Genomic DNA, 576,716 nt, shown 5'->3' on the forward strand with positions numbered 1-576,716 from the left:
TGTGTGTAGCCCTATAACCATAGACCTATGTGTATAACCAAAGACCTATGTGTATAACCAAAGACCTATGTGTATAACCATAGACCTATGTGTATAACCAAAGACCTATGCGTATAACCACAGACCTGTGTTTAGCCCTATAACCATAGACCTATGTATATAACCAAAGACCTGTGTGTATAACCAAAGACCTATGTGTATAACCACAGACTTGTGTGTTTAATCACAGACCTGTGTGCATAACCACAGACCTATGTGTATAACCACTGACCTGTGTGTTTAATCACAGACCTATGCGTATAACCACAGACCTGTGTGTAGCCCTATAACCAAAGACCTATGTGTATAACCATAGACCTGTGTGTATAACCATAGAAGTATGTGTATAGCCAATATACTACCTGTGTGTTTAATCACAGACCTATGCGTATAACCACAGACCTGTGTGTAGCCCTATAACCATAGACCTATGTGTATAACCAAAGACCTATGTGTATAACCAAAGACCTATGTGTATAACCATAGACCTATGTGTATAACCAAAGACCTATGCGTATAACCACAGACCTGTGTGTAGCCCTATAACCAAAGACCTATGTGTATAACCACAGACCTGTGTGTATAGCCACAGACCTGTGTGCATAACCAAAGACCTATGTGTATAACCACAGACCTATGTGTATAACCAAAGACCTATGTGTATAACCACAGACCTGTGTGTATAACCATAGGAGTACGTGTATAGCCAATATACTACCAAGAATGATTAAACTTTCAGTTCCAAGTAACAAAATCAAAGTATAGGTCCCCATTTCAAACCTAAAGATTTATGGGGCAGATCATATAAAGGTTACCTTTTTTTTGGGGAGGGGGGGGGGGACACGAGTGTATTGTGTGACCTGCACAAATACTTCAACTCAAGGACTCAAGGGCGCCCTAAAAATTCCTTTAGAAATCCCTATTCGAAACGGGACTTGAATCCAAACATTCTTGGTTCTGAATCCAAGCGCTTTGCAACTCTGCCATCACACTCTCAATTTTTTTTGTAAAATAAGAAAGATATATTTTGTAACATTACAAGCGTTTTTATAAAGCATATATCAACTCTGTCTGTCTGCTTGTCCGTCTGTCTGTCTGTCTCAAATCGTGTATACGTTATTCCCCCCACTTTCCATAGTCGGATCATGTAAAAAAAATTAGCACAATTATTCATTGTCAAAGACTATACAATTAGTTGTAGTTAATTATATAGAAATGGGAGATAAATATTGCAGTATTGAGCGATATGACGGTAATAGTGCGTTTCTTCCTCTTATGTAAGCTGTTGTTGTTGTTTTTTTTTTTTGCACGTTTTGTGAGGTAGACCAGAGAAGTTAGCAATTTATAGAAAAGTAAACTTTTTTTTTTTACCGAAGATCCTTCACAGAATTCTTTTTAAAATTATGACCCTATAAGTCGTGTTGCTCGTTCGTCTGTCTGTACGTTTGTTCGGGTGTCAGTAATGATCCTAAGGCCAGTAACTCTTGCTCTAGTGATACTAGAGTTGTCCGTCGCTTGGTTGATTCCAATTTTATCTTGGGCTTAAAAGACCCCCCCCCCTCCCGCCACAAACACGCACACCCTGTAAACCAAAAGAAGAAAAAGGAAAGACTTAAAGGAGAGGGAAAAAAATGGACTTGAGACGGACGTGGGGGTTACAGAAGTATAAAGGCCCCTAAAAAAAAAAAAAGGTTTCCCACCAGGGACATCAAATCGATCTTTTCTCTATCGCTTGCATGTAAACCCGGGCCCATTACGGCCGTTCTATCTTGGGCTCTTTGAAGAACGAGTGGGACCATCAGCTTGTATTGTGAGTCTGCGGTCAGTAGCTCAACTTGACCTGACATAATCTTTGGGGTTAAGCGTAGGCCAGATAGAGCGAGAGGGGTTTCTGTCTGGACATGTTCTTTACTGATCGGGAGGTCTTTGGTCAAACCATGAAACAGTTACACACACATGACAAAACTGCATTTTGTTTTTTTATATAGACGGCTAGTGGCTAGCACATTGGCATTTATTTTCGTAGCTTTCGTTATTAGCATTTTGAGTTATTAGTAGCGTGTATGACTGAAGGCTTATATCAATTCACTCAGTCAGTCTGTCTGTCTGTCTGTCTGTCAGGTAAAAAGTTTTTACACGTTATTTCTCCCACACCCACTCTCGGACCTATGTCTGCAAAGTACATCTTGAAGCTGACTTCTGGTGATGTTAATCTGTTATTGAACTTTTATATTGTTTGGTTATATTTATGGATGTGAACCTCTCCCACAATATAGCCAATATCTGTCATCATTACATGTTATGTGGAATTGTGTTATGTTTTTACAAGCGTATTATATAATATAAATTACAAACGTCACGTTAAAGATATTATAATTATGTCCTACTAGTATCCAAGAGTTAACTCTTTCTCTCCGTAATTATTTACCACTTTCTGGTGGAATCAACGTTGGTATCGTCAGTTTGGAGAGAAAGAGTTAAAATCTAGTCATGCATGTCAATTAGAGACTTATACTCTGCTAAGTCGTTTGTTGTTGTTGTTTGGGGGGGGGGGCTGATTCAGGCAACCTTTTCCATGCTCTAATGGCACTAAGGAAGAAGGATTACTTATACAAATTAGTCCTAGCATATGGAGCAAGAAATGTGCCTTTATTCTTGTGTCTTTCTGAGTATTTTATTAGTTATGTTAGTGTCCATGTGCTATGTTTGTTAATGTTTGTATTCATGTGTTATGTTTGTATTCATGTGTTATGTTTGTTAATGTTTGTGTTCATGTGCTATGTTTGTTAATGTTTGTGTTCATGTGTTATGTTTGTTAATGTGTTATGTTTGTTAATGTGTTTTGTTTGTTAATGTGTTATGTTTGTGAATGTTTGTGTTCATGTGTTATGTTTGTTAATGTGTTATGTTTGTGTTCATGTGTTATGTTTGTGTTCATGTGTTATGTTTGTTAATGTTTGTGTTCATGTGCTATGTTTGTTAATGTTTGTGTTCATGTGCTATGTTTGTGTTCATGTGCTATGTTTGTTAATGTTTGTGTTCATGTGCTATGTTTGTGTTCATGTGCTATGTTTGTGTTCATGTGCTATGTTTGTTAATGTTTGTGTTCATGTGTTATGTTTGTGTTCATGTGTTATGTTTGTGTTCATGTGCTGTGTTTGTTAATGTTTGTGTTCGTGTGTTATGTTTGTTAATGTTTGTGTTCATGTGCTATGTTTGTTAATGTTTGTGTTCATGTGTTATGTTTGTATTCATGTGCTATGTTTGTTAATGTTTGTGTTCATGTGCTATGTTTGTTAATGTTTGTGTTCATGTGTTATGTTTGTGTTCATGTGCTATGTTTGTATTCATGTGCTATGTTTGTGTTCATGTGTTATGTTTGTTAATGTTTGTATTCATGTGCTATGTTTGTGTTCATGTGTTATGTTAGTGTTCATGTGCTATGTTTGTTAATGTGTGTGTTTAAAGTTTTTTACATGTAGAAGAGAGTGTCAATATGTTTCAATGATTCATTTCTCAATGTCCTAGTCCTTGTGTTCTGTTGGCTGGTGTTAAGAGGTAAAACCTTGGGGCTGTAAGCTTAACCTATGGCTTAACTTCCAGTATGTACATCAGCCAAAGCTTAGTTGATTAAGTATTTGCGACATTGCAAACGTCCACTATGAGTTTAAAGAAGAAAAATACGAAATGTGACCCTAACACTTATCCCTTAATATAGAAACCAAAAAAATTAAAGTGCCCCTTTCAGACCATGTTCTCTTTAGGGCAGAGGATGTAAAGATTAACGCCTAATCAACGAGGGTGTCATGTGGCCAGCACAACCTCAGCCATGTGAGCATCTAAACAACCCTTTTAAGAAACGCGCTGCTTACCCCCAAATCATGAGAAAGGGGCTAAAAGGGTGCTCTAAATATTTTCTGTCTCCGCCTTTACTTTTCCCCAACTTATGTCAGGTACCCATTAGAGCTGGGTGGACTCGGGGGCGCCCTAAAGATCCGGAAATTTAGAATCTCAGGATTCGAACCCGGGACACTCCGGTTCGGAAGCCAATCGCTTTACTGCTCTGACACCGCGCCTCTTTCTCTAAATATAAAAGGAAATCCTTATTTAATTTAATTTAAATTATTGTTTAATTCTCTTAATTTTTTATTTTTTTTGACATTCTTTTGTCACTCACAATTGGCGTGTCGATTCTTTAAAGTTGTCATTCCCTATTTGTCTTCTCTGTTAGGCAGTTAGTATAGAGACGCGACAGAGTTGACGGACTTCGTATTCGACATGTAGTGATGTCACGGATAGTTCTCTCGGCTGTAGTATTTTTCAGAGGTGATTGGAATTCAAAGTAACATCGTATTACTGTCAGAGACTTTGTTGTGGCCTTTATGCATAAAACTTTATTCACGTATTTAACGGTCTGGACTTAATCCTTCGTCTTGTTGTTGTGATAGGTCTTGTTCTTTAGTAGTTTAAACACATCTTCTAATAAGCACGAACAAGAAACTTAAACCTCTTCTGAGTAATCTGTCGAAGTCAGCCATCATACAAGACCAAAGCCTTGTTTACAGGCTCCTTTGTATTCATCGTAGTGAATCCTTGTTGAAGATCGGTAGTTTGTTTGTAGCACCAGATTACTAGTACGATATTTTTAATGACTAAATTTTAAACAACTTAAACAATTTTCTCAATCGTGGTCGAGAGGCTAAGTGCGCTTGAACTTAGCGTGGCTTGGCTACCTATGAAGGGGGCTCGAGGTTCGACACCCGACTCGGGCAGAGTTGTGTTTACTGAGCGCCTAAAGGCAGCACGGAAAAACCTTCTCCTAGATACCCCCTTCCCCCCCCCCCCCACACACACACTGGTCTACAACTGAGATTGGACCAAAGTGGTCTGAGCATGCTATAAGCATGAAAGTAGTGCTATATAAAAGCCATAATTTTAATTTTAACAAACACTCGGTATAACTTGTATTCCAATAGTCCCAGATTTAACTTGAGATGTAGGTCTAATAACACTGAAATAAATTGAGATTTAAAGAGAATCTATCAACAAATAGACTTCTCTTTCTTTCCTTCAGGGAACAGTACCAGGAAAAAGAAGAAGAGGAATGGACGGGCCTGCCATTGAAAGACAGAGAGGAATGGAGAAAGACGGTCAACGACTCTTGCATGGTGCCCCAACGGTCCAACAGACTATGGAATAGGTAAAGGTAAAAAAAATCATCTTTTGAGGCGTCTCATTATGCAGGATTCTTATTTTATTGAGGCAGCTTTTTTTTTTAAATATCTTTTCTTTTAAGGCATTTTGTCATTGGCGGTATCACTCGTTTGATCTTTTATAGAATACATTCTTTCAAGCACATTTTTAAGGCATCTTGTCTTTTGGAGGCATATTTTATTTTAAGGCATTTTATTTTCGGAGGCGTCAATAGTTAAAGAATTATCTAGTATCTGTTTCTTGTTGAGGCACTAGTACTATGAGGCATCTTATCTTTTGAAGCATCTTGTCTTTTGAGGCATCTTATCTTCGGAGGCATCTTATCTTTCGAAGCATCTTGTCTTTTGAGGCATATTTTCTTCGGAAGCATTTTATCTTTGGAGGCATTTCTTTATGCATCTTATCTTTAACACATTTTCTTGAAGTATCTAGACTTCTGAAAAAAAACATCTTCTTGGGGCATCTGGAATAAAAACAAACAAAAAAATATTCCTCTTTCTCATTTCTTTCAGTATCATTTTCATTTTTATTTGACCATAAACGATAGAGAGAAAGAGAGAGGGGAACAGAGAGGGTGTAGAAAACAAAAAGGCAACGCCAATACTTCCTGAGCAATAACTCTATAAATAACCCCTAGAGCTATTGGTCTGAGATTACGCTGCTCATAGCGACAGAACTATTATTAGGTTCAACAATATTAAAAAAAAAAACGTCTTTATTTCCCGCCAAAAATACATTTTTGGAACAATCTCACCACCCCTTCTGTTACTCTCAATTCACCCCTACCCAAACTCCCCATCCCCCTGCCAAATCTCTTTTGTTCAGAAGTATTCCGCAGACGACGGGGGATAAAAAAAAACACAATATTAGTATTACCAGCTAATTGCCAGATAGTTTTGGCTGTTTCCCTCTAAAAGTATATTGTTCCTACTCTCGATAACTCTGTCTCATTGGCATTCGCTCTCGGCTGCTGAACTATCGATTTCCGAAGAGCCTCGTTGCCATTTCTCGTCTGTTCAGTTCGTTTTTTTTTTTCTTCTTTCCAATCATGATTTTTTTATTTATTTTCTGTACAGAAGAGGTTTATTTCTAAATATGTAAGCGTTTGTCAGCTATATTTATACCGGGGGATTGTGTAATCATGTAATCAGGTTTTGGAGGAATGAGGAATCGAAAGAGGGTCAAAGATCAAGAGTCTAGGTTAGATTAGCACTTTACTTTGTCAATAGTTGGCGTTTTCTGGGCGGAGAAAAAAAATGGTCAATATAGAGCTAACGTTGAATAGTCTCTGGCCACTCACGTAGAAAAAACAAGGGGAGATAACTTTTTTAAAAAAAAAGTAACATTAAAAAAAAAAAAGTTAGCCAAAGAAAAGCAGAAATGTGTTTATTTTAAAAAATAAAATGTATTTCATATGATTCATAATAAATATTTGAGCAATTTTATAACATCTGAGTTTAAAATTATATAGATTTTTTTTTGCTTGTTTATAAACATGTTAAATACCAATGAGCAATTTCGAGATGTAGACGCTTTTGTTGTCATCCTTGATCTCTAATACACAGATAGGAGGCACAGATTTCAACACAATCAAATCCCTTTCAGAATTTGTTTTTTTATTTCTTTCCGTGCCAATCATGCTGCACACCAGTGTTTCTACTAACTAAGTTTCCGGAATCCGAATTTCTAAAAAAAAAAATGGATACTAAAGAAAGCGCCTTAACTAATGCTGATTTGTGATTATGCTACAAATGACCCTCCCTTCTAGCATTCTGCGACCTCCCCATATTGTCATGGTAATTGAATTTATAAGCCTTTGGGGCGCTCGTGCGAAGCAGACCTCTCATGACATTGTCTGAAATGCGTTTGTTTTCTTATTGAAGTAGAATAGTGCTTAGAAAGTTATATAATAAATAGAGGATAATGAAAGGAATGTGTACTTGAGGACTCGGCAAATTTGATAGAAATCTATTTATCATTCAAGACCCAATTAACATGCAAGCAAACGTATCATGCAAACCCGCATATCACAGGCCACTTATCATCAATTGTTACTCAGGTCAATTTATCACACAAGTCCACTTATCATGCAAGCCCAATTATAACACAAACCAATTTATCACACAAGCCCACTTATTATGCAAGCCCAATTATAACACATGTCAATTAATCACACGAGCCCACTTACCAATTATAACACGTCATTTTATCACACAAGCCTACTTATCATACAAGCATAATTATAACACAATCTTTAATTTATCACAGAAGCTCACTTATCATGCAACCTCACAGGGCCTGTCCTACAGATTACGGGGCCCTATGCGAAACGGATTTCGCGGGGCCCATTCTTGGTTGTGATAAAGATAATAAGTGAAAATTAAGATTTTGTATTACAAAATACATTCGTTTTTGCATTTTATTCATACTTTACTAAGTACAAAATCACTGTCAAATTAGCTTTACGAGCCATCTACAGTAGAAGATAGTTTTCCAACAGAAAGCCAATAAACATTCAGATCTGCCTTTTAGATTTACTATCAACTAGCAAAATATCGCTTTTGTTTTTTTTTTGTTTTTTTCTAAGAGGCCAAGATGGATTTAGATCTATATTTGTATTCCAGTGACTATTAAAGTAAATTAAGTATTTGAACTTCTTGTTTTGGTTAAAGTTCGCCTTATCATTACATTTTTATTCAATGAAAGCTGACAATGCGGTTTTTTTAATCGCGAGTAGGATTTGCGTTGTCCATAGTGAATGACACCCTTTGATAACTAGTTAAAATGGTTTAATTTAATAATTTACAGCTAGAATTCGCGCGGGGCCTATGAAAGAGCGGGGCCCACTGCGGCCGCATAGGTTAAAGTGGCCTAAGACCGGCCCTGCAACCTCAATTATTCTACACGCTCAATCACTTCACTTATCCATTTACTATTCACACCCGCTTATCATACAAGTTTGATGCTGATGCAAACTGACTTATCAGACAAAGCCCACTGAGATTGTGTTTGAAGAGACAGCTGTGTCCATCCATCTTTTTCAATCAGTGTAGGCCTAAATAACAGATACATATCCCCAACATTCGTTCGGTAATGGAAATCATGTGTACGAAGCTACGAACCTTGTAAAAAAAAATTATCCAAGGGGAATAACTCCGCCCTTACAACTATAGCTATCAACAATGTTAGTAAAGACGGCGGAGCTGATGATGATAAACTAATTCGGATCAATAAAGCTAGGTTTGCCTTTTCAACTCTTCAAAAATCTGGCGCTCTAAGGCACTATCTCAACATAACAAAATACGATTCTATGATACAAACGTTTAAGTCTGTCCTTCTATACAGTTCAGAAACTTGGAGAGTCACTAAAACAAATACGGAAAAGCTCCAAACCTTTGTTACCAGATGTCTACGCCGGATATTAGGAATTAGGTGGCCAGAAAAGATAACTACTATCGATTTGTGGGAGAGAACTAGACAAAAGCCCATAGCCCAAGACATCACAAAACGAAAATGGAGCTGGATAGGACACACCCTGCGAAAACCAGCTACCAATGTTGCAAGGAAGGCACTTGACTGGAACCCACAAGGAAAGAGTAAAGTGGGCAGACCCAAGAAAAACTGGAAGAGGTCAGTCAACAGTGAATCTGAGGGTACTGGAATGACATGGGAGCATATGAAGAAAGCTGCTCAGAACCGAGTTCGGTGGAGAGGTGTGGTTGCGGCCCTATGCTCCCCTGGGAGTGCACAGGATTAAGTAAGTGAGTAATTCATATAATGGCTCAAAGAAAGGTAACTCTCGATTATGGTAAAAGAAATTGAACAAAAATGGGTTATCTAACGTTTCTATCCATCTATCCTTTTCAATCAGTGTAGGCCTAAATAACAGATACATATCCCCAACATTCGTTCGGTAATGGAAATCATGTGTACGAAGTTAGGAACCTTGTAAAAAAAAAATTATCCAAGGGGAATAACTCCGCCCTTACAACTTTGGCTATCAACAATGTAGAACCATTATCCGATATCGAACGAAATAATAAGCTAATTGGTTAATTCGTGTAATTGCTTATAGTATCAACTTGATCGGAGAATGCGTGTGGGAAAAATAGCGTTAACAATTATTTTAGGGGACTAAACTCAAAAAATTTAGTCAATCTGTGAATACTGATGGATTATTTCCCTTGTAGGTATCAATCAAAATAACTAATTACCATTGACTAAATAGTTAATTTTTTTTAAAAATTATTGGTTCATGTCTTGTCTACGCCAATGAATAATTATGCAAAGTTTCAACTTGATCCGAGAATGGATGTGGGAAAAAGAACGTGGACAAACTTTTTACCAGACAGACAGACGGACAGAGTGAGTTGATAGAAGCTTGGTACAAAATGTACACCATCTCTAAAATCGTGATTTTTTTCCCCCTGAATCTTGTGTACATGTCTAGGTAGCAGCCTGAAATATCCTCTGTTGTTTTTTATGCGTGTACATGGCGACCATCTGTGTATGGTTGAACTGGAAATATAAAAAGTATTTTCAGCGAATGTTTTTAGACACTATACCTTGTTTTTAAATTGGTGTAATCAACCCCCTTGGAGCAGAGTTGTAGTAAATAAAACGTTAACCCATGGAAGGGCACTTTATTGGGCCCCGTCACTATTTACCATGACCATCACATAGAAATATAGGGGTTTCAATTAAATATAACATAGTATTTCATAACAGTATAGTATAAATAACCTTAGAATGTATTACTTAACTAAACTATCTACCTGCAATAATTGTCTTTTGGTGCAGCTCTGCCCTTGAGGGTAGTGTCTCTTGCCCCCCAATGGTAATACGCCTCTGCCTTAAAGAACTCGTAGACAATGCCTAATACTAGTTCGTCTACTTGTATACAGGATTTATCTCCTGCGTTTTGTATTGATTATCGATAAATTACATTTCAAAGGAAAGACCTTATAATACAAACATTAAAGCCTCCAGCAGCGACACCTATAGATCTATAAAGTTATTCCCCTTTGTTTCTTTACAGAACACACACACACACTTCTCGCCTACAGCTACACACTCGGTACCGTCCCCTAAATCACGGTTTCTTTCTTGATAGCTCTCTCTTGTTCATTTTACTTTAAGATATTGGGAAACACTCAATGCTCTATCGATCGTTTTGATTGATTTCTCGAGTGGTCTATTTATAGTTCGCTCGGTTCTGGAAATTGGCCGTCTCTGGAAATCAACCAGTAAAGTTTTATTCTAAATATATGATTAAATGTGTTTCCTAATTATGAATATTTAGAAGATACTTACATTACTTGGGAGGCGCTGTGACCGAGTGGTTAATAAGCATTGTCTTCCGAACATGGGGTCCCTGGTTCGAATCTTGGTGAGGACTGGGATTTTGAAATTCGGGACTTTTAAGTGCGCACCTGAGTCTACCCAACTCATAACTTAGTTGTTGAAAGTAAAGGCGGTTGGTCGTTGTGCTAGCCACATGACACCCTGCTCGTTAACCGTTGGCCAAAGATACATAGCCATAACCATAACACCATCTGCCCTATAGATCGCCAGGTCTGAAAGGAAAACTTTTTTGCGCCTAATATCTGAAACAAGTCAACCAGCTTGACCATCCATTTAATCTCTTTTTGTCTGTTCAAATTTATCAAGCTTTTTTTCCTCTTGTTTGTTCTGTTTTGTACTTTTGTACAAAACCTTAATGTATTTAGTATTCACTCTTCATGTCACTATTGATGAGAGTATTGGTAAACGCCATTATGAGAATTTCCAGAACTGGTCCATTTCCATGACCGGGTGTACCGTCTGTCGATTTAAGACCAAACATTCGATTGCTCCTACAAGCCAATACAAAAATAAAAATAAAAAATCGCCCTGAAAAGGCAATAAGAACAATAGTAAAACGTAGCACAGAGTCACGCGTGGACTGCTGGCGCCACCTAGCGGTAGGAGGAATAGTAAACAGTTCTCTCCCTTCAACTTTCCAGACGTCAAGAGTAATTTGATTGCTTTTTGGCAGAGTCGAAGGGGTAAGTCTACCAATCTAAATATGTACTCGTGAGGAAATAGAAATAGATTAGTGAGGAAATAGAAATAGACCAGTGGGAAAGAAAATAGGAAGGCGTTAATGATAAAATAGGATGTGTGACGTTAGTGCATGAATTCTGGGTCAGCTCGGGTTAATATGACCCGTTGGTCATCTAACATGAGCAGACGATACACTTTTATAGGGTCGCTATTCGAGTTCTTCATTTTATGCCTTTGTAACGTAAAATTAGTTTAAATGGTCGTCTGCTAGTTATTGGCCCATATACTTTATGCGTTTTAGAGTGTATGTGATTGTATCTTCTTTAAATTAAAGCGCTTTCATTCGTTATTATCTAGAAGTTTTCGGCCTGGGCGGCCTTAGGCGGTGGTGAGTGGGGCCCAGGCCAAGCGCCTAAGTGGGGCCCCGTGATAGGAGAGTCCCTGGTCATTTTCAACTTTGGGAAACAGAACAGTTCTCATAAATGAGAACTCGTTATTCAATATTATGGCTTGTCCTCGGGTCCGAAGATCAATTAACAGTCCAGTATTTCACTATACTAAATAATTTTGCATTTCCTCCATCCTGCGCTTAATATTATAAAGTGGTGATTGGCTTATGCAGGCCAATACCACTCTTAACACTAAATGTCGTTGACATTGGCACGGATTTGTCTCACGGGCCGTAGTTTAAACATCACTGTGTTACTTCATCTATAAAATTTCTCATTCTTTGCTAAGTCTGGTTTTTCCTTGTTAATTCCCCGTGGGTCTCTCTATCGCCCGCTTTCTGTCCCTCTTTCACCCTCTTACTCTTTCTTTTACTCTCTCTCTCTCTCTCTCTCTCTCTCTCTCTCTCTCCCATTCCCCCTCACTTCTCGTTATAAATCTGTTCTTTTTACTCTTATTTAAAGTATAATGTATTCATGACTTTTTTTTCCTTGCAATGACGTCATCGATCTCATCACAAAACCTGTTGAAATTATACTCTCTAACCATATCTCCTTTTTGTTTTTTTGTCTTCGTCTGCCATAAATATCGAGCGCACGAGCGACCTCTAGAATTACACACGTGCCAATATTTTCTTCCATATTATTTGAATTCCTGAATCTTGAAATAACTTTAGGGGGAAAAAAATATATTATCGAATGCTGCACTCTAAAAATAATTTTCCTTATCCAGAATGAAGTGGTTCGTATTTTTTTTTTTAAAGGGGGGGAATTCTGGGAATGTTCATGTTACATGTAATCTCGTCACACGTTAAGGAGTTAGAGAGTATTTTAAGAGTAGGCCGATGACGCAGTGAAATCATTAACATGGCGGTTCAATCTTCGTTCGGATGTAGAAGTTGGTAAAGTGGGGGGCGGGGGGGGGGGGGGGAGACGGAGGACTGATAGAAAAAGACTTTAGTAGAAATAAAATGAGAAGGAAGAAAGTTGAATAGACAAACCATAGACTTATATATATTAGATCTAGACTGGAAACCGGAAACTAATTCTTATCTGTGATAGATCGATTCACAGACCTATAGGCCTATGTATAGATTTTTATGTACGTAACTCTTTTTTTTTTTTTGGAAGTCGCCCCAATCAATCTTTTCTGTCTTTGAAAAGTAATGATCTTTGGTTTTCAAAGTTTAGAAATAATGCAAAATCATTTCTCAGATTTTCTTAAGAATGGGCTATTAATCACAACTATATATTCACGCTGATATATGAAACAAAGCTATTTCCTATTAGTTTCCATTGGGATAATGTTTCGAAAATCCTAGATCGAAATTATTCATGTCTGTTGATTTTAATCATCCTATGTAGCCTACATTTAAATTGATTGATTACCTAGATCTTTCTAGATTATGTATCTAAAAATTGCAAAATAATAATTATGAGACGAGAGTAGGCCTACTCTTATTTTTTGATGTTCAATTACTAGATCTAGATCTAAAAACTAAATTATATGTTACATAGGTTAGGGTTGAAAAAAAAACACAACAACTTTACTTCGTATAACTACTTTACAAAACAACGCCTTGTTTCAACTTGAAAAAAAAATTCACATTTTTTGTAATGTTAAAAAATCTCCATGTCCAGTCTAGATATAATATATATTATGTCTATGAGACAAACTCAGAAGTAAACATTATATAGGTCAGGGTTAGTTCCATGTCAGAATGACCGTGTTGTTGTTGTTTTAATACTAGTCTGATATTGAAATACTATTTTAAAAAATTGCCCATATTTTAATCTGCATCTAGATCTAAAAGAAAGGTTAAAAAATGTTTCCCTTTCAGACATTGCGGTCTATACCAACGGTTCTCAATCTTTTATGCTCGGCGACCCCATTTACAATCCCCCACTTAGCCGCGACCCCCCCCCCCTTCCCCCGCACACACACAGCAATTGTAGAATAAAAAATAACAATCCATTTTTTCAATCTTCTTTGGCGACCCCTGGCAAAATGTCAATCGACCCCCAAGGGGGTCGCGACCCACAGGTTGAGAACCCCTGGTCTATACGGTAGAGGGTGTAAAAGTCGTTTGTTTCTATGGCCCACGGTTAATGAGAGGGTCATGTGGGCAGCACAACGACCAACCGCTTTTACTTTTCCCCCAGGTACCCATTAGGGCGGTGCGGTATCAGAGGCGCCCTAAAGATTCCGAAATGAAAATCACAGTCTTCACCAGGATTTCAACCCGGGACCCTCCTGTTCGGAAGCGCTTTACCGCTCAGCCACCGCGCCTCCATCTAGATCTAAATAAATTGGATGATGTCATGAAATGAATTGTTTCGTTTTTCATCTCATACAGTTTCCCTAAACACAAGATTCATGAGAGAATTGAAAGATGCAACTAGCAATCCGCTTTCCGAAACGACTAAAGCTAAAAACAAGTTTAAAAAAAATAATGTTTAAAAAAAAATCTGATCTAATAGGAAGAACATCACATTTACAGCCATATTTATCTATACTGTAAGATTTAGTTCCATTCTTCGATATCAAGCTCAGTTGCAACTAGCAATCCGCTTTCCGAAACGACTAAAGCTAAAAACAAGTTTAAAAAAAATAATGTTTAAAAAAAAATCTGATCTAATAGGAAGAACATCACATTTACAGCCATATTTATCTATACTGTAAGATTTAGTTCCATTCTTCGATATCAAGCTCAGTTGCAACTAGCAATTCGCTTTCCGAAACGACTAAAGCTAAAAACAAGTTTAAAAAAAATAATGTTTAAAAAAAAATCTGATCTAATAGGAAGAACATCACATTTACAGCCATATTTATCTATACTGTAAGATTTAGTTCCATTCTTCGATATCAAGCTCAGTTGCAACTAGCAATTCGCTTTCCGAAACGACTAAAGCTAAAAACAAGTTTAAAAAAAATAATGTTTAAAAAAAAATCTGATCTAATAGGAAGAACATCACATTTACAGTCATATTTATCTATACTGTAAGATTTAGTTCCATTCTTCGATATCAAGCTCAGTTGCAACTAGCAATTCGCTTTCCGAAACGACTAAAGCTAAAAACAAGTTTAAAAAAAATAATGTTTAAAAAAAAATCTTATCTAATAGGAAGAACATCACATTTACAGCCATATTTATCTATACTGTAAGATTTAGTTCCATTCTTCGATATCAAGCTCAGTTGCAACTAGCAATTCGCTTTCCGAAACGACTAAAGCTAAAAACAAGTTTAAAAAAAATAATGTTTAAAAAAAAATCTGATCTAATAGGAAGAACATCACATTTACAGCCATATTTATCTATACTGTAAGATTTAGTTCAATTCTTCGATATCAAGCTCAGTTGCAACTAGCAATCCGCTTTCCGAAACGACTAAAGCTAAAAACAAGTTTAAAAAAAATAATGTTTAAAAAAAAATCTGATCTAATAGGAAGAACATCACATTTACAGCCATATTTATCTATACTGTAAGATTTAGTTCCATTCTTCGATATCAAGCTCAGTTGCAACTAGCAATTCGCTTTCCGAAACGACTAAAGCTAAAAACAAGTTTAAAAAAAAATAATGTTTAAAAAAAAATCTGATCTAATAGGAAGAACATCACATTTACAGCCATATTTATCTATACTGTAAGATTTAGTTCCATTCTTCGATATCAAGCTCAGTTGCAACTAGCAATCCACTTTCCGAAACGACTAAAGCTAAAAACAAGTTTAAAAAAAAATAATGTTTATAAAAAAATCTGATCTAATAGGAAGAACATCACATTTACAGCCATATTTATCTATACTGTAAGATTTAGTTTCATTCTACGATATCAAGCTCAGTTGCAACTAGCAATTCGCTTTCCGAAACGACTAAAGCTAAAAACAAGTTTTAAAAAAAATAATGTTTAAAAAAAAATCTGATCTAATAGGAAGAACATCACATTTACAGCCATATTTATCTATACTGTAAGATTTAGTTCCATTCTTCGATATCAAGCTCAGTTGCAACTAGCAATTCGCTTTCCGAAACGACTAAAGCTAAAAACAAGTTTAAAAAAAATAATGTTTAAAAAAAAATCTGATCTAATAGGAAGAACATCACATTTACAGCCATATTTATCTATACTGTAAGATTTAGTTCAATTCTTCGATATCAAGCTCAGTTGCAACTAGCAATCCGCTTTCCGAAACGACTAAAGCTAAAAACAAGTTTAAAAAAAATAATGTTTAAAAAAAAATCTGATCTAATAGGAAGAACATCACATTTACAGCCATATTTATCTATACTGTAAGATTTAGTTCCATTCTTCGATATCAAGCTCAGTTGCAACTAGCAATCCACTTTCCGAAACGACTAAAGCTAAAAACAAGTTTAAAAAAAAATAATGTTTATAAAAAAATCTGATCTAATAGGAAGAACATCACATTTACAGCCATATTTATCTATACTGTAAGATTTAGTTTCATTCTACGATATCAAGCTCAGTTGCAACTAGCAATTCGCTTTCCGAAACGACTAAAGCTAAAAACAAGTTTTAAAAAAAATAATGTTTAAAAAAAAATCTGATCTAATAGGAAGAACATCACATTTACAGCCATATTTATCTATACTGTAAGATTTAGTTCCATTCTTCGATATCAAGCTCAGTTGCAACTAGCAATTCGCTTTCCGAAACGACTAAAGCTAAAAACAAGTTTAAAAAAAATAATGTTTAAAAAAAAATCTGATCTAATAGGAAGAACATCACATTTACAGCCATATTTATCTATACTGTAAGATTTAGTTCAATTCTTCGATATCAAGCTCAGTTGCAACTAGCAATCCGCTTTCCGAAACGACTAAAGCTAAAAACAAGTTTAAAAAAAATAATGTTTAAAAAAAAATCTGATCTAATAGGAAGAACATCACATTTACAGCCATATTTATCTATACTGTAAGATTTAGTTCCATTCTTCGATATCAAGCTCAGTTGCAACTAGCAATCCACTTTCCGAAACGACTAAAGCTAAAAACAAGTTTAAAAAAAAATAATGTTTATAAAAAAATCTGATCTAATAGGAAGAACATCACATTTACAGCCATATTTATCTATACTGTAAGATTTAGTTCCATTCTTCGATATCAAGCTCAGTTGCAACTAGCAATCCGCTTTCCGAAACGACTAAAGCTAAAAACAAGTTTAAAAAAAATAATGTTTAAAAAAAATCTGATCTAATAGGAAGAACATCACATTTACAGCCATATTTATCTATACTGTAAGATTTAGTTCCATTCTTCGATATCAAGCTCAGTTGCAACTAGCAATCCGCTTTCCGAAACGACTAAAGCTAAAAACAAGTTTAAAAAAAATAATGTTTAAAAAAAAATCTGATCTAATAGGAAGAACATCACATTTACAGCCATATTTATCTATACTGTAAGATTTAGTTCCATTCTTCGATATCAAGCTCAGTTGCAACTAGCAATTCGCTTTCCGAAACGACTAAAGCTAAAAACAAGTTTAAAAAAAATAATGTTTAAAAAAAAATCTGATCTAATAGGAAGAACATCACATTTACAGCCATATTTATCTGTACTGTAAGATTTAGTTCCATTCTTCGATATCAAGCTCAGTTGCAACTAGCAATCCACTTTCCGAAACGACTAAAGCTAAAAACAAGTTTTAAAAAAAATAATGTTTATAAAAAAATCTGATCTAATAGGAAGAACATCACATTTACAGCCATATTTATCTATACTGTAAGATTTAGTTTCATTCTACGATATCAGACATTCTTAATTAATAATCAGTAATTAATTAATTTGTTTAATTTTTTTATTTATTGATTCATGTTTAGTTTTGGGAACAATGAATAATTGTCCAAAGTTTCATCTTGATCCGAGAACGGAAAGTGGGGGAAATAGCGAGTTCAAAATTTGTACCAGACAGACAAACAGACAGACTGACTGACGGAGTAAACTGATATAAGCTTTGCAAGAGTCACAGTGAAATGAAAATAAACTACGACAATTATCTAGATCTAGAGCAGTGCTTTCCAAAACTTTTTTTTGTCTCGTAGACCCTTGCCTTCGCCATGTTTTTCAGTTTTAGGTAGACCACCTGCTTAGCTCTTTCTCTCCTAACTGACGATACCATCTTTGATTCCTCCAGAATGTGGTAAATAATTACGGAGAGAAAGAGTTAAATAGTATTGCATTCATTAGTTACATGCATCACTTTGCTTTCAAACCGCATTCTAACTGAAGTGATTTCAACACTTCAAAAAAACAACATAGGAAGTTGTAAATTGCTACATTTATTTACGAAATTCAAATTAAAACCGAGCAAATTAAATGTGAAGATGTATTACACGAAATCGCCTCATAAAAGAATAAAAGCCAGCTTCAATGTTATCAAATCCTAATGCTTTAATAATAAAATTCAATACATGGCTTTAATTTAGGTTTAAATTTGGTTAGTGGTGTCAATTTTTTCATTAGTTGATTGGCAATCGCGCTGAAACATCTTTATACTAGATAGGCAAAATTATGCTATTTAATTTAAGTTATTAAATTTAAAATAACATTTTTGATTCAAAAAACATGTTCTAATCATACATGTATTTCCATTAATGAAAAATCAAAATTAACGTCAGGAACCTCTGGACCCCTATCTACGAGAGCGAAAAAATGAATTGGGGGGGGGGGTCTATTAAATGTAGGCCTACTCATAAACCCCCTATTCATTTTGTTTTATTCTCGTAAACCCCCTGGCAGTCGTGGAGACCCCTTTGGGTCTATATTCTATATAGACCACTTTGGGAATCACTGATCTAGAGAAGTGTATTTATAAAATCTAGATCTAGATGAAACCAGTGTACGGAACAATAAATTAAAAATGTACCTTCTTAACTTTGTCCCTAAATATAAAAAAAACAAACCAGTGCATTGAATCATGAAGCAGCAACATACACCAAGGGCCTCAGTAGAAAGTGGTCGTGTACAAGTACTTTGCCTTAATAGTCGGCCTCCTTCAGTAGTAGAACGACTATGGTTCATCTCGAACAAGTGAGATGAAAGCCTGGGCATTGTTTATGGTTGGAACGATGTCGCCCACAGAGCAGTTCCCCCCCCCCCTCTCCACGCAGCTGATGTGACCAAAGGAACGGAATATCCAATACAGTTTGGGATGAGTAGCGCCGCAGGATCTGCCAGGCTGTAGCACGGTGAGCCACAATCTGCTTAGGGTCACCAGGTCCTGATTTTTCCTCAGGGTTGTCTCCCGAAGTCTTTCCCGAGTTTGGGCATAGCCTCAAGGCAGCGGAGGTTTGAATTCAGAGTTTTCCTTCTCCTAGATGGGTAGCCAACCAAGGCTAACGAGCCCCTCCTGCCCGAAGCTTACTGGTTTAGGTGCCAGTTGCTCGCCTTTGCCCCTTCTCCTGTCTGTGGTAACGGTTCCGACAGGCTCAGTACCACACGTGGATGCCAGGAGTTGGACTGGTTGTCAGAGGCTATTTGAGACGCATGCCATTGGAAGCACTTTTGTAGGTAATGATGGGCTTAAGACCATTACCACTTCCGGCGTTAACAACCTTGTCTTAAGTGAACCAATCTAGTAAATAAGTTTTAAGCTGGTCTACAGCTTAGAGTCTACATGCAATTCAAGAAATAAAATAGCTAAATAAATAAATTACATTTCTTAACATGGCTGCCTGGTCGTGCGGTTTGCGCGCTGGACTGTCGTTCGGATTTATCGACGGTCGAGGGTTCAAACCCTGCCCTCTCCCATCCCCCGTCGTCCTGTGGGAGGTTTGGACTAGGAAGTAAACTATCTTCAACTCTGAAGGAACATCCGAAATATGTAAAACATTTACAAACAAACATTTTTACAAACATTGTCTATTATCTATAATGTTCACAGATGACTTAGATAACCCAACAGGACGAGTGTCCGGGTCTGATCCACTCCACTATGTCCAGTTACTATTACAAGGTGACCCCTCCACCCAAGCCGCCGGTCATGATTGGCACAAAGAGAATCAGTCAGGAAGAGCTGGTAGACGTAGTGGCCCGTCTGTCCAGGCCAAGCAGTGCCAAGGTAAGCTTCTGTTATGTACAGTGACTTGGTCTATGTCCAGGCCAAGCAGTGCTAAGGTAAGGTCCAGTTAGGTACAGTGACTTGGTCTATGTCCAGGCCATGCAGTGCTAAGGTAAGGTCCAGTTAGGTACAGTGACTTGGTCTATGTCCAGGCCAAGAAGTGCTAAGGTAAGGTCCAGTTAGGTACAGTGACTTGGTCTATGTCCAGGCCAAGCAGTGCTAAGGTAAGGTACTGGTAGAGTAGGTACAGTGACCTAAGTCCAGAAGTGTTTAATTACCTAACTGGTGTAGATCTATCATTGTCTAGGTTTATTTGTAATATTTGTAATCTAGTAGCTTTTTTTGTCAAGTAGAGCTCAGAAAAGAGCTGTGCTCGATTAGTATGGATAAACACTCATAGGAGTCAGAGGCGGCGCAAGTTGGAGGCGAAGTTGACGACCTCCCACGGCCTCGCGAGCTTAAAAAGTAGTCATGCGAGTGGGTAAGAGCAGTGACTTTCTGCCTTACGAATCCATATGTACAGCAGGTCCGCAAAGATTTTTAGCTTTGGCAGTTTTATCTATTCGAGCAGATATAGGTCTAGCATCTAAGACAAAATGCGATTTTACTGTAAATGAGTTATGTTTCTTTGTTAGTGTCTCTTGAATTGTGTTTTTATAAATTAAATGTGGTACTTTCAAGTTTATATTATTTATAATATTCATCTGTCTGTTTCACAATGGGGCCTCGCAAAATGCACCTCGCCCACAGCCCCACACCAAATTTAGGTGTTGCGCCCTACTGAATAGGAGGAAACTTAACGCTTTCCGTAATTATTTACCACATGAAATCTAGTGGAATCAACGTTGGTATCGACAGTTAGGAGAGAAAGAGTTAAAACATTCATAACAGAACAAAATAATTAGTTATATCTTTATGTGTTTCTCTTACCATTATCTCTTCAATGTATAGAAACATTGATGGATTTACTAATTTGGCGAAAAACAAATTCGACGAATAGGGGATAGGTGTTAGGGAAGATAGATAGTTAGGCCTCATATGGTTTTTAATATCCCCTGTGTTGTGATTGTATTGTCAGGTGTCTCCAGATAACTCCGCCTCAAATTAGGCGAATGTATATTGTATGTGAAGGCACGGTGGCTGAGCGGTAAGGCGCATGGCTTCCGAACCTGGGTCACGGGTTCGAATCCTGGTGAAGACCGGGATTTTTAATTCAGACTCCACCAAGTTCTAATGGGTACCTGACATTAGTTGGGGACAGGTGGTTGGTCGTTGTGTTGACCACATGACACATAAGGCAATTTGAAATTTACTTTACTATAATGTATGTATGATGTATGTATAATCTATGTATAATCTTTGTAAAACGAATGTATAATGACACATTACAAACAAATTTAAATCAAAGCTCTAGATCCTGTTTAAAAAAAAATAATTTCCCACTTGTCTACAAACTTTTCATGTCGGCTTATTAATATTCAACAGTATAATTTTAAATGCAAGATGTTTAACAGTTTTTTAAAATCTACTTTCAACCTACTAGAGTCTTACTTGATTTTGTCATTGTCTCCACAAATTACAAATTCTCATAAGCTTTTAGTCTTCTGGTCTAAGCCCCGCCCCTTCAGTCTAAAAATACACTATTTCATCATTTCCTAAATTAGCATCTCGGTTCATGCCATTACTATCATTCCAAAAAATTGTCAACGCACAAGACATAACACTGAAAAAATAGAATAATTGCAGTTTAAATTCAAAAGTGCGAAAGTTTAACAGAGTTTTTTTGTAATAAGTAGAAGAGAGAATATGAGAGAAATTCTTGTAGTCAGAAACTGAATAGTCGTAGCTTACGCGCATTTGCCACGCGGGCTAAAATCAAAACGTGTGATTATATGTAGATGCATATGTGTGACTGGACTCCTAGACTGTGCATTCTTTGATCAACAAGATTGTATGCTAATCAATCCGTGTTTTCTAATTGACCCTCATTCCCTAGTCCTTGTTCTGTTGCCATGTGATAAAAAACAAACAAACGTGGCGACAGCGGCGCAGCCAGGGTGAAGGAGGGAGGAGAATTTCAAAATCCCCCCTTAAGGGGGGCCCCCAATGAGTGTTGGAATTTTTTCTTACATTAAATATTACGCCAGTATCTCATGCCATGATGTCGAATGTCAAAATGCAGGAGCGCCCCCCCCCCCCCCCCCCCCGCAAAAGAGATCAAGCCTCCCGACCCCCCAAATGATGGCAAATCTCTAGCTACGGTACTGTGGCAGATAATTATTATACTGTTAAATCTGGGCAACTAATAGATCTATCCATCTATAGCTGCTGCTTCAAAGGGTGGAGTTCCTGAATGCATAATATATAAGTAGGTTGGCACTAGGTTAATGTTGCAATCTTATCCTGCAACCATCGCTAACACTAGATACCATTTTTAACAGCCAAAATAAATTTTGCGATTTCATAACACACCAATCCTCGGATTCAGAACGAGGCCCATAAGCAGGCCTAATGACAACGAATTTAGATCTAATGGCAAAACAAAATTTAAACATGTTCTTTGACTAGCAACCTCGTACATGCCTTTATTCTCTAGTGTCATGTCATTCGTGTTAATAGACAGGGCCGGATTTAGTCTACCTGTAGGCAACATAAGCCATGGCTTAGGGCCCCCTCTAGGTGGGTTGGGGGGGGGGAATGATTCATGTGATAATTTCAATCATTTTGAAGAAAAAGAAAAAAAAGAAAAAAAAAAAAACCAATCGCCGCGTAGGACGTAATCATCGTCTTTCTATGAGTAACATCTGTATCTCAAATAGCTTAGAACCTTATAAAATCTAACTTCGGTCCTGATACTAGATCTAGGCTAGCAGCATAAACCAAATGTGTCTTTAATTACTTAAAAAACAAAACATTAATAAGAAAGACTTTGAAGTTAGATTAATCTTTGACCTTTTGGCTTTCGGTGGAGCAAAGGGCCGTACCAGTACTTAACCGTAGAATTCAGTTCTAGACAATTTTCCCTCAGTTGGGTCCTTGTCCATCCTGCTGCATATGTCTCTCATTCATTCTCCACAGTGGCCTTAACCGTGCGCGGGGCCCTGGGCGGATGCCACATTAGGGCCAAGATAATTTTACAATGGGCTGACAGTGACACAAGATTCTCTTTATCGCGCCCCCCCCCCCCAGGCTAAGACTAAGACTGCTTTATTGATCCTTACGGAAATTTGTTGTGATTACAAGGACTTTTTTCTCATATAACAAAAAACACAACAGAAAAAATACACATAAATAGAACAGACACAACATAAAGAGTTCATTCAGCGACTACATACAGATATCTTGGTGCATTTCATGTTCCTTGATCAATGAGTGGCGGTTATAGAGTCTGACCGAGTGAGGTACGAACGAGTTTTTGTACCGCTCCGTTCTTGTTTTGAATGACAGCAGTAGCCCACTTCGCGACGACCTGACGTAGTTCTGATGGAGCGGGTGGCCGTTGTCTTCCATGTTTTTTTTTCGATTTTTCTTAGGCACTTTTGTTCAAAAAATTCCTTTAAATGTGGTAATGTTGTGAGTGTAATTATTGATGCTTTTTTATGATGTTTTCTAGACGTCGCAACAGTTTAGATGAGGCGTTGCCTTGCCAACAAGTTATTCCGAGCAGATTTTGTATAGTCGCGCGTAAAAAGTCTCAGGCGCGAGGCCTGGAGCGATAGCCCCACTCACTCCCCCCCCCCTCTAAGGCTGCTTCTGAATTTCTCTTCCTGCGTGGATCCCAGTCCAGAGTGATAAGACTAACTGCTAGCATGTTACAGAAACATAATATTACTATAGTAACATGATCACTAGATTAGATTGTAGTAATTATATACATTCTTGCGATACATTTAACACAAGTATGCTTTTCCTGTCCAGTCACACATGGTCACTGTGGATTTTATGAATTTTATGGATTTATTAGAGTAGTTGTTTTTGGTTGTTGTTTTTTTTTTTTTGGTCTGTCGTCTTGAGCTAGTTTTCTGTGTCGTTGGACTATGAAGAATCCATCAATTCGGAATCACGAGTGTCGGGAAATTGCGAGGTCTGGGAATTCGCTACTCTTCGGATGAAGAGAGTTCACAGAATAAGGTTGACACACTTGCCCCCCTTGTCCCTGTTTCATCCCATAGGCTATTATTAGCGTAGTGATTTTTATAGTAGGCTCACTTTTTAACTATGAAAATGTTAAACTGAGTTTGGTCTTGACTCATTCGTTATAGTGGGGTTTAGTAGCTCGTTGCCACCACGTCGTGTAGATCTGTGACGTGGCAACCAGCTATTGGTCTAAACTGCCCACAGGTTGCGACGTCGCAGGTCAGTGTTGAGGCCTTCTGTGACGATTGGTCTTGGTTTGGATCTCGATAGTGCTAGATGAAACTCTTGGCTGCTGAACAAGAGGGCCTGGGTTCAAATCTTTACAAATATGTATCTATATCTATATCATGACTTATAAGGTAATTGGGTTGATCTTATTTGCAAGATAAGTAGATACGATTGGGTCGTGGTGATAGAGCCACAAAACAGCCTAGTTAGCCGTTGGTCTAAGAAACATGAGGACGTAACCTCATCAGCCTAACTAATGGTTAAAGGGAATTAATCCCTTCTATTTTCTGAAGATTAAACGCAGTCATGATTGTAAATATGTACTTTTTTACATTAACTTATGCATTCTTGTTTGCTTGTTTTCCCCAATTCCCAGATGTCTGGTTTAACGAACTCACAGCAGACGACGAGTTCACGCTTCAAGAAACGAGTTGAACTTGACCTTGAAAGATTCCTGCGGCGAATACAGAGGCCCACGTTGTCCCACCAACTGTCTCGGCAGAGAGCGGAGACGACGATGGATTCCGACAGCCGGCCCGCCACGGCCCCGAGGCCCCTGAGCCGCGTGGAACTGGACAAGGTGCTGACCCAGCTGTCGAGGTCCACCGCGGCCAGCCGGGCGAAAAGTGCCGTGGAGTGTCACTTGTGCGGTGAGCGAGACAGGGAGCTCAACAAACAGCTCGTCCCCTTTGTCTACCCCCACGCCGACGACCGGGCAGTGAGCGAGGAAGAAGCTGGGGCCATCGTGGCCAGGGTCAGCTCGGCCACCAAGTCCAGCGAGAGGGGCGGGGCTGCGCCGTGTCCGCGGGTGCCTCCCGACCTGGACGCTGTCCACGCCCTGTCGCGCGATTTACCTCTGCTCTCTGGCCTGCGTCGCAGCAAAAGTGTGGCAGAAGTAGTGCATAGACTCTACAGCAGCCAGGGTCGACACGGTCTTAATCAGGGACGTCGCCCTCATAAGTTCACCCCTCAAGCTACGCCTATATCAGGACCAAAGACAACTTAGCTATACTCTTATTGTACATTACTTAGCTAGAATGTTACTGTACATTACTAAGCTACATATAGGCCTACGACTGTGTTGTTTCATGTATTTAAATATTTAACATGTAAATTTATTTATTGAATATTGTTGTATATAATAATGCAATCGTCAAACAAGATTTTGTTGTGTTGAAAATAAAGGTACAGTAATATTATAATTGTTTCATTTAGAATATTTATAATAAACTGATTTATCGCCATCTTGAACAGTATACATACTATGTCTTTGAACCAACACATACTCTCAAGCATACATGCATATACATACATCGACTACTTATCATTATATGTCGGTGTAGATTGGTTTGAACCAAGTTCAAGTGCCGAAGATTTAAAGATGAGTGTAGTATTTCCAGTGGCGTAGCTAGGGTAATTGATGCCCTGTGCGGCAGTTCCTTACGATGCCCTCCAAATAAAAAAAAAGTTTTAAAACAGCGAAAAGTTTCTAATTTCAAAATAAAGTGTATTCCTTATTTCAGCATTGCTATTTCGAAAAGAAGCGATTTTACACAAGTGAATCTCACATGCTTTCTCGCCGGCAAACTATCGATTATTTTATCGAAATCAGTTTTTTTCACTAGGTCTTGTTCAATAGACGAAATTTCGTTTTATCGTAAGTTGTAAGTATTTCTTCCTAAAAGTAAGTTTGGAAAAACTTCGCATGTATGTAGCCACACTTAACACATTAGTAAAAAAAAAAAAATATGCGAATCAAGATGGCAATATTCAGAGACTGATATATTTAAAAAAAAATAAAACTCAAGAGCTCAATAGATTCTTGTTTTGGAAGCTTAGAGACTTCTGGAGAAACTGCAATTATCTGAAGCCACCAGACATGTACTTATTATGTGTCTCAGGAATGGATCGTACTTGGAAAGTAATTTCACTCCAGGATATTCCTTTGATTTTGTACTGCCAATTCTTCTTCAACTTGTTCGTGATGCCCACGGAGTGCCCAGATTCTGCTTTAAGAGAAAACGCATGATGTCCAAGATTCTCTACAGATAATCTCTCCACATTCCCCCTCTCTTGCTTATTTAAATTTTGAGTCTTGATGTCATTACTGTTGCCTAGTCACAGACAAACTTCAAGTTCCCTCCAAGCAAGTGATGTGTAGCTGATAGGCTAAAACCGCTTGGTTACGGCTTGGCCACATTACACGGGGGCTTGAGTTCGAATCCTGAATCTAACAGGGTTGTGTTTGCTGAGCGGTTGGAAAACCTTTTCCTAGATACCTCCTCCCCCACTGGTCCACAAAAGAGATTGCACCATTACTAATAAGTTAATTAAAAAAAAAAAAAACACACCTCCTTTATACACGTCTGTATAACCAGTGCATTGAACAATGAAGTGACAATATGTAAGGCATAACAAAAGTGTAAAAGTGCATTGCCTTCAGAGATTTAAACAAATCTGGTAAAATTTGATTCAAGCTGGTCTACAGCTTATGTTTAATTTCATTTAAGAAAGAATATAGGACATGAAAAAATTAGCGAAACAAATAGATGTGTTTGTTTTTTATTTATGAAATTACAATGTGTAGTTTTATTGAGAAAGTGTGTCCTCAGGTTGATGCCCCCCCCCCCACACCACTTGATGCCCACACCAGCCGCACATTGCTAGCTGAGTATTTCACGTGACCACGCAAGCCCACTTGTGACCTGCATATTTAGCCACATGTAATGCAAACAAAGCCGTCCCCGGCCTGGAGGGTCTACTTTATTTTTTCCTTTTTTTTATCCGAGTTTGTCTTCATTAAAGATCTATCTTTGAGTCTGGAAATTATAGAGTTTTTAACGAATATAAAAAAAAATTATATTTCATTTGGGCATTTAAAGTTAAATAAACGCAATACGATCCTATTGCATCAAATTCTATTAGACCAAAAAGTCCACTCAAACCAAAGCGAAATTAGATCAATAAAGCCCATCTAAATTCAGAACCACATCAGGTAGATCTGATACGTATATTTTTTTTAAAGTATCATACGAAATGTGTCGCTACGCCGGTGCAAGGCAGGTTCAAAGTTCAACAACTTCCCTAATTTGCGTGGCAGTCATATTGTACTTTGTAGCCACTTCTAAATAAGGTCATGGCTGTTTCAGCTATTAATATTTAATTGTGAAGTTTCAATATTAAAATCTGCCATACCACAGAAAACAAAAATGGACTTGTTATTTAAAGCCAACAAAATGTTTCTTCCTACGATAAACCATAATAGCCTACACCGATCTAATGATGTGCAGTATATATAAAAAAAATATTCTTCTGTTTGTTTGTCAATTTATTTAAATGAACCTATTTAATTTTTTTTGCGTACTATTAGCCTACCTAACCTAACCACATACCTATACCCTATATAGACAGGGCCAATCCTACAGATTGCTGGGCCCTATGCGAAACGGATTGCGCGGGGCCCAGTCTGGTTAGGGATAAGGATATTAGGTGAAAATTAAGATTTTGTATTAGAAAAAAAAATTGTGTATGCATTTTATTCATACTCATACAAAATTACTGTCAAATTAACTTTACGAGCCATCTACGGTAGATAGTCGTTTTTCCAACAAAAAGCCGATAAATATTCAGATCCGCCTTTTAGATGTACTATCCGCTTTGTTTTTTTTTTTTAAGTGGTCGAGATACATTCAGATCTATTTTTGTATGCCAGTGACTATTAAATTTAAAGTAAATTAAGCATTTGATCTTCTTGTTTTGGTTAAAATTTGCCTTATTATTACATTTTTATTAACTCTTTGACTCCGGAATTACTCCGGAATTATTTTCCACCTTTGGACGGGATTAATTAATGAAAGCTGACGATGCCGTTTTTTTTTTTATCCCGAGTAGGATTGGCGTTATCTATATTAAATGACACCCCGAAATGACTTTTTCAAATGAGATTTGCATAAGTTTTCTGAAGATTTTAATAAAATCAGGACATTTTCATGAATTTTTCGTATATTTCGCAATTTCAGGAGAATTCCAGGAACCCTTTAATAATACGTTAAAATGGTTTAATTGATTAATTTACTCCTAGAATTTGCGTGGGGCCAATGAAAGTGCGGGGCCCACTGCGGCCACATAGGTTGCAGTGGCCTGAGACCGTCCTGTATAGGCCTATCTATATATATCTATATATCTTTTTTTTTTGTGGACCACGTGGTTCAGGACAGAGAAATGGAATCAATTATTATTTTTAAAAAAAAATATTAGTATAATTGGCAGATTATTGCATAATGACATAGCACATTAAAACAACAAAGAAACGTGAATTAAATTGGAGTGTGTCCCTTACTGTCATGGTGACCATAAAATAAACTAAAACAAATATATACCATTTATAGTTACTTATAATTTATGGTGCGCTATGGGTGTTCCAGTTACACAGACGAAAAACTCGGAATATGCAAATGTTATAATGAATGAAACGTTATCATGGGATCCCCATATTGGTGACTTTTTTTTTTTTTTTTTTTGAGAAAACATTAGGGTTTATTAAAAGAATTTTTTTTTTACAAATCAAACCATAACATAAAACTAAAATGCTATGCTAACATTTTTTATTTAACCTTGGTCAGTGACAATAACTGAAGAAAACATCAAAACTCTGCATTATAACTGACCAAAAAAAAAATAGAGCCATGAGATGTATGTCATACATTTGACTTGACCCTTAGTATAATCATAAACTTAGAAACACTTCTGGACATAAGAATTAATAAGCAAAGAAGATTAAGAAAAGATAAACCTAAACGGAACCAAAATTTACAAATATAAAAACAAAAGTGCCCAACTTTTAGTTCTAAAAACAGGCATACTCAGAAAGATGATTCGACTGCCTGGTCGTGCGGTTTGCGCGCTGGACTGTCGTTTGGACATCTTGGTGGTCACGGGTTCATAACCCTGCCAGCTACCATCCCTTGTCGTCCTGAGGAAAGTTTGGACTAAAACGTAGATTACCTTCAACTCTGAAAGAACACCCGAAACATGTCGAACAGTTCTATGGATCTACACTGCATGTTAACCAAGGGCAGAACTTAAGTCATTTGCATGACTAGATGCATGACTAGATGCATGACTAGATGCATGATGCTTATGACGTAATGATTTTTTTTTTTGAAGTAAAGTCTGTATTATAGGATATAAGATAAGATATAATTCTACTTTTAATTTAATTTAATTAACATTGTCGATAATGTTTTTGTTCTTGTTGTCTTACAAGATTAATACTCAAATATCTTCTTATCTTATCTTATATAATACAGACGTTACTTCAAAAAAGAAGATGATTACGTCCTACGCGTCATGCATTTAGTCATGCATATTAACCAATGACTTAAATTCTGCCAAGTCACTGGTTTTCCTGGCTAGCTCAGGCAACCCATTCCATGCTCTAATAGCACTAGGGAAGAAGGAGTATTTGTACAAATTTGTCCTAGCATATGGGACGAGGAATGTGCCTTTATCTTTGTGTCTTTCAGAGTATTTTATTAAATTTTGTTTTTGTATTTTAAGATTATGGTTCAGTGTTTTATGTATGATTGCTACTTTACTTTTGAGCCTTCTGTCCTGAAGGCTTTCTAAATTTAGTGATTTTACTAAAGGTGTTACTCTAGTCAAATGTGAATATTCGTTTGTTATGAATCTCACTGCTCTATTTTGTGTCTGTTCCAGTTTCTTAATGTTTTCTTGAGTTGAGGGGTCCCAAACGGAGGATGCATATTCTATTATTGGCCTAACCAAGGTTAAGTAACATTTTAGTTTTATGTTCTTATTTGATTTATAGAAATTTCTTTTAATAAATCCTAATGCTTTGTTTGATTTTTTTGTAGTTTCATCAATATGTGGATTCCATGATAGTTTTTCATTTATTATAACACCTAGGTATTTTGCGTTTTTAGTCTGTGATACTGGTTTGCCATGAATAAGATAAGTGGAATTAATTTGTTTTAGTTTTTTTGTTACTCTTAACAACTGACATTTTTCTGGGTGGAAAGACATGCTCCAATTTGATTCCCATTTCTGTAATTCATCTAATTCTCTTTGTAAAATATCTGTGTCTTGTGTTGTTTTTATTGTTCTATATATTATGCAATCGTCAGCAAATAATCTGACTTTTGTTCCTGAACTAATGCAATTTGGTAAATCATTTATGTAAATTAAAAATAGTAGTGGACCCAAGACTGTACCTTGAGGTACACCTGAGTTTACTGTTATCGGTGTTGATTTAGAGCCATTTATTATTACAGTTTGTTCTCTCCCTATCAGAAAGTCTTTAATCCACTGATGCAGTGGACCATTAATGCCGAAATATTTTAATTTTTTAAGCAAACTATGGTGGTGAACTTTGTCAAAAGCCTTAGAAAAATCTAGTAAGATAGCATCTATTTGTTCACTATTATCTAAACCTTTTGAAAAATCATCAATTAGTCCTATTAGTTGTGTTTCACATGATCTATATTTCCTAAAGCCATGTTGGTATGGTGTGAGGACATTATGTTTGTCTATAGAATAACTGCAAACTGCATGCAAACGATTTTTTATCCTTTAAAAAAAAAGAACTAAAAAAGAAACGCATTTGAGCACAAGCCCCTTGTAAGCCTATGTGCAATGTTTGAAATTTGAAGTGGAAAAAAATGAGACACTTCTACGCTATTCAATATATATAGGCCATTACTTTGATTTGTAGACACTAAAGATATATAGCCTAACGACATCGATTTCTTATGGACCTAGACGGCCAACTTAGATCTCTATATGGAAGGCTATTATATATAGGCCTAGGCCTATTTATTTAACTAATTTTGTAAAACTAAAAGTTGAAGAAAAATTTGCGTATCAATAAAAAAAAAGCAATCACAAATTTAAAAACAAAATAGTTATCTTATAGTCATAGTTATATCAATAGAATTGAAGTAACGTCTGTATTATATAAGATAAGATAAGATAAGATAAGAAGATCAATTATGACTGGAATCCACACCAGACTCACTCATAATTTACATGTGACAAAGTTTATACCAGATTGTTCTTATTTAATGATTTGATTGCCAGGGGAACAAAAGAGTGTTTGTGTCTGTTTGTCTTTGCTATCGGTGTCTTGTATCTCTTTTGTGATGGTAAAATCACGAAATCCTGACACAAAGGGTGATTCTTTATTTGGAGGATCTTGTTAGCTTTATTATAGATGTTTGTCTCAAACAATTGCCCAAATGGGGTTTGTTTTTTGCCAATGATTTTGCCAGCAATATTGAGGATTCTATTAAGTTTATTCCTATTTTTAATGCTCAGATTGCCGTACCAGGCAGTGATATTGAAACTGAAAATATTGCAGATGTGAGCGTGATAAAACATATATATATGTATGTATGTGTGTATGTATGTATATTATAGGACTTATATATTGACCTGGATATACTATAGTATGTGTAGGCATACTAGATTATGATATTATTGCTGTCGATATTATAATTATATAATACTTCGGAAGTGAGAACTCTGGTTTACTGGAGTGCACACTAAGTAGACTCAGTTTTTCTTCCGGTGTCATGACCTCAAAATGTACAGTTCAACCACCTTACGAAAATCGTACCATCGTATTTTAGATTTCGAATATAGGTCTAGAATAATAAGAATAGATCTAGATTGGTAGTTTATAGAAATTACTTCTCCAGATTCTAAACTAGAGAAAATTAATAAATCTAGAGAGTCTAATTCTAAGTCTACATCAAGGATCGCACAAGCCGCAATCTAAGTTAAGTCAAGTTAGTGATGATCATCATGATCATGATATTAAATAATTAATTATTATAATATAATATTATAGATCTAATTATTAATTATTGATATGTTGATGATGATGATAATTGATATTGATTGAATATTGATAGTGATACTAGTGACTGATAGTACACTTACACTAGTACTACTAACTGAGTAGTATTGGACTGATAGTTTCATTTTGGTACCATTTTTAATTACTTTTAGATTTTAGGCATTTTTAATTTTTATAATATTTAGATTCTAGATGTCTAGATTGGTAAATGATTGTAGATCTAGATTCTAGAATATTCTTATTTATAGGCTATACTATATATATATATATATGGTATTAGTATACGACACTAGAAACGCTAAATCAGGTTTCTGTTATATTTTCAGAATATGCAGAAAAAAATGCAGATTACAAATATGTAATTTGATTTCCTCGGAGATAAATAGTTTTTAAAATATATATTTTTAACTTTTATTTCTTATTACCATATATTGTCATTGGATATACGCCATTTTGGTTTTAAGGCTTAGTACTAGACTATCTCCCTTGAATTACTTGCCAACTTTTTTCTGTTGCTGCTTTGTCTTTCTTTCTAGCAGCTATTAGATCTAATATTAAAATTCATTTAAACTGCAAACAATCTTTTGTACTTTGAAAAATAACTAAAAATCGAAATTAAAATCATGTAGTTAAAGTAATACAACAGACAAAAAAATTAATAGAAAAATAAAAAAATAACTCTAAGCCTAACAAAATATCTTATTGGCAAAATAAAAGTAATTAAATAAATAGATACTGGTACCCTGACTTTAAATACATGAAAATAATAGACATTAAATGTTATTTAAGATATTAAAAGCATGCAAGAAAAAAATCAAATAGCCAAATAGATCTAATCTGAATAGATTGTAAGATGAAATATTAATCAACACTTAAAAATTTAGGCTAAAGCATCATACTCCAAGCAGTGGATTTGGCAAAAAACAGTTACATGTGGCCTCTTGTGGTACAACCACATCAAAGTGATTACCATTTGTATGCAATAGTGTTATGTTGCAGCATATATGGTTGTCTGTGTGAGATAGTATGTATGTGTTTGCATCATGAAATAAAGGTTTTAATAATAGCCATGAGTATTTTGTTTTGTTGTGGTTTGGTGAGAATGTATAGATGTCTCTTTGCAGTAGTGTAGCAGCTGCAAGCATTTCTGCAGTTGTGGCCCATGTTGTATCTTTTTTCATCAGCTCCATATGCTGCTGTTAAAAAAAAAATATGGTAGCTATAAGTACAAGTTCTTTATCCTTCTCTTATTAAGTACGGTAACTTATAATCATATTGAATGAAAAACAATGCACAATATAAGAACAAGCAATATCTACAACAAGGTAGAGAAAGTAATGATAGGACTGAAGAGTGGAACAAATTCGGGAAATGTTACAATGGCATCACAGTTAGTAACCTTGTGATGGCTCCAAATAGGGATGGGGCGATGAAAATCAAAGGCTTTATCAAATCTCTTTAATGAGATGAAAGAGCTTCAAGATAAAAATACTATGCCACTACTTCTGTGGACCAAATAGGGGAGGGGGACTAGACTCTATGACAATCAGAGTGTATTTGTCATACGTAACTACTTCTTGATGTAACTACTTATAGACTGCCGGCCAACACGATATGATCCAACCACGGGAGTTTTTGTCGTACATAACTATCTGTAGAAGCTGGCCGACATTATAGGATACAACCAAGAGAGTTTTGATCGTGACATCGTTATGTTGCGTCACGTTTCAGTCTTAGTCTCATCCGACTAGACCTCAGTTGAACTGCATGTCGGTGAAACGAACCGGCAAAGAAAGCGAAGAAGGATAAATTTTGACCAAGTAAAACACCGTACCTTGCCCTTCTCCCGATCCTAGCAGTAGATGACCTAATATGACCACGGCGCCGGCAAAGCTCTGAGCAGGGGAAGGTGATGTTACATCACACCTAGTTCTGCCGTAAAGACAAAGATCGCGTGTGACGGCCGGCGCAGCGAGGGTTTAAAGGTACGTAAGAATAAACGGAGAAAATCGCCACCTGTACGGTACGGCGGGAGAGAAAACTTGCTTTGGACTCCGTAACGGAATGTAATACATGGGCGCTAGTGGATCCATGTGAAGAGAAGGGTTGGTAGGTGGAGTCGCTAACCCCCCCCCCCCCCCCCCCCCGCAACTACACATCTTAAACAAATTTAGTGTAATAGGTGAGGAGTTTTTTTTTTAATGAACTCCGAAAGTAAAGATGCATAAATTATCTAAATAGTAGTGTATATGCTTCTTATCTGTTTCTTTATACATTGGCTTTTGTTCCCCACTCTACGCAAAGTAAATTTCAGATTGTGAAACATGATAGTTTAACAGGTGCTACGTAACGTTTAACAAAGACGTTCGTGATCTAGTTACACTCGACCTATCCTCCCTCCAAGCACTAGCGGATCCAGAACTTTGGAGTGGGGGGGGGGCGATTTTTTTCCAAACCCTAACCCTAACGCCCAGTAAACCCTAACCCTATGCATAAACGTGCAGCATATATATATATATATATATATGTATATGAGAAAAAAAAGCGCAGCATTTCTCAACCTTCGGCGAAAAACAAAACAACTGAGGCAGCGCTATAAGGTTCCATAGTGGGTTTCGGGGCAAAGACCAGACGCCAAAAGCCTTTTCTTGCTTTTTTCACTGAAGAAACGCATTCTCCTGACATATACAGCTCATTATTCATAAAAAGAATTCGGGGCGAAGCCCCGACGCCAAAAGCGTTTTCTTGCATTCTTCACTGCAGAAACGCATTCTCCTGACATATACAGCTCATTATTCATAAAAAGAATTCGGGGCGAAGCCCCGACGCCAAAAGCGTTTTCTTGCATTCTTCACTGCAGAAACGCATTCTCCTGACATATACAGCTCATTATTTCTTTTTTCGGGGCGAAGCCCCGACGCCAAAAGCGTTTTCTTGCATTCTTCAATGCAGAAACCCATTCTCCTGACATCTACAGCTCATTATTTATCAATGGAGTTCGGCAAAAGTGTTTTCTTCACTGCAGAAACGCATTCTCCTGACATATACAGCTCATTATTCATAAAAAGAATTTGGGGCGAAGCCCCGACGCCAAAAGCGTTTTCTTGCATTCTTCAATGCAGAAACCCATTCTCCTGACATCTACAGCTCATTATTTATCAATGGAGTTCGGCAAAAGTGTTTTCTTCACTGCAGAAACGCATTCTCCTGACAACTACAGCTCATTATTCAGTGGGTTCGGACGCCAAAATCCTTTTCTTGCATACTTCATAGAAGAAACGCATTCTTCTGACCTAAAGCTCATTTTTCATACTATTAAAAAAGGACCTTTCGAATAATGTTGTACTTGAAAAATATTCTAATATGAATTTATAGGCCCTTAATACATTGCAAATAAAACCGATTTGTTCCTTGAGAAGATAAGATACCCCACATATTTAGATTTGGCTTTGAGGATCGCCGCCGAAAAAAGAATTATTCGATAAATAATATTTAATAAAATTGAAGTATAAATTGTGAGTTATAGTCCCAAATTTATTTAACTAGAAAAATTTCAGAATTGAGTAAAGGTTGGGAAAAGGCGACTATGTTTAGAATTATTTGGGTTTAGAACTTCTCAATCATGACTCTTAGGCCTATACTAAAAATTTCGTTTGAATTCTAACTTTCTTAAAATAATTATGATAAATTCATGTGAAATTACATAAACTATGTCTGGAAATGAGAGGGGCGGTAGAGTGAAAACGATTAATCCTCGCTCCTTTAATAATTTCTGCTAAAGATTGCACTTGGCATTAAAGAATAGGGGTGGGGCGACTCAACTAATTTTGTTCACAAACTATGATTCTCCATAAAAATAGGACCGCCCCCCCCCCACTCAGAGGGCTAGAGTGGGAGGGCAGTACATGCAATCACTCTCCCCCCAACTCCACCGAATCGGCCAAGATACCAGAAGGGGATTGACATAATATAAAATTTATATATTAATTGAATTAATTTTGTACACAAACTATGATTTCTCCATAAAAGTAGGACCGCCCCCCCCCCACACTCAAAGGGTTTAGGCAGTAGAGGTATTCGCCCCCCTCCCCAATCGGCAAACAGGGAACGACATAATATAAAGATCGGTTAAAATATTAATAACAAGTTTTAACCATATATATATTTAATTGTTTCTGTTAGCAAGCTGTGATTTCTACAAATAAATTGGACCGCCCCCCCCACTCGAAAGTGTATGGGTAAGGGGGCGGGATTGATACCATCGCCCCCTCCCGACCTCACCAAATCGGCCAACATACTAGAGAGGGGGGGGGGGCAAAATAATCTAAAAATAGGTTGAAATATAAATAATTAGTATATATTACTAACATAAGTAATAAATTCGTATACAAATTGTGTGAATTCTATACTAAAATTCGTCCGCCCCCCCTTCGGGGGGGGGGGGGATCGGCCGAGTGGGGGGGGGGGGCGATCGCCCCTACCGCCCCCCCCCCCCCCTGGATCCGCCAGTGCCTCCAAGAGAGGTGGAGCCAGATGTAGTGGTAAGAGTTATAAACACCGACATTAGTCCTATCTGATCATAAAACACACGCCAAACAATCTCTGGTAGACAGTAGACTCCACTCAGAAGACCTCACGGCGAAAGAGAAAGGGACACTGATATGTGTCAGCTTCATAAAATTCTTTCTCTTCGTGGTGTGATTTTACGAAAATAGAGAGCGCTTAAAATTCGTTAGAAATGTATAGATCTAACTGTAGTCTTAATCATCAACAGATAAACATAAAAGTATTATTTCTTATAGTAGTAAGTTTCCCGTACTAGATCTATATCATTTATTGTCATTGCTCTCAAAAGATCACTAAGTCATAATGCATAATTTTGTTCAAAAAATAATAATAATTAAACATAACATGTATATCTAGATGCATGTTTCATTTCATTTAATTCATGCATATTTGTTTTATATTAATTATAGATCAAATTGTTAACATATATTTTTTAATTAATAATTTCATAAGTAGAAAAAAAGAAGAAACAACAAGTTCATCAATTTATTAATAACATTTTATTTAGACCTTCATTTCAGTAAATACACTTAAAAAATCATAAGTTGACAGCATAAGAACAAAAACTCTCTTTAAAAAAAGTTATAGAAAGTTCAATATAGGTAAGGGAGATAAATATGCTTAACAAACAACATGGTGGTCGGCAAAGGTATCTGCGTATCTGAACTATTACCATATATACATATATATATATATATATATATATATATATATATTTCTAGCATATTTAAAAAAATGATATGTATTGTTAAAAATTATTTATTATTTTTGTTTAATTATCAGATTGTAATCATGACTGTTGTATTGTCATTGGTCCTGATACATTTGTGACATGCCTAGAAGAGCTCCTAGTAGGGCTGGGGTAACTGGAGGAAGCATCTATTCTATACTATGGATTCCAGTCATCTTCTGTGCTGCAACATTAACACTCTATCTCTTGGCCAAAGGCATTACATATGAAGAGGACGGAGAGAAGTATGTCAAGTAACGTTTGTAATTAATAACATTTTATCCACCTTAATCATGTAGGAGGCACAGTGGCTGAGTGGTAAAGTGCTTGGCTTCTGAACCAGGGTTCCTGGGTTTGAATCCTAGTGAACACTAGGATTTTTACTTTCAGGATCTTCAGTCCACCCAGATTTAAAGGGTACTTGACATTAGTTGGGTAAAAGTAAAGGCGGTTGGTCGTTGTGCAGGCATAATGACACCCTCGTTAACCGTGGGCCATAGAAACAGATGACCTTTACATCATCTACCATATATCACTACGTTTGAAAGGAGAACTTTACTTTTTTTTTACTTAATCATGTTGATAAGTGTTACTGCACAGTTTCCAACCTAACCTCCAGGAGGCAGGCAGTATTTGAACCAGGGACCATCAATAACATCAAATGACAGTCCAGAGTGCATATGACATGATCAGGCATCCTATACACTTTTCCCACCCCTCTACCTGTCCAGACAGTAGTCCTATACAGTGTCTTTCCTAAACTGAATGTTGCATGCGGAGGAAAAAAATTCATGTAATGACGATGCCGTCACCTTTATACTTTATTAAACAACTGTTTTATGGATACTATTCTAGGCATACTATTAAATTAATAGCATTTTGCAACTTCTACATAAATTAGGTGAATATAATTATGATGACTTTGTTATTATATGAAAATCTGTGTCTAGGAATGGCCTATACTTTTTGGATACTTGGGGGTGGTAGGAAAGAAGGGAAACATCTCTGGGAGAAGTGCTTCGATCTAAAGAAACAAAATAGGCAAATAATGGACATGTGAGGGAGCAGGTTTTCATGCTGCCTTTAGCTCACCTCTAATCATCACGTCTTTCAACTCGTCAGGATTTTGACACATGCCTTGGTGGCTGTGTGATAAAGCACAGATCTTGGGTTGAAATCTCTGTGAAGACTGTTTTTTTTTTAATTTGGGGGTTTTAGGCTGCTCCTAGGTCTATCCAACTTTGATGGGTACGTGACATTAGTTGGGTAGGGTAAAGGCAGTTGGTTGTTGTTCAGGTCACATGACCTCCACTAGCCATCGGTGATTAGGGCAGATGAGCTTAGGCCAAGGTCTGAAAAGGGTACTTAACTTTTATTTTTTACTTTACTCCTTGGTTAGATATCCAAGCAGTTAATGCCACTTGGCCACAGATTTTTCTTAATTTAGTTCACATCAATGTAAAGTTAGTCTGCCAGGTCATTGAAAACATTTGATAGCTTAGTTTCAACAGCAGTCATTCTTTCTGGAAGTTTTTCTTTTCACATTTATAAGTTCCACTAAACAATAATTATTGCTTTTGCATTTGTGTCTTTCTAACTTGTATAGCATGTTGGTCTGATTGGGTCCAATCTTAAATGTTAGCATGCTATGGGTGAGAGATCTGGGAGAAGCTCTCAGTGCTGCTTTTTGTTCACTCTGTAAATCTTTCAGCTCAAAGCAACATCTTAGTTTTAAATTCATTGGTTGTCAAGTGGTTGTCTTGTCTTTCAACCAAGCTGTTAATGTCACTCACCCCTCAGTTATCTAAAAGTAGTGAACAGGGTGCTATCACTGAGTTAATCACATTTTAAAATTATTCAATTAGGTCATTATTTGTTTTTGTTTTTTTGCATATGCCAGGTTTGAGCTGAAATTCCCCACCAGTGTTGATGATGTCTCCGAAATGGGAACTTTTCTTAAGAAAATGAAAAGTAAACATTTGAATTATCTTCTCTTTGTCTACTGTTTCGGCTACATCTACAAGCAGACTTTTGCTATTCCTGGATCAGTTTTTATGGTAAGCTGTTCTGGTCATCATTTTAGTTTTTACGGTAAGATATTCTGGCCAGTTTTTGTTGTTATGGTAAGTTTTTGTGTTCAGAGTTTTAGTTTTTACGGTAAGATGTGTTGACCAGAGTTTAGGCTGTTATGATAAAATTTTCGAGCCAGTGCTTCTTAGGTTATAATAACAGACTATGTAGGAGAGTCGGAGAGGGACTCCTGCAATCAGTTATTGTCAAGCCAATTCTCATGATAATGAAACTGTATTTCAAGGTCCTATTTTTTAAAATCTTTACTATTGAATACCAGTGCTATATTAAAATTAAAATGCTTCACCAATACATGAAATATAAATCACATCAGTTAACTTCACTATTCTAAGGCTAGTCAGTTAACTTCACTATTGTAAGGTTAGTCAGTTAACTTCACTATTCTAAGGTTATTCTAAGGTCTACAACATACTATTTTCAATCAAGCAGGTCTTATTAAAGACACTCGTACAGTAACAGCTTAATCACTCCTTGACTCTCGAATTATGTTCCACAAATGGACGGAATTAATGTTTTTTTTTCCCTTTTGGTGTGAAAAAGAATGCTTTGATTAAACTTTTAAACTTATTTGTTTTTTATTAGATAATGATAGATATATTATAGAATTAAAAAGAAATGCATGCCCTTTTTATATAGCGCAAAGCATTTTTTATAAAACAAACAAATATTTTTATATCAATGTTTGAAATTTAACAATAAAAACTTACAGACTGCGAAAAAGCTTTCAGGATCTAAATCTAGACCTGATCCTAAAAAAAAATTTTGATCCATATAGAAAATATATTTTTTGGTCATATTTATCCATATTGTCACAAAGCTTAGAGAAAACACAGCTAAAACAAATGAAATGGAAATTTGGAGCTAATAATCCATGTCACTACTATTGGAAAACTGACCACGTGGACAAGTCAACAGATCTGAGTCTATATTAGATCCAGGAAATATATTACGAAAAAAAACATTATTTACAATATTTATTCATAGTTCCACATACCTTTATATGAAAGCCATTTAAAACAAATAAATGAATGTTCTGAGCTCATTATCATTCGTCGCAATAGTCCATCACTATCATCCAGAATATAAAATTAAAGAAAATGAAGCCTTTTTAGGACCCCACTCTTTCAAAACATCTTTCACTGTAAAAATACATTGATAGAAATTCTGGATGTTTAGCAAAGGGAAACTATTCAAGATAAGTTTTAAGCAAAAAAATAGTAAATTTTAAAACACTGGTGTTGCCAGCGTTGATCAAAGCTTTTATAGCTGGGTAAAATCATCGATGGGAGCATCATTATGGATTCAAAGAGTTACAATGACATTTTACTTACGAGTTGACCACAGTACCTGGTCGATAATTTTTTCCTAGTATAAAAACAGGTTGACTTTCATCCTTGGAAAGCCAATCAGCGTCTGTCCAATAATTCGTTGACTCATAGCACCAGATTGCTAGGAAACAACTAGTAATAATATAGACACATTCAACTTGAAATGAAATAACTGTAGTAGACTTTAGGAATAATATAAAATGGTATTTTTAAACAAAATCTTACTAACTACAAAAACATGTTTATACACTCTGGCATCCTTGGGTTGTCTCTCGTTCTTAACATAGATTATGAAAGAGCCACTTTTCTTGCATCATTCTACAAGACTCACAATTAATGCTCTCTTTCTTCATCACCTAGGAAACACTCAGACACTTTTCTATTCTTAGAATTTGTGATCATGGTCTTTTGAATCCCCAGAATCTTTTGGCTGGAGTTTTGTTCGGCCCTTACCTTGGCTTCGTCCTGGCCTCAACCTTGACTGCTATCGGAGCCACGTTCTGTTTCCTCTTGTCTGGGAACTTTGCCAAACCTTTTGTCATGAGATACTTCAGGGACAAAGTGCACATGTTTCAACAGAAGGTAAGAAGCAAGCCAAGAGAACATTTACAAAATAAAAACATTCTGTTTTTGCACGACAGAATAAAAGGTTACAAGATTAGAATAGAAGTTTATATAACTTTGCTTGTCTTGAGAATTCAAAGAGAAAAAAAAAAGACTTCACTGTATTTTGGAGAGTCAGATATCCTAAACAGAAGTCAAACATCAGATCTCGAGGTAAAGCAGGTATTTAAAATTGAGATTTGATGGAAACCTCCAGGATACCCCCCTTTCCCCTCCACAATAGATAAGAATGCACTGAACATGTTATAGCAGGGGTTCTCAACCTGTGGGTCGCGACCCCCTTGGGGGCCAATTGACGATTTGCCAGGGGTCGCCTAAGACCATCAAAGACCATCAAAAATAAGGATTGTTATTGTCTATTCTTCTATTGCTGTATGTGTGTGTATGGGGGGGGGTCGAGGCAGAGTGGGATATTGTAAAAAGGGGTCGCCGAGCTTAAAAGGTTGAGAACCGCTGTGTTATAGTATGAAATATATACTATACAGGGGGAGCAGTGGCTGAGTGTTTAAGTGCTTGGCTTCTGAACCTGAGGCCCAGGGTTTAAAAATCCTGGTAAAGACTGGGAATTTGAGTTTCTGGATTTTCAGGTCACCGTTGGCCAAAGAAACAGATGACCTTTACATCATCTGCCCTATAGATCGCAAGGTCTGTAGTGGGAATTTTACTATGCCTATGCTGTACAACAAAACCAATAAAATATAGACATTCATCTGTAAGAGGGAATATGTTTTTTTTCTACTACTTCCCTTGGAAGGTGACATTTACTAACTCCAGATTTCCAGTTAGCTAAAGGATAGAAACGTTTCATTGAAGCTGAAATAAGTGTCCCAATTAAACGTCCGAACTTGGCACACAGGCACTCTACCATACATGTAACTTTTCCATCAAAATATAATTTTTAAAGATATTGATTGACCATAATTTTTATTTAATTGTAGTATTGTACATAGTTTTTTTTATTTACTGAGATATTTAAGAAAGTTCCTTTTTTTTTAAATCTTGTTTGATCAGTAGATAAGATTGAAATAGAAGTTTTCCTGATTAAACAGCCCTTTTATCCAGAACATTTTGAAACATGGAGAATAAATTGCAAATATTCCCATAACAGATAAAACCTGGATGGTATTCAAAGATTTGTTTGAGAATATTTACATTAACTCTTTATCTCCATAATTGTTTTCCATGTTCTGACAGAATTGTTCATTTTTCACATTTGTGCATTCTACCCTGTTATGATTAAACTTCAATAACATTTTTGTTTGTAATCAGAAAATGTTACTTTTGTTCTAGAATATAGAAGAATGCAAGCTCTTTTTATTTAACACAAATTGAAGTTTATAAAACCAAAAATTAATTTAATTTAATGGTGTCAAATCAGTGTTGGTATCATTAATTAGGAGAGAAGAGTTAATCTATTGCAAATATTGAAACTTCCTATTTGCACTAGCTTAGCCTTTTAGGCTCGTGTACTGATTTCATTTAAAAAAAATAAAAATTAAACTTCCCATCTTAGATGTTGGGATCTATGAGGCAGTTGATGTAAAATTCATTCATCTTTTTCTGTGGCCCATGGTTAATGAGCGTGTCACATGGCCCATGGTTAATTAGGGTGTCATGTGGCCCATGGTTAAATAGGGTGTCATGTGGCCAATGGTTAATTAGGGTGTCACGTGGCCCATGGTTAATCAGGGTGTCACGTGGCCATCACAACAACCCAATGCCCTCTACTTTTCCACAACTATTGTCATATGCCCAGGCAGCCATAAATATCCTGAAATTAAAGCGCTTGGCTTCTGAACCGGGGGTCCCGGGTTCGAATCCTGGTAAAGACTGGGATTTTTATTTCGGGATCCTTGGGCGCCTCTGAGTCCACCCAGCTCTAATGGGTACCTGACATTAGTTGGGGAAAAAGTAAAGGCGGTTGGTCGTTGTGCTGGCCACATGACATCCTCGTTAACTGTAGGCCACAGAAACAGATGACCTTTACATCATCTGCCCTATAGACCACAAGGTGTGAGAGGGGAACTTTACTTTACTTTACTTATTGTATACAGGCTTACAGCACTGACTTAGTTATTTGATACATAGGCCTATGCTATTCTGTTTGTCTGCTTTGCAGGTCCAGAGAAACCGAGACAGTTTGTTTTTCTTCCTCCTGTTCATCCGTCTGTTTCCCATGAGTCCCAACTGGTTCATCAACATTAGCTCTCCCATTGTCGGTATTCCAATACATCTGTTTTTCACCTCTGTTTTTATAGGTAAGTGAAGCTTATTCTCAGTGTGATGAGATGATATAAAAATAGACACACATTTATTGTTGCTGTTTTAAAAAAGCAAAGAAACTTATTGTAAAGTTCTTTGGTAAAAAGCAGCATAGATCTATATATGAGATAAACCTTTGCTGTGAGCGATTTCAATTATAGACTATCACAGACGGACTTAGTGAAATTTAGCAAACTAAATTACCTAAGACTGGGCCATCTTTCCACTTTGTTGCAAATGTAAGACTAGGCCATCTTTCCACTTTTGTTGCAAATGTAAGACTGGGCCATCTTTCCACTTTGTTGCAAATGTAAGACTGTGCCATCTTTCCACTTTGTTGCAAATGTAAGACTGGGCCATCTTTCCACTTTGTTGCAAATGCAAGACATGGCCATCTTTCCACTTTGTTGCAAATGTAAGACTGGGCCATCTTTCCACTTTGTTGCAAATGTAAGACTGGGCCATCTTTCCACTTTGTTGCAAATGTAAGACTGGGCCATCTTTCCACTTTGTTGCAAACGTAAGACTGGGGCATCTTTCCACTTTCTTGTGAATGCAATATATCAGTTTGTCTGTTTGACTTGCCTCATGAGTTTCACTTCTTATCACACACACAGAAATATATTTATTTGTATCCTTCATAACGGATGATCATTTCCCTCCTGGTGTGACTCATTGATACACAGCTGTGGTCACAGGTTGGGAATCTGTAATCACTAGGTGCTGTCCCTTTTTCATCCTTCTTTCTACCTCTGTTGTGTATGCCATCTGCAATCCAGGACCTTCCTTTAGGCTTGCTCTCCATGTGGGTCTATCCAGTGCCACTTTCTCACAGTTGTTTGTGTTGGTTTGAAGAGCTTCATGTCCCGTTTGCATACATTCATATACAATGTCTTGTGGGAGTCAACATTGTGGCATTATGTATATATATAAATAGACTGTTTAGTGATCAGCTATTATCACTAACATATTTTATGTGCGGTGGCTGAGTGGTAAAGATCTTGGCTTCCTAACAATTAGAAGTGATGTGGAAATGGCAGCCGTATTTTTTAAAATTTACAATAACCTAGAAATGAAAGACAAATAGAATAATGGTAAAGAAATTGTAAAGTTTTCTTATTGATGTTCCATTATATAATTCTATGTCTGGGGTAACAAACTTTTCCTGTGGTTTAAGATGGTGCGCTGTAATGCCTTACAAGATGGTGCGCTGCTGTGCAAACACTTTGATGTTTGAGACAAACATAGAAATGACCACAGACAAGAGTTTTGGTTCTCTTTGTTTTTTATGTGAGTGCTATCTGGTCAACTCTTTATTGACCAAAACTTTCACCCCTTTGACTTACTTAGTGGCTAAATAAGATCCATCCCAGTGGCGCTACAGCCCATGGAGGGTTCTGGCCTGCTTTAACACATCCTTCCATTCAGATCTCTCCTGGGCCTTTCGTCTCCACGCCCTAACCCCAAGCTGCTTCAGATCTGCTTCCAGGTCATCTATCCATCGCATTCGGGGTCTGCCTTTGGGTCGCCTGCCTTTTGGTTTTTGCCTGTATACGATTTTCGCCCCTCTGTTGTCTGACATTCTTTCAAGGTGACCTGCCCAACGTAGTCTGTTCTTTTTTATTTCGTTCACTATTGGTGGGTCTTCATATAATTGATATAACTCATGGTTAGTGCGTGTCCTCCACCCTGTTTCATCCTGTATGGCACCATAGATTTTCCTAAGGATTTTTCTTTCCCAAGTGTTAAGTAAATTTTCAGATGTCTTTGTCAGTGTCCAGGTCTCACTTCCATACATTGCTGCTGGTCTTATTATAGTTTTGTATATTATTTTCTTGGTTTTACTTGAAATTATTTTGCTCTTAAGTAGATGGTGGGTGCTATAAAATGCCCTGTTGCCTGCTGCTATTCTTTCCTTTATTTCTGTTAGTAGGTCATTTTTGAAATTAATAGTACTTCCTAGATATTTGAAAGTTTGGACGTTTTCAAATTCGTGGTCTTTGATTTTGATATTTTGTCCCTCTGTTTGATTGTCTCTTGTCATTGTGATGTACTTGGTTTTACTGTCATTGACCTCATGTCCTGCTGGTCGAGATGCTTCTTCTAGTTGTATGAAGGCTCTAGTGATGTCAGAGGTTTCTTTACCCAATAAGGCAATGTCATCGGCATAAGCAAGGTATTGTAGAGGTTGGCTGTATATCGTCCCTGTTGGTTGTGGACCCATGTTTTCTCTCCTGAAGTAGTTAGTAATAGTTCCCCTAGTGTTTATGTGTATATTTCTTATAACTCTCTCCAGTGTTAAATTGAAAAGCATGCAGGAAAGTGCGTCTCCTTGTCTTAATCCTCGTTTAATCCTAAATTCCCGTGAGTGTTCTCCTTGTATTATGACTTTGCTTTTTGAGTTGTTTAATGTCATATGTATAAGTCTTGTCAGCTTGTTGGGTATTCCAAAATCCTGTAGAGTGTCATATAGGTATTTCCTTCTGATACTGTCATAAGCCATTTTATAGTCTATAAAGAGTTGGTGGATTGGTATGTTGTATTCATGGCATTTTTCTAGTATACATCTTAGTGTGAAGATGTGGTCGGTTGTGGATTTGTTGGGTCTGAAACCACATTGGTAGTCACCTAAGATTTCTTCTGAATATTTTCCAAGTCTCTTAGTTATAAGCCTAGACAGTATCTTATAAGTCACATTTAGTAGAGAGATTCCTCTGTAATTACAGCACTTTAACTTGGATCCTTTTTTGTGTATTGGGGTTATAAGAGCCGTTTCCCATTCTGTTGGTATTACTTCTTCTTCCCAAATTCTTGATATTAGTCTGTGTATTTGGGAATGTAAGTCTTTCCCTCCATATTTAATTAGTTCTGCTGTGATTTGGTCCTCTCCTGGTGCTTTGTGATTCTTCATGGTCCTAATTATTTCTGATGTTTCAATGAGTGTTGGAGGGTTCACTAAGGGATCTGGTCCCCCATGCGGCAGTTCATATTCTCCATTGTCTCCATCTTCAGTGGTATTTAGGATCTCCTCAAAGTATTCAGCCCATCTCTCAATGACCCTGCTGTTTTCTGTAATAAGCTGACCATCTTTGTTCTCACACATGTGTGATCTAGCATTCCCCTATCCGCCACCTGGGGAGGCGCTCGATGGGAGATCAAAAACTCCACACGAGAGGCTAAATAAGATAGTTGAAAATATTCTTAATATAAATTGATCTACTTGTGTTATCATCAACCACCCCTCCCACCTCAACAAGCTTGTTATACAAGTTTGTATCTTTCATGAGAGTGAGCTTATTGGAGGAGAAATAATAATTGACAATAATATAATAGTTTTACAGGAAATGATGTAAAGAATTGAACTAATCAGCTCCTGACCATGTTCTTGTCCTTGCCAGGTTTAATGCCTTACAACTTTGTGTGTGTCCAGACTGGAAGCGTCCTGTCTGAGATCCATTCCATGAATGAAATTTTTACTTTGTGGACCTTGTTTAAGATGATGGGAATAGCCGTTATAGCACTGCTTCCTGGACTGGCTATCCGGTGGTTCAACATCAAAATTAATTAGACTTGCTTACTACGTATTATAGAGGTTTTGGTAAGAATAGTTAATATGACCAGCGTATTTAAGCTTAAAACTGTCAGATGGAAGTTGTCACATAAATCATGTATTTTTATTTCACTTCTGACACCAAGTTAGTAACTGTTACACATTGTATAACCTTTTTGCTATTAATATGGTAGGGATCAGTTAAAAATGAAAAGCAAACTTGGATTGTCAACTCTAGACAACTATGTTTCTCTAAATTCTGTTATTCAGTTCGTATGAAACATTAGGAAACTTTTTTTCTTTTATTCAAAATGTTGTCTTACACTGTGTAATATGTTAAAAATAAGTTGCCGTGCTAGAACTTATATGGAGCCATCATCTCTTAGCTAGTTCTGACAAAGTCTGCAACATCTGTGCTAAAATGTGAGCTAGCCCTGATTACTACATTGGTAATATTGGTGCCAGCATGCCAGCCCTGACAACTGTTCAGTATCAGTAAAAGGAACTTTTTTTTTTTTTATTTTGACTTGTAAAAACATTTTTATAAGATTGATATTTTTTAAATTAAAAAATGCAGTAATACAAACTGTATATCTATTTTTATATTTGAGACAACAATGACATTTTATTTTTATTTATTTAAATTCTGGCAAGTCCCTTTTTTTTTCTCTTTTCTTTGTTGTTCTAAGCTCACCCCCCCCCCTTTTCCACACTACATTTATTTGACTAATCAATGTTGTTTTTTTTTATTGTCATATTGTCTAATAACTGTGATATACATTTTGTATAATACATTAATTCCTGTTGTTAATTCCTCAAGTGATTCCTGACGGGTGAAATGTTATCAGAATGTTGATGGTATTTTTTGATTACCGGTACATCACGTTTGTGAATGATATTCCGTCAAAGTCCGGAGATGAAACATATCGAAGCATGATACACTGAAGAGCTGTATGAAATCAGCTATTTGACTTCATGTCAACTCCAAAATGTTGTATTATTGACTTGCATGCAAATGTTGTTGTTTTTAAATAACTAGACTCTAATGTGGACAGAGAAATACACATTTTTTAAAAACTTCTTTGTGTAAATAATTGTTCATCTTCATATGGATGACTACTTGGTAATGTGGTATGTGCCCTGAATTATTGTCTAATGTCCCGAGTTCAAACCCTGCTTGCATTCCATCCCCCGTCATCCTGCCGAAGGTCTGAGCTAGAATGTAATGGTTTTTTTTTTTACTTCTGAAGGAATTTTTTTTTGCTGCTGCCCAAGCCTTTGCCTAACCAACAAAACTTGAATGTGACTACAGGAAACAAGCAATAGCCTGTCTGTAGAATAGGAAACAAGCAATAGCCTGTCTGTAGAATAGGAAACAAGCAATAGCCTGTCTGTAGACTAGGAAACAAATGTGACTACAGGAAACAAGCAATAGCCTGTCTGTAGAATAGGAAACAAGCAATAGCCTGTCTGTAGAATAGGAAACAAGCAATAGCCTGTCTGTAGAATAGGAAACAAGCAATAGCCTGTCTCTAGACTAGGAAACAAACCTTGAATGTGACTACAGGAAACAAGCAAGAGTCTGTCTGTAGACTAGGAAACCTTTAAACAGAAGGAGGCTCTAAACAATAGTCTGTTTGTAGACTAGGAAACAAATATGACTACAGGAAACAAGCAATAGCCTGTCTGTAGAATAGGAAACAAGCAATAGCCTGTCTGTGGACTAGGAAACAAACCTTGAAATAGAAGGGGGGGGGGCCCTAAACAAAGGAATAGCACAATAACAGGTTGTGGAGTTCAAAATAAAATTTCTTTTAATCCTGTAGTTGTGTGTGTGTTAAAATGTTCAAGCAATGGTTCCTGTCAAAGACCTCGACAAGCACATCCATTTTCTCATTCATTTCCTGGTCATGATGGAAAACTCTAAAAAACTAATGGCTATGAATGCTTAGACCTGTCTTATGTTTAAGCATTGACTTTTTATAAAGAACACTTATAGGACTAGTATATATATTCTTAGTGTTGTTATTAATTCATACAAACCATAGTATAGTTGTAGGTTCCATAGTTTTTTAAGCATTGACTTTTTTTTATAAAGAACACCTATAGAACTAAATGTATATATTTTTTGTGTTATTAATTCATAAAAACTATAGTATAGATTGATTAAGCTCCATAGTTTTGTCTTGTCTTATGTCTAATATAGTCCCAATACATTTTGTATCAAAATGTAGTTTTATTGTTATCAACACTGATTTGACTGTCATGATATTGTTGATTGGATTAATAAAGAGAAATGATGGACACACATTGGTTGTTGTTACATAGCTTATATCTTTTCTGTCTGTCTGTCTGGTAAAAGGTTTGTACACGGTTATTTCTACCACACCCAATCTTCGATCAAGCTGAAATTTTGCACAATTATTTCTTTTATCTGACAACAGAAGTATCAATAAAATAAAAAATTAACCAATTATTTAATTGAGTATTTTTAATTAATTATTTTGTTTGGTATCTCAAACAAGGGAATGAATTTTGTACTAGCTGAAGTGGTAGTATATCTTGAATTAGTCTGTTTTATAGATGGTCAGAAACACAAACCTGAAAAATAGGTCGAGACTATAGAAACAATAGATAACTATACAATTTTTTCATGTTCATTACTTCACTAGCAGAGTGGTTACTATGTTGGCTTGAACCATGAATTCAGGTTGTTTTAATTTTTTTTTTTAAATGCTTTATGTTATTGTTAATCTAGATCTATCACAAATTTAATTACAAAATTTAATGACACGACTTATCCTAACTAATTGATACAAGTATGCTTAATATAAGCTTTGTTGTTTTTATTTAAAGTTTTTTCTTATATATTGTCTTGTTTTTAGATTACTCTTGAGACTAGTCACAATATAGTTCTATAAAAAATACAAAACAAGATTTAAAAAAACAAAAGTTTATTCAGTATAAAGCTTTTGATATACTATAAGCAATTCACAAGAAATGTTTTTGAATATAGCATCGAACCATGTTTGAAGAAGTGGATTTCAATAGTATTTGTTCACTATATACACACAAGTTCACTGTACAATTCTAACCAAATCTCAAAAACTAATTTGACCAACAGTTCCATATCAGTCACATGTACCGCACCAAACAGTCTATCACTGTAACTTGATGTAATAAGAGTTATTTATTGAATCAACTCTGTACTACTAGACCATCACTTCCACACAATGGAAAAGATTCACTCTACAAGCAACTACTTTTAATAAAACAAAACATCAAATTACATCTTCAGTTCTCATTACAGTTTTTGTACAGCTCTCCTTCCATGCTCCATGCTCCATTCACTTTTATGGACATGTGGAGGTAGGGGGGGGGGGGGGAACTAATCTAGAAAAGGTTTCCATGGGCTGTCACTCTGCTTCTGTTCTTGAAGATTTACTTCCCCTTTCACTGATTAAGTTTGTTCATAGCCAACGGCACATATTTCTTACTTTACTCTTAGTCTCTGCAATGATTTTCCACGTTCTAACAGAATTGTTTTTTTTTCACGTGTACATTCTACCCTGTTAGGGTTAAACTTCAATAACGTTTCTTTTGGTATAGAATTATAGGAGAATGCATGCTCTTTTTATGTAACACAAATATACAATTATAAAACCAAAAACTAATTTAATGTGGTGGGGTCAAATCAACTATGGCAGGGGTTCTCATCCTGTGGGTTGCGACCCCCTTGGGGGTCGATTGACGATTTGCCAGGGGTCACCTAAGACCATCGAAAATATCGATTGTTATTGTCTATTCTTCTATTGCTGTATGTGTGTGTGTGTGTGGGAGGGGGGGGGGCGCGTCAGAGTGGTGGATTGTAAAAGGGGTCGCCGAGCTTAAAAGGTTGAGAACCGCTGAACTATGGTAATGTTAATTAGGAGGAAAAGAGTTATAAGTCTTTCATTGTGAGATACAGAGAATATTGCATCCTTCCATTCAAGAAACAACTTCCTGTCTGGCTACTTAGCAATTCTATAGAACTCTAAAGAGTCATGTCTCAAATCCCAGTTATCAAAATGTTTCCTCTGTTAATGTCACATGGTCACACATCCCATACAGTGTAAATGTTACAAATTCTACATACATACATTTAAAATACAGATATATTAACAAAATCTCTTTAAAAAAAGGGTGTAAAAATGTGTTTTTAAAAAAATTGCTTTTACTAAAAAAATGAATTTTAAACAAATGTACATACTTAAAAACATTTCATAACAAAAAAATCATGCTTACAATAAAATTATTCATACCACAAAGTAATAAGCTGAAGGTAAAAATAACACTCTAGTATCAAGCAACAGGCCAATGGTATATATATAACTTATAAACTGGGTTATGCCTGCAGTAAAGATATAAAAACAATACATGTATGTTCAAAGCGCTTTCAATGTCCAGGCTGAGAATTCAGTCGCAAAGTGAAGCCCACTGATTGGGTGGGCCACATTGTTGGTTCGTATAAAAAAAAATATTTAGTCAAAAGAGACAAATGCTAGCTTACAAACCAAAACAAACAAAAAATGTGTGGTTTCTGAACATTAGTTTGCACATCTCATTCTAAAAATGTACAAATAATTTTGTTTTTTTAAATTACAATAAATGTCATATTTCTATAAAAACAAAAACGTTTGGATTAAATTCCTAGTGAACACCTGGACATTCATATCTTAATTGGTGGCATTTAAAATGCATTGAAATGTTTTTTTAAAAATATGAGCTATACAGCACTATATAAAAAAAAAAAAGGTTACAAAGTTCAATAGTCAACACAGACACAGGCCAATGCTAAGTTCTATCGAAACAATATACTGACTGGCTTTTATCAATTCAATAGACAGCACACCCAGGCCATTGCCAAGTTCTATACAAACAATATACTGACTGGTTTTTATCAGTTCAACAGACTAAGCCTGACTGGCCATTGCTCAGCGCAACACACCCACAGTCTATTGCTAACTTCAAGAAACAGCTTCCTGTCTGGCTACTTAGCAATTCTATAGAAAATATCACGACTGGCCAGTTAGCAATTCAGAAGGCAACATCCCTGACTGTCCTTTAACCAGTTCAGTAGCAAACATAATCACAGGCCACGGTTCAATAGTTAACATACTATCTAGTCAACCTTTAAAAAAAAGGCCACATAGAACTACCCCACATATTAATGAGTTTGAGACTTTATCTACCATAATATTATGAATTTAAAAAAAGTTAAGTGAAAAAAATGAATACCACAAAAGAATACAGTTCAATGATAGACTATATCCAAGTAGAACAAGCCATTGTAATGTCTGGAATCCAAGCATTAGTCTTAGGAAATACTGAAAACTTTGAAACATTTCTGTGGTTCCAATCTGATGCATATGGCCTATATCTAGATCTACTAGAGTAGGTCTATCTCACCACAGGTATCATAATGTAGGTCTGTCCCACTCGACGTGTCCTGTCCCACTAGAGGTTTCCCATATCACACTACTAGTGTCACTAGTTTCATTAAATAGACCTATGTCTCATGTTTTTCCTGAGTAGACGGGCTGGTCCTAGCAATAGGGGGGCCCTATGCGAAACGGATTGTGCTGGGCTCAGTCTAGGTAGGGAAAAGCATAATGTCAAAATTAAGAATTTGTATTAAAAAATACATTCATCTTTACAATAAATTTTTACTAAATGAAAGCTGACTGTTGTTTTTTTATCGCGCGTAAAATTGGCACCATAAAATGAAACTTTTGCCTATTTTTCAGGAGTTTTTTTTTAGTTAGATTTTTTATTTCAGGATATTTCCATTACTTTTTGGTATATTTTACAATTACAGGAGATTTCCAGGAGCTCCTGGAAAATCAAGAAGACGCAGAAAACCTGCTATTTTATATAATTTGTAACATTTTAATTTAATAAATTACACCTAGAATTAACGCGGGGCCCACTGCGACCGCATAGGTTGCAGTGGCCTAAGCCCGGTCCTGCTGAGTAGATATATATTTCATTATGGGTTTCCGTGTGTGTGTGAGAGCCTGTCCTCTAGGACATTGCAATGACACAAGTGAACTGTTTCAATAGATAACTCCTGTTGATAAAGCTGAGACTGAACCAAACAATGAATACTGCATGAGAAAAACAAAACATGAAACAAAGCAGAAAACTGAAACCTTCATTGGTTTCCACACCAACTGGTCTGCTCTTTGGGAGTGAACAATTGAAATGTTTGGCAATGGATTTGTTGTCAACTGTTCAACATACCAAGTCTTGTAACAAGCAGCAGCGTGCGAGTGAGTTCAATTCTCTAATACAAGCAGGAAAATAGTTGATTCACTTCAGTACACTTATTTGTACTGACATAAAAATGACAACAAATGAGTGAAAATATCAAATCAACTTCTACCTCTAATAATTAGTTATCATGTTTCCACTTCAGGTTAGCAGTTATACCGTCTTTTTTATTATAAGAATATAACTAACTACCCCACATCTACTGTCTATAAATTGCATTGTGACTCTTGTTTGATCAAGTCTTTCATTACATTATTATTTCACTAGCATGAAATATGATCGTACTATTTTATTTTTTTTTAATTGTAATCCTTGTATTAATATTGAATGATTATTTTATTTATGATTAATATGTAATTGCTGACCCACAAAAAAAAACAAAAAACAAAGTTAGCAACACTCATTTTATGCTGTAACTTTGCAAAACAAATGTTTAAAAAGGCAAAATGTGGTTTCTTTAAAATGTCTTCTAATGACCTACAATGGAGAGTCTCAACTTGTTTAACATTTCCCTAGTCATAATGGACGTCCAGAATAAAGTCTCTAAGCAATAAATTATGGTAAAGTCAGTCGGATGTTTTTTTTTTTTTTTTAAATGTCTGATAATGAAATACAATGGAGAGTTTAATTTTATAACATCTATGATTATTTTATGAAGTATATATTTTGTATGCACAGAGCCAGGTACAATAACTGATTTTGTAAGAAACGTTTATCAAGACATAGCCTCATTAAAATAACTGCCACACTATTGCACAGTAGTAAGACATTTCTTATAACTCAGTATACTTCTGTAAGCCATCATCCAAGAAATAATATCCTACAGTAGTCATGGCAAGTCAAACCAAATTTAAAACAGGAAACAAATTTATGAAATTCAACTTTTAACAAAAACCTCTTCACATATAATCGCCTTAGTCTTACAGCAGCACTTCTGTGCTTAGAAGAGAGTATTGCCCAGTTCAAAGCGAGGGCCAGACAAGGTTATTCTATTATGTCAATGTGGACAAGTGGAAATCTTGAGATTTTAGTTTCAAATACCACCCCCACTGTGCTCCAGTTGGTTGCTTCTAAAATAGACACTAGCAACTCTGTACACACAGAGACAAGCCAAATGTGAATGAACCATCAATGTCTCTGTCCAGGGTATTATGGTCTCCTGCATGAATGTAACAAAAAATACAATCATATAACAATAATACAATCTGAAGTTAACGTTATGCTAATTGATGTAATATGATTAAAACAAAACAATATTTCAATTCAACACTCATCACAAACTTATGCTTAGCAATAGTAATATGCAATCAACCCAAAAAAAAAAGTATTACCCATATATTAAACTGTGATAACACCAAAATGCTATTAGATAAATAAATATATAAACCAAAGACACATCAAAGAAAAATAAAACAAGATACAATTATACAAATCAGAATAATAAGAAAATCAATTCCTGCTTTATATTCAATTAAAATCAATAAAAATCAGATCTTATTGGATCTCATTGGAACCCACAACATTGGGGTTATTACCCCGACACTCATCAATTTTCACCAACTTTTCCGTTCAACTGCCACCCTTGAGGAGAGCGTAAGTAGTACGTAGACATTGAAATGAAAAAAATTAAAAGGATTCCTATGCACTTCACAACTTGAAATAAATGATGATATTTAGACATACTAAACATACACACAGGTGACTGCATGACAACTGAAATAACAAAAGTGAACTTAAAACATCACACGGTGGCATAAGTTAAATACACAAAACTTCTGTACAATGATATGTATGGACAGCGGATGAGCCGGCGTGACCGAGGTGGCTCATGGGCTGGACAATTAAGTTTTGCATAATTAAACATACATTTTCTAACAAAATTTCTAGAAAAAATGGAACCTCTGCTTCTCCTTGTGATGGAAAATAAAATGCAATAAATAATTATTTAAAAAAAAATGGTTTTCCATGTTATTTACAGTAATAAAAAAAAAACAGCACATAAAGCTTGTAAAAATAAAACTTTGAAATCTGTGTAAGTCTTGGAAAATCTAGCAGTTAAAAAAACTATAATAGTCATTGTACAGATATTTATATATATATATATATATTAATATTTATTCAAAAGAAAATTTTACAGGCTATCAGTTCAAGGAACACACAAAAATTAAAACAATGTGGGCAACATGTGGACATACATGCAAAAAAAAAAAAAAGCAAGAAAATCTATCAGAGTTGTCCTACTATCACCTATCAGGACTTCCAAGGACATCACAGAAAGAAATCAGAAATGTCCTACAATCGCCAAGCAGGACTTCAGGACACCACAGAAAGAAATCAGAAAAGTCCTAAGAAATGTCCTACAAACACCAACCAGGACTTCAGGACACCACAGAAAGAAATCATAAATGTCAGACAATCGCCAAGCAGGACGTCCAAGGACACCACAGAAAAAAAAAAAAAAAAAAGAGAAACTCCTTGCCAGTACACACAAAATATTTCTACAATGTACAGAAAAATTATAATTTTTTTTTTTGAGAATGCAGGAACAAAGATTACATCAAGAATACTCTTAAAAAAAAAAAAACAGAAAAGAAAGTAACAGATGTTCAATGATCAGCTACCCCTCCTTTGGAAAAAAATAAATAAATAAATAAAAAGATAAAAAAGGCTGGGATAGCCACTGATCATCTAGTGGGTAACCTCTGGTCATCAGAGATTACACCTGATCTAATGGTCCAGTGAACTCTAGGGAATGCCAGAAACATAAAAACACAGCCCACATCGGACTAGCTACTAACAACTACATAGAGAAAGGTTATCCAGTTACTAAAGAAAATAACCTTAAAGGTTGTCAAACTAAAAAAAAAATTCAAATGATATGTTCTTTGGTATTTGGAAACTGTAGTATTTGTTCACCAGAAAAAGGGGAGATAAATATTAACTATGGAAGCGTATAACCATCAGCAGTTGTCGAGAAACAAAAAGGTCAAGATTTCACATAGTCTCCATCAAAGGCCCACTGGTCCTCGTCCAGTATTTCAACGTAATACTGCTTGTTCCGCAAGTAACGTTTGACCTTTTCAGGGACTGGAAGTCTGTCCAGGTGGTCATTCCTGACTGTCTGGCGAACAACAAATCTGAAATGGACACAATATAATCCTAATAAGTTATTACAACCCCAGATTTGGTTTGGGGGGGGGGGGGAGAGAAAGTGGTGGCTGAGTAGTTAGGGCTAGGGGTTAAGTCCACCCAATTCTAATGGGTACCGGACTGTAGACCCCACAGATCGTAAAGTCTGACAATTTTATTATTTATTTTTTTTTTACAATGTCAAAGTATGTTTTTTAGCGTACAGAATTGAAGAGAAACTTTATAAAAACAGATGATTTGAAATGAAATCAATTGACTTTTAAATCATCCTAGATGAAGTCAAGACTAGGATCATCTTTAACGAAGCGAGGATTGTTAAACTAGAGGCGTATTTAGGTACTTAAAATGTATCCAATGATGTTACTCTTTTAAAAACAAAAGTAAACGCCAAATGGCTGTAAAGCAGGGGTTCTCAACCTGTGGGTCGTGACCCCCTTAGGGGTCGATTGACGATTGGCCAGGAGTCGCCTAAGACCTTCAAAAATATAGATTGTTTTTGTCTATTCTTCTATTGCTGTGTGGATGGGGTCGCCGCAGAGTGGGGATTGTAACAAGGAGTCGCCTAGCTTAAAAGGTTGAGAACCGCTGCTGTAAAGTATTAAAAGACCAAGACGTATCAAATAAATGATCACTAAATGACCAGTACTTACAAACATTAAATAACTAATAACATAAAATAAATGACTGATAAGCATCAAAGAATAGAGACTAAAAAGCTTTAAATGATTGACCAGTTCCTGACCTGGATAAATGTTTGAGAGTAGCTACCCTGAAGTTTCTGGACACGGGGGACAGGAGTCTGATTGGAAGAGGAGGTGTTCCCCTGGCGCTTGGTCGCAGGAAGTACAGGAACCTGCCATCCTTCGAGTTCTGTATCGACTTCTCAATAAACTCACAGATCCTGGCCTTCCCATGAGACTCTGGCTGGGACCAGAAACTGAACAAACCTAATGTTGAAATACAATTATTATTGAACAACACAATGTCATTGTTAGTCACTTTTTAACCGGGGTGGTGGTGGGGGGGGGGGGGGGAGATCTAGGCCATATATCTTCAGTCCCGTGTTCCAGAGCACATGTCTTAAGTGTCAGACCTTATATCTTAAGTACCAGAGGATTTGTCATAAGTCCTATATCCTCTAGCATACAGTGCCTTTAGACAAAAGAGTTACACAGAACAACTGGAGTAGAGTTTATTCAAAGCCATTTCCTTGGCCAATTATTTTTGAGACTAACGTGTGTCATATTATACAGTACAAAAATTTATTTTATTATGAGGGCAAATATCCATGTCTGAACAACCTTTTAAAACCAGAATTCTACTTCTACACAGAATTCTACTGAACTGAAGTTGCTTTTACAATTGCATTTTGCACTAGCCTAAATTAGCCTGACTTCTTTCGAATCTGAATGTTTTGTAATTGAATATTTTTGCTACTAATGCCCTACAATATTGCAGCCACGAGGGGTTTAATCTGCGTAGATTTTTTAGATGGGAATGAATGGTTGTTTGCCATACACTATTGACAATTGTTATGTCCCCTAAGAGAATAGAAATTAGAAGTATGCCATTCATCTCTCTGTAGGTATTCTGGTCATTTTAACTACTAACATTACTTATAAAAAAAAAATGAAGCAATTTTTGTGGCTACTTTAAAGAGCTCAACAACACAAAAATATGTCTGGCAGCTAGATTACTAAAAACAAACTGACCTAAAACCTTGTAACAACAAGCACTTAACATTTTAAAAATAATGTAATTAAAACAAAAGTAATTGAATCATTGATGCTCATTTTTAAACTGTTGTTGTCTAAAGGATAATTAGTCCAGTGAAGTTGGCACAGATTGAAATGATATGGATTACTTAGTTTTTTTAACAAACAAGTCTCATTTAGTCATATAAAAAAAGATAATTTGTTAAGTTTCATTCCTAATTAGGTCAGGCCAAAGGTTATTAAGATTTGTTCTAGATTGAGTCTTTGAGTGGATTCTAATTTTTAAACTTTTTTTTGTTGTTGTCCATAAGTTGAATAAAATAAATAACAAAATTTGTTACAAAGCTTGATTGCTAAGTAGGTGAAAGGTCAAGTCATATATATATATATATAAATATATATATATTCTAAGAGAAATGTATTTTTTAGTAATGGTTCTTATTCAACCTTTTGTTTGGGTTACATAAAAAGATTCAAATTATTACATGACTAGATAGGGCACGGTGGCTGAGTGGTTAAGTGCTTGGCTTCCAAACCTGGGGTCCTGGGTTTGAATCTGGGTGAAGACTGGGATTTTGAATTTCAGGATCTTTAGGGTGCCACTGAGTCCATCCAACTCTAGTGGGTAACTGACTTTAGTTGGGGAAAGTAAAGGCAGTTGGTCATTGTGCTGACCACATGACACCCAGTGCATTAACCATTGGCCATAGAAACAGATGACCTTTACATCACCTGCCCCACAGATCACAAGGTCTGAAAGGGGAACTATTACTTTTTTTTTTATTCAGGTAGCAAATGTGAAACAAGGTCAGTGCTACAATAATCTGGGATCTTAATGTCAGCTGTTGAAACTTGTCAGTAATGAAATGCAAATAAAACCTAATAGAAAATCTTTTTCCTAAATCATTAAACACTTCCTGAATAGAAACTTTTATAAAATGATTTGCTTTTTCCTATTCTATGTATATTCAAACAGCTCAACTCCTGGCCTTTGATTATGGCTCAGATATTGGGCCAGGCAGAACTGACAGTAAAAGGGGAAAAGGTGAGCACCTGGGTGAAAATCAGTAAGCTTCACGAGGGACTTGTAAGCCCTGGCTAGCTGCTCACGTAGAAGAAGGAAAACCCTGAATGCAAAACTGATGACTTTTGGCTACATTTAAACATGGGAAAAGCTTTAGAAGTAAACCCTAAAGAAAAATCAGGAGTCAGAGACCTTAGGCAGTAATGCCACTGATCCCAAAATGTTCCTATTTATTAATCCACAGGGAGCCATAAGGATTATTAAGTCAAGTGACAGCTTACTGGATGCCATACTAGGAGCCATAAGGATTAATAAGTCAAGTGACAGCTTATTGATGCAATATTCCAAAAATTATTTTAATAGTTTAGAATTGTATGACTAATTAATAATTAATAAATCTGTATTATTGCAGCTTGCAAAAGGCTAGGTAATTTTTTTCACTTTGGCCCAGCATGGTTTTCTTATACATATATATATGGTTTTCTTATATTGTTTTGTTTTTTCTGGTGAATCTTAATTTTTTAAGGAAGGAAACGATTGCTGACAGTAATTTTGCTTCACCTGCTTGATCTATCAATCAATGATGGTTACCTTTGGCGTGCTCTATCCTTGTGTGATGAACCTCCCCCAGGGACTTGAAGCTCAGACTCAACAAGTACTTCTGGTCGGAGCTGTCCCTGACAAGAAACGATCCATCCTCTTTGTCCTTCAAGATCAACGCTGCCTGCTCATAAGAGATGGGACCCCAGTACCAGGGTTGCTGTCAAGTTAAAAGAAAAAAAAAAAGAAATATATGCTTGGAACAGTGCATTTTATTCTGTCATTCTTAGCCTTCTTAAAACTAGTCACATGAATTATTGACGTTTTTTTAATCTTAGCTTATAAATAGCTCATGTATTCAGGACAAAAAAATCAAGAATGAAATGTCTGGTACCAGTAGGTCAAAAAAATCTTAGAATCTTCTATAATTACATTTTACTTTATAAAAAAAATTTGGGGGGGGGACATGGTGACTGAATGGTCAAGTACTAGACTGAGGAGCTGAGGAATTTGAGTTTGAATTCTGGTGAAGACTGGGAGTTAGAATTTCTGGATATTTAGGATGCCATGGACTCCAGCCAACTCTAATGGGTACCTGATATTATTAAGGGAAAAGTAAAGGTGATGAGTAGTTGTGCTGGCCAATTAACTCATCTTAATTTTAACGGTAACTTAATGTCTCTTTTATAATATTTTTTTTATTTTAAATATTTAATTTATTGTAATTAATATTTAAAGAAAAAAAAAATAGCAGCCCTTAATTTAAAAAATTGTGTTTTTTTTTTTTTGGGGGTGGGGGTGGGGGGGGGGTGCTGATTTCACCCAACACTAATGGGCACCTGACTTTAGTTGAGGAAAGTAAAGCCGGTTGGTCACTGTGCTGATCACATGACACCCTGTCTGCCCTTTAGATGGGAAGAAATGAAAGGGGTATTTTACTTTTTTTTTTTTTAAATTATAATAAAACAAAGAGGAGTAAAACTGGTTTCAAAGTATTATCTAAATGTGAGAATCCCTGAATAAGAAAAACTTGATACAGCAGAGAATATTTTTTTGAAAAATAGAAACATACTGATAAAAGGTTTACATTTAAGGATCAAGAGAAATATACTGTCAGATTCAATCAAACCAATGCCCTTAGCTCTTCATACAATAAAAAATATAAAGACATCCTGCAGAAGTCTACTAGTTAATATTCTAAACCAATGTTTCCCAAACTACTGTGTTCCTAGGCTTGAATAAGTGTTCTACGAACTACAGGAATAACTTACTAGTAGGCCACCATGTGAATTTATCTCTCTAAAAAAACTAAGCAAAGTGTTGCGCTAAATACTCAGAAGGTGCAAAGTGTTCAGTTAGTGCAAAGTGTTCAGTTAATGAAAAAGTTTGGGAAACACTGTTCTAAACTATCAATATTAGTAGACTTAAAAGAAAGGAAAATAAAAATAGGTTTTTATAAACATTTTTTTTACTTAAGCATAATATAAACAAAGGAACCAACAAAAAATAAAACTTTTCAATAACGCCTAAGAAATTTACATCTTAAGTGGTTATTCATCCACTTTGACAAAGAAAATAAATAAAAGGAAATTGATCAATTTGTAAAAAAAAAAAAAAAAAAAAAAACAGGAAGCACAAAATTGTAAAATAGAAACAAAATTTGGGCAGACTTCAAGTGTGAACCAATGTCAAGGTCAAGTGCACTATCAACCTACCAGCTGCAGCTGCTCCATGCTCTCTAAGAAGTCTTCTCTTTCATGTAGAGGCTTGGGGTCTGAAAGAAAAGGGGCAGAAAAACAAGAAAAAACAACATTAGCAGAAGCAGAATGTAAACAGGGCGTACAAATAGTGAATTAATACAGGAAAGCTTCGTCTGAGTCATCTTTTACAGGCTACATCCTGTGGTACATTTGTATTAATGTTGAATTTAAGCCAGCGTACATGAAAAGAGAGACATCTAGAGTATGAGATACATTCACTGGGGTTGATCAGGAAGAGAGGGGGGGAGGGGGGACAACACCAGACGTGGGATTGTATCAAATGTGAAGGGTTTTTTTTATGATTCAACTGCTTGATTCATTCTTTTTTTTTTTTCTTATTTAGTACAGTTTACAAGCAGTCACTAGTTTAATACAGGTTGTATCCTGATGTGTCACACTGAACTGTTAGGGAAAGATTTTTTTTGGTTTTATTAGCAATGTTTAGGACGTGTGGTGGTTTAATGGTAAAGCGCTTTGTTTCTGAACCAGGGGTCCTGGGGTTTGAATCCTGGCGAGAATTGGGATTTTTAATTTCGGGATCTTAAAGGGCGCTTCCAAGTCCACCAAGCTCTAACAGTAGTTGAGGAATAGAAAAGGCTGTTTGTCATTGTGCTGGCCACATGACACCCTAGTTAACCATAGACCACAGAAACAGATGACCTATACATCATCCACCCTATAGATCGCAAGGTCTGAAAGGGGGAACTTTACTTTTATAAATGTCGAACTACGAACTAAATTTAAATTTACTGACACTGACTTAGAAGCTTGAGTGGAACACAGTATTAGAACTATTTTTATAGCCAGGGTTTAATTAAAAACATGAAACTTTTTTCCAAACGAATTGAGCCAAAGTGTTGGGAGTGATTTAAAAAGATTTTCTATTCAAATGGTTCTACTACAGATTGAGAATTGAACAAAAACAAACAAGGGAGTGTATACCATGTGGAGGACTAAAATAGTCTTTCTTTTTTTCTGCTAGAGTTCAGAGTTACCTTACTTACAATTTTTTTTATTATTTTTTTAAGATATCTTAATTCAACTTAAGTGTGTAATTAAACAAAAAACAAAACAAGGGAAATGCACACACTAAATATACTTTCTTGAACATGATTATACACAGGGATGTCCTAAAAGAAACAAAATATTTTCCCTTCAGGATGCTAACACAAAGCCCTCTGTTTAGAAGTCAAGGGATATACTTATTTGACTTCTTCTTCTTTGTAATAGTAGTGCTATTACAGAGTTGAGTCCAAGGCAATGAAATCTTGACTCCATATGTTTGCCTGAACAAATTCATCCACTGGGTTTTAAGGGTGAACCTTTTAGGCCTTGTGACCAATGAGGCAGATGGTGTAAAGCTCATCTGTTTTTATGGCTCGATAGTTAATGAGGGTGTCACGTGACCTGCACAACAGGGTAGGGTAGCCATAAGAGCATCCTAAAAATTCAAAGTTTAAAATTCCAGTCTTCACAGATTCAAACTTGAAACCCCTTGGTTGGGAAGCCAAGCTCTTAACTGCTCAGCAACTTACACCCCCTCAATAGGTTTTAAAAAATCCATAAAAATGTCATGCTTTGACCCTTACTAAAGATGTAATCACCCAACACCTAATACTGCCTGAGCTCATCTATCTAGAACAAGACCCTACTTCCACTTCAGCCCAACCTAACCAACAGCCCTGTACGGCAGTGCTGAACAACCAGTAAGAGAACAGCACACTATTTTTTTCCTTGGCACAGTCTGCCAAAGACCTCACAGCTCAGCAGCAAAAAAGCTGGCTAGAAGTAAAAGACATAGTGAAAATATGTTGCCCTGCATAAAGAACATTTGTTGGAGCCGCACTCTCCCACTAAAATATCATTAGTGAAAACAGTTTCATCAAATCAAAGGGCATACAGAAGAATTTTGACATACATACAAAATGTTCTCTTTCTAACACCAGTCATTGGTCTTAACCCATTTTAGGTAAAAAAAATAAAAATAAATAAATGGTTTTGTTTAAATACATAGAATATTTTTTTAACATGACTGGGTGTTGCCCATATTGCTTCTCAAAGCCCAAGTCTGAGAGCTCTGAATCTAAAATAGATTCTGTGAAAATATCTGACATACTTTGTTGTTGATATCAAAATGTTTCAATTAAATATGAAATGTCAAGTGATTATCAGAATGACTGTCAGAGTATTATAACATCAATTCAATATATATGATACAAAATCCTGAGATTAAGCAAGATTTAACAGAAAAAAAAAATCCTATTCTTTCAGTTAGAAACCTTTTTTATATTAAAAATACTTTCTGCTAAATAGAAGCAGCAATTTCACATTTGTTCCTTAAGGTAAAGTCTGATGCTGAGACATAAAATTTTATAGTACTAGTTTGGGTACAACTAAGATACAGGATGTGAAATTGTATCCACATTACCTGCCCCTGAATGAGTTTCCAGCTTAGATAGAACAGGCTCTCAAGGCAATGAAATATTAAACTCCAGCCAACCCACGTGCTAGAGGGGCAAAGGTATCAAATATGCAAGCTTGTTGTTAGTTGCTGTCTGGTCTACATCTGGTGCAGAGCTTTCTTTGAAGTGGCATTCATGTTTTACTGCCATTTAAATGACTTAGAGTCTAGAGCAATCACATCACCGCCCAAGTCTGTGCACTAATGAACACCCATCAGTTCCAATAACATAGACACTACAAGACATCATTTCTTGAGATCACTAGTAAAAAATAAAGTTAGGTGGAATCCTGAAATTCAAATTCCCAATCTTCACCAAGATTCAAACCCAGGTTCAGAAGCCAAGCTCTTAATCAGCCACTGCGCTCATAATTACTACTGCCATCAATTAAGTGTTTTGTACAAAACAACACTATCCGTCAACAATATGTATGTTATCACTACACTATCTGCCAGCAATTTATGAATAGTTCATAGTACTTAACTATACTCAATAATAAAAAATTTAAAATCCATGTCAAAGATTTTTACAAATGTTACTTACTGCTGTGCATTAGGATTTAAATAATCAATTGAAACTCTGTTTCAATTCTGTGTAATTAAAGGCTATTAAAGAAAGGAATCTACCACAGGAAAGTTCTCCACCAAAGGAATCTACCACAGGAAAGTTTACAACAAAGGAATCTACCACAGGAAAGTTTACATCAAAGGAATCTACCACATGAAAGTTAACATCAAAGGAATCTACCACAGGAAAGTTTACATCAAAGGAATCTACCACAGGAAAGTTTACAACAAAGGAATCTACCACAGGAAAGTTTACATCAAAGGAATCTACCACAGGAAAGTTTACATCAAAGGAATCTACCACAGGAAAGTTTACACCAAAGGAATCTACCACATAAAAGTATACACCAAAGTAATCTACCACAGGATAGTTTACAACAAAGGAATCTACCACAGGATAGTTTGCAACAAAGGAATCTACCACAGGAAAGTTTACACTAAAGGAATCTACCACAGGAAAGTTTACATCAAAGGAATCTACCACAGGAAAGTTTACATCAAAGGAATCTACCACAGGAAAGTTTACATCAAAGGAATCTACCACATAAAAGTATACACCAAAGGAATCTACCACATAAAAGTATACACCAAAGTAATCTACCACAGGATAGTTTACAACAAAGGAATCTACCACAGGATAGTTTACAACAAAGGAATCTACCACAGGATAGTTTACACCAAAGGAATCTACCACATGAAAGTTAACACCAAAGGAATCTACCACAGGAATGTTTACACTAAAGGAATCTACCACATGAAAGTTAACATCAAAGGAATCTACCACATAAAAGTATACACCAAAGGAATCTACCACATGAAAGTTAACATCAAAGGAATCTACCACATAAAAGTATACACCAAAGGAATCTACCACAGGATAGTTTACACCAAAGGAATCTACCACAGGATAGTTTACAACAAAGGAATCTACCACAGGATAGTTTATAACAAAGGAATCTACCACAGGATAGTTTATAACAAAGGAATCTACCACAGGAAAGTTTACATCAAAGGAATCTACCACAGGAATGTTTACATCAAAGAATCTACCACAGGATAGTTTACACCAGAGTAAAATATAGAAAACTTGAGCTACAGGGTAGTAGGATAACTTGGTAAACAAAATTAAACTTACATTCCCCTCTCCCTATCCAAAAAAAAAAATAAAAAATAATAAGATTAATATTAGCAAACAAGTTTTTAATTTAATTATAGAGAAACTTATCAATTTCCCAACCAGAAGATCAACTCTTCAATTCACTAGTCAAAGGCAAATAGCATTGTATGTTGTGACTTGGTCATTGTTACAGCTCTACACATGGAAGAAAAAGATTAAAACCATAGAAGCAGTCAAATATTGGGTGTCACCAAGCAATCACAAGACAAGCACAAGACTGAAGAGCTGAAGAATGTATGAACTAAAACTGTACAAACAACAAAAACAAAACATCAAATTAGTTGCCACTGGCTTAGTTCTTAGTGTTGATTACATTGTTTTCTTTTTTGCTAAATTCAGAAGAGATTAGAAAAAAGAATTAGTACAGCTATTGGACCCCACGATAACCTGCTAACTACTGTTAAAAAATGCAAACTAAGATTCTATGGCCATAAAATAAAAAAAAGTGACAAATATTATTACAAGGTCCCCAGGGCTTGCTAGGATCTTCCTTCAGGGTACAGTACCATGAAAAAGAAGAAGAGGCAGACAACATTATAAAGGAATGGACAGGCCTGTCATTGAGAGTGATTCTGTCCAAGGCACACAAAAAAAGAGGAATGGAGAAAGACGATCAACAGAACTTGTGCTGTGCCCCTATGGTCCAACAGACTAAGGGATAAGCGAAGATGAACTTTAGATTCTATTATATGATGACTTCATGAAACTTCTAGTCTAGTCTAAAAAAGCCATGGCTCATATGTCAAACAAAATGCCAATGTCCTCTGTCTCAGAATACCACTGCTGTAACTGAACCAGCCAACCAAGCACACCCCCCCCCCAGGTGAATACACTTTATACAGATAGAGAAATACTTAAAATGTGATCTCATTTAAACAATGATTGCCCCTTGAAACAAGGTGAAGGTTTAAAAATGTCTGTCCTGTTTGGAAAGAGTAGTGCATTGACAACCTAAGTTTAATCCAAAGTATTCAACAGCATATTAATAGGGAACTAAATTACTATTAAAAAAAAAAAAAAAAAAAAGTAAACAGATCTGTAGCTGTGCCTCTCCTTCCCCAAGCAAAGTATTTAATGTCAAATAATGTGTTGTTGTTTTTTATGTATGTCACACTTAGATCTCAAAAACTCAAACTTAAAAAAAATTTACTGTCCTTAAGTTCAAAATAAGAGCAACTACTATTTTTGCTAACTATGTCTTCTTCATTATTCCTTCTAAAGAAAACATGCTATGATTTGGCTACTTTTTAAAATTGTTTTTATATAGTGATGTTTACTATAAGCAGGATCTCTGTTATAAAATGTTGTTGACTTCTTCTTCTAGCCAGCTTTTGGCTGTGAGCTCTTTTGCAGACTCTGCCTAGGAAATATAGTGTGCTGTTCTCTTCAGTTGTTCAGCACTGCCGTACAAGGCGTTGGTCATGTTGGGCTGTAGTGGTAGTAGGGTCTGCCAAAGGTGGATTAGGGAAGGGGCTTTCAAAGAGGATATGGTTTACAGTTTCATAATGTTGTTGACTAAAACCATAATTTTTTTTTTCTCCTAAAATGTCTGCTAGTACAAATACAAGGTAACTATGAATGCAATGTAGATGTGTTAGTTCGTGATGTAATATATGTGTGATTGATCCACACAAGGGCCTTCTACGAGTTTGATGTACACCACAAACTTTCTTCATCATCTAGCCTTAGTGCAAAGAAAAATATGTGTATTAGCGTTAAGGACTTAATTACCATTAAGCAGGTAATATTGGTTCAATCAAGATGTTGAAATGTGCCTATAAAGTAATATATATTTACACTGAACAGACTGTGGCTTACCTTCAGCTCCTCTCATACAGGTCAACTCTGATGACCTGACATCTGGATGGTCAAACACTGTCCTGCAGGACACTAGAACATTTGGATCTTGCATGTACTCCTGAGGGGACATCCAATCTTTTAAAGTCCTTGACAATGCGTGGCAGTGAAAGTTCGACATGTTTTCAATGTGGAACACTTTTTCTTCGGAACTGACCTCTGCATCACTGAGTGGAGCAGAGATCCACCGGTTAAATGCAGAGTGCCGGAAATGTTTCCAACGTTTGACTCCAGGGAACGATTGAAAGTCATCTCCTTCGCCCTGGCCTACAACCTTTTCCCTACTGAAAGAGTTTTTCATTTTGTGAATATTTCTAAGAACGATTTTCAGCAGACTCAACAGGGAAATGCCTATATCCCACTCTTCAAGGAAAAGAGCCTCAGAAGACTTAGATCTCAGCAGAACAAAGGCAAAGTAACGCAGCTCATCACGCAGGAGTTTCAGGAAGACAAATTCTTCAAACCTACAGCACCGTTCCTCCTCTGGAAGATATTTTTTGGTGAAGCAGCCACGGAGGTCAAGGTTTCGATTCCTGTCTTTCAAGATGAAATATTTAAATTCTGAGTAAGTTTTCAACAAGAACTGAAAATCAAGCCTTGGCGAGATGTGTGGAACTAATTTTTTGAAGATGGCATCCATTGTGCACCAGTTATTCCATGAAATATGATTCTCGGCACCAAGGCAATAATTTGTGGAACAGACCGGAACCAATATGCTTTTCGTTAAGGATCTCGGCCTTCTCATCTTTGCTGTGTATGCTAGTTCTCCATATAAGGCACGGCAGTACCCTGCATTTTTATCATAGTTTACACGAGTTGGAAACATTTTAGAAGATGTGCAACTCACAGTTTTGGCATATGTCTCGAGGGTAATCATCTCATCTTCAGAGTCAGATTCTTCTTCTTTACCACAAGAGGAACAAGTTAGTGTCCCACTGCTTAAGGACAGTAGATCAGCAAGCATGTCCTGAGGTTTGGTTGGTGATAGACAAGGTGAGTGCATGCAGCCAAGAGGACATGTACCATCGACACCATCAACCATACATTCGTCAGAGTGTAGGTCATCTCTGATAACTTCTACTCCAGGCTTTCTGACTCGCTCTCTCAAAACTTCACTTTCATCTTTCACAACGCACAATTTCTTTTGCTTAGTTAAACAGTGTGAAAATTCAGGTACCCAGTTGTCTAGCTCTTCTGTTTTGAGAAGCTGAATTCTGACATCCTGGAATGTTGGCAGGTCCTGAATGCTGTTTAATCGTCTCTCAATCTTACTCTGCATAACATCAAAGTCCTCCTGATGTTCCTTTATCATTCTCAAATTCTTTGAGCACCATTCAGACTCACTAAGCAGCATGTGACGCAGGAAGTGAAAGATGCTCTTCAACTTGGCTTCCACAGCTTCTCTGTCTTCTATAAAGTCATGGAAATATCTGCCCCACTTAAAAATGCCATTCACAAAGTAGTTGACGTCGAAACTCTGACTGCTTGTGAAAGGACCACTGATAACGTTCTCCAGTAGTCTGGGATTGACATAAAGTATGGGCTTGGCCACCTTAATCACACTCAAGTCCCTCTGAACGTGGACGACCCTGCTTTTGTGGACAGAGAGCCCGTCCTCTGTTTCCGAATCAGAATCTAAATAAACAGTCTCGTGAACCTGCAAGTCCTTGCCCGAGTCTGGAATGACCTGAGCAAGGATGTGGGGTAAGGAAACGTTTTTTGACGGTTCAAGTTGGAAGCTTTCGGTGATGGCTTCATGAAAGTTCATATCAGAGAAAGACGGTGACATGGCTTCATCCCAAGTGTGAGAGTCATCAGAGAGCTGCTCTTTGAGGTTCCTTCTCTCGTCGCGTGTCCCGTTAATCTCGACTGCTTCTTTGGTCACTCCAGCGCATGTTCTACCCTCTTTTAAAAACAATGTCTGAGAAGGTAACAGAAGGGGCTTGAATTTGGGCCTGGCTCCTTGCAGCTTATAGATTTCGATTTTATCCACAGCTTTCTCCTCATTCACACCATTATAAGATTGGCCACTACTTTTGTCCTCTGGTGGACAAACAACACTGTTAGTGTCCGGTCCACTAGTGTGAAGGTTTATATCTTCTAAATCGCCATCCTGCTTAACAACTTCATGGGAGAATGGGACAGAACTTATATTAATACTTTTATTCCTACCATCGTGTTTGTCTGTGATTTCATTCAAAGCATTGTCATGGCTGGTAAAGCCATTCTGCTTAATACCTGCATTAGATAGATAACTGACTTCTGATATACAGGCATGGCCGTTAAGGGTGTGCATAGTATCCACTTCATGATTGGACTCAGGTTGTTCGTTCACCTCCTTCACTGCCCTTTCACAAGCTTCCTTAACAATCTTCTTTGCAAGATTTACACAGTAGTCAGATTGGCTGGCTGCATCAGTGTGGCTGGCCTCATCAGTGTGTGCTGTTAAAGGCTTAATGATTTCCTGAGGATTTGCTGGAAGTGTTTGATGAGACAAAGATATTTCTACCTGCTTCTGTATTACTGGGGATGGATCCTCCACAACAGGCTCAACTGAGCTTCTACCATCCGCTATAGGGCTGGGGGACTTGCTGGATGGTTTGGACGACCACTTCAAGTCGTTTAGCTCAACTCGCTTGGTGCCAGATTTTAATGTGTTGTTTCTGCTGGATTCCATGTCATGATTGGAGCTGAAGGGTGAAATTCTCTTGCAGTCACGCAGATAGTGGTTGTCAATAAAATCCAATGCCCTACTTGTCTGCGATGCCCAGGAGTGTCTGGCACTGCAGCCATCATTCCTGCTCTTTTCTCCTTTCACCTCATCTTTCTGGTAGTTCCTCAAGGGCAGAGGTGGAGCCAGAAGGGAGCTCAGCTTCTCTACCAGTTCCTCCTCTGCTGGAGTCTTGATCAGAGGAGGCTCGTACATGGTCTGCCCTCTTCGAGGGTTCAAGGCCGCCTCGTTTTTATACTTCCTAATGATGACGTTGGGGTTATCGTACATGCACTCCTCGATTTCATGTTCCGAATGTTTGTCATGCTGTGTAAAGGAATCATTCACAATTGCTTGAGACGTTTGCTGGGCAGATAATTTTAGAGAACCATTGGTGTGCTTATGATCTGAGCAGTTTACTCCCTGTAAAAATATAATCCACATATTGGTCATAGTTCATTATTTTAGCATTTGTAATAAGCTTTAATGTACATTTAGTGAAAAGAAATAGTTAAGTTTATATATTCACTATATTCATCAACAACAAAATATTTTGTTGTAAAGAGAATTACACATTTTGGTGCATTACAAAGGAATATATAATGGAATTTTGTTATATATATATATAATTTCATATAAATATAAACCTGTTAATTAAAATGAGATTGAGAAAATTAAATCATTTTGTTTATGAGATTTACAAAATTATAGTCCTAATTATAGTCCTAAGTTTCTTTTTTTTTTTTTCAGATTCAATTTGCAAGTAACAGAGTTGCAGTGTGACCAGCTGCTTTTACTTTCCTAAGTTAGCGTCTGGTACAAATTCGGAGCTTGATAAAATCAACTTCCTTCTGCCCTCTATGAATCCACATGGATTTTTTTACTCTAAAAATTAGGTTGGGTGCTAAGCACTATAACTTACCGACCCAATTTCATCTAAGACAATACGTCATTATTAAGAATAAAAAGGAAACTTAATTGAACTTAGCTAATTTAATATGATATATTATCAGCTATAGGGTTGGTGGACTTAATGGCTTGATGGGTGGTTTGGATTACTATGTTAATCAGCTATAGGGTTGGTGGACTTAATGGCTTGATGGGTGGTTTGGATTACTATGTTAATCAGCTATAGGGTTGGTGGACTTAATGGCTTGATGGGTGGTTTGGATTACTATGTTAATCAGCTATAGGGTTGGTGGACTTAATGGCTTGATGGGTGGTTTGGATTACTATGTTAGCTATAGGGTTGGTGGACTTAATGGCTTGATGGGTGGTTTGGATTACTATGTTAAGTCGTTTAGCTAAACTCTATTGGCTCCTATTTTAAATCTCTTGGTTCCTATTTTAAATACGTTAATAAAAAAAAATATTTGTGCATGCTTTGTTACCTTTGTTGGAAGATCAAACTTGTTCTTTGGGTCAGGCACGCCGATTTCTTGATCGGTGCATGAGAGAGCGGGCGAAGTAACGGGAGAAGCCGAGCTCACAGACAAAGGTTTTTGGAAAGTATCGGCACATCTCTGTTTGACCTCCTCCAGCGTCTCATAGTCTGGATCCAAGGCAGAGGTCATCTCTGGGCAGCCATCTTCAACAGGAATCGATTCCACAAGCATAGGCTCTGTGAAACCATTCATTGTTTTTCTGTGTTCTTTCACCTCGTCCAAAGTTTCATAGTCAGGCTCTTTTCTACTTTTCCTGTAGGCCGCAGCTTTAGAGTTGAACAAGGTTGCTTGGGGATATACTTGCTGGCAGTCTGGGGACTTACTTTTTCTGTCTGGGTTTATCTTGGCGTACGGGTAATGATCATCAAGAAGCAAAGGGACACTTTGCGCATTCATGGACATTGGCTCTGGAGAAACACTAGGCGAAAAACTTGCGACACTATTTTCAGTGGATTCTGAATTAATTATTGGTGCAAACTCTTTGACAGAGCTAATAGTCGCATAAGGGTCTTCTTCCATTCTTCCCCACGCACCCGACGAGTCCTCATCAGAGACGTCCTCGTTGGTGAAAATGACTTCATGTTTTTCGCCATTTTCAGCTTTGCAAAGGACACTAACTCTTTTATCCTTCCTTATGAGTATGACATCCTCCTTGTCCGATTTAGCTTTCCTTTGAGTCTTCGCAGACTGCGCTTTGGTTACAACATTATCTGCCCCTGGTGCTAGCTCAGCTGGACTTTCCGCGTGCCTTAGCTGTGTGTCATCACTCTTGCGGCGCATCCATTGTGGCTTGGAAGGCGAGTTTATGAACGACTTAAAGTCGTACTTCCCCTTGCTGCCAAAGTGAAACCTTCGCTTTAGCTTAGTCAACAGACCTTCACTGCTGTGCGGCTGATGAAGCGACATGCCCTCTGGGAGGGTAGCCGACTTGCCACTTCCTGTCGGAACATCTTCTGGAATGGCATTGCTTTTGCTGTGCGCTGGCTTCTTACTGAATCTTCTCTTTAGCTTACTGATCTTCTTTTCACTTTCAGACATTTTTTGCACGCCTATTGTTCCCTCTTTTGTACATAAATTATCCCATGAGTCTTAAGCTTGCATAACGCTTTCATTTTGTAAGCACAGCTACATCAAGCGGCGTAAAGGTTTATATTTCTGGAAAAGACAAGAATGAAATGGTAATCAGATAGTGAACTATAACAGCTATATCTTATTATTTCAATATGACTCAACAATTTCAACAGTTATATACATATATATACTATACTTGTATGAAGTATAGGTAAAAAGTAGGCCTCAAGTAAAGGTTTGATTCAAGCCAACTTTCTAGTGAAAAAAAAACAAATAAAAACAAGCAAAATAAAAAAAAATCCTTTTTTAAAAAAAAAAAAAAAAAAAAGCTTATCTAAAGAGGAAGAACTTTGTCCTTAAAACTGTACAAGTTATTTCCCTTATTAAATATTAAAAAAACAAATTAATTACCAATAACTAATTGACTAATTTTTTTTATTGATTGATGTCTTGTCTATGTCAATGAATAATTGTGCAAAGTTTTAGCTTGATCTGAAAATGGGTGTGGGAGAAATAATGTGTGTACACTTTTTTTACCAGACAGACAAACAGAGTGAGTTGATAAAAGCTTTGTAAAAAAGTAAAAGCATTGATAATGAACTAAATTTGCAGTAAAAGTACTAATGTAAGAATACTAATCAAGGAGGTTTAAATTATTATAAACTTAAAATAAACACTTAACAAAAACCATTTGCGCATACAATAACTTTAATACAGTGAATGAGTTTACACAGCACACATAACTTGAATACAGTGAATGAGTTAACACAACACACATAACTTGAACACAGTGAATGAGTTAACGCAACACACATAACTTGAACACAGTGAATGAGTTAACGCAACACACATAACTTGAACACAGTGAATGAGTTAACACAACACACATAACTTGAACACAGTGAATGAGTTCATGCAACACACATAACTTGAACACAGTGAATGAGTTAACGCAACACACATAACTTGAACACAGTGAATGAGTAAACACAACACACATAACTTGAACACAGTGAATGAGTAAACACAACACACATAACTTGAACACAGTGAATGAGTTAACACAACACACATAACTTGAACACAGTGAATGAGTTAACGCAACACACATAACTTGAACACAGTGAATGAGCTAACACAACACACATAACTTGAACACAGTAAATGAGCTAACACAACACACATAACTTGAACACAGTGAATGAGTTAACGCAACACACATAACTTGAACACAGTGAATGAGTTAACGCAACACACATAACTTGAACACAGTGAATGAGTTAACGCAACACACATAACTTGAACACAGTGAATGAGTTAACGCAACACACATAACTTGAACACAGTGAATGAGTTAACGCAACACACATAACTTGAACACAGTGAATGAGTTAACACAACACACATAACTTGAACACAGTGAATGAGTTAACACAACACATATCTCTAGCATGTAGTGAACACATCCTCACAGAAGATTTACAAACACGAAGAAAACATAAGAGCTCAGCAACTGATACAACAAATCACAGTCATCCCATTATTAGGAAAACAAAATAAGAGTTATGGAATAAGTAAATCACAGTCATCGCATTAAGAAAACAAAATAAGAGTTATTGAATAAGTTAGAAACAGCCAAGCAGCTTAAGAAGTTTACCGTTTGTTCTCTAACCATGCTCTAATATTTTTTGCATCAATGTCAAGGAAAAAAATTAATTTATAGTAAGTTTTACATTTGTGTTTATATTATCACAAATAATTATTTTTAATTTAGCTAGATACTATAGCAATAATCTTAACAATCAGGTATGTACAAGTACCTAAACTTATTTTGTAAAAAGAAAATGGAATAGTTTTTGAAGTCCATCAAGAAAAACTGGACGACCAGCCAACAGAATTTTAATGTCACCATTTTTTTCCTTCTATTTCAGCTGAAATATTAATTACAGTATATTGAATATAACATGCCTACTCTACTTGCAAACTCTGTCAATGTGACTAAAAAATTTTTTTTAATTGTTCCCAAACCATGGGACAAGATAAGACAACAAGCGTTACAGAAGCTGAAAATTGGGACGAGAGAATCCCAACCATGTCCTTTAAAACCGCATACTCTATCAACAAGATGTCACAAAACACACCCCATAGAAGAAAAACTATGTAAGGAGAGCTAACATTGTTGGTCATATTGACCAGATGTGTGGTCAATATTACTTTTACAGCTTTTATAGTTCAACAGCTATGCTGGGCAGGGCACATATCAAGTCCGGGGATGACCATTTATGCCAAAGACTGGATGTGGCAAAATATGTAGATTACAGCTAACACCAGATATGTGCTCATATATTTATTGATAAATGTGTGGCCACTATAGATGTGTCATTATTAGCTATATTAACCAGATATGTAGTCATTCTTAGTTTAATTGACCAAATGGGATCATTCTTAATTTTATTGACCAGATATGCAGTAATTCTTAGTTTTATTGTCCAAATGAGATCATTCTTAATTTCAATGACCAGATGGTAACAGAGTGTCAGATGTTTGCCCCTTTACAGCACAAGTGCAACAACAATTAGGTCTGCAGATAAATGTGAAATCTACAGACAGGCAGTGTGGAGTACTTCAAAATATGCATTTCACTTCCTGTTCAATTCAAGGCAATTGAAAAAGTAGATAGTAGTCTAGTTTGCAGAGGAACATGAAATAAGCTTATGATACTAACATTTAAAAACAGGATGTTACAATGAGGAAATTTTTTTTTTGCTTCTATCTTGAATATGGTGTGACCCTAAGTCAATGTTAGCATTTCCCTTGTAAAAGCCTCCAAGTCGTTCTCACAAACCTCATGTGATACTTTGTCACAACCTCTTTAAGTTGTTGAGTGCCCGTTCGACATAGGAATTCTTTTAAGTTTGTTATGCCATCTATGCGGCTCTTAAAATCTGTCAAAATCTTTCAGGAGTTGGGCTGATTAGCCGCATTGGTGCAGTATCCTTACACTCCATATTAAATATGCAAAAAATGCCAGAATGTATTATTAGCATTTTTTTTTTAACTTGCTGTTTTCTTTTTGTTATAGCTGTGTCTTTAATATTGCTTAGGTAACACATATATGCTTCAATTTTTTTAAAAAGGATAAATAAATATTAGCATGCCGAATAATCCTTAATGACACCAAAAAAGTGACCGTAAAAAAAAAAATACTTCCAATTTAGATTAGATTAATTATTTGACCAATAATTTTGTGACATAAATTGAACCAGGTCCAGATTAATGACTCTTGAGTTTATTTGATTAATAAGAATTCGTGAAACATTAAAGACAACAGGATATATATATTATATATATATATATCATTGATTTAAACCAAACAAACAAAGGTTAACTAGATTTTAATCAATTTCTATTTTTCTTTTTTTTTTAAAGTCATTTCAATTTTTTATTTAACAGTCTACACCTAAACTAGAGGAGGCGCTGTGGCTGAGTGGTAAAGCGCTTGGCAGGGGCCTAGGGTTAAAATCCTGGTGAAGACTGGGCTTTTTAATTTCAGGCTTTTTGTGTGCCTCTGAGCCCACTTAGCTCTAATGGGTACCTGGCATTAGTTGTGGAAAAGTAAAAGCAGTTGGTCATTGTGCTGGCCACATGACAACCTCATTAACCGTAGGCCACAGAAACAGATGAGGCTTACATCATCTGCCCTATAGACCACAAGGTCTGAAAGGAGAACTTTACCTAGTACTTGAACTAGTTTCAGTCTAGATAAAAATTTTAAACTACATCTTTTAATGTATCTAATATAATATATTACTATCTAAACTATCTTGATCTTTTTTATTTTGAACCATGTAGATCTAGGTTCTAGATCTATATCTGTCTCAGAGTCTGTGTAATTGCTGCATGAACTCTTTATGTTGTGTCTATTCTATTTATGTGTATTTTTCTGTTGTGTTGTCTTCATATGAGAAAAGAGTCCTTGTAATCATAACAAATAAAGCAGTCTAGAGTATATAATGTTAATAGTAAATAGTGTATACAGACAAGGAATAGAATATATGGTATCTTAAGAGATCTAGATTTAGATTGATACTATTGATAGACATGATAATAATAGATCTAGATTGGTAAAGTATATAAAATCTAGTAGAAAAACAATATAAAATATTGATTTATAAAATACTGATTTAGTTATTAGTTCTATATAGTATATAATTATATTATAATAATACTATATTACTATATTGACTATAGATCTAGCATCGGTCTTTATCTATTAGTCTAAATATACTATAAATATATGTATAGACTATTATATATATAAATTATAATTAACAAATTATACTTTTACTAGATCTAGATCTAAATAGTTTATAGATCTACTATAGTGTCTATAGTTAATAGTTCAATATAGACTTCTATACTCATACTTACTTACTTACTAAATTTTGATACTTAAAGTCTTAGTGACAGTCATACTCATACTCATGATACTGTCTTCTATCTTAAGTTAAGAATCTAAAGAAAGTCTTTAGCCTTAGCTATTATTACTAGATCTATTTAAATAATTTAATACTAGATTACATTATTCATTATTACTAGATTCTAGACTGTCTAGAGTATAGACTCTAGAATCACTAAGAATCTATTCTACTAAATTCTAGATTGACTAGATTAGTCTAGAATATTATATTTTATATTAATATTATACAGTCTAGATCTATTTCACTATTTGTATTACAGATTTATCGATCTAAAATCTATATTTTAGAGTCTTTAAATTAGTATAACCTTCTAAGGCGACTAAGAGTAAGACTAGAGTGAGATCAGATAGCCTCCAGCCAACATCCTGAAAGAATTAATCATCAAGCTATTCAACACGTCTTTTTGCGAACAAGTTGTTCAGTTTTTCGACGAAGTGCCAAATCAAAATCATCCAACACAAGCAAATCATGCACACAAAAAAATCAGAGTTTGCGTTAAACAATAATTAATAATAATTAACTTACAAGGCACTTCATACATCCTCGACCTTTATTTAATAAATTTAGATCTAGAATCTAGAGTCTAGATCTATTTATGTATCTAATAAACTATGATATGAAAACAAAGCAGCAGATCTAGTTCAACCGGAAGTAAATTTATTGAGGTTAAGTTGGGGATAAAATTAAACAGAATGCTTATTCGGTAGCTGGCGGAATGGGGAGGGGCTTTGCCGTAGACGTCGAAAATAGAAAGAAGGGGGGAAAGCTGTAGGCCTATCTCTTTCTCTCTCTCTCCTCCCTCCATCTCTCTCACCCTCTGTGTGAGAGAGAGAGAGGGTGGGCAGGGTAGGATGCAAATTGGACCCTAAATATGCCTACATTAAGTAGACTTCTGATTTAAACTTCTCTCTCTCTCTCTATATATATATATATAGGCTAGTAATATAGTCTATGATTTAAACATAGATCTATACTGTCTATAGATCTATGCTAGAACGCAAGGTCTGAAATGGGGACCTGGGATATTCTGAGTAGGTTACTTTTAAAACAAGGAAATAATAGAATGTAGTTTTTTTCCCCCAATTCATTCTAGGGTGAACCTAAAGAGTTTTTGTATCCTACTATTCCTACATCAAGTCAAGTAACACGAATTTTTTTTTAATATTAAAAAAAAAAAAAAAGCATATCATAAGCGTAATCATATCTAACCAACAAGAAGCGGCGTCCTACGAAGGGGGGCAATTCTGCTTAACCCACCACTTCCGTCAAGTAGGCAGTAGGCCTACAATATCTTTCCCTTGTTCGAGATAATAATAATGGCAATGTCTTCGATTCCGAAGATTAAGGATGAATGCAGTGTTTCAAATAGGTCTAACCACGCAAACCCAGTTGCGACCTGCTTATTTTTCCACACTTCATGCAGACAAAGCCGTTGTCCACTGGCGGTCTATTTAAGTTTTCTTTCCGTCTTCTGCGCCTGTCTTCAATAAGGGCTTTTCTTAGAGTCTCAAATGTTTGTCCCACAGCATATTAGTAAGAGCTCTCCAACTGTCTTTTTCAGAATTCATCTACTGCCACTCTGCCAGCTACTTCCCTCTATGCCAGTGAGGGCAAAATGGCGCCTGAGTTGATTTTTATAGCGCTTACGCGGGGCACCTCTGTCCTCCTTTAAGCTCGCCAAAATAGGATCGCCTTTGGCATGCGGTCCATGCGGGATACGTGTCCGACCCAGCGCAGCTGTCGAATGGTAATTAGTGCTTCTTTGCTGTCCACACCGGTCTCCATCGTTTGGTCTGCCCATCAACCTAAAAGAAAAGTGGACGTCTAGCAAGGATAAACGTAATTGTCGGGTAGATTTGAAAAGTTTGATGAAATTTCGTACGCACTGCAATCATACATTTGAGACCGAAAAGAAATCTTATCTTATCTTATATAATACAGACGTTACTTCAAAAAAGATGATTACATCCTACGCCCCATGCATTCAGTCATGCATATTAATCAATGACTTAAATTCTGCCAAGTCACTGGTTTTCCTGGCTAGCTCAGGCAACCCATTCCATGCTCTAATAGCACTAGGGAAGAAGGAGTACTGGTACACATTTGTCCTAGCATATGGGACGAGGAATGTGCCTTTATCTTTGTGTCTTTCTGAGTATTTTATTAAATTTTGTTTTTGTATTTGAAGATTATGGCTCAGTGTTTTATGTATAATTGCTTCTTTACTTTTGCGTCTTCTGTCCTGATGGCTTTCTAAATTTAGTGATTTAACTAAAGGTGTTGCTCTATTCAAATGTGAATATTCATTTGATATGAATCTCACTGCTCTATTTTGTGTCTGTTCCAGTTTCTTAATGTTTTCTTGAGTTGAGGGGTCCCAAACAGAGGATGCATATTCTATTATTGGCCTAACCAAGGTTAAATAACATTTTAGTTTTATGTTCTTATTTGATTTATAGAAATTTCTTTTAATAAACCCTAATGCTACTAATCTATTGCCGAGGAACGACGTAGACTAATTTATTCTACATAAGACTTCGCAAAAAAAAAAAGCTACTGAACATTTGTTTACGTATTTAACTCTTTAATGAATACATGCGGGAATACCCGATGACGAACAAAGTTCAAAATAAAGGGGCGTAATCCCAAATATAATTTTAATGTATAATTTATTGAAGTAAATCTAAGGCAGGCAACTCAACGAAGTTCTACAGTAAATAAATGCGTGTGTTTATTCAACAGGACAAACACATAACAGCCTTCTACATTCCCAAGAGTCTTGTTCCTAATTTTACCAAACCTGAATACGGACCAACGACAGCCTTCCCCGCTTCGCTCCAGATCCCGTTTGATTGTCAAAGAGCTGAGCCGAAGGCTCTTCGAACTCTAGATTTGAAAAAAAAACAAACAACCTGTTTGAACAACAGTAAAAAAAAAAAAAAAAAAAAACTGTTTGAACAACCGTTCTGTCTGGAAGAGATCCTAGTCAATGCCTATGTAAAGCATTGCTATTTCCAATATACTTGGCACTCCGTGCGCATGGTCTAGAAAGCATGGCCGAAGGCCGAGTATACCAGGAACCTCCGCCATTTTCCTATGTTGTACCAAGCTAACCGTGCAGGACTCGCCTTTATGTAACGGTCTCTTGAGGAACGGTGCATGAATTATCGACAGGGCGTGAGAGCTCTCTTTCAACTCCAACTCCGCTCCGTGCAACGGGACCACCCTCGCGTTCCCTTGGACACTCCCACGGGAGTTTTGTTTTGCTATTCATTTAGCCTAACCACTTCCTCTAATGGTCGTTTCCACCCAAGTGCCACGTTGAGGCAGAATAGCATACTCGGGTTTTCCAGGTCCTAACAGTCTTCAGACAGCAATTCCGAATCTTCCTAATCTCTTGATGCAGATGTAAACACTGTTCTCCCTTCTCAATACTGTTTCTCCCTTAAACCCTACGGCCTGCGGGCTTTTTTTCAGTGCACGGACCAAACTCCAAAGGTTTGGAATTCACTCCCCATCGATCTCAGACAGACAACATGCTACACTACATACAAGAACATTAAGACCTAGAATCTATCTATTTAAAACTTTTTTTAGATTAGTTTTTCATTTTAGCTCTGGTGTTTATATTTGTAATGTTATCACAGCGCCTTGAGCCTACATTTTGTTTGTTAACAGGGCTTTATAAATAAAAATAGTATTATTTATTATCACAGCGTCTTCCGGTCCTAGTCCAGTAGTGCGTTCTTACGCACCACAAGCATTGGTGCAAGGCAGGATTATAACAATATACTAGCAGTAAACACCGGCTACGATTAAAGAACTATATATGCTGTATATATATTATTCTTCTTCTTCTAGCCAGCTTTATTGCTGCTGAGCTGTGAGCTCTTTTGCAGACTGTGCCAAGGAAAAAAAGTGTGCTGTTTTCTTCAGCTGTTCAGCACTGCCGTATAGGGTGTTGGTTATGTTGGGCTGTAGTGGAAGTAGGGTCTGCCTAAGGTGGATTAGGGAGGGGCATTCAAAGAGGATATGGTTTACGGTTTCAAAGGGGTGGGCGCAATGTCTGCAAAGGGGTAGTTGCGTGGAGTTTATTTTTTTCAGGTGGTAATTTAATAGTGGTGTGTGTCTTGTTCTTAGTTGGAAGATTGTAGATTGTTCTTTGCGGGGGAGGAAGTTAATGCTGTCCAGTTTGTTAGGCGTAGTCATTTCTCTGTACATGGCTCTGCCTGTGTTTCCTGATGCCCATTGGATGAGCCACTCCTCTTTGTGATTGTTGATTAACATTGACCTTAGGGTGAGGTAGTTAACAGGTCTATCTGGTTGTTCCATAGATGAACCTACCTTTGATAGCTTATCTGCCTTTTCATTTCCCATGATGCCAATGTGTCCAGGGATCCACTGTAGTGTAATATTGATATTTAATTTTGATATCATCTGGTGGATTATCACAATGAGTGTTGTCAACTCTCTTGGGCTGTTTGAGGTGCTGCTGTTAAGTGCTTGCAGAGTAGATTGGGAGTCTGTAAAGACAACAATATCTGATGGTGGTTGCACTCCTTCATATAATTTTGTTTTCCACTGTCTGGAGTGCTATTGTAATTGCCTCAATTTCGGCTTGGAAGTTTGAGCAGTAATCACCACAGGGTGCGCTTATCTGAAAGTGTTTATTTTTAGGGAAGACCAGGAAGGCACCAAGACCAGCATTGATGGTAGCTTTGAAAGCCGATCCGTCTGTATAAATATGGATAGCTGTTTTTTTGATAGCTTTCGATTGTTTAAAGCGTGCCTACTTTGAGCTCCAGTGGATTTGATTCTTTTGTTAAGGTGTTATTTAGTAAATGTGTTTTGATGGTTGGTTGTTTGTAGTTTAGTCCGGGTGTAATGTTTGAAAACCTGGTAATTTTTTCTCTGTTTTTTTGTAGGTGGTGTTTTAGGGCTAGTTCGTCAGTAAGTTGGATCAGAGTCCTTTGGTTTTTTTTGGTTGTTTTTCCTATTTCTCTGTGTTAGTAATTTATTTGGATGATCGTCCTCCAACCTTCTGTATCTCTCAATAGCTTCTAATGCTGCTCTGTTGCGCCTTAACTCAATATTGGAGTCTGTTTCACAGGCTGCTGTGGGAGTAGTTCTCATACCTCCACTAATTAACCGCAAGGCTTGGTTTTGGATTGTATCTAATGATGATTGATAGGTTTTGTTGGCAGCTACTTGTATGGAGAGACAGTTATCCATTACAGATCTGACATATCCAGTGTATAACTGTCTTAAGGTTTTCTTTTCAGCTCCCCAGGATGTTCCTGCTAGGTGTTTTATTATGCTGTATATATATAGGAAAGCGCTCGCGAAGTGGTCAAAGAAAGCGTTTCAGGGATACCCTCAAAGCTTCTCTGAAGGCGTTCAGCATAGACCCTAGCACCTGGGAGACAGACAGAGCATCATGGCGTCGCGCTGCGAAAACTGGCGCACAGGTTGCTGAGGAAAAAAAGAACAACGCTGGCAGAAGAAAAACGCCAGAGAAGAAAAGCAAGGCAAACGACACTAGCTCCAGCTGGAATAACCTGCCCAGTGTGCGGCCGAACATTCCGGGCTCACATAGGTCTCACCAGCCACATGAGGAGGCACAAAACCCCAGTACAAAGCCCTCAGCCCCCTGGATGACAAAGTGGTCATCATCGAACCACGATGGACGAACTATATATATATATATGCTGTATATTATCTGGGAAGTCATAGCCCTCAAGAATACAACCAGACTGATGCGCTCCCTGGTCAAGGCTTCTATAAAGATTGGTCTCGGTTAAGGCCACATTCTTACATGCTTGCCGCGCCGCAAATCTTGGAAGCTGACTGTAGATCTCGAGTTTAGGATCCTAGCAATGGCTCTAAGATGCTACAGAAAGATCCTAGGTATCAGTTACAATGTCCGCACCACAAATGAAGAGATTAAAAACAGGAATAATGCAGCAATTGGACTCCACGATGACCTGCTAACCACTGTCAAAAAAAAAAAAACGCAAACTTAAACTCTACTACCATATGACAAGGTCATCAGTGCTTGCAAGGACCTTCTGTAACATAATAGTATTATATGTACATTTGCACACTAGCGCGTCAGTGCAACACCGCTTGTGTTTACTTAATAAATGGAGTTTCTAATATATCTTCCCTCTTAAACACTAGTTTGTTATTTGTGTAATACAAATATCCCACTTCTGACACCATGTAGAATATCTGTGTTACACAAATATTCTACACCTTCCTTCAGGGAACAGAACCAGGAAAAAAAAAAGAGATAGATAGAGAAAACGATGTGAAGACAACATAAAAGAATGGATGATCCTGTCATTAGGATAAATTATATCCAAGGCAAAAGACAGTAATGGAGAAAGACGGTCAACAGATCTTATGTGGTGCCCCAGCAGTTTAACATACCAAGGCAGTGTTTTCCAAACTTTGTCCTTAATGTAACACTTCGCACATTCTGAGTATTATATCGGAACACTTTGCTTATTTTATTTAGATAGCTTCATTATTCCAGTAGTTCGCGAAACACCTATTCGGGCCTCGTGGAACACATAGGTTCCGCGGAACACAATCTGGGAAACACTGAACTAAAGGATAAGTGAAGGTGATATATATTGTAGGCTATGATTTGATATAGAATGAGCTATACAAACATTTTTTTTATAAATCTAGATCACGTGCTAATTAAACAAAATAATCAAACTGTTTTACGTTTTAAAATTATATTGTACCCCCTTTCAGATATTGCGATTTATTGGGCCGCTGATGTAAAGGTCATATGTTTCAATGGTAGGCTGGACTCAGGGGCGCCCTAAAAGTCCCGAAAAATAAAATAAAAAATCACACAAATCTTCATAGAAATTCGAACCTGGTACCTCTTTGTTCAGGAGCTAACCACTCAGCAACCGCAGTCCTGTACAAAAAGAAATGCTCCCAATAACAGTTATTAAGGTCCTATAAAACTATAAATTCTCCAAATGGTCTTTTATAAAGGCTTACAAAACCAAATGCTCTCAGCAACGCTTTATAACGGCAACCAAAGCTAAATGCTCCCAAATACTATAGGGCGTACTGGACTGGAAGCTGCTAAAGCCAATGCACAGACCTGAAGACAGCAGATGCCCAAGTGAGTCAGGGACAACACCTGGCCACCTGTAGACTGTTCATCCATAGTACTAGTGCAGAACAAGCACCAACAAGAAAAACATTTGAAAAAATACTTAAACAAACCCAACACTTACCGGTATATTACGTGTAATTGTATCAATTAGTTTACTTTACTTTTTTTTAGTCATGTAATCAAATTTGTAATAGATAATAAATCTGTGCGATTAGAAATATTTTTACCAATAGTTTTTGTTTAGCGCCATTTCGTGCTGTTAGCCTTCTCAATGCACTATCACCCTATCACTTGTCTGGACCAAGGGGGAAGAAGGAGATATCTGTGTGAATGATACCGTGATCGCTTTTTCAATGCATACAAAAATGTGTTCACTTAGGGCTCAAACCTCATCAAGAGGACTAATTCAACTTATAACACCCCATCTGTCAAGTATAATTTCTTTCCCTTGTTCGATACCATACCAAAACAAAATAATAAATTCATCATCATCTTTCCTTTGCGTTCCTCATGGAACATAGGGCCTCAGTAAAACCACGTCACTCTCCACGGTCTCTTGTTAGTTTTTTTATAAGGCTTCCCAGCTCTTTCCTGTCCTTTCGGCTTCTTCTAGTACACTGCGCCGCCACGTTCTTTCTGGTCTTCCTTTGAGTCTTGTATCCTGTGGGTTCCACTCTAAGGCCTGCCTAGCTCTGTTGTTGCTAACTTTTCTAAGGTTTTGGTCTTCCGAGTCTTGTGTCCTGTGGGTTCCACTCTAAGGCCTGCCTAGCTCTGTTGTTGCTAACATTTCTAAGGTTTTGGTCTTCCGAGTCTTGTGTCCTGTGGGTTCCACTCTAAGGCCTGCCTAGCTCTGTTGTTGCTAACTTTTCTAAGGGTGTAACAAATCCATGTCCACTTTTTCTCTAAGATCTGCACCTTTATGTTTTTCTGTCCACTCATCTCCCACAGTTTAGTGCAGTGATTCCCAAAGTGGTCTATATAGACCCCTAGGGGTCTACGAAAGTGTAAAAATAAATTGGGGGTCTATGAGATGTCCACGGGGGTCTACAATAATAGATATCATTTAGGCAGGTCGTGACTTTAATTTGTATATCCCATTACTGTAATTTTTTCATACATATATGATTTGTACTTTGGGTAATCCTTTAAATTGTTGTATTTAATATCAATACATATTTAAATAGATTAATTTTGTCTACGTGTAACTAATGTTACTTGCTAGGTGGGTAGCAAGCCAAGGCAAATGAGCCCTTTCTGCTCGAAGCTTACTGGTTAAGGCGCCAGTCACTCGCCTTCTGCTGTCAGTGAAAACATTTCTGAAGACCCATTCTTTGAGCCACACATGAAAGATCAAGAAATGCACGATAAACTGCTCTTTGCGAAACTTCTTACAATGATATTTAATGCAAATTAATTAATTAATTAATATTTAAGGTTTGAAGGACTACTTCATAGAAAAACAAATTCCTATATGAAACATAATATCCGTAGCAACAGAAGATAAACCTGAAAAAAAATTTCCATTAAGTTTGGTTCCTGTAATACATATTGTCATTTTAATTGGGTTAAATTTGAATTATATCAATAAAAAGATCTCTATAACTTAAATTAAATAACTTTTTCACTCTTCAACTCTCTATAGTTAGAAATCAGTTTAAAAAAAAAAAGTTGATGAATTTGCACAAATACAATACAAGTTAAGCAGGGGGTCTACCGAAAAACAGAAAACATGGCAAGGGGTCTACAAGACAAAAAAGTTTGGGAACCACTGGTTTAGTGATTAGTGTTTTCTATTGTAGTCGTACCAGTGTATTTTTAAGATATTACTCAGACATCTGTTGATGAAGGTCTGTACTTTTTATTGTTGTTACTTTAGTTGTTCTCCGTGTTTTAGTAGGGCCGTCTTGACATTAGAGTTAAAGAATCTTCTTATTATTATTATCAAAAATAATTAATTACCAATAATTAATTAACTAATTGTTGTTTTTTTAAATTGATTCTTGTTTTGTCAAGTACAAGAAATAATTGCGCAAAATTTCAACTTGATCCGAGATTGGGTGTGGGAGAAGCAAAGCGTACACAATTTTTAGCAGACAGACAGAATTGATATAAGTTTTGTAAAAACAAACAAGAAGCCACACATTTGTTTCTCATTAAAAATATTTATTCATTAACAGTTTCATCTTTATAAACTAAATAGCTGTTGATATAAATGTAATAAAACAACAATTAAACATGACCAAATAGTACTCTAGGAATGAGATATCAGCATAAGTCCTCATTAACATTCTCAAGTATATCCTAACACCAAGAGCTCTGTGCTCTGACATCAGACATCTCTAAAAATCACTTCAATTCATCACAAACACATCTAATCTATGACTGGAAACTGAAGACCCCAGTGGTTCTAAATCATATACAATTCAACCCAAGAATAACACTAACACTACATCACCATCATCACACTAGAGTCCAGATGAAAAACTTTGAATGTATTTTCAACATCAAATGATCGTTTTGTAAGGAGCAATGATTATATGTGCACCATAAATTTAAAACCAACAGATTTATCATTAAATGTCTAGCTCTTGAATTCCTAGAGCTATATTGTCTGGCTCTAGAATATCTAGCACAAAAAGTCTAGCACTAGAATACCTAGCACTAAAAGTCTAGCACTAGAATACCTAGCACTAAAAGTCTAGCACTAGAATACCTAGCACTAAAAGTCTAGCACTAGAATACCTAGCACTAAAAGTCTAGCACTAGAATACCTAGCACTAAAAGTCTAGCACTAGAATACCTAGCACTAAAAGTCTAGCACTAGAATATCTAGCACTAAAAGTCTAGCACTAGAATACCTAGCACTAAAAGTCTAGCACTAGAATACCTAGCACTAAAAGTCTAGCATTAGAATACCTAACACAGAAGCAACAAAAAAAGTGCTAGGTCAAAGACTGAAGTGTCTCTGCTTAAGTACAAATAACATTTGGACCTATATGGTATCCTTGGTAGAAATTACAAGATGGACATTGGATAGAAGCTATTTCACTTGTGCTAGCATTCAACATACCATTACATTGTCCAGAAAGCTCTGGAGCCAACTTAAGAAGCAGATATAATAAATTGTGTCATATTGGTACAGAGATAGCTCACATCAAGCTGGCTGTGTATCTCCTGACAGGTCCCACTGAATTATTTCAAATTTACCTGATTCAGACGATCAGCTGTCTTTTGATGAAATATACAAAAAACAGAAACATTATAAACAGAAATTTCATTCTAAAGGGGTAACAACCCAAACAGCAGAAAGCAGCATCCCATTTCTATTTATACAGAGTGACATTTTAAGAGAACAAGGGAGAAACATTTACTTATGCATTTTATTTCAGTTGGAGAAAGACTGTAGAAGCCAAATTTCTGTCTATTGCACCTGGGACAAGACAAACATCTTTATGGCACATCAAATGAGAGGATTTTTCAACCTTGACTCTCAAAATTTAGATTCATTTATGATGATATTTATATATATATAACAATAGATAGACCCAATTGAAGTACAAATATCCATCCTATCAAACCAGCGTAAACAAAATACACATGCAAAGACTCGCAACAGTTCTGGTCATTGTGAACAGTAAACAAACACTTGAATTTATGCACCAGACACAAAACTCTTATTATTAATTAAACTTGTCTAAGCAGAACCCCTGTTAGGCAAAGACAACTCTAGCATACCACATAACTCTTCCAGCGGATGTTCCATGACCTATATAGAATCACAACAATCAAGTCTGTTGACTGAGTTTTTCTAAGTCCAATTCAAGTTGAAGAAATATTTTTTTTCAAAGAAAGACAAATGATAAAACAGAAGTACCAAAACTATGTTTAAGTTGAAGGTCATTTTAATTTTAATATTTGCATAATCACAATTTGAATGCACATGTTTGTAATGCCTTATGTTGCAGGGAAATATAAAGAACTAAATAATAAATTGGTAGCTAATAAGTAATTTTCAGAATATTTGTTTTAAAAAAAAAAACATAATTATATTTAGTCAATCTAAATAATTCAGCTATAAAAATTGCATATATTCTTTATCTTTGGATTGAATTGTTTCAATATGTATACAATGTATTTTTGACTATTTAAAACAGGCAGCAGCATAAAATGTACTAGCTACTTGTTTTGTACAGTTAACTTAGAAACTATAATCTTTCAGTAGTATAAGTGTTACAAGCAATCGGTGCTAAGGTGAAACGTCTACAAGTTGCATGCTTCCATTTTTTTAGTCATTTTTTATTTCAATTCGCATAATTCATTCACTAGCTATTCTGAGCTCGGTCTATCCTGACTTGAAAAAAAAAAAAAAAAAGAAGTCATGTAATGATAATGTAATAATTTCATATTAAAAAGACATACTGCTACGTTTGATAACATATACGTATGTACACTAGAATCACAACATTATGTCTGGGTACAAACTCTTGGCTTGAGCCATGGTCAATGAGACAGGTGAAAAACAGAGCCTCAGCAAACAAACTGGTGAAATCAAATCTGCAGGCTCTACACTAGCAAAATCAACCTGAGAATAAATTATTACTAATTGACTATGAAATCAATTGCTAGTTAAACATTTAGCAAACATTGCATCTGAAATATGCAAGCTATTGAAAGTCTCTCTAAATATTAATTAATTAAAAACCATTGCACCAAAATATATCTATACAGCTTTTTCAATAGTTCCAAACATTTACTATAAATAGATTTAGTCATGAGGCAATACAAATATAAATAAATATCTGAAACTACTGAACATCTAGTTAAACATTAAAGCTGGCTTGACTGCAACACTTATAATTTATCAGACAAGAAGTCTGCAGACAGATGGACTGATCGAAAGAATACCCTATAGGCTCATATGAAAAAGAAATAGGTATCAAGAGGAGGAGGTCTTTCTGTAATTATGGCTAGATGTACTGAACACATTTTCAAAGACGAAAAAAAAACGATTCTAGACCCATACCTTTCGAAAGAGACACTTTAATTTCTTTCAAATACACTGAGACCAATTGATGCATTTTTAAACAATTTCAACTTTTTTACATTCCCTAGTTCTTCTATAGTAAAAATATAAATCACCAATACTTAGAAATTATAATTTAAAAAGTTAACACATTATAAACAAATCTGTATTTAATTTGGCAAATGAAAACTATTCAAGCTAGACTTCTTATATTAACAACATGCAAGCTTTCAATTCAAAATGTATAAACTTTAGTTTTAGCGCTGGCTGTTAGAATCATTCTCCTACTAAATTAAAAAAAAAAAGAGAAAAATAAAAAAAACAGAGAACAATGACTGTCAAATGCGAAGGTGGGTACTTATTGCTCTAACTCTAAGCAGAGATGAAAATTACATCAAAAGATGAGCAAAACAAAACATAAAAAGGTCAAACAATGAAAGACAAAGGTCAAATCTGAAATCAAACAATGGCTATAGAGCTTGGGAGATTAAATAATTCCACATTTCCTTTCTATGATACAGATAAAAAGGTAAAAAAAAAAAATCTCTATATAAAAGAAGCCAATACAAGACTGTTTATAACATCAAATGAGCCTGTACATTTTGCATGCATAAAATACAACAGACATACATTCAAATGAGCAGGAGCTTTTTTTTTAATTATTATAATTAAAATAGGGTATCAAATCACAGAGACACAAGTCAGATCACTAATGAGGTACATATTGCAATTCATTACTTCTATCTATGGAAGAATTGATCGGAGTGGACCTTAAACAATAGTAGCCTACTCTCTAACACAGCCAACAAGTATTGTCAACAAAGCTGAACCAACAATTTCGATAGCCGAATCACACATCTTAACATTTTTTTCTAAGAGAGAGAAACTTATTCTACTGTTAACTGAATTATTTGTTTTTACACCAGAATTCAAATAAAAACTCTAGTTATGTCTTGAGCAATGTAACGTTAAATTATTTATTAGACACTAAAGAAAAAGCTGATGTTTCGGAAATACAATCTTGATGGTTTAGCATTACCTTTAAGAACAGCCCTAATTGTTAAAGTTTTAAAATGTTAAACCTTGGCAGTTTTCAATGGAAACTGTTACACCCAATATCAAATGAACTATTTTCAAGCATCCTTTTTGATACAGTCGTTACACTTTCAAAACTAGCACACTTTTGAAAGGGCAAACCAAACAAAACCATTAGTATTAAAATTACAGACAGTGTTCATTCACATAATTGTTAACCTTTCTTGAAATAAATCCTGTATACACTAGAAACTTATCTTAATTATTATTTGTTTTGTATCTTTTAAATATGATTCTGTTTTTTTTTTTGTTTTGTTTTCTAAATATGCTTCTGTTGTTTTTTTTTTTTATGTTTTTTTTTTTTGTTATCAGTGCCAGTTTGTACTTAGAACATTTATAGATTTTACTTTGCCATAGAGAAGTCTACCAATTAATTCTCGGATAAAATTGCCAACATTTTAGAATTTTTGTTTTTCTTCTTCTTTCTCTGTCTATTGAAACCAAATTCATTGAGTTGCAAATTTTACAAAGACACAAACAAAAAAAAACAAAAAAGAAACGAAATATTAACAACATTTAATTGCTGCCGTTAAATATGTCCTGACTACCGACTGTTGAACTAATTTTCTCTGCGTCCAAAACACGCTCTGACCTATATCACAGTACGTATTTACTCCAAACATTTACAGAATGGAAAAGCGCGCTTGAAAAAAAAAAAAAATCCTTCCCTCAAGTTGACACAAATAATTGAACAAGTTGTCCAGTTTAAAGTTTGCATCAGAAACCAAATTGAAAATAAATTATTATTGTTTATGTACACTTCATACAAAAAAAAATATTTTTTTTACATATTTAGACATCATATTAAAAGTGTATCCCATCAAAATGGTTTGACTTTATAACTGTTATTTATATTTGTACATTCATATAATATATTACTAGCTTGTAGTTTCATCTCTATCAACCCTGTCATTATGAAAACAAACAAAACCATTATCCTGGCTCCATATTCTATGCTACCATTTCTTTCAATAAAATCTTGTCATTTTTCATCCCTGTTAGTTTTTCTTAACATTTAAAAAAAAAACGTGCAATCTAATTAAAAAGTTTTAGGCTTTTATATTAACCTGCAGATGTTCGTTAATGGTTGGCTGAACCAGTTACTAAGTTTGCATCTTTTCTTCAAGACACTATTGCTGACTTTATTCTTATGTAACAACATAATCAAGTTTTCTTGCTAAAACTCAGCAAAGATTTTGTTTGTTTGTCTTTTAAAACAACAGAAAATAAACAACAAAAAAAACAACTGCAACACTTTAGAAAATGGTGATAAGACCACAACAACAAACTTGTAAAACAATTTTGACTTAAAAAAACAGGTGACTTTTACAAATCTATAAAAAATGTCAAGAATCTAAACTGAATGCTGCCCTAGCTACACAGTTACTTCTGTATAAATGTTCGCAAACAAACTTCCAATGTAAAACAAGTGATAAAATAAACAGAAGTCCAAAGCATGACAAAGAAATGAATTTTTGACATCAACCAAGTCAAGACTGTCAGCACCAACAGTCGGTATAGAGATTTATTTATGTACAATCTTCTCCATCAAACAGTTTGTAAAGGTATATATATTTATAAAAGTGATAAATAGTAGTTTCTGTCTTTGGCTGCTTTACAAAATTCCACTCCTTCTAAAGCTTGTGAGAGCGCCCAGCACGCCTACTCCACTTCCGTTGGCAAACACTGCCTTGGCGCTGGCTTTGGGGTCTTCCGCTGGTGCAGCAGTGGCACCTCCTACAGCGTCAGTGCTGCTGTCGGCAGAAGAAGCAGTCTCTTCCTTGGGCTTGCCGCCCCACAAACCATACAACGAGTAGCCTTTGTTTTTCAGCTGTTGAAGGAAGCCCTGACCGGTCATCCCCGGAGGGAACAGGCTAGGCTCCTTCCTGTCTGCTTCGTCCAAAGAAAATTGCGGTGAGTGTTCCCGCTCTTTCATGATCTGCTCAAAGGACCTTGACCCAGGGAGGGTCCTGGGCGAGGAGAGGGCAACACTGCGAGACAGCACCCTTTGATTCAAGTCTGTCAAATTGAGGGGGGAGGTAGCTTGTGTCGATGGCGGGGACGTTTTGCTGTCAGGGGCACTGGCGCTGTTGAACTTTGGCGCAGAGACACGGGAGACAGCGTGCTTGTCACTGCCGGCACTCTCTCGACTCTGAAGTAAAGCAGCGAGGCCAAGGGACATGCTGTAGGTGCTCTGAGTGTTGTCCTGAGCCATGGCCTGAAGGGTCAGCGGTTCAGCTTTTGGTGTTGAAGAGTGAACGGGATACTCTGATGTTGATGAACTGGATCAATAAATAAGATACAATTAATTATATAGATTTCCAACAAGAAAGTTTACTGTATTTAACTAAACTCATATACACGCAAAGATTTGGGACTTTTTTTTTTATCCTTTCCTTCTCCACCCAGACCATAAAAACATTTTTCAATAAGAAAGTAAGTAAAGTTCTCCTTTCAGACCTTGCGATCTATAGGGCAGATGATGTAAAGGTCATCAGTTTCTGTGGCCCACGGTTAACAAGTCTCATATGGCCAGCACAACGACAAACCGCCTTTACTTTCCCCAACTAATATCAGGTACCCATTAGAGTTGGGTGGACTCAGAGGCGCCCAAAAATCCTGAAATTTAAAATCCCAGTCTACACCAGGATTTGAACCCGGGAACTGATCGGAAGTCAAGCTCTTTATCGCTCAGCCACCACGCCTCCAATATGTTTTGTATATTTTTTATTTTCGACTGAATGCACAAAATCAGCTCTTAGTGTCATTTAGATGGGCCTGAAAGTTCACTTGTCAACTATTATGAGATAAAACTTACTTCATACTGCTTAGCGTGCCCAGACCTCTGTAAGGTCCAGGGTTCCGAACTGTTGAATCTGTGAAGGTGTAAATAAGACTGCTGTCTTGCTCTTTGCGGGTATGGACATTGGGATCATCTGGAGAGCAAAAGTTGAGACAGAGTTGAGACAGTTACAACCTACAACTAATGACTAAGATTCTCTCAACAAACATTCTTAAAGTGTTCAGTGGCAGACATGGGACATCTATTCAAGTCAATGACAGCTGTGACATGACATGGGACATCCATTCAAGTCAATGACAGCTGTGACATGACATGGGACAATCATTCAAGTCAATGACAGCTGTGACATGACATGGGACATCCATTCAAGTCAATGACAGCTGTGACATGACATGGGACATCCATTCAAGTCAATGACAGACATGACATGTGGCATGAAGCTACTTACCATCTTCTTCAAAGTCACTCAGGGAGTACACCTCCTCCACCAGGTCCAACTTCTTCTCTCCCCTGATCTGCACCCCGTCCCTCTCTTCAAATATGCCTCCCAGGTGAGGCGTAGCAAGGTGCTGCCAGTGTCTGAGTGTCATGGAACCTGATCAATGGAGAATTAGTCTTAATATTAACTTTCTAAAAACTAACAGAAATCACAACTTCACACAGGAAATAGACAAATACAACAGTAATATTGGCAATTTTAATCTAGTAATTAGCTAAGCAATTCTGGCATAGTTGCATAATGCTTGCATTATTTTTTCTGACAGATGTTAATTTTATTTAGTTTATGCAGAAATTAAGTAATGGTTCAATATAAATAAGCTGATATAAAACTACATGGATTTATTTTCTAAATATTTCCATTCTAGTTTCCTTACCACTATATCCAAAGACCAATTTCTAAAGATACACAGTCTGAATCCATCAAGTGTCCTCACCACTATATCCAAAGACCAATTTATAAAGGTATATAGTCTAAATCCCTCAAGTTTCCTTACCACTATATCCAAAGACCAATTTTTAAAGATACACAGTCTGACTCCCTCAAGTGTCCTCACTACTATATCCAAAGACCAATTTCTAAAGGTATATATTCTGAATCCCTCAAGTTTCCTTACCACTATATCCAAAGACCAATTTCTAAAGGTATATATTCTGAATAGAATAGCTTCAATTCAATATCAGATTCTAAAATAACGAGAAAAAAAAAAGGGGCAGCCTTTCTACCTTCCAATGGTTTCACAATCTGAAGCTTGTCCGACATTTTGTAAGATGAAAGACCTGAACCGGGTAGATTGCTCCAGTTGTTTGAGTAACCACTTTGGTAAGACTTGACAGAGCCTGGACTCTTGGTGCCGAATGGGGAAGTGGCTCCACTTCTGTAAGACAAGCCAAACATAGTGGAACTGAACAAGGGCTTGATAAACATCACAAATAAAATAACAAAAACAAACATTTTTTTGTCTCTTCAAACATCACATGACATCATATCAGGAGTCAACAAGTGTTGAAAATGTAAATAAAACCTCCAGAACTCCTGAACACTTCAAAATAAACCAAAGATCTGGTCATGGGCTAGACACTGGATCTATAAAGTGTGAATCTTCATTTCACCCCAGCCTTAGACAATACATTCACTTTTTTCTCCCATGCATAATTGTTTTCTTTAATGAATATGTAAAGTTTAAAACTTTCTTCCATCTACTTGACTTTAGGAGTCAGAACGAGTCCTGAATTGCAAAGAGATAACTACAGAGTTCTCACTACTCACTGCATTGACTCTTGTTCTTTCTTTTTCCTCCTCTCCTCCTCATGAAAGTCCCTCTCGTTCAGCTCGTTGGCTCTTCTCATGGCCAGCCTCTTCAAAGCACTCTCCAGGTCGTTGGAGCCTGGTATGCCCGGCCGTCCCAACTCTGGATTGGACCTGATTAAGACACCAAAAACAAAATTTATGCTATGTATGCTATCAATGCAACAGAAATATAGTAAGTACAGGTTAATTTGGACTAGCCGCTAATTAACCAGATTCTGTATTGGTTGAATCGTAAATTAAAGATTAGTGCTAATCGCAGGCTGCCAATACACTTACCCATATAAACTGTCCATGTCAGCACTGTATCCGTCACTAGCAAAGCTCTCCACATCTGATGGGTAGGCTGATTGGTTCTGAGAGTCGCTCTCGTTGTGTGAAGTGGGTACGCTCAGCAATGACATCCGGGTGGATGACGTGCTCTCCCTCTCCGCAGCCTTGGCAGCGGCTCTTTTGGCAGCCCTAGCCGTTTCAAATACTTTCCAACTCTGAGCTCTGTAAGAATAAGGAAAATGTTAAAATACAAAAAAATTAAATGTAGTTAATAACTATAGTTAATTACAACCACACATTGTTACAGAAAATGTCTTGGAAAAAACTTAATTAGTGCAATATTATCCAGAGTTCTCTATAACCATGTTTAAAGTTAAACCATTTTATATCTCACTCTATTGGATTGTGTCAATTGATTCAATATGTTCATTTATATTTGTAATCATATCTGTTAATTACGGGGTGTTAGTGTGTGTGTTTAATTAATTAATTTATTGGGATTTTAAAAATAAAATTGATTCTACTTTAATTAATTTATTGGGATTTTAAAAATAAAATTGATTCTACAAGTCTTTAGCTACAATTAAGTACTACGCATTGAAGTTAATTAAGTTCGTTTATTAAATGACACATTTTAGGACAATGTATGTAGACTCAAGTGTGAAGCTTCAAGGGTTCTCACCTTCTGGTCGACTGAGACAGTTCTTGCTGTAGTGATGTTTCAAGCTCTGACGCTAGAGAGTCTGTCGGGATGGCGAATGCTGAGTGGTGGTGCTGGCCGCTAGCCTTGACTTTGTGCTTTCCCTTGGCTATGCGGAGCTCGTCCTGGGTTTCTTCCAGCATCTCCAGCAGCTCATCATACTTGTCCTGCATACTGCCCAGCTGCAAAGGGGACAACACGATGGTCAGAAGCTGATTTAACAACCAACCATAACAACAAAAGGTTGAAATTGTAACGTCTGTCAAGTTAGATTTTGGGATCTATTGTCCTACATAAAAGGCATGGGTGGCTAAGTGGTAAAGCGATTGGCTACTGAGGTCACGGTTTCGAATCCTGGTAAAGACTGATTTTTACTTTCAGGATCTTTAGGGCGCCTCTGAGTCCACTCAGCTCAAATTGTAACAGACATTAGTTGGGGAAAAGTAAATGTGGTTGGTCATTGTGCTGGTAAAATGACACCCTCATTAACCATGGGCCACAGAAACAGATGACTTTTACATCATCTGCCCTATAGATCATAAGGTGTTTCTATCAGGTCAATATTGGAGCCTAAGCCTTCTTAAGATGTATTTTATTTAGTTAGTAAAAAAAAAAAAGCTTACTAATCAGAAGATATCTTTGAAGTAAAAAAAAAAAAGGTACACAGCCTTACTTTAGTTTTCTACAACTTAAGTTTGATATTCATCTGAGTAAATCTCATGTCATTTAGTTCTGAATGCTTCTCAGGGATGGGAAGTAGCTGGCCACACTGACCTGAGGTCAACTGTTTCTATGATCAATGAGGTCAGTTGTCTAATATTTGGATGTCAGTGTGTTGTATTGATAATAATAAAACAAAAGAGAAATCAAAGAGTCCACCTACCTCTTTAGTCAACCTGCGCTGAGATTCCTGGGACGCTGTAAGCTTCTCATGAAGGTCCATATTGTCCAGCGTAAGCTGTAAACAATTAATTCAATAGGAAACATTTTTGTTATGCTCTAACTTATTTACATAGCTCTAACTTAGCTCTTACTTAGTTACATAGCTCAAATTTAGTTACATATTCTTTCTCTCAAAATTAAGCCAAACCATCCAATTACTAAAATATATAATAGTTCAACGCACCAGTCGAATTTTCTTTTGAAGCTCTGCAATCTGGGCCAAGAATCCAGTGATTTCTTCTTTCTGGTGGTTATTTTCTTCAACCTTGTGGTGCAGCTCCTCAGCCAGAGACTCAACTTGCTGGTTGACTTCAGCTAAATTCCAAGGGCAAAGATGAAAATGTTACTACACATGGTAATTACAAACAGCTGAATGTGTAAAGCCCTCATGATAAAGTAATCTGCAGTTTAAAAGAGGTGGTTGCCATGTAGAATTGAATGTTTTCTTGGAAACTAAAGTGTGGAGGAAGCAGAGTTTATGAGTAAACATCCAACATTTTCTAACAGATGCCTGCCAAGTTCCCTTTGAGCTAAGAGGCGACCTTAGGGAAGCTTCTTGCTGGAACCAGGCCTAGGCAAAGGAGGAGGGTTGAACATGACACTTTTAGCCACAGCTTTGAAAAACACAATGCTATAGAATCAAAGCCACAAAGACCTTAATCATGGTGATCTACTGATCACCAATTAATAGAACAAGAAGTAAAGAAAGCATGATAGACATGGGCATGAGGAGAATCTCCCAGAACAGAGTCTGATGGGGTAGCACTGTTGCAACCCTATGCTCCACTGGGAGTCAAAAGAACTAAGTCAAGTCCCATTAGAGCTTGATAAGTGTTTCCCAAACTGTGTTCCGCTGAACCTTAGTGTTCCGTGAGGCCTGAACAGGTGTTCCATGAACTACTGGAATAATTAACTAGCAGGCCACCACGTGAATTAATCTCTCTAAAAAAAATAAGCAAAGTGTTTTACTAAATACTCAGAATGTGTGAAGTGTTTCGATAGGGGAAAAAGTTTAAGAAACATTGAACTAGATCAGTGATGCCCAAAGTACGGCCCGCGGGCCAGATCCGGCCCGCGATGTAGTTCCATCCGGCCCGCCGAATCGTCGGCACAAAAATTAGAAAATCCTCCCCCCCCCCCCCCCCTTTAAAAGAAGTTGTAAATGTATATTTACCTTCGTTAGGGCCCTCACATTTTCTGTGATGGATTGATACCATGACCTTTAACGGGTGTGCGATTATGAGTTTATGAAATGGAACTCTGAATGTAGAATCTACCAGTTAAATGGATCTTTTTTGAAGAACATGATAATAAGCCAACATATTTGTTTTGTAAAGAAAGTCTGGCTGTTTCAAACAAAAAAAAACATATACAGCGGCATTATAAAACAAATTTAAAGGTCTTCTTGGTTTGAGCCGCGTCTTGGTTAAACTACGCCTAGAGATTGGAGGACCGATGAGAATATTTACCGAAGAGAGACAAGAAAATAAGTTGGTGGTAAAGGTAGCTACAATGTTGCTCACATTTTTAGACGCGTAAAAAAGGATAGAATTTAACTATCCCATTAATTAATGTAAGTACTAAATCCAATAGTTTCAAATAGTTGCAGGTGAATTTCGGTTTCATTTTTCGTACCTTTTTGTTGATGTGGCCCGCGACACGCGTTTCGAAAGTCAAAATGGCCCGCAGGTCTAATAAGGTTGAGCATCACTGAACTAGATAAATGTAAAGACAGATCGAGATCTTCAAAATAAAAAAAAAAAAGGACTATTTTGTATTTTATATCTATAGGTTAAATTGGTTTCTCAAATATTCAGTAGAGTCAGGTATGTAAACAGGTATCGGGGAGTAAAAGGTTCTCACCTAACTGTTGAATACAATCTTCTACAAGTCGCTTTTCTTTTTCTTCCAGATTGTCTGTCTCTGACTTGAGCTGAGCACTCTAGACACAAAGAGATCAAACTCATGTTAAACATTGCATAAAATGTATCCTTTACATTCTAAAGCTTTTGTCAGCTGCCATCATCTAAGAGATGGCAAAACATTAGATTGATATCTCAAAACAAGTGCACTTAATGCACATTTTAAATGTTATGATCTGTGACAATAAATAGTCTACAAACTTTGCAGGTGAACTATCTATTAGCATGCAAATGAATATAAAATTATATTGCTAAGCTTTTCTTCATAAGACAGTGTTGCTAGTTTTTTTTTTTCCCAATAAGAATAAGGTTCGGTTTTTCTTCTTAGAACAACATGCCTCATTGAAAGCTTAGTTTTTTAAATTACAAAATGAAGTTAATTTTTAAACATTCTAATTTGGAAATCCTGATTCATTGAAAACAATAGTTTCCAATTACGAGTTCCTTTTAATGTACATAATGTAAACAAATGAAATTGAATTGTAGACAGCTACAGAACAGAGGACGATTCAAATTAAGACATTCCAATATCAATGAAATATTCTCACCTCAAGCCTTAAATTTAAGTTTTCATCTTCCAAATTCTTAACTTTCCTCTCCAGGAAATCAACGTTGATTCCATGAGTTGGTTTCTCACTATAAGATGGAACAAACAAGTTCTACATTAACAATGAAATACATAACTTGGCTAAGTTCGTCAACATACAAACTATTTAACGCTTGTTGTAGGGCATAATTATCTCCCTCTTTTGAAGGAGCGTCTATAAATTCTAAAAAGATATGAGACATGACATACTTTGGTGTAACATCGGCACCATGCTGCAATTCCAAGTCCTCATTGTAGAACCGGAGCAGCTCCTCTTTCATACTTAAGTCATGTCGGAGCTGGTTGACTTTGTCATTGGCCTGGGTCAACTGGTCTTCTAAAGATTCTGTGCGGTTAGAGAGTTCCTTGTTCTTGGACAAAAGGGTCTGACCGATCCGAGCGGCTAACTCGAGATCACGCTCTTTCTGTAAAATAGGGGGAAAAAAAAAGAGATGTAGACAAATTTTTAGTCAAAATATGCTTTTAAAACAAGTTATATGTAGCTATCACCTATTTCTCAACACCAAACTCTGAGTAGGGTACTGCTGTTAAACTATAGTGAGAAACAGTCCAAACCAGAATATTCATGCCGTTTTCTGTATCATTTTTTAAAATACAAGTGAGATGGGTCAAATGTTTAAACTGTCTGCAACATGTTTATTGACAACAAATCACAAGATTAGAAGCAGGATTAATACATCTATTTGACTCTCTGACTACTTAAAAAAAAAACCTTGTCTAATCACAAGATTAGAAGCAGGATTAATACATCTATTTGACTCTCTGACTACTGTAAAAAAAAACTTAACTCCATGACAACATCATAAGGTCCTCAGGGCTCACAAAAAAAACATCCTTCAAGGAACAGTACCAGGAATAAGAAGAAGAGGAAGACAAAGAAAGTGATCGGAAGACAACATAAAAGAATGGACAGGCCTGTCGTTGAATGAAACTCTATCCAAGGCACAAGACAGACAGGAATGGAGAAAGATGGTCAACAGATCTAGTGTGGTCCTTCAATGGTTCAACAGACTAAGAGAGAGGTGAAGGTGAAGTTTCTCCAGAAGAGTTATTGGTTCCTTAAGATACTTATGGGTTATGATCTATGGGTTAATGATCTATGGGTTATGATCTATGGGTTAATGATCTATGGGTTAATGATCTATGGGTTAATGATCTAAAGCCAACATCCATCACAGCTTCCCCATTAGATGGGAAATATCTATTAAAACAGGAATGTTCCTAAAACCTTGATCTCCACAAACACCAGACTATTGGATCAGCAAGAGGACATTACCATTAGGTCTCCACCATTGAGACAGTTGGATACATTTTTTTTGTCCAACTAATTAACTGTTCTTACCTCCTCCAATAAACGTGTGACAGCTTCTATGTCATTGTAGGTTTTTGTCATCTGTGACACCCTCTCCGCACAGAGAACTGTGAAAGAAACAGTCAACTTTAGTACTCTATGGATGTCTAGGTAGCAGCGTCAGAAATAGCGTCTTAAAAACTGTGCTCAAAAAGCTTTATTTTTTTTAAACTTTTTCTGAATAGAGTTTGTGTGGAAAACAATTAGCTTTAAATTTTGTTTAATCTCAATTTAATTAATTGGCATAAACAATTACAAAAAAAAACAACAACTTTGAGAGACTAAAAAAACAACAACTTAAAAACTTAAAAAAAAAACACTAAAAAAAAACTAAAAAACTTAAAAAAAAAAACAACTTCAAAAGTATTCTATTTAATCCACAAAAATGTGTTTATATATTACAAAAGTAAAGATTATTTTAAGCTCTCCTTGTAAACTAACAAGCATTATAAAAACATATATACAGGCAGTACGGATGAGTTCATCGATGGCCAGAGACAACAAAATGGCATCATATCGCTGACTGAGATTGTGGCTGGACGCTAGCCTGTGTGATGAGATCATCCCTCCCCACAACACTACTTCTGATTTCCCTGTTGTACTGGGGTCGCCACCCTATACGAACTGCTATTTCAGTCTTAAGATAACTTCCAGCCCCAACCAATGAATTCAAACTATCAAAATGACAGTGCAACTTTTTCTTTTTACCCATTGCCCTATCTCTTCAATGGAAAATTATGGGATAGTTTATCATTAGAGAAAAATATTTTTTTTCCCTTTCTCTAGCTATTATCTTGTCTAATGCTTCATATGAACGGTCACATGACTTGTCACATGGTATCTAATCTCATTATGACCAGCAACTTTTTTAGTGTGTGTTCACTTTTAGGTCATCATTGCACAATAAGATAAAACAACAAGAGGCAACTGATACTGTTAGTTAAAAATAAACCTCAGTCTATTTCCACACTCATGGCTCATTAGCATGTAATCTACATAACAAATGAATAGACATTGGATTGACTTTTCTTATCTGACTATAAGGTTTAAAAGAACTTCACCAGAGGAATGTTGGTCCCTAATCATTATAGAGTAAAAAGAAGGGCGTGAGGGGGGAAGCTAGCACCCTCCAATCAACTACAGGAAGCCATCCAGAGAAATCTGGAGACTTTGGTTCCTAAGAGCAGAAGTCTAGACCTACCTGCCTCTCCCCTCCTCCCCAACTCTTCAAATAAATACACAAAGTTTATTAAACTCCAATTCTAGTTGTTCACATAGTTTGTGTTTATTGATCCTACGGTAGCTGAGTGGTTAAGCGCTTGGCTTCCTAAACCTGGGTTCAAATCTCGGCAAAGACTGGGTTTTGAATTTTTAGGATTTTTAGGTCGCCCCCAAATCCACCCAAGTTGGGGAAAGTGAAGGCGGTTGGTCGTTGTGCTGGCCACATGCCATCCCGCTCATTACCTGATGGCCAAAGAAACAAATCAACTCAACATGATCTTGCCTACAGACCACATTGTCTGAAAAGAGAGCTTTACTTTACCAAAGAAAAAGATGACGCTAACATCATCTGCCCCTATAGACCTCATGGTTTGAAATGACAACTTTACTCTTTTTGTTGTATTGCTCTTATACACACAAACTTCTAGAACATTTCTGTTTGAATAATGGATCATTAAAATATATATTTGCTGCTATGATATATATGTTTATAATAGCATATCATGAATTAGTGCAATATATACAAGTGTGTTTATATACAGAGGATGTGTATGTCAGTGCCACCTAAAGATAAGTTTAAAGTTCAGGTGATTTAGTGCATAAGAGGTTACCATGAACTCAATAAGCCCAATCAGAAGATAACAATGTCTTTTCTTTCCTTTGAAAATGATTGGGAATTCCCAAGCTGTAATTCAAATGCAGCTCAGACAATGGACTGAATTTCAGATAATTTTCAGCCAAAAAATAAAAAGTCAAAAAGTTACGGTGGCTTTTTTTTTTTTTGTTCTTTAAATAATCTCTTTGATTACCTCAAATGAGTTTTAAAATATTGTATAATTTTCTTTATTACAAATGTATAAAGTAATAAGAAAAACTATTTTTAAAACATATTGTAGCCTATATGTATCCTTGAAACAAATTGTAGGCTATATGTACTATCAATATATATACATCATAAGTCTATACATGTATCAACTCTATAAATGTAGTGTCTATATTGTGTTTAGACATATATATGTCAATCTCACTCTGTTGTTACTGTGAGAAAGATGAATCTCAAATCTGTTAGTGTTACAGGCTGTGAGTGATTAGTGGTAGTGTCTCCAGGACCAGAACAATGTTAGATGTCACATTAGGCATATTGTGGGCAAAGCAAATAAAAAACAAAAAAAAAAAGTGTTTACTGTGGCAGGGTGCTGAGCCAATCATCTAAAACCAGAAAACTTAAAAAAAAAAAAAAAAGATTGGAAGCAATTTTTTAACAAGGATCATATTGTCTTTACCAGTTATTTGTATGGAATGGAGGGAATTGGGTTGGTTGGAATATCTAATAGCTGATTGTTCCAGTATGGGGCTTGGTGGCTGAGCGGTAAAGCACTTGGCTTCCGATACGGGGGTCCTGGGTTCGAATCCTAGTGAAGACCGAGATTTTTTAAATTTCTGGATGCTTGGGCGCCTCTGAGTCCACCCAGCTCTAATGGGTACCTAACATTAGTTGGGGAAAAGTAAAGGGCGGTTGGTCGTTGTGCTGGTCACATCACACCCTCGTTAACCATGGGCCACAGAAACAGATGACCTTTACATCATCTGCTCTATAGATCGAAAGGTCTGAAAGGGGAAACTTTACTTTACCAGTAGTAAATATTAGTATAACATCATACGCACTGTGCTGTGAATCAAACCTCTGAAGCCACACATTAACTACTCAAGTTTCCTGTTTGGAATTGAGACAATGATGATGTGACAGGGCCAATAACTCAGGGTGCTAATATTGAGGCACACAACTGCATTCCTACGACAAAGCAATTGATAATTGCCTCCCTTGACAACTGAATGGTATTGAATGCCATGGAGCGATAATCTGTAAGGATTTCTGTCTCCACACAGTATAAACATGTATCAAGATATTTATCATCCCTGAACACACATTTAGCATTTGTCCAAGTATTTATCATCCCACAAGATCTAACAAAGTATTTATCTTCATAGATCACACATCTATTTAAAGCATTTATCATCCCAGTCAACCTCTATCACATCCCACACTTTACATATAAATTAAAGTATTTATCATCCCACACTTTACATATAAATTAAAGTATTTATCATCCCACACTTTACATATAAATTAAAGTATTTATCATCCCACACTTTACATATATATCAAAGTATTTATCATCCCACACTTTACATACTGGTATATCAAAGTATTTATCATACCACACTTTACATACTGCTATATCAAAGTATTTATCATCCCACACTTTACATATATCAAAGTATTTATCATCGCAGAACAATCCAAAAAGAAAAATGTCTGCCTTAATTATTTTGAGAGATACAATGTTCATTCAATTATTAACATGACAGAAACTGCTCCACAGAAATATTTATTTGTATTAAAACATACTAGATCGTGAGATCTTAAAGTGGTGGTTTATTTTTACATTTTAAAGCAGACTAGGCCTACTACGCTTGGCACAGTCCAATATTAGGTAACGTTGTAACTGTTACTTTCACATTACTGTGACTTCCGGGTAGAGGGAGCCAGTGGTTCTACAACTGTGTAGCATCTATTGAAAGTAGTTCCCAGTTTGGTCATAACTACCAGCTCTAAAACTTAATGGATTGGATCAATGGGAAATGACTGCGACCCGAGTTTAGTAACACTGTTACTGACAACACTTTGGAAAGACTATTCGTCGAGCACACAAGCGGGTCTTGTCTGTCAACACTGAGGGCAGCCAGAAGTCGATGTGAAGGGGGGTGGGAAGGTAAAGCAATGGAAAGCAGAAGTCAGCAGATTCTCTCCCCTGCCGTCAATGCCATCACATGCACGCGCTGTGCACACAACCTCAACAATGAAATCGAACACGACGAAATTGGCGTCACGATTCTCTGACGTCAACATCAAGGGGTGGAAACTGCTGGAGGATATTTAATAAACACATAAACAATGGACTACACTTATATTGGCTTATTTCCCCCTTTTTTTCCCCCAAGCTCTTCAATTTTGTCGTATATTTAGCCATTATAAAGAATGAACTAATTACTTCAGTCAAGATATCGGAACACTTTAGCAGACGCCACATCTTGACCGAAGCTTCTCAAAGTATTGCCAAGACGGAAGTACTCTGAGACATTCTGTAGGATATTGGACTGTGGACACTCTGTAGGATATTGGACTGTGGACACTCTGTAGGATATTGGGCAGTGAGACACTCTGTAGGATATTGGACTGTGGACACTCTGTAGGATATTGGACTGTGGACACTCTGTAGGATATTGGGCAGTGAGACACTCTGTAGGATATTGGACTGTGGACACTCTGTAGGATATTGGACTGTGGACACTCTGTAGGATATTGGGCAGTGAGACACTCTGTAGGATATTGGGCAGTGAGACACTCTGTAGGATATTGGACTCTTGAGACTCTGTAGAATATTGGACAGTGAGACACGCAGTAGGATATTGGACTGGGAATCACTCCGGGACACAACTGCATCGTCGGAATGACCTCCTACGAACGAGACCAAGCGTCCAATCAGAAGTTAACCGCAAAAATAAAAAATCATCGAGAATCAGAACTCCGATTAAACCAAGAAAGAAACGAAAGCAGTATGGAACCTAGAACAGAATACAATGAATGTGCATGTTGATTTGAATTTACAAAATGGTCAACTCGTCACCGTCAAATCATCGCATTTCACTTGTTTTTACATATACCTTCATATATCACCTATATACTTAATACCAGGCCTAGGTATGTCTAGATTTCGACTTAATATACTGCCGCTAATCAGACACGCTTTTGGACTGTAAAGGGATAGTATTTGAGATACGTGTAGGATATAGATTGACTAAGAATAGAGTATGGGTGACGTAACTACACAGTGTACATCTAGTGAGCCTTCCATCCACTCTAATTTCGCTACTGGTGGCTAAGCTACGGTAGCTAATGGAAGGCCTGGAATCAATAGAGATGCACATTTCAATGTGTTAATGGTGAAACTACCAGATTTAAGTAGCAGCAGACTCAATAGTATTAAGTAGTCTCCCCTGATAAAAGCTTCCCCCCCCTTCTATAAATAAATTAAAATGTATAAGCATAAAATCTATTTCGCTTTCTCTACTAAGAGTCCGCTCTGATTGGCTGTAACAACGGAACTCTTTTGTTCTTTTTGGTAACTAAATCATCGAACAACTGTAATTAACGTTTCAAATGTGGTGTTAAAGAGTATGAATGTTTATTTTGTGTGCTATCCTACAAACTGTTTGCTCTGATAATATATTGCTATGTGCAATGCACAATTGTAGAACAAATCTCTTCAAGAAAAATAAAGTGTATAATTATTATAATTAGCTAAATATCTCATTCAAACTGTAACGTTATGGAACGAAAAGCAGTTGGTGCATAGCACACGGGAAGCTCAATCTAACCTGCAAACTTCACCCAGGATTCACCGACCATCTTGGTGAACTTATAATAAACAGACTAATATAATTTTAGACTTTTAATTTTGTCTAGACCATCAGATGACTATGAATCATTACCAACTAGTACATAACAATTTTCAAGCTTTGTAATTATTTGAAAGATATGCACTGAAAATTTCAAGCAAGTGGTTTAATGTTCAATATAATTTGATAATGTCCAAACTAAGATTGAAAGGGAAGCAGGCACAAAAAAAAAAGCTTTATGTGAAGTATTTTTGTGTTTTTCAATGTAAGAGATGAGAGAGAAAGAGGATTCAAAGGATTCAAAGAGAGAGAGAGTGAATCAAGCCAAACTCACGATCATATACACTGTTGTCCACCATGTCCTGATCCAGAACCTTCGGATCAGTCTGACCATCTGAAGAGATGGATTCAAAGCTGGCATCTCTTTCCAGGCGGATTCGGTTGAACAGCTTGACAAAACTCACCGACTCGGTTCTAGACCTCAGCAAACTGGGATCTCCGGTCACGGGTCCGTCGCGGGGCGAGGCAGGCTCTACGACTGAGGGCGTGTCTTCAGCTGCATTGTCGTTGGGGGTAGTGTGCCCAGAAGCGTGTGGGGTATCCTCGTTGCTCTGGTCAGCGTCCTCGGCCACATTATACAGCTCGGCCACGGTCACGCTCTCCAGAGTCTCGTAGTGGATGGAGTTCTTCCTGCTGGGAGCAGCGCTGAAAGACTTCCACAGATGCTGGTTGTCTTTCTTGCAGTAGGGCCCGGGGGAGTTTGGGGCCGTGGCTGACCGCTTCGACCTGAAAGAGTTGATCTTGTTGTTGTGGAAGTTAATGCCCATGTCGTCGGAGTGACGAACCCGGCAGTCGGCGTTGTCGGCGGACAAAATGTCCACCAGCTCCTTATTATATTCCTGGAAACTGTCCGCGTCCAGCGGACGGAACGTGCACTGGGCGAGCATCGGACGTGAGAAGACGAGGACGGGAGGGTGGAAAGCGTGCCGGCTGTTGTCGTTGTCGTCAAGGGGGGCCCCCTCGCCTGGGGAGCCAACATGCCGCTCCGTCATGCCGTCGCCGGCGATGAAGTTGTTGTTGATGCCGTCCGTGAGATCGAAGGTCATAGAACGCTGCAGGGCGTTAGAGTTGATGCTTCTATACATGGTACTTGTTGCTGACTTCAAAGCAGCGCTTCTTTGCGATCTCAACCCATGCAATAAATCCGTGGGCCCCACTTTGCCACAAAGTCTATTTTGTGTTTTGAATTAAAGCCTTATGGTCACGCGGATACCTACTGGGTGTTGCCAAAAGATTCGTCCCCTGCGATAGTTGAACGCTAAACTGCCGACAGTCGCGATGGGCCCGCCTTTTAAAAGCGGCTGATTACAAAGTCACGTGACGCGCCGCAGAGTTTTTTTTTTTATTTACTTGCTTAATCGTGTGGCCCAAATGTTCGCGCGGAGCTGAATCTACACCACACACAAATCTTGTCAATAGCGAATGTGATCCCGCTGTACGCCTGGATGTGGAGATTTAGAGTTTCAAAACAAAAGCCGGGGGTAAGGGAGATGGGGGGGGGGGGCGCGTTTGGTTCGGGTTCACGGCCAATCAGAGTAAAAGCGACCCCCCCCCCCCCACTTTTCTCAAGAAGCGAAGGTCGTCGCGACAGCTGCTCTGTTTAGGGGAGGGGGGGGGGGTATGACAATCCGGGGGCACAAATTTATGGGTAGAATGAAAACACCACCAAGAGGGCGGGGAGGCGTTGCTGGGTGAGGAGAGGACATTCAATAAAAACGGTATCAAGACCAATATAGATGTTTTTTTTTTTTTCAAACATTACTCTATGGGAAATAAACTGACTAGTGACTAAGTGAAAGGGAAGCAACTCAAAGAAAGACGCAAGAAAACACAAGAACTAATAAGCAAATAAAAAAAAAATTAAATTAAAAAGCGTATCTATGGTGAAGAACCGCGAAATCACTGCCATATCCTCAATACTGAAAGTTTTATCTCCCCTTTTCTAAGTAAAACAAAATTATGTAATTATCACTAAATTACCGCTATTCAAGCCTCTCGTCAATGACTTCTAATCTTTTTTTTTCAATTTGTCGTCTGCCCCAGGGTTCGAATCCCTGTTCGTCTTGGCCAGTCTGACTGCCACCCACGGTAGGACAAGGGCATGAAACTACTGTGATGAGTGTCCGATACAGGGAAAAAGGGAGAGAATCTGTGTGAACACAGGCACGTCCATCTTGTTCATGAACCACAACTCCTGGTCAACTCGAAATCAGTTCTCTGAGCAATGGTACGTGCCAACTACCAGATCGTCATTATCCACCATTATCCAACATGGGCAGACAATTTGTTTGGCAGGTGAATGAACTCTGGTGATTGTGTAGAGCTAATAACGCCACTCGTAAACCATCTATACTTTAATTGAAAATGTGGCTCAGACCACCATGAACATTTGTAGCAAATGGTCTACAAGGGAAGTAATACCTAGCGAATGAATTAGTAAAGCAAATCTAAAATGGGAGGTAATAAATAAAGATAAAAGTACAAAACAGTGTATAGTGGAGGTTATAAACTTAAAAGTGCATCATTCTTTTTTATTCTTCTTTTTTTTTGTGGTGGAGGGGGGTTTGCATTAATTAAACATTAAGGTAATTACAAAACAAATTTGTAAAACTATAATAAGTCAAATCAATCTAGCAAGGAGCGTGGGGGATATCCAGTTTGTCAGGACAGCAAAGCCCTGTATCCTTTAAAAAAAATATATATATATATAGATATATATATAAATGTCTATTAGCCCAAAGCTAAACGGCGACGGTATAGGACCAAAAAAAAAAAGATCCGCTAGACAGTTAAGAGATGAATTCCAAATGTACTCACATAGAGACGCCATGAAATGACAACTTCCGTCTGACTCAATTATACTTGCCTCCCTTCTAAGACAACGCCTCTATTAAGCGACATGCTCTTCGATCTGGCCGCATGTTCACTGACCCACAACGAAGCGACAACATGCGCCGGCGTCAACAGACTGGGGAGGAACTGTGGGGGAGTGGGGGGGGGCTCTAAGGGGGGGACCCCACAATTGTGTGGAAATTGGGGCAAACGCAGTGAAGCACAGAGGAGGCGGGGGGCTACCATTTTGGTTGGAATGACAACACAAGAAGGTGTCGCAGACGATGGACGGTAGCAGAGTTTCGTCACGTAGACCACCAGGTTCCGGGTCACTGGTCCTCGCCATAATAAATAGTTTGACACACGTGACTCCACGCTGACCTTGGGAAAAAAATAACAACCCGGGAAAAAAAAACAATAACAAACCCTACCCGTTTCCATTTCATGACACTTTGTTATTTCCCTAGATATAACAAGACTTTCACATTGGGCATTGAAAATAGCAACCTTCACATTTGACTTTTTTGTAATATGAGGGGGCCTTCAAGAAACGTGTTAAACATTTTAAGTTTTCACAAAGAATATCACCATTAAACAATGGACCTCGTTCACCAATCGTAAACAAACAGCAATTAGCCACGTGATAATATTGATAAAACAATGCAAAAAAAAAGTATCACGTGACAGCCTTTGTGTATTACGTAATTTGTATAGAAGAGATAGAGAACCACGTGGCTAAATGTTGTTTGTTTACGATTGGTGAATGAGGTCCATTCTGGAGAAAGGGCCCACCCTTGGTCAGACTGAACCAACCAGCAATGCTGGTCATGGCGAGACAATAAATGTGGACAATGTGAAAACTGTCTTTAATACATGTGCCCATTTCTTCCACTCCCAGTACCAATAATGTAATGGACCTCATTCCCCAACCGTAAACAAACAACATTTAGCCACGTGGTGCTCTATCTCTTCTACATAATTTACGATCTCATGTTTAATTCATGATGGTTGTCACGTGACAGTTTTTTCCCCCGTTGTTTTATCACTAAGATCACGTGACTAAATGTTGTTTGTTTACGATTTTGGTGAATGAGGTCCATTGTCAAGCACGACAGCATGTAAACAGATCAATGGCTGCCAGGCCGTGCGGTATACGCTCTGGGCTGCCCTTCGGTCGTCTAGACGGCCCCGGGTTCATACCCAGCCCGATGACATCCCCAGTTGTCCTGCGGGAGGCTTGGACTAATGTAGAATCTCTTCAACTCTGATGAAACATCCGAAACATTGTCAAACATTTTTACAACAGATCTATACTCTAAGAGTCGGCCCAGCGTTCCAACGAGTGCTGCAAATCTTCGGAGCTGCACCAACAACGGACTGAAACGAATTCACACTACAAATGAAAACGGGCGAAAGGTTTACAAGAAATGCAAATGAGATCACGTGACTTTCAGCCCTAGAATATTGACAAGACTAACCAGGTTAGAACACGAAGCGCTATTGTGTGTGACTTGCTTATTACTTCCTGTCTTCGGGATATTTTGCATACAAAAATATGGCGGGTGACTTCGTTTCAAAGTTGCAATACTGCACATAACGTTTTATAAAGGGAGGAAACTCAAGGCTACACCGTACAACCATAGATGTAGAGTATCTCAATTCTTTATCTTAGATATAAATTCTATATAAAAACCTCTTATCTTGTTATGTCATAAACAAAAAAAAAAATTCCTTAGCATTTGCAATATTGGGCAATGGTGACAGAGTTTATCTTAGGTAAACTATGGATACAAAAAGGGGCCCCCCGATGTGCGCGCGTGGGATTTGTTCTCTTGAAACTAAAACTAGACAACAAGTCATGCTGGCACAGTTTGATACTTTTTGATATATTCAAAAAAAGTCAATGTTATCACTGCGGTTTCCTGCCGCCTGTAAACCGAGACAAACAGAATGGGTCACGATCAATGTCAGTGAGAATTAAGAATGAAAAGGGAAAAACAAAAATCGTCACTCGTGCGACTTCCGAGATTCCCAACAATTCTAATGTTGGTGCAACAACCTTCAGGCCGATCTATATTTATCCCTAATGGATAAGAACGGACATAATAGTCTTGCATATCGTCTTCCATTCCATAAACAAATGTTTGATTTTGGTCCAGCATTATCGTCTCGAAGTTTAGTGTATTATTGGTATTGATTATATGAATAAAAAATAAAAAAGAAATAAAAAATTACAAAATTTATTTCAAACCCAGTCTCTCTACTCCAACAATAACATTGGGCACAAGTTTCGATATTTCTTCTCTAAAAATATATATATATATGCTAAGTCCAGTGCGAGGACCCACCAATCGGCTGCCTAGTTTGCTTATGCTTAAGACCGGCCCCTGCTATCACTACATAGCATGCGTATGTCGTATATCCACTATGTAAGTAACATGAAAACTAGAAAGCTCTTGAAATTTTAGCTTGAGAGAAAGTGACCTAACAATGTCGTCAAACAAAATGTAAAAAAAAAAAAAATCCTTTTATTAAAAAAAATAAAAGGATATCTAAGGGGAAGAACTCCTCCTTTAAAAATATATATTTCAATAATGTAGTTTTTTTTTTCCCATATTCGATATCAAACGAAATAATTGCTTACCAATAATTAATTGAATAATTGTTTTTTTTTTTTTTATTCATTCATGTTTTGTTAAGTACAATAAATAATTGTTTAACCGGAGAATGCGTGAGGGAGATATAGCGTTAACAATTATTTAAGGGGACTAAACCCTAATAATTAGCCATCTATGTGAATACTGGAGGATTAATTTCACTTGGTCCTCAAAAAAAAATATTAGTAATTACTAGTAATTAATGGACTAATCGGTTAATGTTCTGCATTGATTCATGCCTTGTCTACCACCGATAAATAATTGTGCAAAAGTTTTAAATTTGATCTAAGAATGGGCGTGGGAGAAATAACGTGTACACACTTTTTTACCAGACAGAGTGAGATGACGTGAGCTTTGTAAAAAAAAATGGGGGAGGGGAGTGTAATTGACACTTTAGCAAAGAGAGAGAACTGTTTGAGTAGGAAGTGGTAATGTTGAACGATATGAGCATAGACATAAATAAATATAGACTGGCCGATAAAAGAGTTTTATGAAACGAAAATGTGTGACTTGCAATTTTTTGTACTTTATTATAAAGCAGTGTACAGAATTATCCTAGGCATCACATTCAAAGACCGCATCACAAACCAAGAAATCAGAGACGGTTACTGCAGCGATCGGAGCCCATGACGACCTGCCAACTATTGTAAAAAGACGAAAGCTTAAAACCTATGACCACATTACAAGATCTATGGGGCTCGCAAAGACCTTCCTTCAGGGAACAGTGCCAGGTAAAAGAAGAGACAGACAGAAAAAGAGATGGGAGGACAACATTAAAGAATGGACGGGCCTGCCATTGAGAGAGGTTCTAAACAAGGCAAAAAAAAAAGGGAGGAATGGAGAAAGACGGTCGACAAATCTTGCCTGGTGCCCCAACGGTCCAACAGACTAAGGGATAGGTAAAGGTAGGTAAAAGGTAGTTTTGTTTCATCTCTAAGATTGAAGATCATGCAACTTTTCAGAATTCGGAAATCCGACAACAACAGATATACATGTTTTCAAGTTACACGAAGTTATTTCCCTTTTTTCCAGTCTATATTTATGCAACTCTTTCTCTCCGTAATTATTTACCAAATTCTGGTGGAATCAACGCTGGTATCGTCAGTTCGGAGAGAAAGAGTGAAGTCTATGGATATGAGAAATCCCTGACCTTTGCACCCTGTTACGTGCGCATCGTGGTGTAAATGGGGAACGGTGCGAATGCGTGCTGAAAGCAGGGCAGTAGCAAAACTGAAGGAATAGAAACAAAAAGAGTGTTGACAGTGTTAAAGGAAGATTAAATTATTTATAAGATAAGATACGATAGATTAAACTATTTATAAGATAAGATAAGATACTTTTATTGATTTATAAACTATGATTTTGTTTGTTTTGGTGTTAGTGTATCGATAAAGAGTCTCATCACATAATAAGACGTAACAACCCCCCGCCCCCCCCCCTCCCCCCCCCCCTCAAAACGCCCAGGAAGTTGTTGTCTCTAAGTACTTACTAACTAGAGCTAGTGGGGATTAAAATTCGAATATTCAACCATCTGAGGCTAATGGAAACAGGTGGCTAGGAGAAGGAGTCCCGTGGTGATGCCAAGTTGTCTGCAGCACAGGCATATGGGAGTCATTGTGTCTGTGTGTGTGTGTGTGTGTGAGAGAGAGAAAGAGAGAGAGAGAGGAAGGGAGAGAGACGGATACATAAACAGATAAAGAGAAATAAAGAGATAGGCAAACATATGCCCATGAATATAGATAGAAAGATAGAGAGAGGGAGAGAGAGAGGGAGAGAGAGAGAGAGGGAGAGAGAGATGGATACAAAGCTAAAGAGAGAAAGAAAAAGAGAGAAAGACTGAGAAAAAGACAGATACATAAATAAACTGAGAGAAAGAGAGTAATAGATACAGACAAACAGACATGTGCTGATGGATAGACTGATTGAAAGAGAGACAGAGAAAGAGATGGATACATAGAGAAAAAGAGAGAGAAAAAGAGAGTGTATTAATGTTTTTTTTTTACAGATATGCTGATGGATAGACTGATAAAAAGAGACACAGAGAAAGAGATGGATACATAGAGAAAAAGAGAGAGAAAAAGAGAGTGTATTGATGTTTTTTTTTTTTTAATATATGCTGATGGATAGACTGATAGAAAGAGATACAGAGAAAGAGATAAATACATAGAGAAAAAGAGAGAGAGAGAAAAAGAGAGTGTATCGATGTTTTTTTTCTCCATGACATTGCCCCATCTCGAAAAAGTTGAGACAAACAAAAGGTCTTGCAGCTACGTACCCCACTTCCGTCTCCAGGTAATAAACCTCAAGCCCTACATGCAGAAAGTCAAGAGGTCACCATGCCCACAGTCTGGACACGTAGGCCACACAATACAAAGAACTACATTTGCATATGTCGGCATAACATCCTGATCCGGCTGCATTGCGGTGACACGAATAAATAGATCCACACATTGACATGCATACTCGGTTTAGTGCAAAGATTCGTTCAATCTCAATCTCTATTCAGCCGATGACATTTAAAGTGCAACTTTATATTACAATGACTACCACATTGGCTAATGATGTCATAGACTTTACGCTGTCAACAAAATTGGCAGTTTCGCGGCGTCCTAGGAAACAAAGTTGGCAGCTTCACGGCGTCCTAGGAAACAAAATTGGCAGTTTCGCGGCGTCCTAGGAAACAAAGTTGGCAGCTTCACGGCGTCCTAGGAAACAAAATTGGCAGTTTCGAGGCGTCCTAGGAAACAAAATTGGCAGTTTCGAGGCGTCCTAGGAAACAAAATTGGCAGTTTCGCGGCGTCCTAGGAAACAAAGTTGGCAGCTTCACGGCGTCCTAGGAAACAAAGATGGTGGACGATGACCTGAATAGGCGAAACAAAGCAGATTGCGTTCTACTGTCGGTTGTTGATTCCCGAACAAAACAAAATCATGTAAGAATACGGAAACAGTGTGGGTGTGCGTGTGTTGGGGGACGCTTCAGTTTCTGGTATCGTAGTTTTAAAAAAATATATATGCTGACATATCATCCACTGTGCCTACCAATACATCCAGTAACTTGATTAGAAAACTTTATGTTGCATGCTGTTATGTATCAGGCATCAAGTTTGATCTACGCCCGCTGCATTGTGTCGTAAAAGCTTTCTATGCCAGGAGCAAACAAATATCGATTCAGTAATTGTAGTCGTAACTAAGGTCCCCTCCCCGACTGTGTGATTTGTGGGCAGGGCGAAAAGCAGTTTACAAAATATAGTTTGCCTGTATGTCTAGAAACGTTGACCCTTCGGACTACATTGGGTCCAGTTGTTAGGCAAGTTAAAGTCGGGGTTGGGGGGGGGGGGGTTGGGGGGTCTTCAACGATTTCAATAAAACAATAAAAAGTTAGCATTTAGAATAAAAACTTACCATCTCATGAAGGACCCCAAATATATTGTCAGGCAGACCCCAATATAGTGTTATGACCCCAAATATATTGTTATGCAGAGCCCCATGTGTATTGTCAGCATTGTGGGGGAGGGTCCTATTTATTTTTCCTATCTGGCATTTGTTTTCAGTGGTCCAGGTTTTCATTTTGTTTCAGAATGTGCTGGCACAACAGTCCCATAATACACCTCGCCTAGAAATATACGCAGCAAGAATGAGGGCCTCCGGGGGGGGGGGGGGCGGGGAATTTTATCTCACATCGAATGTCAGAGTGTTCAAATGTAGCTCAAGTGATCTAAGTGTTCAAATGGGGAAAGGCGTGGTCCTACAGTGTTCATTACAACACAGGGGCCAATGATAAGGAGGGACATCGAAACATCAGATCTTGATATATGTGTGCCTTTTGTTTCGGGTACTTTGTGTGTGTATGTGTGTGAAAGAGTGTGTGTGTGTGTGTGTGAAAGAGAGAGTGTGTGTGTATATGTGTGAAAGAGAGAGAGTGTGTGTGTATGTGTGTGAAAGAGAGAGTGTGTGTGTGTGTGTGTGAAAGAGAGTGTATGTGTGAAAGAGAGAGAGAGAGTGTGTGTATGTGTGTGAAAGAGAGTGTGTGTGTGTGTGAAAGAGAGAGTGTGTGTGTATGTGTGAAAGAGAGAGAGTGTGTGTGTATGTGTGAAAGAGAGAGAGTGTGTATGTGTGAAAGAGAGTGTGTGTGTGTGTGCAAGAGAGAGTGTGTGCGTGTGTGTGAAAGAGAGAGAGTGGGTAAGTGTATGTAAGAAAGAGAGATAGTGTGTGTGTGTGTGTGTGTGTGTGTGTGAAAGAGAGAGAGAGTGTGTGTGTGTTTGTGTTGCATCTCTCGAGATGACAATAATTTGATGGTTTGTAGGATTCCGACGTTCGTTTAGAGAATGAAGATTATAACCAACAGAAATGACGGACGGGGCTAGAATCGAACTTGTGCCCACCCGTGACGACAGCGATGGTCGTTAATTAAAAAAACCCACTCCTTATACAGTTTGCCAGCTTTTTACTAGCAACGGAATGAGTTCAATGCTGAGTTCAAAAGTGTCAAAGTTAAAAAAAAAAAAAAAGAAAGCTTATGGGCAGAGAGACCTGGCTGAGAGAAAGAAAAAAAAAACGCGTCCAGTAATTATATCCCCTAACAGTGCTCGAAACGCTGGGTATAACTTACTAGTTCTAGGTATTTTCGGCAACAATTAACCAAGCATCTATTTTTTTTATGTCAAAAATAAAATCATTCCCCTCACCTCCTTTTTATCACACTTCATAGCTTGATTAAAACATTGGCGCATTTTCCATATTCTACAAACCGACAGAACTGAAAATCTGTGTTTTTTTTGTTGTTTTTTTTAACTTAAAACTAACTAGGGTCTGGGTATTTTCCACCACCACTACGAGTGGCAGACGTGAACATCAAAACAATAGATTTGTGTTTTGTCCAGGGTACACACGAAGAAGAAGAGATAGATCCGCACAGTAATCACTCTCCCATTTCAAAAACACCAATGGCCGCCTGCTTGGAAATTAAGTGCATTCATCTTGCATCCATAATTAATCACCTTGACGATACTGATACTATCAGAGCAGAATATCGTAAAAATCTACCTGCCCGGATCGATTACTATCGCCATCGGTACAGAATCGATACGGGGGGACAACGTAAACAAATACTTCACTTCGGGCCTTTTACGCTCGGGACATGCGCGTGGATGTGAGTTTATCTGTGTTGGTGTATGTGTGTGTGTTATCGTGTGTCTGTATGCGATAGTGTGTGTATGTGCGCCGCTGGGAGTTTGGGTAGAAGGCTAAAATATATAGGGGTGTGTTCGAATGTACTGGCGTATGTGTGTAGCCTTAAGTTTATGCATGTGTTGATAAAACGTATTATGTGTATGTGTGTCTAGGGGTGTGTCTGAGTGTATTGTCGTGAGTATGGATTCAAGTGTATGTTTTATTTCAAGCAGATGAGTATCCAGGTGTGTGGGCAGGTGGGCTATCTTGTCCCGGGTGTTCGAATGTATTGGCGTATGTGTGTAGCCTTAAGTTTATGCATTTGTTGATCAAACTTGTTATTATGTCTAATGGTGTCCGAGTGTATTGCCGTGAGGAAGAAATCGGGTGTTCGAATGTATTGGCGTATGTGTGTAGCCTTAAGTTTACGCATGCGTTGTATCAAACTTGTTATTATGTCTAATGGTGTCCGAGTGTATTGCCGTGAGCGGGAAATCGAGCGCATGTTTTTTTTTTAAAGCAGACGAGTGAGTATCCAGGTGTGTGGGCAGGTGGGCTATCTTGTCCCGGGGGGGAGGGGGGCGGAGCACGACAACAGGGTAACAATAAGTACAATCAATCCAGCAGCTTCGATTTGTTTACATTACATACTAAAACCCACTGACAGAGTGAAATCAACAGAAGGACACGAGATACGATGGCCCAAGATTAGGCGAGGGGAAAAAAAAAAACCCGAGGTCAAGGACGACAAGTGTGGATTTATTTCCATCCCTTAAATGTATCGTCCCCCCCCCCCCCCAAAAAAAAAACACCACCATTTATTTATAAACACTTAACTTCTGGTGTGTTCCCCCCTCTTCTTCTTGGACTTATCAACCAAACCTATTTTTTTTTCTTCTTTTTTTTTTTTTTTAAAATTCTGAATTCAGTTTGGCCTACATCTGCTCTCTGAAATACCACGTGCATAACCATAAACAACTGATAACGGTTTGGGCGACTGAAATAGGGGCCTTTAGGTGGCTAGCTGCAACCCACTGCAAATATGTGTGTGTGTGTGTGTTTGTGTGGAGCGAAAGTCAATGAACTGTGGGCCCCGAACAAAATTTCCACCAACGTTGGGCCTCACCGCCCACCACCCACCCCCTTTCATGTCCCAAACAATTTTGGAACAACTTTGCGAGGTTGGGATGATGAAGACAAAAAAAAAAACCGGAAGTGAGCGTAGGTGAGATAAACAAAACAAAACGAAACTAAAATCCTCGAAGAAAAATTTTAGTTTCGAAAACGCGCAACACAAAACAAAGTAGATCGAACAGAAGAGGGGCCACATTATCGGTAGTGGATATTTCAAATGGTTTTAGTATTATTATTATTATTATTACGTCTAATATGTTCACACGTGATAACAGAGCCGTTAAAAATAAACTTATCATTTAAACTATTATTTAACAGAGGTGCCCCCGGAAGCGCTATAATGATCAACTCAGGCGCCATTTTGCCCTCACTGGCATAGAGGAAAGTAGCTGGCAGCAGTTGGAGAGTTTCTAATGAAGGCCGCGGAACAAACATTTGAGGCCTAAAGACTTAAGACTTAGGTGAGTATTGCCATCTGCTACATTTGGATGAGGGATACTACTCCCGGTCACGTGAACATTATCTCTGCATAAAACTGTTCATACTTCATGAACTAAGTTTGACTTTCCTACCTACCCCCTCCCTCCTATTTGTTTTGTTCACTCCCTTATGGCAATTTGAACATAAAAAAATAAACTTTATAAAATTGTAAATGCAGCTGGTAAAATCATAGGCTACAAACAAACCGTACTTAGACACTTTATTTGTGAGAAACATTGCTAAGAAATATATAAGCTTAAGAAATCAGCCTCTTCTTCATGATTTTAACATTTGACCATCACAAAGAAGATATAGGACGCCGATCACAAAAAAACAACAAATGGACACAAAACACGTTTGTTCCTTTAACAGTTAAATCGTTGAACCAACTGTAACTCACTGTTGTCAGTTTCGCGTGTAACGTTGGCGAGAAACTGAGGTCTGAACGTATAATATTGTAAAATTGTTTGCTCTAAGTATGTATTGTTTTTTTTTTATTGTAATGCACAATTGTAAAACCAATTTCCTCACGGATAATACAGATTATTATTACTGTTAATATTATTAAGCGCGTCTTTTACGAGCCGCTATAAATCAATCCGACTAACCCGCAGCACTACATCCGGGCCCTATCTATGTCACGCATTGTAAACAAAAAAAGCCAAGGTCGTCTGCTTACGACAGCTCTCAAACCAGACGGTCTGCGAACTAGAAGCGGTTTGTGGGCACCTCGCTTGCAGCCCGAGGGCATCTCCCCAGTAGACCGAGAACTTAAATGCCCGAGCTAAAGTCACTAAAGGCATGACTTAACATGTCCTAACTTGCTAAACATTGCTTTAAGTTAGTAATCCACAAGAACTCTCAAGAGACAAAATAAAGAGGAACATTTGAATGTGGGGATAGAAAATACTTTACACCGTCTTATCTATTAAAGTATATATTTATATATATATATATATCCACATCTCATTAAGTAGCATTTATTTCCCTTATTTCAAAATCAAACAAAATAATTAATCATCAACAATTAATTAATTTTTTTTCCTCATTCATTCGCGTCTCGTCATGTTCCATGAACAATTGTGCTAAGTTTTGACTGGATTCGAGAATGAGAAATGGGAGAAAAAAAAAAACATGTTCAAACTTTTTTTTACCAGACAAACGGACAGACAGACAGCGTGAGTTGATAAAACCTTTGAAAAAAAAAAAACAACTCATATATTTAAAACAAAAGAAATGAAACAGATAATGAAGAACCAAAAGATTGGCTTTCAAAGCCTATATATAGTTCAATAACATCTCATTTAAACTACAGACACACACACACACACACACACACATTACACACACGCGCCGCTATTCATATCTCAAATCAAGCGTAATATTTTTTTTTTGTTCCAATTGTCAGACAACATTTTCAACGCGCTCCACGAGACAGAGACGGGGGGAGGGGGGGGAGGACAATCACTTCAAGGACAATCTAAACCGGTGTCGCTAGTTATTTTATCAATTCTTAGGGGCTCAGTTTATATACCCCCCTCCCCCCTCGCAAACATGGCACTGAATCACTAGCGGATCCAGAACTTTGGAGTGGGGGGGGGGGGGGGGGGCGATTTTTTTCCAAACCCTAACCCTAACGCCCAGTAAACCCTAACCCTACGCATAAACGTGCATACATCGCGCGCGCGCGCACACACACACGCACACACATATATATGTATATATATATATATATATATATATATATATATATATATATATATATATATATATATATATATATATATATATATATATATATATATATATATATAAATATGAGAATAAAAAAAGGAGCATTTCTCAACCTTCGGCGAAAAACAAAACATCTGGGGCAGCGCTATAAAGTTCTCTGGTGAAGTTCGGGGCGAAGCCCCGACGCCATAAGCGTTTACTTGCTTTTTTCACTGCAGAAACGCATTCTCCTGACAAGTACAGCTCATTATTCATCAATGGAGTTCGGGGCGAAGCCCCGACGCCATAAGCGTTTTCTTGCTTTTTTGACTGCAGATACGCATTCTCCTGACAAGTACAGCTCATTCTTCACAATGGAGTTCGGGGCGAAGCCCCGACGCCAAAAGCGTTTTCTTGCTTTTTTCACTGCAGAAACGCATTCTGACGCCATAAGCGTTTTCTTGCTTTTTTGACTGCAGATACGCATTCTCCTGACATCTACAAAAACGCCAAAAGCGTTTTCTTGCATTCTTCTCTGCAGAAATGCATTCTCCTGACATCTACAACTCATTATTCATAAATGGAGTTCGGGGCGAAGCCCCGACGCCAAAAGCGTTTTCTTGCATTCTTCTCTGCAGAAACGCTTTCTCCTGACATCTACAACTCATTACTCATAAATGGAGTTCGGGGCGAAGCCCCGACGCCAAAAGCCTGAAGCTCATTATTCATACTATTAAAAAACGATCTTTCGAATAACGTTGTGTTCTAATTTGAATTTATAGACCCATAATACATTGCAAATAAAACCGATTTGTTCCTTGAAAAGATAGGATACCCCACGTATTTAGATTTTTGCTTTGAGGATCGCCGCCGAAAAAAAACTTATTCGAAAAATAGTATTCAAGAAAACTCTAGCATAAATTGTGAGTTATAGTCCCAAATCTAGAAAAATATCCGATTGAGTAAAGGTTGGGAAAAGGCGACTATGAAAACTTTATTTGAGTTTAGAACTCATCTCAATCATGACTCTTATACTGAAAAATTTCGTTTGAATTCTAACTTTTCCAATGCAAAGTCTTTCTTAAAATACTTATGATAACTTCATGTGAAATTACAAAAACTCTGTCTGGAAATGGGAATGGCGGTAGAGTGAAAACGATTAATCCTCGCTCCTTTACTAATTTCTGCTAAAGATTGCATTTGGCATTAAAGAATAGGTATGGGGCGACTCGATATAAGAATTTAATTTATAGTATATATAAATTATATTAGTGACAGATTTTTTTAATTTTGTAATTTCTTAACTATAATACAAAAAGAAAAAGTATTGATTTGTCCGATGGGGGAAATGCGATTGCATGAATCGCCCCTCCCACCTGGTACAACCCTTTTTCATTTAAATTTACTAATGATACAATTTGAGATTAGAGTGTGGTACGACATATTTACAATGGGTCACATATCAATACGTAGTTTATATTATATAGATATTCAACTAATTTTATTCACAAACTATGATTCTCCACAAAAATAGGACCGCCCCCCCCCCAGCACTCAGAGGGCTAGAGTGGGGAGGGCAGTACATGCAATCGCCCCCCCCCCCTCACCCCACCGAATCGGCCAAAATACCACAAAGGGAGCGACATAATATAAAATTTATATATTAATTCAACTAATTTTGTTCACAAACTATGATTTCTCAATAAAAACGGACCGCCCCCCCCCACTCAAAGGGTTTAGGTGGGAAGGGCAGAAGAGGTATTCGTCCCCTCCCCCCACCAATCGGCAAACAGGGAACGACATAATATAAAGATCGAATAAAATATCAATAACAAGTTACAAGGATATAGATATTTAATTGATTTTGTTAACAGGCTGTGATTTCTACCAATAAATTGGACCGCCCCCCCCACTCGAAAGTTAAGGGGGGGGGGCGGAATTGATACCATCGCCCCCTCCCGACCCCACCAAATCGGCCAACATACTAGAGGGGGGGGCGAAATAATCTAAAAATAGGTTGAAATATAAATAATTAGTATATATTTTTAACATAAGTAATAAATTCGTATACAGATTGTGTGAATCCTATACCAAAGTACGTCCGCCCCCCGAAGGGGGGGGGTCGGCCGAGTGGGGGGGCGATCGCCCCTACCGCCCCCCCCCCTGGATCCGCCAGTGCACTGAATGCAGGAAACAAACATAAATCCTACATGTATTTGCCATGTACAACAATCCCAACGTATTGACTAGTACATCTCGTAATGCAATATTCAAGTTAAAAAAAAAAAAATATTATCACCAACAGAACGCAAACATGTACATTCTTTTTTAATATTTACTGGCTTGCCGATATGGCTTTAAAAAAAAAAAAAAAAGCCAAATCGGCAAACTCGGTTACATAACTTTTGTGGCCTACTTTAGCGTAATTTATTTTTCCCCCTGGGCGGTGTCACCTATCTTTTAGTCACACGTTTTATAACGGCCCTTCTGGTTACACACAAACTTGTCTATTTCAAAGACAGCCCCGGGGGAAGTGGCGAGATTGAAACGAGGCCCTGATATCTATTTCAAATCTAAGAGACTATTAATTCTTTGTAGTCATGAACAGTCCCAGCCTCAAACCCCAAACCCTTGTGGGTCACACTTCATTGTTGTTTTTTTTTGGTCTGGTCTATTTTTTTTTTTTTGTGAGTGAGTCTGGTGTGAATGTACACTTTGGTTTCTTATATTTATAATGTTTTTAGTTTGGTGTAATGCACAAATTGTAAGACAAATCCCCATACGGACAATAAAGATTATTATTATTATTATTATTTATGTGAATGTTTCTGTTGTGTTGTTTTTATATGAGAAATAGAGTCCCTGTAATCACAACACATTTTTTAAGGATCAATAAAGCTGTCCTAGTCCCTGGTCTTAATGGCTGAGCAGTTAATCAAAACTTTGGGCAAAACTTTATATCACAGAATCAGACTTTGAACTAAAAATGCATTGATCAATATACACAGCGATTATTCACTAAGAGATACGGCTTCTCAAATTGAGGTCTAAAGTAGTGTGTAATGTAATATGTGTAGATTCTGGGGCGTAGCTAGGAATTGTCCATCATTTGGGGGCCCCGGGGGGGGGGCTTGACCTCTTTGGGCGCCTCTGCATTTTGCGTAATATGAAATATTTAATGTAAAAAAAACATTCATATGGGGCCCCCCTCAAGTGGGGGCCCAGGGAGGATTTTCCAATTCTCCCCCTCCCCCCAGCTACGCCACTGTCTAGATTCTATACACAAAAAGAGTATGCAATTATAAACACGTTTTATACATCCATATTTGTAAACATTCGCTAACACCACACACCTTGGGCTGGTAATGGACCTCATTCACCAACCGTAAACAAACAACATTTAGCCACGTGGCGCTCTATCTCTTCTATATAATTTACGATCTCATGTTTAATTCATGATGGTTGTCACGTGACAGTTTTTTCCGTTGTTTTATCAATAAGATCACGTGACTTGGTGAATGAGGTCCATTTATTCAAATATGTATCTGCGGTTTTGTCAGGGTGAATTTGTTGTCCACTGCCGCACGTGACACGCGAGCCCCAGCGCGACTGCCCATTAGTTCACAAGCGTATCGCGCATAAACGGAAGGATTCAAGAGAAAGACGATGAATAAAGAACTATATAAATGAGATAAGATAATTGTATAAAAGAACTATATAAATGAGATAAGATAATTGTATAAAAGAACTATTTAAATGAGATAAGATAATTGCATAAAAGAACTATATAAATGAGATAAGATAATTGTATAAAAGAACTATATAAATGAGATAAGATAATTGTAAAAAAGAACTATATAAATGAGATATGATAATTGTATAAAAGAACTATATAAATGAGATAAGATAATTGTATTGGTCCAAAACGAATCAAACCAGTGGGAATCCAGTCTGACTACATTGTCCACCTCAGAATAACTAGCAGAAGTGAAACACGAGAAGAGGAACTCTTAAATTTTAAAAAAATGAGAAGAAGGAATTACCGCCCTTTTGACCCAGGGTTTACAGCCATTGCTTTCATCTACGTTGGCCACGCACAAGATTTATTTCTCACATCGCATTAACTCTTTCTCTCCTGACTGACGATACCAGCGTTGATTCCACCAGAATGTGGTAAAAAATTACGGAGACAAAGAGTTAAAAAGAAAAACATGGTTTCTAGAGTAAAACGTACTGAAAAAGAAAAGCCCAAACCTACATGCCATGTTGGTAAACTTCTCCACGCCAGCAATGCAAGACAAAATACTTACGTAATCAAACTTATCAGCGAGGACGGCTTGAGCCGCTAGGGTCTCTCAAATTGGGACCACGGATCACTCGCAGGCTCATAGATAGCGACAGACTCAGGGGCCAAAGAAATGCCGATTTGAGGAGTAGTTAGATAGCACGCCCGTGCCGTTGGCGACACACTTATGAAAGCAGCACACTAGTACTCTCCACCAAGTACTAATCATACGTCATTCGTACCTCTTTCTACACCGCAAAACAAAAACAAAAAAAAACTTGTCACATCAATATCTTTACAAGTGACAGACGACTTAAGAAATGCAGAATATACAGAACGCGGTGGCTGAGCGGTAAAGCGCTTGGCTTCTGAACCGGAGGTCCCAGGTTCGAATCCTGGTGAAGACTGGGATTTTTAATTTCGGGATCTTTGGGCGCCTCTGAGTCCACCCAACTCTAGTGGGTACCTGACAGTAGTTGGGGAAAGTAAAGTAAGTAAAGGCGGTTGGTCGTTGTGCTGGCCACATGATACCCTCGTTAACCGTAGGCCACAGAATCAGATGACCTTTACATCATCTGCCCTGTAGACCACAAGGTCTGAAGGGGGAACTTTACTTTTCAGAGCTGCAATCTATGGAGGCGGATGATGTAAAGATGTGGCCGGCGGTTAACGAGGGTGTCATGTGACCAGCACAACGACCAACATTCATTACTTCCCTAACTTCTGTCAGGTAAACCATTAGAGTTACTGGACTCGGGAGAATCCTAAGAATCTTCAAGTTACCAATCCCAGTCTTTGTCGGGATTCGAATTCGAGGTCCCTCGGTTCGAACGCCAAACCCTTTATCCCTCGGTCACCATGCTTCACAAATAGAAACAATATCGACAAATCGATAGTCTTTGTGTATTGAATACCTAATCACACGGTCGTTCCAAACCTGCGCGATCAACCGCCACCCAATGAATGACAAGTTGAAATCCTGGTGGATTTTTACAAAGCTTATATCAACTCACTCTGTGTGTCTGTCTGTCTGGCCAAACGTTTGTACACGACCAGCGCTTTATGAATTAGGCTTCTGTGTATTTGTCGTTGACAAGTGACCTAGAAACACCCTGACTGAAAGGAGTTTTAAAATCTGTTCTAGCCTTAATGGAGAGGGACCGACCACTCTGTCCAGATTTTATGTAACTATGATTTAATGGCTGCAAGTTGTCTTAAAGAATTGTGTTTGTTGTGGAAAGGCATCTTTGATGAAAAAGAAAAAGATGGTAGCCGTGTTCGGGAGATATAGTGATTGGGCGCAATTTTCAAGTAGGGAAAAAGACTTGATCTTTATGAGACAGCTTGCAGACCAATGCGCAGAACATCTCAGTCTGAATTTTGATAAAATGAAGCCTGGGAGTATCCCTTAAAGGGTACTAGTGAAACAAGTTTAGAACCACAGATGCAGTTCTGCATTTGTCAGCGCCAAGAAAAGACCTGAATTTTGATAAAATGAAGCCTGGGAGTATCCCTTAAAGGGTACTAGTGAAATAAGTTTAGAACCACTGATGCAGAGGACAGTTCTGCATTTGTCAGCGCCAAGAAAAGACCGCGAAAGCTGACACGAATCTATCAAAAATATAAAAAATATAGACACACAATTAAGTGACGAACATTTCTTCAAAATAGCACTTAAAGGAGCGTGGCGTAATTTAACAACAAATTTGGAAAAAACTCTGGCCATCAAATACAGGACAAATAATAGGAGTGAAAAAAAAAAGGGGGGGGGGGTAACAGCTACTGAAGCAGCTGCAAAGTGTAAGCGCGTGAAACAATGACGTCACGTCGGAAGCAACTGGTAGAACGAAGTCAATGGAGTCAAACCCAACATCCGTGGGCGGGAAATTGGTAAGAACGGGACAATAATTGCACACGTTGTCATGGCGCCAAACACAAAATGACGCAAGATGGTTCTACTTCGAGATGACCTCCAAGCTGTATAAAACAAAACAAAACAAAACAATGATAAAACGAAGAAACAAAAAAATCATTCCTTCCTTGGCCTTGGAATCGGTTTTTTGTTCTTCTAAAAAAAACAAAAACAAAAAAAAAAATGTAAATAATCAATAATTTTGCTTAGGCAGTTCGCAGCACTGCCCATCATAAGCCGGATAGTCAAATATAAAACGACATCCATGAGCAACTTTACAACGATCAAAAACTAAAGTTTAAAGGGCAGACGGTCTTAAACAACTTTTAGAAATCTACTAATTAAGCGTGCAATGGTGCTGTACACACACACAAAAAAGGGCCGGCCCTATTTAGTCATAGAGCCGAATCAACATTTGTTTATAAAGGCAGAAAGATAAAGGCATTATTTTTTCTTCCATATTGTTATAAACCTGGTGGGTGACACGGATGGTCGTAGGCTGTGTGTGTTTTTAGCCTACGCAAATCGCCCCAGTCCAGCGCAGGACGAGCGGTCAACCGTGGCCAGTGACAGTACACACCAGTTCGGCAAGGACCAGTGTTGTAAATATTACGCACGCAAGTCACGGCGAAAGTGATCAACTGGAGTGGTCAAGCAGCGTTCCATCCGGTTCCAGAAGGCCAGTAGAGACCCTATATAAGAGCGAGTGTGTCAAGACACTTCACACGTTACCTCGCAATGTGACCAAGACAAGGCGAGAACCAGCACAGTGTGTGAAGTCAGTGCGGAGCAGAGACTAGGTTTTTGTAAAGACAGTGCCAATTGTGATGTATTTGAAATTAAACTGTTACTGTTACTTTGGAGCCCTGAATTGTGAGGTTCTTTAAGTTCGTTGTGTCGTGGGGTGCAGTTTGAAGAGAGCCTGGATAGTAGGAGAAACGTAACAATATGTTACTACGATTTCTTAACAAATGCTCTTTCTTCCCAAGTGCTATTAGAGCACGGAACGGGTTGCCTGAATCAGACAGCGAAACCAAATAACTTAAGCAGAGTTAGAACCTCTAATTTACATAAATTAATAATAGATTAATATATTGACACGCATAGGACGCAATTGTCTTTTTCATACAGGAACGTCAGTAGCTTATAAGAATATGAACATTCAGACGTAGCCTACTTAGAATGTAACAATGTTTCAATGCTATCAACAACAGGACGCCAACAATGACGCCAACACTGACGCTAACGAGTTGCAATGACTCCTCAACAGAGTCGCGACTCCGGGCAACCGACGACATCCACTTCCTTATCATGCTTTAATTAACTCTTTCTCTCCTAACGGACGATACCAGCGTTGATTCCACCAGAATGTGGTAAATAATTACGGAGAGAAAGAGTTAACACTTTCATTTCCCCACAGTAGCCCACCAGAACCAGTGACAAGGGCGTGTAGTCAGAACCCATCGTTACAGTAGGCCCCAACAACCCTGTGACGTGGCAACGAGCTATTGGTCCAAACTGCCCACAGGTTGTGACGTTGCAGGTCAGCGTCGAGGCCTTCTGTAACGATGGGTCTCGGTGTAGTCAAGACGGTCTCCCTTGACGCCTGTTCATTAGTCAAAAGTCGGCGCTACGTATGAAGTGGGGGAGGGGGGGGGGGAGCCAACAGGAGAGCGCATCGAGATCTCTAAAACAGGACTTGAAAAAAAAAAAAAGTTGATTTCATTTCGAATTCATGCACATTCAGACGAACCATAATTATAAGCAAGGACTTGAAAGGGTACAAGGAAGTCACTGTACACACAACAGCAGTACATGGTACACACAAAGCAAGCGGCAATAGTTCTTCAAACTCCACGAACTTTCACTTCACTAATGTCAAGGTCGACATGTAGCATAGCAAAAGTAAGCGGTCCTCGTTCTTATCTTACTAGAGTAATAAATTACCCTTCTGGTTACGCCTGAATTACATACCTCTCCTGTGTTCCACTTTATTCAATATATTTTAATTTAATTTGAAAAAAAAGGTGGGGGGACGAGATATTCCATTACTGTCACTATTATCTAATATAAAATATGGACACACACACACACTGTTTCTGAGGCATAGGCGAGGACAGTGCTGTAGGATACAACAAAATGGTAAAAGTTTAGATGCCCAGATACCTTATCCTTTTCAGAAAGATATTTTTATTCTTATGCTGTCAACTTATGCATTTTTAAGCGTATTTACTGAACTGAAGGTCTAAAAAAAATGTTAATAATAAATTGATGAAGTTGTTTCTTCTTTTTTTTCAATAACTTTTTCAATGAGAGTTTTTTGTTCTTATGTTATCATTTTAAATGAATTTTAATATTAGATCTAATAGCTGCTAGAAAGAAAGACAAAACAGCAACAGAAAAATGTTGGCAAGTAATTCAAGGGAGATAGTCTAGTATTAAGCCTTAAAACCAAAATGGCGTATTTCCATTGACAATATATGGTAATAAGAAATAAAACGTAAAAATATATATCTTAAAAACTATTTATCTCCGAGGAAATCAAATTACATATTTGTAATCTGCATTTTTTTCTGCATATTCTTAAAATCTAAGAGAAACCTGATTTAGCGTTTCTAGTCACGTAAACTTATACCAATAAAATATTTAACACATAGAACAATGACACAGTTGTAGATTACATGCAAAGTGAAAGAACAAATATAGTTTGTCTTAACACGTTTCTGGTGCTCCTCCAGAAATCAAGGTGTTTACATCCCAGCCCAAATCTACCACAGGACGGACAGGTTTCGAACCCCGGACGAGCGAAACGACAGCATTCCACACGACCCAAGGCAGCCATACTAGGTGAGGAGAGACCCAACTGTTACGTGCACCATCGCAACTGAACGAACCAATCAAAAGACTGCCGTGTGTTATGTTTTATTCACTACTTTGTGCTGCATTCTAAAAAAGTTGGAACAAAAACGTAGCGGAAAATAATTGCCACGAGGCGTTGTTTGGTTTTGTCTTCAGGGCGATGAATGATTCAGGCCGTTAATGAAATCAAACAGATCGCCTGACCTCATTTCTATGTCGCTACAAACGCTCACAGGTTTCCCTACTGTTCTGGATCTTAAGTTGAGCCACGCTAGTAACTAACAGGATAACAAGACCTTCCTTCAGGGAACAGTGCCAGGAAAAAGGAGAGGCAGACAGAAAAAGCGATTGGAGGACAACATTAAAGAATGGACGGGCCTGCCACTGAAAGAGGTTCTAAACAAGGCAAAAAAAAAAGGAGGAATGGAGAAAGACGGTCGACAAGTCTTGCCTGGTGCCCCAACGGTCCAACAGACTAAGGGATAGGTAAAGGTAACAAGTCATTAACTCAGGCTTACACTCCATTAACTGAATCTCTAAACAATTAACATAATCCCATTGCATGTAAATAAATGGACACATATATTCTCTTGAAAAGATGAATCGTTTTTTGTAATGAGCTATAATCTGTCGTGTAGATCCAATGGGACGCGATTCTTGTCGCTAATAACAACGGAAGTGGTTCTGTGTTCCCAGAACTCACTGAAATGTTCCAGCAGAGCTAACACTAGCTTATAAACGTCGGAGGGTGCTTAAAGTAACTAAGAACAAATAAACAGATTTTTTTACCGTACAGATTCATATTCTTTCCTTTCACTTCGTGAGGTTGGTATTGAAGTGGGTTAGTCATTAAAACTGTGCCTCTCCATTATACCGTTGGTCCTTGAGGAAGGGTTTTTCCTGACAGACATGAACCGGGGCCTCATCACCCCAAGTCATTTCTAAAGGTGACACAATTATAACGACAATTTCTCCGATTGGGTCCCAACATATACGTAGGCGGGCCCAGTCTTTCTATAACGGCCTCCTTGAGGAACGGCGTGGCGGACTTTTTGGGCTGGGTCACTGAGCGGTAAAGCGCTTGGCTACCGAACCGGGGTCCTGGGTTCGAATCCCGGTGAAGACTGGGATTTTTAACTTCAGGATCTTCGGGCGCCTCTGAATCCACCCAGCTCTAATGGGTACCACAGGTTAGTTGGGGGAAAAGTAAAGGCGGTTGGTCGTTGTGCTGGCCACATGGCACCCTCGTTAACCGTAGGCCACAGAAACAGATGACCTTTACATCATCTGCCCTATAGACCAGAAGGCCTGAAAGGGGAACTTTACTTTTTTACATCAGGCCTCTCTTTTCTTTCCCCACCTTGGTAACCTAAAGGGGGGCCTAGGTACGCTCCCCGTTGTCTGCTTCCAAAACGGACGTCTCCATCGAGGCACCAGGTTGAGGAATCCTCGGCAGCGTGTTTAGTGTACATCCTAGCTAGCTACACAGAATCTGGTTTGTTTTAGAGAGTTTAAAGAATAACCAAAACAACAATGGTGCAGGCACTCCTTTCTTCGATATGCCTGAATCCTGTTTCAGACACTTACTTAGAGTGCGCGTCACCAACAAACGTGACTGACAGGACAACAATGGCAGAACCAATCAAAGTGTAACATTAGAATTAGAAAAGGATCTGGAAGAGTGTCTGTCAAACTTTCTATATCCTCTCTTTACCCCATCCCCTCCCCCCCCCCCTCCCATCCTTTTTTTTTCTGAAGATCTTTATTTTTCATTAATTGGAACACATTTCCTTCTCTCCACCGACCCCCCCACTACCTATTATAACCAGAGAAGTGTTTGTTGTTTTTCAAATTTCTCTTGCATAACCTAATAAGTGTTCTTTACTTGGCAGACGCACAAGAAGAAACAAGCGAAATATTTGTAAAAACTTGATTTTTTTTTTTAAAACAAAGCTTATCTAAGAGGAAGATCATAACTGTCATCTATCTCAATATTTCAGGGAAAAGCTCCCTTTTTGTTTATACAACAACATTATTTAATTACCACTACTCTATTAGCGATTTGGTTAATTTTTTTTTTGTATTGATTCGTGTTTTGTCCTCGACTAGAATAATTATGCAACCGATTTCAACTTTTTCCGAGAATGGGAGGAAGGACATGTACAAAACGTAATAAGGGAAATAACTCCACATATACAGCCACATCTTTCCAGAAGTAGCTATTGTGCTTTTTCGATACTTAACAAAATAATTAATTACCAATAATTCATTAATTTTTTTTTTGTATTGATTCATGTTTTGTTGTTAGACAAGATGTAAGGGTAGGCCCCGTCCTCGTCAGGTCTAGATTTACCCGGGTACGCCGTTCTGCCTCATAGTGACACCTGCGTGGAAACAGCTACTTGAGGGGGTAGCTAGGCTAAATGAATGGCGAAACATAACTCCCGTGCGGATGCCCACGGGTAGACGAGAGTCCACCTCTTGCACGGGCGGGGGTTGCAAAAACGTCCCCACAAACCTGTCACACATCCATGCGCTGTTCCTCAAAGGGACCGTTACATAAATGGCGAGCCCCCCACGGTTAGCTTGGTATAACGAAGGAAACAGCAATGCTTTCCATGGGCACTGACTCGGGTCTCTCTCAAACAGAACTGTGTTCCCACAGGTTGTTTTCACTGTTTGGCGTCCAAACAGGTTTTTTTTTTTTTAAACTTAGAGCTCGAAGAGCCTTCGGCTCAGCTCTTAAGACGATCAAACGGTCTAGATCAGTGGTCTTCAACCTTTTTTGACCTACCGCCCTCTTTTCGAATTTTTTCTTTAAAAAAATCCGCTAGCGCCCCCCTCTAAGAAAAACAGTTATAAAGAAGCGTGAGAAGGCAAATTTTGAACAAAATATCATTTATCTATTAATTTTTATGCTGTCAATAACACTTATCCCGCTTGGGAGACGACCGCATGCCAAAAGCGATTGTTGTAAACTCCTTGGTCTATGACTGACGAGCTTTGAGGAGGACTGAGTTACAGAGATGCCCCCCTCCCCCGTGAGTGCTATAAAGATTTATTCAGGCGCCATTTCGCTCTCACTGGCATAGAGGAAAGTACCTGGCAGCATTCTCTGGCAGCAAATAGCCTCTGAGAGAAACAGTTCGAGAGCTCTTACAAAAACTGCGGGACAAACATTTGAGACTCAAAGAAAAGCCATTATTGAAGACAGGCGCAAAAGACGGAAAGAAAGCTTAAATAGAACACATGCATACAACGGCTTTGTCTGCATAAAATTCGAGAATATGTGTAGTTGGGTTTGCGTAGTTATGTGAAACACTGGACTCAGCCGTAATCTTCGGAATTAAAGGCAAAAACAGCCAATATTATTATTATACACAAATTATGTCAAATAATTTGCAGTGATTACACACAATAATTAATTGTACAGACTTTCTTTCAAATCCTAAGAATAGTCTCTGTTTAAAGTTTTGAATATTAGGGCCTACTGTTTTTAGGTTAAATTGTAAATTTAGTTTTATTTTTTTAGTATAAATATTATTATTGTTGAATTCACTACAAAAAGAAATTAAGCTAATGGGAACCTTGTGCCCCATGCAGTCTGACAATATTAGAAATTTCAAGCTTTAAATTTGCCAAAGCAAAGCGAAGGTCTTCTCTAGTGGCTACATCCAGTTTATTTCTTTGCTTATTCATTAACTTTGTTACGCACTAAATCTAGGTTAACTATGTATGTTTACTGAGAAGCTAAAACATAATTCAAATTTCGACCACAGTTTTGGAATTTTACTGAAACATTTAAATGCAGCCACATCTGTTTTGCCTCCAGTGGCGCAGCTAGGAATTTCCATCGTTTTGGCTTGACATCTTTGGGGGCCGTTGCATTTTGCGTAATATTTAATTTAATTAATTAAAAAAGCACTAATTTGCCCCCCCCCTCCTTAAACGGGGGCCCGAGGGATTTTCAAATTTCCCCCTCCCCCCCCCCTAGCTACGCCACTGTGTGCCTCCTATATGTTTACATTCTTTTTACTGAAGACATAGTTTTGTAAATCTATTTTTTCATGCAACTCAATTTGAACATCAGTAACAGATGTTTAATAATTGTCATTTATATATATATATATATTTAATTTTAGAAGCAAATCTTAATTTCTTCTTAGAGCATTGTTATGTGAATTGCATAGATATCGGTGTCCTTGGGCAGTAATTCATTTGTCAACTAACAAGTTAATGTGAGAGTGTAAAACTCTTTAAAATAGATTTAATTCCTCGATAAAAGAGAAAATGATATGATCAATGACAGTCAATTTCTTTCCTAGCAGTCGGAGGTTCGTTTCATTCACTTGTGTTAGATGCCTAGCATGGAAAACTTTTTTTTAGCCTGCTTTAAGTTATCGCCAAACGTTGAATCTTCCCGTTTCTCAAAAAAAAAATTATTTAAGAGCTTAAAAAAACGAGCCATAACAATTAACAAACCCCTTTCGAAATCCAGCGAACTTCAGTTTACAACAAGAGTCTAACACCTTTTTCATCATTTGTTTCTTAAAACTGTTGAAAGATGCGCCTATTTTCGGCATGGGTTTTTATTTTATTTACAGTTTTATAATTAGATTCAAATAGAAATGAAATTGCGGGCTAAACTTTTCTTGTGTATCATAACTCACAAGGTGAATAGTGAATAGATTTGTTCTTTATTCTATATTACCTATGAAGTCTTTGCAGCGTCCAACCACTGATGGTTTCCTATATGTCATAAGCTACATAACTAGACAATTTTGAAATAATATTTCATCTCTAAGAGAAAAAAAAAGTCTTTTTGTGATACATATGTTTTAAAATAAATTTAGTTTTAATCAATTTCTCAACAATATCATAAGAATTTTTAAAAAGCTATGCATTTTTCTTAGAAGCCATTAAAACATATCCTGCTTTGCCGTTTTTTGTTTTTAATATTGTTTTAATTGTAGATTTTTATAATTGTTCATGAATATTCTTAACTTATTTTTGGATATCGCTATATGTTTGTGAAGCCGACTTGGTTTCATAAACTCATCTGAAAATGCCATCAAAGTAGGACTTACTTTTTTTCTAGTGGCAATTCCCTAAATCTCAAGGAAATATTACATGACATACCAGTGAGTTTTCTTAACAACATTTTATCAATGTCTTTAGTTTTTAAAAAGTTAAATTATTCTCTTAAATGTTACCTTTAATGTTTTTTGCAATTAACATTTACATTTCAATATATTAACATCTGTAGATAAAATAAACTATAATCGAAAAGGCGTATTACCTACTATGTTTGTCAAATCTTAAACGTTTATACGCGCGAGATCCAAGGACAATAAATACTCTCCTATCATATCAAAAGAGTAAGAATTTAAAAATAGAAAATGTTCTTAAATTAGAAGCAAGTTAAGTATAATTTGTCTATATTTAGTTTCCCAGCTTTAATGTTGAAGAATTTTTAAATTTGTTTTGATTCAGAGCAGCTTTAGTTTCTTCTTTCCGCCTTTATGCCCAGCGCCCCCTTACCGCCCCATTTTATGCCCAGCGCCCCCCTACCGTCCCTTTGGCTCTCAGCGCCCCCCAAAATCTCGAAAACGCCCCCTAGGGGGCGATATCGCCCCCGTTGAAGACCACTGGTCTAGATCTATCTATTAACTGTACCGCGTGCACGTGTTCTCCTACCTGCCTGAAAAGCGCCGCCTGGTGACCGAACCAGGAAATCCTCAACAGTAGAGCAACAAGTCGAGGATCTCACATAAAGACCTTCAGCACCCTAACAGGCGCGCACACACTTTCGTTAGCGATGAGCCACGACAATTTATGGCACAGCGACTTATCACAGTAACCCGCGGCCATCTTGACATTGGTAGAGACGCAAGGTCAGGTGCATATTGTTTATGGTAATGGTAAAAAAACAGCACGATGTTTTTTTGTTTTTTTTTTGGGGGGGGGGGGGGGTGCGGGGAGGGGAATTCTGCACGATGGGTCTCTTAATGTGAACAACTTTAAGGCTTAGCCCCCCCCCCCCACACACACACAAGTGCCTCATGAAACATTGATTACAGTTGTAAACTTGTCTTCATTAGAGATCTAGAGAGACCAGTTTTACGTAAATTATAGATCTACATATTATTAAGGCTTTCTTCATTATATACTATAGAGATATAGACTTTCAAGAGATATAGACTTGCTTCAACACAGATTTAGAGACATAGGCTTTATTCTTTACATGTTTAGAGATACAGGCTTTCTTCAATAAAGAGATACAGGCTTTCTCCAATACAGATAAAGAGATACAAACTTTCTTCAATACAGATAAAGAGATACAAACTTTCTTCAATACATATAGAAAATACAGACTTTCTTCAAAACATATAGAAAAATACAGACTTTCTTCAATACATATAGAAAAATACAAATTTCTTCAATACATATAGAAAAATACAGACTTTCTTCAATACATATAGAAAAATACAGACTTTCTTAAATACATTTAGAAAAATAGACTTTCTTCAATACATATAGAAAACTAGACTTTCTTCAATACATATAGAAAACTAAAGACTTTCTTCAATACATATAGAAAAACACAGACTTTCTCCAATACATATTGAGAGATATACGTTTGTATGCTCACGTAGCCTATCAATGAAGTCATCACTAACAAATCACACAAGTCAGTCAACTAAGTCAATCATGTTTTCAATACGGGTTGTTATCAAAGGAAATTTCCAGCCAAGATTACCCCCCCCCCACAACCCCGTTACCCGCGCACCGCCCGCCCTGCGCATGTCCCCTACGGCATGTTGCCGAGGGCCGCTTTAAGCGTATTCAACGTACCGGGTGGCTTCACAGCCAGCAGCACCGAATGCATTCAGCAGTTTTGTCACCCGATCGCACTGACGTCACGACTGACACACGGGGGACGTTGCTGCTTTTCCGGAAGTTAACGCGCAAAAGACACTCTTTCCCCCCCCCCCCCCATCGATTCCCTCAACCTCCCTCGACTTAACTCTTTCTCTCCGAACTGACGATACCAACGTTGATTCCACCAAAATGTGGTAAAGAATTACGGAGAGAAGGCGTGAAATCCATCGACGCTATGTGCGCCGTCTAGTCTGTACGACTGTTTCAACGTTAGATTGAGTCAAATAGAAATCAGTTTCAAAAGCCGAAAACTCCGAACATTGAATCAAGACACTTTGGAAAGACAAAAGCATAGCCCTCAATCCCCAAAAAAATCAGACTGATGCACTCCTTGGTAATTGCCAGAACCATCTGGTATAAACTTTGTCACATGTAAATTATGAGTGAGTCTGGTGTGAATGTACACTTTGGTTTCTTATAGTTATAATGTTTTTTGTTTGGTGTAATGCACAAATTGTAAGACAAATTTCCTTACGGATAATAAAGATTATTATTATTATTATTATTATCTGCATTGCAGAATCATGAACTCGAAACGGTAGAATTAGAGAGGAAGATTCTAGCCATGGAATTGAGTTGCAGGATTCTAGATATCGTATATACAAAGGATCACGATGGATAATGAAATAATGACTTTCTGACAACTGTAAAAAAAAAAAAGACACATGGGTGCGTACGGCCATTAAATGACATCTTCTGGGCTTGCAAAGACCCTGCAGGGAACAGCACCAGGAAAAAAGAAAGAGGGAAACATGGGGGGGGGGCGATATTTAGAAATGTTGGAGGCTTTAATCCCGGCAAAAGTCAGAGAGGAATGAAGAGAGACGGATGTCAGATCATGTGTGGTGCACCAACAGACCAACCAAGAGATTAAGGGATAGGTGAAGGTGAAAAAAATGGTATGTCGGGGGGCAGGGGTGGGCGCCAACGTCAGTTGTTGCAGTATGCACAGGTCAGACAGATGCTTGGCGACGTTCACCCCTCTTCTAGCTTTCAGGAGAAATAAAACAAAATATAAGAAAATAAAAAAATCTCTTTATTTAAGTTTCAACTAGAGGACCCTTGGTTCGAGAGCAAAGTGCTCAAGCACTCGGCCACCAGTAAAGTAAAGTTTCCATTTCAGACCATTGTGATCTATATAGCAGATGATGTAAAGGCCATCTGTTTATGTAGCCTACGGTTAACGAGGGCGTCATGGGGCCAGCACAATGACCAACCGCCTTCACTTTTCCCCAACGTATGTCAGGTACCCGTTAGAGCTGGGTGAACTCAAAGACGAACCCCCGGTTCGGAAGCCAAGAGCTTTACGCTCAGCCACCGCAAATCTTTCGGCCATCAGACAATTTTTTTTTTTAATTTTCATCTAGTCGATTTCTTCCAGCCATTCCAAACCTAAATGTAAAATTTCAAAATGTCAAGTAACAAAATTTATAGATTTTTCCCTCTATCTTCTTTTCACCTACACAAACCTAAAAGCAAACTTAAAAGTTTCCTTTTCAGACGCGTCACCATCTATATATATATATAATTCTCTTCATGACTCAACTGTTTGGTCACCAAGTAATGGAAAGATTACTCTTTTATTTCTGCAAGTCAGACGAACTAGAGTTACCCCACGTAATTTTAGAGGCGAAAAAAAATAAGAGGGGAAGGGGAAGACAAGTAATAGTCACCCGTCACTAAATACCAGGGCCGGACTTAACCATTGTGACCAAGAAGTCATGGAAAGATCACTCATTTATTTCTGCAAGTCGGACTACAGTTATCCCACGTTGCGGCGAAAAAAAAAAAAGAGGGGGATGGGAGAACAAGTAATCTACTCTATATTCACTCGTCACTAAATACCAGGGCCGGACTTAACCATTGTGGGGCCCTATGCGAAACGGAATTCGCGGAGCCACTTTTTGGTAGGGATACGGATAATAAGTGAAAATTAGGAGTTTGTATAAGAAAATAAATTCGTCTTTACATTTTATTCATTCTTTACTATGTACAGAATTACCTTACGAGCCTTGCGTGTAGCAAAGTCATAGAGAGTATCATAAGAAATCTGTTTCCTACATAGATCACGGGTATTGCATAATGCCGTTTTTTATAGTGCGTAGGATTGGCGTTTTCCATATTGAATGACACCCCAAAAATGTAAATTTCTGTCTATATATTTGAGATATTTATGAGTTTTTTTAAAAGATTTTAATAATTTCCGGAGATTTCCAGGACTTCGTATATTTTGCAATTTCAGGAGATTTTTAGGAGCTCCTGGTAAATTGACAGGAGGCCGCGTGAAATCTGTTATAAGTTATAAAATGGTTTAATTTAATAATTTATACACCTAGAATTAGCGCGGGTCCTATGAAAGTGCGGGGCCCACTGCGGTTACATAGGCCCTGCAAAATAGCGGCGTATGCTACGCCGCCGGTCGACTAGTAGGAAATATTTCAAATGACTACAAGCAGAAGGCTGTGCACTCTACGGTGATAATTTTAAAAAAGTTGATCTATATCGTCACATCTGATCTCTAAAGCGAGTTCCAGCAATTAGGAAAACGTTTGATGCCGCCATTTTGTTTGCTCACAACTCGAGCAGACGACAAAAAAATACGACGCAAACAAAACAAAAAATCCAAACTATTTTTTTTTGTTGCTATAAATTACTTTATTTACTATTTTTTCAAGAGTGGTTTGGCTGATACTTATTGGGATCTCAATACTGCAGGGTTTAACTCCTTTTTTCTGTGTAAAATAAAATTAATTAATTACCAGTAATTGATTAACTAGTTGATTTATTTTGTATTGATTCGTGTACTGTCATCGACTGTAAATAATTATCCGAAGATGGGAAATGGGAGAAAAAACGTGTAAAAGATTTGTACCAGACAGAATTAATATAAGTTTTGTAAAAAAAAGGAACAGATCTACAAAAGCAGAGACTTAGTGACAAGAAAAAAATATCTGATATTCCAAGTGGCCATTCAATCGTTAGAATTATTCTATTTTTATTTAAACATATTTTTTTTTAATCCAGGCTAGCACTAGTAACATCGTTTGAAGAGTTGGTTCTTACACCCTGGAGTCAAATGTCAATGGATAAGTTTAGTTTGAAGCTGACTTTATACCTGGGATTGGACTAAGCAGGATGATGTGTATGAACGCAAGTGCAAGCCTGTTATCAAACCACTCTTAGTAAAGCCAACCGATGTTTTTAAAGCCAACCATTGTCAGGGAAGCAATCCCTCTTAGCAGCAAAGAAGTCTAACACTCTTAAAAGTAAAGAAGTCACTCGCTCATAGCAGCAAAGAAGTCACTCGCTCATAGCAACAAAGAATTCATTCATTCTTAGCAGTAAAGAAGTCTAACACTCTTAAAAGTAAAGAAGTCATTCACTCATAGGAGCAAAGAAGTCATTCACTCAAAGCAGCAAAGAAGTCATTCACTCATAGGAGCAAAGAAGTCATTCGATCATAGGAGCAAAGAAGTCATTCACTCAAAGCTGCAAAGAAGTCATTCACTCATAGCAGCAAAGAAGTCATTCACTCTTAAAAGCAAAGAAGTCATTCACTCTTAAAAGCAAAGAAGTCATTCACTCTTAAAAGCAAAGAAGTCATTCACTCATAGCAGCAAAGAAGTCATTCACTCATAGGAGCAAAGAAGTCATTCACTCAAAGCAGCAAAGAAGTCATTCACTCAAAGCAGCAAAGAAGTCATTCACTCATAGCAGCAAAGAAGTCATTCACTCTTAAAAGCAAATAAGTCATTCACTCTTAAAAGCAAAGAAGTCATTCACTGTTAAAAGCAAAGAAGTCATTCACTCATAGGAGCAAAGAAGTCATTCACTCATAGGAGCAAAGAAGTCATTCACTCATAGCAGCAAAGAAGCCATTCACTCATAGCAGCAAAGAAGTCATTCACTCATAGCAGCAAAGAAGCCATTCACTCATAGCAGCAAAGAAGTCATTCACTCATAGCAGCAAAGAAGTCATTCACTCATAGCAGCAAAGAGGTCATTCACTCATAGCAGCGAAGAAGTCATTCACTCACAGCAGCACAGAAGCCATTCACTCACAGCAGCAAAGAAGTCATTCACTCACAGCAGCAAAGAAGTCATTCACTCACAGCAGCAAAGAAGTCATTCACTCACAGCAGCAAAGAAGTCATTCACTGACAGCAGCAAAGAAGTCATTCACTCATAGCAGCGAAGAAGTCATTCACTCACAGCAGCAAAGAAGTCATTCACTCATAGCAACAAAGAAGTCATTCACTCATAGCAGCAAAGAGGTCATTCACTCATATCAGCGAAGAAGTCATTCACTCACAGCAGCAAAGAAGTCATTCACTCATAGCAGCAAAGAAGTCATTCACTCATGCCAGCAAAGAAGCCATTCACTCATAGCAGCAAAGAAGTCATTCACTCACAGCAGCAAAGAAGTCATTCACTCATAGCAGCAAAGAAGTCATTCACTCATAGCAGCAAAGAAGTCTCTAATTTTAGAGGGAAGAGAAAGTGAGAGAGAGAGAGAGAGAGAGAGAGAGAGAGATCCAAGCAAGCTCTAAGACGCTAAGCACGCTTCCACGCTATCAACCGAAAGCATCAAATGACACATTTCTCTAGCAACACAGACCATACATTGACACATTCGTTGTTTTTTTGTCTGAAGCCTAAAGTAAACTACTTAATTGATGGCGCGAAAACTAAAACTAGGGACCAGCTCCCAGGTTGTACAATGACAAAAAGACAATGCGCTGTACAAGATCAAATCAATATTAAATCCCTCTTCACACATCATTGCACACTGTACATGAATATAAGTCGAAGAAATGGAATCTCTAGAAATCAATTAGTCAATTAAAAAAAACAGCTTGATATATAGGTATACAAAAAGCAAATTAATAATCATTATCAAAACAAACATAATTAAACACGACAGCTGACAACTCCACACACACACACACAAACTTACCATTGAACCAATCTTTAAACGTGAAAATAAAAAATAAAGATTAGAAAAACTCATTTGTACTTTAAGGCAAATCTAACTAAGATCTAGTAGGCCGAAAGGAACCTCATGGATAACAAGTGACTCTGAGAAATGACTTTAACAAGTGACTCTGAGAAATGACTTTAACAAGTGGCTCTGAGAAATGACTTTAACAAGTGACTCTGAGAAATGACTTTAACAAGTGACTCTGAGAAATGACTTTAACAAGTGGCTCTGAGAAATGACATTAACAAGTGGCTCTGAGAAATGACTTTAACAAGTGACTCTGAGAAATGACTTTAACAAGTGACTCTAAGAAATAACTTTAACAAGTGACTCTGAGAAATGACTTTAACAAGTGACTCTGAGAAATGACTTTAACATTAACAAGTGACTCAAAGAAATAACTTTAACAAGTGACTATGAGAAGTGACTTTGACAAGTGACTGAGAAATGACTTTAACAAGTGACTCTGAGAAGTGACTTTAACAAGTGACACTGAGAAGTGACTTTGACAAGTGACTGAGAAGTGACTTTAACAAGTGTCACTGAGAAGTGACCTGTTTGATCTCTAAGGGGAAGAATTTTTGTCTTTCTCTTCGGCAACCCTTCTCCATAATCCAAAATAAACAAGTTTCTCTTCCAAGCTAAGATTAATCTAATAAAAGCAAACCAAAACAAAGCAACAAAAAGACATTATGTGCAAAAACACGTGTATGGCCCATAAGCTACAGAAAGTCAATATTAATTTATGTTTTATGCAAGATGGTTAACACCAAAAAGAAACCTTCGACTAAATGACTCCTGTTACATTTATCCCCTTGTGATTTATTGGCCATTCATGATATACAGAAGTGGGGGGAAAAAAACAAGGTTCTGTGATTACCATAATCCACTGAGAGAAACCAACTGCATTGTGTCCCCTTCATGTTAAATGATACTCTAAGTCTTGATTGTGTAATGAATGTAGTCGTAAGGTATCAATCCGTTGCTTCTCCTTTTAAACAACCCAAACTATGCAACTATAAAGGTTAGTAGTTATGAGTGTCTCTGTATAGTTCTCAGTGCATGTCTGTTTGTAAGTTGTTTTTCTGTATTACTAAATTATGGTTTAATCTTTCTTGAATTATATTCCAGTCTGAAGTTTCCAACTAATTGCAAAAATAAATACATCTATGCAAGAAGATAAAAACCATATTTATAACAATAAATACAAAACAGCCACACAAAAGAAAAGTAGTATGTAATCCATAACGTAAATGTCCATGAAAGAAAAAAGGTGTCGATCATATAGATGTGCTAGGTGGCACGTGAATGGGATAAAGGGAGATTACCGCCGTATCAACAAGTAAAGGGAAGTCACTTTGGGGTATCAACTAAACGAAGAAATAAAAGTGGAAGGGAAAAAAATAAGGCTACGTTTTGCTATTCAACAAAATCTCTACTCGGCAATGAATCAAATGTCAATAATAATAATAAGAAGAAAAAAAAAAAGACATCCTGAAAATAGATTTGGGAAGTTTAAAAAAAAAAAGGCAAGACTAATGCACACAACGAAACTTACATCTAAAACAAAATAAGATTATTATCATCACATGTCTCATTAAATGTACAGTAGTCTAAGTTTACATATAAACTATAAGTCTAAGTACTAATGCTGAACATAATAAACACATAATCCACCTGCGACTAAACAAATTATCTCTGTAAAATTCAATACGTTAAATACAATATGATCATGTTACAATATTAGTCGTTACTCCAATATAGCTGATTAGTTTCGTAGAGATAAGCGATACATCTTTTGCATTGGAGATTTTCACACCAAAAGTGAATCAGAGTAATCTGCTCTTTGTCGAGACTAGTTTTTTTAAAAATCCCCATTACGTTCTTTAAATAATTAAATAGAGTTAAGGAGAAATAAATTTGGGATATAATGGTACAAAAGAAATGGGATATAATGGTACAAAAGAAAGTTTTCTTCATAAGAAAATGATAATGAGGAAGATGGGGAAAGATTTGTAAATAGACAAAAAGAAAACAATGTCAAGGACGCCTTGTTAAAAAAGCACTGTTGTCAACCAAATAATACATTTTACTATATCCTACAAGCGATCGAGGTTAGACATTGAATTCTACGATTCTGAAAAGTGTATACACATTATTATAGTTGACTATCAAGATACTTCGATTATCAATACTTCCGTTTTCTGTACACTGGATACCTCAAAAGGCTTGTTATTATTATTATTTGTGTGTTACTGTTTTGTATAGGCTACTTTCACGCTTATGGATGAAAATCTCCAATATTTATTACCTTACTTACAGTAACAGAAGAAGTTTGAGAACCACTGCAAGTGGCTATAATAACAGAAGGTTAGTGAGAGATACGAAACATAAAAGAGTTGAGTGAATACCCAGCTATGTGTAGATATATATATATAGAGAAAAGAGTCTACAATAACAGATATAATAAAAGCCCCATACTATTGTCCGAGTACACAGTGCTACTTACAAGCGACTACTGGGTTAGGGTGGTGTAAAGACAATGCCAACTACTGCACTGGATCGGGGGGGGGGGGGATCTGACCGCTTACCTGTGATTTCCTTCAGCGTGGTCAGCCCGTCGTAGTCGTAGGGGGCCTGAGAGTCCATGCTGGAGGGGCGCCCCTGTCTACATGGTGCCGTGTCAAAGCATGCAAGGACAAAGGCGTTGGCCCGGTGGGAATGAATCTTGGCGTTTTAAAAAAAAAAAAAAAAAAAAAAAAAAAAAAAAAAAAGCAAAAACAAAAAACAAACTTTAATAGTTCACTCCTTTAACAGAAATCTCAACATAGCCGTTACATCCATGGCAAGGGCACGGTGGCGCCAGCACAATACCGTCACCAAAATAATGCCTACACCACGGGCTGATCAAAACGTTAAGGCCAAGAAAAGTTTCGCAAGCAATCTTTTAATCACTTGTTGCACTGCAGCCGCGCCCCCCCCCCCCCCACCTTTTTTCCTCCCCCCCAGCGTGTGTCGACCCGGTCATGTCACAGACCGATACACCCGAATGTAGATCTTTCTCTACAGGTAGGTGTGTACACGGGGGGGCACACGTCATACGAATACGGCCCCACACACACACACAAAAAAAAACACACACACGGCGACGCGCGTCATCGTCAGTGCCACTGGCAGAGAACCGACGAAACAGGTTTGGGTGACATGGCAGGCCCACAGAGAGGAAGAAGTCATGTGTGGCACTCGGCGCTCGACGGCAATGATTTTGAGATCGATACACGGGATAAAAAAAAAGAGATCGATCTGTTTTGTTTTGATTCCTGCCGTTATGTAGGTTAATAGATCACCCACACTAACAGCACACATATTTTTTTTAAATAACAGTTTAAAACCGAGCTGGCTATGATGTGATTTTAACTCACTACAATTTATCAGACAAGACAAGTCTTATTATTATTTATCAGACATTCAGCTAATTCTACATCCTGAATTTACATGCTTCCCCGCCCTTCAATCACACACAAAGTAAATAAACTTCAATGCATTGCATTTGCATCAATGGGGGATAGTTGGCCTCCTCCAGTCGTAGAACGACTAGAGTTCATCTCGACAGTGGAGCCCTACTTTGGAGAGACACTCCATTTAACATATCGCAGGTCAATGTGGCTTTCGCTTTTGGTGGTAGAGGAGCCGGCCATTTTCCGCGTGGCACGCTTTTGCTTCAATGGGGGATAGTTGGCCTCCTCCAGTCGTAGAACGACTAGAGTTCATCTCGACAGTGGAGCCCTACTTTGGAGAGACACTCCATTTAACATATCGCAGGTCAATGTGGCTTTCGCTTTTGGTGGTAGAGGAGCCGGCCATTTTCCGCGTGGCACGCTTTTGCTTCAATGGGGGATAGTTGGCTTCCTTCAGTCGTAGAACGACTAGAGTTCATCTCGACAGTGGAGCCCTACTTTGGAGAGACACTCCATTTAACATATCGCAGGTCAATGTGGCTTTCGCTTTTGGTGGTAGAGGAGCCGGCCATTTTCCGCGTGGCACGCTTATGCTTCAAGAGCTGAGGCCCATGGTTTTTTTTTTCACCGTCCATAGCTTTCTTGGTCACCGTCTCTCTCCAACTAAAGGCACATTCCTCGTCCCATATGCTAGGACAAACTTGTACAAATACTCCTTCTTCCCTAGTGCTATTAAAGCATGGAATGGGTTGCCTGAGCCAGCCAGGAAAACCAGTGACTAGGCAGAATTTAAGTCATTGTTTAATATGCATGACTGAATGCATGGCGCGTAGGACGTAATCATCTTTTTTTTTTTGAAGTAACGTCTGTATTATAAAAGATAAGATCACTAGTGCGGTCTAGGGCTATTGTCTTCCCAATGGTCAGTATCAATGTTCATAGCTATATATAATCAGCTTTTTGGTGTGGCCGGCGTAGAACTAGGTTATGCATTTTAAAAGGTATGGGATCGCTCCTCGTGCACTTTTTAGCGCTAGGGTTCTAAGCTCTTTTCAGTACACAGCCATTTCTATTTAGTAGACAGCGGTAATCTTTCACTATAGCGTCCTTCACAGTGTTAACTTTAGTTAGCTCAAAGTCTCCAGCACATTTTCCTCTTTTGATTAATAAATTTTCTTTAAGTTCCTTCTAGCGCCGCCCTCGCATTTCTCCGCAGCGCTTTCACTTCTTTTTCTAGGTCATTGCATTTTAAACCGGAACTAGAAAACTGAAAACTAAACAAAAAGATGTGCTTAAAATGTTTCGTGAAAATCCCAAGTACCTAGATCTATGTTGTTGTTTTTTTTTTGTCTATAAAAATCCCAAATACCTAGATCTATGTTGAATTTTATTTTTGTCAATAAAAATCCCCAATAACAAGATCTATGTTGAGTTTTTTGTTGTTGTTGTTTTTTTTTTCAATAAAAATCCCGGATACTTAGATCTATGATGTTGGGGTTTTTTTTGTTCATAAAAATCCCAAAATAAATAGACCTATGTACTTTTTTTTTTGTCAATAAAAATCTGCGATTCCTAGATCTAAATGTTTTTGTTTCTGTGAGGTGTGTATCAGTGTCTAACAGTACTACAGCTGCATATATAAAAAAAATAAAATAAAGTAACAACGTCTTGATCAACGTCTTGACAACAACCATGAATGTGCAGTGCAAGAATCAATGACACTAGGTTAATACTTAGATCATCATTGAAATGCCCCTTGTCCCTAAGTGAACTGACCACCAGAGAACCCTGCGCTCCGTGGACTTATAGTTGTGTTTCTTTTTTCTACAAACTTTAAGGCCACAGGATTGGAACTCACGCCCCCACCGCGCTCAAGCAGATCACATGCGTGACTTGTTGAAAGAAAGCATTTAAGACCTCGACTCTTTGCCTCTTCAAACTTTTTGAAAACTAGTTTGTCTCTTTGTGATTGTCATGTGTTTATTTACGGTCTCAAAGCACCTTGAGCCGACATTGTCTTCTTCAAAGGCGCTATAGAATATTATTATTATTATTATAGCTTTTATATAGCGCTACTTTCATGCTTATAGCATGCCCAGAGCGCTTTTGGTCCAATCTCGTTTGTAGACCAGTGGGGGGGGGGGGGAGGGGGTATCTAGGAGTCGGTTTTCCGTGCTGCCTTTAGGCGCTCAGTAAACACAACTCTGCCCGAGTCGGGTGTTGAACCTCGAGCCCCCTTCTAGGTAGCCAAAACAAGCCAAGTTCAAGCGCACTTAGCCTCTCGACCACGCTTCCCACAATGGTTAAGACTGCTCTAGATGTGGCAAAATATGTAGGTCGCAGCTAGGGCGTGCGTAGCCACGTGACATACTGCACTCCTAATTAATTAGTCTTCGGACTCGACAACTGGCCTGATTATTAAGAAATGACAATAGTATTACTTTTACAGGTGTCTGCCACGACTATAGCAAAGTTCAAATCCAAAACAGTCCCCCCCCAGTACCCTCCTATCTTTAGATTGCATTAATTAGTGATAATAGGTACATGAACCAGTGTATGCTTGCACCAGTGTTCTGATCTGGCCAGGACATGTTCCGTATCACATCTCACTGACCGCGACAGACAGCAAGGATTAATCTGTCTGGGTCGAAGAAACTATGGACCCGCCACTTCTATGTATGACCACTGGCCAGTGAAACGTCCGTCTAAACACGAGAGAGACCAGAAGTCAGTCACGTTCTTCACGTCAAGTTCCCATCATTCCCTGCATCTACTCGGCCATTCACAAGCAAAACATAGCCTCAAAACCCCAATCCATAACATTGTAACACTCGACACTTATCAATGAAGCCTGTGTTGGAGAGTACCGCTAGCCGCCCACGCGTGTTCCCCTTCTGTTAATCCCGTCCAGTGTAAACATTAGTGGACACTAGGGTCAAGTTTGTTATTACTAACAGTAGCCCCAACACACGCGCGCACAGATCTATCAGTGACCTTAAAACCTGTGGATGTGATTAGACCTCTTGAACCCCCCCCCCCCCCCCAAGAGATATTGAAATCTATACATGTACTAAAAAAACAACATTTCCCACAAAGTCCATTTGTTACTATGTCTAACCATTTCAACTGCTAACACACACACACACAACAAAATTATTACAATCCTCAACAGTTAAATTGAATTGAATAGATTTATTCACGCTCTTCGTTAGAAGCATAAGACACGAATCAATTCTAGTGAAGTTTCACAATTCCCTTCAGAAACGAAGTTAATGAACATTATTATATCGCGGCCTAAACCTTACGGCAAGGTCCAAACACGGGAAGCATCGTCACGACAGTTCTGAGCGCACACCAGTATACTTTTTTCTTACATTGAAGACATCAACACTAAATATAAGACTCACTAAACCCTGTAAAGCAACACTTAGCATGTAATCCAAGTCTGAATCAATCACTTGCAACTTAAAAAACAAAAAAAAAAAATGGAATAACACCACTAAAACACGATGTGAAAAAATTGACTAGTTAGGACCACAGCTCATGCGAGGCGGAAAATGACTAAGTACAATGTAGTCCGAAAATATGACCACAAAGTACAAGGCCCTGACTCACACAACAAAACACAAAAGTGAACAATCCAATCAGTTTTGACTTCAAGCCTACGTGGACACACCTGCAGAGGTAAACAGCTTAAAAAAAAACAAAAAACACTGAGGAAAATGACCATAAACAAACAAACAAACAAAAAGTACAAATACCATTTCGTCACCTTCAGAAGCACACAGTATGTTAATTACTGTGTCTTTAAATCGTCTAGAATTATTATTTGCTTCAAGACTTAACAGTTTTTAGCTATCTCCAAGTTAAAATCATACATGTAACTCGAATATAGATGTAGGTCGACTCAGAAGACGTCAGGTGTACGTGAAAATTTGATTGCTGACATATATAAATGTATTATATAGGTAAGTGTCACCTACTGCTATTATATAGGTAAGTGTCACGCACTGTTATTGTCAGTAAACGCACATTTAAAAAAACTTAGTTGACAAAAACTGCTTGGACCGAGGCGGATGTTCTATATTTAGATCCTAGGTGTGGAAAGCCTCCTTAAGTCAGCATGTATTGAATGATTAAGCGGGATCAGATTATTCAAACAGAGGTAAAACATCTCTCTAAAAAAATGATCCAATAGGTAGATTGTAGATTCACGTCACTAGCGACGTAGTGAAAGCTCTTGACACATGATTTAGATATAAAAGTAAATTTACTTTTTTTAAAAAGTCAGAGCATAGTCAAATGCAGACTTAAGGTTGGGATCAGAGCATAGTCAAATGGAGATTTCAAAGATGAAGACGATTTAGCAATTTTGTTCACTGAAAAAAATGATTTGCACAATGTTGACATGGGCTGATACCCCATAAGATGGCGGAATTAACATTTGCAAGATCTAAAAGCAATATCAACAGATAATCTTCTATAACCCGAACCTATACTCGAAATTTAAATAGAAAAATTGGATGGATTTTCAGCCAGCTGATGTATTTGAAGGAGACCAATAGTAACAGAAGGACTGAACACTGACAGGCCACGTGACAGACTGTAGGCCACGTGACAGGTCCAACGTCACAACCCGTGGGCAGTTTAGACAAATAGCTCGTTGCCACGTGACAGGTCCGACGTCACAACCTTTGGGCATTTTTAGACCAATAGCTCGTTGCCACGTCGCACGGACCTGTGACGCGGCAACGAGCTATTGGTCTCCACTGCCCACGGGTTGTGACGTTGCAGGTCAGTGTTCAGGCCTTCTGTGAAGATTCTTCTCGGTCTGACCCTGTCTATATCTTTAGTGGCTAACTGTACTACAGCTAAATATCTTGACTTCACAGCATGCACGGCGACATGCAAGAAGTAGGTCTACACACTTTAGTGTGATTTTCCAGTCTACACACTTTAGTGAGTTTCCAGCCTACACGCTTTAGTGTGTTTCTAGTCTACACACATGTACAGTAAGCAAAACGTTTAGTAAGACTAGCTCATCTGATACACAAGAGCTTAAGCTCAGAGAAAACAAGAAAACGTGCAACAGTAAAGTGTTTGAAAAACAAAAAGTTTCAAAGAAAAAAAAAAAGTTTGAAGAAAATAGATCAACTGAAAACACAGCAATAAGTAAAAACTAAACTCACAGGCGAAAAGAACGCGGAGTAAAATAAAAATTTGGAACACAGGGCATTCATAATGAAACAAATACATTTTTTTTTTTTGGAAAAATTAAAAATTTGAAACAAAAAGTGCTGAAAGAACACAGAGCAAGACAACAGAGAAATACAACAGCATGCCCAAATGGTCAGGTACTCACCGGTGAAGGCGTCCATCTGACCAGTGCTGGTCAACTCGCCGGCAGCTTGAAGAAGAGAGAGAAGGAAGGGAGGAGAGGCTGAATATTGGGGGGTCTTGGTTCTGACTACACGATTATAGCACCTTCTAAAGGGGGAGAAGAAATAAAAAGGGAGAGAAATAAATGAATGTAATTCACTCCCTTCTTGTTTTTTTTTTTATAACAATGACATTTTTCGTGATTTGTATTCTGCCATGCAAAACCAAGAATCAATCAATAAATTATGCCTCTTTAAACAATGATTTTTTTTCCCTTAAGTTTCTTGCTAGGAAATAAATCACACCTAAAATCTTACACAGTCATCAATTCAGTGTTTAAAGGAACGCGATACAAGAACCAGGAAGTGTTCCACTGCAAGTTACACAAAATGTGGTGACAGAGGTAAGCAAATTGACAATTATTTGACATACGTCACTGCTGTATATTTAATGATGAAGCTCCAATTTCATAAACTGATATCGAAACAAGGGAGTTGACTCACTTGGTCTTCATTTTAGCATAGCCCAGTGTTTACTCTGAATAGCTGGGTGACCTTGACATTAAATTCATCAGGGGCTTGAACAAAAGTAGTTTCGTTTAGAAGTCAATATGTACCACTGCGCCTATTTTCAATGCTGAACAATAAACTTACAAATGCTATTGTACAAAATTCATTTAATGCTGTCTCAATGGATATACTGAGCTATTATGGATATACTGAACTCATACGGATATACTGAACTATTATAGTTATACTGAACTATTATGGATATACTGAAACATGGATATGCCGAACTATAACGAATATACTGAGCTATTATAAGGGGACATCATAGAATAGTCATGTGCCATCAAAACACAATCTTGAGTCACCGCTAGATGGGAACTCCCATTTCTACACTACCTGCCCAGGACCGGAACCTTTGCTATCAAGCCCATCTAGAGCATAAACACATGAATAGATTCTATTTGTATACTTAATTATGATAATCAGAGGCGTCCATTTTGCTGTAAATATGTGCATAGCTATCAGTCTAAATCAGACAAGGTGTCAGCTAGTAAAGTGTGGGCTAATATTCTGAGATAACCTTAGACAAACAAATTAACAATAAAAAGGCTACATGGACTAAAGTACTTGTAAAGTCTACTAAAGTGTGGGTACTTGTAAAGACTGCTAAAGTGTAGGTACTTGTAAAGACTGCTAAAGTGTAGGTACTTGTAAAGACTACTAAAGTGTGGGTACTTGTAAAGACTGCTAAAGTGTAGGTACTTGTAAAGACTGCTAAAGTGTGGGTACTTGTAAAGACTGCTAAAGTGTAGGTACTTGTAAAGACTGCTAAAGTGTAGGTACTTGTAAAGACTGCTAAAGTGTGGGTACTTGTAAAGACTGCTAAAGTGTAGGTACTTGTAAAGACTATTAAAGTGTAGGTACTTGTAAAGACTGCTAAAGTGTGGGGTTCTTGTAAAGACTACTAAAGTGTAGGTACAAGTAAAGACTGCTAAAGTGTGGATACTTGTAAAGACTACTAAAGTGTGGGTACTTGTAAAGACTGCTAAAGTGTAGGTACTTGTAAAGACTACTAAAGTGTGGGTACTTGTAAAGACTGCTAAAGTGTAGGTACTTGTAAAGACTGCTAAAGTGTAGGTACTTGTAAAGACTACTAAAGTGTAGGTACTTGTAAAGAAGAAACACAAGTATGAAAGACATTATGCTAATGATGGGATTCAGGGAAAACACAACTGAAATGATGTGGCTGAATGGTTAATCTCGCTGCACTATAAAATTACCATGTTCAAATCCTTGTTAACTTTTAACTTTCTGCTATAAGTTCAGTATGAAGTAAGAATAAAGTTCCCCTTTCAGACCAGGCGGTCTATAGGGTAGATGATGTTAAGATCATCTGTTTCTTTGGCCAAAAGTCAACGAGCAGGGTGTCATGTGGCCAGCACAATGACCAGCCGCCTTTACTTTCCCCCAACTAAAGTCAGGTACCCATTAGAGATGGGTGGACTCAGAGGTGCTCTAAAAATCCGAAATTCTGAATCCCAGCCATACTCCATGTTGCCACCAATGTATGTATGTATGTTTTGTCAAGTACTAAAAAAAAAAGGGGGGGGGGTGAAAAAAAAATTTAAAAAAAATCAAAATATGAGAGTATTGTAAAGACACTACAAACATGCATTAGAAGGTCATTTTTTACACACATACCTCCCCCTATTCCCCTCCCCTAACTGTGATGACCAACAACGCAAATGAAATGTTTCTATCATAAATAATCTGGCTGACAAAATAGTTTCAAGTCCCTACTAAACAAAGTATGTGACCAGGCTAGACTTCAAGCATTCAGCTGTTATCCTCTAGTCAACAAGCTTGTATTGACTAAGAGTCAGACCAAGGGCTACTAAAATCTGAAACCACAGCCCCTTCCCCGCCACCTCTCCCCAAGGGGGCCCCACACACACACAGAGAAGTAGGGCATGTCAGGTTAATGCTTCTTAGCAAACTCTAACATCAAGAGATAAATGAAAACAAACATCTTGTCTAAAACCTTTTTTAGAATATATAAATATTTATACACTATCTAAGGAATTGTAAAAGGAGACACATGATAGGAAACGAGATGGGCATACTATGGACAAGGGCCATCTTCAGCCCAGTAAAAGGTTTAATCCCGCATGACATATATTTTACAGTAATGATTAACAATAACCATTATTCTCAGATTATAAGATTTGACGTTTAAATATGAGTTGATATTCTCTGTCACATGAAGAAAAAATATCAATTTATTGTCAAAACTTTTGGGGGCCACCTAAAAGGTTTCAAACGACAACCTGTTCTATTTGCCAATCAAGTTGCTAAAAACAGTTGCAGTCGAGAGGGACTAGCCTGCTAAACTAGGGTGATAAAAAGAGGAAACATCATGACAGATTTGAAAGAGGATTTCAAGATGTCAAATTTTTATTCGTTTTAATTTCTCCCCTGCTTCTATAAAAAAAAAATTGTGCCCATCTCTGGACTAATCAATATGTTTCATGGAGGAGGCTCAACAATGAATAGGGACAACTAACAACCAAAAAAAAAAAAATTGTGCCCATCTCTGGACTAATCAATGTTTCATGAATAGGGACAACTAACAGCCAAAAAAAATAAATAATTTTTGCCCATCTCTGGACTAATCAATGTTTCATGGAGGAGGCTCAACAATGAGTAGGGACAACTAACAACCAAAAAAAAAATTGTGCCCATCTCTGGACTAAACAATGTTTCATGGAGGAGGCTCAACAATGAATAGGGACAATTAACAACCAAAAAAAAAAAACACTTAAAAAAACATAATCCAGTAAACAAATAGGAATGTGCACCATCTATAACAGTGTGTGTGCGTAAACTAATACAGAAAGTGCACAATCTATCTAAATGTGTGCCATATGTGAACTAACCAAAAGTGTACTTGTTTATCACTACCCTTTATCAGATATCTTCACTACACAGACCGGATAACAAATAAATATAATCAATGAAAGGGAAGTAACTCTTTCAACGTTAAACATATTTTGCCTATGAAGTCGTCATATTAATGCCCTTTGCTTTATAAATATAGTTGGCAGTCTAATGTAGGCTAGCAATTTAATTGCATATGCTACAAACTATGCCAAAATCAGTACATTGGCTGTCTCTGTAGTTTAGGTACAATAATTACAAAACAATAAACCACCAAAATATATCAAAACAAAGCCTAGACTTCTTCTGACTTATTTATAAAAAAAATTGAGAAAAATAAAAAAAAAAAATCTTCACATGAATTAAATCTGGTAACTTTCAGCGGATGCATACACTACCCCCCTCCCCCCTCCTGATGCAAATCAAACTAAAGCTCAGAGGCAAATGTTTGCCGGGAGTCTAATCCAGTTGTCGCTGTTAACGCAGGCACACCCTTTCAACTGTTAAAACAGAGAGACGCCTGCAGCTCCTCGCTAAGCCTATGTACAATTCCACACAAAAAGCCACATCGGTCTAATAGGGTATTTGCCAAACTCAGCAGCATCTAATAACCCCATCCACTTCTCAAATGGAAGTGTTACATAAAGATAGGAAGGGGAAAAATTGTTTTTTGTTTTTTTTTTTTGTAATTAATTAATATTTAATTTCAAAACTATATTCTTTAACATCCAGAAAGGACTTGGGAAAAAGTGGGGCAGGGGGGCCTACACCGATGTACACACAAGAAATATAATTTTTTTTTAAATATTTTATTTTAAACTTGGTAATTATAAATTCCTTAATTAATTACCAAGGTTTACTCTAGAGCTAAATTTGGAAGCTTTACAAGAGATTCGAACAGAAAAAGGTATTTCCAAGTAGATCTAACAATTGGAAAGATGTCTCATCTCGTAAAAATTTTTTTTTATCAAAAGCTGAGAGAAAATATAATTTAAAAATGTAAAATTTGTAACTTAAAAACGTGTACTGAAAAAGTGGATGAATCACTAAACTGTACTAAATGAGGTTTTAATAGTTTTACTTTGCTCTTTCAAACATTCCTGTTTTAATGATACTAGCTAGAGGACACAGTATCAATACTCTGAGACATACATAAGGAAAAAAAAAGTAAATGATGGAGATTTGCTTAGTATTGAAAAGCCTTTCAATTCCTCCAACTTCTTTCCTATCACTGCTATTTAACATTATAGATTATATTTATAAACCTTGAAAACAATATTTTTTAAAAATCCAATCCATCTGCATTATCACCCTTTGTTTTTCAAGTGCTATATATAACTGAGACAGTTTGTTATAAAAGGCCAACACTTAGATGTGACATCGCAGCCTGTGGGCATTGAAGACCAATGCCAGCCTGTGACGTTGCAATGAGCTATTGGTCTACACTGCCCACAGGCTGCGATTTTGCAGCTCAGTGTTCAGGCCTTCTAGGACGATTGGTCTTGATATAACTCGTAACATATTGTTGTTTGTTAAAAAAGTTACTATTGATAAACAGTAACTACTTTCAATATTTATTTTTAAAATAATCTAAGTCGGAAACTTTTCTCTACTCAAATCTTCATTTGTAAAAAGACAAAGACTAGGAAAGAAGACAGCAATCAACATTACGTTTTAACCCAGAGATTAAAAAACATGACCATAACGTAGAACTATAAATAACTACGAACAGTAGGAAATGGGAAAATGCTACATTAATATTCATATAAATTAGAAACAGGAATCCACAGATAGCATCAGGAAAAAGGAAATTCATTATAAAATAAGTTTAACTACATTTAAAATAGGGAGAACATAATCAAATATATTCCTATGTACAGACAAGAAAGGGGAAAGCATCAACTAATAAAGGGAAAGTATTCACTATTAAAGGGGAAGTATCAACAGGACAAGAGAATATGTTAAGCAACACTAAATATAAAAAATGCAGCTACATCATAACCGTTCATAAAAGATGTAATAAATACATTTAAGTCTGCCTACTTCATATATATTTTATTCAGTTGTAGCGGTCATTAAAATACTTTTTTGAAATAAGGATTAATGTTTTCATTTTTTTACATGCATTTGACATAATACTAAAAATGGCAAACTTGTCGAAACTGGATCAACAATTTAATGTTACTTAACAGTCATTAAAACAGGGGCACAGAACTACTAAATATGTAAGGATAAAAATCATGCCTTAAACTAACCTAAAACCATACAGTGTGTCTACATATACCTCTAATTTATTGCCATGCAATTATAAAGTACCAATACCACAAAAGTGCAATCAAGTCTTTTAACCTCATCTTACACCCTTTCATAAAAACATTTTTATCTTTGACAGATTAAAAAAACAAACTCTCAGAACTAATATTCAAAAAACACTTACCAAAATATTTCAGTGTTTCACCTATTTGTTCTGGAGTGAGATCTGCGTCGTCCTCATCAAGTGTAACCGTATTGGTTTGGGCAAAGTCGGTGTGGATGTAACCGTTGAAATTGGTGATAGAATCCGCTCGCAGGCGATAGCGAGGAATTTGTTCCCTGACAAGACTCAATATCTCTACTTCGTCTGGGTCAGCTGTGTTGCATACTTCTGTGAAAATAAAATCGACAAGTAGAAAGAAATACTTATTCTCTTTGTTGTTGATTTTTCTTACTCATTACGTCTGGTACGATGGTCACTATTATTCCGACATAGCTGAATTGTTGTTGGTGACATATTAAAAAGCACAATATATATATATATATATATTGGAGGAAGGTATAATTCATTTTGGAAGAAACTAATAGTGAATAGAATAAATGAGAAATGGACAAGCTCTCACCCTAATCACAAGAAAGACGACACCTATTATAAGCTATCCCGACATAACCAACGTTATTTTTTGCTTCAGAACAGGACACAAAAGAATGAGACAACTGTGTCACATGAGCTAAAAATTTGGACTAATGAAAACTTTTATTGAGGTGTGTCACTCGACACATCATTATCAAGAGTCCCAAACAAGATACTGGCCTCAAAACACTCCTATAGAAGTAAAAACTATATGTACAAAGCTGATTGATTTGGAAACCACTGTACAGGTTTTCTCAGATATTGGTCTTGTTATCTGAATCCCCCAACATAATAATGAAAACAAAAGAAGAAGTTTTGTAATATACCTAACCCAAAATATATCTGGTGTGGATGTGATTTTAGATGAGCATTTTGGTGTCTTTGTGAGTTTCACCCCTCTGTGTACCTGCCGAATGGTCAAATGGATCAATGTTAGAGGGGGGGGGGGGGAATGGTAGGTCAGCAATGCATAGCTAGCCATATAGGAAGAAGACCAGTGGCCTCTGTTGTAGAGAGAAGAATTTTCAATTGAATAAAACGCTGTAGATTTTATTGAGAGCTTTATGAGTATATTCCATTTCTCACATTTGTGTGGTTAATAATGATACAGATTGAGTAATCATCACAGAATTTCCACAGAAGGAGTCCCACAAGTAATTTCAGTTTTTTTCAGTCACTTCTACTTCTTCTTCTAGCCAGCTTTATTGCTGCTGAGCTGTGAGCTCTTTTGCAGACTGTGCCAAGGAAAAAAATAGTGTGCCGTTTTCTTCAGTTGTTCAGCACTGCCGTACAGGGTGTTGGTTATGTTGGGCTGTAGTGGTAGTAGGGTCTGCCTAAGGTGGATTAGAAAGGGGCATTCAATAAGGATATGGTATAAGGTTTCATGAGGGTGGGCGCTGTGTCTGCAAAGGGGGAGTTGTGTGGAGTTTATTTTGTTCAGATGGTAATTTAATAGAGGTGTGTGTCCTGTTCTTAGTTGGAAAATTGTAGCTTTTTCAGTCACACACTGGAGACTATTTTAATACAAATAATATCTTAGTAAAAAGTTGCTGAAGCTACCCTTCTAAAGATGGAAAAAAAAAAGAAAAGTTCCCCTTTAGGACCTTATAGAGCAGATAATGTTAAGGTCATCTGTTTCTTTGGCCAATGGTTAAGGAGTAGGGTTTCATGTGGCCAGCACAATGACCAACTGCCTTTATTTTCCCCAACTAAAGCCAGGGACCCATTAGAATCGGGTGTACTCAGGGGTGCCCTAAAAATTCAGAAATTCAAATCCCTGTCTTCAAAGAGATTCAAACCCAGGACCCCAGGTTCAGAAACCTGTGCCCCCTCAAAAGTTTAAAAGTTAAGTAAATTAGTTTGACAGTCACGAAAAAAAAAGGACAGATTAAGTACCAGTAATGGTTCCAACATCCCGTGTATTGAGATTCTGATTTCCTCCAATAAATAAGCCAGTCAGATGGTGGCCAGTCTCCTCAGCACTGATCCCACCGCTCGCAACAACCAGGCTTTCATAGGATGCCAGCTTGACAAGTAGAGTTCACCACAAAATACTGGTCTTGCACCATTAGTCATCTGTAGAGGAGAGAGACAAAGAAAACAATCATAGGATTTTTTTTTAACAAAACTAATTGTTGGAGTGAGCACATAAATAGGAATATGAAAGTATTTCAAGTTGTGAGGAGGTTTTAGGCTAATTGATCCAGAAACAAAAATATCCACAGGTCAACCTGCTAAATATGGTATTGCCTGGTTTCGATCATTGAGGGCCCTTTCAAACAGAGCAAAAAGACACTAGTCTAATAATGACCTCCTTGAGAAATCCTTCCAAGTGGCCTACAGTTTCTTGGAGCCGGCCACTTTAATCCTTAACAGACGAGACCAGCTTTAGTCTTGCAGCGGATTAAGAACAAAACACTTCGGACATCTAAAAAGTACCATTATACTTTTCCTTGAATGGCATCATTTTGGAATTTAAAAAAGCTTATCACACTCTGCGTTAAGTGAATATATTTATAAGAGCAAATGATCTAAGGGATGTTGTCGTGCGCATCTAGAGTTGCTTCTTGCTTGATGGTTTTCTTTTATGCACCATAATGGTTAGTGCGTTGTTTCTAGGGGCCCGTTATGTTGGCGTCATTGCTATGTTTGTTTTGAGGGATAGCAGTTGCTTTGATGGAGCTCCCTGTTGTTGTTTCCCCCACCCCAGCATTGAGGTAAGTTAGTTTATTTTACTTTCTTCTTCATGATGTAGCTCTAAAATCAAAAGTATTATAATCTTTTGAATAGCGGTCACATGGAATGCATATTTTTCTTGTTCAGGGACACAGGCTTTGTATAAAAAAATGTTTTACATGTTTCGGATGTTCCTTCAGAGTTGAAGATAATTACTTCCTAGTCCTAACCTCCCGCAGGACGACGGGGGATGGGAGCGGGCAGGGTTTGAACCCTCGACCATCGATAAATGTGAACGACAGTCCAGCGCGCAAACCACACAACCAGGCAGCCAGGCTTATGCTGGATCTGTAGGCTGCCTCTGTGTTATTGTATGGACCCTACTTGGTATTGGGTTGTGGGCATTGCGAGGCCAGCTTGAACTGTTGCATTGTGCTTAAGGTGTGCTGTATTTAGGTTGAATGATTTGCTTAGCTTGAATTTTCACTTTGTAATTATTATTGTGTACCTACTCATCATCCATGTCATGTTATATCATCCATTCATTAAACTGTTGTCCGTTAAACTCTTGTTGTTAACTGATATATGATAACTTAGTACCATTACTTGTTCTATATAATTATCTAACATATTAACTATTAGACTGTCAGGGGTGTCCGGGTAGACGAGCCATGGCCAACAGTTAATAATCAGCATTGAGGTGGAGCATGTCATACCCTAGATAGACCTGTAAACCCACCTTGACAGATGTCATTTTTACATCTAAATGTCATTCTAGTATCAGTTTAAAAAAAAAGAGACATTAAGGCTATAGCCTGTACTACAATGGCCAATATTAATGACTATCAATATTACAAACTACAGAAGAGAATAATGAATAGAGTACTATATTCTTATTCTCATGAATAATATTCAAATCAGGGAAATAACTCATGAAAGTGATATTTGTATTTATTTACTCTTCTGAAGAAAAACAAAGTTATGTCCCTTTGACCAGATTTTCAGAAACAAGAAGGAGTTCTATGAAAACATCTAGCAGGCAATCCCCTGTGCTTAACACACAATTAGCCAGGGGAATTCATAAATGTTAGTAAGTTTTTTTTTATCATGCCATGTATGAAAGATTCCACTTAAGACCTTACTGTCCAGAGGGCATAAATCTAATGTTTCTATGGCAATGGGTTAACCATAAAAAAAAATACTATTTGCGTAACTAATGTCAGGTGCTCAAAGTACTCACTGACGTAGGGTGGACTTCATCAAGGCATTCTTTTTATTAGAAGCCTTATTTTTACAAATTTTTACAAAAAGGACCCCAAACGCTCTGTTGTATAACAAAAAAGGCAGGCTACTCTGGTTTATATTTATTTTAACTGTAAAAATGTCATTTATTTGCTTGTAAAATATTTTACATGATTGGATATTCCTTCAGATTTGTAAATAATTACATCCTAGCCCAAATCAACCACAGAATTGCAGGGGTTGGCAGCGGGCAGGGCTGGAACCCAGGAATATTAAGACCACAGAACAAAAGTCTAGAGCACATACCAAACAACCAGGCTGCCATTCAATCAATACAGATATTATATAATTTGCTTCATTTTAGTCTTTTTTAACATACTTTTAATATAATTTTTTTTTTTTTACAATCAAGAAATGTTTTATTTTATTCTGTTAGAAATGAAAGCCAAATTGAAAAATTGTATATATCAGAGATCTTTAAAGCAGCTTGATGTAAAATTATATTTAGGTAGCATTTACTTTGGTTTCTCTAAATTTTTACTCTTATTTGGATTTAGATTTCTAAATTTGGTAGGCTATATATATAAATCTTATTTTAAAAGCTATTTACTATTATTGTAACTTTAATCATCTTTATTTGTGATTCAATAATATAGGAATATCGGATCACTATATATATATATATAGTGAAATGATATAATAATATAGTCAGTGTATAGCCTCTAGGTGACTAGGGTTGCTTGAATCAGCCAGGAAAACCAACAAGTTTAAGTCACTGATAATGATAAACATGCATGACCAGTAGATTAATCAAGATTAATTATGAAACTTAGACTGTAGGACATAGATCTAGAATCTAGATAGATCTATCTAATGAGACTAATTACTTAATTAATTTATTAATCTAGAAAGGCAGATAGATCTATTCTAGTCTAGAGTCTAGTAGATTCATTCTTCATATGTCGATATGTTAAGATAATCTTAAATGTTTTCTTTTCAAAATTTATAATTCATATGATAATGATGATTAATAATCAGAGCATATAAACAAGTCTTAGACTCTAGCTCTAGAGCTAATCTAGATGTAGATCTAGTTTCTAGATCAGTAATAGAGTAGATGTAAGTCTAATGATTCATTCAATCAGAATATCAGGGCATCATTAGGGGCAGGGGCGCCAGGGGCAGGGCCTAAGTAAGGGTGACTCAACTCTCGAGTCAATAACAATGATAAAAAAGATGAATGATCTAAAACCTAAGCAGACTCATTTGCCATACTCAGTAAAATAGGCTGCACTAAATTCTAAATTAAAATCGCTTAAACATTGGTTTTAATAATTGGGGTATTTACTTTAGATCTATATGTTTACAAAAGTGTTTACAAACCCAAGACCAAGATTCAGAAACGGATGTTACTATGACCCCTATGTCATCAACGAAACGTCCATTTTGTTTCCGATCCTGAGAAAAAAAAAAAAGTCTTTTATGTAAACCTGCGAGGGATTGGTTTAGACTCCATGCACGGACTAATCAAAATAGCTTTTACATAGACCCGATTACAAACAGTATTTTTCTAATATTTTTTTACGCAAGAGTCTTTTCATTGACGAAGCGAAGAAATCATCATGATCATTAAATATAAATGAAATTTAGAAGTTTATTATCTAGATTTAGGTCTAGATCTAGAATCTAGTAAACATTGGGCTTTTAGTGCTTCATACTAGACTAGGTCCATTCAACTAACTAGCGTTACCATGGCTGGATGGTCAGGATTTAGCGATGAAGATCTTCGAAAAATGCGATTAGCTAGTTTACCAGATTCAGGTAATCACAATCACGATTCACGGTAATGATAATCATAATCTATATCTAAGTCTAAGAGTACTAAGACTGCTTTATTGATCTTATGATATGGAAATTTGTTGTGATTACAAGGACTCTTTTCTTTACTCATATAAACATCTAGATAAAGTAGATTATACTATGATTGATATCTAGAGTAACTGACATCAATCAAACAAGTTAAGCTCAGGCTCAGTCGCCGACATTTTTTATGTTTGAATCAATTTGTTTATCTCCATAACCATAGCCATAAGAATTAGATCTAGATCTAGGAAAAAAATGATTGTATCTATGAACTCCTCATCCATTTGTCTTACAAAGTTGATAAGTTTTATTCAATTGTATTACTACTCATTGTTAAAATTAGATTTGATGTTAAAATGGGTCAGGTCGATGCTTTCAAGAGCTTAATTAAAGTTTCGAACATTTTTCTAGCGCTACCTTCAAGAATAAAAAATCATAAGAAACTCTCAAACACATGAGAAGTATGGTGTTTTAAAAGTGTTATACGCTTTAAATTTTGTTATTTATATCCTTTTCTTTTTACACCATGTCAAGACAGACAGATTTTAGTCATTTTTAGTGATGGGCAAAAGTTTACTAAAAATGTAGAAACTTTGGTGTAATTAAAAAAAATAATTAAGGCCATTATTTACCTAGAAAAAAAAAAAGTTTCTACAGAGGATTAATTAGCAAGACCCTTCAAAGAAGATTAATTAGCAAGACCCTTCACAGAGGATTAATTAGCAATGCCCTAGAGAGTTCATGGTACTTTGAAATATATCAGTTTCACAAATAAACTCCAATTAAACTCTTGCATGCGACTTTATAAAGTAAAAAAAATTGTAAATTTATAATTCATCAAAATATTTTTTTTTCAGAAAATAGTGCACCCACAAGAAAAACTGGTAAGTCTGTTGTGGCACAAAGAATTACTTCAAACAAGCCAGCTAGCCAGAATTCCACCGCTCCTCAGAGAAAGGAGAAAAATGCATTGAACCCAAATGTTATCACCTCTGAGAATAAACAAATTGATCACCAAAATAAAATTCATAACAAAAAGGGAATTGATAACAAAAAGGAAACTGACTCTTCTTCACAGCCAGCTGTCACTATTACACCTTCCCAGACATTTGATGGTAGTTTGACTGAGAGGGTACCAGAATCACCTGGCAGTTTAGTCGCTGTTGAAAATGATATTAAGGAATTGGATGAAGCTGAGGCATTCAAGTAAGTCTGGATGTTTAAAGTATACTAAAAGTATCATGGTTGAAATAATTTAATTCTAGTCTTGGCTACGGCAGAAAACATATTCTCTCAACATTTTACTTTTAGGACCATAAATATTTCTGTGACTTTAAAAGTCCTGTAGCTCTTGGGACAAGCCTGTTCAGTCTATTAGCCTAATAAATGTTTCTGTCACATTGAAAGTCCTGTAGCTCTTGGGACAAGCCTGTTCAGTCTATTAGCCTAATAAATGTTTCTGTCACATTGAAAGTCCTGTAGCTCTTGGGACAAGTCCATTGGCCTAATAAATGTTTCTGTGACATTGAATTCTAAATAAAATGTTTGCTTCTTTTAAAATTGTGATGTCCAGAGCAACTGTAATTTTTATTTTTTTTATTTCACCACTTATTGGTATGATGTTTATGTGAAATGAATGTAGCAGCTCTCAATATTGTAACAGTCTTATTAATATGCACAATAGTTTTCAATTTTAAATATCAAAATAGTAATGTATTCATTCATAGCCCAACTTAAGAAAAGATTAATATACACAAAATGTAAATGAATATCTTACTGTACTTACTATTGCTGTGAACTCCCAGGGGAGCATAGGGCCACAACCACACCTCTCCACTGAACTGGGTTCTGAGCAGCTTTCTTCATCTGCTCCCACATCATTCCGGTATCCTCAGTTTTGCTGATGACCAACCACATGCAGATTTGCTTGGACCTGCCAACTTTCTCTTTCCTTGCGGATTGCAATCAAATAAATGTCTAGAATGAATGAATACGTTTGAAATTTTTGTTTGTTTCATTGCATTAATTGAAAAATGATTCTATTTTTGTTTTTTTCAGTGTGGAACTGAGTAATGTTCAGAAATTTCAACAGCAGCAGAAAGTCATAGAGGAAGCCAATAAGCATAAGAGAGCTCTCCTGGCTCAGGCTATAGAAAACAGGTAAAGCACTTGCATATATCCTAAATACAGCTGGAATGAACTATTTTTGATGTTGTTTTTTGTTATATAAATTACATCGTTCCTTCAAAAAAGGTTATTATTATGTCAAATGCATATCTATGTGTTATCCTGGTTATTAGTGCTAATGACAAAGCTCTACTAATTAATATCCTAATTTATCAGCCTGCTTCTTTATTTATGTAGCCTACATTTTTATGCAGACATCTCAACAAACTTTGCTTTATTGTGATTTTTTAAAAAAGTTCCCCTTTTTTTGACCTTGGTATGTAAAGGTCATCAGTTTTATGTGGCCCGCAGTTAACAAGGGTGTCATGTGGCCAGCACAATGACCAACAGCCTTTACTTTTCTCCAACTATTGTCAAGTTGGGTGTACTCAGGGGTGCCCTAAAAATCCAGAAATTCAATTTACCGGGATTCAAACTCAAGACACCTCAATTCGAAAGCTAAGCGCTTTACCCCTCACTCAGCCACCACGGCCTTATTGTGATAGTTTGACTTTTTCTTTTGTTCTCTGTTTGTGCTGTGTCTTAGGAGGAAGAAGGCCAAAGCAGAAGCAGAGAAGTTAATGAGAGTACAGCAAGAGTTAAATCACCTGGACACCCTCCTGACGGCTGATGTCAGTATCATCCGAGACAGAATTGAAATCGCAAGCCTAGAGTACAACGATGCCCAGTGAGTTAGAGATAAATCATTCCTTTTTTTTTGGGGGGGCTGAGATTCCTGGGTCTTTTTTTGCCTAAGACTCTTAGGTTGTCCCATACAGAAACAGGCTATACTTAGAAAACATATTTTCACTATTTCTTTCCCAATTGACGATGCTAACATTGATTTGACCCCATTAAACTAAATTGAAAAGAGCATGCATTTCCCTATAATATGATGCCAAATATCACATTTTCTGATATCAAACAAAAAAGTGATTGAAGTTTAATTATAATAGGATAGTGAAATACAAATGAGCAAAATAAATAATTCTATTGGAATGAAAATAATTACAGTGAGAAAGAGTTAAAAAATTGTTTTGTTGCAATTTAAATCTTTGCCAAGAATGATAAGAAAAACTTTTTCAGTACAATTGTTTACAAAGTTCATTAAGATGGCATTATTGTTGTATTAAGTTACAAATGCTTAAAATTAATTTTATAGCTTGTAAATTTATAATTAAACAATATAGAAACTTTAATTTCCAATAACTTTGACATAACTTCATTTATTTTGTCTGCTTTACAGAAAACGCTATGAGAAAGCTGAGAAGGAGTTTATAGCGGCAAAGATGGATCTGTTTGCTAAGGGGGAAGTGAAAGAGCAACTGACGGAGCACCTATACACCATTATACACCAGAATGAGGTCAGGAAGGCCAAAAAATTGGTGGAGCTGATGGAGAAACTGGCCATGGAGGTCACGGCTGATGAATGGGAGCTGACCATACCAGCCATACCCCAACTGACTAATTTCACTGCAGTAGCTACATTGCATGGCCCAGCCCATGGTCATTCAAAAGACAGGACTAAAGAAGACGAAAAGACTAGTCCACAAACGGCGAATGAGCTAGAAAAAAATGTGAAAGTGAATTCTGAAGATCTTAATGGAAAGGTCATTCAAGTTTGTGATGACGAAGACGTTAAGGTAAAGGGCATTAAGCCTGAAGCTCAAAGTTCAGAGGCTTTTGTGTCTAATGAATCTCAAACTATTAGTCTCCCTTGTAATGGCGCGGCATTGAATGCTGTGGAGCAGTGCGAACAAGTAGAACAGTGCAAGGTAGTCGACACAGAGTCACCTCCCCCCGATGTATCCGACATTAACCGAAATATAGCAACTTTCAAAACATGTGAAGAAAGTGCATCTACTGACTGCGACGTAAACCACCAGGCCAGCAAGCATCAAGAAAATGTGATAGCCACACCTGTGGAAGAAGCAGCAACATCTCCGCCACCAGTTCACATCAATAATGGATGGAAGCATCCATTCAGTTGATGACTTTTATTATTTAATTTACAGTTATTTCCACTCTCTGGGCTCATCATATCAATCTTCATGGAAACAATGTATTTGTCCTATTATTCATATATTACTGTATTTGGATGAAGCATAATAATAAGACTGTGGAAAGTAAAATATCCCATAGATTCATTGTTCGTAATTGAGAAGCTTACCTGTCTCATCAGGCTATGATGTAGGGCTATGTCTTGAGGCAAGCTAAAGGACTGCAGTTATATACCCTAACATGTGCCCATGATGGTTTTGTGAACACTGGGGCATCCCTGAATGTTTTGTAATAGTAGTAGTTATTTAAAGACAGGATATAGGCTCTCCCGGGGTACTGCCATTTAGACATTGTATTTTGTTTCCCGATTAACAAAGTATGCAAATTTGATAAGATGACACTGCAGTGGAGTTAAATCTATGTCTTTTTTTGACCGTGTGTTGGGGTTTAATCTATGTCTATTTCTGGCAGTATTATTCGGTTTAATCTGAGTCTTTTTCTGACAGTCCTTTGGGGTTTCTGAATTATGTAATGTTCGTCAATTTGTAGTCAAATATTTTGACTGTTATTTGATTCTCTTCCTCTTGAAATGATTAGCTAATCAGCTAGAAGTATAATGTTGTTATTCAAGGTTAGTGAAAAATTACTGCTCTTTTTATTTCTTTATGTCAATTTCAGATCTTTTAATTTTCTGTAAAAAGAAAGAGCCCGAAAATTAATGAGGAATGCAGCACAATAAAAAGAAAGTAGCTTTTAAAAAAAAAAATCACTGCTAAGTTTCACATGCTAATTTTATATGAAACATTAGATTAAAAAAGAGCTTGGGAAACATGTCCAGGAAGGCCTACTTAATAGAGCACCTACATTAAATTTAATTTTTCAATAAATTTAAAAAAAAAAAAAGAATATTATAACATAATACAATCTTTTAATATACATTTATAATTAATGTGGGTGAACAAAAACTTTACAATTAGAGAGGAATTTTTTATATATTTTAAGTTAAATTTCTTTCTCTTTGTGTCAGTGAGTTTTGGTAATGTTTGAATGCTAGAAATAAGTCTTGTAAATTTTGTATATATTCTTTGTATTTATGTATTTTTATTTTATAAACAATCTAGTGGGGAAACAATATGTTGGCTTAATATATGCAAGATTTTTTTTTTACTGAGTATACAAATCATGCCAGTCTTTGAGTTGTTATAATTCAATCTAGGACTTCCTGTTCAGATTAAAATATTTGTTTTAAAGTAATGATCAAATAATATTTAACATTTGTTTTATATTTATATATATATATTAATTAATATATATATATATATATATATATTTATATTGAGAAATCAAGTCATTAATAAATTAAATAGCTTTTATTTTTTTTGCTTGTAGCACGTCATTACAAAAGTAGTGCTAGCACTATTGCATTAATTGTCAATAATGAATAAAAATGGACAATTTTACCCGGCCATTGTGATGTGCTCGTAACAAATTATTGTAAATGTAACGGAAATATTTTCTTATTTAGTATATCTTGACCCTCACACTGTGATGTCACTGCTAGGCATTGAAGCAGCAGTTGTATAATGCTACTATAGTGAACATAAAATGGTCATTAATGTCATCCTGGACGTTCACTGACATATATATATTGGGCTAAATTTGCAAAATTAATCCATTCTTTTAGATATTAAAAAAAAAGACAGTATTAATTATTTTGGTATTTAGGATTGTAACCTAGTCTGGATGTTCAGCAGTGCAAATATTAATTACTTTTGTAAATAACATAAATTTAATAGTGAGCTTAGGTCCACTTATTCTACGAATGTTAAATATAAATAAATTCTCCTCAGCTACAACCTTGAGAACCTGTAGTTAGCTTGTGTTTTCTAAATGATATTTTACGTTTGTTTTTATTCCATTCTGGTTCAACAGAATGTACTATAGACCTCTACAGTGAAAGTATTGTTATGTTATTCGTCTGTGTAGACTTTTATTTATCTTGTGTGATTTAACAGACTGAATAAAAATAACAAACCAAAGTGCCCTCGTGTTAGTTGAACTAGGGATCTATTACATGTTTTAAAAATTTGTGTCGATTTTAAAGATTTTTTAAATTTAAATATTTGATTCACACTGAATTGTGATTGATTATAAATTGTCACAGTAATAATATGTAAATGAATGTAATAAACTGACATGTATTACAATTTTAATTTTTCTATCATGCTTTCACATTTTATTCTTTTGTTTATCACCAATTTTAATACCTTTATTGGGACAATGACATATAAATGAGGTTTTACATTGTTTATTCTGCCAAAGTTATAGATTTATTAATTATTTTTTTTAAACTACATAACAAAAGTTTTCTCTGAAAGGAAAACAGTTTGACAACAGTGAACTGTCCAGCGTTATTATAAACTAATAGAGCTTAGTAACTTTGTATTATGCTTTGGCATAATAGACATTAATTTGATTTAACAACACTGTATTAACCTATGGTATCTGTAAATCATAAATTTGGTTTTATTTGAAGGGTGTATGTATCAGGTTATCGCCTCCCATGTGTATGTATGTTGGGTGTAAACATAGGGGTATATACAGGGTTACACTTCTGTTTTGAATGTCTGTATGATACTTTTCCCATAAAACCTGTGTATGATACTTTTCCCATAATGCACCTGTTGTTGTTGTTTTTTTCTATGCAAAGAATTGGGTGATACATTATCAAATTTACTGCTGCTCCTTATTTCATTTATCTTCTTTTCTTTTCTTTATTGGTGTGCCAAATTTGTAATAAAAGATCATGTATACAATACTGTTCTATTTTATACATTAAGACTATATCAGCGGTTATCAACCTTTTAAGCTCGGCGACCCCCTTTTTACAATATATCACTCTGCCGCGACCCCCCCCCCCCCCCATAGACACACACAGCAATAGAATAATAGACAATAACAATCCTTATTTTTGATGGTCTTAGGCGACCCCTGGCAAATCGTCAATCGACCCCCAAGGGGGTCGCGACCCACAGGTTGAGAACCCCTGGACTATATCATTATTTTACTACCTATTGTTGTCAAAGGTCTTAAATAGTTTTCAGTCACTTAACCATCATCTTTATGGCATTATGCCTAGCTCTTTAATTGGTTTCTGCTGATCTACTGTTTCTAAAAAAAAAAACATGTATATATGTATATTAGACAAACCAGAAAAGACTTACATATTGGTTACTTTTACTTTGATTATGATAAAACCATGTATAACTACTGATTTTAATGTAATCTGTGGATCTGACATGTGGTTAAATATATAATCGTGTTGGGGTAGGATTAATGTCTGCAAGAGTTTTGGAGTAATATCTTCAGAGGGTGTTAATGGTTTAAATTATATGTCTGCCTCTCTACCTATGAACTGTGGAGGGGGAAGTTGATACTTGTCATGTACACATTTTAGTATCTGTATTTCTCTAGGTCTGTCTGGGTTAGCTTTTCTTGTTGTAGTTAATGGGTCTTTTTGGTTGTTTAAGCCCTGGTCCAACTGTTCACAATTTATCTGCTCTGTAACCGTTTCTTTTTTGCCAGTTTTCCAGACGATCACTGATGTGGTGAAGTTATTTTGAGAAAGATCATGTGTGTATTCTGGTTTGGCTATTTTCTGCTAGAAGCACTGGTAGCGAGTGTGGACATACATGCCAGTATTTCATTGTGTACATTCTGTTATAGATTGACTTTATTGTCTTGTCTTATAAAATACAAATGTTAATTTAAAAAAAAGAAGATGATTACGTCCTATGCGTTTTCCTAGGTCAGTCTAGTCATGCTTGTTAACCAATGACTTCAATTCTGCCAAGTCATTTTTTTTCCTTGCTGACTCAGGCAATTCATTCAATGCTCTAATAGCACTAGGGAAGAAGGAGCATTTGTGCAGATTTGTCCTAGCATGTGCAACAAGGAATGTGCCTTTATCTTTGTGCCTTTCTAAGTATTTTATTAGGTTTTGTATTTGAAGATTATATGGTTCAGTGTCTCTATTGTTGAAATTGTTATTGCCTCAACTGCAGTCTAAAAATGACCCAGTTTTTTAGCATCATATTCACCTGCCCATTTTTTTAAACTTTCCTTATTTGCTTTTGAGCACTAATATGCAGCCACTTAAAACTCCCAATCATTCTTAACCAAGGACTGTATTTTAAACTATCAATATGAATTCTGTGCAAAACAAAAATGTTTCTATTGTCATGACAACATAAGAAAGTTTTAAGTTTCTGTTGATTGTTTTTTTTTTTTTGTTTTTTTTATCAAATGTTGATATGTCTGTAGCATCACTACAATATTCATTATCATTTGCTCTTTAAACATTTCAGAAAAAAAAAGAAAAGAACTATAATTATATAATTGCAACTTCACAATAGTTGAACATGACTGTGCTTTGATGGCTGACTTTATTTCATTGATTAACAACTTCCTCAATAAACAAAAACAATTTAAAATAGAAAACTGTTGTGCTGATGATATAAAATTTAATGAAGAAGAAAATATGTTATTTCAATATTGAATCCACTTCAGACTAATGTTTTAATATATAGCACTGTTTTTTTTTAGCTAGTTTATGAGGTTTTTATGAATTTTAATGTATTGAGGGATACTTAATATATACAGTGAAAAAAAATAATTTTCCACATAATTTTGTTTGTTTGTTTGCTTGATTTGTTTTTTTTTTGTTTTTTTTTTTTGTTTTTCTTTTGTTTTGTTTTTTTGTTTGTTTGCTTGTTTTTTTTTTAATTTTATTATTATTATTATTTTTTGTTTTGTTTTTTTTTACGTGTTTTTGTCATTCCTTCAGAGTTGAAGATTATTACATCCGAGCCCAAACCTTCGGCAGGGTGATGCGGAATGGGGTTCCAGTCCAGGAGCATCGCAATGGCAGTTCAGCACTCAAACAACATGACCAGGCAGCCGCCCTAATTACTCATGCTTTGCTCTCCTGTTAAGTGTTTAAGATGAATATGCTTAGTTTGTGTGCAGACAGTGACATACAAAAGTTGTTTTGATGTTTTTGTAGACTTCATACTTCCTCCCCCGCAAAGAGCAACTTAAAATCTTTCAACTAAGAACAGGACAAACCTGTTAAATTACCATTTTAACAAAAGAAATCTCCCAACACACTTACCCCTCTATGAAACTGTAAACCATAACCTCTTTGAATGCCCCTCCCTAATCCAACTTAGGCAGATCCAGAGACCCTACTTCCACTACAGCCCAACATAACCAACACCCTGTACAGCAGTGCTGAAGAAAACAGCACACTATTTTTCCTTGGCACAGTCTGCAAAAGAGCTCAGCAGCCCAAAGCTGACTAGAAGGAGAAGAAGACTATAAACAGGCCCCATAAGTCGAGACCTTTGCCTAGATGCTGCTGCTCTATTTTCAAAGAACACTTGTTTGCGTCTCCACGTTAATCCCCTTTTTTTATTTCTTATTTTTTTAAAACCTAAATCTAGGTATAAACTAAGACTGCTTTGTTGATCCTTACGGAAATTTGTTGTGATTACAAGGACTCTTTTCTCATATAAGGACAACACAACAGAAAAATACAAATATATACAACAGACAACATAAAGAGTTCATTCAGCGACTACACACAGGTATCTTGGTGCATTTCATGTTCCCTGATCAACGAGTGGCGGTGATAAGAGTCTGACCCAGTGAGGTACGAACGAGTTTTTGTACCGCTCCGTTCTTGTTTTGATTGACAGCAGTCGCCCACTTCGCGACGACCTGACGTAGTTCTGATGGAGCGGGTGGCCGTTGTCTTCCAAGATTTTTTCGATTTTTCTTTGGTCACTTTTGTTCCAAAAGTTACATTAAATGTGGTAATGTTGTGAGTTTAATTGTTGATGCTTTTTTAATGATGTTTTCTAGACGTCGCAACAGTTTAGATGAAGCGTTGCCTTGCCAACAACTTATTCCGTATGTAGCTACCTAGCACATGTTTCTTCTTGTATTGTCTCATTTACCTTTCATTTATAAACTGTCGTTCAAACACAATAGGCCCTACTATATAGAGCTTGTAGTCTGTTTGAACGCAGTGATGTGATTCCTAGCAATAGAACTAAGATGCTTAAAAAACTTCCTAAAGATCCTAGGAGTCACTTACAAAGACCGCATCACGATTGGAGAGATTAGAAACAGGATTAATATAACATTTGGATGCCACGATAACATGCTAACCACTGTCAAAAAAACTCATACTCTATAGCCGCATCACAAGGTCCTCAGGACTCGCAAAGACCTTCAGCGGAAAAGTACCAGGAAGACATCAAAGAATGGACCAGCCTAGCAGTGAATGGAATTCTATTTAAGGCAAAGGACAGAGAGGAATTCGAGAAAGACGGTTGACAGATCTTCTGTGGTGCCTCAACGGTCCAAAAGACTAAGGGATAGGTGAAGGTGATACATCGGCTCCTGTCTCTAAAGACAATGGATGCTCCCAGGTGAGTCATTGGTGCTGGTTTCTTCTCGAGCCGGGCAGAATCTGATGTGATTAAACAAACTGATGTTTGAGCGTCAAAGTTTGACACAAACATGGCAGCTTTCTACTTCTTTTTCTTGACTAAGAGACCGCTTCGTTCCTTTTGCTCTCGGCGAGATTCGTATCACCGGCACAGTCCTCATGCTGTCCGATCTTGCGCGATTTTCATCCCACATACTTTCATTGTTCTCTGTATTCCTCAGATCTCACAGACATCTCTGTAGGTTAGTCTTGGGCCTCCTTGGGTCTGACTCCCTCCGCAAGCTAGGCATTAAAGATTTCTCTAAGAATTCTTCCATCTGGCTTGCGGGTGACGTGCCCGACGCAGGGTACTCTTCTCTGTGTTAAAAGAGCATCGATGCTGTGCGTATTGGCCAATTTCAAAACGTCGTGGTTGTTACATTTATATGTGTGTTTATGTTTGTGTATTTTGTGTGTGTGTTTGTTTGTTTTCTTGTAGGCCTAGTCTCCCTTGTTCTATTGTTCAGTATGTTCACATGTTCACTCTTAAGTGTGTCAGCAGTGTGTAGTCACTGTGTATTAGTCTTTGCTGGTTGGTCTCTCCTTGTTTCACGTTAATAAAAATGGAGTGTAACTTTTTTAAACATCAGCATTGTTAGTGTATTGTGATAATATAACAGTGGTTGGAGACACGATTCCACCAGGAAATTCACATTATGCGTCGCAGGCAGCTCAAGTAGAAAATGTTTAATCTATGCTCCTGGTGTGTGTGTGTGTGTGTTCACCGGCTCTCACAACCATAAAGAAGAATGCCCACTATAGGCCTAAAGGCGTTGTAGGCTAGCATATTACTTGCCGTGGTCAGTTTGGTATATTCCCAGACACTTCTTATCTTATCTTATATAATACAGACGTTACTTCACATGGAGAGAGAGCAAAAAGGAAGGGTCACAGATTGCAGATGTCATACACAACAGAAGCAGAAAGAAGGGTGAAAATGCAACGGCGCGTGGTGATTATATATGCCCAACCTGCGATCGCAGCTGTGTATCAAGGATTGGCCTCTTTAGTCACACAAGAAGTTGCAAAGGGAAAAGATCGTCTCTCGAGACGTAAAATGCCACAGACTTCAAAAAAGATGATTACGTCCTACGCGTCATGCATTTATAATAGTCATGCATATTAACCAATGACTTAAATTCTGCCAAGTCACTGGTTTTCCTGGCTAGCTCAGGCAACCCATTCCGTGCTCTAATAGCACTAGGGAATAAGGAGTATTTGTATAAATTTGTCCTAGCATATGGAATGAGGAGTGTGCCTTTATCTTTGTGTCTTTCAGAGTATTTTATTAAATTTTGTTTTTGTATTTCAAGATTATGGTTCAGTGTTTTATGTATGATTGCTATTTTACTTTTGAGCCTTCTGTCCTGAAGGCTTTCTAAATTTAGTGATTTTACTAAAGGTGTTACTCTAGTCAAATGTGAATATTCGTTTGTTATGAATCGCACTGCTCTATTTTGTGTCTGTTCCAGTTTCTTAATGTTTTCTTGAGTTGAGGGGTCCCAAACGGAGGATGCATTATATTCTATTATTGGCCTAACCAAGGTTAAATCACATTTTAGTTTTATGTTCTTATTTGATTTATAGAAATTTCTTTTAATAAATCCTAATGCTTTGTTTGATTTTTTGTAGTTTCATCAATAATTAGAGAGTGTTGCCATTGCTGGAAAACCCTTTCCAATCGCTTTGCCCCATCAATATCTACATTTAGGCGAATTCCTTTAACAATACACAATAAAAAAGAAACGACGCTTATACGATAACACACATTAAAACATACGTACATATCACAGTGCCTCTTAAACATCAGAAAGTTGGGTTTTATTTAATGATTGCATAGGAACAGAAGAGTTCTTGTTATGTACTTAAATTAATACCTGCTTGAAAGATTTTGTTTTCGTTTAATTATAGAAGATTTCATGGTAGCTTTTCATTTATTTATTATTAATTATTAATAATCAATCTGATTCTGAAATTTGCAATGAATAAAAATAATATGCTTTATTTGTTTTGGTTTTCCATTACGCTTATTGAAATAAACTGCCTTTTTTTTAAGGGTATTCCAGACTCCAGTGCCCTAGGAACTAGGTGATGTCTTGCTTGATTATCAATTTATGAAATACTTCGTTGAATTCCTTTTGATGTCTTTCTAGATTCACTACAGCTCAAGAGACAACGCGTGCATGCTGAAACAGCTTTTGTTTCTACTTTAATTATTAAATGTAATTGAGATGAAGAGCGAACCTTTTGTTTTCTCAGCGTAGCTAAGCAGCGCACCTCGCTTCACAAAATGGTGGGAAATCATTTCCCGTGTGTTCAGTGCCTCTCTTCGACAGTGACTGAGTGACGACAGTGCTATCAATATGAAACGTAAACAAAGTTTTACTCTGTGACTAAATCTAAGTTAACTCCATATCACAGTAGAACAAATATTACATTAGGATTAGTATAATAATCTAGAATCTAGTGTACATTCATTTTTCTAAACTTTTACTAGAATCTAGTGTACATTCATTTTTCTAAACTTTTACTAGATCTAGATTAGATTATTTAGATATTCAAATTCTAGATTCATATCATTCATGTCCATGATTATCATTATGATATTGATTATTTGATAAGATCGATCTACATCATTGTCATATCATTATCATCTAGAAAATCAAAATCTTTATCTAGATTCTAAATATAGTCTCTAAAAGTAAAACTATATGATTAAATATGATTATTATGACAGACATTAGATCTATATGACTATATGATAATGACTAGATCTATATCATTATAGACTTCACTAGTCACTGTCATATCAGTATCAGCGAGTATAGTATAGATTCTAAATCTAAATTTGGATTACTTAATTTTTACATTTATTAACTTTTTTTTATTTTATTTAAACTTCTTTTTTAAAGTTAAGTTCGTTTTTAATTATATCTAGATTGACTAGATCTATATCATTTCTTTAATTAAATAACTATAATTTGTAGATCTAGACTAAATGTCTCTGAGTGATAGTATATAGGTCTACTGGTGCCCTAAGTTCCCTAGATTAATTTATAACTTACACAAGTCTTTAAGTTCCTAGTGTACCCTACAGTACATAGATTTAGACTCAGTTTGTTGACTTTTAAGTTTTATCAATTATTTTGCTGTAGTGTAATATAATAATATTTATTTCAGTGAAATCTGCAACAATCAATCAATAATAATGATAAACAGGAGGTAATAATAAACAAACCTGGCTAGATTTAGATCTAGATCAATATTTTTCTGATTAATAAAGAAAATGACCGGTGGTGCTCTGAATTTGTCACTACTAAGTCGTGGTGTTGGTGAGGTCCATAGCAATGGACATGAAAAAGTGGATGTTTTTCTCGAACCAGAGGTAAGAAGCTTAATAGTTTATCTAAATAATACAGTATATTGATAGAATCTGTTTGTGTGTAAAGATCTAGATTTTGACAATACTAGTCATGTTTCATCATGATTTGTAGTTGATTTCAAGATCAATTTTTTAAAATAAATTGTGGCTAAATTTTAAATTATGGAAAAGAATCATAGCTAAAATTGAATGGCATAAAAAATTTTAGTCTTGCAAATTAAAAACCAAATGTTATGTTTAATTGTTGAATGCTTTTAACTTTGGTTCTGTCACTTGTTGAGTTTAGAGGAAGGTTCATAATAATTTAAAAAAAAAATCAAGCCATTTTAATTTTAAAGTTATGATTTAGAAATCGTAATGTACTTTCAGAAAATTAATTATATTCCAAGTCAAATAACATATTAAATTCAGTTTTGAACAATAAAGATCTGCTCTTGCCATATAGATTTAATCACAATGCATATAGCCTTATATACTTTAAGGAATAAATGAAGGGATACACTGATAGAAAAATCATGGCTGCTAAACAGAGGGTCCTGAGCTGTTTGGCGTAGCGCCTCATAGCTCCCCTACAGTTCTAATGACCTCACAGATACGTCTCGCAGCAGTTCTCACACTCACAAGATGTGCACCATAGCCCTTTCTGGCCTGAGAAATGATAATCTTCGTTTCTAAAGAAACCTCTGAAACTTAAAAAAAACTTAATTTGAATACTTTTTTTTTATATTTAATCTGATGCTAAAACACAAAGGTATAATATTTATTTTTTAGAGTGCATGGCAAGAATTCATTACTCCAACATTATATTTTGGTGATATCGTCTTTTTAATCAACTTTCCTACAGGACTACTACAACTTTACTACACATCCAGATAGAGTTTACTTACCACCGGTACAGACACACTTTGACAACGATGTGGACAGTGGTCAGTACAGCACACGCTCACTTAAAGACTTACAGTCCTACAGGGTGCCAAAGACTTTTACCACAAGGAAAGGGGCTCTTCTTCTTTTCTCAGAAGATCTAGCCCAGAGAAACATGGAGCGAGCGTCCAAGAGAAAATATCATTCTAAGCATCATGATCATGAAACTAGTACTGATGATTCTCAGGTACCTGGCTTGTAAAGGATAAATAGAATTGGCTAAATAATAGAGTGTTCAGCTTCCAACACTAAAGTCTCAACGGAAAATCACAAAGATTAAAGCTTTTCACTCTATCCAATTTTAAATTGTTTCTTATAGAACTATACAATAGGATTTAAGATTGCTAAGGTTTTGTTAAAGTATATTGAATTATGTTCCTGTTTTATTTTATGAATAAGTAGTGTTTTTGATAGAATAATTGATTGAATGTTATGAATTTCCATTTTTAACCCAGAAAACTTTGAGAACTGTTGAAGATCTGACAAAGTCAATTTTAAAATATGGAGCTGAAGTGAGTATTTGTATTTGAACATTCTGAAATGTAAACATCAACTCGTGTCATTCCATTCTCAGATGTTAATGCTTATTGTCATCAGGTGTCAGTCTGTTCTCCAACATTAATGCACATTAATATTATATAATAACAGATCTCAACATGCCTAAGTTGTAATTAGTAACATGTTGTTTTATTCTTAAACTATGTTGTTAATTGTTTTTATCACATTCTCAGATATCGATACATACTTTGTTCTAGTAACAGAAAAAGCACTAATAATCCTTTAGTTAAATAACTCTTCAAGTTATGCTGTTTAATAATACATTTCAATGTAGTAGAATAAAGTTGTAAAGCACTCCTTTCAGATCTTGCAATCAAATAGGGCAGATGATGTAACGGTCATCTATTTCTATGGCCGATGCCTAATATCATGTTCATGATTACTGTTAGCTCTCTCTAGAGTGTGAGAAGGATGTTTGGGAATTCCTGTCTCTTGCATGAAATCTTCTTTGTAGGATTAAAAAAAAAACTTTGGTTTAGCTAATTGTCCACAGGGCCAGATATCTGAAGGCCCCAGGGCATGTCCCTACAATTTTTCGAAAGCTTTAATAAAGATATAAAGATTCACTTATAATTGAAAATACTTCTATCTAAAAGCATGCTATATTTTAGAAGAAAGAAAAAAGAGTTCTTGTAAATTGAATCTCACTCTCCATTTTAAAAAAATATTTAATACGCATATTTTTAGTGCATTTAGTATTCTTTTTAGTTTGTGTAGGCTAGAAGCACCGTCATAAATCCAGAGCTAAATTTACATATTTTGACCATGTAACAAGCATACTCTTCTTGATCACAACATTTTTTCCAGCCGTAAAAATACCCCCCAAAAAAATTATAAAAAAAAACTTTAAAGTTTTTGACCCGTCGAAATTCTGATATATTTTCATCTCTTTTGTGGAGGTCCCCTTTCTTGTGGAGGCCCCAGCCCTGATTGTCCATAAAGATAATAATTATTTTTTTTTAGACATAGGCTGGTTATTTAGTAACTTTATTTTCTGTTCAGGATGCAATAAACAACAAAGTCTACCTTAAATTTGTTCACACTCATCGAGACAATTTTGAACGGCAGATCAGGCCAGGATTCTCTGCGAAACGTTACTTGGCTACATGGACTCGCACATGGGATGACAGTGTGTTTGACAACATCATTAAACATGGTAGATAATAAAAACTGATAAATATTTGTTTTTTAAAGTCAACTGAAATTCCCTCTGACTTATATTGAAAATTTTCTTGGTTTAGATTTTACTTTAAACTACTTTTAAGCTATGCTAATATATAATGTTTCCCCTTACAGACCTTGGGATCTATAGGGCAGATGATATAAAGGTCATTTGTTTCTGTGGCCCACAGTTAACAAGGGTGTCATGTGGCCAGCACAAAAAAAACAACCGCCTTTACTTTACCAAAACTAATGTTACTCCTTCTTCCCTAGTGCTATTAGAGCATGGAATGGGTTGCCTGAGCTAGCCAGGAAAACCAGTGACTTGGCAGAATTTAAGTCATTGGTTAATATGCATGACTAAATGCATGACGCATAGGACGTAATCATCTTCTTTTTTGAAGTAACGTCTGTATTATATAAGATAAGATAGGTACCCATTGAAATTAAAAATTCCAGTCTTCACCAGGATTTGACCCTGGGATGCTTTGGTTTATGAGCTATGATTATGATTTTATTTTTAAAAATAATCTAATATTTTTATTTGGCAAAAACTGCTTTTTCTGTTTTTAAACATTTGGTCCAAAGTAAGTAATTGCAATTCTTGAAAACCTAATTTATACAAATTTCTTCCTAGGCTACATCACGGAGAGATCTCTGTACAAAGCAAACATTTCTGCACCAAACCTGCGGAGGCGATTACTCTATGAAGACTTGTCACACATGCCACAGCCCTACAGGCTAATGAAGAGCATGCTCCTGACTCCAAGCAGTTTGTCTGGATACACTTTCTATAGAGTGCCCACTGATGTCTCTTGTATGTCACTGCTTAAAGTCATTATCTTAAACATCTTTTTACTCGTTGTACATTGACTTTTATTTTGGTTTCTTTAGTATGCATACTTGTTACAACAAAATTATCTTAAATGTGCACCCTTTATATCATAATTCATATGATAATTAGCATTAAGCATGCCTAACTTTTAAAGGAAAGTTAATTTATAGCTAAAGATAGATCTTTTTATAGCTAACATGATTTACATATAGAGATTAAGCCATTCCTGTTGTGATGTAAATAATGTTGGATGCACTCTTTCCTAACTCAAGAAAACATTAAAAAACTGGAACAGACACAAAATAGAGCAGTGAGATTCATAACAAACAACTTAACTAGAGTAACACCTTTAGTAAAATAATTAAATTTAGAAACCCTTCAGGATAGAATTGGTGGGAAGCGTGGTCGAGAGGCCAAGTGCGCTTGAACTTGGCTTGGCTACCTAGAAGGGGGCTCGAGGTTCGACACCCGACTCGGGCAGAGTTGTGTTTACTGAGCGCCTAAAGGCAGCACGGAAAACCAACTCCTAATACTAGATCATGGATACTTTAGTCTTGATTAACAATTAATACTATCAAAAATAAGTCTATTTACATTATTCTTGGATCCATTTTCTCTCTCTAACCCTTTCAACACGCATTCACACCATTTCACATTCACACCATGCTTCGCACGTAACAGTCATTGTGCTGACTATATGACACACCCTCATTATCTGTGGGCCACAGAAACAGATAACCTTTACATCATCTGATTGCAAGGTTTGAAAGGGGAAACTTTATATTAGTAAAGCTTTTCATTTACCTCATCTACACATTGGGACTAGCAAACAAACATATTGTCATGGTAACATATTTTCACTATTTTTACTAGCCCTTGAGGATGTGGTTGAGGAGCAAGGAGCAGACGTGGGTCAAAGAGCAGGAAGTGTCAGTAACATAAGGGTCATCAGAACTGCGGACAACATTCAGGAAGTAGTTGACTACAATAGCTTGGACAGAGAGTCCAAGACCAATGTCATAACTGACCTCCTGGTCAAGAGTGCTGTCCACTATGCCTTAAGAAAACAAGAGGTAGGTTCAAAGTTTTTTATATAGAGAGATACCAGTACAGCGACTCCTTTAATTACTCAATTTTCTTTTCTTTTTTCTGTAATACAACATTGTCAACATTGTTTGATTCTTTCAGTGCAAAGTATTTTGATTGAAAAAATGGAGTTTTCGGGATGAATATAAATTTTCAAGAGGGGTAGAGTTACTAAAACTAACATAACTTTTTTATTTTAGTAAATAATCTAACATATTTGATTTTATTTTAAAGGCTACAAAAGTATAATAAAGAATATAATTTGATTATAAAAATTTTTTCATTAATTTTAAATCGATGTATTGAAATATTTGACGTTTTAGGTAAACATTTAATCCGTATTTAATCACAATATTAACATATTGTATCACTTCAAATTTCATAAAAGATGAACAAATGCAAAAATCAAAGATGAATTTATTTTGTAATACAAAATCTTAATTCTTAGTTTCTTACCCAGCGTGAGACCCGCGCAATCCGTTTCCCATTTGGCCTCGCAATGGTTAGGGCAGGCCCTGAAACTAGGGGACCATCATGACAACAGTCCCAAGCGCATACCACATGACCTGGCAGCCATCATTGTTTCAGAGATCGTTTCTTTACCTGACTTTGAAAAAGGCAGATGTTACTTAATAATAATAATTTTATTTATAAAGCGCTGTTAACAAACAAAATGAAGGCTCAAGGCGCTGTGATAACATAACAAACACAAACAGGACAGCTAGAATGACAATTAATCTAAAAAAAAAGTTTTAAACAGATAGGTCTTCATGTTCTTTTTAAAAGTGGTCTAGCATGTTGTCTGTCTGAGATCAATGGGGAGTACTTGCTGGCATGTTTTCATTTAATTTTGTAGGAATTGTACGAGAAATCTCTTATGAGAGCTATGAATGGAGATGAACACCTGGATGATGGCAAGACTGAAGCCTTTGAGTTTAACATGAAAGAGGCAGTAGAGGTGAGTCTGCGCTTTTTTTTTTATTCATACACTCCAGTACCACATTTGGACAGAATCTTTTTTTTTATCATCAGGCATTTAATCCTGTGACAATGATAGACATACAGAAAGAGAGTGTATTATTTTCTGTCTTGAATCTTGTACATTTCTTTTTCATTTTACAAATGTCATTACAGCAGAAAATGTTCATTGTTGCAAAACTTATACGCATTATTTCTCCCGTTTGCCATTCTCAGATTAAGTTGAAACTTTGCGACAATTATTCTCTGTCGATGACATAACATGAATCAAAATAAAATTAACCGATTATTCAGTCAATTAGTTGTAATTAATTAATTGTGTTTTACATAGAAAATGTACTAATCTTAGGGAAGATAAGCCTTGTGCAGAGAATTAGGTTGTTGTGTATAGAAAAGGGGAGGTAAATCTTTCAGTATTGAGATATGGCAGTAACTTTGCAGTTCTTTTCTTTATATACGCTATCCTTTTTTTTTTAAACTTTTTTTTTTTTAGTTATAATTTGTTTTTAGAATTCCATTTTAGACATCTGTACATTCGTAAGTCATGCTTGGTTGCTATTGAGTTTAGTCATTGTCATAGACTGCAAACACAATATATATATATATATATATATATATATATATATTGGCTACTAACTAGTCATTATTGCAGAAATGACATGCCATCCCTCTCATCACAGCTTGACCACTCTCCAATTTTTCAAAATACTCCTTTTTGCGAGTTTCAGCGTGTATCTGAAGATTATGTCAAAAGTACTATTTTGAAGATGCCAAATAAGTCATGTGACCTTGATCCCATTCCAACCTCCTTGCTCCTTGAATGTTTAGATGAGCTTGTACCTACAATTACCAACATTGTGAACTCTTCACTGACTTCAGGCATTGTACCACAGCAATTTAAGCATGCACTTGTCAGGCCCTTATTAAAGAAATCCAGTCTTGACCCGGAATGTCTAAAAAACTATCGCCCGGTTTCAAATCTTCCCTTCCTGTCAAAGCTTCTGGAGCGCATCGTGTTAGTGCAAATTCTTTCTCATCTTGAACAGTACTGTCTCTTGGAAGAATTTCAATCTGCATATAGGAAGTGCCGTAGCACAGAGACAGCAGTGGTCAGGGTACTAAACGACTTACTTCACAATTCCGACAAAGGCCACATATCAATTCTTTCTATGCTGGACTTGTCCGCAGCCTTTGATACGCTAGACCATGAAATTATGATGGCCAGATTCTCTGCAACTTTTGGTTTAGCAGGAGTCGTCCTAAAGTGGCTTGGATCCTACCTGACGGAACGCACCCAAAGTGTCGTTGTTAGCGGGACGGAATCAACAAGCTTACTTTTGAAGTACGGAGTACCCCAAGGATCAGTTCTAGGCCCAGTACTGTTCACTATGTACACATATCCACTCAGCGGTGTCATACGGCCAACCGGCATCTTATACCATTTCTTTGCCGATGACTCACAGTTATACGATACATCAGTACCCTCAGAGGTGTCCCATCTGGCAGAGAATATCAGTGGTACCGTTGCAAGGGTGAGCGATTGGATGGTTGAAAATAAACTCAAGATGAACGAAGACAAGACAGAAATAATTAACATTGGCACTAGGAACAATGTCTCAAAAGTTGAAAGCACAGATTCTCTCTTTATCACGAACTGCCATGTTCCTTTTGTCCATGTAGTGCGGAATCTTGGAGTTTTCTTCGACTCAACACTATCTTTCGACCCACACATAAATCAGCTCTGCAAAGGTCTTTATCTGCAGCTGCGCAGATTAGGCCAGATCCGACCATATTTAACAACGGAGTCAACAAAAACGCTAGCTGTGGCATTCATACTCTCCCGCCTTGACTACTGCAACGCCGTGCTAGCAGGTATACCTGATGACAAAATAGCCAAGCTGCAACGTATACAGAACAACGCCGCTCGAATAGTCCTTAAAAAAACTAGACAAGATTCTGCTACTACGCTCTTGCGCACGCTCCATTGGCTTCCCGTAAAAGCGAGAATCGATTACAAGGTCGCCACACTTTGTCATCAGTGTATATATAACAATGAGATGCCCTTGTACCTTAGCGAACTGATTACTCCATATGTCCCCCAGAGAACCCTGCGCTCAATGGACTCAACGCTTTTAGTGGTGCCACGTTTCTCCCTCAAAAGCTACGGTCTGCGTGCTTTTTCAGTTCACGGACCAAAGGTTTGGAACTCACTCCCCATTGATCTCAGACAGACAACATGCTATACCACTTTTAAGAAGAACATTAAGACCTACTTGTTTAAAACTTTTTTAGATTAACTGTTATTTCGGCAGTTGTGTTTATGTTTGTAATGTTGTTACAGCGCCTTGAGCCTACATTTTGTTTGTTAACAGCGCTTTATAAATAAAATTATTATTATTATTATTATGTACACACACTTTGGTCAATTCCTGTCACACTTCAGTAGTAGTGACTGGATTCCTGAATGATTAAGTATTTCCTTTAATTTGGCTAATAGTATAATTGAGATGATTAAGTATACCAGCAAGACAAAAAAACAAAGATTTTTCCCCATTTGAAATGATTAAGTATAACAAGTACTACCATTGAGAGTTGGTTTTATATCAGTCTGTTTTTTGGTTCCTCTTTGAAGTTGATTATTCACACCACTAGTAGGCCTACACTGTTGTTGTTCATTGTGAGCTGTGTGGGTGATTGTGCATTTAATTAAGTATGTGCACTAACATAGAGCTTTCTTCTTTCTTGATAGACTATTGGGTGCAAGTAAAAGATATGCCACTGCCAATCAGATAATGTTTACAGTTCACATAGTAGGAATGAACTCTTGATTTAAATAATAATAATGATCGTTATTTTCCATAAGGAAATGTGTCTTACAATTTGTGCAAATATTTTTGTGGCTGACTTATAAGATTAAAAAGTTCCACTGAGTGGTGGTTTTAAGGGGCCATTTCTTATATGCCTTACGTTTCTAAGGCATTGTGGCTTACTGATCTAATTCTAGCTATAAAGTATAATGATCACTCCCGCCATCCTAATTTAAAGCTTGGCAGAATTTAGGTCATTGGTTAATATGCATGACTAAATGCATGATGCGTAGGATGTAATCATCTTCTTTTCTATAAGATAAGAAGAAAGCTGGTTCTAGTAGATTTTGTTAATATGAGTCCGAACCTATTTAATAGTCTAGCAGTGTGACCTAATGTAGTAAGTTACCTTTTATACTATCAATTGATAGTACTCCTCATTTTATCAATTGAAAGGTACTCCTCATTTTATCAATAGAAAGGTACTCTCCTCATTTTATCAATTGAAAGGTACTCCTCATTTTATCAATAGAAAGGTACTCTCCTCATTTCATCAATTGAAAGGTACTCCTCATTTTATCAATTGAAAGGTACTCTCCTCATTTTATCAATTGAAAGGTACTCTCCTCATTTTATCAATAGAAAGGTACTCTCCTCATTTTATCAATTGAAAGGTACTCCTCATTTTATCAATAGAAAGGTACTCTCCTCATTTTATCAATTGAAAGGTACTCCTCATTTTATCAATTGAAAGGTACTCTCCTCATTTTATCAATAGAAAGGTACTCTCCTCATTTCATCAATTGAAAGGTACTCCTCATTTTATCAATTGAAAGGTACTCTCCTCATTTTATCAATTGAAAGGTACTCCTCATTTATCAATTGAAAGGTACTCCTCATTTTATCAATAGAAAGGTACTCTCCTCATTTTATCAATTGAAAGGTACTCCTCATTTTATCAATAGAAAGGTACTCTCCTCATTTTATCAATTGAAAGGTAATCCTCATTTATCAATTGAAAGGTACTCCTCATTTTATTAATTGAAAGGTACTTCTCATTTTTTCAATTGAAAGGTAATCCTCGTTTTATCAGTTGAAAGATGCTCCTAATTTTATGAATTGATAGGTACTCTTTATTTCAGTTAATAGGCTATCAAAATGTCTTTCACCTTTACTTTATCTGTTCTACTCTATGCAACTGTCTAGAAAGTTGTTGTTTTTTTCTTCCAAGAGAGACGGAGTCAATCAATAGCCAGCAAATAGCCAGAAGTGAGAGGTCAGTAATCAGCTTATGACCAGACCACGATCTTTTCTAGTTAGAAGTATCTGACACTCTCGCAAGGCCCTTTAGTAAGATTGTTCAGTGTTGCTAGATTATAGTCATTCTGTATTTGTGTCCCTTGTATTGCACGATCAATATGGGAATAGTTTTGTGAGACAATGTTTGTTTCATATAGATCTTGATAGATTCGTGTTTTTGGATTACGGACTTTGTTTGCTGCACTAAAAGGCGTGTGCTGTGCTTTTTAGTAGGTATTGCATTCATTGGTAGCGTCTGCCAATGGATGGCTGCCTGGTCGTGTGGTTGCGTTCTGTATTGCCGTCTCGATAGTTCCGGGTTTGAACCCCTGAGCGCCTCCATACTCCGCCCTCATCCCACCCCGGCCGACCTGGAGGAGGGTTGGGCTCGGATGAAGGCAAATAATCTTCAATCTTGAATGAAAGTTTGAAATGTAAAACAAACAAACAATGTCATAACAATAATGTCACCTTCAGCTATCCCTTAGTCTTGTGGACCGTTGGGGCACCACACAAGATCTGTCGAGCGTCTTTCTCCGTTCCTGTCTGTCTTTTGCCTTGGTTAGAAACTCTTTCAATGGCAAGCCCTTCGTTCTTTTATGTTGTCTTCCCGGCGCTTTCTCTGTCTGCCTCTTCTTCTTTTTCCTGGTACTGTGTCTGAATGAAGGTCTTTTCGAGCTCCAGTATATATTGTAATATGGCCATAGAGTTTTAGTTAGCGTTTTTTTTTTCACAATCATCGTGGTCATCGTGGGGTCCAATCGCAGTAGTAACCCTGTCTCTAACCTCGTTTGGTTTGTGATGTGGTCTTTAAAAGTGATACCTAGGATCCTTCTGTAGCATCTCAATTTCTAGGATTCTCCTCCCTAGCTCTGCAATCAGCGTCCAAGACTCGCAAGCATATAAAAATGTGGCCATGACCAGGGAGCGCAGCAGTCTGAAATTCGTGTTGAGGGCTATGCCTTTCGTCTTTCCATATTGTTTTGATACAATACACAATAATGTATTATATTGAATATTTGACTTGACTTAATCCTGTGCACTCCCAGGGGAGCATAGGGCCGCAACCACACCTCTCCACCGAACTCGGTTCTGAGCAGCTTTCTTCATCTGCTCCTATGTCATTCCAGTACCCTCAGCTTCACTGATTACTGACCTCTTCCAGGTTTGCTTGGGTCTGCCCACTTTACTCTTTCCTTGTGGGTTCCAGTCAAGTGCCTGCCTTGCAACATTGGTAGCTGGTTTTCGCAGGGTATGTCCTATCCAGCTCCATTTTCGTTTTGTGATGTCTTGGGCTATGGGCTTTTGTCTAGTTCTCTCCCACAAATCAATAGTAGTTATCTTTTCAGGCCACCTACTTCCTAATATCCGGCGTAGGCATCTGTTAACAAAGGTCCTGAAGGATATTCCAGCTACCCGTCGCCTCAGCGTGGCCCTCCGGTGGAAACGTCCAGGGGTGGAACTGGATAGGCAAAGAACGAGTAGCGAACCAGGCCTTCTAGCAGGTCTCCCTGGGTGAGCTTTTTTTTTTTTATCTCACTCGGGGTGGGGATGGAACAAGTAACCTGCAACCCAGTTCAAAAAGTCCGCCACGTCGTTCCACAAAGGTGTCGTCATCAGTTCCGGATTGCTGGATTGGCGACCCTCGCAAGGAACAGTGGCAGTTACATTATAGGAATATGAGACAAGCTCCCCGCAGTTAGCAATGTCCATGACACTTATAGCGGGTGACGAAGCTCGGGGACGGGGCGCTGTGTACGCGGCACGACCCGGTGTGGCCCAGTCAATCGATATGGCCGTCTACCGCTGGGTGCCTTCAGACAGGACATGGGATGAAGAATCCCAATGTCCAGGCCTGGTGGTTGGATAAAAGCCTTTCTAACTACCAACGGGATGAACGGCGCCTGTCGGCGCCGATTCCCTACTGGACTTCATCGAAGGTTAACAAAGGTCTGGAGCTTTTCCATATTTGTTTTAGTGACTCTCCAAGTTTCTGAACCGTATATTGTGTATTGTATATTTAATGTCCATATTTAGACTTGATTATTGACTACAATGTTTGTAAAATAAGAGCAAACGTTATGTACCACTTTCAGACATTGCGATCTATCAGGGCAGATGATGTTAAGTGTGTCGTCTGTTTCTGTGGCCTACTGTAAACGAGGGTGTCATGTGACCAGCACAACGACCAACGGCCGTTACTTTCCCCCAAATAATGTTAGGTACCCATTAGAGCTGGATGGAATCAAAGGCGCCCTAAAGATCCCGAATAAAAAAAAAAACAGTCTTCATCAGTATTTGAACCTAAGAACCTTCGGTTCGGAAGCCAAGCGTTTTACCACTCAGTCATCAAGCGCTTGACCACTCAGTTACATAGTTCGGGTGTTCCTTTAGAGATGATAATCTACATCCTGGCCCAAAAACCTCCCGCAGAACGACGCGGAATGACCTGCGAGCAGGGTATGAACCGAGACCAACCGTTTCAGAAGGCCTGAACACTGACCTGCAACGTCACAACCTGTGGGCAGTTCAGACAAATAAGTCGTTGCCACCTCACAGGTCTGTACGTTTGAACCCGGGGCCAACGAGACGACTGAAGGACAGCCCAGTGCACATACCACGTGACCAGGAAGGGCTGGCAAAAGGAGGACATGTCCTCTAATTGGGGTCGTGTCCTACGCCCGGCAGGTTTTTGCCTAAAGTGTAAAAATGTCCGGCTTTCATTCCGTTATTTACTGCAATTACATATTTTTCATTGATCGAATCCTTTATTACATACGCCCGTCTTCTGGTTTAAATACCCACCCACAATAAAAGATACAAAAAAAAAAAACAGGGCTATTTTAAAGAAACCTGTTAGTTAGAACTTCTCAGGATCTGATTTTTCAATTATATTATAATTATATTATAATATTCATTCTCTGGTACTGCTTCGTTAAAGAACATTTTCAATGTAGTCCTTTTAACAGTGTCCACCGAGAAATTTTCTCAGGTCTGCAGCAGTACCACCCTCTGACAGATAACGTGAATTTTCTTTAAAAGAGCGTTTTTTCCCGATGTAAGAACAGTGGGGAAAAAAAAGAAATCAACTTTTTTATTGACTCTGTGAGAGCATTTTTCTTGTTAAGTATAATCCGTAGAACTATTGTCTGGAGTTTCACATATAGGTTGGCTCAAATAATTAACTTCACACACAAAATTCGCTTTGTTTGGAAAATACGAAACTTTACTTTTACAGCCTTAAATTTACTGTCATATTTCGTCAAATACTAGTTTTTAAAGTTTATTTTTTCTTCTTTATCATAGACTGTGTCTCAAACTGTATGTATTTTTTTTTAGCGGTGCTCTCCCTTGTAAGGCTTTGTTTGCCTTTTTGTCCTCCTATGGGGGTTAAAACTAGTCTGATAACCTTACAACAGACTTAATCGTAATTCTTCCTAAGATTTATTCATTCTAAAAGTAAAACAGCATAGATCCATGAATTCTCATATTGCACTCTGCTTTAGATTACTGGTGCACAAACGGTAACGCTATCGCGGCTATGGCTAGGCTATATGTTTATGTAATTGGATGATGGCTGGTGTTTTGTTTACTTTATTGAACGCAGTAATCTCGACCCCCTCCCCGCTTTTTACTCCATAAGGTTGACCTAATTTACGAGACAACTTAGCAACTCTTAGAAACCAAAACAGTAGAATTTTCCAGTGTATTTTTGTGTCGTGATACAGACAGGATTTATCGGGCCTTTCATTCCTCAGTCTATGACAGAGATGTCCTAACTACGGCCCACGGGCGATATCCAGCCCTTTACAACTTCTACCCAGAGTGGATTTTTCGCCTCTTAACAAGTGCCTAAATTTCTTATGAGTCTTTACGTTGATTGTGTTTTGGCACTAACTAGAACTCTCTTAAAGAGGCTCAACCCAGGGGCGGTCTTAGGCGATTGGAGGCCTTAGTTGATGGAAATTTGGTGGCCGCCATATGAAAATTAAAAAAAATATATATTGCTAATGGAAGAAGATCATAAGCCTTGCCCTAGGTCTTTCCAATCGAAGCCGATATACTGACTGTCGTCTGCATCTCTTGAAACTTTTTCCTTATCGGAACACTTCGGAACATTCTGAGTATTTAGCGGAACACTTTGCTTATTATTTTTTTTTTAGAGATTAATTCACGTGGTGGCCTACTAGTTAATTATTCCAGTAGCTCGTGGAACACCTATTCAGGCCTCGCGGAACTCAAGGGTTCCGCAGAACACAGTTTGGGAAATACTGATCTACATATTAGTTTGCGTGCCTGTTTCCCCCCCCCCCCCCCCAAAAAAAAAACAAAAAAAAACACCCCCCTCTACTTCGCACCGCAGTGATGCCTTGTCACAAGTTTGACAATTTTGTGACACGTTATTACACATTAGTTTGTATGTGTTTCACGTTGAAATGCCAGTCTGCCATTTTTTTTTAAATTTAAACTAGCAGACGTGATGAGGTCACAGGGTCATACATCTGCTTCCCTAGAAACGCTATCCTCTTCCTCTTTTTTGTTATTTTACGTCGCATCATTTGTTGATAGATCGAAACTTAGACAGACAGACACTCAGACACACACACAAACATTTAACATAATGTTGTTTTTTTTTGTTGTTTTTTTTTTGTGCTTTTTTTTTTTTGGGGGGGGGGTCTATAATAGATATTTTTTTTGGTCTCATTTCAATCGGCACATAAAGATATATCCTTGTGTTTTTATGTGTATTAACAACTAATGACATAGCCAGAAGGCCTACAGATAGAAAGGTTTGAACATGGAACTATAGTTCCATGTTTTGAAACAAATGAAATACAGAAGAACAAAGTAAAGCACCCGCAAAGTCGTATCGCGAATAGAGTCGCATCTCGTAGTGAGAAGACAGCATGATGGGAACACTGTCGCCAATGGCTGGCGATCATAAGCGGATAAAGACCTAAAGGGAAACTCCACTGGTTTTGACAATTTTGAGCGGCCCCCGCCCTTAAGGGGAAAAGCCGCTATTAGGTTGGTTTTTTTTTAATATAATATGTGTTTTGATTTACAGATAATGAATGTATTATTCTTTTTTTTTTTTAATTTGCTATAATAATTACTTAGTAATTGATGTTTTTCGGGTGTAATTTTCCTGCGCAAAACGGTCAGGTTTTCACCGGGTTTCTATGTGACGTCACACTAACCTATTAATTAAATCTGTTGACTAACTTTATCACTGGAGACCATACAGTAACGTTTACATTCTCGTAAAAGAAATACATTTTCGTCTATGCAGTTAGATCTAGGATCTAAAAAAAAATGCGTATTAAAAGTAGATTTACATGCTTGACTAACCACGGCAGTGTGTATCTTCTCGCCTGACCACTCAACACACAACACTATCGCTTGGTTGTCTTGTCATGACTGACTACACGTAGTCTAGACTAGCCTAACACTGACCAGTTTGTTCGAATCAGTCGGATCTATTTACTTTTTAGGACAGGGAGGGGCTTAGATGAAAATGTTACTATTTTTTTTCGAGTTGGTTGTCCTAATGCTTTTAGATCTCTCTCTATATATATAACTGTACCATAGCTCTGGTCGAGACCGTCACTAAGCCTAACAGCCTAACAGCTACTGTATGAATGAAGCGATACGATTGGTTAAATCTGGTTTCCCTTTTAGTATTGTTCATGGAAGTGACGTTTGACTTAGCTAAAAACAAAATCTCAAAGAACCCCGTTTTTTTTTTTTTTGTTGTTTTTTTTGAGATGTCAAGAATTTACTGACCAATTTATTAAATATAAATGTTTCTAAGCATAAAAAAAAAGGTAAAATATTTACTATTACAACTTTTTACACAGAATTTCACTATGTCAGTAACTCAAATTTGAAAAACTATCGGAGTTTCCCTTTAACAGAAACTAGATTAGACCAGCCCTTTTCTATGACAGACCACTACCTATACCCCCCTCCCGCTTTTCTATTACAGTAAAAAATGTTTTCATTAATATTTTATCCCCTGTCAATTCTCAGTCGTTGGTCGATGAAGTCGTAGCGGGGTCTTTAATATTACCGGATCGTGTAGGGTGGTCCTCTAGCCTGTCAGTTAAAACAAAGGACAGGTAAATGCTTTTAAATAGATCAGCGATACAGCAACCGTGTCTCGTCTTGAAAGTCATAACTCATAAAAAGAGATCCCGCCATCATCTCCCGCTTGGCAGTGTATCGAGCTTAAGCCCATTTTAGCGAGTTTTTCAAGAATTAAGAGCCCCAATAAGGTCAAAGGTTTATAATGACTGATTAATTCGTCTAGAAAAATACCCCCCCCCCCCTTTTTCCCAAGTTGACTATCTTTAAAAATTTCATTTCGTTTAAAAAGAAAAGTTCCTAATGTCTAAATATATTTAAAATGTATGTTAGTTAAATGTATGTTGAAATGTATGTCCAATGTTCGTTAAATATGTTAAAATATATGTTAAAACGAGTGCTAAATATATGTAAAATGTATGTTAAAAGCTTCAGTACAAGCTCTTGTTCATAGCCTCCTTCAATCGTAGAGCGAATATGGTTGATCTTGTAGTAAGATGAAAGCATTGGCGTTAGCTAAGGTGGGCACAATGCGCCAACACAGCAGTCCCCCATCCTCTTCATGCAGCCCCCCATCCTCTTCATGCAGCCCATGTATCACGTGAACAGTGAATAGGTATTGGGGCCTACAGTTTGGGATCACTAGCATTGCAAGTTCTTTCCGGGTGTAGCTGCATTATCTCCTTATTTTTATTCCTTGGGGTTGACTCCCGAAGCCTTTCCCTTGTTTGGGTATAGCTGTAATTTAGCAGAGGTTTATATTTCTAATAGGAGCACGACTTTCTTCATAACCTTTCTTCTGTTTATTATGTATGATTTGTGATAGGTCAGAGAGATTGTGAATATATAATATTTACAACATATTTTTATTGAATTCATAGATTTTTACTATTTTTACTATCTTAACTGTGAATAGACCTTGTTTTTAGTGACTTAACTGTGTAGAATAAGCTCTTGGGATATGAAGGGGGAATGACCCTTGAGGGATTGTGGGTACGACATGACCTAAATTGTGACGATGTGCCAAAAAACCGTAAAATATCAAATTAAAATGAATTTTAGTCCGTACAAAGTTACTTTCGGGTAATATTCCCTTGGGCCAATCCACCATTAGCTATGAGCTCCCCTAACTTAAAGGGGCCCCCAATACATATGACTGGGAAAGTAATGTCGGTTGAACATTTCGCTGGCCCCATATCTATTTACATTCCTCAAGGTCTTAGCATAGAACTGTACAGATATGAAAGGAATGACCCCGCGCGCCAAGTCTGATCATGGGCAGCATAGAACTGTACAGATATGAAAGGAATGACCCCGCGTGCCAAGTCTGATCATGGGCATTAACTGTGTAGGAGTATTCATTATGATTGTTGCGTTGTTATGATTGGCTAACTAATGAAATACAAATACATGAACTGTTATCTCCCTTTCCTGCCCCCCCCCCCCTCAATACCTTAATGCGACTATAGGCTTGGTTCTCTAATGCTCTGACTGCAAACGATTCTATCTTAGCAAGCTTTGTTAATAATACGATAGACTTGTGTCACGTTAAGCGCTTGCCTTCCAAACCGGGGGTCCCGGGTTCTAATCCCGGCGAAGACTGGGATTTTTAAATTTCGGAATCTTTGGGCGCCTCTTTGTCCACCAACCTCTAAAGGGTACCTAACATTAGTTTGGGAAACGTAAAGGCGGTTGGTCGTTGTGCTGGCCACATGACACCCTCTTAAGCCGTAGGCCAAAGAAACTGATGACCTTTACATCATCTGACATAGCAAGGTCTGCGAGGGGAACTTAAATACCCCCCTTTCCTGACCTCCCATTCCCCTAATATGAATATAGGCTTGGTTCTCACGTGCTCTGACTGCATACGATTCTTTCTTGGCATGTTTTCTTAAGAATACGAGAGACTTATACCACAACGGTAAGTCTTTACTGGTGACTAGTTATGTGAGACTTAGGCATATGTTCATTTAGGAAGACAAATGATCTGTTCACAAGCTAACGTGATTTATGCTTCAATGGTAATTTACCTGATCTGGACTTGAAAGTAACCAACGTGATCTGTGTTTAAAAGTAATTGACCTGATGAGTGTTTAAAAGTAGCTATCGTGACCTATGTTTAAAATTAGTTAACGTGATCTATGTTTAAAATTAGCCAACGTGATCTGTGTTTGAAATTAGCTAACATTGCCTATTTTGAAAAGTAGCCAAAGTGATTATCCGTGTAAATGAAACGAACGTGATCTATGTATTAAAGTCTCTAACGTGATAAGCTATATGTTTAAAAGTAGCTAACGGGATGTATTTCTTGAAGTAGCTAGCGTGATCCATGTTTAAAAGTACCGTTAGCTAACGTGATCTCCGTGCTAGAGAAATTCAAGTGTTCATTTTAAAACATAGCTAACGTGACCAGCGTTTTAAAGTATGCAACGTGATCTTTGTTTAAAAATCGCTAACGTAATCAATAGCTAACGTGATCAATAGCTAACGTGATCAATAGCTAACGTGATCAATAGCTAACGTGATCTCCGTGCTAAAGAAATTCAAGTGTTAATTTTTAAACATAGCTAACGTGACCAGCATTTGAAAGTAGGCAACGTGATCTTTGCTTAAAAATTGCTAACGTGATCCGTGTTTAAAGGTAACAAACGTGACATGTGTTTAACTAGCTTGACCTGTGTTTTAAAATAACGAACTATTTATACTGGCGACCTGTTCGCGTCTATCATATAGAACAGTATCAAAGTCTAGAGCAGCGGTTCTCAACCTTTTATTCTCGGCGACCCCTTTTTACAACCCCCGACACTCACATACAGCAATAGAAGAGTAAACAAATACAATCCCTATTTTCGATGGTCTTAGGCGACCCCTGGCAAATCGTCAATCGATCCCAAGGGGGTCGCGACCCACATGTTGAGAACCCCTGGTCTAGAGACTCCACGACTTCAAACGATAGACGTAATGCACATCTTTTCAAGTCCTGGATACCTTCACATTTCATTGTCCAAGTTCCATAACTGTGTCATTCGTTTTTCGAACCGCTGATTTTTACACAGAGAGAAACCAAATTACGGATTCCAAACTGGCAAGCAATCAGAATTGTACAAGTCGGACAATTTTCTTAACTTGTTGGTTGAAGGTGTAGGGGATAGTTTACATTCCCAAGTGTGATTAGTTCCAATGCCACACAATAAGCACGGGGGAACTAAGAATAGTTCAGAAATAGACAGTGACCAGGAGCGTGTCTATTGGTACTTCATCGTAGTTCAACCAGAGGTTCAGTTGGGCTTGAAAGGTCAAAGCTGCTTTAGGAGGAAGGGCGTCAGATCTGGACACAGCAACGCAAGAAAACAACGTGCCAGGAAGAAGCCGAAATTGCCGGTGAATAAATTTTTGAAATTAAATTGGGTAAGTCAATATTAAAGATTAGCTCACGCATATATTGAACGCATAATTTAATGTTTAAGACCCGTGCTAATATCTAAGCGAGATCGTAACATTGTTTTTGACTAGTTTATTATATGCTAGCGGAAATACAAGCGTTATTTTCAATGTCTTCAATCTCTTGAAGAGCTTTTCCATGAAAGATGCCTTTCCAAAACACTGACGATTCTGAAAGACAACCTACACCCATTAAACCACAGTTAGGCTACATAAGATCTGAACGAAGTGGTCGTATCCTTTCCATTAGGACTAAAACAGGAAGATTTAAAAACTCCTTCATCCCACTGTCGGTCAGAGTGTTACAAGATCAGCTGTCGTCATCGAGAAGTACATAGAAGTCTAAGTCATAAAGCGCTGGTTGTGAGTGTGTATGTGTTTCGTGTGTGAATGTTGCTCGTATTCGCATCTATAATGTAATTGTTACAGTAGTTACGCTGAGGTGGTCAGTTGTTGTCAAACTGAATTTCTATTTGATTGGATCAATAAAAATTATCTTATCTTATTAGTGGTTCACTGTGCCGGGGTAGGCTGAGTTTCTACATTTAGGACCCTACGACGATCTCCGCAATGATCTAAGAAACATTCATACCAAGTTTCATTAGAAATTTAAAAATGATGTTGATTTCTCTAAGAAACATACTATTATCTTACATTGTGTTTTATAGAATAGATTTCGATTGATTTGAAACACCATTCAGTCAATATGAGAGACTGCTATATTCTGGTCCGTTTTCAGTTCTAATAAAGCTTGTTGATAATAATATACGTCTCAAAATAGGTGGAGATTTAAAGGAATTAATTTTTACATCAACCAGCTTGATAATTAAAGCACATGCCATTCTGATTTGAATTGCAGTCTTTGGCTTATTAGTGTATTTTTTTAAAACAAGAATTTGGCCACACTTGGCTAATACTATTATTATTTGGCACATTAGTAATCTGAAGTCTCTTCACCAGTCATTAGTAAACAAATCAGTTACTATTACTTTAAAATGGACAAGTAAAGGCGCACCACACTCTCTATCAGACGTCGTAATTCAGTGGTCTAGAAGCTAGGTCATGTGAGATGGGTGGATTGATGTGTGTGTGTGTGTGTGGTCCTATACAGGCCTCAGTCATTTCTTTTAAATGCATCGATCTATCATAGCGTCTGACGTGTGGGAGACTTTAATTAAGTTGGCGCTATTAAACTTCAAGGCACTGACCTAGAAATGTGTGTGTTTGTGTCTGAAGCAATGTTTTTTTTCTGTGTTGTATGCAGCAGTTTCTCCCAAGCAGTGTTCCGGGGGAACACTAGTGTTCCGCTAGGTCTGAATAGTTGTTCCATTGTTCCGCGTATTAGTAGACCCACACGAAAATGAATTCATAAGTAAATAGATCTTATAGAAAACAAGAAAACTAAAAATGAAATACTTTTAAAAAAGACAATATGTTTACAATATAATTATACAACTTGTACAGTGACTATTTTTTTCTGAATAACTAATGAATGTTAGATTTTAAAATATAGGGGAACATTTTTACCCCCCCCCCCCCCCCCCCCAGAAAAGGCCTTTAGATCTAGACTTAGAAGATGGTGCGCAAACTATTCCTGAACATTAAATTAGTCAACTCTCGAATGAAGAGGACCTAGATGATGCGGAAATTCCCGAAGACGTATCGTCTGTTCATGGTAAACAGTTTCTAGTCTACTTGCCAAATTAAAATTAATTTATTTTTATACTTTGACAAATTCTAACGGTCCAATTAGCCGTTTTTCCAACGTTATACGTCAACTGTCAAATTTCTAGGTAAATCATTAGAGCCGTTTACGAAATTCGTGTCCGTCCAGGCTCCACGAATGTGTGACTTGAATAGAGGTATTGTAAAAAATAAAGAGCATCTTAAAAGTCAAAGCACAAAGAAGTGCAGATTAACTTTGTGTTAAATTTTTTATGTCGCAGTCCCCAATACTTTAGAACTCCAGAGCTTCAATGTCGCAAATATCTATCAAATTATACCGATTCATTACGAGACTTTCTGGGCTATTAAAGCTTTAAACAAATTTCATTGTAGAATGTATCTATCAAATTATATCGACTCTTCATCTTTCTTCTTCGCTCTTATTTTTCATGTCGGAAATCACTACGCATATCTGAGATGAAACGCGTAGTGATTTCCAGATCAGCAGTTCTCCGTATAGTTTTTGTACTATAAGAGGGTTTGGGGCCAGAGTCTTGTTCGGGCCTCTTGATAAGATAAGATAAAATAAGATAAGATCATTTTTATTGATCCAATCTAATGGAAATTCAGTTTGACTACTGTACAAAAACAATATTGATTAAAAATTCGAACAACATTCACACACGAAACACATACACATTCACAACCAGCGCTTTATGAATTAGACTTCTATGCAGTGGCGTAGCTACCAATGTGCGGGTGGTGCGGGCCGCACAGGGCACCAAGTGGAGAGGGGCACCAAAATTCCCCCAGTGTGTATTAATTTCCTATTTCCCTGAGCGTTTCAGTAAAAACGACTAATTGTATGGACACGAACAAACATAAACTGGTGGGAAGCGTGGTCGAGAGGCTAAGTGCGCTTGAACTTGGCTTGTCTTGGTTACCTACAAGAGTGCTCGAGGTTCGACACCCCACTCGGGCAGAGTTGCGTTTACTGAGCGCCTAAAGGCAGCACGGAAAACCAACTCCTAGATACCCCTGCCCCCCACCGGTCCACAAATGAGATTGGACCAAAGCGCTCTGAGCATGCTATAAGCATGAAAGTAGCTCTATATAAAAGCTATAATAATAATAAACTACTGTATTTTAAACATGAACTAACGATTTATAAACTAGTCATGTCGCTATTTTGTTTCATCACCTTGACTATTTCTTCAATACAATGTAAGCTATAGAACAGTTTGAATCTAATTTAAAAGATTTATTTCGGACACACGTTATATGTTGTTACTAGATACAAATATCACTAGAGCTATTAACGGGGGATCCTAAAGTTGATTGCCGTGTGTGAGACTAATGATGAACGATTCCAAGAGTGTTGCCTGTGTCAGCTCAACTTGACATTCAGTGCCAACCTTGCAACACATTGTCTAGGTCAACAGATCATCTAGTAGTTAACACGGCCCACATCTCATCAAGTGTTTACTGGTCTTATCTTATCTTATATAGTACAGACGTTACTTCAAAAAAGAAGATGATTACGTCCTACGCGTCATGCATTTAGTCATGCATATTAAACAATGACTTAAATTCTGACAGCTCTGTAATATGAAGAAGAAGATAGGCCAACTTTTTTCACTTCATTGTTTAGTCCGCTGGTTTAATCTAGATATTGAGTTTACAAATATATTTCTAAACTCTAGCTCTAAACAATTGTCTTAGTTTATTGATTTCTTTAAGATTCTTTATAGTTTAATTTTGGAAATAATTCTATTGTAATGTCAATATTTTTAAATAAGCTAACCAAAAGGCTTGGTTTTGTTCGCAAATGTCAAACGGCGAGAAAGTTCTTAGAAATCGGATGTGTTATTCGCCAAAAAAAAGAATCCTTATTTTGCTTCCCCTGCATACTCTTCTCAACAAGATCAAGTACCAAATCTTCATTTAAATCCAAAGATCGATTTAATGATTGGTGGAGGTTATCCCCGAAAATAGAAAAAAACATGAGACCAGCAGAGCTCACATTCGGTCATCGCTTGCTTGGGAGTAGGGAACAGTATTGACAACAAGGCCCAAGATTTGATTATACAAGAGACAAAAACCTGGAGAGAATCTTGGACATCATTGGTTTTCTCTCAAAGCAAAATCTGGCACTTCGTGGGCATCGCGAGCGACCTGAAGGACAAAATCAAGGCAATTTCTTGGAGTTAGTAAAATTACTATCAAAGTACGATCCACTCTTGAGGGAGCATGTGCTTCGAACTAAGCTTTGTTCCAGACCGAATACATACATGTCTCCACAAATACAAAATGAATGTATTACAAAATTGGGGGATCACGTTAAAACAACAAATCATACAGCACGTAAAACAAGCCAAATATTTCTCTATTATTTTTGACAGTACACCTGACATCTTAAAGCGTGTTCTCAGATCTGAGAATCAGTACAGAACCTCAAAAATGTATTGGCCATAAGAAAAAGATGCCTGGTGAGAAAAGTGACGACTATGTACTTACACACAAAGAAGAGCTACGAAGGGAAATTTATTCTACCTTGGACAGGATTGTTCAAGAAATAATTTACCGATTCGAGCAACTTCATGATGTAGCAAATAGATATGAATTTTTGTCGCCTTCCCAGCTATTAAATCCTCAGGTCGAAATCAATCTCGATAGTATTCCTAGCGACATTGATAAAAGCAAATTTCTGCTGGAATGAAAGAGGCTTCAACGGTTTGTCACAGTTTCATCAGAAGCCTCTGAACTTCCAAAACAAGGACCTGTTGAGCTCTTGAAATTTATAAAAAAATATTAGCTAGATGATTCAGTCCCAAATATCGTCATCATGATTCGCATATTTTTTAGTATTGCGGTAAGCCTCGCTACATGCGAGAGAAGTTTTTCCAAACTTAAACTGATCAAGAATTACTTGCAATCAACGATGACAAATTTACGACTCACTAATTTAGCCATTTTGTCCATTAAACAAGAGTTGGTGGAAAAAATTGATTTCGATAACATTATTGATACTTTTGCCAGCAAGAAAGTGCGTAAAATTCACTTGTAGTATGTTTAAGTAAAAGTGATTTTTTGAATTAACAATATTTGATTAATGAGTACATATTATTTTGAACAAAAAAGTAAGGTTTTGCAATGTTATTATTTAGTTAGCTTTTTTTTTTTTGGGGGGGGGGCATCAAGATGAGGTACCGCACCAGGCATCATATACTCTAGCTACGCCACTGCTTCTATGTACTTCTCGATGACGACAGCTGATCTTGTAACACTCTGACCGAAAGTGGGATAAAGGAGTTTTTAAATCTTTCAGTTTTAGTCCTAATGGAAAGGAGACGACCACTTCGTTCAGATCTTATGTAACAGTGGTTTAATGGGTGCAGGTTGTCTGTAAGAATCGAGAGTGATTTGGAAAGGCATCTTTCTTGGAAAATCTCTTCAAGAGATGGTAGCTGTACTTGAGTGATATACGATAAAGTATGCAGCTTTGTAGGACATGATCAGCATTCTCTGGTGATGCTCCACAAGGGCAGGTTTCGCTCGTCCCGTCTTTAAGCTTCCGGAACATGTGCTGTCTCATTCTGTTGTGTCCGGTTCTGAGTCGAAAAAACTATGCGTTGGTCATGTGGAGATAGCTTCTAATAGGCGTCCTTTTTCTTGTAATTGGCATTATATCGATTCATTATGAGAGTTTCTATGCTATCGGATCGATTAAAGCTTTAAACGAATGTCACTGTAGTCTACAACACTTTATAAAGAAGTTTGTTAAGGTGGGTTCGGATGTGAAGTGAAGGCCTAAAAGACGATATTATAATTTATCGATTTTTGTATCCTAATAAATGTCGAAACGGCCAAGAAGGAGTGCCGTCTGCTGTTGCGTGTAAAAAAAAGTATCTGTGCGCATGTGTGTGACGTTATTGAACAGCACGCGCGCTCAGATTAATATGTCAATAAAAAAAAAACTTATTAGGCAACTTCAAAAAAAACTTTCGACTTGTCGCTAGAAATAACAGTGTCCAGCTAATGGATGAGACTTGATAAGCCGATAACTTGTGGAAACAAAGTTTGCCTTTGTTTAAACCCAGAGTTTAACACAGTTTATACCCAGAGTTTAACACAGTTTAAACCCAGAGGTTATACAGGTTTAAAACTAGTAAGTTCACGATATGTAGGCCTATAATTGTAATAGATTTGAACAGAAAGTCTAGTTTAATCTAGGTTTAATGTATAGCTGGATTGTTGATTGTTTTTTTTTTTTCCAGTTCAAGAATCTTGTTTTAAAGTAAAATGAATTTGACGAACAAGCTCAGTTTGATTATTGATTTGCGATCAAAGTTCCAATTCCAAACAGCCTAATCCAGTGATGCTCAACCTTAGTTTGTCGGCGGGCGATTTTAATTTTCTACACTCGTGACGCGGGCCACATCATCATATAGTTGTTTTTTTTTTTTAAATAGAGAAATAGACAATATACCCTTTTTATTAGAAATCCGTGAATCTAGTACTTATATTAATTAATGAATGAATCCCTAGAAATTTGTCAAAAAGGGATGTCTGGCTTTGTAAGTCAATCATTTCCATTTGAGACTATGTCTGGGCACTTGACACATTGGGGCACTTGACACATTTGGAGCACTTGACACATTTGGAGCACTTGACACATTGGGGCACTTGACACATTGGGGCACTTGACACATTTGGAGCACTTGACACATTGGGGCACTTGACACATTTGGGGCACTAGACACATTTGGGGCACTTGACACATTGGCCGCAGATGGTTTTTTGAAGAAATGACGGGTATTGTTCAATCTGAACACGATCATTAGAACATGGTCCAGACTGAACAGCTTGCCACATTGTTTTTGTTGGTGAATAATTCGGTTCCATTTGACTCCGCAACTTGTCTAATACGTGACCATACTTGTGGCGCCATCAGAAGTCACTCCCGTTAATTCCTCCCATAGAAGAGAAAGATCCTCTGTGATGGATACAATGTATTTGACAGGACTTCGCATGCTCCTCATAGCTTCCAACTTTTCTGATTTCAAAACTGCTGTTTGTACCGCGATTGAATATAATAATAATAATCTTTATTGTCCGTATGGAAATTTGTCTTACAATTAGTGCATTACACCAAACAAAAAACTTTATAACTATAAAAAAAAACGAAATGTACATTCACACCAGACTCACTCATAATTTACATGTGACAAAGTTTATACCAGATTGTTCTTATTTAATGATTTGATTGCCAGGGGAACAAAAGAGTGTTTGTGTCTGTTTGTCTTTGCTATCGGTGTCTTGAATCTCTTTTGTGATATGGTAAATATCAAGATTTCGAGCAGTATCAGATAGGTCGGTAGACTCGTCAGTGACAATAGAAAATATTTTGAAATCTGCATTGTCTGGTAGTTTCGAATGGAGATATTTACTTTCACTCGCTTTGTAATTGTCATGACAAAGGTGGACAGCTTTAACAGCTATCTTCTTTTTAGGACACATTTCTTCCATCATTGCTAGCAACCACTTTTGAATGCACTCGCATTTGGAAAATGGCTTCATGTCTCTACTTACAAAGTGAGTAGCTCAAAAGCTAGTCTTACAGCCGACTTATTTTCTTGTCTCTTTTTATAAACAATCTCATCAATCCTCCACCCTAAGTGTAATCTAATAGTTGCGTCTCAAACCATGAATGCCCCCTTATTTATTAGTTTGGTCTCATAAAGCTGCTCAATGTTTATGTTCTTTCAAAAGAGACACTCTTTCTTTTGTTATAGGTTTAGTTTAATCGGGAATTTGACGAGACTATAAATAGACTGTTTTAGATGGAACTAGGGAATTATGGGATATTAACCGGATAAGGAATGATGGGATAATTTACAGTTAGTAACGACTCACTCTTTAAGCAAGACATCAATCTAGTATTACTGTTGACATATGGACTGCGCCCCTTCATTTTATGGATTAAATACTATTTATCAAGTTACACAGTTTTATCAAGTCATTCATAGAATTTATTATATGTTGTCTGGTTTAAATCGAACTCCATGAGTTAGTAAGAAAGACTTTATTCAGGGTTCGTAGCCACCTTGAAAACCTGGAAAACACCTTGAATTTCATATTAAATTCAAGGCCTTGAAAAAGCCTTGAATTTCGTAAAAAACGGGGAAAAAACTTGAATTTTAAAACTGGACCTTGAGTTCTTTCCCTCCCGATACCTGGTGTTTGTTTTCATTTTTTTCCCGGTTACATTGAGCTGACCAGTGACGACGCGTCTACACCGCCTTTCACCCACTTTTGAAGCGCGACCTCGTGATTGAAAACGACCTTGGCTCAAGCAAGCATTTCACTTAGCACTATTTTCCTTTAACTGTTACGACTGAAGACGCGCTAGATCTAGTCTGTAGTGACTATTGTCTATAACTAGAGCAATTAGCAGCCTAATGTGAAGGCTACACCCCTCCGGGCCCTCCCTCGCCGAAAATCTTCTTGTTGTAACAGTAAGAGTGACTTCGCGTGGAAAGTCCGTATATCATCTTATCTTTGTGTCTTTCTGAGTATTTTATTAGATTTTGTATTTGGAGATTATGATTCAGTGTTTAAGTATAATTGCTACCGGTACTTTACTTTTAAGTCTTCTCACGATCCATCCTTCTCATCTAGCTAGAAATAGTATCTAGATTTAGATCTAAGTTAGATCTAGTGAAGATAATTAGCGCTTAACCTGAAAACGCCGTGAATTTTAGTTAATTTAAGGATCTAGATACAGGTACATCTAATGTCTAGATTGCTCTAGAAATATGCTAGATTCTAGATTTACGCTAAATCACTAGAATCTAGTGAAGATAATTCTCTCACAGCTGTGAAAAGTCCGCGAATTTAGTGACTTAGATCTAGACTCTAGATTTACGGTAGATTCAGTGAAAATAATTCGCACACAGCTGTGAAAAGTCCGCGAATTTTAGGGACTAGATTTACGGTGATTCAGTGAAGATAATTCGAAAAAAGTCCGCGAATTTAGTGACTTAGACTTAGATCTTGACTTAATTTACGCTAATCCAATAGAATATAGAGTGAAGATAATTCTCTCACAGTCGTGAAAAGTCCGCGAATTTAGTGACTTAAATTAGAGTCTAGATCTACTGTAGATTTAACGAAAATATTTCGCACACAGCTGTAGAAAAGCCCGTAGAGTTATTTTGGTTGTAATTTATTTAAAACAGATGGAAAGCAAGTCAACTGCTATAGTAAGAATGAAATATTATTTTTTACAAATCTGTCAATTTAAGAACATTTCCAACTTCAGATTGCGACAGTTTTAGGTGAATTACATCTCATATTTTAAAAAAGTTATTCTTCTGTAGTGCCAGCTTGTGTGTATTAAAAAGTTGCATTTAAATGCTTAGGAAACACTAGAGATGAATTTTTTTTTTTTTTGGAGGTATGATTTCAACTTATCAGCATACATTTTAATGAGGGTTTTTTAATTTAATATTTATATATATATATTGTTCTTTTTACATATTTATGTCATATGTATGTAAATATATACACATATATATTGCTTGCTATGGTGCGATGCATACCTTGAAAATCTAAAACTCTACCATGAAAACCTGGAAAATACCTGGAAAATCATTCATGAAATTGGCTATGAACCCTGTTTATTATAGACCTAGATCCACTTTATTACTAAAACAACCACAACACTTTATATAACAAATATGTTGGCTTACTTTCGGTACCAATCCATTTACCCCTAAAGTAGGGGAAAAAATAAACTTCTTTTTTCTTTTTTGTGGAGAGGAGATTTTCTACACTTTGTATCGACGTTTCGGCGTGCCGGACGGAATCACGTTCTGGGCCGGATGTGACCCGCTGGGCCGTATTTTGGGCATCACTGGTCTAAACAAAGCCTGAAATTCATTAAAATATTGACAGTTCAGGGATTTTAAAATTTGAATTTTTTGTTTTGTTTTGCTGTTTTGGTTTTTTAAATCCGTGTACTGTTGTTTTTAGCGGTAAGTTGAGGACGAGACCATTGTATTTGTGTTGTTTCGCTGTCATATTTTGATAAAGAAAAACGCCATATAGATTTTTATTTCATAGTCTTTACCGCGGCTGAAATAAGTGCAAAGTTTTCTTATGACCCTCCAAAGCGTTTTTCTATGTTTTTTTTAAAATTATGTATGCAGATATGTATAAAAGTATAAACTATTTTTAAGTTGAGAAAAAAATGTCACTAAAGGTAGGCAATTTATAGCTCTTCATTTGGTTTACTCCCTGTCTAAATTATTGGAATAGTATCGCCTTTTTTTAGTAGGGTCTCTGTAGTTCTCGTTTGCGACACTATGTCGTGTGGTGTGTAGTTGTCTGTTCAGTTTTCATTGTTCGGATACTTTGAATTTTTTGTTGTTTTTTTGCGACATCGACCTCGTTCTCTAGTTATCTTTGCGATTTCGGTCACGTTTCAGTGTGTCGTAATTACAGACTGTGAGAATCTTTGATGTGACCAAACTAATCGATAAACAGATCATAAATATCTTGGTCAAAGATTTTGGTCGTATAAATAGTCCACTTCAAGTACCAAATGTCTGTGTGTGAGTCTCTCTGTGTGTGAGTCAGTGTGTGTGTATGTGTGTGTGTGTGTTATATTCAACTGTATTGTACACAAAGGTATATGTCAAGAAGGCCTGTGTTGCGTTTTAGGCCTATAACCAGAAAGCTAATCCAATCTACCTTATAGGCGTATTGACTCTAGCTCACACAAATATATAAGCTTGAAATCATCTTGTATGAACAAAAGAAACTTAAATTTTATTACATATATAAATGTTTGTAATATCAGTGTACAAATTAAATCGCAAAATGCCAAACGATCTACAAGGTATCTCTCAACTCACTTCGATCTACAAGGTATCTCTCAACTCACTTAGATCTACAAGGTATCTCTCAACACACTTAGATCTTCAAGGTATCTCTAAACTCACTTAGATCTATTAGGTATCTCTCAACTCACTTAGATCTATTAGGTATCTCTCAACTCACTTAGATCTACAAGGTATCTCTCAACTCACTTAGATCTTCAAGGTATCTCTAAACTCACTTAGATCTACAAGGTATCTCACAACTCACTTAGATCTACAAGGTATCTCTCAACTCACTTAGATCTACAAGGTATCTCTCAACTCACTTCGATCTACAAGGTATCTCTCAACTCACTTCGATCTACAAGGTATCTCTCAACTCACTTAGATCTACAAGGTATCTCTCAACTCACTTAGATCTTCAAGGTATCTCTCAACTCACTTAGATCTTCAAGGTATCTCTCAACTCACTTAGATCTTCAAGGTATCTCTCAACTCACTTCGATCTACAAGGTATCTTTCAAGTCACTTAGATCTACAAGGTATCTCTCAACTCACTTCGATCTACAAGTTCCCGCCTTTCAGTATGTCTTCGCTTCGCATTCCTTCAACCGGTGCCTTTTTTTGTACCTGGCACATGCAATAGCCTCTTAGTCAATACATTTCATATATTGCATCAGTCAAAACGCTCACAGTTTACAGCGAGAGTCTAATGTGAACGATGTTTACAGTTTAATGGGAATCTTCTTCATGGTCGAGCGCAGTAGCATTTTCCTGTGTGCTGTAAAGGTCTTGCGGAGCTTCAGGAGAATCCAGTGCTTCTCAAACAGTAGATCTCCTTGCTTGGTGGAGAATACAGCAAGACTATAGTGAAGTGGCAGGATTGGCTCCTATACAATGGGGGTTCCATTGCGAGACGTTTATCATTCGCATTCAGCAGACGATGTTTACTCAGTTTGACCCTTTTGGTTGTAAGCTAGAGTTGTCTTCACCTAATTAATGTATGGTAATGGACCTCATTCACCAATCGTAAACAAAAAAAAAACATTTAGCCACGTGGTTCTCTATCTCTTCTATACAAAATACGCAATCCATAAAGGCTGTCACGTGATACTTTTTTTTTTCATTGTCTTATCAATATTATCACGTGGCTAAATAAATGTTTGTTTACGATTGGTGAATGAGGTCCATTCCTTATGCCTGCTAGATTGATGCCAATTGTCATAGAGGCCTGAACACTGACCCGCAACGTGCAACCTATGGGCAGTTTAGACCGATAGCCTTTTGTTTTGTTTTTTTCTCACACCTCAGCGATGTTGACTTTGGACCACGAAAACTAAAACATTAAGTCACTTTTCTTAGTAGTCACAGAAGTTTAAGTTAATACGTAAAGTAGTCTGGAGTTAACAAAAAAAAGTAAAGTTCCCCTTTCAGACCTTGTGGTCTACAGGGCAGATGATGTAAAGATCATCTGTTTCTGTGGCCTACGGTTAACAAGGGTGTCATGTGGCCAGCACAACGACCAACCGCCTTTACTTTTCCCTAACTAATGTCAGGTACCCATTAGAGCTGGGTGGACTCAGAGGCGCCCGAAGATCCCGAAATTAGAAATCCCAGTCTTCACCAGCATTCGAACCCCGGTCCCCGGTTCGGAAGCCAAGCGCTTTACCGCTCAGCCACCGCGCCTCCCAAAGTAGTCTGGAGAGTCTAGGATATTTATGCTGAATACTACACATTTTAAAGATCATATTTTTAATAGTTTACAATATTCGATGAATGTGTGTTGCTTATTACAAGCCAATGAAGAGGCGTGAAATGTTTGCAACAGTGAACACTAGGTGGCAGTTGTGAAGTCGATCTTTTGTGTTTGGAGTTTCTTTGATCTGCTGAGCTCTGTAAACGAAATAACATGGCGCCTTATGAAAAGAGCAGTGACTTTCAGAAATCTTTATATCGGGCGTTACCTTATGGGGAACATTTAAAGGATAGAATTGGTAAGCATAGTTGACATATTTCAATTTAAATTTAAAATACTTGAAATGATTTAAAAAAAAAAAATGTTTTTGAATCATGAAAATAGACTGCACTTTGACTAAGGTCAATTTTGGAACTTACAGTGTATCGTGTGCTGGTACTGGAAATTTTGAGGAAAATACAAAGTTTAACTTTCCCACATTTACCCTTTTTTTTTCCTCTATTTCTCCTCTTCTCCCTCCCTCTCTCTCTGTCAGTCCCTCTCTCCCTACTCTTTCTCTCTCTCACACACACACACTTTTTCCACTTCTTTCTCATCTGTTTTCACGAGAGTTGTTAGATCATTTTTTTTTTAATATATAGACCATGCTCAGAGCGCTTTTTTTTTTTTTTTCTGCATTTAAGCGCTCAGTAAACACAACTCTGCTCTGCTGTCCTAACCCTCAAGCCCCTTTCATAGGTAGCCAGGCCAAGTTTAAGCGTACTTAGCGGGTATACATAAAATATAACAAGTCACAGGTGTACATATACTATAAAACATCACAGGTGTACATATACTATAAAACATCACAGGTGTACATATAATATAAAACATCACAGGGTGTACATATAATATAACACATCACAGGTGTACATATAATATAAAACATCACAGGTGTACATATAATATAAAACATCACAGGTGTACATATAATATAAAACATCACAGGTGTACATATACTATAAAGCATCACATGTGTACATATAATATAAAACATCACAGGTGTACATATAATATAAAACATCACAGGTGTACATATAATATAAAACATCACAGGTGTACATATACTATAAAGCATCACATGTGTACATATACTATAAAACATCACAGGTGTACATATACTATAAAACATCACAGGGTGTACATATAATATAAAACATCACAGGGTGTACATATAATATAAAACATCACAGGTGTACATATAATATAAAACATCACATGTGTACATATACTATAAAACATCACATGTGTACATATACTATAAAACATCACAGGTGTACATATACTATAAAACATCACATGTGTACATATACTATAAAACATCACAGGTGTACATATAATATAAAACATCACATGTGTACATATACTATAAAACATCACATGTGTACATATACTATAAAACATCACAGGTGTACATATAATATAAAACATCACATGTGTACATATACTATAAAACATCACATGTGTACATATACTATAAAACATCACAGGTGTACATATACTATAAAACATCACAGGTGTACATATACTATAAAACATCACAGGTGTACATATAATATAAAACATCACATGTGTAGGCCTACAAACAAAAATAGAGAGGAGAGATTGGATAAGAAAAAGAGAGACGGGAATTGAGAAAGGAAAGAAACAAAGAAAGAGAGAGTTGAGAAGTGACCCACTTTGAGGTTTTCAGACATGGCGGGAAAAAAAACTATAAATAGCCATCTTTTTTGTGTATCCGCTGTGCATACTAAAGGAAGTGTTAATAAACTATTTAAAGCTATGTTGTTGTTTTTTAAAAGGTACCGGTATATGATAATGTGTTTGCGCTATTTAGCACGGCGGTCTAAGCTCTTTTCGTTTCTAATACACCCAAAATTTAATATGGGGGTAGCATTAGACTTTTCCTCATTACTAAAAACTTTTTTTTTTTAAAAAATCAAATGGGCAACTAATTAATCAAAGAGATTTTGATAAGAATCTTGTTGCAGAAGATCGCGGGACCAAAGTTCTACAACTTTGTTGAGTGATATAACATTGGCACGTGAGTTATGGGGAATGGAAAGTCTCTGGTCATCCACTGCACCCAAACTTGTCCCCGGACGTCTTGGCCAAATCTTGCTTCCGGAAAAGGACGGGTTTTAGGGCGAGAGAGTGAGGTCGACGTGTTGCGAGAATCCTCCTCACTTTAATCCAAATTCAAGCGCTAGTCACTTGTCATCCCCCCCCCCCAACGCCCAGTGTGCGGCCGAACATTCCGGGCTCACATAGGTCTCACCAGCCACATGAGGAGGCATAAAACCCCAGTGCAAAGCCCTCAGCCCCCCCTGGATGACAAGGTGGTCATCATCGAACCACGATGGACGAACTATATATATGGGGAATGGGAAGACCTGTGAACGTTGCAAATATTCGTTAAGTTTAGCAAAAATCCTTTTTAGGTTGTGAGACTTTTTTTTTTCAGCAATTTAAATGTCATAATATCGTCTAATTCAGCTATTACAAGATCATCGTTTTCAACCTTATAAGATGATTTTTTTTTTTCAACTATTATGTTAGATAATCTTTTTTTTTTTTCAACAATTGTAAGAGCATCTTTTCATAGCTATTATTCAAACTTTTTTAGCTATAAAATCTTGTTCCGCTCTTATAAGATCATCTTTCTGTCCTTTTTTTTTTCAGCTCTTGTTTTATCTTTTTCAGCTTTTTAAGATCATCTTTTTTTTTCATCTATTTGTAAATATTTTTTTTTTACAGTTTTTATTAGATCCTTTTTTTTCCAGATATTATTACATCATTATAAATTTGTCTTTTTGAAGCATTATTAGTTCTTTTTTTTTTTTTCAGCTGTTATGAGATTTTTTTTCTCAACTATAATTTTATAAATCATTTTAGTATCTATCTTGTTTAAAAAAAAAAGAAGAAAACATTAATAGCATTGATCAGCTATTAGATGTATTACATTTAAAAAAAAAAGTAACATATGGACCTCACAAGTGTATGCTTCATCAAAGATTTTTTTTCATAATACGGTTAAGTAAGTTCTATCAACAATGACCTAATCACGCACACAAATCAATACATTGGTGACCAACATCTTTGATCTGGCTTTGATCTATTATCTTCAAAAGACTATTCATTAGACTTGAACAGGAGTCTTGTGATGATCAAGGGTTTTGGTGGATCTGGACTACCAGTACTCTTTCACCACAGTCCTGCCCGGTTCCTTTTTTATTATTTTCGTGAGCGCTGTCAGTGCGTGCGCTGCAGCGCCACTCATGCGTACAATGGCTCCCTTTGACCTCCGATAATAGGTTTGTTGGGAATAGACTTTAATAGACCAGCCATGTTTCTGGTGCAACGAGGGGCTGTAACTCTCCCGGGCGCAGACGAGAAATATTGACTTCTGAAGAGGCGCTCCACTTCCATTCGCCTTTTTATTACACTTGGGGTTTTCTTTATATCAGTGTTTGAAGCGAAAACCTGTTAAAGCAATCTTTACTTTTAGGACTGTGTTTTGTTTCTGAAAAGTGGCTATTGGATGAAAAACTGCCGCTTATTATGATGTTATACAATGCTTCTTACGGCTTATACCAACTAAAAGAGATTGTGAATTGATTTCTTAAAGTCTTATTTTTACTGTTCTGTTCTAGGTTCTAAATTTCTGAATAATTGGGTGTTTAGAAAGTATAATTATTAGTGAATTTTCTATATGAATTCAAGTAGCAACAAGCATTCATAAAAATGTGTTAAAAGTCTTTTTTTAAATTCGTGCCTAACGTCTGAAGGAGTCTTGCTAAATAGGTATGCATTCTGACTTCATTCATCAAGGCCGTCTACATCGCCCTTTGAACTTTATCCTTCAGTAAAGGTGTTTTTTGTTGTTGTTATTTAAAAAATGACTACGTGTTTCAATAAAAAAACAACGAAACAAAATGTTTCAACTTTTGCAATCTACGAGAAATTTTTAAAAAGTTAACAACTTAATTTTGTATTATTTATTATGGAGAAATGTAATCAGCTGTATGCTTCGGTGTATATTGTGAGAGTTACACGATCCCTCGGTATATTTTGTGTGTAAACTTTAGAAGGCCTCAGTAAACACCGCGTACGCTATCAGGCCTCATTGTATACAGTCTGAACTCATTTGATTTCAAACATTGGCTGTCGTCTAATAGCCGTTGACGTCATCGTCATATCTGGACACTGACCTATATACGTCGACGTGTTGGCGTTGGGTAAATAAAAATATCATACTTAGAAAGACAGGAAAGAAACAAAATGAATATTTCGAGTGTTTTAAAAAAATGTGTTGGCTGAGATGAAAGAACATTTAGATTTGACTTTATATCAGCTGCATGGTCGAGTGGAATGCGATCCGAACTGTCGACATGGCGACCTCAAGTTCGGATCCAGCCCACTGCCAACGCCTGCCCTCTAACAGGATCTTTCGTCTAGTTCGAAATAATCTTCTTTTATGAGAGTGCGCCTGACACGCGTAAACCACAAACACTATGTTGCTACCATTGTCCGGCAAGGGTCAGCTTGACCCAAAGAACTTGCCAAAGGAAGACCCGCAGAACACGGTCAAGCAGGCCAAGATGAGGATCTCCAAAAAGAGACTGAAGAAGCTGCGTTACTGCCGCCAAAGGTCAAGGAAAAAAGAGGACATGTTTCACCTCAGGCGTCTGGGTTCTGGGTTTTTCTTTGAAAGCCTCGCTCTTCCATTGGATAGTGCGATATTCACCTGTTACACGGTAAGACTTATCTTCTTATCTTATATAATACAGACGTTACTTAAAAAAAAAGAAGATGATTACGTCCTACGCGTCATGCATTTAGTCATGCATATTAACCAGTGACCAAAATTCTACCAAGTCACTGGTTTTCCTGGCTAGCTCAGGCAACCCATTCCACGCTCTAATAGCGCTAGGTAAAAAGGAGCATTTGTACAAATTTGTCCTAGCATATGGGATGAGGGATGTGCCTTTATCTTTGTGTCTTTCTGAGTATTTTATTAGGTTTTGTATTTGAAGATTATGGTTCAGTGTTTTATGCATAATTGCTACTTTACTTTTGAGTCTTCTATCCTGAAGGGTTTCTAAATTTAGTGATTTTACTAAAGGTGTTACTCTAAATACTTCTGTTACTCCTACTATCTGTCTAAACCACCTCAGGCCACCACTGCTGAGCCACGTTTAACCTTCTCACTATTTTATTGATTTTTTTTTTATCTCTCACTTAACTAGATGTTTAACACCTTCTTGTATCCCTTAGTCTGTTAGACCGTTGGGGCACCACACAAGATTTGTCGTTTTTTTTCCATTCCTCTGTCTTTTGCCCTGGATAGGACCTCTTTCAATGGCAGGCCAATACATTCTTTTATGTTATCTTCCCATCGCTTTCTCTGCTGCCTCTTCTTCTTTTGCCTGGTACTGTTCCGTGAAGGAAGGTCTTTGCTTGCCCTTATAATGGCAATAGAGTTTTAGTTTGCGTTTTTTTTTTATATTTTTTACAATAGTTGTTATCGTAGGGACCAATCGCTCTATGGTTTAGGTTTAAAACCTATATATTTTAAAAACACAGTTCCTTGAACAGCTTACTCTATCAGATTAATGCATCCATATTGTTGTTTCTATAACCTAAATTCCTAAACCATGAAAACTTTGAGCTCTTCTGCCAGGTCGACCCTACCAAATGCGGGGCCTTATACGAAACGGACCTCGGGACCCAGTCTGGGTAGCGATAAGCATAATATCAAAATTAAGATTTTGATTAAGGGCGTTTATGGAAGTTATCCAAAATAACAATATGTCTATATCAACAGAGGTTGTTATAACAACTGACCTCACAGATAGGCTACCTTCAAGGTCCTTAACATTCCTAGGAAGATTCTCGCTGCCTGAATTTCATTTCTCTTTAGCGAAACTAGACCCTGGCAGCTCCAGAGAATAAATACTTGTTCGTTTCTAACATAATAATAATAATAATAATAATAAAATGGAATAGTGGTACGGCGATGTCAATGATGGTAGCGATTTTTCATTTTTTGTCAATAAACAGCAGATCAGTGCGATTAAAATCTACCGTTTTGTATGTCAAAATAATCTTTTACCAGTACAATAAGTGATTAATAGACTCGAGAACCATTTGTGGCAAATATTTGTAGTAAGAAGGAGCATCCTTACCAATCAAATTATGCGTCAAAGCAAAAAATTAGTGTATTAATTTTGCAACTTGGTTATGGCGGCCTAGGTATTATTATTATTATAATTATGAATCAATAAAAAAAAAATCAACCAATTAGTAAATCAATTAGTCGTAGTTAATAATGTTGTTTTTATAGAGAAAATGTACTTATCTAAGCGGAGATAAGCCTATGTAGTAAATAATTGTTTAATATAAGCATTGTTTTTATTTATTTTTTACCATAATATATTTAATTTTTAATGTTTATTAGTTATTAATAACAAAGTAACTGGTCTTACAAAAAGGATTTTAAAAAAAAAAAACTACTTTTTTTTGTTACTAGTTTTTGTTTGAGACTGTGCCTGACTTAGATTTTTTTTCCCGCCACTTCTGTTTTCATTTTTCCCAGTTATTCCTTTTTCTTTCTGTCGATTTGTCTTTTTACATTTCTGCAGACTTCTTTATCAAAACCTGCACAATGAAATACAGTGACGTGATTCCACCGTTACAATGCTAATGGTTAGATCTAGTAGTGTACTAGAGGAAAATACATTGCGGTGATCGATTCCTTGTTTTGTATCGTTTCGCTTGACTATCCGGTCTTTGTTTTGAATTACACGAAGAAACATTATCCACTCAGTTCTGCTACAGAAATTATTTTGTCTTTCGAATTGATGTTGTTGTTTTTTTCCTTTAAAATATTAATATGTTGTTCTTTATTAGTAGTGGTTCTAAAAAAATGTGTAATTATTGTGATTAAAAAAATGATTTTTTTTTTTACTTGGCTTCTTATTTTCTGGTTGCTATATTGCTCGATTGCACATTTCAAATACTTTGTAGAGTTAGGATGAAGATATGGGTCAATTTTTTCCAAGCTTATATCAATTCACTCTGTCTGTCAGGTCAAAATCTTTTGCACGCTATTTCTCCCACTTCACAGATCAAGTTGTAACTTTGCACAATTATTTTTTTTAAAGGGAAAATGTACTAACCTTACGGGATAGAAGGCTTTTCAATAATAACAGATATGGCAGAGATTGCCCTTCCATTAACTCTTTCTCTCCGTAATTATTTACCACATTCTGGTGGAATCAACGCTGGGATCGTCAGTTCGGAGAGAAAGAGTTAAAGCGCGAAAACGGAACTCTTCTCAACATGCAAGATACCAAACGTGTCACACGTGCACAGTTATGATTGGTTTAAAGTAAATGACACAGTTTCAGCCAGTTTAAGCGATCTTTTTTTTTTTAAAAGTATTTTTTATATTTCACTTCTTTGTCTGTCAAAACATCGAGAGGTCATTGGAAAGATATTTTTATAAATAAATATGCGGGTTACAGAAAAAGAGAAAATTCTAAGTGTTAAGAATGGCATCATTTAGAACAGTCGTTTTCAGGAGACTGTAATAGGAAAACAAGGCAAGATATCGGGGTAATTGGTCGTGGGTCTGTAATTAGTATACACCCCGCAATAGTTAGGGCCGGCCCTGTGGGGCCCGTATTGAGCCAGACTATGGGCCGTGGAAACTGTGCTTTGAGAAAATCGGAAAAATCTTGGAAGACCACAGCCACCCGCTCCATCATAACTACATGAAGTCGTCGCGAAGTGGGCAAGAACAGAGCGGTACAAAAGCTCGTTCGTTCCTTACTAGGTCAGACTACTGGCGTTGATCAAGAAACATGAAAAGCACCCAGATGCCTGTGTGTGTAGTCGCTGAATGAACTCTTTATGTTGTGTCTGTTCTATTTATGTGAATGTTTCTGTTATGTTGTCGTTATATGAGAAAAGAGTCCTTGTAATCACAACAAATTTCCGTAAGGATCAATAAAGCAGTCTTAGTCTTAGTCCTAGTATTGGTCACTTTTTGTCAGTCGAGTTATTTTACTTTTTTTTTTTTTTTTTTTTTTTTTTTTACCTTTACCTATCCCTTAGTCTGTTGGACCGTTGGGGCACCACGCATTCTTTCTCCATTCCTCTTTATCTTTTGCCTTAGTTAGAACCCCTTTCTATGGCAGGCCCGTCCATTTTTTTGTTGTGGTCAGTCAAGTTACTTTACTTCGTATATGATTTAAAAATAAGTGATTGGTGTTTGACGTTAATATTCTTGATCTTTGGGAAATTTCATTTCATCTAAAGGAGTTGAATGATTGCTTTCGACTCTTGTGTTTCTTCAATGTGTTCCTTCAATGTGTTCCTAAAGAGTTACCTCCGAACCTGTAGATGTTATGTTATTTTGGCTGTCTGATCGTGCGGTATGCGCTTTGGACTGTTGGTTCGGTCGTTTCGATGGTCCCGGGTGTCAAGGGGCGTTTTCTCAGGTTTATCTAGGGCAGCGGTTCTCAACCTTTTAAGCTCGGCGAACCTTTTTTACAATCCCCCACTCTGACGCGACCCCCCCCCCCCCACACACACACACTCATACAGCAATAGAAGAGTAGACAATAACAATCCATATTTTCGATGCTCTTAGGTGACCCCTGGCAAATCGTCAATCGACCCCCTATGGGGTCGCGACCCACAGGTTGAGAACCCCTGATCTAGGGGATGATTTCAATCAAACTGGTTACCCCACCTCGGCAGGCTAGGCATTAATGCGTGACTGTACAAGCACAACGTACATGTGTGGACATTTGTTAAAGCCCAAAGTCTGGCTCAATACGGGCCCCATCCCTAGTACCTGTCCCGTTACAACGAAGAAATGGTGGACACACTGGCACAGAAAGGACCCACAGCCAGACCATCTTCGTCACGAGAGGAAGTGCGAGAAACCAAGGCGTGACGTCTTACACAAGATTCAGGACAACAAAACACACAACCAGTTCATATACCACACACACACACACGAAAAAAAAAAAAAACAACTTCTGAGAAAACATTCAAGTGTGCGTGACACCAGGTTCATACCCTGCCCGCTCCCATCCCCAGTCGTCCTATTTAGAAAGTAAATTGTCTTCAACTCTGAAGGAACATCCGAAACATGTAAAATATCTGCAATATATAATACAAAGATAAAGAGAAAAGTATGAAGAGCAAACATATTATTATTCCTTATTACATTCATAATTCAGTGTAGTCACTAATAAGTCGTTTGTTTTCCTGTCTTATCTTATCTTATATAAAACAGACGTTACTTCAAAAAGATGCTTACGTCCTACGCGTCATGCATTTAGTCATGCATATTAACCAGTGACCTAAGCTCTGCCAAGTCACTGGTTTTCCTGGCTGGCTCAGGCAACCCATTCCATGTTCTAATAGTACTAGGGATGAAGGAGTATTTGTACAAGTTTGTCCTAGCATATGGAACGAGGAATGTGCCTTTATCTTTGTGTCTTTCAGAGTATTTTATTAAATTTTGTTTTTGTATTTGAAGATTATGGTTCAGTGTTTTATATGTATAATTGCTACTTTACTTTTGAGTCTTCTCTCCTGAAGGCTTTCTAAATTTAGTGATTTAAGTAAAGGTGTTACTCTAGTCCAGCGGTTCTCAACCTTTTAAGCACGGCGACCCCTTTTTGCAATCTCCAACTCTGCCGCGACCCCACCTCACACACACACAGATACAGCAATAGAAGAAGAAAAAAATAATCCATATTTTTGATGATCTTAGGCGACCCCTGGCAAATTAAACAATGTCAAGGACGAATAACTTTTGCCAACGAAAAAAAGAAAAGAATTAAAGATGCAATGTTAACAACATTGCGAAGAGTGACAGTTGATCTTCATATCAAATCTACTTTATTAGTTGCCTTTTTTTTTTTTTTGTTTTTAAATCATTTAAAAGTCGTAGAGTGAAAGTCTGAGGCTTCCTTCATTTTGAAATGAGTTTGGGCTACAAACGGAAGTGCTAAAAGGTGAACAACAATTATCATATCTTTAAAAAAAAAGAGCTATTCAGCACTTCCTTTATTTTGTACGCCGGATACACCAAAAAGCTATTTATAGTTTTTTTTCCGCCATGTATGAAAATGTCCAATTGTGTCACTTCTCCACTCTCTCTCTCTCTCTCTCTTTGTTTCTTTCTTTCTTTTCTCAGTTCCGTCTCTCTTAATCTGTTTCCTATCTCTGCTCTCTCTATTTTTTATGTAGGCCTACACATGAGATGTTTTATATTATATGTACACATGTGACGTTTTAAATTTTATGTGATGTGTCATGCTATATGTGGTATTTTATGTACACATGTAAAAAGTAAAAGTTCCCCTTTCAGACCTTGCGATCTATGGGGCAGATGATGTTAAGGTCATCTGTTTCTGTGGCCAGCGGGTAACGAGAAGGTTGTCATGTGACCAGCACCACCACCAACCGCCTTTGCTTTCCCCAACTTGAGTCAGGTATCCATTAGAGTTGGGTGGACTCAGAGGCGCTTAACCACTCAGCCACCGCGCCCCATATGTACACCTGTGATGTTTTATATTTTATGTACACCTGCGATGTTTTATATTTTATGCACACCTGCGATGTTTTATATTTTATGCACACATGTGATGTTTTATATTTTATGCACACCTGTGATGTTTTATATTTTATGCACACCTGTGATGTTTTATATTTTATGCACACATGTGATGTTTTATATTTTATGCACACCTGTGATGTTTTATATTTTATGCACACCTGTGATGTTTTATATTTTATGTACACATGTGATGTTTTATATTTTATGCACACCTGTGATGTTTTATATTTTATGTACACCTGCGATGTTTTATATTTTATGCACACCTGTGATGTTTTATATTTTATGTACACCTGCGATGTTTTATATTTTATGTACACATGTGATGTTTTATATTTTATGCACACCTGTGATGTTTTATATTTTATGCACACCTGTGATGTTTTATATTTTATGCACACCTGTGATGTTTTATATTTTATGCACACCTGTGATGTTTTATATTTTATGTACACCTGCGATGTTTTATATTTTATGCACACCTGTGATGTTTTATATTTTATGTACACCTGCGATGTTTTATATTTTATGTACACATGTGATGTTTTATATTTTATGCACACCTGTGATGTTTTATATTTTATGCACACCTGTGATGTTTTATATTTTATGTACACCTGCGATGTTTTATATTTTATGCACACCTGTGATGTTTTATATTTTATGCACACCTGTGATGTTTTATATTTTATGCACACCTGTGATGTTTTATATTTTATGTACACCTGCGATGTTTTATATTTTATGCACACCTGTGATGTTTTATATTTTATGCACACCTGTGATGTTTTATATTTTATGCACACCTGTGATGTTTTATATTTTATGTACACCTGCGATGTTTTATATTTTATGCACACCTGTGATGTTTTATATTTTATGTACACCTGCGATGTTTTATATTTTATGTACACATGTGATGTTTTATATTTTTATGCACACCTGTGATGTTTTATATTTTATGCACACCTGCGATGTTTTATATTTTATGCACACATGTGATGTTTTATATTTTATGCACACCTGTGATGTTTTATATTTTATGCACACCTGTGATGTTTTATATTTTATGTACACATGTGATGTTTTATATTTTATGCACACCTGTGATGTTTTATATTTTATGTACACCTGCGATGTTTTATATTTTATGCACACCTGTGATGTTTTATATTTTATGTACACCTGCGATGTTTTATATTTTATGTACACATGTGATGTTTTATATTTTATGCACACCTGTGATGTTTTATATTTTATGCACACCTGTGATGTTTTATATTTTATGCACACCTGTGATGTTTTATATTTTATGCACACCTGTGATGTTTTATATTTTATGTACACCTGCGATGTTTTATATTTTATGCACACCTGTGATGTTTTATATTTTATGTACACCTGCGATGTTTTATATTTTATGTACACATGTGATGTTTTATATTTTATGCACACCTGTGATGTTTTATATTTTATGCACACCTGTGATGTTTTATATTTTATGTACACCTGCGATGTTTTATATTTTATGCACACCTGTGATGTTTTATATTTTATGCACACCTGTGATGTTTTATATTTTATGCACACCTGTGATGTTTTATATTTTATGTACACCTGCGATGTTTTATATTTTATGCACACCTGTGATGTTTTATATTTTATGCACACCTGTGATGTTTTATATTTTATGCACACCTGTGATGTTTTATATTTTATGTACACCTGCGATGTTTTATATTTTATGCACACCTGTGATGTTTTATATTTTATGTACACCTGCGATGTTTTATATTTTATGTACACATGTGATGTTTTATATTTTTATGCACACCTGTGATGTTTTATATTTTATGCACACCTGCGATGTTTTATATTTTATGCACACCTGTGATGTTTTATATTTTATGCACACCTGTGATGTTTTATATTTTATGCACACCTGTGATGTTTTATATTTTATGTACACCTGCGATGTTTTATATTTTATGCACACCTGTGATGTTTTATATTTTATGCACACCTGTGATGTTTTATATTTTATGCACACCTGTGATGTTTTATATTTTATGTACACCTGCGATGTTTTATATTTTATGCACACCTGTGATGTTTTATATTTTATGTACACCTGCGATGTTTTATATTTTATGTACACATGTGATGTTTTATATTTTTATGCACACCTGTGATGTTTTATATTTTATGCACACCTGCGATGTTTTATATTTCATGCACACCTGTGATGTTTTATATTTTATGTACACATGTGATGTTTAGTCGTAAGTAATGGTTTCATGTTTCCTCCATACAGTCCCTCCTTGACTCACAAAATGGACACTTTTCTCTCCATTCCTCCCTCCCTGAGGTCGATGACCGGAACAACAATTTCGACATGGGCGTCTTCCGTAAGGTGGAGTCAATCCAAGACACAGCATTTAAAAAACAAGGTAAGTTGAAGATTATATGTGCATTCAATGTGGTAGGTTGCTTATGCAGGTGTTTAGCTGTGTTACAAGTGATTGCCTTGATACAGATCTTAAAAGGTGTTATAGGTATTTGCTATGATACAGGTATTTGCTATGATACAGGTATTTGCTATGATACTATGATATTGCGTTAGAAGGTACTACTGGTATTTGCAACGATACAGGCGTTTTAAAGTGCTAGAAGTTTTTAACGATACTACAGGTGTTTTAAGGTGCTACGAGTCTGTGATGATGCTACAGGTCTTTGATGTGCCACAGGTGTTTAACTGTTATACAGGCGTTTTGCTGTCTTTTTTACATGTTGTGGGTGACCCTTCAAATTCCGAAGATAACTAAAGGGGTTTTAATTGTTACAGCTTTTTGACAGGTGTTTAACTGTTCTGCAGGTGTTTAACTGTTCTGCAGGTGTTTCAGGCGCTACAGCCATTTGACAATGCTACAGATGTTTGACAGTGCCACAAAACATTTTCTCTTTTAATTATGATATTTATTTTACTTTGACAGCATTCCCTTCCAGTCGACTGAGCGGATCTGACGTCACAGACTCTGACTTCCCTTCCATTTCTGCCAGAACAGATTCTACGTCCTCCGAGTTTTCTGGCGTGCCTGTGCTCCCTCCGATTCGTCACAATTTGTCTCCCATTAGGGACGTCAGCAGGGAGACAACTAGTCAAGTTGTTGTGTTACCTCCCATTAATAAAGGTTTGTGAAGAACACGAGAAATAGTTTTGTTTCTGTATCTTATATATTACAGACGCTACATCAAAAAAGAAGATAATTGCTTCCTATGAATTTCATGTGTCAATCCAGGCATGCATCTAGTCTGTATTGCGTTCTCAGGAATCGAAATTAACATAGCTCCCAAAATTTATTCATGAATTAATCTAAACATTAAAGTTTTTTTGAGTGGCTGGAAATGGGGGTGGGGGATTCATACTGTATATACTATAGTAAAAAGGTTTATAATAAAAAGTTCTGTGTTTTTTTATATTATCAAGACCCAACACATTTGAGACAAAATATTTTTTGCCCTGCCCCATCCCCCCCCCCCACCTGGTTAATCCTGGTAAAGCGAATGCTTTGATATATTACACTTCATAATATTCCAATGGTGGAGGCGCTGTGGCAGAGCGGTAAAACTGCTTCTGAACCAGGGGTCCTGGGTTTAAATCCTGGTGAAGACTGGGATTTTTAATTTCGGGATCTTCGGGCTCCTCTGAATCCATCCAGCTCTAATGGGTACCTGACATTAGTTGGGGAAAAGTAAAGGCGGTTGGTTGTTGTGCTGGCCACATGACACCCTTGTTAACCGTAGGCCACAAAATCAGATGACCTTTACATCATCTGCCCTATAGACCACAAGGTCTGAAAGGGGAACCTTACTTTTACTTTTTAATATTCCAATGATAGGCTTTTAGATCTAGACTTAAAAGATGATGCACAGAATTTTCCAGAACATTAATAACTATTGTCCAGACACAAAATGGCTGTGACGAAATGTTACATAGGTGCTTTTAAAATGTTTGTAAAATTACAATGGTGTTCTTGTGTTAAACACTGAATGTGGTCTTTTCTCTACTAGGCGCTGGAGGTAGTCTGGACCTTCCAACAGTGAACATACAGCCAGCAACACCGCAACATTCTTCACTGACCCTGCTGTCCCATCAAGAAGGTTAGTTAACTGCTGTATACAGCTTGACCCCCTAGTACCATAAGTTCTGTACATTGCCTTGTTTGTTCCTTTACTAAGTTTTATCTGTATTCCTAGCTCTCAATTAAATGTTTATTTTCGTCTAAAACCAGGGTCTCTGATGTGAGCAGCTATAAATAAGGTCTAAAACAGGCCCTGTTGTATTTTTCCACTAGCCTTGCCTTTTACTAAGAGATTTTTTTTATTGGGGATTTTCACATTTAAAGTAAAAATAATGTTCCCCTTTCAGACCTTGCGATCTATGAAGCAAATGATGTTGAGGTCATCTGTTACTATGGCCAACTGTGTCGTGTGGCCAGCACTATGACCAAACCACCTTTACTTTCCCCAACTAAAGTCAGGAGTTGGAGTTGGGTTTAAGGAGCTTAGAAATGAGCTGAAAAGTGCAGAACAAATAAATTAAAGTTTATTAAAATACTTCACTTAGCAATATTTGTGTATTCTGTCCTAAGCTTGCTTAGTTTTTTGGATTAGTCTCCATGGCTGACAATATCCAATACATCAGCTGTTATTATAATCATTTGTCAGGCAGTCTTGGAACATGGGAAGTGCCCATCTATCCAAAACTGACAGATTATGCTTTTTTGTTTGTGTATTATTGTACTGGCAAGATTGTTTCTGAAATTTTATCTCGCTTTAATTTCCTAGCATATGGTACATCAGGCACAGCTTAATTAATTAAATTTTAATGATTTTAAATTGGTGATTATGGTTAGGCATAAAGATAATAAATTTATTCTTCAGATAAACCTGACGATGTAGAAGCTGAATATCTTGCCAAAGCTTCTGATGCTAAAACAAATAAAAAGTCTCTTAAAAAAGATGGTTAGTATACATGACATTAAATCACTTTATTTCTTAGTAGCAGTAGCAGTAGTGGTAGTACAGCATTTAATTATTATTATATGTAGATTCATGCTACTAAAGTTTGTTCAGTGCTGTCTGGTTCACTATGATTCACTATCACAGCCAGCTCTTTATTTCCTTCACCTATCCCTTAGTCTGTTGGACTGTTGGGGCACCACACAAGATCTGTCAACTGTCTTTCTCCATTCCTCTCTGTCCTTTGCATAGTCCATTCTTTGATGCTGTCTTCCCATCGCTTTCTCTGTCTTCCTCTTTGTCTCCCTGGTACTGTTCCCTGTAGGAAGGTCTTTGCGAGCCCTGAGGACCTTGTGATGTGGCCATAGAGTTTGAGTTTATATTTTTTGGCAGTGGTCCAATGGCTGTATTAATCCTGTTTCTTAATAATCTCTTCATTTGTGATGCGGTCTTTGTAAGTGACACCTAAGATCTTTCTGCAGCATCTCACTTCCATTGCTAGATCTTTCTTTAGTCTCTGCTAACTTGGAATCTGTCATACCTTATTAAGTACTAGGCGATATTGGCGGTGACCACCTTTCAATATTACTGACTGCCACTCTTTCTAAAATCAGCACCAAGACCACTAAAGAGCCACAAATATGGTGCTACAGTAAAGCTGACTGGGAGGGATACAAGGCAGATGTCGACACTGCCCTTGAAAAAAATCCATGTGGAATCTAGCTCTGTCAACCTGTCTAATCTATAGTTCACATCATTTATATAGTAGATGTAACTGAACAAAATGATGGGGATGCCTGTCATGATGTAGCGTGCCAAATAGGAATTGCAGGTAGCATTTTCCAAAGGCTGCAGTCTATTTGGACAAGCCATTGGACCTGAGACAAAAATACACATAATTGACACAATTGTCATCCCAATAGCAACATATGCATGTGAGACATGGAAGTCATCTGCCGAAATTGAGAAAAGACTAAATGTGGCTCAACAAAAATGGCTTAGACGGATTTTGGGAGTCAGTTATATAGATTGGATCTCAATCAATGAAATCTTATGCCGAACTGGGAGTCGACCAGTTAGTGAGGTTGTGACAGAGGTTTGCGGGACATGTTCTCTGACAAAATGAACTACACATTCTAAGAGTTGCAATGGCATGGAGGCCATTACAAGGAAAGCGCAAACAGGGACTTTCTCATATAATTTGGCGTCACACTTTCAAGGATGACCTCAGAGCAGTGGACACCAGGTGGGAAGAGGCTTCAGACATTGCCAGTGACAGACCTTTGAACGGTGCGGTAGGACCTAAGTCTAGGTCTATATAGTATGTGACAACTGTGTCTGCATAGCCATGTAAAATACTAAACTCTTTCTGGAACTGTATAGACTAGTTTCTCACCTTTGACAGGTTCTGAAATCATGGAAAAAACTCTGTCATATGAATACACACACACACACTTTATTGTCTAATCAGGACATCACACACTGCCAACTCTCCCTCACTAATCTCTAACACACACACACACACACTTGTCCTATTCATTCCAACTGATCTATACAAGTACAATTAGTTTATATGTACACACACACCACATTCATCTGTGACAGGAATCAAAAGAGAAAAGCCTTATTTTATTATACAGTAATTTTTTTTTATCTTTATATTTGGAGGGTCTGTAATATGAAATCATTTGATTTAGAAATATAACTTTAGCAACCCAGTTATCATTTGAGATTATTAGAATGATATAGAATAGTTTTATGATTAAAATTCTTAAATATCTTTTGTTCATATCAGACAGTTATGACTTTTTGTGGTTTCCAGTACTTATGACATGACATGTAATGCTATCAGTTGTAAACACAATTTTATTTTAGATATAAAGTTTTTTTTCCTATGATTATTACATAATGAATCTTGTAATAACCATAGAAAAAAACAACTATAAATTGCTATAAAGCACTATACTACATTGTTAATGGTTAAAGTGTAGCTGGCCATTTTCTCATTTAAAACAAGTCATGGAACATATTTGTGAAACAAATAACATAATATTGAAATTTATTAATGAAAAGAAAATTTGTTTTCAATGAAATTTACTTTTAAGCAACTGAAGGAAATCTGAAAATGACAATCCATGTTTTAAAAAAAAAAAGAAAAACAACACCATATGCTTCTGTAAATATTGTAAAGTAGAGGACTACAGTGTAAGACTTTTTCTCTTAATACATTTACTATAATATAACATGGTTCACTTTATGTATCTGGATATTTATGCCTTTTAACAATAAATCTCAATTTCCTATATGTTTCAGCAGTGTTAGATCCGCTCAACACGGGTATCTTATTTCAGCCCCCTCCCCTGTCTAAACCAATTCATTCTCACCAGGAGCCAGCCCACGTAGAACCTTTTCATTTTGGCCACCACCCTGGTCATTCTATTAGCTCCTTAGTCGATTCTTTTGATGCCAATAGCAGAAGACAATGGCTGTTGATGGGTAAATGAAAATCTGGCCAACTTGTTGCATTGTGAATGTTTCATTTGATTTGCAGTAACCCTACAAAAAACTAAACAAAATTTTAAACATTCATGTACCAATACATTACTTAAATGTGTATCTGATTGCAATTATTAATGTTGATTTGTCTAAGTAACTAACACTTTACTAATGACTACATTAAAATAACCATTGCATTTCTTCTTATATGAAGTACAGGACTTGTATTATTATCTTGCATGTCACATGTATTGAGGTTTTGCATTATGATTATAAAAGTCAGTTTAATACTGTAAATATTCTAAGTTAACCAATTTGGGAACATCACTAATTAAATTGACAAAGTCTTCAAGCTATACTGCTATCTAAATATTTTAACAGATAATACAGATATATAGCAATGTAGTCATTCTTGATGATAACCTATTACGTTGAGCCTGATGTTATTAAGTTTAGAGAAAGAAGAAATCATACCAGATAAATGTATTCAGCGCATGGAGAGAAAGTATAAATATGTACAAGATAAATATATTCAGTGCATGGAGTACAAAAAAATGAAGCAAAGTAGTTATCTGATATTTTTAGATTTAGTTGAGTGAACCTAGTATTGTATTTTGTGTTGATTATATTTATAGATTCACAAGTTTGTTTATACAACGAGGTGCTAAAAAAAATCTTGTTTTTAAGTTTAAAAAACTAGATTAAATTTATCTGATAAAGTGCTAGATATAGAGAGTTTAAAAAAAAAAAATTAGTAAATCTTCATTGAAAAAGAACATTTAGATACTTAGAAAAAAACTTTTTAGCATTTTGTTTGGTTTAGTTTTGTGTCAGATTTGAAGGATTGCAGATAATTGTAAACCATGGCATAACACAGTTGTGTGATGAGTATTTGGAATGTTGGCTTTAGAACAAAACAAAAAGCATGCAGATATTGGTTAACTCTTTCTCTCCGTTATTATTTAACACGTTCTGATGGAATCAACGTTGGTATCGTCAGTTAGGAGACAAAGAGTTAAAGCTGTTAACACCAACTTTGCTAAGCATGTGTCCAAACTTGTTTGTTTTTTGTCTTTTGAGTTAAAAACTGTTAATTAGTAAAGTATAATTAGAATTTGTGTGCACTCGAGAAAGATGAACCAAGTCCCCCCCCCCCTTTTTTTTTTTGACATTTAGAATCATTGTTTCTCAAACTGTGTTCTGTGGAACCCTAGTGTTCTGCCAGGAATGAATAGGTGTTCCACGAACGAATGAAAAAACTAGTAGGCCACCACAAGAATTAATTTCTCTTATAAAATTAAGCAAAGTGTTCCACTAAATACTCAGAATGTGTGAAGTGTTCCGTTAAGGAAAACGTTTGGGAACCACTGGTTTAGATCATTAGTTTCTATAGCTTCTTTGATTTAGCTCCCTTGAAATTACTCATCTTAAAGTATTCTGTTAATTTGATCTGCCCTGGAATGAATTCTTTTGTATTTGTTATTGTATGTAGATATAGGTAGGTTCTAGAGATCTTTAAGTCATTGGCTAAACTTGTAATTTGAAAACATAATACTTGAGCCTAGTCTAGTGGCCCCTAACCTATACAACTCTTCTGCTGGTGAATTATTTCAGGAAAAAATATTGAATGTGAAAGTATCGGCTCCAAATAATGAATGATTAGGTGCACAGTAATGATTACCAATTTTTGTTTTGTTTCGTTGTTTGTTTTAAATTGCGTTTTTTTGTGTGCAAACTAACAATTTTTGTTGTTGTTTTTGTTTAATAATCTAATAATTTTATTTTAAAAACTTATACAACAGCATGACCTAAATAGAACCAAAGCCAATGTGCTATAAATCTCTAGCTGTACCTAGTCACATGTGTTGAAACTTTAGGAAAAAATATTTTATTTGTTCTTAAATTTAGATTAGAAACATATTAGTACCAAAGACAGCTAAACTTTTAAAAATGTACTTATTCATGGAATGATTCTGTTTTTGTTTTTTTTTTAAATAATGATTTTTCAAAGATATGGAAATACTGCATTCCTCATTGATCATCAGACTCAAAGACAAGCCTTATTATTATTATTATTTAAATAATCTTGGGTCATAAATTAGTTTAACTTTAGGAACCACTTTACTAGTATACAACATAGGTCAATTAAATAAGTGTCACTTTATAGATCTATATATTTTAAAAAATAATATGTTTTTAACAGAGTATGTGGAATACTGAATTGGCTTTTATTACTATATCAGTCTTTATTCAATTTTAGAAAAGTTTATTTTTTTTTATAACTACTGTACATATTTTCCTTTAGATAAAGGAATAAAGTAATGCTCGTGTTTTCATATCATTTTAAAGATATGATTTAATCATGTAAAGGCTATTAAACTATACTTTAACTTATGTAGTCCAATGTCAACAAAACATTTCAACCTATTTTAAATATTCTTCTTTGTTATCTGCTAGTAATAATTGTTGATTAAATAAAATCACTGGATTCAGTCAATTTCATACAGTTTTCATCCTAGTTTGTTTTATTTCTAATTCGATTTTTATTTTATTTAGCAGGAGGGCAGGTAGAATCTTTGAAAGGAAGTGTGGTTATGGCCCCTGATGGGAAGATAGTAAGTGTAGGTGGCTCTGTAGTCAGAGGTGGTGTACACAAGGAAGACGTGGGAAACATGAATGATGTTTTGCTGAGTAACAGAAATGAAGGTTAGTTTCTTGAATTCACTTCACCTCCACCTATCCCTTAGTCTGTTGGACTGTTGGGGCACCACACAAGATTTGTCGACCGTCTTCATCCATTCCTCTTTGCAATGGATAGAATCTCTTTTAATAGCAGGCCTGTCCATTCTTCTATGTTGTCTTCCCATCGCTTTCTCTGTCTGCTGTTTCTTCTTTTTCCTGGTACTGTTCCTTGAAGGAATGTCTTTACAAGCCCAGAAGACCTTGTAATAAGTTTTAAGTGTTTTTTTTTTATAATTAATTTTGTTTTAAATGTTATCTTGTTTTTCATTGGCTTAACTTTAAGGTTTTGATGGTCATTTCACTGTGCCTCTGATGTTTGTTTGTAAAATGTTTTACTTATTTCGGATGTTCCTTCAGAGTTGAAGATAATTACTTCCTAGTCCAAACCTCCCGCAGGACGACGGGGGATGGGAGCGGGCAGGGTTTGAACCCGGGACCATCGATAAGTCCGAACGACAGTCCAGCGTGCAAACCGCACAACCAGGCACGACTTAAGCTCATAGTTAGCTCAGACCAGGCGGTCATGGGGCATGTGCTCTGGACTGTTGACATGATGTTCCTAAGTTTATACCCTGCGGCAGGTTTGGGCTAGGGTGTGATAATATTTATTTATATTATATATTATATTTATTTAATATTTATATTTATTTAATATTTATTTCTGAAAGAATGTATACTTATGAAACAAAACAAACACATCATCAAACCAGCTTTTTATATTGTGTGTTGTCTGGCTTCAGTCTTAGAGCACGCTTAGCACATTTCATAGAAGCTAGTGACTTGAGAGCCTGGGAATAGTGATTGTCAAAATGTTGTTACCCACACAGCAGTTCCCCCTCTTCTCAAAGATGACCAAAGCTATGGCTTGGATCTGTTTTGTTCGCTTTTTGCTTTTTTCTTAGGTTAGAAAAAAACTTGTTAAAGTATCAGGTCGAAATATCAATCATGCATTACAAATTTTAAAAAATCAACCAAGAACATTTGAAACTTTAAAAACATTAACTTCAGAAGCTATTTTTGTTAATAATAAAAAAAGCATTTTAAGTTTTTCAAACATTTTCTTTTTTTTTTACTCAATGTCTTGTATAGATGAGTTTATAACATCTGAAGATGAACCAGACCCTTGGAAACTGGATAAAAGATTGTCTCTCAGTTCTTCCATGCAATCACCAAGTTATAGACCAAGAGGTGAAGTTAACATTTCAACTTTTAAAGAAAATGCATATTTAAATATTAATCAAGAATGATGATTATCAGTGCTTTTTTTTTTTTGACAGGGAGTCTAGCTAGCTCTTCAGTGTCAAAGGAAGATTTAAGAAGGTTAAGTTCAACTGGAAGACTTTTACTATGGGACCAGACTTCCAGGATTTCAGGAGGTACATTAGTCTTGAGACATACTTTTAATTTTAGACATAGTTCTAATTTTAGGTTTGTTTTGTTGGATATAGTGGTCAGTTCCTAGATGAACTGCCTTACTAGGCTAATGAGCTCCATCTGCCCAAAGCTCCCGGTTTTGTGGCGCCAGGTATCCGCCTTCACCCCTTCACCTGTTAGTAAGAGCAGTTTCACCGGGCTTAATATCTAAGCCACATGAGCAGGCCAGGTGCTGGACTCAGTTGTCTGAGGCTATTTGAGACGCATGCCATTAGGAGTATTTTATAGACAATGGGAGCTTAACCCCATTGACACCCCTGGCCATGACAACCTTTGAAACTCTGACTTCAAACCTCTGCTGCCTTGTGGTACTGAGGCTTCAGGAGACAACCTCGAGGAGAAATCAGGAGTCAAGCCCCTTAGGCGTTTGGAGTATCAGCTTTGAAATTCCCTCCGGCAGCTTCTGCAACTGAGTTGGTGCCTAATGTAACGCAATGCGTTCCTTTGGATCACATCAGCAAGGTCGAGAGAGGGATCATGACGCATGGGCTACCCATGACCCCTTTATCCAAGGCCCAGGAATGCGCCCCGGAGAGGAAACTCTGGTGCTGCTGCAGGGCGTTTTTTTTAAATATTTTTTTTATCATTTGGGCGCATCCATTGCCTTTCGTGACAAAAGGAGACATATATATATATATATATATATAGTGGTCAGTTGCATTAGTGTTACATTTTACTCAGAGTCTTGGGTTTCAATCTTAGTAAATTTTAAGGCATTTTAAGAATAAGATCACCGTTGAAAATTTCTTTTGACAAATTTCAAGATCAAAGCTTGCATGATTGCTTTTTCTTTATCCTTTAAAGTAATACCCATTATCTGAAACAAGAGCAATTTAGAATAAATAATTCCCCAATTTATTTTTTTTTGGTCATAAGAAGAACTTGTTTCCTTTACTTTCTCTAATTAACCCTTAAAGTGCTGAGCTTTTTTAAAAGAGTGCATACAAAACGGAATTACAATTCTAGTGTTTAGAGACTAAACTACCATACATGTTTAAATGGTTAATGACTGTTTCAGATGATTACCACAGTAAACTGAAGTTGTATATACAATTTGTACTTATCAATGACTTGCAAGAACTAAACTAAGCCTAAGGGCATTCAACTCTCTACCAAAGTATAATAATGTCTTTATTATCCTTGAGGAAATTTGTCTCACAATTTGTGCATTACACATAATAAAAACTTTATAAGTAAAGCAAATGAATCATATGTTTATACCAATTTGCACACAATGCTTGCTTGATTAAACCATTTGTATGGCATCTGCAATTCAGGACCCTTACTTTATGCTCCGTCTCCATGTGGATCTATCCAGTGCCACAACAGTAGTAGAAAGAAGGGTGAAATTACAACGGCTCCTGGTGATTACAGACGCCCAACCTGTGACTGGAGCTGTGTCTCAAGGATTGACCTCTTTAACCACCCAAGAAGTTGCAAAGGGAAAAGATGGTCTCTCGAGACGTATAATGCCACAGAAACCTTTTGTTAAATAGTATCTCTCTTTAATTGCTTCATTTTTGTTTTAAGGTTTGACTCTTTGGTCAATGTTTTTTTGTTTTGCTATTTCACAGACTCTACCTCTCACATATCAAGTGTCTCTATCTCAGAAAAAGATATTATGGATACACTTTCTGACCATGCTCACCGCATTGCTAACAACGTCTTAAGTCACTCAGGCGCAGGCAGTGACCTGGAAGTGGATGTCAAGGTAATGTCAATTACCTACCAAAAAAAAGTGCTTATTTATATTAATTCATATTCATATTGTAATAGCTCTAAGGGAGGCAACTCAACAAGGATAAGTCTTTATTAACAGAACATCACAAACACAGAGCATAACAGTGTCTTTAGCATAGCTTCTTGTCAAGCTCCTACACTCAGACAGAACTCTCAATTCAACTCTTGTCTAGTTCCTAATAGTGCACAACTTCTGTTGAAATGATGTATCGGTGCACTTTACAGAGCTACAACAATATAATTATTATGCAGACTATAAATTAAACAAAATTATTTTCTGTAAAGCAGTGGTCCTCAACTGGTAGCTTCCCTTTCAGATAAACAGCCTCTTTTTAAAATGTCTTGGGATCATAGGTTCAATTTTAAAGAATGAGATACTGACACATAAGATGTGAATCAGAAGCTAGGTCAGAACAGCATAACCTTAACATCATCTGCTCTTAATTTATCACAGAAAAAGAGAAGCCATTTTAGTGGTAGATTTGTTCCCACAAGGGTTATATTTCTTATTAGGCACATATCTTATTCCATATGTTAGGACAAATTTATACAAGTGATCCTTCTTCCCTAGTGCCATAAAAGAATAGAATGGGTTGCCTGAAACAGCCAGGAAAACCAATGACTTTGACTTAGAAGAGTTTAAGCTCTTGATAAACATGAATGACTAGATTGACGCATAAAATGAATAGGATGTAATTATCTTCTCTTTTGGAGCAACATCTGTATTCTTTAAGATATACATAAAAACATAAAAAAGAATAACAATTTTAAAAATGTATAAATAAATGTATTTTGTTAACCTTGTTTAATACATTTTGGACATAACTTCAGAAATTAAGACTATTATGTCCTAGCTAGGGCAGGGGATGGCAGTGGTCAGAGCTCAAAATCAGTACAGTGGGTAGGACAGTCCCAATCACATACCAGGCAGCCAATATTGTTCAGTCTCAGACTTAGTATGAGATCTCAGTATCATTCTTGATCTAAATAATAATAATAATACATTTATTTAATATGGCTGTTAACTCAAGTTATGAGACAGTAACATGATAACATCTTGGTGAAACATTGTCATCATGTCCATAAGTATTGGAGCTATTCACTATAAACTAAAGAATGTCAAGGACACTAAATCAAACTTCACTATTGCCAACTAAAGAAAAAAAATAATTGAGCCATATTGAACAATACCTCAAAGCGTAACAGTTGGTCCTAGTATCAATTCTTCTTTATTAGCGCTAGTCAGTTGCGCATTTGTCTTAGAATAAGTTTTGTTCAAATCCTAGAGTGAGAGTTTATTATTTCCTTCATATCAACATTATTTTGCGCTAGAATCAGAAGTGTTTAGAAACTTGAAGTCTGCAGGGCTAAAAAAAAGTGTACACAATTTATCATAAGCTTTTTAAAAAACAAAGCTTATTTTGCACACCAGATACACCAAAATAGTTTTTTTTCCCAACAAAATGAAAATGTAGACTCACCAATCAAAAGCATGTAGACAAAGTGTGTATTTCACATCTCCAAGATGTTGTATATATTATTTTATTTATTTATTTTTTTATTGTTTTTATTTTGGTATGGATAAAATGGTTTATTTAAAAAAAAAGTAGAAATAATAGTGCTCTCACTGTAATGTCAGTCTTTATGTGATTCATCTCAGCAACAGGATCTCTGGCTCCTATGTAAACAGTGCTATTAAAATATTTTTCTTTTCATTGTCTTTTTGACACCAGAAGATCTATGGGGGAAGTAAAGTTTTCCTGTTAATGTGGACAATGGTCATTTAGAGTTTGCAGTGACCGGCACAATAATGCACCCTTGCCAACTTTGTCATGTACTTGTCACACCTTGGCAGGCTTTAAGATCATCTAAAAATTCTGGTATCCCTCGGAATACTTGTACCCTTTGACCCCACAGTTAAAAGTTAGTTTTTCTTATCACCCTGTCAACTTTAAATATTTCATCTACTGTTTATATTCAGACAGTAGTCTACCAGAAGCATACTTTATATAGTTTATTTATACTTTTATCCAAATTCACTCTGTGATAACTGTATCTAGAATTCATTAAGCTTTAAAATCGTCTCAAAATTCTGGTATCCCTCAGAGTACTTGTACCCTTTGACCCCACAGTTAAAAGTTAGTTTTTCTTATCACCCTGTCAACTTGTCCCCTAAATCAGACTAGCGTTCAAATAGTGTCAATACACAAGATATAAAGTTAGCAGAACCTATTAGTAGGTTTAATGTAAATAAATTATGCCTAGCTATTTCTAATGATTCATTTGACTTGTAGCAAGCTGCTGAGCTCTGGATACAGACACACCCCAAGAGGACTGTACTCCGACCATTCTCTGGCAGATCTGTAAGATCTCCACGATCCAACTTTTTTACTTTCCACACTTTATTTTTCCTTTTTTTTTTCAACATTTACAAATATTTTTATATTTCATTTTATATCAACATGTTCTACAAAAAGATTTTTTTTTTATACTAAAAAAATTGCTTTTTTAAAATAATTATTTATCACTAACATATGAAATCTTCTAAAAAAAAATTGTTATGGCTTAATTTGAAAAAAAAAAATTTAATCTACTGTTTATTTTCAGACAGTAGTCTACCAGAAGCATACTCTATAGCTTATATATACTCCTATCAAAATTCACTCTTTGGAAACTATATTTTAAATCTATGAAGATATCTGCATCTTTAAGACATAAAAAAATAGTTTCTATATTTTTTCCTTTTGTATTTTTTGTTATGATAAATAGAACACTTGACACTGTACTAACAAATACATGTTTCTATGTCGACACTGTTTTTATATTAAGTAAAGTACACTTAAGTATCACTTATAGATTTAACAATCATTTATGTCTTGTATTTCTATTTTCTATTGCATTGGCTCAAATTTCATGCTAAAATTTTGCTGCTTTTAATTTTATTTTAATTTTTTAAATTTTATATTTTTATTAATTTTTTTTTTTTTGCAATTTTTTCTGTTCCTTTCTTTCCTTTTGCACATTAAAAAAAAATTGGTATTTTCTGTGACAGATGACATTAATTAAATTGTTTATTTTAAATCAAATACATGTATACTTATGCGTAGCATATTTTTGCTTTTGATGTTAATTTGGTGTTTTTGTTTGTTAAGGGTTAGCATTTGATATACCCTAAAAAAAAAAAAGTTTAATTAAAAGTATAATAAAAACAATCATAATAACTTTCGTTTATACCTCAGAATAAATATTTCTTGACTCAAAGTTGTATTTTTGAAATTAAAAAAAAAAATCTAATCATTTAGGATTTTGTTATTTTTTTATTCTGCATAGGTCGATACAATTATTTTGATCTAGACTTCAAACAACCACCTGATGAAATGCAAACAATTCTTGACATGATTTTTTGTTTGTTTTTGTATTAAAAATGAGAAATGTGTTTATTTCCAGGAAGCAGTTGATGAAATTATGAAGTCTAGTAGATCCAGCAGTATGACTTCCTCCACTTCTGCTGCTGAATTTAAAAGTTCAAGTACAAAGTCTATAACAACAGCAGGTGAGAAGCTGTGCCAGATTTTTTATGCTTACGTACTCCCTACTTATAACATTTATCAAATGTCTGTCGGCTACTTTGACAAAACTTTTCAACCTGCCAATTTAATGTACATCATCATATTGAGAAACAAAAATGACCTGTTTGAACTCACTGAGTGAATGTATTTCAGCTGCCAGAGCTGCAGGAGTAGACCCACCTTTGCTCACGGCAGAGCATCAGATCAGCCCAGAGGTCCTTGAGGCGTTGTCTGCACACAGCCTCACCCCTGAACAGATTGAGATGGCCACTGACAGTGAGGGCAAGTTGAATGTCAAGGTTGACTTGGACCAAGCTATGGGAGGAGTTCAACATGGCCGACTTCACGTAGCTCCTGGATCAGGTAGCCTGCTTTAAAAAACATACAAACTTCATATTCATGTTTTGGAATGTACTTCATGTCATGAAATGTACTTCATGTCATGAAATGTACTTCATGTCTTGGAATGTACTTCATGTCTTGGAATGTACTTCATGTCTTAGAATGTACTTCATGTCTTGGAATGTACTTGATGTCTTAGAATGTACTTCATGTCTTGGAATGTACTTCATGTCTTGGAATGTACTTCATGTCTTAGAATGTACTTCATGTCTTGGAATGTACTTCATGTCTTAGAATGTACTTCATGTCTTACAATGTACTTCATGTCTTACAATGTACTTCATGTCTTGGAATGTACTTCATGTCTTACAATGTACTTCATGTCTTGAAATGTACTTCATGTCTTAGAATGTACTTCATGTCTAGAATGTACTTCATGTCTTACAATGTACTTCATGTCTTAGAATGTACTTCATGTCTTGGAATGTACTTCATGTCTTGGAATGTACTTCATGTCTAGAATGTACTTCATGTCTTAGAATGTACTTCATGTCTAGAATGTACTTCATGTCTTACAATGTACTTCATGTCTAGAATGTACTTCATGTCTTACAATGTACTTCATGTCTTGGAATGTACTTCATGTCTTGGAATGTACTTCATGTCTTGGAATGTACTTCATGTCTAGAATGTACTTCATGTCTTAGAATGTACTTCATGTCTAGAATGTACTTCATGTCTTACAATGTACTTCATGTCTTGGAATGTACTTCATGTCTTGGAATGTACTTCATGTTTTGAAATGTACTTCATGTCTTGGAATGTACTTCATGTCTTGGAATGTACTTCATGTTTTGGAATGTACTTCATGTCTTAGAATGTACTTCATGTCTAGGAATGTACTTCATGTCTAGGAATGTACTTCATGTCTTGGAATGTACTTCATGTCTTGGAATGTACTTCATGTCTTGGAATGTACTTCATGTCTTAGAATGTACTTCATGTCTTAGAATGTACTTCATGTCGTGGAATGTACTTCATGTCGTGGAATATACTTCATGTCTTGGAATGTACATTATGTCTTAGAATGTACTTCATGTCTTGGAATGTACTTCATGTCTTAGAATGTACTTTATGTCTTGGAATGTACTTTATGTCTTAGAATGTACTTTATGTCTTGGAATGTACTTCATGTCTTGGAATGTACTTCATGTCTTGGAATGTACTTCATGTCTTGGAATGTACTTCATGTCTTGGAATGTACTTCATGTCTTGGAATGTACTTCCTGTCTTGGAATGTACTTCATGTCTTATAGTGTACTTCATGTCTTGGAATGTACTTTATGTCTTGGAATGTACCTGAAGTCTTGAAATGTACCTTATGTCTAATGTACTCCATGTCTTAGAAAGTACATGATCTAGTCAAAATGATAGAGATTTCATATTACCAAGTCCATACAACCTCCCAAGCTTATTTCAAGTGGAAGAATGATGTGATGCTTTCCAAACATCAATAGAGCATTCAACATTTTTAAAATAGGTGATGAGATCTGTTTGAGAAATGAAATGCAATAGGGTGTTTCAATTTGCTAGACCAAATATCATTTTAAAAACAAAACTTTTTTATGTATCGCTCAGCTGTGCAATATTTCTTTAATCAGTCATGAAAAAAGGAAGAACCTTTTCAAACCTTTTATTTTATCTTGAACAACTCACAGGTGTTGAAGACGGCAGACGACAGGTGTCCATTCCTGCTGGCAAAGGATCACATTTAGAGGATTCTAATCTTGATGTCATTTCCTATCAGGTTCCTGATTCTGGTGGAGAGGACAATCAAATTGTAAGGAGTTGGCTCCCTTATTTTATAATGTATTTTTTAAAATCTTTTTTTATTTAGATTTTAAAACTTAAAAAAAATGATGAACCCTAGTAACAGCCTTGTTCAAATCATTAAATCTAAAATATTGGAAGATTCAAGTATGAAAAAGACTTCACCATATTCTTAAGAAGACAAAAAGACTTATTAAAATGCTTAATACAATAATAAAAATCACTTTATTGTTCCATTTTCCCTGAAAAACTTTTCAGTACTCTGTTTTTTCTATAAGCCATTAACTCACAGAGTGGTTTACCATAATAACTGCATAATTTAAGGAAATAAATAATAATATCTTCATGAGCAGTACATATTCATTTATATATGAGCTTATTGGCAAACTATCAGATAAAGAATCTAGCAGTAAAATAAGTAATTATTCAAATATAATTATTTATTTTTTAAAAGAATAATTTAGCCTCTAAAGTCAAGGCAGACGCAGAAGCTGTAGATGATGACTCCACTGAAGGCTTGGCTCACTCAGAGGATGTGCAGAAAGACCTTTTAAACAAAGCTGATCTGGACAGTGCTGCCCTGGCTGTTAATGAAGAGCTTGATGTAAGGCTGAAATCTTACTCCATCAACTTCAAATATAAAAAAATAATAAAAATTATAAATATAAAATGATGATAAAATTATAAATATAAAATGATGATTTAAACTATAAAAATAAACAAATAATAGGAGCTATAAATAAAAAATGAATTTTGAAAATTAAAAATGAGGTCATACAATGAATGAATTTTATACTATTCCTCATTTTATTTTTTTAGCAGTCAGCTGCTACTAGTAAGAAGGAAGTTGCATTTGATAAGCCAGAGCAGACGTCAAGTCAAACAACCAGCCAAATGTCAAAGACTCCTGACAAGAAAACTGCACAGAGTTCAAAGGTTGTATCATATCTCTTTCCTTTCATTTTTTCCTTCTATTCTAGCAAGAGATACTTGTGCAGACAATCTTGACCTAAATGTGTGACCTTAACCTTGGTTGACCTTTGTGCAGATATAGTAGACAATCTTGAGCTAAATGTGTGACCTTAACCTTGGTTGATCTTTGTGATATAGCAGAGAATCTTGAGCTAAATGTGTGACCTTTGTGCAGATATAGTAGACAATCTTGAGCTAAATGTGTGATGCTTGTGACCTTAACCTTGGTCAGGCTCAACTCATCAATCCATCTTTCTTTATAATTCTCCTCTTGCCTTGTATCATGAGTATCTCGAGGTGTTCCTCTCAGCACAGATTCTTACTTTGATTATCATTTCGAAAAACATATTTTTAAAATTTCAGCTAAGTGTATACGTCTCAAATAGCCTCTGACAACCAGTCCAACTCCTGGCCTTTACTTGTGGCTCAGATATAAAGTCTGGCAGAACTGTTTTTTACTGACAGGAGAAGGAGTGAAGGCCAGTAACTGGTGCCTAAACCATTAAGCGTTGGGCTGGAGGGGCTTGTTAGCCATTGCTGGTCATCCACCTAGGACAGGGGTTCTCAACCTGTGGGTCGTGACCCCCTTGGGGGTCGATTGACGATTTGCCAGGGGTCGCCTAAGACCATCGAAAATTATTAGTTGTTAAAAATTGTTATTGTCTATTCTTCTATTGCTGTGTGTGTGTGTGGGGGGGGGTCGCTTAAGAGTGGGGGATTGTAGAAAGGGGTCGCCGAGCATTAAAGGTTGAGAACCACTGACCTAGGAGAAGGAAAACTCTAACTCAAACCTCTTGCAGTTATACCCAATCATGGGAAAGGCTTCGGGAGTCAACCCTGAGGAAAAATCAGGAACCGACGACCCTCAGGCAGTTTGCCGCTGACTTTTAACTGTATTGGCAATCGCCATTCTGTTGGATACATCATCTGTGTGGAGAGGGGAAACTGATGTGTGGGTGACATCGTTCCGACCAATCTAATGCCCAGGCATTCATCTCGTTTCCATGAGATGATCCATAGTCACTTTGCAATTGAAGAAGGCCATATACATAAACAAAACTTGGCTTCAATTTTATAGACCTGACGTTTTTTTTTTGTTTTGTTTTAGTTTTGTGTCAGCTGTAACTTTCAGAACACCTTCCCCTAACACTGGTTTAACTCGTTCTCTCCGTAATTATTTTACCACATTCTGGTGGAATCAACGTTGGTATCGTCAGTTAGGAGAGAAAGAGTTAACTTAAGTCTTTCATTTTGTATATAATTATGTTTGTGGAAATGGCAATAGTGTTCAGATCTTTCTTTAACTGTAAGCAATGATTTCATCTTAATTGGTCACAAATAAATGTAATACTAACACTAGAACCTATACTGTAATCTTGATTACTTTCACCTTTAAATATCACTAGTGTCACCTTTATAGTACAACTATTAGAAACTTCATTCAATTAAAAATAAAAGAATTCTGTTGTGTACTCAAAAGATCACAAAGGGAATCACAGCAATCACTTCACAAAAGTCTGACGTCAATGCTGAAGGAAAACCTAGAAAAGAGAAAAAAACACCAGATCAAAAAGAGGAGCCATTTGTAGTTGGTAAGGACTTTGTTGAACTTGTGTGCAATAATTTTAAATGATTTTTTTTTTAAAGTTTTGACTAGTAGATCTCTTTATCAAAATTAATAACAACATTTTTGTAGCTGAATTTTTATTGTAAACTTCTCGATGAGTTCTTGTAGACATTATGGTTTGTATTTCATGTAGCTTTCATTGTAGGCTAGAGATAAAAAGATGGAGTAAAAATTTCGAAATGGACATGCTTGTCATCTCTTTGATGCTTACAGCATGCTCTGGGCACTCTGTTTCAGTATATTTTCTGGACATGTGCAGGCATAGAGTATATGGGAGAATGTATCATTGCTGCCTTTTAGGCACTCAGGAAACCAAAAACATCTCGAGTTGGCATTCCAACTCAAGTCTTCTGTAGATGAATTAGTTTAAGCCCAATGTCTATTATAACAAGGATAATGTTCATACTTAAAAAACAAAAATTCTATGTAATAATAATTATTGATTGAAACTTCATCCTTGGAAGTTTTGGACATTCCTTCCGGATTGAAGTTTTTTACATTCTAGCCCAAACCTTCTGCAGGTCAGCAGGAGATAGAAGATAATTACCTCCTAGCCCAAACCTTCTGCAGGTCAGCAGGAGATGGAAGATAATTACATCCTAGCCCAAACCTTGTGCAGGTCAGCAGGAGATTGAAGATAATTACATCCTAGCCCAAACCTACCACAGGACAGCTAGCGATGACTGTAGGCAAAGTTCAAACCAGGGACCATTAATATGACAGTCTTGCCCAACCATACTTTTATAGCTCCTGTTAACACCATACTTCCTAATTTTACACTTTAGCAAAAATATCTTTTAGATTGCTTTTTTAGTTGTTGGGAATTCCAATCTCTCTCCTGACTTGTAAAATAGTTGTGTACTCCAAGTGACTAAACATTCATATTAAGTTTTAATTTCCAGCCTTATGCATCCTGCCATTTATTTCGAGAGTGTTTCATCAAGTGATGAATTGGTATTAAACACTGAAGCTCATCTTTCAGGTGGCGTGGATCACAAGAATGAGATTTCCTTGCTCTATGGGGGTGAGATGCCTACGCCAGGTGGGACTCCACCTCATCTTGTCCCCCCTAAAGCCAAAGTTGTCCCTACTAGCACCAAAGCTGCCTCCCAAAAAACCAAGGGTGAGGCTAGAGTGGTGTGTGAACTCTGTAACTCTAAATACTCTCTATACCAGATGTATTTATGCTTTTGACCTGTATTGAAATAGACCACTATGTTTTTTTGATATTTGATCATTGGATTTACTGAAATTTAAAACCAAATTTAATTACTCTACTTAAAGCAAATCAAATCAAAATAAAAATGACTAGGCTATATTTTAATTAATTTAAACAGTATTACTAATAATTTGATCAATGTTTTTATTAAATACAGTATATTTTTGTCTTATAAATGGAAAAAAAAAAATCACTTAATTGTCATATTCGCCCACAGAGTGGTAATTGTTACGTCTTCATATTGGATGAGACTCTTTAGACATGAAAACGACAAATCACAGCTTATAAATACTTTACTCTTTATTAATACTGAAAACACTTTCTTGTTCATATTCCTCCATTTTGGTTCTTCTCCTTTCAACACGCATTCGCACCATTTCACATTTACACTAAGATGCGCACGTAACACCCCCCCTATTTAACAAGTTCGATGTACATCGAACGTCCAAAATACTAATCACCACATATCTTATCAGCCTATTCCAAGTTAAAAATAATCTAAATTCTCTGTAACATAGTGAACCATAATGTCATACAAAACAAAATCATATTAATACCAATACAATTCTAACATTATCTTTAACATATAACATTTATATTCACCAATTGTGATAGTAACCATCACAATACTAATTGTTATTATGAACAATTGACATATATATATATCTATACATATCTCTATGTAATCATGCAGATTTCGTTAATACCACTCCCCGCCTATAATTCAATTCAAATCTATATCTGCTCACTAATCATTGTTGTGTACACTCACAATTGAACAACTCTCTGTTGAATATCTACTACACTCCGTGCCAGAATTTACAAATGTACACAATAAAACAGCTTAATTCTTAACAGAATGTCAGTAGTCATGATATACTCTACACAATCTCCCCAACCTTTAAGTACAGCGTGATAATGTATCTGCCACAACATTTTCTTTCCCCGGTATTGTTTTGATCTCAAAGTTATAGTCCATCAGTTGTAACGCCCACCTAGCAATTCTATTATTACCACATTTATTTAAATTAATGAATGCTAACGGAGCATGATCAGTCCATAATTGAAATTTAGCCCCCATCAGATAAAAACTTAGCTTTGTTATGCACCACACAATTGCCAGCCCCTCTTTTTCAATAGTTGCATAGTTTAATTCTGCAAGGGTTAGTTTCCTGCTTACATAAAAAACAGGGTGTGCAATTCCACTATACTCTTGCATCAAACAGCCCCCTATAGCTATGGATGAAGCATCCGTTGCCAAAATAAATTCTCTAGTACTATCGGGCAATTTTAATATTGGTTTTTCAGAAAACACCCTCTTAATCTTGTCTAGCGATCTTTGACATTGTTCAGACCAAATTATAATGTTAGATTTCCCTTTCTTTGTAAGATTTGTAAGAGGTTCAATCATTTCTGCAAAATTTGGAACAAATTTTCTATAAAAATTGCAAAGACCTAAAAGACTTCTAATTTGTTTTTTTGTTTTTGGTATACTAATATCCATTATTTTTGCAACTGTTTCTTCCAATGGTGTAATTGATTCATTTTTTATCTTGTATCCCAAAAAAGGAATTTCACTAAGTCCAATTTTTATTTTTGTTGGTTTCAATGTCAGATTGTTTTCCTTGATAATAGCAAATATCTCTCTTAGACTCTGTAAGTGTTCGTTCCAATCCTCACTAAAGATGCAGATGTCATCCAAATAGCAAATAGTGTCTCTTCTGTGACCCAGTATCTTTGCCATCATCCTGTTAAAAGTGGCTGGGGCATTTACTAAGCCAAAACTCATCACCTTCCACTGATAGACGCCGAACGGTGTCTTAAATGCGGATAGTGGTTTAGCCTCTTCCTTTAGAGGTACTTGCCAGTATCCTCTAGAAAGGTCCAACGTGGTGAAAAGTTTCGCTTTTTTCAATTTAGTAAACATTTCCTCTGCCTGTGGCATTGGGAATGGGTCAAATTCTGTAACTTTATTTAGTTGACGGTAATCCACACACAGTCTAATGTTGCCACATTTTTTTTTAACCAGCACAACTGGTGCAGCACATGACGAATTAGATGGTTCTATTACTCCCAATTTAAGTAGCTCATCTATTTCTTTCTGTAACGCTTCTCTGTGATGTAATGGTACAGCATATTGAGGTAGTTTATTTGGAACTCTGCCTGTTAATTTGATATCATGTTCTATGATATTCGTTCTTCCTGGTAAATCTGTAAAAATATTCTTAAAATCTTCCAATAATGTTGTTACTTCCTTCGTTTTGTCTGACGAGATTCCCGTCACTTCCACATCTTTCCATGTTTGACTGACATCAGTTGAAATTGTTTCTATGTGTCCCAATCTTTCCTCTGTCTCAAAGTCTACACTCACTGATGTACCTATGACCAATGGGTCTTCTTTACTGCTTTTGTCACTTTTTTGTTGCGACCTAAATTCTTTTAGCATATCCACATGAAATATTTTCAGCCTTGAATCAATTTTAATTTCATAATCCACATCACTAATTTTCCTTGTTACCTTATAAGGACCCAACCATTTCGTGAATAGTACATTCTCCTTATCCTTTAGTAATACCAAAACATCTTGACCTACTTCTAGTTTGGTCAATTTCCTGTGTTCATTCACCCTAGACTGTGTTAGTTCACTTTTATCAAGTACATGTTTGCTCGCTTCTTCACAAGCCTTTATTACTTTATTTCTGGTTTCTGTCACTATATCGTAACTTTCTTTATTTCCAACATGTTCTTGTGGGAGTATTAGTTCTTTAAGAATTGTCATTGGGCCTCTTGGATTTCCTCCATAAATCATCTGAAATGGTGAAAACCCCGTGGTTTCATTACGGCTCTCTCTGTATGCGAAAAGGATTGAGGGTAATGCCACATCCCATTCTTTGGGATTGTCATCTGCTACTTTCGATAACGCTTTCTTTAACGTACAGTTAAAACGTTCACAAATACCGTTGCTCTGCGGGTGATACGGGGCTGTAAACCTTTGCCGAAATCCAAACATTTTCAAAAATGTTGCCGTTAGTTGACAATGGAACTGTGTGCCCCTATCTGACAGTACCTCTTCAGGAAATCCAAACCGTGTAAATAATGTATATAACGCTTGAACTATATCACTGGCTTCAATTCTTTTTAGTGGAATAGCTTCTGGCCATCTTGAGCACACGTCTATCACAGTTAGAATATATCGATGACCCCTATTTGATATCACCGGCATGGGTCCAATCAAATCAATCGCAATCTTACTAAATGGCCTTTCTGGTATATCTACCTTTTGTAATGGAGCTCTGATTTTTTTAGTGCCTTTCATTTGACAAACTTTGCACGACAACACATAATTTTTAATGTCTTTACTAATAGATGGCCAATAAAAGTCCCTAAATATTCTTTGTTTCGTTTTGTGAATTCCCATGTGGCCTGCATATGCTTCATCATGCCCATTCTTCAATATGATATTTCTAAATTCAGCTGGTACAACAACCTGTATAATTTTTCTTCCTTGTGACTCAATTTCTCTTACCAAAATTCCTCTTTCTATATAAAATTTTCCTCCTCTACCTCCTTTCTGGGCCAACTGACGCATCTCTAGGTCATTTTTTTGTTCTGTAATAAACCTTTCCTTGTCGAATACTACATTATTAAGTTCTAATGTTTCTGAGTTTTGTATTAATCCTTCTTCTTTTTTGTTCTTATCTGGTAACTGGAATAATTTTTCCAGATCTCCTGCATCCAGATCCTTACATTTGGATCGAGTAATACTCATTCCGAAACACTTTTTCCAATTTCCCATATCCTTTTCATTGCAATTCTTTATACCTGGAATATTTCCAATAATCAAATCAATATGAGCATGGTCTATTACACATGCATCCACAATTCCAGTAAAATATGGTGTATCAATTTTAATTCTAGCAATTGGTAATTGTACAGTCTTCCCATCAAACATCACACAATTCCTGTATTTGCCGATATAGTCCTGTTCTTCTACTAATTTCTTATTAACACCCACTATTGTACTGCCAGAATCTCGTATCGTCCTTGCTATTTTGTTTCCCACGAAGGTCTCAAAATACTCAAGGCTTCCTGCACATGTTAACATTGACAGGCTTTGATCTCTTCTATCTATGGTAATATAATGTTAATGAGCTACTCTATATTGTGTCTTGAAATGATTTTAATTAACTTGAGATTAATAAAGTTTTAAAATATTTAATTACAAATTAATTCAGATGAAATGGATAAAGCATCTTTTTGTAGTTCCTTTTTAAATAATAGCAAAATATGACATTTTCATAAAATTTTAAATAAGTACCAGTACCAGCATAAATATTGAAAATATTTTATTTTTTAAGTAGTCAAAGTGTTACTTAAATATTATCCAAATCCTAATTATTCACAAGGATGCTTTATGTTGAAAGGAATTCTGGGTTACTCAGAATTGAATCAAATCATATTAATAATAATAATAATATAGCCTGTGTATATTCCACTTTTGTCTGTATTTATTGAGTGAACTTATTTCTTTATTTAATGTTCTAAAAATGGTTGAAGCATCCAGTTGTTAGGTCTGGCAAAATCAATGTATTTGTGTTTCCAACTAACATAAAGTTTTATAGATCTGCTTTAGACTGCTAGCTTGCTGATGAATTATTTTGTTATGTTAATGCTAGAGGCTAACATTTTGTCCTTAATCTAACCAATGATTTTAACCAGTTTTGCGTTCTCATTTTATTTTTACATGACACAAAATGAAAACGAAACAAGAAGTATTTGTTGGGTTATTACAGATTCTATGAGTCTGAAGATAGGAAATAACTTTATTCCTCAAGACATTGAGACTTTTTTTTTTTGGTTGGTATCATCAGTGAAAAAACAGACAACTTGAGATTTGTTGAATATATTCACTCTTAGTAATTTGAACTGTGTGTAGACTTCAAGAGCAAAGTAGTAAAGTAGCTTTGAAACATTGATCTGTTCACCACATATTAAACCATCATTTACTCTTTATATTCCCCCTCTGTCTATCTCTTTCTTTCCATTTCTCCCATTCTCTTTTTCATTGTCTCTCTGTTTCTTTCTCTCTGACATATGCCTTCTAGTAATCATTCAATTTATTTGCTTAAGATTATGAATAATCTTTATTTCACTGGAACGTTCATTTCTAGAGGGGGAATGTTACAATCAGTCTAAAGGCTCCCTAAACTTTCCCATCCAAGACCATAGCATATATACAAATATTATACAGAGAAACTTATACCAGCACTGGTTTGTATTTCTGCAGGTAAACCAAAAGAAAAGAAACCAAAGAAAGAGCCTGCACTCAAGAAAGAAGCTGCAGCTAAAAAAGAAAAGCCAAAGAAAGCCAAAAAAGGAAAGAAAGGGAAAAAGAAAGAAGAGCCTCCCCAAGAGGAGCCAGTGCCTGAGGAACCTGCACCAGTGGAGGTGAAACCACCATCTCCTGTGCCACCTCCTGAACCGGCTGAACCAGCAGAGGAGGACGAATTTATTATTGTAAGATATGAGACTCTAACACTTTTTTTTTCTTTTCTTAAGACTCAAAATAGAAACAGCGACATGGCCTAAATTGTGCCGATGTGCCAAATACCCAAATATCAAAATTTAAACATGTTCTATGTGATGAGAGGTTTGTTGGCTAGTATTCTTTAAGGTTTTTGCAAGTTCCTTAGTGTTCTTTAGTATTCTTTAAAATTCTTTAGTATTCATTAAAGTTTTTTACAGTTCTTTAGTGTTCTTTAGTACTCTTTCAAATTCTTCAGTATTCATTAAAGTTTTTTACAGTTCTTTAGTGTTCTTTAGTACTCTTTCAAATTCTTTAGTATTCATTTAAGCTTTTTACAGTTCTTTAGTGTTCTTTCAAGTTCTTTAGTGTTTTCTAAAGTTCTTTAGTGCTCTTTAGTATTCTTTCAAGTTCTTTACTGTTATTTCATAGTTTAGTAAACATTTGTCATTCAAGGAATTGAGAGGACTTATTCAAACACTCATTGCTTGAAGTTTTGATAGGTTCACAAAATAGCACAAATATGTAAGAGTCTGATGAAGTCAAACTAATGCCAGGCCCTGTGAAAACCCTCTGGTGTCATTATCCCCACTTCTGTCTGAAAGTTCCTTGATGATTGAGACCATTCAGTGTTTGAGTTGTCGTCCATCATTTTTTTTTTGTCATGGGTCTAAGCAGCCGAATGCTGTGCACTCCAGGGAATTTCTTCATATTCCTATTTTGTAACTGATAATTTTCATTTGTGTACCATGACTCCAGATGACAGTAAATCTGAAGATGGTCTCCTAAGTGGAATCAATAACAAAAAATCTGTCATGAACTAGGCGAGGTAACAGTTGGAACAAGAGAGCACAAATGTTAACATTAACTTTCACCTGCTTTTTTAGAAAAGAAATAAGGAATTTCAGTTTAGGAGTTCAGTTCTTGAGCAAAACAAAAAATTTAGATCTTCAGAAAGTCGTCTTAAGTAATAGACTTCAGAAAGTCATCTTAAGTAATAGACTTCAGAAAGTCATCTTAAGTAATAGAATGAGAAAATCATCTTAAGTAATAAACTTTAGAAAATCATCTATGTAATAGACTACAGAAAGTCATCTTAAGTAACAATCTTTAGAAAGTCATTTTAAGTATGGTAATAGACTTCAGAAAATCATCTTAAGTAATAGACTTCAGAAAGTCATTTTATGTAATAGACCCTCCCATTTATTTTTGATACTTTGATATCGTAGGAACTATTTTGTTTGTTTTTGTCTAGCATTCATCTTCTGAAGCCGAGTCTGAAGAGGAGGACTTTGAGTTTAACATTGTCAGAGAGGTCACAAGCCCTCCACTACCCCCTGAAACTTCAGCGGGACCCAAATCTGTTGGCAAAGGACCTTCACCAGGTCCTGATGAAGATGAATCTGAGGAGGTAATATTTACTTTCTTTAGGGGACACCTATGATTAATTAATTAATTCGCACAAGTGCTCCTTCTTCCCTAGTGCAATGCAAGAGAATGTTGCCTGAATCAGCCAAGAATACCAATGGCTTAGCAGAATTTAACTCTTTCTCTCCTAATTAACAATACCATTGTTGATTTGACCTCATTAAATTAAATTAATGTTTGATTTTATCAACTTTACTTTGTGCTATATAAAAAGAGTATGCATTCCCCTTTAATTCTGGACCAAATAAAACATTTTCTGATTACAAACGAGAAATTTATTCCAGCTTAATCATAATAGGGGAAACAAAATACTAATGAGAAAATGAAGAATTCCATCGGAATTACAGAGAGAAAGAGTTAAGTCACTGATTAATATGTATGACTAGATTGACACATGAAATATGTAGAAGGTAATTCTCTTCTGAATTAACATCTGTAATATATTAGATAACATAGATTAGTCAGGGGACATAACCAGATTTTTATACTAGGAACATGGAAACGAGAGCAAAATAATGGCTAAAAATATATAACTAAAAAGGGAGAGAAGACAGTGTTTGGGGGGGGTCGGGTGTTTTAAGTATTTTTTTTACAAAATCTTGCAAAACTTTGAGCTATGTTCATCACTTAAGGTCACACCTTTTCCTTAACCTTTCAGGAGGATGTCACAGCTGTGTCCAACTTGAAGTCCATTTCCAATAAAGAAGCCAGGGCAGCCAAACAAGCTGCAGCCGCCGCCAAGAGAAGGGAGGAAGTGGAACGCAGGCGACGTGAGAAAGAAGAGCAGATCAGGAAGGCCAAGGAAGATGCAGAGAGACAGATTGCTCTAAAGAAGGAAATGGAGGAAGTGACCAGAAGAAAAGAAGAAGAAAGAAGGTCAACTAAACAATTTTTAAAATCTTTTTTATTCATTTTTATTGTCCCAATTATATACCAGTAATTGAAACAACTTAAGTAACTGCCTGGCAATGTATGCCTACAATGGTGTGCCACTTCCAAATGTATTAATTTTTAACTGCCAAAAAAGTTAATTAATTAAGTACATGATATAATAATCTATTAAATTTTAAAAATAAATATCTTTTTTTATCATCCAAAAAATAATGATAATCTTATCTTATATAATACAGACGTTACTTAAAAAAAGAAGATGATTACGTCCTACGCGTCATGCATTTAGTCATGCATATTAACCAATGACTTAAATTCTGCCAAGTCACTGGTTTTCCTGGCTAGCTCAGGCAACCCATTCCATGCTCTAATAGCACTAGGGAAGAAGGAGTATTTGTACAAATTTGTCCTAGCATATGAGACGAGGAATGTGCCTTTATCTTTGTGTCTTTCTGAGTATTTTATTAAATTTTGTTTTTGTATTTGAAGATTATGGTTCAGTGTTTTATGTATAGTTGCTACTTTACTTTTGAGTCTTCTGTCCTGAAGGCTTTCTAAATTTAGTGATTTTACTAAAGGTGTTACTCTAGTCAAATGTGAATATTCGTTTGTTATGAATCTCACTGCTCTATTTTTGTGTTAAGGATAAATAAACTATGAATTTATTCTTAGCAGTGAGATGTTGGTACACATTTTGTTAATGTTGTAAAAAAACAAACTTGAAATTTGAAACCACATTAAACTTCCAGGCTCAGAAAACTGGAAGAACAAGAGGCAGAGGAGAGAGAGAGGAGAGAACAGGAAGAGGCTGAAAGGAGGAAAAAGATTGAGGCTGAGAAAGAGAAGAGGATGAAGGAGGAGTACATGAGAAAGAAAGAAGAGGTGAGGAGGAAAGAACTGGAAGAGGAAATGAGACGCTACGGTTAGTTTTGTTTTATATTTAAAATGCAGCAATATGGCTGCCATTTTACTCTCCTGTTTGAAGATGCATTTTCTCATGGTCTTTAATGTTCTCTTGAAGTTGAATCAGTGTTTAAGTCTTGGCCCTACTATTTAGCACCTTTGCTAACGTTATTAAATATTAATTTTAGAATTTCATAGGCACATGAGTTTTTTGTTCTCTTATCTATTGTACACAGGAGACATGGTGGCTGAGCGGTAAAGTGCTTGGCTTCTGAACCAGGGGTCCTGAGTTCAAATCCTGGTGAAGACTGGGATTTTTTTATTTCGAGATCTTTGGGCGCCTCTGAGTCCACCCAGCTCTAATGGGTACCTGACATTAGTTAGGGTAAAGTAAAGGCGGTTGGTTGTTAAGCTGGCCACATGACACCTTTGTTAACTGTAGGCCACAGAAACAGATCGTCGGTTCTATTGACCACAAGGTTCGAAAGGAGAAATTTATTTTTTATGTATTGTACAACATAGTCATAATCAGAGGATTCAGTGGAATAGGCTCACCTTTGTCCATAAAATACTCTTACATGTCATGCCTGTCAATTGGTCTACTTGTGTGGCTTGGGTATTAAAAACTATTTCTACTAACAGGTGAAAATGGGGTGATGGATACATGGTACCTGAAATTATTGGGTCTATGGGTCTCATTTACTTAATAAAACTTTCCACAGTATATAATAGCTATTTCCTCTTACCGGTATGTTTATATTTGCTTCTCTACTACCTTATCTTTTTCTTTTCATTTCATTACAATTATTTCACTAATTTATCCTCTCATTGTCTTTGTTTTACTAGTTTATTCTCTCACTGTATTTGTTTCACTAATTTATCCTCTCACTGTCTTTGTTTCACTAATTTATCCTCTCATTGTCTTTGTTTTACTAATTTATCCTCTCACTGTCTTTGTTTCACTAATTTATCCTCTCATTGTCTTTGTTTCACTAATTTATCCTCTCATTGTCTTTGTTTCACTAATTTATCCTCTCATTGTCTTTGTTTTACTAATTTATCCTCTCATTGTCTTTGTTTTACTAATTTATTCTCTCACTGTCTTTGTTTCACTAATTTATCCTCTCATTGTCTTTGTTTCACTAATTTATCCTCTCATTGTCTTTGTTTTACTAATTTATCCTCTCATTGTCTTTGTTTTACTAATTTATTCTCTCACTGTCTTTGTTTCACTAATTTATCCTCCACTGTCTTTGTTTCACTAATGTATCCTCTCACTGTCTTTGTTTCACTAATTTATTTTCTCAATGTCTTTGTTTCACTAATTTATCCTCTCAATGTTTTTGTTTCACTAATTTATCCTCTCACTGTCTTTGTTTCACTAATGTATCCTCTCACTGTCTTTGTTTCACTAATTTATTTTCTCAATGTCTTTGTTTCACTAATTTATCCTCTCACTGTCTTTTCTTCTTCCTTGTTCTCATGTTGGAGAGTTCTGATCTAATTGAATGGCTTTTATCTGCTTGTATTTGTTATCCTTTAAGAAATGCTATTGGAGAGACAGAAAGAAGAGGAGAGGCTAAGAATGGAAGAAGAACTAAAAATGTCCAAGATGGCAGAGGAGGAAAGGTTGGAGTATGAGAGGAAAAAGAGAGAAATAGAAGAAAGAGAAAGACAGCAGAAACTAGAGGAAGAGTAAGTCATTAGTCATATCTGCTGGTAGCACAGTTTCATTTTGAGTTTTCATCTCAGTACAGATAAATCTGCATGTACCCACTGATATTTTGTTTCATGTCTGGCTGAATTTTACTTTTTCACTTACTTTTTTTAAATTTTGGGATCTTGAGTCCATCCAGCTTTAATGGGTACCTGACATTAGTTGGGGAAAGTAAAACGGTAGGTCATTGTGCTGACCACAGGACACCCTCATTAACCCACTGCTATTAAAACAGATGACCTTTACATCATCTGCCCTATGGATCACAAGGTCTGAAAGGGTACTTTACTTTTTATATGTAACAGACATGCTCAAATCTTTCCCTTTATAATTCCTAAATAGACTATTCTAAAACTCACTATCACTTTTGACTATTTCTTAGCTATCACTATTACTGCTCAACATGTTCGTATGTCTAATTTGAATGGCCAGAATTAGGCACCAACATTTAGTGTCAGCTTTACATTGGAAACTCTGCCTCTTAACTTGTGCATGTAAACAAAATTAACACCAAAACTGGAATATTTTGTGATTTAAGAATATTGTCAAAAGGAAAAGTGTTATAAAATCTGACATTCACTTTATTAAAAAAAAGTTGAAAAATATATTTCTTTACCCATTTTTACAAACATTATAGAAACTCACTTTGTCTGTCTGTCTGTTTGTAGACATTATTCTCCCACACCCAATTATGAACCAAGCTGAAATTTTGCATGGTTATTTCTTTTACCTGACAACACAAGAATTAAAAAAATTAAAGAATTAAAAAAAGAAATTAACTAATTAGTTAATTAACTATTGGTAATTATTTTGTTTAGTATCACAAACAAGTGAAAGAATTTGACTGAAGTGGAGGTATAAGCTGAATTAGTTCCCTTTATAGGTCATTGAGTCTTAGTGAACACAACATAGGCTCTCCACTAGCAGAGTGGTCACCTTGTTGGCTTGAGAATGTTTGAGCCATGAGTTTGAATTCATATCATTGCCCCTTTTTTTCTATTTTTATAAATTCTTTTTTTATTGCTAGTCTAGATCTATTACAAATCTAATTACATGACTGATCCAAACTAATGGATAACAACAATGTTCAACATAAGCTTTGTTTGTTTTTTTTTTATTAAGTATTTGTAATATTTTCTAGTTTTAAATTTACTCATAGATTGCGACTAGCAGAAGAGAAAAGGAGACTTGAAGAAGAAATCAAACTTCTTGCTGCAGAGAAGGCCAGGGAGCAGGCATTGATAGCTGCCAAATTGAGATTTGAGAGGCTATGCAAGGAAGAGTCAGTTAATTTGGATCAGGCACATAAAGTGAACAGAGCATTTGTCTTCTCCTACTTTGAGCTTTTACAGTGGCTGGGCCTGGATGTGCCAGATTTTGAACTGGCCAAACTTGCAGATTATTAAAAAAAATTAAGAAATGAGCCAAAGTAGCAGATTTTTGTTTTTGTTTGTATTGCCAAACTCTGTAATTTTGAAATGGTCAAATTGATATATTTACAAAAAAAGAATAAATGATGAAATTAGCAGGTTAATTGCGGGTTTGTACTTCAGCAAATTTAAAAAAAAAAAGTTTTTTGCTAAAACATATTCATTTAGATAGCAAGCTTAGTTTTGGGTTTCAATATCTTCTTGTTAATTAATAGCATGTATCTAAATCAAAGTTAACACATAAATACAAAAAGAATGCAACTTTATAAGATAAAGCTTATCATGACCAACTAACTTATCATGACCATCTTTAGAAGTAAAAATATTTTCATATATTGATAATGTTTGTATACGAGTAAAATTACTTGTAATGCGAATGAGCTTATATTGCTTGCTTCTCATTACAAACAATGTTTTATATCATATTTTATTTAATTATAACTGCAATTGTAACTCAATCTTAAAATAATTATATTTTTACACACTATTTACACTTAGTACACAGTATTAATTTTCAGATGTGTATTTCTATTTGACTCTTCAAGTATTAATTGACGAAATAACTGTGATCACTAAAAGAAACAATGAAATTGTGTACATTTTTTACTCTATTTGTATAACTTCTTTTCTAACAAAAATATTTTTACAGAATTATGTATATTTGTATCCAAAGTTATTGCATATTAGAACATATTCTGTCTGTTGTCTGTTGGCCTCTGTCAGTCCTAAAATGACTTTGGTTCATCTCAAACATATTAGAAAATCATGAACTGTATATAAATAAAAATATCTGAATCTTCTAGAAGTTGAAAAACTCACTGCTTGCTACTAACATAAGCATAATACTGCACAAAAGAGTCCCATGTTAATTTTTTTTGGTTTCCACTATACTATATTTTAAATATATAGATCTATGAAATATTCGAATTTCTTTCACTTAAAATTGAAACAATTTTTAATGCAGATATTTTAAAATGATTCCCAAACTTGAATACATATATATAACTTATAGACAGGCCCATAGCTATCACACAACTTATTGTAACTTTTTAAAACTCGATACTAATTTATAATCACTCGTTTTTTTACTACAATAGTTGAACAATGCATCGTGTTGAGAGGATTATATTATTAATTCTCCTAAGTATCCTTCTTGCATCTAATTTGTTTGAAATATGTTTGTTTTTTAAATGGTTCATTCAAATTTGTTATTTTTATATTTTATTGTCATTTGTATAAATCTTTAACTTCAAGTGATTAAAAAAATGGAAAAACATATGAATGAAACAAAATTACCTTCACAGACTACTCCATGGGGACTTATTTCTAGTCTGTCAAATTATTCTAAGTACATTTAGAAATACATTACAGATAGCACAATTTGTAACAAAATACTTATAGCTCTTATTTTATGCAGCATTTCTTTCTTTATTTTGCTTTCAAAAAGGAATTCACTTAATCACCCATATCTACAATATAAGGTTAATCATTTTTTCTGAGCTCATATATAGTGCTACATACATTAGATTAAGTTCTACAGTTTGTAGAATTGACATACAAAATCTAAACTCATTGGCTGTTAACAAAGCTGTTAATTAGATAAATCGGTTTTTAAAATAACCAAATTAATTGTAGAGAAGTTTTTTTTATATCCTTTTTATCAGAATATAATCTTGTTATTCAGTTTTTCTCAATAAACTCTCAACTTATATACAAAAAGACTCCAATGTTTGAGCACAAGCCATGATGATAATTATCTCCTTTCTTTGATGTTGATTTTAGGCTAGCGTGCCATCTGATATTTGTTAATTTAATTAATGTAATTTATTAATTCGCCATGTCGATTGCCAAAACTTTATTCAATCCGTCCAGAATTAATTAAAAGAAAATTAATTGCCATTAAATATTATACTCTAGCATTACTTTGTCTGGATGCTGTTGTGTTGATTCATTCATGCCTTGTTCAATTTGTTTCTTTCTGGACTATATTATAGTATTACTCCATTTGTATGCTGTAGCAGATATTTGGTTTAAAGAACCCAGAAATGTTTTGGAAGTTCTTCAAATCACAGAAAGCTATTTGTTATTGTCCACATGTTTATATAGATCAGTGCTGGTCTGATGATTTATGGAAGAAAAAAATAAAAAATCTGCCATAATAATATAAATGTTTTTAAATTTTTTTATTTTCATATATTTCTATTCAGAAAATGGCTGAAAATATTGGTCATTCATGAAAATAAATTTTGTTTCATTTTCTCTTGTTGTGTTCTTATTTTTCCTATTTAATTAGGTAGACTGTTTTATTCATGGATTGCAGCCATTTAAAAAAAAAGCTTTTATATTTATCCTCTTCAGGAGATTAGGATGAGTGCGTTATTTCACGTGAATACGCAAACCCATCTTAAAAAAGGAAATCAAACTATAATTTGAAAATAAATGTAAAGGTCCTGCAGGGTTATAAGTTATATGCTAGGACTAAGTCCTACTAGTGCTCCTTATACCCTAGCGTTGTAGAGCATAAAATGGTTTGCTTGAATCAGCAAGGAAAACCAACGACTTGGAAGCGTCTGTAATTTATAAGATAATTTTATAAGAAAAGGAATTAAATATAAAAGTGTTCATTTAGAACCCAAAGCCTTAATCTTTTGAGTGGATTATACCTAGAACTAGTTGAAAGAACGTCAGTGGAAGCCTGTTTTACGGTCTTTTGTTTTTAACTTTATAAAGTAAATTATATAGTTCAGTGATTTGGAAGAGTAGAAGTATGGCACCAAGTAAGACGATTCTGGGAGCTTTTTCTTTCGTATATTATTTATGGATATTATTAAGCTCTTTATAAACTATAATAATTATGCTTATTCATGTGTTGTTCAAGGAAAAGGGTATTACTTCCCTTCCATTGTAAATCTCCAGTGGAAGCTATTTCTAGTTGAAGAGTGTTTTTCTAAAGTAAAAATTAGATCATATGCAGGGGGCGGACTTGCTATTTGGGCATCCGTGCAAATGCCCGATGGGCCGATGCTTAAATGGGTCGATGGGACTACCGAATGGGCCACATTAAAAGTCAGTAAACGTGATTGGCCTTTTATAAAAGCAGGACGAGCGGTCAACTGTGACCAGTGACAGTACATGCCAGTTCGGCAACGACCTGTGTGTAAATATTACGCACGCAAGTCACGGCGATTGTGATCATTCTGAGTGGTCAAGAACGTTCCATCCGATTCTAGAAGGCCAGTAGAGACAGTATATAAGAGCGAGTGTGTCAGAAAGACTGGACTTCACGTTACATCGCAATATGACCAGTAGTTAGAAACAGTACGGTGTGTGAAGTCAGGCGGAGCAAGGCTAGGTTTTTGGACAGTTTGTGTAATATTGTTGCCAACTGTACAGTGTTGTATTGTATTTCAAATTAAATTGCTACTGTTACTTTGGAGCCCCGAGTTGTGAGGTTCTTTAAGTTCGTTGTGTCGTGTGGTGCAGTTTGAAGAGAGCCTGGATAGTAGGAGAGACGTAACAATATGTTAGGCCTACTGAACTGTGAAATACTAGCCACATATTCAGAAATAACGGATTTGCTTACTATACCCGTTTTCTGTGAGCTTCAATTCTCTTTACACACTAAGAGACTAACAAACAACATAAGACCTATGTGTTGTTGTTTTATAGTCCAATAAAACTCGAACTATTGTAAACATACATGTGTGAACGTGAAACGGGACCCTGCAATCACAATTATTATTTAAACAGTTAAACATGTCACCAAATAGAAATCGAAGAGAAAAGTAAGTTTTAAAAAAGCCAAAAAATTTGGAATCTTATCCAGGAAAAGTAGGAGCCTACTCGTTTTCTCGCCTGTTTGGCACAAACACGTCAGGAACGTCGCTGAATCTCATGATAACTTTCACGAAGGAACATTCGCAACTTCATTTACTGGAGAGCATGTCACGGTAGGCGACGTAGAAACCCTAACTCATATTCACAAAGATGTAAACTTAAACGCTCAAATTTCTGGATCATAGACATAAATAAATATAGACTGGCAGTAGGAAGTTATTTTTATTTGGGGGGAGTCAATATGTTTTATGTACTATATCTATGTGGGGAAAAAAATGGCGGCGATTGAGCTATAAATTCTAGGACTAACATTTCAGCCAATATATACCTTTGATCTTTAGTTTGAAAAGTTAAAAACTGCCATATTCTCAATATTTTGTCTTTGTTTCATAATCATAGACATAGGCAAATATATATAGGTTTGTGATGTGGATCTACAAACTTATCTTTTCCCAAATGTTTCCGATAATAATTTGTTCTTTATCGTCCAGTATATATATATAGGTCTATATATGTCTATGTTCTGGATATAGTCCTACTACTGTCAAACAAAACAAAAACAGAGCGATACAAAAAAACTCGTTCGTACCTCACTCGGTCAGACTATATCAACGCCACTCGTTGATCAGGAACACATGATCAGGACCAAGATGCCTGAGTGTAGTCGCTGAATGAACTTTCTATGTTGTGTCTGTTGTATTTATGTGTATGTTTCTGTCGTGTTGTCTTTATATGAGAAACGAGTCCTTGTAATCACAACAAATTTCGATAAGGATCAATAAAGCAGTCTTATGTCCTACACGTGTGCCTTCAACTTCGAGTGTCTTGTAATAATTTAGTCTCTCTATATGCGACCACGAAACACTTCAAACAATAATGTTATTCGACGTTGACTAACCCAAGTAGGCATGAACAATTGACGTAAATAATTGATGAATAGAAATATGAAACTTAGAATATAAGGACGAAGTGAAGATGTTTTTATGGATATAACAGCTAGAGTGCTGTCTTGTAATAACTGTCCTAAGGGTGCTAATTAATTGAGAGTTGATTGTATGGCCAATGAGTTCAATAGAAACGCACTTGAAGAAACAATAGAAAAAATCAAGACTTCTACTAATGTAGCTAAACTAACATTGTTCTATTTGACAAGACACAAATCATTTAGAAATACTTTTAGAGCAATCACTCTATGACAAGAAGTTTTATAGAAATCTTTCATAAAAATCTAATCCAACACAGCAATTTTTTTAATCCAATTTTTAATCATAATTTTGTAAGATGATGTCGTGTGATGTATGATTTGTATGAAACATACGACATATGAACGAAACGAAAAGCGATGGCCTGAACTTTGTATCTTCTAATAAAAAACTTGCAAGTTGTAAATGCAGCTTTTGTACAGTAAAGAAATACATCCTTTATTGGTACGCCATTAGTAGATCTAGACCTAGTTTCTTGACACTAATGGACAAAATTTGTTGACCGAACGACAGTCTAGCGCGCATACCGCACGATCAGTCAGCTTTCCAGATTCCAGAGTATATAGATCTAGTCCAGAGATATCATAATTGACCAAAACTGCAATTCAACTTATAAAGTTAATGTATCACATAAACTGACATAGGCCTATATAAAATCTTAAAACATCGACATTATGCAAACATTCCAGTGAAGTATATTACAAATGGCCGACAGTCTGCCAATTTGGTGAATAATATATTTAATAATGCGACTTAGTGACTAGAATCAGAGGCGGCCTTAGGTGGTGGACAGTGAGGCAAAACGCCGCCCCCCCCCCCCCCGACAGGGTCACCGCGATATGGAGATTCTTTTATCACCATCAGACCATCAAACAAAAATGGCACTCATCTAATTTATCTTTCCAATACGCTATAGACGGATTATTATTATGACTATTTTAAAACAGAAGCCGTGACATACTTTTAGACATGGTTGTTAACTCTTTCTCTCCTAACTGACGATACCAGCGTTGATTCCATCAGAATGTGGTAAATAATTATGGAGAGAAAGAGTTAAGGCTTTCCTGGCACCTTTAGCAATCAAAGTGAAAGATTTTAGAATGATATGTTGTTGTTTTTTTTATATACCTTTGTATAGCGCGACTTTCACGATATAACCATGCACATGGCTCTCTGGTCTCTTTTATTATTGACCCTTGGGGTGACGGAGTTTCTGGGAGAAGGTTTTCCGTGCTGTCATTAGGGGCTCAGCAAACACAATTCAGCTCGAGTTGAAATTCGAATTCGAACAGCGGTTTTTGTCCCTCAGCCACAAAGTTAGGCCCGTGACATTCGCACAGGGCCCCACGTGCAGCTAAGGCCGCCTCTGCTAGAATAACATATTCAGGCTAAAGCAGCGATATTTATGCACGATATATTAACCCCCACAATGATGACCAAACTACGGCCAGCGGGCCACATCCGACCTGTGGAGCGGTTTTATTCAGCTCGCGGAAACGTATGCCCTCAGTGAGTAATAAAGTCGCGAAAGATTCGACAACATTGGATTCAATTTAGTTGGATTCGAATTCTTTAGATTCGATTTCATTGGATTCGTTTCATTGGATTTGATGTCATTAGATTCGACTTTTTGCCCGTGAAGCATGTTTGAGAAATTTATATCGCCCCTAGGCTGAAAAAATGTTTGTACAACAATGGAGTATAACTTTGTTGACCCAAATAGTTTGCACACATTCACTCTTTACAATGCAATGTAAACTTTCTTAATGCATTTCCAATATCTCGTGCAGGGTGTAACTTGATATTTCACACTGACGTTGACCAGTTTCAGATCTTCAATTTTTTAAATATATATCCGCGGTTAAAAATGCATCGGGGCAATAGTCATACTGTTAGATTACTAGGAAGTTCTAACTAAACTTCGGCACAGGGCACGGTTGCTGTAACCATGTTTGAATATCATATATTTTAGGCGCTGTTTTTTGGAGTATGATAGCGTCGCAGACCCTGCACAGAACAAAGAGAGAGCGGGACTCTCTGAACTTTTGGCTGTTATGTAGGTAAGTGAGGTAGGTCGTATCAGACATAGACTTCAAATACACAGCTAGGTCTTTAGCCGTCCGAAACCAGGCAGCGTTGATAAATGAACCTGTGGGAAGCAGCCTATCGTAGTCGGCTCCGCCTCTGACTACCGGGACGATGTTTAACTTCCGGTGGAAGACTTTGAAGAATTTCTCCGTGATGTAATCTGGGCACATAGAATTTTCAAAGGCGAGGTAGAACTTGTAGTTTTCTAGGAGAGAGTCCATGCAGACGCCCTTGTCGTTCCCTGGACAGTCTGAGGTACTGCCACAATGTCCGTAGATGTCGACCTCGACATATTTCTTTGGATACAAAGTTTTACAGATTAGTAACTTAGGGTGACAAGAGAAACATAAAATAGAGTATGATTTTTTTTTATCAAGAAGATAGATCAGGAAATTATAATGATAGGGACCACAAAACACAAACTTCATTTGTACAACTTTCTTTCTCTTTCTTTCTATCGCACAAACTCATTACCTCTGACTCTCTCTCTCTTTCTCTGTCTATATTATCCATCTAATCTATCTATCTATCTATCTATCTATCTATCTATCTATCTATCTATCTATCTATCTATCTATCTATCTATCTGTCTATGTATCTATCTATCTATCTATCTATCTATCTATCTATCTATCTATCTATCTATCTATCTATCTATCTATCTATTTATCTATCTATCTATCTATCTATCTATCTATCTATCTATCTATCTATATATATATATATATATATATATATATATATATATATATATATATATATATATATATATATATATATATATCTGTCTGTCTGTCTGTCTATCTATCTATCTATCTATCTATCTATCTATCTATCTATCTATCTATCTGTCTGTCTGTCTGTCTGTCTGTCTATCCGTCCGTCCGTCCGTCCGTCTATCTATCTATCTATCTATCTATCTATCTATCTATCTATCTATCTATCTATCTATCTATCTAATCTACCTAATCTATCTATCTATCTATCTCATCAAGTGCAGCATCAAGTGATCTCACAATGTTGAATATTAAACTAAACAATGATTATGAGAACCGCTGAACTAGACTAACTTATGTGAACACTCTAAAACCAACCTTCATTTCAGCCACATACTCTGCCCTAAGTGAAGGGGCTCGGCAGTTGCTGACCAACCAGGCCACCATTCGAGTTTTATTTTGGGCTTTCCTTTCTGTCAACGTACGTGTAAATAGCAATGTTGTTAATTAACAAGGATTAGCAAGAATGGATGAAAGTATACAAAAAAAAAATAGGGGTTAATAATAATAATAATAATAATAATCTTTATTATCCGTAAGGAAATTTGTCTTACAATTTGTGCATTACACCAAACAAAAAACATTATAACTATATGTGAGCGTGCGACCCCAGGTCTATTTGTTATCTATTTTTATCTGTATTTCGATCTGTTTACTTTATATAGGCCAGGCTAGAATAATTTGATTTAGTGTCTTTTCTTCTTGCATAGGTCAGTGCTGTGTGTTTGTAGTTTCCGCTATTTATAACTTCTGCTAGTTTTAGTCTTTTTCTGTTATTTGTGTTTTGCTCGTAGAGGAAAAGTAGTTTTAAAAATAGTTAACTAGCCTTAGAGTTGTTGGCACTGTTTCCATTTCTTTGTCCCTGATTAGTTCTACGTATTTTTGTCTTTAGCGCTTAGGTTAGGTTAGTAGTTATTTTCTAATTTCAGTTTAAGTGTAAGTCTAGAAGCTGTATAGGGTCCCTGTACGAGTTTAGAACATAAATATCTTTCTTCTTCCTTTTTGTATTTTTGTAAGATTTAATTTTTAAGATTCTCTTTTTAATGCTGTTTAATTTGGTATATAATGTTGTGTAGTCCGTGTCTTTAGTAATTTTCTAGATTTTATTATAGCGTACGGCTAGGTACAAATTAGGGGAATCAGTAGTCCAGTTTAGTTTTAGGTAATTAGCGTGACGTCATGCTCTCCGATATGTTCGCGCTGACCAGTTATAGCTAGCTCCAGAACCACGTTGAGCCCTCTTTTGTCTTGACCAGTGGTCAGTGCTGACAGTGGTGCCGGTGTAGAGCTAATTGTGTGTAGTGTAATTTCAGCTGGGACCGCCTGCTATCCTTACTGTTGTTAATCTACTGCAGTACTGCTGTTGTTAGTCTACTGCCTGTAGGCTGTTGTTAGTCTACTGCCATTAGTCTGCCATTAGACTGCCATTAGTCTGCCATCACCTCCCTGTACCTTTTTTTGTTATATTTTATTAATTCTAAGCTTAGGTCTAGGGTAGTAATAGTTAGATAGTTGGTTTGGTTAGTCTGTTAGTGTTTGTAGATTTAGAGGGTTTTAGTTAGTTGCTGAGTTCAGTTGTAGTGTTAGTGTAGCTCTATATGTTATATTTTATTATTGATTTATTTGTGTATGTAAATAAAGTTTCTTTTTGTTTTATTTACCCTAAAGTAAAAGTTTCGTTATTGCTTTCTTTTAGTTAGCTAGATTAGTTTAGTTTAGTTCAATTGTGCTGTCTGGTTGCTTAGGCGACTCTAGCCCCTTGGTCGCAGACCGAGGTGCACAGATTGGGCCCACCCAGTAGAGCTACCACCTGCCTACTGTTATAAATGAATTTAATGTTGAGCAGCAGAAGAGAATAGGCCACCACAGCTCGCGCCTGCCTGACCTGCTCACATTTTTGGTGTCAGAAGTGGGATCTGTGCTTAAGTAATCAGACACACATTGTTTTCTTAGGGATTAGGTTGTTGTTAGGGTTTTTTTTGAGGCTTTTGTTAGGTTGATTTAGGTTTTGGTTAGGCTTCGTTGGCGCAGTGTTAGGATTTATTAGGTTGGCATTGGTGTTAGGATTTGGCATCAGTGTTAGAGAATTTATTTTGTTGTAGGTTTTTAGGATATGGATAGTTTAGTTTGCAGTAGGAGTTTTGTTTTATTTTTTTGCTATCTCTGTTATTTGTTGTTAAAGTGTGGGGCCTAGAAGTTTTAGTAGGATGTAGTTCTAGGAAGTTGTTGTAGTGCGTTGTGAGGTAGTTAGTATTTGTTGTTATGGGTTAGGGTTAGAGTTGAAGTGTTAGGTTAGATTGGCAGAATGGCAGCAGCGGCAGGAAGGATGCAGCGGTCCCAGGCTGAAGTTGAGGGGCCTCGGAAGGGCATGATCCGAGGACAAGTCTGCAGCTCTCCAATGCCTTCGGAGAGATGTCAGCCCAATGTTAACGGATGGCGAGATGGCAGTTGAAGTCTGGGGGGCCTTGGAATGGCATGATCCGAGGACAAGTCTGCAGCTCTCCCATGCCTTCAGAGAGATGTCAGCCCAATGTTAACGGATGGCGAGATGGCAGTTGAAGTCTGGACTGATGGGTCATCGCCAAACTTTGTTATTGAATGTGTTAAGCGATACTACCAAAACTTAGACAGTTCCAGCACGGGTTTTTTGCAAGTAGCCATGTACTGGACTGACAGAGGTGCCCCACTTCCACCTCTGTGTTATAAACAACTGGGCCAGTTTGTCCAATTAGGACGACTGTCCGCCCAGTTGCAACGTATGGTTTAATGGCCCTCACATCTTGAGGTCGCCAATGAAGAAAGCCTTCCACGTCATCTTTCTGCAAACCACTTGGATTTCACTCCTCACTTACTGGGTGTCTTGTGTCAGCCGCTGGTCATCTCTACTGGACAGCGGTGGTGGACCGGCCAGAGATGTAGAAGTCGTCAAGAGCAGAGCAAACCTGTCGTGTCTTTTTCCCTTTTATTAAATGTTTTTTATATGTTCTTATCACACTGTTCATTGTGTGGCTCCTTTTATACTTTGACTTGTTTTAATGTATTTATGCATATTATTTTTAATTTGTATTTAGGCTTTTATGTATTTTGAATAATGATTAATTTTTTTGAGTATGTTCCATGGGTGTTTGCATGTGTTGCAACCCAATAAGTTTTTTGTAAGTCTTTATTGGGCTCTCAAAAGCCAATATTGTGCTTGAATGTTGTAGTTGCTGTAGTAATATGCTGTATGTACGATTTTTCTAGTCATGTAATTTTCGATGTTGCCGTCAAGGTACTCGGTATGTTATTTGTCTTGGAGGCCATGACGTAGATAAATGTAATACATTTTACACAGTATTTTGTTGTTGCCTTTGGAAGGCAATGTAATGTTTTTTTAGTAGTTTGACTTTTTTTTGAAGTACTTAAGGTACTCATTAATGTCATGTTAGGTTGAATTGGCTGACAGTGGTCCTTTTATTTTTTTATTTTCTATGTCTCATCACCACTGTTGGATGCCCTGTGTTTTTGTTATAGCACTGTAACTTCAGGTTGTGTTATGAAACTTTGGGTGTACCATTTTTTAATGTTTTGGTCTTTGTGACCATTGTGAGCCTTCAGTGGCTGGCCATAAGTCTGTGTGACTATGGGCCTGTTGAAGCCTTGGTGGCTTTGTATAAGTCTGTGTGACTATGGGCCATAAGTCTGTGTGACTATGGACCCGTTTGAAGCCTTGGTGGCTTTGTATAAGTCTGTGTGACTTTGTTTTAGCCTGTGTGGCTAAGGAACTGAGTTAAGCCTCATAGAGTTCCTGTTGGTCTGTGTGACTAAGTTTATCATGTTTGGCTAGGGCATCATTTGCTCTAACCATGTAGTTTTCGTTAATTACTTTTTTATCGTTCCATTTTTTTAAAGATGTCATGCACTATATTTTGTATTACCTGTATTTTTATTGTTTTCTGTTGTAAGCTTTGCCACTTGTGAAGCCATTTAGTACTGAGAGCTATGGTTATAGTTCTCCGTTCTCTTGTATGAATTCATTTTTATTTTATTTCTGCTGTATATGTTTTGACTTTTTGTCTCTGTATTTTGTGTATTTTTATTTTTGCGGGGACGCAAAAGTTTTGAGCGGGGGTGAATGTGAGCGTGCGACCCCAGGTCTATTTGTTATCTATTTTTATCTGTATTTCGATCTGTTTACTTTATATAGGCCAGGCTAGAATAATTTGATTTAGTGTCTTTTCTTCTTGCATAGGTCAGTGCTGTGTGTTTGTAGTTTCCGCTATTTATAACTTCTGCTAGTTTTAGTCTTTTTCTGTTATTTGTGTTTTGCTCGTAGAGGAAAAGTAGTTTTAAAAATAGTTAACTAGCCTTAGAGTTGTTGGCACTGTTTCCATTTCTTTGTCCCTGATTAGTTCTACGTATTTTTGTCTTTAGCGCTTAGGTTAGGTTAGTAGTTATTTTCTAATTTCAGTTTAAGTGTAAGTCTAGAAGCTGTATAGGGTCCCTGTACGAGTTTAGAACATAAATATCTTTCTTCTTCCTTTTTGTATTTTTGTAAGATTTAATTTTTAAGATTCTCTTTTTAATGCTGTTTAATTTGGTATATAATGTTGTGTAGTCCGTGTCTTTAGTAATTTTCTAGATTTTATTATAGCGTACGGCTAGGTACAAATTAGGGGAATCAGTAGTCCAGTTTAGTTTTAGGTAATTAGCGTGACGTCATGCTCTCCGATATGTTCGCGCTGACCAGTTATAGCTAGCTCCAGAACCACGTTGAGCCCTCTTTTGTCTTGACCAGTGGTCAGTGCTGACAGTGGTGCCGGTGTAGAGCTAATTGTGTGTAGTGTAATTTCAGCTGGGACCGCCTGCTATCCTTACTGTTGTTAATCTACTGCAGTACTGCTGTTGTTAGTCTACTGCCTGTAGGCTGTTGTTAGTCTACTGCCATTAGTCTGCCATTAGACTGCCATTAGTCTGCCATCACCTCCCTGTACCTTTTTTTGTTATATTTTATTAATTCTAAGCTTAGGTCTAGGGTAGTAATAGTTAGATAGTTGGTTTGGTTAGTCTGTTAGTGTTTGTAGATTTAGAGGGTTTTAGTTAGTTGCTGAGTTCAGTTGTAGTGTTAGTGTAGCTCTATATGTTATATTTTATTATTGATTTATTTGTGTATGTAAATAAAGTTTCTTTTTGTTTTATTTACCCTAAAGTAAAAGTTTCGTTATTGCTTTCTTTTAGTTAGCTAGATTAGTTTAGTTTAGTTCAATTGTGCTGTCTGGTTGCTTAGGCGACTCTAGCCCCTTGGTCGCAGACCGAGGTGCACAGATTGGGCCCACCCAGTAGAGCTACCACCTGCCTACTGTTATAAATGAATTTAATGTTGAGCAGCAGAAGAGAATAGGCCACCACAGCTCGCGCCTGCCTGACCTGCTCACATATAAGAAACCAAAGTGTACATTCTTATTTTCTTGTCTTATAAGTTACCGACGTATAAATACGTCCTACGCGTATTCATGTGTAAATCTCGTATTGCAATATAATTATAGACTAAAACTCTTCTAGATCATTGGTTTTCTTGGCTGATTTAGGCAACCCGTTCCATGCCCGAAGTGGCATTAGGGAAGAAGACACACTTGAAGTCCTATCTATAGAACTTATAAGTTACAGACGTATAAATACGTCCTACGCGTATTCATATGTAAATCTCATCTTGCAATATAATGATAGACTTAAACTCTTCTAGATAATCGGTTTTCTTGGCTGATTCAGGCAACCCGTTCCATGCCCGAAGTGGCATTAGGGAAGAAGACACACTTGTAGTCCTATCTATAGAACTTAGGAAATAAGCATTAAACTTGCGAGATTTAAGCTTACCTAAGTATCGGTAAAATAATCTATTCATTTGGACATCCTATAGATCTATAGCCTACAATAGTACAAAAAAACAGTACGACTGGTAATGAATACAATCAATTATATAGAGGCAATGTCTTCGATTCTGAAGATTAAAGATGAGTACAGTATTTTGCCCAGCATCGACCTTCATATTTTGCCACATCTAGAGCAGACAAAGCCCTTGTCCACGGGACGTTAACTCTAGTTGTCTTTTCGTCATCTAAGCCTGTCATTATTAATCTTTGCGAAATAATGGGCTAAAATCTGTTGACGTATTGATTGATTTTACTTCTGTACTAGTTTGATTCTACAGATTTTTGAGAGTAAAAAAACCTGTATTATAAGTTTGACAGGTCGCATACTTATTACACATATGAAAGGCAGCACTAGGGGCCACATTTTTTTATGAGAGTAGATACTGAGATCAATCTAACGCAGCGGTTCTCAACCTTTTCAGCTCGGCGACCCCTTTTTACATTTGCCAACTCTGACGCGACCCCCCCCCTTTTTGCACACACACACACACACACACACACACACACACACACAGGAATAGAAGAATAGACAAAACAATCCAGTTTTTCGATGGCCTTTGGCGACCCCTGGCAAATCGTCAATCGACCCCCAAGGGGGTCGCGACCCACAGGTTGAGAACCCCCGATCTAACGAAATTAAGGGAGTATGTCGAATCGAACCAGTGATCCCACGATACGGCAACTCAACCTAGTTGCAACGCAGTAAAGGTTAATAGAGAAAGGCCGTCGACAAATCCTGCATGGTGCCCCAACGGTCCATCAGACTAAGGGATAGGTAAAGGTAAAAGATCTTAGCTCGCTGAGTACTGCGTTACTGCTAGGCGGTGTTACCGTATCGTGGGTCACGTGCACTGGCGGATCCAGGGGGGGGGCGGTAGGGGCGATCGCCCCCCCCCCCCACTCGGCCGATCCCCCCCCCCCCCCGAAGGGGTGGAGGCGGACGAATTTTAGTATAGAATTCACACAATTTGTATACAAATTTATTACTTATGTTAATAATATATACTAATTATTTATATTTCAACCTATTTTTTTATTATTTCGCCCCCTCCTCTAGTATGTTGACCGATTTGGTGGGGTCGGGAGGGGGCAATGGTATCAATCCCGCCCCCCCCCATACACTTTCGAGTGGGGGGGCGGTTCAATTTATTTGTAGAAATCACAGCTTGCTAACAGAATCAATTAAATATCTATATGATTAAAACTTGTTATTGATATTTTAACTGATCTTTATATTATGTCGTTCCCTGTTTACCGTTTGGGGGTGGGGGGGGGGCAAATACCTCTACTGCCCTTCCCACCTAAACCATTTAAGTGGGGGGGGGCGGTCCTACTTTTATGGAGAAATCATAGTTTGTGAACAAAATTAGTTGAATTAATCTATAAATTTTATATTATGTCGCTTCCTTTCTGGTATCTTGGTCGATTCGGTGTGGTTGGGGGGGGGGCGATTGCACGTACTGCCCTTCCCACTCTAGCCCTCTGAGTGGGGGGGGGCGGTCCTATTTTTGTGGAGAATCATAGTTTGTGAACAAAATTAGTTGAATATCTATATAATATAAACTACGTATTGATATGTGAACCCATTGTATATTATGTCGTACCATACTCTAATCTCAAATTTTATCATTAGTAAATTAAAATGAAAAGGGTTGCACCAGGTGGGAAGGGCGATATATGCAATTGCATTTCCCCCATCGGACAAACCAATACTTTTTCTTTTAGTATTATAGTTTAGAAATTACAAAATGTAAAAAATCTGCCACTAATATAATTTATATATACTATAAATTAAATTCTTATATCGAGTCACCCTACTTTTTTTTTTATTCTTTAATGCCAAATGCAATCTTTAGCAGAAATTATTAAAGGAGCGAGGATTAATCGTTTTCATTCTACCGCCCCTCCCATTTCCAGAGTTTATGTATTTTCACATGAATTTATCATAATTATTTTAAGAAAGACTTTGCATTGGAAAAGTTAGAATTCAAACGAAATTTTTCACTATAAGAATCATGATTGAGATGAGTTCTAAACCGAAAAAAATGCATTTATAGTCGCCTTTTCCCAACCTTTACTCAATCGGATATTTTTCTAGTTAAATAAATTTGGGACTATAACTCACAACTTATACCATGATGTTATTGAATATTATTTATCGAATAATTTTTTTCGGCGGTGATCCTCAAAGCCAAAATCTAAATATGTGGGGTATCTTATCTTTTCAAGGAACAAATCGGTTTTATTTGCAATGTATTAAGGGCCTATAAATTCATATTAGAATATCTTTCAAGTACAATATTATTCAAAAGGTCCTTTTTTTTAATAGTATGAATAATGAGCTTTAGGTCAGGAGAATGCGTTTCTGCAGTGAAAAATGCCAGAAAACGCTTTTGGCGTCGGGGCTTCGCCCCGAACTTTATTGTTGAATAATGAGCTGTAGATGTCAGGAAAATGCGTTTCTGCAGTGAAGAATGCAAGAAAACGCTTTTGTCCTTTCGGGCTTCACCCCGAACTCCATTAATGAATAATGAGCTGTAGATGTCAGGAAAATGCGCTTCTGCAGTGAAGAATGCAAGAAAACGCTTTTGTCGTCGGGGCTTCGCCCCGAACTCCCTTGATGTATAATAAGCGTAGATGTCAGGAGAATGCGTTTCTGCAGTAAAGAATACAATAAAATGCTTTAAGCGTCGGGGCTTCGCCCCGAACTTCATTGATGAATAATAAGCTGTAGATGTCAGGAGAATGCGTATCTGTAGTGAAGAATAGAAGAAAATGCTTTTGTCGTCGGGGCTTCGCCCCGAACTTCATTAATGAATGAAACTGAGCTATAGATGTCAGAAGAATGCGTTTCTGCAGTGAAGAATGCAAGAAAACGCTTTTGTCGTCGGGGCTTCGCCCCGAACTCCCTTGATGTATAATAAGCGTAGATGTCAGGAGAATGCGTTTCTGCAGTAAAGAATACAATAAAATGCTTTAAGCGTCGGGGCTTCGCCCCGAACTTCATTGATGAATAATAAGCTGTAGATGTCAGGAGAATGCGTATCTGTAGTGAAGAATAGAAGAAAATGCTTTTGTCGTCGGGGCTTCGCCCCGAACTTCATTAATGAATGAAACTGAGCTATAGATGTCAGAAGAATGCGTTTCTGCAGTGAAGAATGCAAGAAAACGCTTTTGGCGTCGGGGCTTCACCCCGAACTCCATTGATGAATAATAAGCTTTAGATGTCAGGAGACTGCGTTTCTTCAGTGAAGAATGCAAGAAAACGCTTTTGTCGTCGGGGCTTCGCCCCGAACTCCATTGATGAATAATAAGCTTTTAATGTCAGGAGAATGCGTTTCTGCAGTGAAGAATGCAAGTAAACGCTTTTGTAGTCGGGGCTTCGCCCCGAACTTCATTGTTGAATGATGAGCTCTAGATCTCAGGAGAATGCGTTTCTTCAGTGAAGAATGCAAGAAAACGCTTTTGTCGTCGGGGCTTCGCCCCAAACCCCAATAGGGAACCTTATAGCGTTGCCCCACTTTTTCGCCAAAGGTTGAGAAATGCTGCTTTTTAAAATTCTCATATATATATATATATATATATATGAGTGTGTGTATATATATGTGTGTGTGTATGTGTATGTGTGTTCTGTACACACGTTTATGCATAGGGTTAGGGTTTACTGGGCGTTAGGGTTAGGGTTTGGAAAAAAATCGCCCCCCCCCCCCACTCCAAAGTTCTGGATCCGCTAGTGGTCACGTGTGGTACAACCAACCGCCTTCACTTTCCCCAACTAATGTCAGGAACTCAAGGGCGTCCTAAAAATTCCGGAATTCTAAATCCCTGTCTATAGGTAGACTTGTATAATTGAATGATCATGTATATTTAGGCCTACCAATAACGTCGACCTACCTAGCTCTGGGCTTCTATTTGCCGTCCAGTCAGAGTATTTGAGACCACCGTAAGGCCAAAATATATCAGAATCTTGTCTGTAAGTTGACGTCAAGTTGAAGGCGTATCTCCAGGACGAGGTTTCTATTAATACACGTACAATAAGGGAGTTAAAAACAAAACTACATCGAAAATTGGTTAATTACAGATACGCATGGTCCTCTTTTAATTATTTTTTTAACGCTGCATTGACTCCAGATTAGAAAATAATAGACCCACACGTTTTAAAGAAAAGCAAAAAATATAAGAAAATATTATATTTCCTCTCTCTCTTCTTAAACTATGTATAAATGAAATGCCGCAACCGATGGACTTACTAAGACAAATTCAAGTTGCGTGATACTTCATTACCAAGCTTCGATTAATGCTCTCCCCGTCTGTCCGTCCGGTACAAATGTTAAAGACGTTTTTTTTTTCCCACTTCCCAGTTGAAATTTGTGCAACATTTATTCATAGTTGATGACAAATATCACGATTCAATCAAAATATTCACCAATTAGTTAATCTATTAGTGGTAATTAATTTAGTTTGTTTTATATCGAAAAAGGGAGTTATCCTTTGGAAAGTTGTCCATAACAAGTTTACAAAGTCAGTTTGTGTGGAAACACAAACTCAAAATCGGCCCCCCGAAGTGGTCCACCCAGGCAGGTAAAAAGGCAGGTATCAATATTTTCAGAAAGAGTAGGCCTATCAGAATGAATATATCGAAGGCAAATGACAGAGAAGAATGGAGAAAGAAGGTTGACAAATCTTGTGTGGTGCCCCAACGGTTTAGCAGACCAAGGGATAAATGAAAATGAATGTGAAGTTAGATATGAACCTGGCCTAACTGATGACTTATAATGATTATCTAATTGAACTGATTGTTATGTAAAGGGTCAATCTCTTATTAAAATCCTCAAGAAAAAAACAATTTTCGTAAAAAAAATAAATCCTTTAGTTGAGTGTACCATTAGTATGTTGCAGCTCTGCCGTTCACGCGATAATAAGAAAAACTATTTATTATTGTTTTAAATTATGTTCCACTTTTATGCGTACTAAGTAGATTTTTTTCTCTTTAAAGTAAAGTAAACATTTTTTTGTAAATGTAGTAGTTAGTATGACTGAACTTACACAACTTAGCTATACAATTGTAAAAACAAATTTTGACAAAAAATCTAAAACCGTTTGCATAAATGTGCTAAGAATATTTTATAGATGTCATCTCCCTTACTAAATAGCCTCCAGTGTTATTAATAGTGAATAGTTGTAAATATGGTGTATTTTTATGAAAAAACTGCTTGAATAATTGATTTTAAAAATGAGATTTTTCGCTTTCAGAAAAGAAAAAAGTAGCCGTTGCACAGAACTTTGAATGGACTAAAATACTATTATGTCGGATTTTCAATATCGGGGGCCGCTAAATATGATTCCAATTTTTTTATCATGACGTCAGTGTGAGTTAAAAAGTAGGAATTAAATTCTATGCGAGTTCGTTACCTTCCACCAGAGCGCCCCCGTAGTGCAGTGGCGACTCGCGCCCATACATGACGTAGAGCTGGCCCGGCCACCTCTTGGGAGGCAGGAGCCCCTCGTCCAGTTTCACCCCGTGGACCAGAACGACGTCAGTCTCTTCGGACACATCCCCCAGGCTGTACACGCAAGCGTTGACTGGACACCTGAAGCGATTCCAGTCGTTGATCAGCCACTTCTGCGGGTTGATGACGTGGATCGACACAGGTTTACCGCTCTGTAGTTTCTCGTTAATCCTAAAGTACGGATCCGCCGTGCTGTCGCTCGATATCCCTTCCGCGCCTCCGGAACTGAGGTCACTGTTGTACGTCTGCGAGCTGAAGAGCTCAAAACTCTTTGACGCATTGCCAGATTTTTGTAGTCCTTTCTCTCTTTCCGATGTAATTCTGTTGCGAATATCCCTGAAATTAAACTGGTACTCTTCGTTGTCACAAAACACAAAAAGTCTTTGTGAACACAGGACGTCTAAACTAATAGTAACTCCAGCAGACGACGGCTTCCCTTCTGCTACTAAATTTGTGATGTTTTCTAGCATGAATTGATTAAAGCCATGGCTTCTGTCTATAAATCGACTGTCTACCATGTTCATATGTTTGACTACTTGCAAGTAATACGAAATCACGGAGAAAAGAAATAGAGCGACTATAGCCCGAAAAAATGTCCGAGGTTTTAGAATCATTCTGATCGTCTGCGATTTGTAGTTCGTAAAATGGCGAATCCTGCTTGATTACAATGTACTGCGGCAGGATTACCCCCCGTTACATCCCAAACACCAGGTGTCGCTGAGTGTATACACACAAGTCACATTTAACATGGCCATAAAATGATATGTTCTCTGTGATGCTACCTCTTCATCTGACATTAATGAGGGGGTGGTGGTCAATTTTAATAAAGTAAAACTCAGTTCAAAGTTAACCTGAGCGTGAGTATGTGTGTGCGCATGCGTGTCTTTGCAAGTGAGTGTGTCTATGTATTTTGCTAGTGGCTTGTCGACTTAAAGACAGAGCAGTCATAATGTAAAAATAATATTGAGCAAACATTTCTTCGTTACGTGGTTATTAGTCCTACAACGCAGATAATTTGTAAAATAATTATTCAATCTAAACAATCTAGTTTTGAGTTGTACATAAAAAAATTCTAAATAGTTTACAGCTTGGAAATAAGCAAGCACAACATCATTCATGTTAGCAGCACAATCTATTATATTAAAAAAAAATTAAACTACAATAGTAAACTAAACGACACCATACAGCCAATACTAATCTCGCAGTAGGCCCTATACTAGAAATTGACCACACAATAATGTTCACTCATTTGTCTATCCACATCTGACCACGTAATAAATAAACTGTCCACTGTCCAGCCAGTGTAGACCTACATTGAACAGCACAATAAACATAAGGAATGGTTTACAATTAAAATAGCGAAAAAGTAGAGTCGATACATGTATAATATATTTATCCATATAATGGGCTATCTACTGTCAACTCGCATTGCAAGATTCCCTTTAAAAACAATATTTAAAAAATCTATATTTCCCTTGTACGACTCTATTGATTGCCCAGCAAAATGTGTACATGTACATCCAAATAACTGGCCTCGAAAACATACATTTTATTTTTATGAGGCCATTTAAAAGCTATAATAAATTGTTTATTGCGCCCTCTGGTGGTTATAAGTCGAGACATAAATATCGAGTAAGGAATTCTTTATGGCGACCTGTCTCACAGTGAGGTCCACGGTATCATTTTAATGAATAGAACTCATAATGTTAATCTATATCGACATGGTTTACAGACACGAATTTAAGTCAGCTTTTAATTATTTTTTTTTTCGTTAATTAGACTGATAAAGGTTAAACTAACTATCGTAATATATTTTGTTTTGTTTTGTTAATTAGACTGAAAGGTTGAACTAAGTATCGTGATATATTTAATTGACAACTTTAGAAGGGGAATTCTGATAAAAGTTTTTCTCAAGGGACTATCGGGTCGTTGATACGACAGTCAAGCGCGCATACCTACGACCAGGCAGCGATTCAGATTACAGGAGTACACTCAGAACAGAATATCAGGCATCAGCGCAGAGTTTCGAGTCAGTTTCATGATTTTTATTCGAGATAACAGTGATAACACGGTGTCAGTTGCTCAGACACCCTTCTAGGATATCAGAGATTTGTTGGAGATGGTCAGCCATTGTTATTTAACAGTTACCCGACAAGATTGCGAACGACAAAATCGTACTGAAAATGAAGCGCCAGATTTGCCGAAAAAAAAAAAAAAAAAGCGTGACACAAAATACCGTGGACTATATCATTAGATGCAGCTTAGTGTCCGGGCATGGAGATACGTTACGCGCAGGATAGATCAGAATGGAGAGATGTGCTAAAGCAGACAAGGGCCCTCCATGGGCTGTGGCGCCACTGGGGTGAATGGATATCATTATATTGCATTATTGTCAGTAACCTAGACTTAGACATCGAGCTGACAAAAAGGATAGGAAAAGCTACCACAGCATTGGCAAAACTCTCCAAGCGCGTCTGGGAAAATGGTAAATTGACCACAGCGACCAAAATCCTAGTCTACAACGCCTGTGTTGTGAGCACTCTCCTTTATGGCAGTGAAAGCTGGTCAACATATATGTACCAAGAGCACAGATTGAATAGTTTCCACTTGCGCTGCCTGAGAGGCATAATGGGCATCTCTTGGAGGGACCATGTCTCCAATCAGGAAGTTTTGAGACTGGCCAATATGAACAGCATGTATGCTCTCCTGACACAAAGGAGATTACGCTGGCTCGGACATGTCACCCGCATGCCAGATGGTAGAATCCCGAAAGATATCTTATATGCTGAGCTTGTGGAAGGAGTCAGACCCAAGGGCCGCCCAAGACTAACATATAGAGATGTCTGCAAGCGAGACATGAGAGCCTCAGGCATCAGTGAAAGTATGTGGGAAAACATAGCCAAAGACCGGAGTGCATGGAGACAGACTGTGCGTGCTGGGACAACCCTTGCTGAGAACAAAAGAATTGAAGCGGCTTTAATCAAGAGGGAAAAAAAGAAAGCTGCCCTGTCTGCTAGCCCTAAATCAGAGGCATACAAATGTACGAATTGTGGCAAAGTCTGCCGTTCTAGAATTGGCTTGATTAGCCACACCAGATTCTGCCCCGTCTCAAGATTAAGCCAAAACCAGTGACTCACTTGGGCGCATCCATTGCCTTTCGAGACAAAAGGAGCCATATATATATAATTAATATATATTATACACATGTTCGACAGCTACACAGGGCCGGGCACATAACAAGTAGGCCAAAATCATATTTGTGTGTGCGTGGAAGGCGTAACGGAATCAGGCCAGCTGACTGTCGCATTCCTTATCTTGCAAATACGTTTGGCAAATTTCAGGCCATAAAGAATCAATTTTAAGTAGGCTATACAGGGGATTCTGCCACGAATCCAAACAAATCAGTGGAGGCATGACACCATGTTTTAGCTGTCTAATGTGGGTTGTTTGTAAAATGTTTGACATGTTTCGGATGTTCCTTCAGAGTTGAAGATCATCCACATCCTAGCCCAAAACTCCCGCAGGACGACGGTTGGTGGCATCGGGCAGGATTTGAACCCGGAACAATCAAGACGAAGTCCAGCGCGCATACCGCACGACCAGGCAGCCATCCAGTGTACAGAAGTACTGGAATTTCTAGGTAGCGTTTTGACATTGTGACTGGTCCTTTGACAAGTATATAGGACTATCATATTTTGAGTAATTTAGTTTTTTTTTTTTTTTAATTTATTCTTCAAATGTATTTTAATTGTGACAAAAAGATTTTTTTATTTTTTGAAACTGTTGCCATAATGCACCATAGACACAAAAGATAATGGGAATCAATAAACGAAGTCCAATTGATCATTAAATAGTTTATTTTATTAAAACTTGTGTGTATAAATAACTCAATAGAATACATTCTTTGAATTCAGGAGCAGACTTTCAACACAGACATACAGTGGTATGTGCACAGGAGACAAGTACCAGTTTATAAACCTAGACCTAGTTGCAAAAACCTAGAACTAGTTGTAAAAACTTATCTTTCAATTTATAAACCTAGACCTATATCTATTAAAAAAATTAATCAGTGGTGTCAGTATGTAATCATAGAAACAGCTCTTTAAAAAAAGTAAAATATCATTCAATGTATTTTAAAAAATAATTTCCTTTTTTTTTTTACTAGTTTGGCTCAAGGTTAAAAATATATTAATTAAACATCATTTATAGACACAATTTACTTACATACTTAAAAATACATTTTAAAATTGATTTTTTTTTTTTATAAAATTAAATTTTAATTTGTTGTTTATCTTGAAAAATTGGAGATTTAGATGCTGGGCTAGTGCTTGCCCCTGACATTCCAACCAATCAGAATTACTTATTGTAGATAAATATATTTTGTAGTTATTTATACATTCTTAATATATGAGTATATTATTTAATATAAGTAACTTCTGTAATGACTGCAAGAGTACAGGCTAAATAAATAATAAAGGATCAGACTTACACACACAGACACTAAATGAAATAAAATACAAAATTATTTTCTGTACACTTGAGAAGGAAAAAAAAATAGTATTAACATACATTATGGTTTCCTAGATTTAAAAAAAACATAACACTAACATTAGATCATATCAAATCAACATATCATTCCATCCAGAGATAAATATTACACAGAAAATAGTGCCTTTTTTTTTTGTATTTATAAACATAAGATTTTATGTATTAACAAGTGATAGCAGCCAATTTTAGTAAAACAAAAAAAAACAAACAAAAAAACTTTGACACACTCATAAAAAATATCTGGCAAAGAGAAATCTGACCAATTCAACAGATTGCCAGATTGGGGTGTTATTTAATAAATCAAGTAGAGAACATATTTCATTGACACCAATACTCCAAGAATAAATTAACCTATTTAAACACATTGGTAACTAAAATGTAAACCGAAACTAAAAGCATCTTAGTTTTAACGAAAAGATTATTTTTTGTAAAAATCAATAAACTAAGAATACTCATTCGGAATGATATGCACAAGTTTGCTTTTGTATTTTAAAGTTATCTCTTCTCTGAACTAACAGACATCCAAAGCTCATTTCCAGCTAAGGAAGAGGTTAATACTGCCCACTAGTCCAGACGAGGTTCAAATCAAACATGTTCCTTTGGAAGATCTCAGGCAAGGCAATCAGTTCATGCAAACATCGGTAAGAGTAACATTCAGTACATACACACAAACAAGAGCTGACATTAGGAAACTTGATCCAAGGATGGGATGAACTATACACCACAATGCTGCTACTTTCTCTAGTTCTTGACTAAAGCATCAAACATGGGCTAAACACAGACATATACCAACAGTATATAATGTACAAAGACATAATACAAAGACCTGTTTAGTAGTTAAACATTTTCAATTAAAATACTTTAAAAAGTCTACTCCCATAAAATAAAAATAAAAACTAGACGCTTCATCAGCATAACCATAGGAATCACTATCATTTTATTTGAAATCACTAAACTACCTAAGTAAAATTCTACTTTTCAGAGGGACTGTACACATAGAATAGTCTCCCTTTCTTGTAGAACTCTTCCAACTTGAAACATGTATTTTGTGTTCTCTTAAATCACTATAATAAGGCTACTGAAGCAACTTGTAGTTGAGCCAATCAACATGATCATTGTTACTGGGAGTCTTATTTCATTGTTAATACAAGCAAGAAATAATTCTATAAACTCAAGTAGCCATTTTTATATACTCCTAAAATAAACTTCTATAATAAACATTTCTAGCTAGCTTTATTTATATATGTATATACAGTACCACATGAACACAGCATAAACATTCACACCAGCAGATATCTCATTATATTATGAATGGAATATTTTCATGATGACAAAAAAACATTCTTTGATCTAATAATAGAACAGACACGACATCATTACAAAACATACTAAAAAGTCTCTAATATAGAAAACATTATAACAAAACACTAGGTCTATAGTACAACTAAGTATATTATAGAATCACATTTTTCTCATTCTACAGACTGTCTTCAAATTGTATCTCCCCATGACAGTTTTGACAAAACAAAATGTTGACATGTTTGCTACTGCTCTAATTCACAGACATGAAATGATTTGTTTCATTTAATTTCTTTGTTCATCATTACATGAAAAATTAAAATTTAGTATGGGACAAACACACAACAAAACAATTTTCTTCTGACCAAAGTGCCAGATCTCATATTGTTTAAAGCTATTTGAAACAAACAAAAACAAAAAAGTTATTGAAACTTCTTTTGGCATCAGCATAAATATGTCCAATAGCTACCTGACCTGGTTTATACAAGTCTATTTATAGATCATTGAGGTCAAGGTTAAGTAGCAATCATTGTTGCATGATGGGAAACATTCAATACTAGAGTTGCAGGGGAACATCAGCTCTAGAAACAAATTTTGTTCATTTCTTACAAATTTGATTCAAAAAATAAACTCCTCAGCCAAACAGACTTCCTCATTTATTTCCTCTCTCACCTCCAGCCTGGAGTCATTTTCTAACTATTTACATCACTACACCACACCAACAACAAAGCAAACAAGGTTGTGTCAAGGCTTTGCCGCCGCAACCAGCGCATGCATCCAAAGACATCCATTACACATGAGCTGCTGTATCGTCAATGCCTTTAACATTGGTTTCAAAAGAAATGTGTTTTTTTTTGTTTTTGTTACAAATGTTTTACATGAGCAAATGTTTCAAAATGTGCAACACTTTAAAGATTAGCTGCTAAAACAACCAACAGTTGAGCCACTTGAGTCTGGGTCACATGTTTAGAGAGCAAGTCAAAGTTCAGTCTACTATCCAAATGCATCCCCACAAAAAGTAATTAAAAGTAAAGTAATTAACTTACATAGTGGAATATGCAAAAATACAAAACATGTGATTGGTCCATTACCAAGTTAGTAAAATAATATTCTCACTTTTAGTAACAGTCAATACTTCAGGCGAGGTAAACTACATACACGAGTTCAAAACTAAAAATTGGCATTAAATGCAGAGCTTTCAAAACAAGGGATTCTAAGATATGTTATTTCTTCTAGTGCACGTACTCTCCATTTAAGGAGTCACACAAGTTAAAAAGAATACAAAATAATAAATAAAACCAAGTAGTTAACATTGGAATAATTAAAGAGGGGCGACTAACTCAAGAGCATTTTTCTTTCTTTGGTGTCTACATTTCTGAATAAGCTCCCTTGCCTTGCATGACCCGTTAGAAAACTGATAATAAATAAAGTCTACAATTACATTCTAAAATTTATCCCACTTGGAACATGTTCACTGATCCATCGTCAGAAAAGTAGCTAATAAGTTATTTGAGTAGTTTAACGTCAATTTGCCATTTAAAAAAGCATTTTAAAAAAAAGTATACATGTAAAACCACCGTCACTTGAAGTGAGAGTCTTGGCGCGGACTTAAAAAAACAAACATGTCATGTAACAGATGCTAGCTAGGTGAGCAGGTCATTTTCACAACTATTTGGCAATTAAAACAGTTCTTAAAAAACCATAGACCTAAACAAACAAATATTTAAATAAATGAACAGTTAACAGATAAAACAATGTTTTTAAATAAATGGAAGTCTCCCCCTTTGTCTAAGTTGTAATGCCAAATAGTTGTATAAATAGTATTTCAACATTTTTTTTTTTCAATCAAACAGAAATATTTGAACTAGACATAATATTTTAAAAGTTACTTCTTTCAAAGTTGGCAAGACTTCTCCCAGACACAAGCACACATCTATATACAATATCTGACACAAGAAGACCTAAAGTAGCATCCCCTCATTTCTTCTTGGACATTCTCTTCTGTTCCTTCTCTTTCAACTTTCTCTCCTTCTCTTGCAGTTTCTTCTCTCTCTCTGCATTGACCTTGACCTCTTTGATTTTCTTCTTTAGTGTGTCCCTGTCTTTACTAGTGGATATACCCAGGGCCTGAAAAACAAATCATCAAACATTGAGACAGTTTGAAAGTTTGGTGGACCACTCAAAACGTGTTACCAAACAATGACTTTAGTTGGACTATTACTACATTATTATGCAAAATATAGTGAACCTTGTCCAAACTTCTTTATTGAATCTTTACCTTCATCTTGGAGCTATCCAGTAACAGCAGCTGACTTCCTGTCAAGTTCTTCTCTCTGAAGGCTGCAGAGTACTTCTCAAAGTCATTAGCCGCAAGCCAGTGGCAGACGTGCTCCACACTCCACTCATTAATGGGTCCAGAATGAATCTGGTTCTGTCCCTTTTTATTCAGGGCAACATTTTCCTGGCAAGAGAAGCATACCCAGTATTTAGAATTTAAAATAAAGGGGACATAATTAAAAAGCAACTTGTGAATTTTAACTACTTTTGTCTTTTTTTTTTTATTGGACTACCATGACACTTAAGACATGGTGGACCCTCTTCATGCATATTCGTTACATCTGACCTTTCTAAATTACTCCAGCCAAACTAAAGACATCGAGCAAGACCCTAATACATAAACCCTAATATAACTTAAGACTTGTGCCCTGACATTAAAGTCATGGTGTTATGGAGTGAGTGTGTTTCCAAGGTGATGGTGAAGAGAGAAGGGATTGGCTGCTGGCTATGCAGTGAGGATGATGAAATTATAATGCCGAGGGTCTAGCGTAATGCAAATGTAAAATGGCAGATGACCTAGAGAGATGACAGAGTTAAGACATGTTTCTGTTAGATTTTGTTTAAATATCTGTTTATTTCATTACTATCAGATCTATATCTTATCTTAATTAAGTTTAATCTGTGAATATGGTAATAAATGTTATATTGAGTTTTTATTCACAAGAGAAGTTTGTTATAGTATTTAAAGTTTATTTTATTAAATAATATAATATGCCTATACTAGTTTAGATGTACTAGCTGATTGGAGTTACAAGTCAGTGACAGACCTACGACACATGGACCCTTACCCTAGAGACATGTATCATGATCATTCTGAATGTTATTCACTTACTTCAGCAGATGGTGTCCCTGAGATGTTTAGAACAAACCGTCCAGACCTGTCAATCTCGGGCTCCGTCACCATCATGGAGGAAGTGACATCACTGTTGATGCTGGCAGCTAAATTTAAATATAGAGTCATGAAGCTTAAGGAAGGTGGAGACATGCAGGAATGAAAGCTTTACAAAACTCTAGCGATTTTTTTCTATCTTTAATGACAATCTAAAATTGACTATCATAAACATAAATATCCAGTATAACTTATTTAATATAAACTTAAATAAATTGTAAAAAAAGTAATAACTATAATTTACAACTTGCAGGATTTGTAATACACTCAACCTTTAAAAATAATTTCAATTACAAAGAAAAACAAATGTAGAGAATCAAGTGATAATGTTATTCTATTATCAATGTTTTGTAAACATATAACTCCCTAATCTGGACACCAATTATACAACATCAATTTCCTCCCTCATAGAAAATCCATTTTTTGTTCCTTAACAGTTGTACGGTAAATGTAGAACCAACTTTAAAAAATACAACAACAAAATCTTTCACAAACACAGACAATGATGTGCCTCAGTGAAGACATTTTATGACTAGAGTAGTCACACTTCCTGATTAGGGTGTTAGTCAAACCTTTAATTCACTTCAAGGAACCAACCACCAATAATGTTAGTCTTAAGACACATGCAAACTAGTCAACGAACATGCTGATAAATATCTTTAAAACTACTTCTAATACTATTAAAAAAAAAAAAAATAAGCAACACTTAGCTAAATGCTAGTAAAACAAACTTGTTAATGAAAATACAAACTTGCAACAACACTCATGGGCAAAGAAAGAAATTTAAAATAATCGATAAAAAGCAGGGTTTAAAAAAGAAGTGAAAAATGTTAATAAAAAAAAAAAGTTTTAAAATTAATGTGTTTCTGTCTTGATGTCGTTCAGAGATTCAGTGATTAGTATTTATAGTACATAGATAAAATTGATTACTTTTAAGTCGAATATGATCATTATATGGCTATAATTATCAGTAATTTATAATCATATGTCTGTTTTAAAAAAATTGCTCTTTAACTAAATCTCCAAGAGCTAGCATTAAGCACAAAATCCCATTGGTAAAACTCACCATCAAAGTCCAAATAGTCAGTGTCTAAGCGTTTTTTTGAGACAAGTGTTATGCCCGCAGTGTTGAGGCCAGGATCAGAGGCAGAGTGCTGTGACCCCAGCGAGCGGTTGGCCAGCAAGACCACTCCACCGCCGCCGTCATTGTCTCGCCCCTTCGAGGCTGACCTCCAACTGAATTTTGGAAAACTGAAGCCTGCGACATGCATGCATGTTATATATATATATATATATATAGTATTAATTGAGTACTTAGGTGATATGGTGATATGACCGAATGAGTTGCATGTAAGATGGGTAGGTAATTACACTATTTCAATGTTGCCAAAGGGGAGATAAGTGATAAGCTGCTAGTGAAGTGAAATAAATGTTGACAAGTCCATTAGAATATCTATAGTTATTTTCTTTTCAACAAAACTCTCTGACCCCCGTAAGTGTTACAATCAAACCTTTATCTGTCAAAGTCACTCTAGACTCATCTCCTGGTTAAACTAATGCTCATGAAGTTAAATGCTTTTCATTTATAACAATTTTCCATAGCACTCCACTATTTTATCTATCCAAGTGTCAAAGCACAGATCCCTGAATGTGAACATGTAGATTTTAGTCTTAGACCTATAATCCTATATTCAGTTATGTCAATACCCACATCACATGATCAAGAAATGGAAAGGACATTTACGACAATCTCTTAATTTTTATCATTCTTTAAATCCATCAAACTTGTTCTCTAATGAAACTTAGACTTTGTATCTGCAAGGTCAGCAAAGGAAAGGGGGATTTTAAAGATTCTCTGGTTTTGACACTCTTTGAATCAAGCTCCCTTGTTCTCTAGTGGAACTAAGTCTTAAGACTTGTTATGGCAAACACTGTTAAGTGTTTGCAGAGTTATCTTCTTTCACATTTGGGAAGTTTACCAACAGATATGTTTGAGCACAAGGATATCTTATTGCTACCAGTTGGGGGCAATGCTGTTGTTATCCTACATAACACACAGGTTAAACAATCACTACATCTTATCACTTAGAGATCTTAGCTCAAATGAATCACCTACACAGATATAATTTGATCAAGCCAAGAATTGACTTGTTTTTCATAGTTTCTATTTGGAGATACTATCCCTCCCCCCCTGCAAACACACAAAAGACTCTATAAATAACTTTATCTGTAACTTCACTTGGTAGACAAGTGTGTGAATAAAGACAAGAGGTTCCACAGCACTCTGGCACATTTCATTTTGACAATGTACCATGAAAGGAGTGATACCACTGGGGGGAAAACATAATTACATCTAAATCTTTTCAAACTGGTTCCAGTAATGAATTTATTTGCCCAGGAGAACCACTGATCAAGTAGCATCATGGTCACACATGCACACACATTATGATAAGTTTTGAGTACCATGAGATTAATGTACGCATGCAATGCCCTTCAAATATATACACTGTATATATGTCAGTGATGTAGATATGTATATCATATATAGTCAAGAATCATGCACGGAAAATGTAGAAAGAAATATATAGTAATATAAAAATGAAAAGTTTCTGTAAGAATATATTGATCTGAATTTACTGAAACACATTAGCTATGTTCAGTACATTGCAAACAAAAAATAGAGAGAGGGAATTAAGGATTAGTATAGATAGACTTTAAGGTTCTGTTCTTTTGATTAATAGACTACAAGACCAAGAAACCATAAGTTTAAGTACAGTACTCTAAATTAACTTACTATGTTAAGGCCAGCTAATAGTTTCTATTTGGTTTTCTAATCAAATATGGTTTGTAAGAAACAAGATTAATTTTAAAAGCCCCCTGAATCAATACCTTTCAAAATGTCACCATAAAAGTATGAATAAATAATACAGTAGTGAGATATGTTTAAGTTTAGGTGTGAACTATGTAAATAGTTTCAAAGTGAGAAATGTGCAAATTAAAATGGGAAATGTGTAAATAGTCTTACAGTGAGAAAGGGGTAAATAGCCTTATACTCGTAGTAAGAGAGGTGTGAATCAAAAGTGAGAAATGTGTAAATAACTATACTAAGAGAGTTGTGTAAATAGTCCAGTGAGTTGTGTAAATAGTCTGGAAGTAAGATATGTGTAAACAGTTAGGTTAAAGTGAAACTACAAATCAGACCCAGTTCTCATTTCCTGGTCCATACTTCCTAATAGTATATTTATGATTATGTAAAAGGTTACAGAAGCAACAAAGACAATAAAAGCAATTAAAATGTTATGAAGTGGCCTGTCATTATGTGCTACAAAGAGGAATGGAAAAAAGTGATCGACTTGAAACTTTCATCAAGACCATTCAAACTTTCATCTAGACCATTCAAACTTTCATCTAGACTTGAGACCATTGAAAGTTTTATCTCAACCAGTTGTTAACACTTAAGGAGTTTAGATTAATCTTCAGTTTTATCGTCGAACCAAATGGTGTGCCACTAAATGGAACTATTTATCTTAACTGTCCACAAGGCAACACATGAATACCTGAGGGTGGGGAGTGGCAAGGCAATGAAGTTATTTAAATGAAAGAACAGATTACAACACTGACTAAGTTGTCTACATTGCAAGTCAAGTACAATGCAACACTGACATGAAGACACAATCAACTAATACTAAAACAGATACAGGATCATAATCAACATGGTGAAACAAACATTCGACTGTAAATGTAAACACCACCAGGTGCCCATTAAGAAAGAAAAATGAAAAAACAAAAAAGAGGCAAGTAAATGAAAACACCATCAGAAGTCAACAGTCAAAGAAATTAAATCAAACACCAAGTCAAATACTTCAGGCCAAAACAAATCATACCTTTAGCAGAGGGTGAGGCCTTGGCAGACACCAGAGTGACTCCCCCATCGCTGTTACTGGAGAGGTCGTCGGCTATGGAGTCTGGCAGCTCTGAGGTCCCTTCGTTGGGTCGGTTGGGGTCGTAGGATGTCAGTGAGACAGAGGACGATGTGTCTGAAGGACTGTCATCCCTTTCAACAAAAACAAAAAAATAATCTGTAAGATAACATAACTAGACTCAAGTGAATGAAAAAGTATGGATGAATAAAGAATCTTAAAATGTCAGTGAGGTCTTAAAAGGTAAGTATGGTATTTTGAAATGAGTATGGTGTGTCCTAAAAGGTGACCATGGTGTCTTAGTCTTGAAGTAGCCAAGTAAAGAGTCTAAGATATGACTATAAAAAAGTACTAGCAGTATTGATGAAACAATTAATGATTTAATAAATGTCAACATGCTTGAAACTATACAGTGTTTGGGTAGATGAAATTAGTTATCCTATTAAATTCAAGGTACAGCAATTTTATTGTCGAACCAAATGGTGTGCCACTAAATGGAAATATTTATCTTAACTGTCCACAAGGCAACAATTTAATAATTTACTTTCTCATGTGGGAGCTTATTCAGCTTCAGTGACAGATCTACTTAAGCTTGACTAATTGGAGTTTAGGTTTTTATTCCATTCAAAAAAATGAATGTATTTGCCACATGAAGGTGAACATTCTACTAGAACAAACTTCTGGAATCAGAACTTGGGAAGAAAGTTTTTCTCATTCAACTTTGACCCTTCTGACATCAAATCAAGATCAGGAGTGCATCATCAATCAGGTTGGTAATGGCTCTGTTTTTAAACCTAGATCTATGTATCAATTTTGTGTATTCAAAGTTGCATATTATAATTAAAAAAGAACTAACTTTAGATGCATCTACATCTAATATTGTATTTATTTAGTCTCTGAATACAAAGTCATCAATGAGTTTTGCTATCTAGTCTATGACTTTATAATAACAACAACAACAAATGAATAAGTGCAAGAGTTAATGAACTGTAGCTTTGTAAATCAAAATAAAGGACCGAATAGAACCACATGTTAGACTGTCAGGCAGTAGCAGTGTAAGGGTTAAACTATAATGTGTAGTGTAACATGACAAGCTTGTACTAACAACCTATCAATGGAGAACCAAAAAATATCTAGTTCAGTGCAGTGAACAGAAAAAAAGAAAAAAAAAAAAAAAAAAAAAGCAAGCAAATGAAAATAACAACCAAACACTTGCCTGTATATTAAAAAAACAACAACAGAATTTACTCCAGCAAATCTAGCAGATATTATGCAAGTTTTTTTTTTTGTCACTGAGATGAAATGAATAAATGAACCTTTACAGGAATTTAAAACAAAATAAAAAATGTCCCCTTCACCCTGCAATCTTTGGGGCAGATGATATAAAAGGTGTATGGTCCATGGTTAATGAGGGTGTCGTGTGGCCAGCACAATGACCAACCTATTCCCCCCCCCCCCCAACTCAGCTGGCCTTTTTAAGTCATTGAAAAAATATTCAAAACAAGGTGCACCAATCTTTGGAAAACATTTAATGATCATATATAGACATTGAGTCTTTGATTCAATCAGTAAGGGTGCACCAATCTTTGGAAACATTTAATGATCATATATAGACATTGAGTCTTTGATTCAATCAGTAAGGGACCCCCGAATGTTTCTCAAGTTGTTTCTCTAGCAGTCCATGTGTAGTACTTCAAAACACAGCGTACAATATACAGGGTTGGCTGCATGGTGTGCTGATGATACAAACAAGGATTGTTTTATATGAGGGGAACCCAATGCATTAACAAGGGAATATGACCAATGAACAAACGGATGTGAATGATATCTGATGGCGGCCTTCAGATAGAAGTGTCAGTGAAGAGCCAACTCATCCTGGCCACGGGTTAAAAGCCTTTCCCCAGATCAACGGTTCACAAAAGTGATTTATCTCGAACTTTTTTGGACGTCCCAATGAGGTTGTGTTAATTCAGCATGCTATAACATATATCTGTCATAGGGCACAAAGTCACACAACTGATCAATCAAAGGAGTTAAAAACAACATTCAAATCTCTTGACTTGGCAGCTGAGAGATCTAGCAATGACTTTTACACAAGGAAACAAAAAAAAAGTCTGTTAAGTTACTATACAGCTCACAGCTTCATGTCAAGTGATACAACAGAGTCTCAAAGTTACTACATAACAGGTTACAGCTCACAGCTTCATGTCAAGTGATACAACAGAGTCTCAAGGATTAATTGCAGCATAAAGCAAAACAAAATAAGGAAAAAAAAATATTTAAACAACAAAGCTGTTACAAGAGACTGGCAGATATATACCAAAGGGATGACCAGGGACTACTACATCTACAACAACCATGAGCCAATCAACATAAAAAAGGAAAAGTGTTGTTTTTTTTTTTCACGACAGAATTATGTGGACAGATCTAAAAAAGAAAAACATACAAGCATTCTTCAATGATAGAAAGTTGTTACCTAGTCAGCTCTGGGGGACCTAGGGTGTCAGTTTTTTTAGGTTTTGGAGCCACGGGGGGCCGTAAAACATTGGCCCCTAGCAGAGGACCGGGGCTGACAGGGGCCGTGGGGGAGGGCTTAACTTCGGCCTGCTGTTTGCGTTTCTTGAACTCACTTTTCCTGACTGTGCTATCACTAGAGGACACAAAGAAACAAGATGAGGTCACAGCATCAAACCAGCACAACACACTACTGTGATGTACATGAACACACTCACCTCATTCACACACCTGTATGAAACAAGAACCCACTAAATAAATACAAAATAAATTACTAGTTTAATAACAAAAACTACAAAGTGGAGACAGAGATACCAATAGGACTCCTAAGCTCTTTATCTATATACACATTTTTCTTCTACATAGAATGTTGTGGAGAGCTCTCTTCTTAAATTGCACTAACTTGAAATACATAAGTCTTGTTTTTTTTTTTATGATAAATTTTTTTTTATAATAAAATATCAAAAGGAACTAAAGAATTTTTCATTCTAAAAAAACAAAAAAAAAAACAAGTAAATAATAAGCTTATTTTTTGAAACAATTTGATCAAACAAATGAGAAATATTCTCATATTCACAATGTTTAAAATCTTTATATAGATCATGTATATCTTTTAACCAAGATATTTTGGAAACATCTGAACAGCAGAAGAATCACAATAATCAGCTATGTAGAAATAGTATTGTACAAATCATTTGTACGTTGTTAAGTATTAAATATTACTTAGATGTCATACAACTAATTCCAGTCATTCGAGTTCATTAGAACTTGTAGGAACTCTTGCTTTCTGGAGTCACAATCCACTTTGGTAGTCCAGGCAGATTAATGGAGCCATTGATTATGTTAATTATGATACCTTTTTTTTTTCTTCATGCTTAGAATGCTACTTTTTAAACTAATATTTAAACTAGAGTAAGTTTAATCAAAAATCTTTGTACAGCTTTCTTTATGTCTAGACCAAGACATTGGGCAAACAATTGGACGTGCGGCTGTTCACTTTTGGTTTATCAGTTTACAGCAGAGAGATTGGCAAGGTTAAATTACAACTGAATTCTCATCCCAATGTATTTGTTTAAATTGACATCTTTCCTTTAGGGCAACGGTTCTCAACCTTTTAAGCTTGGCGACCCTTTCTTACAATCTGCCGCGACCCCCCCCCCCCAACACACAAACACATACAGCAATAGAGCAGAAAAATAACAATCCATACTTTCGATGGTCTTAGGCGACCCTTGGCAATTGGTCAATCGACCTCTAATGGTGTCGCCACCCACAGGTTGAGAACCCCTGCTTTAGGGACATGTATAAATAGATTGAATCTGAAATTAAATGTTACAGTGGGGAGCACATTTTTTTTTGTCTATTCAATGTAAAACATCCTAAATAATTAAAACAGCCTATGCATTTATTATGTATTTAAGGCATGTCTTCTTTAATTTGACACCAAACTCAAATTAAATATTGCAAATATAAAAGTTTCCTAAAGTTTATAATAGGCTTGTATCAAATTAAAAGAGACTAATTATTCCCTACATAAGTGTAAGTAAACACATAAAGAGCAGTAACAACAGCTCAGGGGAGGTAATCATATGAAAAACAACATTATTTTTACGAGAGGAGGAAAATCTACAATTTTAAGTTTCGTTTGCTCAATTATTTTGTTTGGTCTTAGACACATCTCTATTACAAGAAGAAAATACACAAACACATCTAGTATAGTATGTATACAGTGGATGTTTATGAAGTAGAAATGTGCTAGCCATGCAAGTTTGCGTTCATTTTTTTAAAAAATGAACTACCACAAACAAAACAGTAAAAAGGTGTATAATGTCTCAGTCCAAACCTATTAAATACCATGACATCCCAGGGAGTTTACATCTAAATAGTAGCTTTTACATAGCTAGCGCTACTTTCATGCTTATAGCATGCTCAGAGCGCAATGGTCCAATCTCTTTTGTGGACCAGTATCTGGGAGAAGGTTTTCTGTGCTGCTTTTAGGCGCTTAGTAAACACAACTCTGCTCGAGTTGGGTGTCAAACCTCGAGCCCCCTTCATAGGTAGCCAAGCCAAGCCAAGGTCAAGCCTACTTAGCCTCTTGACCAGGCTTCCCACTGTCTATCAGTATAGTTACATAGACCATATTGCTTATCAATTACCCATTTCCTAAATATATTAATCATTTATCAGGTACATAGTACATCTCATGATGCAGACTTTCTCTTAAACATGATCTGATATGTTCATAAAGATTTTCATTTTGTCTAGTAACTAGCTTCCTAATTGAATTAGTTACTATGGTTGTTTTTTTTTTATTTAAAATTACTTCAAGCCCTTGCTTCTGGTCTGTCGAAATGTTACATGGTACATTGGTATACAAAACTTTTATAAAAAGTAGAATTCACAAGTTTGAAATATACGAAAGACAAGGCTTCTACACACTAACAGAGAAAGATACAGACATTTAAAAAAAATGCAGATATAATGTACAAAAAACTCATAAAAGTTGTAAAACGTAAACTTAGAAATACTGACGCAGGTAAACAAAGTGGGGTCATGTTCCACAAAAATAAATGAGGCTACATAAATTACTCACATGTTAACAAAGGCAGGCAGTCTAGACAGCAAAAAAGAAAATGTTTTCAAAAGAACATGTTGAAACAATTAGACCCAAGGGCATGGCTTGAACATAAGCTATGTCAATTGCATGTACCACCCAAGCAATTAAACCTTTTAAGTTACATGGTCAAGAACTTTTTCAAAAAATTGAACTTTAAAAAACAAGAAAACAAGAAACGTAAAGAAAGTTAAAAATTAGGAGCAAGAGTGTCTTGACTTGGTAAAGCCACTGACAGTCCAATGTTTTGGTGGAACATAAAATGATCATTCCATTCCTCGAGAACTATAAGTTCGATCAAGGGTTCGATCTCTAATCATTTGAATGTGAAACTCCTAACAAAGTGTGTACGTTAATGATGGAAGGACTTCAAGGACAACTTAGCAGCTGAACTACAATCCAAGTTTATGAAAGGAATCAAATCTAAAACTACGAGGTAAAGAGTCACAAGTCTCACTCCCATTTCATCTCAAAACTAATTGTCTACAAGCTAGCTACCAAACACAGGAGAAAAATAGATGTGCATTATTTCCCTTTGTTCTATGTTGACTAATATCTGCCGTCAAACAAAAAAAAAAAAGTCCAACTAAACAATGCACTATGGTATCTGCAGACAGTTGCAATACTTACATTCTATCTCAAAGTAGCACAGAGGTAAACAGTTCATTTTAGATTGGTTTCATTAACTCTTAAATATTTGTTTCTTCATACACTAGTGACATCTTTAACCCTTTCAACTCTAAATGTCTATTCAATCAATCACACTACACTACTAACTACTCATAACACAGGGCAACAGAGGTACTTATCATAACAGCCAAAGGGCTACCCAGGACAATTAGGACATTCAACACACTAGCCAAAGGGCCACCTTGGGCAACTGAGTCACTTATCGCATTAGCCAAAGAGCCATCCTGCAAAACTGGGTCACCTATTACACTATCCAAAGGGCCACCCTGCCAACTATCCAAAGGGTCTGTCTGCAAAACTGGGTCACTATCACACTTTCCAAAGGGCCACCCTGTAAAACTGGATCACCTATCACACTATCCAAAGGGTCACCCTGCCAACTATCCGAAGGGTCAGTCTGCAAAACTGGGTCACTATCACACTATTCAAAGGGCCACCCTGGGCTCCTAAAATTTATTACATTGGGTTATTAGCTAACCATCACTCTTGGCTGTCACAAAGAACCAAAATTTCAGAATTGTAATTCTATCCTTGCAGTATATATCAACAACAGTTGTACAGATTTCAACAGCACTTTAACTAGAATTGTCCTTTAAATTACATTTTGATGACTGAAAATTTTATTGTAAGATTGCCATAAAGGTTTCTTTAGAACGTGTTCAACCAACATATTCCTCCTCTTCATGTATTAAAAAAGGTTTCTCTCTCTTACATAAAAAGATTTATTTAAATTTTTTGTTAATCTATTTGAAAACAAAAAGAAAAGGTAAATATTGCAAGGGTAGACAACTAAATGTAGAAAAAAAAGAAAAATTGATGACCACAAATATAATTTAGCTAGAGAACTGTTAGACTAATAGTCAACATATTGGCCTAGTACATGAAGCCGAAGAAAACAAATACAGCGAGTAAAAGTGAAATATGGGTCACTGAACTGCACACACACACACGCACACTGCACAGCGAATACCAGGAGGTAGGAAAGTTTGAACGAAAAAAAAAAATGCAGTGACCGAAAATACATTCAAATAGAGGACAAACGCACACCCGCCGACACCACAGCACAGCTAACAGGTTATTACCTGTCATGTTTATTCCACATGTCAAGGCCACTCTCTGCGTGGTCTGTGGTGCTGGAGTGAATGCTGCCATTCTCTGTCAGCTCACTTCTGGTGCTGCTGGAATCTTGCTCATCGGCCGAGTCTTGAGACTGGTGGAGATATGGATAAGTTAAGGATAAGTGTCAAGAAGTGTGCATCCTCAAAAGGGCAGCATGGGAAATTTTTGCTGGACTTAAATGGTGTTGGCGCAAATAGTTTTCTCCTCTCTTTTTTTTTTTTTTTTTGAGGACACTGGAGTGAGACCTTGGGAGTTTCTTGGTTTATTTTGGTTCTGTCTTTTGGTTTTGTTTTCCTCCTTGTTAAGAGGAGCTAACTGGGGCAGTATCGTAATACTGGTTGCTGTACTGCTGGTGACCTTATGTTTGAGTTGGGCCAGAGTTGTAGCTGACAGTGAATGTTGAAATTGTATTGCGTTTACAGTAGGATTGGATTGTGTGGATTGTGAAACCTCAAGGAGCAGAGTGGTTGTTACAATCTTTGTTTATCTTAACATTTGTTGGTATCACATGTATGTATATTTATTCCTTTCAACAAAGTTTTAATACCTTATCCATTGAATTAAATACTCCATTATGTACCTCAAAGATTTACACAGCCATTTCAATGATATTCATTCGTCACATATTGCTATATAGAATGTCAGGGGGCCCAGGCAAACAAACAAAGGCTTTAAAAAACCCACACTGACTGGAAGTTCAGTTCACAATGAAAAAGATCTTTAAATATTTGTCAAAGTTTCATACCTTTCCTTTTTTACTTGGTGGCCTGCGATGGGCTAAATTTCCTAAATTAGCTCTATCTCTTGTAGCCGACGAGTCCAATAAGGGAGAGCTATTCACTAAGGAATCAAACTCTGATCTGTAAGCAACAAAACAAAAGTTTTATTTTTTAACCTCAAAACAGCTCATACATCTCCAAATGTTGCCCTGTTTGAGAAAAGAGAACTATCAAACAACTTTCTGTAAGCCAACATAATGTGGTGAATGTTCACAAGTAACCTTCTTATCATTAAGAGGTACATCTGGATTAGAGGGTAGCCCCCCCCCCCCTCCTTTTTAATAGTCTCATCCAAAAGTCTACTTACTGTGATTCCAATGCTGTCTTGGATGTGGCCATGCTGGCACCTAATGGTGATGATGAAAGTGACTGGATCTTCTCAAAGGACAAATCTGCTTCATCTGAAACATGCAACAGAAGACAGTAGTACACACCTGGCCATTGCACATTAAAATGTATAATACTAATTTGAAATGTATGAAGAAATACCTCTGGCCAAAAAGGGGAGCAATAATTGCATTAACTAACATTACCAGTAACATTAACTGTAGCAACAAAAAAAACAACTCACCTGGGGAGCCAGCTAGGTCGGAGATTTCAGAAGAAGTGGAGATCTCTAACACATCTTCAGCTGATTGGTTCAGTGGAGATAAAGGTTCTTCTGATCAGAGACAGGCAACATATTTAATACCAAACAGCATTGCATGATGAATGTGATAACATGTAACCACATATAAACTAATGAAACAAAATGTACAACACATTGAAATTTGTGAAGGGAGATAAATCTATTTCATTTAACTTCATACAATTTCAGGCTATGCTCTAAAAACTAGCCCCTGTGTGTGAATACTGCTTTTGTTTTTTCTCCATATTCAAATGTCAATACTTGAGATTGATTTTGTGAATGCTTGAGGTTGAAATTTTCCTAAGATTAATTATGAATAATGAAAAAAATTATTATTTCATATTATCATTTATTTATCATTTAGTTATCCTTTATTTATCATTTTAATGTGTCATTTATTAGATTGGAAAGGAAGGAAAGTAAATATAACTGATTGAACAAGGTCAAGGTGGACAAAATACAGCCCATGGAAATGAGGGGTCTACCCATCAATAGTGTTGTCTATGAAAATTGTTTTAGTAATGCAGCCTGGATTTCTGCAAAAAACATTTCATGAATAACTTTTATATTCCAATTTTTTTTTCAAATACTAAATTTGATTCAAACTGAAATACCAAGTGAACATTTGATAGGTATTTCATTTTTTTGAAAATTTGCACAGAGTTACTATAACCACCCACTTCCCAGTTTAATGACTCTACTTGGCAATATTTTTCAATACTGTAAGACTTGCAGACAGTCTCTTGCACTCGTCAATGTAAATTTCAATGCTGATAATAAGTAAGAAGTGCTAGACTATTGAAAGGGCCACACAACACCATAGTAATCTATTGAGTAAATTATGCTATAGATCTTCAGATAGTGCTTTTAATAAAAAAAAATTGGTGACAGAAGAACGTTCGTTCAACCACTATTTTATTTGTGATTTCAAGTCAAGTCCCTTTGTTTTCTCAACTCTACCTAGCTACCTCACTGGGGAGGGGTAAATAGGTCATCATCACTGACAGGCCTACATACCTAGACCATTCATTGTGGCCATCACTAGCTGAGCAGGTTTACTTTGATATACAGGTATGTCCACTTCATCTATGCCAGGAGCTTGCAATGGTAGACCAGCAGCCTTTTGGGCAACTGTCAGATCTCTTTCTAGGGTGAAAATCTGGCAACACAAATCATGATACTTATATCACATTTCATTTGTTACTAAGTTTAAAAGTATGTGAGCACAATAATCTAAAAATGCACAATTTATTATTTTGGTGTTTTCTGTTTTTTAAATATTTTACATTCTTTTTTATAGTAAAGTAATGATCCTTATCAGTTTCTCTAACCAATATATTTGTATCTTTATACCAATACAAATATAATAGTCAACATACCTTGTCTTTCTACAGATACACTAATCAACATATCTTGTATTTCTACAGATTTACTATTCAGAATATCTTGTCTTACTACAGATTTACTATTCAGAATACCATGTCTTACTACAGATTTACTATTCAGAATACCTTGTCTTACTACAGATTTACTATTCTGAATACCTTGTCTTACTACAGATTTACTTTTCAGAATGCCTTGTCTAACTACAGATTTACTATTCAGAATACCTTGTCTTACTACAGATTTACTATTCTGAATACCTTGTCTTACTACAGATTTACTATTCAGAATGCCTTGTCTAACTACAGATTTACTATTCTGAATACCTTGTCTTACTACAGATTTACTATTCAGAATATCTTGTCTTACTACAGATTTACTTTTCTGAATACCTTGTCTTACTACTGATTTACTATTCAGAATAACTTGTCTTACTACAGATTTACTATTCTGAATACCTTGTCTTACTACAGATTTATTTTTCAGAATGCCTTGTCTAACTACAGATTTACTATTCAGAATACCTTGTCTTACTACAGATTTACTATTCTGAATACCTTGTCTTACTACAGATTTACTATTCAGAATGCCTTGTCTAACTACAGATTTACTATTCTGAATACCTTGTCTTACTACAGATTTACTATTCAGAATATCTTGTCTTACTACAGATTTACTTTTCTGAATACCTTGTCTTACTACTGATTTACTATTCAGAATAACTTGTCTTACTACAGATTTACTATTCTGAATACCTTGTCTTACTACAGATTTACTTTTCAGAATGCCTTGTCTAACTACAGATTTACTATTCAGAATACCTTGTCTTACTACAGATTTACTATTCTGAATACCTTGTCTTACTACAGATTTACTATTCAGAATGCCTTGTCTAACTACAGATTTACTATTCTGAATACCTTGTCTTACTACAGATTTACTATTCAGAATATCTTGTCTTACTACAGATTTACTTTTCTGAATACCTTGTCTTACTACAGATTTACTATTCTGAATACCTTGTCTTACTACAGATTTACTATTCAGAATACCTTGTCTAACTACAGATAAACAGGTCTACTTACCCTGTCTTTCAAAGACTTGACCAATGAATTATACTGTTGATCTTTTTCATTTTGTTGTTCAAATAGAGATTCTCTTTCCTGGATAAAATCTTTCTCCCTGTGGGACACAAAGCTACATGTAAGACATGTCTCTTATTACCAATGGGAGATACATGTCTCTTATTTCCTAGTGAAATCTATGGGAGATACATGCCTCTTATTTCCTAGTGAAATCTATGGGAGATACATGTCTCTTATTTGTTAGTGAAATCTATGGGAGATACATGTCTCTTATTTCCTAGTGAAACCTATGGAAGATACATGTCTCTTATTTCCTAGTGAAACCTATGGGAGATACATGTCTCTTATTTCCTAGTGAAATCTATTGGGAGATACACAAGTTCATGTATTGTTCAGCAGTTAGTGCTCACCTCTGTTGATAGTCTTTGATGAGTTTCTTGGCCTTGTGATATTTTTTCTCCAGAGCCCCCAGTTCTTTGACTTTCTTCTCTAGTTCTATGTGCTGGCTCTGCGAGGCCACCATCATGTCCTGCAGACAAAATACAAATGGTCGTTTCAGGGGAGAAAACTCTCTAAAATGACTGATTAACACTTTGGCACCAAGTAACAATGCTAAAAAAAAACATTGTTTCCCCTATTAATTGTGAATAAAATGAATCAGCAACAAGACACACACACTTGATTATTAATTCCATTTTTTTTTTTTTCAATTTGTTAATTTAAATTTATCCATTCAAGGAAAACTAAAGTCAACCGCTAAGCTAAAAACTGATTATGTAAGAAAACACATTTGTTTCCCTTGTATTACTTCCATCTTGTATGCCAGAGAATGCTATATCTTATATGAAGGAAGGGGGAGAGCATTGTAAAAGCTTCTGATATGCCTTTAGCTACTCGGCAAACACAAGTCAGCTTGAGTGGGGGTGTGAACACGAGCCCCTTGATAGGTAGGCAAGCAGTTTATGCCTCTTTGGCATGCATCTCACGTTCTTGTTTATTAATATACAAAACTTTGTTCCCTTGACTGAATAGTGGGAAACTTTTACAGGCCAACAAAGAGCTGCCATCTCAGAGCTGTTGTCTCAAAGTGCTGCTGTCTAGAAATGTCTTTGTGAAATATCTTAGTGACATGCCTTTGTGAAAATGCCCTAATATTTTCTTAAAATGACTTTCAACTATGATTGTAAACTTAACATTATAAGCTTAGAAATATGTTCTTATTTGAATTTAGTCTGTTCACTTCTCATATTCTGATATAGTTTTCTTTAGTGTTCTAAAAATAGCAATGGTGTACGTAACAAAAGGTAGACAATCTGACAAAACAAGGACAGACAACTGGTACCTTATACTGTGACAACTCTTTCTTAAGCATATCAAAATGTTTATCTCTCTCCTGAGACTTCCTGGTCAGCTCTTCCACTTTTTTCTCTAAGATTTTTTTCTGGGACTCGGCTCCTTCCAGAACCAGAACCTGACGGGATATGAGATATAAAGTTATAATATAGAATAAGATAATGAAATATTTGTCCATAACATTAAACAAGGTCCTAAGTTTGACAATAAATCTCTATTGTGTTCATTACAAACCTTTGCTCTGAGTTTGGCCAATTCTGACTCTGCTACTGCTAGCCTATATTGACCCTGAGAAAAAAAACAAGTACCACAATTATTTCTAATATGTTGAGACACCAGATTTAAATCATACAGAAATTGTGTAACAGTAGAAACAAAGATGAGCACAACCTATTCCTGGAAAACTCAAAGATGTCTCAGAATTCTGAACTTTGCTCCAAACAAAAAGCATGTGATGGTCTATTGCAGAATTGCTTACTTTTGTGCTATGTATATTTCTTTAATGTTGTAAAATTTATCTTAGTTTTTAGCATCAATGAGGTACAGTTGACCGTTGATAGTCTGATGGTAACAGGACAGGGGTGTGTTGAAAACGTCAGACTACCATAGCTTAGCTGTACTTCAAAGAATTTGGGCTGTATATATATATATATATATATATATATATATATATATATATATATATATATATATCAAGAAAAATATAATTATGATGTACAGTAAAAGATAATCTCTTCGACCTTCAATAGTATAAAATAAACAATTAAAAAAAAAAAAAGAAAAATGTACTGATCTGAAAATGCAAAAAAAAAAAAGTTAATTTAAGTGTTTTTCTCTTGATATGGTCTCTGTTGGATGTTCTATTTTCTTCCTATTGTTCCTAATGTCATAAACAGTTATTCCTAATGTCATAGACAGTCCCCTATGCCAAACATCAAAGAAATGGTAGAGGGAGTTTCATCACAGTCATATCTCTTAATAAGTTCCCATTTGTTCAGAAAGAGACAATGTTTTATACTTACACAAATGTCAACACTAAAAATACGGGAAGGTAAACTGTCCAATAGTAATCACAAATAATCAAGAATGTAACACCACCTAACACAGCAAGAAGCACGTGAGAAGAAGCTAGACCTGTGTATCAAAACATGAATGTGCAGCCGAAGCATACACTGTACTTGCTGTGTAGGATTACTGAATGTGCTGGACTATAAGGTGTCGGACTATCAACGGTCAACTGAAATATTTCATTTTGCATCCAAAACAAAAGTAAACAAGGAAGGTATTGGTTTTTACTGGCAAAGCTTCAAACACGACGTCACTTCAATGTGGAGACAACTCACCTCTTTTAACTTGACATACAACTTCTCAGACTCCATGTCAGGAGAGGTGCTGGAACTGCTCAGCTGCTTCTCCGCATCATTCACCAGAAGGTCGCCCGGAACCTCCGAGGGCTCTGGAGAAATGTCCAAGCCATCCTCCCCGTTGGAAGGAGCCGATTGTGGGGTGGTATCTCCTGCTGCATTCTCCTGCTCAAGATGTTCCCTTTCGGCCAGGGAGTCCTCGTGGTCACTGCTGTGGTCAGCTAGGAGATCATTGTCCTGCAGGTCCTCAATAGCCTGAAAGTAGTGCAAGACAAAGTCTTTCTGCTGAAGAGGATGTGAATCTGACAAGTTCAAGCAAGAGAGATTCTCACTATGACACAGCCTGACACCACTAATCCTTACATGACATAAGTTAACAGATAATCATGATGGACCCTTACAAGAGTCATAACTTAAAAGCAATTTGATGGATAATAATAATAATAAAGAACAAAAAATATGGGCTTTAAAAATACTTTTAACTTTTATCAAGAGACTAGTTTTGTCAAGCACTGTATCACAAATAGATGGCACAAAGTGAGATCGAAGTGATGCCTTGATTAAATAATTTGATTTTAAAACAAAGATTGTAGTTCTATTGAGCAGAATGTCAGGTTTAAGTTAGCATTGAAAAGGTTTAAGTTAGCATTGAAAAGGCTTAAGTTCGCATTGAAAAGGTTTAAGTTCGCATTGAAAAGGTTTAAGTTAGCATTGAAAAGGTTTCAGAAACAAAATTATTAAAAGTCTTCCTGTTTGACAAATACATTTTTTTTGTTATGTCATTTTTATTGTTACTATCAGAATGGTTATGACAAGCTGTTATGTGATTAGCCTGTGAGTGATTAAGTTAGTGGACAATTAAATAGCATCTCAAGTAATAACATTGTCAACATGATTCCAATATTCTCATAACATTTTGTCATTGTTCTTGTCACTTCTGATGACACACCAAGAGCCAGTTCCTTACAAACACATTAAAAATTAATTCAAGAACTTTCTAAACCCTGTACAAGTGGTAAGGTGGACAAGGGAAGAGTCTGACACAAATTGAGGTATACATTTCATCGACATATTATATTCCACCCTTCTTACATCAACCAAGTCTAAATTTAGCTACTCTAGTGCTACACAAGCATTTCAACTAGTCAATACAAGCAATGTAGCACTACAGAATACAATAACTAGTCAATTCTAGCACAATAACTAGTCAATTCTAGCAATGTAGCACTACAGAATACAATAACTAGTCAATTCTAGCAATGTAGCACTACAGAATACAATAACTAGTCAATTCTAGCAATGTAGCACTACAGAATACAATAACTAGTCAATTCTAGCAATGTAGCACTACAGAATACAATAACTAGTCAATTCTAGCAATGTAGCACTACAGAATACAATAACTAGTAAATTCTAGCAATGTAGCACTACAGAATACAAGAACTAGTCAATTCTAGCAATGTAGCACTACATAATACAAGACCTAGTCAATTCTAGCAATGTAGCACTACAGAATACAATAACTAGTCAATTCTAGCAATGTAGCACTACAGAATACAATAACTAGTCAATTCTAGCAATGTAGCACTACAGAATACAATAACTAGTCAATTCTAGCAATGTAGCACTACAGAATACAAGAACTAGTCAATTCTAGCAATGTAGCACTACATAATACAAGAACTAGTCAATTCTAGCAATGTAGTATAATAAGCAATGTTTAGAAAACCAATCCTGTTTAACTGAACACAATGAAAGCTTGGCTTTATTTAACAGTGTTCTGTCATCTGAGAGTACTATCAAAACTAATAGATTTCAATATTCCAATCTAACAGACATTTTGCTTATTTAAAACTGATTCCTTTGTATTTAATATTTATTGAGCAGGTTGTGAAAGTTGAGATACTTGCCTACAAAATTAAAACTGAACTGACAGTGTGTTGAAGACAAAAGAAAGTTTTGACTGCTATTTTCAACCAGAACTCATCCCCTAGCAAAGTTGTCTAACAATAAAACTTTCTCGTTGAAACAACGGCTGCTTGCACAAAACATAATGTTTAGAATTATGGGTAACTCAAATATTTTTAACACTTTGGGTTTAAACTTAAACCTAACACTTTGGGTTTAAACTTAAACATAATACTTTGGGTTTAAACTTAAAGGTAATACTTTGGGTTTAAACTTAAACCTAAGACTTTGGGTTTAAACTTAACACTTTGGGAAAGACTTGAGCGTGACAAACTGAGACCAATGCTATGAAACTATTTAAACTTCGTAACTACGGAAATGCAAAAGTTCCCACGTGGATGCTGAAGTAGAAATCCCTCATTCAAGTCTAAATGAAATTCACACCTTCAATATAGACTTCAAAATAATAGTTGTAATTGTTTTTGTCTTCTTTTTTCTTCATATCATTGACAAGCTTTAACACTGATTTATCAACATATAGGGGAGTGGATCATGGCTCTTAAGAAGTGACACATCTGTTAATCAGTTCAAGGGAGAGCACCATTCATGAGACCAAACTTACTTCCTGGAGGAGAGGAACTAAATAAACCATTCAATATTTACTTCTCTACAAGTTTTGAATTGGATCTTTTTTGTTACTTGCTGTCCTAAAATGGCATTTCTATTTCTATGTTGTTGTTGTTGTTTTTTTCAAATGGAGTTAGTAGAGTTAAGGTGTATTCTTTTGGAGTTTGTAGTGTTAAGTCTTCTTTTGGAGTTTGTAAGTCTTCTTTTGGAGTTTGTAGAGTTAAGTCTTCATTTGGAGTTTGTAAGTCTTCTTTTGGAGTTTGTAGAGTTAAGTCTTCTTTTGGAGTTTGTAAGTCTTCTTTTGGAGTTTGTAGAGTAAGTCTTCTTTTGGAGTTTGTAGAGTAAGTCTTCTTTTGGAGTTTGTAGAGTTAAGTATTCATTTGGAGTTTGTAGAGTTAAGTCTTCATTTGGAGTTTGTAGAGTTAAGTCTTCTTTTGGAGTTTGTAAGTCTTCTTTTGGAGTTTGTAGAGTTAAGTCTTCATTTGGAGTTTGTTAGTCTTCTTTTGGAGTTTGTAAGTCTTCTTTTGGAGTTTGTAGAGTTAAGGTGTATTCTTTTGGAGTTTGTAGAGTTAAGTCTTCATTTGGAGTTTGTAGAGTTAAGTCTTCATTTGGAGTTTGTAAGTCTTCTTTTGGAGTTTGTAGAGTTAAGTCTTCATTTGGAGTTTGTAAGTCTTCTTTTGGAGTTTGTAGAGTTAAGTCTTCTTTTGGAGTTTGTAAGTCTTCTTTTGGAGTTTGTAGAGTTAAGTCTTCATTTGGAGTTTGTAAGTCTTCTTTTGGAGTTTGTAGAGTTAAGTCTTCATTTGGAGTTTGTAAGTCTTCATTTGGAGTTTGTAGAGTTAAGTCTTCATTTGGAGTTTGTAGAGTTAAGTCTTCATTTAGAGTTTGTAAGTCTTCTTTTGGAGTTTGTAGAGTTAAGTCTTCTTTTGGAGTTTGTAAGTCTTCTTTTGGAGTTTGTAGAGTTAAGTCTTCTTTTGGAGTTTGTAGAGTTAAGTCTTCTTTTGGAGTTTGTAAGTCTTCTTTTGGAGTTTGTAGAGTTAAGTCTTCTTTTGGAGTTTGTAGAGTTAAGTCTTCTTTTGGAGTTTGTAAGTCTTCTTTTGGAGTTTGTAGAGTTAAGTCTTCTTTTGGAGTTTGTAGAGTTAAGTCTTTTTTTGGAGTTTGAAGAGTTAAGTCTTCTTTTGGAGTTTGTAAGTCTTCTTTTGGAGTTTATAGAGTGCTTAGTTCTTTCTTGGCAAAAATTTATTTTTTCTTACAAGTCAAACTAAAAGGGTGGATGGTAGAAATGAAATTGTAACAAGTTTTGTTGGCTGCCTTATTCCCAATCTTGTTATGATTGTCAAGATCACATGCTAAGATTCTGCTGGAAATTTAATTTCATTTCAGAAATGTTGCTAGGCCAGACATCTTGAACTAGTTATGTAATTTATACCAATGGCCCAAGAGATGAGACCAGCTCCAACAATTTTAATGTAATTTGATTGCTATCTACTTTACCAGCTTTTTCAAGAAAGATAATTTTTTAGTCATTTATTGAAAAACATTGTTTCACCTTCTTAAAAGACCTTACAACTGTAGCTAGTTAACTCAGTCATTGGCTCACTGTCCCTACTAAAGATGAGTGATTTATTATTTAGGTTTTAAAATCAAGATTTGGGAATGTATGACAAGAAGGTTAGAGCAGAGAACTTATTGGGTGATAGGAGATTGGTCAGGAGACAGAAGGTTAGAGCAGAGAACTAATTGGGTGATAGGAGATTGGTCAGGAGACAGAAGGTTAGAGCAGAGAACTTATTGGGTGATAGGAGATTGGTCAGAAGACAGATGGTTAGAGCAGAGAACTAATTGGGTGATAGGAGATTGGTCAGAAGACAGATGGTTAGAGCAGAGAACTAATTGGGTGATATGAGATTGGTCAGGAGACAGAAGGTTAGAGCAGAGAACTAATTGGGTGATAGGAGATTGGTCAGAAGACAGATGGTTAGAGCAGAGAACTAATTGGGTGTTAGGAGATTGGTCAGGAGACAGATGGTTAGAGCAGAGAACTAATTGGATGATGAGATTGGTCAGGAGACAGATGGTTAGAGCAGAGAACTAATTGGGAGATAGGAGATTGGTCAGAAGACAAGGTGGTCAGGTGACAATGATTCCTGTCAACTGATGCTATGAGCTACTGTCACACTACTCTGTTACCTTATCATCAAGTCCAGCCTCAGAACCAGACTCCTCCCCAGCAGTGTCTGATGTCTGGCGCTGCAGTTGGTGTTGATGAGCATGGTGCTCCAACACTTCATCCTTGGGCTGAAAGGTGGCAGAGAAAACAAGAATTGGTGCGGGGGGGAGAGACTGTAGGGACTTTAAGGTGAGATTGACGTTAAGATGAAATACCTAAGGACTGTAAGGACTTTAAGGTGAGACTGACATTAAGATGAAAAAACTAAGGACTGTAGGAACTTTAAAGCTGAGATAAACTTTAAGATAAAATATAAAAGGAGAACAAACAGTTCAGATTTAGTGTTACCGTAATATCAAATGAAAGAATAGTGGGTTGTTGTTTTTTTGTTGTTGAGTGAGTCTTAGAAAATATCTTCATAATTGAAAGTATTCAAAATAACTACACCAGTTCCAAATGACATACTGAGCTATTTATATGTCCCATTTTGGCAAGACTGCCCAGCACAAAGAACCAATGCAAAATAAACTTAGCAAAAAAAACAAGATGTTCAGATGTTAAGCAATTAGGATACTACAAATTCAAGTGAAATTTTGGTGTATATAGCTTACAGTGAACTTTTGTCTAGATGATGTACAAATCCTTGACTTCTAATAAATGACAGACATTTCCAATCCTCACAAAGTCCTATGACTAGCTTCATGCTTGCTTTCTAGTCCATGCAGACAAAGACACAATGCTGTGACTAATTTCTCTTACAACTTAGGAAATTACTGAGGGAAGAGTTACTCTAGAACAACATCTGATGGAAGAGTTACTCTAGAACAACATCTTGTGTTAGTCTTTATAGTCATAGATATAATCATGCTCATTTGATCTAAATGGGCACAACATGTGCAGGCATTGGAGATTTATTTGAATGGAATTTGAAGGTGAGTCCAATCTTCACTATGGCCACCAATGAGTTTAAACACTAGAAGAGGGACAAAAAAAAAGACTAAATGGAAGATTAGTTCATGTTTTTTTAATGGATTTACAGTCAACAAAAAAACTTGAATCAAAACTTGTACAATTATGCACTGCAAAGATGAAATATAATTTTGTAAAAGGTAAAAGGGGAAAGAGGCAAAATGGTGTAAGAAAAAAATTGGGAGGGGGGGAGGGTTGAAGTCACATATTCATTTTCATCAAAACTATGTTTAGAATGACTTGACGCAGAGCACTCAACAATGTATCTCTTACATTAGTTTCAAGAAATGTTAGGTACATCTTTACGTGAACTTCGATGGAATAGATAGTTATGTTTGGGTTAGTTAAGGTTTAGAAATGGTCAACATGATTGTACAATAGAATGGTGCAAGCACAATATATTTAATATGATATTTGATGGAAGCACAGCTTTAAACACAATTTGTATAACAGTCTACTTGAACTAGATAATAGGGTGAACATTTTGGTAAAACTGATAGAAAGATGGCTTAATTCAAAATACATGCAAGCTGTACTCTCTAGCTGAAACCCACTAATATAAATACCTAAATACTGCCATCTAGCTAAAGCCTACTGAAGATATACAGGCTAAGACTACCTGAAAGCTGTCCTCCAGCTGTCTCATCCTCTGCTGTTCCCTCTCTCTCATCTCCTCTCTTCTCTTGTCCTGAAGGAGTGACTGCTGAATAAGTCTGGCCACTTCACTCTTGCTGGGGTCCTTCTCACGGCCAATTAAAAACCTTCAAGGAAATACAAAAAAAAAAAAAAAGTTTTCCTTCAAGTCTGTAACAAGTAAAATAAATACTAGAGAGACTTTCTTAAGTCTTATAATGGCTGCATCTAATTTAACACCAACATATGCCCCAAGACACAAGCTAGTTTGACACAGGTGACACAGGTGGTATTGAAAAACAATAGAAATAGAAACAACACTGAGACATCAGCGCTTCTGAATTTGCAGATACTTGTACAAATAGTTAAAAAATGGCTCAAAAAATTTTGAAGAGCACAACACAAACCAATATTTGAAACAAGTCTCACTTTCCTGAACCTTATTTCACTAGAGAGCATCTATGGTAAGATAAATATAGATCTGAATAAAATATAAATCTAAAATAATGACATTCTGTTGCACATTTGCATTTTTTTCCCCCTCAAAATCTTCAGTGTCAATATGTTAATTTAATGTAAGATACTGTGTTATTATTATTCAAAGGTATTCTTATGCCTGTTCTCTGCACAAACTAAGTCTACTTCATTCAATTAAGTTTCAATTTACTAGATTATATTCTGCAGTTTATTTCTGACATATTGATTAGTCTCATAACACTTTGCCTAGGAATAAACACTCCGCTAGCTCCAGTCAATGCAATGTGAGAACCACACATTTCTGGCACACATTTAAAAAGAATCCAATAAATTAAACTGACAGTAACTGGCTGAAATAAATACTTTAAAAATTCACTATCCAAAGCAAATTTTACTTGGCTGGGATGACCAACATTAAACCTAATCTGAAAAAAACAATCATCATATGATTTGATTTATGTCTTCTTATCTTATCTTATATAATACAGACGTTACTTCAAAAAAGAAGATGATTACGTCCTACGCGTCATGCATTTAGTCATGCATATTAACCAATGACTTAAATTCTGCCAAGTCACTGGTTTTCCTGGCTAGCTCAGGCAACCCATTCCATGCTCTAATAGCACTAGGGAAGAAGGAGTATTTGTACAAATTTGTCCTAGCATATGGGACAAGGAATGTGCCTTTATCTTTGTGTCTTTCAGAGTATTTTATTAAATTTTGTTTTTGTATTTGAAGATTATGGTTCAGTGTTTTATGTATTATTGCTACTTTACTTTTGAGCCTTCTGTCCTGAAGGCTTTCTAAATTTAGTGATTTTACTAAAGGTGTTACTCGTCAAATGTGAATATTCGTTTGTTATGAATCGCACTGCTCTATTTTGTGTCTGTTCTAGTTTCTTAATGTTTTCTTGAGTTGAGAGGTCCCAAACAGAGGATGCATATTCTATTATTGGCCTAACCAAGGTTAAATAACATTTTAGTTTTATGTTCTTATTTGATTTATAGAAATTTCTTTTAATAAATCCTAATGCTTTGTTTGATTTTTTTGTAGTTTCATCAATATGTGGATTCTCTAAGAATCGTACAGTTTGATGTAAGAACTGATTGCAGTTAATGATTTCACTAGAGATACAAAGCTGAATTTCTGGAGACACTTTTGTTACAACTCACCATTTAGGTTTTGCAAAGAATGTAATAGAATGATCTTGTGTCTCTACCATTTCTGAATCGTTAGCCACTCCTATATATTGACGAGATGCACTTAACTTTCTTTTTAATTAAAATAGTAATTTAAAACTAAGAAATATGAAGACCAGGGGTTTTAATTCATACACATTTCACTTTTCATCTCAAATGATTCTGAATTTTTGTTTCCAACATTCACATCTGCTATAAAAAAAGAAAAAAAAAGAAATCTAAACAGAGTGGTCTCCACTGCTAAACCAGTCCCACAAGTCATCAAGAACAAGCAAGAGCTTCCTCCTCTATGTAATTAGATTTCAATCAACAAGATGAATGGATGCACTAAATAATCTAGTCAGGCCCAGAAACAACTCAAGTGGGCTGGGCTCAAAATAATACAATCTATAAAGAATTAACAGTTACACTGAAATATTTTTGTTAATTAGTCCTTGGAGATTTATTTCCACAAGAGATACACTTTTGAAATAGAAAAAAAATCTAGAAATAATTAGGTTAAGTTTTAAAGGGAAATTTTTTTTTACATTTTCATGATTTCGCACAACTATTTGTTGATTAGTTTGGGATATTCAAACAATAATTGGATGATTTATAGCTATCTTTTAAGTTTTATACTTTCTAGAGACGTCAGAACTGCATAATGCAGACCAAACATAAAGTTGGCCTAGATTAAAGTAAATAACTCACTTGACTTCACCGCTTGTATTCCTCAAGACTGAAGCTGCATAGGCCTGGGTCACACCAACTAAGCTCTTGCCATCTACTTCTATGATCTGATCATTAACTTGAATCCTATGGGGGGAAAGACACATATTGGTTGTCATTTATTAAAAGCTTATATCAAGTCACTCTGTCTGTCTGTCTGGTCAAAAGTTTGAACACAATTCTCCCATACCCAATCTCGATTCATGTTGAACAATTATTAATCGGCAAAGACAAAACATTAATCAATTTTTTAAAATTAACCAATTAGTAAATTAATTATTGGTAGCTAATTATTTTTGAATATCAATAACTTCAACATTAGTGAGAGATATAGTTGTAGCTGCAGCATTCTTTTAATTAGAAAAGCTCTAATAGCGATAAGGAAGAAGGAGTATTTGTACAAAGTTGTCCTAGCATATGGAATGAGGAATGTGCCTTTATCTTTGTGTCTTTCTGAGTATTTTATTAGCGTTTGTTTATGTATTTGAAGATTATGGTTCAGTGTTTTTTGTATAATTACTACTTTACTTTTAAGTCTTCTATCCTAAAGGCTTTCTAAATTTAGTGATTTTACTAAAGGTGTTACTCTAGTCAAATGTGAATATTCGTTTGTTATGAATCTCACTGTTCTATTTTGTGTCTGTTCCAGTTTCTTAATGTTTTCTAGAGTTGAGGGGTCCCAAACAGAGGATGCATATTCTATTATTGGCCTAACCAAGGTTAAAAAACATTTTAGTTTTATGTTCTTAGTTCTAATTTGATTTATAGAAATTTCTTTTAATGATTTGTTTGATTTTTTGATAGTTTCATCAATTTGGGATTCCATGACAGTTTTTCATTTATTATAACATATAGGTATTTTGCGTTTTTCGTCTGTGTTACTGGTTTACCATGAATAAGATAAGTGGAATTAATTTGTTCTAGTTTTTTTTGTTACTCTAAATAACTGACATTTTTCTGGGTGAAAAGACATGCTCCAATTTGATTCTCATTTCTGTAATTCATCTAATTCTCTTTGTAAAATATCTGTGTCTTGTGTTGTTTTTATTGTTCTATATATTATGCAATCATCTGCAAATAATCTGACTTTTGTTCCTGAACTAATGCAATTTGGTAAATTGCAGGTCACAACTAGGCTTGCACTCATTCTCAATCCCCAGAATCAAAGGCAATGCCAAGATATTGTCAAGAAAGTATGGTATCACTCAGGAAACGTATGACTAATTAAAAATTGAAACACCATAGAATAAAAAGTATAGATCACTCTCTTCCTAACACTTGCTACTCACTTCTCTGACCGCTGGGCAGCACCATTAGGGGTCAAGGTTTTGATGAATATTCCAAGTTTCTCTAGTCCAGCATCAGCACCAACTCCCATGCCAATAATGCTCAAGCCAAGACCTTCGCTACCTGAAACACACAGCAACAATTAATAACATGATCAAACAGAAAGAATGTGTTGTGTTGGCAAGGATTTAAAAAAAAAAAATTTAAATGTACATTTAAGCCAGAGAATTCACATAAAATGAAGTCTTAACATCTAAACAAATTTTTCTTTGTCTACTTTGTCATAAGAATTTCAAAGAAATAAAAAAATTTAACCAATAACTAGATCTACAATGAATGTCTAGACAAGTCCAATCAAGTCTAATGGTCCGCAGTTGAGATGACAACAATGGGTAGAGGAAGGGAAAGATAACTCATGCCAGTCAGCTCACCCTCTTAGCAATGACCTATATATATATATATATATATATATATATATATATATATATATATATATATATATATATATATATATATATATATATATATATATATATATATATATGCTCAAGGCTTACAATTTGGAAAGAGAAAGATGTCATTGTTCAGTATAGTTTTCAGATTTGACACAATTTTATCACTCCATAAATTTAGAACAAACATTTTAACAGCAGTCAGTTTAATAAAAAATATCATACACTTTACAAAAATGAATACCGGTAATACTTTATTTGTAGTCCTATTTTTATGTATAAAAAATTTTTATACCAAAAAAAAAATTTTGGTTTTGGAAAACCAGTCAAAAGGAGAGAGTTATTTACTAGTTTCAAGTACTTCAGATTAGAACTTTATTTCATGACAATTTATGTAGCATTGATCAACATAAGACCTGCATGATTTGTTTAAAAATAACATTTAAGGTTACCTTTCATCAACTCTACGGGGAAGACGTCCATCTTTTCAACTCTCTTCTCCAGCTCGTACTCGGCAGACGCAGCCACGGGATCAACATCTTCATTCCTCCTGTCGTAATCATTGGTGGAGTATGTGGCATAAACCTGTTTGAAATTCACACAAAAAAAATCGTTCAAGTATGTGGCGTAATGTTTCATTCCACAGACCATTATCAATACCACTATTAGACATAACAGAACTGCAAGCACTGTCATAAAATCATTGCCAATAAGAAAGTAGCTATGCCAGTCAAAGATTTTGCGATTTTATAATAGATTTTTTTGAAAATGCCTACCCAGACCAGACACAATAGTTGATAGAGAAAGACAAGATGTCAGATGCTTTTTTAAAGTTAGTTCACAGAATAAAAATACTTCTACAGAAGGTCTCTAGCTAAATCTCTGATAGCAAGGTTCATACTAAAGGTTTCTTCACTTTTATTGGGACATGAAGACAAACAGACAATTGTTAAGACGGCTACAAGAATCTCTTAACATTTGATTGCTCTGTTACTAGAAGATTTTAACTTCCTAGGAGTCTTAAAAAACCAAACACAATATTGTTAAGAGAAGATGTCAAGATATTGGATTGTGTAGTTTTCAGATATCAACAAAGGCTTTATAGATGTATATAAATTACCTCCATCAGAAATGAAACATCAGCACAAATTGTATATTCCAAGTTTGAATGGTCACTTTCTAGCATACAGGTCACTGTTTACTAGCTCAAACACACACACAAACACACTTACAGATACAAACTACTAACATCACAACACAGCAGTACACACACAGGTTTCAAAAACAGAAAAAAGAGGGGGGGGGGACACACTAACAAATCCTTTCTTTATATATTCATAGCTTCTTAATGTGTGTGTGTGTGTGTGTTCATAACATCTATAAGTAAATGTGTGTGTGTGTGTGAAAATATATAAACAGTGATTAACTAAAAAATCCATCTCATGCAACTAGTGATGAAAAAAAAAAATATATAAATAGTATTTCCATGTGATTCATGAATGGTACATATTTCTCTCCAGACAGCTGAGTGAGAGCAGACAGAAATTCACTGGGTGAATAGTGTCAAAAAGAAACCAAAAAGACAAGTCAACTCCTACATCTCATTGTAATTACCAGCTCAGCAGAGTACAGCGAAAGGGGAGATCCAATTCTAACTAATGGCCAGATCAACAAAACCCAAACTCTACAAATCTATTTCAGTGTAGATCTATGAGTCTATTAAAGAGGAAGATATCCTTGAGCCAGACCTACTTAAGACTAGACCCGGGGTCGGCAACCTGCGGCTCGCGAGCCACATGCGGCTCTTTGGATAAGAAGCTGCGGCTCTTTAGTTCCATACGCAAATATTATTTATTTTGTCGAAACATTTTAAAAAAATAAATCTGAATCTTTTAACGAAGAATAGGCTCCGATTCTATCTCTCAGCCTTATACCACCCCCACCTCCCATTACACGCGTCGTCAGTGTCGTCAGTAGCTCTCAAATGACGCCATGGTCGGATGTTTCTATATAGGTTTTAATTCGCTTTCGACGCAAGACGAAACAGCATCTTCACTACATGCTTTGGCTGTGACGTATAGTTTGTTGTTTCAAGTAAATGAGTTATAAGCGAATGATCTTCTCAAAGCTAGAAGCAATCAACTAGTAATGCTAACCTGGCAAGCTTCGTGGTACCAATAGAAATTGTACAAAAAGGCAAACCATTTTCAGATGGTGAGTATGTCAAAGACTGCTTTCTACGTGCATCTGAAGAACTGTTTCGTGATTTCAAAAAAACAACAAAAAAACAGAAACCTTGAAAAAAAAAATCAAAGATATGCCACTACCCGCTAAAACAGTACAAGATAGAATAGCTAAAATATCTTCAAATGTAACATATTTCCAGGTGGAAGATATTCAACTTTCTTCTGCCTTATCAATTGCTAGTCTTGCGGCATAAAAGGCATGGCACAAGTTGCCCATTTTGTCTGGTATATGTCTTCCCAAGGTCCAAAAGAAGATCTTCCAGGATTGCTACTCTCATGACAAACTAGAGGGGAAGATAGAGTGAATGCCGTGCAGAAATACCTTGAAGACAATAAGATCGAGTTAAATAAAATCGTTTAAACAGCAACTGATGGAGCCAGAAGTGTGACAGGAAAAATTAAGGAGCCACAACGATTCTTCGAGCCTAATAAACCACCAAATTCTTACATGTTTCATACACCAAGAAGCGCTTTGTGCCCAAACATTTATGGTAGAAATAGTTGAAGTCATACATTTGATAATCAAGATTGTAAACATCCACTTATCAAAAGCACTCTACCATATTCAGTTTACTGAACTCTTTAACGAGATGGAGACACAGTATTCCTACATCCTTCTTTATAATTAAGTGCGATGGCTTGAAACGTTTTGCTTTGTGCTTGAATTAAATAAATACATTCCTAAATGAAAAAAGCAATGATCACCCTAAATAAGAGAACGATAAATGGTCGCAAAAATTGTACTTTATGGTGAATATAACAGTGAAAGTAAATAGCTGAATCTAAAACTGCAAGGAAAGTAAAACCCAGCCTATGTTTTGGTAGAAGAATTAGTTTATTTTGAAAAAAAAAGTATTTTTTTTTTGCAGAAGATATGCACTTACTTCATTTTAAATGTCTAAAGCAGTATCGAGATAAAACCAGTGCAAATATTGACACAAATTACTTCAGCACAGTTATAAAAGAAATCAAAAATGATTTTCTTGACAGATTTGAGTAGTTCAACAAAACTATTCTAGCATTCCTAATAAATCCTCTCAACACAAATCGTAACGTAATCCACATTCAACCATTTGAAATTAATACTAGATCTCTAGAAATTCAATTGGTCGATTTAGAAACTAAAGATTTGTGGAGTTGAAAATTTACAGAATCAAAAAGCAAGTTGAAAAAGTTGGAGGTCCAGAAATATATGTACATTACGCAACAAATTATTATTATAGTTTTTATATAGCGCTACTTTCATGCTTATAGCATGCTCAGAGCGCTTTTGGTCCAATCTCTTTTGTGGACCAGTGGGGGGGGGGGGGTATCTAGGAGTTGGTTTTCCGTGCTGCCTTTAGGCGCTCAGTAAACACAACTCTGCCCGAGTCAGGTGTCGAACCTCGAGCCCCCTTCTAGGTAGCCAAGCCAAGTTCAAGCGCATCACCTCTCGACCACGCTTCCCACAAATGTGACAACTTTAAAAGAAATGTCTCGAGTTGAGGCACTTAGCTTATATTTGACGCATAGAATAGTCTTCCAGAATGCTACAGTGAGGTGAAGTTGGCATTTTAGATACTGACTATCTTGGGATCGACATATAGTGCGAGCAAGTGTTATATTCATATATAAATAAAAGTACAGTAAGAAGTCAACTAACAAATGAAAATTTAGAGTCGTGTTTGAAACTAAAAACAAGTTATGAGCCTAATGTATCCAGACTTTTTTGTGCTAATACTAGAAGATATTATGTCATTGTTTGTTGTTTATGTTTTATGCGAAAGCAAAGAATCGGACGGAAATAAAAGTTAGTTATATATGTCTACCTTGATCAAGACAGTCTCGTTATTATCATTATTAATTAGTAACGTCTACAGTATTAATCTGTGACTAAAGAACATGGTGTCAAATTTGGTTTCAGATCTTGTGTCAGATCTGGTGTTAGATTAGGTGTCAAATCTAGTGTCACATTGCTTTAAAGTGCTGGTAACAGGTAGATCTCTAGATCTAGTGGTTTCTAAATTGCTAAAAGTACATTTTATTTGTGGTGTCGTTAGTTCATGTTGTTAGATCTAGATCTAGACATAGAATCTAGAATCTGTACGAATAATGGAATTATTCGATCCTCCTAAACCGTTGTCACTAGACGGTAATGTATCTGAAAGATGGAAAAAATGGAGACAAAGTTTTGAACTGTTTATGGTCGCCACTGAAAAAAATACGAAGCCCGAGCCAGTGAAGAAAGCTTTATTGTTACACCTGATCGGTGAACCCGCTCGAGACATCTACAATACTTTTCAAGTATGTGAAGATGAGACTGTAGACAAACTCATTGAAAGGTTTCAGAATTATTTTTTGCCTAAGTCCAACACTGTGTATGACAGATTTAAATTCTTTTCAAGAAAGCAGAAAGACGGAGAAACGTTTGAACAGTATTATACTGAGTTAAAGAATTTGGCAAAAGAATGCAAGTTTGACAACCTTCGAGATGAACTCATCAGAGATCGATTGGTATGTGGCATACTGTCGGATCGAGTGAGAGAGAGACTTCTGAGAGATGTAGACTTAACTTTAGAGAAGGCAGCAAGCATAATTCGTGCTGACGAGCATACCCAGAACCAAATGATAGATATGAAAGGACTACATGGGGATGCTGCTAATAAATTAAAGAAGACTGAAGATAGAAAGCCATTCAAAACCTCTCAAGAAAATATGGCAAAGAATCATGTCACAAGTTTCATTAGAGATTGCAGATCTTGTGGTGGATCTCATGGAAAATACAATTGCCCAGCATTTGGACAGACATGCCGAAAATGTAAAAAGAGAAATCATTTCGCTGTAAAATGTCGTTCGAAACACTTCAAAGCTGTGAAGGAAAAATTGCTACCTCATGCTGTACCAGACAGACCATGGAAAAAGATTGCGACAGATTTGTTTGAATGGCGAAACAATGACTACTTGCTTGTAGTGGACTATTTCTCCAAATATCCTGAAATAAAACGACTAGAGAACAAAACAGCAGAATGTGTTATCAGGGCAATGAAAGGTATTTTTGCTAGACATGGCATACCAGAAGAAATAGTGAGCGACAATATGCCATTCAATAGCTATCAATATAGAGAGTTTGCTTCTGAATGGGGTTTCAAGATAACAACATCAAGTCCCAGGTACCCTCAATCAAATGGACAAAGTGAGGTGTATGTTGGTATCGTAAAGCAGATATTCAACAAAGCATACAAAAGTGGGAAAGATCCATATCTCGCTATGCTCGAGTATAGAAATACTCCGATAAGCGGACTGCTTTATTCGCCATCACAACTGCTGATGAGTAGAAGACTTAGGGACATCATTCCAACTGATCCCAAACTATTGAAACCATCGGTAGCTGAAAATGCAGAGACATTACTCAACGAACGACAGAGGAAAAGCAAAGCGAAATACGATTCAAAAGCAAGGTTACCTAAAGACTACTCTGTCGGGGAGAAGGTGAGAGTTCGTCTAGGACAAACATGGCAGAAAGCAGTCGTCATTAAGAAACATCCATCACCCAGATCTTACATCATAAAGACAAATGATGGGAAAACATACAGACGAAATCAACGGTTTTTAAACAAGAGCTACGAAGAAGACATCTCTGGGTACTATGACACCGACGAAGACAATGAACAGCAAACTGTTAGAACAAAAAAAAACAGACAATTATAAACAAACATCTAGAGAACTTGCTGTGCCGGTCAAGACAACCAGAAGTGGTCGAGTTGTCAAAATTCCTTGTAAATATAAGTATTAAGAACTTTAAAAGGAAGGATGTGATTATAGCTTCAAAAGGAAGATGTGCTAATATTAGAGGATATTACGTCATTGTTTGTTGTTTATGTTTTATGCGAAAGCAAAGAATCGGACGGAAATAAAAGTTAGTTATATATGTCTACCTTGATCAAGACAGTCTCGTTATTATCATTATTAATTAGTAACGTCTACAGTAATTTATTATTAATCTGTGACTACAGAACATTTCTAAAACCATGCAAAGCCCATTGAATTTTCTTAATTGTTTGTTATTGAAGTACAAGTTAGTGTTGTAAGTAACTCCCTTAGCTGCTACCGAAAGAAAAATAATTATCTAATAAAACCATATATATATATATTATCTAATTTGGTGTGAAAAACGCGAATATATGAATTAATATATTCGTTTTTTAAATAAAAAATTAATTGTGTGGGTACTATTTATTGTTGGGGGAAAAAAAGTTTGTGGCTCTTTAAATACTTTAAAAATTGGTAAATTGTAATTTTTGGCTCTTTCGACTCAAAAGGTTGCCGACCCCTGGACTAGACAGCTGAAGAAATGTCAAGCAATGAGAAGACAAAAGTCTTATAAAATACACTGTTCCTAGAGCAAGAAGTACAAGCAAGACAGAACTGAGGACAGCAATGATAAATTAAATATTAACAGACAAAAGGCTTGTTTGTGGCCCAGTCACTCAGACCAATAGAAATCAATGATATCTGCGGAACAGTACAATATTGAACACTTATTTTATATGTATAGAACTTATCAAGGTAAAAGGCTACAAGAAACCACTCAGATACCTCCCTCCCCATCCACATGTCTACTAAAGAGATAGTACAACTATAACATCAAAGACCTGCCATACAAAAGCTTTTTTTCTAATGTATAAAATTAGTAGCTTTACATCACTTAGTTGTTTCTACCATTGCCCTTATCTTTTTTTTTTTTAATCCTGATAGGGCAAACGAGCATTCACAAAGTTCTGCCATGAAGCCCCCCATCCCAAGACCAGGAGTGGCTATTTCCCACTAGGGCTGATAGAGTTCTACCACCTACTGTTAGTGGGTTGATAGACTGCTACCACTATTAGTGGGTTGATAGACTGCTACCACTACTAGTGGGTTGATAGACTGCTACCACTACTAGTGGGTTGATAGACTGCTACCACTATTAGTGGGTTGATAGACTGCTACCACTATTAGTGGGTTGATAGACTGCTACCACTACTAGTGGGTTGATAGACTGCTACCACTACTGGTGGGTTGATAGACTGCTACCACTACTGGTGGGTTGATAATAGACTGCTACCACTACTGGTGGGTTGATAATAGACTGCTACCACTACTGGTGGGTTGATAGACTGCTACCACTACTAGTGGGTTGACAGACTGCTACCACTACTAGTGGGTTGATAGACTGCTACCACTACTAGTGGGTTGATAGACTGCTACCACTACTAGTGGGTTGATAGACTGCTACCACTACTAGTGGGTTGATAGACTGCTACCACTACTAGTGGGTTGACAGACTGCTACCACTACTAGTGGGTTGACAGACTGCTACCACTACTAGTGGGTTGATAGACTGCTACGACTACTAGTGGGTTGATAGACTGCTACCACTACTAGTGGGTTGATAGACTGCTACCACTACTAGTGGGTTGATAGACTGCTACCACTACTAGTGGGTTGACAGACTGCTACCACTACTAGTGAGTTGACAGACTGCTGCCACTACTAGTGGGATTATGTTTGTGGTGAACAGTAGATAAACTAGTGAAATTTAACTTATTGGACTACTGCATTGGTTCACTTAGCTAATTAATTTTCAAATCCATGCGAGACATTGTTGGTTTTTATTCAATACTTTTCTGTAAAGAGAAATTCTTGAAATATGTTTCAAAAAGAAGTGCACATGTTGAGAAACCCAGTCTATGTGACGGAGATCTCCTCACCTTGATTGGATGTTTGCTGAACGCTACGCGGGAAGCTTTGTGATATTCTACTTCGTCTCCGCTGCTCTCCTCCTCAGACTCACTTTCAATTGGTGGGATTTCTATATAGGTCAGGCCACTGTAGTCTATCTCCAACGGTTCACCTAGAGGCATGCAGACAACCAAAAACTAAATTATTTTATTTGTTACTTTACATTTATTTGACAACAGTGCAATGGGACAACACTTTGTCCACATGCTAGAGCAAATGCTTACAAGTCTTTCATTGATTTTATAAGTTTTGGATGTTCCTTCAGAAAATGAAGATTCTTACATCCTGGCCCAAACCTCCTCCAGGACAGCAGGGGATGGTAGCAGGCAGAGTTTAGTTTGTTTGTAAAATGTTTTACATGTTTCGGATGTTCCTTCAGAGTTGAAGATAGTTTACTTCCTAGTCCAAACCTCCCGCAGGACGACGGGGGATGGGAGCGGGCAGGGTTTGAACCCCTCGACCGTCGATAAATCCGAACGACAGTCCAGCGAGCGAACCGCATGACCAGACTGGGGACCATTATGATAACAGTCCAAAGTGCATTCCACATAACTAGGCAGCCCTAGTGCTGTTGTTTTGTTTTTACAACTACCAGTTTACTGGAGCATGCATTGAGCTGCCTGAACTCGCCAAGAAAACCAAGTAAAGTACCACTTTCACAACCTTGTGATCTTTGGGGTGATCTTTGGGGCAGGTGATGTAAAGGTCATCTGTTTCTGTTGCACATGGTTAATGGGATTTAGATCTTCTGATCCCCTAAAGCAGCGCTTCTCAACCTTTTAAGCTCGGCAACCCCTTTTTTTACAATCACCAGCTCTGACGTGACACCCCCCCTTGCTTACAGACCAGCAATAGAAGAATAGTCAAAAACTTTTTTTGGGGGGCAAACCGTCAATCGACCCACAGGTTAAGAACCCCTGCCCTAAAGCTATAGATGTACATAAAAAGCGAGAATTTTGTTAGAATGACTTTTGGTCCACACCAAAGTCTCAGTTGTTCTTTTTCACTTCTGATCGACTGCTTACAACAAAATATGTTTAGTTCAACAAAAAAAAAATCTTTAAAAAATAGAAAAGAAACTTTACTGTCAGATAAGAGTTCCGCTGTCTCCTCTAGACCATCTCCTGACTCTCTAGGTGTCAACAAATCCTTCTTGCCAAAGTTTGTACTTAGGTCCACAACATTACCATTCTCTAGACTGAGGAGGAGAAACAATTGCACGCATTACATTTTCATCAATTACATTAAGTATAGGGAGAAAGAGCAGTATTCAGAAGCATAGAGAGAAAGAGCAGTATTCATAAGTATAGGGAGAAAGAGCAGTATTCAGAAGTATAGGGAGAAAGAGCAGTATTCAGAAGTATAGGGAGAAAGAGCAGTATTCAGAAGTATAGGGAGAAAGAGCAGTATTCAGAAGTATAGGGAGAAAGAGCAGTATTCAGAAGTATAGGGAGAAAGAGCAGTATTCAGAAGTATAGGGAGAAAGAGCAGTATTCAGAAGTATAGGGAGAAAGAGCAGCATTCAGAAGTATAGGGAGAAAGAGCAGCATTCAGAAGTATAGGGAGAAAGAGCAGTATTCAGAAGTATAGGGAGAAAGAGCAGTATTCATAAGTATAGGGAGAAAGAGCAGTATTCAGAAGTATAGGGAGAAAGAGCAGTATTCAGAAGTATAGGGAGAAAGAGCAGTATTCAGAAGTATAGGGAGAAAGAGCAGTATTCATAAGTATAGGGAGAAAGAGCAGTATTCAGAAGTATAGGGAGAAAGAACAGTATTCAGAAGTATAGGGAGAAAGAGCAGTATTCAGAAGTATAGGGAGAAAGAGCAGTATTCAGAAGTATAGGGAGAAAGAGCAGTATTCAGAAGTATAGGGAGAAAGAGCAGTATTCAGAAGTATAGGGAGAAAGAGCAGTATTCAGAAGTATAGGGAGAAAGAGCAGTATTCAGAAGTATAGGGAGAAAGAGCAGTATTCAGAAGTATAGGGAGAAAGAGCAGTATTCAGAAGTATAGGGAGAAAGAGCAGTATTCAGAATTATAGAGAGAAAGAACAGTATTCAGAAGTATAGGGAGAAAGAGCAGTATTCAGAAGTATAGGGAGAAAGAGCAGTATTCAGAAGTATAGGGAGAAAGAGCAGTATTCAGAAGTATAGAGAGAAAGAGTATTATTCAGTTAGGACCGACAATAGTATTACAAATTAAAAAAAAAAAAAGAACAAGTCAAATATAAAAAAACATCTTTCAAAAAAACACAAAGCTGACTAAAAATGCATTTATTATTTTGAATCAATCCTGTAATTAATTTTTAATAGATCTAGACTAACAATAATAAATTTAGGAGATTGGAATGTACTCAGTCTCAGTGTGCTATGGTCCAACCACTTTTGAGGACTAACCATTGGATGGGAGGGGAGGTATCTAGGAAAGCAATTTAAAAAAAAAAGTTGCAAGAATTGAATTTGAAAAAAAAAAAGGTTTTATAGAGTATTGTCAGTATCAAATGTTTATCAAATGACCTAATTCTGTACACAAGGCAAGGCTTATCACCCCTAAGCTTAGTACATTTTCTATATTTAACAAAGTTAATTAATTATGACTCATTAATTAGCTAGTTGGTTCATTGTTTTGATTCCCAGATTGTCATGGACAATGAAATAATTGTGCACAGTTTCAATGTGATCTGAGAATGGAAAGTGGGAGTAACAATTTGTACAAGATTGCACCCAGACAGACAGAGTTAATAGAAGCTTTGTAAAAAAAAAAAAAAAAATTAAAAAAAAAATCTTGTGAATGAGGTCAAGAATTACACCAGATTACTATTGACAGATTTCTTGAGATGAGGACATCAGATGGTATGAGGTGTTGAAAGAGTCAGCAGTAGTGCCCTAAATTCCACATGAAATATGTAAGCCAAGTCCAAGCAGGCTGGAGAAGAGTTGTCAGATCTAAAATCTTTCTGAAGCATTTTTTTAGTCAATATCAGCAGTTGAGTATAGTGTGTTGTAATAATGGGGGGGAGGGGGGGAGAGAGAGAGAGAGAGAGAGAAAGGGGGCACAACTTGACTACACACTCACGTAGCGAACCATCAAACTTATACCAACAAAAACATTTGAACCATCCTCAAATACACATCAAATAGAAGTAGACATGTACATGCAATTCATAGTCTTCAGTCATTTAAAAAAAAATAAAAGAGAGATACTATGTTGAAGGGAGAAAACTCATGAAGCCAATGCCAGTATGGATTATGTCTCTTACTTGGAATTTCGCCCTTTTACTTCCTATGTTCAATTTAGGATTTGCGACAGAATGTGCATAATTACTAATTAATTACATTAGTTCAGATTCAAACTAAATAAAAACAATCACTGCTACACACAGCCTTCACTATTAAAATCTGTTAAATGAAAAAAAAAAAAGCCTAACCATTTAGGTTACTATGTCTGAGTATAGAGGACATCCCTTTCTGAGGTACAATGGCAATACTTTGGTATAAGAAACAGCAAAGGCGATCAGAAACAGTGTAAGAAACAGTCATGTGGGGCCTTCAAGATACAACCCCCCACACCATCTTAGTAGATATCCTATTCCTGCCTGCAAGTTGACAGTCTCAGGTGTAGATGAATAAACACTGGGAAGAGACAGTAGAAATAAATAGAGGGAGCTGATCCAAAACTCACTAACACACACACACACATGTGTTAGTTTGTTTTGTGTATCTTTTTTGTTTTCCGGGGGGGGGGGGGGGTTTAGTGTTTATCAATTATTTTACAATCATTTCTCATAGTAAATTACCTGTTTAGGTAACTATTGCAATGATCCTATACAACTCAATAATTCTACTATCCAAAGTACAAAACCAAATCCAATCAAACACACAATGCACTAGATATAGTGGGTAACAACTATTAATTAGACTATATATACATAGTCATGTCAACTATTGAATCTTGTAACAATTACAAGACTACATGGATATCTAAAACTAGACCTCTGATGCCTGTGTCAACATACTTGATCTAGTATCATAGACAAGGGGCACAATCCATGTCGAACTTGATCAACAGTAGTAAAAGCCTATTTTTGTTTTACGAGGGTATGTTAACCGTATGGATCACTGGCAGGCCCGGATAGCCTTGCGGGTCACATATGTTCAACCCAGCTGACCTTTCCCTGTTTCAACTTGATACATCAAGTCAATAGAGATTTGATCCAGACATGTTGCCTTCAGGTTGACACGCTTTGGTGTGTATGTGTTTATATAGAGACATCTCTGTGTGTGTGTGTGAATGAACTTAAGCAGCAGAAGGGAAAAAGAAACCTCAGAATGTAACTAAGTGTTTATAAGTGATCAAGTGTCTATAAGTTATCAAGTGTCTATAAATTATCAAGTGTCTATAAGTTATCAAGTGTTTGTAAGTTATGATCTAGTAAACACTGTACTTTGGCTTATGGCCTAATGAAACCTGTGCATACATTGGTACAAAAGAGTTGACCAAGTGGGGAACAGGAGCATGAATGACTATTTCCTGCCCCCATGAGCTGACGCTAAGAGAACCCCTGTGATGCAGTATCCACTCCCACCTCTATTTTGACTTAGAAACGTTATAACATTAGTGCAGTTCAATCCACGCTTCCCAACTTTAATTCATCTTTTCCCCTATGCAACAAAGTAGAGGCCTATGCAATGTATTGATTTGAAACACCAATGGAGAAAAAGCAACGTTCCCCTTTCAGACCTTGTGGTCTATACGTCAGATGATGTAAAGTTTGTCTGTTTCTGTGGCCTACGGTTAACGAGGGTGTCATGTGGCCAGCACAACGACCAACCGCCTTTACTTTTCCCCTAACTAATGTCAGGTACCCATTAGAGCTGGGTGGACTCAGAGGCGCCTAAGGATTCCGAAATTAAAAATCCCAGTCTTCACCAGGATTCGAAGCCGGAACCCCGGTTCGGAAGCCAAGCACCTTACCGCTCAGCCACCGCGCCTCCCTAAAACATGGAGAAGTGACAGGCAAAAAAAAAATCATGAGTGTTGCTGATTATGACAAAGGGAAACTCCGATGGTTTTTCAAATTTGAGTTATTGACATATTTAAATTCTGCGTAAAAAGTTGTAATAGTAAACATTTTACCATTTTTTTATTTAAATGCTTAGAAACATTTATATTTAATAAATTAGACAGTAAATTCTTGACACATCTCCAAAAAACGGGGTGCTTTGAGATTTTGTTTTTAGGTTAGGCATACGTCACTTCCCTCAACAAAAATGAAAGGGAAACTAGATTTAACCAATCGTATCACTTCATTCTTACAGGCTCTTGGGCTTAGTGACGGCCAATTCCAGAGCTATGGTAAAGTTATCTATACATGTATAGCTAGATCTAAAAGCATTAGGATAACCAACTCGAGAAAAAAAAGTAACATTTTCATCTAAGCCTTTCCTTGTCCCAAGTAGTAAATAGATCGTGTGTCTGACTGATTCGAACAAACTGGTCAGTGTAAGGCTAGTCTAGACTACGTGTAGTCGGTCATGACAAGACAACCAAGCGATAGTGTTTGTTGTGTGTTAAGTGGTCAGGCGAGAAAATACATACTGCCGTGGTTAGTCAAGCATGTAAATCTACTTTAACACGCATTTTTTTTTTGCTTACAAGATCCTAGATCTAACTGCATAGATGAAAATATATTTCTTTTACGAGAATGTAAACGTTACTGTAATGGTTTTCCGTTATACAGTAAGTCAATAGATTAAATTAGTAGGCTAGTGTGACGTCACATAGAAACCCGGTGAAAGTCTGACCGTTTTGGATGCGCAGTAAAATTACGTCAGAAAAACACCAATTACTAAGTCATTATTGCAAATTAAAAAAAAAAGAATCATATATTCATTATCTGTAAATGAAAACACATATTATATCAAAAATTGTCAAAACTATCGGAGTTTCCCTTTAACAAAAATGATAGTATCCTATGTTCCTACTAATTCGCTATAGCTAAAGATGGATAAAGAAAACTCTGTTTACTGTGTCGTGCTATCTATACTTATATAGTTCAGTTATCAGACAGCATCGCATCTATAAGACACATCTACACTATTGCACCTAGAAAATAATGAACCAGCACATCTAGTAGCCACACCTGTATACTTACAATGGGGCCAGCTGCCTCGCTTTCAACTTCTGCACCGTCCTAGTGGTCGGCTTATCAATCAGCAGCATCTTTTGAGTCTCATTAGTCCCTGGTCCGCTGCGGCATGTCACGCCACCCCACCCCCTTCACATCACCACGGTGTGCACGGCGCCCTGGCGAGCTCCAACAGCACCAGAGTCCATGCCTACTATACTGACGAAATGATCATTAACAGACGGGCTCAACCATGCCGCTCTGTTCCTAGACTGATCGCACCGTGGTCGAGCCTAGACGTCACTGGACCAGCTCAATTGCATTGCAAGTCACAGATATTGCACTTCGCAATCCAGTACAAAGTTGACGATAAATAATCCAGAGAAGAAATGGAGAGTGCAGTCTACAGATAATCCTGAATGTGTCGATAATCCAAAACTTTGTGAACTAAATCTTTAATCCAGAATAAAGCGTTTGGTACACACACACACACAAATAATCCAGAGTGGAAATGATTGTAAACAATGTCACATTTAGATCTAGAATTTAATTAAAAGAAAAAAAAGTGTCCCTTGAGCTACACACTAAACCAACGACACCACACTAAACAAACGACACCACACTAAATCAAGTGCACCACACAAAACGAAGTATTGACATTAAAAGACGAATCATAGACTTCGTATTGAATCTTTCTATAACAACCGGTGCAAACTGTGGTTTGCAGTACAAACACATACTCTCAATAAGAGAACACCGGAAACCATCACCATGTACTTATTTCGTATAACCTGACCACCAACACACACGAACAGAATGCACAGAGCGGGTAGTACCACTAGAGGCAAGCCTGTTACCGATGTAACATCCAGGTCTAGATCGGCGTGATGAAATACTGAGCTGTTTATTGTGTTCGCATGTCAGTTTCATGGACCCGGAAGAAGGTGGGAGGGGGTGAGACAACATGTTACCTGTCAATACAATAAGGGGGGGGGGGTAGGACTGGCCCCCAGGCACACCAACAATGGGATGATCTAAGTCATCACACCATTGCAGTAGGCTGTTTCCCATGGGAGCTCTTTGTCAAGCGAAAAAACGGTATACACAGGTATACATAGATCTAGGTATATAGGCTTACACAGATCTAGGTATACACATATCTAGGTTTATAGGCCTACATAGATCTAGGTGCACACAGATTGGGTATAAGCCTACATAGATCTATGTATAAAAAGGTCTAATAAACATAGATCTAGGTATAAAAAGGTCTAATAAACATAGTTCTAGGTATACAAAGATCTAGGCATACTTAGATCTAGGTATAAAAAGGTCTAATAAACATAGATCTAGGTATAAAAAGATCTAGTTGAACTTGAAATGGGACCACAAACAGTGAAATCGTGTACTGCGAAATCTAGGGTTAAACTTGTCACAGTTGTCACCGACACCGAGATCAAGCTAGAGTACTGCTGCCATTTAACAAACATTCAACACACGTCCTCAGCAAACATGTCGGCAGTCCATCGATACCCTCCAACCAACACTCGGCGTTGACTCGTAGATCTACCTTCAACCAACCAACAAGAAAAAAGGTCCATGTGGCAGGTTATTTCAAGAACAAATCCAAAGACGTTTGTGTATTCATAGCACGAAGCAGACGATGCAGCAATGTGTTGGTGTAGGCTATTACTTCGAGTTCCCTCACTGACATATAGAGCATCCTCTTGCCACAAGTTAGAGCGGCGCGCTCACTGATAGGCGTCATTTGTTTTTACAGTCAAATTTGTATCACATTCGATCAAACAATTCAACAGCTTGCATGAAATACAAAGGGAGTGTTTAAATATCTCCACATGGCTCGATCTACGAACAGACTTTTTTTCAAAGTGGGGGCATCAAATCTAGATCTAGTTCAAGAATAAGACATTGATTCATTAATACCTGCTATAACGAACAAGGGGACCAAACGATTTAGATCTGGATCTAAAAAAAAAAAAAAATTGTAAAGTACCCCTTCCAGACCTTGTGATCTAGATCTAGAGGACGAAAATTTAACGCTCATCTGTTTCTATGACCGACGGTTAACGAGGGTGTCATGTGGCCACCACAAAAACTTACCGCCTTTACTTTTTCCAACTAATGTCGGGTATCCTTTAAATTGGGTGGATCTAGATCTATTATTGTCTTATAGGCAACAGATAAGTTTATCCTTTACATTATTCGTGTGAAACTGTTTAGACTCTATAAACAGATTATTTGAACAATTTAGAAGTAACCTTTAAATGTAGATCTCAATTTTAAAAGATGTAGACTTGGTCTTCCGAAAGTAAGGTCGAATCCATTTGCGACAGAGAAGAATCTATGACCGGCGGTTAATGAGGGTGTCAAGTGGCCAGCACAAAGACTAACCGCCTTTACTTCCCCCAGTGTCAGGTACTCATTAGAGTTGGGTGGATCTAGATCTAGATCTTATATTCTTATTCTCTTGTGGGTAACAGCTAAATTTTATCATTTACATTATTCTTGTGAAACATTTTACAATCTATAAACGCATTTCTATCAGACAGATTATTTGAAGTAACCTTTAAATGTAGGCCTAAATTATAAGATTTAGACTCGGTCCTCTGTAAGAAAGGTCGAATCCATTTCCGATAGACAAGATTCATGCCTGACATGTCTGGAATCGATTTCCAACTAAAGTGCAAGGCACTAAAAACAATCCTTACACGTCTACCTGTTGAAATGAGAGGGGGGGGGGATGTGTTTACAGTGGCCGAGATGAAAGACAACAGCACATACATTACGCCACTTCCGGTGCTAGCAGACGATATCGCACGTTGCACCAACACATTTTTTTTGCCCCGCGGTGATTCTTCTTGGCTATCAGACAGGCGAACTGGGTTTTTCACATGAAGTTAACTGAAAGGCTCTGAATCAACATGTTGATTCTATCAACTTGACAGACAAAATACTCAACCTTTCCCTCGCTCTCTGCCACTAGACAGACTGATGGGAAAAAATTATGTCAACATGTACTGTTATAGTCACACAAGGAAAAATCACACGAGGAAGGGACACCATTAAATAACAACCGTCAACGTCACGTCAGCTTTGAAAAGTTCACACCAGACAAAAAGAAAATAAAAAGGGTCGCAGCTAAGTTATCATAATAAAAGAAAAATTAAACGCGATCTAGATCTAGAACCATGTTTCAAACAAATAATCCAAAATCTCCATAGGTGAACAAAAGATGTACAGAAAAGTCAAGCCCGCAACTGCTCTCTGCACAAGACTTGACACACTGGAGTGCAAGACACAAGTCAACAAACTGACTCACCCACCGCCTTACAAAACACGTGCGGCTCAGGCCGCTACACTCCCCCCCCCCCATCCCCCTTACTTTGACATTAATCTGATGCATTTATCAATGAGCGGCGGAAATTTGAAAGAGGGAAAAAATAGTGTGTGTGTGTGGGGGGGGGGGACATCTTTAGAAGCCTGCGCCAGCGGAGACGTCCACGCTGATGGCGCGGGGAGAAAGGGGGAGTAACTGGAGTCAAAGGGGGGTTAATCATTGTTTTAATTGATCCGATGCAACACATGATGTGTGCCGACGTGTCTAGCTGTAAGGAAACAAATCCCCACATAAATTATATATCAATCTTTCGTTTAGAATGGATGGAAGTGGATTGAGGGGGGGGGGGGGTCCTTTCCCTTGACAAAGACGACTGTTGTGTTTCAAAGCAAAAGAACATTAAGAGAAACGTGTGTCATCATTAAATGGTTGTTCAAAATTCAATTTATGCAGCAACCTTTTCACCAACTAAAATCTTCACTGAAATGCAATACCCTTAACTAAGATTCGAGTTATGAATGGGAATCATTATGAAACATTGAAAAGTATACAACGAACAGACTTCTTGAACGTGCTTATTGACAATATCACTTTCCCCACTTGTTCCTCATGCAACTCTAATCAGTATTTGTGTCTTGTCTTTTCCGAAGAACTCCACTCTGACGTATCGCGATAGTCAGCAACAGATCCGGTGGACGCTATCTACAAGCTTCCCCACAGCGCAAGAGAAGAGAGTGAGAAAGACAGGGGAATCACGTGAAGATAATCGCCTCGCCAATCAGAGATAACCCTAGGATGCATCTCCCACAAGATGACAGCCCCAAGTCCTTGCAAGGGGCCGATGAGGTGCCGGTAGTGTCAAGATGGTCGAGATAGAATGTGGGCAATGTGACTTTGAGCAGCCCAGATCAAGATTAGACGAAGCCCCATGTTTTGTGATCCCGTTACAATACATATGCAATGAAAACCAATAATCAATTTAATTTAAAACTTCAGTTCGATCACTATCACCTTTCCCGATGACATTTGAACCGTTGGGGCAACACACATGATCTGTCGACCGTCCTTCTCCATTCCTCCCTGTCCTTCGCCCTGACTACATTCTCCTTCAATGACAGGCATTCTTTGGTCTTGTCTTGCTGCAGGAATAGTTCCTCGATCAAGACGTGAATAAAGCTAGCAAATGAGCCCATTATGTTCACAATGCAAACAGCAGGCGCCATTACAAAAAGCAGGCGTCATTACAAAAAGCAGGCGTCAAAGCCTAAAACCAAACAACCATGCTACTCATCATGAACAGATTCTGTTTTCCACTTCGCTTTACGTACTCACGCGCACACTCTGTAGAGACCAGTCCTGTCGTAGCGATGTTATCTGAATCGTGTGTGCACTGCTTGAGTGGACGGTCCGGTCATTAAGCTAATGTCCAAGTCTCCGTAATTATTCTCCGCTGTACCGCTTTCATTTTTCGTTCAAGTAAACGCCAGCTGCGGCGCTTAAAATAGCAAGTCCCTCGGTCCATTAGCCTACATTAATTCAAGCTAAGTCACTGGGACATTCGTTCTGATACATTGGTCACGTGACCCGAAGGAAACCACATTTGATCCAGCTTCCTGTCAAGACTTACGATCCAGATGCAGCACGTGCGTAGGCTTCATTGCGTCCTCCATTTGTAAATGGATCGCTCTATCGCACGACCTCAAGTGTGTCCAACCGAGACCAACCGTTATAGAAGGCCTGAAAACTGACCTGCGACGTCGCAACCTGTGGGCAGTTTAGACCAGTAGCTGTTTGCCACGTCACACGTCAGTGTTCAGGCCTGCTTTAACGAGTTGTTTCGGCCCAACAGAATATTGCCTGGCACCTAAACCCAAACACGGGAATAGCTTCGGGAGCAAACTCTGAGGAGAAATCAGGAGCCGGTGACCCTTAGGCAGTTTGCAGCACACATTGCTACACCCTGGCAGAGCCTGCGACGCCGCTGATCCTAAAAGTGTCCCAAACTTTATTGGCACATGCCGTTTCTTTTGGAAACACCAGCAGCGTGGGGAGGGGGCGTGAATCGCTCCAACCATAGCTAATGCCCAGGACTACATCTCATTTCTAGGATAGTCGTTTCGCGACTGAAGGAGGCCATACAAAATGGGACGGCAATGTATCACTTTTATTTTTAATCAGCCAAGTTTATTGCCTCTAGGGTGACCAGATGGTGTGCTGGTCAGCTCACGCGTTCTTACAGATGGGTGGACTTGAATCCAATAGGAGGAGCATTCCCTTGGCAACGTTTCCACTCTACTGGTCAGTTGAGCACCTTCAGTTCAAGGTGACCATCTCGCTCAAAGTAATGCGTAGATCACCTAGGATCAATGTTCGTGACTTAACAAATGACTCGACATTCGCAAACCTTACAAAATAGAGCATTCCGTCCTGCACAAGAAATTATCTGGACTTTCAAGACGGAGTCAAATGTTTGAAAAATGTTTGACATGTTTCGGATGTTCCTTCCTTGTCCAAACCTCCCGCAGGACGACCGGGGAATGTCAGCGGGAAGGGTTTGAACCCGGGACCATCGAGACGAGCGAACGACAGTCCAGCGCGCATAACGCACGACCATGCAAGAGTCATGTTTCTAACCAGAAAACTTTTTTTTTCTTCTGTTCGTTTTGTTGACTATGGGGGACAACAGTGGGGAAGCGGTTCAAATCTCAATCAAGTCCTGGGTTTAAAAGAAATGTCTTCCCTGATCGTTTTCAATGGAAATACGGTACTAAGTCCTTGAGATGGTCAAACGTCTGAAAACAATGCAGAGATTTTAAAATAAAATTGTTATAGGGTAAAACAAAGGGCGTGATAATAGCCGGTTCCCGGTAATTTCATCCCCGGTCAATTCATCCTTGGTCACTTCATCCCCGGTTAATGATCCCCTGGTCATTTCATCCTCTAATCCATCCAATAATTGTAAAAAAAAAAAAAAAAAAAAAGTATGAAATTAACATTATTTTATACATTTATTTTTATTAACATGACAAAAAGAATTAACATTAATAAATAAGAATTGAATGTCATTAAAAATATATTTAAAAAATTAACATCCATAGATATAGAGCAAAAATGTAAAAATTGTTTCTGCGTGTTAATTGGAATCAATAAGACAGGCTATTGCTAGTAGGTACAGAAGACTATTCTTTGATTCGTATTGATGTACATCATTTGTAATATCTAGGCCAGTGTTGTGTATTTCTTGAAGTCAGCGTTTATTAGACTAAATCAAACGTCATATCAGGGTTTGAACTGACACGCTCAGATTTAAGATAGAACGATGGACAAATAAAGTGAAAGATGGCCGCCAGGAGATAAGTTTTCAGCCGCAAGATTATAAGTATTTTAATCGTTCTCAGCTCTCAAAAGATTTCCACTACTTCCACCACACGGTGACACCTTGGACTTTGATGATAAATTAGAGCGCAGAGCAGCATGACCATAGCTATTCAAATCGTACTCCCTATCCCTCTAAAGATTTCCACTACTTCCACCACACCTTGGACTTTGATGATAAATTAGAGCGCAGAGCGGCATGACCATAGCTATTCAAATCGTACTCCCTATCCCTCTAAAGATTTCCCTGCTTGCACCACACCTTGACCTTCGATCATTACAGCACGCAATACGTCCGTATGGCTGCCTGGTCGTGCGGTTTGCGCGCTGGGCTGTCGTTCGGATTTATCGACGGTCGAGGGTTCAAACCCTGCCCGCTCCCAGCCCCGTCGTCCTGCGGGAGGTTTGGACTAGGAAGTAAACTATCTTCAACTCTGAAGGAATATCCGAAACATGTAAAACAAACAAACAATATTGACATCCCTACAACAAACTCAATACAAACTCCGCACTACAATATATCTACTTTTTGAAATATATTCGTTCATTTCTCAACAAGTCTGAAGAGAGTAGGGGAGGGGGCACTATATACACTATTATAACATGTCCAAAAATATCAAAAAGTATTCTAACTAAACATAGTAGATGAAATGAGGACTTAAAAGTCTTAACAGCAAAATGAAAATGAAAAAAAAAAACATTAATTGGGGATGAAGTGACCGGGGATGAAGTGACCAAGGATGAAATGACCGTGGATGAAGTGACCGTTCACCATAATAGTCAGAGAAGACCTGAAATTAAACTCACGTGAGAAATGAGATGACCTGGTCATTTCAAAGTCAAAGTGTCAATCAAAGCCAGCGGTGTTTAGACAGACCAAGCCAGCGAACACTCACAAGTCACAACATACAAAACCCTACCTAGTTTTTTTTTTCCCTTTCTCTATTCAATTGTCACGGAATTTTATATAACAGACACAAACACTCTTTTGTTCCCCTGGCAATCAAATCATTAAATAAGAACAATCTGGTATAAACTTTGTCACACGTAAATTATGAGTGAGTCTGGTGTGAATGTACACTTTGGTTTCTTATAGTTATAATGTTTTTTGTTTGGTGTAATGCACAAATTGTAAGACAAATTTCCATACGGACAATAAAGATTATTATTACTATATATATTGTTACGTTCTTCTCTATCAGGCCTTCTGCAAACACTGCTAAACACAGCAGCACATCTAACACAAGAACTTGACAACAAGAGCTTCAATAAACAAGGTGGCGGTTTATTTACAATTACATGAAAAGCCAATGCAACACAATTGACCACATCAAATTCAAGTGCTTTCTTGTACAATAGAACTGCCTACTAAACACTACAAGTCCTTCTCTGTCTATTTCTAGACTCGCACAGCTACAATTTCAAGGACTCACTTTGTAGCACACAGTCCTTACTGCTTGCTGTCCTGGACTCTACTGTCTGTTGTTACACACTGTCGCTAGTCCGTGAAGGCTCTCGATCACTTGACCACAACATGGGTCATATTTGCGTGAACTAGCAGTAATGTCCCTTGTTCAACAGCCCTTGACCTGTGTGATTGGCCTGAATCGTGTGTGTCAGTAGGCCGCACACACATTAACCCTTTCAGTCCGCCTCTAGGGTTATAACAATATATATATAATATATATATATATATATATATATATATATATATATATATATATATATATATATAATTGCACGTGGAAAGTGCTTTCATTGAAAGAGATTCTATCCAAGGTAAAAGGCAGAGAGGAAATTTAAAAGAGTGTCAACAGATCTTGTGTGGTGCCCCAACAGACTAAGAAATAGATGAAGCTGAACATAGCAAGGACAGCAACGAAGTTATGAACATATAAAAAGCAACAACAACATGTCCCTTCAAGATGTCAGCTACCTCGTGGAGCCCCCCCCCCAACCACCCCCTCTCTGCGTGTAAATCTTGGTACACACACACACTAGTGTGTGAGGGTGAGATGTGGAGGGCAGAGAAAACGAAAGATGAAGGGGGACAGATAAAGAAACAGGGGGGAGCCTCAGATGTTGCTGAGTGTGAGTACCGAGACAGACGTAACAGCTTTCATGTTGATGGATAATGGTGAGCGATGTCAAGGCTCACGCGCATTGTGAACTGGGTTTACAACACACACACAAGTTCAAGGCCACACACACAAACCAGGTAACTGCAATTACATCTTCCAAAAACTCTCCACTACCGATTACACTGTATCTTATTTTACGTAAGTCTTACCACAAGGCGTCGCGGGGGGAGATGTATCAGAGGATCTTTAGCTATGAGCGAGGCCGATGGAGAGATTATTTATAATTATATATAGTGGTGTTGTATTTTAATCACCCCAACATTTCATCCCTCTATCCTAGAACTTTGAGTATCTGCAGGCGTCTGCTCTGACGGCTGGTTCATTGGATTGCATTCTTAAGTAGGTGACCAAAGCAATGCATTATTGATGGAGCCAGGCATCCTGCTTTCCAGATGTAACCGTCTCCGTGACTTCTGCCTGGTGTTCAGCTAAAGCCAGTGGTTCCCAAACATTTTTTTGTTCACGGACCAATTCGCACATTCTGAGTATTTAGTGGAGCGCTTTGCTTAGTTTTAGAGAGGTTAATTCACGTGGTTGCCTGCCAGTTGATTATTCCAGTAGTTCGTGGAACACCTATTACGGCTTCGCGGAACACAAGGGTTCCGCGGAACACAGTTTGGAAAACACTGATCTAAAGGAGCGTTTCTGGGAGACGCGCAACCCATTCCATGCTCTAATAGCACTAGGGAAGAAGGAGCATCTGTACAAATTTGTCCTAGCATATGGGACGAGGAATGTGCCTTTATCTTTGTGTCTTTCAGAGTATTTTATTAAATTTTGTTTTTGCATTTGAAGATTATGGTTCAGTGTTTTATGTATAATTGATACTTAACTTTTGAGTCTTCTGTCCTGAAGGCTTTCTAAATTTAGTGATTTTACTAAAGGTGTTACTCTAGTCAAATGTGAATATTCGTTTGTTATGAATCTCACTGCTCTATTTTGTGTCTGTTCCAGTTTCTTAATGTTTTCTTGAGTTGAGGCGTCCCAAACGGAGGATGCATATTCTATAATTGGCCTAACCAAGGTTAAATAACATTTTAGTTTTATGTTCTTATTTGATTTATAGAAATTTCTTTTTAAAAACCCTAATGCTTTGTTTGATTTTTTTTAATAGTTTCATCTATATGTGGATTACATGACAGTTTTTCATTTATTATAACACCTAGGTATTTTGCGTTTTTAGTCTGTGTTACTGGTTTGCCATGAATAAGAAGTGGAATTAATTTGTTTTAGTTTTTTTGTTACTCTTAACAACTGACATTTTTCTGGGTGGAAAGACATGCTCCAATTTGATTCCCATTTCTGTAATTCATCTAATTCTCTTTGTAAAATATCTGTGTCTTGTGTTGTTTTTATTGTTCTATATATTATGCAATCGTCTGCAAATAATCTAACTTTTTTTCCTGAAGTAATGCAATTTGGTAAATCATTTATGTAAATTAAGAATAGTAGTGGACCTAAGACTGTTCCTTGAGGTACACCTGAGTTTACTGTTATCGGTGTTGATTTAGAGCCATGTATTATTACAGTTTGTTCTCTCCCTATCAGAAAATCTTTAATCCACTGATGCACTGGACCATTAATGCCGAAATATTTTAATTTTTTAAGCAAACTATAGTGGTGAACTTTGTCAAAAGCCTTGGAAAAGTCTAGTAAGATAGCATCTATTTGTTCACTATTATCTAAACCTTTTGAAAAATCATCAATTAGTCCTATTAGTTGTGTCAAAGTAAATAGATAGCTTGTCAAAGTAATAGATAACTTGTCGAAGTAAATAGATAACTTGTCAAAGTAAATAGATAACTTGTCGAAGTAAATAGATAACTTGTCAAAGTAAATAGATAACTTGTCAAAGTAAATAGATAACTTGTCAAAGTAAATAGATAACTTGTCAAAGTAAATAGATAACTTGTCAAAGTAAATAGATAACTAGTAAAAGTAAATAGATAATTAGTCAAAGTAAATAGATAACTTGTCAAAGTAAATAGATAACTTGTCAAAGTAAATAGATAACTTGTCAAAGTAAATAGATACCTAGTAAAAGTAAATAGATACCTAGTCAAAGTAAATAGATAATTAGTAAAAGTAAATAGATACCTAGTCAAAGTAAATAGATAACTAGTAAAAGTAAATAGATAATTAGTAAAAGTAAATAGATAATTAGTCAAAGTAAATAGATAACTAGTAAAAGTAAATAGATAACTAGTAAAAGTAAATAGATACCTAGTCAAAGTAAATAGATAACTAGTAAAAGTAAATAGATACCTAGTCAAAGTAAATAGATAACTAGTAAAAGTAAATAGATAATTAGTAAAAGTAAATAGATAATTAGTCAAAGTAAATAGATAACTAGTAAAAGTAAATAGATAATTAGTAAAAGTAAATAGATAATTAGTCAAAGTAAATAGATAACTAGTAAAAGTAAATAGATACCTAGTCAAAGTAAATAGATAAACTAAACTACTCTAGCAGACAGGAAGCTGTGTAGTCAAGCATGGGATGAATGAATCGATACTTTTGAAAGGTTTCTAAGAAAACTGAGCACACCACAAACGAGTTGGGGGGGGGGGCGGGATATAGGAAGCAGGGGTTGGGGGGTTACTCCACGTGGATGCACCTGTTCTGAAGCCAGCATAGTTTTTTTTTTAGTTTTTTTTTTTTTTGGGGGGGGGGGGGGGTGGGGGAGTGAGTTGAAGAGTCGGAAAGAAACAAACTAACGAGCCCGTCATTTTGGCGTAACACAAGTCTCTAGGAACTTTCTGGAGTACAGTCCCTTCAGAGATTCTCAAAGCCTTTAGAGTGTTTGACCACTGGATGACCCCTAAAGTTACTCTCTTCAAGAATCGAGTGCAAAGACCTAAGTCGGACCACTGAATGACATTCTTTCCCTTTTACGCACAAGAATTAAAGTACACTGGACACTTCCTTTGTTTGGATTAGCCACAAGCTTCACAAATAGATTTTTAAACGAACTAATTGGTCAGAGAATCAGCTTAGGAGTCTTTTAAAATAGTTCAATAGTAAAGTTTCCCTTTTCAGACCTTGCGATCTATGGTGCAGATGATGTTAAGGTCATCTGCTTCTTTGGCCAACGGTTAAAGAGCAGGGTGTTATGTGGCCAGCACAACGACCAACCGCCTTTACTTTCCCCAACTAAAGTCAGGTACCCATTAGAGTTGGGTTGACTCAGGGGCGCCCTAAAAATCCAGAAATTCAAAATCACAGTCTTCACCGGGATTCGAACCCAGGACCTCAGGTTCGGAAGCCAAGCGCTTAACCATTCGACCACCGCGCCCCCTAAAATAGTCCAATGCTGGTCCATTATATCTTTAAACATCATACGTTATAAGGGAAATCGTTAATAAAACAATGCTCAGACAAATCTACAAGACAGATGTCAAGATTTGTATTTTAACTCTTTCTCTCCGTAATTATTTTCCTCATTACGACAGTAATATTCATTTTGCTCATTTGCATTTCACTATCCTGTTCTGATTAAACTTTTAAAAACTTTTTGTTTGTTATTAGAAAATGTTATAATTGGTATCAAATTATAGGACAATGGCATGCTCTTTTTACACAACACAAATTAAAGATTATAAATTAAAAAATCAATTTAGTTTAATGGGGTCAAATCAACGATGACACCGTCGATTAGGAGAGAAAGAATTTTAAAAATGACTAAGAGAAATGTACGTTGTGTGTAAATCAGACAATAAAGCTTATATATACAGTCAATATTTAGCGTTACTTCACGTCTTTGTGTGATCATGGCCTACAACAGAGCTCTTTAGCAGGGTCAACACTTTGACAGACACACGCTGCGTTGATTTTTTAAAGAAACATTTCCTATTGGAACTAGCCGTGCTGTAAATCTACCCAGGCCGACGTTGTCCGTGAATGAACGCTCCATCTTGTCTCCAGGGCACAAAGGCTTCATTGACAAGACCAAACAGGCTACAGGGGGAAACATTTTCAGACAGGGAGCAGTTACCTGCACTACTTTCAAAAAGGTGGATAAGGGCCGGGGTAGGGAAGGATGGGAAACATTAAAAAAAAAAAAAAAAACATTCTCCCAATTTGAAAGAAGAGCTACGTCGTACACGTCTGCTGCATCCATCACTTACCTACATAAACACAGACCATTAGAAACACACGGAGACGTTTCAAGAAGAGTTGTAATGGCACGAGGAAGTAAGGAGTTCATATTTTCTGAGCTTCAGAGACTGTTTGTTTGCAAAAGAGAAAAAAAAGGGGGGGGGGGGGAGGGCTGAGAATGATGGAAGCGAGAAGCAGACATGAAGTAGAACTGTATTTAAATAAATATTTTCTTGACCAGACGACATGTTTAGCATGTTACATGTTTGGGTTTTTAGTTATACCATGACCTATTTGCACAAAGCTTATATCAACTCACTCTGTCTGTCTGTCTGTCTGTCTGTCTGGTACAAAGTTTGTACACCTTATTTCTCCTACACCCAATCTCGGATTAGGCTGAAAGTTTTGCACAATTATTTCTTGTACCTGACAAAACAAGAATCAATTTTTAAAAAAAAGTTAATTAACTATTGGTAATTAATATTTTATTTGGTGCCGAACAAGGGAAAGAAATTATACTTGACATTGTGGTGGTATACGTTGAGTTAATCCGCTTTAGGAGGCTTGAGCCCTGAGTTGCAGAATTCAAGTTGTACAATTTCTGTAAATGCATTTAAAAAGAGATTCCATTCATCTTCACCCAGATACCCCATTCTTCCCCGCACCCTGTCCAACTGGTCCAGACAGGAAATAATATAACGCAGTGAGAAAGCTGGAAGCATGCCATTTCGGTAAACAAAAACAATTGGTCAAAATATCTCTCAAATCGCACAGATGTACTATTGTTATTGCAAACGCGACATGAAGCTCTTCAAAATCGACACTGGCAACTGGGAAGAGGTGGCACTGGACAGATCCACATGGAGAGAGAGCATAAAGGAAGGGTCACAGATTGCAGATGTCATACACAACAGAAGCAGAAAGAAGGGTGAAAATGCAACGGCGCCTGGTGATTTTATATGCCCAACCTGTGACCGCAGCTGTGTATCAAGGATTGGCCTCTTTAGTCACACAAGAAGTTGCAAAGGGAAAAGATCGTCTCACGAGACGTAAAATGCCACAGAATTATTGTTAGTCTAGATCTAATACAAATTAGAATTGCACGACTGATCCGAACTAAATGAAACACATTTAGTACAAGCTTTGTTTTTTTTTTTGTTTTGTTTTTAAGTATTTTTTTTTTGTTTTGTTTTTAAGTATTTTTTTTTTGTTTTGTTTTTAAGTATTTTTTTTTTGTTTTGTTTTTAAGTATTTTTTTTTTGTTTTGTTTTTAAGTATTTTTTTTTTTGTTTTGTTTTTAAGTATTTTTTTTTTTGTTTTGTTTTTAAGTATTTTTTTTTTTGTTTTGTTTTTAAGTATTTTTTTTTTGTTTTGTTTTTAAGTATTTTTTTTTTGTTTTGTTTTTAAGTATTTTTTTTTTGTTTTGTTTTTAAGTATTTTTTTTTTTGTTTTGTTTTTAAGTATTTTTTTTTTTGTTTTGTTTTTAAGTATTTTTTTTTTGTTTTGTTTTTAAGTATTTTTTTTTTTGTTTTGTTTTTAAGTATTTTTTTTTTTTGTTTTGTTTTTAAGTATTTTTTTTTTTGTTTTGTTTTTAAGTATTTTTTTTTTTGTTTTGTTTTTAAGTATTTTTTTTTTTGTTTTGTTTTTAAGTATTTTTTTTTTTGTTTTGTTTTTAAGTATTTTTTTTTTTGTTTTGTTTTTAAGTATTTTTTTTTTGTTTTGTTTTTAAGTATTTTTTTTTTTTGTTTTGTTTTTAAGTATTTTTTTTTTTTGTTTTGTTTTTAAGTATTTTTTTTTTTGTTTTGTTTTTAAGTATTTTTTTTTTGTTTTGTTTTTAAGTATTTTTTTTTTGTTTTGTTTTTAAGTATTTTTTTTTTGTTTTGTTTTTAAGTATTTTTTTTTTTGTTTTGTTTTTAAGTATTTTTTTTTTGTTTTGTTTTTAAGTATTTTTTTTTGTTTTGTTTTTAAGTATTTTTTTTTTTGTTTTGTTTTTAAGTATTTTTTTTTTTTGTTTTGTTTTTAAGTATTTTTTTTTTTGTTTGTTTTTAAGTATTTTTTTTTTGTTTTGTTTTTAAGTATTTTTTTTTTGTTGTTTTGTTTTTAAGTATTTTTTTTTTTTGTTTTGTTTTTAAGTATTTTTTTTTTTTGTTTTGTTTTTAAGTATTTTTTTTTTTGTTTTGTTTTTAAGTATTTTTTTTTTGTTTTGTTTTTAAGTATTTTTTTTTTGTTTTGTTTTTAAGTATTTTTTTTTTTGTTTTGTTTTTAAGTATTTTTTTTTTTTGTTTTGTTTTTAAGTATTTTTTTTTTGTTTTGTTTTTAAGTATTTTTTTTTTTTGTTTTGTTTTTAAGTATTTTTTTTTTTGTTTTGTTTTTAAGTATTTTTTTTTTTTGTTTTGTTTTTAAGTATTTTTTTTTTTTGTTTTGTTTTTAAGTATTTTTTTTTTGTTTTGTTTTTAAGTATTTTTTTTTTGTTTTGTTTTTAAGTATTTTTTTTTTGTTTTGTTTTTAAGTATTTTTTTTTTTGTTTTGTTTTTAAGTATTTTTTTTTTGTTTTGTTTTTAAGTATTTTTTTTTTTGTTTTGTTTTTAAGTATTTTTTTTTTGTTTTGTTTTTAAGTATTTTTTTTTTGTTTTGTTTTTAAGTATTTTTTTTTTTGTTTTGTTTTTAAGTATTTTTTTTTTTGTTTTGTTTTTAAGTATTTTTTTTTTGTTGTATGTTTTCCCTGTTTCCTCAACAAGTTGCAAGAATCGCAACTCTTTATAACAGAGGACAAATGGCAGCCCCACAGTCACGGGACCAGGAGTGTAAGGTAACTGTTTAGGTCAAACAAACAAAAAATTATGTCGGACGTAATATCTCTTCGACTTTCAACGGCATCAGATAAACAGACGAGTACAAAAATATATAGATCTTAAAAAAAAAAACAAAAAAAAACCAAAAAACAAGGCTACAAAAGACAGAACTTTGAATGGTCTAAAATATTGTGATGTCGGATTTTCAATATCTTTTCTAGTTTACGAGATCTAAACGGGACGGACGGACAGGCATTTCGCACAAAACTAATAACGTCTTTTCCCCTTTCGGGGCCGCTAAAAATACATTAATTATGATTTCCGCTTTCGCATACTATAAACAATTACAATTTAACCCTACCTTCATTAGATGAAATGAAATTGTAAATTTTATATAGCGCTTCTTTGTCCAATCTCATTTGTGGACCGGCGGGGGAGAGAGGGTATCTGGGAGAAGGTTTTTCCGTGCTGCCTTTAGGCAATCAGTAAACACAACTCTGCTCAAGTCGGGTGTCGAACCTCGAAATCCCCTTCATATGTAGTAAAGCCAAGCCAAGTTCAAGCGTACTTAGCCTCTCGACCACGCTTCTTAGAACATATCTAATATAGTATGCATCAATTATTTGAATACACTTCGGCACCGCGTCCAATTAATGAGTATGCCGAATTAGGAAGTGTCGGTTTATCAAGAGTCCACTGTAGTTTTGTTTTGTCTTAGATATTGCTTTATGTAACGAAGAACGATTTTGATATACCATTTGTAGATATACCATAAATTGGTAGATTTATAATACAGTTGTAGATATACAATAAACTGGTAGATTTATAATACATTTGTAGATATGGATAAACAGTTTAGTGCTGGAGTGGGCAAACTATGGACCAGAGCCGCATGCAGCCCGCCGACATATTCAAGTTTCAACCTTACGTTGATGTCTTTGACAATACTTCTGATTTCTGAAATGTAATCCAAGCGCCTGGAAACCATGGTCACCAAAGGTCTTACTCAAGGATTGTTTTTAAATAATAAAGAGTTTTGGGAAAAGGGGGGTGTTTAATGGGGGGGGGCACTAAAAAACGCATTCAAAAAGTTAAAATGTCAACACCGAGCAGGTTCAACTTTGATTTACCAAGAAGACTTTTAAAAAAAACTACATCGGATGTTCAATGTGGATGTAACTCAATGATCTCCCCTAGACGCAGGCGTTTTAAAGACTCGGTCTAAGTTGAGTTAAACGGGGCATTCAGACATCTGTGAGTTCCCCCACGACCATAAATTAGAGCCTATCACAATCTCGGTGTTGCTCTGAAGAAGCGTGGGGGTTGAGCCTCATACAGTTTAACAGCCACACACACTCACACAGAGGTCCCCATGCAGAGGTTGTAACGAGGTCAATAACGAAGGGCATTGGTCTCACGTTTAGGGAAGTATGCCACCCCGGCCCCCATCTCTCATTCTTCACCACACAGGCCCACGCGCCTACCGCCCTCTCTGTCCCCTCCCCGGTACAAGGGTGTGAGTTCATACTGACGTCTTCCTTGTGACTCTAGGCCTAGTTGTGACTCTGGGCCTAGTTGTGACTCTAGGTCTAGTTGTGACTCTAGGCCTGGTTGTGTCTCTAGGCCTGGTTGTGACTCTAGGCCTGGTTGTGACTCTAGGTCTACTTGTGACTCTAGGTCTAGTTGTGACTCTAGGCCTGGTTGTGACTCTAGGCCTAGTTGTGACTCTAGGTCTACTTGTGACTCTAGGTCTAGTTGTGACTCTAGGTCTAGTTGTGACTCTAGGCCTAGTTGTGACTCTAGGTCTACTTGTGACTCTAGGTCTAGTTGTGACTCTAGGTCTAGTTGCTATGCTTCCATTGAGGCTGTTTACAAGTAATGGGCTATGTTTTCATTCTATTTTAAAACATATCAGAGTTTATAATGATGAATGAGGGAGACGCACATTTATATTGGCATTTTATTAAAAGATATATATATATATATATATATATATATATATATATATATATATATATATATATATATATATATATATATATATATATATATATATATATATATATATATATATATATATATATATATATATATATATATATATATATAACCGGACAATACTCGCGACCCTTAGCTTGTGTATTACTAATCTAGTGGATTGGATTTATATCTATGTTAACCTTAGCTAATGATCCTTTCAAGTTTTTCTCTTTCGCTATGAAAATAAAAGTAGTTTTGCGGAAATGGGTTTACGTCCATATCAAATATAAAATATTATGGAAACGGGTTTACCCGATTTGTTAAAAGCTTCTTTAATAGAGATAAATTTAGCTATTAAAATGAAAGGAGCGCGAGATGAATGGGATATAGAGTAGAATTAAAACGGGTTTACCCGATTTTTTAAATGAATGGGATTATAAAGCACGTCAGGACGTTTAAATCGCAGATACAAGGAACGAATTTATGTAAACATGCTTTTGAAACGCAGATCAATAGACTATATTTTGTATTTTCATGTGTCAAAGTAAAAAACTATATGTGCAAAGTGTAGTTCTTGAAATAGTCTTCTCATCCAGATAACGAAATTTTCAAATAAAAAATAACACATAACAAAAAAAAATACGAGCCACAACGCCAACTAAATGTCTACACTTTAAATCTTGTTTAAAGTAAACAGAATCAATTCCCATGTACATTATGGATATATACAATGTAGCCATAGTATAAGCAAGGCCATTATAGACATTACACCTTTTCAGAAGTCTTTAGTCTTGACATAAACTTTCAACCGAAATTTTCAAATAAAAAATAACTCATAGCATCATTTGAGAAGACATTTTGGTAATCTACACATGGACTTCGATTATTCTCATATGACTACCTGGTACATCTAGATCGTAAGTATGTTTGTTAAACCCACGTCGTCCACGGCTTATGTTTGCATATCACGCGTGATGTATGAATGAATCTTTCACGGCCACACTGCAACAGTCAGTGTATGTTTCTTTACTCCAACGCTGATCCGCAAAGAACTTAATTCCCTGAAAGTCTTCACTGTAATCCTTCTGGACTAGGAACTGAACACATCCACACAATAAATCGCTGCGCACAGAATGTAGATCTATAAGCAGTGCCACAATTTTAAAAGAAGAACTACGCTATATCAACACAAGAATGTAATGCCCGGGTACACAAGGTAATTCCATCATTGATTTATCACCGCCCAAAAATATATTTTGTGACTAATTAATGAGCTAACACGAATTAAAGGATTTTATTTGTGTAATTAGCCCAACATTTGCCAAATATATAGATGTACTCACTGTCAATATACAGTTTAACTCTCGGTTACTGGACTGCACTTTAAAATAATGACACCACGTGAAAGGCTTGGCGAGCACTCGCAGCCCAACAGGAAAGTTATCTTTATGACCTGCAACACGCCCGACTAGTCTCGTGTATACGTGAAGGTAAAATATCCGGGCAGACTTCACCTACAAACATTGGGTCCCCTCCTTCCCCCCGCCCCTCCTCCTCCATCTCTCCTTCCAGTCTTTCTGGCCGCCACCAAATGCTACCCTCTTACACCTGGCTGTTTTCAAGTCTGTCGAGATGGAAGGAAAATAACCCGAGCTACAAGCGTGCACTATCTTTTGCTAAACTTGAAGTCAAATGGTGCACTATGTCTACTAAACAGCTTGGACTAGTCTGATGCTAGAACCGTGCACCGTCTTATGTAAACGTGAAGTCAAATGGTGCACTATGTCTACTAAACAGCTTGGACTAGTCTGATGCTAGAACCGTGCACCGTCTTATCTAAACGTGAAGTCAAATGGTGCACTATGTCTACTAAACAGCTTGGACTAGTCTGATGCTAGAACCGTGCACAGTCTTATCTAAACTTGAAGTCAAATGGTGCACTATGTCTACTAAACAGCTTGGACTAGTCTGATGCTAGAACCGTGCACCGTCTTATCTAAACGTGAAGTCAAATGGTGCACTATATCTACTAAACAGCTTGGACTAGTCTGATGCTAGAACCGTGCACAGTCTTATCTAAACGTGAAGTCAAATGGTGCACTATGTCTACTAAACAGCTTGGACTAGTCTGATGCTAGAACCGTGCACAGTCTTATCTAAACTTGAAGTCAAATGGTGCACTATGTCTACTAAACAGCTTGGACTAGTCTGATGCTAGAACCGTGCACCGTCTTATCTAAACGTGAAGTCAAATGGTGCACTATGTCTACTAAACAGCTTGGACTAGTCTGATGCTAGAACCGTGCACAGTCTTATCTAAACGTGAAGTCAAATGGTGCACTATGTCTACTAAACAGCTTGGACTAGTCTGATGCTAGAACCGTGCACAGTCTTATCTAAACGTGAAGTCAAATGGTGCACTATGCCTACTAAACAGCTTGGACTAGTCTGATGCTAGAACCGTGCACAGTCTTATCTAAACTTGAAGTCAAATGGTGCACTATGCCTACTAAACAGCTTGGACTAGTCTGATGCTAGAACCGTGCACAGTCTTATCTAAACGTGAAGTCAAATGATGCACTATATCTACTAAACAGCTTGGACTAGTCTGATGCTAGAACTGTGCACCATCTTTTGCTAAACGTAAAGTCAAATGGTGCACTATGTCTACTAAACAGCTTGGACTAGTCTGATGCTAGAACTGTGCACCATCTCTGCTAAACTTGAAGTCAAATGGTGCACTAGGTCTACTAAACAGCTTGGACTAGTCTGAAGCTAGAATCGTCCACTATCTTTGCTAAACGTGAACTCAAATGGGGCACTATGTCTACTAAACAGCTTGGACTTGTCTGATGCACCAAGCTCTACAAATGCTGAACGAATTAAAAAAAAAACAATGACATTAGAAGCATACATATCCATATAAGAGAGAGAGAGAGAGAGAGAGGGGGGGGGGAGAAAAAGAACCAGAATGATTGGTACAAGATTCACCTCTTATAGCAGTGTTTCCCCAAACTGCACTGCAGAATACACCAATAGCCACCAGGGCTTTAAAAGGGACATCAGTATTGGAGGTGAAAAGCTGACTAGTGTCAGTAGTTTCAAATACCTCGGAGCTATTGTCTTAGACGTGGGAACGAAACCCGAACTACTGGCCCGAATAGCACAGTGCACATCAGAACTTAAAATAATATGGAAAGACAAAGGCATAGCCCTCGGCACCAAAATCAGACTGATGCGCTCCCTGGTCATGGCCACATTTTTATATGTATGCTTGCAAGTCTTAGACGCTGACTGCAGAGCTAGAGAGAAGGATCCTAGCAATGGAAATGAGATGCTACAGAAGGATCCTAGGTACCATCACATTTAAAGACCACATCACAAACCAAGAGATTAGAGACAGGGTTACTGCAGCGATCGGACCCCATGATGACCTGCTAACTATAGTAAAAAAAAAAAACGCAAGCTACAAATCTCTGCCACATTACAACCACTTTAGGGCTCGCAAAGACCTTCCTTCAGGGAACAGTACCAGGGAAAAGAAGAAGAGGCAGACAGAGAAAGCGATGGGAAGACAATATAAAAGAATGGACGGGCCTGCCATTGAAAGAAGTTCTAAGGCAAAAGACAGAGAGGAATGGAGAAAGACGGTCGACAAATCTTGCGTGGTGCCCCAACGGTCCAACAGACTAAGGGATAGGTAAAGGTAAAAGGTAAGAATCCAATTTTCTAGTCATTCTCTAGTTTGTTGTGTTTTCTCTTTCTGGCCTTCTTTTTTTTAAGCTTAGGGAGAAGTCTTTAACATTTTAGAGAGCAAATGTATTAGTTTTATACATACAAGTTGGATGTTATTAGTTTTATACACAAAAGTTGTGTGGTGAAATAGTTGCTATTTGTTTATGTTTGTGTAACGTCGTGAGAATGTGTTCACAACATTGATTTAGTGTGCTACAGTCCAAGTCTCTTTCGTCAGTTCATGTGTCGTTCTAGTTTAATAAATTGTAATAAGAAATAAAGAACACTGAAGATTAACCTAAAACAACCTAATAAAGCCTTGTTTTAGGTTACTCTTCAGTGTTCTTTATTTCTTATTACAAGTTGGATGTTATTACATTTATACACAAAAGTTGGATGTTATTACATTTATACACAAAAGTTGGATGTTATTACATTTATACACAAAAGTTGGATGTCATTACATTTATACACAAAAGTTGGATGTTATTACATTTATACACAAAAGTTGGATGTTATTACATTTATACACAAAAGTTGGATGTTATTAACTTTATACACAAAACGTTGGATGTTATTAGCTTTATACACAAAACGTTGGATGTTATTAACTTTATACGCAAAAAGTTGGATGTTATTAGCTTTATACACAAAACGTTGGTTGTTATTAACTTTATACACAAAACGTTGGATGTTATTAACTTTATACGCAAAAAGTTGGATGTTATTAGCTTTATACACAAAACGTTGGATGTTATTAACTTTATACACAAAACGTTGGATGTTATTAACTTCATACACAAAAAGTTGGATGTTATTAACTTTATACACAAAACGTTGGATGCTATTAGCTTTATACACAAAAAGTTGGATGTTATTAACTTTATACACAAAACGTTGGATGCTATTAGCTTTATAGACTGTAGACATACCTCCTGAGAGCCGGCCCTCTTGACAGCTATATCTCAGTTATAGCCGGAATCTAGCTGCTAAAACCGAGCACGACAGTAAACCATAATAATAAACTGGCTTCAGCCAATATAACAGACATGAAATGCCCCCCCCCCAACCCTTTTTAAAATTTCCAGACATAAAAAAAGAGCGGAAGCGACATAAAGAATCGATGATGTTGCAAGAGGAGGTAATTAGGTGTCAGTTCCAGTTTGTCTTCTGCTGCCTTTCTCTGACCTTGACCTACTCTGCCGCATTTTTTTGCAGGTATTTACACCAACTGCCCAGTACCACGGCAGACGACGACATCTTCAAGATGCCGTTACCCCCGCCCCGACTCGTGAGCGCGGGGTGTACGCCAAAAAAAAAAATTGGGGTCTGCCAACACTAACATTGTGCACTCGAGTTATCTCCCTTTGTGGCCTTGGCACAGTCATGACGAATAGGTTTTTTTTTTCCCCTTCAATTTCAGCTCCTATTTCCACCCGCCCCTTTTCTATTTTCTTTCTGGTCTTTCAGGAAGAATGCGGTTGAGGTTCCTGTCTGTATGTAGTCACCAGCATTGTAGGAGGGTATGTTTGAAGTCTAGAAACAAATACTCTTAAGAAAGACAACGTTAAGCCACACACAAACCTCTGAGACACTCTACTTGCTATTCAACTAACTCTTTTAAGAAAGACAAAGTAAAGCCACACACAAACCTCTGAGACACTCTACTTGCTATTCAACTAACTCTTTTAAGAAAGACAAAGTAAAGCCACACACAAACCTCTGAGACACTCTACTTGCTATTCAACTAACTCTTTTAAGAAAGACAAAGGAAAGCCACACACAAACCTCTGAGACACTCTACTTGCTATTCAACTAACTCTTTTAAGAAAGACAAAGTAAAGCCACACACAAACCTCTGAGACACTCTACTTGCTATTCAACTAACTCTTTTAAGAAAGACAAAGGAAAGCCACACATAAAACTCTGAGACACTCTACTTGCTATTCAACTAACTCTTTTAAGAAAGACAAAGGAAAGCCACATATAAAACTCTGAGACACTCTACTTGCTATTCAACTAACTCTTTTAAGAAAGACAAAGGAAAGCCACACACAAACCTCTGAGACACTCTACTCGCTATTCAACTAACTCTTTTAAGAAAGACAAAGTAAAGCCACACACAAACCTCTGAGACACTCTACTTGCTATTCAACTAACTCTTTTAAGAAAGACAAAGTAAAGCCACACACAAACCTCTGAGACACTCTACTTGCTATTCAACTAACTCTTTTAAGAAAGACAAAGTAAAGCCACACACAAACCTCTGAGACACTCTACTTGCTATTCAACTAACTCTTTTAAGAAAGACAAAGTAAAGCCACACACAAACCTCTGAGACACTCTACTTGCTATTCAACTAACTCTTTTAAGAAAGACAAAGTAAAGCCACACACAAACCTCTGAGACACTCTACTTGCTATTCAACTAACTCTTTTAAGAAAGACAAAGTAAAGCCACACACAAACCTCTGAGACACTCTACTTGCTATTCAACTAACTCTTTTAAGAAAGACAAAGGAAAGCCACACACAAACCTCTGAGACACTCTACTTGCTATTCAACTAACTCTTTTAAGAAAGACAAAGTAAAGCCACACACAAACCTCTGAGACACTCTACTTGCTATTCAACTAACTCTTTTAAGAAAGACAAAGTAAAGCCACACACAAACCTCTGAGACACTCTACTTGCTATTCAACTAACTCTTTTAAGAAAGACAAAGGAAAGCCACACACAAACCTCTGAGACACTCTACTTGCTATTCAACTAACTCTTTTAAGAAAGACAAAGGAAAGCCACACACAAACCTCTGAGACACTCTACTTGCTATTCAACTAACTCTTTTAAGAAAGACAAAGGAAAGCCACACACAAACCTCTGAGACACTCTACTTGCTATTCAACTAACTCTTTTAAGAAAGACAAAGGAAAGCCACACATAAACCTCTGAGACACTCAGGTGCTTTCCTAACGAAACAGTTTTTAAAAAACACCAAAAAAAAAAAAAAAAAACCTAACCAACACAAATCAAATGACTACACTAACGAAACAGTTTTTTTTAATAAACCTAACCAACATAAATCATGTGACTACACTAACAAAACAGTTTTTAAAAAAAAACTTAACCAACACAAATCATGTGACTACACTAACAAAACAGTTTTAAAAAAAAAAAACTAACCAACACAAATCATGTGACTACACTAACAAAACAGTTTTTTAAAAAAAAACCTAACCAACACAAATTATGTGACTACACTAACGAAACAGTTTTTAAAAAAAAACCTAACCAACACAAATCATGTGACTACACTAACAAAACAGTTTTTTAAAAAAAAACCTAACCAACACAAATTATGTGACTACACTAACGAAACAGTTTTTAAAAAAAAACCTAAGCAACACAAATTATGTGACTACACTAACGAAACAGTTTTTAAAAAAAAAACCTAACCAACACAAATTATGTGACTACACTAACGAAACAGTTTTTAAAAAAAAAAACCTAACCAACACAAATTATGTGACTACACTAACAAAACAGTTTTTTAAAAAAAAAAACTAACCAACACAAATCATGTGACTACACTAACAAAACAGTTTTTTAAAAAAAAACCTAACCAACACAAATTATGTGACTACACTAACGAAACAGTTTTTAAAAAAAAAACCTAACCAACACAAATTATGTGACTACACTAACGAAACAGTTTTTAAAAAAAAACCTAACCAACACAAATTATGTGACTACACTAACGAAACAGTTTTTTTTAAAAAACCTTACCAACACAAATCATGTGACTACACACACTAACGAAGCAATCTTGTTCCATAGAATTCGTCCAAAAAAAAAAAAAAAATGACCCGGAAATCTTTCCATCAGCTCATGACAGTTGGAAGGAAGAAAACAGGCCGGGCAGGTGAAACCGTGACCCTCCCCCCCCCCCTCAAACATAAACCCACGCCCAAGGTGAGGGGTGATGGTGGAATTAGGACACAGCGACGGGTTTTCATCCCTTGGAACAGATGGTCAGCGTCTGTCTTACCAAGCGCTCACGCACGGGGGGCCAGATGCGCAGGCAAATGCCCTTCAAAACAACCAGTGGTCTATAATATAAACTCGAAAAGCTCAGTAGCCCCGCTGGAAATATTAAACAACTGCAAGCGAGACTTTGTCTAGTAAACCAAAAGTGTGGACCAAAATCTTAATTAGACCACAGCCCCGTCCAAAAGTAAACACAACCTCCAGTTACTTTCCCCGCATGACAATCTTTTTTTTTTTTTTTTCAAGTTCAAAAGAAAATCCACCACCGATGACAGACGTAGACGGCAAAAAAAAAAAAAAATAGGACCAAAATCGACCACCGCCGGACAACGGTAATGTCTGCTCTGATTGTGGCAAAATATGTAGGTCGCAGTCGGGCCTGCGCAGCCATGTGAAATACTGAGCTCCTCATTAGTCTTCGAACTTCAAAAATTCATGACTGTTATTATGTTCATCAGGAGGTGAAGCTCGAAGTTATTTTAGTGTCCCCAGGTATTTAGCTTTCCAATCCCCATGTACATTGAAGGGTAAATGAACCGTTTAAGCTTCATTTCGTCCCCTTGACAACAGTCAGCGTCTTTAAAAGACAGGTTGGTGTCACTGAAAACTGTGATGACATAATTCGGACACGGTTCTCAACATATGTTACGTAAGTCTATCTTTCTACGCGCTATTGTATTTTTTCCCCCTTTACAATGTAGGGCTATAATATCAAGGAGTACATAGGTTATATTCTAGTAAAAGTAAAAAACAAAATTCTCCCCCTTTTTCAGACCTTGTCATCTATAGGGCAGATGATATAAAGGTCGTCTGTTTCTGTGGCCTACGGTTAACAAGGATGTCACGTGGCCAGCACAACGACCAACCGCCTTTACTTTTCCCCAACTAATGTCAGGTAGTGACAGGTACCCATTAGTGCTGGGCGGACTCAGAGGAGCCCGAAGATTCGGAAATTGAAAATCCCAGTCTTCACCAGGATTCGAATCACGGACCACGTTTCGGAAGCCAAGCGTTTTACCGCTCAGCCACCGCGTCTAGTAAAAGTACATGGATAATATAATGTTACAGTATGACAGATTTCGCCCTAGGTACCACCTCAATATTTTCTCATCAGCCGCCCCTGATGGCTCTAGATATAGATTGGTGTATTTCTTTCGGTGATGTTCTCCAAACAGTAAATGTGTTATTTCTTGAGTGTGTGTGTGTTCACGCTTGATCAACTTCAAACAAGGCAGCCTTGACCAGGGACTTCACTGAACCTGGCTAGACTTAAACAGAAACAAGACCGACGGTCTAAGAAACACCTTAATGACGGGTTGATGCACTTTGAATAGATGTCTATGTGTGTACACACTGGGCAATTTGATGAGACGTTTACCAGAGGTGTAGCAACCACGGCGCGAGGGAAGGTTCATTCGAGACGATTCGTTTATAGAAGGCCTGAACACTGACCTGCGACGTAGCAACATGTGGGCAGAGTAGACCAATAGCTCTTCGTACACACCTGCGACGTACCAACATGTGGGCAGAGTAGACCAATAGCTCTTCGTACACACTTGCGACGTACCAACATGTGGGCAGAGTAGACCAATAGCTCTTCGTACAGACCTGTGACGTGGCAAAGAGCTATTGGTCTCCACTGCCCAGAGGTTGTGACGCTGCAGGTCAATGTTTAGGCCTTCTATGACGATTGGTCTCGGTTTATTTGGCCCTGGCCAATGACAACTAAGGGCCCACTGGGGCCGCGAGAGTTTAAGTTTATTAAGAAGAGATACAAACATTGAGTGTCATGAAACAACTCACGTCACTGAATTGTGTGAGGTAAAACTATTACTCGTGAAATGTGGTGCTGCGCCACTGACACATAGCATAAATATGTTATGTCAAAACTGACACATACCATAAATAAGTTATGTCAAAACTGACACATACCATAAATAAGTTATGTCAAAACTGACACATACCATAAATAAGTTATGTCAAAACTGACACATACCATAAATAAGGTATGTCAAAACTGACACATACCATAAATAAGTTATAAGTTATGTCAAAGTACCGGACTAAACCAAACTAAATACGATCCAATAAAATGATTCTTCTTTCAAATAAAAATAGCCATGCTTATTCTCACCAATACAAAACATCATTGACTCTGAATTAAGTCGAATCAAAGCGAGACGTCTGTTTTAGTGAAGTGTTGCGAAGCTTTGATCATCAAACGAAAAAGTTTAGAAAAACTATTTGAACAAAAAAAAAAAGACTCAGTAAAAAACACAAACAAAAAATGTTTTTTAAAGAAAATCTTTTTTTTTTCCTTGCCTGGGAATATTCCACAACTGAGAGATCTTGTGCTCCTTTCATCCTACTTTCTTGGCTGTTTTCTTTTTGCTGTGTCTACACAGTACAGACAGATTGGTTGGCACTGACTAGCTGCTGTGTCTACACAGCACAGACAGATTGGTTGGCACTGACTAGCTGCTGTGTCTACGCAGCACAGACAGATTGGTTGGCACTGGCTAGCTGCTGTGTCTACACAACACAGACAGATTGGTTGGCACTGACTAGCTGCTGTGTCTACGCAGCACAGACAGATTGGTTGGCACTGACTAGCTGCTGTGTCTACGCAGCACAGACAGATTGGTTGGCACTGACTAGCTGCTGTGTCTACGCAGCACAGACAGATTGGTTGGCACTGACTAGCTGCTGTGTCTACGCAGCACAGACAGATTGGTTGGCACTGACTAGCTGCTGTGTCTACGCAGCACAGACAGATTGGTTGGCACTGACTAGCTGCTGTGTCTACGCAGTACAGGCAGATTGGTTGGCACTGACTAGCTGCTGTGTCTACACAGTACAGATTGGTTGGCACTGACTAGCTGCTGTGTCTACACAGTACTGATTGGTTGGCACTGACTAGCTGCTGTGTCTACGCAGTACAGACAGATTGGTTGGCACTGACTAGCTGCTGTGTCTACACAGTACAGATTGGTTGGCACTGACTAGCCGCTGTGTCTACGCAGCACAGACAGATTGGTTGGCACTCACCAGCCGCTGCGTCTACACAGCACAGACAGATTGGTTGGCACTGAAAAGTAAAGGCGGTTGGTCATTGTGCTGGCCACATGACACCCTCGTAAACTGTGGACCACAGAAATAGATGGCCTTTACGACATCTACCCAAACAGAATTTAAGGTCTGAAAGTGGAACTTTTACTTTTGACATCCAAAGACCTAGATCAAACCTTCCTCAGGACGGCGGGGTGGGGGTTGGCGATGGACAAGATCGAACCTGGGACTATCGAGACGACGACCCAGAGCGCACACCACGTGACCGGGCCAGCCTTCTATAGCAAAAAGAACAATTAAGACAATCAAGATCTGTTGATGTGGGGCCAGAACTTTTAAATGATGTTACACCTAGTGTAACTCACAAACTCGTAGGCGGCCCACGAGGCACAGTCGCACTCCCAAACTCAAAAACTAACATGTGCATCGTATTAAGAACCCAACCATCATTGACACGAACAGACTTTGAAAGGAGGAAAAAAAAGGTGGACATGTGTCCATTTTTTGAAAAGAGTTTGCATTATCTCCTGGTCATCCGGACAGCAAGTGTGAATAATAAGGATAATTAGTGCTGCACTTTTCAAACCTCTAAGCTTACTCATTTGCAAAAAAAGTAATAACAAAGCTTTTGATAAGTCACTGTACATCTTATTTCTCCCACTTCCCTCAAGCGTCATTCGTTTTTACTTGGTCCCGCACGGTCACGTGCATGTTGATTGTATTTTCTATACAGTCGTTCACCCCTGTAGCAGTAAATCCGTTTTTAAGTCTTAAAGTAAAAAAAAAGATGGCACTTTTGGTACAAATATATACTTTTATTTTAATCACCGAAAAAATAAGAAAGCAAAAATGTTGTAATCGGACTGTTAATATGATGTGTAAACGTCACAGATAAACGCAATAACGCCCCCCGCCCCCAAATACGACAGCTGTTAAAAATAGACTGTGGGAATTAAAAGAAAACAATATTCTTGTACACACCAAAATATTGACAACACATAAATAGACAGACACAACAGACAGGTAAAAGAAAAACAGTGAACGTACGTACCTCTAGCCTCGGTCTGACCTGACCTCACGACTGGCCAGGGAAGAAATGCACGTTCACAGCGTGAACACACACACACCACCACCACCACCACCCACCTCCCTCTCCACGAGTTAGTCCAAAGCGGGGGGGTGGGGAGAGTTGTTAGTCACCACGGCCTGTTCTTAATGATACCTTAACACTCATCCAACCCCTACTCCGCACGCGCACGCAAAAGCACACACTATTCGCTCACGCTTCTACACCTCCCCCCCCCCCCCCGGACATCTCACAGGAGGCATTGAAGCGAAAAATGAGGAGGGAAGACAAAGAGATGAGATGGAGAGGAGGAGGGAGGGGGCGGGGGGTGGAGCCAGAAGTTGTCTCAGTAAAAGTCAATTTTGATATCTCCTACTCCCAACAACTAAGTTAACAGAAAGGTGCTACATAAACACCGGGGGGAGGGCGGGGAGTCAACATCAGCACTACCGCTTCTTCCCCACCTCCCATTCCCCACGCGGCCCTATTCCTCCCATAGACGTCTCGGTCTTAGCTGAATTCTAAATGTATCAAATAAATGCCATAAAATAACACAGCAAAGTAACACTGGCCCTTGGTTTCCGTGACGCCGTTCAAGACATCCGTTCAAGACATTAGTTCAAGACATCCGTTCAAGACATTAGTTCAAGACATCCTTTGAAGACATGAGTTCAAGACATCCGTTCAAGACATTAGTTCAAGACATCCGTTCAAGACATTAGTTCAAGACATCCGTTCAAGACATCCTTTCAAGACATTAGTTCAAGACATCCGTTCAATACATCCGTTCAAGACATCCTTTCAAGACATTAGTTCAAGACATCCGTTCAAGACATCCGTTCAAGACATCCGTTCAAGACATCCTTTCAAGACATCCTTTCAAGACATTAGTTCAAGACATCCGTTCAAGACATCCTTTCAAGACAATGGTATCTCAACGGAATTCATGCCCATTGTTTTATTTAACAAGTATTTTCAAACAAGCACTGGTTCTATAAATATATTCCATCTAGCTCTAGTAGCATGAGGTATGACCTAAGATTATTACTATGCTAAGGTCTGACCTTAGCTTACCACTATCTACAAATCTAAGAGATAGTTGGTAGGTCCTTCACATAGATGTTAGGTCCTTGAAGTCGAAGTTTTCATAACATTTCTAGGCAAATACGGAGGCGATGTGGCTGAGTGGTAAAGCGCTCGGCTTCTGAGCCGAGGGGTCCCGGGTTCGAATCCTGGTGAAGACCCAGCTCTATTGGATACCAGGCGTTAGTTGGGGGGGAAGTAAAGGCGGTTGGTCGTAGTGCTGGCAACATGACACCCTTGTTAACCGTGGGACACAGAAACAGATGACCTTGACATCATCTGCCCTATAGACCTTATTTTTACTAGGCATATAGTACTACGTACTAAGTCAAATATTTGTCAAAACAAGACTTAGAGACAGTTTTATTTATCTTTAAACAAATTTACAAAAGAAATCGACCCAAATGTAGATTTTATTTCTGCGAAGTCTGTCCCGGAAACTAATTTGCATCTATATTGTTATTGTTACGGTAGTTTACGCTGAGGTGGTCACTTGTAGTCAAACCGAATTTCCAATTGATTGGACCAGTAAAAATTATCTTATCCTATATTACTTTATCAGTGTTATGAATACGATTGTGTGTCATGTGTCATGTAATGTATGACTTACGTGAATCCGCAGGGGCCGTCTTTGAGTTTATGTGCAACACAAACTTCCCCTTCTAATCAATGCGTTTGATGCAATGTTTCGCAAGTCGACACGGTGGCAGTTAAAGTAACGGCGATTGTTTTCCATACGTCTGGATGCCATGAAGTGATTCAAAGCTAAAAACATTTTTGACACCCCCGCCTCTTTTCTACCTGGTGTATTGGGCTCCAAGAGTGAGCGCTTCAGACTAAATGCCGTGACTCACACTTGTGTCTGGACAGCCCACTTCCTCTCTTCATATTTCGTTGCTTTGACAGCTCTCGAGGGAGAACCCTGATGTCCATAACGCGGCCTTCATGTAGCCATCAAGGTCAAGGATTTTTATTTTTTTTGGGGGGTTGTTTGGAAACGATTTGCGGGCATTGTGTTACCATTATTGACTCTATTGAATTGTATCATTGTAGTATAGAGTGTATTTTACGTGATTCTTAAACACGGCACAGCATTGAGTGCATAATATAATACATCTAAGCATTTAATGAGATCAAAGTTTGAAAGTCATTACAGAACTCTTCTATCTCAATTAAACAACAAGCAATAGAAAAAAGAATACTCTTTAAAAATCAAAGCTTATCTTAGGGGGACTATGGTGCAAAGTTTTAACTTCATCCGAGAAATAAAAAAAAACAGGTTTAAATTGTTTGCTATACAGATAGACAGAGTTGATATAAGCTTTGTAAAAAAAAAAAAAGAGTTTTAAGAGTTGTGAATGAACTGTTGACTACAGATAAACGCAAGGGGAGAGAACAAGCCTCGGATAATTATATGGGAACAATATATAAGATAAGAGATGTCAGGAGAAAATGAATAAAGAATCGGGTCTATATGTTTATATAGACGACAAAACATAATCGTTCCATAAAGTAAAAAAATAACAAACAAGTCCGACAACTAGATCGTCTGGTAAAAATTTCACATCTTGGTATCATAATGGGGTGAACGGTTGTATGTGAACCAAACAGGCAACACGCCTAAAGGGCAGATTTTTTAAACTTGTTTTTCTACAATGGAATTATCCAAGTTATCAAAGTTTTATCACACTTCTAGCTACAACAGCAGGGCCGGCCTTAGGCAGCCGCCCTCCGATTGGTGGGGGTCGGGGCGAAACGTGTCCTCAGCGTTATTGTGGGAGCACACTAAACTCTTAACAAATTGCGTAATTTTAGTTCATTTTTTTTTCTTTCTATTTCGTTTGGGGCCACCAAATTCACTTTGCCCAGGGCCTCCCATCATCTAAGACCGGCCCTGACAACAGCATTGAAGAGCGAGCTCAGTAGTAGTCTACCTTTCTCATCAAGATACGACCATTCTTTGTACAAGCCTCCAGGATTCACCTGGCTGCTAGATTTATTTCGCTCCGAACATGCACTTGTTAGCGCTGCATATTTTCGTTCTATGGTCGAGAACTGAAAAGGCTCGTAACTCAGTAAATAATGTCGCTACATAAAAAATGTTTGGTTGTCTCCCTTAACAAGTGAGACTTTACCCCCCCCCCCTTTTTTTTTTGGTTTGGGGGGGGGGGGGGGGGTAATTTGATGAGATTATTTAAGACTGACACATTTACCCTGCCCCCCCCCCCATTCGCGTGTCTTAGTGCAAAAAAAAAAATCCATAAAAGAACAAAAAACAATGAGGTTAATCCTCACCACTTCCAAACATAGGAGAGGCACTCTCCAGGGAAGACGATAAAAAAAGAAGCAACAATTTAGCCAACATTAAAGTACAAACAGTGTACAAATGTAAACCTTCCCTCAACGATATAAAGACAATCCAGGGGTTAGGACACAACGTACGTTATAGACCTTTCCTAACGCAATAATAGCATGCAGGGTCCACTAGAGACTAATGACTTAGTAGCGTTAAAATCTCTCATTACAACAGACGAGGATGACCAGATGAACGCCTGGATAAGCTTGGGAGTGAAACATACGGAAGACAACAATTCATCTTTACTGTCTTAAGAAATCCACAAAAATCTTGTTCAATAAAATGAATGAAGCGAGTGTATAACAGGACCTTTGTCTAAAAATGAATCTAAAATTCAAAATAGGATTTAGTGTGCACTTTTCCAAAATATTTTTATATTAGGTAGACCTCACTATATTATAGATGTAGACCTCACTATATTATAGACGTAGACCTCACTATATTATAGATGTAGACCGCACTATATTATAGACGTAGACCTCACTGTATTATAAATATAGACCTCACTATATTATAGACGTAGACCTCACTAAATTATAGACGTAGACCTCACTATATTATAGACGTATACCTCACTATATTATAGATGTAGACCGCACTATATTATAGAAGTAGACATCACTATATTATAGACATAGACCTCACTATATTATAGATGTAGACCTCACTATATTATAGACGTAGACCTCACTATATTATAGATGTAGACCTCACTATATTATAGATGTAGACCTCACTGTATTATAGACGTAGACCTCACTATATTATAGACTAAGACTAAGACTAAGACTGCTTTATTGATCCTTACGGAAATTTGTTGTGATTACAAGGACTCGTTTCTCATATAAAGACAACACAACAGAAAAATACACATAAATACAACAGACAACATAAAGAGTTCATTCAGCGACTACACACAGGTATCTTGGTGCATTTCATGTTCCCTGATCAATGAGTGGCGGTGATAGAGTCTGACCGAGTGAGGTACGAACGAGTTTTTGTACCGCTCCGTTCTTGTTTTGATTGACAGCAGTCGCCCACTTCGCGACGACCTGGCGTAGTTCTGATGGAGCGGGTGGCCGTTGTCTTCCAAGATTTTTTCGATTTTTCTTAGGCACGTTTGTTCAAAAAGTTCCTTTAAATGTGGTAATGTTGTGAGTGTAATTTTTGATGCTTTTTTAATGATGTTTTCTAGACGTTGCAACAGTTTAGATGAGGCGTTGCCTTGCCAACAACTTATTCCGTATGTTAGCAGATTTTGTACTGTCGCGCCGTAAAATGTCTCAAGGATCTTCTTGTTTAATTTAAAACTGTTGAGTTTGTATAGAAAAAAGAGTCGCTGGGCTGTTTTCTTTGTCAGAGTTCCAAGGTGGTCTTCCCATGAAAGCTTGTTGTTGATGATAATGCCTAGATATTTATATGCCTTTACTTGTTCTATAGATGTAGTGTTTATTTGCAGTTCACGTATAGTTTGTTTTTTCTTTCTAAAATCTATTATAAGTTCTTTAGTTTTTGTTACATTCAGTTCTAGAAAGTTGTCGGTGCACCAGTTTGTAAACTCTTCTATCGAGCTTCGATACTGAGTTTCGTCTCCTGAAATAAGACCGACTATGGCAGTATCATCAGCGAATTTAATGAGTTTAACTGAGTCATAGATGCTTCTTATGTCATTAGTGTAAAGAGTGTATAGCACAGGAGAAAGTACACAACCTTGTGGAGCACCCGTACATAGTACTCGAGTTGACGATTTGGTGTTGTTGACTTTAACATACTGGGGCCGTTGGGTTAAAAAGTTTAGAACCCATGCTTGCAAGTAAGGGCTTACATTTAAGTTACTCAGTTTGTTTATCATTAGATGTGGCTGTATGGTATTGAAAGCCGAGGAGAAATCTACGAAGAGGACTCGTGCATATGTTTTGGGTATATCGAGATGCTTATAAAGCTGGTCCAAAAGCAATAGAATGGCATCCTCAGTTCCTCTAGCTGCTTTGTATGCAAATTGGTGAGGGTCTAGGCTGTTATTGACTTTTGCTACAAGTTGTTTAAGAATATATTTTTCAAAACATTTCATAACAATAGGTGTTAGTGCTACTGGGCGGAAATCATTTAAGCAATCTATTTTTGGTTTCTTAGGCACTGGTATGATTTCTGAAGTTTTCCAGATGTTTGGAATTACGCACGTTTGCAATGACTGGTTAAAGATATGACAGAAGATAGAAGAAATTTGCTCCGCACATAGCTTGATCAGCTTGCCACTAATTTTGTCCGGTCCACAAGCTTTTGTTACATACTCTCTTAAATAACAATGTCACTTCATCCTCCGTTACAAAATTGACGTAGGGCTCTTGTTTTCCTTTGGACAGAGTGTTTAAAAGTTCTTTGTGTAGTTCAACAAAATCTTCTTTGTCAAAACGAGAATAGAAATAATTTAGTTCGTTGGCGAATTTCTCATCATCAGCCACTAAAATTTGTTTTCGTTTTGAGGCGCAGCCTGTTATTTTCTTTAATCCCTCCCAGCATTGTTTTGAGTTGTTCTTTGCAAAGAAATTCTCAATTTTTTCTTTGTATGTTTTTTTCCCTTCAATTATTGCTTTTCTCAGTTTATTTTTAGCATTTATAAACTCTTCGTTGCTAGCCTTATACTTTGTTTTCTTTTCAGTAATAAGGTGTTTGATTTTTTTGGTCATCCAGGGCTTATTGTTTCCATAGACTTGTATTGTTTTTGTTGGAATTGTTAACTCCTCGCAGAATGATAGATATGAGGTAACAGTTTCTGTTAGTTCGTTTATGTCTGGACAGTTCTCAATAAAGATTTCCCAGTTAGTTTTCTCAACGTATCCTCGTAGTTTTTCTACAGCCTCTTCAGACCACATCTTGACCGTTTTTATAACTCTCTTTGTAGTTTTAAGAGTAGGTTTGTAATTTGGTATAAGATGGAGTAATACATGGTCAGATTCTCCAAGTGGGAACAAACTTTTACATTTGTAAGCCTGCTTAATGTTTACGTAGCATTTGTCGAGCGTTCTGCCCTGCCTTGTGGGGAGGGAGACATACTGGCAATAGTTTGACAGTGTGTTGTCAATGTTTAGGTTGTTGAAATCTCCAGTTACGATACAAACAGAGTCCGGGTGTTTTGATTGTACATTGTGTAACACATCAAAAATTATTTCCGACGCAGTCGCTGTGTCAGCCGTCGGTGGTATGTACACAACAACAACACACACCTGGGTGAATTCTCTAGGCAAGTAGTAGGGCCTAAGTGTGACACACATAAGTTCAATGTTAGGGTCACAAATTTTATTCCTGATGTTCACATTATTGGCGTTGCAGTATTCCTTGTTTATATAGATTGCGAGTCCTCCTCCTTTTGACTTTCCACTATTAATTGTTCTGTCTGCTCTATAAACGTAAAATTTATCGAGATCAACAGAAGAGTCGGGTATCGTATCATTGAGCCAGGTTTCAGTGAAACACATTAAGGAACACTCTCTAAATTGATACAAATGTTCACAGCAACCTGTTAATTCTTCCATCTTATTTTGTAAAGACCTAACATTGCCTGTTACGATGGGTGGTAGGAAGCCTCTTTGTCCTCTTCTTCTACACTTAACTCGTATTCCTCCTCTACGTCCTCTCTTCTTACGTTTTGCGCTAGGGATTTGTTCGGTAAAAGCCTTGGGCTTAGGCTCGTTATTAGGTTCCAAGATGGCGGGTGTGTTGTCCATACTGTCAAGCGTCTTACCACAAAACTCCACTGAAATACACGTTTCCACACAAAATAAAATCCATACCAACATTAGAATCCAAAAGACACAGTGCACATCCATTGAAACATTGAGTAGTAACAAATTACATGAAATATTAACAGAAAAAAAAATTAGAAAAAAGAGTCCAGTATAATCAGGTCGCCTGCTGTGCAGCGCCCCGGAAGAGAGGGAAGTAAGTAGACGTAGACCTCACTATATTATAGATGTAGACCTCACTATATTATAGACGTAGACCTCACTATATTATAGATGTAGACCGCACTATATTATAGAAGTAGACCTCACTATATTATAGACATAGACCTCACTATATTATAGATGTAGACCTCACTATATTATAGATGTAGACCTCACTATATTATAGACATAGACCTCACTATATTAAAGATGTAGACCTCACTATATTATAGATGTAGACCTCACTATATTATAGATGTAGACCTCACTATATTATAGACATAGACCGCACTATATTATAGATGTAGACCTCACTATATTATAGACATAGACCTCACTATATTATAGATGTAGACCTCACTATATTATAGACATAGACCTCACTATATTAAAGATGTAGACCTCACTATATTATAGATGTAGACCTCACTAAAGTGACAGCGATCTCAAAACATAACAAATTATTGTGTCTTTGTAATCCAATTACAAGAGATCTCTCCTAGTCCTGCTAGTGGGACTTCACACATACTGAGTTTTCAGCGGAACTCTATCCTTATTTTTGTACTTATTTTATAGAGAGATTAATATCAGCGGAACTCTATCCTTATTTTTGTACTTATTTTATAGAGAGATTAATTCGCATGGTGGCCTACCTAGTTAATTATTCCATTATGTTGTGGAATTCCTATTCAGGTCTAGGGGAACACTAGGGTTCTGGGGAACACTAGGGTTCCGGGGAACACAGTTTAGCAAACGCTGAGCTAAGGAAATTATTTTCTAAACCTTCTTGCAATGTTAAAAGTTGTTTTTGGTTTGAGTGTTATTGATTTTTTTATTATTATTGATAGAGAAGAAAATACTTTAAACCAACAAAATCTCAAAACTTTTTTTGTTTCTATAGAATATATAGAAATGAAACAAATGTTTACAAGTTAATGAAATGGAGACAATTATTATTTTCAATATACAATTAAAGTGTTGAGTTACACATCAAACACTATCAATAGTAATAAATATGGCTTTTTGCCTGTGTACAGAGTTACAAATAAAATACTATCAATAGTGATAAGAAATGGTTTCTTGCCTATGTACACCTGTTAGGTCAAAGGCTCATAAATAAAAATGAATAAGACTTCAGAGGAATGGCTTGAGTTGAGTTTTTAAAGACCACATGACAAAGAGATCAGAGACAGGGTTACTACAGCGATTGGACCCCATGGTGACCTGCTTAAGTTTTGTAAAAAAAAAACAACAGAAACTTAAACTCTATGGCCATATTACAAGGTCCTCGGGGCTAGCAAAGACCTTCCTTCAGGGAACAGTACCAGGAAAAAGAAGGCAGAGAAAGCAATGAGAAGACAACATAAAAGAATGGACGGGCCTGCCATTGAAAGAGGTTCTTTCCAAAGCAAAAGGGAGAGAAGAATGGAGAAAGACGGTTGACAAATCTTGCGTGGTGCCCCAATGGTAAAACAGACTTAAGGGATAGATGAAGGTGTGATACTACCAGTGTTGCTACAGTAAGACAGAGGTAAAAAAGGTGTGATACTACCAGTGTTGCTACTGTAAGACAGAGGTAAAAAAAAAAAAGAGTACTTACTTTTCCTCATGCCGAGCTATATGCTCTTCTGGAAGTATTAAATCATCCACAATATCCGAATCCAGAAGGATTGCATTCCTACTTCCCACAACAGTATCCAAATCACGCAAGTATTCCACTGATCCAGGCTCTGGTGCTGGAGGGGGCACGGCAGAATCATTATTGCTCACCTGCCTCGCAGCCGTCGGAGGCTTGGCCGGCAGAGGAGGCGGCGGAGCCACCCTCCGTGGAATGGGCACTGGCCTACCCAGTGAATCAGTGCCGCCCGGAGGCTGCTGCGCCAGAAGGGCTTTCTGAGAAGAGCGCATGGAGGTGGCCTCGTGGTACGACGGTGGAGGGGTGTCAGGGGTCACATCCGACAGGCTGACGGTGGATGAGGAGGCCAACGACCTAAGCTGGACATACTGAGAGGCAGAAAGGTCAGGGAGTGGAGAGGGTAGTCCAGATGAAGATGATATATCCAGAAATAAATCGTCTTGTTTTGATTCTGTCGATGATTCCTGCGTTGTGTCTAACTGACGGCTGGGCTCTTCAGGCTCAGCATCTTCCTTTTTCACGTCTGCTTCATTCCCAGGTGGCAAAGGAGACTCCGCAGCGTCGTCCCCATACAAAAATTTTCGTCTTGCTGCAGCAGCTTCTTGATGGCTCTGACTCCTCCGTGAGGCTCTCTCTACCTTCACTGTTTCGGGTTTGACCCCAGAGTCCAGGTTAGCTAAATAACTGTCAGCCTTCTCGATGGCTGCTTCGATTTCTTCTTTGCTTAGTCTCTTTTTTTCCATCTCTTCTGCCTGCTCGATGGAAGGTTTCCTCCGCTGCCTTCTTATCACACCAGTCGATGACGAGGTCGGGGATGTGACCTTTGGAGAGGTCACGGTGGGGGAAATATTGAGTTCACTATCACTGTCTCTGCTGGACGCAGAGGTTTTGGAATGTGCGGAGGATGAAAGCCCTGACGCTTGAGCTCGGTTTCGGTTAGCCGGCCTGCTGGAATGCTCTAACCTGGAACTGTGTGGAAGAGTTGTCGGCGGTGATGCAGACTCGGACGTGCTGGCATCACTGTCAGAAACATTCTTTTTCTGCTGAGAATGGTCATCTTCGACAAAGGGCCCAGTCTTGTCATCCAAGACATCAGCCAAGGCTTTAAATGCATCAACATTGTTAAAGTATTTGCCCGAGCGGTCACCACTGTCTTCTCGTCTACTCTTCCTGTTTGTTCGCAATACCTCGTCTTTAGTAAATGAACCATCCTCGCCGTTATGTTGCTGTTGAGCTAATGAATGTGATACCGACGAGGCAAACTGAGTTCGGCTTTGAACAGTCTTGTGGTCAGCCTTTGGCCTGTCAGCTTTTTCTAGCTCTTGAAAGTGTTTGAAAGACTCAGACGCAGTGGTTCCAACAGGTTCGTGGGACATGGTGGTAACATCAGGCAAAGACTTTGACCTTCGGGAAGCCTGCTGTTGATCTTTGAAAGAGGGAAACCTTTTGCTTTCCTGAACTGGGGAGACAGCTGTAGGAGACAACAGCGGAGACGGCGTGCCAGACATAAATCTCGACGGCGAAGCCTTCCTTCTCATAATCTTTTCTCGCTCTTGGGCACGGATGGTCTCCTCCTCCATCCTTGCAAAAAGAGCTCTAGTATAGTTGAATCTCTGAACATGACTGGTTGCCTCGACAAGGGATGGCTCGGAATGGGAGACTGCATTATCAGAAGCCGAGGTGCGAGGGTCAGATTTTTTTCGCTTGGTTTCAAGAGAGACACCGAAATGGGACGCTGATGTTTGTGGGACCGACGCTTGTCTCTGGGGTGGAGACAGTGGCGGTGTAAAGTTTGGGTGATGATGATGTGGCATGGACGAAGCCGCCAAAGTGTTCTCCAATGAGGATGCCCTCCTCTTCGGGTCTAGTGCTGGCGCTAAGCCCTGTATATGTGTGTCGTTTGCTCTCTGCTTCTTGGCATCGGGGGACCTATCTCCACTGTCGTAGTTCCGGACCTGCGGGGGCTGAAATGGAGTGTGGACGTGGGTGACATGATGAACCTCCCCCAAACCATCCGACGTCTGCTGAAACCTTTCTTTTATTTTACTAACACTGGAACTAAAGAGCTGATTAGGTGCAGGTTTGGAAACCTGCCCAGCATCCTTTTCCTGAAACCTCTTCTGAATGGAGAGAAACTGAGAGGAGTTCTTCCCATCTGGAGGCGCCACATTCTCCACATCCTCCATCCTTGTAAGGCCGCTGCGGGCACGGCTAGCAGCCAGAACTTCTAACCTTGTATCTACTGTGCTAGACTGAGCCATGATACTGTCAAAGAAAGAAAATAAATTTTTTAAAATACCATAATTTCTTACACATTTTTGAACTTTAAAATTCAAATTGTAGGAGAGGGATGCACAGTGACCAAGTGGTTAAGCCCGTTGGCTTCCAAACCTGGGGTCCTGGATTCGAGTCTCAGTGAAGACAGGAATTTTGAATTTCAGGATTTTTAGGGCACCCCTGAGTCCACCAAACTCTAAAACCTGCCAATACACATAAAAACTTATCTGACATTATCTACGTTTTCTATACTGTCTTTTCAGTCATGCCCATTGGCAAAGAAAAAATGACTATATCAAACTGATTCTTTCTCCAAAAACCATATCAGTTCTCTACAATCTGCATGAAATTCACAATGAACAGCAAACCCAACTCTTGATATATTTTGAAACCCAGCCCTTGATATATTTTGAAACCCAGCCCTTTATATATTCTATCTCCTTTTTCATCAATCTTTATTAAGCATATAAAATGTTTGTTTTATATAAAATATAAATAAAAAAACTGGTGAAAAGAAAAACAAAGACCATCCCACATATGAGTGCCCCAAAGAAAAACAAGTTTCTACCACAGAAATGCACAGAGAAGAACAAGTTTCTACCACAGAAATGCACAGAGAAGAACAAGTTTCTACCACAGAAATGCACAGAGAAGAACAAGTTTCTACCACAGAAATGCACAGAGAAGAACAAGTTTCTACCACAGAAATGCACAGAGAAGAACAAGTTTCTACCACAGAAATGCACAGAGAAGAACAAGTTTCTACCACAGAAATGCACAGAGAAGAACAAGTTTCTACCACAGAAATGCACAGAGAAGAACAAGTTTCTACCACAGAAATGCACAGAGAAGAACAAGTTTCTACCACAGAAATGCACAGAGAAGAACAAGTTTCTACCACAGAAATGCACAGAGAAGAACAAGTTTCTACCACAGAAATGCACAGAGAAGAACAAGTTTCTACCACAGAAATGCACAGAGAAGAACAAGTTTGTACCACAGAAATGCACAGAGAAGAACAAGTTTGTACCACAGAAATGCACAGAGAAGAACAAGTTTGTACCACAGAAATGCACAGAGAAGAACAAGTTTGTACCACAGAAATGCACAGAGAAGAACAAGTTTCTACCACAGAAATGCACAGAGAAGAACAAGTTTCTACCACAGAAATGCACAGAGAAGAACAAGTTTCTACCACAGAAATGCACAGAGAAGAACAAGTTTCTCAGCAGAGCTTCTCTTGTGTTCAAAATATGTAGGTCATAGCTGAGTCTTACAAGCCTACTACTTTTGTCTCCAAAAACAAACTTCAATATAAAGGCGTGAGGGAGGCAAGCATTAAAAGAAACTACTTTTACCTGTCAATGAAACTGATGCAGAACACAGGGCAGTAGGAGGTCCTTTAGGACAGCAGACCTCCATGTAATCCCTATACTATGTCCTGCAGGACTTATCTGGCCAATTCTGACAATCAACAATCGCTTGAGTAAACTCTGCAACAATTTATCAGATCTAAAACACAAGGATGAATGAAGCTCCAAGACAATGTGTTTATGACATCCTTACATCTCTGACACCAATCTGTATACGGAGATATAGAACAATTAAGTCATTAACATTATGTAACACAATGTGTTATGACATCCTTACATCTCTGACACCAATCTGTATATGGAGATATAGAAGAATAAAGTCATTAACATTATGTAACACAATGTGTTTATGAAATCCTTACATCTCTGACACCAATCTGTATATGGAGATATAGAACAATTAAGTCATTAACATTATGTTAGTAAATGCATTCTATCATGAGTATGAGTGTATTCATAAAATAACAAGTTCCGCTTTCAGATATTGCAATCTATAAGGCGGATGAAATAAAGGTTATCTGTTTCTATATCTATAAGGTGGATGAAATAAAGGGTATATGTTTCTATATCTATAAGGCGGATGAAATAAAGGCTATCTGTTTCTATATCTATAAGGCGGATAAAATAAAGGCTATCTGTTTCTATATCTATAAGGCGGATGAAATAAAGGTTATCTGTTTCTATTGCCAAAAGTAAATGAGGGTGTCATGTGGCCAGCATAATGGCCAACTGCCTTTATTTTCCCAAACTAATATCAGGTATCCCCATTAGAGTTTAGTGGACTAAGGAATGTACTAAAAATTCTGAAATTGAAAATCCCAGTCTTCACCGAGATACAAACCCAAGACCGCAGCATGGAAGCCAAGCACCTAACCACTCAGCCACCATAGATTGGACTAATCTATTGCCTGTAAGTACATTTTACAAGTAAATAAAGAAGACATTAAAAAAAAACTGATTCTCACATGACAACCATCTTCAAAGAAAGAAACTACTTGTTTAATATGTTGTGGATGTTACATCCTAGCTTAAAGTTGCTGCAGAACAGAGTTTGAAATCTGGACCATCAAGATTGCAGACCAGAGGGCATCCCACTCGACCAGGCAGCAATCCATGAGCTATGTAACTTGACCAGCAAACAAAGTAAGCTGAATCAGGTTGAACCAGCTGACATGACATGTCACATCCCTCTTTGTGGTTCAAAGACAATGAAATTGAAATCACCTTTAGATTTCACAACACACTGTGGTGTTATTGGTTCATTCTTGTAGACAAGAGTTGGCGAAAAGCTTCATTTATGATAATTTTGAGATTTTTTTTTTGTTATGGTTTGTAAATTGTTTGGTTTCAACTCTTTACAAAACTCAGCCCCCAGTGAGTGATAGACTGGACATTGGTCTTGGATCTTAAAGTATTAGAGCATATCTAGGAAATACAACTAGGAATATTTCAACTAGGAATGTTGAACTTCAAACCAAGAAGACATTAGGAGATAACATGTTAGTCCAAGCATTAAAGAAGCAATTGGTTCCAGAGTACTGTTGCAGCCATTTTAGAGCTAACTGTAGAGTTGGTTTTCATAGGTGTGGCTTTTGTAAGTAAGTTTCGTTTGTTTACATCCTAGCTCAAACCTCCTACAGGAGTGAAGTGATGACCCTAGTTCAGAGCACATACACATTTTGCAAGAAGTGTTGCACAGTGCACAGCTGTAAACCAAGTTGCTATAAGCAGGAATGTTGTGCCCCAATCTGAAGTAAACAGCAACAGTAATATGAGACAGCAACAGTAATATGAGACAGTAACAGGTCTCAATGGTGACATGCTCTAAATCTAGTATCCAGTAACCAGCAAAACATAAACAAACTACTTTAAAAAACAAAACAACAATTTACAGCCAAAGGTTTTCACACTGTAGCCATATCTCATTCGTTATAATTCCCCCTTTTCTATATCAAACAACATTAATTAATTTTTTTTTAATTAATTCATATTTGGGTTAGGGGACAATGAATAATTGTGCAAAGGTTCAACTACAAAATTCATACCAGACAGGCAGATGGAAGGAGTTGATATAAGCTTTGTAATTTAAAAAAAAAAAAAAAAAGATGCCAACATATCTAGACTAGATATACTGAAGAACAACTTCATTCCATCATTTTCCTCGGAGTTGGTGTATCAACACAAGCTTGCTAGGCTTAGGGGAAAGCAAATTTGTTAGAAAAAATGGAAAGGTACCCCTTTCAGACCTTGTAAACTATGCAGGCAGATGATGTAAAGCTCATCTGTTTCTGTAAAATTAAAGTAAAGTTCCCCTTTCAGACCTTGTGACCCATAGGGCAGATGATGTTAAGGTCATCTGTTTCTTTGGCCTACAGTTAACGAGCAGGGTGTCATGTGGCCAGCACATGTGCCTTTACTTTCCCCAACTATAAAGTCAGGTACCCATTGGGGCTGGATGAACTTATGGGCGCCCTTAAAATCTCGAAATTCAAAATCCGAGTCTTCCCCAAGATTTGAACCTATGACCACAGGTTCAGAAGCTTAGTGCTTAACCACTCAGCCACTGCACTCCCCCCCCCCCTCCAATCTGTTTCTGCCGATGATGGTCAAGGAGGTCTCAAGTGGCCAGCACAACAACCAACCACTTAACTTCTCCAATGTAGGTCAGGTACCCTTTAGAGGATGTGACTACATTTCTACTAGTATACAAATCATCAAAATATATTTGAGTAAAACCAGGTAAAGCAGTGTAACTAATGATCTTCAGTGTTTCTCAAACTTTCTCGGTAACAAAATATTTCATACATTCTGAGTATTTAGCCGAACACTTTGCTTATTTTTTATTTTTTTTTCTTTGAGAAATTAATCCACATGGCGGGCTACTAGTTAATTACTCCTGCAGTTCATGGAACACCTGGTGTTCCGCAGGACACAGTTTGGGAAACACTGATCTATGTAATATTATTACCTTTTGATCATTAACCAGTCCAGATTTCCAAAATGACAACCAGCTTTGCAACCCTAAAAATTAGAAAAAAAAAAAAAAGAAATCTCTATCCGCCAGGCTGTGCCATGACTTCACATAAAGACTCTATCCCTGCTTGTATATCTTTTGAGTCAGAGCCAAGGCTGCCTGTAATTTTAATCTCCTCAATGTATGGTTCTGAAAATAAATAAATAAAAAAAAATCAAAATTTATTGAATGAATCTAAACATTCTGAGTTGGCAACAGTTCCTCAACTTTATCTGTCTGTCCCTCTTTATCACTCTCTTCTTCGCTCTCTCTCTATATATATATAATAAACAATATTAACCCTTAAAGTGCTGAACTGTTTTACAATGAGTGCATAAACAATTCTGATATTTAGAGGCTAAACTACCACACGCGTTTTAAGGGTTAATAGTAAGAAGAAGAAGAAATATAATTTAAAAGAAACAAGGAATTTACTTTATATAGTGTTGTCAACATGATGTTTAATGGTGGCACCAGGAGAACTTAACAGGCAAACACACACACACACACAAATAATTTAAAACATGAACTAATCTAAATTTGACACAGGTAAGTCTTCATCTTCTTGAATAGTGTGAGGCATGTGGTTTGTCTGGGCTTGATGGGGAGCGAGTCCCAAAACCTTTGGTTTATGTACTGATACACACTAAAAAGTTTTGAGGTGAAAACAGGATACGAGAAGAAACTTGAGTCCATGGATTACAGGGCTCTCTGAGAGATCTGTCTATATCTCAGAGAAGGTTTCCATTCTGGCTTTTCAAAAGCTTTTTTTTTTTAATTTAAGTTGCTTGATTTGAATTTGAATTGATGGAAGGCCAACATGCTAGCCACTGAACTAGACAAGTGCTTATGAAAATAGAAAGTTTTATAGTTATCTACTGTTGGTTTCAAATTTTTAGGCAAAAACCTAATTCTCTACAAAGGCTTATCTACCCATAGCTGATACTGTCTCTATATAAAAAACTAATTTATTAATCACGACTAATTGATAAAATAATTGGTCAATTTTTTATTAATTGAATGAATGAATAATCATGCAAAGTTTCAACTTGATCAGAGAATTTTGTATCCATACTATAGAATATAGATATTACTGAAAATCATTATGAATTAAAAATATACACTATAACTATTAATTGCCCCAAGTCCCCCAGTTGGAACACTGGGCTGTAACACTAAATGCAAATTGTTATTTAATTCAATAAATAATGAAGTGATATTTTTGAAATTTTTTTTTATCATGCAACAAATTTCAGCTAGATAGGATAACGAAAAGCTGTCAAAATAGATGATTCAAATTATTTTTTTACTAGAAGGAAAGGGTGAGTTTATAGTAGAAATTGAGAAGAAAGATATGGACTCCTCTTATGATCAGAGCACAGATTTTGCTGTTTTCTAAAGATATGGAGTCCTTATTTATGATCAGAGCACAGATTTTGCTGTTTTCTAAAGATATGGAGTCCTTTTATGACCAGAGCACAGATTTTGTTGTTTTCTACAGATATGGAGTCCTTTTATGATCAGAGCACAGATTTTGCTGTTTTCTAAAGATATGGAGTCTTCTTGTGATTATAGCACAGATTTTGCTGTTTTCTAAAGATATGGAGTCTTCTTGTGATCAGAGCCCAGATTTTGCTGTTTTCTAAAGATATGGAGCCCTTTTATGATCAGAGCCCAGAATTTGCTGTTTTCTAAAGATATGGAGTCCTTTTATGATCAGAGCCCAGATTTTGCTGTTTTCTAAAGATATGGAGTCTTCTTGTGATCAGAGCCCAGATTTTGCTGTTTTCTAAAGATATGGAGTCCTTTTATGATCAGAGCACAGATTTCGTTGTTTTCTAAAGATATGGAGTCCTTTTATGATCAGAGCCCAGATTTTGCTGTTTTCTAAAGAGTTGAATTAGTATAACAATCATCAAATAGACTTTTAACTGACTTCATGTGTCTACTTGCCTGTCAGCTAAGAATCCATTAAAGATGTAGGCAGATCTACAGTTGATGGCACAAAAGGAAACAAAAAGAGGCCCTACAATGTACACACCAGAAACAAACATGTCCAGTGATAACACAGGTGTGTCAAGTAGCAACAGTTATTTAAACCCTATCATGTGCACACACACACACACACACATGCAAGTAGAATGTGTGGGTGTGTACACTGTGTACAAACAGAAGCTATCAGCTGAGGAAACTTTATTTTGTAATACAGATCTAGTAGAGTCTAGAGTAAAGACTCTACTTTATATTACAATCAAGAGTAAAATATAAAGTAGTGTCTAGGGTATCTTATCTTATCTTATATAATACAGACGTTACTTAAAAAAAGAAGATGATTACTTAAAAAAAGAAGATGATTACTTAAAAAAAGAAGATGATTACTTAAAAAAAGAAGATGATTACGTCCTACGCATCATGCATTCAGTATTAACCAATGACTTAAATTCTGCCAGTCAATTATAAATTCTGTGATAGAGTCTAAAATAGACAAGTGCCTCCACATGTGGTATGCGCTCTGGACTGTGGTCTCAATGGTCTAAACATAATCTATCAACTGGTCTATAGTAAAGTCTGTAGTAGAGTATATAGTAGATGGTTAAATAGCCGTGTGGTATGCGCTCTGGACTGCCTTCTCACTAGTCCTGGGTTCAAACTTTTACCACCGCCATCTCCCATCGTCTTGTAGGAGGTTTGAGCTACTAAAATGTAATAATCTTCAAATCTGAACCACTAAAAAAGTGTGTGTGTGTGAGAGAGAGAGTGAGAGAGAGAGAGAGAGAGGGGGACAGAGAGAGAGAGAGAGAGATGGTTGCTGTTGTTGCTTGGACCTAAATGTTTATAAATGTAGACCAGTGCATTTAGGTGATTTAAGGAAGGGGGAGTGTGGTAGTGCCTTTGAGGTTAAGCAACTTGGCTTCCTCACCGAGAGGTATCGGGCTCAAATCCCAGGTGATGACTGGGACCTTGGATTTCGGGATTTTGTGGGACGCCCCAACTCTAATGAGTACCTAACATTAGTTGTGAAACGTTGAGGCAGTTGGTTGCTGTGCTGGCCACACGACACCCTCGTTAACCGTTGGTTATAGAAACAGACGAGCCCTACATCATAATTTACTTAATCAGTAGATCATTATCTAAATGTCAAATAATCTAGCTAAATGTCAACCATGGTGTGAGGTCCATTCCCAAGATAAAATGTTTGCACGCACACAAAGCCCTTACAGTCAACGCTTCTTTTTTTTTTATCTCCACTACCTCGTCACGTGACACCAACAGTGACATCAAAGAGAAGCAGACGATTGAAAGATCTAACCCCCACAAGCTGGGAGGTAACACAATCTCGGCAGCTGGATTTTCCCTGAGATAAAAAAGTATTTTTCAGAAACAAAATGGCTTCAGATTGACTAGATCGAGCAGACTCAATGCAACCCTAACCCCCAAACGTGTGCAAAGACCAAGAAACGTGTGCAAAAAGAAATCTAATGATTCGTTTGAAGTCTGCAGATGCAAAGTAGATTTAATTAATTGAATGAAAACCTTTTTTTGTTCTTTAATTGTTGTATACATATAAAATAAGATCTATTGACAAATGCGTCATTTGAATTGACAGTGACTTTTTATGATTTAGACTAGGGGTTCTCAACCTTGGGGGTCGATCGATTTGCCAGGGGTCGCCTAAGACCATCGAAAATATGGATTGTGTTTGTCTATTCTTCTATTGCTGTATGTGTGTGTAATCACTAATAGACAGTAACATCTATGTTAATCCCTGAAATATCTGTCAATAATTAACAGTAACATCTTTAATAATCCCTGAAATATCTGTCAATAATAAACAGTAACATCTTTGATAATCCCTGAAATATCTGTCAATAATTAACAGTAACATCTATGTTAACCCTGAAATATCTGTCAATAATTAACAGTAACATTTATGTTAATCCCTGAAATATCTGTCAATAATTGGCAGTAACATCTATGTTAATCTCTGAAATATCTGTCAATAATTAACAGTAACATCTATGTTAATCCCTGAAATATCTGTCAACAATAGACAGTAACATCTTTGATAATCCCTGAAATATCTGTCAATAATTAACAGTAACATCTTTGATAATCCCTGAAATATCTGTCAATAATAGACAGTAACATCTTTGACAATCCCTGAAATATCTGTCAATAATTAACAGTAACATCTATGTTAATCCCTGAAATATCTGTTAATAATTAACAGTAACATCTTTGATAATCCCTGAAATATCTGTCAATAATTAACAGTAACATCTTTGATAATCCCTGAAATATCTGTCAATAATTAACAGTAACATCTTTGATAATCCCTGAAATATCTGTCAATAATTAACAGTAACATCTTTGATAATCCCTGAAATATCTGTCAATAATTAACAGTAACATCTATGTTAATCCCTGAAATATCTGTCAATAATTAACAGTAACATCAATGTTGATCCCTTCTGTCTGCCCATCACTGACAGTGACACCCAATTTGTCATTGTTTATAACCAGAGATGGTGACACATATCTATGTCTATAACTGACAGTGACATCTACGGTGACAATGTAACAAAGTGACATCTTGACAGTATTAAAAAAAAATGAATGAATTACAAAGCAGAACAAGTAGTACCCTCTATTCATTCCAAAAGGGAGGAAGAGTTACCTTTTCTTTCTTTTTTTGACACACACACACTAACAGGTGACCTGTTGCGAGCGTAGAATGCGAGAATAATCAGTGATCTTTCACTTTTGTCTCGGGTTCTGGGGCCAACCCAATAGCGAGACTAACAAACTGGGTCAACACTGGCTTAGGAAAACGTCAAGCAGTCTGGAGGTTCCTTTGACTATGCAATACACTGCGCAGTGGGTCAGGGTCAAGGTCAAGGAGGGGTGGGCGACACACACTAGTACAAGCACGCAACAATAGACCGCAGGACATCTACACATCTACTTAGTCTATAGTCTACCGAAGAATGATTTCAAACAGAAACTGTTTTTGTGACCTTGTGACTAGGATTTGTTTTGAAAAAAAATTGGGATGGGGGGGGGGGGGGGGAGGGAGGGGAGGTTGATATCTAAGTCACTTCGATATATATATAAAATCGACACTAGCAGCTGGGGAAAAGTAGCACTGGATAGATCTACATGGAGAGAGAGAGAGTATAAAGGAAGGGTCTCGGATTGCAGATGCCATACACTACAGAAGCAGAAAGAAGGGTGAAAATGCAACGGCGCCTGGTGATCACATACGCCCAACTTGCGATCGCAGCTGTGTATCAAGGATTGGCCTCTTTAGTCACACAAGAAGTTGCAAAGGGAAAAGATCGTCTCTCGAGACGTAAAATGCCATAGACATATTGTTTGTTTGTTTTACACGTTTCGGATGTTCCTTCAGAGTTGAAGATAGTTTACTTCCTAGTCCAAACCTCCCGCAGGACGACGGGCAGGGTTTGGGTTTGAACCCTCGACGGTCGATAAATCCGAACGACAGTCCAGCGCACAAACCGCACGACCAGGCAGCCATATATATTAGAGGATTCTTGATTGAAAAATTTCAGGCTCTTGCTTGCTACGGAATCCTCATGGCGTGGTGTCATTCCATTTCTTGTAGTGGGCGTACTAATGGATTCTCTATTAGATCCAATTTAATTATTGAATTCAATGCTTTCATTAACAGCGGAGGCCTATAACACATGCATGGAAGAAGTTTGTGGCTAGATCAATTACATTAACATTAAGTATGGAAGCAGAAAACCGAGGCTAAATCTGGACAAGAGACAATCTATAATAGAATCTGTTTGGGATCCCATCAACTCAAGAAAACATTAAGAAACTGGAGCAGACATAAAATAGAGCAGTGAGATTTATAACAAACGAATATTCACATTTGACTAGAGTAACACCTTTAGTAAAATCACTAAATTTAGAAAGCCTTCAGGATAGAAGACTTAAAAGTAAAGTAGCAATTATACATAAAACGTTTATATATATAAACGTATATTATACATAAGACGCGTAGGACGTAATCATCTTCTTTTTTGAAATAACTTCTGTATTATATATGATAAGATAACTCAAGAAAACACTAAGAAACTAGAGCAGACACAAAATAGAGCAGTGAGATTCATAACAAACGAATAGCGACATTTGACTAGAGTAGCACCTTTAGTAAAAATCATTCAATGTAGCCACCCTTAGAGACAGAAGACGCAAAAGTAAAGTAGCAATTATACATAAAACACTGAACCATAATCTATAAATACAAAATATACAACATAAAACCTAATAAAATACTCAGACACAAAGGCAAATGTCTTGTTTCATATGCTAGGACAAAATACAAAAACAAAATTTAATAAAATACTCTGAAAGACACAAAGATAAAGGCCCATTCCTCGTCCCATAAGCTAGGGCAAATTTGTACAAATACTCCTTCTTCCCTAGTGCTATTAGAGCATGGAATGGGTTGCCTGAGCTAGCCAGGAAAACCAGTGACTTGGCAGAATTGAAGTCATTGGTTAATATGCATGACGCGTAGGACGTAATCATCTTCTTTTCTGAAGTAACGTCTGTATTATATAAGATAAGAAGATAAGAAATGTGTACACATGTTCCTTCTTCCCCAGTGCTATCAGAGCATGGAGTGGGTTGCCTGAGTCAGCCAGTAAAACCAACGACTTGGCAGAATTCAAGTCATTGATTAACATGCACGAGTAGATTGACAAGGAGACTCGCGTAGGACGTCATCTTTTTTTTTTGAAGTAACGTCTGTATCTTATAAGATAAGAAGACATAACATAACTAGCACAAGGTAGGCCCAGACAGCTATCTACTGGAGTAGCGTAGAACTTATGTTCAATCAAACAAACCAACAAGCAATGTAAACTAGAGAACTGCACCTAGCCCAGTGATAGAATCTAAGCATCAGAACAACTAGATCTACAAGAACTGCTATAACACATGTTGTTAATTCAACATTATCAACGATAAGCTAAGCAAAGCTTTCGTAGTGTATGTATTTGTCGAAGGCAAACTAACCCTAATCAAAGCCAGTCGACAGAGCAGAGAACACGCCATTAAACTGATGAATAAGGAAGTACTGTGTCGTGGTCACCTAAACACAAATACACAAGTAAGTACTGTGTCACGGTCACCGAAAAACACAAGTAAGTATTGCGTCGTGGTCACCGAAACACACAAGTAAGTACTGTGTCGTGGTCACCGAAACACACAAGTAAGTACTGCATCATGGTCACCGAAACACACAAGTAAGTAATGTGTCGTGGTCACCGAAACACACAAGTACTGCATCGTGGTCACCGAAACACACAAGTGAGTACTGCGTCGTGGTCACCGAAACACACAAGTGAGTACTGCGTCGTGGTCACCGAAACACACAAGTAAGTACTGCATCGTGGTCACCGAAACATACAAGTAAGTACTGCATCGAGGTCACCGAAACACACAAGTAAGTACTGCATCGTGGTCACCGAAACATACAAGTAAGTACTGCGTCGTGGTCACCGAAACACACAAGTAAGTACTGCATCGTGGTCACCGAAACACACAAGTAAGTATTGCATCGTGGTCACCGAAGCACACAAGTGAGTACTGCGTCGTGGTCACCGAAACACACAAGTAAGTACTGCATCGTGGTCACCGAAACACACAAGTAAGTACTGCATCGTGGTCAAGGAAACACACAAGTGAGTACTGTGTCGTGGTCACCGAAACACACAAGTAGGTACTGCGTAGTGGTCACCGAAACACACAAGTAAGTACTGCGTCGTGGTCACCGAAACACACAAGTGAGTACTGCGTCGTGGTCACCGAAACACACAAGTAAGTACTGCATCGTGGTCACAGAAACACACAAGTAAGTACTGCGTCGTGGTCACCGAAACACACAAGTAAGTACTGCGTCGTGGTCACCGAAACACACAAGTAAGTACTGCATCGTGGTCACCGAAACACACAAGTGAGTACTGTGTCGTGGTCACCGAAACACACAAGTGAGTACTGTGTCGTGGTCACCGAAACACACAAGTGAGTACTGTGTCGTGGTCACCAAAACACACAAGTAAGTACTGCATCGTGGTCACCGAAACACACAAGTGAGTACTGTGTCGTGGTCACCGAAACACACAAGTAAGTACTGCATCGTGGTCACAGAAACACACAAGTAAGTACTGCGTCGTGGTCACCGAAACACACAAGTAAGTACTGCGTCGTGGTCACCGAAACACACAAGTAAGTACTGCGTCGTGGTCACCGAAACACACAAGTAAGTACTGCATCGTGGTCACCGAAACACACAAGTAAGTACTGCATCGTGGTCACCGAAACACACAAGTTAAGTACTGCGTCGTGGTCACCGAAACACACAAGTGAGTACTGTGTCGTGGTCACCGAAACACACAAGTAAGTACTGCATCGTGGTCACCGAAACACACAAGTAAGTACTGCATCGTGGTCACCGAAACACACAAGTAAGTACTCCGTCGTGGTCACCGAAACACACAAGTGAGTACTGTGTCGTGGTCACCGAAACACAAGTAAGTACTGCATCGTGGTCACCGAAGCACACAAGTGAGTACTGCGTCGTGGTCACCGAAACACACAAGTAAGTACTGCATCGTGGTCACCGAAACACACAAGTAAGTACTGCATCGTGGTCAAGGAAACACACAAGTGAGTACTGTGTCGTGGTCACCGAAACACACAAGTAGGTACTGCGTAGTGGTCACCGAAACACACAAGTAAGTACTGCGTCGTGGTCACCGAAACACACAAGTGAGTACTGCGTCGTGGTCACCGAAACACACAAGTGAGTACTGCGTCGTGGTCACCGAAACACACAAGTAAGTACTGCATCGTGGTCACAGAAACACACAAGTAAGTACTGCGTCGTGGTCACCGAAACACACAAGTAAGTACTGCGTCGTGGTCACCGAAACACACAAGTAAGTACTGCATCGTGGTCACCGAAACACACAAGTGAGTACTGTGTCGTGGTCACCGAAACACACAAGTGAGTACTGTGTCGTGGTCACCAAAACACACAAGTAAGTACTGCATCGTGGTCACCGAAACACACAAGTGAGTACTGTGTCGTGGTCACCGAAACACACAAGTAAGTACTGCATCGTGGTCACAGAAACACACAAGTAGGTACTGCGTAGTGGTCACCGAAACACACAAGTAAGTACTGCGTCGTGGTCACCGAAACACACAAGTGAGTACTGCGTCGTGGTCACCGAAACACACAAGTAAGTACTGCATCGTGGTCACAGAAACACACAAGTAAGTACTGCGTCGTGGTCACCGAAACACACAAGTAAGTACTGCGTCGTGGTCACCGAAACACACAAGTAAGTACTGCATCGTGGTCACCGAAACACACAAGTGAGTACTGTGTCGTGGTCACCGAAACACACAAGTGAGTACTGTGTCGTGGTCACCGAAACACACAAGTGAGTACTGTGTCGTGGTCACCAAAACACACAAGTAAGTACTGCATCGTGGTCACCGAAACACACAAGTGAGTACTGTGTCGTGGTCACCGAAACACACAAGTAAGTACTGCATCGTGGTCACAGAAACACACAAGTAAGTACTGCGTCGTGGTCACCGAAACACACAAGTAAGTACTGCGTCGTGGTCACCGAAACACACAAGTAAGTACTGCGTCGTGGTCACCGAAACACACAAGTAAGTACTGCATCGTGGTCACCGAAACACACAAGTAAGTACTGCATCGTGGTCACCGAAACACACAAGTTAAGTACTGCGTCGTGGTCACCGAAACACACAAGTGAGTACTGTGTCGTGGTCACCGAAACACACAAGTGAGTACTGTGTCGTGGTCACCGAAACACACAAGTAAGTACTGCATCGTGGTCACCGAAACACACAAGTAAGTACTGCATCGTGGTCACCGAAACACACAAGTAAGTACTCCGTCGTGGTCACCGAAACACACAAGTGAGTACTGCGTCGTGGTCACCGAAACACACAAGTAAGTACTGCGTCGTGGTCACCGAAGCACACAAGTAAGTACTGCATCGTGGTCACCGAAACACACAAGTGAGTACTGTGTCGTGGTCACCGAAACACACAAGTGAGTACTGTGTCGTGGTCACCAAAACACACAAGTAAGTACTGCATCGTGGTCACCGAAACACACAAGTGAGTACTGTGTCGTGGTCACCGAAACACACAAGTAAGTACTGCATCGTGGTCACAGAAACACACAAGTAAGTACTGCGTCGTGGTCACCGAAACACACAAGTAAGTACTGCGTCGTGGTCACCGAAACACACAAGTAAGTACTGCGTCGTGGTCACCGAAACACACAAGTAAGTACTGCATCGTGGTCACCGAAACACACAAGTAAGTACTGCATCGTGGTCACCGAAACACACAAGTAAGTACTGCGTCGTGGTCACCGAAACACACAAGTGAGTACTGTGTCGTGGTCACCGAAACACACAAGTAAGTACTGCATCGTGGTCACCGAAACACACAAGTAAGTACTGCATCGTGGTCACCGAAACACACAAGTCAAAACAGGCAAATTCACAAAACTAAGTGAACTACAAACAGGAGTCAAATTAGACGTGTTACTAAACAAGGAGAGAGGGAGAGAGAGAGAGAGAGAGCGAAGGTTTGAACTAGTAGCTCTAATGGAAACCAATCGACAAAACATCTGAATACAAATATATTAGATCAATATTTTTCCCGTTCATCAGGCTCATCATCTTTAAGAGTGGATCAAAAATAGTGATATCCCTCAAATCTAGCCCCATTTCTGTTTTGTGTTTTGTTGTTTTACCGTGACATTTCTTTTAGAATCGTATTGTCCACACTCAAATCAAAACAAATGTAAAAGTACAACATACAGCCATTCTCAGATCAAAAAGTCGAAACAATTTATTCATTGGCGATGACAATGCACGAATCAATTTAAAAAAATATAATCCAATTAGTCAATTAATGACTGGTAATTAATTATTTTGATTGATACCAACAAGGGAAATTAACTCCTTCAGCATTCAGTGCTAAATATGTGGGCTTGATTCATCTAGATCAGTGGTTCCCAAACTTTTTCCCTAACGGAACACTTCGCCCATTCTGAGTATTTAGTCGAACACTTCGCTTGTTTTTTTTTTTTACAGAGAATAATTCACGTGGTGGTCCACTAGTTAATTATTCCAGTAGTTCGCGGGACAACTGTTGAGGCATCGCGGAACACTAGGGTTTCGCGGAACACAGTTTGGGAAACGCTGATCTAGATGTGTTTTCAACAACAACTGTAACTCTTGAAATGATCAATTTCGTGCCAAAGTTAAGAACATTTTTCATTAGTGTACTTCAGAGTTTCCCAAACTGTGTTCCGCGGAACCCTAGTGTTCCGCGAGGGCTGAATAGGTGTTCTACGAACTACTGGACTAATTAACAAGTAGGTCACCACGTGAATTAATCTCTCTGAAAAAAAAAAAGCTGAGTGTTCCGCTTAATACTGAGAATGTGCGAAGTGTTCCGTTAAGGAAAAGGTTTGGGAACCACTGGTTTACATCCATAAATATGAGTTTAAGTGGTTCTACTAGGTTGACTACCATATGAAGAGTCAGTGATCTATTTCAATGGTATCTGTTGGAGGAATCTAATGAGCAAACAAGTGTGACGTCATCGAGAAGACCGCAACTCGTGAATAGAAACATTTCAATCACTAGCAAAGTGATCAATAAATAGGATCGGAACTATAGATCATCATCATCATCAAACTCCATTTCAATAAGGGATTGAAAGGCTCAAATCCTCAAAAGCCCTGGACAGAAACCCTGCTGTCTCGGGTAGAGCATACATGTCACCATACAGGTCGAGAATTTGTGGTTTCCCAGACCTGTCGAGACGGAGATCAGCAAGTCTGGGGCAGTCAAAATAGAATATGAAACATATAGAGATATAGACAAGCTCCTATGTTTCACCCTATTTTCTAAATACTTATTGTACCCTAGTGCTGCTCTTCTTTCTAGAAGTCATGTTCGCTCATCATTTGTTTCAGCACTTCTGATTCAGACTTTTCATGAGCAAGTCATTCTGAAAATGTTTCAATAGGGAGTTCCGATACGTCGCTGTGCTGAACTTGTTTTATCTCTCTGTGTGGGTGAATTGTGGCGCGTTGGTCACGCGTGACGTTCGTTTAAAAACTATTGCTATCAAACAGCTATGCGATAAAAGAAAATCATCCCCAGAGATATATCTACCAACGTCACAACCATTCACAGCACATCAATAAACATAGAACCACCAACAGCACATCAATAAGCACCCATCCACCAACAGCACATCGACAAACACCCATCCACCAACAGCACATCGACAAACATCCATCCACCAACAGCACATCGATAAACATCTATCCACCAACAGCACATCGAAAAACATCCATTCCTCAACAGCACATCAACAAACATCCATCCACCAACAGCACACGATAAACATCCATCCACCAGCAGCACATCGATAAACATTCATCCACCAACAGCACATCGACAAACATCCATCCACCAACAGCACATCGACAAACATCCATCCACCAACAGCACATCGACAAACATCCATTCCTCAACAGCACATCAATAAACATCCATCCACCAACAGCACATCGATAAACATCCATCCACTAGCAGCACATCGACAAACATCCATCCACCAACAGCACATCGATATAAACACCCATCCACCAACATCACATCGATAAACATCCATCCACCAACATCACATCGATAAACATCCATCCACCAACATCACATCGATAAACATCCATCCACCAACATCACATCGATAAACATCCATCCACCAACATCACATCGACAAACATCCATCCACCAACATCACATCGACAAACACCCATCCGCCAACATCACATCGATAAACACTCATCCACCAAAATCACATTGATAAACATCCATCCACCAACAGCACATCGATAAACACCCATCCACCACCAACAGCACATATAATAAACATCCATCCATCCCCCAACAGCACATCAATAAATATACACTAACAACACTTCTAATAAACAGCCATACCCCTATCACTGTCAACACCTGACCTAGCCAGAGATGAACACGTCTTATCTTGAGCCATAAATAAATACATTTTTTTAAAATGCCTACAGAACTGAGTGTCTCTAAGTGACAACTGATTTTCTACTCTTCACGACTTCAGTGTTCTAGTACCCACACATTGACTAATGTCGAAATGACCGAGATCTGTACTTCAATCTTGACTGAAATTACTAAAGGCATGTCCAATCACACCATGTAGCCTTAACCAAGAAAAGCAAAAAGTTCTAGAAGATAATCCTCTTCGCAAGACAACACCCCAAGCGCCCTTCAATAACATTCTTGTCAAGTATAGGACTCGAGCTTGAAACTACTGCGCGGTTTAGTTCCATTCTAAATGTCTAGTAGTTGAACCTAGTCTCTTCTTATCTTATAGAATACGGACGTTACTTCAAACAAGAAGATGATTATATCCTACGCGTCATGCATCTAGTCCTGCATGTTAACCAAGCTAGGTTGAGAATGTATTTCACATGTCTTCACTTTGTTCCCCGCTCTCATGTCTATTATTTCTCCCCACTTACACATGACCACTCACCAACACACACTTTATCAATTCCTCACCTCTCCGTCTCACTCACACATACACACGCACGCACCCACACACGCTTACATTCTCCCAGTCCATTCTTTCCCTTCTTTGAATGCCTCTACTTCTGGGAGCAAACTATTACCAAATGCCGAAACGACTAAACCGTGTCATCTATCAAGACGGCCGTGTCAGTCTTGACATTGAGTCCACGAGACAACACTCAAAAGTGATCATCCACAGAGTTAGCAACTACAAAAACAAAAACAAAAAAAACACGTGACCCGAGCAGCGTCAGCGCGAGCCTTGTCTTGAATGATTGTCCCGAGACCAACCGTTACAGAAGGCCACAAACACTGACATGCGACGTCGAAACTTGTGGGCAGTTTGGGCCAACAGCTCGTTGCCACGTCACAGGTCTGGCGTCAAGCCCTGTAAGCACAAGCAGGTCGCAACAGAGTTTGCGTAGTCAAGTGAAAAGATGCACTCATTATTAATCTTCGGAATCGAAGACATTGGCATTACTAGCATTTATCCATATATCGTTTTTTTCAACATGTTTCACGCAGCATTGAACCAATAAATTAAACAACTGTTAAAAACTATGCCACAAACACACAATAGTTTTGAATTCAATGTACTCTATCAGGAGAGGTGGTGGAATGATAAAGCACTTGGCCTCCTAACCGGAGGGTCCCGGGTTCGGATCCTGGTGAAAACTTAAATTTTTTAATTTTATTTCGGGTTCTTTATGTCGCCTCTGAGTCCACCCAGCTCGAATGGGTACCTGATATTAGTTGGGGAAAAATAAAGGAGGTTGGTCGTTATGCTGGCCACATGACACCCTCGTTAACCATGGGTGACAGAAGCATCATCTGCCCTATACACCGCATGGTGTGAAAGGTGAACTAGACTTCAATCAGATGAAATCATTTTAACATTGTAACAAAGATTTGCATTGCAACGCTAGGCTTTCATATTCATTCTGAAACTGACATTTGTTAAAACAGCTCCTACATTTATGTCTGAAATTCGCTCCAAAAAGTTTCCCAAATTGATTTTGCTCTATAATTATGCAAAACAAAAGCTGAGCCGAGATGTCCCTTATTGCTAAGTACAAGCAAGATCATTTTTGTTACCATGACAACTGAAGAGGTAAGCTGCTCTGTTTACGTAATCAGCAGACGTACAGACCGACAAGATATGAGCTTAAATTCCCAAACACACGCAAGCTTAACAAATGCCTGGGTCGAATGGAGTTCTTGATGCCTGTCAACGTTGGACACGTAATCAGCAGGCGCCATGTAACACTAGCTGGTGATTCGCGTCTGTATTTATAGATCTTCATTTCAAGAACAATTAGAAAATTATTTGAATCCCAAGTTGTTGTTTTTTGAACAGATGAAATGTTATTGGCCTTTCCATCTCCGTTTGACTAGCTTCTGTTTGGCACTTAGTTTATATCATTAGTTAGTTAGAGACGCACCACAGAAGACGTATATTGAACGGGACTAGTGACGCTTGGGATATTTTGGGTTAGAGACTGGAAAATCAGTTAGCGATTGGATTCTCTTGGGTAAAGACGTGTTTTATTCGACTGAGACTCTGACTGTGGCCTTTTTCTTGGACTAAACATTATATTCATTGTTCATCAGTGTTGACCACATCTTTTCACTAGTTAAAATCGGTGGTGTTTATTTGTGTTGTTAGTCTACTGCACTGGAATACACCCAAACAAGAAACTCAAACACTTGCTGAGTAGTTTGTCATATAGTTGACAGCAATACAGATTAAACAACCATCACACTTGACAGTGTTCAATATTGGGCTATAACTTTCATTTGTCTGGGGAGGGGGGGGGGGGTCCCCCACTGTCTCTAAAGATAATAGACACATCCAGAAGATTCCCTGTTGATGGGGAGACATCTGTTGTGACTAAACACGCACTAATACCACGAGATGTGCACTAATACCACGAGATGTGCACTAATACCGCGAGATGTGCACTAATACCACGAGATGGGCACTAATACCACGACATGGGCACTAATACCGCGAGATGTGCACTAATACCACGAGATGGGCACTAATACCACGAGATGGGCACTAATACCGGCGAGATGGGCACTAATACCGCGACATGGGCACTAACACCGCGAGATGTCCACTAACACCGCGAGATGGGCACTAACACCACGAGATGGGCACTAATACCACGACATGGGCACTAATACCACGAGATGGGCACTAATACCGCGAGATGTGCACTAACACCGCGAGATGTGCACTAACACCGCGAGATGTTAGTGATACCGCGAGATGTGCACTAACACCACGAGATGTGCACTAACACCACGAGATGTGCATTAACACCGCGAGATGTGCACTAACACCGCGAGATGTGCACTAACACCACGAGATGTGCACTAATACCACGACATGGGCACTAATACCACGAGATGTGCACAGCAAACTTACAGTACCACTTCCCAGTCTACATATAAAGCATAAATATTCATTTAAAAAAGGCGACGCTACGGGCGTAAGTCGTTTTTTTAAGTGTCGGTGCGTGCATGACGTGTGACGGCCAGTGGTAGTGACCCAGTTACTCGCAGGACTGTAACTGGCCTTGTGACCAATGGACCTCATTCACCAATTGTAAACAAACAACATTTAGCCACGTGGTTCTCTATCTCTTCTATACAAATTACGTAATACACACAAGCTGTCACGTGACAGTTTTTTTTCCATTGTTTTATCAATATTATCAAGTGGCTAAATGTTGTTTGTTTACGATTGGTGATTGAGGTCCATTTAATGACAGCAATAAGTAGGTGAACAGTAGGACAGTGGTGGTGACCAGCAAGTTGGTGAACTGTAAGGCTCTATCGATTTCCCTAGAAATGTGACAGTTGCTGTATATATATCGCTGATAAAAGAAATTACTAGATCGTTGGCCACACTAAGAAAACTCTAGTTTGACCGTTGTAATTTTCAAAGTAAAAAAATATATCTTTAAATTTGAATTTGGCTAGAGAACTAGGTCTAGATCTAGATCCAACATCGGTTTGGAATGAACCATCAGGTTCGGGAATTTCCGAATGAAAGGCATTCTTGATCCAAGAGTTTAATAAATCAATGTTCAGAAAAACTGTGCACATCGTCTTCTTCTAAGTCTAGATCTAAAGGCGTATCATTGGATTACCTTGGGGGGGGGGGGGGAAGAGAGGGGGGGGGGGGGCGAAGTAAAAAAAAATATGTTTCATTGTTTTTAATCTAAGATAAAAAATACTATTTTTTATATTTTTCTTGTTAAATTCAACAAATTAATGTAATGATTCTGTGTGGTCAACTTACGTGTTCGGTCCGAACAGCTGCGTTTGTGTGCTTGTTTACGTGAGGGTGTGTGTGTGTTAATGTGAGGATGTGTGGGTGTGTGTGTGTCTAAACAATCTCGCCTTGTTGCCACATTGTGTTCATATTTGTCATGTTAACTTGAGTAATAAATAACACATCTATTTTTAGCCAGAGTTATTATGCCGAGGTTGACAAACTAAATATAATCTATACACACACGCGCGCACACACACACACAGAGGTAGAGAGACATGTACTATTACGAGTTTTCTGCGTCCACGTTGAATTAATGACCCCCCCCCCCCCAAATATTACGTAACGGTCGGGCTTCAGCGTGTGCAGGCAGAGAACAAGATGATAGAATAGTTCGACCTAAGTACTTTACTTATACACTTCACGGCCAGTTAGTAGCAGACAAACAGACCTCACCGGCCCAGTGGCGTAGCTATCGTGGGGGGGGGGGGGCAAATGAGTTCGAATTTATTTGGCCACAGAGTCACGGAAATGTTAAGGCAAACCCTCAGCCCCTCTGGACAACAGAATCAGTCGCCATGGGCTAACAGTAAAGTAATTAAAGCTTCCCCTTTCAGACCTTGCGATTTATAAGGCTAATGATGTTAAGGTCATCTGTTTCTGTGGCCAACGGTTCACAAGCAGGGTGGCATGGCCAGCACAACGACCAGCCGCCTTTACTTTCCCAAACTTAAAGCAGGCACCCATTAGAGTTGGGTGGACCCAGGGGAGTCCTAAAAATCCCAAAAAATTCAAAAATCGCAGTCTTCGATGAGTTTCGAACCCAGGACCCAATGTTTGGAAGCCAAGCGCCTAACCACTCAGCCCCCACGCGCCATGGACTATGAAGGACCTACACCTTCGGACCTAGATTTCAAGTGCTTCCTATCTTTCGTGTATCTCTGTTCTAAAAAGTTACATTCTCATTAACAACATTGCGTTGAAAGAGTCCAACATGCTAGGCTGAGGAGTGTTGTTGCCTGACCATTGACTCGCAGCACCAAATTTCTGGTAAACAACTTAACCACTGTAGGCATAATTTTAACAAACATGAAATAACTTCTTTGTGAACCAAACTAAATATAACTTTTTACTACAGCTTAGACAAATTCAATATAGTAGACTTAAATAATAATTTAAAAAAAAAATGGTATTTTGAACAAAATCTAACTCATTACATAAAACACGCCTTTACACTCTGGCATCCTGGGCTCGTCTGACGTACCAAGCTTACGACAATTCCGCTTATCTTACACCATTCAAACCGCATAGCAAACCAACCAATCGCTAACTTCTTCTCGCCGTCACCATAGAAACACACACACACACACTTCATAAAAGAGTACGCGTATTTGTTACATAGATAGAAATGGAAAGCTTTACATTTGAACGGAACAAGCGCCAATAATACATGGCTAGGTCGTTCGCCGAGCCTCTGTAGCCAGCGATTATCGCACAGTCTACAAGTAGGTGGCGAGAACACTACAAGTATTTAGCTGCTTAGACAAATGGTTCAACTCTATAGACAAATGCGACCTTAACAATCGAACAAGAATGGAAAACAAGTGAAATAAGAAACAAGGTTACAAAGACAGTTTGTGTGGAGACACAAACTCACAATCGCCCCCCCCCCCCCCGAAGTGGTCCTCTAGGCAGGTAAAAAGGCAGGTTTCAATATTTTCAGAAAGAACATCAAAATGAAATTCTATCAAAGACAAATGACAGAGAAGAATGGAGAAAGAAGGTTGACGGATCTTGTGTGAGAACAAATGAAATACAACAAAAACAACACTTTTTGAAAAGCTCGCTTATAGAGTGAAATTGCATCAATTATTTTGAATCAAACACAACTGTACCCAATGGCGTAGGTTACATGTTGACAAGAGTCCCTGCCTTGTTTTGGGATGGGGAGGGGGGGGGGGCCACCGCTCAATCACTGTCGTATATCGTATATTGCAAGGCTTATCTCCCGTTAGCTTAGTACATAGTGACCATCTCCCCGACCCCCCCCCCATTTTATCTAGAACATGCTAATTTGTTTTTTAAAACAAAGTGCTTGGTGGCATGGTGGTTGAGTGGTAAAAGTCCCGGGTTCGAATCTCAGTGAAGACAGGGATTTTTAGGTTGCTCCTAATGGGTACCTAACTTTTAAGTTAGGGAAAGTAAATTCGGTTGGTTGATGTGCTTGCTGGCCATAGAAACAGATGACCTTTACATCATCTGCCCTATAGCTCGCAAGGTCTGAAAGGAGAACTTACTTGTTTGGTTTGATTGAAACAAGTAATTTAAACCTGTACTTTCAAGGTCAAGATGTTTTGAAGTTACATTAACACACTGAGCTACACACTACATAATTATCTGTACAATACAAAGCAACACACTATATATTTATATATACAATATACACTGAGCTACACACCACATAATTCTCTAAACACACACTCAGCTACACATTATATACATCTCTAAACACAAAGGTACACACTACATATTTCTCTGAACACAAAGTTACACACTATGTATTTCTCTATGCAACACAGTTACACACTACATATTTCTCTATACAACACACACAGCTCCACACTACATATTTCTCTATACAACACACACAGCTCCACACTACATATTTCTCTATACAACACACAGCTACACACTACATATTTCTCTATACAACACACAGCTACACACTACATATTTCTCTATACAACACACAGCAACACACTACATATTTCTCTATACAACACACAGCTACACACTACATATTTCTCTATACAACACACAGCTACACACTACATATTTCTCTATACAACACACAGCAACACACTACATATTTCTCTATACAACACACAGCTACACACTACATATTTCTCTATACAACACACAGCAACACACTACATATTTCTCTATACAACACACAGCTACACACTACATATTTCTCTATACAACACACACAGCTCCACACTACATATTTCTCTATACAACACACAGCTACACACTACATATTTCTCTATACAACACACACAGCTCCACACTACATATTTCTCTATACAACACACAGCAACACACTACATATTTCTCTATACAACACACAGCTACACACTACATATTTCTCTATACAACACACACAGCTCCACACTACATATTTCTCTATACAACACACAGCTACACACTACATATTTCTCTATACAACACACAGCTACACACTACATATTTCTCTATACAACACACAGTTACACACTACATATTTCTCTATACAACACACACAGCTCCACACTACATATTTCTCTATACAACACACAGCTACACACTACATATTTCTCTATACAACACACAGCAACACACTACATATTTCTCTATACAACACACAGCTACACACTACATATTTCTCTATACAACACACACAGCTCCACACTACATATTTCTCTATACAACACACAGTTACACACTACATATTTCTCTATACAACACACAGCTACACACTACATATTTCTCTATACAACACACACAGCTCCACACTACATATTTCTCTATACAACACACAGCTACACACTACATATTTCTCTATACAACACACAGCTACACACTACATATTTCTCTATACAACACACAGCTACACACATTTTTTTCGGTCAAGATGTTTGAAGTCACATGCACGTGACGAGTTAGAATACTATGTAAGACCCAACAAGATACACATTTCAAGTCTCAGGTAAACAGACACAGACTCGATGTGAAGTGATACTCCAAAAACTCCTAGTGATATTGGTTTATGTGTTGTGTAATCCTTGTTACCTCGACCACGACAAACTTCAATTCAGCAAATCAAGATTCACTAACATTCAGAGGACGTAGTGGGGTAAAATTATATTAGGGGGTTATTCAGAGAACAAACTACCCCAAGTTAAATGTAGAAAGAGGAATGTGTACGAAGGACTCGTTTTTAATCATCAGCGGGCGGAGGGGGTGGTAAGTAAAAATGCTACTAAAATTAACGGGCCCAAAATAGGTGAGCGTGTATGTGCATATTAACAATGATATTTAATGAAACTTTGGTCTAAAAAAAAATGTTTACAATATGCAAGAGGTTACGTCCTGGTTTACACAGTGTATGCATGTTGTATTTAACATGTCATGTCCTCCTGGTCAGGTAACAAGCGGTCAACATTCCTTCTCTGGCACCAAAAGAACTAACAATTTGTAGCGTTTCAGCTTTAAAATATGCCAATGGAAACTGACAACTATTTTAGCTAATGTGTAGTTTATGTATATTTCTGAAATTTCAGCTCTATCTAATTCATTATATATTCACGTACTTGTAGGTATAATTACCTCGTATGTAATTCATTATACATTATATATTTTTCCTATACGTATATTTAAGCTCGTAAGTAATTTATTATGCATTCATATATCAGTGTATCTTAGCCCGTATGTAATTCGTAAATGTGTATATTAGATCGTATGTGATTCACGTATGTATATATTAGATCGTATGTGATTCACGTATGTATATATTAGATCGTATGTGATTCACGTATGTATATATTAGATCGTATGTGATTCACGTATGTATATATTAGATCGTATGTGATTCACGTATGTATATATTAGATCGTATGTGATTCACGTATGTATATATTAGATCGTATGTGATTCACGTATGTATATATTAGATCGTATGTGATTCACGTATGTATATTTGAGACCGTATGTGTTTCACGTATGTATATTTGAGACCGTATGTGTTTCACGTATGTATATTTGAGATCGTATGTATATTAGAGATCCCATAGCCAAGTGTTGTTATCTTCTGTTTCACAGAGCAGGCACGCTTTCAAAATCTACTGAAGTGTGTACATTTAGCAAACATTCAACTGCGCTACATTGGGACCACTTGAGAACACACAAGTAGGTCACAGGTCGGGCGACATAGATCTAGATCTACCTGAGGTTGACAGTGACAGAACACACACAGTCACGTGAACAGGTTTTGTAGCACACCTCTTCCGTGCACACAGAAAACTACATCTACTCAACACAACACACGGACACACGGGTATACACTACAGACTTCTCTATACAGCACACAGTTACACACTACATATTTCTCTATACAGCACACAGTTACACACTACATATTTCTCTATACAACACAGTTACACATTACATGTTTCTCTACAACAAACACAGCTACACACTACACATTTCTCTATACAACACACACAGCTACACACTACCTATTTCTCTATACAACACACAGCTACACACTACATATTTCTCTATACAACACACACAGCTACACACTACATATTTCTCTATACAACACACACAGCTACACACTACATATTTCTCTATACAACACACACAGCCACACACTACACATTTCTCTATACAACACACATAGCTACACACTACTACATATCTCTGTCTATAAGAGTACTCACCAGCAAAGAACAAATGTAATCCACTTCAGCACACTATATCACAGTAACATTAATCCATGAATTGAGCAAGTGCGTAAGAACGTTTGATCGTAATCCCTGGAAAACACACACAAAAGAAAGAAAAGCAATTACAAGGCTGAAAACACCTGGGTGGAACTGTTATCGCCCACCCTCCTCTTTTTTTTTTGTCCTTTTTGTTGCTGTATTAGGCACTACATATCAAACACATAATAACCCTAACGTAAGATAGTACGATGACACACGAGAGTCTGTCACAGGCACAACGGTTGGAACAAGAGACTCGGTTAGTTATGGAATGAAAAAAACAAGAATCGCAGTTTTTTTTTATATTTTTTATAGTTATTATGAGACAAGGCTATGCATTAGGAAAGCCAAATTATTATTGCGCCTATAGTAGATACAACGCTCTGCGCATTCTAGACGTGTCCACATAGAAATACACTTGCTGGTAGATGTTCATTTAAGTATTTGGCAGCTTGTTGGTAATCAGCAGTCACATTGTGAAACCAGTAACACATTGAACGGGGAGAGTTGTGACTGCGAGGTCAGCGTGACCCCCCCCACCAAACAAACCAAACTTAACACGAGCAAGACATTGATCAAAAGAATCCTAAAACACATTCCAAAAACAGTTTCACTTTCTTACAGCCTCCCCCCTCCTCTTTACACTGACCCCCTCCCTTTTCAAGCGACTAGAAAACTGACCAGGTACAAGGCCGCAGGATGATCCAAGCTCGTGGGTGAATGGAGGAAGTCAGCGCTTTGTAGTAACGGAGCGACTTGGTTTGTTTGCACGCTGTTTACACACTTAGGGGGGGGGGGGCACACGTTCAGACACAAATAGCTCCTGCCTCGTAGCCTCATTGAGTGACACGATACAGGCATAACCTTGGCTCTCAAGGGGCTCCGCCTCGTAACACTCGAGAGAGGATCTCTATCATGACATCCACAACGAGGCTTCATTCAGAAATATGATCGATTTAGTAAGTAAGTTCCCCTTTGTGTTACGTGGCCAGCACAACGAGCAACCGCCTTTACTTTTTCCACCAACTAATGTCAGGTGCCCCTCAGAGCTGTGTGGACTCAGTGGCGCCCTAAAGATCCCGAAATTAAAAATTCCAGTCTTCACCAGGATTCAAACCCGGAACCCCCGGGTCGGAACCCAATTGCTTTACCACTCGGCCACGGCGCCTCCAGGATCAATCGAAAACAACACAAACTAAACGATGTTACACGTGAGCGATCTCATAAACGTGACAGACGGAAGAGGCCGAAGAACACCGAAGAGGCCGAAGAACACCGAAGAGGCCGAAGAATACCGAAGAGGCCGAAGACCAATCCTCGATCCGCATGAAACCAGAATCCAACGCAACTAGCAGCTTGACTTGAGCTCTACAGGGGACGCAACACATTCACCATTTATTTCTATCTCCAGACCCAAGGAGTACATTCAATCCACCACTGGCCTTTGTTTTCAAGTTTACATACATTGGCCGGCACCACTGGGCTTCAGCAATATGTCTTTTTACCCTTTAACCCCCCCTCCCCTGGAGGTACACTTGAGACACAGCATGCAATAAGAAAGTTCACATGAAACTGGGTGACTTTCTACAGTAATAAAACAATGTGTCCCATTCCCTCGTCACTGGGGCACCGGGTAACACTGAATGAATAGACATTCATTCATAATTGGGCAACAGTTCGCAAGGCTAGGTCAAGTCAACAAATAAGTACTAAACCATTTCAAAGTACAACAGAAGACTACTCTCTAGTACTCTTCTATCTCTATTACTGTAATTCTCTCTAGTCTCTGCTAATCTCTATTCTCTTAATCTCTCTAGTCTCTAGTACTCCCTATTCTCTTAATCTCTCTAGTCTCTGGTAATCTCTATTCTCTAAATCTCTCTAGTCTCTAGTAATCCCTAGTCTCTAATTCTCTCTAGTCTCTAGTACTCCCTATTCTCTAAATCTCTCTGGTCTCTATCACTGTCCAGTCTCTAGTACTTGTTAGTCATTCGAACTACTATGGGGCTGCTAGAATAAAGTAAGTGAAGTCAGTAAGGATTCCCCTTCTTGGCCAAAAGTTGATGATGGTATCATGTGGCCAGCACAACAAAAAAACAGCTTTTACTTTCCCCAACTCTGTCAGGTACCAAGTAAAGCCTTTTTTTAAAAAAATCTTAGAAGACGTCATTTAAAAGACACAAAGATAGAGGCACATTTCTTATTCCATGCGCTAGAACAAATTCGAACACGTGCTCCTTCTTCCCTAGTGCCATTCGAGAATGGAATGAGCTGCCTGAATCAGCCAGGAAAACCAACGCCTAAGCAGAGTTTGTCATTCGATTAACATACATGACTAGATTGATTGACACGCGAAATGCGTATGACGTAATTATCTTCTTTTATTTTTTTAAGTAACGTCTGTAATATACTGGAGAAGAAAATAATATACTGAATTCAAAACACCAGTACTCGAGACATTTGGTTGAGCCCTCCATCTCCTGGTCAAATATATTAAAACGAGTCCAGATCAACTGCACGCTGACATCAGGGAACGAGTCAACTACCCGCCTTTTTATCTTGCACGGAACTCATGCCAACAGGATTCGAACTTTGGACTCACGGTTAGACAGGCATTACGACTCGGCCACCGCGTCCGTGAAAGTAAACAAGAGGAGCACACAGCGTAGTAAATCTCCGGCTGTTTGTCCACCCACGCAGGGAAGTCACTGAGGCAGCTTTCCAAAAGTGCTGCTGGGCCTGTCCATAACATTGTGTTACACGCGGCGATAATGGTTTTATCTAGTGCTTACTCCGAACAACCGATGAGATAGAAGATTTGTTGGATAGAAGATTTGTTGGATAGAAGAATGCAAAGTAGTAAGCGTCCTTCCTAATTCTATTTCTCAGAAATTGAAGTGTATCAAAATCAAAATGTGTCATCAATCCCTTCTTTTTAAGAATTACAAAACAATGTTTTCTATTGTATGGGTTTAATACTAACGATCTCGATCTATCCCCATCTACCACGCCCTAGTCACCTTCTTTAGAAGTAGTCACCGATGTCAGATGTCACCAGTTAAAAGCTGAATACAGGCAGCTCCTTGTATTCAGCTTTTAACTGGTGAAACACAACTAATAGGACTAATTGATGATTTTTCAAAAGGTTTAGATAATAGTGAACAAATAGATGCTATCTTACTAGATTTTTCTAAGGCTTTTGACAAGACAAAGTTCACCACCATAGTTTGCTTAAAAAATTAAAATATTTCGGCATTAATGGTCCACTGCATCAGTGGATTAAAGACTTTCTGATAGGGAGAGAACAAACTGTAATAATAAATGGCTCTAAATCAACACCGATAACAGTAAACTCAGGTGTACCTCAAGGAACAGTCTTGGGTCCACTACTATTTTTAATTTACATAAATGATTTACCAAATTGCATTAGTTCAGGAACAAAAGTCAGATTATTTGCAGACGATTGCATAATATATAGAACAATAAAAACAACACAAGACACAGATATTTTACAAAGAGAATTAGATGAATTACAGAAATGGGAATCAAATTGGAGCATGTCTTTCCACCCAGAAAAATGTCAGTTGTTAAGAGTAACAAAAAAACTAAAACAAATTAATTCCACTTATCTTATTCATGGCAAACCAGTAACACAGACAAAAAACGCAAAATACCTAGGTGTTATAATAAATGAAAAACTGTCATGGAATCCACATATTGATGAAACTACCAAAAAATCAAACAAAGCATTAGGATTTATTAAAAGAAATTTCTATAAATCAAATAAGAACATAAAACTAAAATGTTATTTAACCTTGGTTAGGCCAATAATAGAATATGCATCCTCTGTTTGGGACCCCTCAACTCAAGAAAACATTAAGAAACTAGAACAGACACAAAAACGAGCAGTGAGATTCATAACAAATGAATATTCACATTTGACTAGAGTAACACCTTTAGTAAAATCACTAAATTTAGAAAGCCTTCAGGACAGAAGGCTCAAAAGTAAAGTAGCAATCATACATAAAACACTGAACCATAATCTTCAAATACAAAAACAAAATTTAATAAAATACTCTGAAAGACACAAAGATAAAGGCACATTCCTCGTCCCATATGCTAGGACAAATTTGTACAAATTTGATTTGATTTGTTGATTTGAGGCACATCGACACAATTTAGGCCATGTCGTGCCTGCAGTCCCTTAAGGACTACTCTCTCTCTAAACAACAAGGGCCAGATTCTATACAGTCATATAATTAAAATCAAGGTCTATTCACAGTTAAAATAGTAAAGGTAGTAAAAATTTAAATATTTGGTAAAAATCTAATGTAAATAGTGCATGTTCACAAATTCAGAAATCAGATCTTCGTAGATAGCCCCACTTCCCGAATAAAGCCCAGTACCTTCCCAGGGTCGACATTATTAAATAGTGTTTTTAGATTAGTGGCTCTAAAATATTTCGCCCTGACATCCTGGTATCTGGGGCAATCAACGAGGATATGTTCCACGGTGAGGCGAGAGTCACAGTACTCGCAAAGTGGGGGCTCCTCTCTCTTCAGTACAAAAGAGTGCGTGATGTAGGTATGGCCAATCCTAAGTCTGGACATGGTTGTGCTACCACGCCTTGTCAGACCCTTAGATGTGGGCCGCCACCTGACATCCGCCACAATCTGCCTGAGTTTACTGTGAGTCTCAGCCTCCCATCGGTTCTGCCACTCTCGATAGGTGGCAGAGGCAATACTTTGTCTCAGGTCCCAGTAGGGAATTTGGGTTCCTGACACCGCATGATTTAGGGCTCTCTTTGCTTCTCTGTCTGCGGCTTCGTTTCCCTCAATGCCAACATGGGAGGGGACCCAGATGAAGGTGACATCCCTACGGTCGGCTGTTATTTGGTCCAACAGCTTCAGGCTCTTATGTACCAATGGGATGTCAGTCTTCATCCGCCCCAAAGCTTGCAATGCAGATTTGGAGTCGGAGCAGATTATAAATTTGGAATGGGTTGTCTGAGCTAGCCAGGAAAACCAGTGACTTGGCAGAATTTAAGTCATTGGTTAATATGCATGACTAAATGCATGACGCGTAGGACGTAATCATCTTCTTTTTTGAAGTAACGTCTGTATTATATAAGATAAGAAGATAAGATAGATACGACATTTTAATGAACTGTACTGTATTGGAACACATTTTACACTGTCTGAACATAGTGGATATATGGTTTCTGAACATACTGTTAGTTTACTATTTAAACACAGAGTATAGTTTCTATCTAAAGGAACACAGCGTATATGTATTTGAAACACATTGCATATATCCTTTTTAGCACAACATATATGTACTATTTAAACACATTGTATATATCCTTTTAGCACAGCATATATATATATATATACTATTTAAATACATTGTATTTATCCATTTAGCACAGCATATATATACTATTTAAACACATTGTATACCGGTATATCCTTTTAGCACAGCATATATATACTATTTAAACACGTTGTAGATATATTTTAGCACAACATATATATATATATACTATTTGAACACGTTGTAGATATCCTTCTAGCACAACATATATATATATACTATTTAAACACGTTGTGTATACGCTATTGGAACATTGCATATATAAACTATTTTAGCACACCCTATAGATACCATCTTAACAAAGTATATACCGGTATAAAGTATATAACAAAGTATATACCGGTATAAAGTATATAACAAAGTATATACCGGTATAAAGTATATAACAAAGTATATACCGGTATAAAGTATATAACAAAGTATATACCGGTATAAAGTATATAACAAAGTATATACCGGTATTAACTATATAACAAAGTATATACCGGTATTAACTATATAACAAAGTATATATCGGTATAAAGTATATAACAAAGTATATACCGGTATAAACTATTAAACAAAATACAAACCGGTATAAACTACACAAGGTATATGCCGGTATAACCTATCTGAACACAGTGTAAACACACACAATACTATTTGAACATACATGGTTGTAAAAAAAAGCTAAAAGTTGGCTGTTTGTCATGTCGAAAAGGTTAAAACACAAGACAGCAAACACACACACAACCAGCACGACACGCTCCCAGCCCCAGGGCGTAATGTCGACTGCAACATGTACGAACCAATGAAACGCCGTTAGAGACAATAATCCAAGCCCATAAGAATCACAAAACCCTTGTTTTGCAGGGGCAATCGCTGCAAGCAGGTAATGTCACCCACTAGATCTAGATCTAGTTTATCTCTACAGCCCTGCAGTGTCCGGGTCTGTCGCCATTCTGGGGAATGAAGAAACAAGGAGACCCGCCTCTTACGTAGCCGACGACTACAACGGAGACAGAACGCGAAGATCGCCCCTTGCAGCATGATGGACAGCCAAACTCTTCAAACACGAGAAGAATGTAGAGCTTCTCCTCTCCCCCACCCACTCGCACACACACACACACACCGTTTTACTTAGGTCCCTTAACCTCAATCTGTCAAGCCAGAGAGGGGAGAGAGTAGGGCCCGCGTTCATTTACACGCTTGGCCAAAAAACCTGGTGGGCGGGAAGGGAAGCAGAGAGAGAGAGAGAGAGAGAGAGAGAGTCCTCAGTTCCCTCTACCACTAGACTTATCAGTTTCCTGGTTTTATCTACACAATAAATATAGATCTGGTCTATATATCTACAAGATAGACAGAAATGGCTGGCGGCTCTACAAGCCGATAGTAAAAAAAAAAAAAAAGTAAGTTTATAAAATCTACGTAACAAAAAAAGGGTGGGGGGAGGGGGAGACGAACATAAAAGAGGGCTTCGATCTCCCCCCCCCCTCCCCCCTTAGAAAAATAAGTTGCTGAGTTGAAATAGTCCACATTCCTTAGACAGCCACTTCCCTCTTGCTACTAGATCTAGATCAAGACTGACACGCCTCGATTTCAAAATGATCAAGCTCTCAAGACTTAGAATGTTAAGCCTATCTACCAGTAGAGCTCGCATCAACCAAAGATTAAGAAAGTGGAAGCATGGGACTTTTGGCATGGGACCGGATAGGCTCCATTCTAATAGGAAATACGCACAACTTCAAGGGCAGCGTTCAGGAAGATTAGAGCCATGGAGAGAAATCTTAATCTTAAATATAAATCACATTGGAAGGTGTTTGGATCTATGGAGAAAAATCTTTTTAATCTAATATATAACGCACATTGGAGGGTGTTTGAATCTATGGAAATAAATCTTGATCTAATATGTAAAGCACATTGGAAGGTGTTTGGACCTATGGAAATAAATCTTAATCTAATATATTAAGCACATTGGAAGGTGTTTGAATCTATGGAAATAAATCTTTAATATATAACGCACATTGGAAGGTGTTGGTATCTAGATTCTATTTCTAGTAATGGAAACAGTTCGACCATCTTAATGAAATTTGACATATGTTAGAACTCCCCCCCCCCCCCATTTTTTAAAATTTTTTTTCCTCCCCTGAGAGACCCTAAATAAAAAAAAAATTTGCACCAGTTAAAATTGTTTTTCTTTTATCTTTTAGACTAAACCTGGCAATGCCTGGTATTTCTGCTAGTATGGCATACAAATATACTTCCAACAAACAAAATAAGAAAACAAACTCGTATGGCACATGGAAGTCAAAGTAGCTTTAAAACAAACATCGCACACCTTTCAAATAGGAGGCTGCCAAATTGTATCCATCATACAAAGTCTATAGAGTTTTTTGTTGATTTTCAACACATAAAATATGTATAAGAAAAACGTCGCTAATAAGATATTTGATGACTGCATGAGATATTTCATGACTGGATGAGATATTATGATAGTATGAAAATAACATCACTGATGTGATATTAGACAACTGCGTAAGAGAATAACATCACTGATGTGATATTAGACAACTGTGTAAGAGAATAACATCACTGATGTGATATTAGACAACTGTGTAAGAGAATAACATCACTGATGTGATATTAGACAACTGTGTAAGAGAATAACATCACTGATGTGATATTAGACAACTGTGTAAGAGAATAACATCACTGATGTGATATTAGACAACTGTGTAAGAGAATAACATCACTGATGTGATATTAGACAACTGTGTAAGAGAATAACATCACTGATGTGATATTAGACAACTGTGTAAGAAAATAACATCACTGATGTGATATTAGACAACTGTGTAAGAGAATAACATCACTGATGTGATATTAGACAACTGTGTAAGAAAATAACATCACTGATGTGATATTAGACAACTGTGTAAGAGAATAACATCACTGATGTGATATTAGACAACTGTGTATGAAAATAACATCACAGATGAGATATTAGACAACTGTGTAAGAGAATAACATCACTGATGTGATATTAGACAACTGTGTAAGAGAATAACATCACTGATGTGATATTAGACAACTGTGTAAGAGAATAACATCACTGATGTGATATTAGACAACTGTGTAAGAGAATAACATCACTGATGTGATATTAGACAACTGTGTAAGAAAATAACATCACTGATGTGATATTAGACAACTGTGTAAGAGAATAACATCACTGATGTGATATTAGACAACTGTGTATGAAAATAACATCACAGATGAGATATTAGACAACTGTGTAAGAGAATAACATCACTGATGTGATATTAGACAACTGTGTAAGAGAATAACATCACTGATGTGATATTAGACAACTGTGTAAGAGAATAACATCACTGATGTGATATTAGACAACTGTGTATGAAAATAACATCACTGATGAGATATTAGACAACTGTGTAAGAAAATAACATCACTGAAGTGATATTAGACAACTGTGTAAGAGAATAACATCACTGATGAGATATTAGACAACTGTGTATGAAAATAACATCACTGATGAGATATTAGACAACTGTGTAAGAGAATAACATCACTGATGTGATATTAGACAACTGTGTAAGAAAATAACATCACTGATGAGATATTAGACAACTGTGTAAGAAAATAACATCACAGATGAGATATTAGACAACTGTGTAAGAAAATAACATCACAGATGAGATATTAGACAACTGTGTATGAAAATAACATCACTGATGTGATATTAGACAACTGTGTAAGAGAATAACATCACTGATGTGATATTAGACAACTGTGTATGAAAATAACATCACTGATGAGATATTAGACAACTGTGTAAGAAAATAACATCACTGATGAGATATTAGACAACTGTGTAAGAGAATAACATCACTGATGAGATATTAGACAACTGTGTAAGAAAATAACATCACTGATGAGATATTAGACAACTGCGTAAGAGAATAACATCACTGATGAGATATTAGACAACTGTGTAAGAGAATAACATCACTGATGAGATATTAGACAACTGTGTAAGAGAATAACATCACTGATGAGATATTAGACAACTGTGTAAGAGAATAACATCACTGATGTGATATTAGACAACTGTGTAAGAAAATAACATCACTGATGTGATATTAGACAACTATGTAAGAGAATAACATCACTGATGAGATATTAGACAACTGTGTAAGAGAATAACATCACTGATGTGATATTAGACAACTGTGTAAGAGAATAACATCACTGATGTGATATTAGACAACTGTGTAAGAGAATAACATCACTGATGTGATATTAGACAACTGTGTATGAAAATAACATCACTGATGAGATATTAGACAACTGTGTAAGAGAATAACATCACTGATGTGATATTAGACAACTGCGTAAGAGAATAACATCACTGATGTGATATTAGACAACTGTGTAAGAGAATAACATCACTGATGTGATATTAGACAACTGTGTAAGAGAATAACATCACTGATGTGATATTAGACAACTGTGTAAGAAAATAACATCACTGATGTGATATTAGACAACTGTGTAAGAGAATAACATCACTGATGTGATATTAGACAACTGTGTAAGAAAATAACATCACTGATGTGATATTAGACAACTGTGTAAGAGAATAACATCACTGATGTGATATTAGACAACTGCGTAAGAGAATAACATCACTGATGTGATATTAGACAACTGTGTAAGAGAATAACATCACTGATGTGATATTAGACAACTGTGTAAGAGAATAACATCACTGATGTGATATTAGACAACTGTGTAAGAGAATAACATCACTGATGAGATATTAGACAACTGTGTAAGAAAATAACATCACTGATGTGATATTAGACAACTGTGTAAGAGAATAACATCACTGATGTGATATTAGACAACTGTGTATGAAAATAACATCACTGATGAGATATTAGACAACTGTGTATGAAAATAACATCACTGATGTGATATTAGACAACTGCGTAAGAGAATAACATCACTGATGTGATATTAGACAACTGCGTAAGAGAATAACATGATGAGATATTAGATGTGCTGGTCACATGACACCCTCGTTAACCGTGGGCCAAACAAACAGATGACCTCTACATCATCTGCCCCAGAGATAGCAAGGTCTGAAAAGGGAAACTCAATTACGATAACACCCAGATCTAGGTATTTTTAGCTTTTAGATTATTCCACGATAACACCTAGATCTAGGTATTTTAAGGTATTAGGTTATTCCACGATAACACCCAGATCTAAGTCAGCGGTTCTCAACCTTTTAAGCTCGGCGACTCCTTTTTACAATCCCCCACTCTGCCCCGACCCCCCTCTCCACACACACACACACAGCAATAGAAGAGTAGGCAATAGCAATCTATATTTTCGATGGTCTTAGGCGACCCCTGGCAAATGGTCAATCGACCCACAAGGGGGTCGCGACCCACAGGTTGAGAACCCCTGATCTAAGTATTATAAGTTTTTAAGTCCGAGAAAATCTAAATGAACAGTTCTACAAACTCAGCATCCATTAAATGAAACGTTGTGGTTAAGACTAAAATAAGTGGTCAAGTCACAGGTCAAGACCAAACGATGTCCAGTCACAGGTCAAGACCAAACGATGTCCAGTCACAGGTCAAGACGAAATGATGTCCAGTCACAGGTCAAGACGAAATTATGTCCAGTCACAGGTCAAGACGAAATGATGTCCAGTCACAGGTCAAGACGAAATGATGTCCAGTCACAGGTCAAAACGAAATGATATCCAGTCACAGGTCAAGACCAAACGATGTCCAGTCACAGGTCAAGATGAAATGATATCCAGTCGCAGCAGTGAGAAGTGTCTACTTAGAGCCAGATTCTAATTTTGAGTTGCACGAGAGTGACCAAACGGGAAATTGCCGCACTGCTTAGTTTCGTTGTGGTTAAAGTCGAGCCCATCTAGTACACGACTACATTGAGAACAAGTTAAACCACTACAATCCCCTCAACTTAAAAGTCTCACATTCACCTAGCTAGCCAACGTGGCAACAATTCACATTTACAATCTTAAGTTTGTTGTTCAAACGTCAGAGCACTCTTTTATCTTGGGACAGTCGCGAGCCAGGATAGCCAGCTTGATTTATCCAACTAGTCATACTTATATTTATTGAAGATACACCACTATATATAGAACAGAGAAATAGAGCAACGAGAAGGAGTCCACCATCCATTATCATCACAATGTGTTTCAGTTGTTTCTTGTTAACTAAGCCAATGCGAAGACACATTAAAACACCGAGACACACAAAACATAATATACAAAGCACGCATATTCACTAAAACATATACACAGCATTCACATACAGGGTTCGACATAACACAACACACACATGCCCCCACAATGCACCAGCCTCCAGACTTTTGTTTTAGTGCGCAGCCAGTTACCTGATGTCTGAGGAGCGAAGAACAATTGGTCGAGATGGAAATGACACAACGAACAACTTTCCGCATTGGCTGCCTGGTCGTGTAGCGTGAGCTCTGAACTGTCATTTTGATCGTTCAGTGTTCAAATCATTCCGCCACCACCACCCCCAGGGCAATGGTGGAATTGTGGGAGGTTTTTGGATACACTTCTGAAGGAATTTTCGAAACACACCATAATAACAAACCAAACTATTTGTCAGAATCCCACAAACAACACTGAATAAGGCTTTTACCGGAGATCGAGAAGTTTTAAAGCATGTGGACATCAATGACAAGACGTGACATACCATTAGATACAAGCCATGGCCTAGACATACCATTAGATACACGCCATGGCCTAGACATACCATTAGATACACGCCATGGCCTAGACATACCATTAGATACAAGCCATGGCCTAGACATACCATTAGATACAAGCCATGGCGTAGACACACCATTAGATACAAGCCATGGCCTAGACATACCATTAGATACACGCCATGGCCTAGACATACCATTAGATACACGCCATGGCCTAGACATACCATTAGATTCAAGCCACGACCTAGACATACCATTAGATACAAGCCATGGCCTAGACACACCATTAGATACAAGCCATGGCCTAGACATACCATTAGATACAAGCCATGGCCTAGACATACCATTAGATACACGCCATGGCCTAGACATACCATTAGATACACGCCATGGCCTAGACACACCATTAGATACAAGCCATGGCCTAGACATACCATTAGATACAAGCCATGGCCTAGACATACCATTAGATACACGCCATGGCCTAGACATACCATTAGATTCAAGCCACGACCTAGACATACCATTAGATACAAGCCATGGCCTAGACATACCATTAGATACAAGCCATGGCCTAGACACACCATTAGATACAAGCCATGGCCTGGACACACCATTAGATACAAGCCATGGCCTAGACATACCATTAGATACAAGCCATGGCCTAGACATACCATTAGATTCAAGCCACGACCTAGACATACCATTAGATACAAGCCATTGCCTAGAACACCATTAGATTCAAGCCATGGCCTAAACATACCATTAGATACAAGCCATGGCCTAAACATACCATTAAATACAAGCCATGGCCTAGACACACCATTAGATTCAGGCCATCTTTCTTGATCAATGACACCAATAGGAATGTTTAGTTCATAAGATTATTTGAACATAATGTAGGATAATATAACTTATTTGTTATGCTCTCTAAAAATGCTGAAATGGAAAGAAGCGTTGTTGTTTTAAAGAGTAAAAAATAAAAAAGTAAAGTTCCCCCTTCAGACCTTGCGATCAAAAGAGCAGATGATGTTAAGGTCATTCAACGAGCAGGGTGTCATGTGGCCCAACCGCCTTTCCACAACTAAAGTCAGGTACCCATTTGAGTTGGGTGGTGCCCTAAAAATCACGAAATTAAAAATCCTAGATTCGAAATCAGGACCCAAGGTTCGGAAGCTAATGCTTAACCACTCAACCACCGCACCTCTTTTTTAAGAGTACACAATTTTAATTTCTGTATTAATGGCTAAAAAAAAAAACAATATAATCATATGGACAAATCGTTAATTGTTGATCAAATATCTGTTCTTAGACTAAAATTCCTTTGACTTCCAAGTTGCGTCATTTTCCAGATAAACTGAATGCGCCATGATGCTTGTGCATCGGTGGCACTACTTTGGAAAGCTGAAAATGGCAAAATTCAAATGTATGTCATCTGTCATGCTCTAATGCGGTCAACGCAAGTCAAAAAGTTATTCCTTCTTTCGGGGAGGGAGGGGGGTTGCGTCCTAGAGTACCGCAAGGCACGGCACAGCGTGTCGTAAAGTCCAAAGCGGAACTGCATTACCGGGGGGATAGATCTAAATATCTATGGAGAATCTAGATCTAGCGATGTTACCGCCAGATAGAAACCAACCTTTTACTTGGCGGTCTAATGCACTGACATGACGCACAAGAGACCAAGAGCGCACACATTGAAGAAATGTGACATTTTATATGGAGAGTCAGGGAGAGACAGAGAGATTGAGAGCCAGAAAGAGAAAGATTTCGAGCCAGAAAGAGAGAGAAAGATTCATAGCCTGAAAGAGAGTCAGAGAGAGATTGGGAGCCTGAGAGAGAGAGAAAGATTCATAGCCTGAAAGAGAGTCAGAGAGAGAGACAGACAGACGGACAGAAAGAAGAAGGAACATAAGTACAAACTATCGCCTGTGATTCCCGAGCCTAAAATGGTTCTTACAAGGAAGGACTATTACGGAGTCGCTGCTAAATTAAGATTCTATATATAGATAGCTGAAGAAAATGGAACACTGTGGTTGGCAGCTCAGATGCAGCCGGAAGAAAGGGAAGACGGGAGGGGGGTAGGCTAGGGTTAGCAAAATAAACATAATTCTTAAAACAATTTAAATTTGTCAGCATGAAGGCATTATTCACCGAGTCCCCACGCTTGTTTTCTGTTTAACAACACATAGTTGCGTTGTGTCTCTGTGTGTGATTTTAAGATGTAACCAAATTAAATTTCTTTTTAGTATAAACACTAGCTAGTTCTAGCATAGGGGAGGGCGGTGGTATAGAAATGCTGTTTATTACAATTATATGGAGGCGCGGTGACTGAGAGGTAAAGCGCTTGGCTTCCGAACCGAAAGGTCCCGGGTTCGAATCCTGGGATTTTTAATTTTCCGAGATCTTTAGGACGCCACCCAGCTCTGATGGGTACCTGACATTAGAAAAGTAAAGGTGGTTGGTCGTTGTGCAGGCCAGATGACAGAACCGTAAGCCAGAGAAACAGATGGCCTTTAGATCGTCTGTCCCATAGACCGCATGGTCTAAAGGGGGGGGGGGGGGGAACTTCATTTTTTTTTGTATATGCCATGTCTCTAGCATCTAAGCTATAGTGTCCACGCGCTAGGTTTAAAAAGCATCAAAATATCGGTTCCTTCCTTCCTTACCATTTCTCCCAGCTCTCGTTTAAATGTTGGCCCTATGCTGAGTGTACAACGCACAGTTAAATAGTAACACTACATCTTTGCAAAAGCAAAATAAAAGAAATACCAAGATAAACCAAGATGAACTCAGGCGTAAAAGCCATCAATTGCGACACATTGGTGCGGATCTAAAGCTTTGAGTTTCACTGAACCACAAATAGTGAAACATAAAAAAAAAATAAAAAATAACAGAAACGTCTTCAGGAATGTTCACATAAAATTACAACCACAATGGTGGCCCACCCTTTTTTTTTCCGGCACGAGGGCTACATTACATTTTCTACACGCATGTCACGGGCAGCAGCAGCACGTAATATCGCCCGTTGCTTCCTTAGGGAGCATTCGGATATTACGTCACTAACGTCACTACTCTAGGGGCGGTGGCGTATACAAATGTGTTACCTTTGTCACACGGAGGAGGGTGGGATGGTCTGAAGAGTTGCTACGTAACAAAACAATAAAAAAATAAAAATATACGAAACTGAAACATCAGATAAAGTGGTCCCTTGACTTTCGCGGGTCCAAATTTCGCGGAAGGGCTAGGCCACGGGGGTTGGAAAAGTTGGGTTTTTTTTATTGAACATTCCAGGTTTTCCAACTGGTTTAATGGCGGCCGCCCGATGAATATGTACACTATCTATAATGAAAACAAAAAATGATTACGTCATCGACGCGCCGACAGAAGTCGAGACTTTTCCCTTTTCTGTTGTGTTGTCTTTATATGAGAAAAGAGTCCTTGTAATCACAACAAATTTCCGTAAGGATCAATAAAGCAGTCTTAGTCTTAAATCATTCCTTTCGATCCCATGACGAACGAAAATGTAAACTGGAAATAATTAATATATGTCTTTTATAAAATTCGAATTTTCTTTTAATGTTACTCAGGGGAGGTGGGGGGGGGGGAGTAAAAGGTGAATTTTAGGTGTTACGTGACATAAGGCACTGTTGGCAGAAGTGTCGAGTGGGGGGGCGCAGGACGTCACGGGCAGGTAAGAGGTTGTGCGTCGCTGCCATCATCCAATAGAGAGAAAGAAAGAAAGAGAGAGAGAAAAAAGGGGGAGATAGGCAGAGAAACAAAGTCACATCAAATCACATTAACGGTGACCAAAAAAGCCAAAAGGAGGGGGGGGGGGCACTAATCCCACCTGAAACCCACGCTAACCTGTCGCTGTGACGTGAACGCAGAGCCCGTCCAATCATCCATCAGTCCAACATATCATCCTCGCGGCTGGCCAGACACAGAACGAACCGCTCGGTCAGCAAAACGCTGCGACAGAACAAAGGACGACGCTGGGCTGGTCTTTTCCCCCACCAGCTACACGCGAAACCAGCTCTTGTTGACAAATCTGGCCTGGTACACATTTTGTATACCTCACTTCTCCCACATCCCATTCTCGGATCAAGTTGAAACTTTGCACAATTATTTACCGTCCTTAACAAAACATGAATCCATCAAACAAAAAAAGTAATTAATTAATTTTAATCAATGAGCTTTGTTTAATATAGAAAAAAGAAATAAATATTACAGTATTGAGAGATTTGCACGTAAATGTGCAGTTGTTTTTTTTTTACATAAGCTGTGTTTTAGCAAAAATATTTTGGTCAGATTTCGCTTGTGTTTTGTTTTTGTTTTTCTTTAGAAAAAAAAAAACCTCTTAGGTCATGATTAGAAAACACACTGCCTGGTCTCTCCCATTATATCCCCGATGAGAACAGCAGTTACTTGAACTGTCAGCTACCGCTATATTTATAACCGGGCTAACCGTAGACACATTAAAACACCTTGGTAAAATGTAGAGCTTTCTTCTCGATGTCCATTACAATGGAGTCAGCCATCGAGTTCTCTATAAATCCAGCGGATTTCTCCACACCCTAATAGTCACGTGTGATTTACTAAAAAAAAAAAACGCGGGGAGGGGGCTTTTTTTTAAAGAAAAAAATAAAGTAAACTAAGCCCAAGGTTATACAACAGCAGATTTCCCCTGAGAATTAGAGCATTTAAAACTATACGGATTGTAATGAAGCCTTGCATTTGGTTCCTAGAAAATGCTTGGGTGGTGGTACGCATTGGTGGATATTGAAATACTGTAGTGAAATGCATGGGAAGCACAACACATTGGTGGATATTGAAATACTGTTGTGAAATGCATGGGAAGCACCGCACATTGCTGATATTGAAATACTGTAGCAAAATACATGGGAAGCACCACACATTGCTGATATTGAAATACTGTAGTGAAATGCACGATGGTTTTAAAATTCATGCTTCAGTTCATTGAAAAAGTTCTGCAAGCTCTGGAACACAAAATCCGATAGGGTTCTCTAAACAAGACGCGGCATTCCGCCATTGTGTAGGTATCGCACCTCATGCAGAATACTTGCTACACACGCTTTCTTGTAACATTGTTTCCTATCACCTAACCAACTTGATTTCCCACCGTCTTATATGGGCAGATGCTGTGCCCACGTCAGCCATTCGCTGATTAACGCTCGACATGACAATTTTCTTTATTGTTTATAAATCGAGCACAGTTTAGCTTCGCCATCTTGATGGTATTTAGCCAGGTCAGCATTGTTCAAATATTCAGATCAGGTGACTGTCGTGGAACCCAGAGCACATTTTTTTTTATTTCGGGGAACTATCTTAAAATAGCTTTACCATAATAAACGATAACGGCAGTTTTATGAGAAATTACGTTCCGAAGCAACAATCAAAATTTAACCCCAAAAAATACTTTAGAAAAGGTGTAGTTGTATTAATTACTTTGGATCAAGTCTTGTAATTAAATTTGGATCTAGACTAATAATAAATCTGTGCGATTAAAAATATATTTACCTTTTTTTTTTTTGTATAGCCCAAATTCATGCTTTTAGCTTTCACAGTACGATATGATCCTATCACTTGTATGGATCAGACGGAAAGCAGTAAGGGGGAGAAAGAAGGGGGTATCCGGGTGATCGCTTTTTAAATGTATAAAAAAAATTGAGCGACCTGAATTCGAACTCAAAGGCTAAGGCCTCCTCAACCTCAAGCCAACACGGTAACCTCTATACCAGGGAGCTACTTATGAAAATAGATTTTATAGCTATTTACAAAATTTTCTTTCTAAAAACAATAAAGGGGACTAATTGAGCTTATACCATCACATCAGTCAAGTAAAATTTATTTCCCTTGTTCGAGATACTAAACAAAATAATAAATTACCAATAGTTAATGATTTGTTTGTTCCCCCCACATATAAAAGAGCCATGGTCAAAAATAAAGGTCATCTTTCTGATTCATTCGATTCACTCAGATCTATTTACATCTAAAGTAACTTTAAGAGAAAAAAAAAAAAGTCTTGCAAGTTACTGACTGGAAAAGATATCGTCAGATCGGTGAAGACTAATTGCCAAGCCCCCTCATCCCGCCCTCTCTTTTTTTTACAAACGATGTCTGGTGTTGAGCTGGACGTCTGGACTGGAAACCTACTGCCTCCCTTTCCGAACGAGTGTCAAGGTCACTGATGAATGCTGGGATAGAGAAACCAAAGTGATAATATGCTAGATGAATGCTAGGAAAGGAGCTAGCACGGTCAAAATCGTAAAGAAACATTAAAACACTCAGCTAATCCCTTTTAAAGAGGGTTGTATGAAGCACACACTTCATAGTCCAATACGTCTCTACTTCCAGTTGAACGTCTGCCTAACCTCTAAAACTAAAACCTCCGGCGGAAAGCCAAGTGACTACTTCAAGACGGGGGCACTTCAGTGTTGCAACAGTTGTTGTTTAGTCAAACCCTGATCATCTAGCGCGAATACATTGACAGCACGGAATAAATAGCCGAGTAAAAAATTCAGAAGAAGATAAAACACTAAAAGAATGAACTCTGCGCTATAGTTTAATACAGCGATGCTCAAACTACGACACGCGAGACGTATCCGGCCCCTTATGCCCACAGAGTATAACGATGAAGAACAGTTTTTTCTCAAACTGCCGCCCCCTCCTGAAGCCCCTCAAAAAAAAAGGGGGGGGGGGCGATGTCCTGACAAAAAAAAAAGAAGGGTGGGGAGCTTCGAAATCAAAAAGAGTAATCTTTTCCTTGTGGTGATCCCTCACTGTTTGAATATTTGGCAAAATGACATCATCATCTAATATGGACCTTGTAAAATGTGTTTTCGCGAGAGGCGAATGCAATACTATGGACTCAAAAACTTTTAGAAGAAGACTTTTCAAAAAAATGCTTCCGTTTATAAGATTCTTCTCGACTTTCTTGATTTGTGCCCGAATAACGAACACGCCAGACGAGAACTGAAAGCGATTGCTGATATGATTTTATTACAGCTGCGTGCACTGACCTAGCTAGTCACCTCTGTCCTAATATGTCGCCTGTATTTGTCACAGCTATTCTGTTCCAGGGCCGTCCCCCCTAGTTAACTGTCCCAGCTTTTCACAAGCCCCCCCCCCCCGCTCCACTGACCTAGTTCGGAGAGTTCCGCTGGAACGAATCGCGACGGCAAACACATGTTGATTAATATCTGGGTCACGACGCAAGACAAGGGAAAGTAACCCAGTGGTCCACCACCTAATCATGTCATAATGTCAAGCAACAGATCAATAGAATGCTCACGCTCCTTGCAATATTTTCACTGCACAGTCTTTAAAAAAAATTTTTATTAGATTGGGGTGGATGGGTGGGTTAAGCCATTCTTCTACTTGTAAAAATTTTTAGAGGGTTTTTTTTTTTATTTCTTTTAACGTAATTTAGATAGTCACCAATGCATTAGATGCGAAACTAGCGAGAATGTGGATATAAGGAAGGAAATAAACGCATGAAGTTTCTACACAGTTAAGAGCTGCTTTTCCGAGACCAATTATAATAGTAGGCCTCAACACTGACCTGCAACGTCGCCAACTGTGGGCAGTAGAGACTAGAGACCAATAACTTGTCATTTCTTTTTTTTTTTTGTTATTTTGGTTTGTTTGTTTGTTTAAATAGGATATAAAAACACAGATATGTTAATTTAATCACACCACAGAGATAAGCCTGACTTGTCACTACAGTCACGGAGCTAAGCTTGACTTCACACTGCACTCACGGAGCTAAGCTTGACTTGTCACTATAGCAGGGGGGGGGGTGAAGTTTAGAAAACTTGGAAGAAAGTCATTGTCGGGCTGCCATCGTCTGAACGTTATTCCACACTGCTAGATCTAACAAGTGGAGAGAGAGAGAGAGAGAGAGAGAGAGAGAGAGAGAGTCAATGAGCCACAAGTGATAGGAGGAGAGGAGGGGGACATGGAGGTCAAAGTTAACGAGAGTGGGATCAATATCTCCCTGGCTTGGATCAACACGCGAGAGCTTCCAACTGGCAAAGAAAAAAAAAAGTGTGGAGGGAGGCCTCCTGTACTCCTAAAATACAGTTCAAAGGTCATCGATGGTAATGGTCAGTAAATTCGTCAATATATAGGATCCACCCCACCCCCTCTCTTCGTTCCAACAGCACCTACACACACACATACACACAGGGAGAAAATCTCGCTAATATAAATAGACAAATCAATGGTGAGAACTGACAACGTTGCCTCCCTTGCAATGTACATGGATCATTTGTAATGAAATCTTTAGCGCAATTCGTATATATGAATTAAAGACTCAACTTCAATGAAGGTACCGCTAGAACACTGTGACAAGTAGGCACATTTTAATATTACAATCAACGTGAAGACTATATCTCCTGTTCTAAATCCTTATTAATAAATAAAGGGGAGTGAACTCTGAGACGTGTAACAGATTCAAGCCAAAAAAAACAAAACAACTAGTCAACAGTTCATTCCCTTTTTTTTCGTTCAAGTCTTAATTAGTTTGTACATTTAATTAACCGCATAGTGCATTCTAAAGCTATAAGATAATGTAATTGGTTTTAATTTGAGACATCCATAAGTAACCAGCATGTCTAGCGACATCCATAAGTAACCAGCATGCCTAGCGACATCCATTAAGTGGCCACCATGTCTGGCGACATCCATAAGTAGCCAGCATGCCTAGCGACATCCATAAGTAGCCAGCATGCCTAGCGACATCCATAAGTAGCCAGCATGCCTATCGACATCCATAAGTAGCCAGCATGCCTAGCGACATCCATAAGTAGCCAGCATGCCTAGCGACATCCATAAGTAGCCAGCATGCCTAGCGACATCCATAAGTAGCCAGCATGCCTAGCGACATCCATAAGTAGCCAGCATGCCTAGCGACATCCATAAGTAGCCAGCATGCCTAGCGACATCCATAAGTAGCCAGCATGTCTTGCGACATCCATAAGTAGCCAGCATGCCTAGCGACATCCATAAGTAGCCAGCATGCCTAGCGACATCCATAAGTAGCCAGCATGCCTAGCGACATCCATAAGTAGCCAGCATGCCTAGCGACATCCATAAGTAGCCAGCATGCCTAGCGACATCCATAAGTAGCCAGCATGTCTTGCGACATCCATAAGTAGCCAGCATGCCTAGCGACATCCATAAGTAGCCAGCATGCCTAGCGACATCCATAAGTAGCCAGCATGCCTAGCGACATCCATAAGTAGCCAGCATGCCTAGCGACATCCATAAGTAACCAGCATGTCTAGCGACATCCATAAGTAGCCAGCATGCCTAGCGACATCCATAAGTAACCAGCATGTCTAGCGACATCCATAAGTAGCCAGCATGCCTAGCGACATCCATAAGTAACCAGCATGCCTAGTGACATCAATAAGTAACCAACATGCCTATCAACATCCATAAGTAACCAACATGCCTAGCAACATCCATAAGTAACCAGCATGCCTAGTGAGTTCCATAAGTAACCAGCATGCCTAGCAACATCCATAAGTAACGAGCAATCAGCCACAATGTCATCAAGCTGATTTCTATAAAATGTGATGAAGTACAAGGCGTGATAGCTGGGGGCAGAAGATACTAGATGCCCGACCATTTTTAAGCAAAAGATAGGGCTACATCAAGAAGATGGTAGATGCCATTCGTTCAACTGCCAGCGGAGGAACATACATACATCTCATTAGGAAAGTATTATCAAATTCAAGAGGGCAGGCTTCATGGAAGAAAAAACAGCAAAGCAAAAAAAACATGGCAACCAACACAGCTGGAATAGTTTGGCCAGTGTTCAGCCCAGTCAAACAGGAGGCACAGAAGTGCAGAGTGGAACCCTTCCCCCTCATAACAGAAGTGGTCTTCATTAAGATTATGTAACTGTATGTCTCAACAAGCAAACATATATACACAAACCCACACAGACATAACATACACACACAAACACACACAGACATAACATATATACACAAACCCACACAGACATAACATGCATACACAAACCCACACAGACATAACATGCATACACAAACCCACACAGACATAACACGCACACACAAACCCACACAGACATAACATACATACACAAACCCACACAGACATAACATGCATACACAAACCCACACAGACATAACATGCATACACAAACCCACACAGACATAACATGCATACACAAACCCACACAGACATAACATGCATACACAAACCCACACAGACATAACATACATACACAAACCCACACAGACATAACATACATACACAAACCCACACAGACATAACATACATACACAAACCCACACAGACATAACATACATACACAAACCCACACAGACATAACATGCATACACAAACCCACACAGACATAACATACATACACAAACCCACACAGACATAACACGCATACACAAACCCACACAGACATAACATACATACACAAACCCACACAGACATAACATACATACACAAACCCACACAGACATAACATGCATACACAAACCCACACAGACATAACATGCATACACAAACCCACACAGACATAACATACATACACAAACCCACACAGACATAACATGCATACACAAACCCACACAGACATAACATACATACACAAACCCACACAGACATAACATGCATACACAAACCCACACAGACATAACATATATACACAAACCCACACAGACATAACATATATACACAAACCTACACAGACATAACATACATACACAAACCCACACAGACATAACATGCATACACAAACCCACACAGACATAACACGCACACACAAACCCACACAGACATAACATACATACACAAACCCACACAGACATAACATACATACACAAACCCACACAGACATAACATACATACACAAACCCACACAGACATAACATGCATACACAAACCCACACAGACATAACATGCATACACAAACCCACACAGACATAACATGCATACACAAACCCACACAGACATAACATGCATACACAAACCCACACAGACATAACATACATACACAAACCCACACAGACATAACATACATACACAAACCCACACAGACATAACATACATACACAAACCCACACAGACATAACATACATACACAAACCCACACAGACATAACATGCATACACAAACCCACACAGACATAACATGCATACACAAACCCACACAGACATAACATACATACACAAACCCATACAGACATAACATACATACACAAACCCACACAGACATAACATACATACACAAACCCACACAGACATAACATACATACACAAACTAACACAGATATAACATACATACACAAACCCACACTGACATAACATGCATACACAAACCCACACAGACATAACATACATACACAAACCCACACAGACATAACCCTAACACACTTTGTTTGACAGTGGATATTTAAATGCTCAATTAAAAAAAGCTGAAAGATTGAAATTTAGAAAGTTAAAAAATAAATCAATGCCACTGTGCTTAGAACACTAATAGAAACAATAAAATGTTCAGATTAATTATCTCCACACAAAAAACAAACAAACTTTTAAACTTATATCTTTTATGTGAATTAACAAGAGATGGTTTAACATATAAACAAGGTGTCATTTGTCACTGTTATAGAGGGTCATTGACTTATAGAAGTTTCAGCTATTATGTTTTAACTTAAAAAACGTGATTAAATTCTTTGTAAGCAAATAGAAATATAACTTTTATTACAATATTGACAAATTCAACTTGAGATGAAATGAAATAAACTTATATTTTAAACAAATCTAACTCACAATAAAAAGCGTGTCTTTACACTCTGGCATCATGGAGTGGACTAGCCTCCTTAACAAAGCTTAAGACAGCACCGCTTCAGTTGGATCACTCTACAAGACTAACATTTTATTTATGCTCTCTCTGTCTACAACTTGTACTACCTTTCTATATAACCCAAGAAACACACACACATAACAGTCACATAGTAATTTCAATGAAAATTTTTCTTTGCAAAATGTTCCTACAGATTGGAAGATAATTACATCCTAATCCAAAAATGGATGCACTTGGCTTCTGAACCAGGGGGTCCCGGGTTCAAATCCTGGTGAAGACTGGGATTTTTACTTTCAGATTCTTTAGGGTGCCTCCGAGTCCACCCATCTCTAATGGGTACCTGACATTAGTTGGGGAAAGGTAAAGACGGTTGGTCGTTGTGTTGGCCACATGACACCTTCATTAATTGTGGGCCACAGAAACAGATGACCTTTACATAGCTTATAGCTCACGAGGTCTGAAAGGGATACTTTACTTTTGGGGTGACGGGGGATGAGAGCAGGGTTCAGACCCAGGACCATGGAGACCACTGAATGACAGTCCAGAGCACACACCACACAACCATCCTAAATTCAAGATGGCATACTGATTGTCACTAGAGCATACTACAGGCATTGTACCACAAAAACAAAATCAAGGGAGATAAGGAATGTGATCTAATAAACAGTCATGAAATATTGTGAGAAGCAGTTTAAAATCAAACATTGTGTTGACGTCCCACACACAAATGAACAGGAAGAAACCAAGATTAGCATTCCACACTATTAATGCGTTCTTGGTAAACGATATTAAACAGATAAAGGAAAGACAGACAAAAAGAAGCATTTTTTCAAAACAACATGAAGGAATAGGGTCGCTTTCAATGAAACAGACTAGATCTAATCTTCTAGTAGAAACTAGATGGAAGATCTTCTCTAGATCTAGAAACTCAATTATAGATATGGGTATGCGTAGACATATAATTTTTATATACTTTAGATCTCTAGAGACTAAAGTATCAAGATCAGCTAGATCATTACATCTTTATTTTGATATTTAATATAAAACTAGCATTACATTTTTATTTTGATATTTAATATAAAACTAGCTCGCTGTATAATGTAACTGTCCATTTTCCAATGATTCTAACCCAATGTCCTTCCATTTAGCTATCTTTTTAAGTAAGAAAAAAGAATAGTGTTAAAGTAGAAAGTAGAGTTTTCCTCTTTGAATTAGATCTAGAATTAGAGTTAGATAGCTTGAGTCTAGACTTAAATGTCGGCTTCAATAGATGAATGGAATTAAGTACGTCAGAACTTCTAAATTTGCAGATATAAGGAACGAATTTGTGTAAAAATACTTTTGAAACACAAATTTGAAGTTTAGTTTTAATAACGATATGTAAACACGATAAACATGGCCTAGATCCATAAAATAGGAATACTTTAATAGAGTTGGGCAACTTTTTTTTTTATTTTTATTTTATTTGATCAAACAGTTTTGATTTTTAATTCGTAACATACATACCTTCCTTTCTACTTTATAGTATAGATTATAAATATAGAATAAACTATTCTAATATAGATATACTCATATAGATTTAGAATAAAATAAATTAGATATCTAACTAGATCTAATCTAGTATTATTATAATAATTATAGATTTAGATCTAGAGTAGTTTATTAAATATGCTATTCTGACACCTATAGGCCCAAATTTCAAAGTTTGACTTTGACAGCGCATTATTTGACAATGGTTGGGACATAGAAAAGAAAATGAAAAATCAAAATCTTCTTTAGTTTAAGGAGAATAAGGATGACTATTATATTTGTAGCCCTAGCCTATATTTGTTATTATATTTAAGGTAAAAAAAGCCATGTCTTTTCATTTCATTTGATTCAGACAAATATGACCCACATTATTTGATTCCAGACACCATAATTTATTTCAGACAGTCTCAATATTTAGGCATCAATAAACTCAGATTTTAATTCTATATTAACATTAACTAAATTTTAAGATTCCCAGGCAAAGCCCCTCACATTAAATCATTAAGATGTTTTCAAATTATGCATAAATATGAACACAAAAAATAAAAATATGAACACACTTATTCTACCAAAATTAGGTCACTGGGATAGTGACTTCTACACAGACTTTTAGACTTAATTTATGTTCGCATGATTAGATGTGCGTTGAATGTTTGTGTTTTTTGTTTATTAATTTAATAAATTTCTGATACAGATGATACAGATGATTTTTTGTAGTATAGTACAGGTTAGGATAGCCATTCTTGCCTAAATAGCTGAATCCTCTATATTCTCTCTATATAAATCTAGATCTATCTAGTAGGTCTAGATCTAGGCATTTAACTTCATTCAATGTACCTAGCTCACTCCAAACTTTTGCCCATTTATTCTCTATAAAAAAAAACAACAAAAAAAAACAAACTAATATAATATAAGATCATTAACATTGATGTCCAAAACTGGCTGTTTAAAATAAATTTTGGTAAGAAAATCATTTAGTAATTTAATTCAAACACCCTATTAATTTTTCTTTTAATGGAATCAAACAACTTGGCTTATGAATCCAATAAATCAGCTCCAAAAACAGAATAAATATTGCCAGGCTCATTAGCATCTAATAGACTTAGCCAATCAAAAAATATAGTCTTAACCCTAGGAAGAGGTAAAATCATCCCGGTAACAGGAAAAAACAACAACTTGACTTATAAATTTGAAATTCTTTTTTCTAACATAAAAAGATAGCTAAATGGAAGGAAATTGGGTTACAATCATTGGAAAATGGACAAGCACATTATTGTCATTATACAGCGTGCTAGTTTTATACATTATATAATAAATTAAAGATGTAATGACCACAAAAACAGCGAGTGTTCCGGATTCATGTAAAATCTAGATCTAGATCTAATGTCTGGATTAAATAAACTACTCCATAGTCTAGACTCTATATACTAATATAGATCTAGATCTATATAAATATAGATAGATCTAGTGACAATCTAGTCTACAGTTAGTAGAGTTTAGGTCTAGATCTAGACTCTAGTTCTAGACATAGATCTAGAATCTAGTACTACTAGTAGTCTTAAGTAGTAAATAGTACACTTCTAGTACTTTACTAATTTTAAAATGTAAAATCTAGATCTAGATCTAATGTCTGGATTAAATAAACTACTCCATAGTCTAGACTCTATATACTAATATAGATCTAGATCTATATAAATATAGATAGATCTAGTGACAATCTAGTCTACAGTTAGAGTCTAGGTCTAGAAGTCTAGATCTAGACTCTAGTTCTAGACATAGATCTAGAATCTAGTACTACTAGTAGTCTTAAGTAGTAAATAGTACACTTCTAGTACTTTACTAATTTTAAATACTTTTTTTACAGTACAGTTAGTTTATACTTTAGTTTAAATACTATCATCTACTATTTTATACAACTTGGACTTAGTAACTTACTACTTACTAGAGCCTTAGGCTAGGCATCATCATGTCAATCATGCCGTCATGAGCTACTCCGTACTCGACTAGTCTACTGATCTAGATCTAGATTCTAGATATAGATCTAGGTCTATAAATGATAATAAATCTAGAGTGACTAGTCAGACTAGAGTATAGTAATCTTAGGATCTAGACTTCTAGATTCTAGAGTTAAGATTAAGTCATTTATTTTAAGAGTGACTTAAGTCTTAAGTGTGTCACTAGAGTCTATTAAATTTCAATTATAAATTTAATTATACCTCATACTACCCATAGACATAGAGTATGAGTATGAACTATGATTGAGTCTACATCTAGTTTATTAGTTTATTGTTACCATTCAATGTTAGACTAATTAATACTTACTTAAGAGTCTAGTCTAATTATTGTGTTTATTATTTTTAGTTAAAGTTAAGACTAAGAGACGTCGTACGGTCGATAGAATTCTAGTCAATCTAGATCTAGTCTAGATCAAATATGTAAACAATGATACTAAATTTATTATGTTAAAGTCTAAATCTAGATCTAGACTAGGTTTATGTCTATATCTATCTAGATCTACGTATAGATCTACATTCAAAATAGTCATAGTGAAAATCCTACCTCGACTGTCAAAGCACTACCGCCATAATAGCCATGACCTCTTTCAGTGTTGGAAACGAAACTGAGGCTTGATGCAGTATTCTTTCCATTCGGGTATTCCAATTTACCAGATTATTATATTATAATAACCTACTTACTTTGGTTAATTTCATTTTGTTCCTGGTAGATCTAGCCTCTGTTTCTAAATGTATGGATTTTTTTTTATTATTAAAGTTCCTCAACAAAAGAACCATTAGGGTCCTGTTCATTGAAGTATTATCATTATTATTATTAATTAATATTAAAATAATTTTAACGAAAGAGTGCCATCCCACCAACCTTCTTTTTTATTTTTATTATTACTATGCAGGCCCTATATATAAATATATTTAAATTGCGTTAGCATGCTAAGCACTTTTTTGAAACAATGCTTCGATTTCTACTTTTATAAGCCAATTGGTGTTAGACCAGGGCCGGATTAGACACAAGCAAACTAGGCAACCTCGCACAGGACTAAAAAAAAATGTACAGAAAAAAATGCGAAACTTAGATCAGAGATAAAGGTGTATGTGAGGACATATTGTTCGTTAGGAGATTGCCGAAAGAAAAAAAAACTGTAGTCTTTCGACTCCTGCCCACGTCTCGGGTAGATTCATGGTCAAATAACTAAACACCAATACCCCATCTTCATTTATATGCGTGTTTATATATATATATATATATGAGATATGAAGGATTGAATAATATGTCATTGCAGTATGCCTAAACAACGGTGTAAAAGTCGGATACAAATGCTCTTTCTTCCCTGGCGCTATTAGAGCATGGAATGAGTTGCCTGAGCTAGCCAGGAAAACCAGTAACTTGGCAGAATTTAGGTCATTGGTTAACATGCATCACGCGTAGGACGTAGGCCTAATCACCTTTTTTTTTTTTAGTAACCTCTGTAGTATATAAGATAAGAAGATAAGATATTTGTACATTTTGGCCGATGCCTTTCTGATGGACCTAAAAAAAAGACGCCATGTCCTTTTGCAGGATGTCTGGTAATCATCTCAACGTGCGTCAGTGTTGCTCCATTCAGGTTAATGTAAGGGGTGGGCAGTATTCTCAAAGAGAGGGCAAGTAGGCCTATTCATTCTTCAAATAGAAACCCTATCCGAGGAGAGCCCATCATTATACTATTGCTCAAATTAACCGCGACCTGAGAGCCCGTAGGTATAGTGCGCGTAGCAATTATATATAGGCCTGTATCAGGTCTTGCATCCCACTTTTTGATGGCCAGCTTTAATTCTTAGTAGCTCCAGCTTCTACGAGGCCTTTCTTTCTACTTCCTGGATGCATATAGACATTAGGGCGGATCCAAAACTTTGAACAAAACAAAAAGTGGAAGAGGGGGGGGGGGCATTTTTTTAGGAGAACCTTAACCCTGTTAAACACTTACTAAACGTGCATATTAAGTAGGCCTAATTGTATTCTTCTTCGAGAAGGAAGAGAGAGAAGGTTGGATTATAATGTTTTAGGGCTCCTCCTATGAGGTAGTTCCTTATTTCTGACCTACTTTAACCAAAGTCACGTGATTGTTGGACAACAAAGAGAAGAATGGCCTAAAATGTCTTCCTATATTTCCATTGCTGTTGCTCCTCTATTTTTACGAAATTTTACATTTACAAACATTTTAAAATATACAGAGTACATCAACGAACTCCCTAAATGTTCAAATAATTATACGAATGTTTTCATAAAGGGCCAAGAACTGTTTAAGGATAGGTTTAAATTATCAATGATATTTGCTTTATAGTCATGACAAGCGTCAACACTTTGCCGATGATAGATCTACATTCAAATACACAAGAAGACGTTTTTACAAACGTTCTTGTAAGATTAAAAAAAAAGCTTGATATAAACTACACAAAACACACACATATATATATATATATATATATATATATATATTTATAGGCCTATATATGGGATAATATGCATATTAGTTGAAACATTGTTATTTTCATAAACTTCAGCTATTTTTAACGTTATGTATTTCATATTCCGCTAATTGTAAATACATTATGCACATCGATAACATTAAGAATTATTTTTTGTTTTGGCTACATGATGTATTATTATGTTGTTAAAAGTTCTATCATTTTCAAGAAATTCACAAAATGTTACATTAAAGTTTCAAAAATGCGTCGACGAAATAGATCTAGATCCATTTTATTACTTAGAAACCAAATTGAACAATGAAAGGGCGGGGTAAGACACATTTGACCTGTGTAACTGTAAGAGTAGATCTAGATTTATCCTTCACTATCAGATGTGTTATTTGTTCGCTAAACAACTCAAGCCTATTACGCACAAGGAAAACACATGGCAGTCTTTTTATCTTTTATAACAACTAGTCGACATATCGACTACACACTAGCCCTAGAGCTATCTGACCAATACACACTGGTCTGCTGTCCAACTTTTAGTGTTCTACTCAAGTTCAAGCTTATTTACTTTTGGGCAGAGAGGAGGGGGGGGGTGAAAGTGTTACTTTTTTTTCTAGGACTGGTTACCCGAATGCTAAGAACTGTAAGTGTAGTCATTCATTGTAGATCAAGAAATCTTGATCTCAGTATGGCAGATTATAGGCCAACGCTTCGGTACCTTCTATCAAAGGTGTAACTATTTGTTTTAGTTGAAACTATTAAAAATATGTATCTCTAGATTCTCCTGTTATTAATAAATTATAGTTTAGCGCTAATGAGTAAATTGAAACCACTAAATATTGACTTAAAACGCTTCAGATTCCCACTACAAACTAACTAAAACTAAGCACGGTGCGCGTTGTATACACACAACCACGTGACTCGGGGGGAATACGAAACTACCTCATTCTTTCAATTAAACCTATTTATTAGTGATTCTTTATTTTATATTATTTATTAGTGATAATAAGGCTTGTCTTCGAATCCGAAGATAAATGAGGGATACAGTATTTCCCGTGGCTACGCAGCCCCAGCTGTGACCCACATATTTTGCCACATCCATGGCAAGCATAGCCATTGTCCGCCGGTGGTCGATTAAGATTTTCTTTTCGCCGTCTGCGTCTGTCCTCGGCAGCGGATTTTCTTTTGGTCTCAAATTTGTATCCCATGGCCTTTGTGAGTGACCTCCAGCTGTCTCGTTCAGAGGCCGCATGCAACCAGGTGCTCTCTTCAATGTCAGCTAAGGCAAGTTGGCTCCTAAGCTGTTTCCGTGAGGCACCTCTGTTACGTCGACCACCTATTAGCTCACCAAAAAAAAAAAAACTGCCTTTGGCATACGTTCGTCTCTCATAAGGGATACGTGTTCTGCCCACAGAAGTCTCTCTATTAGTGCTAGAGGCGTCTCAATATATGAGCTAGATGAAAAATAAAATAAATAAATAAATAAAAATACCATACACAATTTAGAGAATAGTTCCATGAACTAATTAATGTTTTTACACAATTTGTGTTATATATATATGTGTGTCTGGTTATTTCTTAACAAAAACACTACCCCCACCCCCTTTTTTTCCTTTACTACAAGATGAAACATCTCTTAATTAAAATATCATATTTTTTACAAACATTAATAATAATTCATTTTAGATCTACTTGATTGACATTTAAACGTGGATTGATAAATAAAAATACATTTTTTTGCCTTATGATATAAAAAAAATTAACCCGCTGTGACCTGGACATAAAATAATTCTAGTTCCATTGATGAACAGACCTAGATTCTACAGCACAGACCTATATAGATTAATTATATCTATAGGTGTGTATTATTATAGTAACCTAGATTCTAGACATCTACACACATGTACTACACTTCTATAGGACTTGCATCTAGACCTGTAGTGTTACGTGTATACTCAACATATTTAGACTCTAGGTCTGTGTCGAAGACTCGACATAGTCAGAGAAGTTCACTCAAGTGAGATCTAGATCTATATATTGTAGACACATACTCAGTATGTGTCAGTATGATAGATTTGATATTGATAGTAATTAGTATCATACTGACACATATCACTGTATCACTTATGATCTTATCACATAGTTCACATAGAGTAAATAGAGCATACTGTCACTGTGTGTGACATAATTTTTTTAAATAATATAATCATAATCATGATAATGATAATCGTAATGATAATCATGACACGATAGTGACGATAGTCGATAATAATCATAAATAATGAATAATGTCTTATAATCTAAATCTAACGATTGATCCGTGTGTCAGTCATAGAGTTGAGTAGACTAGACTCGAGTTTAGAATCGCTAGAGATACTTGAACTTGATAGTCTTACTAGATTAGATAGATCTAGCTAGATTCTAGATCTAGTCCTAGTCAACCACTTGAACGCTATGTCATATATCCCTATGTTAATATATAGGCCTATAATAATTCTAAGACCTAAATTAAATCTAGATTTTATAGTTATATAGATTATGCTATAGTTACATTATAGTGTGACTATAGTGACTATCTATAGAGTATAGGGAGTATAGTAGATCTATTAGTAGTATATATATTAAATATATATATATATATATATATATATATATATCTTATCTTATATGATACAGACACTACTTCAAAAAAGAAGATGATTACGTCCTACGTGTCATGCATTTAGTCATGCATATTAACCAATGACTTAAATATATATATTTAAAATATTAAAATTGTTTTAGGTAATTTGTTTTATTATAATATATAATCAATAATCCATTATCTAGATAAATATTTTAATATTAATATAGACTTGAGTAAATTCGGTAATCCTGTAGATTTAGAATCTATTGTTATATATTATGTTATAAAATAAAGTCACTAGACTCTGGTCAGTCTGGTATAGATCTATTAAATCTATATGATTATATGTCAAGGGCTCTAGATCAAGTATTTAGAATTAGACTATTACTATTAGTATTAATTAATAATACTATATTAAATATAGATCTAGCTATTGAGTTAGTACATCTAGCTATTCTAGTACTAGCAGTACACACCGACCTCACCCGCTGATTTGTTCCCTGTCTGTATAACTATATATATGGTTTATATGACTCCTTCTGTCTCAAAAGACAATGGATGCGCCCAGATGAGTCACTGGTTTTGAATTTGTCTTGAGACAGGGCAGATCAAGCCAATTCTCGAGCGGCAGATTTTTCCAGTTTGTGCTGGTATATGCATCTGTTTTAGGGCTATGTGATAGGGCAGCGTCCTTTTTCTTTCTCTTGAATAAGGCAGCTTTATTTCTTTGCTCTCGGCGAGGTTAGTACCTGCGTGCACATTTGTCTCCATGCTGTCCGGTCTCTGGCTTGCAAACATCTTAGGTTAGCCTTGGGAGGACCTTGGGTCTGACTCCTTCTGCAAGCTCAGCTTATAGGATGTCTTTAGGCATCCTTCCACCTGGCTTGTGGGCGACATGTCCAAGCCAGCATAGTCTTCTCTGTGTCAGAAGAGCATAGATACTGTGTGTATTGCTATATTTTTTATTATTTAATTTTATTAATGGCTTCTCTTAATAAATTTTGTATCCTAACGCTGCTATTAAAATTAGGTATATAGATCTAGATCTATGTTAATGTTTTGTTTACTCATCATTTTACGTTTTTCAACTTTAGAAATGCATTTTTGTGCCATCTGCAGCATTCATTCTAGTAAAATAAAGAAAAAGTGCAGTTTCCATATCCATATCAAATTTAAGCCGGAAAAATTTTGTATGTCAAAGTAAAAAAAACCTCTATTTTGAGTGTAAGAAATATATAGTATATATATACTATAGTATATATATACTAAATAAATAAATATACAGTAACACAGAATAAAATTTCAAAAAACTGTCACGCAATCCCCATATTGATGAAACTATCAAAAATTGAAACAATGCATTAGGGTTTATTAAAAGAAATTTCTATAAATAAAATAAGAACATAAAAGTAAAATGTTTTTAAACTTGGTTAGTCCAATTATAGATTATGCATCCTCTGTTTTGAACCAATCAACTCAAGAAAACATTAAGAAACTGGAACAGACACAAAATAGAGCAGTGAGATTCATAACAAATGAATATTATTGACATTTGATTAGAGTAACACCTTTAGTAAAATCTCTAAATTTAGAAACCCTTCAGGATAGAATACTCGAAAGTAAAGTAACAATTATACATAAAACACTGAATCATAATCTTCAAATGCAAAAACAAAATCTAATAGAATACTCAGAAAGACACAAAGATAAAAGCATATTCCTCGATCCATATGCTAGGATAAATCTATACAGAATCTTCTTCTTCCCTAGTGCTATTAGAGCATGGAATAAGTTGCTTGAGCCAGCCAGGAAAACCAGTGACTTGTCAGAATTTAAGTCATTGGTTAACATGCATGACTAAATGCATGCCGCGTAGGATGTAATTATCTTCTTTTTTGAAGTAACGTCTGTATTTTATAAGATAAGAGAAAGAGAAATCAAGTAAAATCACTCTGCTGCAATGTGAGGGAGAAAGGTAGACCCTGGCCATGTCCAAAAGGTGTGACACAACATCTGCTGTTCATGGCAGTTAAACTGAAATAAACAAGGGAGAGTATTGAGGATCACATAGGAGGTCAACTGACAGACCATTATAGATTCATTAGATAATGTCCCGTTTCTCAGGTCTTAAAGATAAACATTGTTATCTTGAGAGAGCTGACACATAATGAAGTAATCTACTTGTATATAAATTGCAATAAAATATTTGAACTGTAGATTATTATTATAGCTTTTATATAGCGCTACTTTCATGCTTATAGCATGCTCAGAGCGCTTTGGTCCAATCTCATTTATAGACCAGTGGGGGGGGGGTATCGAGGAATTGGTTTTCCGTGCTGCCTTTAGGCGCTCAGTAAACACAACTCTGCTCGAGTCGGGTGTCGAACCTCGAGCCCCCTTCTAGGTAGCCAAGCCAAGTCCAAACGCACTTGGCCTCTCGACCACGCTTCCCATTCTCTTCCAACTCACCAGTTTGTTTCATATGAATGAGCTCAAACAAGTTTGGGTTAAGTGAACCAGCAGAAGACTAGACTTTAATCACTTCATGCCACTATTCATACTTAGATCTTTTTTTTTTTTTGCTAATTCAGTGGAGGGAGGCCAAGTGCTCATAATCATAAGCTTTAGAAATGGAGGATAACTGCCCCTGCAGGGGACAAAGATGTAAAAACAAATAATGAAATAAATAAATATTTGTTCAATCCTACAATTCTACCTTTGAGGATACAGAACCAAATGTATTTTTTTTTACTTATTTTAACATTTAAACGACAAATGTGTCCAATTTTTTTCTCTCTTTCTTTATATGTATGGATGGCTGGTTGTGCATTATGCACACTGGACTGTCATTCGGACTTATCAGTGGTTCCGGATTCATACCCTGCCTGTTGCCATCCCCCCTTCGGGAGGTTTGGACTAGGAAGTAAATTATCTTCAACTCTGAAGGAACATCCGAAACATTTAAAACAAATATATCTGAATAAAAACATGTTTTTTAAAGTTGTTTACATTAAAATGCCATTACAAAGTAAAAAAAGGGAAACAAAAAAGACATTTTCACCGTCCTTTACATTTGTTTTGCTGATTGATCTAAGTTGCATTATCATTATGATCTTTTTGTCATTTTTGTAGCTAAAATGTCTCCCCAAGACAAATCATTTGAGAGACTACCAAAAGATGTTATACCATCATTGTATCATGTCACACTTCAACCAGACTTGACAGCATTCACTTTTAAAGGTTGGGAGAAAGTCACTCTTGAAGTAAGTTCTGAATCTCCTTTAGATCAGCAGACATGATTGAAAACGGCTTGTATGTTACAATTGGGCATGTGTGGTATGTGTCAAAGTCACCAGAGAAATATGAACAGGATTTTTTGTTCAGCATTTCTACACAGAATAGTAAATAAAGTAGGGAATTAGTACCAGAGGGAGGCGCGTTGACTGAGTGATGAAGTAGTTTGCTTCTGAACCAGTGGTTCAGGTTCGAATCCAGTGAAGACTGGGATTTTTAATTTTGGGATATTTAGGTGCTTCTGAGTCCAGCCAGCTCTAATGGGTACCTGACAGTAGTTGGGGAAAAGTAAAGGCGGTTGGTTGTTGTGCTGGCCACATGACACCCTCGTTAACTGTGGGCCTCAGAAACAGATGACCTTTGCATCATCTGCCCTATAGACCACAAGGTCTGAAAGAGAAACTTTTTTTTTTACTTTACTGGTACTATAAGCTTTTGATTTCTGAGATTGAGATGCATGAAGAAGAGATTGGCAGCAGTGGACAGGAGAACCCATAGATTGAACTGCACTTCAGGTGGTGGAAACCAACCCAAGATCTGATGGCCCCATCATTATCCATTGTAAATAACCACCATGTTCTTCGTAAATTTGTCATCATGTGATAAGATTATTTTTTAGCCCAAACAAATAAAAATTAAAGTTGACTAGTTATCTTGTGTGCAGTCATACAAATGTTTGCTCTAATTATGTATTATTATTATTATTATTATTTTAACAATATAGACTAGATTAAAACACAAAAAAACATTTTTAAAACGTTTATAACACTGTCTTAACTTAGAAGGTCAACAATGGTCCAGGTCTATTCTGAGAATTCTCTGTTTTGCAGGTCAAACAAACTACAAGGAGAATCACTATGAATGCCTTTGATCTCAGCGTGACCAAAGCTTATCTTGTCGGTGAGATCAGCATTTGTTTTCTATTTCATTCAGTCTTTTAATTCTTTAGTTTGAATGAATCTCATTATATGGCAATACACTTCACTGTGTTTCAAATGAACATTTACTGCTCATAAAATCAATGTGTTTAATTACAAAATCTGTGTTTTTTTGTTATCATTGAACTCTGTTGTCTTTCCTTCTTCTTGCACTTAAGAACTTATCTTCTGCTAGAGATACTAAAAACAAGACTAGGATTTTAGGACGAAAAGTGAAATGTAATCAGAATACTTCTGAAGGCGTTTGAGAGAGGCAGTTTTTATGGACGTAGAGATTTAGCTTGATGACATTCGACAGTTCCCTTCATTATTATTAAACGTCTTGTTCGACATTTACTATCAGTGTAGAATAACTTAAATTGTTGGCTTTTCGTCTGTATAATTGGATTTCGTTATTTGTGTGTTACCTCCATTTGATTTATCTGTATAATACACATTGCGGAAGTGCCTAGCAAATCCTATACTTAGCGTGAGGCTTGATTTTTAAAGAGAACTTAAGTCATTGTGCTGGCTACACAATCCGCTCCTAGCCTAGACTATTGACTTTTTACCTATGTTGATGGTGAGAAGAAGTTAGCGATTGGTTGATGGCCATGCAGGGTGCATGAGGCAAGATAAGTGCCATTGTTACAACTGTCTTGCGTAGGCAGACGACTCCAGAATGCCAGAGTAAAAAGACATGTATTTGTAGTGAGTTGGATTTTGTTCAAAATACCATTTATTATTATTTATTATTACTAAAGTCTACTATTTATTTCCTCTTATCTCAACTGCCTGGTCGTGCGGTTTGTGCCCTGGGTTAGGAACATGTAAAAGATTTTACAAACAAAAAAAAAAACAAGAAGTTTAAATATAAACAGACTCAAGAAATCCTTTGTTCCCCTGGAAATCATATTTTGTTAAGTGTAATGCACAAATTATAAGACAAATTTTCTCTGGGATAATAAAGATATATTATTATTATTATTATACATTCAGTTAATACTTTTAAAAATCTTCCATACTAGTTGACGGCAAACTGAAAGCTCCTTCAGAAATAATCGAAAATGAAGAGGATGAATTGTTAGAGTTGTCCTTCCCTGAAGACATTTCTGTAAGTATGTGAAGGTTTGTTTAGAGGCTATGAATAATTGAAAAGTTAAAGGGTGAATAAAAGTTATGAACAAAAAAGGGAAAGTTTAAAATGATGAATGGATGTAAGTTGAAACTAATGAATAAACTATTTGCTGATTTTATAGCTGTGGTGTACTTGTTATTATCATTTTTATAATGCCTATTGCAATAATGGGAATTTGCCTGTAAACTCATTAAGCTCCCAGGTCACACCCAAGAATGATCTTAATAACAAAGCTGACATGTTTCTTCGGTTCTTGCCTGGGTATTCTAAATAGAATTACTAATGAATATGTTTCTACATCACAATAGTAATGAGTTACTGAGATCATATGATGAAGTGGAGTGTGTTTGACCTGAATGTTTTGATAGTTGAGAAAGACAATGACACTAAATGACAACATGCTACACCACTTTTAAGAAGAACATTAAGGCCTATCTGTTTAAAACTTTTTTAGATTAATTGTCATTTTAGCTGCCGTGTTTGTTTTTGAAATGTTATTACAGCGCCTTGAGCCTACATTGTGTTTGTTAAGTGCGTTTTATAAATAAAATTATTATTATTATTAAAATGTAAATAAAAATGCATATTGTTATTTGTTACTTTGATAGGATAAATTTTTGTCAAATACACACATGCAGTGTATCAGATACCTTCTTTCAGAGACACGTATATATGTTGGATAAAATACTTTCTTCATATACTCACAGTGGCATGACAACTTAGTGGTAAAGCGCTTGGTGTCTGAACTGAGAGGGCTTAGGTTTTTCTTCTTCTTCTTCTAGCCAGCTTTATTGCTGTGAGCTCTTTTGCAGACTGTGCCAAGGAAAAAAAAAGTGTGCTGTTTTCTGAGGGCTTAGGTTCAAATCCTGGGATTTTTAGTTTGGGGATTTTTAGGATGCCTGAGTCCACCCAACTCTAATTGGTACCTGACTAACGTTAGGGAAGCTAACCATCGACCATTGAAACAGAAAAGCTTGACATCTTCTGCCACCATAGATCACAAGGTCTGAAAGGTTTACTTGTACATATATACACACAAGTAAGGTACAATATGACTATACACTTGAAATAAAACAACTTTCATATTTTACAGCTTACAAGTTTAATATTCAACAGTTGAGCTGAAATTCACGTGAAGAGGTTTAAGCATTTTATGGAATCAAAAAACAAACTCTTTTCCAAGGGAGATGATAGAGACAGCTTTTTTTTAGAAAGGTTTAAATTGTTTAGAAATGTTGTGCGCATTTTGCAATTAGAAAATTTTTTTTTTAAGCCAGGCCAGTTTGAACTAAATTTAGAATTCAGCGGCCACCTCAATGATCAGCTCAGAGGATTCTACAGAAACAAATACTTGTCTGAAAATGGAGAAGTGTTGTATGCAGCAGGCACACACTTTGAGGTCAGTGTCAACTTTTTTTTTTTTTTTGGTCTATTTGTAGAGAGAAAAAAAAGAATACAACAAAGATATGATTTTTTTTTTCCTTAATTAGTTTATTACTCTGTAAATGTGATCTCTAAGCTTCAAGAAATCTCTATAGTTCAAGTAATCTATATACTTCAAGTAATCTCTATACTTCAAGTAATTCTATTCTTCAAGTAATCTCTAGAGTTCAAGTAATCTCAATAACATTAGTATGTCTAAAGCAAATTGTTTAGTTTAGGGATTTTCTTAGGGCAAAGTATTTTGTGAAATATCCTTTAAGAAAGTTTTTTTTTTTACTAGAATCTTATCACAGAAATATTGCGTTATAGCACTCTTAAAACAAAGTTTTACTAAGTCTTAGAAAATTTTCTAATAGGTTAAGAAGAAATGAAACAAAAGTCTTATATAACCTATATTTATGTATCTGTTTGCAGGCCACCGGAGCCAGGCGAGCCTACCCTTGTTGGGATGAGCCTGCCATAAAAGCTAGGTTTATATTTACCTTGATTGTACCTAAAGACAAAGTGGTTTTATCCAACATGGTTGGTATATATATATATTATTTCTATATTCTAATGAAATCATTTTTAGTAACCAAATGTGTGATAGGTTTAAAAAGACAAGACTCATAAACCAGGTTGAAAAAGTCTAACATAGCCTGTGAACCTAGAAGTGGATATTAACCCTTCCAGACTAGTCTCCAATACTTAAATTCTGGAAGTACATATGTTTCTTTATCTTACTGTTCATCTAGCTCTGGATATATGAAGTTCAAGCTTGTTCTTATCAATGAAGCTGTCCTAGGCAGTCACTTGAGCTGGAATTATTTTTTTTTTATGAAATTCTCATTCCTAAGTGTCTTAAGTTACTAAGACACAAACACTCTTTTGTTCCCCTGGCAATAAAATCATTAAATAAGAACAATCTGATATAAACTTTGTCATATGTAAATTATGAGTGAGTCTGGTGTGAATGTACACTTTGGTTTCTTATAGTTATAATGTTTTTTGTTTGGTGTAATGCACAAATTGTAAGACAAATTTCCGTAAGGACAATAAAGATTATTATTATTATTATTATTATTATTATTAAAATTCTGATTCACTTTTGGACAGTGTAAAGCCTTTTCCTAACATAATTGGTTCATTATTGCACATTTTTTTGTGTTATTCTTATACCAACGACACAAAGTCAATTTGTACTGGCGACCCATGAGATTGAATCACAATTGGTTGGTTATTTTTTTAGATTCTAAAGCATTTTTGTTTTTCATGTAACAGGAAAATACAAAAAAAACAACAAAAAAAACAACAGGTACAAAGGCATAGTGGCCATCTTGGGAATTTTTGCAAAATTGGTAGAGGGTTTGGAAGAGTGAACGTTTTTCCTTGTTTCTTTGAAGTAACAGAAAAATAATTATGTTTTTTTTTTTTTTGCTTCTTAGCCAGCTGAGAGAGAAGAAATATCCCAAGAGAGCTCGGATTTGAAAGTTGTAACATTTCAGCCTACGCCAATCATGTCAACATATCTCACTGCTTTTGTCGTGGGGGATTATGACTTTGTGGAAGCTCAGACCTCCAATGGCATCCCTGTCAGAGTGTTTACTCCTCCTGGCTACAAGGAGCATGGTCTCTTTGCGTTGGAGGTGGCGACCAAATCTTTATCCTACTACGAGCAGTACTTTGATATTCCTTATGGGCTCCCAAAACTTGATCTGATTACTTTATCAGAATTCCCTATAGGTATGTAGCAATGTTCCTTTTTTTTTTCCCCCTTGAATTGCTTTTATATAGTGCATCTTTCATGACTAACCGCTGGCGGATGACCCATTTTGTCTGCACTAGATGTGAAAAAAAATGCAGGTCAGAATTGGGTTTAATGTAGTCATGTGAAACACTGCATTCATCCTTATCTTCGCATCTGAATACATTGCCATGTCATGCTTAAAGCATGCTCAGTGCTTTATGTATGGTCCAATCTTTTTGAGGACTTGTGGGTTGTGGGAGAGGGGTTACCTGTGAGAAAATCCTCTTGATTTCTGTACTGCCTTGGCAATCTTAACTCCACCTTAGGCAGACCCTACTTCCACTACAGCCCAACATAACCAACACCCTGTACGGCAGTGCTGAACAACTGAAGAAAACAGCACACTTTTTTCCCTTGGCACAGTCTGCAAAAGAGCTCACAGCTCAGCAGCAATAAAGCTGGCTAGAAGAAGAACTCAGTTTGACCCACATTGCTTCTCCGCCTCACCGTGGCACTCGGATGGAAACAGTCATTAGAGGAGATGATTGGGCCAATAGGGAAAGCAAAATAGACACCACCCCACCCCCAAACATCCTTGGATACAAGCCATAGTTTTATTCAGACATGCAGATGGAGGCAAAGCTTCCATAGGCCTAGAGTTCATGTTTTTAGACTAAACTCTAAGGACAATTACAAAGAAGTGCTCAGCTTGAGTTGGAATCTTAAGAAAAAAAAAATTTAAAAATTCAACATAGACATATTGCCTGATACAACGAATTGATATGCATCTTTTTATTGTACTTAACAAAGTTTGCTTTCAAAGTAGTGTGGATTCCTTTGTTGCCTCCCTTTTATAATATACTTTAAGTGATAAGTTATTAATATGCACATGATATATTATCATTTTATTATCACAGAAAATGGTGAAAATATTTATATTCTTATATTAAAATGAAATCTCTAATTTTGTTTTTAAAAACTAAATTTGTACAAAAAGGTAGTGTTACCTCTATCCCAGCATGCCTCTGTTCCAACATGCCTCTTTTCCAACATGCCTCTGTTCAAACATGCAGAGCTGAAAAGAAGAAAATTATGTGTAGCTAGAATCTTTAAAAAATAGTTGAAAAATGTTATAAATGTTAATAATCATGATTAAGTTAGTACTTTAAGCTTCATGACAATATTAATACTAATTGCCTTCTATTTGTGTTATAGACTGCAGTAGTTATGAATTTTATTTCTTTTTTCCTTATAGGTGCTATGGAGAACTGGGGTTTGGTCATATTCCGAGAGACTGCACTTCTCTTGGATCCTGCCAACCCATCAGCGTTCAGGAAGCAAATTGTGGCCATCATTGTTACTCATGAATTGTCTCACAATTGGTTTGGAAATCTGGTCACCATGGTGAGTAGTCTCGTTGCCTTGTCTATACTTGGTCACCATGAGTTTAATCCTTGACTACAGCAGTGTCTCTAAGAAGCAATGTTAAATTTAGTTGTTTGTTGCTGTTTCTAGCAACTTTGTAATTAATAGTTGCATTGTAAATTTAGATCAATTCCTCACATATTTTTAACCCTCTAAATCATAAAGCCAGTATAAGTTTTCTTTAATCTTCAGTAACATTTCATGTAAATAATTGAAAGTTACCAAATTTTGATACAAAATCTCTATAGCAGAAAAAATATGTAAAAAATTAATGTATTTAAAAAAATCATGTTAGGACCTTAAAGCGTCACATTGTAATTTTAAATTGAACTAAAAAAAAATATGTTAATTTCTTGTTATCTCTTGCTTCTTGTAGGAATGGTGGACTGACTTATGGCTAAAAGAAGGCTTTGCTACTTGGATATCGTACCAGTGCACAGATGCACTGTACCCAGAATTTAACATCTGGAAGCAGTTCATCAAAACTGACCAAACGCGGGCATTGGAACTGGATGCTCTGACCAACAGTCACCCTATTGAAGTAATTAGTCACAATCATATCATAAAAGTGTGGGGGGGGGGGGGGATAGAGAAATTTTCTACTAACTTTTACTTTCATCTTGGTAACTTGATCCTGATTTCAGAATGATAAATATTATACGGTTTCTGAAGCTAAAAAAATAGTGTCAAAAATAGCTCAAATATTCCACTAATCTCTTATATGCTTATTACTGTTTCATTATTTAGCACCATTCTGCCCTGTAACCCTTTATCAGTGTCTTTGGTCAACCCATTCCTTTAGAACTTCCTGACGGCCATCTAAGTTCCCAGCTGACCTCAAATAATGTCTGCCATCCTCTATTCCACTAATCTCTTATATGCTTATTACTGTTTCATTATTTAGCACCTTTCTGCCCTGTAACCCTTTATCAGTGGTCAACCCATTCCTTCTGAACTTCCTGCCAGCCATCTTAGTTCCCAGCTGACCTCAAATAGTGTCTGCCATCCTCTATTCCACTAATCTCTTATATGCTTATTACTGTTTCATTATTTAGCACCCTTCTGCCCTGTAACCCTTTATCAGTGTCTTTGGTCAACCCATTCCTTCTGAACTTCCTGCCAGCCATCTTAGTTCCCAGCTGACCTCAGTCTGCTAGTATACCATAGGTGATAATACTTTAATGCAGAGTGTTTGACTGTATATTGTTTTTTTTGTTTGTCTCATTACAAGTACGCACTGGTTTGAATAAATTTGTTTAAAAATTGAATTTCTGCTTCAGGTTCCAGTTCAACATCCTGGTGAGATTGATGAAATCTTCGATGAGATATCTTACTTCAAAGGAGCTTGTTTGATTAGAATGTTAAAGAGTTACTTAGGAGATGAGGTATACACTAGGGATACACAAAAGGATAATTTTTTAACAAATATATGTGTGTGTGATAAGATTATGAAAAACTTTCTCAGTAGCCACTATTGTAAATTAAAGCCTTTATTACAACAGCCAAATTTTGATTCACAGTGCTCCCGCTGCGGGGAAGAAGAGGAAACCGTGCCTCATATTCTGTTTGACTGCCCCAGACTTGCTGATCTCTGTCTCGACAGGTCTGGGAAACCCAAAACTCTCGACCTGTATGGGGACATTTATGCACTACACAAGACAGCAGGGTTTCTGTCCAGGGCTTTTGCAAGAGAGGATTTGAGCCTCTCAAGCCCTCACTCTAATGGAGTTTGATGATGATGATGATTACAACAGCTAGCCTCTCAAGCCCTCACTCTAATGGAGTTTGATGACACTATTGCATGGCTGCCTGGTCCTGCTGTGTGCGCATGGGCTGTTGTTCAGTCCTTGGTTTATACCCTACTCGCTGCCATCCCCCATTATCCTGTGAATTAGTTCTCTCGCTCTTGGCGAGTGTGTCAGCCTACTAATTTCCTTCTAGTTGTATATGAGCTGGTATCCATTGAATATATATGAGCTGGTATCCATTGAATAATAGTTTTTTTGCTGTTGTTGTTGAGCTTTGAAAGTGTCACATTCAATGGATGCGGTCGGGGTGAGGTTTTTAATATAAGAGGAATCAGAGTTTTGCAAGCTTTGGAGGGTTGTTTTCGCATTGGTTAAAAAGACTTTCTGACTGTGTTGGGAACTTGGATGATTTGCTAGCATGGTAGCAGCTAGTACTAGTGCTTCCCTTTCTGTTCTGTGACTGTCATAGAGCTCTCCAGTTGCAATGGATTTTTCTAGTTTTCCTCCATCTGGCCATTCGATGAGTATTCCAGCTCCTCCATTTGTGGTGGCTTTATGGGATGAGCCATCTGTGTAAACTCTGATCCACTGATTGCTAGGATAATTGGTTTGTAGAAAACAGTTCACTATTTCCTTGAGCTCTGTTGGTCTGTAGATCAACCGCCTTTACTTTTCCCCAATGTCTGGTACCCATTAGAGCTGGGTGGACTCAGAGGTGCCTAAAGATCCTGAAATTTAAAATTCCAGTCTTTACCAGGATTCGAACCCAGGACACCCTGTTTGGAAGCCAAGCGCTTTACCGCTCAGCCACCCCATGTGTTCAAAATAAAAAGACGTAAGCCAGATTTATAGTTTGAAAAATTTAAAAGGTCAAACCAGAGTTTTCAATGCCATTAAGGTAAGAAAAGATATGCATAAACTGTTAAAACTCTTGAACAATCAGAGTGGTTTTCAAAATACCCATTCATTGTCCACTCTGATTCAAGAATCTATGAAGAGTTTGCAAGCTAAAAGGAGAGATTATTTTTTAAAAATGTATAACCTCAGACCCAAGAAGATTAAAAAAAATATATAAATTATATCCATATTGTACTGAATTTTTTCCTCAGGCATTTCGAAAAGGGATGAAGTTGTATCTAAAGCGCCATCAGTTTAGTAACACCACCAATAAGGACATGTGGGCAGCTATGTCAGAGGCCAGTGGGTCAAATATTGAGGCCATGATGAACACTTGGAGCAAGCAGAAAGGTTTTCCTTTAATTAAGGTCAGTTTTATTAAGGTCAGTTGCAGAATCAGGACAAAATAAGCAAGATATAAAAAAAATCCTTTTTTTTTTAAAAAACAAACAAGGCTTATCCAAAGGGAAAGAACACTGCCCTTAAAACTCTATCTACCAGTAATGTACAAGCTATTTCCCTTATTCGATATCCACAAAAATAATTAATTACCACTAATTAATTGACAAATTGAGTATTTTTGTTTATTGATCCCTGTTTTGTTAGGTACAATCAATAATTGTTTAAAGTATCAACTTGATCGGAGAGAAGAATGTGTGAAGGAGAGAGAGCGTTAACAGTTATTTAAGGGGACTAAACCCAATAAATTTAGCCATATCTTTGAATACTGAATTATTAGTTTCCCTTAATGCTATGAACCAAAATAACAAATCACCAGAAATTAATAGTCTCATTGGTTACTTTTTTTTTACACTGATTCATGTCTTGTCTACGTCAATGAATAATTGAAGTTTCAGCTTGATTCAAGAATGGTTTTGGAAGAAATAACGTGTACACTCTTTTTACCAGACAGACAGAGTGAATTAATATAAGCTTTGTAAAATATATGTAAGTGTCGTAATAATAATGTTTCATATCTCTCTTGTGGTCCATCTATACATCTTTGTCCTGTCTATTCCATCTGTCTTGTTACTTTCTTTTGTTTTTAAATTTCATTTATTTGTTTTTAATATGCTTAACAGGTTTCTGAATTAATTGACATCACATCTAATAAAAGACAAGTTTGTCTCACACAGCAGAAATTTGTAGCCCAGTCTTTAACTTCAGGTGATTATTTCCCCTGATTCATGAAAATCTTATTCCATTCATAGTCCTCTCATTTAATAACTATGTGATTAATGAACATGGGCAGTTAACTATAGCTAAAAAAAAACGATTTATAAAATTGTATATATTTACATTTAAATTTTTTTTTTTATTGATTGGTATAATCTGTGGCGGGATACTTGTAAATTTATTTTTCTTTAAATAATTTACAACTTCAGAAATATACTTGAAAATATCTATTTATTTTATTTTTTTTTAAATATATCCTCCACCAAGACCTTCCATTTTTATGACCTGCATTCTGCTTTTTAGTTGCTTAAAATATATCACAATATCTGTTCAATGATTACTAATTAAACTACACACTAAAGTTTAGGTGAAGAATAAAAAAAAGACAGTTTAATATATCTGTGTCACATTCAATGGATGCGGTCGGGGTGACTGAATGGTAAAGCACATGGCTTTTAAACTCGGGTTTGAATCTTAGTTAAAAACTGGGCTTTTGAATTTTTGATTTTTTAGGGTTCTCCTTATTCCACCACTAGTGGGTACCTGCAGAGCCTACCTTAGGCCACTGCAACCAATGAGGTCACAGTGGCCCCTGCACTTTCGAAGGCCTCGCTCTAATTCTAGGTGTAAATTATTAAATTAAAACATTGTAATTTGTATATAATGCAGGGTTTCCGCAGCCTCCTGATTTTCCAGGACCTCCTGGAAATCTCCTAAAATTTCAAAATATTCGAAAAAGTCCTGGAAATATGAAATTCTTAAAATTATTAAAATATCTTGAAAGCTTAAAAAAATCTCCTGAAAAATAGGCAAAATTATCATTTTGGAGTGCGATTTAAAAAAAACAACAGTATTGTCAGCTTTCATTTGATAAAAAGTGTACTGCAAAGATGAATATATTTTCTAATACAAAATATTAATTTTAGACGTTAAGCTTCTCCCTACCAAGACTAGGTCCCCGCAATAGTTAGGGCTGGCCCTTTCTACCTGACATTCATTGGGGAAAGTAAAGGTGTTGTGCCATGATATTCTTGTTAACTGTTGGCCATAGAGACAGATGATCTCTGCATCATCTGCACTAATAATCACAAGGTCTGAAAGAGGAACATTTATACTCAAATGGGTCACATGAATAGAAATACACAACAGGTGTATATATGACACATGCTTGGTTTTAAATGACAAACAGAAATACTGATATATTATATAGATGAAATTTTTTTTTTTGATAACATGATTTCCCAGAGACCAAGGGCTCTAATCCCATCACTGAGCAGTGGTTAGTTCCCTTCTCTATCACATCAAGCAGCAGTCCAAGTGTTCCTGTAGTGAGCGGCCTGTTACAAGGTGGCAGTGTTACTTTGGAGCTTCCAAACTGCAAGCCAGAAGACTGGATCCATGTAAGAAGTCGAAAATAATTTACTCAATTCTTATCTCATCTTATATAATACAGACGTTACTTCATAAAAGAAGATGATTACGTCCTATGCGCCATGCATTTAGTCATGCATATTAACCAATGACTTAAATTCTGCCAAGTCACTGGTTTTCCTGGCTAGCTCAGGCAACCCATTTCATGCTCTAATAGCACTAGGGAAGAAGGAGTATTTGTACAAATTTGTCCTAGCATATGGGACGAGGAATGTGCCTTTATCTTTGTGTCTTTCTAATTAGTTGACTTGTTATTGTACACAATCATACCATGTGAATAGAGGCAGCTTACTGGATGGAAGTGAAATTCTAGATTTAAAAAAAATATATTTCTTTCATTCTAATAATTTGAACAGCTTTGCTCTCCTTTAATTGTCTTTCTCTTTAAATTTTCTCCTGTTCTTTGATTGTCTTTCTGTACAGATTTTCTCTTGTTCTTTGTTTGTCTTTCTGTATAGATATCCTCTTGTTCTTTGATGTCTTTGTTTCTTTGGCCAACAGTTAACAAGCAGGGTGTCATGTGGCCAATGACCAACCGCCTTTACTTTCCCTAACTAAAGTCAGGTACCCATTAGAGTTGGGTGGACTCAGAGGTGCCATAAAAATCTAGAAACTCAAAATCCCAGCCTTCATCCAGATTCAAACCCAAGACACCTGGTTCATAAGCCAAGCACTTAATCAACCAATCACTATTCTAGTGTCAAATTGCTATATTATGGTGGATATTAATGTGTTGTCAATTTTTTGTTTCAGGCCAACCCTGGTCAGTACATGTTTTATCATGTCCTGTATCAGCCTGACTCTTTGCAAAGACTCTCACTTGGTGTGAAGCAGAATAGTCTCTCCCCTGAAGACAAGTTGGGATTACTTATAGATAGTTTTGCTCTGGTGGGTATTCATTGGCAGAAAGGTTAACTTGATCTGTCTGTATTGTCTTGTATTTTGTACAGCTCTGATACAAAGAAATGCAAGTTTTGTCTCATTACTGATAATATAGAATCAATACATGTTATAAGTTTAAGTTAACTTCAATATTAGTTACCTACATACACCCTGTCACCCCTATATGAGTATGGACCACCAACAATAGATCTCCATAGACCCCTATCTGGGCCATTCTTTCCATCTTGTGAAACAAAATTAAAGTTTCAATTTCTGTTGCTAGGACCCCCTTTCTTCTGTTACCTCCTGAGTTCTACTTCAATGCATGTCTTGTTATGCTAGTTAGTGTCCAATCCAGCCCCATCTTCTCTTTCTGATTTGCTTCTTTGCAGGTTACTGCCCAATGGACAAAAAGGATTCTATGTAGGCAGCTGTTAATGAACGTTTGCACATTTCTAATGTCAGTTTTAGTTGTTCTCCAGGTCATAACATTTGAGTTAAAGAGACCAATCTTTGTTTCCATTGAAATTTCTCTCGATTTTCTTAAGTTGTATGAAGGCGACCCTTGCTTTTCCAATTCTTGCTTTGACATCAGCGTCTGTTCCGCCCGTTTCATCTATGATGCGGACTTCAACATAAAAAATAATAATTCTGTCACATGAGTGATAGAGAAAGAATGAACATGTTACTTTTTTTATTTCTATTACTTTTGCTTTCTCTTAAAATCTAACTTGTAGAACTCATGAAATAGCTCTGCATTAACAACATGTTTTTCTCAATTTTTTTTTAAAATTGATTTTGAATAGCAAATTCATGCTTCAAGCATGCTCAATGCTACTTCAGTTTGACTTAACTTTAGGCTAAAATGATAGAAAGAACTGTAGTTGAAGCAGGTTTGGACTGGATTAGCTGGGCGACTAAAAGAATCATGTTTAGATTTCCAGAATATGTGCAATAAATTGTAATAAATTCAAGCACTTTATTTGTGTACCTTAGAAAATGGTGCTGCACAGTGGAGACATGCGATTTGTGCTTTTAGTAATGCACCAATTGCAAGACAAATTTCATTATGGATAATAAAGATTATTATTATTAAAAGGAAGGAAAACTCTGAATGCAAACCTCTGCTGCTTTGCAGCTATACCCAATCATAAGAAAGGCTTTGGGAGTCAACCCTAAGGAAAAATCAGGAGCTGGCGACCGTAAGGCAGTTTGCAGCACCCAGTGCTACACCCTGACAGAACCTGCGACGTCGCTGACCCCAAACTGTATTGGCACTTGCCGTTCCTTTGGATACATCAGCTGTGTGGAGGAGGGGGGGGGAACTGATGTGTGGGTGACATCGTTCTGACCACAGCTAATGCCCAGGCATTCATCTCATTTCCATGAGATGATCCATAGTCGCTTTGTGACTGAAGGAGGCTGTATATTATTATTATTATGGAAATTAATTAATTTTCATTCTCTGTCACTGCTAGAGTCAAGCTTTGTTAAAGGGAAACAAAATCCATCGTAGTCCCTGTAAGTGTCCACTGACTAATGTTCTTCTTATTATTAATATTAATTTAATATTATTAAATGTTTGGGAATTTTAACCTATTTTCAACTTATAATTTAACTTTTAAAATGCAATAGATTAAAGCAAGAAATCTTAAATGACATATTTTTGTATTTGCAAATTTGTGTAAATTTGTGTAAAATGTATTTTTGTACTCTTGTTCCCAGTGTCAATCTAACTATGTGAATGTCGTGGATGTATTGAGATTATGTGAATGTTTCCTTGATGAAACAGACTTTTCAGTTTGTGGTAAGCTGGTCAGTGGACTTGGCGCCCTACGGCCTTTTGTTCAGCACCTCACTCAGGGTAATGACCAGCAGTTTGATGTTTTTCTATGCAAGTCTTTGCAGAAGATGAAGAGCTCACTAGGATGGGAGGCAGCTAAAGATGAAAGTGAGTAGTCGTTAGATGGCTCATTTACATTGGTGGTCTAGAAAGTCTTGAAGGGAATAATTTTTTCTCCAGTAAAACTTAAAATCTTCAACATAATCTTATTTTATATTGCATGGCTGCCTGGTTGTAGATGGCAGCCTGGTTATGGATGGCAGCCTGGTTGTGGAGGGCCGTCTGGTTGTGGATGACCGCCTGTTTGAGGATGGCCGCCTGGTTGTGGATGGTTGCCTGGTTGTGGATGGCTGCCTGGTTGTGGATGACCGCCTGTTTGAGGATGGCCGCCTGGTTGTGGATGGTTGCCTGGTTGTGGATGGCTGCCTGGTTGTGCAGTGTGCGGACTGGACTGTTGTTTGGTTGTCTTGATGGTACCAGGTTCATGTCCTGCTCGCTGCCATCCCATCATCTTGCGGGAGGTTTGGGCTAGCCAGCCAGAAAAACCAGTGATTTGGCGGAATTTAAATCATTGGTTAACATGCATGACGCGTAGGGCGTAATCATCTTCACTTTTTTTAAGTAACGTCTGTATCTTATAAGATAAGATACTATTCAATTTATTATGATTGATATGATACTCAACAGTAAGCATAACATCCTCTGCACACAATGATACTTATGCCATGGAACAAAAATCTGAAAATCTTCAAGCACAAGCATTGAGATACTAATCTCCATGACCATCAATTTGCTTGAAGATCAAGATTAATACCCACTTGACGTGTTGGCATCCTAAATTTGAGAATAAAAAATAGCCATATTTTACCAGGTCTCAATCTTGAGGCCCTTAGACCAAGATTCCCACAGGTACCCACAGTTCATTCATGGATGAACATTTCAACTTCCATTAAAAAATATAACTGGTGTCACATTTCAAGTTGCAATTATTCATAAAGTACTAAACCATAATCTTGAAATACAAAAATAAAACTTAATAAGATTCTCAGAAAGACACAAAGATGCCCTACACCGCAATCTCACATGCTACAACAAATTAGTACTAATGCTCCTTCTTCCCTACTGCTATTAGAGCATGCCAGGAAAACAAAGGACTTGGCTAATTCAAGTCATTTATTAACATGTACGACTACATTGACCTAGGAATGCACATAGGATGTAATCATCTTTTTTTAAGTAATGTCTATATTTCATAAGATAATGTTTTTAAAAAAATAATGTAATGATCTGGTAAAATGTCTAGTTATTTTTTTTTTAAATAATGTAATGATCTGGTAAAATGTCTAGTTATTTTTTTTTAAATAATGTAATGATCTGGTAAAATGTCTAGTTATTTCTTTTTTAAATAATGTAATGATCTGGTAAAATGTCTAGTTATTTTTTTTTTAAATAATGTAATGATCTGGTAAAATGTCTAGTTATTTTTTTTTAAATAATGTAATGATCTGGTAAAATGTCTAGTTATTTTTTTTTAAATAATGTAATGATCTGGTAAAATGTCTAGTTATTTCTTTTTTAAATAATGTAATGATCTGGTAAAATGTCTAGTTATTTCTTTTTTAAATAATGTAATGATCTGGTAAAATGTCTAGTTATTTTTTTTTTAAATAATGTAATGATCTGGTAAAATGTCTAGTTATTTTTTTTTAAATAATGTAATGATCTGGTAAAATGTCTAGTTATTTTTTTTTTAAATAATGTAATGATCTGGTAAAATGTCTAGTTATTTTTTTTTTAAATAATGTAATGATCTGGTAAAATGTCTAGTTATTTTTTTTTTAAATAATGTAATGATCTGGTAAAATGTCTAGTTATTTTTTTTTTTAAATAATGTAATGATCTGGTAAAATGTCTAGTTATTTTTTTTTTAAATAATGTAATGATCTGGTAAAATGTCTAGTTATTTTTTTTTTAAATAATGTAATGATCTGGTAAAATGTCTAGTTATTTTTTTTTTAAATAATGTAATGATCTGGTAAAATGTCTAGTTATTTTTTTTTTAAATAATGTAATGATCTGGTAAAATGTCTAGTTATTTTTTTTTTAAATAATGTAATGATCTGGTAAAATGTCTAGTTATTTTTTTTAAACCAATGTTAACTTAATATGCATTTTTTTCGATCGCTATTTTATTAAGGTCATGCTACCAAGTTGATCAGAGAACAGATCCTGACAGTGCTAGGTTCATCTGGTGATCCGAATGTTGTTCAAGAAGCTTCTAGAAGATTCAGTGACTACTGTAGCAAGCAAGCAACATTATCTGCTGATATAAAAACTCCAGTATGATTATTTTTTATTTCCATAGTTGTCTCCCCACTTGTATTATAAACTAAATCAAGTCATGTATCAGGAGTAACCCAAAAGCTTTTAATATAAATAGCTGATTTCCATACTGGTCTTTAAAGCACTTACATGGAGTGCCTCCAATATGCAGTCCTTCTTTGGGGCTCACTTTATCATGCTATCTTCCCCTATACATCACATATACCCAACAAGTGCAGTTGTCAAATGATAAACAGTTGCATCTCTCAGCAGTAGCTTTTTTCAAAACATCATTGTATGGTCTAGCATTGTTCTGGTATCTTAAGATGCTTTCTATAAATATTGATTTTGATGAAGGAAGGATCTTGAATTTAGGTTGCCTCTGAGTCCACCCAAAATGAATGGGTGCCAAACTTCAGTAAGGGAAAATAGATGTGGTTGCTTGTTGTGCCTGTTGACTTCATTACTTTTGCTCTCAGTGAGGTTCATACCTGCATGCACAGTCTGCCTCTATGTTTACCGATCTTGGGCTAATTCCTCCCACATAATTTCGTTGATATAGTGATATACAACATTAAAAGAATGCCAATTTGTATACTCTTTAGCCCAAGCAAATCAAATTAGGGAATTTCTTGTATGACATTTATTTTACAGATTATTGTTCAGCAAAAAGTGTTTATCTGTCTGTGGCTGACAGCTAGTCTAGGATTAATAACACAAACTTAACTCAATAATTATGGTAGTAGTTTAAGGGACAGCTGTGAAAACTCTCAATTTAATTACAACGAATGGGTTGTCCCTTACAGGTATTTGTCACAGTATTATCCAATGGCGACAAGGAAGTGTACGACGAACTTCTAGAGGTAATACACTGCATTAATAAAGGCACTGTCTTTTTTTATTAAATAAATTTTTTTTATTATACTTCATGTTAAAAACCCTGGGGAGTGCGGTGGCTGAGTGGTTAAGCGTTCGGCTTCCAAACCTGGGGCCCTGGGTTCGAATCTCGGTGAAGACTGGGATTTTTGAATTTTGGGATTTTTAGAGCACCCCTGAGTCCACCCAACTCTAATGGGTACCTGACTTTAGTTGGGGAAAGTAAAGGCAGTTGGTCATTGTGCTGGCCACATAACACCCTGCTTGTTAACTGTTGGCCATTGAAACAAATGACCTTAACATCATCTGCCCCATAGATTGCAAGGTCTGAAAGGGAAACTTTACTTTTTTTTTACTTTACTATATTAAAAACCCACTGTCTACCATGTATTTTTGTAATTTGCCGTTTACTATTTAGGTGTAAGTTAGATAGAAGTATATGTCATTTTCCAATAAATAGATTTCCCCAGGAATCAGCCAATAAAATAGAATAATTCTAGTCATAGAGTTGTAGATAACTCATGTAGCCTGTTGGCTGAACTGTAAATTCTGGGCTTAACGTTTGGGGCTAGGTCTCTGGTGGAGAGCTGAATTTTATTTTTAATTTGTATAGAGGGCTACTCACTGTGGCTAGTCATTGTTATGGCCAAAGTTCTGGTTAGAATTAATTAGTAAATTGATGCTTTAATTGTTTATGCAGATAGGGTTTTAGTTATGAAGGATACAGGAATGCCTCGTGATGTTGAATTGTTTCTTTCGCACAGATTTATGATAACGAAGACATGCTGGAAGAGAAAAACAGAATCTCCAGAATTCTGGGATTGACACCCAATGAATCTTTGATTCAACAAACTCTCAACTTTGCTCTGTCTGTAAGTTTGTATGTTTTCAATAGCATGCATGTTACTTGATTGAATTGAAGCCACTCTTACACCTAGCTTTGGAATTGGTTTTCCTTTTGGTCTTAAATTGGTTTTCCCTGGCCTCTTAAAGAGTCCTCCAGATGTCTCTTTCAGAAGCCACATGTTGCCAGGTCAAGGCAAGCTGGCACCTGAGTTGGTCTTTCAAGAGTTTTGGGCGGTGGGGTTACCTCTTAAGATCACAGCTAGGACTGCGAGCCATGTGAAATAATGTTCTCCTTAATTTTTTGAAATTAAAGACAAGTTGAATCTATTATATTAAATGCATTCATGGCAATAAATCTACAATTTTAAATTTCTTTTCATATTAAAAAAAAACATTAATCACTAACAGTATGCAAAAAAAAAAAAATAGCTCTGCAGCAAAAATGCTGAAATTACATGTTAAACTTAAGATAGTTTCATGTTTTCTATAAATACTATAAACTTGATAAATCATTCTTGGTAAAGTACTTAGCTGCCAAGCTGTGGATCTTAATTGTAAATCCCAGTAAATGCTTGAATTTTTACATTTAAGATTTTATAGCATCTTTAGTCCATCCGACTTTGTATAGATATTGTCATGCCTTGGGATGCATGGATATTTCTTAATACACTAACGCAGACAACTTCTGAATGAAAGTAGTCTTTTTATTTTCAGTCCATGCCACTCTACAGTGGCGTAGCTAGGAATTTGCTGACATTTGGGGCATGGAAGAGCTTGACCTCTTTGGGGGGCACCTGCATTTTGCTTTGCAAATATTTAATGTAAAAACAATTTTTAACACTCATTCGGAGGGGGCCCGGGGGGATTTTCAAATTCACCCCTCTCCTCCCCCCACCCTAGCTACACCACTACCACTAAAGTTTATAGTTTACATAATGAAGCATGTCCAAAATTACAAGATGATAAATTATCTCATACACTGTGTGTTCAAGTAATTGAAAATGTATCAAGCTATAATCTAAACATGGACAGTTGGTGTTCCATAATATGTATTTCTATTCATTCTATTTCATAACTTGACAGGACAAAGTCAGGAATCAGGACACTGTAGCCACACTGGCGGGGGCAACATGGACACTTCAGGGCAGACAACTTGTCTGGAAATTTGTGCAAGAAAACTGGCAGGAGTTATACAGGCGCTACAGTACAAGTACAATGATGAGCCGATTGATAAAAGTAAGTTTTAAACGCCTTGCTCTCATAGCTTCGTCATTGGTTCAAGTAGCTTTTAGTCTAGACACTCACTGCTTCACCTATTAGGAGTATTAACTTTCGTCTAATAGGCTTGGTCTTGGGACTTGCTTTATTTTAGTTTATAATTTATGCTCTCATAGCTTCGTCATTGGTTCAAGTAGCTTTTAGTCTAGACACTCACTGCTTCACCTATTAGGAGTATTAACTTTCGTCTAATAGGCTTGGTCTTGAGACTTGCTTTATCTTTGTTTATAATCTATTTATAAGTTATGTCCTACGGGTAGCCATGTGTATTTTAATTAGAGACTTTAACTTTGATAAGTCATTGGCTTTCCTCGTTGATTCAGGAAATCCCTATTGTACTTGGGAAGAAGGAGCATTGAAAATTATGCTTTTGTCCAGACTTTGATTACCATAAATATTTTTTCCAGTTTTTCAAATTTTAAAACATTTGAATGAGTGATTGGCCTAGTTATCCCATGCAGATGTGAAGATGATGTTTCAGGTCTTCAGATAACTTCCTTAACTTTCAGCAAAGATATCTGCGAGGAAAACGTTTAAAACTCTTTTTTAAGTTATTTGTCCAATGAACTGAATTTTCCCTAAAATTCTATGCCCCACTTTGCAAAGAAATGATGAGATAAAAGCCAAGGCATTAGCTTTGGTCAGAACCATGTCCCCCACACAGCAGTTTCCCCCTCTTCATGAAGCTAATGTGTCCCAGGGAAAGGCAGGTACCAGATACAGTGTGGTATTAATGGTGAAACAGATTTGGTCAGGTCGATGTTTGATGTTTTTGGGGTTTTTGGCACATCAGCACAATTTAGGCCATGTTGTGCCCATAATACCTCAAGGGCTACTTCCCCTTTATATCTAAAGTTCTAAGTTATTAGACGGGAGGTCCATTCAAAACTCTGATAGTAAAAAATTTATATAATTTAATAAAGGTCCACCAGCCCATTTTTCTTCAGGGTCAAAGCCCGAAGCCTTTTTCATGTTTTTCTTTTCCTACTCAATATTATACTTCAGATAAGTAATTTTAATTTAATGTATTCATGGTTGTTTTTTTTTCACCCATCTCAAGGTCATCACTGATGGCGTCTGCTGTGCAGAAACAGCTAAGCAAATGGAGGTGAGAATGGAAAAAAGATGTTTGATTTTATCATTTACTGTTAAAATCTCTTCTACACAGTTGTGTTGCTTACAAGAGCTAAAAAAATAATTAAGGACTAATGTTAATCAATGTTCAAGTTTTTTTTTGTTTTTATCAACTCACTCTGTCTGTCTGTCTGTTAAAAAGTTTGTACAAGTAATTTCTCCCACACCCAATCTCGGATCAAGCTGAAATTTTGCACAATTATTTCTTTTTATCTCACAACACAAGAATCAATAAAAGAAATTAAGCTATTGGTTAATTAACAATTGGTAATTATTTTGTTTGGTATCTTGAACAAAGGAAAGAAACTGTACTTGACAGATGTGGTTCAAACTAATTGATACAAATACACATAATATAAGCTTGTGATTTCAAAAAATATTTTTATGTTTTTCTTTTTTTTTTTTTTTTAAATTTTCTCTAGAATTTCTTCAAAGCTCACCAAGTGAAGAATGCTCAGAGAGCCATCCAGCAGGGGCTTGAACAAATAGCCACCAATGTAGCTTTCATCCATCGTCAAGGAGCTGCTTTGATGAGCTTCCTCAACGACCAATAAGTCTTTTTGCCCACACAACTCTATTACATTTTAGATTATTTTGTTCAAACTAGTTATAGACTGGGGGGCTCGCAAGGCATTCATAAACATATTGCTCCTAGTGGACGTCGAAATATCTATCACCCATGTGGTGTAAAGATAGAATAACAAATTTAATTTATATTGGGGATTTTCATATGTGGCAGCAAGCAAGAGTCTTGGTGTATCTGGTGTACAAAGTAAAGGAAGTGTTAAAATGTTTTAAAAAGTTTCATGTAAAATACCCAGCACCACAGACATATAGTATACCTAGACTGGAGATGGAGATCAGGATGGCTGCCTGGTCGTGCGGTTTGCATGCTGGACTGTCGTTCAGATTTATCGATGGTCCCGGGTTCAAACCCTGCCCGCTCCCATCCCCCCGTCGTCCTGCGGGAGGTTTGGACTAGGAAGTAATTATCTTCAACTCTGAAGGAACATCCGAAACATGTAAAACATTTTACAAACATCTCTAACACTACACGAAAATGTTGTGAAAAACTTCAAAAAAGCGGAAACTAGGCGTTGTTTTGTAAAGTAGTTGTAAGAACAACATTTTTACTTTCAGCCCTAACCTATGTAACATAACATGTAATTGTTTAGATCTAGATCTAGTAATTGAACATCGAAAATAAGAGCACTCTCGTCTCATATCAATTATTTTGCAATTTTTAGATAAATAATCTAGAAATATCTTGGTAATTATTCTATTTAAACGTACATAAGATGATTAAAATCAACAGACTTGAATTATTTCAATCTAGACTTCAATTATTTCAATCTAGACTTGAATTATTTCAATCTAGGATTTTTGAAACATTATCTCAATGAAAACTAGCCGGAAATGGATTTTATTTAATAGATTTGCATAAATGTTTAGTTCAGTGATTAATAGCCCATTCTATTTAAAATCCTACAAAATGATTTTGCATTATTTCTAAAATTTGAAAAGTTAAGATCATTACTAAGACAGAAAAGATCGATTTTCCTAGGTTTGGGGTGACTTCCCTTACAGCTCAAAAAAAGAATTACATACATAACAATCTAAATATATATAGGTCATTATCAGACAAGAATTTGTTTTAGTTGTCCAGTCTAGGTATGATATATTTATATAGGTCTGTGCTAGAGTCTGCAAAATTAACATTCTTTTAAAATCTGTTTTTTTTTTTAGTTTGTTGGAAATTTTGAAGTTGGATTTAGCGTCCTTGACTTTGTTTAGTTTATCGTGAAACTCTCCAATAGTGACATTCAGTGAGCTGATTTATTTCAGCACCGATATGTGATAGTTTTCTACAAACCAAACATGTTCATCGTTTATACTTTCCTCTTGTACAGTCTAGATTTCCTATCAGTAGGAAAGATGGTTAAATCTACTTTCAAACATGTATATCAGATTGAGTGATTTTGTGAATCAAATGAATTGATTGATTTTGTGAATCAAATGAATTGATTGATTTTGTGAATCAAATGAATTGATTGATTTTGTGAATCAAATGAATTGATTGATTTTATGAATCAAATGAATTGATTGATTTTGTGAATCAAATGAATTGATTGATTTGTGAATCAAATGAATTGATAGATTTTTTTAATCAATGGAGTCGATTTTGTATGTGAATCATATTGATTGGTTTGATTGGTTTGAGAGTCATATTTGTATACATCTTTTTTTATTGTAGATGGAACATTTTCAGTATCTATTAGCTAAGAAAGAGATGTGTCCAACTGTCAGGAGAACTTTAAATTTTGGTATTTTCAAGATTTATAGTTCAAATGCTTGTCCATCTTTTGATTCTGATAATATTCACAACCAGCCATTTAGCTTTATGTCTAAACAATTATACAGAGTTTTTTTTTGTCTGATTTATGCTCCTCTATTGGACACTGCTGTACTTCGACATTTATTTAAACTTTAAACTGTGCCTTGGTTAGAAGAGTTACTGGTGAACATTTGCTATTACTTACAAAAGTTGCCTATTAATAATTCTAGGGAATGTGCTATTGAATGTGTTACTTATTTAAGTTATTTTAAAGTTATCACAATAATGTATGTCATACAGTGGTTCATTTATTTTCTTTTGGTTTACATCATATTTAATATACAGTCTTTTTTTAATCTTTGACTTGTTTTGTTCTTAAAAGTACATTTGTTTTTTTTTTGTTGTTTTTTTTTTTTAGTTGCTGGTCAGGGAGAATTCATTATTCCACATGACCACACCACTTTTAAAACACAAAATAACATCTAAAAATAGTTTTGAGACACTCGCATTTCAGGTACATAGATACAATGTAGTCTGGCTCTTTGTATTACTATATATGTGTCTGTGGTTTGAGCCTTATAGGTTGTCTACATTTTCAAGGTGAGTAAGGCCCATATCTATCAAGGGTCCACGATGAAGAAATTAGACAATATAGTGACTAGAGAAATGGCATCAAATAAGTTCAATAGTTCAATCTGGCTGTGTAGAATCTACCAGGAAAAGTGAACAGGTCTTACCTTTTTTTGTGGGACATGATAATAAAGCAGTATCTTTTATTTGTAAAGAAAGTGTGGCTGTTTTAAAAACAAAGAATATATATAAACGGCATTATAAAACTAATATTACGGCATTCTTGGTTTGAGCCGTGAATAAAAAATTGTTACACTACGCCTAGAGATTGGAGGATTGATGGGAATATTCTGAAACAGACAAGAAAATGAGTCGGTGGTAAAGCTAGCTACAATGTCAGTCACATTATTAGTAAAGAAATGAAGCCTTTTTCTGACGCTTAAAAGAGGGTTAACTTCAAATATCCCATTAATTAATGCAGTGGCGTAGCTATGGAATATGCTGCCCAGTGTGGTAGCTCGTGAGGATTGCCCCCCCCCCCCCCCCGCCAAAAAAAAAAATAAAACAGAGAAAAGACTTTTTTTCCGAACTAATGAGTCTATTCATTGTTAAAGTTTTCGTTTTTTTTTGTACCTTTTTCAAGCGGCCCGCGACACGAGTGTCGGAAATTAAAATGGCCATCACTGTGATAAGATAAGAATTAAGATAAGATAATTTATTATTGATCCAATCAAATGAAAATTCAGTTTGACCACCTCAGCGTAACTACTGTGCAAAAACAGTATAGATGAAAAATTCGAACAACATTCACACATGAAACAAATACACACTCACAACCAGCGCTTTATGAATTGGACTTCTATCTACTTCTCGATGACGACAGCTGATCTTGTAACACTCTGACCGAAAGTCATCATAAGTCATGATGATCTTAGAACACTCTGACCGAAAGTCATCATAAGTCATGATGATCTTGTAACACTCTGACCGAAAGTCATGATAAGTCATGATAATCTTAGAACACTCTGACCGAAAGTCATGATAAGTCATGATGATCTTGTAACACTCTGACCAAAAGTCATGATTATATTTCCTTCTTGAAACTGTCAGGTAGAGTTGAGCCTTCGTCTCTTGGAACTCTAGGCCAGCAAAAGTGAACAAGAGCTTCCTTTCACTGGCCTGAATGAGAACAGTGTACACTGTTCTGTCTGGCGGGGTGTCAGACTCGCGGCCAGAGACCGCGTGCACATTTTCCTTTTTTATATACCAGGCTAACCGTGCAGGACACGCCATTTATTATGTAACGGCCCTTTGAGGAACAGCGCCTGGATTGTGACAAGATTGTGGGAGCTTTTTTACAACTCTCGCACTCCCTTAGGCACCCCCACGGGAGTCTTGTTTTGCTACCCTTTAGCCTAATCGTTTCCTCCTACGATCGTTTCCAGCCGGGGCGCCACTATGAGGCAGGGTAGCATGCCCGGGCTCACATAATACAGGTTACACTCAACAATATATGACCTTTCATGCCAAGTGCAACAACTCTACACTCCAAAGACAAACATATAGAAACCAACACAATGTCAACAGAGAGAGAATAAAATATAATGACAACGGGGAAAATAAAGAAAATAGAGAGATAAATTAAAGAAAATAGAGAGCTAAATTTTAAAAAATAGAGAGCTAAATTTAAAAAAAGGGAGATAAATAGATATATTTATGATTTTTTGTTCTCTTTTTTTTTCCACAAAGGGGGTTGAATAAACAAAGGGAGGATACTGGGATCAATCCATAGAAATGGTTAATTGGTGGATTATTTACCCTGTCTGTCTACAGTGTTTAACTAGTCTCCATCGTTTGAAGATCAACATGTCTAAGAGAGTCTTCTCCCTTTATCTAACAGGGGAAATGTATACATTTCTCAATTTTAGAATAACTTTGTTTCAAATCACTACTTACTTTATGAAACTGATGTTTTAATAGATGTCTAGATGACACACTGTACAGTGACTGTTAATAATTATCGTTTAAATTTTGAAAAATAATAAAATTTCTAAGAAATTTTAATAAATGATGTCACGCATTTTTTCCCCTAACATTTTGAATGAAAAAACAAGGTTACAAAGACAGTTTGTGTGGAAACACAAACTCAAAATCGGCCCCCGAAGTGGTCCACCCAGGCAGGCTTCAATATTTTCAGAAAGAACATCCAAATGAAATTATATCAAAGACAAATGATATATAAGAATGGAGAAAGAAGGTTGACAGATCTTGTATAGTGCCCCAACGGTACAGCAGATCAAAGGATAGGTGCAAGTGAATGCAAAGTTAGATGTGAACCTGGCCTAACTAGTTCCCCTTTCAGACCTTGTGGTCTATAGGGCAGATGATGTAAAGTTCATCTGTTTCTGTGGCCTACGGTTAACGAGGGTGTCATGTAGCCAGTACAACGACCAACCGCCTTTACTTTTCCCCAACTAATATCAGGTACCCATTGGAGCTGGGTGGACTCAGAGGCGCCTTAGGATTCCGAAGTTGAAAATCCCAGTCTTCACCACGATTCGAACCCGGGGCCCCCGGTTCGGAAGCCAAGCGCTTTACCGCTCAGCTACCGCGCCTCTCCAGGCCTAACTGAAGTCTTATAATTGATGTAATTGTTTTGAAAAGGCTCATACTTTTTTTTTCAATACGGAAGCCTCAGAATTTGCGCTATTCAATTTTAGCTTTATCATCATAGGAATCCTTGGGTCTTTTCCTCTTTTCTTTGCCTCTTTTTTTTTTGGGCTTTATGTGCCTCTTTTATGGGCCATCTTGCCTCTTTTGTGGGCTTTTTAATTTTTTTTTTATAGGTTTTTATTCGTAAGTTCTAATAATTGACAAGTATTAAATCATAAACAATTGAAAAGTGATTAATTAACCTTAGAAATATAATAATAATAATAGAAATATTATTTAATATCAAAGACATACTACCTAACCATTGAACTCACTAGAGACAGAAAATTGATACAAGTATCCTCTACCCCAGAACAATCAACACAATATAAAAAATCCCTGACCCCCAACACCCCATTTCTGGAATACTAATTGGACAAGTATATGAAAATCAAGCTAGATAATTTTCTACCCTAAAATCCATTATTTTCCTAAATGTCAATCCTAAGTGATTAGGATCAAACACCTTATTATTATGTAGACATTTGAGCCAGGTAGCCCAAACAAGATTCCTGTATTCGGAAACAATAATCAAGTTAAAGTTATGTATCATTTTATTTTTTAGTTTCGGCAGCTTGTTTAAAACAATAGACAAGTTAACATTTACATAGTTGCCACAGTTTGCTTCCAATAGGTCCCTTACAGTACTTTTAACTTTAAGGAATAATGGACATTCCAAATACATATGTTTCTCATTATCAGCATTTTCAAGATGGCATAATTTACATTTACGGTCATTTGCCCATTTTCTAACCATAGGGGTCATCCCAAAGATAAGTCTATAACTTATCTCTCTAGCTTTTGGTGGGATATGTTTACTGTGTAGGTTTATGAATGTGTCCTTGAATTCTGTCACCCCAAGAACTCTCCCCCACTTAATCCTATTCACTAGGCTTTCATGTAACAGCTTTTTAAGTGTTGTGTATGACTCTTTGGTTTTGTTGTGTATTAAATGTTCATTACCAAATTAAATTATTGAAATAGATCTGTAAAATGGATGAGTGACTGTACCAAAATAGTGAGGAGTATCATTGTGTATTGGAAGAAGACTACTTAATCTTAAACCATAATAGTAAATTGTCAAGGAAAAGTTTGTTGGGTTTCTAACTACTTGACCTACAAATTTTAGCCTTAGCGAATGTATTTTTGTTTTAACATCTTGCAAGTTTATCCCTCATCCTCTTTGTTTTGAATGAGTGTAGTGTGCTTAATGCTCCTAATAGTGTTTTTAAATATAAAGCTTCTAATTATCTTATTCAGCTTGTTTATGAATTTAGGAGGTGGCTCTGTAATTTTTTTTTTCGAATATAGCTGTAATATAGCTAAATACGGTAAAAGACCCATTCACATTGAACAACACGAGGGAATGTAATAAATGTAAAATAACATAAATTAATAGATTTAGAGTTGGTCTCCTTGTTTGTGTATATTTCCTTTTTTTCACATGTTTCAGAATTTCAAATTATTACTTCCTAGCCATAGCATCCCGACGTACCTAAAGCGTCGGGTAAGACTCGAACCCGTAACCATCGAGACGACAGTCCAGAGGCGAAACCACACGACCACGCACAACTTTTGTATATGTTACTAGCCTAGGTGTGTGGAATAGAATTAATATACATGTAATTTATGTTTCTGTTATAAATACGCTCTTTTATTTATTTTTTAATAACTAGAAAAATTAAAGTTTCTTTTCACATTTTTCGATCTATTAGGGCAAAAGATGTGAACGGCATTCGAATTTACGGCCGAGGGCTAGCGAGGGTGTCATGTAGCCGGCACAGCTACCAACCGCCTTTGCCTTTTCCAACTAATGATAGGTACTCATTAGGATTGGGTAGATTCAGGGGGGCGACCTAAATATCAAGAAGTTCAAAATTCGTGAATTCACCGAAATTCGAGCTTCAGACTCTCGTTTAATAAGCGAATAGCTCTGTCACGTTCCAATTTTATGATCTCTCTATATAAATATAAACGGTTTCTTTCATTATCTTATAATACCTAGCATCACAAATTTCGATAAATCATTTTGTTTATGCTTGAAGATCTTAAGTTCCTCTCTATGTGGGATTATGTCACCCAGGGAGTTTTTGGCCTTGTTGTTAACATTTGGTTCAGAAGTAAACAATATGACACACACATTCTGACACACACACACCACACACACATACACACATAAGAACTGATAGAATTAGGATCCCAAAAAGGTAAAGTACGTCTTTCTATTTGATTTATAGCCGATCTGAACACAAGGGTGACTTCTTCCAACAAGTCTTCAAAATAGACATTGAGATGGGCTTTACAAAATTGATTCTATGTAGATCGATGAGCCAGTCATAAGTGGACGTTAATTTTTTAACAATTTACTATTAACAATGGGTGGGAAGGGTGGTCGAGAGGCTAAGCACGCATGAACTTGTCCAAAAAGGTTACCTATGAAGGGGGCTCGAGGTTCGACACCCGACTCGAGCAGAGTGAATAAACAAAGGGAGGATACTAGGATCAATCCATAGAAATGGTTGATTGGTGGATTATTTACCCTGTCTATCTAAAGTGCTTAACTAGTCTCCATCGTTTGAAGATCAACATGTCTAAGAGAGTCTTCTCCCTTTATCTAACAAGGGAAATGTATACATTTCTCAATTTTAGAAAAAACTTTGTTTCAAATCCCTTCTTACTTTATGAAGCTCATGTTTTAATTGATGTCTAGATGGCACAATGTACAATAACTGTTAATAATTATCGTTTAAATTTTGAAAAATAATAAAATTTCTAAGAAATTTTAACAAATGATGTCACGCATTTTTTTCCCCCAACACTTTGAATGAAAAAAAAAAGAGAGAAAAATAATTAGACAATAGTTGGATCGTACCCACGCGATATAACATGACGCTATAATAACTTAGTTAATCTACTATACTACTAAAAATTAAAAAGTAAATTTATTCTTTCAGACCGTGCCATCTGTAGGGCAGATGATGTTTAGGTCATCCGATTCTTTGGTCCACGGTTTACGAGTGTCAAGTGGCCAGCACAATGACCAACCGCCTTTCCTCCCCCCCCCCCAACCAAACTAAAGTCATTAGAGTTGGGTGGACTCTGACTGCAGAACTAGAGAGGAGGCTCCTAACACACACACACACACACGCACTCATAGAAAACGCAACCATGAGTTGATTGTCATCTCCATAGACATGGCTGCCAGGTCATGCGGCATGAGCACTTCACTGTAGTAGAGTTGACTCGATGCCCCCCCCCCGGGTTCAAAGCCTGTCTCCTGCCATACCGCGTCGTCCTTTTGGAGGTTTGGACTAGGATGTAGATTATCTTCAACTCAACTCTGAAGGAACATCCGAAACATTTGGGCTAGGATGTAGATTGTCTTCAACTCAACTCTGAAGGAACATCCGAAACATTTGGGCTAGGATGTAGATTGTCTTCAACTCAACTCTGAAGGAACATCCGAAACATTGAAAACAATTAACAAACAAAACATTTGTGGACAAAAAAAAAATTCAATTAGACAAAACGTCCGCGTATCCACCATTAGACTAAACGTCCTCGTACCCACCATTAGACTAAACGTCCTCATATCCACCATTAGACCAAAACGTCCTCGTATCCACCATTAGACCAAAACGTCCTCGTATCCACCATTCGACTAAACGTCCTCGTATCCACCATTCGACTAAACGTCCTCGTATCCACCATTAGACTAAACGTCCGCATATCCATCTTTAGACTAAACGTCCTCGTATCCACCATTAGACTAAACGCCCTCATATCCACCATTAGACGAAACGTCCTCGTATCCACCTTTCGACTAAACGTCCGCGTATCCATCTTTAGACTAAACGTCCTCGTATCCACCATTAGACTAAACGTCCTTGTATCCACCATTCGACTAAACGTCCTCGTATCCACCATTAGACTAAACGTCCGCGTATCCATCTTTAGACTAAACGTCCTCGTATCCACCATTAGACTAAACGTCCTCGTATCCACCATTCGACTAAACGTCCTCGTATCCACCATTAGACCAAAACGTCCTCGTATCCACCATTAGACGAAACGTCCTCGTATCCACTATTCGACTAAACGTCCTCGTATCCACCATTAGACTAAACGTCCTCGTATCCACCATTCGACTAAATGTCCTCTTTTCCACCATTAGACTAAACGTCCGCGTATCCATCTTTAGACTAAACGTCCTCGTATCCACCATTAGACTAAACGTTCTCGTATTCACCATTAGACGAAACGTCCTCGTATCCACCAAGACTCAGATTTGAAACTGCTCTCTTGGGCAATAGCGACTTAAAATATAAATAAAACCTCACCACACCAGTTCAGCTAGATAGCAAGATTGAAAAAAAAAAAAATCTGCAGTTTGAAAAGATTCAAGTTTTGAGCCTTCACCTTAGTCTGTTAGACCAATTGAACAATTTTATTTGTTTTGCCACAAAGCACAAGTGCTACAAAAGCAGTCATTACACATAATAATAGTATACAAACAAGGTTACAAAGACAGTTTGTGTGGAAACACAAACTCAAAATCGGCCCCCGAAGTGGTCCACCCAGGCAGGAAAAAAGGCAGGTTTCAATATTTTCATAAGAATATTGGTATTAATTTCTATCAGAAGTGGTCCACCCAGGCAGGTAAAAAGGCAGGTTTCAATATTTTCAGAAAGAATATCAGAAATAAATTCTATCAAAGGCAAATGACAGAGAAGAATGGAGAAAGAAGGTTGACAGATCCTTTGTGGTGCCCTAAAGGTCCAGCACACCAAGGGATAGGTGAAAGTGATTGTGAAGCTAGATGTGAACCAGGCCTAACTGATAACATCTAATGAGTATCTAATTGATCTAATTGTTTTGTAAAGGGTCAATCTCTTATTCAAAGCCTCAAGAAAAAAAAAATTCCTTATTAAAAAAAATCCTTTAGTAATGTGTTAAGTGGAATTGTGGGCATTTTGCTGCTCCGCGATAATATGAAAAACTACTTTTTAGCGGCCCCCGTAAGGGGAAAAAGCCGCTATTAGGTTTGTGCAAAATGTCCGTCTGTCCGTCTGTCCGTCTGTCACACTCAGATCTCGAAAACTAGAAGAGATATGAAAAATATTATTTCATCATTAAATCCGGCTTGAAAAGTTTAGGTGCAACGGCTACTTTTGGTTTTCTAAAAGCAAACCGTTAAATTTATAAAATTAATTATGCAAGCGATTTTTTCATAACAATACACCAATTCTAAAACAATTACGTAAATGTAAGGGAGGCAATGTTACAATATGCTAACAAAGATGGACAATTTTTGTGTATTTTCAGTATCACTAAGTCAAATATATTTTTAAAATGTACAGGAAATGTTTACAACAAATACAAATAATAGTTAAAGACGTTTTTTCTGGTCAACTAGCTGCTAAAATTAAAAGAAAACATTTCTGTTTGTTTATAAAGGCTAATAATGCACTTTGTATGTAAATATCACGCACATTTTTTTAAATGGACTTTTTATGCAGCGATTTTCGTGCAGTAGCGTAACGTCGCAACATGATTAGGTGCTAAACCAATTCCTTAAACTTTTTTTAAAAATCAGATTTTATTTATTTTTTGTTTAGTGCCACCATCCGAATAAAAGAAGCTTATTTTTGTGCGTTTTGTCTGTTGGTCGGTCTGTCCGTCACGATTAGATTTAAAAAACTAGAATCTAAAAGCTATTGAAAATCTGATTTACCCTTTAATGTTCCTCCCATAACATCTCAATAGTTTTAAGTATCTAAAATTGATTGTTCCGGATTTTTTTTGTGCGAAACTAATCAACGCCAACAAATGTTTGTTTGCTCTTCTAACTTATATTACATTCAATTTCCATGCTTAAACGTTGCAAAAACACATTATCAATAATATGTTGTTCCGTTTTTTATGTAAATAACATATTAATGCTAAATCATAATCTCTATACTGACTTATATTTCATTAATTGTAAAAATGTTCCGGATATTGTTTTATAAAACATGAATTATGCCTAATGATTGTTTGAAATCGCATAAGGCTTTTAAAAAAAGTAATTTACTAGAATTGATTACTGAAAATTACTTTTTAGACATTTAATTTTCTTGTAAAACATAACATAGAAGTTTTGTAATCGATAAAGAAAGTTCCGGATTTTGTTTCTTACAAATCGTCGCCAGAAATTTCCGAATTTATTTAAAAATCTACTAACGCCAAATAATTGTTTGAACTCTCTCTTCTAATTAATAAACAAATAATCTTCTCATTTACGAAATAATGTTTTTACGGATTTTTATGAAAAATATTTTAACTCACTACTCTCTTACAGTACATTTAACTTTCTACCTAAAACATTAAAAAATCTAATTATCGTTAATATTATGTTCCGATTTTTAAGGAAAACAGAATCCAAACACCAAAGTAAGGTATGAAAATCTCTCGACGTGGCTGTAGTACATCTAATTTTTATACGAGACCATCCAAAAAATTTAATTAACGGTATTACATTTATCTGAAATTCTCTTTTTCTTTTACTATTTATACAAACATCCGGAACAATCTATTATATAAACTTTTCAATTGTGTTCATACCTAAAAATTATTGCGATGTTTTGAAACGTAAAATAAAGGTTAATCAATTTTTAATAACTTTTAGTTGTTTTTTTTATATCAAGATAACGGACAGACTGACTGACAGACAAAACGCAAAAACAATGTGGCTTTGATCCTTTTTAAATAATATCTATTAGAACTCAGTGCACCAATGTCTATGAACCCTCGTTAAATATCTCGTGTAAATAAAGACATTTTTTTTTATGGTACCGGTACTAGCCTATTGTGAGGTAATGGAATTTTTTTTCTTTGACGTCATATGAATGGACTCTTTAAATGTAATGTTAAAAGAACGCACTCGGTGCACCAATGTCTATTAACCCTCGAAAAAATTGCTTGTATTAATGAAAACATATTTTAGTCTAACTAAGCCGTGTGACGTAGTGTTTTTTTTTCCTTTGACGTCACATGGAATGAATTCTTTAAATGAAATGCTAAAAGAACGCACTCGGTGCACCAATGTCTATGAACACTCGAGAAATGGCTCGTGTTGATAAAGGTGATTTTTAGTCTAGCTAGGCCTTGTGACGTAGTGTTTTTTTTTTCCTTTGACGTCACATGGAATGAATTCTTTAAATGAAATGCTTAAAGAACGCACTCGGTGCACCAATGTCTATGAACACTCGATAAAAGGCTCTTATAGATGAAGGCGATTTTTAGTCTAGCTAGGCCGTGTGACGTAGTGTTTTTTTTTTCCCTCTGACGTTATATGGAATTAATTTTTCAAATGAAATGAAAAAAGAACTCGGTATAGTAATGTTTATTAAGCCTCGTTATGTGACTCGCGTTTAAAAAAGGAATGATATCTTGATTTAGATCTAATCTAGATTTTTTAAACTAGATCTAGATTTTTATTACAGTATATCTAGATCTGGATTTATATTCTAATTAAAATTATTTTAGAGTCTAGATCTAGAATTTCTAGATCTAGTTTAGACTAAAATAGACTAGATTAAGATGTAGAATTTCAATTTCTAAACTTAAAGTGTAAAAAAAAAGTGTAGATTTTCATTTCAAAACGTTTTGATCAATATTGTAATGTTTTAATATACTAAAACTAATCTACTATTTTTTTATTAAATTTAAATTTAAATTTACGGCAAATGAATCTTTAAAACATTATTACTTTTGACCATCGGATGGCTGCCTGGTCGTGTGGTTTGCGCGCTGGACTGTCGTTCAGATTTATGGATGGCCCAGGGTTCAAACCCTGCCCGCTCCCATCCCCCGTCGTCCTGCGGGAGGTTAAACACATTTAATTGATGACATTACTATGTTTAGCTTAGGACTTTTCAAAAGCGAAGACTGGACTCTTTAGCCATCTTTGTGTTTATAGGAATGATTAACGGAGGACTTTTAAAAGTGAAGACTGGACTCCTTAGCCATCTTCGTGTTTATAGGAATGATTAATGGAAGACTTTTAAAAGCGAAGACTGGACTCCTTAGCCATCTTCTTGTTTATAGGAATGATTAACGGAGGACTTTTAAAAGCGAAGACTGGACTCCTTAGCCATCTTCGTGTTCATAGGAATGATTAATGGAGGAATTTTAAAAGTGAAGACTGGGCTCTTTAGCCATCTTCATGTTTAAAGGATGTAGTTGAGGATTTTTGTTTCAAAGAAGATCGGTCTCCATGACCATCTTCGTACTTATAGGAAAGGATATTGTATTAATTTTTGAAAAATTGAGGATTTTTAGCTAGGGACTAGATGTAGTAATATAGTCATCAATTGAATTGTTGATCCAAGACGAAATTGTTGGTTGTGTCTGTGCATTTGTAGACAACCCAACAGTGCACATCCTTTTTCTTGTTTTGCTTTTTTTCAGGTGCTACAATGCCTTGGACAAAGCATCATCATAACTTGGAATGTTAAGAGGCATTCAAAAAAAGATCATAGAAGAATGAGTTTGTGAAATAACCGGCTAGTTCAGTTGAATAATAGTTGGGACATAATTAGTTGAGTGCAAGCTTTGACGCTGATTCAACTCACTCGACATTAGTTGAGTGCGAAGTTTGTGAGGCTGATTCAGCCCTCAAACCGGATGCTTGTAGACCACCTTCAATAGCTTGAACACGACGTCATCACAAATTTTGTTACAGTCAGTTCATCAAAATGAAGCTGTAGGTCAACAAGCTCAAAACAGGAGTCAGTGAAAAAAGCAAGCATGAAACTTTTATTGGGCTCCAACTATTCAACTGATGCACGTTTGCAAAACAAGAGTTAAAAAAAAGGATGTAAATATAAGCCATCAGATATATGATGATTGTGCAGGAACAGTTGGGATTGTCGTTTGTATCACGCTCATCTCTTATCCATTGAGACACTGTGAAGTGATGTAACCAGTGAGGTTTTGTAACAACTTTATTGAATTGTAATGAGGATATCTACAAACATTTGTGTAGGAATGTGTGATAATTAGCAGATCTTTGACCTCTGCACTTAATGTGGTGATCAAAATGTATTTGCGATTCCCAGTGAAATCATTCTTTGAGTGCTTAAAAAAGGAATTCATACGGATGTACAACTGTGTTAGACGCCTTCATGTATATTCCGATTGAACGTTTGTAACAATAATTAAGTCACACTCAAGGAACATATGAACGTGTCCATCAAAGGAAATATCGCCGCTCGTGATGCAACGCACACTAATCAACATTTGCACTTGCAGACCAACTAAATAGTTGTGGAGAAAACACATTTAATTGATGACTTTACTATGTTTAGCTTAGGACTTTTCAAAAGCGAAGACTGGACTCTTTAGCCATCTTCGTGTTTATAGGAATGATTAACGGAGGACTTTTAAAAGTGAAGACTGGACTCCTTAGCCATCTTCGTGTTTATAGGAATGATTAATGGAAGACTTTTAAAAGCGAAGACTGGACTCCTTAGCCATCTTCGTGTTTATAGGAATGATTAACGGAGGACTTTTAAAAGCGAAGACTGGACTCCTTAGCCATCTTCGTGTTCATAGGAATGATTAATGGAGGAATTTTAAAAGTGAAGACTGGGCTCTTTAGCCATCTTCATGTTTAAAGGATGTAGTTGAGGATTTTTGTTTCAAAGAAGATCGGTCTCCATGACCATCTTCGTACTTATAGGAAAGGATATTGTATTAATTTTTGAAAAATTGAGGATTTTTAGCTAGGGACTAGATGTAGTAATATAGTCATCAATTGAATTGTTGATCCAAGACGAAATTGTTGGTTGTGTCTGTGCATTTGTAGACAACCCAACAGTGCACATCCTTTTTCTTGTTTTGCTTTTTTTCAGGTGCTACAATGCCTTGGACAAAGCATCATCATAACTTGGAATGTTAAGAGGCATTCAAAAAAAGATCATAGAAGAATGAGTTTGTGAAATAACCGGCTAGTTCAGTTGAATAATAGTTGGGACATAATTAGTTGAGTGCAAGCTTTGACGCTGATTCAACTCACTCGACATTAGTTGAGTGCGAAGTTTGTGAGGCTGATTCAGCCCTCAAACCGGATGCTTGTAGACCACCTTCAATAGCTTGAACACGACGTCATCACAAATTTTGTTACAGTCAGTTCATCAAAATGAAGCTGTAGGTCAACAAGCTCAAAACAGGAGTCAGTGAAAAAAGCAAGCATGAAACTTTTATTGGGCTCCAACTATTCAACTGATGCACGTTTGCAAAACAAGAGTTAAAAAAAAGGATGTAAATATAAGCCATCAGATATATGATGATTGTGCAGGAACAGTTGGGATTGTCGTTTGTATCACGCTCATCTCTTATCCATTGAGACACTGTGAAGTGATGTAACCAGTGAGGTTTTGTAACAACTTTATTGAATTGTAATGAGGATATCTACAAACATTTGTGTAGGAATGTGTGATAATTAGCAGATCTTTGACCTCTGCACTTAATGTGGTGATCAAAATGTATTTGCGATTCCCAGTGAAATCATTCTTTGAGTGCTTAAAAAAGGAATTCATACGGATGTACAACTGTGTTAGACGCCTTCATGTATATTCCGATTGAACGTTTGTAACAATAATTAAGTCACACTCAAGGAACATATGAACGTGTCCATCAAAGGAAATATCGCCGCTCGTGATGCAACGCACACTAATCAACATTTGCACTTGCAGACCAACTAAATAGTTGTGGAGAAAACACATTTAATTGATGACTTTACTATGTTTAGCTTAGGACTTTTCAAAAGCGAAGACTGGACTCTTTAGCCATCTTCGTGTTTATAGGAATGATTAACGGAGGACTTTTAAAAGTGAAGACTGGACTCCTTAGCCATCTTCGTGTTTATAGGAATGATTAATGGAAGACTTTTAAAAGCGAAGACTGGACTCCTTAGCCATCTTCTTGTTTATAGGAATGATTAACGGAGGACTTTTAAAAGCGAAGACTGGACTCCTTAGCCATCTTCGTGTTCATAGGAATGATTAATGGAGGAATTTTAAAAGTGAAGACTGGGCTCTTTAGCCATCTTCATGTTTAAAGGATGTAGTTGAGGATTTTTGTTTCAAAGAAGATCGGTCTCCATGACCATCTTCGTACTTATAGGAAAGGATATTGTATTAATTTTTGAAAAATTGAGGATTTTTAGCTAGGGACTAGATGTAGTAATATAGTCATCAATTGAATTGTTGATCCAAGACGAAATTGTTGGTTGTGTCTGTGCATTTGTAGACAACCCAACAGTGCACATCCTTTTTCTTGTTTTGCTTTTTTTCAGGTGCTACAATGCCTTGGACAAAGCATCATCATAACTTGGAATGTTAAGAGGCATTCAAAAAAAGATCATAGAAGAATGAGTTTGTGAAATAACCGGCTAGTTCAGTTGAATAATAGTTGGGACATAATTAGTTGAGTGCAAGCTTTGACGCTGATTCAACTCACTCGACATTAGTTGAGTGCGAAGTTTGTGAGGCTGATTCAGCCCTCAAACCGGATGCTTGTAGACCACCTTCAATAGCTTGAACACGACGTCATCACAAATTTTGTTACAGTCAGTTCATCAAAATGAACCTGTAGGTCAACAAGCTCAAAACAGGAGTCAGTGAAAAAAGCAAGCATGAAACTTTTTATTGGGCTCCAACTATTCAACTGATGCACGTTTGCAAAACAAGAGTTAAAAAAAAGGATGTAAATATAAGCCATCAGATATATGATGATTGTGCAGGAACAGTTGGGATTGTCGTTTGTATCACGCTCATCTCTTATCCATTGAGACACTGTGAAGTGATGTAACCAGTGAGGTTTTGTAACAACTTTATTGAATTGTAATGAGGATATCTACAAACATTTGTGTAGGAATGTGTGATAATTAGCAGATCTTTGACCTCTGCACTTAATGTGGTGATCAAAATGTATTTGCGATTCCCAGTGAAATCATTCTTTGAGTGCTTAAAAAAGGAATTCATACGGATGTACAACTGTGTTAGACGCCTTCATGTATATTCCGATTGAACGTTTGTAACAATAATTAAGTCACACTCAAGGAACATATGAACGTGTCCATCAAAGGAAATATCGCCGCTCGTGATGCAACGCACACTAATCAACATTTGCACTTGCAGACCAACTAAATAGTTGTGGAGAAAACACATTTAATTGATGACTTTACTATGTTTAGCTTAGGACTTTTCAAAAGCGAAGACTGGACTCTTTAGCCATCTTCGTGTTTATAGGAATGATTAACGGAGGACTTTTAAAAGTGAAGACTGGACTCCTTAGCCATCTTCGTGTTTATAGGAATGATTAATGGAAGACTTTTAAAAGCGAAGACTGGACTCCTTAGCCATCTTCTTGTTTATAGGAATGATTAACGGAGGACTTTTAAAAGCGAAGACTGGACTCCTTAGCCATCTTCGTGTTCATAGGAATGATTAATGGAGGAATTTTAAAAGTGAAGACTGGGCTCTTTAGCCATCTTCATGTTTAAAGGATGTAGTTGAGGATTTTTGTTTCAAAGAAGATCGGTCTCCATGACCATCTTCGTACTTATAGGAAAGGATATTGTATTAATTTTTGAAAAATTGAGGATTTTTAGCTAGGGACTAGATGTAGTAATATAGTCATCAATTGAATTGTTGATCCAAGACGAAATTGTTGGTTGTGTCTGTGCATTTGTAGACAACCCAACAGTGCACATCCTTTTTCTTGTTTTGCTTTTTTTCAGGTGCTACAATGCCTTGGACAAAGCATCATCATAACTTGGAATGTTAAGAGGCATTCAAAAAAAGATCATAGAAGAATGAGTTTGTGAAATAACCGGCTAGTTCAGTTGAATAATAGTTGGGACATAATTAGTTGAGTGCAAGCTTTGACGCTGATTCAACTCACTCGACATTAGTTGAGTGCGAAGTTTGTGAGGCTGATTCAGCCCTCAAACCGGATGCTTGTAGACCACCTTCAATAGCTTGAACACGACGTCATCACAAATTTTGTTACAGTCAGTTCATCAAAATGAACCTGTAGGTCAACAAGCTCAAAACAGGAGTCAGTGAAAAAAGCAAGCATGAAACTTTTTATTGGGCTCCAACTATTCAACTGATGCACGTTTGCAAAACAAGAGTTAAAAAAAAGGATGTAAATATAAGCCATCAGATATATGATGATTGTGCAGGAACAGTTGGGATTGTCGTTTGTATCACGCTCATCTCTTATCCATTGAGACACTGTGAAGTGATGTAACCAGTGAGGTTTTGTAACAACTTTATTGAATTGTAATGAGGATATCTACAAACATTTGTGTACGAATGTGTGATAATTAGCAGGTCTTTGACCTCTGCACTTAATGTGGTGATCAAAATGTATTTGCAATTCCCAGTGAAATCATTCTTTGAGTGCTTAAAAAAGAAATTCATACGGATGTACAACTGTGTTAGACGTCTTCATTTATATTCCCATTGAACGTTTGTAACAATAATTAAGTCACACTCAAGGAACATATGAACGTGTCCATCAAAGGAAATATCGCCGCTCGTGATGCAACGCACACTAATCAACATTTGCACTTGCAGACCAACTAAGTAGTTGCGGAGAAAACACATTTAATTGATGACATTACTATGTTTAGCTTAGGACTTTTCAAAAGCGAAGACTGGACTCTTTAGCCATCTTCGTGTTTAAAGGAATGATTAACGGAGGACTTTCAAAAGCGAAGACTGGACTCCTTAGCCATCTTCGTGTTTATAGGAATGATTAATGGAGGACTTTTAAAAGCGAAGACTGGACTCCTTAGCCATCTTCGTGTTTATAGGAATGATTAATGGAGGACTTTTAAAAGCGAAGACTGGACTCCTTAGCCATCTTCGTGTTCACAGCCACATAGAGAAAGTGTGCGAGATGAATCATAGTCTTCTACGACTGAAGGAGGCCAACTACTGTCTTTAGCTTAGGACTTTTCCTTTGTGGCTGGTGAGTCCTTAGTGTTTGGCTGCACACTCGGCAGGTTATTCCTGAGCTTGAGTCATTGGTCTTTTTTTCTCATACTTTTTTCTGCCAGCTCTCTTGTCCTGTGCACATCATCTACATGGTGTACATAGCAGCCAGCCTGATGGACAAACATCTACATAGTGTACATGACAGCTAGCCTGATGGACAAACATCTACATAGTGTACATTGCAGCTAGCCTGATGGACAAACATCTACATAGTGTACATTGCAGCCAGCCTGATGGACAAACATCTACATAGTGTACATTGCAGCCAGCCTGATGGACAAACATCTACATAGTGTACATGGCAGCTAGCCTGATGGACAAACATCTATATAGTGTACATGGCAGCTAGCCTGATGGACAAACTTCTACATTTTTTGTGACTGGATTAAGTAGGGAGAATGTAGAACGGTATTTCATTCCACTCAAATAATCCTCCATCTGTTGCAAAAGCTGTTTTTTTTACCTAAACTTTTCCTCCAGAACTATCTGCCAAAGTCCTCTATTCAAATCTAAATGGGTGAATAATTTAATTTCCAGTTTTCATCTTGAGATCTCAAGTATCTACCTTAGACTCTTTAGTTATCTTATTTACAACAAATTCCTATTTGTCCAGATATCTTTTTTTTTTTTACAATGACAATAAGATTGTGCCCCTGGAAGATGTGGATCTTCTACTTTTCATTGTTATCAAGTAGGTGTCATTCTTTTTTAACTGCATCTCTAGATGCACAGGAAACGGGACATTTCTTATATGCCAAATTAACTTGTTCTTTCAGTTCAATTTTGCTGTCAATTTCTGTTCTATGTCCTTTGAATTCATATAATACCTGCTTTAAATGATGTTTATATTTGTCTGATGTAGCTGTTTTAATATATTCCTGGCATGTATTAGCACAAACCCTTTTATCATTGTTGTTATCCAAAGCATATTAATCTTTGGACTCGAAGACAAGCCCTATAATTATTATCCAAATCTTTGATAACTGGTGTCTTATTATCAGGCCATTGGTTGTATATTCTCAACAAATACACATAAACCATTATATTGATCATATATTTGACTTTTCTAATAATTATAAGACTCCATTCCAGATCTTTTCATTTTTTTCAGTTATGCAACCACACAAAAACTTATCTCCTTTCAACCTACTCAAGCTGCAGTGCTGCCTTGTTATGTTCCTTGACTCCTTCATTGTTGATCTGAATTAGCTGTAGCTACTTTAGATGTATAATAACTTGTTTTCTCTTACTTTATTTATAAATTCAAATTTATTCTTAGACAACATATCAGCTCCAATTAACTTTTCTTTAAATATTGTTAAAGAACTCTTAGGATTGCATCCACTCCAATGGAGGTAGCCAGGAGGAGTTCTACCATCACTTCAGTAGAGATCATTGTTTCAGTTAATGTTTTTGGCTTCTTGTCTTTGTCTTTTAGATGTCACTCTAGTCACAATGTGAACATTCTTCCATTGCTCCTTGTTATCAACTATTGAAGTGGATTCTTTGGAATGCCTGAAATATTTCCATTAATAATATCACTTGTCTGCAAGTCCAAAGATTCTTTGGAATGCCTGAAATATTTCCAATAATAATATCACTTGTCTGCAAGTCCAGAGATTGAGTGCAGTATTTCCTGTGGATATGCAGCCCAAGGTGTGGCCTACATATTTTACCACATTGCAAGCATTACCATTGTCTTCCGGTAGTTGATTTAGATTTTCTTTTCAGCATCTATGTCTTTTGGCAGCAGATTTTCTTTCCAAATGTATATCCCTTGACCTTTGTAAGTGACCTCCAGCAATCTCACTTTGAAGCCGCATGCAACTAGGTGCTCTCTTCTGTGTCTATGTATAGAATGATTTTTTTTTTGGTCTGACAGTTTTGTTAGGCAGGGCACGTATGCCATATGGGTGATGAACATCTGCCAAAAGCAGTCTTTTTGTTTGGTGAGCTGAAAGATGATCGGCGTAGCAGAGAATATTTCCAATACTCAGGGGATGAAAATTTTCTTTCAGCATTTCTAGTTGCTTTCCTCTCTTCTCTTTGTGCTCTCGCCAACTCTATTTCGGCTTTCTTTCCTTTCCATTTATTTCAAAACATCTTTCTTTTCTTCATCTTTAAGACCAGTTCAGTATATCCTGCCATATATCTATTAATACTTATCAAATGTACCAATGCATTCTGTACTCTTTTATAGATAATAATGATATCTAATATCTTTTATAATTAACAATCACTGACAGTATTATCAAGCCAATACTATTGTGATTAACATAACACACTCAATTGTCAACAATATAATAATCAATGTCAATGAATTATTATGTTTTTACGATATATTATTCTTTCATATAATTGTCCTAGCAAGGAGAAAACAAAATTAATAAAATGTTATAATGTAAAAAATGTAACAAAATTTATACCAAAATGTTACAATTATATTAATGATCATATGATGATGACTGAGTGTCATTGCACTGAAAATTTTGATTAAAGTGAGGAGGATTCGAGCAACACATTAACCTCAATCTCTTACCCTAAAGCACATCGTTTTCCAAAAGCAAGATTTGGTCAATATATAAATACAAACAAGAACAGCAGGAAAAAGACAAACAAAGAAACTTTGAAAGAAATACTACAAATACTTACAAATACTTACAATGACTTACAAATACTTACAATGACTTACAAATACTTACAATGACTTAAAAAAAAAAAAGAAATTGTGTACAATATTAATACAATGTAAAAATTAAACAAAACAATAGTCTAAACACAAAAATATCTACAAGTGTTAAATCTGCGACCTCTATAACCTTAATTTCTGATCATATATATAATACACATTGAAAAAGGACAAAATTTAACAAGGACACAATATCAGTGATACCAAAGTTTGACAAGAACAATACTGTCACCAGCTTTCTAAATATAGAACATATAAAAATTAAAAATCAAAATCAAGATTATCAGTAATATATTTCAATACTGATTAAAATCTTCCTGTAATGTCATTGAATACTAGCACTGATAGAGCTCATCACTTTGAAGAGTGCTTCTTAATCTTTTCACTGTCCAACTTCAATAGAATGTATATATATATGTATATACTGTTACTGCACAAAATTACTGACTATTACTTAAGATGTATAATATACATCAGCACAAATTTATTGCCTGTGTCAAAATTTACAATTACTGTCCAACTTCAATACAATATATATACTTTAACTGCACAAAATTACTATTACTTGAGATATACAATATACATCAGCACAAATTTATTGCCTGTGTCAAAATTTACAATTACTGTCCAACTTCAATACAATATATATACTTTAACTGCACAAAATTACTATTACTTAAGATGTATAATATACATCAGCACAAATTTATTGCCTGTGTCAAAATTTACAATTACTGTCCAACTTCAATACAATATATATACTTTAACTGCACAAAATTACTATTACTTGAGATATATAATATACATCAGCACAAATTTATTGCCTGTGTCAAAATTTACAATTACTGTCCAACTTCAATACAATATATATACTTTAACTGCACAAAATTACTATTACTTAAGATGTATAATATACATCAGCACAAATTTATTGCCTGTGTCAAAATTTACAATTACTGTCCAACTTCAATACAATATATATACTTTAACTGCACAAAATTACTATTACTTGAGATATATAATATACATCAGCACAAATTTATTGCCTGTGTCAAAATTTACAATTACTGTCCAACTTCAATACAATATATATACTTTAACTGCACAAAATTACTATTACTTGAGATATATAATATACATCAGCACAAATTTATTGCCTGTGTCAAAATTTACAATTACTTTCCAACTTCAATACAATATATATACTTGTACTGCACAAAATTACTATTACTTGAGATATATAATATACATCAGCACAAATTTATTGTCTGTGTCAAAATTTACAATTACTTTCCAACTTCAATACAATATATATACTTGTATTGCACAAAATTACTATTCTTTGATGAGATATACAATATACACAAATTACTGTCTGCCTGTGTCAAAATGTACAATTACAGTTTAACTTATAAAATTACTGACTATTACTTGATGAGATATAATATACATTGGCATAAAAATATTGCCTGCCGGTGTCAAAATTTACAATCACTGTCCAACTTCAATATAATATATATACTTGTACTGCACAAAATTACTATTACTTGATGAGAAATATAATGTACATTGGCATAAAAATATTGTTTACCTGAGTCAAAATATACAATCACTGTCCAACTTTAATATAATATATATACTTGTACTGCACAAAATTACTGACTATTACTTGATGAGATATATTATAATACATTGGCATAAAAATTGTCTGTGTCAAAATTTACAATTACTGTCCAACTTCAATACAATATATATACTTGTACTGCACAAAATTACTATTCTTTGATGAAATATATAATATACACAAATTACTGTCTGCCTGTGTCAAAATGTACAATTACAGTTCAACTTATACTGCACAAAATTACTATTCTTTGATGAGATATATAATATACACAAATTACTGTCTGCCTGTGTCAAAATGTACAATTAGTTCAACTTATAAAATTACTGACTAATACTTGATGAGATATAATATACATTGGCATAAAAATATTGTCTGCCTGTGTCAAAATTTACAATCACTGTCCAACTTCAATATAATATATATACTTGTACTGCACAAAATTACTGACTATTACTTGATGAGATATATTATAATACATTGGCATAAAAATATTGTCTGCCTGTGTCAAAATTTACAATCACTGTCCAACTTCAATATAATATATATACTTGTACTGCACAAAATTACTGACTATTACTTGATGAGATATATTATAATACATTGGCATAAAAATATTGTCTGCCTGTGTCAAAATTTACAATCACTGTCCAACTTCAATATAATATATATACTTGTACTGCACAAAATTACTGACTATTACTTGATGAGATATATTATAATACATTGGCATAAAAATATTGTCTGCCTGTGTCAAAATTTACAATCACTGTCCAACTTCAATATAATATATATACTTGTACTGCACAAAATTACTGACTATTACTTGATGAGATATATTATAATACATTGGCATAAAAATATTGTCTGCCTGTGTCAAAATTTACAATCACTGTCCAACTTCAATATAATATATATACTTGTACTGCACAAAATTACTGACTATTACTTGATGAGATATATTATAATACATTGGCATAAAAATATTGTCTGCCTGTGTCAAAATTTACAATCACTGTCCAACTTCAATATAATATATATACTTGTACTGCACAAAATTACTGACTATTACTTGATGAGAAATATAATGTACATTGGCATAAAAATATTGTCTGCCTGTGTCAAAATTTACAATCACTGTCCAACTTCAATATAATATATATACTTGTACTGCACAAAATTACTGACAATTACTTGATGAGATATATTATAATACATTGGCATAAAAATATTGTTTGTGTCAAAATTTACAATTACTGTCCAACTTCAATACAATATATATACTTGTACTGCACAAAATTACTATTCTTTGATGAGATATATAATATACACAAATTACTGTCTGCCTGTGTCAAAATGTACAATTACAGTTCAACTTATACTGCACAAAATTACTATTCTTTGATGAGATATATAATATACACAAATTACTGTCTGCCTGTGTCAAAATGTACAATTAGTTCAACTTATAAAATTACTAATACTTGATGAGATATAATATACATTGGCATAAAAATATTGTCTGCCTGTGTCAAAATTTACAATCACTGTCCAACTTCAATATAATATATATACTTGTACTGCACAAAATTACTGACTTTTACTTGATGAGATATATTATAATACATTGGCATAAAAATATTGTCTGCCTGTGTCAAAATTTACAATCACTGTCCAACTTCAATATAATATATATACTTGTACTGCACAAAATTACTGACTATTACTTGATGAGATATATAATATTGGCATAAACATATTGTCTGCCTGTGTCAAAATTTACAATCACTGTCCAACTTCAATATAATATATATACTTGTACTGCACAAAATTACTATTACTTGATGAGATATATAATGTACATTGGCATAAAAATATTGTCTGCCTGTGTCAAAATTTACAATCACTGTCCAACTTCAATATAAAGTATATACTTATACTGCAGAAAGTTACTGACTATTACTTTATGAGAGATATAATATATATTGACACAAATTATCCTGTCTGAAAATGTACAATTACAGTTCTTATTGTTACTGAATAATATGGCTAAATCAAAAAATTGATAATTTAATGAGTGTAATCAATAATAAATAATAACAATAATTTTATTTATAAAGCACTGTTATCAAACAAAATGTAGGCTCAAGGCGCTGTTATAACATTACAAACACAAACACGACAGCTAAAATGACAAATTAATCTAAAAAAGTTTTAAACAGATAAGTCTTAATGTTCTTAAATAAATAAACAATTAAAAACTTAACAATTGGCAGCAGTCAATGTCTGAATATCACAGCTTTACACAACTTGTACTTTTCTTGCCTTAACTCTACTGTGTCAACCTGGCTTGACCTAACCGTGTTGAAAAACAGTCCATAGTCAGATAACCATATCACATATAACCATGATCTACATTGGGATTGTTTACATCAGTCCTTTTTAAGTACACAGGCCTGTGTCACATGTGTTCGGTTGATTAAACATAGGGCTACACTGCCCAGCTTCACAGTTCAGTTACATTATTTTCATACTTTGAGTATACCTCTGTTCTTTAGTACATATACCTTCATATATACTTATACTGTTCACTTCAACAGTATTCTTGCCATGTAATTCAAGTTGTGTTATCTACTTAGAATCTTTTTCAAATTTAAGTAACTCCAATTAGATAAATTACATACAGTATATATCAGAAATCTGGATATATATCTTGATTTGTATTATTGACAAGGAGGTATACGACATTACACCATTCATTTTCTATTTTCTTTTGAATGATAATATATCAATGTTATAGTCATATCAATTGCTGGGGCATCTCAAGTGTCCTATCAATCGTTTGGGCACCTCAAGTGTCCTATCAATTGTTGGGGCACCACAAGTGTGTCCTATCAGGTGTTGGGGCACCACAAGCTTCCTAACAAAAAATGTTTGGTCACCTCAAATGCCCTTTTAACTGTTGGGATACCTCAAGTGTGTCCTATCAGGTGTTGGGGCACCACAAGCTTCCTAACAAATGTTTGGTCACCTCAAAAGCTCTTTTAACTGTTGGGACACCTCAAGTGTGTCCTATCAGGTGTTAGGGCACCACAAGCTTCCTAACAAATGTTTGGTCACCTCAAATGCCCTTTTATCTGTTGGGGTTAACCCCACCCATTGACCAAATCTCTAAAATAGAAACCCCTCAGAATCCTCCTTGGCTAATGAATAAACCCAAATTAAATTTATCCCTCCTTAATTTCAAAAAAGAAAATACAGACCCAAGCATACTACAAGTCCACTTTAGGGAACTGCAGGAGAGCTACGGAGATTGTGGCACCATCTACACAGACGGATCCAAAATGGAGGGAAAGGTCGCGTGTGCCTGCTCCTTTCGGAACAAAACAATCTCCCGTAGACTCCCCGATGGCTGCTCCATCTTTACGGCCGAATTGCACGCAATGTTGCTTGCACTTATGGCCGTAAAAGCATCAGAAAGGAGTAAATTTATAATCTGCTCCGACTCCAAATCTGCATTGCAAGCTTTGGGGCGGATGAAGACTGACATCCCATTGGTACATAAGAGCCTGAAGCTGTTGGACCAAATAACAGCCGACCGTAGGGATGTCACCTTCATCTGGGTCCCCTCCCATGTTGGCATTGAGGGAAACGAAGCCGCAGACAGAGAAGCAAAGAGAGCCCTAAATCATGCGGTGTCAGGAACCAAAATTCCCTACTCGGACCTGAGACAAAGTATTGCCTCTGCCACCTATCGAGAGTGGCAGAACCGATGGGAGGCTGAGACTCACAGTAAACTCAAGCAGATTGTGGCGGATGTCAGGTGGCGGCCCACATCTAAGGGTCTGACAAGGCGTGGTAGCACAACCATGTCCAGACTTAGGATTGGCCACACCTACATCACGCACTCTTTTGTACTGAAGAGAGAGGAGCTCCCACTTTGCGAGTACTGTGACTCTCGCCTCACCGTGGAACATATCCTCGTTGATTGCCCCAGATACCAGGATGTCAGGGCGAAATATTTTAGACCCACTAATCTAAAAACACTATTTAATAATGTCGACCCTGGGAAGGTACTGGGCTTTATTCGGGAAGTGGGGCTATCTACGAAGATCTGATTTCTGAATTTGTGAACATGCACTATTTACATTAGATTTTTACCAAATATTTAAATTTTTACTACCTTTACTATTTTAACTGTGAATAGACCCTGATTTTAATTATATGACTGTATAGAATCTGGCCCTTGATGTTTAGAGAGAGAGTGGTCCTTGAGGGACTGCAGGCACGACATGGCCTAAATTGTGCCGATGTGCCTCAAATCAAAATCAAATCAAATCAAAATCAAATTATCTGTTGGGACACCTCAAGTGTGTCCTATCAGGTGTTGGGGCACCACAAGCTTCCTAACTAATGTTTTGGTCACCTCAAATGCCCTTTTAACTGTTGGGGCACCTCAAGTGTCCTATCAACAGTTTAGTTGTCTACCAGCAGTTTGCTGCTACAAGTCAATGACCGTCAACACTCAAGACGACCACATTAAATAAAGCCATGTCTATTTCTACATAATTTTGTTAATACTACTAACCTGGTGTTAATAACAACTAACTTGAAACAGGAGAGGAGAATTATTATCTAATTCATTCTCAACTCCTCAAATTCCATATAATTGTAGAGAACTGACATTTAAATAAAACATTAACAAAATGTGTATTATATTTGTAGCTTTTCCTCCACTTTGCATTATTGTTTTCATCCTAGATTTTCATTTTTTCCTGAAGTCATTTCAGTTTTAAATTATTTTGTGAAACAAGTGACCAGAACAAAGTTGAAGCATGAGAGGTCACTTCGCTAAGACTTTGTCTTCTCATAAGAATGGATGGCTGCCTGGTGATGCAGGCTGGACTGTTGTGTGCTCATATCTTGCCTGATGACATTCATACTACTAAACGTTTGGTCAAGGAAGTAGATTCTCAACTCTCAAGGAACATTCAAAACATGTCAAACATTTGATAAGAATATCAAGTGCAGTGTACATGTAAGTAATGTTAAAACATTATCTGATTTCATTTATGCATTCTTGAAGACGGTCTGCAGCCACTAAACCAGTTACATCAGATTCTGGACCAAGTGGTCACCTCCTCTTCAATAAGGCTAGAACAGAGTTTATAATTCTTTAATCCACTTTCTATCTGTGTGTTTCAAGGTCATTTGTCACATCACAAAGAAACTTAGTTCATTAACCACTGTTTGTGTATGACTGTATGTTTTGTGTGTGAATGTTGTTCCTGTTTGCATCTGTATTGTCATTGCTATAGTAGAAATCCTGAGGATAATTGTAATCAAACCGGATTTTCATTTGTTGGATCTTATCTCGTGGGAATTTTAAACTTGATAATTTGCTCTTTGCTTATATTTTGACTTTTACGTACATTCGAAAAAAAATACAATACTTAAGGATAGAAAAAGAAGAGCAAACAATATAGAGATTGGCTGAGGCAATATAAAGTGAAATCAAATTTTAAAAATATAGAAATAATAACCCTATGGATTTTGAAACAATCTAAACAGTCAAGGCAGCTATATAGAAACAATCTAAACAGTCAAGCCAGCTATATAGAAACAATCTAAACAGTCAAGGCAGCTATATAGAAACAATCTAAACAGTCAAGCCAGCTATATAGAAACAATCTAAACAGTCAAGGCAGCTATATAGAAACAATCTAAACAGTCAAGCCAGCTATATAGAAACAATCTAAACAGTCAAGGCAGCTATATAGAAACAATCTAAACAGTCAAGGCAGCTATATAGAAACAATCTAAACAGTCAAGGCAGCTATATAGAAACAATCTAAACAGTCAAGCCAGCTATATAGAAACAATCTAAACAGTCAAGGCAGCTATATAGAAACAATCTAAACAGTCAAGGCAGCTATATAGAAACAATCTAAACAGTCAAGGCAGCTATATAGAAACAATCTAAACAGTCAAGGCAGCTATATAGAAACAATCTAAACAGTCAAGGCAGCTATATAGAAACAATCTAAACAGTCAAGGCAGCTATATAGAAACAATCTAAACAGTCAAGGCAGCTATATAGAAACAATCTAAACAGTCAAGGCAGCTATATAGAAACAATCTAAACAGTCAAGCCAGCTATATAGAAACAATCTAAACTGTCAAGGCAGCTATATAGAAACAATCTAAACAGTCAAGGCAGCTATATAGAAACAATCTAAACAGTCAAGGCAGCTATATAGAAACAATCTAGTCTCTGCAGCTCTTTGGAAAGATTGCTGTTGCCAACAAAACCAATGAGTTTGGACTACAAGCAAAAGAGTTTCGAAAGTTGTGATTTGATTTTGCTAACTTTAGAGCAGAATTTTCTCTTTAAATATTAAAGCTTTCTGTATTCTGTACCCCAGATACACTAAATAGCTAGTTATTTATAGTTTTCTGGCATAATTGAAAATCTCCAATAAGTTTCTTAAACTTAAATGTCTTAAACCTTGCAATTTTATTTCACTTAATTTGGATAGTTATTCTTTGCTGATGTATTAGATGTCTTGGGTGTATTTTTTTTTTCTTTAAAGCTTATTCATAAAATACTAGGTTAAAACATAAAGTCAAAGCTGCATCATCAGAATAGTTTTATTTCACATGAAAAGCAAAGCAATACAAGAATTTTTTTTTTCCTTTTCAAGGCAAAAGTTTTTATTTATTTTCTTATTCTTATTTAGACCAACATGATGAAAAGGTAGACCAACATGAAGATGTAGACCAGCATGATGAAGATGTAGACCAGCATGATGAAGATGTAGACCAACATGATGAAGATGTAGACCAGCATGATGATGTAGACGTAGACCAGCATGATGAAGATGTAGACCAACATGATGAAGATGTAGACCAGCATGATGATGTAGACGTAGACCAGCATGATGAAGATGTAGACCAACATGATGAAGATGTAGACCAGCATGAAGATGAAATGTAAACCAAAATATTGATCAAGAGATGAAGGGAATAAAATGGTAAGCAATGCTGTGTATATCTCTTTATATTTTCTTTATACTAAACCCCTAAGTAAAGTTTTGCCAAGAGTTGTGTTTCCCTGACTTTGAAAATCAAATTTTGTTCTCTTGTATTGACAGTGAACGTCTTGAGAAGTAAAGCAATTCCTAGAGGTGAAGACACAGACACAGCTGATACATTAGAAATTGTTTTCCTTTCTACCATCATTTAGAGACTTCCTTATGCTCTAAGGGAACCTGCCATTATCTTTTGATTGCTAATTGTCAGTGAAGATGTTTATACATTCCTACTGTGTCTGAAAGAAATAAACATTTCCCAAATGCTACTTCAAATCCAGACCTTCTCAAGATCTTAGTGACCTAGTTGCAATACAGGACCCAGTAGGAAACAATGAAGAATCCTCCCAACCTCAGGTTGAGTACACATACTCACCTTCTAGAGTGGCGACGAATACTTCTCCTACATCCACTGTTATACACCCTGAACCCAACCTCACAACATGGTTACATTACCGGAAGTGGCTGTGAAGTCAGAAAACCTAACAAATACAATGAATAGAACAATCATTTCTAATACAGGTACAAGGACTCAAGTGATGTACCTTGTAAGGACTAATTAGGTGGAATCACCATAATTGACTTGTATCTAGTTCTATATTAAGGTATATCTTTTGATAATCAGTCCAGTCATTTGTTCATTTTTTTTTTAATATTTCTTTTTTCCCCTCAATCTTCTTGTTGTTTCAGTTCAATGTTTTTATCTTTTTTGTTTTTGGAGGAGGGAGGGGCTGTGGTATATTATCATTATTATTATTGTATTAAGCAAACTTGTATATGTATATTTATTCATGAATACTAATGAAGAACATGACATCCACTGGAAAATGTAAACACTATACGTCTTCACTTTAATTTTCTCTAAGAGTCACAACACCAAAGCCTTGCTACGTTATGCTTTTTATATCAATTCATTATCTCCCCTGCTTTTGTGTGCTATCATAGTAATGTTCATTAGTGTCACATCCCTGCACAATTTGTTCTATGCTCTTTATAGTGTAAATAGTGACTTGACATTATTTAGATCAATTATATGCATATAATATTATTATATTTAACATAAAACTGTTAACATTTTCTATGCTGTTATTGATATGAATGTTTTGCTGTGTTGCTATGAATGCAGTTTTGAGTTTTAGTCCAAAATCATAGATGAGAAATTGTTCCATAAATGAGTCTATTAATATGTACTGTTTGGTATTGTCAGACTTCACTAAAGCATTGAGTTCATCCCCTTAGTCTATTTAAAACTTTCAAATACTAATTCCCTTTGTCTTATCTAATGGTGATGTGATCATGGGGTATCCACTTTGTCATCTCCAAAGTCTCTGGTATGAACACTCACTGTCCTGTTGGAGGTTAGGGCTAGGATGTAATCTCTATTTCTGATGGAACATATGTAAAACCAAGAAAACAAACAGTAGACCTAGACTTTATTAACAGGGCATGCAAACATTTGTTATAATTGTCAACCGGTGCTCCCAGAGCTATTTTTATGTATTTTTATTTTTACTACTTTGTGTAGGCTAGTGCTAAGCTGTATACTTATATTTCCGCCTATTATTATATGGGTTAGGGCGATGCTGTTTCCTGTACTGTTGACCAGAGTGTGTCAGTTTTAATTATTCTGTACTTGGGACTGCCTGTAAATTTCAGAATTTTTTTATTTTTTTTTTACTACATGTAAATCTACTTTATATTTTAGTTATACATGGTACATTATTTTACTAATTGGAACAACTGTCAAAATAATATGGCAGTTTGTTTTTTAAAGTTTGTTTTAAAATGATGACCACTTCTAATGTTTATGTACAAGATCTTGTCTTTATGTTTTTGTATTTCTAGCTGCAGTGTTTTGTAACTGCTGCTTTAGTCATTGAAATTAAAGTGTCATTTTTTTTTAAATTTCTTCTCTGTTTCTTGATTTCTTTTATCAAGCCCCTTGTCACAGAGGTGCACAGATACAACCCACCCAGTGGCATTACCATCTGGCAACTGTAACTTCTTGTTAGCGCAGGCTAGACATGATCTTGGGCCCCACCATGCTAACATAATACTAATATTCTTTTGAATCATTCCAGACAGCATTGAGACCAATACATAATTACCTTGCTTTAGTTGTAGAATGAAAGTTGAGCAAACAGTTAAAAGCTTCTATAGAATTCCCTTGAAGGCGTGGTGGTTGAGCAGTAAAGAACTTGGCTTCCAAAACAGGGTCCAGGGTTTAGGATTTTTTATTTGAGTAGTATTAGGCACCTGTGAGTCCACCCAGCTCTAATGGGTTCTGGACATTTGTTGGGGAAAAGTAAAGACTGTTGGTCATTGTGCTGGACACCTGATACACTCATTGACCACAGGACACAGAAAGAGATGAGCTTTATATCATCTGCCCTACAGATTGCTAAGTCTGAAAAGGGAAATTTACTTTTTTTTTGTCTTTATACAATCCACTTGAATATATTTTTTTACATTTTGATCTACATCAAAAACATTCTCCCATTTTTTATTTATCATTCACTTTGTCTTTGGAATGTTTTCTTTTTGATAAGGATTGAATATTAAGGTCAAATTAGACTAGCTGACTAAGAGTTTGTAGAGGGTAATCACTGACTAAATCTTATCTTAATAGCGCTACCTGTCATATCTTTTTTGGTGTTGAGGCCATCACAATGACCTGCTGCAGTTACTTCCCTTTACCATTAACTTTCAAATACATCAATAGTTATCTCAAAAAATGAATGCAGTAACATGAACATGCAGACCAAACCTTGATGATAGATAAATATATGTTAAAGACTTGTTTTATGCTTATTAGTTATCCAAAAGGTTGTTTAGTTACTATTAATTTAGAGTTATGTCCTCTTGAAACAGTTATGATACCAATTTTGTTTAACCAAATATTTTTAAAATTCTCTTTACTTCAAATTTAAAAGACCTGATACCCATAGGGATTCAAACTAAGATTCCAACTAAAATTTTTTGGTTTGTGTAAAGATCAAGATTCTTCATGTTGCAGTTTTTCATTTAAATATCAATTTTATAAGCAGCTTGTTATCGTATTAGGACAAAGTTAAGATTTAAGTTTTCTTTGTGAAGCTGCAGTCATGTAGCACTACAATATAGTCGATTCATCATATTTAAATATGTGTTAAGCTAATTAGCCTTGGTTCCATAAAGTTGGTACATATAAAATGGTTCCAATGGAATACATTTCTGACAACCAGTCCAACTCCTGGCCTTCACATGTGGCTCAGATAATGGGTCCTGCAAAACTGTTTTTACTTATAGGGGAATGGGCAAATGTGAAAGACCAGTTAGCAGGAGGGGCTTGTTAGGCTTGGCTGGCTACCCACTTTAAGAGGAGAAAAGCCTCTGTTGCTATACAGCTATAACCAACATAGGAAAGCCATTGTTGCCATGCTGCTATAACCAACATAAGAAAGCCTCTGTTGCCATGCAGCTATAACCAACATAAGAAAGCCTCTGTTGCCATGCAGCTATAACTAACATAGGAAAGCCTCTGTTGCTATGCAGCTATAACCAACATAGGAAAGCCTCTGTTGCCATGCAGCTATAACCAACATAGGAAAGCCTCTGTTGCCATGCAGCTATAACCAACATAGGAAAGCCTTTGTTGCCATGCAGCTATAACCAACATAGGAAAGCCTCTGTTGCCATGCAGCTATAACCAACATAGGAAAGTCTCTGTTGCCATGCAGCTATAACCAACATAGGAAAGCCTCTGTTGCCATGCAGCTATAACCAACATAGGAAAGCCTTTGTTGCCATGCAGCTATAACCAATATAGGAAAGCCTTTGTTGCCATCCAGCTATAACCAACATAGGAAAGCCTTTGTTGCCATGCAGCTATAACCAACATAGGAAAGCCTCTGTTGCCATGCAGCTATAACCAACATAGAAAAGTCTCTGTTGCCATGCAGTTATAACCAACATAGGAAAGCCTTTGTTGCCATGCAGCTATAACCAACATAGGAAAGCCTTTGTTGCCATGCAGCTATAACCAATATAGGAAAGCCTTTGTTGCCATCCAGCTATAACCAACATAGGAAAGCCTTTGAGGAAAAATCAGGAGTCAACCCTTCAGTTAGCAGCATACAGTGCTACTCCCTGGCAGAGGCTGTGATACCACTGATCCCAAACTGTAGTGGCACTTTCCATTCCTTCGAGTATATAGCTGTGTGGGTGACATCATTATATATATATGGCTCCTTTTGTCTCGAAAGGCAATGGATGCGCCCAAGTGAGTCACTGGTTTTGGCTTAATCTTGAGACGGGGCAGAATCTGGTGTGGCTAATCAAGCCAATTCTAGAACGGCAGACTTTGCCACAATTCGTACATGTGTATGCCTCTGATTTAGGGCTAGCAGACAGGGCAGCTTTCTTTTTTTTCCCTCTTGATTAAAGCCGCTTCAATTCTTTTGTTCTCAGCAAGGGTTGTCCCAGCACGCACAGTCTGTCTCCATGCACTCCGGTCTTTGGCTATGTTTTCCCACATACTTTCACTGATGCCTGAGGCTCTCATGTCTCTCTTGCAGACATCTCTATATGTTAGTCTTGGGCGGCCCTTGGGTCTGACTCCTTCCACAAGCTCAGCATATAAGATATCTTTCGGGATTCTACCATCTGGCATTCGGGTGACATGTCCGAGCCAGCGTAATCTTCTTTGTGTCAGGAGAGCATACATGCTGTTCATATTGGCCAATCTCAAAACTTCCTGATTGGAGACATGGTCCCTCCAAGAGATGCCCATTATGCGTCTCAGGCAGCGCAAGTGGAAACTATTCAATCTGTGCTCTTGGTACATGTATGTTGACCAGCTTTCACTGCCATAAAGGAGAGTGCTCACAACACAGGCGTTGTAGACTAGGATTTTGGTCGCTGTGGTCAATTTACCATTTTCCCAGACGCGCTTGGAGAGTTTTGCCAATGCTGTGGTAGCTTTTCCTATCCTTTTTGTCAGCTCCATGTCTAAGTCTAGGTTACTGACAATTGTTGAACCCAAGTAGGTAAATTCCTGCACCACTGAAAGGGTGTGGTTCCCAATTTGTATTATAGGTATTTCTGCGACGTCTTGTGCCAGGATTTCGGTCTTGGAGAGACTTATAGTAAGGCTAAACTCTTGACAAGCAGCTGCTAAGGCGTTCACTAGCTTCTGTAGACCTCCTTGTGAGTGAGATACGAGTGCCGCGTCATCTGCAAACAGCAGCTCCCTTATCAAGATACGACGCCTTTTCGTTTTGGCTTTAAGACGTGCCAGGTTAAAGAGCCTTCCATCAGATCTGCTATGGATGTATATTCCGTCTTCCAGGGATTTAAAAGCACTGGATAGTACGACTGAGAAGAAGATGCCAAATAGTGTAGGGGCCAGTACACATCCTTGTTTTACACCGCTCTTAATGGGGAATGGCCTGGAGGAAGAACTTTCAAACTGAACGGTACCCTGCATATTTTCGTGAAAAGCTGACACTAGTTTTCTTAACTTATTTGGGCAGCCGATTTTCTCTAGTACAGCAAACAGACCGCTTCTGCTAACAAGGTCAAAGGCCTTGGTCAAATCAATAAAAGCTATGAAGAGGGGCTGCTTTTGTTCTCTGCTCTTCTCCTGTAGCTGCCGCAGAGAGAAAATCATATCTGTTGTAGATCTACCTGCCCTAAAGCCACACTGCGACTCTGGATAAACACGATCTGCCAGGATCTGTAATCGCTTTAGTAATACTCTAGCAAAAGCCTTTCCGACTATGCTAAGCAGTGAGATGCCTCTGTAATTGTTACAATCAGAGCGGTCGCCTTTATTTTTATAAATTGTAACAATGTTGGAGTCTTTCAATTCTTGGGGGACCATTCCTTGTTCCCAGCACAAGCTTAGCAGTTCATGGAGTGGTTTGATTAGGGCATGTTTTCCAGCCTGAATTACTTCAGCAGGAATGCCATCTCCTCCGGGTGTTTCCCATGTGCAAGCATGTCAATGGCAATGCTCAGCTCCTTTACTGAGGGCGTTTCGTCTAATTCCGTCAAAACTGGAAGTGATGGGAAGTTGGAAACAGCATTTGGTGAGATGGCGTTTTCAATCTGGTAGAGTTCTGCATAGTGTTCTACCCATCGTTCCATTTGCAGCGCACGATCGCTGATGATTGAGCCATCTTTTGACTTGAGCGGAGCACACTTGCTGGTGTGAGGTCCAAAGGCTTTTCTCATGCCCTCATATAGTCCTCTTATGTTACCACAGTCGGCACAAGATTGAATATCTTCGCATAGCTCCTGCCAGTATTTGTTAGCACATTGTCTCGCTACTCTTTGGGCATTGTTACGTGCAGCTCTGAGCCTTTTTAAGTTGCTTGGGGTGGGATCCTTCTTGTAGATTAGCATGGCTGCTCTCTTGTTCGTAGTGGCAGTTTCCATTTCTGGTAGACTAGCTTCAAACCAGTCTTCGCTTTTCTTGGTTTTGTTTCCAAAGACCAGTGATGATGTTTGGTAGATTGTATCACGCAATCATTGCAACCACAACTAATGTCAGGAAAATGAGATGATCCATAGCTAATGTTTGGGAAATGGGATGATCCATATCAGCTTCGTGACTGAAGGAGGCCATAGAATCAGATCAAAGTTTGAGATTTGCTGATAGTTTAGACAGAAACTTTGTTCAAAAACAAAAATTGTTACAAAGCAATTAGCTAAACAAACCTGTTTGTAAGAACTTTTTAATGAGATATGGAAAAGCATGATTGCAACTTCTAGAATTAAAAAACAACTAGATCTAAAAGTTTCTGGGGGGAGGGGGTTAAAAGCTGCAATTTCTTTTAGTGCCAATACCTGGTAACTATGTCAATCGACCCATTGGACTAGGATAAGTTACATCCATACAACTTTTTAAAAACTAAAATCACATCAGACTGCGAGTGGGGAGACTGAAATTCTCTCTAGCCGATGCAGTGGACTGAAACCCAGCTGTAGTGCTCCCTAGATCTGTTGAGATCAGCAAGTCTGGAGCAGCAAAAGTTTATGAGGCATGGTTTCCTCTGGGGCACTTTGAGGTTCAAATTTGGCATGAAATGCAGGACATCTGGCATAAACCACTGTCACGGGGGCTTGAGTTCAAATCCAGACTGATTTGTTTTTGCTGAGCAAAGAAATGCCAGAAATATCATTTCCCCATATAGGCAATACAAAAGTATTTAGCACAGACCAGTTACAATAACAAAAAATGAAATTGTAAAATGTAGGCCACTTTATTACAAGGTATACATAAATATAAAAATGAGTTAATCAATCAATGTATTAGAGGCACCGTTTTACTTAAAGTTAACAATGAACTTTTTGGAATGTCACAATAAAACTTGTAACTCTGCTGCATAAATAAATGTTTAGTTCAAAACAGATGTACATTGGTAGTCCTGATGGTACTTTTAGATAGAATCACAAAAACTTTTCATTCAGACATTTGATTTTAAAAGGGAGACAATACAAATAGAAGTTACACTTCATAGAAATTTTAAAAATTATAATGACAATTCCTCTACTGTAAAAAGATATAAAGGGATAAAACTAAATATCAGTTTTTATTCTTAAAATCTAAAAAACAAAATCTACATTTAACAGATTAACATATTCTGTTCCAAAAATATAAATTAAAACAGAATATTTTATTGCCAAAGATATTATTGCTAGAGTTGTGTACCCTAAAACCTCTTGCAGCATTTGTTCATTTCCCTCAAAATAAAAGTGTATTAACTTGTTTGCCCTACATTTGTAAAACAAATAATATGGGTAATGTCTTTAGACTCATACAAAAACACAAAGGAAATTTAACAGCGTCACAGCAATAAAAAAAAACCTCCAACCTTTCACCTTATCTTTCTTGGACACTCTCAGCATAAAGAAAACTAAACCATTCATGAACAGTATTGTCTTGAGCATCAAAATGTGTTATGTAGTGACTATAAAATTAATCTCAATCTTTCATCACTAAATGGATGCAAATCTTTCTAGACAAGTCAGCAATGGATTTCAAAAATCCCTCACAGCTTTTGTGGTTGAATAATTCCTAGTAAAAAAAAAAGCTGCTTAGAATAATATTTGTTGAGCTTGACCATCACTTAGGTCCATAGGGACTATATAAAAAAAATGGAATAAAACCTAAACAGAATTGACAGGCCAATGTGGCATTAAAAAACAACAACACTTTCTAACTTTGGAAACTACAAACATTACAGATAGTAGAAAAACAACACTTGATTTATTACCAAAATTGCTGCCAACTTTTTCTTTTTTTTAATATCGTTGATATTCACTACATTCTACTTATCTTATAATCATGCATATATTTAATTATCTTACAGTCACAGTCATTGATGCTTGTACAGGACATAATAATTGTCAGTAACATAATATTAAGCTATATAAATATCCAGTGTATGTCACTCAATGTGGCATTTTACGTCTCGAGAGATGATCTTTTCCCTTTGCAACTTCTTGTGTGACTAAAGAGGCCAATCCTGGATACACAGCTGCGGTCACAGGTTGGGCATATGTGATCACCAGGCGCCGTTGCATTTTACACCCTTCTTTCTGCTTCTGTTGTGTATGGCATCTGCAATCCGTGACCCTTCCTTTATGCTCTCTCTCCATGTGGATCTATCCAGTGCCACCTCTTCCCAGCTGCTAGTGTCGATTTGAAGAGCTTCATGTCGCGTTTGCATGCATCCGTATAACGTAAAAGTGGGCGACCAGCGGCTCTCCTGCCTTCATACAGAATGTCCTGTGGAAATCGACCTACTGGCATTCTACGAACGTGGCCAAGCCAGCCAAGGCGTCTGCTGCTGATAACAGAGCGGATGACCTGGCACCCTGCTCTTCATAGCACTTCCTCATTGCATTGGTTATCTTATCTTGCCACCTTATTTTAAAGATCCGCCTTAGGTATCGGAGGTGGAAGACATTCAGCTTTTTTTCCTGCCATGAGTAGGTTGACCATGTTTCACTTCCGTACAGCAAGGTGCTCAACACACAGGTCCGGTAGACTAGGGCTTTAGTACTGTTAGTCAGCAATATGTTGTCCCAGACTCTTTTCTGCTACCGTGACATGGTGGCCATTGCCTTGGCTATCCTGTTGTTTATGTCTTTATCCAGTAGAGTGTTGTTGGATATGATGGATCCAAGGTAACAAAAGTGATCAACAATTTCTAGTGGTTGGCCATTAATGCTTACTTGAGGTGCAGTGTTTGTGTTTTGCACAAGTATCTTAGTCTTGCTTTGACTGATGTTTAAGCCGAACTTCTGGCCAGTCTATGTAAGCCTTGGTATAGCAGGCATATTCAAACACAAGTGAGTAGCTTCCTTCTCTAAACAGGCCAACATTTTAGGCTCCAAATCTTTTGGACATTCTAGAAGAAAATAAATGCAAGCAGGGTTTAATATAGGCCTAAATATCATCATCTCTTGAAATTTTATTTGCAGAAGCTAAGAGAGATCTCAAATAAGATGATCTCATAAAAAGATCACAAATGAGATCATAAAGATTTCAAACAAGATAAGACAGATCAAATATTAGATCAGATAGATCTTTAACAAGATAAGATAGTTCTCAAATTAGATGGCAATAAGGTCCCCGGATACAGTATGAGAAACACTGGGTTAAGTGCTAGGTGAAATACGAGAGCGAGACAAGTCAATCTTTTTTTTTCAAGTTCAAGGAACAAATAACACAACTAGTTTTTAAGTACTAGCCGCGCGAGTGCAACTCATACACGTAACCCAAACCCTAACCTATAAGCACATGATAATAACAACACGACCAAAATACAAGTTTCGACATGGCCACTTGAAACATTTGACCGTATAGGATCATCATACGCATGCGCATAAACACAAATACACACACACACATACGAACAAATGAAATTATTTCTTATGAACAAAATCATGTTTTGGTTCTATGATGAACTAAGAGAGGCAGAACAAAAATTGATAATTGAAGAGACCAAGCAGTACACGTGCCCTAGACTGTTGGACCGCTGGGATACCAAACATGATCTGTCGACCATCTTTCTCCATTCCTCTCTATCTTTTGCCTTGGCCAGAATCTTTATCAATGGCAGGCCGTCAATGAAGCATTGAGCTTCATAATAAACGAATATTTACATTTGACAAGAGTAACACCTTTAGTAAAATCATTAAATTGAGAAATTCTTCAGGATAGAAGACTTAAAAGTAAAGTAGCAATTATGCATAAAACACTGAACCATAAACTTCAATTACAAAACCTAATAAAATACTCAGAAAGACACAAAGACAAATTTAGTATCTCATATGCTAGGACAAATGTGTACACATGTTCCTTCTTACCCATTGCTATCAGAGCATGGAATGGGTTGCCTGAGTCAGTCAGGAAAACCAACGACTTGGCAGAATTCAAGTCATTGGTTAACATGCATGACGTGTAGGACGTAATCATCTTTTTTGAAGTAACGTCTGTATTATATAAGAAAAGATAAGATAAACGCTTATATGGCAGTTCTGATATTGTTCTGTACGTTGTAATTCTTAGGATGAAGACAAAACAGGTTGAACTGAGCATTATTATTGCTTGAAAAGCGAGACGTTAATGAAGAAACTAACGAATCCAGATACGCAATGTAATGTCGTGTTCTGTAATAATCCCAAAATGCAAACATGTGGTTTTTTGCTCGGCAGCACCAACTCATTACCAAGTTTGTCTGCCAGCAGTGTCACCTTACTCAGGATGCCATTCTTGAAGTGTTCCTCGGCATGGTCAAGTTGGTTTTTGATTATGTCATTAATGTGACTGCTGGTGTGCTGTTGAGCGGCCGCTTGTGCTAAGACAGCAACATCACGGAAACTGGTTCTCAAGAATGAGTGAATAATTGAAGACAATTAAAAGGCCAATCAGAAACACACGAGAAACAGGCACTGATTACATATATGAAGATTGCCTGGTTTCACTTACAATCGTTATTTCAAAACAGTCAAATATCTTCTCAAAGTTGTGACTTAAAGCGCGAATGAATTCGTGTTTCTCAGTCCATCGTGTCTCACACAAAAAAAAGGTAAATTTAGCCCAAATGCTCTCGCTCAAGACTGTTAAGGAAGAAATATATACTCTTCTTGATGACACCAACAGCATTACGTATATCTGAAACGTCATTCAGGTCAATGATAATAAGTTTAAGTCTGTGGGACGCGTCTGCTTTTGGATATTGTTCATGAATACTAGCCTAAACACAGTTCTGAATGCTACCCATTACGGGGGCAGCCATCGTAGCGTTGGCCGAGTAGTTTGTCCAAGTCTAGACTGTACATAATGTATTCGCTGACAATGACATTAGACACAGACACTGCGCCTCTCTTAAAAACAGGGACAAAAAAAAAACAATGAATTCTTCTCGAATACAATCGCCATCAACACATCCAACGCTCAAACACATCTACTCAGTGCCAGAGATATCTGCATTTACCAAAATACCAAGAAAGCGCAGTTAATTCATGCTGTTGCCAGTGCACCGTCGATACAAATCAACATTTTGACTCAGATGGCATGGGAAGAACTTTCTTATTTCTCTTCTATCGTAAACTGGTGGACGTATTTAACCTATTTTATTGAGCTATTTTATTGAGCGCAACTCCGCAAGACGTAAATACATTCACCAAGATGACTGCACTCCTCAATCTTGTTCAAAGAAACTTTCCCATGTATCAAATCGAAAGATAGCTGGCAAGGATTTGTCCTCCAAGACAAAAAAAAAACAACAACACACTTGTATCATATTCTTGGCCTTTACTAAATATAATGATAACTATAATAGGGTGCAAGTGGAAACAAATCGTCACGACCAACTGTCACAGTCTCAGTTGACATTGCCTGATTTAATATTCACGTCATGTTAAGAGGTTAAAAGACACGTGGAATTCCTGATGTAGAAAACAGGAAGTAGAATGAATAAAGTTGACTTTGAGTTCAGTCAAGGCAGTCAAGTGGTATTCTTTGGACCGGGTGGTCAAGTAAAGTGTTATTCTCTGTACGAGGCAGTCTAGTATATTTTTGGTCCAGGATGGACGATAGCAACTTAGAAAAGTCGAGTAGTAATTTCAGTTAGATAGTAACTTATGGGCAGTTGTTGCCAGTGGTCTTTTTGAGACACGTATTATTAATCTGTATTATTCTGCACAGTGTTAGATGCGGACGTGATTTATAATATACTCTGGAGAGTTTAATGTATTGGATACTTTTGATACCGCTGTTATGCGGATAGGATTGTTTATTATTTCTTGACTTGTAGCACTAACAAGGAGTGCAGTATTATTATGTTGTAAAATAAACTTTATATTTGTCTGCTGAAACGGACTTAAGTCTGTCACGTGTCAAGAGTACTCCAAGGAAGCACGAACCCAGCATTCCACGACATTTGCACTCAACATTACACCATTTAACCTTCATTTACACTAACATGCTATAGAAAATTGAATTGTAAGCCTATAATAAAGCGCACATGGTCGGGCATGAAGTAATTATCCTTATTTTCTTATTTCAGTAGAAGCACTACATGTTAAGTTGCTTCCTAGCAGACGTTAATTGATTTGAAGGTTTCAAAAAAAAAAAAACTGGCTAAAAGTTGATTACTCATATTTCAGAGGGGTGCACGTAGCCTTCAGCCATCAATGCCTGATAAGCCTAGCCACACAACAACTGTACTTCAGTCACCAGTGGAAGCACTACTTGTTCAGTTGTTAATTAGTTTTTGATTGATCTGATGTGGCAAAAAATGGCTAGAATTTGGCTGCTCAGAATCCAGGGAAGGGGGGGGGGGGGCGCCCACGGGTAAGATAGGTGAATGTGAAGAAATAAACATGTTCAGTTGATGTCAAATGTTTATAAATTTTAATAATTTTACAAAAAAAAAAATGCATGGAAAATCTATTGATAAAATTCCATAAACAATGATATTTTGAAATAAAATCCACATTCATTTTACAGTTGAGTAAAAATCGACCGAAGTAGTTGATCGATTCACTGTATTGGTAAGATAAGGCTAGCGATTTTTGTTGAGAAATGTTTTGGGGAAAGTTTGTGTGTATGTGTTAGGGGTGTGTGACACACTAGGCTTACAGCACAGGTTGTCACCGACCCTAGTGACGTCACTGAGCGCAATAAACCAAAAACATAACCTGAAAAATACCGCAAATAAAATGTTTATTCTAGTATAAAGTACTTTTACTAACAAATGCCATCAGATCATTAGAGTATAGGCCTAAAACGGGTTGCTTGAATCAGCCAGGGTTAGGGTTAGTGTCACATACCATACGAGATCAAGATCTAAATCTAGGTTTAGTGGTTAGATGTGACAATTATCTGGCTAACAATCTATGTGATGTCTTGCGAACCACTTACGTATGGTGTATGAAAAAAAAAAAAGATCCAGATCTAGACTAAATTACATAGATCTAGATCTATAAGAGTTTCTAGGCTCTATAGACATATTTGTCACATATCTATCTACAGAATTTAGATTACCATTTTTGAGTTGTCGAATCTATATAATCTAGATCCAGACCTACTCTAGATCTACGTCAATGACTCAATGAGACTCGGTCAACTCGGTGTCAAAGAAAAATGCGAAAATTAATAACTCTGTGGTGTTTATTTAAAGTACTCAATGTCAATGGTAAAATTAAAATACGTTTATCTTCGTACACTCAGAACGCAGATCTATTCTAGATTTAGATCTAGAATCCTAGTCAATTTAGATCTACTCTAGATTCTTAGTGATTCTATTATTATATATATTGAATATTCAATATATTTTTGAATAAATTAGCTGGCACTTCCTCATTGAAGTCATTGGGTGCAAGGACATCTGCTGTGTTATCAGTAGCAGACGCCTTTTAGCTGGCTTGGCCCTATTCATAGAAAGATTTGAAAGAATGCCAAAAGTTGGCAAAAGGTCGACTACCACTATACATTCTGTATGGCGATCTAACAGAAGGCAGGAGAACCGCTGGTGATTCTATTATTATATATATTGAATATTCAATATATTTTTGAATAAATTAGCTGGCACTTCCTCATTGAAGTCATTGGGTGCAAGGACATCTGCTGTGTTATCAGTAGCAGACGCCTTTTAGCTGGCTTGGCCCTATTCATAGAAAGATTTGAAAGAATGCCAAAAGTTGGCAAAAGGTCGACTACCACTATACATTCTGTATGGCGATCTAACAGAAGGCAGGAGAACCGCTGGTCGCCCACTTTTAAGGTATACATACAGATGTATCTAAACGCGACATGAAGCTCTAGCAGCTGGGAAAAAGTGGCACTGGATAGATCCACATGGAGAGAGAGCATAAATGAAGGGTCCCGAATAGCAGATGCCATACACAACAGAAGCAGAAAGAAGGGTGAAAATACATCAGCACCTGGTTATTACATATGCCCAACCCATGACCACAACTTTTCATCAAGGATTGGCCTCTTTAGTCACACAAAAAGTTGCAAAAAGAAAAGATGATCTCTCAACATGTAAAATGCCACAGAGAATCGTCTTGAGTTAAAGGCATGTAAAAAGTAGCATTGGATATAATATTTTTACATCCTTCTTGAGGACATAATGTTCTAGGAAGGGTTATATTGTGCAAATCTGCTGCAAAATGTAAATTTTCTCAACTAATTGAACAAGTTAAGTTTCATTAGTGTTTGCATGAAGGACATTGATGAGCTCCTTTTATCTAGGCCCAAATTGTTCGTATTGTTGTAAATATGTATTGAAATCATCTCTACTGGACCTAGTCCCAACCATTCAGCTGGAAGACGTCATGAGTGAATGGTTGTCTAAGCTGATAACTAAAGACAAAACACGTGGGCATACACTCTCAAAACTCCAATTAAAATATTCAATTTAATCTAAGTTGTTTTTTTTTAAATTATGAAATTGTAAAGCAATTAATAAAAGATTTGACTACTGTTTTATTTACAGTGCATTGTATAGCAAACCTGAAACATTATGAAACTTTTAGTGAGTTAGGCATAGTTACAAAAGTGAAAAGATCATACAATGATGTCCCCAGGTATATAAAAAAACTAAAGTTCAACATTTTTAACAGGTAATAAAAAAAAGTAATTAATTTTAATGTAAATTTTAATATGTTCAGGTTTGAGCTTTGTTGCAAGTCTTCCTGTTGATTCTTCTTCATCTTCTAGCCAGCATTCTGCAGAATCAGCTGTGAGCTCTTGTGCAGACTGTGCCAAGGAAAAATAGTGTGCTATTTCCTCAGTTGTTCAGCACTGCCGTACAGGGTGTTGGTTATGTTGGGCTGTATTGGTAGTAGGGTCTGCCTAAGGTGGAATGGGGGGGGGGCATTCAAAGAAGATATGGTTTACGGTATCATAAGGGTGGGCACAGTGTCTACATAACATCAGTCAAGTATAAATTCTTTCCCTTGTCAGAAACCACAGTCTGCTTGTCCTCAGCTGTTTTTTAATTTTAAAAAAGTTTAGACCAGTGTTATTCTTGTCAAATTTTCTTTGCTTTACTTTATACCTGGTGGGGTTTGGGTTTGGGATATCTGCAGAACAGTTTTTAAAAAATGACAGTGGGACTTGTCACAATCTCAAAGTGGTTTAGTTATTTTGGACTAAATTTGATGAATGGTATTTCTGGCACGTTGAGAAACCTCTTTGGTTCTGGTAGTTCTTGTTAGTTGAGTTTTGTTTCCAGTAGTTATTAGTTTGACTTTGTTTACAAGAGATTCTAGAGAGATTCAAGCTCTGCTTGTTTTGGAAATGCTCAGAGTTATATGAACTATGCAATTCTAATATCCATTACCATCTAGTTGAAGTAGGCAGCTAGTCTTTTGGTTTCTTATTCATGTTGTTGATGCAGTTAGTGTTTTGGGATTTAGCATAGATACTACAGATATTACTAATGATCTCATTAGTGGAATGTTTCATTGAAGGATATCTTTATTGTTTCCTTATTGTCGTCTATAACAGACAACAACAAATCTAATTAAATTTTCCATTCATTTCACCAGTCATTATATATCTGTAAACATTTTATAACTTCAATTTTAACATTCTTTTGCAAATAATCTGCAAATTATCTTTTATGTTTTATATTTTTGTATGAAAAGAGATTTTCATCTTCACCTCATTTCTGGGACGGACATTTTGGCCAAAGATTTTGAAGCATTTGTTATTCATAATGATAAAGAAACATCATTCCGCATTGACCAGACCAGCTTGTTTTCAGGATTTGTTATAGGTCAGTAATCATTAAGTATTAGTACAGAATTTGATATAATTGTCTGCTGAAGCTGACTCCTTCTCCCCACCCCAGGGCCCCCTAAAAAAAATTATGATAATCATCTAATTCAAAGTTCTTCTTTTTGTCTTCAAAAAAGAAGATTTTATTTTACAAAACAGTGATAGAAAGAGGAAAAAACATAGATTATATGCAAATGGGAGCATGTTGGCTGGATGATAAATCCCTTGGCTTCTCAACCAAGATGTCCTGGGTAAGAATCTCGGTGGAGACTGGGAGTTTAAATTTTGGGACTATAAAGGCATCCTTTAGTCCACTCAACTGTAATGGGTACCCAATTTTAGTTGGGGAAAGTAAAAGTGGTTGATCATTGTGCTGGCCACATGAAACTCTGCTTACAGAAACAGATGACCTTTACAAAATCTGCCATTAAATTGCAAAGCCTGAAGAGGGCACTTTTTCTTTTTGCTCTATAGGCAAATGAGTAAGATTAAGAGAAATTTGCGAGATAGGAATATACAAAAAGGTTTGATAGGATCTTTTAACAAGTTTATAAATAGAACAAAAACCACAATAGACAACTGAAAATCAGTGAGATCAATTTTAAAACAAAATAAATATTACTTCTGCAAAACAGGCATTATACATTTTTATTTCACTGTAATGAGTCCCTTTAATACTAATTGTTAGGAAGACGTAATGAATCCTGCACATTCTTGAAATAAAATAGAGAAAACCGATAGTACATATGATATACACCCCTGTTGTACTTGTATCTATTATATATATCTATTATATATAAACCCATCATACTTGTATCTATTATATATGTGCCCTTGTTGTACTTGTAGTTAGGGAAAAAAAATAAGTATTTCATGAAGTGGAAATAAATCTATACGACTCCTAAGTTAATTCTTTTTTTTTTTCTAATTATCATAGAGAAATCAGATTAACCTTCTACATTCACAAAAGTTATGAACAGTACAAAAATAAGTTATAGTGACTGAAAAGAAAAACCCATTTTACTAATTAGTTATGGTTACAACATGAAAACCTTTTCCCTATCTCAAGTTTACAACATGAATCATGGGATAGATATTTCCCTTTCAGACTTTGTGCTCAATGTCTTTTTTTTTTAAACTTTATTTAATCTTAATTTCAACATGGCTGTCTGGTTGTGTAGTATGCGCTCTAGTCTGTTTCTTCCCAAGCTTGAACCCTGCGCAACCCTGCTTGATGTTGAGGCTAGGATGTAATAACTTTCAAACATAGGTCACTTTTAAATTGGTTATAGCCTAGTATTCTTTCTCAATCGTTGCTTGCCATGGGAAAAAGTCCATTTATTTGACTTCTAATTATTATTATTATAGCTTTTATATAGCGCTACTTTCATGCTTATAGCATGCTCAGAGCGCTTTTGGTCCAATCTCAGTAAACACAACTCTGCCCGAGTCGGGTGTCGAACCTCGAGCCCCCTTCTAGGTGGCCAAGCCAAGTTCAAGCGCACTTGGCCTCTCGACCACGCTTCCCACTAATAGGCTTTTCAATTTCTTGTGAAGCATCAGATCTCAGAAATTGTGGTGTGCGACATATTAATACTCTGTTGAATATCGAAGGTTATGTGAAGACATGCTTAGTGTTTACATTTTCCGTTGGATGACCCGGAAGTGATGTTCTTTATTAGTATCATGAATAAACATACATATATAAATTTGCATAATACAATAATAATAATAATATACCAGAGAAATGCTGTTATATCATGATAACTTGCTTAATTAAATGTTACTAAATGTAAAGTTTTTATTTCAGTATAGACATTCAAGTTATTTACAACTTTACACTCTCAATATAATGTTTTATAGCAAAAAAATGTACATTCAAAATCATTTGATGACTCCTAAATTATTTAAAACTTTATTTTGTTCTAATGCTCAGGCACTCTTAGTAAGTGCCACACCCTTGACTCATTTCTAATAAAGAGTAAAAAATGATTTGCTTTGTGTATGTCACGTAGTTGTAACATTCTTTGTAGTTTTTTTTTAATTTTCATTTATTCTTTGGCAACAGGATCTCCAGACGTGAAAGTAACCGCTAATGTTGATGGTGATGGCTGGTACATACAGATAGTTGATGTCATGGAAACATATGTGATAGAGGTAGGAACATACAGGCTAGATATTAAAGAATGTGTTTAACTGGGAGGAATCTGTTACTGGGATGAATTGATTTTAAGTCTATTATTGGCACTAGCGCCATGGGGGGTAGAGTGATAAAATATGTTTGTACGATAATCTCCCTTTAATCCTTGTAGGGGCTGGGTTTATTAATGATATCGGGATATTCTTCTTGATCTCCCCAGCCCTAAGGGCTACTCTGATATCTTATTGGGAACGTAAATAATGATGATAGCTGCTTAATCAGCCTCCGGGCTCTAGAGTCCCCCTCTTACAGCACAGTCCTGGAAGTCAGCAGTGTTTTTCAGAGATTCCAAGTCTCCATACAGGAGACACCCCATGTGAACCAGAATCATGATCTCATATTTTATTCATCCCCCCTTTTCTGTTTTAGTTAAACACTTTGCTTTCATTAAGGATATGCTCTACTGTTCCCGTATATTCTTTGCACTGTCAGTTGATAAAATCTTTAGAAACAAGAGTCTTTTGACTTGTATACTTCTAAGTCTAAAAGGAAACAACTAAATAATTTATTGTAAGCTGATATGAACTATTCATTTCTTCACATCAAAAAAAGCTTTAATTGTTGGTTACTTTCTGATTAAAAGATGGGAGGGTGGTGGTGGCTGTGTATAAAGGCTTGGCTTCTGAACTAAGAGGTCCTGGGTTCAAATCTCAATGAAGACTGTAATACCTGGTACTTAATTTAAGGATTTTTAGGATGCTTCTGAATCGATTGGCCATAGAAACAGTTGACCTTTTCATCATCTGCCTTAGAGATCTCAAGGTCTGAAAGGGGAACTTTACTTTTAATTTTTTCTGCTTGAAAGAAATATTTTTGTTATAGTGAAATTTGATAATAATTTTATAGATGTAAATAAATAAAACCCAAAATGTTTTCTACTTTCTCTTGTCTGATTCTCCAAACAAATAATGTCATGTTTGTTTCTAATCCAATTTGTTTTTTCTCCAAACAAATAATGTCATGTTTGTTTCTAATCCACTTTTTTCTCCTCACTAATAATAATAATAATGTTCTATTGTGTCTCCCATTCAATTTTGAAATGAACTCTTAGCCTAGCCAGTATCTATTAACTGACAGGGAAAACCCCAAGAATGATAGCTTCATAGCATACAGAGCTTCAGACATAACCACTGGAGCCAGATGGTAAGTGAAGCAGGTAGATTTAAACATGCCATTGGTCTTGCTGTGTAACTCTGGGCTTGTTTTAGCACTAGTTTAGCAGGCAGTAGTCACAAGACTAAAAAAGTGTTAATATTTATTTTTCTTTCACTGCTAATCTTATGCTTATATATATATATACTTTTTTTTTCATTTGAGTTATTAAAATATATCTTTTTCATTTGAGTCAATCATTTTGTGATTATTCATTTCATTGTTGGGTTAGTCTTTAACAATGATTATTTAATCTTATCATTAAACTATTTGCAGTCTGTAACAATGATTATTTAATCTTATCAGTAAAGTGTTTTCAGTGTTTAAAAATGATTATTTTATCTTTGTCAGTGGCAATGATGTGATAGGAACAGATATGTCATGGCTAGGACTTGGAGTAAAGAGTATGGCTGATCATATGGAAATGTTCAATACAAGTAAGGAAACTCTTTGCTTGAAGACTCTTAAGAAATGAAGGGTTAATTAGATAATTATTAATAAAGATAATTGATCTTAAGTGAACATTTGTGACACTTAAAACAGAAGCAGATGACCTTTGCATTATCTGCTCTTTAGTATTGTTGCAATGTCTGAAAGGGGAACTTGGAGGTTGTTGTCTTTCAAAGTGCAAATTTTGAGTTTATGTACCTCCCTACATTGGCCTAATCTGTAGAAATTAGTCAAATTTTAAGTTTCAGAAAATGTCTCCCTGTGTCATAGCCAGGCCATGTTTCCTGCTAAAAGGATGTCTAAAGCTCATTCAAGCTCCTTGAAAATCGTAGATTTTTTTTTTTTTTTTTTACATTTTTCTTGTGTTCCTTCAGAATTAAAGATGACATCCTAGCTCAAACCTCCAGCAGGACATGGGATTATGGTAGTGGGCAAGGTTCGAACCCAGAACCATTGAGATGACAATTTAGAGCACATACCTCATGACCTGGCAGCTATCCTAACCTATTTTAAAGGGGACATTCACTATTCAAGACTGATAATGCAAGTTGTTTTTTAATATTTGATAGGAATCACTAATCACACTTTTGTTTCTGACTTAATCTATTCCATTTTGCATTACTAATGTTTAATATGTTGTTTTTTTCTAAGACTACTCTCGCAAACACAAACGAGCCTCAGATAAAAACACGTGTTTGCTTCAAGTATTTGCTGATTACAATTTCTTCAAGAAACGCTGTCGCAAAAGTCTTCCTAGTTGTTCTTCTGTTCTGGTTTGTCTTTTACTAATAAGTTTTAGGGACTTTTTACAAATTTTAACAAGCTTAATATTTATGGAACACTGGGTACAAACTTTGGACACTATGCACCTCAATGGGAGGCGTGGTGGCTGAGCGGTAAAACGCTTGGCTTCTAAACTGGGGTCCGGAGTTTGAATCCTGGTGGAGACTAGGATTTGTAATTTCGTGATCTTCGGGCGCCTCTGAGTCCACCCAGCCCTAATGGGTACCTGACATTAGTTGGGGAAAAGTAAAGGCGCTTGGTCGTTGTGCTGGCCACATAACACCCTCGTTAACCGTAGGTCACAGAAACAGATGACCTTTACATCATCTGCCCTATAGACCACAAGGTCTGAAAGTGGGGACTTTACTATTACTTTTATGTTCTTCATTGATTGGTCACCAATTCACTAGGTCCTCACTCCCTCTGCACCAATTCACAAGATCCTCACTCCCTCTTTGGGTGTGGCACAAACTTCGTACATTATGTAATAAACACAACCTAATAAAATACTAAGAAAGATAAAGATAAATGCACATTTATTCCATATACTAGGAGCTTGAGTTTAGAAAGACAAAGATAAAGGCACATTTATTTCATATACTAAGAGTTAGAGTCATAGATGTACAGAGCACTAAGATCCATAGTAACTAACCTTGAATGTCAAACTTCTGCCTTACAAATAATGATGAATAAACATAACATGTTTAGCGCTATATTAATGTTCTATGTTATGTTTATTCGCTTGCCCTGGATGTGGCAAAATATGTAGGTCACAGCTGGGGCTGCCTAGCCACAGGAAATACTGCTTTCCTCACTAATCTTTGAACTCGAAGACAAGCCTCATTATTATTATGTTTATTCAAAATGTGTTTAAGCACTAGAAGCTTCAAACTCCACCTATAAATTATAGTAATAAATTACTTTCTTCATTTCTTGTAAATTTAAAGATCACTTAAAAAAAAAACCCATTACACTTCTGCAGCATTGCTTGCATTTTTGCTCTACCTTGTTTGTTTTACATGATTTGGATGTTCTTTTAGAATTTAAGATTACTAAATGCTAACCCAAACGTCTCCCTGGATGGCAAGGATGGCGGCCAACATGGTCAAATCTAGAACCATCAAGATGATAGTCCAGAGACGACAGTCCCAAGCGCATACCATACAATTAGGCAGCCATCCATTGTTTTAACCCATTAGCCCTAAAAATCTCCAGCCTTTTAACTGTCTGGTACAAAGGTTTTGGCTACTCTGCAGCCAATAGGAAATGAAGGGAAAAGCTCATTTTAAAGGTCACTTGTTAATTGTAATCTCCTGAATATATCCATAACTGTAACAATGGAATTGAGTGGTTAATATGTCTTTCTATTTTTACAAAGCTTATATCAACTCTCTCTCTCTCTGTCTATCTGCATGTCTGGTAAAAAGTGTGTGCACATTATTTCTTCAACACCCATTCTCGGATCAAGCTGAAACTTTACAAAATTATTCATTGACATAGACAAGACATGAATCAATTTAAGAAGTAATTACTTAGTTAATTACTAATAACCAACTGTTTTGCTTTATATCAGCTATGGAAAATAATACTTTATTATTCAAAGATATGGTTGAATTTATTGGGTTTAGCCCCCTTAAATAAGTGTTAACTCTATTTCTTCCTCATGTATTCTCCGATCAAACAATTATTTCTAGTACCTATCAAAACATAGAATAAATAAACAAAAATACTCAAATAGTCAAATTATTATTGGTACTTAATTATTTTGTTTGAGATGGAATAAGGGAAATTATTTGTACATTATTGGTAGATATATAGTTTTTAAGGGCAGAGCTCTTTCCCTTTAGATGATCTCTGAAAGGATTTTTTATATTTTGCTTGTTAGAAATTATATCTGATAACTTAAGTTCCATTTGCAGCAGGCGAGGTGGCTAAGTGGTAAAGGGCTTGGCTTCTGAACCGAGGGTTCTGGGCCGGGATTTTCAATTTCGGGATTTTAGGGCGCCTCTTAGTCCACCCAGCTCTAATGAGTACTTTGGAGAAAAATAAAGGCAGTTGGTTGTTGGGCTAGCAACATGACACCATTGTTAACCGTTGGTCACAGAAACAGATGACCTGTACATCATCGGCCCCATAGATCCCAAGGTCTCAAAGGGAACTCTTACTGAATTCCATTTGTAGCCAGGGATCTTAGTCTAAGGGGATGATTAACAGAATTCCTCATTATGAATTTAAATTATCCAAATTCAATAATAACTTGAGATAAGTAGACTTAACATGAAGCTTCAATTTTATGAATCAAACACATTTTTGTGGACTCCAATAAAAGCTTGTGGATATGTTTTTAGACTGAAATTTCTTGAAGAGGAAGTAACAAAAACTTTTTCATTTTTAGTGAACTCCCTTTTTCTTGCTTACCATTTTGTGGAAAAATGGCTTTTGCATCTTCTTGAAAGCAATGAGTAGACTAACTTCCTGTTTACACATCTTTTGAGACATTGACAAACTTCCTGTTTGCACATCACTTGAGACATTGACGCATACACCACATGACAGTAATTTTTGTCCCTTAGGATTCACACCTTCATTTAGAAATGAAAATGAGAACTTCCTACCCAACTTTTTCTGCCGATCCTTGCGTAATGGGAACCTTTCTCTAACAATCATAAGTGCAGACATTATATTCTAATCTTTTTTTTATTGAATACTATCAATTATCATGTATAGTATTGATAGTATATGTTATTATCTATGAAGTCTGTATTTGCAACAGATCAGTATGGTTCAAAAAGCAGATAAAATATTTAGAGACTCTGTGTTTATAGGACGCTCTTCCAGCACACATGAAGGTTATGGACTCCAGATACAGAGTGTAAGTTAGTTTACAATCACAACAGTTACTACTGTAGCTACTTACATGATATAGTGACCCAACAGAGCTACTACTGTAGCTTATTACATAGTATATTAACCCAACAGTTACTACAGTATTACATGGTATAATGACCCAACAGAGTTACTACAGTATGACATGGTATAGTGACCCAACAGAGTTACTACTGTAGCTACTAGCATGGTATAGTGACCCAACAGAGTTACTACTGTAGCTACTAGCATGGTATAGTGACCCAACAAAGTTACTACTGTAGCTACTAGCATGGTATAGTGACCCAACAGAGTTACTACTGTAGCTACTAGCATGGTATAGTGACCCAACAGAGTTACTACTGTAGCTACTAGCATGGTATAGTGACCCAACAGAGTTACTACTGTAGTTACTTGCATGGTATAGTGACCCAGTAGAGTTACTACTGTAGTTACTTGCATGGTATAGTGACTCAACAGAGTTACTACTGTATTACATGGTATAGTGACCCAACAGAGTTACTACAGTATTACATGGTATAATGACCCAACAGAGTTACTACAGTATGACATGGTATAGTGACCCAACAGAGTTACTACTGTAGTTACTTGCATGGTATAGTGACCCAGTAGAGTTACTACTGTAGTTACTTGCATGGTATAGTGACTCAACAGAGTTACTACTGTATTACATGGTATAGTGACCCAACAGAGTTACTACAGTATTACATGGTATAGTGACCCAACAGAGTTACTACAGTATTGCATGGTATAGTGACCCAACAGAGTTACTACAGTATTGCATGGTGTAGTGACCCAACAGAGTTACTACAGTATTACATGGTATAGTGACCCAACAGAGTTACTACTGTATATGTCTATTTTAGATGGTATAGTGACCCAACAGAGTTACTACTGTAGCTACTTTCATGGTATAGTGAATCAACAGAGCTACTACTGTAGTTACTTACATGGTATACTGACCCAAGAGAGCTACTATTGTCTAGTTTGTGTTGTGGAATGTTTCGTTAGCTTGTTAATTGAACACATTTAATAAGTAGTGCTACACTCATTCTATACATCTCATTATTGTTATTATTTGATGTACTACATATATTTTGAACAGATGGCCATCTATACCTCCTACTCAGTACCTATAGGCAGGTTCCCTGATCATTTCAATCAAGCCAGCGACTGGACTGCTATCACCAAGTTGAAGGTGAGTCATTTATTCATCTCTATGTGTAATTCTGGAGGTGTAGTGGCTGTGTGGTAAAGCATTTGGCTTCTGAACCGGCTGCACTGGCGGATCCAGGGGGGTCTAGTCTATGCAATATTTAACTCTCTTTGCGGTGTTATCTACTTTTAAACTATGCTCAGTCATTTGTCCATAGAACTTTTCAGCTGGTCTAGATTACATAATCTAACATATTCCATGATGTATTAACTCTATTCATGCTGTATTTAACTCTGTTAATGTTGTATATAACTATTCTGTATTATCACCCCCATTGCTTGATTTGTTTGTTCACAGAAATTTGCAGCCTATATGGGGTTTAGAAAGAAAAAGTATTGCCTGTCTACATTACTCAGTGGAGATTTGTTTCCAGACAGGATTTTAGGATTGGCCATGAGCGGGACAGTTTGCAGTCGTAATGTATCTTTGACTCACTACTTCTAGTCATAGATAGAGGAAGTCCTTTACTATATAGTGTCGCTGAAAGTATTGATCAGCTTTGTACTTAAATCTATTGATAGAACAGAAACCTCGGGAATGTTGATCAAAATCCGATTTATAAGTTTCATAAATTACTTCAGATTTAACAATTATGATCTCCTAGTAAAATCCTCATACATGATAGTTGGGGATGGTTGGTGCAGGGTTTGAACTAGGGACCATCAGGAAGATAGTTTGACCTGATTACCTTTCTCATGGTTCAAAACATTTAGTTATATTTTCATTTCTTTCTTTTTATTAAAACCCTTCCCTTTTTTGATTTGCATTAAAATGTGTGTTTAGGAACTTTGTATGTTGTGATGGTCTGTGGAGTGCAGTTGTGATGGTCTGAGTGCATGTTGTAATGGTCTGAGTGCATGTTGTAATGGTCTGTGGAGTGCATGTTGTAATGGTCTGTGGAGTGCATGTTGTAATGGTCTGAGTGCATGTTGTAATGGTCTGTGGAGTGCATGTTGTAATGGTCTGTGGAGTGCATGTTGTAATGGTCTGAGTGCATGTTGTAATGGTCTGTGGAGTGCATGTTGTAATGGTCTGTGGAGTGCATGTTGTAATGGTCTGTGGAGTGCATGTTGTAATGGTCTGTGGAGTGCATTTTGTAATGGTCTGTGGAGTGCATGTTGTAATGGTCTGTGGAGTGCATGTTGTAATGGTCTGTGGAGTGCATGTTGTAATGGTCTGTGGAGTGCATGTTGTAATGGTCTGTGGAGTGCATGTTGTAATGGTCTGTGGAGTGCATGTTGTAATGGTCTGTGGAGTGCATGTTGTAATGGTCTGTGGAGTGCATGTTGTAATGGTCTGTGGAGTGCATGTTGTGATGGTCTGTGGAGTGCATGTTGTAATGGTCTGTGGAGTGCATGTTGTAATGGTCTGTGGAGTGCATGTTGTAATGGTCTGTGGAGTGCATGTTGTGATGGTCTGTGGAGTGCATGTTGTGATGGTCTGTGGAGTGCATGTTGTGATGGTCTGAGTGCATGTTGTGATGGTCTGTGGAGTGCATGTTGTAATGGTCTGTGGAGTGCATGTTGTGATGGTCTGAGTGCATGTTGTGATGGTCTGTGGAGTGCATGTTGTAATGGTCTGTGGAGTGCATGTTGTAATGGTCTGTGGAGTGCATGTTGTAATGGTCTGTGGAGTGCATGTTGTAATGGTCTGTCTAGTGCATGTTGTGATGGTCTGTGGAGTGCATGTTGTGATGGTCTGTGGAGTGCATGTTGTAATGGTCTGTGGAGTGCATGTTGTAATGGTCTGTGGAGTGCATGTTGTAATGGTCTGTGGAGTGCATGTTGTAATGGTCTGTGGAGTGCATGGTGTAATGGTCTGTGGAGTGCATGTTGTGATGGTCTGTGGAGTGCATGTTGTGATGGTCTGTGGAGTGCATGTTGTGATGGTCTGTGGAGTGCATGTTGTGATGGTCTGTGGAGTGCATGTTGTGATGGTCTGAGTGCATGTTGTAATGGTCTGTGGAGTGCATGTTGTAATGGTCTGTGGAGTGCATGTTGTGATGGTCTGAGTGCATGTTGTAATGGTCTGTGGAGTGCATGTTGTAATGGTCTGTGGAGTGCATGTTGTAATGGTCTGTGGAGTGCATGTTGTAATGGTCTGTGGAGTGCATGTTGTGATGGTCTGTGGAGTGCATGTTGTGATGGTCTGTGGAGTGCATGTTGTAATGGTCTGTGGAGTGCATGTTGTAATGGTCTGTGGAGTGCATGTTGTGATGGTCTGTGGAGTGCATGTTGTAATGGTCTGTGGAGTGCATGTTGTGATGGCCTTAGTGCATGTTGTAATGGTCTGAGTGCATGTTGTAATGGTCTGTGGAGTGCATGTTGTAATGGTCTGTGGAGTGCATGTTGTGATGGTCTGTGGAGTGCATGTTGTGATGGTCTGAGTGCATGTTGTAATGGTCTGTGGAGTGCATGTTGTAATTGTCTGTGGAGTGCATGTTGTAATGGTCTGAGTGCATGTTGTAATGGTCTGTGGAGTGCATGTTGTAATGGTCTGTGGAGTGCATGTTGTGATGGTCTGAGTGCATGTTGTAATGGTCTGTGGAGTGCATGTTGTAATGGTCTGTGGAGTGCATGTTGTAATGGTCTGTGGAGTGCATGTTGTAATGGTCTGTGGAGTGCATGTTGTAATGGTCTGTGGAGTGCATGTTGTAATGGTCTGTGGAGTGCATGTTGTAATGGTCTGAGTGCATGTTGTAATGGTCTGAGTGCATGTTGTAATGGTCTGTGGAGTGCATGTTGTAATGGTCTGTGGAGTGCATGTTGTAATGGTCTGTGGAGTGCATGTTGTAATGGTCTGTGGAGTGCATGTTGTGATGGTCTGTGGAGTGCATGTTGTAATGGTCTGTGGAGTGCATGTTGTAATGTCTGTGGAGTGCATGTTGTAATGGTCTGTGGAGTGCATGTTGTAATGGTCTGTGGAGTGCATGTTGTGATGGTCTGTGGAGTGCATGTTGTAATGGTCTGTGGAGTGCATGTTATGATGGTCTGTGGAGTGCATGTTGTGTAGGATGCCAATAACTTAATGCCTCTCAGTTAGTAGCAGCACATCCCATTCTTGCATTGAACCTTCCTAGGTTTCAATTATTTTCTATTTTCCAATGCCACCATTTCCTATGTGATATTATGAGATTTTCATGTATTTTGTCTAATTGTTCTCCTAGTCAAACGATTACACAATTGCTTTTCCAGCTGCCAGCTTAGGACGTTTCCAGCCTAACTCTAACGTGGTATCTGCGGAAGATGTGACAGGTCTTGTACCTAGCCTTCAGATGACGCTAGTGTTAGCCCATGGTAAACTTGTTATGAATGACCTTTATTTTTATAGAAAACTCAGGATCAAATTTTGTTTAGCCACTTTGGCAATGTTGACTTTACTTGGATTAAACACTCTGATTATTGTTAGTGACATATGTATACTGAGTCCTGCTATGTACATGCATGATAGTATAGTTTCTGTTAGGCCAAGCTGTCTTTTAAAATTTAGTATGTTTATATTCTATGGCTGTAGTTTTTTTGTCATTACATTTGAGCAAAACATTCCTCGTTTTCCTACTTTTTGAACGGTTGCTCTTGTTGCTGATAACTTCTCAAGCTGCAAAACATAATTTCAGAGAGTCATGGGAAGGACATTTTTTTTTTCTGTGTCATTGGCTGCATGATGCAAATTAAGGAATTCCCCTCTGTGCCTCAATCATCCTTGCTTATTTTCCTCAAATTCTCTTTTCCTAATTCTTTGTTGTAAGTCTTGGGTTATGAGACAGTTGATCTTAGCTAATAAAAAAGTATCAGTTTTTTTAGACGATTCCTATCATTTTGAAGAGTGTATGTTTTAGTGTTGGCTTGACATTATCCTTGGCTATTGTCTCACTATTTATCATTACACTCTTCCTTCCACATCCTGTTTATATAGTCTTAGTATCAAGCCTGACTAATACCCTTTACTTATTTAGATTATGCATTTGTAAGATAAGGTGCTTCTGTACATTTGAAAGATAAAGTGTTTTTGCACATGGTGTATGCAATCATCCTTATAAAACTTGACTTAATCCTGAAAGTCTTTTAAAAGCCTTGGAGAAAAAGCTAGTTTTTCATAAAGTGCCTGAATATTATAAACTAGTTTACAGATCTAGAGAGGAAGAGCCTCTTGCTTCCCCTATTTCATCGAGTTCTATTCAAAATTCTGTAAGTCGTTTGATGTAAGCAAGAAATAGATTTTGTCTTTTTATTTTGTGTGTCAGTTCTATATTCCTGGTATGAAAAGGTCCAAGCAGGGGTGTAGCTAGGAATTTTCCATCATTTGGGGGGGGGGGGGGGCTTGACCTCATTGGGGGCCCCTGCATTTTGCATAATATTTAATATATAAAGCGGTGGGAAGCGTGGTCGAGAGGCCAAGTGTGCTTGAACTTGGCTTGGCTACCTAGAAGGGGGCTCAAGGTTCGACACCCGACTCGGGCAGAGTTGTGTTTACTGAGCGCCTAAAGGCTATAAGCATGAAAGTAGCGCTATATAAAAGCTATAATAATAATATAACGTTAAAAATACTAATCTGGGGGCCCGGGGGGATTTTCAAATTGTCCTCCCCCCACCCTAGCTACTCCACTGGGTTCGAGGAAATCCTGATGACCTTAAGACATAGTTTTACCACCTGAGTTTTTTTTTTTTTTAGTTTTGGTATCTGGTTCCTCATCTGTGGTCCAGTCAGTATAGATATTTCAAATACATTCTTAAAACTTTATGGGCTCTTGCAAGCACATAAGAATGGACTATCATTACTAAGCCTGCTAGCCTGATCTTGAGGAAAAAGACTAATTAGCATCAAAATAACTAACAATATATAGTCTTGAGTGTTTAGTAGCTCTTCAAACAGAATTGTTATTTATTAGCAGGATAATGTTAAACTTGAGATTTTTTAAAATGCTGGTCTCTATTAGTACTCAAAATAAAACCTTTTAATTTTCTACTAAAATAAAACCTTTTGATTTTCTACTAAAATAAAACCTTTTAATTTTCTACTATTTCATGTGTTCCAGAAATCGGTGAGTATTATTTTTTTTTTATGTTTTAAGTATTTAATAATGTATTCAAATCATAATGCTTGGATATAAATATAAATTTATTTTAATTTAAGTTTCATTTGAATGACCAAGTAAATAAAACCTTAAATATATGAAAGTGTTAACTCCAAGGCTTACCTAAGTACAACTTCAATAAACCAAAGTATTTGGGCAAAGCCATTGAGGAAAGATAACCTATAAGCAGGACTTGTTTCCCCTTGCTACTTTTTCTTGGTGTAGCACTTTGTGCTTGCTGCTAGCTACCTAAGTGTCACCAGCTCATGGTTTTTCCTTTTTTTTTCCCATGTTTGGGTATAGCCACAAGGCATCAGAGGTTTGGATTCAGAGTTTTCCTGCAGTTGTTACCTTTAAACCAAGATTTATTCCTATAGCTGCCTGTGGACAATACAAAGAACACTGGGAAAGAAGCTAGGATAAAATATTTGTCTGTTAAACTGATGAAGTCTGTGGTGGCTGAGTGGTAAAGTGCTTGGGGGGTCCTGAGTTTGAATCTCTGTGAAGACTTGGGTTTGGAATTTCAGGATTTTTAAGATGCCCCAGACCCACCCTACTCTAATTTAATGAAAATAGTTGGGGAAAGTTGGTCATTATGCTGGTCACAAGACACCCTCATGTGCCATAAAAATAGATGAGCTTTAGATCATCTGCCCTACAGATAACAAGGTCTAAAAGGAGTGTTTTACTTTTTTTTTTTTTTAACCAATGATATTTTTTTAAAATGCTCTGTAAATATAAGTAAAAATATACTAGATACTTTTTTTGAATGGACTCATAGCTTCATAACTGTTGTCAACGCACAATTTTTTTTTACTGCTTTCAAACTTGATCTGCAGAAAACTTCTCACCCTGTCCTTCAATAATTCCAATGTGTCATTTGATTACATGTAGGCCTACCCAGTGCTCATATAGTAATGTTTTGTTGATTTATTTGTCAGGTCATAACTTTGGCAGTGAGCACGACCCAGACACCGCTGAGTGTAACCCACCAGAGAACACTGGAGGAAACTATTTAATGTGGCCTATTGCTGTCAATGGAGAAGAAAAAAATAACAATGTAAGAATTTGGCCAGTCTACTTAGATCAATGGTTCTCAAATAGAGTTTCTTTTATTGTGTTTCTCATTTTTATTTAAAAAAAAAATCAACCAAAAAAAATGAGAATGTTAACCAAAACAACTTTTTGTATCTGGTATGAAAATAAAGGAGCTCATTGCTTGGTTCATCCTGGTTCATCATTCTGTTGTATAATACACACAGTTGCAGCACTCATGACAGTGTAATTAAATGAAAAACCAGAAAAGAGATTTATATCAATTAGTCATTTTCTTGACTTGGTCTGTCAAAATGTATTTATAATGTCTGTCAAGATGTATTTATAACACTCATGCGCACATATTTTATTCATAAATATTCTCTGGGTATCTAACTTACATGACATGTATGTCAATCCATCTTTAATATTACTTCATCTTTTTTATTCTCTGTCACTAAGGATTAAGTCTGTATTGAAGTGTTCCTAGGTCATGGTGATTTTACATTCTTCCATCATGGAGATGTTGATTTCACATTTCCTCTTATGGAGATTTTGATTTCACATTCTTTTATGAAAATGTTGATTTCACATTTCCTCTTATGGAGATGTTGATTTTACATTCTGTTATGAAAATGTTGATTTTACATTTTTCTCTTATGAAGATGTTGATTTTATATTCTTTTATGAAAATGTTGATTTTACATTTTTCCATTATGGAGTGATTTCACATTCTTCTCTTATGGAGATGTTGATTACACTTTCTTCTCATATGCAGATACTAGTCCACATACTTTAAAAGAAACCCTAATAATAACTATGAAAAAAATAATTGGTTTTAACCTGTAGACAATTTAGAATTAAAAGCAGGCCATTAGCAAAGTTTTCAATATCAGTTATGGCCTGCATAATGCATTACAGAGAATGAAAAATAAGAATAAGGACTTGGTTTATTTAGCAATAATTTTGATGTGTTAACTAGTATACATAGTATCATGTTTGGTCTGTCTTAAAGTTGTACTGCTTTTTCAAGAAATAAAACATATTTTCTCTTCACTTCCTGCAGAAATTTTCACCCTGCGCTTCCAAACATATAGGCCAGAAGTTAGAAGAGATTGGATGCTTAGTAGGTAAGATAATTTAGATATCTATCCGTTGCTTTACATGTTTTAGAAATCTTTTTCAGAAATGAAGATTGTTAAATCCTAGCACAAGCCTTGCGTGGGGCTGCAGGGATAGGCTGTGGTCTGCATCCACATCTCAGTGCCATCGTCTCAATATTTTTAGATATTATTATTGGGATATGTGGTTGAAAGGTTAAGTAGGCTTGTACTTGGCTTGGCCCCCTGTGAAGGGGGCTCAAAGCTCAACATCCCTCGAGCAGAGTTGTGTTTTTCTGAGCACCTAAAATGCAGCACGGAAAAACCTTCTCCCAGATACCCACTGGTCCACAAATGAGATTGGACCATATCCCTCTGAGCATGCTATAAGCAAGAGAAAAAAAGGCGCTATTTAAAACTATAAAGTTATATCATCTCATCTCTGCTTGTGATCCCATTCGGGACATATGCCACCAGCTTCCTCCTGGCATCTTAGGGTTCTGGCTGAGTCTCTCCCAGTTTCTGCATCTAAATTTTGGTGTTTTGTGTTGCACTGCAGTGTTTAAACTTAGGGAGTGAGCTTGGGCTGGTCACAAATGTGTCTAAATCTGGCACTCGACAGAGCACAGACCAGTGCCAAGTCACATGATAAAATTGCAGGAAAAACAACAGAAAATTCTTCCAGAAAAAGTTATTTTCCTATGCACAAGTGTTGTTCTAGGCAAAGGTTGGTAGAGAGTATGACAAATAAAAGGGTCAACAATTTTCTTAGTACAGAAATATTTAAGGAGCGTGTAAGTTCCTTTTTTCAGACCTTGTGGTCTATAGGGCAGATGATGTAAAGGTCATATGTTTCAGTGGTCAATGGTTAACCAGGGTTTCATGTGGCCAGCACAATGACTAACCACCTTTACTTTTCCCTAACTAGTGTCAGGTACCCACTAGAGCTGGGTGGAATGAGAGGTGCCCAAAGATCCTGAAATAAAAAATCCCAGTCTTCACTATGAGTCGAACTAGGGACTCTGTTTAGAAGCCCAGCGCTTTACCCCTCTGCCAAAGCGCCTCAGAAAGCGTGTAATTAATTGAGTGGTAAAGTTAAGTGGTCACTAGTCTTTGTTCAAAGCGGGCTTAGTCTTTGGTCATCATCTTTATTATTGTTCCTGTATCTACAATGTATCTTTGCTGTAGCTACACTTCATGTTTGAGTTTGAAAGTTTGAAACTCAAGAAAGTTCTATCTACTACTTTGTCATTTCATTGTGTACAAATGGTGATAGAAGAGCATCTCTGAATCTGCATGTGTCAGATGATTGTGGAGAAAATACAACACAGCTCTCTCTACACACAAATTTCTGGGCAGAAGCATGCTTCTCTTTTCTTTGTCTCGAAGGATATCTCCTTTAATGAGCTGCTGTTTTGTTGGTCATTGTGCTGTCCACAGAAACAGATGACCTTTCCATCGTCTGCCCTATTGATCGCAAGGGGAGCCTTACTACTTGTTCAGCTCTGCTTATGTTGGGATGTTGCTAGAGCTTACCTAATACAAAGAGTTTGTGCCATGATTTTTTTACCTTTGATTTAGAGAGTGAATACTTAATGTTTTTTTTTATAAATTTATATGAACTTTTGTATTTATTTTCAAGATAAAAGCAATTATCAAGAAATGTGCGGCAACGGAAAAGTTGAAGATAATGAGGAGTGTGATAATGGGGACAGTAATTTTGACCCTGGTTCCTGTTGTAATGAAGTTTGTAAACTCAGAACTGGAGCAATATGTAGGTGGGTGGAATACTTGACAAGACTTGCTTTAAGTTCTTGCTTATTTATAGGCTGACTCTCTAAGCCTGAAGGAACATCCAAAACATTTGACAAACATACACTTGTGTTTAGTACTCTAGCTTGTGAAAATATTTGAAGAGATACTTGGGTTGTATTTTCTCCACAATCATCTCTGACATGCGGATTCGGAGGTGCTGTAATAATACTAATAATAAAACTCTAGGACACAATAAAGTGACACAGCGCCGATATACCTACTCTTGAGTTTGATGTTTTCTAACTCAAATGTGAAACAATATACATACAGATCATGTACATTCTAGGTATAATAATGATGATCATTGAACTAACTGTAGTAACTGTAAATGGTATGAAGGCTGTGTACTTGTAACGTGCCTACTATCTGGCCATCAAGATATGTAGAATGCTGGGTTCATCTGTCCTTGAGCTATGACTCTACACATTCAGTACACAGCAAACATAACTATTATGCACTGACTTGAGTCCAATTTCAGCAGACAAGATAACGTTTATTTGATGAGAATAATACAAGATAAAATACTGCAACTTGACGCATTTAGTTACAGATCACTGGTTAAATAAAGTTATATAAACATAATCCAACATATTGAAATACAATGACCTCCTCATCACAGCGGGTATTTAATATGATACGTTTTCTAGAATAGATGTACTTAGAATTTTACTACTAAATCACGTTCGCATCACAGCGGGTATCAATGCAACTCTCAAAACGTCTGTACTGCCCCAAGTACAGGGAACTACTACTGACTTGAGTCTAGTAAGTCTCACTTCCTCTTTCTTCTCTGAGGTTTTCTGGTGCTTTCACCTTTTTGAACCTAGGTGAACAAATAACTTTCAATGTCAAATGAGACTGACACTAACCAACTTTTTTTTTAACTTGCGACATCTGAATCATATGTTTCTGCTTTAACCTTGAAATAATTTTCTGTCAAGGTCTGTCTGCATTTTTTTTTTAAATGTGGTTTGATGTGTGACTTTTTGAGTACAGCAAATCTGTCCTACATTTGTGGCCAACCTTGAACTGTCTATACAAGTGTGAAGTGTGTGACAAGTGGCATAGCTAAGGATTTGGGGCCCGGGAGGGTCAAGTCCCTGCATTTTGACATTCAACATCATGACATGACGGCATGATATTAAATGTAAAAACAAATTTCGGACACTCATTTTGGGGCCCACCTCTATTGGGGTCCCAGGAGACTTTCAAATTAGAACCCCCCTTCCCCCCACCCTTGCTATACCAATGGGTGTGACATAGGACTTGAAAGGTTTACTTTCTTATGAGTAGTACCTTAGCTTGTAAACAAAGGACTATGTATGTGTATTCTTTTGTTTTTGAACAGTGATGAGAATACACAGTGCTGTTTAAACTGTCAGGTGGCACCCAATGGAACACGCTGTTTTGATGGGCTTTCTGAAAGCTGTAAACAAGATAGCTACTGCAAGTAATCTCTCGTTTTTTGTATCACGTTTATACAATATCTATATATATAACTATTCAAAGGACACAGAATGCACACAGTGAAATGCATAGAGTTGGAAAGACTTAAACTGTCTTGATTTAGGGGACATACAATTTACACTGTGAAATAGCACCTAGTTAAGTTCACTTTTCAAAAATTGAAAATATTTTAGCTGAATAATCATCTGTATTTCATTCATTTGCAACTTAGTGGAAAGAACTTCACTTGCTCAGAGGCTGCCAATCTTCCTGATTTTACTCCTTGCTTACAGAGGTAATGCTCATGTGTGTACCACTTGTCATGCCAAGAGCTATGTTAAAAATGTTTTGATCTGTAATGCTAGCATCTATTTTGAAAGATTGTTCACATAGGTGGACCTTGTTTGGTATTTAGAAACATAGATATTCTTAGATTTCCTCCAGGTGAACAAAAGTCTTGTTTGTACTATATGGTAGGGTAGCATGGTGTAATGTGCTTGATGGATATACTCATAACAGGGTTAAGTATCTAATTTGAAAACAAGCAGGAGAGTGGTGACTTAATGTTTAGCCTCTAATTAAGTGGTGTTCTAATGTTTAGCCTCTAATTAAGTGGTGTCCTAATGTTTAGCCTCTAATTAAGTGGTGACTCAATGGTTGGCCTCTAATTCAGTGGTGAATTAATGGTTAGCATCTAATTCAGTGGTGACTTAATGGTTAGCCTCTAATTCAGTGGTGACTTAAAGGTTAGCCTCTAATTAAGTGCTGACTTAATGTTTATCCTCTAATTGGCAATGATAGAAAGACTTTATTATATGGCTTGTGGTTGAACATGAAACTAGTTCTAAGTGTTTTTGTTTTTCTGAACTCGACTGTCAAGCCTAGAAAACTGACGACTAACATGTCTCCATTGCAGTGGTGGATGCTATCAAGGAGAGTGTCGTGGGTTCTGTGAGCTGAAGTCTATCAAAACAGGATTGGCTTTGGAGCCTTGTCTTTGTAGAGAGTTAGGTTTGTACATTTACTATATTTATTGTTGGCCTCAGTGGTGGGCTATTGTTCATCTCTTAGACATGAGATGGAAGCCTTTGCATTGGTTACCATTGCTCTCACAGCATTCCCATCCCCCTGTGTGCCTGAGGGTAAAAAGTAAAGTGCCCCTTTCAGACTTTACAGATGATGTTAAGGCCATCTGTTTCTTTGGCCAACAGTTTATGAGCGGGGTGTCATGTGGCCAGCACAGTGATCAACCACCTTTACTTTTCTCAGCTAATGCTAATGTCAGGTACCCATTAGAGTTGGGTGGACTCAGTGGCATCCTGAAATTCAAAATCCCAGTATTCACCAAGTTTCAAGCCCAGGACCCCAGGTTCAGAAGCCAACGCTTGACCACTCGGCCACAATTTATAATGCTTGACATTGTTGATTTTTAGAAAATTAAAAATTTATCATTGTTTTCATGTAGAGTATAAAAGTATTTATACAAATAATCATTTTAGAAAAAAATCCATTTATCAGTTCTTGTGAGGTTCATCGTATAATTGATAGGTAGTTCATCAGTGTTTTTATACTTTATAGGTGTTTTTATAATTTTATAATTGATAGGTGTTTTTATACTTTTATAATTGGTAGGTGTTTTTATACTTTTATAATTGATAGGTTTTTTTATACTTTTATAATTGATAGGTGTTTTTATACTTTTATAATTTATAGGTGTTTTTTATACTTTTATAATTGATAGGTTTTTATACTTTTATAATTGATAGGGGTTTTTATACTTTTATAATTGATAGGGGTTTTTATACTTTCAGATGAGAATGCCTGTAAATGGTGTTGCTATAACAACAGTGACCCCAATAACCCGGGAACATGTATGCCTCATTCCAACTATTCTTACGATGATGGACGGAAATGTTTTGCTGGTTATTGTGAGGTAAAATTGTTCTTACAGTTTAAAGATGTATAATTTAATGATTTTCAAAGAGATTCCATTGCTTAGATGTTGTATAACATTCATCACCTTCACCTATTCCTTAGTGTGTTGAACTGTTGAAACATCACACAAGATCTGTTGATTGTCTTTCTCTATTCCTCTATGTCCCTTGCATTAGAACAAATTTCATTCAACGACAGGTCTTTCCATTCTTTTATGTCGTCTTCCAATCATTCTCTCTGCCTCTTCTTCTTTTTCCTGGTACTGTTCCCTGAAGGAATGTTTTTGGCGAGCCCTGAGGACCTTATGATATTGCCATAGCGTTTTGTGATTTTGGCCATTGGGTTCGTGACAAGTCCCAATGTCTTTTATAAAAACTGCCCTGTGATGTGATTGAGTTGAAGTTTGCATTTTTTAACAGTGGTTATATAACATTATGATGCACAAAGAGATATCATTGCTTAGTTATTGTATAACATAATGATATACACAAATATTCCCATTTTTAGAGTGAACATACATTTTATGAAGTACTTAATGGTGGGGATCTGTATTATATAAGATAAGATCAAAGAAATACTTTCTAAATCAGTGGTGCTCAACTTTTGCTCCTTTATTTTTCTGATAAGAATGTCACAGAAAATGGGGGAAACAATTAAACAAACGGGAGTTACAATTATATAGAATAGTGATTCCCAAAGTGGTCTATATAGACCCGCAGGGGTCTACGACGACTTCCAAGGAGTCTAATAGACAAAAAGGATTTGGGAAGCTCTGATATAGCATCAAGATTTAAAAGACTTAATACTAATAAACACATTTTCTAAAAGGATTGCTCTGGTTCTCTATGTAAACATAGTATCCACTCAGCAGTCAACGGCATTGGGTTTGCATTGGGGTTTGGTTTCTATGACCTTCAAGTACATTAGCTTAGTTTCAGAACTAAAATGTAACTCGTGTTAATGTCCAGATGTCTGAAACTAAATTCTTTTAGCTAGGTGAAAATATTGACCAACAGTACGCTCTGAACTGTCACCTCGAGTTCCACCCCTGCCCTCTAGGATCCACTGGTGTCTTGTCACCTTGAGTTCCAACCCTGCCCTCTAGGATCCACTGGTGTCTTGTCACCTCAAGTTCCAACCCTGCCCTCTAGGATCCACTGGTGTCTTGTCACCTCAAGTTCCACCCCTGCCCTCTAGGATCCACTGGTGTCTTGTCCCCTCGAGTTCCAACCCTGCCCTCTAGGATCCACTGGTGTCTTGTCACCTCGAGTTCAAACCCTGCCCTCTAGGATCCACTGGTGTCTTGTCACCTTGAGTTCCACCCCTGCCCTCTAGGATCCATGGGTGTCTTGTAGGAGGTTTGGGCTAGGATATAATAAAAACAAATTCTGAAGTAACCTAGGAAACATGAAAACAATACCAAAGATTGGATTAAGAGGCAGAGAACAAAAAAGTTGTAAATGTAACAAAGTATAACAAGATATATTTTTTTTGTCTACAGAGTGGTAAATGTGTCATGCTAAGGTCATCCTCTATTGTCAGGATTTTTAATTTCATCCGAGGTGTGAGTCTAACTCGTTTAGGTGAGCATATATGAAAGTAAAGTGTACATTATAGAACTAGCATACTTCCTCCACTCAAGTGATAAATACCTCAGTATATGCTTACATAAAATACTTCATATCAACACACTGGATTCACAGTGGCTGAGTGGTTGGATTCCAAACCGGGGTGGGGGATGTGTCTCAGGTTTGAATCCTGGTGAAGACTGGGATTTTTCATTTCAGGATCTTTGGTTGCCTCTGAGTCCACCCAGCTCTAATAGGTACCTGACATTAGTAATGGTGGTTGATCATTGTGCTGGCCACATGACACCCTCGTTAACCATGGGCCACAGAAACAGATGACCTTTACATCATCTGCCCCATAGATCGCAAGGTCTGAAAGGGGCACTTTTTTTTTATCAACACCCTGTCGTATGCTGTAACACCCTGGTAGACAGCTCAAGGTTGATCACAGAATGTAGGGCACTTTGTCTGTACCTCAATTACATCACATGTCAAATGCCAGGCAGACCTTGATAGAATAGTAGTGCAGGGCTACGGTAGGGACACAATTTAATATAGGTCAAAGGGACAAAGTAAAAATAAAATATAGGCCAAATTGAAGGTTGTTGAGGTCTGGCTTGATGTGACACAATGATTCTAGAGGATTTTGTAAAGGATGTATAAAATAGGAGAGAAGCTCAGAGAGGAGTTTGGACTTATTTGGTTAGAAAATTAGATCTAGAAGTGGCTGGCTGGTCGTGTGGTGTGCCTTCTAGACTGTCTTTCTGTTGTCTCGATGGTCCAAGTTCATATCTGCCAGCTGCCATCTCCCGTTGTCCTGTGGGAGGTTCGGACTATGAAGAAAATTATTTTCAACTCTGAAGGAACATCTGAAACTTGTACAACATTTTACAAAAAAAACACCATTTTACATTTTAAAATAATTAGTTGATTATATTTACTGTATATATAGTGTCAAGTCTGAGTTCAAAAGTATTAATTTGAAGAAAATTATATCTACACTTCTTTCATTGTTTCTTAAAGTTGTTTGAACTATGATTACTGCAGCTTTGAATGTCACAAATATATCTCATTAAACAAAACTCGTAAACAAATTTTATATCAACATTCCAGTGGATTCTTACATCAAAAAAAAATGTTGATATCAACACCCCTATATAGACTTGATAGAAACACTCTATGCCTACACCTACAGTAAAAAAAAAAGTAAAGAGGCTCAATAAAACATCTGGACACCATGTTTCAACAAAGAATGACCTGAATTGTTTTCTTTCTTTCTGTCAGCTAAATTCATGAAAAGCAATATAGTCCTTGCAGTGATAATCACCAGCTTACCTTTCTACTTCGGGTTCATTATGCTGTCCAAACAATTGGTAAGTTGTTCACAAACTCACATTTTAAACAGATCCATCAATGCTTTTTTTTTTTTTAATTACATATTTAAAATGTTTCACTAAAATATTCAGTTGTTATTATTTAATATTAAATATATTGCCTAAAATGATCATTTGTTGAATATTATATATTTGAAAGCTAGTATACAAAATGATCAACTGTTTAGTGTTTCAATAGATAAATGTCTTTGATTTGGTTATTTGTAAATTCACATGAAGCATCGATGTTAACCACCAATACATCAATAGAATACTTTTATTTGGGCCACTTAAAGCATCAATGTTACCCACCAATACATCAATAGAATACTTTTATTTGGGCCACTTGAAGCAATGATGTTACCCACCAATACATCAATAGAATACTTTTATTTGGGCCACTTGAAGCATTGATGTTACCCACCAATACATCATAGAATACTTTTATTTGGACCACTTGAAGCATTGATGTTACCCACCAATACATCATAGAATACTTTTATTTGGGCCACTTGAAGCATTGATGTTACCCACCAATACATCAAATAGAATACTTTTATTTGGGCCACTTGAAGAATTGATGTTACACACCAATACATCAATAGAATACTTTTATTTGGGCCACTTGACGCATTGATGTTACCCACCAATACATCATAGAATACCTTTTATTTGGGCCAGTTGAAGAATTGATGTTACACACCAATACATCAATAGAATACTTTTATTTGGGCCACTTGAAGCATCGATGTTACCCACCAATACATCAATAGAATACCTTTATTTGGGCCACTTGAAGCATTGATGTTACACACCAATACATCAATAGAATACATTTATAATTTGAAATGGATAACTTTCAATTGTGACAATCATTAAAAACTTTTAGTATTGGAATTGCTTATCGGAGGCGTGGTGGATGAGCGGTAAAGTGCTTGGCTTCTGAACTGGGGGTCCTGGGTTTGAATCCTTGTGAAGACCGGGGTTTTTAATTTCAGGATCTTTGGGTACCTGAGTCCACCAAGCTCTAATGGGTACCTGACACTAGTTTGGGAAAGGAAAGATGGTTGTTCATTGTGCTGGCCACATGACACCCTCGTTAACCGTAGGCCATAGAGCCAGATGACCTTTACATCATCTGCCCTATAGGCGACAAGGTCTGAAAGGGGAACTTAACTTTTACTTTAGCATTGTATACCACTTAAGTAAGAATCCTCTAGGTTGAGGGAAAAGTCAATATCTTTACAAAGTATTGTAGTGACCAAATGTTTTATTGTTTAAGCAATGGGTTTACCACTTGAGAAGACTTTGGGAAACAGAGCCCCCATCATATTGCAATTATGTTTGAAGACCAAGGCTTTTAATAGTAGTGAAAATCAGAAAACCAACTATGCTTTGAATTAAGCCAAAAGATTCCTGGAAATAAATAAGGCTCATATTATTGTTTTTTTCAATGATTCTTGTTCAAACATAATTTTTATTTACAAGCAGTTGGAAGTAGATCACTTCAAAGTAGCTAAAACACTACCCCCCCCCCCCCGACTATCTTTTAAATATGTTTTTTTGTTCACAAATGCATCTTTAAGGAAATATGAAAGTTCACATTTTAATTTACTTAGAACTGATCTTCTAAGAGCTGTTAATATCTTTCAATGTAGGGTTTTTGTTTCTACAACTATTTCCTTGAGCTAAGCAGTCCCTAATTGTGAACAATACAAATAGTAGATTTGAGACATTTCTATAGGCTCAAGGAAAACAAATGTTTTTATTCAGACATATCTAAGACTTGAAAATCATGAGGAAACTGCAGAATTTTTTATCTGGACCACAAGCTGGCTGAGTAGTTAAGTGCTAGACTTATGACAGTTCTCAGGTTCAAATTTCTGAGAAGTTTGGGATTTTGAGTTTTAGGATTTTTAGGATCCCTGCTGGTCACTTGACACCCTCCTTAACCCTCGGTGGCACAGCACAAACAGATAAACTTTACATTATATGCCCCCATTTAATACTTGTGGCCCATGGCTGTTCTCAGATTTGACATGCCCTATGTAGAAAAGCTTGTAGTTCCAAATCAATGGCTGCCTGATCGTGCGGTATGTGGGCTGGACTTTTGGACTTCCTGATGGTCCTAACCCTGCCTGCTGCCATCCTCCGTCGTCCTGGAGGTGGTTCGGACAAGGGAGATTTATCTCCAGCTCTTAAGAAGCATCTCAAAAATGTCAAATATTTGAGAAACAAAACAATGTCTCTTTTTAGGATGAGAATGCCAGGAAGAAATCTGAAATGTATGATTACAAACCTACATGTACCATTAAAATTGCTAAACATTCTTTCTCAACAAGAGGCAGGTAAACTTATTGTTTAATCCTTCCAAATAGCAATCAATCTATCTCTCTATCTATCTATCGATAAGCTATTTTTTTTAAAGTATATAATCCTCTATAAAAAGTTAACTCTAGCCTACCATTCTCTATAAAAAAAGAACATTAACTGATATATAACATCTATTCACAAAAATCAACTGAAGTACTGGTATAGGCTATCATTTTCTAAGTAGGCTCAAAAGATCAATTCTGTTGTTGTGACCTTTGTGACTTGACATGTTATAGTTTCTGGACATTTGTTTTGTTTCTCTCTGCAGCTGGGGCAGTGGGTTCAGAGATCCCTATGGATCACTCTCCTGATCTGGACATTCCAGAATCAGATGCTCAATCTCCACAAGAAGATATTGATCTGGCCACCAGCTCATTCTCATAGGCATAGAAGCATGTGGGTTTATTTCTTTTCACTGCTGGTGTTAAAGCAAACCCTACTTTGAGAATTACCACAACCCACATACAGGTACCAGCACAGGATCGATTTGAGAAGAAATGTTTTCATTGACTTGTTATTGTAACGTTTCTGTTTAAATTACAGTGTAATATTTTATGTTGGGTTTTAATGTGAATTTATTTTTGCCAATAAAATAGAGTTTTGCCTGAACAGTTGCCATTTGTTGTGGTCTGATTTGTAGAGGGTGGGACACATCCGTTTGCCAGAGAATCGCCTTCCCAAACGACTTTTGTATGGGGAGAGGTGTGCAGGAAAATGCTTGTAATGGGGGGGGGGTGTCACTACAAGAGCTGCAAAGACACTCTTACAAGCTTCCTCAATGAGTGTGATAATGACTTTCATGACTGGGAAACTAGCTCACCATAGCTCCACTTTCCGTGAAGCTATGTCATGAGATACCAAGCAAAGAGAGTGGCCAGGATGAAAGTATGATATTTAATACTTTGGGTTTTTAGCATAATTTAGGCATGAAAGAACTCAAGAGATAACAAAAGGCACTCCACTAACTATAAAATGCTTCCAATGAGATGCATCTCAAACATCCTCAGACAAACAGTCCAACCCCTGGCCTTCATGTGCGGCTCAAGTATTGAGCCCAGGTTAGAAAGATTAAGGTGCAAACAGTAATTGGGCACCTGACTAAACCAGTTAAGACTTGGATGGCTAACCACCTATAATGAAAATGTGTCGCCTTGCAGCTATACCAAAATGTGAAATGCTTTGGATGACAACCCTGGGAAAAAAATTAGGAGCCGGTGACCCTTAGCAGTTTGCACCTGCTATAATCTGTCAGAATCTGTGACCCTTAACTGTCAGCACCTACATCTCCGCATCTCCTTTGAATACAACAGCTGCTTGGGGGGGGGGGGGGGGGACCGATCATGCTGACCATAGCTAATATCCAGGCTTAAATCTCATTTCTTTGAACTGATCCACGGTGGCTTTGTGACTGAAGAAAACCAGAGCATTTTGCCTTTCAGACAATTTTTCACTTAAAAGAACTTTTTGAAATAGTCTAAAAACCATTATTCCTAAGGAAAGGAGCAGCTTCAGTGTAGCACTTGACCGTTATCCCAAAATTGTAAGATCAGCTTTATACCAATACCTTTAGATAATCTTAACATTTTCCACTACAGAGTCCCCCTTTCCTAAGGTAATCTCAGTAACTTTAAGATTTAGAGTTCTTATTTGTGGATAATTCCCTTTCATTCATTCTGTCAAATACTAAGCTGAAAATGTGAGTTATTTCTCATAACTCAAGAGTTCCAATGTAATATTTATATTTCTGAAAAGAAAAGGCTAAATTATTCAATGCCAATACTTATTTTATATATTTTTTTAAAGTAATTAAGATAAATATTATTAACCAAGATTAAAGTCTCCAAATCATATATTCTGATTTGAATGACATTTTGTAAATGTTAACTCTCTGGGTTTTAAAAAAAAATTATGTTTGATGACATCTTGAAAATTAAAAAAAAATTAAATATTGAACATTCAGAGCACACACACACAGCTAGTTAAAACTGACATTGGTATTTTCAGTAGTAATCAGCTTATCAATGCCAACCAATGGTTCATTGCATGACTTGTTAAGCTGGATGATGGCAAGTTTAACCAAATTGCAATCTAGTTGTCTTAGTTAAATGACTATGGCATTGAGGGTTCAAACCATTTCCCCTTTCAGACGTTGTGATCTATGGTGTAAGTTTAATGTTTTCTGTGGCCATTGGTTAACGAGGGTGTCATTTGGCCAGCACAACAACCAACTGCCTTTACTTTTCCCCAACTAATGTCGGGTCCCCATTAGAGCTGAGTGGACTAAGAGGAGCCCACAAGATCCTGACAGTAAAAATCCCAGTTGTCCCCAGGATTTGAACCTGGAACCCCCAGTTTGGAAGCCAAAGGGTTTACCACTCAGCAACCGCTCCTCCATCGAGATAACAGATCAAAGCTGGATGTTGCGGAAGTAGATCACAGCCCATCCTGCTGTCAATGTCATGGCTGCACTTATTGACTGGTACATCCATATATTATTAGTGCTAGGTCTAAAGAACAGTACACAAGATGCAGCATAAAACAACAAAAAGTTTTGAAACGATTTTTCATTTAAAATTTTATTTCAACTAAATGTGAAATAAATATTAAAATTAGAGACTTTGTTGAAATCAAATTTGAAAAGATAGAAATAGAGCTTCTGTAGAGTAAGTCTGATATAAATGAAAGGAAATAATAGGCATCAAATAATTGGAGACAGTTGACAGTCTCAGAAAAGCCTGGCCATGGAACTAAAAATTAACCATTAGTGTACAATCAACATATTTTTGGAGTTTCAACAATAAAATTCCTACAATGTTGTACACATGTTAGAAATTGCTCACAAATTTGAAAAAATAAACAAACAAAAAAACTAAATAAATAATTAATTTCAAATGTAACCTGATGTGGAAATAATCAGAATATTGCACTACTGAATCTATAGCTGATCTTATTCAGGCTGAGTTAGAAAACAATTTCACAAAACACTCGTAGCTGGTCATATCTTGTCTTAGAAAAACAGTGGAATCATACAGCCCTATAATATTCTCATACATCCATTACCACAATGGGCACATAATTAATGTAAGACAATTTCAATGTTAAATGTAAAAAGAACAACAATGCAATTCTTCACAATATGATGAAACAGTAAACAGCTGAGACTTACTTTGTCTCAACAAGTCATAAAATCACCAATTCACTCCATCAATCATCTTGGGTGATACGGGCCCTGGTTGATGGGCCATCAACGAGGGCCCCGAAAACCCAATTTTTATCATCAACTCGTGTGATTTCAGCCTAACAGGTTCTATTGTAAGGCCTACAACCCTGTTAAGCTTTAAAATGACACGTCTTAATGATTGTGGGTATGATTCAACGGGGGACAGGTGAGTGAACAATAGAGGGTCACCGTTGCGTAACTGATCTTTTGTGTGGTGAGGTAAATAGAAAGAAGAAAGGAATTCTCTACAAGACATGAATGAGACAGAAAGAATGAGTGTCTATGTTCCCCTACAGCTCTCTATCAGTACACACACAAAGAGATCTATAAAGTAAAAAATACTTTAAGATTACTGTGATGTGTGTACTGATAGCTATAGCTGAGCACAAACAATCATTCTTTCTGTCTCATCCATATCTTGTAGAGAATTCCTTTCTTTTTTTTAACAAACTTCAATGTTCCAAGTGCGATGACAACCTAAATAGAAAGAAGAAAGTAATTCTCTACAAGATATGAATGAGAAAGAATGAGTGTCTATGTTCCCCTACAGCTCTCTATCAGTACACACACCAAGAGATCTATAAAGTAAGATACTTTAAGATTACTGTGATGTGTGTACTGATAGAGAGCTATAGCTGAACACACTCATTCTGTCTGTCTCATCCATATCTTGTAGAGAATTCCTTTCTTTTTTTTAACAAACTTCAATGTTCCAAGTGCAATGACAACATAAATAGAAGAAAGTAATTCTTTACATGACATGAATGAGACAGAAAGAATGAGTGTGTAAGATCCCCTACAGCTCTCTATCAGTACACACACCAAGTGATCTATAAAGTCAAAAATACTTTAAGATTACTGTGATGTGTGTACTGATAGAGAGCTATAGCTGAGCACAAACAATCATTCTTTCTCTCATCCATATCTTGTAGAGAATTCCTTTCTTTTTTTAACAAACTTCAATGTTCCAAGTGCGATGACAACCTAAATAGAAAGAAGAAAGTAATTCTCTACAAGATATGAATGAGAAAGAATGAGTGTCTATGTTCCCCTACAGCTCTCTATCAGTACACACACCAAGAGATCTATAAAGTAAAAAATACTTTAAGATTACTGTGATGTGTGTACTGATAGAGAGCTATAGCTGAGCACAAACAATCATTCTTTCTGTCTCATCCATATCTTGTAGAGAATTCCTTTCTTTTTTTTAACAAACTTCAATGTTCCAAGTGCGATGCACTCATTGTCCCATTGCACCAAGAGTTTCTTTGAAGGCAGCTATAAAGTTGTAAAGCAAAAGTACGAACCTCCCAACCTCACCACGCAAAAGATCTGTTACTTAACCGTGACCCTCTCGTTGTTTACTCACCTGACACCCGTTGAAAGATACAAAAATGATGAAAGACCAGAATGAATTGAATGATTCTGTAACACATTGAGACAAAGTAAAAAAAAAACAATAAGCACAGGTCATCTGTTAGAACTGCTACAGCCCGGGAGCGCAAGTGATATTCATCGCACCAGCCTCAGCCGTGCACTGGTTAAGTATTTCATTAACCAATCCACAGATGAGAGTGGTGCGATAAACATTACTTGCGTTGACCAGAATGTAGCAGTTCTACCTGATGACCTGTGCTCATTATAATTATTTAGGGTTGCCTGGTAGAACTACCCTAACCGGTGAACCGGCAAGTGATAGCGGTCGTGCCATTCTCAGCCGTGCACTGGTGAAGTACTTCATTAACCAGTACACAGCTGAGAATGGCGAGGCGATTGTCACTTGCGTCCACCGGATGTACTGTGGTTCTACCAGACGACCTGCATACATATTATTTAGGTCAAGGGTGCGTAAACGAAAATTCACAAAAGATAATTTTTTTTTTTACAATAGAAAAAAAGTTAACAACTGGATTGGATTCTTAGTGTTACATTACCCAAAGCTTGGCTGTCTCCTAACACACCTGTTGGTACAGTACTTACATGACACTTGACCCAGGGAAATCTTAGTAGTGCAGTAACCATGACTTGCAACATGAGACTTGCAACAAGGGACATTTAGTCTCTGGGGCTTATTGTTAAATTACATTGGTTGCAATAACAATATGCCGCAAGTGACCTATCACTACTGTACCAATAGGTGGACCAGGATTTTTAAAAAATGCTAGCAACAAATCTCTAAAATTCTTTTTCCTTCTCTAAACAATATTTCACATGTCAAGTTCAAATTAAAATTCAACTATTTCCTCTAGAAAAATAAGCCATGTGTACTAAAAAAAAACAGTCCCCTGCCCTAACCCTTGACCTAAATCTTAGTATGTACACAGTACCAGTATTCAAGAGTCCAATCACTTCAAATAAAAGTAAAGGCAACTCTCAAATATATAAAAATAGTAATCTGCATAGAAAATATAAATATATATTAAAAAAAATGAATTATACGAGTATAGTTATATATAAACCATGAAATGCTGTTCAGTCAATACACACAAAATAATAGGAGAAAACAGAAATATGGCAGTGGATAATGAAGCCATCAAATTTAGTTTTAAAAATATTTTTCATCCACAAATGTCAATTATTATTTCCTATTCTGCTAAAGCCTTCCTCATGGTACTAGCAAAAAAATGAATAAATTTGATTCGTGCTTATAATCTAAAATTAAAATTCAAAGAATTTGACAGATAATCCATTGAATCAACTGATTTATGACACACCAAAATTTTAAAGCAAAGTTTTTTTTACGTCAAGGATTTCAGATAAAAAGAGATACTTTAAGGTCTAAGTATATCACTTATTTTTTGCTAGTTTCATGAAAGGAACACATTTTTTACAACACTGTCTGCCCTGTTCTTCAAACAGTTCAGGTGCTTCTGTAAATAAATAAAAAGTCATCCTTGAGATTTTGTGTCATTTTGATATAGCTCTTCGCAGAGTTGTTGATTTAATAGTGTCAATGTGTTAAGTCTCAAGTCTATAAACTCAGAAGTACTATTGCTTGACCAAATGAGAATACTGCATCAAGTTGTTCTTCAGTGCAGCTCCAATTCAACTTTGGCCGTTCCTTAGCTTCTAATTAATATGATTTCATCAAGGGTTTTTTTGAGTCTTGGAATGCAGTTTGAGAATCCTTGTAACTGAACACATTATAGAATTGTGCTCACTTGTTAGCGTTAGTGAATTTAATGTCAAGTAATTTCTTTTTTATGAAATAGATTTCCTTCAGTAAATTTTACCATATTTCTGTCTCACCCTTCGCACAATGAGACAATCCACTGTTTATCAAGTTTCGAAAAGACCATCAAACAAGTTGCTATTTCTTTAGAGAGTTCCATCACTGAGATGCAAAACTGAGCTTGTCAACTGTACATCTGAAAAGAGAACGCAAACAAATAATTAATAATAATTATAGCTCTTTTATAGCGCTACTTTCATGATTATAGCATGCTCAGAGCGCTATGGTCCAATCTCATTTGTGGACAAGTGGTGGGAGGGGGTATCTAAGAAAAGGTTTTTCCGTGCTGCCTTTAAATACAACTCTGCTCGAGTCGGGTGTCAAACCTTAAGCCCCCTTCATTTTTATTCTTTATTTATAGAACTTAAAATATAAAAAAATTGATACAAAAGTAGGGGTTTAAATATGAATACAATATGCTGCCAGCAGCAATTTTTAGTGGCCTCCAAATAAAAGTGTGGCGAGATATATTTTTTTTGCTTACAAAAAAAACAACAAAAAAACATTAAGGTAAAAAAATCACCACATTTTGGCTCTGTGAACTGGGTGCTTCTGCTGCACAGGAGGAATTTAAGGGTCCTTAAAAATACTTCCATAAAAGGTGATTATAGTGATAGGCAAAAGTTAACTAAAAAGTTAGAAACTTTTAGTTTAACTAAAAAAAATTAGTTAAGGCCATTGTTTAACTAGAAAAAAAAAGTTTAGTTAAAATCGTAGTTTAATAAATTTTTTTTAGTTACTAACTAAAAAGTTTAATTAAAATTTGTACAACTTTTCAACATGTGGTCAGGGTTGAAACAAACATCCCTGTTTTCTGGTCATGTGATATCAATAACTTTATCAAAAAAATGATCCAGTTAACAACTATTTAGTCAGTCTGCATTTGAAGAGGGTGAAGTAAGAAGCTGGTAGAAGTCATCTGATTAAATATTTGCAACTGAAAGTAGCAGCTGAAAGTAGCAGTATAATAAAATGTTGATAAACATTTTTTGCTAAAAGCTTCCTTGCAATATTATGAATGGGATTGTTCCGAATTTTATTTTTGAGCCACGTGGTGGTGTTTAATTTCTGTTTCTAGTGGGAATCAGATTAGTGAGTTAGGTCAATATTTAGTGGTTTTGATCAATTCATTTGCGGCAAACAATAATTTATGAACTGCAGGAACATCAAGTACACTCTTTTTATAGTCTTAAGACTTATTATTGAGATCTAAGAATTGACAGTTAGGCCTATATAGATCTTAAAGCATTAGGATAACCAACTCTATAAAAAAAAATCTTAATCCACACCCTCTCTTGACCATAAAGTAAATAGACTGTGAACAACTGATTTTAACGTCTGGTCATCTAGACATACACACATAGGCCTAGTGTTCTGTACGTGTGTAGTTGATGATACTACAAGACTACCTTGCATTTTTTTCATTACGCGTTATGCAATAGTGTTTTTGCTTAATGTGGAGTGGTCAGACGAGGCATGGCTTGTCAAGCATGTTCTTTACACTAAAATAGTTACACACCCTCCCAGCCCAGAAAGTAAATAGACAGTGTGTCCAACTGGTTTTAACAACCTGGCCAGATAGACGTACACGTGTAGGCCTATATAGTGTACTGAGTGTGCAGTCCATAATGACAAGACCACACTGTTTTTTTCCCTTGCGCGTTTAACGGTTATGCAATAGTGTTAGTTGTATTTTTAGAGGTCAGACAAAAAATAGCACATCGGCATGGTTACTCAAGCATGTATTTTACACTATGAAATAGTTATACAGTCAAATGTTTCTTAAAACTCCAACAATTTCATTTCTATTTCATTGGTTACTAAATCTAACTTTTAAACTCTAATTGTATGTTATTTAATGAGATTTTAAACTTTACCGGTATAAGTAATTAAAATTTTCCGTAATAAAATAAGGTAATATAATTTTTAAAAAAAAAGAGTACCATTCTTTTCTAAAGGTTTTAATAGAAGGCAAAAATACAAGCACACATATTTATTTAGACATCTTTTTTAAAAATTTTATTGTGCATTAATGTTTATGTAAGAAACATATACCTTATTTCTGATTTTATTATAGATAAATATTTCTAGGTCAACCCCGCCCCCCCCCCCCCTCCAAAAAAAGTTTGGTATAGTTTAATTAATTTTTTTTACTTTAGTTTAACTAAATTTTGAAATTCATGATAAACTAATAGTTTAACTACTTTATTTTAGTTGATAACTAGTTTTAGTTTAACTTTTAAAAGTTAGTTTAGTTCCCATCACTAGGTGATTGGGAAAAACAGACAAGAACTCTTTTGTTCCACTGGCAATCAAATCATTAAACAGAAACTCTCCGATCTAAACATTTTCACATGTAAATTATGAGTAAGTCTGGTGTGAATGTATTTTTTTTCTCTATAGTTATAATGTTTAGCACAAATTGCAAGACCAATATTTCCTTTTGAATAATAAAGATTATTATTATTTACTCTATGATGGCCAGAACTGTGAAAAAATATGCATTAATGGGGCCGAGTCCGTTTCTGCTCTGGGCTATAACTGTTTGTTCCAACCTTTTAACCTCCACCATCGATAGTCTTGGTTGGGGTGGTGCCAGAGTCTCCTGGCTTTGGAAGTGAGACATTTCAACGCAGCAATGTCATTTTGGCCCAAAATGTTTAAGTCTGAGTTTATATATTCACTTTGTTACGTCTTTAAAATTGATAATGCATATCTATGTTTTGTATGTGTGTGTTCAAATGTATTTTTTACGTAAAGAGATACAGTTATTTCTGCCCATTAGGTTTGGGATACAAGTTTTCTGTGTAATTATTGATATGTCACCAACATTACAATGTCTTTCTTATCTTATCTTATATAATACAGACGTTACTTTGAAAAATAAGATGATTACGTCCTACACGTCATGCATGTTAACCAATGACTTAAGTTCTGGCCGATTCAGGCAACCCATTCCATGCTCTAATAGCACCAGGGAAGAAGGAGTGTATGTAGGTTTTAACATTGTCCAAAAACAAAATGGAAACAGTGGTAGAAAAAAATCGATGCATGTTAACCAATGACTTAAATTCTGGCCGATTCAGGCAACCCATTTCATGCCCTTATAGCACCAGGGAAGAAGGAGCGTATGTAGGTTTCAACATTGTCCAAAAACAAAATGGAAACAGTGATAGAAAAAAATCGAGGCAACAGTTTTGTTCACATGAAAATGATTTAATTAATTTTTAGCACCTGCAAGTACAAATAAGAGAAAACTGATCAATGTCACTATGCGTTTTACACACCTCGCCTATAATTTATGTGGGTGAGAGAAGCATGTCAGTATCAAGGTGTTGGGTAGGAATCTGACCTTTCATAGTTTGTAGGTTTTAGATATTTTGAATGTTTCCTTAGAATTATAGATTATTACATTCTAGCACAAAGTTCCCACAGGATGGTGGGCATTGCAGTAGGCAGGGTTTGAACACAGACCATTGAGATGACATGTCTCGAGCAAATACCACTTGACCAGGCAGCTACCCATAGTATGCAATACATGTAGGCCTACATTAAATACTGAAAATTATTAGAAACATTTTTTTTGAAGGGGAGGAGAATGTATGTAGAGAATTTTTTTTATATAAATTATAAAAAGTTTTGAGTTTTATAAATTCTTGCCGGAAACTCTCAAGACAAAATGTTGAAGGTGGTCGTTTAAGAAAAATGTTTAAATAATGTCATGGGCTTATCCCTTAGTGTCAATAAACATGGACATATCACTTAAAGTGAGGTGTCTAATTAAATAGAACATGAAGACCTAAAATAACATTTCTTCTTCTTCTAGCCAGCTTTTTGCTGCTGAGCTGTCAGCTCTTTTGCAGACTGTGCCAAGGAAAAATAGTGTGCTGTTTTCTTCAGTTGTTCAGCACTGCCGTACAGGGTGTTGGTTATGTTGGGCTGTAGTGGTAGTAGGGTCTGCCTAAGGTGGATTAGGAAGGGGCATTCAAAAAGGATATGGTTTACGGTTTCATAAGGGTGGGCTACAAAGGGGGAGTTTATTTTATTGAGATAGTAATTTAGCAGAGGTGTGTGTCCCGTCTTTAGTTGGAAGATTGTAGATTGCTCTTTGTGGGGGAGGAAGGTAATACTGTCCAGTTTTTTAGGCATGTTCATTTCTTTGTACATGGCTCTGCCTGTGTTTCCTGTTGCCCATTGGTTGAGCCACTCCTCTTTGCGGTTGTTGATTAACATTGACCTTAGGGTGAGGTAGTTAACAGGTCTATCTGGTTGTTCCATCGATGATCCTGCCTTTGAAAGCTTATCTGCCCTTTCATTTCCCATGACACCAATGAGTCCAGGGATCCACTGTAGTGTAATAACATTTAAAAGAACAATGCTTCAAGTGTGGTGTGGTGGCTCAGTGGTAAAGCGCTTGGCATCTCAACCAAAGGGTCTCAGCTTCAAATCCTGGTGAAAACTGATTTTTAATTTTGGGATCTTTAGGGCACCTTTTAGTCCGCACAGCTCTAATGAGTACCTGACATAAGCTGGGGGAAAATATTGCCTGTTGGTCCTTATGCTGGCCACATGACACTGCTGTTAACAAAATGCCAAAGAAACTGATGATCCTTACATTATCTCCCCTATAGACCACAGGGTACTATGCGGCTTCAAAGAGAAGGGGTTTGTAAGTGAACCACAAAAGGTTAAAACATCTGATTGGCCTCTAGCTATATTAGATGCAGTAGTAGATTAACATGGAGTTACGACAATCAGAAGATTAATAGCAGACTGTCGTATTATATTCAAAATAGTAACATTATAAGACCAGGCGAGGCCACAGCAGACCAATATTAGACAATTCGAAAACCAAATTAACATGTAGCCAGTGTCAACTTATCCATATTACTAAGAAATCAGTGAATTCTTCTTAAATTGAGAGCGTCAAGCAGGATGGCTGTAAGGTCATGTGGTATGTGCTCTAGACTAGTCATGGTGGTTCTGTGTTCAAACCCTGCCCTTCCTGCCATCCCCTCCTGAAGTATGGTTGGTTTACAATGTAAATATCTTCAATTCTGAAGGAATGCCCGAAACTAACTTGCTAACAAATTTTTTTTAACAAGAAGAATCACAAGAGCTTAATTTTAAACAATTAATCTTGAGTTGACACTGTTTCCAATCCTTACTGCTGAGTAGTTCCAAGCTTTAAGGGGCAAATAATAGAAAGCAGGAGAACAAAATTTCTTCCTGTGGCTCATGCAACTGAGATGGTGCCATATTTAAAGTTTAGCATTTCCTTGGATTATACTTGTAAGGACAATGGCTGCATGTTATAAGCCACCCAAGACGAGATTCTGATACTATGCTCTTGCGCACGCTCCATTGGCTTGCCATGAAAGCGAGAATTGATTACAAGGTCGCCACACTTTGTCAGCAGTGTATATATAACAATGAGATGCCCTTGTACCTTAGCGAACTGATTACTCCATATGTCCCCCAGAGAGCCCTGCACTCAATAGACTCACTGCTTTTAGTGGTGCCACGTTTCTCACTCAAAAGCTACGGTCTGCAGTATGGAACTCACTCCCCATTGATCTCAGGACAGACAATATGCTACACCACTTTTAAAAAGAACATTAAGACTTATCTGTTTAAAACTATTTTAGATTAGTTTGTCATTTTAGCTGTCGTGTTTGTGTCTGTAATGTTATTACAGTGCCTAGAGCCTACATTTTGTTTGTTAACAGCGCTTTATAAATAAAATTATTATTATTATCCTTTTTATCAATAGCCCATCAATGTAAATATGTCTAGATTGTCTTTGAGACAGAGCCATATAGATATCTAGATCTATATAGAATGTAGTCTTACATCTACATATCATATGTAGTCATAGATCTAATAAATTATTACATACCTTGTTTGCAGTTTTTACATAGTTCTCACACCTTCCAGATAATGCCAAATGGATCACTGGTAGATCTAGTCTGATGTTGTCCTCCTGGAAGGTGTGGGTTGTTGTCTTCTGTGGATAATGTGTTGTTGAATGCCTCTGGCTCTACTCTGTCTGGAGGGTTCACGTCAAAGACCTCCAGATTCTGGGTCTCAGTTTCTTGAATACCTGAAGTCAAATGTAATGGCAACTTCAGATCATGTCTTATACTGACGTTGAGACGAGCATAATACCGGCCAGAATGTAGCTCTGTATTTGGGGTTAATAAAGCTATGGCCATTGTCGGCGTTGTTTGGTTTGCATAAATATGATAAATATAATGATTAAAGTCTGCTTCAGGCATTGCGCTTGTTTCAACAAACACATTAATTTCCACAGATGACGCGAAAAACGATACAATATGTTGAGTGACTAAAGTTTCTTAGACTCTTATTCTTATGTTACATAGATAGTCAATGTAGACTCTTGATCTCACTAATTAGATCTAGATCTATATTTTAATAAGTTTACTCAGTACTCAGTACCGTGCTGGGTCCGGACTCTATTATGATAATAGATATTATAATTATGTCATAATATATAAATAGACAGTAAAAAGTCCAGTATTAATACTCTGCGTTCTGCAATGTAGATCTATATTTATCTTAGTGATGTCAACGTTAGACTTTAGACTATTAACTAACATGATGATCATGATGCGCGGGTTCAAAATAATCCACGGAATAACATTATTTGACATTATGAGATTGATACACTAAAAATTATTGTATCGCAAAGAATACATTTTTTAAAAAAGGAATTCGATATTCTAATTAAAATTATAGTTTTAATGTCTATGTGAGTCGAGAAAGTGGGGTGGGGTGACCGAAGCTTAGCGAAAGTGAAACCGAAAGTTGAAGATAAACAACCGAGTCAGGTTGTTGTTTAACCATGGAAACTAGTCTAGCTAGACAAAAATATATAAAGGTCTGTGATCTAGACTTGGGTTGCATTAAAAAGAAGTATCGCAATTTTGGATGATTTGAGGGGAAAAAAAAAAGATCCGAGCTCTGATGTTCTCAACCATAATATTGTTGTATTAATTAAGTAAAAGGAATAGATTAATGACATAGACATATTTCTAAAATTAAAACAAGGAGTATATTTTTACATCATTTTGATGCACACATGATAGAATTTCTATAATTATTTACAGAAAATAATAATTATTATGCAATTTTTTAAAAGTTTTTTTTTTCAATTATGCAAAGACGGTAGATTTTTATTGGCCTATAGAACTAATATTGGCTTCATTGGTGATCATTTAGATCTAAGTCTAAGACTCGCCACCCGTTATTGTAGACTTAATAAAGCTAAATGAACATGGTCATCAAATATCAAAGCCATGGCTTCAGCGTGATCTATGCATTTGCAAGCGTTACGAAGATTATAATTATTCATAATTCATAGCCTAACAGAATCTGTGTAGCCGTTACAGTGAAAGCGATGCCAGGAGTGTCGTGATGTGTCGGACTGGGAATGTTAAGGGATATGGGAGGATCTATAAGTATATCCTTCCCCACTAAAAGCACCTCCCATCAAAATAACTCACTTTAATATTTAGCCTAGTACACGACTTGATCTGTTTATATATATATATATATATATATATATATATTCTCAGTGTTACAGCAAGTGAAGTAGGCTTATATCTAGGTGTCATCCAGGGGCGGACTGGCTATATGGGCATTCGGGCAAATGCCCGGTGGGCCGGTACCCAACTGGGCCGGTAAGGCACCTAAAGAATCTCAAGGATGCCATTATGACACTCACTAAATCGAGGTTTTATAATATTATCTTATAAAAGTCACTTTTGAGCTTGGTGTTCAGAAAATATTTTCCAGTGTAATACTAATTGAAGTGAGACTGTGGTTTTTAATTTCGGGATCCACCTAGCTTTAATGGGTACCTGACATTGGTTGAGGGATACGTGAAGGCAGATGATATATCCTATATTATCTTATATCTTAATAGAATCCTAAATGCTGCTGGCAAAATCATTGGCAAAAAACAAACCCCATTTGGGCAGTTGTTTGAGACAAACATCTATAAAAAAGCTAACAAGATCCTCGAAATAAAGAATCACCCTTTGTGTCAGGACTTTGTGATTTTACCATCACAAAAGAGATACAAGACACCGATAGCAAAGACAAACAGACACAAACACTCTTTTGTTCCCCTGGCAATCAAATCATTAAATAAGAACAATCTGGTATAAACTTTGTCACATGTAAATTATGAGTGAGTCTGGTGTGAATGTACACTTTGGTTTCTTATAGTTATAATGTCTTTTGTTTGGTGTAATGCACAAATTGTAAGACAAATTTCCTTACGGATAATAAAGATTATTATTATTATTATTATTATTATTATTATCATTATGATAGACAATATATGGGCCGGATTGTTAAGAAATGCCCGGGCTGATTTTGACATCCAGTCCGCCCCTGGTGTCATCAATGATAACAAGCTCATGGGAAAACCAGTGTTTTTTTTTTTTTTTTTTTGTAATTAAAATAGGTGCCGGTACTCAGTGATAGATTGCCTAACTTTTAACTACTAGGCTAATAATAAAACTAATAATAAACGTTAAAATACAAGAAAAGTAATGATTCCCCCCCCCCTCCCCCACATTAAAAAAGGTGCCGGTACGCCGTACCGGAAAAAGCACTGGGGAAGACCACCTTGGAACTCTGACAAAGACAACAGGCCAGTGACTATTTCTCCTATACAAACTCAATAGCTTTAAACTAAATGAGATCTTAGATAACATTATAGAAAGGGCATTAAAAAATCACACACACAACATTAGGCTACCACATTTAAAGGAACTTTTTAAACAAAAATGTCTAAGAAAAATCGGAAAAATCTGGGAAGACGACAGCCACCCGCTCCTTCATAGCCTCGTCAAGTCGTCGCGAAGTGGGTGACTTTCTCTGTCAATCAAGACTAGTCTTAGTCTCATAAGATCAATGCAATATCGGGGGGAGGGGGGGGGAGGAGAAACACATTTTTTTTGTTTAACATACCTCGCAAGTTCCTTCAGAACTGAAGATAATCTACAACCTAGTTCAAACCTGAAGATAATCTACAACCTAGTTCAAACCTGAAGATAATCTACAACCTAGTTCAAACCTGAAGATAATAATCTACAACCTAGTTCAAACCTGAAGATAATCTACAACCTAGTTCAAACCTGAAGATAATCTACAAACTAGTTCAAACCTGAAGATAATCTACAACCTAGTTCAAACATGAAGATAATAATCTACAACCTAGTTCAAACCTGAAGATAATCTACAACCTAGTTCAAACATGAAGATAATAATCTACAACCTAGTTCAAACCTGAAGATAATCTACAACCTAGTTCAAACATGAAGATAATGATCTACAACCTAGTTCAAACCTGAAGATAATCTACAACCTAGTTCAAACCTGGAGATAATCTACAACCTAGTTCAAACCTGGAGATAATCTACAACCTAGTTCAAACCTGAAGATAATCTACAACCTAGTTGAAACCTGAAGATAATCTACAACCTAGTTCAAACCTGAAGATAATCTACAATCTAGAAGTTCAAACCTGAAGATAATCTACAACCTAGTTCAAACCTGAAGATAATCTACAACCTAGTTCAAACCTGAAGATAATCTACAACCTAGTTCAAACATGAAGATAATAATCTACAACCTAGTTCAAAGCTGAAGATAATCTACAACCTAGTTCAAACATGAAGATAATAATCTACAACCTAGTTCAAACCTGAAGATAATCTACAACCTAGTTCAAACATGAAGATAATGATCTACAACCTAGTTCAAACCTGAAGATAATCTACAACCTAGTTCAAACCTGGAGATAATCTACAACCTAGTTCAAACCTGGAGATAATCTACAACCTAGTTCAAACCTGAAGATAATCTACAACCTAGTTGAAACCTGAAGATAATCTACAACCTAGTTCAAACCTGAAGATAATCTACAATCTAGAAGTTCAAACCTGAAGATAATCTACAACCTAGTTCAAACCTGAAGATAATCTACAACCTAGTTCAAACATGAAGATAATCTACAACCTAGTTCAAACATGAAGATAATAATCTACAACCTAGTTCAAACCTGAAGATAATCTACAAACTAGTTCAAACATGAAGATTATAATCTACAACCTAGTTCAAACCTGAAGATAATCTACAACCTAGTTCAAACATGAAGATAATGATCTACAACCTAGTTCAAACCTGAAGATAATCTACAACCTAGTTCAAATCTGGAGATAATCTACAACCTAGTTCAAACCTGAAGATAATCTACAATCTAGAAGTTCAAACCTGAAGATAATCTACAACCTAGTTCAAACCTGAAGATAATCTACAACCTAGTTCAAACCTGAAGATAATCTACAACCTAGTTCAAACATGAAGATAATGATCTACAACCTAGTTCAAACCTGGAGATAATCTACAACCTAGTTTTAACCTGGAGATAATCTACAACCTAGTTCAAACCTGAAGATAATCTACAACCTAGTTGAAACCTGAAGATAATCTACAACCTAGTTCAAACCTGAAGATAATCTACAATCTAGAAGTTCAAACCTGAAGATAATCTACAACCTAGTTCAAACCTGAAGATAATCTACAACCTAGTTCAAACCTGAAGATAATCTACAACCTAGTTCAAACCTGAAGATAATCTACAACCTAGTTCAAAACTGAAGATAATCTACAACCTAGTTCAAACCTGAAGACAATCTACAACCTAGTTCAAACCTGAAGATAATCTACAACCTAGTTCAAACCTGAAGATAATCTACAACCTAGTTCAAACCTGAAGATAATCTACAACCTAGTTCAAACCTCCATCAGGAGGGCGGGGGTGGGGGGGTGGTCATGAACCCAGGGCTGGCATTAGGCATAAACAAACTAGCAGCCGCTAATGATGGCCTCCAATCGGCCTCGCACAAGACTAAGAACAAAAATTGTAAAAAAAAAAAAGCCAAACTTGGATCTGATTTCAAATATAGTAGAGCACTATGACTCTATGAAGTTGAGCCTACTACAGTCTAACCCTTGTCTCTCGTATGAATTTCAGTTCTTTGTCGATTTAGATATAGACGGACAGATTTATCCCCAGGGTTGACTTGTATAGTTTCAGGAGGTAGATTTTTGAATTCAGGGTTTTCCTTCTCCTAGGTAGGTAGCCAACCAAAGCTAACGAGCCCCTCCTGCCCAAAGCTGACTGGTTTATACTCGCCTTTGTCCCTTCTCCTGTCAATGATAGCAGTTCTGTTTCATACTAGTTGAGAGCACAGATTCCCTTTTTACCACGAACTGCCAGATTCCTTATGTCCATGTAGTACGGAATCTTGGAGTTTTCTTCGACTCAACACTATCATTCGACCCACACATAAGTCAGCTCTGCAAGGGTCTTTATCTGCAGCTGCGCAGATTATGCCAGATATCTGACAATGGAGTCAACAAAAAAAGCTAGTTGTGGCATTCATACTCTCCCGCCTTCAGTAAAGCAACGCCGTGCTAGCAGGTATACCCGGTGACAAAATCGCCAAGCTGCAACGAATTCAGAACAATGCCGCACGAATAGTCCTTAGAAAAACAAGACGGGATTCTGCTACTACTCTCTTGCGCACACTCCATTAGGCTTCCTGTGAAAGCGAGAATCGACTACAAGGTGGCCACACTTTGCCATCAGTGTATCTATAATAAAGAAATGCCATTGTAGTTTAGCGTGTATGTGTTTCGAGTGTCTGTTAGTGCAGTGTGTGTGCCTGTGTATGAAATGACCAGTAGATCTTCGTTGTACATGGTTGAGTGAACAGCAAAGAAAGTGTGTTAGTCAGGACTGTGTGTAAAAGTGAGGTCAGACTTTTTAACAAGAGGCTAGATTAAAGAAGACTAATAAAACCAACGTGTTAATTGAGACTCTTGTTGCTTTAGTGGGTCTATTACATAGCGAACTGATCCCTCCATATGTGCCCCCCCCCAGAGAGCCCTGCGCTTAATGGGCTCAACACTTCTAGTGGTGCCACGTTTCTCCCTCAAAATCTACGGCCTGCGGGCTTTTTCAGAGCACGGACCAAAGGTTTGGAGCTCACCTCCCATTGATCTCAGGCAGACATGCTACACTGCATTCAAGAAGAACATTAAGACATATCTGTTCAAAACTTTAAAAAAAAAATAAGTTTGTCACTTGTCATAGCGTTAAAGGCGCACAGGGCCGGTCCTAGCGATTGCGGGGCCCTGTGCGAAACTAATTGTGCGGGGCCTAGTCTGGGTGGGAATAAGGATAATAAGTGAAAATTAAGATTTTGTATTATAAAATAAATTCGGCTTTGCATTTTATTCATTCTTTTCAAAAATACAAAGTACAAAATTGCGATCAAGTTAATTTTACTTTACCAATCTTGCAACCTATACCATATTTATATGACAGTGACAATAAAGGTAAATAAAGTATTTTAACTTCCGGTTAAGGGGAAAATTCATCCGATTATTACATTTTATTACATGAAAGCTGATAATGTCTTTTTTTTAATCGCGCGTAGGAATGGCGTTTCCCATAATGAATGACACACACAAATGGTAATTTTGTCTATTTTTCATGAGATTTTTATGAGTTTTCAGGAAATTTTAATAAGTGCAGGTTATTTCCAGGAATTTTTCGTACATATTTTGCAATTAACAATTACACATAAAATCAACGCAAGGCCTATGAAAGCGCGGGGCCCACTGCGACCGCATAGGTTGCAGTGGCTTAAGACCGGCCCTGGAGGCGAACGGCACGTTAGCGTGACGTGTTACAATATAGTCTTCCCTAACGACTCAGGGCCCCCCATATGACATTCGTCCAGGGCCCCGCGCACTGCTAAAGCCGCCTCTGTAGACCAGCCTGTGTTGACCTATATAAATACAAACTTATTTGTCCTTCTTTTCCTGGTGGCTGGTGTCAAAATACTCTCAAAGGCTTGGATTCATCTTTCAGCGTTCAGTGGTAGGAGATAGAGATCGGAAATATTTTTTAAAGCTAGTTGCAAGTGCTGCTAAAGGAAGCATAACTCTTTAGAAAATAATTCAAATATTTATGTTTTGTGTTATAGTTCCTGAAGAAAAACAAAATTAATTTATCTTTTATGTTTCATTCAGGGCAACCGAATTCACTGTCTCCAAGTATCCAAGGTGGACCTCGATATATCATCATCATCAAACTCCATTTGAGTGAGGGCTTGAGAGGCTCAAATCCTCTCTTGCAAAATTCCTGGACAGAAACCCTGCTGTCTTGCGTAGTGCATAAATGTCGCCATACAGGTCGAGAATTTTTGGTTTCCCAGACCTGTCGAGACGGAGATCAGCAAGTCTGGGGCAGTCAAACAAAATATGAGGCACGGTTTCCTCTTTTTCCCCGCAGCGGGGGCACCGTGAATCGAAATTTGGCCATAGCCGTGAGAAATATGAGCCAACAGGACAATGGCTTGCTCAGGCCTGGACAGCCTCCACCACGGGGAAGTGCGGTCAGGGCGCCTCATGCGCTCCCAGATTCCACGGGCTTTTTGGGACTTGTCCCACCACTCAAACACTTTTCCATTTGTTTTTTTGAATTATGGCCAGAGCATGATGAAAACTTACAGCCTGTTCAGTGGGTGGAATTTGCCCTCCCTGGTGGGCCAAGGAGTCTGCAATATGTTACCAGTATATAAGAATCACCCCCCCCCATACACACACACACACACACTCCAAAAGAAGAAATGTGTTAGTCATGATTGTATTTTCCAAATAGGAAATTGGAACAGGGAAGGATGACCGCCATAATTCTGACCTAACAATGGAATCAAATGACACGCCACGGCGTCATCCATCTGTTACTGATATAAAAAATTACAATACTTTCACTGACCCCCCCCCCCTTTTTTTTCCACGTCACCTTTCGGTTCGCCACTGAGTTCACTGTAAAGGAAGTGTGGCCGAGTGTTGTAGCGCTGGTTGCTTTCTTGGTGTGGGTTTGAATCCTACTGGTGCCTTAAAAAATTCTACTCACATTTTACGAGACTGGACTGACGAAACATTAGGCGCCATATAAAAGTGAGATTCCAATGGGTGAAACCTAAAACAAGCTCAAGAAAGCAGCGATGCCTCTCTAATTGTCACAAAAGGAAAGAAACATTTAAATAATTGGTTGGGTCAAATCGATGCTGAAAGCTCGTTTACGCTCATTTGATTTTACGCACATCAGGATAATCAAGACAGCGAGTCTTCAAGACAGATTTAACATGCATGATGTGTCCAACGATCCGGCTGAGTGGCTTCCAAACGGGGCAGATATTGATATCAGATTATCGCCATCGGGAAATCCTTTACATAATAGCAAAATATACCCAAAAAAATCTATTAGTTAATTTTAAAATGGGAACCTGAGCGGCTTCCTAGAGCGTGAAATGTGGGAAGTTCTTACCGATGGGGAATGTCCACACGTTAGAACAGCTCAAGACAGTGTGCCTAGAGGGCGCCCTACAAATTAATTCTGGTTTCGTGGCTTCAGTAATCAGTCGAATAACAATTAACCACTTAGCCGTAATTATGCATGTCGCGTGCTTTTTTTTAAAACTAGTCTTACATCTGTACTGCATAATTGATACAGCCATGTCTTCAAAACATCCAATCCATGATTGTTTTTTCTATCTTCAAATAAAAAGATTTTTGTTGATTGTTTTGTGTGTGTGTGTGTATTGTATGCTGGGGGGAGTTGCAGTGGGGTATGTCAACATGCATATTGCATATTTTCCCCCATTTTTCCCGCCAAAAAATTACTTACAAACATTCAGAATGTGTTTGCTCTGCTAGTATGAGGTTTGAAAAGTACCACACACAAAAAAAATATAAGCAAGAGACGGGTAGGAACAAAATATAAACCAATCAAAATGTGAGATGTGGATATGGAGGGAAAAAAACGCAGACGATATAGAAACTAGTTACAAAAAAATAATTAATACCAATATTTGATTTAAAAATAAAACAAACATTCTGGGAATATAATTCAACCAATTAGGTAGCTACCGTACCGGTAAAGTTCTCACCGGCCTAAATATTTTGTTCAATAACAACCAAGGGTTATAATTAATTGATTAAGTTCTTCAATTAGTATCACCGAATTATTTACACACTCACAGTCTCATTCTGGTAATTTTTAAGAAGAGCATGGATTGGCTGTTTTAATAATGGTTGTTTTGTGTGTATGTGTGTGTGGATTGAATTATAAAGTGCGCTTTGGTGCGAAATTATGGTTGCTAATTGTAGTTGACATAGGTCAGTGAGTTGGGTTATCTAGATCCCAATAGGCAACAGGTTTTCTGCATCTATGGCAAATCCAAATTATCTAGGTCCGTGAGTTGACAGAGCATAATTAACAAAAGGTACATCTAGTCGACAGAACTTTAACAAATAGACAAAATATATAATATTCAATGATAATAAAAAGGCGAATGTCTTCCCGTCCAAAGGATAAAACAAGAGGGTGGTTTCATTTCGCTAATTTGTTTCAATCCTTATGTAGAGGTGTCACACAATGCTTACTTCCCTTTCAGTTCTTTAAAGTATGGTAATTTGGAAAATAGTTGGTTAATAATACATTGAATATAATACAACTAATAATTTATGAACACTGTTAGCAGTTAAAAATAACTTTACATACAATCATGAAAACATAACTAGCTTCATTGAGACTTTGGACTAAGCTTGTACCTAATCTTCAAATAATAATAATTAAAACGAAGTCATAAAGAGTTTAATTTGTAACTGAAAGCAACATACAATTTTTTTCTAATTTGACGCGCCAGTCGCTTTCTCAGTTTGTTCTTAATAATTTTAAAGGGTGAAAATGCGTGCTCGCATTTTGAATGTTGATGCGAAGTGACACTTAGGGCTATGGTGCGCTAAGGTGCACGCGTTCAAGATAATAAAGTATTGCTTTTCCGCCATGACTGTAATGGTAGTTGTTTGCTTAAGGCTGACTGTGAACCTAGATCTTAATCCAACAGTAACTTTTGACACATTTTCTTAGTTTTGGAAAATGTTTACACACTAGTGCGCGATAAAAAAAATAATCATTTCAAAAGAATCCGGCTGTGAAGGAAGTTCATCCAATTTCGATTTTAAAACTGAATTTGTTTTCAGATCAAAAAGTTCCATTTGTATATTACTACGAAGGGCCGGCCCTATGCATAGGCAAACTAATCAGCCGTCTAAGGACTCCTATTAGTGGAAGCCTCGCACAGGGCTCAAATAACTTTTTTTTACAGAAAAACATGCGAAACACGGATTGAATCTCAAGCAGAACTCTATGGCTCTAAGCTGCCTGGTCGCTGGGCTGTCGTTCGGTTGTCTCGATAGCCCAGGGTTCATACCCTGCCGCTGCCATCCGCCGTCGTCCTGCGGAAGGTTTGGATTACGATGAAAAAAAAAAATCTTCAACTCTAAAGGAACATCCGAAACATGCACAGCATTTTACAAACTTTTTTAGCCTAGCTCCAAGCCTCTACAATGATTCAAACCTATTCGCGAATGTTTAGATCTGTTTGTTAGACTACATATGTTAGCGAAGACCATTGTTTCTTCTTTTTGGTGAAATGTTGAAATGTTATTTCTAGCCCGGTGATCATGAATCGTCCATGATGGACATTCGTGCTATTGGCGCTATATGAATTTAACTTATTTGTTGATTTAGATATAGATACATGGCGGTTTATAATTCTTTGCGAATTTCTCGGTCTTAATGTTTTGCTCTTTGTTTCATTTATGGCCATCATATTCACGTCGTCTAGGGCCTCCATCTTGACTTCGCCAAGGGCATCCATCTTGACTTCGCCTAGGGCCTCCATCTTAACTTCGCCTAGGGCCTCCATCTTAACTTCGGCTAGGGCCTCCATCTTAACTTCGGCTAGGGCCTCCATCTTAACTTCGCCTAGGGCCTCCATCTTGACTTCGCGTAGAGCCTCTAATTAACTTAGGCCGGCCTTGTTACCTTGACTTCGCGTAGGGCCTCTAAGTAACTTAGGCCGGCCTTGTTACCTTGACTTCGCCTAGGGCCTCTAAGTAACTTAGGCCGGCCTTGTTACAAGGCATCTTCAGAACATTCCGTATAGTAAGTGAAACTGGATTTTTCAATGTAACCTGCGCTCTTCTTATTATTAATTTGATATGAGCATTTTTTTTATTGAATTATCTCTGGGGTATAAGGCGCCCACTTGTAATACGTGCAATACGAGGGCGCATGTGCCCTAGTTTGGCCACCCGTAAATTAAGGGACCCCCGTGAATTAGAAGACCCAAACCTAGATATTTCAACATTCGTTTCAAACTTGGCTGATGTACCCAGCATTCCAAAACGAGGTCAAGTGCGGAATGTTAACCTATCAAAGCTCGAGATTCTAAATCAGTTACATACACTTCCGGTGAGTAACGCACTGCAAAGCGAGCTTAATCTCGAGACCATCGGAATGTCTAGAAAAAAAAATCTTCTGGTCCGGAGTCATTCGCCCGCATGTAAATTACCACCCCAGTGGTCAATGGTCACATGCCCCAGCTAGCCCCCCCCCGCACCTCGCCACACCCTTGTTCACTAACAATATCAACAGAGCCGACACAGACAGCGTGTATTAGACAAACATTGAAGATGATTACGTCTTACGTGTCATGTATCTAGTCATGCTTTAATAGCACTAGGGAAGAAGGAGTATTTGTACAAATTTGTCCTAGCAAATGGGATGAGGAATGTGCCTTTATCTTTGTGTCTTTCAGAGTATTTTTATTAGATTTTGTTTCTGTATTTAAAGATTATGGTTCAGTGTTTTATGTATAATTGCTACTTTACTTTTGAGTCTTCTATCCTGAAGGCTTTCTAAATTTAGTGATTTTACTAAAGGTGTAACTCTGGTCAAATATGAATATTCGTTTGTTATGAATCTCACTGCTCTATTTTGTGTTCATATTTTATTTGCTTTGTATTAAGCTATCGAGACAGTTGAAAATAACTCTTCTATCTTATGATATAATTACAAGCTTGTGATACAAGAGTATCAAGTTCAAATCCTTAATGGACATCATTCACCAATCGTAAATAAACACATTAAGCCACGTCATAATATTGATAAAACAACTAAAAATACGTATCACGTGACAGCCTTTATGGATTAGAAAATTTGTATAGAAGATATATAGAATCACGTAGCAATTTTTTTTTGTTTACGATTGATGAATGAGGTCCATTTTCTAGTTTAGGAGGCAAGGGGTTAAATGCTCCAGCTGATCTCGGCCACATGCTTCCTGCTGTAAAAACAGGGAGGAAAACCCTCACGATTCCTCAGACCTCTTGATCAAAGACCGGTGTCTCATAATTTAAGATAGCCACAGCCTAGTCAACTGACCACACCTAAAGATTGTAATATGGGTATTACATGGCGTGTTTGCTGTCGATAGATTGTGGGAAGCGGGGTCGAGAGGCCAAGTGCACTTGAACTGGCTACCTAGAAGGGGGCTCGAGGTTCGACACCGGACTCGGGCAGAGTTGTGTTTACTGAGCGCCTAAAGGCAGCATGGAAAAACAACTCCTAGATATCCCCTCCCCCCCCCCCCCCCCCACTGGTCCACAAATGAGATTGGACCAAAAGCGCTCTGAGCATGCTATAAGCATGAGAGTAGCGCTATATAAAAGCTATAATAATAATATAGAGCAGTGATGCACAAAATAAGGACCAGACCCGGCCCGCGACGTGCTTCCCATCCGGCCCGCCGAAACGTCGGCACAAAATATAGAAAATCCCCAATCCCCCAAAAAATGTTCAAAATGTATCTTTACCTACGTTAGGGGCTCTTACTGTTTTCTAATGGATCACTACCAAGGCATTTAACATTAGTGCGTTCATGAACTAGGACTATCGAATCTACTAGCAGAAGTGAACGGGTGTTTATTTGTTTGTAGAACATGATACCATTGCTGGCCAACATGTTTGTTTTTATAACGAAATATAAACAGAACTGACGTCATTTTTTGAAGTATAAAGAGAAACTTCAACTCTCCCAATACTTTAATGTTTTAATGTAAGTACTAGATCCTTGGGTTTAAACCTAAAGAGCTTCAGGTCAATTTCATTCAGTTTGCGTATCTTTTCCATCATGTGGCCCGCGACACTAGTGTTGGAAATTAAAATGGCCCGAAGATTGAATTAGGTTGGGCATCACTGCACTAGAGTATTAGTATGACATGATTCCTCAATTAAAAATTATACTATTTCGCTAAATTATCTTATCTAATGAAATACACACGTTACTTCAAAAGAAAACAAAAAAGAAGAAGGGAGGGGGGTGCACGTTCATTGAACTTTGATGGGCCATGATAAAAATTCCCCTCTCAGACCACGTGGTGTTAGGTAAATAGGCGAATGATGTGAAGGCCATCTGTTTCTGTGGCCCATAGTTAACGAGGGTGTCATGTGGACAACACAACGACAAACAACTTTTACTTTTCCCCAACTAATGTCAGATGGTTGGACTCAGAGGTGCCCAAAAGATCTCGAAAATAAAATAAAAAGCACAGTCTTCACCAGGGTTCGAACCCTGGAACGACGGTTTGAAAGCCAAGAACTTTACTACTCAGCCACCGCACCAATGGGCCATGATGACCAAGCGGAATTCCTTCCAAAACATTTAGTTTTGGTTGACTTAGTCGGATCGTTGGATTTGCTCTTCGTTTTTAGCGGCCCCCGAAAGGGGAAAAGACGCTATTAGTTTTGTGCGAAATGTCTGTCCGTCTGTCCTGTTTAGATCTCGTAAACTACAAAAGATATTGAAAATCCGACATCACAATATTTCAGACCATTCAAAGTTCTGATGCAACGGCTACTTTTTTTTTCTGAAAGCGAAAAATCTAATTTTTAAAATCAGTTATGCAAGCAGTTTTTTTAAAGAGAAAAGGCTAATTAGTATGCATTATAAGTTTGACCTAATTTAAAACGAAAAGTAATCTTGTAAATTTCATTTTTTCTAAACTTTTCTTTAATTGCGGAATTTTTTTTTTAATTTTTTTTTTTGAGGATTCGAATAAGAGATTTAGCGGTAAAGCGCTTGGCTTCCGAACCGGGGTTCCCGGGTTCGAATCCTGGTGAAGACTGGTATTTTCAATTTTGGAATCATTGGGCGCCTGATTCCACTCAGCTCTAATGGGTACCTGACATTAGTTGGGGAAAAGTAAAGGCGGTTGGTCGTTGTGCTGGCTACATGACACCCTCGTTAACCGTAGGCCACAAAAACAGATGAACTTTACATCATCTGCTCTATAGACCACAAGGTCTGAAAGGGGAACTAGTTAGGCCAGGTTCACACCTAACTTTACATTCACTTTCACCTATCCTTTGATCTGCGGGACCGTTGGGGCAATACACAAGATCTGTTAACCTTCTTTCTCCATTCTTATCTCTCATTTGTCTTTGATATAATTTCATTCGGATGTTCTTTCTGAAAATATTGAAGCCTGCCTGGGTGGACCACTTCGGGGGGCCGACTTTGAGTTTGTGTTTCCACACAAACTGTCTTTTGTAACCTTGTTTTTTTTTAAAGTCTTATCGATTGGTTTATTCACTGCAGGTAGACATCAACTAATCCAATGAGTGGGCCTAATAGTACCTTAGAACAAGGCATTGCAAGCGACACAGATCTCAACAACTATGGTGTAGCCCTGTCCATCTTATCAGGCGTAATCTGCTCCTTCGGCGCCCTTGCCAACGCCGTCAACGTGGTGGTCTTCTTCAAGCAAGGGCTCACGGACACGGTGACCGTCACCTTCTTCGCCCTGTCCGTCATCGACGTCGGCGTTACGCTGACCATGCTGGGAGTCGGCCTGTGCTTCAGCCCCCTAATCACGGGGGCCGGGTATCCCGTCAACACCTTCGACCTGTCGTACATCATCGGCTGGACGCATATCGCGTTCTCTCGCGTCTCCAGCGGGATGACGGCGTTCGTGTCTTTTGAGAGGTGCCTCTGCATCGCGACGCCGCTGAAGGTGAAGACCATCATCACGCTGAGAAGGACATGCGTCATCCTGGTCGTCATCACCATCATCATGACCCTCAGCACTGTCCCCGTGTTCTACACCAGCCGTATGGCCTGGGTCAGTGACCCAGTCTCCAACACCACCGTTCTTAAAATGGTCTATACAGACGATCGCTCGTTCGTCGACGGCATCTCCTTCGGCATCAACACAGTCTTCCTCGTCCCGGGAATCTTCGTCGCCACCATCATCTTCGCCGTCATCCTCACCTTCCATTTGAGCCGAAAAGCGAAATGGCGAGACTCCGTCGCCAACAGCAAGGGCCGGCCAGAAACCGGAAGCAAAGATAAAGCGTTGCTAAGCAACAAAGACAGGAAAGCGATAAAGATGGTGGCCATCATTTCCGTTGTCTTCATCGTCTGCTACGCACCGGATATCACCACGGTGATGACCGCCATCGTGGTGCCGGAGTTCAACGTGGGTAAAAGGGAACAGAACCTCCTGTTTATCACAGGGACATTCACGCTCCTTATGCAGTCTATCAACTCCTCGGTCAGTATATTCATTTATTTTAACATGAGTTCAAAGTTCAAGAAAACATTCTACGAGATATATCTAGGCAAGTGCAGAAAGCTTACAGACTGACGCCATAGCAGAGAGACAACTCTTAATTCAGCAAGAGTATATAAAATAATTATAAAAAAATAGAACCAATAACAATATTTATATTAGATCTATATGTTATTTGTTATTTTCATTTCATAATCAGTGTTACCTTTTCTTGGCTTATAATTTATGTTGTCGTAAAAATGTGATATACATAGACCTATATATATATATATATAAAAAAGACTGGACCAACTTAAAAGTTTGACTAACTGAATGTAACTGATGTAGTAAATACCAGCAGTTAAAAAAAAAGTCCATATCCTTTACCTTACTTATCTTATAAGTGCAAAAAATAATAAAGCTTTTTCTGTAATATTAGTTATAATAGTGATTATAGCCTTTGTATAGCGCTACTTTCGTGCTTATAGCATGCTCAGAGCGCTATGGTGCAAATGTAAAAATGTTTGTTTGTAAAATGTTTTACATATTTTCTGATGTTCCTTCAGAGTTGAAGATAATTACTTCCTAGTCCAAACCTCCCGCAGTACGACGGGGGATCAGAGCGGGCAGGGTTTGAACCCGGGACCATCGATAAATCTGAACGACAGTCCAGCGCGCAAACCGCACGACCAGGCAGCCATTTGTGGACCAGCGGTATAAAATTATTTTGACTTTAGCTTCCTTCGGCGTTCTAGTGGAAACCTAATTCCCTTCAAAACTCGCGAAGAGACGTCGACCCTAAATCAGCAAAACATCAACAAGCAATTATAAAAAAACTTTTTTTCGTAAAAAAAACAACACAAAGCTTATCTAAAAAGGAAGAACTCAACATTAATAACCATATCTCAAAATAATGTAGAAGCTTTTTCCCTTTCTCGATATCTATCAACATAATTAATTGCCAATAGTTAATTGACTACTTGGTTAATTTTTTAAATTGGTTCATGTTTTTTTTTTCTCAGGTACAATAAACAATTGTTTATAGTTTAAATTTCATCTGAGAATAGATGTGTGCATCTAAGGGGACAAAACCATTAATAATTAACGATCTCTGAATACTGAAGGATTAATTTCCTTGTTGGTATCAAACAAAATAATTAATTACCGAAATAATTTATTATTATAGCTTTTATATAGCGCTACTTTCATGCTTATAGCATGCTCAGAGCGCTTTTGGTCCAATCTCATTTGTGGACCAGTGGGGGGGGGGGGGGAGGGGGTATCTAGGAGTTGGTTTTCCGTGCTGCCTTTAGGCGACCAGTAAACGCAACTCTGCCCGAGTCGGGTGTCGAACCTGGAGCCCCCTTCTAGGTAGCCAAGCCAAGTTCAAGTTCAAGTTCAAGCGCACTTGGCATTCCTTCGTATCCTTCATTGTTGCTAGGTACATTAAATAATGGTGCAAGGTTTTCAACTTGATCCCAGAATAGGGGGTGGGGAAATAAAGTGTACAAAATGTGTACCAGTCAGACAGATGGGAGAGAGTTGATGCAAGCTTTGTCAAAAAAAAAAAAAAAGGAGAGATATAGATTGAGTGTAACAATTTATTTTAAAATCCCTAGTGCTATTGGAGCATGGAATGGGGTTGCCTGAGCTAGCCAGGAAAACCAGTGACTTGGCAGAATTTAAGTCATTGGTTAATATGCATGACTAAATGCATGACGCGTAGGACGTAATCATCTTCTTTTTTGAAGCAACGTCTGAATTATATAAGATAAGATAAGATAAAAGATCATAATTTTGTATACGCATAAAAATGTGTCTATCCCCAAATGAAATTCCTGTCGACCAGTCTATGTATGGTGATAGGGATGCTAAAAGGACGGCCCGTGGACCATATCCGATCCGTGACACTGTGACCTCAATGGCTGCCTTGGCAGTGCGCGAGGCTCTGGGCTGAGGCGGCCTCAGTGCGCGAGGCTCTGGGCTGAGGCGGCCTCTGGGCGCGAGGCTCTGGGCTGAGGCGGCCTCAGTGCGCGAGGCTCTGGGCTGAGGCGGCCTCAGTGCGCGAGGCTCTGGGCTGAGGCGGACTCTGGGCGCGAGGATCTGGGCGATTGTCATATCAGGGCCATGAAATATTTTTACGATGGGCTTACGGTAATCTCTTTATCTCCCCACCCCCAAAATCAGCTGAGCCTGAGGCGGTTGCCCCACTCGCCACCCTCTATGGCCGCCGCTGGTACCCTTGAAACTCATGTCTTTAGTGTACAACGAAGCAGAAGTTTGTGTGAAGGCGCCCATGATAGGCGTGTCAGATATTTAAAGGCCTTAATGTAACACTCATCAGTGACTAATCGTTAAAGGACTTAAATGGCAGGCTTGAAGAAATAGTCCGTTCTGCTACTGTTTTAACAACTCATCTTTGCATGCAAATTCTTCGTCGGCAAAACATGGCACCTGGGTGGACACTGATCTCGAAAACGGCTCTAACGATTTTTCTAGAAATTTGACAGTTTATGTATATCGTTGGGAAAAGATAATGGGCGACAAGTGGAAAACTCTGGTTTAACTGTTATACTTTTCAAATTATAATCTTCTTTAACAATAAATTTGGTCTAGAGGTCTAGAAATGATATTTTTTGAATATAGGAGTTTTTAAAAAAAATCTATTTACAATGGATGCATGTCTGAATGAAGGAAACATTTTGTTGTTATTAAAGTCGTAACTTCGCTAAATATTAGGCAATAAAAATGCTAATTTCCATAACCATCAAGAAATTCAAGTAGTTATTTCTCAAATTATAAAGTAATTACAGCCGTAATTTCGCTGACATTAAAGCAATTAAAGGTATAATTTCGGCAAGTACTAAATACCTACATTCGTAAATTATTAAACTATAAACTATAAGCAATGAAAAGGCAGCTCGATTGGACTTCAATATTAGCAATTAAAGTCATAGACCTAAAGCAGTTTAAGTCGTATTTTAGGTAGCTGTAAGCAATGAAAATTGTATTAAAGCTAACTATGAAGCAATATAAGTCGTAATTGTTCTCTAGCTAAAAGGCTAACTAATCAATGTCAAGGCAGCTAAATTAAACTTAAATCTATATTGCCAACTAAAAAATCCACAAACCGAAGGGCTTATACAAAAAAAAAAATGTGTTCCAAGTAGGCTCTTGAAAGAGTACAAAAATAATCATACCACTTTTTAAAACAGATATATTAGCATTTTATTCATACTGTAAACCGAATACACCAAAAGGCTAGCTATTTATAGCTCACCGCCATGTATGAGAATCTCTAATAAGTCTGTACAGCAGGGGTTCTCCACCTGTGGTTCGCGACCCCCTTGGGGGTCGATTGACGATTTGCGAGGGGTCGCCTAAGACCATCGAAAATATGGATTGTTATTGTCTATTCTTCTATTGCTGTATGTGTGTTTGGGGGTGGGGGGTCGTGGCAGAGTGGGGTATTGTAAAAAGGGGGTCGCCGAGCATAAAAGGTTGAGAACCGCTGCTGTACAGTGATCTAGTATCTAGTTAACACTGAAATGATCAAGGGGAAACAAAACACTTGGTTTTATGAACATATGTTGTTTAATTTTGGGGTTAGGTCCCTTTGTTTACAGTCTACTGTTAACAAAATGGAGCTCGATTGAAAAAAAAAATTGAAGTAAAAAGGTCTTTTTAGAAAACTTATTTCAACTCACGCCGTCTGTCTGGTACACATTTTGTACACGTTATTTCTACCCCACCCATTCTCAGATAAGGTTGAAATTGTAAACAATGATTTATAGTACCTGACAAAACACAAATCAATCGAAATATTAGTAATTTAATTACTGGTAATTGCGTAGGACGTAATCATCTTCTTTTTTGAAGTAACGTCTGTATTATATAAGAAGATAAAGATAATTGCTTATTTTGTTTTATACCAACAAGAAAATTAATCCTTCAGGATTAACATATATGACTGTAAATGTGTAGTTGTTTCCCTTATTTAAGCTGTGTTTTTTTTTTAAAAAGTATTTTAATAAATATTTCCTATGACGTTAAATTTTGTCTTAGTAACATGGGGTTAAGACAGGGGCTGAATTGAATTAACAATTACTTTCATAGTATCTGAAAAGTATTAAGCGATTATATTTTTTTTCATTTATCTGAGACGGAAAACTAGTCTGGTCATCTGCGTTCCTGTATCAGGTGTACAGAATAATAATATTTATTGATAAGCTGTGTGTTTTTAAAAAGGTATAGCTCAAGCTAATTTTTTTTTAAATATTAATTTGGCAACGATGATCTTTTAGTTAAGCGTCCTTGAAATTGTGTATAATCGAAAAATGAAAATCCCTCAATCTAAGCAGAAAACTCGTGATTACAGCAAAGAGATTTTAATAAAGCATGCACATCGTATTGCTAGGGCTCTTATAAGTTAAAACAAAAAGTGGCTGCTAAACTAAAAAATCGATTGGTTAATTAATGGATAAATTATACACTATTGACTTTGGAGACTGCTGCAGAAAAAAAGTTAATTAAAAGATTGGCCAGGTAGTAGCGTAATGCATCTTTAGTGGTAGAGCAGACATCGAAGGTTCAGTGGGTCTCGTGGCTGGGCGGGAGGGAGGGGGCGGCTTGAAAAGAGGCTCAGATATTAATAATAACTATTTGTTATTCATTTGTGTATCCACTTTTCTATTCCATTTCACATCCAAAACCTGTTTTATATTTATTTATATTTATTTCTGGAGGCGCGGTGGCTGAGCGGCAGAGCGCTTGGCTTCCGAACCGGGGATCAGGGTTTCAATCCTGGTGAAGTCTGGGATTTTTAATTTCGGGATCTTCAGGCGCCTCTGAGTCCACCCAGCTCTAATGGGTGCCTGCCGTTAGTCGGGGAAAAAAGTAAAGGTGGTTGGTCGTTGTGCTGGCCACATGACACTATCGTAAACCGTAGGCCACAAAAACAGATGACCTTTACATCATCTGTCCTATAGACCACAAGGTCTGAAAGGGGAACTTTTTTAAAAAAAATATTTATTTTATATTTATTTTATATTTATTTTATATGTATTTTATATTTATTTTATATTTATTTTATATGAATGTGTGTATCCAGGTTTCACTACAAACTCAACAATGTCAAGGTCGCTGGATTGTGTTTCACAGTTGCCAACTAAAATACAAAAGAATAAAAAAAAATTGAGGACTATCTCAAAACGTTGCAGTTTGTTTTTCTATCAAATCTCTTTTATTTTATCCAATGTGCAATTGTCAAATCTTTTTTTTTTTCTTAATGGCTGTCGGCTATTAAGCTAGAAATGCTTCTTTTCGAGTTTGAATGGTCTTTAAGTTTTTTTTTATTTCTAAAGATGTCCAAGAGATGTTTTGATTCCTAATGATGTTTAAAGTGGAGTTTTGATTTCTAATGTCGTAAAGGTGATGTTTTGATTTCTGATAATGTTTAAGGGATGTTTGAATTTCTAATGATGGTCAAGTGATGTTTTGATTTCTAATGATGTTTAAGATGTGTTTTGATTTCAAATGATGTTTGTTTTCTTTAAAGATGTTTTGGATTTCTTATGATGGTAAAGTGATGTTTGGATTTCTAAAGATGGCTAGGGGATGTCTCGTGAGACCAGTGTGAGAACCACTTCTCCAGTCCCATGGTCGGGAGATAAAAGAAAAAAACTGCGACGTCAGAGAAAGAGATTGTCCAGTCTTGTTGAGGAGGATGTCTTTCCGTGTTACTATTATCGTGTTGCTTACACAGCTCTGCGCTGTCGCAGTCACGTCATCTGGTAAGGACTTAGTAATAAAAGAAAGAGAGAGAGAGAGAGAGGGAGAGAGAGAGAGAGAGAGAGAGAGGATGAGATTGAGAGAGGGGGTGGGGAAAATAGGAATGCAGGTGTGCATCACTTTATATTATTCTCGAAGATTAAAATAAACTTCCATTACCAATGACTGTGGGAAGCCTGGTCGAGAGGCTCAGTACGCTTGAACTTGGCTTGTCTTGGCTACCTATGAAGTGGGCTCGAGGTTCGACACCCGAGCAGAGTTGTGTTTACTGAGCGCCTAAAAGCAGCACGGAAAACCTTCTCCCATATACCCCCTTCCCCCCACTGGTCCACAAATGAGATTGGACCATAGCGCTCTGAGCATGCTATAAGCATGAAAGTAGAGCTATATAAAAGCTATAATAATAATAATCCTTATTATTATTATGTTAGAAATGAACAAGTAGTCATTCTCTGGCGCTGCCAGGGTCAAGTTTCGCTAAAGAGAAACAAAATTCATCGTAGTCCCTTTAACAGTTTCCACTGAGGAATTTTCTGGTGATGTGGCAGGTCTGCAGCAGTACCACCCTCTGACAGGCAACGAAGATGTTCCTAGAAATGTTAAGGGCCTTGAAGGTGTCTGTGAGGTCAGTTGTTATTATCCCCTCGGTTGATATAACAATGGGGTATATTTTTATTTTGGACAATTTCCATAGACGCTTAATCTCCAAGCCCAGGTTCCCATATTTTCTTTGTTTTTCTATCTCAGTTTTTCTTAAATTATGAGACAGTGGTACGGCGATTTTATTATTATTATTAATACCATTAGTAAGTTACTCTGCTAATGAACTCAATGACTATTACTGTCGTTTTGACAGTAAAATAATTTTTACAACCCAACGAGTCACGTTTTTGCTATTCGTAGCTGTAGAAAACTGTCTCGTCCTAGGGAAGTAGTCCATGGTCATATCAGTTCCATAGTTCGTCAAACTAATGGAAAGGAACGACTACCTGCATTTCTGCTTGATAGAAATTAGGTATTTGAGGCCCTTGGCAAGGCGAATAGTGAGGCCCTAGGCGAAGTGAATAGGGATGCCCATTGGCGAAGTGAATAGTGAGGCCCTAGGCGAAGTGAATAGGGATGCCCATTGGCGAAGTGAATAGTGAGGCCCTAGCCAAAGCGAATAGTGAGGCCCTAGCCTAAGCGAATAGTGAGGCCCTAGCCTAAGCGAATAGTGAGGCCCTAGCCTAAGCGAATAGTGAGGCCCTAGCCTAAGCGAATAGTGAGGCCCTAGCCAAAGCGAATAGTGAGGCCCTAGCCTAAGCGAATAGTGAGGCCCTAGCCAAAGCGAATAGTGAGGCCCTAGCCTAAGCGAATAGTGAGGCCCTAGACTAAGCGAAAAGGGTGGGTCTAGACTAAGCGAATAGTGAGGCCCTAGACTAAGCGAAAAGGGCGGGTCTAGCCGAAGTGAATAGGGAGGCCCTAGGCGAAGCGAATAGTGATGCCCTAGCCAAAGCGAATAGTGAGGCCCTAGCCAAAGCGAATAGTGAGGCCCTAGCCAAAGCGAAAAGGGCGGGTCTAGCCGAAGCGAAAAGGGTGGGTCTAGACTAAGCGAATAGTGAGGCCCTAGACTAAGCGAAAAGGGCGGGTCTAGCCGAAGTGAATAGGGAGGCCCTAGGCGAAGCGAATAGTGATGCCCTAGACTAAGCGAAAAGGGCGGGTCTAGCCGAAGTGAATAGTGAGGTCCTAGCCGAAGTGAATAGTGAGGCCCTAGCCGAAGTTAATAGTGAGGCCCTAGCCGAAGCGAAAAGGGCGGGTCTAGCCGAAGTGAATAGTGAGGCCCTAGCCGAAGTGAATAGTGAGGCCCTAGCCTAAGCGAATAGTGAGGCCCTAGACTAAGCGAAAAGGGCGGGTCTAGCCGAAGTGAATAGTGAGGCCCTAGCCGAAGTGAATACGATAGCCCCCAATGAAATAGAAAAAGGAAAATACGCAATGAATTAAAAACCGTCCTGTATCTATTTCTAAACCAACAAAAAAAAAGTTAATTCATAGAGCGCCGATAGCACTAATATACTTCACGGACGGTTCATGATCACCAGACTAAAAATAACGTTTCACCATTTCACCCAAACGAAGAAACATTGGTCTTCTAACATATGTAGTCTAACAAGTAGACCTAAACAGTTGTGAATAAACATTGAATTAAAGTCGAGACTTAGAGCTAGACTAGCAGACATGGAGCCATAGAGTTCTGCTATGTTGAGAACGAGGCTAGTAGACATGGAGCCATAGAGTTCTGCTATGTTGAGAACGAGGCTAGTAGACATGGAGCCATAGAGTTCTGCTATGTTGAGAACGAGGCTAGTAGACATGGAGCCATAGAGTTCTGCTATGTTGAGAACGAGGCTAGTAGACATATAGCCATAGAGTTCTGCTATGTTGAGAACGAGGCTAGTAGACATGGAGCCATATAGTTCTGTTATGTTTGAAGACGAGGCTAGCAGACATGGAGCCATAGAGTTCTGCTATGTTGAGAACGAGGCTAGAAGACATGGAGCCATAGAGTTCTGCTATGTCGAGAACGAGGCTAGTAGACATGGAGCCATAGAGTTCTGCTATGTTGAGAACGAGGCTAGTAGACATATAGCCATAGAGTTCTGCTATGTTTGAGATTTCGTCCATGTTTCGCAATTTTTTCAATAAAAAATTATTTAAGTCCTGTGCGAGGTCCTTACTGTACACACCAATTGAACAACTACATCAACAGCCAATTCAGCACAATTGGCTACATCAAATTCAAATGCTTTAACACAATAGAACTGCCTAACTTAACAAGTCTCTCTAGCTCGTACAGCTACATTTTCGAAGGTACCAAAGGTACCACAGTCCTTATGCCTTGCTGTTCTGGACTCAACTGTCTCTTGTTACGCACCGTGTCTCTCGACCGTGAAGGCTCTTGATCACATGACCACAACACAGGTCATACTTGCGTGAACTAGCAGTACTGTCCCTTGTCTATCGACAGCCGTTGACCCGTTGACCTGTGTGATTGGCCTGAGTCGTGTGTATCAGTGGCCGCACACACATTAACCCTTTCGGTCCGCCACTGGAGTTACTACAATATATATATATATATAATATATAGCCTACCGATATTTTAACTCCTATTTACATACACCTAGACTCGCCAAACACTTCTGCAAGATTGTTTTCCCTTTATTACAATATCTCTATTCAACTCATACCTTCGTGGAATCTAAAATCTAAAACCTTTTCGGCTCAGAACTCGAAAACCTGGGTGGACACAGATCTCGAAAACGGCTTTAACAATTTTCCTTTAAATTTGACCGTGGATCTGCATGCCTAATGCCTATATTATTGTATTATATCTACGTGTAATAATGGCGGATGTTCGTTCTGTTTTGATTCCCAGATGTCAATTGCATGTCATTAACGCATGAAGTCAAAGACCAGGAGTACAAGGAGAGCCTAGCGATAGAGTGTAGGGTCGAGGCTTGTTATGAAATCAATTACTTTAATATCATCCGGTACATAGAAATCTCTTCAGATTTCGCAGGCGTCGTTGGTAGAATAGAAAAAAACGTTCCCACGGGCATAAAAGATGCTGTACTCACAGGATCCACCTCTGATACCATGAGCGCTTTCCTTAAAGTGGAGATCGCCAAGCCTACGGTCGAGGACGCTGGACAGTACACCTGTTTGATCGGACTGCAGGATCTTTACGGTAAGAAGAAAGACTTACAAGCCAACATCGTGGTCGACGCCTCTGATTTGCCCTCTAAAGATTACTACCAAACCAAAGTCTGCAACAAGACGGACGAGTACAAGCCTCAGTATGACAAGTGTAAGCTGTACAGACAGGGACTGGTCGACCTTTTCTTTCAGAAAACAAAGAGCTACAACGGAAGAACCTATTACCTTTCTAAGGGACCTTTCCTTAATGACGAAGAGAGCGACCTCCTATGCCAAATCGTGGGCGGATACCTCGTGGAGGTGGACGACGAGGATGAGTTCAAAGCAATGGTAGAGCTGATTAAAGAGGCCAAAGCTACCGGCTCTCTCATTTCCGGAACGGACGCGGAGAAGGAACGGACGTGGCTGTATCACCGCTCTGAGAAAGAGATGACCTACTTCAACTGGCTGAAACCGGCGCCGGACAACCTCCAGGGCAAAGAGAACTGCCTTGTTATCTGGATTAAAGAGGATTACGCGATTGGTATGAATGACGTCATATGCCACAGCAACCCGTTCACGCTGCCATTCATCTGTGAGACAGAGGAGTCCTATGGATATGCAACAAGCGACGCAAGCTAAACAATCCCACGGCCAAGAGATGTGATGATGTCTTTGTGACTATTGATACAATATTTTTTTTCAAATCGTTTTTTTTTAAGCTTGTTGGGACATTCCTAATAAAGTTATTCTAATAGCTTAATATATTTTTCAATTTGCAGTATTTGTTTCACTGTTGCTCTATCAGGGCCGGCCTTAGATAACTGGAGGCCCTAGGCGAAGTGAATTGGGTGGGCCCCAAATGAAATAGAAAAATGAAGGGTAAACAGCAAATAAACTAAAATTATGCAATTGATTAAAACCTAATTTACAACAATAACATTGAGGACAAGTTTCGCTATTCCTTCTGTAAAGGATAATGCCATACATGTATCACGGTGATACTGGGTTCTTGACTCGCATTGGTTTGTTTGCTTGTAACTAACAATGAGTCTTCTGATAGAGTTGTACTTGATTACTACGACTAAGATTGAAATGGGCTAAGCCAAACAAATGCATGCAGACCACATTTGAATACGTAAAAAAAAAGCTTATAATACTTTTAAAACAACAAAGATGTTTGGCATTGGATGATGGTAAAAACTAGTTTGAGTCAGTCATGTAATTAAATGTGTGATAGGTCGAGACCAACAATAAATCTGTGTGATTACAAATAATTTTACCAATAGTTTTTGTTTAGCGCTATTACATGCTTTTAGCTTTATCAATACGCTTTTATCAAATCACTTTTCTGGATCAGTTTGGAGAATCGGTTGGGGGGGGGGGAGATATCAGAATGAAATTTTACCATAATCTCCCATTAAAAGCATTTTTGAATTCGTGGCTCAAACCTCCTCAAGCCAACACTCTAACCTCTCTGCTAGTGAAGAACTCATGAATACAGAAGAGTGCACAGTTACATCGTGTTTGTTCCAAACTTACTTTCAAGCGGCGACCCATAAAGGGGACTAATTTAGCATACATCACCAGGTTCAATCAAGTACAATATTCTTCCCTTGTTCGAGATACGAAACAATGTCAGGTAATAAATGTCAGGTAAAAGAAATAATTGTGCACATCCTTAGCTGTATCCGAGATTTAGTGTCGGAAAAATAACATGCACAAAGTTTTTACCAGACAGACGGAGTGATTTGATATAAGCTTTGATATAAGCTTTGTACAAAATAGATAGCTAATAATATAAATCATTCCAGCCATTGAATACCATTGAATTCAGTGGCGTAGTAGGGTTGGGGAATAGGGGGAGAATTTGAAAATCCCCCCGGGCCCCCACTTGATGGGGTACCCCTAATGAATGTTTTTTTTTACATTGAATATTATGCTAAATGCAAGGGCCCCCAAAGAGGTCAAGCCCCTCCCCCCCGGGGCCCCCAAATGACGGAAAATTTCTAGCTACGCCCCTGCCATTGATCGTAATTACAATCTTTATAATATAAATGACATTCTATCTTTTTTTGAAGTAACGTCTGTATTTATAGGATAAGATAAAATGTACTATGTCGAAATAATACAAAGTCCAGGAAGTAAATGAACACACAAAAAAAAAAAGTTCGCTCTCTAATGCCAAAGTAACAACTGCCGAGTACATTTCATATGGGTCTGAAAGATGGAGAACACTTGAAGCAACAACAAAATAGTACAGACCTTCATCAACAGATGTCTGAGAAATGTTCAAATCAAGAACTAAGGTACTATGTCGAAATAATACAAAGTCCAGGAAGTAAATGAACACACAAAAAAAAAAAAGTTCGCTCTCTAATGCCAAAGTAACAACTGCCGAGTACATTCCATATGGGTCTGAAAGATGGAGAACACTTGAAGCAACAACAAAATAGTACAGACCTTCATCAACAGATGTCTGAGAAATGTTCAAATCAAGAACTAAGGTTATTGTTGTATCTTTATTTTATTTGTATAGCTTTCTTATGAATATTTAAAAAAAAAATAGATCTCAAAGAAAGATTGGTTAGTTGCCGATGGTCTTACTTTTATGATTTTATTAAGTTTATTATTTTTTAAAAAATCTTCTTTAAGATCAGTCAATGAAAGCCACGAGGGAGGGAGAGAGAGACAGACAGACATACAACAGATAGACAGACAGGCAACAGATCGACAGACAGACATTAGACAGACAGACAACAGATAAACAGACAGACAATAGACAGACAGATAACAAATAAATAAACAGATAGACAGACAGACGAAAGTCAGACAGACAACATATAGACAACAGACAGACTACAGATAGATAGACAGACAGACAACAGATAGACAGACAGATGAAAGACAGACAGACAACATATAGACAACATATCGACAGACACTAGACAGACAGATAACAGATAGATAGACAGGCAGACAACAGATAAACAGACAGACGAAAGACAGAAAGACAACATATAGACAACAGATCGACAGACAGACAATAGACAGACAGATAACAGATAGATAGACAGACAGACAACAGATAGACAGACAGACACCAGATCGACAGACAGATAACAGATAGACAGACAGACGAAAGACAGACAGACAACAGATAGACAACAGACAGACAGATAAACAGACAAAAGACAGACCTCCCATAGCAGGAAACGTATATGAAGAACGGCCAGATCTGGAAACCCCCCGCATTGGATTTGAACCCTCCTTCGTTGAATGAGGACGAAGAAGAAGAAGCAGATGACCCCCCCCATAGCTCTACCGGAGATGAACGGTTGGCAGCAGAGCAAGAAGAACTCCTCGGTGGGTTTATTAAAATAATTTACTACAAATCAACAGGAACATAAAACTAAAATGTTATTTAATCTTGGCTAGGCCAATCGTAGAATAGGCATCTTCTGTTTAGGACCCCTCAGCTCATGTGAACATTAAGAAACTGGGACAGACACAAAATAGAGCAGCGAGATTCATAACAAACGAATATTCACATTTGACTAGAGTAACACTTTTAGTAAAATCACTAAATGTAGAAAGCCTTCAGGACAGAAGGCTCAAAAGTAGAGTAGCAATTACACATAAATCACTGAACCATAATCTTCAAATACGACAACAAAACCTAATCAAGTACTCGAAAGGCACACATATGCACATTTTAACAAACGCTCCTTCTTTCCTAGTGCTGTTAGAACATAGAATGCGCTGTCAACCAGGAGAACCAGTGACTTGGGAGAACCAGTGACTTGGGAGAACCAGTGACTTGGGAGAACCAGTGACTTGGGAGAACCAGTGACTAGGGAGAGGTCGTGGTTTAACACGCATGACTAGATTGACCCCGGAACACGCGTAGGACGTCATGTCGTAATCATCTTACTTTTTTTTTGGAAGTAACGTCTGTATTTTATAAGATAGATCAAGATATAGCTTAGGGCCCCCCACTTGCTTTGGGGCCCCAAAATGGTTTACAGAGTATTTTCACTTCTTTTAGAGAAAGAACCAACGAAACAAAATTGCCTCCCAAGGCGTCACAAGTCTAAATTGCCCGATAGTGCTTATCTTATCTTATATTATATTATCTTAATCTTATATTATCTTATCTTAATCTTATTTTGTACACACGTTACCGGTACTTCAAAACAAAAGATAATTACGTCCTACGTTTTTTATGTGTCAATTTATTCGTGTTAATCAGGGGACTTAATCTCTGCTAAGTCGATGGTTTTCCTGACAGGAAGTGCTCTAGCAAGAGACTGAGCTGTATAGCGCCCCATCACCCCCATACAGATCTAGCGGACATCCGTGAGATTCAGTCGATTCTGTACCTTCGATGAAGTCCAGTAGGGAATCGGCGCCATAGGCGCATCCCGTTGATTGTTAGAAAGGCTTCTCTCCAACAACCAAGCCTGGATATAGGTCTCTTCACCCCTGTCCTGTCTGAGGGTTCCCAGCAGTGACGGCCATAATGACTGGGCAAGAGGGGGCCGTACCACGTACACAGCGCGCCGTCCCCGTTCCTGGGCCCCACCGACGCCTTCGACATGGGGTCACGGCCCCACTCGCTATAAGTGGCCGAGAACAGCGCTGACTGCGGGGAGTTTGTCTCATATTCCTCTACTGTAACCGCCACTGTTCCGTGCAGGGACCGCCACTCCAGCTAATCCGGTCACTGATGACGGCCCCTTTGTGGAACGGCGTGGCGGACTTTTTGGACTGGGGTGCGGACTGATTGTTCCATCCCTACCCCGAGTGAGATAAAAAAAACAACAACACCAAAGCTCACACAGGGAGTCCCGCAAGGGCCTGGTTCGCTACTCGTACTTAGCCTATCTAGTTCTATTACTAGACGTTTCCATCGGAGGCGCCACGCTGAGGCGACGGGTAGCTGGAATTCCTCCGGGGCGATTCTGTACCAGAACTTATTAGACACCTAGTCTCAATCGTTGAAGGTTGATCCCAAAAGAAACAATCCTAAAAAAAAGAGTTCACATTTGGATTAGAGTGTGTGTAGCCAGATAAAATACTTTATCCTTCCCCAATGTTGGAACTCAACGACTATGTCCTATGTTTAGTGGAAAAAACAAGTTAAAAGTTTTCTTTATACCAGACACAAAACTTTTGAATCATGTACAGTTTTGAAATTGAAATTTGTAGGATGTTGGATCCCCTGTAAAATATAAAATATCATAAAATATAAATTAATTTGAAAAATGTAAAAACTATATAGATCTACATTATAATAATAATAATAAGGCTAGTCTTCGAGTCCGACGATCAGTGAAGAATGCAGTATTTCCGGTGGCTGCGAAGCCCCAACTGTGACCTACATATTTTGCCACAACCATGGCAAGCAAAACCATTGTCCGCAGGTGGTCGATTTAGATTTTTTTTTCGCCGTCTGCGTCTGTCCTCGGCATTGGATTTTCGTTTGGTCTACATACATCTAGGATTAGAGCTAACCAATCGTCCCTCATAAAATTATTAGTAAAATGCTTTTACGAGTTTCAGATGTTTCATTCAGGTTTGTAATATCCTAGCTGACACCTTTCGCAAAAAAAAAAACACCAAAAGGCAGGCGCCCCAAGGCCAGACCACGAGTATGGTGGCTTAATGACGTAGAGACAGATCTACAACAGCTAAGACGTATAGCTCAGGTGAGATCAGAATGGAGAGATGCACTAAAGCAGGCCAGGGGCCCTCCGTCGACTGTAATGCCACTGGGATGGCAAGACAATGGAGGCGAGCTGAATTCGAACCCGGGACCACTGAGACTATCGAACAAAAGTCCAGAGCGCGTAGGCCTACCACACTGAGCCCTCTTTATTCTAAGCTTCACCCCCCTTCCCATACACCACTGGCGGATCCAGAACTTTTGAGTGGGGGGGGGGCGATTTTTTTCCAAACCCTAACCCTAGTGCCCAGTAAACCCTAACCCTATGCACAAACGTGCGTATATATATATAAATATATATATATATATATATATATATATATATATATATATATATATATATGAGAATTTTTCACAAGTAGCATTTCACAACCTTTGGTGAAAAACAAAACAACTGGAGCAGCGCTATAAGGTTTTCAAGTGGGGTTCGGGGCGAAGCCCCGACGTCAAAAGCGTTTTCTTGCTTTTTTTCACTGCAGAAAAGTATTCTTGCATTATTCATTGCAGTAACGCATTCTCCTGACATCTACAACTCATTAGTCATCAATGGAGTTCGGGGCGAAGCCCCGCCGCCAAAAGCGTTTTCTTGCATTCTTCACTGTAGAAACGCATTCTTCTGACATCTACAGCTAATTATTCATCAATGGAGTTCGGGGCGAAGCCCCGACGCCAAAAGTGTTTTCTTGCATTATTCATTGCAGTAACGCATTCTCCTGACATCTACAACTCATTAGTCATCAATGGAGTTCGGGGCGAAGCCCCGCCGCCAAAAGCGTTTTCTTGCATTCTTCACTGTAGAAACGCATTCTCCTGACATCTACAGCTAATTATTCATCAATGGAGTTCGGGGCGAAGCCCCGACGCCAAAAGTATTTTCTTGCATTATTCATTGCAGTAACGCATTCTCCTGACATCTACAACTCATTAGTCATCAATGGAGTTCGGGGCGAAGCCCCGCCGCCAAAAGCGTTTTCTTGCATTCTTCACTGTAGAAACGCATTCTTCTGACATCTACAGCTAATTATTCATCAATGGAGTTCGGGGCGAAGCCCCGCCGCAAAAAGCGTTTTGTTGCATTCTTCATTGCAGTAACGCATTCTCCTGACATCTACAGCTCATTATTCATCAATGGAGTTCGGGGCGAAGCCCCGCCGCCAAAAGAGTTTTCTAGCATACTTCACAGAAGAAACGTATTCTCCTGACCTAAAACTCATTATTCATACAATTAAAAAAGGACCTTTTGAATAATGTTGTACTTGAAAAATATTCTAATATGAATTTATAGGCCCTTAATACATTGCAAAAAATCCGATTTGTTCCTTGAAAAGATAAGATACCCCACATATTTAGATTTTGGCTTTGAGGATCTCCGCCGAAAAAAAAATTATTCGATAAATAATATTCAATAAGATCAAAGTATAAATTGTGAGTAATAGTCCCAAATTTATTTAACTAGAAAAATATCAGATTGAGTAAAGGTTAGAAAAAGGCGACTATGAAAAAATGATTTGGGTTTAGAACTCATCTCAATCGTGACTCTTATACTGAAAAATTTCGTTTGAATTCTAATTTTTTGAATGCAAAGTCTTTCTTAAAATAATTATGATAAATTCATGTGAAATTACATAAACTCTGTCTGGAAATGGGAGGGGCGGTAGAGTGAAAACGATTAATCCTCGCTCCTTTAATAATTTCTGCTAAAGATTGCATTTGGCATTAAAGAATAGGGGTGGGGCGACTCAATATAAGAATTTAATTGATAGTATATATAAATTATATTAGTGACAGATGTTTTTGTTTTATAATTTCTTAACTGTAATACAAAAAGAAAAAGTATTGGTTTGTCCGATGGGGGAAATGCGATTGCATGTATCGCCCCTCCCACCTAGTACAACCCTTTTTCATTTAAATTTACTAATGATACAATTTGAGATTAGAGTGTGGTACGACATAATATACAATGGGTCACATATCAATATGTAGTTTATATTATATAGATATTCAACTAATTTTGTTCACAAACTATGATTCTCTATAAAAATAGGACCGCCCCCCCCACTCAGAGGGCTAGAGTGGGGAGGGCAGTACATGCAATCCCTCCCCCCCCCCCCAACATCACCGAAACGGCCAAGAAACCAGAAGGCGAGCGACATAATATAAATCTATATATTAATTCAACTAATTTTGTTCACAAACTATGATTTCTCCATTAAAGTAGGACCGCCCCCCCCCCTCAAAAGGTTTAGGTGGGAAGGGCAGTAGAGATAAATTGGCAAACAGGGAACGACATAATACAAAGATCGGTTAAAATATCAATAACAAGTTTTAATCACATAAATATTTAATTGATTCTGTTAGCAAGCTGTGATTTCTACAAAGAAATTGGACCGCCCCCCCCCACTCGAAAGTTTATGGGGGGGGGGCGGAATTGATACCATCGCCTCCTCTCGACCCCACCAAATCGGCCAACATACTAGAGGGGGGGGGCGAAATAATCTAAAAATAGGTTGAAATATAAATAATTAGTATATATTATTAACATAAGTAATGAATTCGTATACAAATTGTGTGAATTCTATACTAAAATTAGTCCGCCCCCCCCCCCGTCGGGGGGGGGTCGGCCGAGTGGGGGGGGCGATCGCCCCTACCGCCCCCCCCCCCTGGATCCGCCAGTGCCATACACACACCCACAAGATGTGCTTCTTTACCATAAGGGCCGGCCTTAGGTCGTTGGAGGCCCTATCGAAGTAAATTTGAAGGCCCCGAATGAAAATTGAAAATAAATAACGAAAAAAAAAATTCACTCAATATATTGAAAACATATCTGTATCTATTGTCAGGGGCAGGTATGGCGAGAGTGATTGTGTTATTTCTTTGTACTATTTAAGTATGAAAGAGTTATATCCCTTTGTTTATTTCTCCTCTTCTTCCCCCCACCCCCCAAGGCATGAATGTGAACAGTAGACACGTGATGTCATTGAATGGAAGTTTCCCTTGGTTGATAGAGTGAATTGGTAGTTTGTTAGTTGTATTATGTTCCTGGACTGGGGTTGTATGTATAAATTATACATTTAAGTTTGATGTCATTATTTGTGCTCTTTTGATTTTCTAAGCAGTAAAGTATCATTATTATTCCATGGATTTAGTGTTATTCTGGATTTGGAGTTAAATATATTTAATAGTAATTGATCCTGATTGTATAACAATTATCAAGCCCCTAATCGAGCCACAGGAACCAAGTCCAGCCAAGCTTAAGTGAACCCTGACATCGATATCGAAATCAATCAATATGTTTACGACACGTTCTTTATTGCTAATTGAAGATGACCATTAAGCCGTTATGCTGACTGTGACGACTGTCCTGTGCATCGCTTGAATCTGCAACTTCCGTGACAGTGTCATTGACTTTTCCCTGTAAATTAGCCAAATTGACAACTTCTTCTCCTTTGACGCACCAGACTTGAAATAACGTCTCGACAGTTTCACAAAAAGTTCTTCGAACATGGTCAGTCTAACAAGTCAATCTAAGCTCTTGTTAATAAACTTTGAGTCACGGTAAAAACAAAACTTAGAGAGCCAGTCTAGCAGACATAGAGCAATAGATCCAATTTCGTAGCTTATTTCTCTATAAATATTTTTTTTTAGTCCCATGCTAGGTTCCCACCAATCGGAGCCCAGTTTACCCATGTCTAACTCTGAAGGCCGGCCCTTCTACCAGCTATAAGCTTCTAGTCCAGGGGTTCTCAACCTATGGATCGCGACCCCCTTGGGGGTCGATTGACGATTTGCCAGGGGTCGCATAAGACCATCGAAAATAAGGATTGTCTATTCTTCTATTGCTGTATGTGTGTGTGTGTGTGCGGGGGTCGCGGAAGAGTGGGGGATAATAAAAAGGGGTCCCGAGCATAAAAGATTTGAGAACCGCTGTTCTAGTCCATCCAAATACCTTCTCCAAGCTTGGGCTCCCTCTTCTATGCCCGTCTCGTAACACATCCAATCCTTTCCACTGTTTTGGTCTATCTTCCTGCCCCTTTTCCCCCCTCTCCCTCTATAACTCCACCCCCTGCTCCTTTGCAAAAGTGTTTACGTACACCCCCCCCATGCCACTGGCTCAGTGTGAGCTTTCCTCTGACCAGAAGACGGTCTCTGACGTCATATCACGTGATGGAAGTGCACCGCTAAGAACAGCCAAGTGTTAGTCCAGTCTCCTCCTAACATGAAGCTGCTTATCGTTTTCCTGGTATTGGCCTGTGTTTCAATTCAAATCTGTACGTTTTTTTTAAATATTTATCACTTAATTTTTATATTTATCACTTAATTTTTTTATTTATCACGTAATTTTTGTTTTTATTTATCACGTAATTTTTTTTTATTTATCACTAAATTTTATGTTCATCACTTAATTTTTTTTATTACCACTTAATTTTTATATTTATCACTTAATTTTTATATTTATCACTTAACTTTTATATTTATCACGTAATTGTTATTTATTTATTACTAAATTTTTATATTCATCACTTAATTTTTTTATTTATCATTTAATTATTTTATTTACCACTAAATTTTTATATTTATCACTTAATTTTTTCATTTATCACTTAATTTTTATATTTATAACTTTTTTAAATTCTTTTTTTTTTTCTCTTTACTAAACTTTTTTTTAAAATTAGATTCTAGTCTATTAGTACATTTTTTGTTTGTTTGTTTTTAGTCAGGATTATTCTTAGAAGTCAAAATGAAGTAGATTATTTTAACTCTCTCTCTCCTAACTTAAGATACCATCGTTGATTTGACCCCATTAAATTAATTTTTTTTTTTTGGTTTTAAGAACGTATCATTTGTGTTATATAAGAAGAAGCATTCCGCTATAATTCTAGACCAAAAGTAAAGTTTTCTGATTACAAACCAAAAATGTTATTGAAGTTTAATCATAACAGGGTTGAATGTACAAATGTGAAAAATGAACAATTCTGTCAGAACGTGGAAAAAATAATTACGGAGATAAGGAGTTAAAATACAGGCCTAGTGGGCCTAAACAAAACCTAATAAAATACTCAGGAAGACACAAAGATAAAGGCACATTCCTCGTTCCATATGCTTGGACAAATTTGTACAAATACTCCTTCTTCTCTAGTGCTATTAGAGCATGGAATGGGTTGCCTGGAAAACCAGTGACTTGGCAGAATTTAGGTCATTGGTTAATATGCATGACTAAATGCATGATGCGTAGGACGTAATCATCACCTTTTCTTTGGAAGTAACGTCTGTATTATATAAGATAAGATAAGAAACAATAGTCATATGAGGTGACGTCGTGACGATGACGTTTGGGAATTTTGACGTAATCAACCATTATTTCTCAAACTATTGTTAATTAATTGTTTGGGGTCTCGAACAAGGGAAAAAACTCAAGGCTTACTTGTCTGAAGTGATAATATAAGCTGAATTAGTCCCCTTTATAGAGTACAGCTCTGATTGAAACAAAGATAATATACAACGTTGTCTAGTCAAAGTACTTCACTAGCAAAGTGGTTTAGCACGTTTGCACGATGAGACGTGAGCCATGGTTTTATATTCAGGTCGTTCCCCCCTTTTTTTTATTAAAAAAAAAATAACAGCATTTTGTAAATACTGTTAAAAATCAATTCTGGTAAAATCCACCCAGATATCTCTTTCTCTCCCCCCCCCCCCCCAACTCTTGCCTTTCCCTAACTCAGGGGTTCCCAACCTGTGGGTCGCGACCCCCTTGGGGGTCGATTGACGATTTTCCAGGGGTCGCCTAAGACCATCGAAAATATGGATTGTTATTGTCTACTCTTCTATTGCTGTATATGTGTATGGGGGAGGGGTCGCAACAGAGTGGGGTGTAAAAAGGGGTCGCCGAGCATAAAAAGTTGAGAACCGCTGCCTTAACTGGTCCAGACAAGTGATAGGATCAGAGCGTATTGAGAACGCTAAAAGCATGAAATAGCGCTAAACAAAAAAAAAACAAAAAAAAAGTGGTAAAAATATGATTAATCGCACAGATTTATTTGTTGGTCTCTATAACAAATTTAGCATTCCAAGACAGATCCAAACTAATGGATACAATTATACTTCGTGCTGTGTATTTTAAAGTATTTAATTTATGTTTTTCTTGTGTTTTTTTTTCTTTTTACTTTTGTTTAGCCGTTTTGAAGCCTACCGGTAAGCCTACTGGTAATCATACTGGTAATCATACGTCAGCAAAGACGTGTTGGCGTGGTAAGCATTTTTTTTTATGTTTGGCGTATTAGCACTGCTACTGACAAATACTGTTGAACCGTCACTGCGTGATCTATTTGTATGATCGGGGATGGGCTTGCTGCAGTACAAGTTTGTGCATCCACCAAAGCTTTCACACTTATATTTGGCCTCCACATTTCAAAATATTATAGTTTCAGCAAAAACATATTTAATATAATGGGAATGAGATTGGCTTTAAAAATAGATCTACTCTATTTTTTTTAATCACAAATATGTCATGATTTTAGAGTTCTTAATATTATTGAATGCAATGTTTGTAAAATGTTTTGCATGTTTCGGATGTTCCTTCAGAGTTGAAGATAATCTACTTCCTAGTCCAAACCTCCCGCATAACGACGGGGGATGGCAGCGGGCAGGGTATGAACTCGGGAACACCGAGAAGGCCGAACGACAGTCTAGCGCCTGAATATCGCACGACGAGACAGCCAACCGTAATGAAGCTTGAGATGGGGGCCTGTACAACAAATCCTACCCAGGGCCCTACAATTACTAAAATCTGGGTGTGAAGACGACCCCAGGTAGGATTTACGCAAATAGTTTTGCAAAGTGACTTTAATATATTCCTTCTTCTTCTTTGTCCTGAGAGTTGAGTCAAAGACTCCAGGAACTCTAGGCTTATGGAAGCTTGTCCTGAGAGTTGAGTCAAAGACTCCAGGAACTCTAGGGCTATGGAAGGTTGTCCTGAGAGTTGAGTCAAAGACTCCAGGAACTCTAGGCCTATGGAAGCTTGCCCTGAAAGTTGAGTCAAAGATTCGAGGAATTCTAGGCTTATGGAAGCTTGCCCTGAGAGTTGAGTCAAAGACTCCAGGAACTCTAGGCCTATGGAAGCTTGTCCTGAGAGTTGAGTCAAAGACTATGGAAGCTTGCCTCTATGTCTGAACATATTCTATCTTACTTACATCCCTATTACCGATAGCTCGTATCCCAAGACGTGTTAGAAGCGAGGCCAAAGGCCGAGCGAACCGCGGAAATGCCTCATATTCCTACTCTGCACAACAGTCATGTATGTGTCCGCCATAAAAAGGGCCCCTCGAGGAAAGCATTCATATCTCATTCTTCTCTGTCGACTAAATCATTCATATCTCATCCTTCTCTGTCGACTAAATCATTCATATCTCATCCTTCTCTGTCAAATAAATCATTCATATCTCATCCTTCTCTGTCGACTAAATCATTCATATCTCATCCTTCTCTGTCGACTAAATCATTCATATCTCATCCTTCTCTGTCGACTAAATCATTCATATCTCATCCTTCTCTGTCGACTAAATCATTCATATCTCATCCTTCTCTGTCGACTAAATCATTCATATCTCATCCTTCTCTGTCAAATAAATCATTCATATCTCATCCTTCTCTGTCGACTAAATCATTCATATCTCATCCTTCTCTGTCAAATAAATCATTCATATCTCATCCTTCTCTGTCAAATAAATCATTCATATCTCATCCTTCTCTGTCAACTAAATCATTCATATCATTCTTCTCTGTCGACTATATCATTCATATCTCATCCTTCTCTGTCGACTAAATCATTCATATCTCATCCTTCTCTGTCAAATAAATCATTCATATCTCATCCTTCTCTGTCGACTAAATCATTCATATCTCATCCTTCTCTGTCAAATAAATCATTCATATCTCTTCCTTCTCTGTCAAATAAATCATTCATATCTCATCCTTCTCTGTCAAATAAATCATTCATATCTCTTCCTTCTCTGTCAAATAAATCATTCATATCTCATCCTTCTCTGTCAAATAAATCATTCATATCTCATCCTTCTCTGTCAAATAAATCATTCATATCTCATGCTTCTCTGTCGACTAAATCATTCATATCTCATCCTTCTCTGTCGACTAAACCATTCATATCTCATCCTTCTCTGTCGACTAAACCATTCATATCTCATCCTTCTCTGTCGACTAAACCATTCATATCTCATCCTTCTCTGTCAAATAAATCATTCATATCTCATCCTTCTCTGTCGACTAAATCATTCATATCGCATGCTTCTCTGTCAAATAAATCATTCATATCTCATCCTTCTCTGTCGACTAAATCATTCATATCGCATCCTTCTCTGTCGACTAAATCATTCATATCTCATCCTTCTCTGTCAAATAAATCATTCATATCTCATCCTTCTCTGTCAAATAAATCATTCATATCTCATCCTTCTCTGTCAAATAAATCATTCATATCTCATCCTTCTCTGTCGACTAAATCATTCATATCTCATCCTTCTCTGTCGACTAAATCATTCATATCGCATGCTTCTCTGTCAAATAAATCATTCATATCTCATCCTTCTCTGTCGACTAAATCATGCATATCGCATCCTTCTCTGTCGACTAAATCATTCATATCTCATCCTTCTCTGTCAAATAAATCATTCATATCTCATCCTTCTCTGTCAAATAAATCATTCATATCTCATCCTTCTCTGTCGACTAAATCATTCATATCTCATCCTTCTCTGTCGACTAAATCATTCATATCTCATCCTTCTCTGTCAAATAAATCATTCATATCTCATCCTTCTCTGTCGACTAAATCATTCATATCTCATTCTTCTCTGTCGACTATATCATTCATATCTTATCCTTCTCTGTCAAATAAATCATTCATATCTCATCCTTCTCTGTCGACTAAATCATTCATATCTCATCCTTCTCTGTCGACTAAACCATTCATATCTCATCCTTCTCTGTCAATTAAACCATTCATATCTCATCCTTCTCTGTCAATTAAATTATTCATATCTCTTCATTCTCTGTCAACTAAATTATTCATATCTCTTCATTCTCTGTCCAAGAATTGAGCTTTTATTGAAGTAATATCTCAATACGTTTATTACCGCTAGTTAGTTGCCCTTTTTTTTTTCCTAAATAATGTTAAGTCATAGAGTGAAAGTCCAGTGCACTCTCCGAATTGAAGTTAATTTGTGCTCCTAACGATATAGCAGGGCCGGCCTTAATTAACTTGAGACCCTCGGCACAGTGGATAGGGTTATACTAAATTTAATAGAAAAAAAAAAAGAAGTTAATTAAAAAAAACTTCCTGTATCCGTAGTATCTAAATCAACATAGAAGTTAAATTCATATAGTGTCGATTGCACGAACGTGCTTCATGGACGATTCGTCATCACCAGACTTGAAATAACATTTCGACATTTCACCAAAAGGAAGAAACAATGGTCTTCAAACATCTAACATCTGTGGGAAGCGTGGTCGAGAGGCTAAGTGCGCTTGAACTTGGCTTGTCTTGGCAACCTAGAAGGGGGCTCGAGGTTCGACACCCGACTCGGGCAGAGTTGTGTTTACTGAGCGCCTAAAGGCAGCACGGAAAACCAACTCCTAGATACCCCCCCACAAATGAGATTTGTCCATAGCATGTCTGAGCATGCTATAAGCATGAAAGTAGCGCTATATAAAAGCTATAATAATAATAATCTGTAGTCTAGCAAGCAGATCTAAACATTCTTGCATTAACATTTAATCATAGTAGAGGCTTAGAGCTACGCTTGTAGATACAGAATTCAGATTTTTTTTTTTTTTTTTTTTAGATTTGATCCAATATTTCGTTATTTTTTACATGTAAAAAAAAATGTTGTTACCGGTCGTTGACTTGTAGCACCAAACTGCTGGTAGGCAAATAAGGCGTAGTAGGTGTAATGTATTTTAACAAATAAAACTCCAAATCACTTGAATAACTTCCTTTTGCAAACAAACTAAATAACACTTTATTTATAATATAGACAAAATCAAGTTCTTATGAAATCAAACTTTAGTATTAATATTCTTTAACAAAATCTAACTCACTACAATAACACAATCTTTCAGTCTCACGTTCTGGAGTCGTCTCCCCTAACTAAGACCAAGTGACGACAATGCCACCTATGCATCATACACAACCAATCGCGTATCTCTTCGTCACCATAGAAACACACACACACACACACACACATGATAACACCCCACCAATCGGAGGCCCTATACCGCTGCCTAGTTAGCCTATGCCTAGGGCCGGCCTTGGGTAGAGCTTGGACAATTTGATTCTATAGTGCTAAAAAGTACAAAACAAAATCATATAGTCATAATATTGGATCTAGACCGGAAATCGGAAACACATTCTTATCCGCGTTTGATCGATTCACAGACCTATATATATATATATATATATATATACATATATATATATGTACGTAACTCTTTTTCAAGCTGTAAAGGAAGTCGACCCAAATCTAGGAAAATCAATCTTTTCTGTCTTAGAAAAATAATGATCTTTAGTTTTCAAAGTTTACAAATAATGGAAACTCATTTCTCTGTTGTTTTTTTTTTTTAGAATGGGCTCATAGAGGTCTATATATATCTATGTCTAATTTTTGTCTATGAATGGGCTATTAATCACAGAACTATATATTCACGCAAATCTATGAAACAAAGCCATTTCCTGTTAATTTCCGTTAAGAATGTTTAAAAAATCCTAGATCGAAATAATTCATGACTATCGATTTTAATCATCTTATGTACATTTAAATAGATTGATTACCTAGATCTTTCTAGATTAGGCTATGTATCTAAAAAATTGCAAAATAATAATTATGAGACGAGAGTAGGCCTACTCCTATCTTTGATGTTCAATTACTAGATCTAGATATAAAAATTAAATGTTATGTTACATAGGTTAGGGTTAAAAAAAAAAAACCAAACCCTTTACTTCTTTTAACAACTTTACAAAACAACGCCTTGATTCAACTTTTTTAAAAAAATGTTCACATTTTTTGTGTAGTGTTAAAAGATCTCCATGTCCAGTCTAGGTATAATATTGTTAAAACCCTAGTGGCGGACTGAAAGGGTTAATGTGTGTGCGGCCTACTGACACACACCACTCAGGCCAATCACACAGGTCAACGGGTCAACGGCTGTCGATAGACAAGG

General features: G+C 37.0%; 13 protein-coding genes and 3 long non-coding RNA genes across 43 annotated transcripts in view; 11 read left to right on the forward strand and 5 right to left on the reverse strand.

The window, feature by feature from the left end:
- Positions 1-11,144: 11,144 nt before the first annotated feature.
- Positions 11,145-25,393, forward strand: LOC106050687 (uncharacterized). The gene is made up of 3 exons (XM_056014716.1): positions 11,145-11,300; positions 19,650-19,826; positions 24,568-25,393. Exons 2-3 carry the CDS (start codon positions 19,701-19,703, stop codon positions 25,195-25,197), a joined length of 756 nt encoding a protein of 251 aa, XP_055870691.1. The 5' UTR covers positions 11,145-11,300; positions 19,650-19,700; the 3' UTR covers positions 25,198-25,393.
- Positions 25,394-31,781: 6,388 nt separating this feature from the next.
- On the forward strand, positions 31,782-49,529 carry LOC106077289 (transmembrane protein 41A-like). Of its 2 annotated transcripts, none has more exons than XM_056014303.1 (6): positions 31,782-31,999; positions 37,420-37,611; positions 39,267-39,423; positions 41,206-41,367; positions 43,529-43,667; positions 47,070-49,529. In XM_056014303.1, exons 2-6 carry the CDS (start codon positions 37,469-37,471, stop codon positions 47,237-47,239), a joined length of 771 nt encoding a protein of 256 aa, XP_055870278.1. In that variant the 5' UTR covers positions 31,782-31,999; positions 37,420-37,468; the 3' UTR covers positions 47,240-49,529. The 2 variants fall into 2 exon arrangements, with proteins under 2 accessions (XP_055870278.1, XP_055870279.1); XM_056014304.1 differs by lacking the exon at positions 31,782-31,999 and adding an exon at positions 32,095-32,199.
- A 629-nt stretch (positions 49,530-50,158) lies between these two features.
- LOC106055531 (uncharacterized) lies at positions 50,159-78,132 on the reverse strand. 2 transcript variants are annotated; one of them, XM_056014034.1, is made up of 7 exons: positions 78,017-78,132; positions 71,886-73,094; positions 67,746-70,917; positions 61,678-61,736; positions 60,014-60,182; positions 57,426-57,630; positions 50,159-56,670 (listed from the first exon to the last, which is right to left on the reverse strand). In XM_056014034.1, the coding sequence occupies exons 2-7, from the start codon at positions 72,975-72,977 to the stop codon at positions 56,520-56,522; spliced, it is 4,848 nt and encodes a 1,615-aa protein (XP_055870009.1). In that variant the 5' UTR covers positions 72,978-73,094; positions 78,017-78,132; the 3' UTR covers positions 50,159-56,519. The 2 variants fall into 2 exon arrangements, with proteins under 2 accessions (XP_055870009.1, XP_055870008.1); XM_056014033.1 differs by lacking the exon at positions 78,017-78,132 and adding an exon at positions 77,799-77,949.
- A 10,855-nt stretch (positions 78,133-88,987) lies between these two features.
- Positions 88,988-158,573, reverse strand: LOC106079281 (trafficking kinesin-binding protein 1-like). Of its 8 annotated transcripts, none has more exons than XM_056014772.1 (15): positions 158,430-158,573; positions 156,585-156,791; positions 101,150-101,226; positions 99,997-100,211; positions 99,749-99,836; positions 99,142-99,220; positions 97,463-97,593; positions 97,220-97,294; positions 96,319-96,518; positions 95,643-95,858; positions 95,325-95,477; positions 94,781-94,932; positions 94,005-94,151; positions 93,572-93,689; positions 88,988-93,035 (listed from the first exon to the last, which is right to left on the reverse strand). In XM_056014772.1, exons 3-15 carry the CDS (start codon positions 101,198-101,200, stop codon positions 92,369-92,371), a joined length of 2,292 nt encoding a protein of 763 aa, XP_055870747.1. In that variant the 5' UTR covers positions 101,201-101,226; positions 156,585-156,791; positions 158,430-158,573; the 3' UTR covers positions 88,988-92,368. The 8 variants fall into 8 exon arrangements, with proteins under 8 accessions (XP_055870747.1, XP_055870743.1, XP_055870745.1 ...); XM_056014768.1 differs by lacking the exon at positions 158,430-158,573 and adding an exon at positions 144,456-144,591 and having other exon boundaries at positions 156,585-156,722; XM_056014770.1 differs by lacking the exon at positions 158,430-158,573 and adding an exon at positions 150,685-150,809 and having other exon boundaries at positions 156,585-156,720.
- A 3,460-nt stretch (positions 158,574-162,033) lies between these two features.
- On the forward strand, positions 162,034-170,981 carry LOC106077661 (RAB6-interacting golgin-like). The gene is made up of 5 exons (XM_056014451.1): positions 162,034-162,272; positions 163,172-163,520; positions 164,373-164,474; positions 165,028-165,168; positions 165,727-170,981. The coding sequence occupies exons 1-5, from the start codon at positions 162,203-162,205 to the stop codon at positions 166,469-166,471; spliced, it is 1,407 nt and encodes a 468-aa protein (XP_055870426.1). The 5' UTR covers positions 162,034-162,202; the 3' UTR covers positions 166,472-170,981.
- Positions 170,982-175,257: 4,276 nt separating this feature from the next.
- On the forward strand, positions 175,258-255,670 carry LOC106058674 (inner centromere protein-like). Of its 10 annotated transcripts, none has more exons than XM_056014037.1 (31): positions 175,258-175,407; positions 176,218-176,422; positions 177,264-177,530; positions 177,799-177,855; positions 178,904-179,057; positions 179,700-179,879; positions 180,771-180,970; positions 181,840-181,941; positions 220,840-220,975; positions 221,519-221,716; positions 222,597-222,686; positions 223,470-223,550; positions 225,861-226,043; positions 228,600-228,749; positions 229,875-229,973; positions 230,063-230,161; positions 231,794-231,930; positions 234,254-234,322; positions 235,407-235,512; positions 235,682-235,891; positions 237,589-237,710; positions 238,155-238,304; positions 238,520-238,636; positions 240,153-240,264; positions 241,282-241,422; positions 246,806-247,035; positions 248,298-248,453; positions 249,129-249,346; positions 250,111-250,283; positions 251,809-251,959; positions 253,141-255,670. In XM_056014037.1, exons 2-31 carry the CDS (start codon positions 176,324-176,326, stop codon positions 253,385-253,387), a joined length of 4,434 nt encoding a protein of 1,477 aa, XP_055870012.1. In that variant the 5' UTR covers positions 175,258-175,407; positions 176,218-176,323; the 3' UTR covers positions 253,388-255,670. The 10 variants fall into 10 exon arrangements, with proteins under 10 accessions (XP_055870012.1, XP_055870014.1, XP_055870013.1 ...); XM_056014039.1 differs by having other exon boundaries at positions 238,523-238,636; XM_056014038.1 differs by having other exon boundaries at positions 228,603-228,749.
- Positions 255,671-258,501: 2,831 nt separating this feature from the next.
- Positions 258,502-273,214, reverse strand: LOC106053905 (3-galactosyl-N-acetylglucosaminide 4-alpha-L-fucosyltransferase FUT3-like). Its single transcript, XM_056014267.1, has 4 exons — positions 272,417-273,214; positions 270,899-271,021; positions 261,414-261,508; positions 258,502-260,615 (listed from the first exon to the last, which is right to left on the reverse strand). Exons 1-4 carry the CDS (start codon positions 273,126-273,128, stop codon positions 260,142-260,144), a joined length of 1,404 nt encoding a protein of 467 aa, XP_055870242.1. The 5' UTR covers positions 273,129-273,214; the 3' UTR covers positions 258,502-260,141.
- Positions 273,215-276,353: 3,139 nt separating this feature from the next.
- LOC106055533 (neurabin-1-like) lies at positions 276,354-419,786 on the reverse strand. Of its 7 annotated transcripts, none has more exons than XM_056014537.1 (28): positions 419,586-419,730; positions 391,425-391,520; positions 368,887-369,081; positions 365,904-366,126; positions 362,233-364,533; positions 318,555-318,667; positions 317,439-317,581; positions 309,916-310,048; positions 309,014-309,134; positions 307,707-307,811; positions 305,327-305,468; positions 303,759-303,866; positions 299,016-299,291; positions 297,907-297,960; positions 297,662-297,790; positions 296,730-296,848; positions 296,320-296,416; positions 294,869-295,010; positions 293,795-293,881; positions 293,531-293,624; positions 293,190-293,304; positions 292,408-292,535; positions 287,984-288,157; positions 285,472-285,641; positions 282,654-282,845; positions 281,531-281,637; positions 280,640-280,822; positions 276,354-280,488 (listed from the first exon to the last, which is right to left on the reverse strand). In XM_056014537.1, the coding sequence occupies exons 5-28, from the start codon at positions 364,527-364,529 to the stop codon at positions 280,339-280,341; spliced, it is 5,379 nt and encodes a 1,792-aa protein (XP_055870512.1). In that variant the 5' UTR covers positions 364,530-364,533; positions 365,904-366,126; positions 368,887-369,081; positions 391,425-391,520; positions 419,586-419,730; the 3' UTR covers positions 276,354-280,338. The 7 variants fall into 7 exon arrangements, with proteins under 7 accessions (XP_055870512.1, XP_055870509.1, XP_055870510.1 ...); XM_056014534.1 differs by having other exon boundaries at positions 293,795-293,884; XM_056014535.1 differs by lacking the exon at positions 419,586-419,730 and adding an exon at positions 397,631-397,874 and having other exon boundaries at positions 293,795-293,884.
- A 3,613-nt stretch (positions 419,787-423,399) lies between these two features.
- On the forward strand, positions 423,400-451,190 carry LOC106055534 (puromycin-sensitive aminopeptidase-like). Its single transcript, XM_056014498.1, has 21 exons — positions 423,400-423,512; positions 427,254-427,384; positions 428,246-428,315; positions 429,361-429,446; positions 430,744-430,869; positions 431,328-431,435; positions 432,338-432,635; positions 433,895-434,043; positions 434,441-434,605; positions 435,345-435,449; positions 436,922-437,077; positions 437,792-437,876; positions 439,131-439,285; positions 440,070-440,204; positions 441,924-442,149; positions 444,239-444,381; positions 445,170-445,226; positions 446,004-446,111; positions 447,169-447,321; positions 448,424-448,471; positions 448,920-451,190. The coding sequence occupies exons 2-21, from the start codon at positions 427,259-427,261 to the stop codon at positions 449,049-449,051; spliced, it is 2,631 nt and encodes an 876-aa protein (XP_055870473.1). The 5' UTR covers positions 423,400-423,512; positions 427,254-427,258; the 3' UTR covers positions 449,052-451,190.
- Positions 451,191-476,845: 25,655 nt separating this feature from the next.
- LOC129923489 (uncharacterized) lies at positions 476,846-481,477 on the forward strand. The gene is made up of 3 exons (XR_008775458.1): positions 476,846-477,519; positions 479,222-479,515; positions 479,636-481,477. It is a non-coding gene; the product is annotated as an uncharacterized LOC129923489 (long non-coding RNA).
- Positions 481,478-491,592: 10,115 nt separating this feature from the next.
- Positions 491,593-508,130, forward strand: LOC106052851 (ADAM 17-like protease). Of its 2 annotated transcripts, none has more exons than XM_056014212.1 (11): positions 491,593-491,681; positions 494,575-494,701; positions 495,731-495,861; positions 497,932-498,020; positions 499,115-499,206; positions 499,567-499,652; positions 500,317-500,438; positions 503,222-503,320; positions 504,440-504,532; positions 504,848-504,965; positions 507,745-508,130. In XM_056014212.1, coding segments are annotated over exons 1-11 (1,329 nt in total). In that variant the 5' UTR covers positions 491,593-491,680; the 3' UTR covers positions 508,116-508,130. The 2 variants fall into 2 exon arrangements, with proteins under 2 accessions (XP_055870187.1, XP_055870186.1); XM_056014211.1 differs by lacking the exon at positions 491,593-491,681 and adding an exon at positions 492,976-493,269.
- Positions 508,131-510,480: 2,350 nt separating this feature from the next.
- Positions 510,481-522,883, forward strand: LOC129923399 (disintegrin and metalloproteinase domain-containing protein 17-like). 2 transcript variants are annotated; one of them, XM_056014185.1, is made up of 11 exons: positions 510,481-510,684; positions 511,726-511,789; positions 513,402-513,537; positions 514,923-515,024; positions 515,253-515,315; positions 515,937-516,031; positions 516,832-516,953; positions 518,457-518,538; positions 519,808-519,896; positions 522,153-522,244; positions 522,538-522,883. In XM_056014185.1, the coding sequence occupies exons 1-11, from the start codon at positions 510,496-510,498 to the stop codon at positions 522,578-522,580; spliced, it is 1,077 nt and encodes a 358-aa protein (XP_055870160.1). In that variant the 5' UTR covers positions 510,481-510,495; the 3' UTR covers positions 522,581-522,883. The 2 variants fall into 2 exon arrangements, with proteins under 2 accessions (XP_055870160.1, XP_055870159.1); XM_056014184.1 differs by having other exon boundaries at positions 522,153-522,240.
- Positions 522,884-524,827: 1,944 nt separating this feature from the next.
- On the reverse strand, positions 524,828-535,205 carry LOC129923401 (uncharacterized). Its single transcript, XR_008775359.1, has 2 exons — positions 534,621-535,205; positions 524,828-528,857 (listed from the first exon to the last, which is right to left on the reverse strand). It is a non-coding gene; the product is annotated as an uncharacterized LOC129923401 (long non-coding RNA).
- Positions 535,206-544,001: 8,796 nt separating this feature from the next.
- Positions 544,002-550,617, forward strand: LOC106068513 (beta-2 adrenergic receptor-like). 2 transcript variants are annotated; one of them, XM_056014344.1, is made up of 2 exons: positions 544,002-544,122; positions 549,346-550,617. In XM_056014344.1, the coding sequence occupies exon 2, from the start codon at positions 549,365-549,367 to the stop codon at positions 550,391-550,393; it is 1,029 nt and encodes a 342-aa protein (XP_055870319.1). In that variant the 5' UTR covers positions 544,002-544,122; positions 549,346-549,364; the 3' UTR covers positions 550,394-550,617. The 2 variants fall into 2 exon arrangements, with proteins under 2 accessions (XP_055870319.1, XP_055870318.1); XM_056014343.1 differs by lacking the exon at positions 544,002-544,122 and adding an exon at positions 544,211-544,302.
- A 5,321-nt stretch (positions 550,618-555,938) lies between these two features.
- Positions 555,939-560,522, forward strand: LOC106068512 (uncharacterized). Its single transcript, XM_013227876.2, has 2 exons — positions 555,939-556,089; positions 559,500-560,522. Exons 1-2 carry the CDS (start codon positions 556,023-556,025, stop codon positions 560,399-560,401), a joined length of 969 nt encoding a protein of 322 aa, XP_013083330.2. The 5' UTR covers positions 555,939-556,022; the 3' UTR covers positions 560,402-560,522.
- Positions 560,523-569,609: 9,087 nt separating this feature from the next.
- LOC129923400 (uncharacterized) overlaps positions 569,610-576,716 on the forward strand; it is an 8,491-nt gene continuing 1,384 nt past the window's right edge. Inside the window, exons 1-2 of the long non-coding RNA XR_008775358.1 lie at positions 569,610-569,755; positions 571,659-571,733. This is a non-coding gene — a long non-coding RNA (uncharacterized LOC129923400). The remainder of the gene's footprint in view (positions 569,756-571,658; positions 571,734-576,716) is intronic.

This window comes from Biomphalaria glabrata, chromosome 16 (assembly GCF_947242115.1).
Source record: "Biomphalaria glabrata chromosome 16, xgBioGlab47.1, whole genome shotgun sequence".
NCBI classification, from domain to species: domain Eukaryota; kingdom Metazoa; phylum Mollusca; class Gastropoda; family Planorbidae; genus Biomphalaria; species Biomphalaria glabrata.

Excerpts from the sequence above, each read along its gene's own strand:
- LOC106079281 (XM_056014765.1), bottom strand. The coding sequence starts at position 107,985 with ATGTATAGAAGCATCAACTCTAACGCCCTGCAGCGTTCTATGACCTTC. Across the intron at positions 99,837-99,996 it reads GGTGCCGATGTTACACCAAA|TGAGAAACCAACTCATGGAA; the intron begins GTATGTCATGTC and ends TCCATCTTATAG. Across the intron at positions 96,519-97,219 it reads AGCGCAGGTTGACTAAAGAG|CTGGGCAGTATGCAGGACAA; the intron begins GTAGGTGGACTC and ends TCCCCTTTGCAG.
- LOC106055531 (XM_056014034.1), bottom strand. The coding sequence starts at position 72,977 with ATGTCTGAAAGTGAAAAGAAGATCAGTAAGCTAAAGAGAAGATTCAGT. Across the intron at positions 57,631-60,013 it reads AAGGATAGAGCACGCCAAAG|GTTTGTTCAGTTTCTGGTCC; the intron begins GTAACCATCATT and ends TTTCAACATTAG. Across the intron at positions 56,671-57,425 it reads ACTCTCAAACATTTATCCAG|ATTTGTTGTTCGCCAGACAG; the intron begins GTCAGGAACTGG and ends TGTCCATTTCAG.
- LOC106053905 (XM_056014267.1), bottom strand. The coding sequence starts at position 273,128 with ATGATTCTAAAACCTCGGACATTTTTTCGGGCTATAGTCGCTCTATTT. Across the intron at positions 261,509-270,898 it reads AAATAGAAGCCCAGAGCTAG|AAAGGAAAGCCCAAAATAAA; the intron begins GTAGGTCGACGT and ends GTACGTTGACAG. Across the intron at positions 260,616-261,413 it reads AGTATGTGGCTGAAATGAAG|AAATATGTCGAGGTCGACAT; the intron begins GTTGGTTTTAGA and ends TTGTATCCAAAG.
- LOC106077289 (XM_056014303.1), top strand. The coding sequence starts at position 37,469 with ATGCCTAGAAGAGCTCCTAGTAGGGCTGGGGTAACTGGAGGAAGCATC. Across the intron at positions 37,612-39,266 it reads TATGAAGAGGACGGAGAGAA|GTTTGAGCTGAAATTCCCCA; the intron begins GTATGTCAAGTA and ends TGCATATGCCAG. Across the intron at positions 39,424-41,205 it reads TTCCTGGATCAGTTTTTATG|AATCTTTTGGCTGGAGTTTT; the intron begins GTAAGCTGTTCT and ends TTGAATCCCCAG.
- LOC106055534 (XM_056014498.1), top strand. The coding sequence starts at position 427,259 with ATGTCTCCCCAAGACAAATCATTTGAGAGACTACCAAAAGATGTTATA. Across the intron at positions 432,636-433,894 it reads TTTATCAGAATTCCCTATAG|GTGCTATGGAGAACTGGGGT; the intron begins GTATGTAGCAAT and ends TTTTCCTTATAG. Across the intron at positions 446,112-447,168 it reads CTCTCAACTTTGCTCTGTCT|GACAAAGTCAGGAATCAGGA; the intron begins GTAAGTTTGTAT and ends ATAACTTGACAG.
- LOC106077661 (XM_056014451.1), top strand. The coding sequence starts at position 162,203 with ATGGCTGGATGGTCAGGATTTAGCGATGAAGATCTTCGAAAAATGCGA. Across the intron at positions 162,273-163,171 it reads AGCTAGTTTACCAGATTCAG|AAAATAGTGCACCCACAAGA; the intron begins GTAATCACAATC and ends TTTTTTTTTCAG. Across the intron at positions 164,475-165,027 it reads GCTCAGGCTATAGAAAACAG|GAGGAAGAAGGCCAAAGCAG; the intron begins GTAAAGCACTTG and ends GCTGTGTCTTAG.
- LOC106052851 (XM_056014211.1), top strand. The coding sequence starts at position 493,218 with ATGCGAAAATTAATAACTCTGTGGTGTTTATTTAAAGTACTCAATGTC. Across the intron at positions 493,270-494,574 it reads TAAAGTACTCAATGTCAATG|TGCATTGTATAGCAAACCTG; the intron begins GTAAAATTAAAA and ends TTTTATTTACAG. Across the intron at positions 500,439-503,221 it reads CTAGTTGTTCTTCTGTTCTG|ATCAGTATGGTTCAAAAAGC; the intron begins GTTTGTCTTTTA and ends TATTTGCAACAG.
- LOC106068512 (XM_013227876.2), top strand. The coding sequence starts at position 556,023 with ATGTCTTTCCGTGTTACTATTATCGTGTTGCTTACACAGCTCTGCGCT. Across the intron at positions 556,090-559,499 it reads TGTCGCAGTCACGTCATCTG|ATGTCAATTGCATGTCATTA; the intron begins GTAAGGACTTAG and ends TTTGATTCCCAG.
- LOC106068513 (XM_056014344.1), top strand. The coding sequence starts at position 549,365 with ATGAGTGGGCCTAATAGTACCTTAGAACAAGGCATTGCAAGCGACACA.
- LOC129923399 (XM_056014184.1), top strand. The coding sequence starts at position 510,496 with ATGTGTCATTTGATTACATGTAGGCCTACCCAGTGCTCATATAGTAAT. Across the intron at positions 511,790-513,401 it reads AGAGATTGGATGCTTAGTAG|ATAAAAGCAATTATCAAGAA; the intron begins GTAAGATAATTT and ends TTTATTTTCAAG. Across the intron at positions 516,954-518,456 it reads GTTTTGCTGGTTATTGTGAG|AGTGGTAAATGTGTCATGCT; the intron begins GTAAAATTGTTC and ends TTTTGTCTACAG.
- LOC106050687 (XM_056014716.1), top strand. The coding sequence starts at position 19,701 with ATGTCCAGTTACTATTACAAGGTGACCCCTCCACCCAAGCCGCCGGTC. Across the intron at positions 19,827-24,567 it reads CCAGGCCAAGCAGTGCCAAG|ATGTCTGGTTTAACGAACTC; the intron begins GTAAGCTTCTGT and ends CCCAATTCCCAG.
- LOC106058674 (XM_056014037.1), top strand. The coding sequence starts at position 176,324 with ATGACCGGTGGTGCTCTGAATTTGTCACTACTAAGTCGTGGTGTTGGT. Across the intron at positions 235,513-235,681 it reads AAAGTCTATAACAACAGCAG|CTGCCAGAGCTGCAGGAGTA; the intron begins GTGAGAAGCTGT and ends AATGTATTTCAG. Across the intron at positions 237,711-238,154 it reads GTGGAGAGGACAATCAAATT|AATAATTTAGCCTCTAAAGT; the intron begins GTAAGGAGTTGG and ends ATTTTTTAAAAG.
- LOC106055533 (XM_056014534.1), bottom strand. The coding sequence starts at position 364,529 with ATGGCTCAGTCTAGCACAGTAGATACAAGGTTAGAAGTTCTGGCTGCT. Across the intron at positions 297,961-299,015 it reads TGTATGTCAAGTTAAAAGAG|GGTCAATATAGGCTAGCAGT; the intron begins GTGAGTTGTCTC and ends TTTTTTTCTCAG. Across the intron at positions 280,489-280,639 it reads TGGATAGCTCCAAGATGAAG|GCCCTGGGTATATCCACTAG; the intron begins GTAAAGATTCAA and ends TTTGTTTTTCAG.